This window comes from Schistocerca americana, chromosome X, assembly GCF_021461395.2.
Source record: "Schistocerca americana isolate TAMUIC-IGC-003095 chromosome X, iqSchAmer2.1, whole genome shotgun sequence".
NCBI lineage: Eukaryota > Metazoa > Arthropoda > Insecta > Orthoptera > Acrididae > Schistocerca > Schistocerca americana.
In genome coordinates, this window is record NC_060130.1 from 915,308,940 (window position 1) to 915,885,655 (window position 576,716).

The 576,716-nt window shown below is 42.1% G+C and overlaps 1 protein-coding gene and 1 long non-coding RNA gene across 2 annotated transcripts; one reads left to right on the forward strand and one right to left on the reverse strand.

Moving 5' to 3' along the window:
• Positions 1-60,597: 60,597 nt before the first annotated feature.
• Positions 60,598-377,511, forward strand: LOC124556388 (inhibin beta chain-like; the record flags this gene model as incomplete). The annotated part of the gene is made up of 3 exons (XM_047130352.1): positions 60,598-60,844; positions 344,688-344,926; positions 375,161-377,511. Coding segments are annotated over 3 exons (1,212 nt in total), but the record flags the coding sequence as incomplete, so codon positions are not given.
• A 127,615-nt stretch (positions 377,512-505,126) lies between these two features.
• On the reverse strand, positions 505,127-519,132 carry LOC124554763. Its single transcript, XR_006968438.1, has 3 exons — positions 519,014-519,132; positions 518,845-518,940; positions 505,127-505,233 (listed from the first exon to the last, which is right to left on the reverse strand). It is a non-coding gene; the product is annotated as an uncharacterized LOC124554763 (long non-coding RNA).
• Between the last annotated feature and the right edge of the window lie 57,584 nt (positions 519,133-576,716).

The window sequence follows — 576,716 nt, forward strand, 5'->3', positions numbered from 1 at the left end:
CAAACCCTGGTCAAAATTAGTTTGTGGAAATGAGACAATATTCTGCTGATCTGTTTGAGCAGAACAAGACGCAGAACCTACAGAAGCATCTGCTGTTGCACCACAACTACTATAGTCTGATTAAAATTACTGTCACTTGCAGCCACAGTGTTGCCACATTGGCAGCCAGCTACCAATCGGTTGTAGGCGACATACCAACACAGCGAGTCACTTCACAAACGCTTACGGCAACTATCGACAGCGGATCAACTTTCGAAAGTCTGCCTAAACTACTGTAAAGCTCAGTGATAACATCTTTGACTCAGTCTTTTTTCTCTCGCCTCTCTGAGCATAAGTGAATTAAGACTTTGTACCGGTGTATCATGATAAATACGTTTTGTTATATAACATGATCGCATCACCAAGTATAGTGCCTCATTCCCACATTCGTGACCCTGATTCGTTTCTTTCGTCTTCGAAATACGTATTGTGAATCATTGGTTTCGCGTCAAGGTCTGTAAATGGTGAATAGCTTACTGCATGTGACTCGAATTCTACATTCACAGCTTCTACAGTGAACTTAGACTGTGAAGAGCAGGCTCTGACACAGCACTTCTCAGATTCGTGTGAACACGTACATTGACTCTATACAAGTGCTCTGTCGCCTAATCTCACCTGACCGACGCCACCATGGCGGGAACCACATGTACTCACGCCACTGCATCCTGAACCACACGTGTGTTTACAGGCTCATTCGGCCCATCCAGACTGTGAGCTGCATGATTTGGAGAATGAAGCCACATCGCCACATCACCTTGCCACAAGGCCTCCTCTGTCTTAACTGTCTGACTCAGCAGCCTATGAATTTGTTTGTCCGCACGGAGTGCAGTGTTTCCTCACTCGTCTGGACTATTTCCCACAAATTTTGTCAATTGTTCTCTGGCGACCACAGTCGCCCCATCTGCATCAGTTGGGTTGACTTCCTCGCTAGGTGCGCTGTGTGTGTGTGTTGGAGGCGATACATCACCTCATTCACAAGATACCACTTCGAGACAGAACATCTTTGCAGCTGTGCAGATTGATTCAGAGAACCTGCTGGGGCCATCCTGTGGACACTATGGCTCATCAAACTTCCCGCTGACCTGCAACGTCAGTTACTTTTACACTCCACCAACACACTGGAATCTAAACTTGAGGTGACGGATCAGGCACATCATATCATCCTCCACCAAGAGCTTCTGTCTAGAGGTGCCCCATTGCCTACCTCTAAGGTTGGTAACAGCGCTACTGTTTCCTGCTCAGCACCTCTGTGCCCGGCTGGTAGAGGTCACGCGCGAGCTGCAGCAGCTTAAAAAGCTATCTCTCTGCCACCTGGTGGACTGTCACCGACATCTCCTGCTCCATCCTCTACTGCTGCCCCCTCCGGCCTCACAAGTGACGTGAAGTGCAACTTGTCAGAGGGCTCTATTTCATCACAATACACTCCACGTCCTGCATAACCACTGTGCTGGTACCACGTGACATTTAACGACACAGCGATGACCTGTCATCATTTCTACACCTTTCTAAATTCAACATGCAGGGATATGTAGGCGCCACGGCTCACGTTGGCTCTACAGTCCACCGTTACTCACACCAGTCGTCCAACATGATGGCTCCTCCCAGTGTCGGACTCCGCCAGGAACCTCGCGTTTCTGGTCGACACCGGGGTGGATTTTAGTGTTATTCCTTCCTCCTGCACTTCTTCGAGCCTTCTCCCCACAATGCTAGTTCTTTGCGCTGCCAACAACTCTGACATCACTGTCCATGGTGCCGCTAGCCTCTGGCTCCAAGTTACACTGAAGCTACAACTCCCTTGGGCCTTCCATGTTGCTGCTGTGGACACCCCAGACCTCAGGATTGATTTCCTTACTCACTTCGGTCTCTCTCCTGAACTTTATTCGGTCGCCTTACACCATCATGCAACTGGCACATGAATTCCCAGCTCCTTCACCCCTACCCTCCCTGCGCACCTCTGGTTCAGTACAACCCACTTTTCTGTGCTACCGCTGAGTGCTCCCGCGTCAACTCGCTCCCTGAGCTTGTGAGTCAGTGCTGCGAGATCGGTAACCTCTGCTTCAAAAACAACATCCTTCATCAACTGTTTGCTGATGTGTCAGCTAATCTGGCGTGAGCTCTTTGTATGGTCGACGACCTCACTGCCTCACAGCCGTTTCACATCATGGGTTCCGCCCTTGTGCCCGCCGCTCTCTCGCCCCGGACAATGCATCATGCAACCCAGGTCACTGACACTCAAACTATCTATATTTCATGTCATTAGGCAATTCCGTTTCATGATGATACACGTGTACTCAAACTGCTGCCGTTGGTGCGATCAGAAACAGTATCTGCCATAGGTTATCCGCTACAGAAGGGCCTCTGGTCCGTTACAAGACCCAGTGACTAACCGCTAAGAAAATCCGTTAAGAGAAAGCAACCATTCATGAACTCTTAAATGCCGGAATCGTGCGTCCATCGGATAGCCACTGGTTGTCGCCCATTCATCTAATCCCTAAGAAGGACGGCTCATTCTAGTTGAATAGAGACTATCGCAGTCTCAACGCTCATACCGTTGTGAATAGCTACTCGATTCTTCATATACAAGACTTTGGTCAACAACTCAATGGTGCATGGATTTTTAGTGCTGCAGAGCTTATCAGCAGATCACTATATACAAAGACGACTTACCAAAAACAGCCATCATTATGCCTTTCATCTTGTTTGAATCCTGATTTATGTCATACAGTCTCAAGAAAGCCTCTTAGATGTGACGACAGTTTATTGACTCTGAATGTTTATTCCCTACCTTTTTCCTACGTCTACCCTGACAACGTTCTCATCTACTCGACATACACTACGGAGCACAAGCAACACTTAAAACAGGTCCTAAAACACCCACCAACCACAGTGTGGAGATTAACCATGACGAATGACAATTACGCCACACTAGTGTTACCTTCCTCAGTCACGCCGGCTTTTGTGGCCGAGCGGTTCTAGGCGCTCCAGTCTGGAACCGCACGACCGCTACGGTCGCAGGTTCGAATCCTGCCTCGGGCATGGATGTGTGTGACGTCCTTAGGTTAGTTAGGTTTAAGTAGTTCTAAGTCTAGGGGACTGATGACCTCAGATGTTAAGTCCCATAGTGCTCAGAGCAATTTTCGTCAGTCACACCATTACCCCTCAGGGAATCCTTCTGACGTTGGACCTACCACATTTATCAACGACCTGCTATTGCCAGAGACCTACCATGACCTGACAAGATTCCTTGGAATGGCAAATTATTTACAGTGCTGTATACCCCACTCTGCTTCTCTCCAGGCCCCAATGACAGACACCGTGGCAGGCAACGACACTTCTGTGGCACAGAAAGTACAAAGGTCCGACGACATGATCTGCATGTTTGACACTCTCAAGATCGACCTCACAAACGTCATTACACTCGCGCACTCACTTGCTGATGCTTGCATCTTTATCACGACTATTGTGAGTGAATCACTGATCAGTGGAATTCTTCAGCAACACCTTGGCGATACGACCCACCCTCTCCATTTTTTCTCAAATAAACTCTCCCCTTCTGAACACAAATGGTCATCATTTGACTGCTACTCCTCAAACTCTACGAGGCCAAGCGATACTTACGTGAGGACACTAAAGGATTTGAAGTCACGATCTTCACTGATCACAAATCACTTTCGGCTGCGCTCTACAACACTCTCAATGGTCTTACCCAAGACTATTCTGTCATATGGACCTCATCAGTCAATGCACCACAGACGTCCACTACATCAGGGGGGCTGATAACGTTATCGCCATTACATATCGCTTGTGCACGCCATTTCTTCCCCCTTGGATGAACTAGAGCGCCTGCAGATGGATGACCCAGACATTAAATATCTGTAACGAGACACTACCTCTGTATTAACAGTGGATTTCCGCTGTCTTCGTGGCTCTTCACATCCAGTACTGTGCAGTACCTCTATGGGTACTCTCTGCCCTCTGGTCCCAGTCTCCTTCCACAGTATGGTTTCTTCAGCCATTCATCATCTCACACATATTTGAATTACGGCAACCATGCACCTTGTGACAGAACGTTTCGTATGGCCTGGAGTAAAAAATGAATGTCGCTCCTGGACGTGTGTGTGGTTACCTAGTCAGTGTAGTAAGGTTGGTTGTCATGCTCAACCCTCTCTAGAATAATCCCAAATACCGAAAGATGGTTCCATCATATACACCTCGACCTCTTGGTTCCTCTTCCCCCTTTGGAAGGTTTTATATACATACCATGTGTCACTGATCATGCCAGCAGACGGATGAAGGCTGTCCCCCTCTCAGACATATCTGCCAATTTGGTTAGATGAGTCTTTGCCACTAAATGGCTCTCCTGCTTCAGTTTTTCATCGTGATCGTCAAGGTTATGTGCCCTGTGTGGTTAAACAAATTCCACACGGCCACGTACCACCCCCAGGGCAATGGAACCGTCAAACATTGACACCACACGCTTAAAGTGGCACTCATGTGTCACTCCAGCTCCTGGTTAGAAGCCGTTCCTTGGATGTTATTCAGAATCCGTACAGCCTTTAACGACAACCTAAATTCTCCCTGTGATATGGCGAGTGTTTGATACTCCCAGCTGCATTTGTCGAAGACTCTGAGTTCCCCTCCCCTGTTGAGCTTCACGCTTTAGTCGAGCACATCCGCTCACACATTGCTAACATCTGCACTCTGCCTCTGCGCACTCGCAACATACCATGAGTGATCGTTCACAAAGACCTAGAACACTGCGAGTTCGTTATGCTCCGAAATGACACAATCCGAGCAGCGTTATTACAACCTACTTACTCTGGTCCACAGAGAGCGTTCAGCTCACGAAACACTGCTAGTTCGTTATGGTCTGAGGTGACACAGCCCGTGCAGCATTATTACAACCTACTTACTCTGATCTGCACAGGGTGCTTTAGCTCACGAATATCCTTTCAGGCATTTGCTTCAACGGGAACCAATAGACTGTGTCACTTAACCGAATAAAACCCACGAGGACCTTTGATGAGGATCCGCCATCGATATCCAATTCTGAGATGTCATACACGGACATGCCTTCCTCCATGTGCACTGACCAGCTGCCTTCGAGTCCACCTCTCTCTATGTATCCTCTGATCCCAGAGCTCCGTGTGATGACTCCCTGTCCCACGACGTGCTGCCTCCCTATGTGACCTCTAGTATCGTCATCTTCACGGTCGACATATCTACATTTTGCGCCGAGAATCTCTCCCTCCAACTCCGAGATGGCACTCTCTTCGTTCTCCATGCTCCTCCACGTACGCTCAACGATTCAGCAACCGCCCATATCACTCTTCCCCGTTCCTTCCAGCTTCCCCACGGCGCTGACGAGGACAACATTGCGGCTTCCGTCGACAACAGTCGCCTCTCTGTCACCAGTCTCTCTCATCGCCCACTCTCCCTCTACGGAGCAGGATCCGACGATACCTCTCTGTGTAATGGACCGACCTCTGTGTCCCCTTCACTGGCTATGGGACTATGTAGTCTCCAGTACCCGCGACCTCCAGCTTCGAGAAATGGTCCAGTTATGTTTTCCTTATGGGCCTGCCACGACACGACTGGTGGCGCAATCTTGCACACCTATTCGCCAGATTTAGCGACTGCCACTTCACACTATCGAGTGCAGCGCTGCCCCTTCATTTCCTTCTCTGTGTTCCATACTGTGGGAGGGGAGGGCCTGAATATCGACAGTGGATCGACTATCGAGAATCTCCCTGAACTGTTGCGAACCTCAGCGATATCTTTGACTCAGTCTGTTTTCTCTCGCCATTGTGATCGTTAGTGAATTATGACTTTTTATCAGTATATCGCAATAAATACGTTTCTTTATATTAGGTGATTACATATCACATTATATTCGCCATGTACAGCGCTTTTTTCCCACGGGCTCTTAATGTGTACCACTTAGCAATGCTGGAAGCGGCCGCCGTGGGGTACGACAGAAATGCAAGATGCTCTGTCGTCAGTTTATTTAAGTGGCCAATGACTGAACTGCGGCCGGCCGCGGTGGTCGAGCGGTTCTAGGTGCCCAGTCCGGACCCGCGCGACTGCTACGAATCCTGCTTCGGGCATGGATGTGTGTGATGTCCTTCGGTTAGTTAGGTCTAAGTAGTTCTAAGTTCTAGGGGACTGATGACCTCAGATGTTAAGTCCCATAGTGCTCAGAGCCATTTGAACCATCTTTGAACTGAACTGCGGCAGACGGCGCGTTTTGTGGCCCTGAAGTTAAACTCATGTCCTAACCTAATCACAACGTCTTGATGTATAGTGCAACCGGCAAAACGGCGGTCAACAATCTGCAGCACAACTTAAATCACGATCGCTTCGTTCACGACAATTAAAGCTGACCACTACAAGCAAACTAAAGACAGAAAAATGTCATAGTCACAGCTATAAGCAGACTGTAATTTCTCGGTATAATTGGTCACCTGAAACTATCCTCACACTGGCTACACAAGCTGCCGCATTACCAACCGATGAGCAGACATGGTTGGCATTTGGTTGCAGATTGTTGGCGACACTGGCAGATTCCAAGCGAAAACAGAATTATTGGAAGAAAAATAAGAGCGAATGAAAAAGTCAATACGATGATGAAAATGATGTCACAAAGTATTACATTTAAACCAATTGATTGAATAAAAGTAATAATCAAAGTCTTTTGATAAGACTTAGAAATAAAAAAAATTGATGTATTTGATGGGAGCTGTACCTACGACCCTCTACATGTCGAGATTACACACTAACTACTTTTCTCTGCCGACTCCTCTGATTCACACACAACAACGAATTCCAACATTCTAAAATTCAGATTCTCACTAGTCGTGCAAAGCTTGCTGATGTAAGCTAATCTCTGTGATTATAATAACTGTGTATGTGACTCTAAATTGTGTCTTGTGCGGAAGGATCCAGTAGTGTTTGGTTAGTGCTGTGTATGAAACATATTTCGTTAGCATCGTTATCTGTCTGTGTGTGTGTGTGTGTGTGTGTGTGTGTGTGTGTGTGTGTGTGTGTGTGCGTGCGTGTGCATTTGTGTGTGTTGTTTTTGGTGCGGTTATCAGGTGTGGCAAAATACGAAATATAAGGTCTAAAAGGGCTAGACCCAGGATTTGGAATCCAAACATATCAAGAAAGAAGACCAGACAAGGAACTAAAAGTGAACTGACCAGAAACCAGTTCCATCGCTTGAAGTTTTAGCTATCAAGTAATTTTAATGATACTATAATAGACTCCAGTGGTTGAAGCACATCAAAAGCCGGCCGCTGTGGCAGAGCGGTTCTAGGCGCTTCAGAAAGAAGACCAGACAAGGAACTAAAAGTGAACTGACCAGAAACCAGTTCCATCGTTTGAAGTTTTAGTTATCAAGTAATTTTAATGATACTATAATAGTCTCCAGTGGTTGAAGCACATCAAAAGCCGGCCGCTGTGACAGAGCGGTTCTAGGCGCTTCAGTCCGGAACCGCGCTGCTGCTTCGGTCGCGTGTTAGAATCCTGCCTCGGGCATGGATGTGTGTGATGTCCTTAGGTTAGTTAGGTTTAAGTAGTTCTAAGTTCTAGGGGACTAATGACCACTGCAGTTAAGTCCCATAGTGCTCAGAGCCATTTGAGTCATCTGAACCACATCAAAAACAACTGTTCCGTCATTACTGCCCTCTCGATTTACAAGAGCAATGTCACTGGCTCCAACAGTTTCTAGTGGCTAAGTCCCATATTAACTGAGTACTTATTAGATTACCATTTCCTTGAGTAGCAACACTGCACAAGATACCAGGATCAATATGTTTGTGACACACTGTTCTGTATCTGCGTATGGATAATTGATTTTGAATGCAAGCCGTAATGATGGGTGTGCACAAACGTGGGTGAATCAAAATGCAGCAGAGTTTAGTGATTCCGCCGCGTTTGAGGCACTCTTAGTAAATGCTGGGACGTACGGAAGCAGATGCACCTGCAGAACGCGATCCTGAACGGGCCGTATTACAACAGTAATTGGGGCAGTGTGCAAGAGTTATGCAAGTCTGAACTGCAAAAATTAGTGCATTTGGACAAACTGTTGGACACGCTCACGTAGATCTCTACTCTAAAGAAGCGCTTGCCTGACTATCTGCAGTGGGATTTGGTTCGCAGCTCCCCGGAAATAATAGACAATTTTTTTGACTTTGTGTAGCGAATGCACGGTGCTGTGTGTCACCTGCTATGTGTTACCGAAACAGGGGAACCAGTAGCACAAGGAATAATGAAAACCATAGGGGTAACAGAAACTGGTATGAAGTACAGAACGCAGATGGAGAGTGATTACAGCGAGATGCTAATAACATTCAAAATAATTCCCACAACCGCGGTAATCAGCTGATACGAGAAGGGCCTGACAATAGTAGGCAAGGCAGTGTCTGTATCTGTACACATTGATTTAACAGAATTATTTAACCTGTAAACTTTTGAGAAGGATAATAATGTCAGGTTGGCAGCATTAGAGTTAAGCAATCAGACTAGAGAATCAATATCAGCAACTAGCTTCAACTCTTGTACTCCGTGCATGTTTGTGTATTTATCAGGCACAGTTCCGCACTTTATTAACTGTGTCGTACATAGAAATTCTGTTTGCATTGCACCAAGCGTTTTTTTTTTGTGTTTCAAGAGCCACTTGTAGTAGTTAGATCCTTGAGTCGAGTTGTGGCTTTCGTAGCAGCACCTCATCAGAGTACTATGAACTGACACAGCTTCTCATTAGAAGCGACTTATTTTAAATTTCATCACTCCTATATTTCGTACGTGTCTGAATAAGCGTTAGGGCATCTTTAGTATAGACAGGAACTGTGATTTTTGTAATCAGATGCGAGCCGAGCTTCAGTCAGTGTTGGCTTTGGTCACCCAGCTTGAGGCTGTTGCCAATGGGCATCACTACGGGGGGCCAGAAGAGGTGATTCGAGGAACGTCCAGGCACTACTGTGGCCTCCTCGTGTACTGCCTGCACTGAGGTTGACCCCTCACCTGTGGTCGAGTGGGAGGTTGTTTCAAGGTGTGGCTGGTAGTGAAAGACTTTGTGGTGGGTGGGGTGGGGTGGGGGTGACAAGGGGGCCTCCATGGTTCATCTGACGAACAGATTTCGAGCGTTATGTGTGGCTGACTGAGTCCCTGAGCCACATGAAGTCACTTGCCCTGCTTCAGAGGAAGCCTCTCGTCCCACAATGTCTGAGCATGGGATTACTAGTAGTTGGGAGCTCCAACGTTAGGCGCCTAATGGAGCCCCTTAGGGATATGGCTGCGAAGGAGGGGAAGGGATCCAAATGCACTCTGTGTACATACTAGGATGAGTTATTCCACATGTGGAACCAGTGCCACTAGATGCCATGAAAACAACAGGGTGCAGCCAGCTGCAAGTGGCAGCTTATGTTGGCACTAACGATGGATTTCGCTTTGATTTGGAAGAGATTCTCTCTGGTTTTCGGTGGCTAGTTAAAGTGGTACGGGCTAAAAGACTTGCTTGTGAGATGAAGGCGGAGCTCACCATCTGTTGCATCGTCAACATAACTGTCTGTGGTCCTTTGCTACAGAGCCGAGTGGAAGATGTGAATCAGAGACTTAGACGGTTCTGCGAGCGTAGGGGTTGCAGATTCCTCGTCTTGAGCCATGGAATGGTGGGTTTCCGGGTTCCACTAAGTAGGTCAGTGGTCCACTACACACAGAAGCGGCTACGGGGGTGTTGGGGGCTGAGTACAAGAGACTGGACGGTTTTTTAGGTCAGAGGGCATTGGGAAAGTGCTGAAAGGACTTCAGTTACAAATGGTGCAGGACGAACTCAGGGAGAGGGTAGACACAGCAAAAGTCAATATCGCAGTTGTAAACTGTCGTATCTATGTTGAGAAAGAACGGGAGCTCTGAGCGCTAATAGAAAGAACTGCATCTCAAATCGTTATAGTGTAAGTAGGCTGTTTAGGTTTTTATATTGGTAACGCCACGTAGCGCTCTGTATGAAAATCACTGGCTGTGCTGTGTGCAGTCTGTGGCTGGGTTGCATTGTTGTTTGCTATTGTAGTGTTGGGAATTTGGCTGTTAACAGCGCGTAGCGTTGCGCAGTTGGAGGTAAGCCGCCAGCAGTGGTGGATGTGGGGAGAGAAATGGCGGAGTTTTGAGATCGGATGATCTGGATGTGTGTCCATCAGAGACAGTAAATTTGTAAGACTGGATGTCATGAACTGATATATATATATTATGACTTTTGAACGCTATTAAGGTAAATACATTGTTTATTCTCTATCAAAATCTTTCATTTGCTAACAATGCCTATCAGTAGTTAGTGCCTTCAGTAGTTTGAATCTTTTATTTAGCTGTCAGTAGTGGCGCTCGCTGTATTGCAGTAGTTCGAGTAACAAAGATTTTTGTGAGGTAAGTGATTCATGAAAGGTATAGGTTATTGTTAGTCAGGGCCATTCTTTTGTAGGGATTTTTGAAAGTCAGATTGCGTTGCGCTAAAAATATTGTGTGTCAGTTTAGTGTTGATCAGAATAGGTATAGAGCGAAATGTCTGAGTACGTTCAGTTCTGCTCAGCTGTTTGAAAATCAAAAAATTTAAGAGGTTTATCAGCACAGTAATTCATTAATTTTTCTACGGGGACGTTTCAATAGGTACGGGAAGCTGGCTAAAGTTGGAAATAATTTCAGCCGAAATTTTTAGAAACGACCTAACCATATTCAGAAAGAAAAGATTAAATACAATTAGTGGTGGAGTGATAATTGCTGTCAGAAATAATTAATATGTAGTGAAATTGAAGTAGATGGTTCCTCTGAGTTAGTATGGGTAGAGGTTATACTTGACCACCAGAACAAATTTATAATTGGTTCCTTTTGCCGAACCCCAACTCAGATGATACAGTTGCTGAGCAGTTCAAGGAAAACTTGAGTCTCATTTGAAATAGGTATCCCACTCATACAATTATAGTTGGTGGCAACTTCAATCTAGCCTCGATACGTTGGCGAAAATACCTGTCTAAGGTAGGAGGTAGGCATAAAACGTCGTCTAGGATCGTACTGAATGCTTTCGCAGTGTTCAGGAGCTCTCTCGAAGTGTAAATGTTTGTGAAAATATACTTGACCTCCTAGCAACCATTTATTCCTTAACACAGATGCAGTGTCTTAGATTTAAATGTGTTATTTTTCTACAAAGTATTACTCTGTCACAAATGAACATTTTACGCATAGGTTACACACGGAGATTTATACACATTTGGGTTAGGAGGCAAAATATGCACGGCACACACTGACCCTGCCAATACGCAAAATATTATACTTTTTTTGTTTATGTAATTTTTTGCTGATTACTGTTTGGATCTCTTTGATAAATTTGTTTAATTCTTGGCGCGGCTTCGATTATCGTTGTCACTTTTTGAAAGATCAGGTGAGACACAACATAACAAATCTGGATATGGCTGATCGAATTTGGTCACAAACAGCATTCACTTTGCGCAGGCTCCACACTGTGGAGGCTGTTCGCAGATGGCACCAAGCAGAGCTACAGTGGGAATTTTGACAGCCAGCAAATGTGGCATGGCGGACCCGTGCAGCAGGCACTGGTAGGCCACATGTACCTGTCAATTTTAGAGATGCGAGTGACATCAGTTCTGTAATCCACCACAGAAAGACATGATTTACATTATTCACGTTTGCACACCTAAAATGTAAACTACTGTAAGGGCAGAGGAGAAAAGTATGTCAGTTTGAAGAGGAGATGAATATGATTCTGCTAGTATGCTTTGTAGTTAACATATGGGGGAAGTTACACCACTAAGATGGTTCAGCTAACTTCATTTATATAGACGATTAATAAATTTTATAATGCTTAGGTTACAATAGAGATTAAGCCACGACATTGTAGAGCTCATGAATGCTCACCTACTAAACTGCTCACATGTGTCACATCACAATTAATTGTCATATGAGACACTTTTTAGTTGTACTTTAATTAAAAATCAGTATATTATTTGATATAAGACACCTGAAAGGTCATACGAGTTGGCAGATGTAATTACACACCACATGTAACATTTAGTTTGTAAGATCTGTGTTTTTATTGGGTCTTTATTAATTGTTTATTAATTTGCATGATTTGTCCCTTAACTTAAAATAATTAGTAAGTTTACATTAATTCTTGCAATGGAAAGTACAGGAAAATTCCTGTAAAAGAGGAGTGCCTTATTGATTTTTTTTGTAATATTTGATGGCAAAAAGTTCATGAACTGATTTTTAGTACTGCAACAAAGCTTGGCATTTCTTTAACATTAAATTTTGGGTAAACTATTGCATGTAAAATTAAGTGTGAGATATCAGTTTTTTTTAGAATTTAGAACGGATTTAATCGCGGATTCTGATTTTTGATATCAATCATGTGTGGAAAAGTTGCAAATCAGGCTGGTGATGACACGAAGTAATGAGGTGATGTGAATGCAGTATGTTTCATAGAGGGGAAAGGCAAGGATTTAGAAGGTTGGTTGTTATCTTTCTCTTACACAGTATTCAGGTTGGATTTGAAGAGGCAAGGTCTGTGCTGGTCTGAGCGGTGGTCCAGCCACACCTTTTCGGAGACAGAAATTTTTAACATGATCGGTCATAACGTTTTGAAATATTTCATGTTAGTTCATTAGGGACACAGTTTTCTGCAGTAGTCAGGACTGTTTTATTTCTGTTGGTAGTTCAGATGAGATTGTACTTTTTGTGCATGAAGCTGATTTGGACTGTGAATTAGTTACAGTGAGTCTGAACTTTAGCTCAGTTTGTCAGTTATTTCATTTATTTAATTTATAATATAGTGAGTTCACTGACCACAATATTGTGGGCGCAAGCTAATTTCAGTTCACTGAATCATGTATCAGCTTATCATCAGTCTATGAATTATTGTGTGGATTTAACTCAATAAACTTCGTTAGTTAAACTTAAACAAGTATAGTTGGGGTATGTTATTTGACACTGAATGCACTTACGTTCAACCTAGCAATTATTTGTTTATCTGATTAATAGTTCATTATTTTCTACAGTCATTTAAAAACCGATCAATATTAGGTGAAGACTATATTGTCCCTAGAATAGACAACAAGGAGCTATTTCAAAGTCTTTTCATTTGAGTATTATTTGACACATGTTTCATCACATTAACTCTCACACTTCTCTCCTGGATCTTTCAAAGACGTACCTTCCTTGTCTACCGCTGCCTAACTGTAAGCTTCTCCATCCTATACTAAATAATAACATCACAAAGGACCAAGCTACAGCTTCGAAGTGACATCTCAATATATAGTCTAATAAAAAATTTCAGAAGTCCATACCTAAAAAAATGAAAAATCATGCACTATATCTGCAACAGTTCTCCACAAAGCACATAATTATCAAGATTAGGAATACCAATGCTCAAGTTTTCTTTTCAGTTTCACAGACAAACAATAATTCAACAAAATACTTTTGTAGAAATCAAATATTTAAAAGAACGCTGAAAATTAATCATCAAGAGTACCACCTGTATGTTCAAGAAACCTCACAGTCTTAACTCTCTTCCTAACTGTTCAACACTACACCAGATCGTCTTTCACTCGTAAAATTTCACTCGTAAAATTTTCCAAGTCCCAGATACATTTATCCCAGACAAATAAATAGAGAAATAGGGTACATTACAGATGTTCAATCTGTTTAACACCTCTCATTCAGTGCCTCCTCAATTGATTCTGCACCTCAATTCTCTCACCACCAAATCAATGGGAGAGTTCTGAAAGGTATATATTAAGTCACAAAAATTGATTTTCGGAGGAAGGTTGTACCACTGACTGTCTCATAGCACGGTTACTTCCTAGAGGATGCCAATAGGGTTCCGCACAAGGTTCCTCTACCTAATATCTGATTCGTAAAAAACAAAGTAGACAACAATCCCAATACTTTCCTCAATCAAAGAAATGCTTTTATAATGAACCAACGTCCATGTGTGGAAGCAGATATCACACACAGCATGGTACATGAATGAAAAATGAAATCAACACTGTAAAAAGATTGTTACTTTAAAGGTACAATATTATTGTTCCCATACATTAAAAACTATTTGTGGCGTCAGTATGAAAAAATTCACTCGGAGAAGATCACTTCACCCAATAACCATAAAAGAGTAATCTCCTACTGAACTTCCCTGTATTTTCAAAATAAATGACAAGTTTCCACTGCATATTTAAAAGTTAATAAAATTCTAATTACAGACCAAGAAAACGACAAAAAAAATGGTTCAAATGGCTCTGAGCACTATGGGACTTAACATCTGAGGTCATCAGTCCCCTAGAACTTAGAACTACTTAAACACTAACTAACCTACGGACATCACACACATCCATGCCCGAGGCAGAATTCGAACCTGCGACCGTAGCATTACCATGCATTGAAAAACTTAATTAATTGAGTAACAAACACTGAAATTAAATTGAACAATTTGTGAGTAATAGCTGATCAGAGAAACTCACGGGAAAAAAAACTCGGGCAGAATACCGAATATTGAAAGACGTTGGCAAATTTGACAACAGGAAACATAAAATTATATAAAAAACAATGCACATCATGGCATACGTCGTGAAAATTAAATATTTTCCTAGATTTGATGTGAAAAACTTTTATTGAAAGAAACTGTGACTAAGAACTGACGTGCTCAGTCAAATTTGAAAGACGATTGTGGTTGTAACAAGTGATGTCTACTCCTGCAAGTAGTGATAATTAAGCCCCACCTCCAAGCTATTCAAAAAACATATTTCCTATGCCAAAGAAAATAATTTGGAAACGTTGTATGGTTCGAAAAGTTTAGTATAAATAGTGATAATCACAATACAGCGCAACTGAGAAAAATTGCCCTGTATTGTTACTATTTAAATACTGCGAATAATGATTCCTTGAACAGTGATCCAAAAATAAACAAGTGTTAGACTTCTTTTTATAGGGTCCAGCTGTGCAATGAGGAAATCTCCTCAGTTTTGTAACTATTGACTCAAATTCCAAAAGACAGTTAAATCATCAGAGCTAAAATGTAATTCATGAACATCGTTTTTACATAACATCACAGTAGCACGAGAAGAAAGGCTTTCGCGATGGTAGAGTTGTATAAAACATTCTCGGACTTCTTGCTGCGTCGATTCAGGGCAAAACCTCAAACTTTTGACGATTACCTCCATCATCTTCGTCATGAGCAATTGACTTGCAAAACTCCTGCTGTGGTGGCCTTATAGAGCCCATATATAATACATATGCGCATCACTGTAGCAGTTTTGACAGTCACTTGCTACTGACGAAGACGATGGAGTTAATGGTTGAAAGGTCGAGGTTTTATCCCGAATTGACACGGCAAGCAATCTGAGAATGTCTTATACATCATAGTAGCATGTGAGAGTACTCTGCCTGATTGAAAAACAGCAATCGGTGAAACAACACCAGTCAAACTACCTTAGGCCTAGAAGCGCTTGCAACCTGACAGAATCCAAAGAACTGCTATCACTCGTGACAGCAAATGAATATGTGATCGTCAGTGCATCAGAATGCTTATGGGTTTCAATGTGAAGCAACAACATATAACAAGATGAATGCATTGCAATGTGCAGGATCTTGTGTCTAATGTGTCTGATAACGAAAGGGGGGGGGGAGGTTGGGTTGTTTGGGGGAGAAGACAGACTGCGAGGTTATCGGTCTCATCGGATTAGGGAAGGACGGGGAAGGAAGTCGGCGGTGCCCTTTCAAAGGAACCATCCCGGCATTTGCCTTGAGCGATTTACAGAAATCACGGAAAACCTAAATCAGGATGGCCGGACACGGGATTGATCCGTCGTCTTTCCGAATGCGAGTCCAGTGTGCTAACCACTGCGTCACCTCGCTCGGTAATAACGAAGAATGATGGAGTATAAATCGAAATAAATACGAAAGAAGTACACTGATAAGCAATTACATTGTCAGTGAACACAAGGACACGATTTCTGAAACCCACACGGGCACTCAAACCTACAAGCTGAAGTTTCAGATTCACCACATCATATTTTCATATCAAGGCTTCTAACAAAGCAATAGCTATTTTTACTTCAAGTGAGGGTAACAACTTTGAATTTACAAAACGACTGAGTGAAAGAATAATACACGGCGCTATAATCAGCTTCCATTCAACCATGTTCGAGCAGCTTATGAGCTTCGATTTTACTACGCACAAGCACATGGCCCCACACCTGCTCGTGGAGCAATCGTGACCAAGCGAGGTCGATACAGCGTCATCACTTTAACTAAGCTTCACTACAGCAAGTAAATTGCAATGATCTCAGTAAATACTTTATACATTGTAGAATCTTCACAACAGCATGAATCTCTACCAAAGACTGTGTCCTTGTCTAGCACAGACCTCGTCCAAACACAGAAATCAGAAACTCTCCTCTAACGGCGGATGTTAAGAATGCAGTCTTCAATGGCGAATCATCTTTCAAACAAGAACAATGTCATGGCCTAGAATCCCCGACTGTTTCTCACTCGTCAGAGGACAAACTGACTCCCTAAAGCCGTAAAAATGGTTCAGTAACCATGCAAAGGGGCTGCCAAGTGCTTATATGAATTAATCGAAACTGACTATAGCACACTCATGTAAAGTGTATCAAAATTATGTATCGCGATTTACTAACAGCAAAATACACTGAGGCGTTAAAAGTCATGGAATACATCCTAATATAGTGTCCAACCTCCTTTTGCACGCTGCAGCACAGCACCTCGACGTGGCATGAACTCAACAAGTCGTTGGGAGCTCACTCACTTACGTATACTGAGCCATACTGCCTCTGTGGCCATCCGTAAATGCGAAAGTGTTACTGGTGCAGGATTTTGTGCACGAACTGTTCTCTCGATTATGTCCCATAAATGTTCGATGGAATTCATGTCGTCGATCTGGGTGGCCAAATCATTGGCTCAGATTGTCCAGAATGTTCTTCAAACTAATTGAGAATAACTGTGGTCCAGTGACATGGTGAACTGCCATCCATAAAAACTTCATTGCTGTTTGGCTGCAAATGGTCTCCAAGCAGCCAAACATAACCATGTCCAGTCAGCGATAGGTCTAGTTGGATCAGAGGACCCAGTCCATTCCATGTAACCACGGCCCACACCATTATGGAGTCAGCACCAGCTTGCACATTGCGTTGTTGACAACTTGGGTCCTTGGCTTCGTGGGGTCTGTGCCACACTCGAAGCCTGCCATAACCTCTTACCAACTGAAATCGGAACTCATCTGACCAGGCCACATTTTTCCAGTCGTCTAGGGTCCAACTGATATGATCACAAGCCCAGGAGAGGCGCTGCAGGTGATGTCGTGCAGTCAGCAGATACACTCGCGTCGGTCGTCTGATTCCGTAGGCCATTAACGCCACATTTCGCCTTACGTCCCACATTGATTTCTGCGCTTATTTCACCCAATGTTGCTTGTCTGTTAGCACTGGTAACTCTACGCAATCGCCACTGCTGTCGATCGTTAAGTGAAGGCCATCGGCCACTGTGTTGTCCGTGATGAAAGTGAATACCTGAAAATTGGTATTCTCGTCACACTCGTGACACTATCTATCTCGGAATATCGAATTTCCTACCGATTTCCGAAATGGAATGTCCCATGCGTCTAGTTCCAGCTATTGTTCCGCGTTCAGAGTCTGTTAATTCCCGTCGTTCGGCCATAATTACTTCGGAAATGTTTTCACATGAATCACCTGAATAGAAATGACAGGTCCACTAACGCACTGCCCTTTTGCACCTATTACAGGCGATACTACCGCCAACTCTATATGTGCATATCGCTATCCCACGAGTTTTGCACAGTGTACAATGGGAATGAATGAAGGTGCTGAATGAAGAGGCAGTTTTCACACTGATTCGCCTGGGAAGTTTTTTTTGGAAAGCCGTTTTATTCTCTCCAGAGACAAGCTGGCGCACACCTGTTGTCAATGGTCCTTGATGTCTGGTCCCACACCTTCCATCGGGGACAGATATGGGGATGTCGCTGCCCAAGGAGATATCTCAACGTCACGCAGACCGTTCATAGAGACAGATGCCATGTATGGATGGACATGTTCTTGTTGAAAAATGGCACCTCGATATTGTTGTCGCAGCAGTCAGTGATTTACCACTGTGCTGTCAGTGTTCCTTCAATCACTACCTGAAGCCGTATCCGATGGCCTATGACCGCACGACGACAAGAGTAACATCACAATGCCTCTCCAAAGCACTGGTAGGATGAAACCTCTGCCCAAGTCGGAGCCATACTCGCCGACTATGGTCATCTGCGACAGTGCAGAACCCCGATTCTTCGCTTAACACAGTGCGACTTCATTCATCAGCAATCCATTCTTCCCGGTCGCGGCACCACTTCGAATGCAGCCGTTTTTGTTGTGATGTTAACGGTACCCTACGCATGGCACAATAATTTCCTAGTTGGATGGGCGCTTGTCTCCTAACCATGGTGCAGGATGACACAAGATATTCCAAGCAATCCATTAATTGTTCTCGGATGTCAGGTGCAGTTGTGTAGGGTATACAATATGTGTGTGGCTGCTGCTAGTCTCCTACACTACTGGCCATTAAAATTGCTACACCATGAAGATGACGTGCTACAGACGAGAAATTTAACCGACAGGAAGAAGATGCTGTGATTAGCTTTTCAGAGCATTCACACAAGGTTGGCGCTGCTGGCGAAACCTACAATTTGCTGACATGAGGAAAGTTTCCAACCGATTTTTCATACACAGACAGCAGTTGACCGGCGTTGCCTGGTGAAACGTTGTTGTGATGCCTCGTGTAAGGAGGAGAACTGCGTACCATCACGTTTCCGACTTTGGTAAAGGTCGGATTGTAGCCTATCGCGATTGCGGTTTATCGTATCGCGACATTGTTGCTCGCGTTGGTCGAGATCCAATGACTGTTGGCAGAATATGGAATCGGTGGGTTCAGGAGGGTAATAAGGAACGCCGTGCTGGATTCCAGCGGCCTCGCATCACTATCAGTCGAGATGACAGGCAACTTATCCGCTTGGCTGTAACGGATCGTGCAGCCACGTCTCGATTCCTGAGTCAACAGATGGGGACGTTTGCAAGACAACAACCATCTGCACGAACAGTTCGACGACTTTTTCAGCAGCATTGACTATCAGCTCGGAGACCATGGCTGCGGTTACCCTTAACGCTGCATCACAGACAGGAGCGCCTGTGATGGTGTACTTAACGGCGAACCTGGGTGCACGAATGGCAAAACGTCATTTTTTCGGATGAATCCAGGTTCTGTTTACAGCATCATGATGGTCGCATCCGTGTTTGGCGACATCGCGGTGAATGCACATTGGAAGCGTGTATTCGTCATCGCCATAATAGCATATCACCCGGCATGATGGGATGGGGTGCCATTGGTTACACGTCTGGGTCACCTCTTGTTCGCATTGACGGCACTTTGAACAGTGGACGTTACATTTCAGATGTGTTACGACCCGTGGATCTACCCTTCATTCGATCCCTGCAAAACCCTACATTTCAGCAGGATAATGCACGACCGCATGTTGCAGGTCCTGTACGGGCCTTTCTGGATGCAGAAAATGTTCGACTGCTGCCCTGGCCAGCACATTCTCCAGATCTCTCACCAATTGAAAACGTCTGGTCAATGGTGGCCGTGCAACTGGCTCGTCACAATACGCCAGTCACTACTCTTGATGAACTGTGGTATCGTGTCGAAGCTGCATGGGCAGCTGTACCTGTACACGCCATCCAAGCTCTGTTTGACTCAATGCCCAGGCCTATCAAGGCCGTTATTACGGCCAGAGGTGGTTGTTCTGGGTACTGATTTCTCAGGATCTATGTACCCAAATTGCGTGAATATGTAATCACATGTCAGTTCTAGTATAATATATTTGTCCAATGAATCCCCTTTTATCATCTGATTTTTTTCTTGGTGTAGCAATTTTAATTGCCAGTAGTGTATCAATGGTGCATGATGACATAAAACGTTGCAACCAATCAAGTAATAATGTTGTTCTTGGATGTCAGATTCAGATGTGCATGGACTACGATGTGTGTACTGCACTATACAGCTATCCTCCCTTGTGGCGGTCAGGCGTGGTCGACTGGAACCTTGATGATGAGTACACCTGCCCTCACTTTCCTATGGAGCCCAACATCGAGCCAGTGTCACATCCGAATGGCTCTCTCTCTCTGTTTCATCTCTCGAAGTTACCCATTCATGGTCTATTGTTTTTTATTCACCTATTTCGGTCTGTAGTTACCTAATGTAACATTTTGTACAGGATGGCAGGCAGTCAAGGAGTATTTTAGGCAATTGGTTTAAGAAATTTATTTCAAAGGCCCAGTGAAATCCTTACGAGTGTTTTTCCCGAGCAACTTACGCCGTGCCTACGTGACACAAGTCGCCAGTCTTTCAAAACCGAGGCAGTTCTGTCCCGTTTAAGCTGCTGACAGGAGACGCCCTGAGCCCTCTGCTGAAACTACTAGCGAATTCACGCCATTGATTTACCCAATAGCGTCCGCGGGATACCGATCACGTGTGTGAACACTCTTGCTTCTCTCTTTTGTAATCCAGACCTCGAGCAGAACAGACGTCCTTTTGGAAGTCAGAGCCTCTGGCTCTGCTTTCACGACCGGCCACTAACGTAAGTTAACATGAACCGCTTCCCCTTCCGTTATCCATTTCATTTAATTGTTCGACCTCCTAGACTAGCCTAAACCTGCTAACGTCCGACCCTAGGCGCGCCTTTTGTACTCCGTATATCGAAATACATCCTCTTTATTGTACTTAATTCCCTGTTTTGTGTTTTAACGGTAGACCTGGACGCCCACTATCAAATCATGACAGCTCGACCTCCTGCACACTGCCGCCACGAGACATATTTAACAACCTTCTTTCCCCTTCCCTGCCATTTTATACATTAACATTGGTGTCAGAAGTTTCTGTTACGAAACGTATGACAAGCCGGCTTCGGTTAATAACCATCATCACAGTATAAAAGCTCATATATTATCAAAGTATCATGTCATGTCACATCAACGTTATTAACTTTACGGTGCTGGTCTTTATGTAGCTGCCATTACCAGTTCACCGGTTAAAATATGTGGCCTTTTGGAAGTTATAGTCCTGTGTACGAATATGTAGTTGGAATTTCAAAACATTATTAAGTTTATTGTAATTTCCACTTTAAATTTACGTATGTTGACATTGGTCGTATTAAATTGGAATCCATAGATAAAACTTCAATTTAATTAGCTACTACACAAGAAAAAAATTGAAAAGAATTTCTGGTATTCAGATACATAGCCAGGTAGGTAAACAAGTGATCATTCTTTTTAAATTTTTTTCACAGTCCATTTAAATTTAAAGAAACGCCCAAAACACTACAACAAACAAAATTTAGCGCTCATAGCGGTGTAGAGCTGATACAAATTGAAACATGGAGAGATACATAGTCCAATATTGCGCTCACTCGGAACATAGCTTGGATTGATTTGTTGATTTACTTGCAGAAATAACCTTCATGACAACCTAATCTGCGAAAATAATAAGATGAATGTGTAATCTGAATCGTCATCAGATATTTCAGACTCGTGAAGCACTTTGTAAATTATCTGTTCCAGACGTATCCTCTTCTCAGCACATTTTGAACAAATAAATACAAAAGCACACTAAACGCACGAAACAGAGAGAACTTGAATGTCAGGTTACGCCTAGAAAACAAGAGACAGTAACAAAGATTTCAAAAATGACGAGTTTTTTCAGTTATACCACTACTAGAAATCTGTAAAACCTACGAAGCCTGCAGACCGGGCAGGCGTTTGGGGGAGCCGTAAATATAAGTTTGAAATAGCAAAAAAATGCCATAATTGGCGTGACGTAATATTATTTCCACCGCACATTCCCATTTTCCGCAAGCGCTGGGATACTACATCAGTCGCACGCTAAGTGAAAATACAGCCCCATCTGGAAATGCTGTACATCAAAAGAACAAATAGGTATCCGTACTCAGAACGTGGTGTGTCACACGTGCAAGCACAATTATAACGTCAATAATGTGATTATGGTTTTACCCGAAACCGGTAGTGATAATGAAAGGCATATAGACAATTGCGTGCCATGCATTTCGTAAAAAACTTAACAGCTGCAGGTTTAACGACTTATCTTCAGAATCTATTGTTTTTAGAAAAGTTTTGCAGTTTAAAATCTGGTTTCAAAATCTTAGCCTTACCATTATGTAATCCGTGTGAAACCTTCCTGTGTCTCCAGGTCTCCTCGACGTGTACAGCGTTCTTTCATGATCTTAAACCACGTGTTTGCCATGGCTAAAAAGTGATCCGTGCAACATTGTAACAGGTGACTTCCACTTTCACTCCTTTCCCCCAGTCCATTTGTTTCATCAATCTTTTCTTCCCTACCTTATTTCACTGTATTATCCAGGCCCTCAACCGAGTTAAACTTTCATCTCTATGACCGTACTGCTTAATTATTTTTATCGTATAATATGTTTTTTAATCTTTCCATCTGCTGTGATAATAGGCATTGATACTTGTTCTACAGTTATGAGTAGCTGCTTTGTGTTTATGAGTTATTTATAACGGTAAACGGTATTTGATTTCTTCCTAATGCTACTAATTTTCCTCTGCAGTTTACTTGTTGTAATACTGCAAGACTATTATTGAACTGAGTTAGTACATTTATAGCTGTCGCCATTCATGGATTTTTACTCTGGATCACTATTTCGAAACACAGCCGGTTTCAAGTTGTACAAAGGATTATCTCACTATTTCGCTTTTCGAATAACACTTGTTTTCGTGGCTCGTCGACTGTAACGTTTCGATATTGCTAACTGATGTCAGCGTGGAAAAGGATATTCAGATCACTATTGGGTGTCGTTGTTGGTGAAACAGACCATTGTTTGAGTTTAACGATGTATGGACTTCGATGTCACTAGAGACAGACAACAGGTTGGAATTCAACAAGATACGGAAGAAACTCGACAGTGGTTGTGCTTGAGGAACTGTCATAGTAGTTGCTTCTAGAGATTTAGGAAAACCTGCGAGATGTTAGCTCCCAACGCCTAGACGGGGATTTGAACAGTCCTCTTTACGATGTTCTGCGTTCTAATCACTGGTCCACACGATTAACCTTTTGGAAAATACGGAATTTGCATGAAATAGAGGTACCAACGTAGGGGAGTGAAATGTATTGTAACTGTCCTTTTTTAATGTTATGAGAATGTTTGCACTTCAGTTTTGCTGCTGCTACCAGTTCCTCAATCGAAGACTCAAGTCTCGAATAAGGAAAGCTATACAGAGTAAATCAGGTTTTGATTGTCCATCCGTACTCCTTTCCCTATCAGGTCATTCTATTACAGTTTTTCAAAAATGGTTCAAATGGCTCTGAGCACTATGGGACTCAACATCTTAGGTCATAAGTCCCCTAGAACTTAGAACTACTTAAACCTAACTAACCTAAGGACATCACACACACCCATGCCCGAGGCAGGATTCGAACCTGCGACCGTAGTAGTCCCGCGGTTCCGGACCGCAGCGCCAGAACCGCTAGACCACCGCGGCCGGCTTACAGTTTTTATTTTCCGGGTTTTGTATCGAGGTACCATGAAGGTACAGTGAAACTTCACACATGCGCTCGCGCACTTGTGTGTGTGTGTGTGTGTGTGTGTGTGTGTGTGTGTGTGTGTGTGTCGAGGTACCATGAAGGTACAGTGAAACTTCACACATGCGCGCGCTCTTGTGTGTGCGTGTCTGACTGTGTGTGTGTGTGTGTGTGTGTGTATGTGTGTGTGTGTGTGTCGAGGTACCATGAAGGTACAGTGAAACTTCACATATGCGCGCGCGCTCTTGTGTGTGTGTGTGTGTGTGTGTGTGTGTGTGTGTGTGTCTGTGTGTGCAAGCGCGCGCTCGTGACTACGGTCACCACAGATGTCACAATGCACTGCTTCATGTCTTGATGTATAAGATATTCTGATGTAGAAGAAAGGAACTCTTCCTAAATGCTAGACGAACTTCTTTAAATGAGTAATTTTCTTTGCTCATTTTAGCTAAACAGGCAAACATCACGATTGCTATAGACACTTTGAAAGACGTAATTTTCTTACGTTGCAAGGTCGCACATTATTTTGTTTCTTTAAATCAGAAGTTACATGATAACAATACTTGTAGCCGTGAAATGTGATAGTAAAAGAAAGAAATAATTATTTCCTTTCTTCACATAATATTTCCAACAAAAATAGTCACACAAGTGCCATTTGATATAGACGCAAATAGCACTGCTATTTCGAAGGAAAAACTGGTGTCGTTTGTTATGAGAAACAACAGAGAAACTAGGAAGAACATGATGTCAGTAATGGCTCTGTTTGTGACCTCGTGTCAGTAAAACCACTTCTCATTGCTCCACACGCTATACTTCCAAGGGATAAATTAGAACCCTTAGCTAGCCATATCTGCTGCCTCTCTAACATGAATAATATATAAAAAGTTTTACTCCTTGACTTACGCAGCTACATTCCTCAGCCTTGTCTTATTCCTGAGAAATTACTAGTAATACTCGTTGCACTAATACGACGTACATAGGCGATTATCGTTTATCAAAACTGCATGGCCAAACTTTGGTGGCACATTACTCACACAAAAAAGTAAAAAAAAAAAGTTACATTCACATGAATCCAGGAACACATCGATTTTCAGTTGAGTTGTAACGACATTTTTCTTATAGTATAATCAACAGAAATAAAATTATCATGGCCGGCCGGAGTGGCCGTGCGGTTCTAGGCGCTACAGTCTGGAGCCGAGCAACCACTAAGGTCGCAGGTTCGAATCCTGCCTCGGGCATGGATGTGTGTGATGTCCTTAGGTTAGTTAGGTTTAAGTAGTTCTAAGTTCTAGGGTACTTATGACCACAGCAGTTGAGTCCCATAGTGCTCAGAGCCATTAGTAGCAACAGGACTACAGGCATACAAACCTCTAGCCCCTCTCCTCACGCCACAGCATGGACGTGCACGGCTCGACTGATGCCGTCAGAGGATCACGCAGAAGGTGGAATGACGTGCCATGGTCTTCAGCAATGAAAGCGGGTTCTGCCTGCACGCAGATGATCGTCGTTTCTGCATACAATGTAGACCTGATGAGTACTGTCTTGTACGGTACATTGGTAGTCCATGCTGCTGCAAACGTCGTCGAACTATTCGTGCAAACGACCCTATCTGTTGACTCAGGGATCGAGACGTGGCTGCACGATCCGTTACAGCCATGCGGATAAGATGCCTGTAATCTTGACTGCTTGTGATACGAGGCCGTTGGGATCCAGCACGGCGTTTCGTATTACCCTCCTGAACCCACCGATTCCATATTCTGCTAACAGTCATTGGATCTCGACCATCGCGTGCAGCAATGTTGCGATACGATAAACCGTAATCGCGATAGGCTACAATCCGACCTTTATCAAAGTCGGAAACTTGATGGTACGCATTTCTCCTCCTTACACGAGGCATCACAACGACGTTTCACAAGGCAACGCCGGTCAACTGCTGTTTGTGTATGAGAAATCGGTTGGAAACCTTCCTCATGTAAGCACGTTGTAGGTGTCGCCACCGGCGCCAACCTTGTGTGAATGCTCTGAAAAGCAATTCATTTGCATATCACAGCATCTTCTTCTTGTCGGTTAAATTTCGCGTCTGTAGCACGTCATCTTCGTGGTGTAGCAATTTTAATGGCCAGTAGTGTACTTTTGCTAAAACAGTTCTTGAGGACACTCAGAGCAAACTGCAGAACAGTCAAGAGAGCCCCCTTCATTGTGTCCATCCGTAAACGTGACTGTGTAATAGCAGGATTCGTTTAAAATTTCATAAAGTCACGAGTCAAAAATTTATATGGGGGACAGCCATCGTCTTACCTCGGTAAATACACTCCTGGAAATGGAAAAAAGAACACATTGACACCGGTGTGTCAGACCCACCATACTTGCTGCGGACACTGCGAGAGGGCTGTACAAGCAATGATCACACGCACGGCACAGCGGACACACCAGGAACCGCGGTGTTGGCCGTCGAATGGCGCTAGCTGCGCAGCATTTGTGCACCGCCGCCGTCAGTGTCAGCCAGTTTGCCGTGGCATACGGAGCTCCATCGCAGTCTTTAACACTGGTAGCATGCCGCGACAGCGTGGACGTGAACCGTATGTGCAGTTGACGGACTTTGAGCGAGGGCGTATAGTGGGCATGCGGGAGGCCGGCTGGACGTACCGCCGAATTGCTCAACACGTGGGGCGTGAGGTCTCCACAGTACATCGATGTTGTCGCCAGTGGTCGGCGGAAGGTGCACGTGCCCGTCGACCTGGGACCGGACCGCAGCGACGCACGGATGCACGCCAAGATCGTAGGATCCTACGCAGTGCCGTAGGGGACCGCACCGCCACTTCCCAGCAAATTAGGGACACTGTTGCTCCTGGGGTATCGGCGAGGACCATTCGCAACCGTCTCCATGAAGCTGGGCTACGGTCCCGCACACCGTTAGGCCGTCTTCCGCTCACGCCCTAACATCGTGCAGCCCGCCTCCAGTGGTGTCGCGACAGGCGTGAATGGACGGACGAATGGAGACGTGTCGTCTTCAGCGATGAGAGTCGCTTCTGCCTTGGTGCCAATGATGGTCGTATGCGTGTTTGGCGCCGTGCAGGTGAGCGCCACAATCAGGACTGCATACGACCGAGGCACACAGGGCCAACACCCGGCATCATGGTGTGGGGAGCGATCTCCTACACTGGCCGTACACCACTGGTGATCGTCGAGGGGACACTGAATAGTGCACGGTACATCCAAACCGTCATCGAACCCATCGTTCTACCATTCCTAGACCGGCAAGGGAACTTGCTGTTCCAACAGGACAATGCACGTCCGCATGTATCCCGTGCCACCCAACGTGCTCTAGAAGGTGTAAGTCAACTACCCTGGCCAGCAAGATCTCCGGATCTGTCCCCCATTGAGCATGTTTCGGACTGGATGAAGCGTCGTCTCACGCGGTCTGCACGTGCAGCACGAATGCTGGTCCAACTGAGGCGCCAGGTGGAAATGGCATGGCAAGCCGTTCCACAGGACTACATCCAGCATCTCTACGATCGTCTCCATGGGAGAATAGCAGCCTGCATTGCTGCGAAAGGTGGATATACACTGTACTAGTGCCGACATTGTGCATGCTCTGTTGCCTGTGTCTATGTGCCTGTGGTTCTGTCAGTGTGATCATGTGATGTATCTGACCCCAGGAATGTGTCAATAAAGTTTCCCCTTCCTGGGACAATGAATTCACGGTGTTCTTATTTCAATTTCCAGGAGTGTATAACTCCAGTATCGATGCTGGTAATAGTAATTGATGTGCATTTAGAAGTAATGGTAAGATATTTTGGACATTTCGTGTGAGTTCTTTTAAGAAGTAATGAGATTTTAAAAATTCTTGAAGCTACCAGTTTCAAACAGATGGTTTACCATTGTACAATGTTACTTCAATAACAAGTCAAAAACGAAGCAGTTCTGGACCTACGCTTTAATGGGATTTACCTGCTCTCAAAGTTCGGGTATTTTTGATACAACGAGTAGATGGCGTTAACTCTTAATAACAAGTGAATTAAAAGACGCACGGCACATTGAAAAACCAGAAATGTCTATATTAATGTCATTACTACGTGGCGTCGTACCAGGAGGAAATATTAAATTTGTTTGTTTGAAAGAGATAATGCTGTTGAAGCACCTGAAGCAATTTTGGCCTTGCTGGCATCGTGACCATAACGTACGTCACAGAACAGTCCCAGGTACTTCACGCAGTACTGCACTTACGGTAGGTGCTGCAAATGTTGGATGTGGTGCGTATAATGAAGATCGCTATATCCGCACGTATGTCATAGCAGACTTTCACAACACACCCAGAGACATCGTTCACACTGTTTGCCATTTCCGCTTTTCAAATGGTGGAAGGAAAGGCGATACACTGGTTTCACTGAGTCCTGTTTTGACCGATAGTAGACAGTGGTTGAATTCAGCATTAATTCGTGGTCGCCGCACCTTTCGAGCTCCATAATTTGCAATTTATATTTTCGTTAATGATGAGCCCACTTGTCTCGTTGATCTGGAGAGGGCATTTAAAAAAAAAAAAAAAAAAAAAAAAAAAAAAAAAAAAAAAAAAAAAAAACGGTTCAAATGGCTGTAAGCACTATGGGACTTAACATCTGAGGTCATCAGTCCCCTAGACGTAGAACTACTTAAACCTAACTAACCTAATGGCATCACACACACCCATGCCCAAGGCAGTATTCGAACCTGCGACCGCAGCAACAGCGCGGCTCCGGACTGAAGCGCCTAGAACCACTCGGTCACAGCGGCCGGCGGGCATTTTAAATCTGTGTTCAAGTAGCGTGGATTCTGTAGTTCCACCAACTCTGATAGTCAGAATACACAGTGCCTTCAACGTCAGTTGTTATCATCATAATCATTGTTGTCACATTATCTTCAAAGTAGGTTTTCTGACAGTTTTCTCCATTTTTTTAAAGAGAATATTAATGCGGATTCGTAAGTGACAAAAAATTTTGAAAATACTCCTTCAACATCGACACTATATCCACATTTATTTGGTCACTAATAATTTTAAATTCAAAGTCGAATTATCAAGCACTCCTGGTGTAACAAATCCTACATAATACTCTTCATTTTCCTAGGAACACTTTTTGCGGGAATGTATCTGATGATAACTTCCCTGGCTTCAACGAAAGTGAGCGCTTGATTTTGGAGGTTCGGTCTTAAAATTAATATTAGTCAAGTAATTAAAGAAATAATGTAGCTGTGGAAAAATTATCAGCTACGAATCTGCAACAAATTTATCTTTGAAAAATTTGAGAAGGTTACGAAGACATATCAGGAACGCTTGATAGAGACGATTCGACCTTGAAGTTAGTAGTAATCAAAATCAAAGGCATAGTGCAACTACAGAAAAAAATCAGTATCGTGGTCATCTGAATTACATTAAAGTTGAAATAGCATGATTCCATTAAGATATCCACATCCAGTTCAATATTATTTTAATTTTTTTTTGCAGGTTCAAACAGTACTGTATTGGTCTCGCACCGGGAATGACGTTAAACGGACACAAAAACAAGTTAAAACGATAGCGCCTCACGTTTGTAGAAGTTACAGATTCTGCACTTGCTGCTGTTTTCTAGTAGCCCACCCACATGATCATGCAGCACTATAATTCACTTAATTGCACTAGGTACTGACGAGCTGCTTTGGCCGCGGCTTAAAATATAGTTTAATAAGTCGGCTATTATGGTTATTCGGAATGTGTCCGTCGAAAGGTACTTGTGTGAAGTTGCGGGAGGCATGAAGAGATGAGTTCTGTACCCATGCTACAAAATGCTGTATAGTGTCATTTTGTTTACAGCCATTAAATGAACCTTCGATCTAAATATTATCTAAATATTATAAACTATACGTATTTATTCCTCCAATTGAAATTATTCACGTTCCATAACATGACCTTACGGCTTATTAGTACTCAGTAAAGACTCTGGTAGGGGTACTGTGCCTAACTATTTTGATGACTTGGAGTGTTTCTTTAGGCTGTTGAAGAATTGAATTATAGACAAGTTCGTAGTAGTGAGCTCATGCGCTGAACTCGCTTTTCTAGAGTCCCCAAATGGTTCAAACGGCTCTGAGCACTATAGGACTTAACATCTATGGTCATCAGTCCCCTAGAACTACTTAAACCTAACTAACCTAAGGACATCACACACATCCATGCCCGAGGCAGGATTCGAACCTGCGACCGTAGCAGTCGCGCGGCTCCGGACTGAGCGCCTAGAACCGCTAGACCACCGCGGCCGGCGCTTATTAGTGCTCAGTAAAGACTCTGGTAGGGGTACTGTGCGTAACTATTTTGATGACTTGAAGTGTTTCTTTAGGCTGATGAAGAATTGAATCATAGACAAGTCCGTAGTAGTGAGCTGATGCGCTGAACTCGCTTTTCTGGAGTCCCCAAATGGTTCAAACGGCTCTGAGCACTATAGGACTTAACATCTGAGGTCATCAGTTCCCTAGAACTTAGAACTACTTAAACCTAACTAACCTAAGGACATCACACACATCCATGCCCGAGGCAGGATTCGAACATGCTACCGTAGCAGCCGCGTGGTTTCAGACTGAAGCGCCTAGAACCGCTCAGACATAGCGGCCGGCTCAGGAGTCCCCCATTCGACCATCGTTATTCAGAGTTCCTGCGATTTTCTTAAATAATTTTAGCTGAATGTCCTTACGATCCCTAGAACAGTCCATTCTTTTTGCAAAATATGTATCCAGTTCCTAGTTTCGTTTCTCTTTGGCACAGATGATTCCGGCGACTCGGCATGGAGTGAATTTCGCAGGGCACGTTCCGCGACCATACTTGTCGAGAACTCTCATGGCTCCTGAAACCAGACCTTCATGACGTTCCATCTACCGTTAGCAAGCTGCAAATGTAAAAGCAAATAGATCACCATAGTGCAGCATGTCACATGCCAGTGCAGTGATGGTAAACAATATCTAAGCAGTGAGAGCTTATTTCTAGCTATGGAACACAGACATCTCCGTCATAAACAAATACGTCCGGTAATAGTGCGACACAGAGAACGGTGATTTGATTACTACTGGCGCTGGCGCATTTATGGTGACAATTACGTAAGACGAATTGGGTTCCCAGTTGCTTTTTACATCCCTCCTCAAAGACGAAAGACATGAAAGGTTGCTGGCAGATCTGCAGGCAGGTCATGAATGCCAGTTTATTCGTCTGATAATCCCTGCTGCAGGTCTTGAGATATAATTTAAAAAACCGATTATCAATGAGTGAAGCAAATTCGATTGCACCACCTAGCAATAGACTCATTGATCCTAAACTAAAATGATTTAATGTAAATTCTATTTTTGTTTACAGCAACAACACAACATTGATGGTTGTTTGCTGATCCCATAGCCGTACAATTTTTCTTGGACAGTATTGCTGTAATAAATACATATTTCAAATTCTGAAACCAGATAGCAGTGCTAAAGCGCCGCTTGTGGAGCGGGGTTGTGTGCCGGCCTCAGATTGAATCCGCTCTGCGGTTTAACGATGAGGATCGTTGTGCCAGCCAGCCTGGAGGTGGTTCTTCGGTGGTCGCCACATACTTCTAGATGAATACTGGGTTAGTACCCAAGTCCCGCTTCCGTTACATGTTTCACAAGCACTTCGAAAGCTTTCGCACGCTTTCATATGAATAACACCGCACGCAGACAATTAGCAAACACACATTGCGACCCGGGGTGAGAGGGTGTAACAATCTCGAAAGTCTTGGAACTCCCGGGACCGATATGTTGCTAGTATTGACTTGATAACAGACAAATATAATCGAGATTCTCTATTTCCAGGATGCTTCTCGCAACTGTCCAGGTTTTTTTCTTGACTGATCTATACTTGCACCTCCTAAAATATTTACTTTTTCTCCGTAAAGACCTCGTCTATCAGCGTGCCAGATGGCCAAACAGTAGCAAGTGGATATTTCTTTCCCTTAACATGTAATTAATCTTGCTCTCTCTTTCTCGTCTTGGTTCCTCTTCTCTCATAACTATTTTGCTTTACTTCGTAATACAACATTATGGGCCGGCCGGTGTGGCCGTGCGGTTCTAGGCGCTTCAGTCTGGAACCGCGTGACCGCTACGGTCGCAGGTTCGAATCCTGCCTCGGACATGGATGTGCGTGATGTCCTTAGGTTAGTTAGGTTTAAGTAGTTCTAAGTTGTACGGGACTGATGACCACAGATGTTAAGTCCCATAGTGCTCAGAGCCATTTGAACCATTTTGAACAACATTATGCTAAACACACAAATACATTGTAAATTTTATGTAATTTAAATACAGTACATTAAGTGTAGCTTAGCTATATTATTTCATATGGAACATGTGTTATATTTCAGGACCTAGACAACAAGCCAAAAGTAAACAGCGAATAGATCTAAATATTTACAGAAAAAAATAGGCAGAGACTGTAGTACAATTACAAACACTTTGTGACGGTATTGTCTTTACTAGAACGAAAGCTACTATTTTTCATTCCACAGGCGAAAGACTTTCTGAGTCGTAAAAGGGTTACATAGATATACAATTTTAGATATTCGTCTGAAGTGATTTGAGGAAGTACACAAAACATCAGATAGGTGGACAGAAAAGAAATTGAATGCCTCTCTTCAGGAATAAGAAAGCAGTGCCTTAACAACTATACCCTTCTTCGCTTGGTATGTATATGTAATAATGCCATGACAGCTCTGCAGATGTGTTTGATGTTGTGGCGTAACAAGACAGCTACGCCACACTGAAGTAGCCGAAAGCCACGCGTTAATATCACGTAGGCTAGATAGAGGTCTGAAACAGGATACGTAATGAATGGTAGCAAGAAAAGTACGTAGCTGCTATAATACTTAACTTTTAATCCATAATTTGTATACAGCATTCCTTGATGATACAAGTGAGACTCGATCTTAAAATGGTTAATGGCGCCTTGCTAGGTCGTAGCCATTGACTTAGCTGAAGGCTATTCTAACTGTCTCTCGGCAAATGAGAGAAAGGCTTCGTCAGTGTAGTCGCTAGCAAAGTCGTCGTACAACTGGGCGAGTGCTATTCCGTATCTCGAGACCTGCCTTGTGGTGGCGCTCGGTCTGCGATCACACAGTGGCGACACGCGGGTCCGACATGTACTAAATGGACCGCGGCCGATTTAAAACTACCACCTAGCAAGTGTGGTATCTGGCGGTGACACCACATTTGACATCTAACAAGTAACTACATGTATAATTATGCAAGGATGGTTGCAAGCATCCAAAATTGTGAACAGCTGGGAGACGCTGAAGTGTTGTTCTGCGGTTCAAATGGAAAAACTTTCCTTCCACTCGCATATTTGCATGTTTATTGCACGAAGTCTCTGTGGTCTTTGGCTCCTGTTTATGCTCTAAAAGTGTATGAGTGTGCGTATAGTGTCTTATTCTCAATGATAAAGGAAGAGTTTTAAACCCTGTGGTGGCAACACCCCCGACAGCACCAAAGAGGCTACTAATGTGACGGGTCTGGTCTTTACTTGGTGCAGTATCCTTGCGTTTGCTATCCTTTTGTTGCTTAAGAGAGTGTTTTTAGTCTACCATGCAACGATGAAGTCACACTGCAGTTATATGTTCAATAAAAAATTGTAATGCATTGGCGTGTAGAATATTAAATGCCTCTCTAACTGTTAACCTCTTGTCTGCTGTATTTTTATGGCTGAGTTTAGTAAAAATACTATCCGACACGTCACTTGCCAAGTTCTCTAGATCTTATATATACAACTCAAAATCAATCAGGACCATCCCCACGGCCTGCATAGTTTGAGTGTGTTTTCCATTTAACGAAAACGTCTTCCTCAATACTTTTTAACCACAGGAAATCGCTGTCTACAGCTACGCCTTTAATGGAGGTAAAATGAAGCAACTTTTTCAGTGCAGTCCAGTAGGCCGCGCCCCGTCTCCAATCGTAAAGTGAATGATGCGCCTCGTGTACACTGTCAACTCCAACGGAATCGCTAGAAAGGTGATTTTCAGCTTAAGTCGTGTGTGAGGTCCCACTTAACGGCAAAAAGTGTTATCAGCAGCGGAAGTTGCCAGCCGAAGTGGCGTAGACGACAGCGACATGACGGCCATTCATCCACCATCTTCAGATACAAAACAATGGAGATCTGCTTCGTACTGGTCTGCCACGGTCAATAACACTAGCAGATGAGCGCCATTTACCAATTACCATTTGTGAGTACCCTCAAACAGTTTCAAAGAACTGCGGGTTGCCTTTCTGGAGATAACTGAGAGGATTGTGTTGAGCCAGACAGTACACAACCTTGTCTAAATGACCAATTTCACCTCTTGGCATCGATTACAAACAGCAGTAGAAACCTCTCAGCACTAAGGTGCGCGAAGAAGGTGGACCAGGGAACAACCTGAATGGATCCTGGATCAGTGATATCTGGTTCTCTTCAACGACTGGCGCCGGGAAGGAAGGCAGATTAGAGTTTAACGTCTCATCGACATCGTGATCATTAGAGGCGGACGCAAGCTCCGACTGCGAAAGATTGGGGAAGGAAATCGGCCGTGCCAGTTTCAATGGAGCCATCCTGGCACTTGCCTGGAAAGATTTAGGGAAATGACGAGAAACCTAATTCTGGATGGTCGGACGGCGATTCGAACTGTCGTCCTCCCAGATACGAATCTGACGTCTTATAATCGTCGTAAGGACTTCACGGCGCCAGGTGCATTCTGAGGCTTACAGTGTCACAGGGTTCAGAGGAAGACTTGTTGGTCGTGTTCTGCGCCGGTTTCATGTGCGAATGCTGGTCGCCTCTCACAGTATTCGAAAGTAGTTTGAGGGCTGTGCAATATCAGGACAGGATCTTCCAACATGTTTTGCAGCCCTACAGTTAACATTAAGGCGATGGTTTCGTCTACCTTGATTTTGTAGGACGACTTTGGATTGGTAGTGTGTCGTCACAGCAACCCTTCTGCCACATTGGATGATTTCAGGAGGGTCGCCGTGGAAGAGTGGGACAAACTTGATCACCACCATGTCTACCAACTTGCGAACCGCATTCCAATAGGATCCAAGAGTGTCATCATGCAAGGGGTGGATTAACACGGATTGAGAATTACGCAGCAGCAAAAAAATGGTTCAAATGGCTCTGAGCACTATGGGACTTAACATCTGTGGTCATCAGTCCCCTAGAACTTAGAACTACTTAAACCTAACTAACCTAAGGACATCACACACATCCATGCCCGAGACAGGATTCGAACCTGCGACCGTAGCAGTCCCGCGGTTCCGGACTGAGCGCCTAGAACCGCTAGACCACCGCGGCCGGCCGCAGCAGCAGATTTGGATTTCACATATAAGTAATCATGCGATATTCAGAAATAACTTTCTGTAGTTTGGTTATCGGTTTGTTTTTAGGATCCTGTACCTCAGTAGGTAAAAACGGAACACTTACAGGATCACTTTGTCGTCCGTCTGTCTGTTTGTCCGTCTATCCGTTAAGCTCCGTTCTTCTCAGGAAAGGCTGAGGTATCAAATTGAAATTTATACCACATACTAAGGTCTATAGTCGCTTGGCGGCGTAAAATACCGGGATCATTCAGTAATTTAAGAGACAAATTGGTCTGGAGAAAAAGCGTTTACTTTTTCTACTTTTCAACATAATCCCCTGGAACATTTATGCAATTGTCCCAACGGGCTACAAGCTTTTTTTATTCCAGCTGCAAAGAGCTCTTTATCTTGATCATTGAACCAATTTCCCACAAATGTTTTCAGTCCTCGATGTCCTGGAACCTCTTCCCACGTAATGCCTCCTTCAGTGCACCAAACAAATGGAAATCACTAGGTGCTAAATCAGGTCTGTAAGGGGGATGAGACAGTACTCCCCAGCCCATTTCGTCGATGGTTTCACGGGTTAGTTGAGCAATATGAGGATGTGCGTTGTCTTGCTGGAGAATCACACCTCTCCTCTGAGGTCCACGACGTCTCTCTCTCTCATGGCTGGCTTCACCTTGTTTAAAAGCAAATCCGAGTAGTATTGGCTGTTCATTGTACGCTGATCTTCGAGATAATCACAAAAACTGGAATTTCAGCTTCCCAGAACACCGTCAACATGACTTTTCCTGCTGATGCTTGGGTTCTGAATTTTTTCTTGACAGGTGACTTGGTGTGCTTCCACTCCATGCTTTGTATTTTTTATTCTGGCTCATAATAGTGAACCCAAGTTTCATCACAAGTTAAAATTTTGTTGAGGAAGTGCTTACCTTCTCTTTCATAACGTTCCTTTATCTCTGTGCAGACTCTCAACCTTGTTTCCTTGTGTAGCCGCCTCAACTCCTTTGGGACCCACCTTGCACGTGTTTTACGGTACTTCAGCGTGTTACAGATAATGTTATGAACTGTACTAGTACTAACTTCAACCTTATCAACTATCATAACCACAGTCACACGGCGGGCGGCAAGAATAATGTGACCAATTCGACTGTCAAGTCAGGGAGTTGAAACTGCAGCTGGTCGGCCAGAACGGTGTTCGTCAGTCACTGAGTCGGGACCATTTTTGAACTGCTCTACCCACTTGTAAAAATTTGCACGATTCATACAATCTGCACCATAAACTTTAGACATTCTGCAGTATATATTCACTGGTTTATCGCCTTCAGAAAACGAATAACAGAACGATGTTCAACTAATGTGGACGTTTTAAGCGGACTCGCCATCTTGAAATGTATTTTTGCTGTTATAAACAAAACAATGTTGGTACATCAGCTGATCAGGGCTCATCCCAGTGATGCCAACTTAAAATCATAGACGTACCAAGCTTGTCCTACTTACAGTTTTTCCCCCGACCAATTTGTCTCTTTAATTATTGAATGACCCTCGTATTTAAGCTTCTAAGTCAGTGCAATCTAAAGATACGCCTTTTATGTCACGTATTCTAATACTCGCCGGCTCACTCGTCAGAACCTATACGGTAATTCCCATTGACCTAGAATCATGATGTAAGACAATTAGCAAGGTTTCAAAGTACAACTGAAGGAAAAAAAAAAATCCGAAAATCATTGATTTGTAGCTACATCACATAAAATCGTTTTTTACCATTTGTTGTCTGTCTGTGTGTCCGTCTCTAAAGACCTCTTTTACTCAGGAACGAGTAGAGGCATCAAGTTGTCTACGGTTCCTTGGCGGTGTAAAAAACGTAAGTTTCTAAGTCAATGGAGCCAAAAGATACGGTTTTTTATGCCACTGACTTGATACTCCAAACGCATGTATCAAAACCTATAGATGAACTATCTATACACATAATTCAGTTCGTATGGAACCCCCAGAACACGAGTCCTACTCGCATTTGGCCGGTTTTTATTTCACTGTAAGCCCACTCATGTTCGTAGATATGCAGGTGGTAAAAAACATCTTTTGAGCTATTTATATGACCCTAAAATTTATTTACGTTCGAAATTTGTTGGGCTATCGTTCCGCAGCTATCTACAGAGATTTCTCAACAGCCAATCACTATAGTTCAGATCATACCCTGTTGATTAATTTAGCCTGATAATTAACTTTATTGACTTACGTTATTATTTCAGTCAATCCTCACACAAGTCGCACCAATGCAGAACGCTAGATCTCGAAACGGCTGAGCTTAATATAAGGGGGGATCAAACAGACCATACAGTCCAGAATAGGTACGCAATCAAGTACTTGTAAAAGTCGCAATGATCATTGAAGCCATCATCCTACCGAAGTACCAGGCTGAAGACATCCGTATGTTAAATCACAGTTTCCTGCTGCGTGAAGAAGTCCATAACTGCCTGCTGCACATCCCAGCTGGCATGAATCGTTGACCCTTCAAGACCTTTTTTGAGGCACTTAAGCGGTGATAACTGCATGGCAAGAAATCTGGATTATAGGGCGGGCGCTCGACTGTCTCCCACTTGACGTGGAGTGCGTTATGGTGAAGCGCGCTACCAAGATGCAGCAGCAGCCCTTGTTGCACAACGGTGGTTTTCTGCAGACATGCTGTCCGATACACATTCTTCATTCCCCGATGGATGTCTACAGGTGTTTGTCCTTCGGCAGCCAAGCGTCCTGTTAGGACGCATTTGGTAATAACGTCGCCATAGTTCACGTTGCCGAATTTGCCGCACGCACGTGGGAAGGATAAGAATGCCATACTAATCCCTTGCCTACCTGTCGGTGTTTATGTACCCGCATCGGAGTCGCGTAAGTTGCATACAACATTCCCTCGTAATACATATGAACGCTGAATTAAATATTTGTTCACAAGGGCATTCGTACAAGCACTCATATTCGGAACACAATACATGTAATAATAATAACAAAATCGTAACTAAAAAAAATACCTCAAGAACCGAGCCGCTGCGGCCGAGCGGTTCTAGGCGCTTCAGTCAGGAACCGCGTGACCGCTACGGTCACAGGTTCGAATCCTGCCTCGGGCATGGAAATGTGTGATGTCCTTAGGTTAGTTAGGTTTAAGTAGTTATAAGTTCTAGGGGACATGACCTCAGATGCTAAGTCCCACAGTGCTCAGAGCCATTTGAATCATTTGAACCATCTAGAGCCGAAGACAAGCAAGATGACGAGGTACAGTGATACTAGCAAGAATAAATATGAGCGCAAAAGTGAAGTTACGTTGTGAAGTTGTGAAGGGCGCGTGAATGATGGCAAGTGAACACAACCAATCATAGGAGGGACTTCGGTATCCAATGATGGTCGTGCGGTAGCGTTCTCGCTTCCCACGCGCGGGTTCCCGGGTTCGATTCCCAGCGGGGTCAGGGATTTTCTCTGCCTCGTGATGGCTGGGTGTTGTGTGCTGTCGTTAGGTTTAAGTAGTTCTAAGTTCTAGGGGACTGATGACCATAGATGTTAAGTCCCATAGTGCTCAGAGCCATTGGAACCATTTTTGTAGGATGTTATGTAAACAAAGGTAATTGAGGTACGGAAATATTTGTTGCAAAAAGGGTAGATAATGTTGCGATATCGATAACGGCGTAGTAGGTCACAACAAATGGATAGGGGTAATTGGGAGCAGTCGTAAAAGTGAACTGCATAGTGAGCGACATTTTTGCAACGTCATTAGGTGAGATATCGGAAGTGAACTGTTACGTACATATGAATGCTGCTTGTTTCACTCGCAGTAATTGAAGCTGTATTCTTAGGTTGCTGCTTTAAGTACATACTCGTAAATGGTGACACGTGATAAACGGGAAAGTAATTCTGACAAACAGTACTGTAAATATGATTACTGGTGGTTTCAATCGTAGTGATATAAGCTGTACTCTTAGATTCCTGCCTAACTAAAACTCCAAAGTCGTGAATATTTGTAAAAAACTTGAAACGTACTTTAACAGAGAGCACTCGCTTTTTTATTGGGAGTAATTCAACTTATTTAAGTTTTACTGTTAGGTTCCTGCCTAAGTAAATTTACTGCTTGTTTCACTCTCAGTAATTTACGCTGCACTCTTAAATTCCTGCCTAATCCCACACTCTAAAATCGTGACACACACACCTAAGAATGTGAAAGAAATTGTGTCAAACAGTACTGCAAATATAATTGCTGCTCTTTTCAGTCGCAGTAATTTAAGCTGTATTTCTATGTTACTGCCTAGCTGAATACTCCAAAATCGTGACATTCGTAGAAAAGAGGAAAGTAATTTTGCCAAACAATACTGTAAAACTGAATCCTGCTCGTTTCGATCGCTTCAATTTAAGCTACGTTCTCGGGTTTATGCGTAACCATATTCTCGAAAATATTGATATATTTGTAGGAAACGGGAAAGTATTTAAGAAAGAGTACTGTAAATACGATTGCTGTTTGTTTCACTGGCAGTAATTGAAGCTTTACTCTTATGTTCCTGCAGGACCACATGCTCTACAATCGTTACACAATCGTAAAAACCAGGAAATAAATTGTAACAAACAGTACTGCAAATATGATTGTTGTTCGTTTCACTCTAAATAATTGAAGCGGCAGTGTTAGGTTTGCTGCCTAATCACATAATCGAAACTCGTAACAGTCTTAAGGACGGGAAATAAATTTTAAGCGATATTTTAAGCTGTGCTCTTAGGCTCCTGCACAACCACAAACACGAAAATCATGACATATTGTTAAGAAACAACAAAATATTTTTCACAAGCAAGACTAAATGGGAATGCTTTATTCGGGATTGTAAATATTAGAAATAACTTGTATGAATGTCATGTCCCGGGTTCGATTCCCGGCGGGGTCAGGGATTTTCTCTGCCTCGTGATGACTGGGTGTTGTGTGATGTCCTTAGGTTAGTTAGGTTTAAGTAGTTCTAAGTTCTAGGGGACTGATGACCATGGATGTTAAGTCCCATAGTGCTCAGAGCCATTTGAACCATTTTTTTGAATGTCATGAGTAAGTCAATCTCGTAATTTCATTTCCTCCTCCTCATACATTCAAATATGTAGGAGCTAAACATGTTTTTGCAGTGATTCGTTCCATGAAAAGACCGTTTTATGGTCGATCATGTCCATTCCATTGTGTTGGTGTGCGCTCCGGTTTCTTGGTATTTGAAAATTATTGCATGGTAGACAGTTAAATGGAAGAAACTTTCCTCAAAACGGCACTTGTACGATCGAAAACAATCGGAAATTATTGTAGCGCTAGGCAAGATACCATTTTTAATCATATTCAGGAGAACAATTTTTGTTCTTTTGTCAACTACTTCAAATAAACACTTCGTGGTTCCCGTCTCCATATCGCCAAACGCCCATCAGCCGCAAACACGTTTACTACCTCTACGGTACTTCTTTTAGCAAACTTTGATTCGTCAATTTATACGATCGACGCAACACCTACCAGCTTGTCCCCATTTTTGACACAGTCCACAACACAGACTTCGCAGCACAAGCTGCGCCAGTCCACGACAGTGCGATTTGACAAATGGAGCTCTTCAGCAGTGAATGTCGTACTACCTTTTTTTTGCCCAAAAATAAGTCATTTTCAGTATGTCTCACTTACTCAGTCTACTTTCTTCAAACTAACATTTTTGACGAACACTAATTCGACAATTGTTTGAAGTCTGTTTGCGTGACCACTGGAGTCCATCACTTCTGCCTTTGCGAGCTGCAACCCTCATATGCTGAGAGCATATAGTGCAGAACCTCTCTTTAGCAGTGAATCCGTAATTCATGCACCATTTCACTCTCTCACCCTGCATATTAAAACAGCTACGCTGAATTACGAAAAAACGTATCAAGAAGTCCCACAACATTCTGAGAAACGTGAAATCCAAATAATTATTACGGTTCTCAGCAACCAACCCTACAATCGACAACTGCGAGATCTACAATCGTCAAACTCCTTGTCTCCATTACGAAAGCAGAAGTAATCAAACTGCTTCTAGAGCAAAAACAAGATGAAATTGTATCTTGCGCCGAAACAAATAATTGGAATCTACGATTCTCATTGGCTGCTATACACTGGATGTCCACAAGTGTTTAATCTGATAAATAATAATAAAAATATAAAAAAACGTAACTTGATTGGATACAGTAAATGAAACATGCATTATACTAAATATGCCTCTACTCATTAAGTTCTGAACTGTACATAAACATTTAATGCAGGTAATACACGTAAACATTTAAATGACTCAAATGTTCAAGTGTGTGTGAATTCCTAATGGACCAAACTGCTGAGGTCATCAGTTCCAAGGCTTACACACTACTTATTCTAAGTTACACTAACTTATGCTAAGAACAATACACCCACCCATGCCAGAGGGAGGACTCGAACCTCCGGCGGGAGGGACAGCGCAGTCCGTGACATGGCATCTCAAACCCCGCGGCCACTCTGCGCGGCTTTGAATGACTTCAACATCTGCACCGCTGATAAGACTCAAGATATCAAACGGGTATTCAATTTCTTGCCAAGCATTCTGCAACATGTCTGCTGTGATTGTGCCAATGGCATCTCTGATGCGTTGTTACAATGTCACAATATCAAAATGGCTCTGAGCGCCGGGTTAGTCTGTGAGTCTCCCGTCTATCGTCCGGATGGCGGTAACGGACCCATCGTTTCCGAAATCGATTGCGCCTTGTCTTAAGTTCCTGCAGTGGTGGTGGAAACTCGTCATAATTGACTTCTGGTTGCAGGTGCTCCGTGAGTGCTCGTTGTTTCGCACTGTTAATCTTCTTCGTGAGTACTGCGACTGCCACATCAATCGCTTCTCTGGTAGTAACAACCTGGGTTGGTCGCACATTGTTGTTGAGGTACGTTTGGAACTGCTGCCAGTCGTAAGTTCTTGTCATCGGCAGTGGGAGTTGCAAAGTAGCCCTCTCTATGAGTCTTAACACCGGTCTGTGGTCCGACGAAAGATCATCCAGCGTCCGCAGATGGAGATTCGGGTTGATGTTCTTGATTATGGCGATGTCTACAACATCAGGCTCTTGTGTCTGGACGTACGGTATCCTCGTCGGTTCCCGTGGTCCATGGACGGAAACATGTAAATTCTCAGCCAGTGCAAACAACATATGTCCTTTTGGGTTAGTCTTACGGGAATTCCAGGCAACATGTTTGCTATTAAGATCCCCTCCAAGGAGGATCTTGTCGTAACCCTCTGTAACGGCGTAAAGATCTTCTGGGTGGAGAGGCTTCTTTGGGCTAAGGTAAGCCGCAATACAGGTAATGTTTCCGAGCGTCGTGTGGATTGTTACTGCCGTGGCCTCTAAAGTCTGGAGTTGGGGTAAACGTTCTTGGTGGTGACGAATACATTTTTTGATCAGAACTGCGGTCCCTCCACCCCGTTGGTCCCGTCTGTCCGTCCGGTAGATGTGCATGTTCCTCAAGCGGAGGTCGGTTGACTCGCGGAGATGTGCTTCGGAGACAAATGCTACGTCTATCTTGTGGCGATGTAAGAAGTCCGTGAATTCTATTTTCTTCAGTTTCAGGCCGTTGGCATTCCAAATGCAGAAGTTAAGATTCCTCGTGTGATGCCGTCTATCCATTTAGGGTGTTTGAAAAGCTGTCAGTACGCTTTCTACATGCGAGAGGATAGACGGCAGCTTCTGCTGGAGGGCGGTGAGTAGTTGAAGAATATCTGTTAACGCTGGTGTAAGGGTGTCTCCGCTGGTGTTGCCGTCGGTGGATGGGCATGTAGTGCTTCGGAGTACGAGCGCTGTTGTCTTGTCTGTCGTAGAGTCACTCTGGGTGCCGGCTGTGGTCGAGTGGCGATTGTTTCCACAGGGAGAGGTGCCGCTTGTTGTTGGGTGGCCGGAATCGCTGCCATGGCCAAGTTATTAACAATTATAGGCCGTTGTGGGGTCGACTTCTTTGGTGTCCTTCTAGTATATTTCCGTAGGAGATCTTGAAATTTGGGGCAGCCACGGATGGTCGCTGGATGTTCTTGTTCACAATTGGCGCACTTTGGGGGCGCCGTCCTAGGATGGGTACAATTCGATGATTTATGGGATCCCCCGCAGCGGACGCAGCGTGCTGGCATGCTGCAGTAGTTCGCTGTATGCTCGAAACGTTGGCAATGTCGGCATTGGACTGGTCCTTGCGGTATTAATTGTTTCGTCTTCTCGTCGCGTTCCTTAAATTGGTAGACTTGTAGCACTTTGAAGCCTTTTTCCTTGAGGGCATAGTAAAGTTGTTCTTCGGTAACTTCCGCCGGAAGGCGTTTGACAACTACTTTCAGTTCCCTGTCGTCTGGTGCTTGATGCGTAAAATAGGAGAAGCTGTGGTTCGTGAAGAATTTTATTGCACGTCTTTGGTCTTCGAAGGACTCAAAGTGGTATTTGATGCAGTCCTTTTGGTATATAGCTTTAAGGTTGCCCTCTAGAAGTCCGTTGAGCGTTTCATTGAGGTGAACGTAATCCTTTGTGTAATAAATTGTGACTGGGGGCACTTTGTGAAGCACATTCTTGTCTCTGTCCACGGCTTCTGCGGCATTAGAAGTTTGTGCCTGTGGCTTGTTGGTGGTTGATGGAGGCGCAGCTTGAGGTGTCAGTGGGGCGAATCGTTTCGTTGTGGGGATGGTCTCCGTTCGTCTCTTAGCCGGGTTGGCTAAGTCCTTGGCTAATGCGTTGCTTCTGCGCCGTTTGTTGTGTACGAGCGTAAAGTCCCCCTCTGCGTGTGGGGAGTCGTTGTCGTTTTCTGCTGGAAAGGCCGCTGCCATCTCCGCGTCGTCGACCGTTTGGTGGGAGTGCTGTGATTCGACATCTGAGTCCACAGATGGAAATGCCAGACAGGTGTCGTTATCCTGCTCTTGCGTTTCCCGTGAATAGCGGATAAGGCGTTGTATGTCCTTCAGCGTTTCTTTGTCCTCCTCCCGACATATTTCGAGTCTTCTGGCGTAGTCCTGGCGGTCGTCTTCATTGCTGCGTCCGTCGTGATGTGATGTATGGCCGACGTCCGAATACGGTTTCGTCGTGTGGTGTGTAGTCTTCTGCGGTCGAATAGCGCCTGTCGATCGTCGTTCTATCCTGTCATGAACCGGTGCCGTAGCCTGGGTCGTCAACCTGGGATCCGTCCTGTGTGGAGCGGCCGCTGGAGCGTCCGGCGGGCCAGGCCCAACCGACCGACCAGCGGCCGACTCTGGTGCGTCCGAGGCGGCTGCTCCGGCCGCGCGCGTATCTTCCTCGCTCGTCGGCATCGCGAACTCGACTCGGAAGAAAAGCCGTGTACACGGCGTGTTTATACCAACTTCAACGGATCGTGCGCGTGACAGGTATTTTCATTTACGTATTCTGACACACACAGCGCCATCTATTGAGCAATTTTCACACCATTTTTTTTTCTTCTGCCGTACGTTTCCCCGTTCACGGATAATATTCCGTTGTAGTTTGTCGTCATTCTGACGAGTGGTGTAATTTCTACAGCGTTTTGAAAGTTTAACTTTGATTATAATCACCCTGTATATTAGTGGATCACAGACTGATGGGGAATCATTCTAATGACGTCATGGGTCGCATGTGGGAAAATATACTGACGTAAGCGACTTTGACAAAGGTGATATTGTTGTTACGCGGATACTGTGAACATTTTAGCAAACTGTTTAACAGGTTCTGTGTATCTCCGGTTTTCGTTGTATTACCAGCAGTACTGGAGAACGTTGCCCTTGCACAAAGACAGCGATTACGATTAATGTACGATGTGGCACCTCCTCATTTTCTACGGCTCGTACGATAGTAGCTCAATGCGACGTTTCTTTTGCGATGTGGCCCGGTAGCATGGTCTTCCAGTTCGCTGGACCTGAATTCATTGGATTTCTTGCTGTAGGGATATTCGGAGTCATTGGCATACGCCAGACCGATCGACAACGTGCAAATGACAGAGAAGCAAGTAAAAAAAGCATGCAACGCAATTCGATAGGAGCAAGGTGTTTTTGAAACTGTGTGTGATCCATTGTGAAGGAGATTGAAGGGTATCTCAAGATGCGTTGTAGCCACATGCAGCGCTGCCTATAGTGTCTACTTCTACGTTGTGGGCAGATGGAAATGAGAGGATAGATTGGTCCATATCTCAATAAGTATTTGTTTCTGGACATGTAATTTTAGGAACTTTGGTTCTACTTTTGAGCAAATATACCTCCTGTACGAATATGTGACACGTGTATTTAAGCGCCCTGTGTACCCTTCCGACTCACCCGACCACCAAGAGAACGCACACATGATTTGCCGGCCTGTGTGGCTGAGCGGTTCTAGGCGCTGCAGTCTGGAGCCACGCGACCGCTACGGTCGCAGGTTCGAATCCTGCCTCGGGCATGGATGTGTGTGATGTCCTTAGGTTAGTTAGGTTTAAGTAGTTCTAAGTTCTAGGGGACTGATGACCTCAGATGTTAAGTCCCATAGTGCTAAGAGCCATTTTTGAACCAAGAGAACGAGTTTTCCGTGGTGCTCCATCCTTTACATTATTGGACTCAAAAAGTTAGTAGGATCCCAAGAGCTCTGAGCAAGAAATAGTTGGGAAATGCTTCTGCGATCGTATAGGAGCTTTACAAGATAATTCAATTCTTTCGAACTTGAAGGCAAATTGGCCCTCATCTCGTGGTCGTGCGGTAGCGTTCTCGCTTCCCACGCCCGGGTTCCCGGGTTCGATTCCCGGCGGGGTCAGGGATTTTCTCTGCCTCGTGATGGCTGGGTGTTGTGTGCTGTCTTTAGGTTAGTTAGGTTTAAGTAGTTCTAAGTTCTAGGGGACTTATGACCACAGCAGTTGAGTCCCATAGTGCTCAGAGCCATTTTTGAAGGCAAAAACCGCATGGTGCTTGGGCAGCGTATTCGTGATGAAGTACAACCAACACTAGGGGGTTAGAGAGGACTCCCTGGTGATTATACGGGGTAAGTGACTTAAAAATTGCACCGCAAATATTGCGGAAATGGAAAGTGCTATTGATGTGCGGTTTTCACAGAATGGATTGGTAGTAAGTGGCTCGTATTGCTAGCCAGTTAACGGATTATAATAATTTTTGGAAATTGTATTACTAGCGCAAGCACACATTTTCGAATTGAACAATGCCTATTGACACTAACAAACTAAATGTAGGGTAAATTAGAATGTCAGTTTTGTTAGTTGCAGGATTCTAGTGTGAGCCGTTTATGAGCTATCGTATTTTTAAAAGTTCACTTGTATAATAGCTGTGGTAGCACACACTAAAGAACAACACAAGTTCATACACTAGTTATGTTGATTCATTAACAAGACGACTGACCATCACAGGTTGCGATCAAATTGACTACCGGCTGTGGCAATACATGATTCCTGTCTGGTATGGAACGACTTCTGCACACATGCTACCATTTCAGCAGAGATGTCCAAGCAGGTTGCAGTAATAAATCGTTGCATATCATCGGGTGTAGTTAGTACGTCGGTGTGGACACTGTCTGTCAGCTTTCTCCACAGAAAAAGTCTACAGGGTGAAAAGTATTTAAACCGACAAACTCTGGGAGCGTGTAGGGGATATCAAAACAAATATTTTTCCCTAATGTCATTTTTTCTCATGAGGATTATTTAAACCGGTGGAGGCCGTATTACGCTATTCAGTTGTTAGACGTCGTATTACGATCTTCGGTTGTTAGAGGGCGTATTACGCTCTTCAGTTGTAGGCAACTGCTGTCCACCAGTGTAGTAGTGCATTGTCTCTGTTTACTAATGGAGCGATACACCTGGAGTGAGTACACTGATATGGTTGGGGCGTACTACGTAGCGCACCACAACGGACGAGCTGCACAGCGAGTTTATCGACAATATCCTAATCGCCGTATCCCGCATCATACGACCTTTGCTGCTGTGTACCAATGTCTGCGTGAGACCGGGTCATTTAGCAGATTACCTGGACAGGGACGCCGTCGCACGGTAAGAACGCTGCAATTTGAGGAAGCAGTCTTGCAGCATGTGGAACGAGATCCTTCAATCAGCAGTCGTGCAATTGCACGTAACATGGGACGAATCAGACGAATGTAAGAACAGTCCTTCGAGAGCAATTGTTACGTCCATTTCACTTACAGCGTGTCCACAACCTGGAACCAGTTGATTATCCACCCAAAGCATTGCCAGAATTTCTGGAAGACATCCCGCTTCCTAGAAGACAACGCATGTGGTTCCAACATGACGGGGAGCCGCCACATTTCAGTTGTCGTGTGCGTCGATTCCTGGACAGGCGGTTCCCCGAAATGTGGATTGGCAGAGGTGGTCCTGTACCATGGCCTGCTCGATCCCCAGATATGTCTGGACTTTTTTGTGTGGAGAGAGATGCGCAACCTTGTTTATGCAACTCCTGTTGCATCAGAGGAGGATCTGGTTGCCCAGATAGTAGCAGCAACAGCAGCAGTAGCAGCAGGAAGAATTCAGGATACTCCTGGGGTTTTTGCCCGTGTTAATGGAGGAATTTTTGAAAATCTACTGTAATTGAAATTGGGTTGTGTTAATGTGTTGTCTCTTGGTCACAAAAAATGGAAAAGTGTTTGTTGGTTTAATTAACTTGGCGTCAGACATATCTTCCTCTACCGGTTTAAATAGTCTTCACAGGAAAAAAATGACATTACGGAAAATATTTGTTTTGATGTCCCCTACAACATCCCAGAGTTGGTCGGTTTAAGTACTTTTCACCCTGTATAGACGTCAAATCCGGGGAACGGGCCGGCCGAGGTACAGGCCCTCTGCCTCAGTCCAGTGATTTGGAAACTATTCGTGAAGACATGTTGCACTACTTCTTGAACTCCTGGCAGGACAGCCATCATGTTAGTACCACAGGTTCCTCTTAGTCTGCAGAGGAACGTCGTCTAGCATGCGTGGAAGATGGTCTGTTAGGATGCTGCGATACTTGTTCGCGTTCAGTGTTCCGTCTATGACTTCTACTGGGATATCATGCTGCATACACCGTACAAGGACGACCTACATTCTTTCTAAACTTTCCATACATCATGAGCATGTCGGGTTTTACTGCACTGGTAAATCCCACCGTCCTTTCATTACCTACTATTTGGTCTGTCACACACTAACTGACTACCACGTCGCAAAGCACTCACGGAACACACAAGCACACTGTAAACAAACATAACAACACCGTAGATAGCATCTACGTAGGTTAAATGGCACAAACAAGTGTTGACATGGAAACTTTGCGCAATACGATATCTCGTAAACGACTTGGAGTAGACTCCTGCAACAAACACCAGTGACATTCTAATTTACCCTACTTTTAGTTGGTCAACGTCAATAGGCATTGTTCCATTTTAAAAAGTGTACGTTTGCACAAAAAATGCTCTTTCTAAGTATTATGACAATCTGTTGATTGGCTAAAAATACGAGCCCCTGATTACCACACTATTCAGTGAAAACCGCTTGTAAACAACCCTTTCCATTTCCGCATTATTTGCTGTGCAGGCTTTACGTGATGCACCCTGTATACTGGGCAACCCGACTAAGAGTCAATCGTCCTCCAGGTTGTGCTTTACGTGTGTGGCTACGCTTCCACACTGTACAAATATCACTGTAATCAAATATAATAAGAAGAGTCGGCACTGATGGAAGCATTGTAATGAGAAGGCAATGGTTTCATTATTAACAGACCAGGCACTGAAATAAATCTTTTCATTTAAATTTACGATATAAACTAGCTATCGTAGGTCTGTAATATTTAACATGATAAGGAAAAGAAATAATATTGAGTATTTCAACACTGAAACGTCTAACGATTGATTTTGCTATATACATTATATAGAAACACTTGTTCTAGAACGATTATTGAACTCACGTATGAATTTACGATGCATAACAGCATCTGAATAATAACGAATATACCTTTGTTACAATTTTCACCTGACTGAACTCAACACAAAATTTATTCAGAATAAGTGACAAGCTTTTACACTTCCAAGCTCTATCAACTGTCAGTGACTGCTACGGTTCTGCGCTATCCGTTCTACTGCATTGACTGTAGAACTAACAGGAAATGTTTTCGGTCCGTAAATTCATCGTTAAGTTGGAGCATATTGCAGAGTTGGCGGACTGATAAACAATTAGTTTCATGCCCACCCAACACTCACAGGAATTTCGCTCAACCAGGTATTTCTTTAAAAATGCCTGGTATAAGGGTACAGCAGACATTCACTAGGAAACTATACGTTTTAGGCCCTGAAATTAAATGCTTGACTACCTGAAAGATTAAATGACTCACAAAACTTCTATTGTCCGGCTTATTTCTAATATTTGATGTATAATAGCATAAAACCTGTATCTACGTGATTACTCTGCAATTCAAAATGAAGTGCCTGACAGAGGATTCGCCGGCCTAAGTGGCCGTGCGGTTAAAGGCGCTGCAGTCTGGAACCGCAAGGCCGCTACGGTCGCAGGTTTGAATCCTGCCTTGGGCATGGATGTTTGTGATGTGCTTAGGTTAGTTAGGTTTAACTAGTTCTAAGTTCTAGGGGACTAATGACCTCAGCAGTTGAGTCCCATAGTGCTCAGAGCCATTTTTGACAGAGGATTCGTAGAACCACCTTCCAACTAATTCTTTGCCGATCCACTCTCGAACAGCGCGCGGGAAAGATGAACTCTTAAATCTTTCCGTGAGAGCTCTGATTTCTTTTATTTTATTATGACGATTATTTCTACCTGTATAGGTTTTCGCCAACAAAATATTTTCACACTCTGAGGAGAAAGTAGGGGAATGAAATTTCACAAAAAGATTTTTCCCCAACGGAAAACGACTTTGTTTCTATGGTTGACACTCCAGTTCGCGTATCATATCTGTGATACTCTCCCCCGTATTTCGTGGTAATACAAAACGAGCTGCCCTTCTTTCAACTTTTTCGATGTCCTCTGTCGATCTAATTGATGCGCATCCCACACCGTATAGCAGTACTCCAGAAGAGGGCGGACAAGTGTAGTGTAAGCAGTCTCTTTAGCAGACCTGTCGAATTTTCTAAGTGTTCTGCCAATAAATCGCAGTCTTTGGTTTACTTTTCCCACAACATTGTCTATTTGATTGTTCCAGTTTAAGTTATCCGCAACTGTAATGACGCAACCTGTTCATATGAGTTAGTTCTAAGAAAAACAGTAGAGCCCAGAACAGCATGAAGCGTCATAGCATGCCACTCATGCTAATACTAACACGCAGTTAATGAGGTTATATGATACATTTATTCTCTGCTCACTGTCACAATCTGTAGATTTTTGCGACCACAATCTCATTCCACAAAATTTCCCCCCAGTTCCACTGCCACCTCTCCGGCATGCTATCCTTTCTCAGTTCAAGAGATAAGTTACATTATGCTACGAGCACTTATTAATCTTCTAATATGGTTGACGATACCTTCGTATGTGAATTTTGTTGACATATGCCTCAAGAACTCAAATACGGTCACAAAGTATAACCTTAGACCGAAAACCTTGATTATCAGTTCCTATTATAGCTCTTCCTTTAGTTTTATCACCTACAGTTCTAGCAGCTGCTATTACTGTACTATTAACCCACCGAAACAGAAAGACGTTTTTCTGTGCCTCAGATAAGAAATTAAGGAGATCCGACCTGAGTAATATGAAAGAACCGGAGGTTGTTGTGAGCTTCACATGAAGCATTACGCGACACTCGACTGAAACAAGCGCAGGGAATACAGCAGAACATGAATGGTTACCTCTGAGAGATGAAATAATGAAAGCAGCAGATTACCAAATAAGTAAGAAGACAAGTCCTAGTAGAAAACCTTGGATAACACAGAAATATTGTATTTATTTGGCGAAAGTAGAAAATATGAAAATACAGCAAATAAAACAGCTGGAAGGAAATACAGACGTCTAAAAACTGAGAAAGTGAAAAATGGTTTATCTGTAATGGGTAGAGGACAAATGAAAAGTTGTATAAGCATGTATACCTTGGGGAAAGACAGATACCGCCTATGGAGGATTAAACAGACCTTTGGAGAAAAGGAGCGCAACTGAATTAATATGAAGAGCTCAGACAGCGTCCCAATACTAAGTAAAGATGGGAAAGCTGAAACGTGGAAGGAATACATTGATAAGCCATACATTATGACCACCTGCTTAATAGCTTGTTTGTCCGTCTTTGGAACGAAATACATCACTGATTCTGCATATCACGGATCCGACAGTTTGTTGGTAGGTTTGTGAAGGTATGTGACATTAGATGTCTACGCACAGGTCATATAATTCGCGTAAATAAGGGGTCACTGATTTGTGATAGCATGCTATTGCAACCGAGATGGGTTCCGTAAGATTTACGTCAGGCGAATTCGGTCGCCGAGACATCAACGTGAGTTTTCTATTATGCTCCTCAAACCATTGTAACACGGTTCTGGCTCTGAGATAGAGTCCGACACATTTCCATTGATTGACGGTCGAATTCCGAAGATCCCGTGCCCACTTCAGACGTAACTGACGATCTCGCTGGGTCAACATGTGAACATGTAGGGGTCGACCTGCTGCGGAGCCCGATGTTCAACAATGTACGGTGAACAGTGTGCTCCAAAACATTAATGGATGCATCAGCATTGTGCTCTTTCGGAAGAACTGCCACAAATCGCCAGCTATCCTACTTTATAGAATAGACCAGCCTCCGAACCCCACGTTCAGACATTTAGTACCTAGTGGTAGTTCCACTGTGTTTCTACCTCTTTCCGTAGATGCTCAGGACAGTAGCTCGTGAACATTCGACCAGCTTCACCGTTTTCTAGATACTCGTTCACTGGCTTTGTGTAACAATAATCGATCCTTTGAGAAAGTCGCCTATCTCAATAGATTTCCCCATTTGCAGCTTATACCCTGTATACGGTGCTCCCCCGTTCGTGTCTGCTCCGCTTACACACTTCTGTTACCGCGTCACGTGCCCACAACGACGCCAGGTGGCATCCAACGTCGCGGGGGGCTGTGGTCATGATGTTGTGGCTTATCACAATATATAGAGGGGTTCTACAAGAAAATTTGTAGTAAGTTCGCCGGCCGGGGTGGCCGAGCGGTTCTAGGCACTACAGTCTGGAACCGCGCGACCGCTACGGTCGCAGGTTCGAATCATGCATCGGCCATGGATGTGTGTGATGTCCTTAGGTTAGTTAGGTTTCAGTAGTTCTAAGTTCTAAGGGATTGATGACCTCAGCAGTTAAGTCTCACAGCGCTCAGAGCCATTTGAATCATTTTTGTAGTAAGTTCCTATTGAACCAAACTGCTGAGGCTTACACACTACTTAATCGAACTTAAACTAAGTTAACGCTAAGACGACAACACACACCCATCCCCGAGGGAGGACTCGAATCTCCGACGGGGCGAGCCGCGTGAACCGTGGCAAGGCGCCTAAGACCACGCGGCTAACACAGGTGGCGTCTACAGGGGAAATGAACTTCATAATAATACAATAGAAAGGAAAGAGGAAATACATGAATATTACATGAGAGACATGATTCAGCGAGAAGAATTTATGTATAACACTGGAAAATCTAAGTCAGAACAAGGCCCGTTGACTACACGACATTCTCTCGGAATTATTGAGATCCTTGGCAAAGCTAGACGTGGCAGAACTATTTCACCTGGTGTGCAAGACGTGTGAAACAGATGATAGACCCTCAAACTTCAGGAAAGTGTAATAATTCCCTATCCAAAGAAAGCAGCTGCAGACAGGAGTGAATATTACCGAACTATCAAATTAATAAGTCATGACTGCAAAATACTGACATGAATTCTTTACACAAGAATGGAAAAATTGGTAGATTCCGACTTCAGAAAAATAAGCTTCGCTTCCAGATAACTGTAGGAGCACGCGAGGCAATACTTATCCTTGGGCTTATTTTAGAAGACTGGTTAAAGAAAGGCAGAACTTAGTTTATAGTATTTGTAGACTTAGAGACAATATTGACTGAAATACACTCTGCTACTGACGGTAGCAATAGTAAAATACAGAGAGCGATAGGTAACATACAGTTTGTACAGAAACGAAATTGTAGTTACACAAGTCGAAGGGCCTGAAGAGGGGGCAATGTTTGAGATGGGAGAGAAACAGGTTTGTAGCCTACTCCCGATGATATTCAATCTGTACATTTAGCAAGCAGTAAAGGAAATCGAAGAGAAATTTGGAAAAGGAATTATAGTTCAGAGAGAAGAAATAAAAACTTTGAGGTTTGCCAAATTCTGTCACAGACAGCAAAGGGCTTGAAAGAGTTGTTAAACGGAACGGTGTCCTGATAAGAGATTGTAAGATGAGCGTCAACAAAAATAAGAGAAGGTTAATGGAATGTGATCGAAATAAATCACTCGGTACTGCGACGATTAGATATTGAAATAAGACACTGTAAGTAGTAGATGAGTTTTTCTATTTGGGCAACAATATAACTAATGATGGCTGAAGAAGAAAAGATGTTCAAGGCAGACTGGCTGTAGCAAGAACAGCACCTCTGAAAAAAGAGGAATTTCTCTTCAACCAAGTATTTTCTGAAGGTATTAGTCTGGAGAGTAGCCCTGTACGGATGTGAAATGTGGACGATAAGCAGTTCAGACAGGAAGAGAATAGAGGCTTTTGAAAGGTGGTGATACAGAAGATTGCTGAATGTTAGATGTGTAGATCGCAAATTAATGAGGAGGTTCTGAATCGAATTGGTGAGAAAAGAAATTTATGGCACAATTTAAAATAATGGATCGGTCGTTAGGACACATTCTGAGGCATCAAGAAATTGTCAGTTTTGTATCGGAGGGAAGCGTGGAGAGTAAAATCTGTAGAGAGAGACCAAGCAACTAATACAGGAATGTGTCAAATGGATGTGGTTTGCAGTAGTTGTTTGGAGATGAAGGTGCTTACACCGGGTACACTAGCGTCGGAGCTGCATCAAACCAGTCTTCGGACTAAATACCACAACAACAACAACAACAACAACAACAACATGCCTCACATATAGTTGGAGACCCTCGTCTCAAAAAATACGCTGCTTAGATGTCGAATTCATCCCTATGACGACTGAACACTTTCTTTAACTTTTCTTTCTCTCGCTATTACTTGTGGATAATTTTTTTTCACTTAATTGTCTTGTATCACCTAAGTTTTGCACGCAAAACATTGTGCAGCTGGAAGAATGAATCGTAGTACATGTTCGAACATATGTGTCAGTAACACAAACCTGCCGAGAAGGAGATCAGAATTAAGGGGAAAAAAAGGGAATGACCGCCGCAGTGCCCTCAGACACTACAATTTGCTAAACCACAAAGAAAGTGTACTTCTTTAAACAGCATCAGTTTTCATTGTATAGAAAGACGTGAAGAAATATTCAGAACTGAAGGAATATGCTTTTCTTATCACACTTTCCTCATATTTCCGCAATAACCCCTCACGGAAGTTCAGTTCCTCATGTTAAAATGGTTCAAATGGTTCTGAGCACTATGGGACTTAACATCTGTGGTCATCAGTCCCCTAGAACTTAGAGCTACTTAAACCTAACTAACCTAAGGACATCACACACATCCATGCCCGAGGCAGGATTCGAACCTGCGACCGTAGCGGTCACGCGGTTCCAGACTGAAGCGCCTAGAACCGCACGGCCACACCGGCCGGCGTTCCTCACGTTAAGTGCTACTTTTGCTTAAACATGGGACTGAATTTCTAAACTGAAATTACGCTTGAGTAAAAGATATTTTTAGTTTTATAAATAAAATGAACACTCTTAACAGAAAAAACCGATTAAGATGGAAAAATGCTGCGGTCCCGACAAAATACCATATAAGTTAATTCTTTTTTTTAACATGAATCAGAAGTAGTTGAAACCAAAAAGATTGGACGAAAAGGTGTGCAGGTCCCCTAGTCAATCAGACTGGTATTTATTTTTTATTTTATTTTTTATTTTTCATTTTAACATTCTTTGTAATGGACAAGTATATTTTGTTGTGGCCTACGTTCTGAGTAGCATCGTCGCTTCAGCAGAGGTTGTTTATTCCTGTGAAACGTGATTTGCTGACAACATACCCACTATGCACCTGCTGTGTGTATCCAGCAGGGAGCATGTGAGATAAATCACGTGCTTATTTAACTGCTGGAGTGTCGACTCCAAGCTGGGCGCTCTCTGGCACCGGCTTCCAGTTAGCAATGAAGTAAGTCCTCCTCTCCTACACTTATTCTCAGACTTTGTTCCGACACAAATTAATTTCATCTTACGATCGCCATGACTGGCTAATGGCCTCACAGACCATCTCGAAGCGCCCATCTGTATCTCGCGCAGTAATATATCGTCTTTTTAATTTGTAACCAACTACTTGTTTTGAAATAATACTTTCAGATGCCCACGTCCTCACCTACCTGACCATGTTCCTCCGACCCGTGTAAAAAAATACCCTTTCTTTTTGCAATCGTGAAGTCATAATGGATGCTTCTGTTGCTATGCTATTGCCTGAGGACAACCAATGCCAAAAAACTTCACTTTCTGAATTCGGTGATGAAGTCGTTTAATTCTGTGTCGAAATCAGTGAACTCTGTGTCAAAATCATTTCGTGTTTTTCTAAAGGGAACTGCTGGAAATTTATTTTTACTGCTAATTGGCAGGGGAACTGGGAAAACGTCTACATCATTACATGTCGGACAGTGTCACACAGATGACATTGTTGTAGTCAATGATGACACATGAAGACGTTTTGGTCATCACTAAGAGCTCTTAAGATCGCGTATATGTAAGCGACGTCGAAGAATATGAAAATGAAATCAACATTGCAGGTTCTGTCACTTCTACAACAGAAATTTTGAACTCTATGAAATGCACAGCTGTTTAGACGCGCATTCGAATCACAAAACGAATAACGTGGTGGACGATATTGAACAATTTGCCTAACGTTTGATGCTGAAAAATACGCATCAGAAAGCAATAAAAGATTAAAGAAGATAATATTAAGGCTGATATAATGAGCACACTAGTGCACCCAAAGAGGACATTCCTCCCTAAATAAATCCACTAGTACCAAAAATAGATCTTAATTTCATGAAGAAATTTCTGAGAATGTACATTTTGAGCACAGTATTGTACGGAAGTGAATCGGGACTGTGGAGAAACCGCAAAACAAGAAAATTGAAGCGTTTGAAATATGGTGTTTTCGAAGAAAGGTGAAAATTAGGTGGAGCGGTAAGATAAAAATTGAGTCGATTTTCCACAGAATCGGCAAAGAAACTAATATGTAGAAGACACTGAGACGAAGAAGGAACAAGATTACAGGACATGGGTTAAGATATCTCAGAATAACTTCCAGGGTACTAGAATGATCTGCGGAGTGTGAAATTTATAAGGGAAGACTGAGATTGGGATACTTGTATTTCGGACGAATAATTGAGGACTTTTAGTTTAAGTGCAACTCTGAGATGAAATTCGTACAGAAAAGTTAGTGTTTGTGGGCTCCATCAAACCAGTCAGAAGACTGATGATTCACAAAAGATAGGCATAAAAAATTCAATAAATAGTAGGTTCAGAAGAAACTTCAGTAAATATTTCCCATGAAATCATTACTTTAAAGACCAAAATGGAAAAATATAATATAATAACAAAGAAAAGTATGACATTTCAGCAAAATATTTTGAAAATTTACTAAATTATGAAGCCAAAAATCAAGATTTAAATTTACGCAGGGAAACACTCAGTACCCAGGCATAGATCTCCAAACTTAAGGGGAAATCTAGGAAATCATCAGATGTCTCAAAAACAATAAAGCACCTGGGGAGGATTCTATAAACACAAAACTGGAAATATTCAAATAACAAATTCCTGAACAAGTTAACCGAAACCGCCCAAAATAATTGGCTAACAAAAGACATTCCTGAAGACTGGAAGACGGCCTGATCCACACAGTGCACAAAACAGGTGATAAAACTTACGTGAATAACTACAGAGGCTTTTCTCTCATATGAGCTACCTACAAAATCTTATAAAAACCATCGTTAGCTAGTGTGGCACAACAACCCGACTCTCATATTAATGAATATCAGTGTGGTTTAAGAAAGAATAGAGCATGTTCAGAGCAGATTGTCAACTTAAATTTAGAAATAACGTATCTGAAAATAAGATCTAAAACTTTCGTAATCACATTTTTTGACTTCGGGAAAGCCAATGACTCAGTTGGTAGGACGTCACTGTTTGAAATAATCAACGAACTAGGTTGAGACAGTAAAACCACAGCTCTAATTAATCAAACACTAACAAAAACTAATTCTAATGTGAAATTTCTGAAAGTTTTGCGATCAGAACTGGAGTGAGGCAGGGAGATGGTCTGCTCTTTGTGTTCTAGAAAAAGTCATAAGGGAATGGAGAATGTCATTAGGTGAAAACCAAACCAATAAGGGAGGTAGATTAGGTTATAAAAGAGACAGCCAAGAACAACCAAGAGACTGTGTGGAGTTTGCTTATGACCTAGATACTTTTTGTAGACTTAGTTGAAACAGCCAAGAGACAAACCGAATTGCTCAACGAACAAGTTGAAAAAGCAGGCTTAAAAATCTCCTTTGAGAAAAGAAAATTTATGACAAACATTAAGGTAGCCTCAAACATATGAAAATTACATATGGAAAAACTGAGAAAACTAACAAGTAGAAGTAACTGAACAAGACATTTCGGAGAAAGAAGCGAAGTAATTAAAGCGGGAGTTAATATGATTAAAAGAGCATACTACCTCTCGAAGGATGTGTATAATAAGAAATCAGCATCCATCAATGCTAAACTTTCACATTATTCAACAGTAGTTCTCCCAGAGGTACTTTACACAACAGAATGTTTTAACTCTGAACAAAAAGGCGATATTTTTACAATGCTTTGCACACACATACAAAAACTCAAAAAGTTTTTTTTAGGCATTCACAAATGTTCGATATGTGCCCCTTTAGTGATTAGGCAGACATCAAGCCGATAATCAAGTTCCTCCCACACTCGGCGCAGCATGACCCCATCAATGAGTCCGAAAGCACCGTTGATGCATGCTCGCAGTTCTGGCACGTTTCTTGGTAGAGGAGGTTTAAGCATTGAATCTTTCACATAATCCCACAGAAAGAAATCGCATGGGGTTAAGTCGGGAGAGCGTGGAGGCCATGACATGAATTGTTGATCATGATCTCCACCACGACCGATCCATCGGTTTTCCAATCTCCTGTTTAAGAAATGCTTCTGCTTTAGCCTTTTCCGTAAGATTTTCCAAACCGTCGGCTGTGGTACGTTTAGCTCCCTGCTTGCTTTATTCGTCGACTTCCGCGGGCTACGCATGAAACTTGCCCGCACGCGTTCAACCGTTTCTTCGCTCACTGCAGGCCGACCCGTTGATTTCTCCTTACAGAGGCATCCAGAAGCTTTAAACTGCGCATACCATTGCCGAATGGAGTTAGCAGTTGGTGGATCTTTGTTGAACTTCGTCCTGAAGTGTCGTTGCACTGTTATGACTGACTGATGTGAGTGCATTTCAAGCACGACATACGCTTTCTCGGCTCCTGTCGCCATTTTGTCTCACTGCGCTCTCGAGCGCTCTGGCGGCAGAAACATGAAGTGCGGCTTCAGCCGAACAAAACTTTATGAGTTTTTCTACGTATCTGTAGTGTATCATGACCATATGTCAATGAATGAAGCTACAGTGAATTTATGAAATCGCTTCAATCATTTGTAATAACCCTGTATTTTGCTATCAGCCATTTTCTCGTTTGTGCGACGACTTAAGAGAGAAACTATAATGCGATCTTCCTCGGTAAAACAGTTTTGGAAAAAAAGGTTTAGCATTTCGGCTTTTTTCTGTGTTGTCCTTCGTTTCACTGTTATTATTGCCACGAAGTGTATGGCTTCAATCCGTTTACTGATTTATACAGAGAACTCACGATAGCGAACTTTATGCACAGATTGAAAGTATTACAGACATGATGAGGAAAAGAAGGGTAGCTTTCTACAGCCAAATCCAAAGGATGAATCCCAACAGACTGACACAAAGACTATTCAGTTACTCCGGTAAATTAAATGGTTCAAATGGCTCTGAGCAGTATGGGCCTCAACTTCTAAGGTCATCAGTCCCCTACAACTTAGAACTACTTAAACCTAACTAACCTAAGGACATCACACACATCCATGCCCGAGGCAGGATTCGAACCTGCGACAGTAGTGGTCGCGCAGTTCCAGACTGTAGCGCCTAGAACCGCTCGGCCACTCCGGCCGGCTCGGTAAATTAAAAATGAAAAACATTTGGTGTAAAGAAGTTGGAAGAGAGATGGATGAACTACAAATTAGTCCACAAGATATCGAGGTACGACTACCACTCAGAAAGAAATATACAGGAATCCAAAGGCTTCCATGGAAGACACAAGACAACTGGGGCCACTCGAACAGAGGAAAGAAGAAAGAAACATCGAGAAATGGTGAGAGAAATGTGGAAGAAAAGAAATGAGAAACAGTAGAAGTAAGAGTAATCCATAGCGACTCGTGCGTAAAAGACGAAGAAGAAACAGATGTACCAATAAAAGTAAATTTTAGAAGGAAATTGTATCACTGTGATGTAATAAATACGACAAGATAGAAGATTTTGTTTCTTTCGAGTGTATGTTTTAACACGAAATTATTTTAAGACAAAAAATATTTCGGTTCCCTCATTTCCGAGTTAAGCGTTTTCGCTGTGTGTTAGGACGTATCAACTAGATTTGAGACTAGGGCTACGAACGCCCTCAGTCGTACGGCTCGAGACATTTACGGAGTACGAGGAGCTTTAGAAAAACAGCGCTGAAGCGACAAAGTTTGCAGTACATCTCCAAAAGTGAAACGACTGAAACGCAGGCGCGGTAGGTATTAACTTCAGTGCAAACAGTTTGGTGTAACGAGTGACGACGCGCCGGAGGCGAGTTCGTCGGGCGAGGTGGGGAGGCGCGTCTGACGTAAGGTTAGCGACCTCGGCGGCGTCCGAAAAATTTGTGCCGCGAGGCCAGCCGGCCGGCCCAATCGAAGAAGAGACCACCCAGCCGCCGAGGAGCACTGCACTTGGCCGACGTGGAAGGATCGAGAAACGGCCACTATCCTCGGCAGATCGCATAAGTACGCGAAGAATACGGCGCCGCGGCGGGGTGAGGAGGGGCGCGCGGGGGTGGGGGCCGGCGGCGGCGTCGTCTGGCGTCTGGCGGCGGCGGCGGCGGCGGCGGAGGCGGCGGCGGCGGCGGCAGTCTCCGGCCGGACTCGCGCCCGCACGCATGGCCCGCAGCTGACGGCGGCCGCCGGCATGCAGCGCAGCGTCGCCTCCGCCTCCGCGGCCCCCCACTAGCGGCTGCGGCGCAGCTCCCGAGCGCACTCTCAGCGGCCATGCGGTGGCGCGTACACGCCTTGCTGCTGGCGGCGCTGTGGCTGGCGGCGAGCGGTGCAGCGCGGCCGCGGCCGCGGGCGCACCACCGGCGGCCGCACGTCCCGCCGCTCGCCGCCGTCACCACCACGGCGGGCGTCGACGACGCGAGCCGCATCGAGGCCATCAAGAAGCAGATCCTCTCCAAGCTGGGCTTGCGCTCCAAGCCCAACGTCACCACGGCGCTTCCGCGGGCCGTCGCTCTGGACACCCTGGAGCGCGCCGGCGGAGACGCCCGCCGCTCCACCGCCGCAGACATGCCGCGCCAGCGCTCGGCCGAGACCGTGCCCGACGACTTCTACGGCCGCACCTCCGAAATCATCACGTTCGCCGAACCAGGTAAGCACGGCCCTTGCCGCGGCTGCCGAACGCTCGCTGCCACGTCTCAGCTTCGTACGGAGCTGTACCTACAGTTCGAATGTGTACACGTTCTGCACTCATTATCTTCAGAAGCTTGTGGCACCGGCAGAGGAATCCGACCAGATACCGGGGGTTGGCAGAGAACGAATTCACTATTTTCTGTTTCGTTTATTGCTGCTTGTGTCCTTCGAAACCCAAAAATTGGAGTATACTCCGTCCAAAAATTTTGTTTAGAAAAAATAAATCCAACACATCGAATTTCCATTTGCAAAGACACATACGAAATTCGTAATAAACTATAATGTAAGTGATCACACAAAAGCTTTTAAATATACTTCAATTTGTGAGTCAGTTTTTGAGGGCATTCGGATATATATATATATATATATATATATATATATATATAGTTGTTGTGGACTTCAGTCCTGAGACTGGTTTGATGCAGCTCTCCATGCTACTCTATCCTGTGCAAGCCTCTTCATCTCCCAGTACGTGCTGCAGCCTACATCCTTCTGAATCTGCTTAGTGTATTCATCTCTTGGTCTCCCTCTACGATTTTTCGATTTTTACCCTCCATGCTGCCCTCCAGTACTAAATTGGTGATCCCTTCATGCCTCAGAACATGTCATACCAACCGATCTTTTATATATATATATATATATGTATATATATATATATAAGTACAAATGCTTGTTACCGGTTAGGATAGTTAACTACTGACGGAATTGTCAGTCTCCATACGTTGAGACAACTACTGGAAGGGAGTTGATTCACTGCTAACGTTCTGTTCCTATCGTTGTAGTTATAAGAAATGCATTGTTGTGCTGTTTGTTGTATGTATGTTTCATACCATACTTTCGTGCGCTAGCTTCTGCGATGTGCCCTCTCCGTTTGGAAATAATAAGATATTTTTAAGTACGGAAGTTACAACTTTTCAGAGACGTACTGCGCCAATTACCAACAATGCGTTGCACCTTTCAATTGGTACGGAACCAATAACAACAGTCAACGGTTTGATATAACCGCTTCCTGATGGTGTAGTGCCGATGTAGAGGACAGTGAGAGAGAATATATCAGTCTTTATTTGAGTAATATAGTCTAAAATTAGAAACAAACTTGCTTTCAACTCAGAGTGAGGCTGGTAACGAGATAGACGGAGATAATACCCGTCACTGTTCCTCAGGTTGAAAACGTCTGCCTAATGGTAACTCCTTGCGCTTGATAACAAATTGGGGACGTGTCTGTTCTCTTATGAGAACGTGGTATCGTCTAAGACAAGCGGAGGCCGCTGTATGGCTTCATATTGCCTGTTTCAAGCTTAATTGGGTGAATCACGTTAAGAAACGTCTTGCGCAGTTGTTTCTTACCACCAGAAAAAGGATGAATATATACTGCAGGAAACGGTATAAAAGAGCACAAACAAAACAGTTCTAAACTACCATATTACCGCTAACCATGGGTATTTGGAGAAGAATACTGACATAAGGAAGTCTATACTTGAAGCTCTGGTAGGTGAAAGAAGCAGTTCTCTTCTCTTAAACTGTTATGGGTCACATTTCCCTGTTTTATTTGCAGGTGAGATGTAGTTTGATATGGAACGAGTATCACCGCTAATGGTTCAGAGCAAAATACTGCCTTTGTAGCTTGAGATAGTAATACTAGAACAGCTGTGAGTAAAAATTCCAGTAAAAGAAATTTGTTCAGTTCAGTTGTATAAGTATCATTCGAACTGTATCACAGTTATGAAATTCCGATCAACTGTTGCTTTCAGAGAGCAAGTTTTGGAGTTTTCCAAACGCAGTTGAAATAGTACTGGCCGATGCCTGGAACTTGAAGTACTGACTGGAACATTTAGCAGTCAATAATTCCGTAGAACTGAAACCAAGAGTGTTCTTGCTCGACAGGACAGTTGCTTAGCGAGAATTTCAGTTAAAAACTCGCAGAGAAAAGTAAGATTTTGTCCTTGTGGACATTTGAGGAAGACACGAGTTGAACTCCTGTATGAGGTAGATTGTCGTCCTGTGGACTACGTAATATGATATAAACTGGTGAAACGGAAAGGTCTGAACAACGGTAAATCTTGTAGCCTGTCATTGTGACGAGGTTTTGGACCAGAATATGAAACGTTGTTCGGAGCGCAAGATCTGTGGTTCGATCTCATTTCCATATTCCTTCATTAAGTTCTCTATGGTTTCCCTAAAGTGAGAGATATAATGATTTCTCATGCGACGCCAAGCGAGTTTATGCTCTCGATCTTTGTCAAATCGAAGCGACTTCTAGTTCTCTAGGTACCTCATCGTCAACTCGACGTTCGGCCCTACAAATAAATCTAACATTGTCCGTCCCAGTTTATTTGCAATACTCCAGAGTCATGATTCCGAATCCGTCTTGCATTGCTAAAGATTTCTATTTTATAGATGTACGCTACATATAGCACTAAAAGCTCTTTGAAAGTAGAGAGCTATTTTCTACGATTGTCTCCAACCATGCAGCAACGTCGAACTACTTCTCGCCCAAAACAGTCACATCTGAAAATGCAGGAAAACGCCTTTTTAGTGTCTGCAATTAACACTCAGACCCTTCAAAACATTATATTTTACAATTTAATAAGCAATCGGTGAGTTTTTGCGCTTTCATTAACAACTAATAAATATTATGTTAATAATTATTATATCATTTTATGTATTAATTGAAGATCGGATAAAATACAGTGCGCTATCTAGGTTCTAAGCATCTTCAGTGGGGACTCTTTACAGAGGATACAATATATTCGATACATATTTAATAGTTTTATAACTTTTAGCCCTTGTTGTAAAAGGACCCACTGTGACAGATGCAGGGTATAGATCTAAAATACAACATAAATATGAACGATAACCATAAGCGAGAATGTAGACGTAAGACACAGAACAGTGATTTCCATCGTAACACTATTTCATAATATAACAGTCGGTTCATCGTTTGCAAGTACAGAATTATGTCCACGTATCAATAAGATAATAGTGTGCGATCAAAGTTGTTCTAATATACGAAATATTGTTGGCCTAGCCTATCGCCTTTGTGCTCGCAACCTCAGAAGTGTATCTCAATTTAATCAAGGATATGTAGGAGAAAGACCACTGAAGCTTAATGTCCCGACGACGATAAGATCGGTAGAGTTGGAGTACAACCTCAGAACGAGGAAATAAATCGGTCTAATACTCTTTTCAAAAGAGAAGTCATCGCTTTTACCATAAGCGATTTACGGGAACAATGCAAAACCCAAACTTGGTTCACCGGACGGGAAACTGAACGGCAGTTCACTGTCTTAACCACTGAGTCACCTCGCTCTGTTCAAGAACACGGGAAAGCCACCCGAAAGTCCAAAATTTCCGCTCACGGAGAAGGAAAATAAAGTTTCCAAATGTTACAGAATAGTCTAGAAAGCTTCAAAGTGCTAATCATAGTACTGAATGGTGAGAACGACGAATCAGTGCTGTGTTCTCATACAGAACTGTTGAAACATCTGCACACAAAAAAATGGCCTGTCTCCAATGAGGGACTGCGATTCGTGCTATGGTCAAATTACATCTGTCCAGTACACAAAGTGACTGGTGACGAGTGACACATAACAAAGATAAAATGAATCTCCAACATTGATCTTTAGTTAACGTCGATATCACCAGAGATATAGCGAAAGCTTCGTTGGACAAGGATAGGAAGGAATCAACCGTAGCTGTTTTGAATCAACCATCCCATGTCTCGAATGCATTTTACATGTTGCCCACTATCACCGTCAGACTTAAATGATAGAATAACTGTATGACTTTTGTCACTAGACTCTACTATACTATACCTTAAAACGTCTGGTAAGTCTTTTACATGAAACGTCAGGGTTTCGGAGCCCTAACGAAATAATTGAAGCCTCCACTTACAATTATTCAGACTTCTTTTGATGATATCATGTTTTGATGGATGGTAAATCACGATCTAGAGAAGTATGTTCCGAGTACAAGAGTTAAGGGCAATAAATACCCACCGTTGTTTGACAAAAAAAATTCGGAAAATGCTGAGGAAACAAAAAGACTGTTGCGCTCTCGGTTCAAAAGAGAACGTGCAAATGGCGACAAGCCAAAATTAGTAGAGATTCGTGCGTCTGTAAAAACATCGATGCGTGAAGCATGCAACTACCACTGCCATACGTTAGCAAAGGATCGAGTCCAGGACCAAGGAAATTCTGGGCCATGTTGACCAGCCTGGAGTGGCAGTAGAAGATAACAAAAGGAAAGCTAAAGTTTTAAATTTAACTTTTAGGAAGTCGTTCACGCAGGAGGATCATACAAACAAAACGTCGTTTGAACATCGCACAGATTCCAGTATGGAGAACGTAATAACAGGCATCCCTGGCGTAGAGAAGCAACTGAAAGAATTGAAAACAAATAAGTCGCCAGGTCCGGATGGAATCCCAGCTCGGTTTTACAAAGAGTATTCTCTACGCCACTGGCCCCTTAGCTTGCATTTATGGGGGAATCCTTAGCCCAATGCAAAGTCCCAACTGACTGAAAAAAAAAAAAAACAGGTTAGTCTTGTATACAAGAAGGTTAAAGGAACTGACCCTCAGAATTACAGACCAATATACTTAATATAGTTTGGTGCAGAATTTTTGAATATATTCACAGTCAGAATATAATAAAGTTCCGTGAGACTCGAAAGCTTCTGTCCACAATTCAGCACTTTTTAGAAAGCACCGCTCGTGCGAAACTCATCTTGCCCTTTTCTCACTGATATCCTGCAAACTGTGGATGAAGGGCAACAGGCAGATTCTATATTCCTAGACTTCCGAAAAGCGTTTGACATGGTACCTCACGCAGACTGTTAACAAAGGTACTACCATACAGTAGAGGTTCCCAGATATGGGAATGGCTCGAAGGCCTCGTAAGTAGTAGAACCCAGTAGGCTTTGGTCGACGGTGAGTGTAAATCGGAGACAGGAGTAACATCAGGAGTGCCTCAGGGAAGCGTCATAGGACTGTTGCTATTTTCTATATACATAAATAACCTGGCTGACAGTATGGGCAGCATTCTGTGGTTGTTCGCTGATGACGCTGTGGTGTGCAGGAAGGTGTAGTCATTGAGTGACTGCAAGAGGAAAAAAGATGGCTTAGACAAAATTTTTAGTTGGTGAGATGAATGGCAGCTATCTCTAAATGTAGAAAAATGTAAGTTAATGTAGATGAGTAGGAAAAACAGTTTCATAATGTTCGAGTACAGCATTAGCAGTGTGCTACTTGACACAGTCAGATCGATCAAATACTTACGTTGCGAAGCGACAATAAATGGAGCGGCCGTGTACGAACTGTAGTGATGAAAGCAAATGGTCGACTTCGGTTTATTGGGAGAGTTTTGGGGAAGTTTGGTTCATCTGTAAAGGAGACCGCATATAGAACCCTAGCGCGACTCCTTCTTGAGTACTGCTCGAGTGTTTGGGATCTGCACCAGGTCGGATTATAGGAGAACATTGAAGCACATCCGCACCAGATCGGATTAAAGGAGAACATCGAAGCAGTTCAAAGATGGTTCAAATGGCTCTAAGCACTATTGGACTTAACATCTGAGGTCATCAGTTCCCTAGACTTAGAAGTACTTAAATCTAACTAACCTAAGGACATCACACACATCCATGCCCGAGGCAGGACTCGAATCTGCGACCGTAGAAGCAGCGCGGTTCCAGACTGCAGCGCCTAGAACCGCTCGGTCACATCGGCTGGCTTCAAAGATGGGCTGCTAGATTTGTTACCAGTAGGTTCGATGAACACGCAAGTGTTACGGAGATGCTTTGGGAACTCAAATGGGAATCCCAGGAGTGATGGCGACATTCTTTTCGAAAAACGCTATTGAGAAAATTTGGAGACCTGACATTTGAACCTGACTGCAGAACTATCCCACTGCCGCCAAAGTACATTTCGCATGAAGTCCACGAAAATGAATCAAGAGAAGTTACGGCTCTTACAGAGGCACAGAGACAGTGGTTTCTCCCTCGTTCTACTTGTCAGCGCAATAGGAAAGGAAATACTGGTAGTGATACGAAGTACCCTCCGCCACGCATCGTACGGTGGCTTGCGTAGTTTGTATGTAGATGTAGATTCATGCTGTGAATCTTTAGCACAGATTCAATTTAAGTAATTTGAGAAGACCAAGGGAAGCATAAAGCTTGACAATCGGGTTGGATTTGAACTCCACGACTCACTGCCTAAATCCTCTGCTCACTGTGTCAGCTCTTTCAGCGATATGTGTTAGATTGAAGTGCAGTGGAACTCCAGTTATCCGGATGACTCGGGACCGGACCCGATCCGGATAATCATATATCCGGATAATTGGATAGGTCATAAAAACACGTCATTTCTTTAAAAGAAAAAGCTAAATTTGTGCTTTCATATTCCGCAATATTAATTTCATGACTACAAAATATGTTGATTTGTTGATTAGATATTATACAGTACTGTACTTACATACAGTGTCAGTTCTTGAACATATCGGTCAGATTAAGTTGCTTTGCTGGCTTCAGTCGTTTCCTTGCAACCAAGTCTCTCGTCTGCTTGACGGTGAGCAGCTACATAAGGTCAGACCCCCGCGTGCCGCCCCATCCATGTTATCGCAATGTCAAGACGCGCAAACGCCTCACCAGCAGGCGGTCCCATGAGTTTCAATTTCAGTGTCATCTCCTAGCCATCAGTTCCTTCTCGCGCACTTAGAATGATTTCATCGTCAGTGAAAATTTGGAATCCAGGCTTCTAAGAATCACAAGCAAGCCACTCGTCTATATCCTCTCCACTGCAGTCGGAACGTCGAGGAATTTTCAAAATGATCTTTCTTACGTGCTCAAGCGACATTTCATCCACTGCCGCTTCTCATTCTTCTTCTTCCTTTTCACGGTTCTTCTTTTCATCTTCATATTTCCGTAGCTCATCTTTGCTTCAAATGCCTTTCAATTAGTTCTAAGCTCTTTATAATGTGGTATTCTTCACTTAATTCCATGCTTCCCACTATGTAAGAGGAGTTTTCTAAATTCATTTTTTGGTGGTGAGCCAAAATACCTCCTTCAGTTCCATCTTCTATCGAAAATTTCCTCACCAGTTGTCTTCTGTAACGTCGCCTCATAGTTTCGATAACCAAGTAGTCCATTGGCTGCAACAAAATCTTAACGTTTGACGGCAGGAAGAGTGTTTTTACACGCCCATCTTCTCTATCTTTCTGTGGAGTGGCAATGTGCACTGTCCAGAATTAAATCACCTTACTGCCTTCTTTCCCCATTGGCGTTTGGTATCTCTTCACTTCAGGTATGGAAATTCAGTCGTACCATTTGCAGACCGAAGTAGCAATCATCCAGGCCTTTGGTTGATTCTTGTAAAAGATGGGAAACTTTTTAACATTTTTGAAAGCCCAGAGATTAACACAAGCAGTATTTTGTGGTTTCCTGTAGAGTTAGCACAGTTCAGCACTTTAACACTGCCTTTACTATTTTTATCACCAGGAACAAAGATTCTGCATCATTTCTGAATTTTTCGATCAAACTTTCTGCTGCTTTTGGGTCTGTAGATAGTTTCTCGGCATTTAAATCCAATTCACTAATACCCTGCCTTGCCTTGAAATTCCGTAGCCAGCCATTTCTCGCTTTAAATGAAGATCAACTTTTTCGCAAACAATTTGCCCTGAAAGGGGGATTCCCAATGCTCGCTGCTGCAGAAACTACTTGAATACGCCCTTTTCAGGCTCTTCGTTTGCTGCTGTTTTCATCGCTTTTCTCCACGAACTCTCATTTCCTTTCTCAAGGACAGACAGAAAGTTTAAAATTGAGGACTTGTTTTTTTATGTCTGAAATTGTTTGTTCCCGCGCTAAACATCTCAGCTAATTACTTGCTACTCACGCCTTTGTCTAATTGTTCAAGGACTCTTATTTTGTCTTCCAACGATAAGGCAACGCGTTTCCTTTTAGAATATTATATAGTGCAATAAATTAAAACACACGCACGAAAGAAAAGAGCCGGAAGACGGAACGTATAGCGACAATTCAGTGTAGTAGGGTAGTATCGGCCGGCTTACAGTACCGGCTACTACCGTGATTTCCCTTTCCGCCTGCAAATGGCAGAAGCGTACAGTAAGCAGAAGCAAGCTTGTGTATCCATGTGCACGAGAATCGGCAATCTTTTTCCTCTCTTCAGTGGCATGTCTGCTCCGAGTGCTTGATGGTGTTGCTGTGGCTCTTAGCGCACGGAAGATACTTTGAGGCCTGTGGTACTTGTTTTTAAGGTAAGTGATTAATTTCGTTGCTATATTTCGATTATATATGTTACGTAAGAAATGACTTCAAACAAACGGTTCATGATGATTTCATTAGAAGGACTCGCAATATGACTAGATCCTACTGCGTGTTTGTCGTGCAGCTCAGGCTACCTGACTGTCGTTCAGTATCGGCCAAATGTAATTTCAAAATTTCTTCTTCTTCTTACTTCTTTTCAGAATGAAATGGTGGAATATGTGAGAAAAGTAAGAGTAAAATGGAATGAAGAGCGCATGGCAATGGCTGTGAACCAAGACCGTGAGGGAGGTAGCTGAATCTTCTTCAACAATTAGAAAAGAAAAAAATCGCTACCAAAGAGAAGAGATTGATAGCTGAACAAAATAATCTGAAAGAGTGTTGAAGAAAGCTGAATTCTAGTCGGGGTTCCAAAATAAAATAAACACACAAAAGTGGCCATGGAAACCAATTACAGAGCGACGAAGAAAACTGTAATTTACTGGAAATAATGGGTCAACAGAAGACACTGTCAATTGCATTGTGTTTGGAGTGATTTGAAGAGATACGGGTGTTGTGTACCAAGTGTTGAGGCTGGGCACATGTTGGTTGTGTGGATCAGGAGAATATTTCGTATTTTATTTGCGATACCTGTAAAACAGTGAGCTAAACGTTGGTTTACCGAGCTGAAATAGGGACAATGTTCCCGTGCTTATGTGTTTTAGTATTGTTCAATAATTGTCAGTGCTGAGTATCATTAGTAACCAACAGTATCACAGAAAAGACAATGGCCGATACTGCGAGACACTTTCTAGAAGCCATTTAATTATTGCTTTTTTGCGCTAGATGTAATTAAGTACAAGAAATAAAAATAAACATCATTACACTGTGCTACTCATAGAAAATGACTTGAGATGAGAGAATAGTAAATGTTCCGATTAACCACCATAGTTACACAGTAAAGTTAAAAAAACTTACGTTGGCCGATACTGCGCGACTTTCCCCAACATTAAGGTCACGACACAGATTGATGTAGGCCGCACTCAGCGACGGCCACTACAAGCAGAACAATACACGTACTGCGCGTACAATAATGCGCTTACTGTATTCGTTGTTCACTGGAAGATTTTGTCTTCTAATATATACACTGCGGAGTGATTTTAGAATGACAAAGAAACGTGCAGTATACTGTATACTACAATAACTATCAAACAAAACCAACAATTTTAGTCATACAGTGCAAATTTGTTTTTCCACAAAGCGATTTGGATAATTGGTGATACGAATAGTTGGAGTTCGACTAATTGGAGCTCTGGAGTATGTATTTTAATAGGGAGGTGGAGAGAGTGAGGAAGCGGTAACGCCCTGTCGATAGCATTACTATTGAACAAGATCGAGAAATGACGCGTTTGGAATCTCCTGGGAAGGAACTACCCATGGTCTTCAATCATTCAGACACTCATGTAAAGAAAAGTAAAAATCAACGTCCCATCAATAACCAAGTTATTAGATTGAGCACAAGCTCAGAATTCGCCGAGACAAGAGAAGAAAGTGGACGATGAACTTAAGTGATCAAGGGAAATAACGTAAACACTAAAACATGATGATCAGAATTGGATTAGAATTGGGTCTCCTCTTCATCAATTTCTATAACTCCCAAGTCACCTTACGGTGATTGGAGGAAGTTACTTTGGGTACCACTACCTCCTCCTCTCCCTACCTTCGATATGAGCTTTAATTTCTCTGATTTTCTCGTCTTGGTCATTTGGCGAGACGTGTATGGTAGGAATAAATATTTTGCCCTAATAATTTCATATGGATCCACTACTTTAATAGTTCGCTTAAAGTAATAGGCGCAAGACTCGTAATGTTGAGTAAGATTGGACGTATCAGGATATGAAGGAAGCTACTCCCGAATATGACTGCCGCTCTTCTACACCAGCCGGCCGAAGTGGCCGTGCGGTTAAAGGCGCTGCAGTCTGGAACCGCATGACCGCTACGGTCGCAGGTTCGAATCCTGCCTCGGGCATGGATGTTTGTGACGTCCTTAGGTTAGTTAGGTTTAACTAGTTCTAAGTTCTAGGGGACTAATGACCTCAGCAGTTAAGTCCCATAGTGCTCAGAGCCATTTGAACCATTTTTTTTCTTCTACACCACGCTGCCTCACTATAAACTAAGAATGATGTGTGAAATTAGCATAATTAATTCGCCCAGTTTATAGTGTTTGACAACTGTTATTAAATATGAAAAAAGTGTTAAGCTTCAAGCGTTGACCAAATATAGTAGCGTAGTAGAGCTCGATTCCTAAATATGATGTCCCAAATGAAACGCATCACTTAATATAAGTAAAAATAACGTTACGATGAAATACGAAATGCAACGTTCACCTAATGTGAGATATAAGTAAAGCAAATGGCAAGTTTGGTATGTTGTCAAAATACAACTTGTCAATTAAGCAAACCTTTCAAAATACGTCTGTGACACAGGCGGAAATATTTTCGAATATGTGGGATTCTTAAGCATTTGTATTGACGGAGAATGCTAAACGAGATCATAAGTTCTGTTTCCGGAATGAATCTGCTACTCCGCAAGTAGGAGTACACTTTTTGAAAGTCCTGGAGGATTAAAATTCTGCCCCTGTACGAAACTGCGCTCCTGTCTTTAGCCCTTCATACAGAGCATCAAAAACGTTATGTTTCTAGAGTTTTAAAATTGACATAGCGCATGAACGGATACATCTGCTTTACGTGTTCCTTAGTCCATGGTCCGTATTCACGATGAATTTCACTTCGAACGTATCATGTGAGCCAAATCGTTTAAACGCACCATCCTCCCACTAGAGCACCTTCAAAGCCTCCAAAGAGAACTGTCCTTATTAACTCCACAAAACAGTTTTTTATTTGTGTATGAAGCGTTTTTATAATCCTTGAAGAAAGTCCCGTTAGTAGTTGTACAAATGATTATGCACACTTTGACGTAAGTGTTAATGAAACCCAGAATACAATGTTACCCTAATCCTCGAAATAAATATCCTTGAAACTCCTATCACCTTAATAACGTGACAGACTGTCTAACAGACATATCACTCGTGTGTTTTATAGACCGGGGGGGGGGGGGGGAGGGGGGTTGTTCCGATAGTATTTGTAAAAGTTTGAAACTCTCTTATATCGTCATTTGTATCTTCATTTTTTTTATTTATTTAACCTGGTCGGATTCGTGCCCTCACACCTTCTATTACGTCGGACCAGAGATCCACACTATAGTACCTTTTTCACTTCACAGGTATCTAAGAAATAACAATTTTAATGTGACAAATAGTATTAAAGTTATTTGGGTGTCTGCAGAGACAATGTCAGTAAATAATACTGGCTATGAACTAATAAAGAAAACTATCACTAATAATAATAATAATAATGACAAAGATAACACTAATGGTAGTGGCAGATATAAAAAGAATTTGTAGTTACAGATACAGATGTTTTCTAATACAGCGTGTTCTGGGAAAAGGAAATTTAGGGAGGCTGCACCAGCTAAGAATGCTGGGAAATCAGGGACGATCTCCTTGGAAACAAAGATGTACAGAGGTAACGAGTGCGTACAGGTACAGTGGTAGTCATTATTGCAGCTTCAGTAGATAATGACTACCATTGTCACTGCACCCAGTCGTTACACTGTGCATCCTTCTTTCCTACCAGTCAATATTTTGAAAACTATTTCTGCGAGGTTTTTGCCACACTAAAAAGAATATATCTTTACTTTACTATCGATCGTACAATATCGACAAGACGAAAGGAGATAACCGAATGTCTGGAAATCAAAATTGCGAAACATATAGTGGAAAAAGTTGAAGAATTCTCTGGCCGAATCTACAAGATTATATCAGAAGGAGAAAGCAAAGAAGAAAGAAGTCGATTTCTTGAGGTGAAGAAGTCAGAAGGATGGAGAACATACTGTAAACACGGAAGCACTAGAAATACTATGCTACGGAGAGGTGATAAAATGAAGCACACATATGAACTGCGAAACGATGAGGCGCTAGAGGCAATAGGCAAATTATGTGGATATATACTGGGCAGTCAAGAATTGTGAAAAAGACAATGGAAGGTGCGTGACAGAGACAAGGGTTGTAGACACAAAGAGAGACTATAGTATAGAAAACATGTTCTCGAGGATGTTGCGTGCAAAAAGTACGTGGGGATGCTAAGATTTGAATAAGAAAAGAACAGATAGATGACGGCATTAAACTAGTCGGTAAACTGATAACTTGCAAAAAATCAATCCTGAAACGTTGAAAATGAAACTGTTTTGACACCTTGAACGACAGTAACGCATATTGTGATCGGCTAATTGAATTAGCCTGATAATTTTACACAAATAACAAATAATCTAAAGTGGATGTATAGCGTAAATGTGGCGTTCTAGAGTTTTCAATAGTTGAGAGTAGAAGACATGACCGCCAAGAAGCTGCAGTACAATATTAGTTATTCACAACCATTTTCGATAAACTATCATTTTCTGGTAGCTTTAAGCGAGTTATTTTAATCAGACAGGGCGACCCTTTGTCTACATCTACATCTACATACATACTCCGCAATCCACCATCCTCGTGGCGGAGGGTACCTCGTACCACAACTAGCACCTTCTCTTCCTGTTCCACTCCCAAACAGAACGAGGGAAAAATGACTGCCTATATGCCTCTGTACGAGCCCTAGTCTCTCTTATCTTATCTTTGTGGTCTTTCCGCGAAATATAAGTTGGTGGCAGTGAAATTGTACTGCAGTCAGCCTCAAATGCTTGTTCCCTAAATTTCCTCAGTAGCGATTCACGAAAAGAACGCCTCCTTTCCTTCAGAGACTCCCACCCGAGTTCCTGAAGCATTTCCGTAACACTCGCGCGATGATCAAACCTACCAGTAACAAATCTAGAAGCCCGCCTCTGAATTGCTTCAATGTCCTCCCTCAATCCGACCTGACAGGGATCCCAAACGCTCGAGCAGTACTCAAGAATAGGTCGTATTAGTGTCTTATAAGCGGTCTCCTTTACAGATGAACCACATCTTTTCAAAATTCTACCAATGAACCGAAGACCACTATCCGCCTTCCCCACAACAGCCATTACATGCTTGTCCCACTTCATATCGCTCTGCAATGTTACGCCCAAATATTTAATAGACGTGACTGTGTCAAGCGCTACACTGCTAATGGAGTATTCAAACATAACGGGATTCTGTTTCCTATTCATCTGCATTAATTTACATTTATCTATATTTAGAGTTAGCTGCCATTCTTTACACCAATCACAAATGGTGTCCAAGTCATTTTGTATCCTCCTACAGTCACTCAACAACGACACCTTCCCGTACACCACAGCATCATCAGCAAACAGCCGCACATTGCTATCCACCCTATCCAAAAGATCATTTATGTAGATAGAAAACGACAGCGCACCTACTACACTTCCCTGGGGCACTCCAGATGATACCCTCACCTCCGATGAACACTCACCATCGAGGACAACGTACTGGGTTCTATTACTTAAGAAGTCTTCGAGCCATTCACATATTTGGGAACCAATCCCATATGCTCGTACCTTAGTTAGGAGTATGCAGTGGGGCACCGAGTCAAACGCTTTCGCGAAGTCAAGGAATATGGCATCCGTCTGATACCCTTCATCCATGGTTCGCAAGATATCATGTCATCAAATAACGGGAAGCATTAAGCAATGTAGAATAGAATTGTCAATGTACCTGTATAATTGTTCTACTCTGATAATTATATAAACCTCATTAACTTGACAGTAACAGTATACAGGGTGTTACAAAAAGGTACGGCTAAACTTTCTGGAAACATTCCTCACACACAAATAAAGAAAAGACGTTATGTGGACATGTGTCCAGAAACGCTTAATTTCCATGTTGGAGCTCATTTTAGTTTCGTCAGTATGTACTGTACTTCCTCGATCAACGTGATCAAATTGTAAATTTTCACAATCAACATGTGTGGGCTGACGAGTATCCGCACGCATTTGTGCAATCACGTCATCAACACAGATTTTCTGTGAACGTTTGGGCAGGCATTGTTGGTGATGTCTTGATTGGGCCCCATGTTCTTCCACCTACGCTCAATAAAGCACATTATCATGATTTCATACGGGATACTCTACCTGTGCTGCTAGAACATGTACCTTTAGAAGTACGACACAACATGTGGTTCATGCACGTTGGAGCTCCTGACAATTTCAGTCGAAGTGTTCGTACGCTTCTCAACAACAGATTCGGTGACCGATGGATTGGTAGAGGCGGACCAATTCCATGGCCTCCACGCTCTCCTGACCTCAACCCTCTTGACTTTCATTTATGGGGGCATTTGAAAGCTCTTGTCTACGCAACCCCGGTACCAAATGTAGAGACTCTTCGTGCTCGTATTGTGGACGGCTGTGATACAATACGCCATTATCCCAGGGTTGCATCAGCGCATCAGGGATTCCATGCGACGGAGTGTGGATGCATGTATCCTCGCAAACGGAGGACATTTTGAACATTTCCTGTAACAAAGTGTTTGAAGTCACGCTGGTACGTTCTGTTGCTGTGTGTTTCCATTCCATGATTAATGTGATTTGAAGAGAAGTAATAAAATGAGCTCTAACATGGGAAGTAAGCGTTTCCGGACACATGTCCACGTAACATATTTTCTTTCTTTGTGTGCGAGGAATGTTTCCTGAAAGTTTGGCCGTACCTTTTTGTAACACCCTGTATATCACCATACAGCCACGATACATTTGAGTGCCGCACTGTAAATACGAATGCATTGTTTGACACCACCCAAAAACTACTGTGTGTGCCGTATTTGAACAATGCTTAATTCTTCACGGAATCTGACGAAATGGCTCATACTAACACACTACGATGACTCGATTATGTCGACCAGCAGATGATAGTATTACTGTAGTTATTCGCGAGTAAACAAAGTCACGTTGCAGCCGCTACGCGTTCGTGTCGTTTTTCTTTTTTTAAAAGTTGTCTGAGACTTGACGAAGGACAGCAGTTACATCGTGAGAAACGAACTGTTCATTGTTAGCGGCCACCCACGAAAGGACCAGAACGAACGCGTCGGTGCTGTACGTACGAAGATGGACTTCCGTATATGGGCGAGTGCATGGCGCTGCCCAGAGCGGGTTTCGAAGTGGCGTGGCGGGCTGTATTCTTGCCCCCCGCCCGGCGAGCGTCTACCGGCGCGGCTTTACGACCTCTGCGCCGCCCAACATTAGCATATTTTGTATGTTACTCGTCACCGGCCCCGCTGTAACTTTTCCTGAACGTCCCCGGCGTGAATAAACGTCTCGGCCATTGGGTGCACTGTCCTTGCCACGAGATAGCATACAACAAGCGCCGTAGCTTTTTAAATGGTGATTCATTTGAGAGACTCGACGTTCCAGTTCTGGAGATAGCCGGACTGGCTCCCTCCACAGCGAGGAAAAGCGAAGCCCCGTACAAGCTAGCGGCGGCTCTCAACGTCAGCAGGCATTTCTTTGGAGCTGCTGTTTATTGCCCCGTCAACATTGGTTTTTTATTTGTCTGCGTTGTCGGCGATGTCTTTGTTCATAAGTACACTTCCCTGTTCCCAAATCTAGAAAAGATAAACTTTCTTCTGACACTCCTCGGGCTGGTTACACAATCTCCTACATTGTGGTCAAGCTGATGGTCAGAGACTGGTAACTACGTGCTACTAAGGTTTCGTGTTATTTTTTTCCTTTATCTCACAAGTCATCAAAGAGACGCTAAAAAGTTACTTCAAAACGGCGTGTCTTTGTTGGCTGACAGGCCCTGAGAAAAACGAGGGCGTGCTGAAAAGTAATGCCCCGAATTTTTTATGTGAAAAAAAACAAACAATATCGACATTCTGCAGCCCTCTGCCGTTAGGGGGCTCGGAATTCTAGCGCGTAACATGGTGGTTTGTAAAGTAACTATGTCGGTGCGTGAGAAACAGCGTGCTGTAACCGATTTTCGAATTCGGAGAGTTCGTTTGTTCATGGAGGACACAATGCCAAATCACATACGAGCGGTGTGACATCTGCAACAGTCATCGATCTGTCATCGATCATCTTCCATACGGGCCGAACTGGCCATTTGCATCTGTTTCCAAAACTTAAAGAACAGCTTCGTGGACTTCACTTTCATAAGGATGAAGCCGTGCGAGCAGAGGTGAGGTTCTGTCTCCGTCAACGAAATCAAACATTCCTCATCGACGGTAACAACAAATTTTTTTGTAATTGGGAGAAATGTGTTCGCCGCCAGGGTGAGTATACTGAGAAATAAATCTGTAGATATGAAGAATACAAATGTAAAATGTTAGTACGGTTTGTTTTGCCTAAAAACCTTTAAAAGTTTTCACATAAAAAATTAGCAGGCATTAATTTTCAGCACGCTCTCGTAGGAATCGGTGCTTTCTTTACCTTGTAGAAGCTGGAATCTGTCTTATGTTGACAAACACAACTCACGTTGGATGGTATCGTACTGGAATTGGCGTACATAAGTAAGAACCCACAAAACTCTGTCCTGGAAACCATAGAAAATATACGTTAATACTGACATGTTAGAGAAGAGATCTGTAACACCGCTAGTGCCAGTGCAGCGTCTGTAATCCCTCCGTGCTGCTCCACATAATATATCGTTTCGTAGAAAAATGAAAATTTTAATCCGGTATCGATGAAACGGAAGCGGCCTGCTCCCTGTGTATAACACTGGTGCCTGTAATAGCGTTTGCCGTACTTGGCAGTCTGCGTTTCCCCGAGGAGTGATACTTCGATTTTATTCTATCTCATAACGAGGATACAAAATTTACATGTTTTCAGGAATTTTCTGAGACACATCCTCGTCTACTGCAGAAGTTAGTTGAACGACTAACAAAAGAATTATTCAGAAGAAATAGAAGATGCAGTACCAGGAATTTAAGTCGGCTTTGACCTGGTGAAGGTCAAACTTCGGAAGTTTTGATGATGAGAATTTTGGCGGGCACTTTGCCACAACATGCAGCCCATGGTTAATGAACCGCGTTGGCCCCCATTGCCCTCGTAAGACTGAGAAGGCGATTCTCCTGCTTTTAATAAGCGATAGTAACGGCCGTTATTACCGAAGCCTTTCAGATTTCCATAATGGTTGAAGTTCATCAAATTCCTACAGTAACCAAAATGTATCACAAGGTAGTAAATTGATGAACCGTTTTAATGCTATGAGAAAGTATTTTGTGTCAGATCTTGAGACTGTGAAATGTACATTCACTGTTTTCCTATTGTAATCCTTCTGCTGCGCGTCATTTTACGAGTAGTCTCGCTGTGCCGTCAAGGAGCTACGCAATAGCATCCTTTCCGTACAAATCTCACTTCGAAAATGTATCAGCTTGGTATCCACTCTTGTACTAATAAGGACGCAAGTACTACAACCCCGTACTTCCACTGGCTTTCTTGTCTTGAAATACCTCTCTCCGTTTATTTTATGTACATGTTGATAGGTCCTTGGAGAAACGGAGCACAGTTTAATATGTGAGGACTGAAAGAGCATGCTTTGTTCAGTGTGGAAACGTGTGCCGTATGCTATCATTGCTTTAACTAGCAAGGCGTTCTTGCCATTGTTTCCTTCTAGTGTAATGTTGTGCAAATGACCGAGCATTGGGTTAAAAAATGGCTCTGAGCACTATGGGACTTAACATCTATGGTCATCAGTCCCCTAGAACTTAGAACTACTTAAACCTAACTAACCTAAGGACATCACACAACACCCAGTCATCACGAGGCAGAGAAAATCCCTGACCCCGCCGGGAATCGAAACCGGGAACCCGGGCGTGGGAAGCGAGAACGCTACCGCACGGCCACGAGCTGCGGCCACCGAGCATTGGGCGGAAAGCAATATGTATAAGGGAAGGATTCATTTGTACTTTTATTACGTTTCACAAAAGGTGAGGCATTACTTTCCAAAGGATTTTTAGCACGCTGTAGATTTAGATTGGCCTGTTGGTTGATTCCTTTTCAGCATCGAAATAATTGACTTAAGAAGACGTTTATTCTAATTTCAATGTAACGGTTATAAAATTCGCTTTAGGAATTTCTAGAACAATCTTGCATCTTTATTTTTACGAAGAAACGACTGTTTAAGAAATGGTGAAAATTTGCTCGTACCGTTCTACCCTCTTTTGTTCTACATTGCAGCAAAAGATCGTCATATTTCTCTCATTAAATCACTATTACCATTGTGTGAGACGAACGTACGAGAAAGTACATATGCTCATAAAGTCACTGTGACGACTAGAACTCTAAATTTTGAAATAGCCAGAGTGAAGTTACCTTCCTTGCGGCACATCTGCTTAAAGACGAAACAGTATATTCGATGAGAAACATATTCATACTTGTGTAATAAGTCTTTCTAGGATCTAATACATCCTCTTCCGATCTTATCTATTAATGTTATCAATCTCAAACGATACAGAATTCATCTGTCCCAACAGCTTTCAGGAAGTAATTTCCTCACACTCACTGCTGCTCTGAAATGCCTGCAATAGAAACGCAACTCTTTCTGCATCTCATATCACTTTTTGTTGGACAATACTTCCGTGACAATACAAAAGTACCTACTAACAGTAGGTTATCATTACAGTAGACCCATTTCTGCAACTAGAGAGCACAAAAACTGGCTCAACCAATACAGGAAAACAGGGAAAATTATAATGTTGCCCATATGGTATATATCACAACATGTTTTTAATTATTTTTCTAAAATTGTCATTATTTTACATAGAATAACAACATACAATCACTTTAAGGGTGATACTCCTGTAAATGATGTGTCCGAGAGGGCAGCACTCCCACTCTGTTCGCAGACACGCGAACTAAGTAACACTGGAAAATGGTATACAACGTAACAAACACACAAATCCTGTTGAACGGAGGTGCATGAACATATTTTTTTTACCTTGAGAATACGATACGTAGCGCATATGCAACCACTATCGCACGTAATTGTAACTGCAGTTTAGTCAAGACAACAAAGCTACGGGGAGCTTACGCGACTTATATAGAGACCATTGAAAGATAGACGATGTCGGTAACTGTTAGACGAATGAGTAAATTCAGAGAATCAGTATACAAGAAAGAAATTAAAAATTTATGCGGTTCTAATTGCATGTTTCACGAAAGAAGCGTAAGTTCAAGCTAAAGGAGATGAGGGTGTTAGAAGCACACACGCTGTAGCTTCGCCGTTACTTATTTCCGAATGAAAATGAAACAAGGGAGAGAGCTATTATCAGTGATCTGGAAAAGCGGTCGCCATGTACTTCATTGCACCTTTCGGATTTCAGATAGTAAATGTATACGTAAATATGATAACTGTTCGAAATAAGAGCGTGTGCCCATATGTAATGCAGCATATCTACAAAAATTCAATCATATATCGACGAAAACGCAAATGAATGCAAAGACAGGGGACTAGCTCCTAACGCTGAAAAATATGATGTTATTCATTTCACGAAAAATAAAAATATTTTAGCCTTTCAATACACAATTTATGAATCTTAGGTAGAATCAGTTATGCTGTGCAAATACACTGTTACGAGAATATGTGCGTGTACATAGTGGACAGATAGGAACAGAAAATCACATGTTTCTATTTATTGATAGGATTCTGAGACACTGAAGCATACCCAAGATAAAAGGATTGTTCTAAAAATACATGTAGAGCCTCTACTGGAATAATAACCTAGCGCGAGCAATCCGTTTCAGGTTGGTCTAACGGAAGGCTTCGAGTGTGTATAAAGAAGAGTTATTACAGGCTTTTTTGCCTCGCAGGAGTGTGTAACAGAAATGCTGAAAATGTCAGCTAACAAATGAACGTAAAAAGATGCTTACTGTCCTATGTAAAATCACTTCCAAAAATTGAAGTGGGAGAACTCTGTGAAGCATTCACAAACCATCGACACAGTTCGGAAATGATGGGGCGCTGCATTGTCTAGCTGAAGGTGCGGGGCACTTGCTGAGTGCTCTCGGTGAAGATGCAAGCGATCGAACAAAAGCTTTCTACACCATTTGTTGACGAGAGACGACTTCAAGTGCCCAGCTCATACCACGCAAACATCTCACTCACGATAAAACTTCCATTAGCTGCCTCCACACTGCCCTGTTGGCAGACGTTGATGTAGATGTCATGTGTAGCCTTATGGCGGACACTGGACTCGCATTCGGAAGGACGATGGTTCAATCCCGCGTCCGGCCATCCTGATTTAGGTTTTCCGTGATATCCCTAAATCGCTCCAGGCAAATTCCGGGATGGTTACTTTGAAAGGGCACGACCGACTTCCTTCCCCATCCTTCCCTAATCCTATGAGACCGATAACCTCGGTGTTTGGTGTCTTCCCCCAAACAACCGACCAGTCAACCAATCAACTTTATGGCGGTTTGCCGAACTAGGTGGCGCACTGGTAAGACAATAGACTATATTAGGAAGGACGGACGTTCAGATCCTCGTCCAACCATCGAGACTTAGTTTCTCCGCGGTTTCCCTAAATCACCTAAGGCAGGTATTGGGACAGGTCCTTCTCCAAAGTTTAGAATTCGAGATTATGCTCCGTCTCTGATGACTTCGTCGCCGACGGGACGTTAAAACTTAATTTTCCACCAATTTCGTGTGTTTTTGGACATAGCCTAATCAAACCCGTCCTGTCCGAGCGTACCGCTCTTTATGTGGCCAGGCAACATTTTTCTAGGCTGAGAAAGTCTAATGGCGATACTTTTCCGCCCATGTTAATCTCTGTGCTCCGCGACTTGCTATATGCAGGGGAAAAGGTATGGAGCAGTGGCGACTGTACTGTATAGCGAGGAAGAATTTCTGGGTGATATGATAACTCACCGTTCGCCATTGTTGTCGAGCATTGACCTGCTGAGCGATTTCTGTATTTTGGTCCGTCTGCCCTTTGTTATAATCGGCGGTAGTGAACGACGCCACATTTAAGTAACTCGTTGTTTCCCACAGCAGACATTATCGGTGGCGGCATATTTTTGACACGGTGGCGAAGGAAAAGCCGAGAGCTTGAAGGAGATTGGAGGTGGCTGTCCCATGCATCAGTTAATCACGATCAAATACGCTGATTTCTTGAACCTTGCCGGCCATCCTCTCAGCTATCACGCTGGTGGCCAGTACTATATTATGGCGTTAGTGTCACGTGACACGTGCTTAGCAACAGGACAGCTGGCCCCGCAACACAGCAGCAACCTCGTATTGCTTCGTCCCCTTCATATCACAGCCACAGGAGTGTCGAGGTAAAATTAGTCTGATCACAACTTCCTCAGAGGCATATAAGCAATCATTCTTCTCACGTCTCATGTGCGAATGGAACGGGTAGAAAGAATTGTACCGTAAAGAGCGTCGTCTGCTAAGCACGCCCAGAGAACAGATGATGTAGATGGGGTAAAGAGAACGTGGAAGTTTAACATGTGGCAGACGGCACGAGAGTGACGTACAGTCGTGAAGGCAAGAAGTGTGCAGCCGGAGTGCTGAGCTTCTAGGTAGCGGGCGCGGAATTTCCGGCATGCAGCTGTGGCGCCGTAGCTCAGTTTAGGGGCGGCTGATTCAGCGGCGCTGGCGTTAACTGTCTGCTCGGAAAGTGGGTCTGCGTCTGCGCCCTTGCATGCGCCGACCCGCCCGCCAACGAGATCAATGTGTTATGACGCGCGTCTGGAGCGCCGCCGCCGCAATTGCCTGCCAGCCGGCTGCGGTCTCGGCTGCGCGTGGCACCCACCGCTCACTCCTCTCTTACTCACCACGCGAGGGTCGGTGAAATGAATCGTAAATCCGCCTTGTGTCGGAGCTTCCGCACCGAAACAGAGGCGACGTTCTGCTTGTGGTACGTGAATGGGTAAATTTAAAGGATCGGAATCCGAGAAGGTGAGTAGAAGTTCCATGAAAGGAACACCAGACAGACGAAAGCGTTTACCGCGGCACGATACGATGCCCCGTCGTTCGTCACTTTGATAATAGAACAACAAAGGGAGCCGTCACTCACTTACCCGGAAAGCGTTACGCTATGTATTCGCCGAATCAGTTTTAAGTGAAGGAATCCGAATGTTATACTACACGCCGAATGCTACAGAGAAACGAAAGTAGAAACTGGTGCGCTCCAAGATAACATGGCGGGACTCTTTAACCTTCTTAGAATGCAGGGCAACATGTAGAAGAGATAAGCAACTATCTCAGATCTTCCTCTGACGCTGTTGTTGCCTGCAAGAAAACACCGCCGCAGGATGGTAGTGAGAAAATTTAGACCAAATGAAGCTTAACTGTGAAGAAATTCGAGAATATGGCCATAAAAAAGTTAAAAAACCGATGGCATCAGATCACAGCATCACTGGCAAACTTGTGGTGCCTGAGGCGTCGTTTAAATACATACTTGTAATACTACGTAGTATAGTAAAGGCTATGGTTCCAGAATGAGATTTTCACTCTGCAGCGGAGTGTGCGCTGATATGAAACTTCCTGGTAGATTAAAACTGTGTGCGGGACCGAGACTCGAACTCGGGACCTTTGCCTTTCGCGGGCAAGCACGACTCACACCCCGTCCTCACAGCTTTACTACTGCCAGTACCTCGTCTCCTACCTTCCAAACTTCACAGAAGCTTTTCTGCGGAGAGGCTATCAGGACGGGGCGTGAGTCGTGCTTGGGTAGCTCAGATGGTAGAGAACTTGCCCGCGAAAGACAAAGGTCCCGAGTTCGAGTCTCGGTCCGGCACACAGTTTTAATCTGCCAGGAAGTTTCAAAGGCTTTCGTCTCTTCATTTGTGATGCACGGATCTACGAAATGAATCGCAAGAAAGGCTGAACGTCTTAGAACAGACTCTTTTGAAATGCATGTTGGAGGGATTTCTTAGAGTTCCGCAGACTGCAAAGAGAACAAATTGAGTGAAAATTAAGATAAAATGACCATATGGAGAGCGAGCATATGGTTTACGTAATTTTTTATTTAACTGCCTTGACTGCAAACTTTTTTGAACAAAATTAGTGGTTTCGACTACACAATAGCCATCTTCAGGAGCTCTGATTCTGCTATAGTGAAACAAGTCATAAACATGTAAAAATTCTTGTTATTTTTAAATGTATATGACATGTTGCAGTGCAGCAGATTGAGATATTCTGAAGATGGCTATTTCATAGCTGAAACCGATAATCTTGTTAAAACATTTTGCGATCGAAAAATTTAAATAAGAATTATGTAGAGAACGAATAGGTCGTATTACAGTAAATAAAACAGCAAGTCTGATACGGAAACAAAAACAGACCTACTTTGAACTCATCACTAGAAGACATGATTCGATGGAAAAGTCTTTAAATGCCGGCGAAGAACGAAGGCAAGAGCAGAAGAAGGCAGCGAAGAATGAGATGAATTGATGGCACCACACAAGTATCTAATGGAGTCCACCCTGGAAAGTTTTCTGGGGATAGTGCAGGGCAGATGAAATTGGTGTTCTTTAGTTCATGTGGTAACGGAAAGTCGGAATTTTTTAAACGATTGGACAGATGGGGAATACTACGTAGGTGATATAGCTTCAACGAACACGTGGAATCAGCGGATGGATATCTTAGATAGGACGGAAGGATTCCAGAAACCTGCGAGGCATCAGTTACGGATACTGCCAAAAAATCGTAGCGTCCTCTAGAGTGCTCTTTCTGTGGCCTGGGGCCTCATCAAGTGGCCCTGATAAGAGGACGGCGAAAGAATTCGGATGCTAGAATCGTAACATGTCGAAGTAGCCAAGTGTCACAGACGTGGGGAAAAAAACTTTCAGTAACCAAGATCGCATGAATTAGTCTTTGTTGTTGACAACCGGTTTCGGCAGTTGTAGCTGTCATCTTCTCGCTTTCAAAGAAATTTTGTTAGAAAACGTTTTCCATTGTGGTTAGTACTTCATGCCATGTTGTCATTATGATGGATAAAATACACCACATTATGCATAGGTTTGTCGATTACTTTTAAAAAGCACCTTGTGTACATGAGCATACGTAGCACTCACAGAGGCTTGTTAATTCTAAAAACGCAAGAAATACAATAAAATGTACATTTGTCCATCTGTTGCTGCTTGCGTGTCATGTCAGATGCATTGGATCAAACTTACAAGGGGAGGCCGCCAATTGTGAAATTCAGATTCGATTCATACTGTGCATAATAAAAGCTCATGTCCAGAGGTGTAATGTGGCAAAGCACCAAGATGCACTTCTCAGCCGTTGTTGAGAAAAATCAACAGTTAAAAGAAACCGTTGCGTTGAAATGCTCTCTACGACTAATAGTTTGCTACAGCGTCGTGGCGCAGCGGTAAGCGCTCGGGTTCGTAATCCGAAAGTCGACTGAATGGTGTGCAGATTGTTAACGTGTAAGCCCCCTCAGGTAGCACTCATAAGAGAGATCGTTCAAAATTTTATAAAAACGAGGTTCCCATTCTTCTTAGCGCTTATCGTGTACATCTCATCCTCGGTGGTGAATTCAATTGTGTGCTTAACGACAGAGACCAAACTCCTAATACGAACAGATGTATCGAACTTGAACATTTAATTCATGGTATGCGTCTTCACGATACATGGCAACAACTGCACGGTGAACGGGTAGCGTACACCTTCGTAACCAGTCATTCTGCCAGTCGGCTGGATAGGATCTATGTGTCCGATGCCCTCCAGCGACACACTGTGAACTGTGACATAGCTCCTGTCAACATCTCCGACCATTGTGCGTATCAGTGTTACCTTAACCTACAACGCCAGCAAATATACCGCGGGAAAGGCTACTGGAAATTGAATGTCAGCCTTCTGCAGGATGCCCAACTTGAAGAGGAGGTGAACATAACGTGGCAACAACTCCAGCGGCAACGACGTCGTTACGATAGCGTTCTCCAGTGGTGGATTCAGTGTGCTAAGCCTAAATTACGCCTCCCCCTCATGAGCTACGCCCGACAAGAAAGCTATTGGCAGAAACAGACTATTGAGTTTTATTATCGCTGTTTGAGAGAACTGTACAGTCGCTCTAACAATCCTTCTCGCGATATCGACGTAAAGATCAAACGATATAAAGCGAAAATCACGGCGATACAACGCCAACGAATGCAAGGCATCATCGTGCGAGACCATCCCAAGGACGTTGCCACCGAAGAACGGGCCTCTCTGTACCACATCCTGAGAACGACGAAACGGTGTAAAGCCATGTTGATTGAAGCCGTCGTTGATGACGCTGAGAATGCCATCACGAAGCAACGTGACATCATCTCGCACGTCTACGACTATTACAGTCAACTTTACAAGAAGCAATCCGTTGATGAACGCTCGTGCGACGATTTTCTTAGGACCTTGAGCTGTCGCTTGTCACAACAGGATAATGCAAATCTGGCATCTCTTTTCACAGAGGACGAAATCCGACTGGCGGTCCACAGTGCAAAGAAAGGGAAGTCCCCAGGACCCGACGGTCTCAGCGCTGAGTTTTACCAGCGTTACTGGAACCTCCTCGGTCCGACACTCCTCGAGATAGCGAATGAACTCTGGCACCTGGACCTTATACCCAAGGCATTTACGGAAGGTATCATCCTGCCCTTACCGAAAAAAAGGAACAGCAGGAAGGTCGAAAACATGCGACCCATCACACTCCTGAATGCCGATTTCAAAATCATCACTAGATCGATTAAGCTAAGGATGCAAACTGTTATGTACAAGGTTTTGAGCAGTTACCACTACATTGCAGTGCCAGGCCGAAGTGCAATCTCAGCTGCCTGCGATTTGAGGGACATCATCTGTTCATTTGCTGAAACCAAAGGACAGGGTGCTCTGATCTTTCTAGATTTTGAGAAGGCTTATGACCGTGTACGTCATGACTTCCTCTTTAAAAGCATGAAGAAACTAGGATTTGGACCACATCTCATAGAATTAATTCGCAAACTTACTACAAACGCCTCTTCACGGATTCTCATTAATGGTCATTTTACAAAAGAAGTTTCCATTGAGCAATCCATCCGCCAAGGCTGTCCTCTGTCAATGATTTTGTATGCCATTGCAGCAGAGCCGCTACTGAACAACTTAACGCATAGCGGGATCGGGATTAGCGTCGAGTCAGTCACTATCCCTTGCATTGCGTATGCTGACGATATATGCGTAACTGTGTCATCATCGCAACAACTTCTGTCAGCGGAAACTCTTTTACAAACATTCACATTTCTTTCAGGAGCAGTACTAAATAGAACTAAAACCACAGCTTTGCAGATCGGTGGCGGTATCGGAGACATATCCCATGTTACCTGGTGCAAGGTCAAGGATTATCACACAACCCTCGGTGTTACCTTTGAGGCCAAACCAGATAAATTCCTGACGAAGAACTGGTCACACATGCTTAATAAATTACGTGCTGCTTTGACACTTCACTCCGACCGTGACTTGAACATACTACAGAAAGTTAAGACCATCGAGATCGCCATTACGAGCAAGATGAATTATTTGGCGCAAATTCTTCCAATCTCCGACCATCTAGCCAAGAGTATACAACAAGCGTTATATTGGTTTCTTTTTAGGCGGCACATTTTCAAAGTTCAATTCGATACCTTAACCTTACCTTTGTTCAAAGGTGGCCTTAACCTTATTAAAGTACACACAAAATGTGTCACCCTGCTCCTAAATCGCATCAGGAAGGAGTTCCGTAGCCGGAGGACCAGTATCATCGCAAACCTCATTCAGCGGTGGAAGCCTCATAGCCTTGACCCACCCGTTAATGTCGCCGGCATTCCACTTTCTTACCGACATGTGCGACTGTACTACATGGAAATGAGCTACATTCGTCACAACATCGTCGATAACGGAAGCCTGACGAACAGGAAGCTTTATGGCCTTCTCATGACATCAAACCACAGGAATCGTCTCGAAGGAAAACATCCACATACACATTGGAGTATAGTATGGCGGAATGTGCACAGCGCCGTGTTACCGTCACGCGTCATAGCCGACTGGTATCTAACAGTCAACGATAAAGTAGCAACGAATGAAAAGCTACATAAAATTGGCCTTCATCCAATGCCCAACTGTGACGCATGCGGAAGAGTCGATACGCTTCTTCATAGGTTCACGTGCGGACTTGCAGAAGAAATTACTACATTTCTTCGTCAACGATTGTCGGTGATAGACCGTACGACGCCCGGTGGTGTAGACCTTTTAGAGATCATTCAGCCACAAAAACTGAGATATCCATGAGCAAAAAACAACGCTGCAACGTGGATCATGGGCCACACAGCATCGTTTATTGTGCAGAATAGGCATGCTACTTTCCTCGACTATTATTCTTACATAGAAATTGGACACTTTAAAATGAGGCAACATTGTGACTACAGGAGGATATTTGGAAATATGCTGAAAATCATAATTAAGGGTTAAATGCTTCAAATACAATATTTCGGATAGCAGAGTTTGCCAGTGACCTGTATGTATGAATCCTATTTGCTTCCTGGGACTTTAGTTCTTGTTGGAATTTTACGATACTATTCAGATGCTCACCAATGCAGAAGGCATTTTTTTCTTTCCCATTTTCGTTTTTTCACATTTCTCTTCTCTCGCAGAGCAACGGAGCAACTTACCTTCAACTATGAAGTGATAGTCTTCTGCGCACCATAAAAATTTCTGTTTACTACTTCGCGCAAAAAAAAAAAAAAAATGGTGAGAGCGTCTGCCATAAAAAAAGTGGTGTAGGGGTAGCGTCAAAAAAAAAAAAAAGGATGGGCTAGGGGTTAAAAAAAAAGTGGTCTAGGGGTAGTAGGAAAAAAAAAACGTCGCCGGATCGAATCTCGCGCCATGTAACCTTTTTTTTTTTTTTGTAATTCAAATGTATATACACACACACACACACATACATTATATATATATATATATATATATCCAATCCATCGTCCACCACCAATTGTCTTCTCCGATTTTTGCCGATATGATACGATACGCGTGGTATGCATCAAACCTGACGAACGATAGAACAATTTTTCAGAATGTCAATCAGGTGTGTTTCCCAACAGATAATTTAAAAAACAATTGTTCTTGTAAAAACGCATCGTTTATCAGATGTGCTCGATGTCGTGCTGTTTTCTGCTTTCCATGTTTCTATGATAAGTATCACTCTGGTTCGTGCGATACTCCAGCTACTTCTGGTCACTAATTGTTAATTATGTACGAGTGTATACCGAACTTTTCAATAAATTGTATCCACTTGAATATTATTTGTGATATTGTGTTTTATTTCAAGTTTTATTTTTCCACGACAAACGACTTTCAACAACTTATTACATGCATGATTGTTGCAACTGATTGCCGTGTGTGCGTGTGTGTGTGTGTGTGTGTGTGTGTGTGTACATTTGAATTACAAAAAGCAAATAATAAAAAAAAGTTGCATGGCGCGAGATTCGATCCGGCGACCTTCGGAATACGAACTCGAGCGCTTACCGCTGCGACACGACGCTGTAGCAAATTATTAATCGTAGAGAGTATTTCACCGCAACGGTTTCTTTTAACTGTCGATTTTCTCGACAACGGCTGAGAAGTGCATATTGGTGCTTTACCACATTACACCTCTGACCATGAGCTTTTATTATGCGCAGTATGAATCGAATCTGAATTTCACAATTGGCGGCCTCCCCTTGTTAGACGAAGTATTCGGAGCAAGTTCTTTTCCTGACATTAAGGAACTTCAGTAGCACCACTTTCTTCCTGTGTCACTCCTCATCTCTGCAAGAGTAAGCACATAACTCACAAAAATCCGATAGATAAATTTGAAAACGGCAAACGAAATCCATAAAAATTTAAGAAGCCACAAAAAATCTAAGATGATTTACACAACAAATAATACGTGGTACTGCTAAGCTCTAAGATAAGTCGACGAATTCAGAATAAGAGGAATCTGCTACAATGAGGCCTTTCAAGCTGAATCTGAAAATTTTGGATTTATGATTGAAGCTTTACGGTTCTCTTGGAATATTGGTGAAAATGAATCCTGCAGAAATAAATAATTTTTACAACTGTATCGGATTTTATCACTGACCTGCGGAATATATCACACTTTTTCTGTGCAAGTTTTAATAGAAATGTTATCTGAGCGTAAATCGTTCTTCCAGCCAATGTTAACTAAGTGAATGCGGCAGTTCCTTTTCAATGAGTCCATATTATAAATCAAAAGTCCTTCGAGGGAATGTGTGTACTGGGGTGACAGGGTTGGAATTCTTTGACGCTTAAACTTTCTCCTGCACGATGTTAGTGAACTGACACCGCAGCTCCTTCTGACTCCTTCCCTACGCCAAGAATATTCTTTGTAAATGCGAGGAATAGCTTCTCCCCAATGTCAAGCGTGATGCTTCTGTGGAGTATCCTCCAACTCTTTTTTGAATGTAGGACTGTTAGTGCACATATCTACTGAGATGACAGTCTCGATATTTATGGGCGTTAAAAGCATTCCCTTATCAATAACATCGATGGTGGTGAAACCTACAAAACATGTGCAGCAGTTCACAGATTGTCTTAAATCAACGACCATGCCTTCGTGAACTTAACAGATCAGCTTACTTTGTGTCTGAAGAAGCTGGCTGTTATCTGGCATCTAAGAAAATCTGTACTGTTTATGAGCAAGTTCACGTCTTGGGCAGAAATACTTAAGTCCGAAGTCTTGCAATGGAAATTAGTGACACCTTATGTAAGAGAGGGGTATAAGTTGGTATTAAGAGTTAGTCTCTTTTTTGCATTAATATCGCGTAAATAACTAAAATATCATTCAGCCCAGTAAATGATTAGATTAATGCAGAGAAAAGCCCAAATATTACACCAATTTGGATGACACAATGTGTGACTGATCACTATCCGAACTGGATGTGGACCGGATTCACGTCTCGGCAACTTGAGTAACTATCGCGCTGCTGGAAAATAACGGAGAGCGTTCCTTTTGAATAACAGTACTGGCTGGAGCCTCCAGGGACGCATCCACATGTAGCACCGAACCGACGCTGGCCCTCCGGCCCGCTGGAGGGGGTCTCGCGTCACATTAATTGGGCCCAATCTCGCCTCACATACCACACTGAATAAGTAATTCAGAGATTATATTGGTGGACGAGGAGCTTCCGTCCGTACAGACGCCACAGCGCGTGCTTGGCTCAAAATGGCTCTGAGCATTATGGGACTTAACTTCTGAGGTCATCAGTCCCCCAGAACTTAGAACTACTTAAACCTAACTAACCTAAGGACATCACACACATCCATGCCCGAGGCAGGATTCGAACCTGCGACCGTAGCGGTCGCGATGTTCCAGACTGCAGCGCTTAGAACCGTTCGGCCACTCCGGCCGGCAGCACTTGCTTGTTGGGGATTGCAACTCGAGTTATGTATCTGCCGAAATTTCACAGCAGGCATTTCGCGAAATTCTAATTACCCTATCCAGACTTGTGTAAAATTCTGTTATAAGAATGAACATTCACTCCTACTATAACTTGAACCGACACTGATTTAAGAATAATTTTGGATCTAAATTTTACGTCAAGGCAGAAAAAATTGTTCATTATTCAATTGAAAGTAACTGATTTAAGAATAATTTTGGATCTAAATTTTACGTCAAGGCAGAAAAAATTGTTCATTATTCAATTGAAAGTTCTTCTTGCGTCATGTAAGCCAAATTAATTCTACACAAGCTCAACTTATTTTATGTGAACGAATAGATATTTATTAACACATAATAGTCTCCGCAGGCTTATGTCGACCTCTGGATAATAGCCAACGTCAGGGTATTCATGTAGCGTAATGTAGCGGGTGATCAAAAAGTCAGTATAAACTTCAAAACTTAATAAACCACGGAATAATGTAGATAGAGAGGTAAAAATTTACACACATGTTTGGAATGACATGGGGTTTTATTAGAACAAAAAAAAAAAAAAAGAAACACCCGATATTGCTAGACGCGTGAAAGATCTCTTGCGCGCGTCGTTTGGTGATGATCGTGTGCTCAGCCGCCACTTTCGTCATGCTTCGCCTCCCAGGTCCCCAAACTTCAGTCCGTGCGATTATTGGCTCTGGGGTTACCTGAAGTCACAAGTGTATCGTGATCGACTGACATCTCTAGGGATGCTGAAAGACAACATCTGACACCAATGCCTCACCATAACTCCGGACATGCTTTACAGTGCTGTTCACAACATTATTCCTCGACTACAGCTACTGTTAAGGAATGATGGTGGACATATTGAGCATTTCCTGTAAAGAACATCATCTTTGCTTTGTCTTACTTTGTTATGCTAGTTATTGCTATTCTGATCAGATGAAGCGCCATCTGTCGGACATTTTTTGAACGTTTGTATTTTTTTGGTTCTAATAAAACACCATGTCATTCCAAGCATGTGTGTCAATTTGTACCTCTCTATCTACATTATTCCGTGATTTATTCAGTTTTCAAATTTATACTGACTTTTTGATCACCCGGTATATGAAACTGAAATTTTAAATATCTTAAAAGGCTATGTCGAATAGCTAAGATTTCCGTATTGAGATACGTACTCACAATATTAAGTTTAAAAACATCCCGCTGTTGGAATTATAATCGTTAAAAAGCACCATTACCAATAAATTCGAACACTAGGAAGTGAGCTTATGTATATTAAGAAGGATTTGATGACCGTGGAATACAAATAAAATTATTAATAAACAAACTTCAAAGACGCTTGTGAATTTTCCCGAAACATTGATTCTCATCACAATTAGCACGAGAAGTTTGCTCAATCGCTGTCCACTTCCTGGAAAGAATAGAGTTTCTTGTCACTGCTGTAAGAAAACAGTAGTCAGCTCCCGCAATAATCACCATATGTCACTGTTCCCTGTAGATTTCACTCGGGAATGAACTAGGGCTGGTGTAGAAGTCGTGTCCGCAGCTCGTGGTCGTGCGGTAGCGTTCTCGCTTCCCACGCCAGGGTTCCCGGGTTCGATTCCCGGCGGGGTCAGGAATTTTCTCTGCCTCGTGATGACTGGGTGTTGTGTGATGTCCTTAGGTTAGTTAGGTTTAAGTAGTTCTAAGTTCTAGGGGACTGATGACCATAGATGTTAAGTCCCGTAGTGCTCAGAGCCATTTGAACCATTTGTAGAAGTCGCACTGAAATACCAGGCCTCGAACTGGAAAACTTTCACAGAAGAAAAAGCAGACAGCAGAGTGTCACACACATAATCAAATATGAATTGTGGTTTTATTATGAAGCATAGAGTTCAGTTTGATTACCCGCAAAATAATTTATAGCTGTAGCAGTTTGGAATCACAGAGTAATAGTTTCGTTTTAGCTAATAGTATTGTTTTGCACTAGTCAGTTATAAGCTCGAAATACATGGTAGCGTATGTAACGAATTTCGGTTTCAGTGAAGCAGTAAGTCAGCAGTGCACTGAGAGGAGCCGAGGCGAGTACTTCTTTGCATATTTACCGCAATTACTGTAGTCATTACACTTGAATATTCAATTCTGTAATGAAACCAGTCTCCAAGTTTTAATTTGTGAAGGTCTCTTGCAGTAGTTCAAGGAACATTTTAAAAAGCAGCATTTTGATATGTTTCGTCCGCGTAGAACACATTGTTTTTCTATTGGTCGTATCTAGAGTAAGTAGACTGTTAAGTTTTGAAACTATTTATTGAAAATTTTACCTAAATAAACAAACGGTACGCTATCCTAATTTATAACATGTCCTGAGAAACGTGTGCTTATGTCGTGTGACATTCAACGACTTACTCTGGAGCCCATAGGATGTCATCATTTAGGTTGTTGTTATACCGTGAGGCTACTGACCGTACCAGAATAATTTATTTTCCAATCACAGCTGTGGTGGTCTGAAGAATATCCCATTGAACTTCCATGATCATACTACCTTTTTGAAATAATATATTTCGAACCAGGCTTGTCTACGTTTATATCAGCAATATAGCTCCGTATTTAAATTACTTCACTGTGCTGTTTCTGAAATTTGTGCTGTATAGAGCTACCTTGGAGAGTTATTGCTTTCCAAAGATTCTTTCCATTAAAACGCACTATTTTATGTAGATTTTCATGGAAATTGTAACACTTGTTTATTCGCATCAAAATGAACTGTCAGTTCCAACATACTTCGTTTAGTTGTGCATTTATTTGAGTAGATCTATCGTATATTTTTAATGGAATATTACTGTTACATAAGAGAAACACCTTGCATTATAACTATTTTCCGTAACTACAATGACTATTTCAGCGAGCAGGGATAATTCGCGCGGTCCTCTACGTTGCCCGTTAAATCAAACACGTTTTCTCTCTGCAGCTGCAGGGATACGCCCACTTATCACACACAGGCAGCTGCAATACCATATTGTCCAGAAATTGTGGATAATCGCGTCATTAATGTATTTTTCGGTAATTAAATGTCAAAAGAAACACTCATATGTATACAGGGTGAATCAGGAGGAAAGGAACATGTTTTGAGGGGTGATAGTATTGGTGATTCCGAGCAAAAAACTTCAGTGAATATCTTAACAGCATCTGATATACACCTGTTTGAAAATCGCGGGCGTCAGTCGCATGTCCTTCTTTACCAGTACTCACGTGTGAATACAACCAAGGCGACCGTAGGCTACGTAGTGTTGTCTTTACTCACTGAAGGAGTGGTGCGGTATCACTGATGGGTAACCCATCGGTCCAGTTGTTTTAGATAACCATCTTAATAGAGTACGGTATCCTGATTTTCTTCAAACCATGCTACCAGAATATTTGGAAGATATTCCTTTGGCAACCCGACATCGTACGTACTTTTAGCACGGGGGAGCTTCTGCACATTCTCTACGGCCTGTGACACAGTACGTGGGCGTTGGAACGGTCACCGTGGAGTCATTTCTTGGCTATTGACGTCAGCCGATCTTGTTTCATTAAATTACTGTTTGTGGGGTTGCTTAAGAGCGAAGTCTTCAAGCGCAGAGTTGACACAAAGGAGGAACTTCTCTCTCGTATTTTACATGCGTGTGCTCAAGTAAAGGACCGTACGACTGAGCTCAAAGCAGCAAAACAGCAGCTGTCTACAAGAGCGGCAAAATGGATAGCAACAGACGGTGGACTTCTTGAACATCGTTTGTGAGGAGATGCACACAATTAAATAAAAGATTAAATCTGTATTTGTCCTGTTCCTCATGGTTTTCATTAGTTTCTTCGGAAACTGTTAAGAACCGGACATATGTCCATATGACGCTGTTTTTGTTCAGAATCACTAATACTATCATCCCACAAACCACTTACCTTTCCTCTTGACTCACCATGTATAAACGATAAAGAAGAGCCAGTTTGTTAGAGAGAATTATTACTAGATATACCAAGACACATAGCACATAAAGATCTGGGTATTTTCTGTGATTCACTAGAGTTCATCCGTCATTTCATATACACAGATACTTCATAAAAGACACATATTTCACTATAATGAAGTTTACATAAATTATTATATCTTGCACAAGAACATTCCGATTAATTCTTGGGGAAGGTCTGAAATTGCCGAAGTGGGTATTTTAAAGATGCCATCAACTTTCCTGTTCAACAACAGAATCAATAACAGGAGCATGGAAGTAATCCCTCGTAGCCTATATGGAACCGTCTCAGCGATGGCTTGCGATGACTTAGGAAAACCACTGAAGACCCAAGTCAACCTAGCCGACTGAGAACAAACCTCGGTTCCTCGGCAGTGGGCGGAGAGGTTCTTACCATTGCTTCATATCAGTAACTCTATAGGAACACACATTCATTTCATGCTTTTTAGATTTATTTTCTTACTGTTCCGCCAATTTGCTTGTTATTTATACTGTTTTATGATTAGTTGGCTCTGGAAGGTATTTATTCACGCAGAACGTTAAATCAAATAGGTATAAAATAGACTGAAAGCCGCAGACATCATTAAATTAAACGACTGGTTCTAATATTCACTAATTGCATTACAACAATTGCCAGTCTCGCTAAACGAACCTAGAATGAATGATCCGATGTCTGTTAAAACTGTCGTTGCACGTGTTCAATTCATCACTCTCCTTCGTAAACGTTCAAATAAAACTATGTACGGACTACTATGTTGCTACATTTACAGGCTATATAAAACAATAAAAATAAAGATCTATATATATCTTACAAACGCAATAATGATGATGTATGGGGAAGTCAAAACAGTCTGTGATAGCAGCAAATAGCTTTTAACTTTATGCGCCTACATTTGTCCCCAAATTCACATAAATGAGTTGATTTTAAGAATGTTAATGAGCATGTACAGACAGCATCAAGAATTGACGCGATGCGTGAGCTTCTAGAAATCACGCTTAGATAATAATGATTCATTTGAATATTTCATTCTGTCAACAGGCTATTGTAGAAATTCACACTTTCTCACGCTGATTTTGAAAGCTGAAAGGGCGGCGAAGTTGTTCTCGAATTTATCCTTTTGCACTCATGAAGACCAACATCTTATGCAGAAGAGATTAGAAGTTTCGAATAGTAGAAGAGAAGTACTTGCAGATAGAAGTTTTGTACAGAATGTGTATGGATAGTTCAGTGGGTAGAGCATCTGCCGAGAATGAGAAAGAGTGAATATTTCATTTTGGGGTGACCGGTAGTTTCTAGAGAATACTACCTAATGTATTTCAGACAGCAGGAAGATTACACAGTGCAACAAATTTGAACTTCGTGTCTTTCCAGGAGATGAAAGTATGTGGTCTTTACTAAATCACATATGCTGATTGCGAAAATGAAATCAGAAATGTTCCTCCATGCACCAACTTTCCTGGAAAAGATAGGCCACATATACCTCTTTCGAGAAACTTGGAAACGACTCAGTAACAATGCAAGGGTAATTCGTGGTTGATTTATATACACATCACATGACAAAAGTAACTGTTTGTATTACGAAACATAAAATAAAATAAACATAGTACGAGAAGGCTGAATAAAGCTTGAAATGAACTCACAAGTTAGAAACATTTCCTGGAAACTTCGCGTTTGTGGGTGACTGGTGAAACTTCTTGTAGAGTATGCAGCAGTAAGCCGCCAAAAGGATTGGTGACTATCTTTCCTTATATTGTCAATCCATTGTAGAGAATTCTTGGTGAAATCGCTCACCATGTTCGTCACTCACATCTCAGAGACTAGGTGGGATGAAATCCAAATGGGAATGAAGCAAGCGTAATTTCAGGTACATGTTGCACCCCACAACCATGTAACAGTCCGGCATGTGTTCCGTCAGTTATCTGTAATTCTCGGACATTACGTTTACCAAGAAACTTCAGCATACATCTTTAAAAGCAAGCCAAGTTGACTTCTCTGTTTGTGTCAGCAACTGTTCAAAGGTAATATCATCTTTCATCAAGTCACGAATCTGAGGTCCAATGAAAATTCCTTTTTTAATTTCGCAGTACTAATCGCAGGAAATTTATACAGTAAACACTCTGGTCATTTTTGTCCACCACTTTCACAAAATTCTTCATAAAGCCCAATTTCGGATGAATTTTTGGTAACGCCACACTGCATTTGTCAGCAGCAGGTCATTTTTTTCACCAGGTTCAAAAATGGCTCTGAGTAATATGGGACTAAACAGCTGTGGTCATCAGTCCCCTAGAACTTAGAACTACTTAAACCTAACTAACCTAAGGACATCACACACATCCATGCCCGAGGCAGGATTCGAACCTGCGACCGTAGCAGTCGCACGATTCCGGACTGCGCGCCTAGAACCGAGAGTTTTCACGAGGACTGAAAATTTCTCTCAAAAGCCACTCTTTGACTACATAATGGTCTTTCCTTGCCCCACTGCCCCAGTGACACAAGAAACAGCAATATCTTTCTGTAAGCATTCTGCATTCCGAAAATAAGTCCCATAACTTTGAGATCACCACAGATTATCCATTTGTGATCCGAATAGTCAGTATACTTCAGGAGTAGCCTTATGTTCTCGTAGGTTTCCTTTCACTGAACGGAACGGGCCACTGGTATAGAAGGTTTCTAGTTTCCGTTATGTAATAGAATAGCTTTGAAACTGTTCTTTGAGGTATCTATAAATAGGTGCCATTTTTCCGGATGGTGAATCATCCCAAATTTTGTAAGCAGCCCATTTATGTAATTACAACATACCAAACTCTCTGCCATTGCGAAAAAAGTGAAAGACCAAAGTGTCGTTTACGGAATGTAATACTAGTGTTTGGTTGCGACAGGTTATTTTCTTCAAGAAAAGACCCAAATAATTCTGCTTTCCTCTTTGAAAGATGTAACGCTCTTACAAAAGCTTTCAATTCCATCTGCTTCTCTCCCAATTCCAACCACCAATGGAATGAACACTGAAAGATGAAACAGACGCTGGTAGTGACAAACCAACAGTTCATGTTGGCGGGCCACTTCTCTGGAGCTTCAACTATGGTTCGCCTCAGTATCCTGTACGACTCGGTCCTCCAAATCTGGTTTCCGCACAGTCCCGCGCTTCCCTGCACGTTCGTCTGTCTGAAAGGACCAATGATAGCACAAACGGCCAAAACGGGCTTGAAATGTTGCGTGATGTGGTTGGTGCCTCTGAGGGTAATTGTTTTGGTATATTCGTGCCTCTCGACCGTTTCCATCTGCTTGGCTGTACACAAGCACCATCTCGGCTTTTTCCCGACATGAACCCTAACCCTTCAGCTGCTCACAGTACGCTGCGTCAACCACACAGCCTGCAACACACAAGGAACACACAGCACATGCTCACAGGAACTTCCATTCGTCAACGCCATCTACTGTTGCAACGATGCATTTTCTACCTCATGTTCATAGGAACTTTTTTCCTCCATTTACACTCAGGAATCCGTCCCTGTCCCTGCTGCCCGGCTGCTGTTCTTCGGTTTTATTAGGGGTGGACATTAATAAATCCGACACACACAGACACACACAGACACACACACACACACACACACAATATAAAGGTCGGATTGTGGCCTTTCGCGATTGCGGTTTATCATATCGCGACAATGCTGCTCGCGTTGGTCGAGATCTAATGACTGTTAGCAGAATATGGAATCGGTGGGTTCAGAAGGGTAATTCGGAACGCCGTGCTGGATCCCAACGGCCTCGTATCGCTAGCAGTCGAGATGACAGGCACCTTATCCTCATGGCTGTAACGGATCGTGCAGCCACGTCTCGATTCCTGAGTCAACAGATGGGGACGTTTGCAAGACAACAACTATGTGCACGAACAATTCGACGACGTTTGCAGCAGCATGGACTAATGGACTATCAGCTCGGAGACCACGGCTGCGGTTACCCTTGACGCTGCATCACAGACAGGAGCGCCTGCGATGGTGTACTCAACGACGAACCTGGGTGCACGAATGGCAAAACGTCATTTTTTCGGATGAATCCAGGTTCTGTTTACAGCATCATGATGGTCCCATCCGTGTACGACGACATCGCGGTGAACGCACATTGGAAGTGTGTATTCGTCATCGCCATACTATCGTATCACCCGGCGTGATGGTATGGGGTGCCATTAGTTACACGCCTCTGTCACCTCTTGTTCGCATTGACGGCACTTTGAACTGTGGACGTTACATTTCAGATGTGTTACGATCCGTGGCTCTACCCTTCATTCGATCCCTGCGAAACCCTACATTTCAGCAGGATAATGCACGTCCGCATGTTGCAGGTCCTGTACGGGCCTTTCTAGATACAGAAAATGTTCGACTGCTGCCCAGGCTAGCACATTCTCCAGATCTTTCACCAACTGAAAACGTCTGGTCAATGGTGGCCGAGCAACTGGCTCGTCACAATACGCCAGTCACTACTCTTGATGAACCGTGGTATCGTGTTGAAGCTGCATGGGCAGCTGTACTTGTATACGATATCCAAGCTCTGTTTGACTCAATGCCCAGGCGTATCAAGGCCGTTATTACAGCCAGAGGTGGTTGTTCTGGGTACTGATTTCACAGGATCTATGCACCTAATTTGCGTGAAAATATAATCTCATGTCAGTTCTAGTATAATATATTTTTCCAATGAATACCCGTTTATCATCTGCATTTCTTCTTGGTGTAGCAATTTTAATGGCCAGAACATTATGATCACCGACCTACTATCGATTAAACCAGTCCAGGCGATAGCAGCGTCTCCTGGCGAGGAATGACTACTAGTCAGACACACGCACGGCGCATTTGGTATCGGTGAGTGTACTGTCCGTGTGCAGAACTGGGACGGTGCGCGATCTGTCTGAGTTTGACCGAGGGCGGATTGTTATGCCCCATAGGCTCGGGACGAGCATTTCGGAAGCTGCATGACTTGTCGTGTGTTCGAGGAGTGCTGTTGTGAGTATCGACAACACGTGACGACAACCAGGTGAAACCATGTCCAGACGTCGTAGGATTGTGTGGCCACCCATCATCACCCATTTCGGACATCGTAGGCTCGGGAGATTGGCAAAACAGGACAGGTGGCAAACTGTGGCAGAAGTAACATCAGAATTTAATGCTGGACAGTGCACAAATGTGTAGGACACACCAAACCCTCCTAACAATGGGCCTCCGCAGCCAAGGGCCCATGCATGTGCCAATGTTAACATCAAGACATCGACTACTGCGACTGAAATGGACTTGTGAACTTCGGCACTGGACATTGGCGCAGTGGCATATCGGTGCATGGTCTGATGAATCCAGATACCTTCTTCATCATGCCGACGTGAGGGCGCGAATCCATCGTCTTCCAGGGGAACAGCACCTTGACACCTGCACTGCGTGACGGAGACAAGCTGGTGGCGGCTCCGTTATGGTCTAGGGAACATTCATGTGGGTGTGCATGGGTCGAGTGGAACTAGTACACGGCACCATGACGGCCAAGAGATGTCGTACACTGGTTGCAGACCACATACACTCCTTCATAACGGTCATGCTTCCCGACGGCAGTGATACCTTTCAACAAGATAATGTGCCATATCAGAAGACCAGGAGTGTGATGGAGTGGTTCGAAGAACACAGTGGCGGGTGTCGACTGATGTGTCGGCCCCCCAACTCTCCAGATGTGAACCTGACTGAACACTTCTGGGATGAGATTGAACGTGGCGTCAGAGCTTATCGCCCCCTTCCCCGGAATTTACGAGAATTAGAGGACTTGTGTGTGCAGATGTGATGCCAACTCCCTACAGAGACTTGTTGTACGGAGGACAAGTGGTTTACTAATATTTACACAGTAAATTCTGGGGACGTAGTGCAGTTACAAAGAAGAGAACGTACAAGATCTTTGTGTGTACTATTCTCGAGTACTGTATGAGTATTTGATGCACTTGGCCGATTGTTTCTCCTATTCGCGAACATTTATTGCAGTGCTGACACACATATAGTCAATATTTAAAAAAAGAGAGACTGGATTAATGCATTATTCACGGACTTACGGAAGAAGAGCTCCGGCATTCGTTCAGAGGTTCTATGGAAGTTATAGATAAGATGTATCCGAATGGTCAAACCATACTTTAAATGTTGTGAGTCAAACACTTAATGATGAAAATGTAAAACATAGTGCTTGTTAAACGTAGGTCATGGAGACCTTGCTTACACAACTTCCGCGACCGTTGGGTGTCCTGACATCGCCTCAGGCACGTAAGGACGGAAGCAATGTTAACAGATTTTTCACGATCGCAGCAACCATTTAAGAGTCAATATGCACATCTGTCACGTTGCACCCAGCGATATGTAACATACAGTGCAGCTACTCGTGAATACAGGTATCTAACAAAGAGCTCAATCGTTGAATAAGACAAAAGACCTCTTTGTGTCTGCAGCAGCATGCAGCTACAGACGACTGCTGCCAAATTTCCGTTCCCATTTCTCTGCATAAAACACCAATGCAGTCCACTTTCATCGGTCTATTACTGCTGTCAGTTCATTACATTATAAGCGTTCCTTTTACTTTCTTGTACCGCTCAGTCACCCATCCAGTTATTAATCCTTATCAAGCTATCGAGAATTAAAAATGAACAAACTGAAGTTCTGATTGCAAAAAATGAGGCTTTTTATATATTATACGCTGTACATCACATGTGTTAATAATCACATGGTGTTATGACTATGGGCACATTTTCCTGGGAAATAACTTCAATATCTGGAATTATCTCCTGTAACACACTTGTTTGTTTTTCAGATATTTCTGAAGACGAGCATGTGAACCTTCCGAAAATTCTGATACAGAACTGATATTTCTCGAACCAAATTTTGGGAAATTATTCAAAAGGACATTGCAGACTCCCACACGCTCACACCAAAATTCGATTAATTATCGCGAATGTTTCTAGTAGTTGCCGTCTTGAAAACGCTTACAATCTTTACTAACCTACTAAGTGGTCGCAACAACTGAAATTCAGTTGTAAGCGGCTATGTTTTTGTACCCAGTGAGTAGTCTTCCTTTCCGTTTACAGTTGGGCTCTTTAAGTCATTTCCCGTACTGAAGTTTATCAGTTCCCCTTCAAATAGCATTTTTTTACAGCGCGTATTTAGGGACGTACAATTCTCGTACTCGACTAGTGCTTAAAGTAAAACATACTCTATCACTTATGTGTGTACTGAGAATATGCGGTCGTTTAAAACTGTTGCAGCGTGCTTCCTATATGATCATCAAGGAACTACACTCACCCGAGAATCCCCGCCGCCGTTCAGCACAATGTCTTAATAAAATTGGTCTTTCTAATGTTCTTGTTTTGCATTTCATCCAAAATTCAGCAGTGCAGATAACTGTGATGAAGATCTTTTAATTTCATCGTAACTAGTTTTTTTTATTGCGGATTGGTACGGATATGCATGGAAATAGAACCGTAATGCTCACTATCAAAAGATAACCGACACCTAGAGAAAAACGTCAGGTTCACTGCTACTCCTAAATTAAGAGTACGCCAAAATTTCATTACACGTTGCATGCAGAAAGCGTAGTGTTGCGATTTACTCTCTGCAACCTTCACCAAAGTAGCTAAGTTCTTCGTGGATCTCCGTCGTGCCACCGATATATTGTGGTTTCGTAAGATATCTTTCACTTCAATCATTGCTGTGTATTCCAAAACCTCCAGCATATTTTCCAAACATTTCTTTCTCCGTGCAGTAGAAGAGACCTGTTGACACATCTAGAATAGTTTCAAATATGAAGTGTGAAGTGCAAACTCTAATTTGAATTGGATCTCACCACAGTACGTAAAGTGTCTTTTACTTGCGTGAAGGACTGCATGTGTCCGAAATTGAATTGGAGAGCAATGTGCTGCGCTTTGTCAGACCAGTAGCTGTTATAGTTCGCAATACTCGACGGTGATCCATGGTATCAAGATATTGCTATTACTATTGATTCGAGTACGCAACGCATATTCTTGACAAGGAACGATAAAATTTTAATGGTGCATGATGTTTGAAATAGAGTTTACCATGCAATGGACATGCACGAACTGGCCGTGATCAAATGAACTGATATCTCCCATCTTTCGAATTCTGCTCTAGACTTTCTGCCTGGTAAGTTCTTCGTGTGAGCCGGACATATATGGGACTAGAAATAAGCATTCAAGTCAAACAATTCAAGTTCATTACAAAGACGTGGCTTTTGACGTTTTGAGCTGTCGCTAAATGATATTCCTGGGTTCGATAGAGAAACTTGCTCCATTTCTAAATAAGGCATGGACCTAATTAAGAATAATTTCGTGTGACTCAGTGGTCCTGTGCACGTCTTTCAACTGGACGCCACTTCGGTGACTTTCGTGTACCTGTTCCGTCCCAGTTATCCAGCCGGGGAAAGAGGACTTAACAGTTTAACGTGGAATCTTTGACAGGTGAAGGTTAGATTAAAGGCAAACTGAAAATCCGATCCTGCGACCTCTCGGTTTCCCCTAGACCACAAAGCCCGATTTGGACCTGGTTAATAATATACCTACTCAGTAAAACTGCTCCATTAGAATCTGCTTGCGTATCGTCTATATAAAATTTTTCTTCATCGTCCCAGATGTTCTCCTTCCATTTTCTTCTTCTGATTTCAGCCGACTTTCTAGCGAATGATACGAATGCAGCCAGTTCTCTGGCATCCATACTACATACCTGGCATAATGATGCATTGTCACCTTCGTTATTTTGACAGTTTTTGACATTTCTACGTCGAATAGTTCTTCAGTCTTCCTAGTTATCCATTCTAGGAAATGGTCGTCCTATATGGGCCCAAAAATCTTTCTTTGTACTTTTATTTCAAATATTTGAAGTTTTCTTCACGTTGCAAGTATCACTGTCACAATTACTGATTGGTACAAGTAAGTCTTGGAAGTTTGAAAGGAATGATTTCTTTTAGTGAATCATAGAACCAGCTGAATGCCTTGATGACAGTTGTTACGCATGCATGACTGTATCATTTCGGTTTTCACGGCTACAAAGATTTCATAGATATTGAGAACAGTTCATACGCTGATGATCCAAAACATTCTGCCCACTGCCCACTGCGAGGTTGAATGCCTCCTTGTTTCCTGGTTGTGTTGCGGACACGTGACGCAATAAGGAAAGTTTGTGAATGGAAGAGATATAGATGGGCAGTCATTATAGCAAAGATACGGACTGCAAATGCGGAAATCCACTGACTAAGCTACTTCCGCTTTGCTTCAGGCTGTTCTGCGGCAGCTGGGTTCTGTAGGGTTTCAAAATGGTTCAAATGGCTCTGAGCACTATGGGACTTAACATCGATGGTCATCAGTCCCCTAGAACTTAGAACTACTTAAACCTAACTAACCTAAGGACATCACACAACACCCAGTCATCACGAGGCAGAGAAAATCCCTGACCCCGCCAGGAATCGAACCAGGGAACCCGGGCGCGGGAAGCGAGAACGCTACCGCAGGACCACGAGCTGCGGACTCTGTAGGGTTTACTCAGGAGCATTTCCTACTTCTCTCTGGGGGGTGGGTTTGTGTGTGACATCTTTATTTGCTTGTGTGTCTTGGGTGTGGGCGGGCACGAATTATCTCCTGTCTTTGGTGCAGATTCCGTGTTATTTCGGATTAGTTACATTACCGTTCCAGCATGGCAATGGGTCGCGCATAGCGTTCCCTTGGCTGATGCGGCGCTCCAAGGTTTCGTATCAGGGGGTTGGCGGAAGTTCCAGTCCTGGTGTAGAATCTTCGTGCTATCTGTTGATGTCGTTGTGGCACTTCCAGTTCGTCTGCAGCCAGATGGATGTACCGGTGCGGGAACTACGGGGGAACGTGGAAAACACGACGAATTACCTTATTTTGTAGCGATTGAAGGCGCTGAAGATGTCTCTTTGCCGTGTTGCCCCATACCTCGCAGGTGTAGTCAAAAATGGGGCGGATGTACATTCTGAATATCCGTAGACTGTTTGCTATCGAGATGTCCGAACCTTCGTTTATGAAGGGGTAAAGTACCTCTATCCTTTGAGGCACTTTGGCGCGGATGTCATCGACGTGGAGCTTCCATGTAAGCTGCTTGTCCGTAGTTACTCCGAGGTATTTAGCGGAGTCCTTCCACTGCAGTTCGGTTCCATAGAGCCGAAGGTTCCGAAGATGACGAAGCCAGCGAGGACCAGGTCGCCTCTTGGTGAAGATGATAGTTTGCGTTTTCTGCGGATTAAATCGGATACGCCACTTCGCCGCCCAGTCTTCTAAGGCGTAGCAGGCACTCTGCAGGCGTGGGACGAGTACTTCGATCTTGAAAAAGGGCACATTACGAAATAAATCTCGGGTGAACCGCTTGGTCTGAGTGTACAAAGGACACAATATTTCGGCAGTCGACATTGTTGCCATCATCAGGTGTGCTGATGTACTGCCAAGGGACTGCAGGCGTGAGGTATATATCAGATTCCCCCTACCCCTCCCTCTGGCGTTCTCTCCGTCGTCGGCGCCGCTGGCGCTCTCTCGGCAGTCCGCGCCGGGGTTCGACGCCCGGCTTGTGGCCCCGCGTCTGGGTGTTCCCTCGTGGGTCCACGCCCAGGGAGGTTTGCCGGCTGCATTTCGGAGGTTCCTCCCCCTGCCCTAGAAGTCAGTACATTCTGGGATACTTCCATCTCCTTTTTAATCCGGATAATTACTGGTTCCCAAGCTCGGTTAAGAGAATAGCCGCTGTCACGATTCAGTTCAGGTTTTCTTACTCTGATCTCTATAGCTTCTTTGATGATACAGTTCCAATATTTCGAAGTCTGTGTTAGGACCTTGGTCTTGCCTGTATACTAAAACAACTCCACTTCCCGTAGTTAGTGAATAATGAACGGTATTCTTCGGAGAGCCAGCGTCATGCAAACTCCATTCGAAGAGTATTTCTGTTGTAGCTTCCATTTGATTCTTTGTCTGTAGCCGGCCGCGGTGGTCTAGCGGTTCTGGCGCTGCAGTCCGGAACCGCGGGACTGCTACGGTCGCAGGTTCGAATCCTGCCTCGGGCATGGGTGTGTGTGATGTCCTTAGGTTAGTTAGGTTTAAGTAGTTCTAAGTTCTAGGGGACTTATGACCTAAGATGTTGAGTCCCATAGTGCTCAGAGCCATTTGAACCATTTTTTTTCTTTGTCTGTATTCAGTCAACAAATGAGGTAAATGATGAGATCAGCGATAGTAGTGCACAAGAGCGAAAATGTTTGGCGTTTTTAATGTACATTCATGAGCAACTGAACTGGTGACACCTATCTAGTAGCACGTTGCAGCCCAGTCCTCCCTGGTGACAACGGCGACTCGTTATGGACTCAACGAAACGCCGTTCTGATCCGCAATAATTGAATCACTGCCTGAAAACTAAAGAGATTAGTCTGCGCTCACGTACACATCTCGCTTGAGGGGGTTGCATACATGCTCAGCAGTGCTGAGGGTGGGTGAAATGGATGTCCATAGTGTTTCTTGTTTGGAGACATACCAGGGATTGTATTTCATCCCGTATCAACAACTGTTACCAACGCGTAACGCGGCTCATCAATCGAAAAGAGTGCTTCGAACGTAAAATGCAATTGTTCCAGCGTTGTTTCGGCACCCTGTAACGGGAAAGCGGCTCTGGATATTATGGCTAGTGACCGTTTGTTATTGTCCTCCAAGATAATCGCGAGGGATACGTGGACGGCTAAGTTCAGTCGCGTGAGGTTCAAATGGCTCTGAGTACTATGGGACTTAACTTCTGTGATCGTCAGTCCCCTAGAATTAGAACTACTTAAACCTCACTAACCTAAGGACATCACACACATCCATGCCCGAGGCAGGATTCGAACCTGTGACCGTAGCGGTCGCGCGGTTCCAGACTATAGCGCCTAGAACCGCTCGACCACCCCGGCCGGCCAGTCGCGTGAGACGCTGGATGTCACATTCGTCTTAGAAGGAGCGCTGTCCACACAGCAGCTGTGTCTAGTCTAATTGATCATGTATGACGTTGGCGGAATACAATGTCTCGCATCATCCCAGCTGTTTCCATAAATGTTGCTTTATTTCTTTCTAACCATTTTGTTGATTTCTTTCCGCTTTGTTCAGTACGCTTTCTGCAGGAATAGAAAGGAGTGACGAAGGTCACCTAGAAAAATAGCTAGCCTGAAGTGCACCACGATCTACCGAGTTGGTTAAAATATAGATTCTAAACAAGCCCTGGCATTGTTTACCAGCCCGGGAAGTACAGTGCAGTAGAGCTATAACTGAGAATAGTTAACAACCATAATACGGGGAATATAGGAGAAGCTTCAGGAGACTCCTTACAAACGGAAATATTAACACTGACGATAAAAAAAACATTATGCCCACTACCAACTGAAAGATTGGGTAGCGTAGTGGTGGTATTGCAGGCACGTGACGCGGTCAGAACAGTACACGAAGCAACACAAGTAAAGGATCATAACTTCGGAACGCCGTAATTGTCTCCATTTCCGATAGAAGTTTTAAGTTTGGTGCATAGGTTCCTACAACACTCCTCAGCAATTGTGCAAAGACGTGCTGCCCTGCTACGTCACTCTGGGGATCGGCGATGCTTCAAACAGCAAGGTGTCGGCACAGGTGAAAAAAAGGCCACAGCTCAGAAGCTCATGTGAGCTGTGAGTGTGAGTTAATAACGTCACATTGGCACAAAATTTAATTAAATGGATCGATTCGAAAAGGCCTTATGGGGTGCTATAAAGGGTGTGACTAAAATCACCCCTTTCCTTGGGGCGTTTATTCCCACACATTTTGCGGTCGAAAACGACAGTTAACAATACAATGAGCAACAGGACTACGTTCTTGACAGCCTTTGACACTGCTGACACTCGCAGACGATTAAACTCCTCTCTAAGAACATCGTGGACCAGGAACCCCACTGAACATGATAACACCCCTTTCCAGTGCAGTGCAACTACAGTTTTAGTTCTGGTCTCCAGAATGGAACCACGAGGGATCGCTCAAAATCATTGGACGAAATTAGAACGTGTTCCGAAGCAGGAAGGGGTGCTTATTTTTTTCAGCTATTCTGTTTCGTGCCCTGCTTTGAAATGATCACGGAGCGTCGCGACATTGACATATGTGTGAATAAAACTGTAAAGGATCCATCTAAGACCCCACTCTCTCCCCAAGTTCGGCAGAAACCTCTGTGCCACCCATCCGCCTTTGTTGAGCACTTTAAAATTTACCTGTACAGAGACAAACGAAGACGAGAGTACTAGGCGGCTGCAGGCAAGCTATGCTGCTGCTCTTATACCAGCTAGTAGGCATGTGGTGTCATAGGGGTGTCAAGTGGTTGACTGTCTGCAAGTGTCTAGGACTCCATTGCAGTTTCTGTCTGTGCAGGTACATTTTTAATGTGGATTTTCTCGAACTGGGGAGTCTTATAGGGAACCTTTGCCATTTCATTCTTGCATGTGTCTCTGTCACACTCCCACGTGATCACGCACAGGAGGGTTCGCAATATGAAGGGTGAATAAAAAATAAGCTACCGTTGCTTAATGGTGCAGTGTGGGTAAGAATGGCTGTGACGACCTTCCCATCACATGATATGTCCGTGATAGCGTTGGGTAGAACTGTGGAGAAATTTGTTGCCAATGTGACATCGTTAACCCACCTGCTACCTCACATGAGCTATTGGCCTTTCTTTCGCATGTGTCAACACGATGTTGGAGGCGTCGCTGAGCCCGAGGGTGACGTTGCAGGGGGCCACAGTTTTACACCATTACAGAGGAATGTTTTAGGAACCTCTGAGGAAACTTCAAACTTCTATGTTGCAATGGGAGACAATTACGGCGTTCCGAAAAAGCGATCCTGTAATTAAGTTGCGCAGTGTATATAAGCGAAGTAAAGACGAATGGGAAATCATTCTAGCCACAATACGGGCCGAATCCACTGACATAACCTACTTTGGCAAAGGGCAGATTGTTATGGTCTGGTGCCTGAGAGTCACACCCATACCCAAAAAAGGAAGTAGGAGTAATCCACTGAATTACAGGCCTATATCACTAACGTCGATTTGCAGTAGGGTTTTGGAACATATACTGTATTCGAACATTATGAAGTACCTCGAAGAAACCGATTTATTGACTCATAGTCAACACGGATTGAGAAAATATCGTCCTTGTGAAACACAACTAGCTCTTTATACTCATGAAGTAATAAGTGCCATCGACAGGGGATGTCCAATTGATTCCATATTTTTAGATTTCCAGAAGGCTTTCGACACCGTTCCTCACAAGCGTCTTCTAATCAAACTGCGTGCCAACAGAGTATCGCCTCAGTTGTGCGACTGGAATCGTGATTTCCTGTCAGAAAGGTCACAGTTCGTAGTGATACACGGAAAGTCATCGAGTAAAACAGAAGTAATATCCGGCGTTCCCCAAGGAAGTGTTATAGGCCCTCTATTGTTCCTGATCTATATTAACGACATAGGAGACAATCTGAGTAGCCGTCTTAGATTGTTTGCAGATTATGCTGTCATTTTACCGTCTTGTAAAGTCATCAGATGATCAAAATGAATTGCAAAATGATTTAGATAAGAATCTGTATAGTGCGAAAAGTGGCGATTGACCCTGAATAAGGAAAAGTTTGAAGTTATTTACATGAGTACTAAAAGAAATCAGCTTAATTTCGATTACGCAATAAGTCATACAAATCTGAAAGCTGTAAATTCAACTAATTACTTAGGGATTACAATTGCGAATAACCTAAATTGGAACGATCACATAGATAATACTGTTGGCAGAGCAAACCAAAGAATGCGATTCATTGGCAGAACACTTAGAAGGTGCAACAGGTCTACTAAAGAGACTGCTTACACCACTCTTTTACGCCCTATTCTGGAGTATTGCTGTGCGGTGTGGGATCCGCATTAGATGGGACTGACGGATGGCATCGAAAAAGTACAAAGAAGGGCAGCTCGTTTTGTATTATCGCGAAATAGGGGAGATAGTGTAACAGACATGATACGTGAATTGGAGTGGCAATCATTAAAACAAAGGCGTTTTTCGTTGCGACGGGATCTTCTCATAAAATTTCAATCACCAATTTTCTCCTCCGATTGCGAAAACATTCTGTTGGCACCCACCTACGTAGGGAGAAATGATCATCACGATAAAATAAGAGAAATCAGGGCTCGCACAGAAAAATTTAAATGCTCGTTTTTCCCGCGTGCCATACGAGAGTGGAACGGTAGAGAGACAGCTTGAAGGTGGTTCATTGAACCCTCTGCCAGGCACTTTATTGTGAATAGCAGAGTAATCACGTAGATGTAGATCTATGGTAAGTGTCTGGAGGACAGTGAAACCACGAGTAGGCGACAAAGTGTTGGATGTCCACTCTTCATCACAAAAAGTGGCAGAAGAGGGCTTGTCGGCTCTGTAAAACAGGATGTGAAGCGATCTGTTGCAGATCTATGGACAGAGTACATGACTGGTGTAGGAACATATGTTTCGGTACACACCTTTCAGCACACATTGTTGAACAGGGGGCTCCGGAGCAGACGACCCTACGTGTTCCCAAGTTGAGCCAACAATATCGACAACTGCGATTGCAAAGGACGTAGGATCATCAAGACTGGACTATGGAGTAACGTATCACCTGATAGTATGAATCACGTGTCTTGTTACACCAAGTCGACGGTCGTGCTCGGATACGCCGCCATCCAGGCGAACAGCTGCACTGCACCACATACACAGACCGGTGGGGGCGTTACTATGCTACGGAGGAGATTCTTCTGGGCTTCCATGGGAGCTGTGGTAGTAATCGAAGGCACTATGACAACTGTGGACTACGTGAACATCATAGCGGACCACCTGCCTCCTTCCACGCCTGATGCCTTCTCCAACAGGAGTGGCACCTTCCAGCAGGATAACTGTCCGTGTCACGAGGGCAGAAACACAGTGGTTTGAGGAGCATTATAGTGAACTCAAGTTGATGCCTCAGCCAATAAATGCGACTCATCTGAACCCGACTGAACACATGTGTGGCGTTATCGGACGCCAGCTCCACATCCACAAATCTCTGACCGATAATTTACGGCAACAATGTGATCTGTGCATAGGCATCTGGCGCAACATACTTTCGGAAATATACCAAGGACTTGTCGAATGCATGCCACGCAGAATTTCTGCTGCATTATGTTCCGAATATGCAGCAACACACTATTAAGCAGGTGGTCATAATTTTTTGGCTCGTCAGTTTATTTTTATATTGGAATTTTTCTACATTCGGCGTACCACTTACTGAACCCATAAAACGAAGAAAATGGTTAGGAATGGTTAGAGCGACTCAGCCACGTACACGACTACGTCTATTCATACTTCTGGACAGCAAAAAAAGTTCCTCCATTTTCTAAGTACAGTATGTTGTTTGTTATTTGTCACCCGTTATGACACACATCTACATCATTCCGTGGACTATTTAGATGGCAACATCAGGAATGGAGCTAAGTGCTTTGGAATGTGGAGTGGCTAAGCATAGCTCTCTTAAGCCACTGCAGTTAATGGTGTCTTGGCACGCTAATTCATTTAGCTCTGCCAACACACCCCTGCGACTACTGTAAGAGAACCCTGTTCAATAAGTGGTATCAATAATGCTCTTACTTGAATACTGTTCTTCCTGTAGGTTTTCGTGATTTTGCTAAAGAAATGTTTAGTTTAAGCCGTCCCTGACCATTCTGTGAAACGTACTCCGGAACTGACAACAAAATTACTGCGTAAATCTGCGGCAGGCACGCAATGTTTCGTCTACAAATAAACCGATAGAGAAATAGATTTACCATGACAGGAGAATTGCTGAAGGACGTATCAGGTCGCTTGGTAGCCAGATGCAGAACTGCCTTTAGTGTCTACGTAACAGACAGAATGAGAATGAATGGGCAGATTGGCCCATTCAATAGATATAAGTTTCCGGTCGTATCGTAGCAACTTTTCTAATTTTGATCAATAGTACGTTTACTGGGTTCCTTAAGCCCATGATCAACATCCAGTCGGCGAACGTGTCTTATCCAGCTCGCTCAACGGAATAATTTGCTAAATTATTAGGGGTGAACATATTTCCGTGGTAGAGCATTCTTATGAATAATTGCAACCGGCACACAACGTCGAGACGCGAAAGAGAGCTATGATTCTCTAGTCTTGTGTTTCGTACCGCTGGCTAACTGTTACATTTTGGTTGCCGGTTCACCTGTATATTTCAGGGGTTTTGTAAATGACTCGCTCATCGTATTCCATCATTTACGAATTACTTGGATGATATCGTCATAACTGGTCCCACGCGACATTAATGACTACAGTACCGGTATACTTTACTTACTAAATTGTACCCTATGGTGCATCAATGTAATTTGTGTAAATACAAATTTGTATAAATACAAATTTTTAAAATAAGTACAGAAAATTGAGTAAAGATACACCAACTTAGTAGCATCGAGAGACAATAAATCAAAAACAATAAGAGCCAAAATTTAAAAGAATTGCCGTTTTTCGTTTGAAAGATGAATTGTAGCGTTTGTGTTATTAATTGAGGTTGATATTTCATACATCTTTACTCAACCGCTGAATAACGAGCGGCAGTGTTTTGGTCGTCTACTGTGAGACTGTGAGTGTGGTTTTCTGTACCAAAACAATACATTTCAATCATCTCAGTCAGACCCTTGTTTGACTACTTACACCCCTCCCCTTCCCCGGCTGAAACCTGAAACAATTGCATGTTGTATGACGGTTTACCGAAAGCATCCAAAACAATTTACCGATCGTGGTGGCGAGATGATTAAGGTACAGGACGTTCAGTCGGAAAAAGTGGAGTCCTAACCTCAGTCCGAGCAGATTTTGGTTTTCCTAAATAGATTAAGGAGAACAGCCAGGATGATTCCTTTGAAAAGGACATAGTCCATTTTCTTCCCCATCCTCGTCCTGTGCAAGGATCTGCTTCGTCTCTAATGATCTAATCACTGATATGATGTTAAAATCTAATCTTCCTTCAAGCGTCCAAAACATTTGCGGAAGTGCAACAAAATTTTTCACACATAGGAAATAAACATTATCTATAATGGGGTTCTTTGCACTCCACTGTCAGTGACAATTGTTGATGGTCAAGCAGTTTTCTTGTTTACCTGAGTAGAACGGCACTGGCATGCCCATATGCCTCCCGTCCACGCTTAACTCAAACGACGAATCCTGTCGTGATGGTTCACACAATTATTTCGCACATGTGAAGAAAACTGTTATAGAAACAAGGAAACGTTCCTTTCGTTCGTGCCTCGAAGCTTCCGAAACAAACATTCGTGGCCGTAGTCAGACTCACGCACTCTTGACGATGTGCGGCGCGCAAAACAATTTTGTGACGTACTGCTACACTGATTTAAACGGAAACGTTTATTGGCAGTCCCACAACTCCAAAACCCTGTAGCTATGTAACTTTCAGGAAATGTATTCCAATATCCCGCCACTGGACTGGAATATACTCACCGGTAACAGCGCAATACGCTGACTCCATTTGCCTGCTAGCAACTCCCACCAATAATACTCACAACAACATAACGGAAATACGGTTAAAAGTCAATAGGGAAAAACTGACACAAGAACAAAACTCTCAAATGACCACGGAAAGAAATATTATTTATAGGTTTCTACTAAACCTCTCCATATCTGTCTCGTTCACTGAAAAACACCAGTCACCTGCCTGCTTTCTCCGTGTTCTACATACCGAGCACATCTTCGCTCACCTAAAGTCAACACTCCCCTAGAACACGGACAATTCAATCCGAAACCTACTTCCGCACACTAGAACCCACTTAAGCAATGGTACAAGGAATAACTCGGCTGATCACGAAGGATCCCCTTTTTCAGACTTGTGAAATAAAATATGAAACCAGCATCTCCACCTCAGATGGCATACCACTACTGCACCCCACGAGGGCTGCCGTCGTATTACTTGAGTACTTAACATTTAGAGCTGTCAGCCAGTCAGAAACAGGAACAGGATGTAAATGTTTTTATTGGCCGCTTCCTGCTCCAGCTAATAGAACGTCCTTAAGGTGCTGCTTTCTGGCGGCACTTCCAGAACTCTTCCCACAACGCTAGTTGAAAAACACCGGCTGTCATGGGATATTACAAACTTTTAAGCCAGCCGCGAATGCTCCGGCCAAACCCAATTAGGAGGGTTGGCGAAAGACGCCCCACCTCCTCCACGCTGGAGAACACTTTGTTCCACAGGTTTCTGACCGTGGCGAACACAGTAGCAATCTGACTAGCACACACGTGGGGTCGGAAATTATATGGACATTATCCACGATGTTTACCCTCCCGGACAGCCGTGTGTGTGAAAAGCCGCTACCGGGAGAGAGAAGTGCGCCGGCCCCGGACCAGATCCGCCGGGCGAATTAGCGGCGAGGGTCGATGTGCTGACCAGCCTGGATGTGATGCTTAGCAGGTTTCTCACATCACACTAGGTGAATACCGGGCTGATACCCAAGTCGCGCCTCAGATTCGCCAATAGTTAGAAACTATTTCTCACTTGCAGATGAATAACACTACACATATGCATTTGGGGTACACATATTCCGCCCGAGAAGGTACAGGTTGGCAACATGAGGGGATCCGGTCACCACATGAATTAACTATGCCAAATCAGCAAATAACCATGTCGACCTGCACCGCTGCGCACAATGAAAAGAAGAACATCCTTCTTGGTATTGTTTCTCGTACCGTACTTTGCTCGATGCTACAGGGCTCTGATCTGTGTAGCTAGGCAGCTGTGCACGCGCAAACAATTGATGGATTCTTGCTGCCATTATCAGTACCTACGGTTCCCCAAACACTCGAGATCCAAGGAGAAGGAGATCTGTAACATCGCCAGAAACAGCACCAAAATCGCCGATCCACGTTCCAGAAGGCCATGCCTAACACAAGATTTTTGAGATACTCTTGTCGCTGATCTCTGCCTGAACGGTACGTTGATCCGCCGCTGACGCCATTATCGCCATACGGATGTTGTCCACACATGGTAGTAAATCCAAGACGTTACGTGTAAGGGCTTACAGACATGGACCCTGAACCGTTCCTGCCTCTTATGCACCACTGGTTTCCGAGACGGCGGCTGCTCCAGTGGTCTGCTGCCAAACAATTCGGAGCAGAACGAGCGACGTGGAGCAGTGATTAGCACACTGAACTCTCTTTCGGGAGGACAACGGTTACAATCCCCGTTCGACCATCCTGATTTAGATTTTCTGTGCATTTCCTAAATAGCTCCAGACTCATGTTTTGATGATCCCTTTGAAAGGGCAACGCCGATTTCCTTCCCCATCGTGGAAACAATTCGAGCATCGACAGGACGTTAACCCTATTTTTATTTTAGTTTGTTTTTTGAGATGCGTCTGGAGGATGACCGAGACTCCCTCAGTAACCTTCGCTACAAGATTCAGTGTTTCCGTCATGGATGACATACCCCGGCCACTTAGGGATGCTGAAAATCTCGTACTGGCAGTAGGATGCCTTTCTGATTAATGTTTACTAGCTCACTGAGTCAGATGCTGACAAACCGACTCTTTTCATTGTGATTTGTTTGTTGTCTCTTAGATACTCGCAGGCTTATAACAGTGCGTACTTTTTATCACTGTGATAACGGGCTTGAACTAGCTAGAGGTGCGGTCATGCATTATATGAAACTGTTTACAATGTCCAGGCTAATCTCAAGGATTTTCTGTTTGTATGTCTCTCCCTTATGTTGATGTGGTGTTAATCTCGTCTTGTACACTGGTCATTCCACAGTGAAACAGTGTCTGAAATGAACAATTAAATACGAAATGGAAAATATTGTGGCCATAATCATAATTACACTCTATCGGATTATAGTATGCAGTGGACGTTGAAACGCGTAATTCATCTAATCCCATAGTACGCCCATGAAAGAAACTGGATCGGATGCAGCGAACGACTGTGAACTAATTTCACTTATCTCTGCAGCCAAGTTGGTTAACTTATGAAAAAAGTGGTTCGCTGTGCGAAGTAGGTTGAGAGAGTTGGAAAGACTACGACATATAGTTCTGAATCTCCTACCTGAGTTAATTTTGTAACATTTTGTTGGTAAGCATTTGTACAGGTGCTGCCATACAAGTTTTGTGCTTTAACACAGGGATATATACTATGGAAGTATATGTTATGACCATGCTTCCTTTTTTCTTCTCTTTCCCGAATTTATGAACCAATACACGTAATACGTAGTAACAATTTTTTTCAAAAAAGTACATCTGATACAATATAAAAGAATTGAAGGAAAGTGACAGGCATCCCTTTCTATTAGCACTGTAGAATACATTGTTGATTCACGAAAGAAATACATATTCATCCTGTTACTACATGTGTAATCGTCCTTGAAGTTAAGGTGTTGTTTTTTTAATCAAACTTGACTGATTACAGGTAATTACACATAAACGATAACAGCTAAAGATTGTACAAGGTTTTTTTATATTTAGAAAAGTAATAATTAAATATTCATAATTACGTAACTTGTCAACATATTTTCCATTAAGATCATCGTAATATCACAATAAAGTCATAATTTTGTAATGTAAAGTTAATTAATGCCAATCAGTAAAATTTCATAGTTATAAAAAGTGTTCATATTTCAGATGGCATCGCTGTAAATGGCTCTGAGCACCATGGGACTTAACATCTGAGGTCATCAGTCCCTTAGAACTTAGAACTCCTTAAACCTAACTAACCTAAGGACATCACACACATCCATGCCCGAGGCAGGATTCGAACCTGCGACCGTAGCGGTCGCGGGGTTCCAGACTGAAGCGCCTAGAATCACTCGGCCACACCAGCCGGCCACGACTGTAAAATGAAACATTTTATGTAATCGTTTCTGCTAAGTGTGGAAAGAAGAAGGAATGAATTCGAGTACTTCGGCATATAACTAGCAACGAAAACTATCGTAAATAAATTTAATTGTGATCTACATCACTTTCCCCGTGTTTTCATATTTAATAACCCAATGCTATTGGATAAGCTTGCTAAAAGTAGGTTGAATACGATTATCACAGCGTTTTCATCAAATAGGACACACGAATCCCATGAGGCCCACTGGTAACTGGACTTACTTGTGTGGCTGAAGAGCTTTAATCACTTTTGCGGGTATTTGAAACACTGTGTACGTTTCCATTACCTAGAAACCATTATGCGAGCACTAGCCCGCGAAAGGCAGAGGTCCCGAGCTCGAGTCTTTGTCCGGTGTACAGTTTTAATCTGCCAGGAAGTTTCATATCAGCGTACACTCCGCTGCAGAGTGAAAATTTCATTCTGGAAGCTTGCAAGGTGTCAGAACTCAGTAAATAAAGCGCTTTAATTTCGGAAGTTTTTTTCACTCCTGGGGTAATAAAGGGTCTTCTAGTATCTGATAACTCATATATGAACGATGGAGGGCTGGAATATGTCAAAAGATGTCACATGTTGTCCTCGTTTCTTCAACACATAAGTAGTAACAGTCGTTCCAGGTTTTTCAGATCATTACAGAATTCTACATCAACACCGTCTCAGTGTGCAAACTCAGGTTGTGTGAGTTCATTAAAAATGAAGTTTCAAATGTAAACACAACGTGAAATAGGAGCTAATGGCCACTGAAAAACAGCGGCACGGATTTCCAAGAGAACTGTAATGTAAACTATCGATGTTAAGTCATTTGTAAATCATGCTGAAGATGGAAATACGGTTCCCCCAAAAACGCATAGCGCAAAAAGAAAAGTCTCTGGTTACAGTTTACAGAATATGTCAACTGATATTCATAATAGTCACGGTTATTTTAAACTAAAATGTTTGCTTCCACGATGCTGGACGTTGTACTGGCCGTAATAGTACAGCCTGCGCAAGACGCGCGACGTCAGCCATTCGATCGCGGCCAGATAGGCCTCACACGTGAAATGTTCCTTCTCCAGTCACGTGAAGATACCAAGGAATTTTTACGTGCCACCCTGTCGAGGGTGTGCTGTGAATACCTTCGATTCAGGGAACACCGCTGGCACCAGAGCGAAGTGGCACGGGAAACAACGTTTTGATGGGAAGTACTATCGAGGGTTGTAACAAGGAACAGCCTGTCTGTTGGCAGCCATACAATCCGAAACCATTCACTCGTTGCCGCATCCACACGTTTACCCCTGCTCGCCTGGACTCGTGAGCAGCAGTTGCGTGTGAAATCTTATGGGACTTAACTGCTAAGGTCATTAGTCCCTAAGCTTACACACTACTTAACCTAAATTATCCTAAGGACAAACACAGACACCCATGCCCGAGGGAGGACTCGAACCTCCGTCTGGACCAGCCGCACAGCCCAGAGCCGCAGTACGTGTAGGTATACGCCGATGGCAGGGTAAAAGGACGTCGGAAATCACAAGAGGCGATGCATGCCGTTGTTCAACAGAGCACCATTCTCGCAATGGAGACGATATTCTCGTATGGCGAGTGTTAAATCGGATGAAGCGGGAACGCTGTCACATGTGTAAGTCTCTCTGCAGCAAACGATACAGAAAACTATCGTTCGTTCACGTTCATCTGTCTATCCGTATGTTTGCTTTCAGCACCTCACAGGCGACCTTTACCTTCATCAACACACTGTAATACTCCGTTGCTGACCAGCTGTGTGAGAATTGCGTGAGGGTACTTCTGAGATCCACTGGTAATGTGCACGGTTTGGACCTAGCTCCGACCTATGCCTGTAGGTTTTGAGTCGCGGCTGAGCGGTCACAAATCAGAAAGGTTCCACCAACGCTTTCTGTCTGGTGGAGTCCATGACACCAACCGTCTACATCGCTTTCAGTACGAACGTGGCTGATACATTTTCGTAAGTAGGTGTCTAACGTACACTGTCTGACAATAAAAAAGGTGAAGCACCCATAAGGGGTGCATAGATACTGAGAAATCAGTACCCAGAACAACCACCTCTGGCCGTAATAACGGCCTTGATACGCCTGGGCATTGAGTCAAACAGAGCTTGGATGGCGTGTACAGGTACAGCTGCCAATGCAGCTTCAACACGATACCACAGTTTATCAAGAGTAGTGACTGGTTTATTGTGACGAGCCAGTTGCTCGGCCAACATTGACCAGACGTTTTCAATTGGTGAGAGATCTGGAGAATGTGCTGGCCAGGGCAGCAGTCGAACATTTTCTGTATCCAGACAGGCCCGTACAGGACCTGCAACATGCGGTCGTGCATTATCCTGCTAAAATGTAGGGTTTCGCGGGGATCGAATGAAGGGTAGAGCCACGGGTCGTAACACATCTGAAATGTAACGTCCACTGTTCAAAGTGCCGTCAATGCGAGCAAGAGGTGACCGAGATGTATAACCAATGGCACCCATACCATCACGCCGGGTGATACGCCAGTATAGCGATGACGAATACACGCTTCCAATTTGGCTAAACACGGATGCGACCATCATAATGCTGTAAACAGAACCTGGATTCATCCGAAAAAATGACGTTTTGCCATTCGTGCACCCAGGTTCGTCGTCGAGTACGCCATCGCAGGCGCTCCTATCTGTGATGCAGCGTCAATGGTAACCGCAGCCATGGTCTCCGAGCTGATAGTCCATGCTGCTGCAAACGTCGTCGAACTGCTAGTGCATATGGTTGTTGTTTTGCAAACGTCCCATCTGTTGGCTCACGATCCGTTACAGCCATGCGGATAAGATGCCCATCATCTCGACTGCTAGTGATACGAGGCCGTTGGGATCCAGCACGGCGTTCCGTATTACCCTCCTGAACCCACCGATTCCATATTATGCTAACAGTCATTGGATCTCTACCAACGCGAGCAGCAATGTCGCCATATGATAAACCGCAATCGCGATAGGCTACAATCCGACCTTTATAAACGTCGGAAACGTGATGGTACGCATTTCTGCTCCTTACACGAGGCATCACAACAACGTTTCACCAGGCAACGCCGGTCAACTGCTGTTTGTGTATGAGAAATCGGTCGGATACTTTCCTCATGTCAGAACGTTGTAGGTGTCGACACCGGCGCCATCCTTGTGTAAATGCTCTGAAAACTAATCATTTACATATCACAGCATCTTCTTCCTGTCGGTTAAATTTCGCGTCTTTAGCACGTCATCTTCGTGGTGTAGCAATTTTAATTGCCAGTAGTGTACTAAGAACTTGGCTGTATGAGCCCACCGATAAGTACGACGTTGCATCTTCTCTGGCCTTGATGCATGCACTAATTCGGTTAGGAAAGGTGTCATAAGGTCGTTGTATCGTCTCCTGAGGTAAGCTGGTCTGCTGTTGTAACTAGGCCTTGGCATCCTGGATATCGGAAGTCCGGGCTGGTCCCGTATGTTTTCTATTGGGGACAGATATGGGGAACTTGTTGGCCATGGGAGTACCTCAGCATCAAGCAGACAGTTCATAGAAACACGTGCCCTGCGTGAACGAGCACTGTCCGAAAAATGGCACCACGATGCTGTCGCATGAGAGGCAACATGAGGACGCAGGATGTCTGTGACGTACCACAGTACCGCCAGAATGCCCTTAATCACTACCATGCGTGACCTGAAGTCATACCCAATGGCTTCCCACACCATGAGACCAGGAGTAACACCGCTGCCCCTTTTGTAAACTTTGGAAGAATGGATCCCCTTCACAAGCAGCCTCCATACTCGCCGACAACGGTCATCCAGGTTGGTGCAGAAAGGAGATTCGTCACTGAATACAGTGGGCGCCAGTTATCAGCAGGCCACGCTTACCGGTCACTTCACCACTCCAAATGCATCCGTTTGTGTTGTGATGTTAACGGCAGTCTACACAGGAGGCGGCAAAACCCTTCTTCGGCTGCCGCTGGTCTTAAATCAATGTTGCATGATGATATAGAATGCTGCAGGGTGTCCATATTTGCTCTGGGAATGCAAGTGTAGATGTGAAGGGGCTACGATGTGCTTGGTATGTAATATGAATATCTTCCCTTGCGTTGGTCAAACGTGGTCGACCGCAACCTTGACTACGAGGATGCTTACCATTACGTTCCTATGCAGTCCAACATCAGGCCACTGCAACATATGAGTGCCCCATAGCTCTGGATATTGCATGATCCGTCCAGCTGGCCAAATCGAGACCCACAGTGAGACCACATTCAAACTTTTTCAGGTGCTGATAATGCCGTCACACTCAAGTGCGTGGCATCTCTGTCTTCTTCATATCGATTACTCAATATTTGATTATATTCACGCTCCGTATATATATTGTACCAAGCCCCATAACAACACTAAACACGAACAACACTAACGCGCCATGGTGTCCGCTGTACTCGTCACAGACAAGTGCCACTCTGATGATGTTCATATCTGCCCACAGAGTGTACGTGTGCGATGTGACACTGACGTCCGACCACGTCCTCCTGGCGCTTCACTTTTTTTGTCAGGTGCTGTAATGGCTGAACTGCAAAGACAACGGTAAAAAAAAAGAAAAAAAAAAGAAAAAAGAAAATTGTTCAAATGGCTCTGAGCGCTATCGGACTTAACTTCTGAGGTCATCAGTCCCCTACAACTTAGAACTACTTAAACCTAACTAACCTAAGGACATCACACACATCCATGCCCGAGGCAGAATTCGAACCTGCGACCGTAGTGGTCGCGCGGTTCCAGACTGTAGCGCCTAGAACCACTCGGCCACCACGGCCGGCAGGAATGATCGCTGTTATTTACGAGCAAATTGATGACGAGCAACCAGAGAACCACTATGGCCAACCGCTGATTTTTGTGATTTTGGCTTAGAGCTTATGGGAGCCATATACCCGATTTTTGAACCTTCCCCATTGCATACAAAGGTCGCACGATGGTGGAATGATCAAGGTTCATCCCATTTGCCTCTTCTTGAGTACACTAACGTAGATCATTGTGGATTAATGCGTTTAATCGATCTTCATCAAACCCCGAAGGTGTTCCTGACCGTGGAGTGTCGAGAGTCACTACTGTCAAAAGGATCCTCCTTAATACGAGAAAATCATTTTCTTGCCGAGTTCTGCCCAATAGCATTATCCTCATACACGGCGCCAGTGTTTCCGGCTGCCTCTGCTACTGTCAGCTCTCTAGTAAACTCAAACAGAAGAAAATGTCGGGAATGTACCGATTTCCTCACTTGGCACCCAATTTTCCAGTGTCCACAGCTCCACTCACTACCTCCAAATAACAAAATGGCAATATGTGAACTCGTACAGCAACAGTGAACTACAAACAAAAAATGACAAGTCAGTCGATAAATAAACCCATAGCAACCGCAATACCAACGTGCAAAACAATAACGCTGCAAACTTATGCACCAACCTCACACTTTGATTAACACCTGTAGATATCGAAGTGTTCTACATCTACATATCTACATATATACTCCGCTAGCTACCAAGCGGTGTGTGGCGGAGGACACAATTCGCGCCAAAATCATATTCCCCCCCCCTCCCCCTTTGTTCCACTCGCGGATCGCACGAGGGAAAAACGACTGCCTGAACGCCTCAGTACAAGCTCTTATTTACCTATCTTTGAATGATGATCATCACGCGATTTGAAAGTTGGTGGTGATAATATGTCCTCTACATCCTCGGTGAAGATTGGATTTCGGAATTTAGTAAGCAGCCCCTTCTGTTTAGCGCGTCGTCTGTCTGCAAGTGTGCCCCACTTCAAACTTTTTATGAGATTTGTAACGCTCTCGCGATGGCTAAATGTACCAGTCACGAATCTTGCCGCTCTTCTTTGGACCTTCTCAATTTCTTGAATAAGACCCAGCTGGTAATGGTCCCATACAGACGAACAATACTCTAATATTGGGCGAACTAACGTATTGTAAGCTACTTCCTTTGTTGAAGGACTGCATCGCTTCAGGATTTTACCATTAAACCGCAATCTAGAGTTCGCCTTACCCGTAACTTGTGTAATCTGATCATTCCATTTGAGATCATTTCGAATAGTCACACCCAGATACTTGACTGATGTTACCGCTTCCAAAGACCGATCATTTATTTTGTACTCATACATTAATGGGGATTTTCGCCTTGTTATACGCAATAGGCTACACTTACTAATATTGAGAGATAACTGCCAGTCATTCTTCTTCTTCTTCTTCTTCTTCTTCTTCAGTAGCGCTACAGCCCTTGGTGAGCCTTGGCTTCTTCAATAATCTTCCTCCACACTTCTCGGTTATTCGCTGCTCTTTTCCACCCCCGAACTCCCATATTGGTGACATCCATTATTACCTCGTCGATCCATCTTCTTCTAGGTCTCCCTTTTCGCCTAACTGAATGGATCATACTTTTCATTATTTTCTTTGGGATTCTATCCTCTGCCATTCTCTCCAAGTGTCCTAGCCATCGCATTCGCTGTGATTTCACAAATTTTACTATGTCCCTGCCTTGTATTAACTCTTGTAATTCGGCATTGTAGCGTACTCTCCAGCCTTCTTCCTCACTTATTGGTCCATAGATTCTGAGTAGTATTTTCCACTCAATGCTTCTTAGTGCATTTTTATCGTGTTCTATCAACGTCTATACCTCTGAGCCGTATGTGATAACAGGGCAGACTAGGGAATTATATATTAGCAGTTTAGTTTTTCTTGCAACAAGGCTATTTTTGAAAAGCTGCATATTTGCAAAGTAAGCTCGCTTTCCTGCTTGTATTCTTTCCCTTATAGTCTTTCCAATACTGTTACCATATGTTATTAGGGCTCACAAGTAGTTAAAAGAGGACACTCCATTGAAGCATTTCCCATTGATGTTTAGGTTTTTAGGGGTTCTTCTGGCCTCAGATTGTGACATTATCATACATTTTGTTTTGTTTTCATTTACTATGAGGCCAATTTTTAAGGCTTCTGTTTCCATTGCCCGGTATGTTTCTAGGAGTGTATTGGTATTTCTTCCTACTATAGCAATGTCATCAGCGTATGCACATATCTAGCTAGTTTTCATGAATATGGTGCCTCTTTTGTTGATTTTATTTACTACGCTATGCAGGGCTATGTTGAATAGGACAGTGGAGAGGCTATCCCCTTGCTTCGCACCTTTATTAAAGTCAAAGCTTTCACTTGTTCTGCTAAGGACCTTTACTGCCAGTCATTACACCACGCATTTATTTTCTGCAAATACTCATTGATTTGTTCACAACTTTCGTGTGATACAACTTTCCTGTAGACTACAGTATCATCGGCAAACAGTCTAAGGCCGCTGTCAGTACCATCAACTAGATCGTTTATGGAAATCGTAAAAAGAAGAGGACCTATTACGCTGCCCTGGGGCACACCTGAAGTTACTCTTGTTTCTGCTGAATTGAGATGATTTAATTTTCGTTACTTCTCAAATGATGCCTCGTTTCTGAGTATTCTCGACGTGCCGGGAATTTGAGGGCTCCTACGGAGTGCTATTGTTGGCAAGTCTGTGGGCCTACGGAGTGGCTGCGTAGTACGAGGGCTGCGGGGTGGGGCGCCGGCCGTGGCGCCCGCCAGTCCCGCGCACATCGACCGCGCCGCGCCGCGTCTCCAGACATTCCGCCGAATAGCACCGCCGCCCCCGCCGCCGCCGCCGCCCCCGCCGCCGTCTGCAGACGCGCCGGCAAGCGCGTGGCTCCGGCGCGCCTGTCGGCCAGCCTCCACGTGCACGCCATAACACTGACTGCCCCCTCCCTCAGAGGCCTTGTTTCCCGTCACAACTTCCGGTATGTCTTTGTTTTGCACAAGGAAGTACGTTTTTATCGCGGCAACTGGGCGAGGCATTTCATTAACAGCAGTGCCTCGTGTTCTCTTTTCTGCCGGGTGAGTGCCCCAGAAACGACGCCCCTCAAAGTGCGACGTCGGCTCCACTGCACGCGTGTCTGTCGGATGGCGGGGTCGAAACTCCAGACGCGAGCCGCCCCACGTGAATGCAATAACAGTAGCGCGATACACTGCCTCACAGAAAGCGGGATTGTTTGTCACATTTCCGCCTACGGCTTTGTTTTGCGGAAGCGAGTACATCTTTATTGGGGGGGACTCGATGAGGAATTTCTTTGACAGAACCTCCATATATTCTGCTTTTATGGCCGGGTGAGAGCCCTCCCCCAAATGTTTATAGATACGGCTTGGATTCCTCTGGACGTTTCTTTGTTAGAAGTGGGGAGGGAGAGGGGATGTCATCACAGTTGTAAGCATTTTCATGTGGACGCAGTTACAGTATACCGCCTCGTCGAGAATTGTTCTTGTTTTTCATTTTCCTTGCTGCAGAACGACGTTTAATTTTAAAGCGAAAAGTAGATGAGGTACTTTACACTGAAATTTACATCTTCACTCCTTTCCATTTACGTACACGTCTGACGCGCTAAGGCTTTCAACAGTTTCAAGTCTTGCTGCTCGAAGTTTTTTTTATAAAAAAAAGATTTGCCGTAATAGCAGCTGTGTGTCTGAAATATCTCATGATATAAGAGGGTGTAGTGAAAAGTAATGCCTGCGAATTTTTTACGCGAAGACCTTTAACTTTTTGAACAAAACAAACCTCATTAACATTTTAGAGCTTTAATCCTCATGTCTACATACCGGGTGATCAAAAAGTCAGTATAAATTTGAAAACTGAATAAACCACGGAATAATGTAGATAGAGAGATAAAAATTGACACACATGCTTGGAATGACATGGGGTTTTATTACAACAAAAAAAGTATTGCTAGACTCGTGAAAGATCTCTTGTGCGTCGTTTGGTGATGATCGTGTGTTCAGCCGCCACTTTCGTCATGCTTGGCCTCCCAGGTCCCCAGACTTCAGTCCATGCGATTATTGGCTTTGTGGTTACCTGAAGTCGCAAGTGTATCGTGATCGACCGACATCTCTAGGGATGCTGAAAGACAACATCCGACGCCAATGCCTCACCATAACTCCGGACATGCTTTACAGTGCTGTTCACAACATTATTCCTCGACTACAGTTATTGTTGAGGAATGATGGTGGACATATTGAGCATTTCCTGTAAAGAACATCATCTTTGCTTTGTCCCATTTTGTTATGCTAATTATTGCTATTCTGATCGGATGAAGTGCCATCTATCGGACTTTTTTTTTTTGAACTTTTGTATTTTTGTGGTTCTAATAAAACCACTCGCATTCGGGAGGACGACGGTTCCATCCCGTCTCCGGCCATCCTGATTTAGGTTTTCCGTGATTTCCCTAAATCGTTTTAGGCGAATGCCGGGATGGTTTTGGTCTCGCGGTTCTAGGCGCGCAGTCCGGAACCGCGCGACTCCTACGGTCGCAGGTTCAAATCCTGCCTCGGGCATGGATGTGTGTGATGTCCTTAGGTTAGTTAGGCTTAAGTTGTTCTAAGTTCTAGGGGACTGATGACCACAGCTGTTAAGTCCCATAGTGCTCAGAGCCATTTGAACCATTTGAACCGGGAAGGTTCGTTTGAAAGGGCACGGCCGATTTCCTTCCCAATCCTTCCCTAACCCGAGCTTGCGCTCCGTCTCTAATGACCTCGTCGTCGACGGGACGTTAAACACTAACCACCACCACCATCTAATAAAACCCCATGTCATTCCAAGACATGTGTGTCAATTTGTACCTCTCTATCTACATTATTTCGTGATTTATTCAGTTTTCAAATTTATACTGACTTTTTGATCACCCGGTATTTATTTCTCAACATTACCGCCCTGACAACGAACAGCCGGCTGGTGTGGCCGGGCGGTTCTAGGCGCTTCAGTCTGGAACCGCGTGACCGCTACGGTCGCAGGTTCGAATCCTGCCTCGGGCATGGATTTGTGTGATGTCCTTAGGTTAGTTAGATTTAAGTAGTTCTAAGTTCTAGGGGACTGATGACCACAGATGTTAAGTCCCGTAGTGCTCAAAGCCATTTGAACCTGACAACGAACACATTTCTCCGAACAAGTGACTAGTTTGTAAATAATAGATTTCAGCTATCAGTAGTCCTTTTTAAATTTTATTGGAAGATCTAGATTTCACCTAGAAACTAGCCATTCTCAATGCACTATCGTTTTTGATCAATGCATGTAATGCCTGTTGGTCGGGCTTCATCCACAGTTCAATGAATACGACACAAAGCTAAAATCTATTATTTCGACTGATAGCTGAAATCTATTATTTCAACTGATAGCTGAAATCTGTTATTCCGACTGATAGCTGAAATCTATTATTTACAAGTCAATATAATAGTCGCTGCGTGCAACAGCCTTCTGAATGGAAGGTAACCTGAAGTGACCAGTTTGTTGATACAGTCAATGTAGGACCTCATTTCTGCTCGCACCGCTTAATCTGTATCGAAGTGATATCCTCGAAGTGTCCTCGAAGTTTCGGAGATACACGAAAATCGGTTGTGGCAAAGTCGGGGCCGTATGGACGATGATCGATGACGGTGATCCCAAGGTGTCGGATTGTTGCAAATGTCGCAGGGCTCATGTGTGGTCTGGAATTGTCATGCTGTATAAGAGGGTGCTCCATGTGTGGGTGAACTCTTCGAGTTCGAAACTCGATTAGAGCACGCTGTTTCTCACGCACCGACATATGTAGTTATGTTAGACATCGTCATGTTACACGATACAATTCGGAGTCCTCTAGCGCCAAAGGGCTGCAGTTATGTAGGCATGAATAATAAAAATGTAAAATGTTAATAACATTTATTTTATCTAAAAAGCCTTAAAATGAAACGTCCCCTTAGAAAAATCTATGAATGCCTGTGCTGATAAACCTCTTACATTATTTGATTTTCAAACAGCTGAGCAGAACTGAAAGTACACAGACATTTCGCTCTTTACTTATTCTGGTCAACACTAAACTGACACACAATATTTTTAGCGCAACGCAATCTGACTTTCAATAATTCCTACAAAAGAATGGCCCCGATTAACTATAACCTACACCTTTCATGAATCACTTACCTCACAAAAATCTTCGTTACTCGAACTACTGCAATACAGCGAGCGCCACTACTGCCAGCTAAATAAAAGATTTTAACTACTGAAGGCACTAACTACTGATAGGCATAGTTAGCAAATGAAAGATTTTGATAGAGAACAAACAATGCATTTACCTTAATAGTGTTCATAAGTCATAATATATATATATCAGTTCATGACATCCAGTCTTACAAATTTACTGTCTCTGATGGACACACGTCCACATCATCCGCTCTCAAAACTCCGCCATCTCTCTCCCCACATCCACCACTGCTGGCGGCTCACCTCCTCAACTGCGCAACGCTACGGGCTGTTAACAGCCAACTGCCCAACACTACAGTAGTAAATATTGCAACAATGCCGACCAGCCTCAGACTGCACACAGCACAGTCAGTGATTTTCATACAGAGCGCTACGCGGCGTTACCAACATAAAAACCAAAACAGCCTACTTACAAAGAGTTTTCATACAAGAAATTCGGGTGCGTTTCTTTTCAGCACGCCCTTGTATTTGTACTCAGCATTTACACACCTTTGAAAGAAATTTATGGATCATTAATTCATAAGATTTACATCCTATTTTCCTCATTAGTTATTAACGCCACAATTCTTAAAACTACGTGACCAAGAATGACTTTTAAAATGAATGAAACTGAGCTCCCAAATGGTATAGAGTGCTAAAAAACCTTACAAATGTGCAAATAGTGGGAGCGATCTTATAAGGATAATTTATTTTCAGTGCACGCGTTGTTGTCAGTTTAGCCATGTACATACGTTATCCCCACGAAGGAACAGAACACATTATCCAGAATATAGGCTAATGTCACAGACATAAAACGCTGTCATTGTATCTCCAAGTGCAGTATACCGGCGCAACAGCCCGATATTCATCCAGTTAATACTTTCAACTGTTACTTAATCTGCTTTGCAAAGGAAATACTCATCTTTTACCGTTTACTCCCTTTGTAGTAAAAAGTATTAGATATATAGTCTGCTATCATCATATGCAGAATTCCTAAACTGACAGTTGTTCATAAAATGTTATGCAACTCAGTGAAGTGATGTATGCTGAATGTGAAAGACACAACTAAACTCCGAAACAGCTGAGTTCTTACAAACTCAGGGCAATTGGAGTTATATAAGACATTAGGAATTTTCGTGAATTTTTCTCAAATGGTTCAAATGGGTCTGAGCACTATGGGACTTAACATCTATGGTCATCAGTCCCCTAGAACTTAGAACTACTTAAACCTAACTAACCTAAGGACAGTACACAACACCCAGCCATCACGAGGCAGAGAAAATCCCTGACCCCGCCGGGAATCGAACCCGGGAACCCGGGCGTGGGAAGCGAGAACGCTACCGCACGACCACGAGATGCGGGCTGAATTTTTCTCAGTACATCTCACAAATGGTCAAGGTGCCCTGAGGTTTCTGGTGGGTGAAATTTAAGTGATGATTTGCAAATGTTTCTTCCTACATAACAGCTATTCAGACTACCAGAAGTAAAATTACTTTCACCTTTCCAAGTATCTGTGAGACACTAAACGTCAGTAACAAAATTTCTTCTCGTGTACGCATTACAGTGATATTTCTGAAAAGTTACTGCAACTCACACAGAGGAAGCATCACATTTAGTGCAAAAGAAAAGCACCTTAAAATGAAAATTATCTTCTACGGTCGCAGGTTCGAATCCTGCCTCGGGCATGGATGAGTGTGATGTCCTTAGGTTAGTTAGGTTTAAGTAGTTCTAAGTTATAGGGGACTGAGGACCACAGATGTTAAGTCCCATAGTGCTCAGAGCCATTTTTGAGAATTATTTTCGGGAGTGCGCTGTGCGCAGGATAAATTAAACAAATAGACATCGTGACGGGTAGCAGCAAAAGTTTTGCTAGGGAAAACTAAACTAGAAGATGTACAAGCAGCATGTAATCTACGAAGTTAACAGAGGAAGGAAAATCATAAAGTAATCGGGAATTCAAAAATGATTGTAACGAGTAAGAGTAAATAGCCACAGCGTAGCATAGTATAAAATAAGTTAAACACACCAAGAATAAAGAATTTCTGTTCGAATTTAGCTACACTGGTCCCGAGCTTTTCAGGTCTGTATATTTAGCTGGCCACTCCACGTGCTGAAAGAGTTATTGTACAAAGCATACACACGAGGAGTCGCAGTCAATGATAACACACTGCATTCATAACACACTGCAAAAATATCATCATGAGATTTGTGCTATAAAAATACACCGTCGTCAATGGAAAGCGTAAAACTATGAAGCAATCAGGCCGACTTTCGTTTCATTCGGACCTGATGTACCACTTTAAGAAAAAACGGCGCACCTCGAAAGAATTATTCAAATGGGACGGAAACCGGTATATGTGACGTACCTGTACAGAAAAACAAATGATTACAATTTCAGAAATATTGGGTAATTTATTAAAGAGAAAGAGCTTCACAAATTTAGCAAATCAGTAACTCGTTGGTCTACCTCTGGCTCTTATGCAAGCAGTTACACGGCTTGGCATTGATAGATTTGTTAGATGTCCTTCTGAATGAGATCATAGCAAATTATTTCTAACTGCCGCATTAGATCATCAAAATCTCACACTGGTTTAGAGGGCTCTACCCATACTGCTCCAAACGTTGTCAATTGGGGAGAGATCCGATTGCCTTGCTGGCCGAGTTAGGGTTTGGCAAGCACGAATACAAGCAGTAAAAACTCTTACCGTGCGCGGGAGGGCATTGTCTTGCTGGAACAAGTCCAGGTTGGCTCGCCGTGAGGGGAACAAAACGAGGCGTAGAATATCGTCGACGTACCGCTGGGCTGTAAGGGTGCCGCCAATAACAACCAAAGGTCCTGCTATGAAAAGTAGTGGCACCCCAGACCCCACATCTGGTTGTCGGGCCGTATGGCGGGCTACAGTCAGGATGGCATCCGACCGCTGTCTGGGGAGTCTCTAGACACGTCTTCGACCTAGAATCTCATTAACAGTAGTAGAATTATCTTCACTGATGAGTCCCGCTTCGAACTGAGCCCCAATTGCCTGCGAATACATGTCTGCTGACGCACTGGAAAGTGGTGGGAAACCAATATGACTTTCTTTGTTGTCGTTCATGTCAGGCCGTCCTGAGCTTACATTTTAGCAAAATAAAGTTCGCCCGCAAGACGGCAAGAGTTTTTGTTGCTTGTGTTGGTGCTTGCCAAACCCTACCTTGACCAGCGAGGTCGTCGGATCTCTCCTCAATTGAGAATGTTTACAGCATTATAGGTTGGGCCCTCCAACCAGCTCTGGTTTTTGACGATCTAACGCGCCAATTGGACAGAACTTGCACGATATCCCTAAAGAGGACATCTACAACTCTATCAATTAATGCCAAGCCGTCTAACTGCTAGGCCAATGATGTTGCCGCAGTGGTAACACCGATTCCTGTCAGATCACCGAAGTTAAGCGCTCCCTGGCTGGGCTAGCACTTGGATGGGTGACCATCCGTCTGCCGGGCACTGTTGGCAAGCGGAGCCCACTCATCCCTTGTGAGGCAAACTGAGGAGCTACTTGATTGAGAAGTAGCGGCTCCGGTCTCGGAAACTAACATACGGCCGGGAGAGCGGTGTGCTGACCACATGCCCCTGCATATCCGCATCCAGTGACGCCAGTGGGATGAGGATGACACGGCAGCCGGTCGGTACCGTTGGGCCTTCATGGCCTGTTCGGGAGGAGTTTATAACTGCTGGCATAAGGGCCCGAATTGGACTAACCTTGGTGTTGACGTGTTTAATTTATGAAGCTTTTTCTCTTGAGTAAATCATCCAATATTTCTGAATCTAAAATCATTTGTTCGTCTGTATATGTATGTCACATCTACCGATTTCCGTCCCGTTTAAACAATTTGTTCGTGGTGCATCTTTTCATTTTTTCATTTTTTTCTTAAAGTGTTCTTTCATCAATATTAGTATGAGGTGTGATGCCAAACGACACGAATACACTCTTGGATTCGTTGCGGCATGCATGCAGAGAGCCTCAGAGTGTCAGCTAGAGGAATTTTTTGCCATGTTTGGAACATATCGTGTATAAATTCGTGAAGATTTTTGGGTGGGGACAGGGGACCGTTCCCACATCGCATCTCTGCATCTCTGACGTGGTGTATGGACAAAATGCCATGGTGCTGCAGAGAGCAGTCAAGGATCCTTACATTCTTCTAGGCGTTTGTGATGTGAAGTACAGTGTATGGGATCTTCCACTATATTACTTGAGTATGTCATTTGGTGCCCAGATCATGAAGGTTACGATAATGGATTCAAATGGTTCAAATGGCTCTGAGCACTATGGGACTTAACTTCTAAGGTCATCAGTCCCCTAAAACTTAGAACTACTTAAACCTAACTAACCTAAGGACATCACACACATCCATGCCCGAGGCAGGATTCGAACCTGCGACCGTAGCAGTCGCGCAGTTCCAGACTGAAGCGCCTAGAGCCGCTCAGCCACCTCGACCGGCAAGTATAGGGTTTCGCATGGATCGAATGAAGGGTAAAGCCACGGGTCGTAACACATCTGAAATGTAACGTCAACTGTTCAGTGCCGTCAATGCGAACATGAGCTGACCGAGACGTGTAACCAGTGGCACCCCATACCATCACGCCGGGTGATACGCCAGTATGGCGATGACGGATACACGCTTCCAATGTCACGATGTCGCCGAACACGGATGCGACCATTCATCCGAAAAAATGACTTTTTGCCATTCGTGCACCCAGGTTCGTCGTTGAGTAGACCATCGCAGGCGCTCCTGTCTGTGATGCAGTGTCAAGGATAACCGCAGCCATGGTCTCCGAGCTGATAGTCCATGCTGCTGCAAACGTCGTCGAACTGTTCGTGCAAATGGTTGTTGTCTTGCAAACGTCCCCATCTGTTGGCTCAGGGATCGAGACGTGGCTGCACGATCCGTTACAGCCATGCGGATAAGATACCTGTCATATCGACTGCTAGTGATACGCGGCCATTGGGATCCAGCACGTCGTTCCGTATTACCCTCCTGAACCCACCGATTCCATATTCTGCTAACAGTCATTGGATCTCGACCAACGCGAGCAGCAATGTCGCGATACGATAAACCGCAATCGCGATACGCTACAATCCGATCTTTATCAAAGTCAGAAACGTAATGATACGCATTTCTCCTCCTTACACGAGGCATCACAACAACGTTTCACCAGGCAACGCCGGTCAACTGCAGTTTGTGTATGAGAAATCGGTGGGAAACTTTCCTCATGTAAGCACGTTGTACGTGTCGCCACCGGCGCCAACCTTGTGTGAATGCTCTGAAAAGCTAATCATTTGCATATCACAGCATCTTCTTCCTGTCGTTTAAATTTCGCGTCTGTAGCACGTCATCTTCGTGGTGTAGCAATTTTAATGGCCAGTAGTGTAGATGGTGGCCACATTAATGTTACTGAACCCCCTATATGCAACAGAAAACATCTAAGTGCGTCGGTGCATGTAACAATGAAGAAGTTGCGGTTTACAAGAATGCAAATTCCGTTTCAGTGTCACGGGTTTTCAACATACAGCAATATCAGGGAGAGGATAATCCGGTTTTTTGATTACCTCTGCACTCTTTGGAGATTTTTGGGAAAAAAACGAAAAACGAAGCCTCACTTATTACGCTATAATTAGGACAAAAATTTTCGTTTAGAATACACTATTACTCACGTGACTCATGTACCAGCGGACACCGTCGAGCGTCTCTGAAATATCTTTTTTTGTTGCTTCTTTTCATCTTCGGATAACTACGAGGACTATCCCTGAAACACGTCCGCGACCTATTTTCTTCCTGTATGTTCACCTTGTTCGTTCCAGCGGAGGTGAAATTTGATAACTTCCAACTCTGCTCATTGGCGCAGCAATTGCTGAGCCAAAAGAAATTACGTCCATGCCTCGTAGAGTGCATGTGTACAACACGCAAACATCGTCACAGGTGCACGTTTGTAGTGTATTCACGTGATATTCGCCAAAACAGGGAGGAATATCAATAGTAGAGGCAGGTACGGAACTTTAAAATAGCTGGAACGTGTGCGAGTTTCCTGTGCACAGTTTTTAACAGGACCCCGAGGTATTAAAAATAGCGGGAGTAACCTTTACAGACGTTGTAAATCGATTCACGGAGGAACATCGTGGAAAGAATGATCCCATGTCGTCCTCTGGTTGTGCTTTTGCTAACCTAATTTTACCTGTACGATCTCTAAAATAAAAAAAGGCTCCGAGCACTATGGGACTAAACTTCTGAGGTCATCAGTCCCCTAGAACCTAGAACTAATTAAACACTAACTAACCTAAGGACACCCCACACATCCACGCCCGAGGCAGGATTCTAACCTGCGACCGTAGCAGGGACCTGAAGAATGTTTCTTCTCTCTGCCCTGACACACGATTTTTAAGGTTTTGTGAGCAGATTCATCAAGATACGCTGCGTCTTTTTCGAGTATTAGCCAGTAAAAATTTTTCAGTGTATCTGTAACACTCGTCCGCAGTCAAACAAGCTTGTGAGCAGCGCTACCACTCCAAATTTATCCCTCCCCAGATATTTGGGGTTTTATCGGAATCATTTTAAAACTCATTTTGTTCCACTACACACTATATCGTCAACGGTGTGAGGTGTATCAGACCTCTACTATTTTGTTGCTGCTTATCGAGTTTTTGTGTAAACAGGGAAAAATGACTGTTTACATCCATTCGCGCCATACTCATAATCTTTCTCACTTTACGGTTGCTACAGGAAATACATTACGGAAAAGTTTTAAAATTTGAGCTACTGGTTCTCTCGATTGAGCTAGCAGTGCTTCGCGAGAACACCTTCACCGTTCTTCCAACGATTCCTCTTTCCATTTCCTGAGCAGATACGAGGCGTTTTCCTTCTGGCTTCTTCCATCATACAAATCTTATGAGCTTCCTGAAAACTGGATCGTGCTCAAGAATTGGCCACCCTATATGAGAGAAATGTGCGATTCGTTAGCAGTTACATTTCTATAAAAATTTTCCATCGAGTCTAAGTTTTCAGTCACCTTCCCTGAAAGCGTCATTATGTCATTTTCGTTTCATATTAATTGATAACTTTACTCACAGTGATTTAATTGAAACCATTGAGATGAACATTGCTGAATACTGTTATGGGAAATATTTTGTTCTGTTTCTTACTGTGCATATTATCGTACATTTGTCACACATGAAGGGCTTATTTCAATAGTGGTACAAGTCCATTTCCTCCACTTTCCTGCCTATACTCCTTCTGAAATTAATGATCCAAACAAACAGAAAGGAAGGTTCGTCTCTAACAAGAAGCCATATGCTTGAATATTTCTGGTATCTCAACTGCAGATTTTTCAGCGCTCATTTAACTTTAGGACTCTGTATCTCAAAATGAACAAAAATGGACTTGTACCACTATTGAAAAAAGCCCTTCATATAAGACCAAATGACACTCACTACACTAAGTGGTAATTTGTCCAACTCGCTCTATATTTTCTTACGTTAATCACTTATGATTCCTACTGTATATAACAGCAGTGTCAGCATACAAACGCTGTCTAATAAATCTTTACACAGGGACTAGCAAACTCCAAAAGTCCAAACCATACAGATGCTGAATAATCCTAAACTGATTAATCTGAGATACGGAACGAGTCGTTGGTAAAAATGTTTATAATTTTATAAACTTTAGTGTACAGCTCTAGTTCGAAGTAGATCCCGTTAGTTTCGTTGTATACATTATAATGTAATCCACTGAGAGAATTGAACTGTAAGTTCTAAATGAATTGCTTTCATTCTTGATGATCAATTTAAGAGAGGTGAAACTGCTACTTAGCCAGCAGTCTTCACACTACACTCATCTCGTGGGCGAGTTGACGGGTGTTTATTGATGAATCTTCTCCCTCTCTACGACGGAACCCTTTTGAAATATCAAGTATTTCACGGAGCTCTAAAACAAGCAAAACCTGTTTTTATGTTCATTCTGTAATTAAAATTACTTAGTAACAACTATACAAAAATAGGTACATTACGTACCACAGACTTCTATAACAATATACGAAGCAACACACAATAACAGAATACACAAAATAACACTGTATTGATTCCACTGTAAACGGATAAATTTGTTTCCATTTACTGGGAGATATGAAGCTGTTTTTTTTTTTAAATTTTTGACCAACTGTTTAATGTAAGGCTTAATAGAAGGGAGATGAACACGCATATAGGGCTCAGTATCCATTCCATTGTGGGAATTTAGCTGTACAGCTGCATATGCTGAGAATCACATTTCACACAAGTAAGTTGTTAGGAACGGGAGAAGAACAGTCAGATCCTGCATGGAAAATCGTGGATAGTCATCACGAACCCAGCACCAAAATTCATCAAGTGATACCGTTTTATACAATGATTCCATGCTTGAATCTGATGTCATTTCTGAACAGGATTCATAGCTTTCGCTGATCACTTTTTTTGACTATTGCATATTCGATACGAAATGATTCTGTACCTATTAATTCACTTTCAGTTTTGACTTCTGCTCCTCGGGTAAATACATCTCAAACCATGCGTGCCCACATCTCGTGGTCGTGCGGTAGCGTTCTCGCTTCCCACGCCCGGGTTCCCGGGTTCGATTCCCGGCGGGGTCAGGGATTTTCTCTGCCTCGTGATGGCTGGGTGTTGTGTGATGTCCTTAGGTTAGTTAGGTTTAAGTAGTTCTAAGTTCTAGGGGACTGATGACCATAGATGTTAAGTCCCATAGTGCTCAGAGCCATTTGAACCATTTGAAACCATGCGTGCACATCATGGAGTCATTGAACCATGTCTCCAAACATTTCAGTCGTTAATTCTGCCGTCTCGCCAACGAATAAATTAGGTGTTAAAAAGGTTTATAGTTCACTATTGGCAACAAAAAAGATCAAAAAACGCCATTTTTTGAGACGATTATTTTGTTATTCATACTGAAAACTGTTGTCTGTTTTGTTTGTAAAGATAGATTTAATTCATTAATTTTTCGAATATATCTGCCTAAAAGCCAGTCTGGACAACCAAGTCAAATTGTTTAAACAATCCTTTAATTTACAATAAGCATGTAATTCAACTCTTAATTCGAATAACCTTGTTAAGGCCTTATCACGAGATAGCCATCTAATCTCGGTGTTGAGCGGTAGTGTTTCGTGTTTGTCCCTACAATCTTCACACAGTTCTGAAAACAATCGTCACTGAACGTAATTGATTATTTTTAGTGATTCATCAAGAACAAAGTTTAAATTTGGCGCATCTTCTTTATCGCAAGTTCTTGTCTACAGCGGCTGAAGCTACAGTAATACCGATTCTGCTGTTTTACTAGTCACTGCCTTGGCCCTATCTTCACAAATATCGATCAATCGTTCCAATCTAGACGGTTTATTTGAAAAAACTTGTTCATCATCTTAAAAATTTCTTTTTCAGTAATGTTGAGCCGGCCGAAGTGGCCGTGCGGTTAAAGGCGCTGCAGTCTGGAACCGCAAGACCGCTACGGTCGCAGGTTCGAATCCTGCCTCGGGCATGGATGTTTGTGATGTCTTTAGGTTAGTTAGGTTTAAGTAGTTCTAAGTTCTAGGGGACTAATGACCTCAGCAGTTGAGTCCCATAGTGCTCAGAGCCATTTGAGCCATTTTTGAGTAATGTTGGTCGGCAGCGAAGGGCATCTAACCAAGACTTCTTTGAATGAATGTTTGTATGGATATCGTATAACTATCAGCAAGACGGCCAGTCCAGCAAGATCAGTCTACTCATTCATCTGAAACACGAATTCGTTGTGGTGAAGACGACTAACTAATTCTTCTTTGATATAGCGTGGAAGACCCTTAATTGGACGTCAAACGTAGCTGTTCGAAAGCAGTACTGTAGAAACATGCTTTGCAGATTTTTCTTCGAGCATACATTGTGCTATGTTTGCCACACATGGTTTCTTAAATTTTCAGCGATGATGTGTGATGCGCCTGTTTGCACAGCGCGAGAGCTGACCACATGCGATGCCTTCGTGCTTCTTCATTCATAGTTTGAGTCACATAGCTCATCGTTTTTTGACTTCTTAATAACGGTTCTTTCTGAACCATAAACAATTCTTCGTTATTGTGTTTTCAATCTGGGTGTATAGTTTCTATATGTCGGCGCACCTTAACAGGCACTATGGAACTATTTGGAAGTAACATGCTAGATAACATGCAGAGAGGTGAGCCGTTACAGTCAATAAATCCGAGAATGATGTAAAAGACGTCATATTTTCTTTTCTTCCCCTTTCTTTTTTTAATATTGGGCCTCCTTCCTCCCCTATAGCCCTACCTTTTCCTCTCCAAAAATGCCGCCATCCTCTAGTGTCGACGCAGAACGTACAGCAGGGTGTTGTTAGTAGCAAGACTTTTTGCCATAAAACGAAAATAAAAGCGGGGGCATACTCTGCTATGCCTCAAGGGGCGACGACACATTACTCAGAAATACACCTCTCTCTGCAGGTGTGAAGCAAGTAGTGAGTTTAGAACTAATAAGGAAGAAAGAAATAAAGACAGAAATGAAGGCAAATTAAAAACAGGGACGGCAGGACACACAAATGAAAACGAAACTGGCGAGATAATCCCATCGCCCATAGAATTAACGAAGTAATAAACTTCTAAGGTAGATGGCGTGTTTTCTAATTTTCCAATAATGTTTTTCAATAATTTTTCCAATGTCGAATCTTAGGTATAGTCAAGTCAAGGGTAGTTTCAAAGTCCGAGTGACAAAGATCCAGGGGTAAACGCAGGCAATTCCTGGACGAGGTGCCTTAGTCAACCCGGAACACCTTTTGATAACCATGGACCTTTAGTAAGTCGTTAATATCTTACTGCTTTGACTATGGACCTTTAAGTCGTTACACCACCTTCTTGAATTTCGCGGTCTTGATCGGGAACCTTTGGGGTTTAAGCCACATCATCCGGGTGAACCACGTTTGAACTTTCGATGTAAGATTCCGTTGCAACGTCTTTACGCCCAGGCCCCATTCTATCCTTTAAAATCAGCAGTTTAATTTTACACTATGACAAACGTAGACTAAGATACTGAGTATCACATCTGTAGTCTGTAAGAAACACGGATCGAATGCATTGTGGTCCGAGAGAAGCGAACGGATTCACCACTCAGAATTGTACTGTGTGTTGCAAACACAAACTGAAGTAGGAACGGTCCGCGTAGGTAGCTGCGTGGTCGGCGCGGCGGATTGTCTGGGTTCGATTCCCGGCCGGGTCGGAGATTTGCTCCACTCGAGGAATTGGTATCTTGTTGCTTCACGTTCGTATCGTCATAACTGACGTTCCTCGAATGAGCTGGCTGTATGGTGACGTCCCAAAAACCAGTAAATTAAAATAAAATAGTATGAACTGTACTCTGTGCTGCGTGGTGTGAATTTATACACAGCCCCAGGCGGTGAAACAGACAGCGTAACGACGTCTGTTCGAGGTGTTTGTGGAAGAGAGAGAGACATGGAGAAAGCGTAGTGGAATCTCCGTGGCATGTGTAGATGACACAGATGAGACAGAGAGAGAGAGAGAGAGAGAGAGAGAGAGAGAGAGAGGGAGAAAGAGGGGGGGGGGGGAAGGAAGGGAGGGAGGGAGATGGAGTGTGAGGGGGGCAGGGGGCAAGAAAGATATAGCAGGGCCGCTGCGTGCACGTGTAGTGGCGAGTTTCCAGTCTCCTTATACATACTCGTACAATCTGAATCCTTCTGATTGTTTTTATTTGGTCGAAGCACTGTTGTAGATTTGTTATGCTGCTTGTGGCCTCATTTTCGGCTGTTACGTACTGAAAGAATACGTAACTTTTATAAAACCAATAATGATATGACATTTATAAGAGTTGTTATTCTCCATGTGTGACAGAGACCTGATGTGCTTTGTTCTTTAGGTTGATATTATTAAGGCACTAGGTCCACCCGTTATCGTGTCTTGCAAGGAGATTTTGCAGTGATTTCTTCATCAAAATGCTTATGATTCTCTCTTCCACACGTACGAGTCTACGAACACATGTTAATTCACAGACCAGGCTTACTTTACGCGTGCTTTAGTCATGTTAGTCACATCTAGAACTATGGGTATTCACATGGGACAGATGGTAGTTTTCATAAACAACGGGCTTCGCGAAACTTTTGTATCGCAATGATTTGTAATCCTTCTCTAAAATCTGAAATTAAATGCAACAGTTTCCTACTAGATTTTGCATGCCACTCTTACTAAACTGTTGGATACGGTTCCGCTTACTGCGAAAGGCATTCTCTGTTTTGGTATGAAGGAATTGCAGCACATTTAAGCAACGATGTGCAGGCACAGCTATCTGGGAAACATGGAACAGATCGAGCAGGGACTGTTGCGTACTTAGTGCGTTTGCCTGATTTCAAGCCCGTTGATTGCCTTCTCTGAGAGAGCGTCAGAAGCGTAGCGTTCATTGTCCCAACTGTCACGGGAGCTAAATGCGCGAATAAATTTCACGTTTCGGGAAACGAGAAAGAAAGGTGTGCTATACTCTATATAGCAGGACAATTATTGTTGGGAAGGTACCAAGTATCTGATGAATCTCAGGTCAGACCCATTCGAATATTTGTTTCCAATTTCTCAGAATAATACATTAATAAAATGTTAGTTGTGCAAAGTTCTTATGTGACCGCATTATTCACAACCAGTGTGATAAGCACAATATGTTTCATAGCTAAAAGGTTTGTTGGTGGGTTATTGAAATATTCTGCAAGTACAGTATGCAGTTACGAAAACGGACGATACGCTAATAAAAATCTATATTACATCTCCTAGATACCAAATGTATTCAACAAAATAAGAGCCGTTTACCCGTATTTAAAAGTTGGCAGCTCGGAACAAAGCTGCACGAATGTAACGCCATTTGTTGTGTGTTACGAGGCTATAGAAGACATTGGTTCAAATGGCTCTGAGCACTATGGGACTTAACATCTGAGGTCACCAGTCCCCTAGAACTTAGAACTACTTAAACCTAACTAACCTAAGGACATCACACACATCCATGCCCAAGGCAGGATTCGAATCTGCGACCGTAGCGGTCGCGCGGTTACAGGCTGAAGCGCCTAGAACCACTCGGCCACACCGGCCGGCTGTAGAAGTCATTGCTTTGATTTAATAGTCATTGGACTGTGGGTGAAATCTTCAAAAATACAAAAAAATTTTTTGTGTAAAATAGCCTACAGCTCCTCAGATTCATCATGAGTTGTGCCTAGTTTATGGACTCAGTAATGAAAGAAAGAAAACTTAAACAATGGTTTCGAGAATTGAAAAGTGACTTTGCGAAGAACGAAGTGGGAAGCCCAATATTCAGCCGAGGAAACGGTGCGAATCTGTCACTGCAGTTTCCTTGATGTTGTGGATGGCAAATTTCCTGATATTGGATGCGCAACTAATCACTAAATTGTCATGCAAATGATCTGATATAGTAAACTGTTTGGAAGACGGGCAAAGAGAATCTTTTACTGAGCAACAGAAAGAGCAAAGAATGCTAAAAGGAGCCGACCGCGGTGGCCGAGCGGTTCTAGGCGCTTCATTCTGGAACCGCGAGACTGCTACAGTCGCAGGTTCGAATCCTGCTTCGGGCAGGAATGTGTGTGATGTCCTTAGGTTAGTTAGGTTTAAGTAGTTCTAAGTTCTAGGGGACTGATGACCATAGATGTTGCCCGCATCTCGTGATCGTGCGGTAGCGTTCTCGCTTCCCACGCCCGGGTCCCCGGGTTCGATTCCCGGCGGGGTCGGGGATTTTCTCTGCCTCGTGATGGCTGGGTGTTGTGTGATGTCCTTAGGTTAGTTAGGTTTAAGTAGTTCTAAGTTCTAGGGGACTGATGACCATAGATGTTGAGTCCCATAGTGCTCAGAGCCATTTGAACCAGCCAACCATAGATGTTAAGTCCCATAGTGCTCAGAGCCATTTGAACTTTGAACCATAGTGCTGAGCCATTTGAACCATTCGAATGCTAAAAGGAAGACTGTTTCTGGACCGCTGCCGGAAGGATGGAGATTATTTCTTTTTCCACACCTTTACGGACGACAAAACGTGGATATCCTGTACCAAAGAAGAATCAACCGTTTGCAGGCGGTGAGCGCAACGTTCCCGGGATTCGCTTCACAGAAAGAGAAGTATTTGCAGAGGTGATGAAGAAGCTGGTGCAACGTTACGAAAAATACTTAGGAAGTGAATGGAGAGAATATGGAAAAATGTAGCAGGATTATAGGAAACTGAAATATTCAATAAAAGCTTTACCTTACAAATAAATTTTTTATGACAAACTCGCTTACGGTTCTTGCATTATTGATAAGTAATTAAAGATACTATTTCAGAAGCAAGGAAGGAAGATTAGTTTTAACTTCCAGTTAACGACGAGGTCGTTGGAGACGGACAGGATTGGAAAAGGATGGGGAAGAAAACTGGTCTTGAGGATTTTCAAAGGAAACCAAGAATTTGCCTTCAGCTATTTGATGAAGCAACGGAAAACATAAATCCAGCTCTTCGGACGGATCTGAACCGCCGTCCACCCTATTGTGGATCCTGTGGTTTACTACTTCGCTGTCTCGATCGGTGAGTCTGTTTCTGAGAATGTAAGTATTCAAACAGTCAGTGGGTTCCGCGAGGTGTCCTTAGCCAGCGCAGCACTGTTATGGGAGGCGCAGTGCGCTGCGAGCTATCAAAAAATGGTTCAAATGGCTCTGAGCACTATGGGACTTAACATCTGATGTCATAAGTCCCCTAGAACCTAGAACTAATTAAACCTAACTAACCTAAGGACATCACACACATCCATGCCCAAGGCAGGATTCGAACCTGCGACCGTAGCGGTCGCGCGGTTCCAGACTGAAGCGCCTAGAACCGCTCGACCACTTCGGCCGGCGCGAGCTATCAAAACTAGTCAGTCGCTGCAAACAGTTTATGATGTCATTGCAGAGTCCTTTGACGTACTTTCACAACTATTGACGGTCTGCAAAGGATGATAACTGTTCGCAGGATACCAGAGTTAGATAATCCACGATCATCTACAGGTACGGCACAAATTTTCAACTTTGATTTAAGTCAATGCCCCCTCACAGCCAATATCTGCAGTTCCTTTGTGTCTTAAAATACTACATCTTGAAAATACAATATCAGTATATATACTTCATGAGACTATTATTATTTCATTTATCACCTTGTTTTATTTCAGTTTGCATGATAAGCAAGCATTGTTTATCGCATGAGTGACGTCGACTGTTCTATGTGTCATCATTGTTAATGTCATTATAAATTAATAAACAAATGACGAAAAATCTAAATGTTCAGCGGAAATTTTTTCTACGTTGACTCTGTTTCAATAAACAATCCTGTTGGAAGAACATCCGCAACTGAGCACTATAGCAGAGGTTGAAAATATCGCTTCAGTTGTAAGTTTCTTTATTTTCACACGACCGGTTTCCGGACTGTTATAAGCCCATGGGACACTCGGCGCTCGGGGACCACAGCACAGCTACGACACCTGAAGATGGGCTTATAACAGTCCGAAACCGGTCGTGTGTAAATAAAGAAATTTACAACTGAAGCGGTATTTTCAACCTCTGCTATTTCAATAAAAAGCGTTATTGGTAGTTAATGAAGAAAGCTTAACAAGTTCACTGAACTGACTGTATCATGATGCTAAATTAGAACTTCCGAGCACAGAGAAAATAAATGACATTTTCCAGTTCACTCCGAAATTTACATTACACAGCTCTCAATGAAATTATCGCTCCCAGCAGCCAAGTGGAAACGTTGGCAGAATCGAACTGAGCTGCACTTCTCATTGCAGATATCAAATGCACAGAGAATACTCAAACACTTTCCGTCGTCACGTTCATACAAGTGGTCTTCTTTCACAGTTCTCCAGTACATGAGCGCCATCAACAGGTATCGAACACATCTAGGATGAAATGGAGCGCGAGCTGACAGTTTACAAATCAGTTTCTGGAAATTTATGTTATTTACGTGACCTGTGCATCGATCCGCGAAGCTATCCTCGTCGGCTACGTACGGATGACTTTTAGACTTATTACAATTATTAACTGCAGCTGTTTTGATCATGAGAGATTGTTCACCACACTATTAGGTGAATTTTCATAATGGTCTGGGTTATGGGTGTGAATGCGAGCAGTGCAAATCCGGAGTAGTTTGCAGAATTGTGTCTGCTTGAACTGCACTGGAGCGGCGCCTCGCCACGCTTTCTAGCCATTATCTCACCCACAATACACGCCCTCCCCTTGCGGATTCAAGTCATGTCACTCGAGAAACAAAGTACAGCGCTCATGTTACGCTCTTGGCTATTCCTGTCCCGTTTTGATGAAGGGAGATTGTATTTCTCCTCTGTTTTAAATGCATGAACGAGTCACTACCCGTGCCCTTGGGTATCTCGGGAGTCTTCCCGCTTCTAACGCGAGTGTTTCACGTTCGATTCCCGACTAGGTATTTAACTGGAAAAGTTGATGGAAGGAAATGAAAACCAAATCAACGTTCTGGTGATCTCTTCTTGTTTTATTATATTCAGGTGCATTTACACAACTAAACGTCAGTGGCTTCCGAAAGGGACGTGCTCAATAGTCTAAAATTCGGAGTCAAGTTTGATGAGAAGACAGTACTTGACTTAAAACAGCTGGAGTAGAATCGTCTAAAGCATACCGTCTTCGCCAAAGATAGATGTGCGTTAACACCCACATCTCTGTTTATATTCTGTTAATCACTTCAGACGATGGCGCTCTTTGTGGTTTGCATTTCAATTCGTTTTTGTTCCTGTCTCTGATGGACTGTAAACAGAAACATTATGTAGATGTCTCTACATATGCTGTTAGCAGCGTAATATCGCCTTCGCGGTCTCTACGGTAGCATTACGCAGAGGACTGGATGTGTTGCCTGCTATAGGAAGTTTTTCATTGTTTCTGTTACAGTCCCACAGGAAGTCAATATTCCCGTTACCCTTCCTAATACCTGTCTGATGTTCCTGCTCTATAAAATATGAAACGAGACTCGTCCGACCAGGCAACATGTTTATAGTCATCAACAGTCCAATGCTGGTGTTGACAGGCCCAGGCGAAGCGTAAAGCTTTGTGTCGTTAAGTCATGAAGGGTACAGAGAGAGCCTTCGGCTCCGAAAGCCCATTTCGATGATGTTTCGTTGAATGCTTCACATGCTGTCACTTGTTGATGGCCCAGCATTGATATCTGCAGCAATTTGCCGAAGGGTTGCACTTCTGTCATGTTAAACGATTCTCTTCAGTCGCCATTGGTCCTGTTTTTGCAGGATGTTTTTCTGGGCGCAGCGATGTCGGGGTTTTGATGTTTTATCGTATTCTTGATATTCAAGGTACACTCCTGAGATGATCGTACGGGAAAATCCCCACTTCATCGCTACCTCAGAGATGCTGTGTCCCATCGCTCGTTCGCCGACTATATCACCGCGTTCAAACTCACTTAAATCTTGATAACCTGCCATTGTAGGAGCAGTAACCGATCGGACAACTGCGCCAGACACTTGTCTTATATAGGCATTTTATACTTCTGGGACCACCTCTCGTGATATTTAATGCACAAGTGCGCACTATAGAGGGGTATCAGTATACTTTTGATCATATGGTGTACCAGTAGTACCCAGAGATACTTCATGCATTTACTGATCGAAACCGTGCAGGCAAAGTAATTCTTACACTCTTCCAAGGGGATGTTCCATCGGATAGGAACAAATGACTGCACGACTACAGTAGATGCGGGCACTGCACCTGGGTCACATTTTAGTGAGTGGTATACTGGTACGTATTTGAACAGGGCTTGATAAGAGGAAATGGATTACCAAATGAAAATGTAGTATGCTGCTTAAAAAAGGTGTGCTGGTGCTCAAATGTTCGTAACGAACAAAGTTACAAGAACTGCAGAGATGTTGGTTAATTGTAAACTTAAGTAGTTTACACTTAAGCGCCAAAGAAACTGGTATAGACATGCGTATTCCAACACAGAGATATGTAAAAAGTCATAATTCGGAGCTCCCCAACTGAGAACGTTCAGAGCAGGGACCCAAGACTGAACCCTGTGGGACACCATTCTTGATACCTCCCCAGTTAGAGGATTATGCTGATTTTTGCAGACTATCTGTACTGAAATTAACTGTCTACAGCCTCTGGTTCTGTCAGTTTATCCAGGTCCCATGTCCTTAAATTCCTACCTTTTTGTAATGCCTTCAGTTTTAGTCTACAGTTCATAACCAATAAATTGTGGTCAGAGTCAACATCTGCCACTGGAAATGTCGTACAATTTAAAACCTGATTCCTAAATCTCTGTCTTACCATTATATAATCTATCTGAAACCTTCCAATGTCTCCAAGCCTCTTCTACTTACACAACCCTCTCTCATGATTCTTAAACCAAGTATTAGCTATGATTAAGTTATGCTCTGTGCAAAATTCTACCAGGCGGCTTCCTCTTTCATTCCTTACCCGCAGTCCGTGTTCACTTGCTACTTTTCCTTCTCTTCCTTTTCCTACTATGGAATTCCAGTCAAACATGACTGTTAAATTTTCGTCTGCCTTAACTATTTGAATACCATCTTTTATCGCATCATACATTTCTTCAATCTCTTCATCATTTGCGGAACTAGTTGGCATATTAACTTATACTACTGTAGTAGGTGTGGGCTTCGTGTCTATCTTGGGTACAATAATGCGTTCACTATGCTGTTCGTAGTAGCTTATCCGCGTTTCTATTTTTTTATTCATTATTAAACCTAACTACATTGCCCTTATTCGATTTTGCATTTATAAGCCTGTATTCACCTTCCCAGAAGTCTTGTTCCTCCTGCCAACGAACTTCACTAATTCTCACTATATATAACTTTAATCCTATCCATTTCCCTTTTTAAATTTTCTAACCTATCTGCCCGATTAGGTATCTGACATTCCACGTTCCGTTCCGTAGAACGCCAATTTTGTTTCTGCTGATAACGACGTCCTCCTGAGTAGTCCCCGCCAAGGGATCCGAATGGGGGAGTATTTTAACTCCGGAATATTTTACCCAACAGCAAGCCATCATCATTTAACCACACAGTAAATCTGCATGTCCTCGGGAAAAATTACGGCTGTAGTTTCCCCTTGCTTTCAACTGTTCGCAGTACCAGCACAGCAAGGCCGTTTTGGTTAATGTTACAATGCCAAATCAGTCAATCATCCGGATTGTTGCCCCTGAAACTACTAAAAAGGCTGCTGCCCCTCTTCAGGAACCACACGTTTGTCTGACCTCTGAACAGATACCCCTCCGTAGTGGTTACACCTACGATACGGCTATCTGTATCACTGAGGTAGGCAAGCCTCCCCACCATCGGCAATGTCCATGTTTCATGGGAAGGGTTTTTGTTGTACAGTGTCAGTTTCCAAAGATGATGAAACATTTACATATTTTAGGAAATTATTAGAATGCTCCTTTTGCATCGATGGTATTTTAAAGGAACTACTGATAAAATTGATGAACTACTGTACTGCACTTAAATGAGAAGGATTTGTAAGGGGTGAGGGCGGTGGTGTATGGGAGAGGAGAGGCTAAGGGCTCTCTAATAGTGTAAGGTGTGCGATATTAACGAAGCAGGAAACTGATATTTGGGAATAGATGTAATGTAGGAATGTGGGGGATAGGAAAATGTGTCTTATGGGATAGGCGGAGGTCAGGCTAATGTTACGAGCAGGGAACACTAGAAGAGGATGGGATGTGAAGAGGCAGCCTTGATATGTGGGAGAAATAGAGAACGGGTTAGATCAGGTAGGAAAGGTAAATGTTAGGCGGATTGTGTGGGAGAGGGAGTCTCATAAAACTACAGTTGTGGAAATCAGTATTAAGGCAGGGTTCCTACGAAAGTAATATACAATGTCTGAAGGATAAATGTGTGGAATTTATTATGAAAGTAGTAGATACATATAAGGCATAAACAATCATGACGGAATTATATAGTTTCTTTCATAACATAAGTAGCAAATTAAGGCGCTTGAATTTCCTGGATGGAAACTGATTTAAAGAGAGTCACTGTTCTCTTGTGTTATTGCATTGTTAATGTTTTCCAACCTCCGTTCTTTTTAACTACCTCAGAAACTCTCTTCGGCATTGATTTTGGGTTTGTAGTTCTTGCAGTGAAATTGTAACCCACTCTTCTCTTATTGTTCTTTTCAGCTCACATACGGCCTCAAAATCCCTTCCATTGCGATAAACACGACTTGCACGTATTCATCAAAGGTTATCCACGGGGTTCAGGCCCAGGCTGCGTGCAGGCCTGGGCAAGACACCGATATCTTTTTCTTCAAACCACTTTTTTGTTGTAGGAGGAACATGCAGAGATGCATTATCCTGTTGAAACATTACACTTTCGTCTCCTAGGTACTCCTATAATCCATTTCATTCTGCCTCTAGCACCTCACTGTACATATTGGAGCTCTTTCTAGTGTTCACTCAAGCAATAGGTGATTTACCTTTACTGTAGAAATCCACCCAAGCCATAACACATCCACCACCATAATTTTTGCTCATTTTTACCTGCTGTGCTGTACTCAGATTATGCCAATCATACTGAAATCCATCCAGACCATCTAAATTAAACTACTGCTTATCACCGAAGATCACTTTATCCCATTCTCAAGTCCGTGACAAATGTTTTCATCAAATTTCAATCTAGCCTGTTTATGTTTGGGTGTTAGAGCAAGTTTCTGCAGTCGTTTCTTGAATTCAGGGTGTTTTTCATTTGCAAAAAGTTGTCGTAAAAGTCTGGCAGCTACTGGCAACTGTGTATCAGCAACAAGTTGAGGAGAATGACGGTTTGTGGCCCTTTCTTTACGCGAAAGTAACCGTTTCGATACCTCAGATAACTTTCTACATTGCTCATATTTTCCGATCTATCCACGTCGTACGCCTATTCTAACAAAAATATAAATCATTGTACTTGAACGGTTCATCTTCTTGGCGGTTTGACGATTAGAGAGTCCCGTTTCCTTCTAGACACCGATTTTTGCTTTGTCATCACATGATAACTGTTTTACGCGTAACAGTGTCACAGCCGTGGTTTACATGTACAATACGCACTGTTTCTAATGGTGTCTGTTTCCTATCTGCAGGAAGGCACGTACACACACAGTAACATGACATCGAGTTCGATACCATTTGACTGCATTTGTCAGTAAACTGGATCTCATTTTATTGCATATACACTGTCCAAAAATATTCCAAACGAGAATGTTAGTGTTCCTACAAATGTTAATGCCTTAATACTGATTTCCACTACTGTACCAAAGAACAGGATATGGAGAGTGGGCAGGTATAGGCTACGTGGGATGTATTAGTATAGGCGCAGCAGCGAACCAGGACTGTGAATTACAAGGAAAACAATGGGTTCTTAGAATCAATTTTTTGGGTTATATAACATATATAATGTGTTCAGTGTGTATAAGGGAGTGGCAGAGAGGGAAAGTGCCTGGTGATCAAGTATTTGCAAGACAATTCCAATGGGAAACGTAAAATGTTCAAATGTGTGTGAATTCCTAAGGACCAAACTGCTGAGGCCATCGGTCCCTAGACTTACACACTTCTTAAACTGACTTATGCTAAGAACAACACACACACACACACACATGCCCGAGGGAGGACTCGAACTTCCGGTGGGAGGGGCCGCGCAACCCGTGACATGGCGCCTCAAACCGAGCGGCCTCCCCGAACGGCTGGGAAACGTAGAAAACGAACATGCACTCCTGCCTTCTACATGATTCCCAAAGTCCATAAACCCAACCACCCAGAATGTCCCATTGTGGCCGTTAACTGTGCCTCAACTGAGAGAATCTCTCCTCTTGTAGACCAACACCTTCAGCCTATTACCCCCTCCTACATAAAACAGACCAATCATTTATTCCACCAGTCCTCCACAGTTCCTATTCCTTTACCGCAGGGCACCCTGCTCATCACTACTGGTGCCACATCTCTTTACACTAACATCCCTATTGCCTGTGAACTTGCCGCCATTGAATACTACCTTCCCCAATGTCCAACCGATTCCACACCTACAACCTCCTTCCTGGTCACCATAACCAACTATTTCCTCCCACCCGAAATTACATCACCTTTGAAAGCATCACCTATATACAAATCCATGGTCTTGCAATGGGAATCTGCATGGCACCATTCTAAGACAGCCTGTTCATCGGCCATCTTCCTAACCAGCCAGAATCCCAGGCCCCTCACCTGGTTCAGATTCAAAGATGATACCTTCATGATCTGGATCGAGGGTGAGGACACCCTATCCTAATTCCTCCAGAACCTCTCCCCCACATGCTTCACCTGGTCCTCCTCAACCCAACAAACCACCTTCCTCGATGTGGACCTCCACTTCAAAGATGGCTACGTCAGTACCTCCATCCATCTGAAACGTACCAACCACCAGTAAAACCTCCACTACGACAGCCGCCACCCATTCCATACAAAGAAGTTCCTTAACTGCAGTCTAGCCACATGTAGCCATCATATCTGCAGTGACGAGCAGTCCCTCTTGAAATATACCAATAGTCTCACTTAGGCCTTCACAGACCGAAATTATTCTCCCAACCCTGTATGGAAACATATCTCCCAGCCTTATCTATCTAGCCAGCCAACACCCCAGAGTATCATCGTCCAACCACAAAGAAGCATTCCCCTCATGACTCAGTACTGGAGCAACTGGATCACATTTTCTGCCAGGGTTCTGACCATCTCTCATCCTGGCTTGAAAGCCGGCCGGGGTGGCAAAGCGGTTAAAGGCGCTACAGTCTGGAACCGCGCGACCGCTGCGGTCGCAGGTTCGAATCTTGCCTCGGGCATGGATGTGTGTGATGTCCTTAGGTTAGTTAGGTTTAAGTAGTTCTAAGTTCTAGGGGACTGATGACCATAGAAGTTAAGTCCCATAGTGCTCAGAGCCTGGCTTGAAATGAGGAATATCTACCCAATATCTTTCCCACCCCTCCCACAGTAGTATTCCACCGACTATCGAACATACACAATATCCTTGTCCATCAGTGCACGCCGTTCTTCTAGGTAAGCTTGCACATCTCTTGCACATTGTCCTGCTAAAATGTGATATGTAGAGTTGCCTGACAGAGGGCAGTCCCTCGGGATCTCAAACGACTCAGATGTAATCGGAGCTGCCCAGATTACTGGATAAAATCTTCTCTGTTTTCAGGTCGTGCCCTGAAAACCGAGAAGATTTTACCCAGTCATGCCGCCGCGAAAGACTCCGAGGACACATACCTATATTACTCTCATTATGTGACATTCGAGATCCTGTGTTGTGCGAGTAACCGATAGTGTCGCAAACCATCACACACTGCTGTATGTTAACTACTCTGCTCAACAGTGGAGGCATTCAGATTGTAACAGCCGCTGTAAAATCTAAGATGTATGCACTATAGAACAGTTTTTAGGAGCACTCGTAGGGATACTAACAGGCTATCCGGCAACGTCATTCAAATGGAAACGGATTCAGAAGTTTCGGCGGAATTATTTGTACGACTCATAGCTGCTCCTGCGGCAGCTGCAAGCCTACGAGTCGTGGCAACGCTCCGCATGGGATGGGAGTTAGCCCTCTTACTGGAAGGATCGAGAAATGCGTCCTTCGATATTGACGACATAGGTACCCCGAATCTCGAATACAACTGTTACCTCACTTTCTGGACATAGACTTCGATTTTGGATCTCTATTGGCGCATGTATTGTCTCGTAGGGCGTTTCTGGCTTTCGTCCATCGGAACCGAATCGGGCTCATGGTATTCGTAGTCGCAACGTTCGCTCTCTACTGCGTTTTTTGCTATCGAACTGGTTTCCATCCACTCCGTGGTTCGTGGCAGGGCCTGTCTAGTTCAGCATGAAGCTCCTGTCATCAGCCCGAAAGTTGATTTGAACACCATAATTCTTTATTGGTTACGGTCATATTGCAGGTGGTTTGCTCTTTCCTTCCACTGATCTTCGAACTGACTTGCTCATCCAGTTATAGGAAGACCTACAGCTTAGCATTTATTCCAAAATGAAGTGCAACTTACCATTTTTCATACACACAAATCATTGTCAGAGAGGAAAGAGTCAGAAAATACACTACGACTGAATAGCGCTGGAACTCTGGCCGTCTGGATATAAGGAGTGGCACCTCTGCATTGAGTCACAGAGCTGTACTAGTAGCAGGTTACGATGCTTGAAAAAAAAACCACTGGTTTTTGTTATTCAGTATACCAGCAGCCAAGTTTACGAGTCCATTGTAGTGGGACTGCGCAGTACATATGTCGTTCATATCGTGGTAAAGTCATAATATGTAGACCATTTCTCATCGTTGCAATTTACAACCCTCTATTATACACACGCATCTTGTTTCTGCAGTATGCCATGTACGAACTACAACACCACAAAATTGCTAACCCGTTTCCCAGTGATAGAGTGTTTTGTCTTCTTCGAGCTAACAAGCCGATATAGCGCCCTTTGACGTCGATGAAGCGTATTAGCAGTTTCTTCCAAGCTGCACTTGGCACTTTACTGTTTGATATTAGCTTAAACTGAGCCTTCCGATCACTCAAGAAGGCATGAAGGCGTATACAGGTGTAGCGGTCAGTCGACGACGAAGTCATTAGATATAGGGCACAAGCACGTATTAAGGATGATTCGTGAAGGAAACTGGCAGTTTCTCTTTCCAACCAACTTTCGTGGTATTGGCCCTGGGCGATTTAGAGAAACGTGGGAAACTTAAATGTGGATGGGTGAAAGGGAATTTCAACGCTGTCCTGTCGAATGTGAGCCCTGTGTCTTGCCTGCTGCGCCAGTTCACTCAGTCTCGATTACTCGAGATGGCATTGTGGGGCTTTCGTGTACGTCATATATCTTAGAATGCTACTTGCATATTTCTGGATGACTCTTGCACACATTCTCCGCGTTTGGATTCTATTGCATCGACTTTCCTGGTTGATACAGTTTCACAAACGTAGAACTACGTTAAATGGTAGAGTTGCGTAGACATGAACTTCTTACTTTAAAACACTGTGATGATGTGTGGAAGTGGTCCAGTTGACGTAAATGGATGATGATGGTTTAAACAATTTTGGAACTTTACGTCGGTCAGCCTGTTGGATAGCTCATATTACATACTTGCTCTGGCTGCAATGTTCAGACTACGTGTAACGCTGTCGGAAATGTAAAAGGTGGTGAGCGACAAGGCGAAAGAAATGGAATGTCCAAAATAACAAATGATATCCTACTTTTCCACAATAGTCGCAGCGTGAAATACCACTCATCATCGACAAATAACATTTCGCTAATTAATATTGTTCATCCATTACTAAGTCACCTGTTGTATGACGAAAGAATAAAATTGAAAGAACTTAATTTAACTAACTGAATGCTCACCTTTTCAGTGCCCTATGGCGTCTTTTTAAAGGTGACAATGACCAAACTTGTATGGAAAATATCTTATTTGTTAACATGTCTATAAAACGTAAAATCTGACTAGTCCATCGACGGCTAGAGTAAGGTTGTAGCTATAATCGACTACGATATTTTCAGAATTTCTGGATATATTCATATGAGTATCGTAAATACCCTTGGTATCGCCTTCCTTTACTCTGATATATACAGCCACTCATGCATATGTTCCCATAGTTGTGGTATATCTTTATTGCGAGTGGAATGATTATTGAGCCCACAGTTTTTTTCCATTTATGACAAGGAACGTATTCACTTGTTCATTTTGAGAAATTGGACCGTTTGACAACACTAGTATTATTTTTACACAGCTGTTAGAGACTTTACCCAATAAACTGACTATTGGATGTATGTGGATCTTAGCACCTGGTAGAAATCTAGCTTTGAGTTGAATGCGCACAACAGCTCAATTATTTGAGGATGCAAGAATCTGCACGTCAGATTAATGTGTCACAAATAAGTATGACCCGAATTTCAAAGATTGTTTGTATTTAATTTAATTAGCAACTTATCGTATTACAGACCTGAAGTCCGAAAATGCATTCGCTTTATATGCTATGCTTCACCTTCAGTTTATTTTCTAATATTAGAAATACAACATCACTTTAGTTCACACTCGCCAGTCCACAAATGTGACGTATGTTACATTAATCGATACAATGAGAGTAAAAAATGTTTCTGAATTATGTGAATGGATTTCCGCTACATATCCCGCATGGCAACAACTGTGTACAAAATTCTGACTTTAAGACCATATAATCTAATCTGAATCTGGAATCACCACACACGAATAAAATTTTATTAATATCTCGTGGTTCCATGTAGTGTATCAGTTTCCACAAACATTAGATTTATGTATGTAGGGTATATAAAACGTAACAACGTGCTACCAGACTGGTTAGGCGATACTCTGTGAAATACAATGGAGATGATAATTATTTAAACAGAAATAATTTTTCAATATGCTACGTTTTTACATCTGACTAAAAAGTATAAAATAATTTCTCCTAGCCCCGTACAGATTCCTAATCCCATATAGATGGTCCTGAAAAAATTGTACTCGCGTGTTTTTAATAACTATGGAAATACTTGTAAAATTAAGCACGAAAAACATGGGACTAATGGAGTACATAATAATAAGGAGGTGAACTATTTATGTATCAGTGCACCATTAAAGGGGTGAACTATTCATGCACCAGTAATGCATTGCATTTCCCCACGTTTTTAGTTCGAAATGTTATTTAGTTTTCATAGCTATTACAAACTGACAGTCACAATTTTTCAGGAGTATCTGTATAGGGTTGGGAATCTGTACGGGGCTATGAGAAATTATTTTATACTCTTTAGTCCGGTATAAATACGTGGTACATTCAAGACTGACTTTAATTTAAATAATTATTTTCTGTTTTTCAATAGATTTCAAATATTTTGATGAGATTACAACTGAAAAATGTAGTAAATTTCAGTTTTATTCCAGTTTCTCCTCACCTGACTCAAACAATATATCGTCTCTTCCTACGTGCATCTCGCAAAAACACAGTGAAGGTAAAAGTAAGAGCGTCATGAGCTCGCACAAAGGCTTATCAGGAAACGTTCTAGCGGGATCCATTCACGACGGGAAGAGGGAGAAATGGCAGTGGTACTCGAAGCACCCTCCACCACACACCAGACAAGAGAGCGAGTTAATATTGCATTGACAAGCAGTTCTAGATTATGTTTAAAATTTCAAGTCTCTAGCTAATCGGGAAGTTAGTTTAAAATAAATCGCAAAATTTTTGCCAAACATGACAGAGAGAGAAGGAAGCGACCTAATAAAAACGTGCTAACAAGTATTTATATATATAATAATTTTTCAGTTTGAAGTGAAGCTTTTTCTATAATAAAAGGTCCTTTTTTGTTTTTGGAGCCATCAGACTTCTGTATCGTTTGATGCTGCCAGCCACGAAGGCTACCATGCCAATCTCTTCATCTCAGATGAAAATTGCAGGACCTGAGAAGTGGCATACCTTTGGTACGCACTGCTTTTATCGATTTCACTTTCAAGACCCACTGCTTTCTTGTCATTGACTTACCAAACTAGAGATAAATTATTGACATTACAGTTCTGGTTGGACGTTTCCAAGTCTGCTTAATCCTGACAGTGAGGTTACATAAAAAATTACAATGGTAGTAATTAAGTGGGCAATGATAGGCAAGACGCCTGGCCCACAACTCCGTAGTGGTAAGACACTGACTTATAAACAAGAGGAGGGCGTTTTAACTCACCTCCCGGCCAAACATCCCGGCCAACCATAATATTCCGTGATTTCCCTGAATCGCTTAAGGGGAATGCCAAGGTGGTTCCTGTGAGAGGTCACAGTCAATTTCCTCCCCCTAAGCAGAGCCTCAGCTCCACCTCTAAGGAACTCATCGAATTGGACTTTAAACACGTACTTCCTTCCAGCTACACCCCAGATCTTAGAGAAATGGTGTGCAGCAATCTATTAAAAAGATACGTAGAATGTTGATGGAGTATACACGAAGGTAGAAACGGTAGCAAATGTAACCTGCAGTCCATTATAATCGCAACACCAGGAAGGATCTCAAATAATGATCTTTCACTTATTGTGGGTGTACAGTACAGTAAGAAGAACACATGGTTGAAGTATGTAGGCAATTTGGGGTATGTAGGTGCAAAATGTATTAGACAGATTTGCCACCTCTCTCCTTGCTCTAGCCCGGCTGGGCATCCAATCGAACTGAGTTTGTAAGACAGACACGGGTATCTTATGCCATGCTCAGTTCTATTCGAGAGTTCATCAGACATAGTGGCTCGTGTATAGTGAAGCGGCAGTCAGTCGGTCAACGGACGACCAGATGTTTTCAGTTGAAGAGGTATCTGGAGAACGTGCTGTCCTAAGGCACAGTCGAACACTCTCTGTATGGTTGTAGATCAACAACAGTACGGGCAATATGCGAACTAGCGTTAGCTTGTTGAAATCACGGAGACCTCGAAGATGAGGCACGGCCACTGACATTTAATATATCATCAATCAACAGCTGCTATCCGAATTCCCGTTTTTGCGAATCAGAGGTGAGCGTGTTTTGTACACAATGGCACCCGACACCATCATACCAGGTGTTGGGTCCGAATGATGATGACAAATGCAATGTGGCAACATTCGTTCTCCTTGGACATCTGGACTCGTTGAAAAGAAGACATAGTGCCACTCACGTGCCCATTGTTATCGTTGGGCTCAGCAATGTCGGAGCGCCTATCTCCGCTGCCGCGTCAACGGAAGGCCCAACAACGGTCGCCGTGCTGACAATCCGTGGCGCACCAGACGCCGTTGTACTATCCGAGTGGATACTTGATTTGTTACAGACGAGCCTGTTTCCTTACTCAAGGTACGTGACGTGGCTGTACGATCCTGCACGGCTGAAGGGGTGCAGCTAGTGCGAGACCATTGTAATGTTGCACACTACCAAAACTACGGTTCGTTAGCTTTGGCACAGTACATAAATGACACAGTAAATGGTAGTGTTACCGGTAGTATTGGTAGCATCGGAATGGAAAGAAATCTAAATGAATGTGGGAGAGAGGAACTGGGAGCCGACGCCTCTTTGTTTTTTGTTTGTTTGTTTTCCACATAATTAGAACCGCACATCGTTCACTCTTAATCCACTGTGTATTTTATATCTTTACAAGATATAATCTGCATTATATAGGCGACAAAAGTTAGCTGCTCACGTAACTTCTGCACTGTTATGTAACCTAAACAATTACTTTTGATGTACGTATAGTTTACATGCACAAACATAGAAAATTTATACAGATATTGTTTTTATACTGTACTCAATGAATGTTCTTCATCATGACCAAAGGGAAGAGTTGCGAGTTATTGTTCATAAATGTGAAAGTTATTTAACAACAACAGAAATATGTTTTTCATGAGCTTGACGAAGTATTGACGCGATTTTTTATATGTTTTTGTTTTGCGTCTTTTTTATATCTTTTCTTTGAGTAAAGCGTTTACTAGCGCTATCTGATAAATATGTTTTTTATTTTTACTACAATATTCGTAAATACTGCTTGTTTTGAGTACCATACCGGAGGATAACTAATAGAACAAAAATGTTCCACAGGTAACGTGGTCCTTTACATGTCCTAACTCAGTCTCTAGACGATTCACCGCTTCCGGGTTTCTATGGGAATCTAGTAAGAGAATAATAGCATACACAAACGCTACTGAAATGGTGTAACGCCCGATAGCTATGCGACGCACCTAATGTACTGGAAACGCGTTTTCGATTTTAACTGACCAAAGCTACTACGAAAATAACCGTAGTCTACAGTTGCTTACTACAGTATACGGTAGCAGACGGTAATTTCACAACTCTAGGACTTTGAGATCCCGTATGGCGGTGTGTGTGGCCCTTCTCTACCCATCGAGTCGATATTCACATTCCACATTCGGATACTGGCCAACTCTAGCAGGTACATAGCGGAACAGTAACCCAAAGTCGCGATAGGACACGATCATGCCACTATCGAATTCCGGCATCTGCTGGTAAGACTTTTCACCTTCTTACGCAAGGCGGAACACGATCTTCTCACATACAACATCATTCAAACACGTTTTCTGAATCAGAACCCAGTTACACAATCTTTCGTTAGATATCTTTCGTTAGATTGTGAATGTAGATGGTGTTGTACCTATCTACATGTTGCTGTTGCGCTCAAATGCTGATCATTTGCGTATCCATACATAAAGTCCATGACTTCGTTGGGTCTGCCCAACATTCTAACTCTACCATCAGCTCTTACCAATGGAAATCGGGACTCATCTGGCCAGGCCACGGTTTTGCAGTCGTCTAAGGTCCAACCGATATGGTCACGATCCCAGGAAAGGTTAAAAATGGCTCAAATGGCTCTAAGCACTATGGGACTTAACATCTGTGGTCATCAGTCCCCGCCGGCCGGAGTGGCCGAGCGGTTAAAGGCGCTACAGTCTGGAAACGCACGACCGCTACGGTCGCAGGTTCGAATCCTGCCTCGGGCATGGATGTGTATGATGTCCTTAGGTTAGTTAGGTTTAAGTAGTTCTAAGTTCTAGGGGACCTATGACCACAGCAGTTGAGTCCCATAGTGCTCAGAGCCATTTGAACCATTTCATCAGTCCCCTAGAACTTAGAACTACTTAAACCTAACTAACCTAAGGTTCAAATGGCTCTGAGCACTATGGGACTTAACATCTGTGGTCATCAGTCCCCTAGAACTTAGAACTACTTAAACCTAACTAACCTAAGGACATCACACACATCCATGCCTGAGGCAGGATTCGAACCTGCGATCGTAGCGGTCGCGCGGTTCCAGACTGAAGCACCTAGAACAGCTCGGCCACAGCGGCCGGCTCCGCTGTTACATCACGCAGTGTTCCTTGTCTATTGTCACAGACAACTCCACGCAAAGACCCCCGCTTTCGATCGTTAAGTGAATCCCGTCGGCCACTGCGTTGTCCACGATGACAGGTAATTCCTGAATTTCGTGTTCTCAGCACTCTCTTGACACTGTGGATCTCGGAATATTTAATTTCCTAATGATCTCCGAAATGGAATGTCCATACGTCTTGCTCCAACTACCATACCGCACTCAAAATCTGTCAGTTCCTGTCGCGCGGGCATTATCAAGTCGGGAACCTTTTCACATGAGTCACCTGAGTACAAATGAAAGATCCGACAATGCACTGCCCTTTTATGCCTTGTGTACACGATACTACCGTCATCTCTACATGTGCACATCGCTATCCCATGACTTTTGTCATACCAGTGTAATTTTGTTTAATGCATGGAGAGGCGTTTGAGTTAGTCAGTCTTTAACGAGATATGCTACGACGATGGCTTAGAACTACAGAGCATGAAAATGCTTCGCAGTTCCCGAAAATAACACCGACTGCCTCGTTATAATTGCAAAGATACTGTTACATGTCCTACCACAGTTTAGTTTTGCCTCCTTTTAGTTTATGAATATCAGTTCAGTTAGGAACTTTACCGTAAGTAATATTTTAATTTGAACAGAGCACTAAATTGCTGCGTAATGTGGTAGCGTTTCCCATTTCAGTATATGTTACTGTGCCAATTTCTATCGAGGGCATTTACAGGGTGTTTTAGAAGTTCCCCACAGGTATTTTGCCTTGCAACGGGCACTTAACGATCTTTTCCGAGTGAAATGATGCAATAAATTCACTGTGAACATTTTATACGTTTTCCAAGACTGTTTCTTGTCGAACACTTGTACGTGTTTCGAAAAGATCAGAGACATGAACAAGGTATTTGGCTTTGATGTTGTGTTCATGAGATCTGTCGGATTAGTTCTCTGGTGTTCTTGTCAGGTCTGAGACTATCTAGAACATTAAACTACAATATGTATCTCCTCGGTTGTAGACTTTGTTGAAGTCTACAAAGGTGACGATCGTGTTGTTGGTCGACAGATGCTGAACATCCTCTTCATGTTTCATGACTGTTCCTCACACGATCGTCCATTGCTGTAGTCCATGCCGTTCTCATTCGTCAGATGACTTGCCTATTGTTTACAGCAATTACAGACAGCTTCAGAGGGAACTCTGTAAGTGATCAGCACAACTGATAAGCCTCTGCAGGTGTTCCGATCCGGTGTTTCAATTAAAGTTTTCATTTTGTATGACTTGCTGTTTCCAGAGCCTCTGTTGTGAATGTATGCGTTCTCTTGGTTTCCACGTATCTGCGGTAATGTCGTTTTTAAGTGATGGGATATTCTTTGGTGTTTCTAGTATTCTCGTGAAAGTCAGTCTTTTCGTTAATCGAAGATGGGCACAGGGAGTACTCAGAGAGCGTGTTTGCGTAGTTTTGTTTCTCTTTGAACTCATTAACTGGCTAGCGACAGTAATTTCTTATGATTCTGCTGTTATTGGATACAAGGTTCGTCCCTGAGCCTTGGCAATTGCTTAACCTTCGGTGGAGCGCAGCGCCTAATGACTCGCTAGGCTGTCGGCAGGCTGAGACCGGGATGGCTATAAGAGCGCCCTGGAAAGGCTTTGCACTAATTGCCTTTACGCGTACTCATTCATTTTCCGCTTACTCGCCGGCGCGCATTTTGTTTGCCATCGACCGACCACTTGCTCCAGTGTTTGATGAGTGCAGGGCAGACGGCCACACACATTCATTCAGAGGGTCGTCAACCTTCTCTGAACGAAAGAGGAGCATGCCTGAAGATGTACCGTGTTTCGAAGCATAACTGAAGAATTCAAGCAAACAGAATCACCGCAGGCAACCGCGATTTTCGCAGTGTCACAGCGGGAAGGTCGAGGTAAAAGCAGCGCAAAAACAAATACTGTTTCTTTTTCTCGATTTAAGAACATAATTTTACTACGGTAGATTAATGCTGTAATTTCAGCATAGTGCCTCAAATTACAAACGCATTTCGATTAAATAAAAACTTTTTTTTAAATGTTTACTCTTGCTAGAATTTAATCGACTGCTGAGCGCAGATTCATTTGAGACAAATTTCCGCCTCGCTTCGCCAGACCAACACAGGCGAGGTGATTTTCTGAATCATTACAGGTGAATCCTGCTATGCTTCCTCCAGTATTTTGTATCACATCCTTCTCTCACTCATCTCAAGATAAACTAGAGCGGCATCTCCAGAACACTCCACGACGCTTTGACAAATACACATATGGTAGGCCAGAGCCGGAGCTAACCTTTTGAAAACCGTCTGCGGAGAGTTAGCAAAAAAATTCACGCTGAAAGAAATGAAACAGCGTGAAGATAATGTGTTACTATTCGATACTTGTCCATCATTCGTGCGTGGTCTGCTACAAACCTGGAGCCCGAATGGGCTTTGTTTCTGGAGGTTTTCGCATATATTTCCGCCTCAGTAACTAAATTCTATCATCCTGAGTCCTCTATAGCGTAAAACAAGCGTTTGCATTATACTGTACATGTGGCTGCAGAACAATTTCATATTCGACGTCTTAGGCATCCTTGGCGAAACTGATGATTCGCAAGTTAGAGGTTTGGCATTCGTGTTGTCATCTTCTTTACATAATATTTCAACAACATCCATAGGTGTCATCTTCAGGCGTTGTTCGCTGTTTTCACTTCAACCAAACTGTGAATGAGGCATGTTCAGTGCCATCCTAGAGATTGTTCATCTGCAACATCAAAGAATAAAACAGTCACACAGAAATTTGAGAACAACCAAAAGGCTATGCCAAACCGCAATAAAAGTTATAAGCATGAATACAATGACTGACTGACAACAAAACTACTGAATTATATAATTTGTATTAGTTACAACCTCTAAACAATACGCAAACTGATACTGAGATATACACACAAAAGATAAGTACCAATAAACCTTATATATCATTGTACTCAAAGTTTAAAATTAAATTACTATAAGGGCAAAACAGGACACTAAGTGAAGTCTGGAGCAGACTTCTATGGTATATGAACAAAAATCCACAGGTTGATGAATGTAATGAAATGGTTGAGAGATTGGGGGGGGGGGGGGTAAAGAGGATTAAGGAGAACCTTCAATGTGGGGGGTGAGAAACAGTTACACAATTTACAACAAGCAAATCGTGTTACGGTGAGAGCTACACTATGTGATCAAAAGCATCCGGACACCTGGCTGAAAAGACTTACAAGTTCGTGGCGCCCTTCATCGGATATGCTGGAATTCAGTTTGGTGCTGGCCCACTCTTAGCCTTGATGACGGCTTCCAATCTCACACGTTGCTGGAAGGTTTCTTGGGGAATGACAGCCTATTCTTCACGGAGTGCTGCAGTGAGGAGAGGTATCGATTTCGGTCGGTGAGGCCTGGCACTAAAACCGCGTTCCAAAACATCCCAGAGGTGTTCTATAGGATTCAGGTCAGGACACTGTGCAGGCCAGTCCATTACCCGGATGTTATTGTCGTGTAACTACTCCGTCACAGGCCGTGTATTATGAACAGGTGCTCGATCGTGTTGAAAGACTCAATCGCGATCCCCGAATTGCTCTTCAACAGCGGGAAGCAAGAAGGTGCTTAAAACATCAACGTAGGCCTGTGCTGTGATAGTGCCACGCAAAACAACAAGGGGTGGAAGCCCCCTCCACGAAAAACACGACCACACCATAGCATCACCGCCTCCGAATTTTACTTTTGGCAGTACACACGCAGGCAGGTGACGTTCACAGGGTATTCACCATACCCACACCCTGCTATCGGATCGCCACATCGTGTACCGTGATACTTCACTCCACACAACGCTTTTCCACCGTTCAATCATCCAATGTTTACGCTCCTTACAGCAAGCGAGTCGTCGTTTGGCGTTTGCCGGCGTGATGTGTGGCTTATGAGGAGCCGCTCGACCATGAAATCCAAGTTTTCTCACCTCCCGCCTTGCTGTCATAATACACTCCTGGAAATTGAAATAAGAACACCGTGAATTCATTGTCCCAGGAAGGTGAAACTTTATTGACACATTCCTGGGGTCAGATACATCACATGATCACACTGACAGAACCACAGGCACATAGACACAGGCAACAGAGCATGCACAATGTCGGCACTAGTACAGTGTATATCCACCTTTCGCAGCAATGCAGGCTGCTATTCTCCCATGGAGACGATCGTAGAGATGCTGGATGTAGTCCTGTGGAACGGCTTGACATGCCATTTCCACCTGGCGCCTCAGTTGGACCAGCGTTCGTGCTGGACGTGCAGACCGCGTGAGACGACGCTTCATCCAGTCCCAAACATGCTCAATGGGGGACAGATCCGGAGATCTTGCTGGCCAGGGTAGTTGACTTACACCTTCTAGAGCACGTTGGGTGGCACGGGATACATGCGGACGTGCATTGTCCTGTTGGAACAGCAAGTTCCCTTGCCTGTCTAGGAATGGTAGAACGATGGGTTCGATGACGGTTTGGATGTACCGTGCATTATTCAGTGGCCCCTCGACGATCACCAGTGGTGTACGGCCAGTGTAGGAGATCGCTCCCCACACCATGATGCCGGGTGTTGGCCCTGTGTGCCTCGGTCGTATGCAGTCCTGATTGTGGCGCTCACCTGCACGGCGCCAAACACGCATACGACCATCATTGGCACCAAGGCAGAAGCGACTCTCATCGCTGAAGACGACACGTCTCCATTCGTCCCTCCATTCACGCCTGTCGCGACACCACTGGAGGCGGGCTGCACGATGTTGGGGCGTGAGCGGAAGACGGCCTAACGGTGTGCGGGACCGTAGCCCAGCTTCATGGAGACGGTTGCGAATGGTCCTCGCCGATACCCCAGGAGCAACAGTGTCCCTAATTTGCTGGGAAGTGGCGGTGCGGTCCCCTACGGCACTGCGTAGGATCCTACGGTCTTGGCGTGCATCCGTGCGTCGCTGCGGTCCGGTCCCAGGTCGACGGGCACGTGCACCTTCCGCCGACCACTGGCGACAACATCGATGTACTGTGGAGACCTCACGCCCCACGTGTTGAGCAATTCGGCGGTACGTCCACCCGGCCTCCCGCATGCCCACTATACGCCCTCGCTCAAAGTCCGTCAACTGCACATACGGTTCACGTCCACGCTGTCGCGGCATGCTACCAGTGTTAAAGACTGCGATGGAGCTCCGTATGCCACGGCAAACTGGCTGACACTGACGGCGGCGGTGCACAAATGCTGCGCAGCTAGCGCCATTCGACGGCCAACACCGCGGTTCCTGGTGTGTCCGCTGTGCCGTGCGTGTGATCATTGCTTGTACAGCCATCTCGCAGTGTCCGGAGTAAGTATGGTGGGTCTGACACACCGGTGTCAATGTGTTCTTTTTTCCATTTCCAGGAGTGTATATACGCGACTCTAAAAAACTCCAAAATGTGCTGTAAAGTTAGTGCCGCCGTGCACTTCTTAGGGTGCCACGAATGAAAAATACGAAAGAAGACAGCGCAGTGAATGCGGCTGAAGAAGAAGCGTCAGGAAGTGAAAGTGACGACACCATGCATGTGGAGCTCATCGTCCCATCGCCAAAGCTCACGTCTATTTCCGTATCTAACCCTCAGAAAAAAGGATGTCATGTTCTGACAACTGACGCAGGCTTAGACAACTACGAATAGCAACGTTTTATTGGTTTTATAGTTATAATAGTAGTAGCTACGGAATATATTCAGTTTAAAATAAATTTTTATCGAGTAGCTTAGTGTTCTTTCGTCATTACTAACAACGGTGCTGTGAGAGGAGCAGAGATTCTGGCTCATCAAAGGCTGAATCAAATCTACGGAAACTCACTGAAGTGGGGACTGTCCTTGAAGTACGCAGTTGGCCGTGGTGTGTACCCTTAGTGCGTACTGCAACGCCACAGCGTCTGACAGTTGCAGTATCTCTTGCTATTTATTCTTTCTCTTTTCTGACCATCTTCCAGTATAATGTCAGTATTGTCATGAAATTAAGTTAATTAATGTTTCCATGCAAAAGACACATTAACTTAATTTATAAGAGAAACTCCTTCGATTTTAAGCACGGTTTATATATTTTTAGATTAGCAATGTACTGGGTAATAGATCTGTAGAAGGTGTCATTAGAATTAAATTATACATTCAGACTAAATTTTATATTGGAATTACGATTATATCTAACAATTATATATGATTTTATTGTTGAAACTAGGACTGTAAGTTTGTGTCTTACTAATGGAATGTACAGTCATATACACCGTATTTTACCGACTATAAGACGCATATTTTTCTTCGAAAAATTACCCCCAAATTCGGGTGCGTCTTACACTCGAAAATCGTATAAAAATGTCGAGTGTGTGATTTAAGATTCTCGCCAGTCTTAAAAATGGTGACATATTCGATGCCGCTGGAAACCTATCACTATCTGGCAACATTGGAGTCAACTGGTAGCAGCAGTGCACCGATGCGACGAACATGAGTTGCGGGAATCCACAAGCTTGCTGCTATTGTCTCCCTCCTGCCCCACCATCACAAAGCCAGAACACTGTCTACCTTATGATGCGCCATTGCAGTCTACGGTGCCAGTAAACTTCAATTGGAACTGATTTACGTTGTCGGAAACAGTACAATATTTTTTTCGAGCAGATAGTTTCGTAATGGAAAAAAGGCGTTCATATGATGCGATCTACAAACTGAATGTAAGAACATGTGCATAAAAACATGGAAACAAAGCAGCTGAGCGACATTTCGCCCCTCCACCAACAGAAAAAAAAGCATTCGCAATTGTCGAGCTAGTAAAGAAGAACTGAAAACATGAGGTAGATTAAATGTGTAAATACAGTTGTTGTTGTTGTGGTCCTCAGTCCCGAGACTGGTTTGATGCAGCTCTCCATGCGTAAATACAGTATTGAATGCAAAATGGCCAAACATAGAAGATGACGTATTGAAATGGATTCAAGGACAACTGTCAAAATGGCAATGGAATTAATATAAAAATGATTCAAATACACGCTCATAAGCTGGAGCTACAATGGAACTTAATAGACTTTATGGGCGGAGCTGGTTGGTGCAACAGGTTCATGAAGCTTCATGGACTTAGCGTGCGAACCAAAACCTAAATATCTCAGAAAATGCCAAAAGAGTATGATAAGAAAATATTGTCTTTCCATCGCTTTATTATCCAACATCGAAAGAAAACCAGTGTGGAACTAAGCCAAACAGCGTATACGGACGTAACTCCTCTGACATTTGACGCGCCGAGTAACAGTACTTTTGATATGACAGGTGCTAAAACTGTACCTATAAAATCAAGTGGACATGAAAAATTGCACAACACTGTTGCTCTTTCATGCTATTCTGACCGTACTAAAATTAATCCAATGATCATTTTGAAGCGCAAACAATGCCAAACCATTCAGAAATACAGCTAGGTGTTGTTCACGTACATGACAAGGGTTGGATGGACGAGGCTGATATGAAATTATGGATTAACAGAGTGTGGGAGAGAAGGAAAGGTGGTTTATTGAAGAAGAGTTCTCTTCTTATGTTAGATCAGTTTAGTAGTCATTTAGGAAGTTCTGTGAAAGAGAAACTGAGACAGGGAAATACAGAGGGAGGACTTACTTCACAATTGCAACCTCTTAATGTGTCGATATATGAACCACTTAAAGTGTATATGAGAGAGGGATGGAACAAATGGATGAAACCAACATGAATTCACGAGAAGGGAACTTTAAAACGACCCACAATCAAACAGGTGTGTCAGTGGATAAAACAATCGTGGTCTAGATTGACAGAATACATTATTGTTAAATATTTCATGAAGTGCGTCTTCAGTAACGCTCTCGATGCCAGTAAAGCCCATTTTATATATGAAGTGGACAGCGATGAAGAAGAATAGAGTTCATATAAGAATGTTCAGGGATTTTAAAGGTCAGTTCGGTTTTATAAACTAAGAACTTTTTCTTAAAATGGTTCAAATGGCTCTGAGCACTATGCGACTTAACTTCTGAGGTCATCAGTCGCCTAGAACTTAGAACTAATTAAACCTAACTAACCTAAGGACATCACACACATCCATGCCCGAGGCAGGATTCGAACCTGCGACCGTAGCGGTCACGCGGTTCCAGACTGAAGCGCCTTTAACCGCACGGCCACACCGGCCGGCCAACTTTTTCTTAGTCTGTATATCTAACCTAATTATAAAAATGGTAAAAACGCTATCTTTTAAAAATGCTTAAAATTTTAATGCGTTTTATAGTCTGTGGCGCCTTGAAGTCCGTAAAATACGGTAGCATACCGACGGCGGATTGTTAATATTTTGCATCAAATAAATGAATGAATAAGCAGTCTGAGGCAACGGGGTCGTTCAAAAATGGTAGCTGCCGCCATGGCATTCTTGCTACCTGTCTGGCTTGCAGCAGACGGCGTCAAACCGTCGACGCGGACTAGTTTACATCCGTTGTCGTACTCTAGTGCTTGACCACCACTGCAGACGAAACTTTACATTCCTTTACCGCCACGCGTCCAAGTTGACGTTCATCTCGTCCAGCTGTCAAATAGTGTCATCCAGTACCCGCTCGTCGCCGCGTACTGGTTCCACATACCCTTTACTGTCGTAGTTGCTTGTCATATAAAAATAGTAATGTTAGAGTGTGTTGCGAAAGCCTGCGACCGTACTATTGGCCTGACAACCTTTCTTCGCCGCTGCACTAGGAGGAGGACACTGGGGTGCCCATTGTCCCAGCCGCCTTTTACCCCCGGGAAAGATCAATGGTACTCATTCGGTAGCAGGCTGAGAGTAGCAGGGCTCAACTTCGATGGAATGAAGGAGGAACCCCTCTCAGGTATTAAACTCGGGACTACCAGCGCCGGAGTCTAGTGCTCTACCTGTTAGACCACCACGGTCGTGGCAAGTCATGTGCAAGACAAAATTTCAGGATATGACAAACCTCTTTCCTGCAAACCGATCATTCTGCACTGTTCGTCGTCCCTCACGCGTCGGTATTGTTCCCTCTGACGTCGACGAGGCCTACTGACACTTACTAAATTTATTCGCAATTGTGCACTCTTTCATCCATTAGCTGCATTAGGTATTGGTACTGGTGACACATGAAAATTTGTACCAGACCAGGACGCAAACCGGAATTACTGCTTGTCGCGAGCGTTCGCCTTAACCACTTCGGCTTCCGCGTACGCTTCCATGGCCACCCAAACTTCCATATGTCATTCTGTCTACGAACCCATCGCTTTAAGTTTTACTTGGATTCCCGCCACAGTGTTTCAAGGAGACAAACGTATTCAGCGTTAGTACTACGATCGTCATGTTGCCCATTGAGGTTTGTAAAACCTATTTTTAACATTGTCTGAAGAAACAGACATTGATAACGATCTTGGGGTAGTACTAACTTTATGAAATTGATTCGCAGTTGTGGTATCTTTGAGACATTAGCTGTGTTAGGTATGAAGATATTACCTATAGATGACACTTTTTTTTTCTTTTTTTGTGCCAGACCGGAACTCGAAGCCGGATTTCCCGCTTGTCAAGAGCGTTCGCTGTAACCATTCCCGCTATCCGAGCATGCTTCCAGGTGTGATCCAGGCTTCCATATGTCATACTGTTACCAATAGGGAATATCTTCATATCTAATGCAGCTAATGTCTGAAAGATTCCGCTACTGCGAATAAATTTCACAAATTTAGTAAAGCTGCAAGATCATGACCAATGTTTGTTTTCTTCAGACACTGTTAAAAAATAAATAGCGCCGCTTGATTTCACGTTTCTACCACGTCTGACATCTCATCGTGCTACGGGTTGGGGTGAGACTGACCATTGTGGCCATATAATGTAGGATGCTACTGCGCCTTCGTGTTGGCTGTCTATGTTTAGTGTTTATCTCACATTGCTGGAACACTATCCTACACCTTCTATGAGTTTGGATTCATCTGTGCCGTTTTCTCTAGGTGCTGCAGTGTATTGCTCTGATTCAATTACTGCAATACTGTCAGCCTCTGTAACCAAGGCCGCTATAGCACGCCTGTGCGGCGGCGCTCTACTTGAATATAGCCGGTTCGAATCCTGCTGGTGAAAGAAATCTCCCGGTAAATGGAGGAGAACTGTTCAGATAAGATTTCTGATGAACAGTCTTTGCGCCAATACGCTGGATTGAATTCCAAACTTCTGCACAGCGTCCCATTAAGTGAGGGCATGTGACGCTGTTGATGGTAATCCGTCGGCCGGGTGGGGACATTAATCTCGGTAGACCACTGAGACCACTGGTCTTATGCAAGATGAGTAGGCTATGTGACGGCACCGGGCTCAACACTCTCTCTTCTCTCACCATCATGAAATACAAATATGACACCGCATTGTACACACATCCATAACAGACACCTTCGCTTAACATATCCACGTAATACACAATTGTCACACACTGCGAGGAATGGGGCCATTGTTTATGGAGCCAAAAAACCCATTCAGATTAAACGGCTGAACAACACCTTGGGGTCTCTCAGCCAATGACGCCATATGATTCTTCCTGGTTTTTATAAGCTTAAAATAACCGAGAGTAACTGCCAGGGGTGGCTTAAAGTGGATTGCTCACAAATAACGAGCGGCATAAAAATCAGATAACAGGCTGAGATTTGTTAGGAGAGCCCCAAGGAAACGTAATTAATCTCGAAGGCAGCGGAATACAAAACTCTTTCGAAAGATTCTTGAGAATTGCTCATCAGTCTGGGATAATTATCAGGTAGGATTAATAAAGGATATAGAGAAGGTTTAACGAAGAACGAAGCGTCTCACCAAAGATTCTTTTAGTAAGCACGAAGCGTTGCGGAGGTGCTTATGGAACCCAAGTGACAGATGCTACCAGAGATATTTTATGCACCATTGAGCTGTTTACTGTTACAATTCCGAAAGCATACGTCTGAAGAAAAGTCAGGCATCATCTTTTACTTCCTCCCGTATAAGCCTCAAAAAATGACCCCGACAAAAATATCAGAGATTTTAGAGTTCATACGGAGGCTTATGGACAGTCGACTTTGCCACACACAATTCGCGAATGGGACAGGGAAGGGTAAATCAGAGTGATACACGAAGTGCCCTCCTCCTCCGAAAACGCAGCGGTGAGCTAGCATTACGACTAGAAGTTAAATGAACCCGAATCATCATCAGTGTACGGAAGACCGAATTGTTTCACACAACGTAACTCACTCAAATCGAGTTTCAAAACCAAGGTCCAGAAAGTGAGGTAATAACTGTATACGCGAGTTGGCATAGCTTTGGCAACAACAACTGATCCACCCGCCGTCTTTCTTTACAGATTATTTTATTCCGTTGACATGGGGTGGTAGGATGGAGGGTGCTTGCTGGCAGCAGCCATATTTTTACTGAATGCTGTTCAGGTAAAGTAAAAATAATTTCTTTTAGTTAGACACTATAGAAACAAATGACGATAGTTTGGCTGATGCTAAGATGATGATGATGATGATGATGATGACAGAGCACTTGCCCGCGAAAGGCAAAAGTCCTGAGTTCGAGTTTCGGTCAAGCACACAATTTTAATCTGCCAGGCAGTTTCATACCAGCCCACACTCCGCTGCAGAGTGAAAATTTCGTTCTATACACAGGACGGTTTGGACAGAATTACGCTATGGTGCTATGGGGCACATTCAACTGGGCCTCTAGGCTTCTGGGCTTCTATGGGATGTTTCATATGGCTCTGAGCACAATGCGACTCAACATCTGAGGTCATCAGTCCCCTAGAACTTAGAACTACTTAAACCTAACTAACCTAAGGACGACACGCACATCCATGCCCGAGGCAGGATTAGAACCTGCGACCGTAGCGGCCGCGCGGTTCCAGACTGAAGCGCCTAGAACCGCTCGGCCACAGCGGCCGGCCTCCCAGCCTCGACAGGTAGAAATCATAGGGAGAGAAATCAGAGGATGGAAGCGGTGAGGAGATTGCACTGAGACTGCTAATTGTCCTCTCCTCACTGAACATTTCATGCACTATTGACAAGGTTGTCAAGGCGATATGTGCTGTTGCTGCGTCTTGTTAACAATTTCCATACAGTCGTTAATCTTCCGCGAGAGGAAGTACATTCTAGTTAGTAAAAAACTAAAGTCGTATGGCATGATTGGCTGGGAGACCCCGAAGGGAAGTTTCAGCCGCCTAATTGGAAAGGTCTTTCCTATACTTCGCACACACTGGGACTTTTCGTTATCGAAATGGGAAAATTGTATGTTAAGTCCATGTAATACGAGAAGACGACTATAATGGGAGTGTGTGCTTGTAGTGTGGTGTCATGTTTGCGTTGTACAATGATGAGTAAAGGGAGAGGGTGATACCCAGTCCCGGCACACAGCTTACTTCTCTGGAATAGCACCAGAGGAACGCTGAGCTTAACGACCACATCCGACGGACGGGTCATCATTAACAGCGTCATATGTCTCCAATCCATGAGATACTGTGGAGAGATTTAGAATTTAGCCCAGGACACTGGCGTAAAGTCTGGCAGCCAGGAACTTTACACCTATCTCCCCTTCTCCCCTTTGTCCGAAAGGCAAGGAGAAAATTCCCAACAGAGCGTGGCGTACACAGGCGATGCCCATCCAAGTACCGGCCACGCCCAGCGTTGTTAAACTTCTGTGATCCGAAGGGACCTGGATATTCAACGAGACAAGGCCGTTGACATACCGGTTGCCATTAACAGTTTGGTGGAAGGATCATGTTGTGATGTGGACACCAGACACTGCGCATCAGACACTAACGTCGAGATTATGCAACGGCTCTTCAGAGTAGGTATTTTCTAATATACACTCCTGGAAATTGAAATAAGAACACCGTGAATTCATTGTCCCAGGAAGGTGAAACTTTATTGACACATTCCTGGGGTCAGATACATCACATGATCACACTGACAGAACCACAGGCACATAGACACAGGCAACAGAGCATGCACAATGTCGGCACTAGTACAGTGTATATCCACCTTTCGCAGCAATGCAGGCTGCTATTCTCCCATGTAGACGATCGTAGAGATGCTGGATGTAGTCCTGTGGAACGGCTTGCCATGCCATTTCCACCTGGCGCCTCAGTTGGACCAGCGTTCGTGCTGGACGTGCAGACCGCGTGAGACGACGCTTCATCCAGTCCCAAACATGCTCAATGGGGGACAGATCCGGAGATCTTGCTGGCCAGGGTAGTTGACTTACACCTTCTAGAGCACGTTGGGTGGCACGGGATACATGCGGACGTGCATTGTCCTGTTGGAACAGCAAGTTCCCTTGCCGGTCTAGGAATGGTAGAACGATGGGTTCGATGACGGTTTGGATGTACCGTGCACTATTCAGTGTCCCCTCGACGATCACCAGTGGTGTACGGCCAGTGTAGGAGATCGCTCCCCACACCATGATGCCGGGTATTGGCCCTGTGTGCCTCAGTCGTATGCAGTCCTGATTGTGGCGCTCACCTGCACGGCGCCAAACACGCATACGACCATCATTGGCACCAAGGCAGAAGCGACTCTCATCGCTGAAGACGACACGTCTCCATTCGTCCCTCCATTCACGCCTGTCGCGACACCACTGGAGGCGGGCTGCACGATGTTGGGGCGTGAGCGGAAGACGGCCTAACGGTGTGCGGGACCGTAGCCCAGCTTCATGGAGACGGTTGCGAATGGTCCTCGCCGATACCCCAGGAGCAACAGTGTCCCTAATTTGCTGGGAAGTGGCGGTGCGGTCCCCTACGGCACTGCGTAGGATCCTACGGTCTTGGCGTGCATCCGTGCGTCGCTGCGGTCCGGTCTCAGGTCGACGGGCACGTGCACCTTCCGCCGACCACTGGCGACAACATCGATGTACTGTGGAGACCTCACGCCCCACGTGTTGAGCAATTCGGCGGTACGTCCACCCGGCCTCCCGCATGCCCACTATACGCCCTCGCTCAAAGTCCGTCAACTGCACATACGGTTCACGTCCACGCTGTCGCGGCATGCTACCAGTGTTAAAGACTGCGATGGAGCTCCGTATGCCACGGCAAACTGGCTGACACTGACGGCGGCGGTGCACAAATGCTGCGCAACTAGCGCCATTCGACGGCCAACACCGCGGTTCCTGGTGTGTCCGCTGTGCCGTGCGTGTGATCATTGCTTGTACAGCCCTCTCGCAGTGTCCGGAGCAAGTATGGTGGGTCTGACACACCGGTGTCAATGTGTTCTTTTTTCCATTTCCAGGAGTGTATAATGGCGCATGTTGTTTGAGATCTCATATCCTGACAGGTTTAAAAAGACTCGTCTGAAGAAATGGAAAACTGAAAAATCCAAAAGTAATGATTCCATTTCACACAAAAACCACAAGCAGAACTTAACAAGCGAAAGTTCGTCACAAACAGAACTCAACATGTGAAAGTACGTCTGGATGCTTTAACCCGTGTGCAACAGCAAATTTGTAAGGATGCGGATGCAGGTCCTTTTCGCTAATGTTTCGACGCTATGTTCTTTTAGTTTCCACTTGTACAGATAAACGGTGTTAATATTTCGTCGTACTATGTTCCAGGCTTTCCTTCACTCGAAGAATGTTCTCTTGATATTTCTTTGAAGATTCTGTTCTGAAGACATTGCTGTAGGTTTCCGTCAATACACTTCAGATCTTAAACTCTGGCGCAAACAATTCCGCACACGTTTGCACGAATTGTTCTTCGCACGACTCTCGACTATCAGCAAGCGTCGTTTGACCTTGATTATTGTTATGTGTTGTGTTCAGCTGCTCGCTAAACACGTCTGCACCTGTCGCTCACTAAGACTTAATGACAGCGAAATACTCCGGGCACAGCATGATGTATTAAGAGCGATCTAAACAACAGCCGCTACACCCAGGAGCTCTTAGAATCCAAGGTTCTGGTCCTTCTGTACTGCAAAACCTCATGCCATATTTCGGCAGGAAAACCGAGTAGTGTTGGCCGATAACTTACTCGTCATTGTCATTCAGTAACTCATGGTCATTGCCGCGAACCATGTCGCTTTAAGAAACTAATATTGATGCAAGGTCGATAGCCGAAAACGCAGTGGAAAGAGGGTATTTGTCGTGCCCAAAGTGCCTGGAGTCTCCGTCCTCTGGATACGCCTGTCGCATTGCATTCCATTGTAACTGCCACTGACCACGTCCAAAACATGTTATGGATAATTTGTTACACTGTTTTACAAGTACTCTTTTGTGCTGAGTTATACAAATTTCTAGATTGATACTGATGACGCCAACCCTACCAATCTACTTACTAACACTGAGAGGGTATTACAAACGCCACGTACTGATACTCTACGCTTCATGTATTGCCAGACTCGTTCCACTATTGCTTCTTGCATATCCGCGAGAACTACACGCTCCAGTCACATTAATGGGACAACCGCTTGTGTTCGACGTCAGCTTGCAATAATCACGCACGGACTTCAGGTGGCAGCACCAGTAGTGGAGGGTATATAAAGCGTGTCGGACGTTATGCAAAGCAGTGCAGTCGTTGTCGTAATGAGGAAAGGGAGCGATTTATCTGACGTACCAAAGGGCATCAACATTGGCTTTTGGGCCAAGGGTGGAAGCATTTCGGGAAGAGCTAAGTTTGTAAATTGTTCGCGTGCCGCTATGGTTAAAGATACAGTGCATGGCAGAAAGGCGCTATCCAAAACCGGCGCCGAGGCAACTGTAGTGCACCACTCCGACCATAGGCGACAGGGGTGAACGACGGCTGTGGAGATGTGTACGGACGAATAGATGTGCTACTGTTGAGAAAATGACCGCCTGGATGAACAGTGTCTCGCCAACGACCGTTCAGCTAACGTTTCTGAAGCCGGCCGGAGTGGCCGTGCGGTTCTGGAGCCGAGCGACCGCTACGGTCGCAGGTTCGAATCCTGCCCCGGGCATGGATGTGTGTGATGTCCTTAGGTTAGTTAGGTTTAATTAGTTCTAAGTTCTAGGTGACTGATGACCTCAGAAGTTAAGTCGCATAGTGCTCAGATCCATTAACGTTTCAGCGTGTGTCCTCCACAACAAGCGCCTCAGGTGCCTGCTTCGTACGCCAATACTGACTCCTGTTTATCTACGACGAAGGTTGGAATGGGCAAACCAATATCGCAACTGGACGTCAACTACGAAGCGAAAGATGGCGTTTTCAGATCAATCGAATTTTACGCTTCATCCGAAAGATGACCTTTGCCGTGTACGGCGCTGCAACAATCGTCGGAAAGGTCCAGGCCGGAGGAGGGAGCGTTATGGTCTGGGGAATGTTTTGTTGGCATTCCCTGAGTGATCTCGTCATTCTGGAAGGCACAATGGATCAACCCAAGTGTACAGCTATCCTTGGGGACCATGTCCATCACTAGATGCAGTTTATTTTTTCCTAGGCACGATTTCATCTACCAGCAGGACAATGCAATATGTCACACAGCTCGCAGTGTACTTGCGCTGTTCGAAGAACACCAGACCGGCCGCGGTGGTCTCGTGGTTCTAGGCGCGCAGTCCGGAACCGCGCGACTGCTACGGTCGCTGGTTCGAATCCTGCCTCGGCCATGGATGTGTGTGACGTCCTTAGGTTAGTTAGGTTTAAGTAGTTCTAAGTTCTAGGGGACTGATGACCACAGATGTTAAGTCCCATAGTGCTCAGAGCCATTTTTGAAGAACACCAGGATGAGTTTACCGTACTCCCCTCATCACCAGGCTCCCTTGATTAAAACCTAATAGAGTATCTATGGGATCACCTCTGTCGGACCATCTGCACCTTCCAGAACCTCATTCACTCTCTTCCTGCACGTCAACGCTGCAAAAGGTTGTTAGTCAGACTTTTGACTGGTGGTCACATTAATGTGGCTGTATCGTATACAGGGCGGTATATTGATAGTGACTGGGCCAAATATCTCACGAAATAAGCATCAAACGAAAAAATTACAAAGAACGAAACTCGTCTAGCTTCAAGGGAGAAACCAGATGGCGCTATGGTTAGCACGATAGTTCGCGCTGCCATAGGTCAAACGGATATCAACTGCGTTTTTTTAATTAGGAACCCCCATTTTTTATTACATATCCGTGTAGTACGTAATGAAATATGAATCTTTTAGTTGGACCACTTTTTTCGTTTTGTGATAGATGGCGCTGTAATAGCCACAAATGTATAAGTACATGGTATCACGTAACATTCCGCCAGTGCGGACGGTATTTGCTTCGTGATACATTACCCATGTTAAAATGGACCGTTTACCAATTGCGGAAAAGGTCGATATCGTGATGGTGTATGGCTATTGTGGTCAAAATGCCCAACGGGCGTGTGCTATGTATGCTGCTCGGTATCGTGGACGACGTCATCCAAGTGTCCGGACCGTTCGCCGGATAGTTACCTTATTTAAGGAAACAGGAAGCGTTCAGCCACTTGTGAAACGTCAACCACGACCTGCAATAAATGATGATGCCCAAGTCGGTGTTTTAGCTGCTGTCGCGGCTAATCCGCACATCAGTAGCAGACAAATTGCGCGAGGATCGGGAATCTCAAAAACTTCGGTGTTGAGAATGCTACATCATCATCGATTGCACCTGTACCATATTTCTATGCACCAGGAATTGCATGGCGACGACTTTGAACGTCGTGTACAGTTATGCCACTGGGCACAAGAAAAATTACGGGACGATGACAGATTTTTGCACGCGTTCTATTTAGTGATGAAGCGTCATTCACCAACAGCGGTAACGTAAACCGGCATAATATGCACTATTGGGCAACGGAATATCCACGATGGCTGCGACAAGTGTAACATCAGCGACCTTGTCGGGTTAATGTATGGTGCGGCATTATGGGAGGAAGGATAATTGGCCCCCATTTTATCGATGGCAACCTAAATGGTGCAATGTATGTTGATTTCCTAAGTAATTTTCTACCGATGTTACTACAAGATGTTTCACTGCATGACAGAATGGCGATGTACTTCCAACATGATGGATGTCCGGCACATAGCTCGCGTGCGGTTGAAGCGGTATTGAATAGCATATTTCATGACAGGTGGATTGGTCGTCGTAGCACCATACCATGGCCCGCACGTTCACCGGATCTGACGTCCCCGGATTTCTTTCTGTCGGGAAAGTTGAAGGATATTTGCTATCGTGATCCACCGACAACGCCTGACAACATGCGTCAGCGCATTGTCAATGCATGTGCGAACATTACGGAAGGCGAACTACTCGCTATTGAGAGGAATGTCGTTACACGTATTGCCAAATGCATTGAGGTTGACGGACATCATTTTGAGCATTTATTGCATTAATGTGGTATTTACAAGTAATCACCCTGTAACAGCATGCGTTCTCAGAAATGGTAAGTTCACAAAGGTACATGTATGAACAACCGAAATAAAAGGTTCAAACGTACCAACGTTCTGTATTTTAATTTAAAAAACCTACCTGTTACCAACTGTTCGTCTAAAATTGTGAGCCATATGTTTGCGACTATTACAGCGCCATCTATCACAAAGCGAAAAAAGTGGTCCAACTAAGACATTCATATTTCTTTACGTACTACACGAATATGTAATAAAAATGGGGTTTCCTATTTTAAAAAAACGCAGTTGATATCCGTTTGACCCATGGCTGCGCCATCTAGCGGGCCAACCATAACGCCACCTGATTTCCCCCTTGAAGCTAGACGAGTTTCGTTCTTTGTAGTTTTTTCGTTTGACGCTTATTTTCTGCGATATTTGGCCCGGTCACGATCAATGGACCACCCTGCGAGGATCAAAAAGTTTCCGTTCGAAGGCCGTACAATCCAGAATAGGTATGCCAATGAGGCAATAATCCCACCGATGCACCAGGTTGAGGACACCCATTTGCTAGAACACTGTGCCCTGCTACGTGAAGAAGTCAGTAACTGCCTGCTGCACATCCTCGTCCGACAGGAATCGTCGACAATCCTAGGCCTTTTTTTTGGGGAGAGAAGGCGCGATATTCGCATGGCGAGAGATCAGGTCTACAGAGCGGGTGCTGGAGTGTCTGCCACTGGAGTTGAAATAACTTCTGTGTGACAATGTCTGCCATATGGGGACTTGGGTTATCGCGAAGTTGCTGCACCCCCTGTCGCATCATTCCATAGCCGTGGTTTTCGACACACATTCTATCTCATATACATTCCTCATTCTCCGACGGTCGTCTAGCGGTGTTCGTCCTTCGGCAGCCAGAGGAAAGAATAATAGCACGTTGGTCCAGTTTGAACGCATTTGGCAATAACGTCGCCATAGTTCAGGTTTCCTCACTTACCGCACGCAATTCGAAAATACACGAATGCCACACGAATCCGTTGCCTACATGTGGGTGCTTTTATGCTGACATCGGAGTCGCGCTACGCTGCATATACGCTGCATCAAATCACTCTATCGGACACTTTGGTCGTACCTTATTAATTTTTTTGGTTTAGTGAAACATAGCAAAAAAAAATGGTTCAAATGGCTCTGAGCACTATGGGACTCAACTGCTGAGGTCATTAGTCCCCTAGAACTTAGAACTAGTTAAACCTAACTAACCTAAGGACATCACAAACATCCATGCCCGAGGCAGGATTCGAACCTGCGACCGTAGCGGTCTTGCGGTTCCAGACTGCAGCGCCTTTAACCGCACGGCCACTTCGGCCGGCTGAAACATAGTACTATCGGATATTATATATCTGGCAGTTGTCAGCTCATGAAAGAAAGAAAAGTTGGTTTTAACGTCCCGCCGATGACTACATTATTACAGACGGAAGTCAATCTTAGATTGAAGCAGAATAAGGGAGGCAATCGACCTAGCCCTTTCAGAGGAACCATTCTGGAAATCACCTTAAGCAATTTAGGGAACTCGCGGAAGCCTAATCTAGATGGTCTTAGGGGGCCTTGAACCATCGTCCTCCTGAATGCAAGTTGAGTTTGTTACCGTCACACCACCTCGCTCGGTAGTTCCTACAAGAGGGTTGAACTTTATCGCTTTGGATAATGGCACATTTTCCTATTTTAACACTTCAGGTGTAACAGTACCTGCCCTTTTGAAAAGGTTGCTAATGTTATCTCGCACTTTAGTAATGCCGAATACGAACAGTAATGACTCTAACGCTCTATCTTAATAATCGTCTGAATTCATTTCTTCGACTCTTGGTAGCATTTCATCGAGAATAATTTAAAGAGTTTACTCGTCACACATTTGTTTGGTAATAATTACCGTATGAACTCATGTCTAGAGAAGAATCATTTCTATCTTACAGAAAACATTTAACACATGTGTTCTGCTCTCCCAAGTCTACCAAGTGAAAGAGTGACATTAATTTAATGTGACTGTGTTATTTACTACATTATAACTAATTAACCAGTGCAAAAATGGCTTGGTTCAAATGACTCTGAGCACTATGCTACTTAACTTCTGAGGTCATCAGTCGTTTAGAACTAATTAAACCTAACTAAGCTAAGAACATCACACACATCCATGCCCGAGGCAGGATTCGAACCTGCGACCGTAGCGGTCGCTCGGTTCCATACTGTAGCGCCTAGAACCGCACGGCCACTCCGGCCGGCTAACCAGTGCAAAACAATGCCCAATTCTAAGGAACAGACGAAACGTACAACACTAACTTGTCACATGGAATACAATGTGCCGCTACATTGATTGATGAGTTGCATCCCACTGTCACAATATCATTAAGTATTGGACGTGGTTACTACCTTAGTTAGCTGGTTATACAAGCAAAAATTATCAAGATCACTATTATTATCGACTTATCGTCCAAAATATGTGGGAGCACTCAATTTATTGTTTGTTTCTGCATTCAATTTATTGTTTGTTTCTGTAGTACGGAAACGTCATGTCTCTGGACATGGGTTGTTATTAATACAATTATTCGCGTTTCACTCTTTATAAGCTCTTGTAGGTTTGAGATGAATTTCGAAATATTCTGTATTTTGTTTCATTAACTGGCAGTTCAGCCTCAAAGTCCTTCAAAGCCGGCCGGAGTGGCCGAGCGGTTCTAGGCGCTTCAGTCTGGAACTGCGCGACCGCTACGGTCGCAGGTTCGAATCCTGCCTCGGGCATGGATGTCTGTGATGTCCTTAGGTTAGTTAGGTTTAAGCAGGTCTAAGTTCTAGGGGACTGATGACCTCAGATGTTAAGTCCCATAGTGCTCAGAGCCAGAGCCCAAGTCCTTCAAAGGACTGAAGGGACAAAAAATTGCTTGATGCCGGGCCCAGAGGATACTGTACGAGGGCGTGTTGAAAAGTAATGCCTCCGAACTCTTTATGTTAAAAGTCTTGACTAAAACTTTCTATATAAAACAAACGTTGTTAACATTTTGTATCTTTATTCTTTTTGTCTACTTATTCACAGCCCTGTCGCTAGAGGGCTCCGACTGGTAGTGTAGCCTGGTGTGTAGCCAAGCTATGTGAGTACGTGAGAAACAGAGTTTCAACTTCGAGAAGTTCGTCCACACACGGAGCACCTTCTCCTTCAGCATGGCGATGTCGAACCACACACGAGCTCTGCGACATAGCTTACAATCCGACGCCTCGGTTTCACTGACAGCAATCATCCTCCATACAGTAACAACTTGGCCCCATCCGATTTTCATCTGTCATGAAAAGTTAAAGAACACTTTCAATGACTTCATTTTGCTAGTGATGAAGTGGTGCAAGCAGAGGTGAGGTTGTGGCTCGTCAACAATGTCAAACATTCTACAGTGACAGTATCAACAAACTGGTCTCTCGTCGGAAGAAATGTTCTGGTCGAATGGCTCTGTGCACTATGGGACTTAACATCTATGGTCATCAGTCCCCTAGAACTTACAACTACTTAAACCTAACCAACCTAAGGACATCACACAACACCCAGTCATCACGAGGCAGAGAAAATTCCTGACCCCTCAGGGAATCGAACCCGGGAACCCGGGCGTGAGGAGCGAGAACGCTACCGCACGACCACGAGCTGCGGACTGTTCTGGTCGCCAGGGTGACTACATTGAGAAATAAACGTGAAGAACTGAAGACTAAAGATTTAGAATTTTAATAATGTTTGTTTTACTTAAAAAGGATTAGGACTTTTCACATAAAAAAAGTACTGAGTCATTATTTTTCAGCACGTTGTATATGAAGACAACCAGTAGAATAGTTCCGATGTAAAACTTTGTAGTACGAAGGTGATATTTAAGCAAAGTAATGAAAAAAAATTATTTAGTTTTTAAGAAATATAAGAGTAATAAGTAAAGATATTATTTAATCCGCACACTTTGTAGAAAAAGTCTTCTGTTGATCAGTTTCGTAGTGCTACAGGGCCAGAAGTTGAACGTTTGAGCAAATGTGAAACTATTATGCAACTATGGATGAAATTTCTTAGACTGTCCGTTAATTTGGTTACAGCAGTCCAGCCATTATTCTAAAACGGAATGCTACACCATTAGTTGGCTGTTGGACCACTGCAGGGTCATCGTAAAATGGTGGACAGTCAGACAAATTTTATTTTGCATACGGTGTGCAGCTAGTTTCTGCGAATTACTTACGAAGTTAGTAAAGCTCGGGCATCTAAACGCTGTTTCCACGCTGGTGTAAAATGGATACTTTCGCGGTGCATTTCCTGAATCTTATGATTTCATTGCAAGCCTAACAACTAGTTGCACATGAGCTACGAAATAAAATTCCTGTGATTGCTCACTATTTCGTGATGAGTCTGCAGTGGGTCGAAAGCTGATTCGTGGGATAATTTCAGGAAATTTTAAACACACTGGGCAAGTTTCTACCTAAATCAACACTTGTTACACAACAGTCACAATTTTCAGCGTCCAGAATGGGTAAGACGCACCGCTGTTTGTTGTTACTAAAATATAAAATTAGTAACACATATTACATGGAGTTTTTATATTTCTTACCTGGAATTTCTTCTAATGAGCTCGTTAAAATTTCTGTGTTTACGGACTCTCCTCTATGAGACTGCACAAGAGTTCTGTGCGTCCACTTGAAAATTTAACTTACTTTGGGAAAGAGACTTAATTTCGTATATTATGCAAGGCGATGACATAAAATGTAAACGTATTTGCAATATGGCGTCTTTTCTATCTTTATACCATGCTATACGACGATTTGTAGTTATATGAAAACAACACACAGGAGACTGATGTATCCTTGGGAAAAGCATGATAATTATTCACTGCAAAGCCATGCAATGTCACCTCTCAATATTGCTACCAGACGGGGTATTTAATCTTTGGATACACTATTGCTTAATATTAAACGAGAGGTTTGCATGGTAAATAAGCAGATGCTGTGACACTTCACCAGAATGGTGCAAGGCGATACGAGCAGAGAGTGAATGAAGTCAGTAGAGCAATGTGACCAACAAGCCATGTTTATTATGTGTCGATGCAATGTGTCACAATTTTTTTTTAAATAGAAGGATATCACTACTCTTGTGAAACTTGCAATAATGTGACCAATTCAAATTTCCACAACAGCTGCAAAAGTCAGCTACGGTAAAAGGATGCACTCACGAATATCGTGATAAACAGACGTAGAGCAGACCAACCCAGTGTAAAAACGATTCTCACGCACTTCGCCCTGCTAAGTGAGAACTCGAAATGTCCTTTGATAACGGTGGCTGACAGACATAGCTAGATGTAATGCTTTTTGTTCTCTTTGCGACTGACAATACGTTTCCTGTAATGACCTTCAAACAAAAAAATGGTTCAAATGGCTCTGAGCACTATGGGACTTAACATCTGTGGTCATCAGTCCCCTAGAACTTAGAACTACTTAAACCTAACTAACCTAAGGACATCACACACATCCATGCCCGAGGCAGGATTCGAACCTGCGACCGTAGCGGTCACGCGGTTCCAGACTGAAGCGCCTAGAACCGCACGGCCACACCGGCCGGCGACCTTCAAACAGATACACAAAGAAAATTCCCATGGACTTTGACTTTTTATGTGAAATTTGCTCCGACACTAAAAATGCTTGAAATATTATGGCACAGGGTGCCATATACCTACCCCAGAACTAATACTGAACTAATTATTTAAATTATGCTGTCTATTGGAACAGTTTTAATAGAAAATAAGTTTTCATACAAATACAAACTGAAGACTGGATGAAGTAACAATATGCTGATCATTACTTAAAACGTACACGTAGGGGAATATTGTATACCACACGCTTTTAGGTTAATATTCATTATATAACATAGTTTAAATGTCCGCCCCCGGTAGCTGAGTGGTATAGCCAGCACGGTAGCTCAGCGTGTTCGGTCAGAGAGTTAGCTGCCCTCTGTAATTAAAAAAACTAAGTTAATCGATCAACAACGAACTTAAACGGATGTCTTACGACATCCGCCCCGAGCAGATGCAACGAACAAAAAAGCGAACAAAATGAGATTAAAAAAGAAAAAAGTGGTCAGCGCGACGGAATGTCAACCCTAAGGGCCAGGGTTCGATTGCCGGCTGGGTCGGAGATTTTCTCCGCTCGGGGACTGGGTGTTGTGTTGTCCTAATCATCAACGTTTCATCCCCATCGACGCGCAAGAAGCCGAAGTGGCGTCAAATCGAAAGACTTGCACCAGGCGACCGGTCTATCCGACGGGAGGCCCTAGTCACACACCATTTTTTTAATAGTTTAAATACTATATTTGTACCGTTTACTTTCCTACACACCCAGTGGACTGGATTTTTCAATACTTACGGAAATTTCCTTTAAAATAATGTCCTCTTCAAGGAATGGTAGCCTGTACCATAGTTTCCTATTTAAAGTTATAAGACCAATGGATTTAATTCATCATCATCATCATCAGTTTGCTATTTAAGCAGGTCCTTTGCCTCTCCTTTTTCAGCTATACATTGCTTCCTTCTTAAGGCTGCTGTATGTTGTACCATCCATCACGTCATCCAGTATCTGAAATCTCTTTCTTCTTCGCTTCAATTTTCCTTCTACATAACTTTCTAAAACTGTTCATCAGTTCGTCATTCTTTCTTAATATATGCCCAATCCAATTTCTTTTTCTTCTTTTTATTACATCTAGTAACTGTCGTTTCTCTCCAGCTCTTCTCAGTACCTCTTCATTTTTTACTCTGCCCATTCAGCTTATTCTTTCCATCCTCCGCCATGTTCACATCTCCTCAAAGTTCATGTTTCAGTGCCATACAGAAGAATACTCCATACAAAACATTTTATGAGTCTTTTCCTCAGTTCTCTGTCCAGACTGTTGCAGAAAATTGTCCTTTTCTTATAAAATGCCTCCTTGGCCATAGCTATCCTTGTTTAATTTCTGAGCTGCACTTCCAGTCGGTGTCTATCTTGCTTCCAAGATACTTAAAATTTTGCCCCTGTTCTAATATTTCTCCATTCAGCATAATTTTTCTTTCTTTATTTGCTCCTAGTGCCAATAATTTTGTTTTCTTTGTGTTAATTTTCTCTCCATAGTTTTTTCCTTCAGCTTCAATGGTGTCCACTAAATGCTGTAATTCTTGTTCCGCTGTGGCTAGAAGGACCATGTCATTAGCAAACCTCATTCACTTACATGTATCTAAATGCGTTTCATTGATATTCTTTTTTTTTTCTTCCTCAACCTCTGCTTGCACACAATCACCAGAAACAATAAGCCTCACATTATTGAAACTAGTGTGTCGAAAACGTAGAGTACGAGGTGTCCGGGCTAGAAGTATACTAAAACTGTTTTTTATATTTAAATCCCTATTAAGGTATAAAAATTTGTTTATCCAACAGTCTACATAGGAGCTCAAACATTTTAATGCAAGTTGGTACAGCTCAGTGTGGGTAACATATGTAACTCGACAAATATCGAAACGATACTCCACTTCGCGCTGCATGCTCATAAGCGTGACACATGATATGGCCTCTACTGCGGCGCAGATCCGTTACCTCGAATCTGCATGATCTCGAACCTATGTTCTATAAACAATGTCCTTGAAAAACCCTCATACACGTGCACTGAAATCCAGCGGAGTCAGGTCGAAAGAAAAAGTGTGTGTGTGTGGGGGGGGGGGGGGGGTGGAGAAGACTACGAGACCACCCCTCCCCTCCCCCCCCCCCCCCCCCCCAGCCATCCGATCCAACGCTCAGGAAACGTCCCATGGTGATACGTGGTAACATCCACATGATAGTGGGGTGGGGCACCATCCTACAATGACGTCCCCAGGAGGCATGTTTGGAACTGCATAGGTCGCCTACATGTCGAAATAGAGGTGCCTTGCCACAATAGACTCCTTAAAAAACATAAATCAATCACACCATCTTTATATAACTCCACCCATACATTAACTTTTGGCGTGCCATGCCACAGATATTGAAGGTTGATTCATCACTGAAGAGTACTGTTTTGAGGTAGTCGTTGTTTTTGTCTATACGATACAATATTTTAAAAGCAAAATCGCATCATCTGCCATGACCCTCAGACTTAATGTGATGCAAACGTTGGAGTTTTTAAGCACGTAACAGGAGACATTTTTCAACAATGCCGCGCACCGTCAACGGGGGCGGCTAGATCCCTACTGGCCTGTCCAATGTATTCACATGGGCATCTAACGAATGCATCACGCACACTTTCCGTGGTCCTTCATTCACATGCTTTTTAGGATGTTTTCCAGCACTGAAATCAAATTACTCTTTTCTCGAAGAGTCCTGTCCCATTGATAAATGGATTTACGTATGGGAGGAGTCACGTTCTGTTCTCTTCTTGCACGACTCTTATCATGTGTTACAGATTATAATCCTGCTAACCATAGCACACAATGCAGTTTTCTTTGTGGCGGTCACATGTTGATTGTCAGGGATACGTTTGCCTGCTGCACATTAAACATTTGTGTACATGAGCCATAGGACCCAGCGCTGTTCATGAAATGGTGAGATTCACATCTTGGAGTGTGTCTCTATCGACTGCGTATTTACCCAACAACATAAAATGTCGAGTTCTTTCATTATAAGCATTCGTTTGTATTACCTGTAGTCCGGACACTCTGTATAATTACCAAATTTGTAAAGATTTATAGTTTTCCATAAAACACTACAAGAGACGAACAAGTTAAATATACACCATATTCACTTTCCTTTGTTGTAAGAAAGTACTTTCATTTCGTGTTTTCTGGAGACGGGATACAACAGTAGAATGACTGAATTTATTTTCGACTAACATGACTCGAAAATCTCTGCGGTTTCTGTGAATCAGGTTATCATAGTTCTAAATGGTCCAAATGTAATCGAAAACGCTCTCTTACCCAAGAATCAAACCCATTCTTTTCTCGATTCATGTCGGGCCAGAGCTGGTGTTTGTCTGCACTAACACCGCTCCACTCTCAAGAAAATGTAGAACTTTTCCCCAAAAGTAAAACTGAAATAAATAAATCATATTTCACGGAAACTGACTGAAGAGTTCATGACCTAACGAAGTCTATTAGTTTCTCATAAGAATTTAAAACAAACTTCGACATTGTTCTGGAATTCATTTCGTTGGAGGAGAAAAGTTTAATTCGGTTTTATCATAAAACGAAGGAAAAGCTGAACAAGTAATGAAAAATATTTCTAAGGCATCTGTATAATCGCACAGTCATCTGGCTGGCGGCTACATAGAAGTTGTGCAAAGAAGTCACTGCAGTTACGTGTATATCTCCGTTTCTTCTCTCACCTACCGTGTGTGAAGGTACTGACGACGTTTCGCTTGTACACTCTTACGGTGGCAAAAATGAGGCAATTGTCAACGTCAGCTTTATAACAGCTCTGACTGAAACCATCACTTAAATTTACGAGCTATATATCAAGTTTACGGTCGTTTACCTGATTGGCGAAAACGCTTTCAGAGGACTTGAAGAGATGTGATGTCACGCTCTACCCATCCACGAGTCGCTGTTTTACACGTATCCTGCCCTGAAGTTTCTGATAATTCTTCCACCACAGAATTGATATGCCTAATGAAAAATATTGATTTAAAGATTTCCAGGAACGAAATAATGTATATCTTCCTTGAGTATTTTACATAATTAACGGCTAAAGTATCACACACATTGCTATTTCTTAATAACACAGCAGTTACAGATTTCGTTGAAGAAATAAATGAGCTTGACGTGTAAGGGCTGTATTTGTGGCTGTTTTGATTATATGCACCAAGTTGCCTGTCCTTAAGTGTAATTACATGTACTTTGGTGCCTTAATTATTTCCTACCGCAAATGACATTTTAAGATGACCTTACGATCATCGCAGCATAAAAATTAAGATTATCATTTTATAAATCAATATTTTCTGCTCTGGTATAAAATTCGTATCCGAAAAATTAATGTTTTTGATGCGGCATAGAAATTAACTAGATAATCTGAGTAACATACAACACTGTACAGACCACACGAACTACTAGTACGTATTCGAAAAGAATAAGGCACGTGCTAGAGTTAGTAAGTGGATAAACTGAACCCAAAACACAAGCAGAAATGGCGACGAGCCAGGGGCTGCCGGTCGAGCGCATAAGATGCACCGAGGCGAGGGTTATCGATCCTGCTCTTCTGCTGGCTTCGGTTCCTCTTCTTGTGGCACCACCGTCAGCTACCAGCACTACGCCAATTCTGGATTCAGCAACTCAGCCCACTCGCATTCGGGAAGATCGTAAATGATTAGCGTCCAGCCACTTCTAGTTGAGTTTTTCACCAGGTTTCCTTACGAAACGTTACGCAAAGGCTTATTTGAAGAGCTTTACCAAATATGGATATCTTTTTAAAATCTTAAGCTTGTAATATTCTGACTGCTAAATCAAACACGCTTTCTCTTTTTTAAACAACTTGTGTGTTGGCAACCGTTTAGCATTTTCGCATGAATATTCCAATAATTCAAACGTAACCTATCTTGCCTCTAGTATCTTTCAAACGATGTGCAAAATACAGCAGCGTCCACATTGTTTCAAATAGGAATCAGAGATCTCACGCGATATGGAAATAAAAACAGATGAAAAAAGTGTCTCTCACATAGAAATTTAATTATAATCTGACCACAGAAATTCTTCTGTAATACTCACTAGCGTGGCAGATGACCTGATCACTTACATTTTTTCTTGGAACAGTAGCAATACAGTTAAAGTTCTTCCGGCACGACAATAGGATACGGTTTTGGATGATTTCTCCATGTTATCAGATGGGAACGTGTGTCTTTCGAAAGGCAGAAAGCGCGTAAAATAAATATCAGATGTCAGGATACTGTGTCTCCTTAGCAAACATTTATCATAGTCAGCGTAACTAGAATCAGTTAACAAAAAAATTGTTCAAATGGCTCTGAGCACTATGGGACTTAACTTCTGAGCTCATCAGTCCCCTAGAACTTAGAACTACTTAAACCTAACTAACCTAAGGACATCACACACATCCATGCACGAGGCAGGATTCGAACCTGCGACCGTAGTGGTCGTGCGGTTCCAGACTGTAGCGCCTAGAACCGCTCGACCACCCCTGCCGGCTCAGTTAGCACATTCCACTATGATAGAGAATAAGAGACGCAGACGATTGACAATTAATCTTACGGCAAACTCCAGCTACGTATGAATTTCGTTTGTCGTTCAACGTAGACAAATAACTGGAATGTGAATAAAATTACAAGGATCGTATTTAGCTATCTCCTAACATACGTTATGTTTACTCGCACAATCTAATCTCTTTCCAATTTTCATCTCGTTGGAATGATTCCAAGTGTGATAAAAACATATAAACCCATTAAAATGTTCATAATGTATTTTTCTTGGCCCGACACACGACTAAATTTGTCTGGTCAAGGGCTGTCGCACAACTTCAAAGAACTCCAGTTGGTGTTTAAAACTTTCCCCTAGTTTCCATGGCTAGATTACAAAGCGTCTCTGCAATTGAATCAAATAAATTGATGCTTTTAAGGGTCGCTATATACAAAAATTGAGAAGATTGACGTCCTTCGTAGACGGAATTGATCCACTCCTATCTAATCATCTGCCATGGCAGACATCTCGAATAATATAAGTAGCCTACAATGTGCCAGAGTCCCAGCGTATATAAAACATATCGCTTTTCTTATCGTAATGCCCACACGCTGTCGACGATCTGGGAGAGTTCGTCTTCAGATTGACAGTTATCGATAACACCTCATGAAATGTTTCGGTAACAATCCACAAATAAAACATTCCGAACGCATGTTGACGCGGTATTTGTTCCTTGGTATAATGAGAAAACCTCCACCAAAGCTTGTTGTAGTATTTTTTGTAAACTCTGTAAAGAATTAGCGTCATAAAATGTTCCCAAATTCCCTTGACTTTTTTCGATTAGTATACTTGAAATTCATCGTAATTACTGTCCAAAGTTATCCGTCAGCGATGGGATGCAGCTTTACTTTAATTCCACAGACACAGAAGAAGAGCTCAACCCTTGCACAGGACTTTTCTCTACAGAGAAATTTATATCAGTGTGGAACAATTTTTTTGCTGCTCTTGGACGCACCCACCGCGACAATACCTCATACAGCTTCATTCGTCTTAACGCTGGGTAAGGATCTAAATTTTTAACATGTTGAAATATAAATTGTTCTACAGGCACTTGTGAATAGGAGAGAAAAATCGTATGTCGCCGTGGATCGCATGTTTCTCTAAGATGTCCATGGATAATTCATTGATTTTTAGGTATTTGCATTCATTCGACAAGTGAGGTGCCGTAATGCTTTAGACACTGGATTAAAACGCCGATCAACCACTCAAATGCACATATTCCGTGCTTACCCCAGCTTGACGAGAATGCCAAGACGATTCCTTAAAAATGCTTACAGCCTGTTTCCTGTTCCAACATAAACTTATTCGAAAGAGAAGAAGACTACGTTTTGACGTCCCGCAGAGCTCATTAGAAAAGGAGCACAAACTAGAATTGAGGGAAGGATGCGAAAGGAATTATGATGTGTCCTTTTTAAAGGAAGATCCAGATGTTTACCTTAAGCAGTTTTAGAGGATCAATGAAAAACCTAAACAGGGATAGCGATGTACTGCTAGCAGAAGGAAGAACTGATGGTAAAACATTATAGCTTGCGCATGGTTGTATGAAGGTAGGCTTCCAAACAGAATACGTCTCTAGTGACCTTGCCACCGACGGCACGCTAAGACCTAATCTGCCTTCCTAGCTTCCCAACAAAAGTTTTCCGCATCACTCTAAGTTTGCAGCTAAAGTGATAAAATTAAGTGAGCCCTCAAAGTCGAACGTATGTATAGCATTTTCGCAATGAATTTTTCCAAAACGTTATCTTACACGCATAGTGAAGCGTTTCTTTGTACTTGTATTTTGCTGTCTGTACAGTGGATATACATTGGAGGAAGCAATATATTGGTAGAGTCAGGCGAAGAGAAACTGCAATGAACCTGAAATTTACCACGTGTGTTAGCTGCAATCTCATGAAAATATTAGAACTTGACTGAGACACTTCTCACAGACGAGATTAAAAATATAATAATTATTTAGATAAAAATGAATTTTTAATAGACCGCGTTTTTAAATCGAGCTAACAAGTATAAAATAATTTCTCCTAGCTCCATACAGATTCCTAGGCCCATACAGATCGTCATGAAAATTTGTGACTGTGAATTTTTAATGGCTGTGAAAGTAATTGTAAGATTTAAAACGATAAACGTCGAGTGCATGCCGTAAATAACTGATGCATGAGTAGTTCGCCCTCTGATTATTATGTGCTGTATGCACCCCACGTTTGTCGTTTTAAGTCTTACAAGTATTTTCATAGCTCTTAAAAATTCACAATCACAAAATTTCAGGACTGTCTGTATCGGAGTAGGAATTTGTGTGGGGCTAGGAAAAATTATTTCCCACTTTCTGTCTCGATTTAAAAACTTGTATATTAAAAATTCATTGTTATTTAAATAATTACTTTGTGTCGCTCTTACGACTAGTATGAGGCGACTCGTCATGGTTTTCTGTCCTCTGCTAATCTCCCATCGCCCTCACTTACTTGTTTTATATATCCAAATCTCCGTCTTCTTCTTCAAATTTTGTCTGTTACATCTCCCTGTAGCACCATGGGAGTTATAGAATGTGTTCTCCTACTGTCTTAACACATGTCCTACCATGTTGTCCCTTCGTAAGGTCAGTGTTTCTCACATATTAATTTCCTCGCCGATTCTGCAAAGAACTGCCTTTTATTATCGGTCCACTTTATGTCTAGCGTCCACACCTCAAACGCTTTGACCCTCTCCTTTTCCGGTTTTCCCACATTCCTACGATCCACTTCCGTACAATCTCGTGGCCCAGACGTACATTCTCAGAAATGTATTTCGCAAGTTTAGGAGCATGTTTGACATTATTACATTTCTTTTCACTACGAATTCTCTCTCTGCCTTTACTAGTCTGCTTTTTGTATACTTCATGCTACGTCCAGTTTACTTCCAGGACGGTAGAGCTCCTTCAGTTCATTTTCTGTGCTTAGTAGACAGCTCAGTCCATTCAGTACGTCCTGTAATTCTTCCTCACTTTCACAGGGGATAGCAATGTCATCAGTGAATCTTGTAATTGATATTGGTTCAAGCTGAATTTTAATCCCCTCCTGAAAGTTTTTTTCATTTGATTACTCATGTGATCACATATACCGTAGTGCACAACCTGAATGACATGCGAAGAAATCATTTGTGTGGTATCATCACATAGGGATGTTCTTAGCTGTTTATGACATGACCTTTTTTTAGGATTGGTTAACTCAGTCGGTAAGAGGCCGGCGGATGTGGCCGAGCGGTTCTAGGCGCTTCAGTCTGGAATCGCGCGACCGCTACGGTCGCAGGTTCGAATCCTACCTCGGGCATGGATGTGTGTGATGTCCTTAGGTTAGTTAGGTTTAAGTAGTTCTAAGTTCTAGGGGACTGATGATGTCAGATGTTAAGTCCCATAGTGCTCAGAGCCATTTGAACCATCAGTCGGTAAGAACTGAACCCGCATAGGATCACTTAGCTGCCTGTCCGTCTTCCTGTCTGTCTGACTGTTAAAAACCATTATTTTTCTCTGGAACGAGTTTACGTATCAAGCCGAAATTTATGTCCTCAGTCTACTGACTGGTTTGATGCGGCCCGCCACGAATTCCTTTCCTGCGCTAACCTCTTCATCTCAGAGTAGCACTTGCAACCTACGTCCTCAATTATTTGCTTGACGTATTCCAATCTCTGTCTTCCTCTACAGTTTTTGCCCTCTACAGCTCCCTCTAGTACCATGGAAGTCATTCCCTCATGTCTTAGCAGATGTCCTATCATCCTGTCCCTTCTCCTTATCAGTGTTTTCCACATATTCCTTTCCTCTCCGATTCTGCGTAGAACCTCCTCATTCCTTACCTTATCAGTCCACCTAATTTTCAACATTCGTCTATAGCACCACATCTCAAATGCTTCGATTCTCTTCTGTTCCTGTTTTCCCACAGTCCATGTTTCACTACCATACAATGCTGTACTCCAGACGTACATCCTCAGAAATTTCTTCCTCAAATTAAGGCCGGTATTTGATATTAGTAGACTTCTCTTGGCCAGAAATGCCTTTTTTGCCATAGCGAGTCTGCTTTTGATGTCCTCCTTGCTCCGTCCGTCATTGGTTATTTTACTGCCTAGGTAGCAGAATTCCTTAACTTCATTGACTTCGTGACCATCAATCCTAATGTTAAGTTTCTCGCTGTTCTCATTTCTACTACTTCTCATTACCTTCGTCTTTCTCCGATTTACTCTCAAACCATACTGTGTACTTATTAGACTGTTCATTCCGTTCAGCAGATCATTTAATTCTTCTTCACTTTCACTTAGGATAGCAATGTCATCAGCGAATTGTATCATTGATATCCTTTCACCTTGTATTTTAATTCCACTCCTGAACCTTTCTTTTATATCCATCATTGCTTCCTCGATGTACAGATTGAAGAGTAGGGGCGAAAGGCTACAGCCTTGTCTTACACCCTTCTTAATACGAGCACTTCCTTCTTGATCGTCCACTCTTATTATTCCCTCTTGGTTGTTGAACATATTGTATATGACCCGTCTCTCCCTATAGCTTACCCCTACTTTTTTCAGAATCTCGAACAGCTTGCACCATTTTATATTGTCGAACGTTTTTTCCAGGTCGACAAATCCTATGAAAGTGTCTTGATTTTTCTTTAGCCTTGCTTCCATTATTAGCCGTAACGTCAGAATTGCCTCTCTCGTCCCTTTACTTTTCCTAAAGCCAAACTGATCGTCACCTAGCGCATTCTCAATTTTCTTTTCCACTCTTCTGTATATTATTCTTGTAAGCAGCTTCGATGCATGAGCTGTTAAGCTGATTGTGCGATAATTCTCGCACTTGTCAGCTCTTGCCGTCTTCGGAATTGTGTGGATGATGCTTTTCCGAAAGTCAGATGGTATATCGCCAGACTCATATATTCTACACACCAACGTGAATAGTCGTTTTGTTGCCACTTCCCCCAATGATTTTAGAAATTCTGATGGAATGTTATCTATTGCTTCTGCCTTATTTGACCGTAAGTCCTCCAAAGCTCTTTTAAATTCCGATTCTAATACTGGATCCCCTATCTCTACTAAATCGACTCCTGTTTCTTCTTCTATCACATCAGACAAATCTTCACCCTCATAGAGGCTTTCAATGTATTCTTTCCACCCATCTGCTCTCTCCTCTGCATTTAACAGTGGAATTCCCGTTGCACTCTTAATGTTACCACCGTTGGTTTTTAATGTCACCAAAGGTTGTTTTGACTTTCCTGTATGCTGAGCCTGTCCTTCCGACAATCATATCTTTTTCGATGTCTTCACATTTTTCCTGCAGCCGTTTCGTCTTAGCTTCCCTGCACTACCTATTTATTTCATTCCTCAGCGACTTGTATTTCTGTATTCCTGATTTTCCCGGAGCATGTTTGTACTTCCTCCTTTCATCAATCAACTGGAGTATTTCTTCCGTTACCCATGGTTTCTTCGCAGCTACCTTCTTCGTACCTATGTTTTCCTTCCCAACTTCTGTGATGGCCCTTTTTAGAGATGTCCATTCCTCTTCAACTGTACTGCCTACTGCGCTATGTAGTTATTTAGTGTTGTAATAAATGTGAGCTCCTAAGACAAAGCATTCAAAAGACACGGCCATTTGTGTCACATATTTTGATACTTGAAAATTCACTCAACAAAACCTATAGGATACTTTCCGTTGGTCTATAATCATGAAATTTGGCAAGAAAAAATTTTTTCAGTGCAAGTAAAGGAAAAAAAAATTCGAAAACGGTGAATTTTTAATTACATCATACGAAAATAACTTTTTTGTCGTTTGTTATCCGACTGTCTGTCTGTCCGTCCACCACGTTTTTTCAGTAAGGGGTAAGCATCTCAAGTTGAAATTTATTTTAGAACATGTTTTTTGCTTGCGTATCATGTCATTTCTGGAAATCCAGCATCTACTCTGTACGAATCAACATGGATTCCGGAAACAGCGATCGTGTGAGACCCAACTCGCTTTATTTGTTCATCAGACCCAGAAAATACTAGATACAGGCTCCCAGGTAGATGCCATTTTCCTTGACTTCCGGAAGGCATTCGATACAATTCCGCACTGTCGCCTGAAGACAAAGTAAGATTCAAATGGTTCAAATGGCTCTGAGCACTATGGGACTCAACCGCTGTGGTCATAAGTCCCCTAGAACTTAGAACTACTTAAACCTAACTAATCTAAGGACATCACACACATCCATGCCCGAGGCAGGATTCGAACCTGCGGCCGTAGCGGTCGTGCGGTTCCAGACTGTAGCGCCTTTAACCGCTCGGCCACTCCGGCCGGCAACAAAGTAAAAGCCTACGGAATATCAGACCAGCTGTGTGGCTGGATTGAAGAGTTTTTAGCAAACAGAACAAAAATGGTTCAAATGGCTCTGAGCACTATGGGACTCAACTGCTGTGGTCATAAGTCCCCTAGAACTTAGAACTACTTAAACCTAACTAACCTAAGGACATCACACACATCCATGCCCGAGGCAGGATTCGAACATGCGACCGTAGCGGTCGTGCGGTTCCAGACTGTAGCGCCTTTAACCGCTCGGCCACTTCGGCCGGCAGCAAACAGAACACAGCATATTGTTCTCAATGGAGAGACGTCTACAGACGTTAAAGCAACCTCTGGCGTGCCACAGAGGAGTGTTACGGGACCATTGCTTTTCACAATATTTATAAATGACCAAGTAGATAGTGTCGGAAGTTCATGCGGCTTTTCGCGGATGATACTGTAGTATACAGAGAAGTTGCAGCATTGGAAAATTGCAGCGAAATGCAGGAAGATCTGCAGCGGATAGGCACTTGGCGCAGGGAGTGGCAACTGACCCTTAACATAGACAAATGTAATGTATTGCGAATACATAGAAAGAAGGATCCTTTATTGTATGATTATATGATAGCGGAACAAACACTGGTAGCAGTTACTTCTGTAAAATATCTGGTAGTATGCGTACGGAATGATTTGAAGTGGAATGATCATATAAAATTAATTTTTGGTAAGGCGGGTGCCAGGTTGAGATTCATTGGGAGAGTTCTTAGAAAACGTAGTCCATCAACAAAGGAGGTGGCTTACAAAACGCTCTTTCGACCTATACTTGAGTATTGCTCATCGGTGTGGGATCCGTACCAGGTCGGGTTGACAGAGGAGATAGAGAAGATACAAAGAAGAGCGGCGCCTTTCGTCACAGGGTTATTTGGTAAGCGTGATAGCGTTACGGAGATGTTTAGCAGACTCAAGTGGCAGACTCTGCAAGAGAGGCGCTCTGCATCGCGGTGTAGCTTGCTGTCCAGGTTTTGAGAGGGTACGTTTCTGGATGAGGTATCGAATATATTGCTTCCCCCTACTTATACCTCCCGAAGAAATCACGAATGTAAAATTAGAGAGATTCGAGTGCGCACGGGGGCTTTCCGGCAGTCGTTCTTCCCGCGAACCATACGCGACTGGAACAGGAAAGGGAGGTAGTGACAGTGGCACGTAAGGTGCCCTCCGCCACACACCGTTGGGTGGCTTGCGGAGTGTAAATGTAGATGTAGATGTAGATCCTTTGGTGGTTTAGAAACGTTAAACTTTTAAGTCAAAGAAATGAAAAGTTACGGCCATTTACGTCACATATTTTGATACTCGCAAACTCACTCATGAAAACCTGTGGATTGACCTAGAATCACGAAATTTGGCAAGAAGAAAGGTCTTACAGAAGAAGTAAAGAAAAAATCAGAAAATTATTAATTTTTAGTTATATCACACAAAGGTATGTTTCCTTACTCATTTGTTATCCGACCTCAAACATAAAACTGAAGCACTCTCGAAAGTCTTGAAATTCCTAGGACCAGTGATCAGCATCGGTAACAGGCAAAAATGGTCTATATTCTCGATTCCCGGGACGGATGATCTGTCTATATGCATAATTAAATTTGTACGGAAGCCTCGGTCCGCCAGTCCTACTCGCACCTGTCCACTTTTTTGTGCAGCACGAAAGGCTGTCTGTCGAACTCTAGACAACTTCTCATTTAGTCAGTCGTCCTCCTATGCCACTTTTAGTAAATGAGAAGGAAATTATCGTTTACTTTGTACTCAGCTATTTTATAAATAGTACACTGTTGTTGTCTTGTGTCTGAAGTCTGTTATGACGGAGCACTCCACATTAGTCTACCCTATGCAAGTCTCTTCATCTCTGCGCTACGACAGTAACCGATATCCACCTGAATTGTTTTGCTATAGTCAAGCGTTGGTGACCCTCTGCAATTTTTACCCCACACCCTGTCCCCTCCCCTCCACACTTTCGTCTATTACCAATTCTATTCTTCCGAATTCGATTAAGTTACTCATTTGTTATTCCATCTACCCACCTAATCTCCAGCATTCTTCTATGGCACCACTTTTCAAAAGCTTCTATCTTCTTCTTGTCTTAACTGCCTACCCTCGATTACCAAACTATATCTTTCTTCAGTCCAGTACTTCTGCTTTAGTCATTCGATGTATCCATCTAATATCCGGCACTTTTCTGTAGAACCACACTTCAAGAAATTTACATTCTCTTCTTGTCTGTGATGTTTATAGTACGTTACAAATTAAATATTATTATATTGAAATGTGATTTTGGCTGTGGTGCGTACGGAGCAATCAAAAAAAGTCTTTTTCTGATAATAAAAGTGAATGAAACCATTTTTTTCTGGGTGCCCTTGAACGGCTAGTGAATAGTATACTTCAGAAATCAGAACGGAGACAATAAAATCTAACAGTGGAAATAATTCTAGCGGAAGATTGGTTGCCATATAGGCCGGGAGGAGTACGGCTGAGCGAAGTTAGTATCTAGAGCAGAAGGATGAAGGATGCGTCGCGCAGGAATCGAGCGGCGGCGGCGGCGGCGGCGGCGGCGGCGGCGGCGTCGTTAAGATGTGCGGAGGCCGGCGCTACGAGCCTGTCTAGACTTCGCGACGCCCGCCGCTGCCGCTGCCGCTGCCGCGCGGCGCTCGGCGCGCAGTAATCGCAATGTTTACTAGCCTGCTCAAAAATATCGTCCCGCCCCTAACTCCGACGCCTGGTGCGCCCCCGTTTTATTACTCGACCCATTAAAATAGTAAATGGCTTTCGCAACGAGTGTGTTCCACTTGTCTGATGCCGCCTTTACCTTCTTCTCGTTCTGAACTGGTTCCGCAACTCTCAGATATTAGTCAAAATCTCCACCTCTCTAGTTCCTTATAATATCCCATTTTATACAATAATATGCCAATTTAATGGAATTTCCATTTTAGGTAGAATTTCAAGTTCAAATGGAAGTAGAGTCATTAGAACGAAGCACATTGCTGAGGTTTCACAAGAATAGAGGAAATAAACCGGCGCTGATCTGATTTACGTTTGTTACATTAAAAAATGAAACTTATTGAGGTTCACGACTGTATGTAAGAGTTGTATCAAGTCTGCACAACACTTCCTGGACCAGCAACTTTTTACTACCAACTAAAATTTCCACTAAGCGTAATGTTAGCACATTCCAATCTTGAGACGTCTTTGTAAGTATTTTACATTATATTAAATTTAGTCAATGTGATGCTTCGTCTGTACTTCGTAATTTACGTGAAAATTTAACCTTCTTCCTGCCCCCTCCCCCTCCAAAAAAATAAAATAAAATAAAAATAAAAACAAAATACAAACTTTCAAGACAAAACTGCACTTATTCTCATTACTGAAGCAAAGCTGACTTCAACCCGAATGTTGATTCGAACACGGCCGGCCAGTGTGGCCGAGCGTTTCTAGGCGCTTCAGTCTGGAACCGCGCGACCGCTACGGTTGCAGGTTCGAATCCTGCTTCGGGCATGGGTGTGTGTGATGTCCTTAGGTTAGCTAGGTTTAAGTAGTTCTAAGTTCTAGGGGACTGATGACCTCAGATGTTAAGTCCCATAGTGCTCAGAGTCATTTGAACCATTTGATTTGAACAGTACAGTGATTTACTAGCCATTGTCCAAATGGAAGCGATATACTCTCACCCTCATCTGCCCTAGGATGCGATATATCCAGCCAGTTACAAGGGAACTTTACAGTTTAACATGGGCCTAGAGCCACACTGCAGCTTGGCATTTTTCACACTAACAAATCATCGCCAAAGGTGAAATAAGAGAGGTGTGATAGAAAAAATCGTAATACCTGTTGGACATCGTATGCCAGACGTCTGGATTTGAAATCTGGCAATTTTCCACTGAGCCAGCAAGCTACTCACCGTACTCCCAGTCGTTAAAAATTACAGTAGTTTGGCTATATTTAATACAATTCAAAATATTTGCATAACTTAATCAAAAGTACCCATACACCTGCTACTGACGACAGCCGAAACCAGAGAGGGTAGTGATGCACGCTGTGGTGTGGGGCCAGTTAGACATTCTGACACATTCTAATGCTGTTCCATTGGGTTCAGAGCAGGGCTCTGGGTATACCAGTCCATTTCAGGAACGTTTTTTTCCACAAACCATTACCTTACAAGTGCTGTTTCATAAAAGGGTGTGTTGTCATGCTCGTACCAATGACCACTGTCTCCGAACTGTTCCTCTGTTGTACGCCGTAAAATGTATTAATATCCTTCCGCACTTAGCGTTTCCGTAAGTTCTACATCTACATTGATACTCCGCAAGCCACCCAACGGTGTGTGGCGGAGGGCTTTCTCTTCAATCCAGCCACACAGCTGGTCTGATATTCCGTAGGCTCTTACTTTGTTTATCAGGCGACAGTGCGGAACTGTATCGAACGCCTTCCGGAAGTCAAGAAAAATAGCATCTACCTGGGAGCCTGTATCTAATATTATCTGGGTCTCATGAACAAATAAGGCGAGTTGGGTCTCACACGATCGCTGTTTCCGGAATCCATGTTGATTCCTACATAGTAGATTCTGGGTTTCCAGAAATGACATGATACGCGAGCAAAAAACATGTTCTAAAATTCTACAAGAGATCGACGTAAGAGATATAGGTCTATAGTTTTGCGCATCTGCTCGACGACCCTTCTTGAAGACTGGGACTATCTGTGCTCTTTTCCAATCATTTGGAACCCTCCGTTCCTCTAGAGACTTGCGGTACACGGCTGTTAGAAGGGGGGGCAAGTTCTTTCGCGTACTCTGTGTAGAATCGAATTGGTATCCCGTCAGGTCCAGTGGACTTTCCTCTATTGAGTGATTCCAGTTGCTTTTCTATTCCTTGGACACTTATTTCGATGTCAGCCATTTTTTCGTTTGTGCGAGGATTTAGAGAAGGAACTGCAGTGCGGTCTTCCTCTGTGAAACAGCTTTGGAAAAAGGTGTTTAGTATTTCAGCTTTACGCGTGTCATCCTCTGTTTCAATGCCATCATCATCCCGTAGTGTCTGGATATGCTGTTTCGAGCCACTTACTGATTTAACGTAAGACCAGAACTTCCTAGGATTTTCTGTCAAGTCGGTACATAGAATTTTACTTTCGAATTCAATGAACGCTTCACGCATAGCCCTCCTTACGCTAACTTTGACATCGTTTAGCTTCTGTTTGTCTGAGAGGTTTTGGCTGCGTTTAAACTTGGAGTGGAGCTCTCTTTGCTTTCGCAGTAGTTTCCTAACTTTGTTGTTGTACCACGGTGCGTTTTTCCCGTCCCTCACAGTTTTACTCGGCACGTACCTGTCTAAAACGCATTTTACGATTGCCTTGAACTTTTTCCATAAACACTCAACATTGTCAGTGTCGGAACAGAAATTTTCGTTTTGATCTGTTAGGTAGCCTGAAATCTGCCTTCTATTACTCTTGCTAAACAGATAAACCTTCCTCCCTTTTTTTTATATTCCTATTAACTTCCATATTCAGGGATGCTGCAACGGCCTTATGATCACTGATTCCCTGTTCTGTACATACAGATTCGAAAAGTTCGGGTCTGTTTGTTATCAGTAGGTCCAATATGTTATCTCCACGAGTCGGTTCTCTGTTTAATTGCTCGAGGTAATTTTCGGATAGTGCACTCAGTATAATGTCACTGGATGCTCTGTCCCTACCACCCGTCCTAAACATCTGAGTGTCCCAGTCTATATCTGGTAAATTGAAATCTCCACCTAAGACTATAACATGCTGAGAAAATTTATGTGAAATGTATTCCAAATTTTCTCTCAGTTGTTCTGCCACTAATGCTGCTGAGTCGGGAGGTCGGTAAAAGGAGCCAATTATTAACCTAGTTCGGTTGTTTAGTGTAACCTCCACCCATAATAATTCACAGGAACTATCCACTTCTACTTCACTACAGGATAAACTACTACTAACAGCGATGAACACTCCACCACCAGTTGCATGCAATCTATCCTTTCTAAACACCGTCTGTACCTTTGTAAAAATTTCGGCAGAATTTATCTCTGGCTTAAGCCAGCTTTCTGTACCTATAACGATTTCAGCTTCGGTGCTTTCTATCAGCGCTTGAAGTTCCGGTACTTTACCAACGCAGCTTCGACAGTTGACAATTAGACAGGCAGATAGTTCAACAAAAAGGCAACATTCCAACTACGAAGAACACCCTTATACCGTAACAGTACCTCTTGTGAACTTCGCTGTTAGCGCTACCGATATGGCAGGCAGATAACGTTCTCCAGGCGGTCGTTAAACCTAACCCCTTGTGTCAGATTGCCACAGGCTTTAGCGTTATTCATCATTCGAAATCTCTCGGTACCAGTCATCCACTGTCCAGTGTTGTCGTTCTGTACACCATCTCAAGCGTCGCTAAGCATCGACTACAGTAATGTGTGTGTTATGATGAATTACTCGACCACTATATCCAATTCTTTTTAACTTCCTACACACAGCCAGTTTGCTTTCTGGACTATGGGCAGCACTTTAGAAGTCATGAGTGACACGTACCACTGATACTATGCGATTTTTTACCACCACGTAGTGCTCGATGGTCGCTGTCCGTCAGTCAAGAGGTCTGTATGGTCTTGAATAGCAATGGTTGTTCTTCTACATTTGCACTTCACAGTCACTCCGCCAACAGTCAACTTGGGCAGCTTTAGAAGGGTTGAAGTGTCGTTGCTGGATCTATGAATCAGGTAACTTCCAACAACTAGTCCATGTTCCATGTCATTAAGCTCCCCTGACCGCCCCATTCTGTTGTTAATGCTTCTCTACTGACAACACAATACTCTCGACCTCCTTTTATAGTCAACACGCTGTTGATAAGAATGGATTGAACGCCACCGAAAACTGCTTCAAGAAGGAGCAGTCTACCTAGAGAGGCGACAGAACGTGACGAAAGAGCAGTCATCAAGGAGGCGCTCAGAGCCCCCGCTGCATCATTGTTATCGATCCAACGTGCAGCTGGTGCTTCAATGACCGTCAGGACCAGTAATAGGCGGCTCACAGGAAGGGGGCTGACCTAACGGCGCCCCTGGCGCCGACTGCCATTGACCTCTTTAAACCAACAAGCCCGTTTGAAGTGGTGTCGGGCACATTCGACCTGGAATCTCATTGACTGGCGTAGAATTGTCTTAAGTGGTGAGTCCCGCTTCCAACTGAGTCCCGACTGCCAGCGAACACGTGTCTGGAGTCGCCCCAGACAGCGGTGGGATATCAATCCAGAGTCGGCCTCCATACGGCCCGACATAAGAGTGACGGTCTGGGGTGCCACTTCATTTCGTAGTGGACCCCTTTGGTTTTAATTCGTGGCACCCTTACAGCACAGCGGTACGTCGACGATATTCTGTCCTTGTTGGCCTTAGTGGCAAGCTGTCTTGGATTGACATTTCCGCAAGATAATACCCGTCCGCACATGGCGGAAGTTTCTGTTGCTTGCCTTCGTCCTTGCCAAACCATACCTCGGCGAGCAAGGCAGCCGGATCTCGCCCCAGTCCAGAACGTTTGGTACGTTACGGGCAGGACCCTCCAACTATATTGGAATTTTGTCGATTTAACGCGCCAATAGGACATAATTTGGCGCGATATCCCTCAGGAGGATGTCCAACAACTCTACCAATCAATGTCAAGCCGAGTAACTGCTTGCATCAAGGCCAACCTCATCTAATTTGTGAAGCTCTTTCTCTTGAATAAATTATCAAATTTCCTGAAATTGTAATCATTTGTTTGTCGTGTTTCTCCTACATACACATCACAGCTACCCGCTGATTTCCATCCCATGCAGATAATTCTTCGTGGTGCGTCGTTTTCTTTCTTTCTTTTTTTTTTTTTTTTTTGGCTTGGAGGGTACGTAAGAGGAAGCAACATACAGGTTGAGTCAGATGAAGAGAAACGGAAATAAACCTGAAATTTACCACATTTATCTGCTGTAAGCTCTTCAAATTGTTTGAAATCGACTAAAAACGCCTAAAACACAAGACAAAAACATAGAAACTAATTGAAACTTCCTGAATGATTAAAACTGTGTGCCGGACCGAGACTCGAAGCTATGATGAAGGGTCGTGAGTCGTGTTTGGGTAGCTCAGTCGGTTGAGCATTTGCCCGCGAAAGGCAAAGGTCCGGCACACTCTTTTAATCTGCAAGGAAGTTTCATATCAGCACACACCCCGCTACAGAGCGAAAATATCATTATACAAAATAATTGTGTAAGGAAAAATGTAATGATCACCTGAGTCCAGAAACACTTCGATTTTGGGTTCAGTTGTAACATTTTTCTTATAATGCGAGCGTCAGAAATTAAATTATCAAGAGAAATATACTGCCAGAAAAACATCAGTACACTTGGAAAGACGACGTTGATTTTTATCCAGTGACGGCGTATCCAACTTGTGGGGTGTAAGATGTACTGATAATGGTTTCATCGTCGTCCGCCAACACATAGGGTAGTTTAATAGCTACCAGAGCCCCTTCTGCGGTAATCTCTAATAGCGAATGCTCTCAGCCAGCAGCCGGAAAGTAGCACAGACGTGTGAAGCAAACAGGCAACCATGCCACGGAGACGCAGTCATAACTCCTACAGATAAATGAGAGAGTTTGAACGAGGTGAAGTTGTAGCCATCCCTGTCGCGGGGTGGCCCTTCGTAGAATCGCCACTCAAGCAGGACGTGCTGCATCAGTAGTGCAACGATGCTGGTATCAGTGGTCATGTGAGCATGGTCACACACGTAGACGAGATTTTTGTTTTCGACGCAGATCATACGCCCACCAGGGTCATCGCATTGTAAGGACAGCAATGGCAGGCCGTACAGCTACCACAGCACAGATAAGAGGGCTTGTGAGCAACACGAATTGTTGGGAACCGGTTATTAGCAGTGTGACTATGAACATGCACACCTCTAGCCCGTCTTCCAGTCACACCGCAGTGTGAACATGCACGGCTGGGCTGGGGGCGTCAGAGGATCACTGGGAAGATGGATTGGCGCGCCGTCGTCTTTAGCGGTGAAAGCAGACTGTTCCTACACGCAAGTGATGATTGTTCGCAATGTTTGGATCTTGATCAAACAGTAGTGAGATAACATCGCCGCAAACCACTGTTTCGCAGTCAGGACAAGATGTCCAGCGAACATCTACTGTATTGAAGCAAACGTTAGCAAACATACAGAGTGTGTAGGCTTTCACGGCCGGCGTCTTCAGTAATTAAAACTTCCGGGCTAAGAGGCCGTGGTCCAATAGTAGAAATACTTCTCCCTGACGTTTCGTTGCCAGCTGCGGGAAATATCATCTGGGGTGAGCCTACGACTGTCGTAGACTCACCTCAGATTATGTTGCCCGAAATACTTCTCCCTCACGTTTCGTTGCCAGCTGCGGGCAACATCATCTGAGGTGAGTCTACGACTGTCGTAGACTCACATCAGATGATGTTTCCCGCAGCTGGCAACGAAACATCAGGGAGAAGTATTTCTACTATTGGACCACGGCCTCTTAACCCGGACGTTTTAATTACTAAACATACAGAGTGATTCCGTGACGATGTTACGAACTTAGAGAGATGATGGACAAGGGTAAATATATCGGTTTGAGGTAAGGGACCCTGGTCCGGAAACGACCGAGTCGAAAGGACGAAAATCTGATAGTAGGCCTCTACTACTTTGCTTTCAATGTTTTGGGAGGAGGCAGTATGAACGAAAAGAAAGAAATCCAGTAAACATGGACTCTGAAGTGCACACCTTACGAACTATGAGCATTTGTTCATTCTTGCTACTGCAAAACAGATCTCTTCTACTGAGCAAATGCTCATAGCTCATAATGTATGCATTTTACAGCCCATATTTATTGGACATTCTTTCTTATTTTGGTACGTACTATCACTTCTCAAAATATGGACAGCAAAGAGCTTGCAGTAGAAGAGATCCACCGTCAGAAGCATCAGGACGATTTTAGCTTATAACTTTCGACTCGGTGGTTTCCGGACCAGGGTCTGTTACCTCAGGTACACACATTTACCCTTCTCCATCATTCCTGAAAGTTTTTAACATCATCAGGGAATCACACTGTAGAATGGAGGCATCATTGTGTTTACCTGTGCGCCTGAAGTTCGTCAGTCAGTGCTGTTCTGTCAAATGGTCAAATGGCTCCAAGCACCATGAGACTTAACAGCTGACTGTGCGGCTGGTCCCGGCGGAGGTTCGAGTCCTCCCTCAGGCATGGGTGTGTGTGTTTGTCCTTAGGATACTTTAGGTTAAGTAGTGTGTAAGCTTAGGGACTGATGACCTTAGCAGTTAAGTCCCATAAGATTTCACCACACACATTTGAACTCTCTTTTTTTTTTTTTCTTTTCTTCGTTCGCATGGACGACGCAGACCTGGTAGCGCTGTCTCGTAAGGTGATTGTAGGGTGTTGTAGGGTGCACTCGTCCAAGATACACTGGTCCCACCCGTGGCCTTATGGTCTCCCCCAACACCCGTAGTGTTTCTGGAGGGGACGCTAACCAGGCAAAGCTCGGTATGTGCAAAATTTTAGAACCGTTCTTTTGCCGTTCTCGCAACAGGAAGGTGATTTGTTGTTCCGGCAGGATAATGCTCGCCCGCACACTGCCCGTGAAACTCAACGTGCTCTGCAAGGCGTGCAGCAACTTCCTGGGCAGCACTATCTCCGGACTTGTTTCCAATCGAGCACGTGAATGATATGGTGGGACGAGAAGTGACTTGAGTGACTCGTGAATCAAAAACTTTACAGAACTATGTGAACAGGTCTAGAAAACGTGGCATAACGTATTCCAGGACAGAATTCGCCATCTGTAAGATCGACTGGATGCCAGAGTCGGTGTCTGTATCGCCACCCGTGGAGGCTACAATACATAATAATATGGGTTTTTCAGCATGGGTGGATACCAGATACCTCAGAACTGCTAGTGCTGTTGATTTGTAAATGTAATCACTTCATGTACTCCATATGCATTGCTGCAACGATAAATCTTGAGTGCACTGGAAACCTCTAAAAGAGTGTAAACTTTTTTCCAGCAGTGTTCACATAAGATTTAAAACTATGAACATTGGGCTCATGTTTTACATAACTGATGCATGAATAGTTCACTTCCTGAATATTACGCTATCTATTAACTGATTAATGGATAATTCACCTCTTTCGCGTTATCTTTTGCTTTGGTCTCATGTTTTTCATTTTAAATCTTACAAGTACTTTCATAGTTATCAAAAATTCACAACCATACATTTTCAGGACAGTGGGCTTAGGAATCTTTAAGGGCTATGAGAAATAATTTTATACGATGTAGCCCGATTTAAAAACGTGGTAGGTTAAAATCCATTTATTTTTACATAATTATTTTTTTGTGTACAGTGCGCTTACTCATTTCAGTTACTTTCAGTCTTCTGTCTTCAAGATGCACGTTTGGTTCTCTTACTTCGCCGGCCGGAGTGGCCGAGCGGTTCTAGGCGCTACAGTCTGGAACCGCGCGACCGCTACGGTCGCAGGTTCGAATCCTGCCTCGGGCATGGATGTGTGTGATGTCCTTAAGTTAGTTAGGTTTAAGTAGTTCTAAGCTCTAGGGGACTGATGACCTCAGAAGTTAAGTCCCATAGTGCTCAGAGCCATTTGAACCATTTTTTTCTCTTTCTTATTGTGTTAATAGCGAAACTTAAGTCCTTCCTTTACTATTCCATATAATATTCAATTCCGAGCCTTTGATTATTGAAACTTCTTTTTCATTATAGGGTAGTTTTGACAGCAACAGTTATCTTACTCCGAACAAATCTTTTTCTCCTTTGTCATTCTGCTGTTTGGTTTATTTTTATTCCTGTACATTCTAATTGTAATTTCCTTTAGTAAACAACAGTTGTTCTTCACATCTTCTGTCGTAGTTTTTGCAGTTTATAAATTTAACACCTTGCAAGTGTAAGTTGTTGCTCCTTTTAGAGTTTACGGTAAATGAAACAAATTTTGCCTTTGCCTTCCGAATACAATTGGCTTTTCCACAGAGAAAATACACACGGCGCCTCGCGCGTCACACGGCGTCCAACAGCCACCTCTAAAATGTTCCAAAAATTTTATTTTTGAAAAACCGCCAGTTGAAAAAATGCAACTACCCCTGCATTAACAACAAAAGGAACGGAGAGTAGGTTTTAACATCCCGTAAACGACGACGTCATTAAAAACAGAACACAAACTCATCATGGGTAGGATATGGAATCAAATTCGTCCTGCTCTATCAAAGGAACCATCCTGGCTTCACCTTATTCGATTTAGGGAAATCACGGAAATTCAGTATTTCAATGGCTGGATGGGGATTCAAATTATGGACGTAGTATTTTCTACAACCCCATCTCTCCTGTGGCGTTATTAACTGCAGTAATGTTACAACGTTCGTTCGTATTTAGCATATGATGTGTTACGTGACACAGGTAGACATTGCAGATTGAAATGGTTGATCATAAGGTGCCGTGTGCAAAGTAGTTAATAAAATTAAATCAGTTTAGAGATACCGAACTTTATTGAAAACTTAAGTATTTTGTGTGTGTAGAACATATTCGCAACCCATTGTAATTATATAGGATGTCTCAGGACGAAAAGTCAGTATTCAGGGATATAACAACAACGATCATTCAAAGACAAGAAGTCTAGTAAACATCGGTTCTAAATAGAATACCCTAAGAGCTATGGGCACTTTTTCAGTAGAAGAGATGTGTTCCACAAATCAAATGGTTCAAATGGCTCTGAGCACTATGGGACTTAACATCTTAGGTCATCAGTCCCCTAGAACTTAGAACTACTTAAACCTAACTAACCTAAGGACATCACACACATCCATGCCCGAAGTAGGATTCGAACCTGCGATCGTAGCGGTCGCGTGGTTCCAGACTGAAGCACCTAGAACCGCTCTGCCACTCCGGCCGGCTATGTGTTCCACAGTAGCGAAGATAAACAGGTTCTCATCTCTCTTAAGGTATGCACTTTAGAGACCATGTTTACTGCATATTTATTTCTTGTTTTGGTTCATACTACCAGCTCTCAAAATAGGGAAAGCAAAAGCTTGCAGTAGAAGAAATTTGTTTCACAGAATCGAAGGTGAAGTTATCGTAGCTCGTAAGGTATACGCTTTTGAGGCCGCGTTTATTAGACTTCTTTACTTCGAATGATCGTTCCTGTCACGTCACTGAATATTGACTATTCCTCCAAGGATACGCAGTATTAGACAAATTTAATACGTGAAGTATGACAAAAATTTGAAAAAATTACAGATTCTTCTCATTATCCTTAAACTAAGTGTACAAAAACAACCATAACGTCACGCTCATCCAACTAACGTGATTATGTCCATACTTTGGTAGACGTGCTGAGATGGGGAATAATCATTCTTCGAACTTTGTTTACAAAGAACATGGAAGTTGTTAGTGGAAAGTACTTGGGTAAAAGGAATATGTTAATATGTTGTTGGCCCGCTGGATATGAAGAAGTATTGCGGAATCTTCATTTGCTAATGTCATTGGCATGTGTAGAAAATGGACGCATGGCTGTGGGTTCGGCACTGCACTCACATTCTGAAGGAGCTGGTTTCAGATCAGCCTCTGGGCATTCGTATTTATATTTTGTATGATTTGGCTAAACAGATTACGGCGAATAACACAGCGCTATATAAAGTAACTATGTCGGTGCGTGAGAAACTGCGTGCTGTAATCGAATTTCAAATTCAAAGAGATCGTCCACAGGTAGAGCACCCTATGCGTCAGCATGACAACACTAGCCAGACACGAGCGCTGCATCTGCTACAATCTGGCACCTTGATTTCACTGTCGCCGATCATCCACCACACGGTCTCGACCTGGCCCCGTCCAACTTTCATCTCTTTGCAAAAGAACTACTTCGAGGATTTCACTTTGATAATGATGAATGGTGCAAGGAGAGGTGAGGTTGCTACTCCGTCAAAAATGGCAACAGTCTACAGTGATGGTATCAACAAACTGGTCTCTCATTGGGATAAATGTGCTCCTCGTCAGGGCGACTATTGAAAAACAAATACGTAGAAATGAATAAGAAAGATGTAGATTGTTATTAACTTTTGTTTTATGTAAAAGGTTTTAAGTGTTTCCACATAAAAAATTCGGAGACATTACTTTTCAGCGCGCCCTCGTAAGAAGTATGCACACAGTACGAGATTTCACGCGTCTTCAAGACGTAAAATTGTGACCATGTCAGGCGTATTATGTATTTATTCTATCTTCGTAAACAACTATTCAGTCAAAGGAAGCTATAAATATGCCAGAACGTGCCTTCATGCATTTATGAAATGGCATGCCCTTAAAATTGAATATGTGACATGCAAAACTTCACTTCCTTAGGCCCGTGAGTGTCTGCTTGGTTCTAGAATGACGGGGGACGCAGATGGTCATGACTTGTTGAAGGAATCATTTCAGCATTCGGCTGAAGTGGTTCAGTGAGACTGTAGGAAATCAAAATGAAAACAGGTGACCATGGATCGAGTGCTAACCTCACTCCATGGCCGAAGTGAGAATTATTTCTAAAATTGTACAGGTTGTCCCAGGAGAAATGGTCAGTATTCAAGAATATGACAAGCGAGATCATTCGACGCAAATTAGTCTAGCAAATATGGCCTCTAAACTGAATATCTTAAGAGTTATGATGAATTCTTCGTCTTCGATGCTGTGAAGAAAATCTCTTCTATGGCAAGCTCTTTGCTTTCTATATTTTGGAAGGCGGTAATATGGACCAAAACAAGAAAAAAGACCAGTAACTTTAGATTCTAAAGTGCATACCTTAAGAGCTATGAGAAATTCTTCACCTTCGCTACTGTTAAACACATCTCTTTTACTGAACAAAGTGATCATAGCTCTTAAAGTATGTGTTTTAGAACACATGTTTACTCGACTTTTTTGTTGTTCATGTCCCTATTAACTCCTAAAATGAGGAAAGCAAAGAGCTAGTAGTAGAAGAGTTTTGTTTCACAGTATCGAAGGTGAAGTAATTCTCATAGCTCTCAAGGAATGCATTTTAGGGCCTATGTCTACCAGACTTTTTTTCTTCGAATAATCGTTCCTGTCATATCCATATCCATCAACATTAAACAATCTTCTTGGGACACCCTGTATTTCGAATCATTTCGAATTTTGTCTGGTAGATAGGTTTTGAAATAAATAGTTAATGGTGTTAAAATTATCCCACCGACTTAACGAAAGTATATTAGTTTAAAGAAATATTCATGTAAATTGGAATGTTGTTCAGCAAACGTATTTTTGTTAATGTTCTTTGAAATACCGATCAGAATGAGTCAGATATGAAAATGTGCAACATACTTCCTACTTTCTATTGATCCATAGAATATCTGGAAACCGATAATCATTAACCAGAAAACTGTGAGATTGTGCTGTCCTCGAAACAATTCTCTTAAGTTAGAATGACAAATAATGTTACGTTGATAAGCTCATACCAAGATGGAAATATTATTATTTTCGGATAATAAGGAAACAAAGTTTACGAACGCGCGCCACTTTAATCTGGCAAGAAGCGAACTCAGAAACAATGTACTGAGATTTAGCTCATTCACAGCGCGGAAGCACTGCGATTGCCAAATGGAGCAGTCTTACGCTTTACACACAAAGACAATTCGGTGTAAATATACGATCACTGCGAAACTTTCTTATCGACCTTCTGGCAGAGGGTATTGCCTCAATGGCAGTAGCTTTTGGAAGTGGTAGCGACAACGCCCTTCGGAACTCAATTTGCACTACATTCCAAGTCATGAGTATGAGTCTAATTATCCGGTGAGTATACTTATTAAAAGGCAGAAAAGAGATGTGGATAGTTAGGAATTTGTATTTCAAGGCAGTTCTTAAGGTAGGCTTTATTTTTCATGTCATCATCGATGCTAGCTTTGGAAGATAGAACGAAGGTTATATTTTAACACCCCGAGGACATAGTGCTTATCATTAATGAAGAACGGCAAAGAAGGAAGAAAAATTAGTTCTTAACGATCCATCAGTTGAAGGTTTGTAGAGACGGATCGTGAGCTCTGATTGGACATGGGTGGGGTGGAGACCAGCTGAGGCTTTGTTTTAAGGAACAATCGCAGCATTCGCCTTGAGTGAAGCAAACCTGGAAAGAATAAATCAGGATTTCTCCAGAATACGAGTATAGTGACTTCATCACTGCACCATCCACCTCTGGTAGCTCAGTGGTCAGCGCGACGGAATGTCATACCTAACGGTACGGGTTCGATTCCTGGCTGGGTCGGCGATTTTCTCTGCAACTGGGTGTTATGTTGTCCTTATCATCATCATTTCATCCCCATGGACACGCAAGTCGCTGAAGTGGTGTCAACTCGAAAGACTTGCACCAGGCGAACGGTCTACCCGACAAGAGGCCCTAGCCACACGGCATTTATTTATTTATCACTGATCTGTTTTGAAGCTGGAGACAACATTATAAATGCAATAAGGTGTTAAATAGAAGCTTGTTACTGAAATATGCGAATAGCTCATATGGGCCACAAAAGTTTGTAAACCTCCTTTGTTCAGAGCTTTTCGGTGTTCGAATATAGAGAGAAATAAGAATTCAAACAAATGTTAGGAATAACCTAATACTAAATTAGTTTTATATGTGTGATGTACAGCATGAAATTTGTAACTTGAAAGTTATCGAAATACAAAAACAGCTTTGCGTTAAACTGTGTGAATATGACCTTAGAAATTTAAAGGTTTTCTCGATAGTTCTGTAACTTGAAATTTAACATTGAGTAAGACTAAAAATCAGTTATTTAAGTAATTTACGTGGTTTTTACTGAAGGAACCGGTTTTCGTTAAGTGTCAGGTAAATGCATTGTCATGATTTAGAACAAGAAATTCTGAAGTTATTTTAATCCAACAGTCTGTAGAAGTCACGTGAAGATCTGAGAGCAAATAGATATAAACCCTGTTGTGACTCTTCAAGCTTTCCCGGCACATGTGTTGTAAATAGTCTTCACCCTACCTGCAAACCAGTCAGGTTCGCTAACCTCGTCTTTGTCCGAAGGCTAGTACGTTTTGAACTCACTAAATTCTTTGAGGGAGTGCGAACAGTGAGAATGGAAACAATAAATGGCCATCTTCTGCATTCGAATTTAGGAAAGCGTTTTCAGTTTTCCACTGGTCTTTTCCCCGTTATACTATTCTGTATCGGTAGTCAACTAGCATCTGATTAGTTGATGTAAAACCCCGTTCGGTAATGTAGAATTAGATCTTTCGCAGTGTCCGTTAAGTCGACGAAGGCACGCGCTAGAATGTTTTCCTTGAAACGTTGGACGACGTCCTTTCTCATGCTCTCATATAGTTTGTCCTCGGACTCTAATAATCTTCCGTCAGAGGGACGTTAAATCCAAGCTTCCTTCCTTAAATGGTGGATGTGAATCATCCCTTATTAGCCTTCCTTCGTATGTACATCATATGCGATGTATACAGTCAAACCTCGATATAACGAATTTCATGGGACCACGAAAATTAAATTGTTGTACCAGGGTTGTTGCTATAATGAGGTTTTGTTATCGTGACTCGACGCAAGGAGCCATGTTTTCGTGGCTGAGAAATACATTACTGTAACACTTTTGTTCAATTCATTTATTAATAGTGTACTTGTAAAATATCTTACTTTTGCGTACAGAAAAATTCACTTACTTTCCATTGTTTGTTTTTCTTAAAGATTCTCTTGTGAATATTGTCTTTACCTCCTCCAACGTAATCAATTGCTGCGCTGAAACACTGGGGATTGCAGATGCTACTTGCTGAATGGTTTCCAACTGACCTATTAGCTCCATCAGAGAAGGGGGATTCGCACTTACCACATCACTGTCATCGTCAGAATATTCAACAGGCGAATTGGCCTTTAACTCCTCATTGATACATCCATTGGCGTATGCTTCAAACACCAACCCCTCATCAACACCAACCCCTCATCGTCCACTGACAAGTATTCCACTACTGAAGCATCTATGGTTTTACCAGTAACTGCTGAATAATTCTCCAGATTGCTTTGAATATCATCCTGCGTTATTTCATCCACCACAGAATTTTCACCATCTTCACTTTCGGAAATTCTTGCATTTTTCCAGCAGTTCACAATCGCATTCGGCTGTACGCTGTTCCAGGAACTAGCAATCATGTCACAAGCGTGCTTCACATTGAAATTGTAGGGATTGCTCACCTTTCCTTAAGTGTTTTCGATCACGTGTCGTACTAAATGTGAACGGTATTTTGTCTTAAAGTTCTTAATTATCCCCATATCTAGTGGCTGAAGAATCGAAGTACAGTTCCGGGGGAAGCAGCATAGTTCAACGTTCTTCAACACTGTCTTGTTGCTATGCACACTACAATTATCCACCAGCAATGCAATTTTCCTATTCCTCGTTGACATCTCTTTGTCAAGCGAAAGCAGCCACTCACTAAAAAGAGTAGACATCATCCATGCTTTTCGGTTTGCCTTGTAATTGACTGCAATAAAAGAAATCACATTTACAGTACGACTGTAACAAAACATTACAGCTTAAGTTATACTGTACTGAATTAACTTATAAATTAAAGGAAGGTAAAATAAAATGTATGTACCCTCTTACATGGTAAGCTACTTACATTTTTGAAGCACCGTGTATTTGCTGACCGTTCGATCACCCGTGGCGTCAATTTATGCGTCCTGACGCTTTGCTGCAGAGAAGAACAGTTAGGCGTACTTTAGACTGATTCCCTCCTTTATACTTCTCTGGCATCAGCTGATAAAACAATCCCGCCTCATCTGCGTTGTACAAGTTTTCATGAATGTATTTTTCTAACAGTTTACACATAGTGTTTTACCTCCAAAATTTTGCATTACCTAAAGGTGCTGATGTTTCTTCTCCTGAAATCACTTTAAAAAATGATCCCATGCCTGTCCTTAAATATTTGCAACCATCCGTTACTTGCCTTAAAATAAGAATCGCCCAGCAACTTAGCGAAATCTAAGGGTTTTCAACATGTCAACGTCCGCAGCTCATGGTCGTGCGGTAGCGTTCTCACTTCCTGCGCCCGGGTTCCTGGGTTCGATTCCCGGTGGGGTCAGGGATTTTCTCTGCCTCGTGATGACTGGGTGTTGTGTGATGTCCTTAGGTTAGTTAGGTTTAAGTAGTTCTAACTTCTAGGGGACTGATGACCATATATGTTAAGTCCCATAGTGCTCAGAGCCGTTTGAACCATTTTTTGACATATCAACGGATCATTAATTGGTACATTCTGGGCACGCAGCTCTTTAAACCACCAGTGTAGCACTGTCCACATCGTCAGCAGCAGCCGTCTTCATTCTTTTGCTTGAAGGGTTGAATTTGCCAAATTCAAAACTTTCTTCAATTTCTTTTCGTTTTTTTAAAGGAATGTAGCTAACGTGCAAGTCCATACATCCTTGCCACGTCTACTTGTTTCATTCCGTTATCAACGTCTTTGAAAACCTCCATTTTTGTCTCCAACCTTATTTGTTTCCGAGTTCCAGCCATAGTCCAACTCTTAGCGAAGTCCAAAGCGTTTACATCAACTAAAAACATTCACAGATTGCAAAAATCACGGAGATAAGCTGCTTATGGGCTCAGCAAAGCACTTCTGTCTGCTACTGAAGCTCAACAATGGACAAACTAAACACTCGTTGAAACAAAGGAGGTCTTTGACGTTTGTCGCTCAGCACAGCCCGTCCGCAGCTGTACGCTATTCTCTTTACCACTAGAATAAATATAGTAGTGTAGTATGTAGCGAAGCTTCTGGAAATAAAGCGACGAAAGTCTAGTAGCAAAATAAACAATACCTAACAATATAGTGAACTTCTCAGAAGTAGGAAATAGTAAATTCCTTGAAATTTTGTCTTTGTTATGACTGGGTGTTGCTAAATTTACTTCATCTTTGTAATGAGGGGTAATTAACATAGTACATATAGGAAATCAGCCGGGGCCATATAAAATTATCGCTGTACCCGGATTTATCGTTGAATTGGTAACTGTTGTGCGGAGGTTTGACTGTACTGGAGGAGAAATTCCAATTTAACCTTATGTTGTCCATGTTGGACTGTGGTTTAGAAAATGCTACTGTTTATGATACAAAAGGTAAACCAAAACAATTATCTAAGTCAGTTTTGTTCTCTCCCACGCCGCGTTTCGAGAACCTCTATCAAGAACTTGAAATGATTTATCCACAACAGAAAACATGGGCAGGACTTACTCAGTGACGAAGCTGACGCTGTGACAGTGAAATTTTTAGAACCTTCTCTAGCATACTAGACGACAGACAGCAAATTTACTATTATCTATTCTTTAGTGACGTAAATCATGGAAACAACTCACAAATCTCGAAAATGGTACAACGACAATTAATAAATAAAGGTGCTGAAATCTAGGTGCAAAATTTGTTGTTTTCTTGGAATACTGACATTTTTAAAAGGAAAAATTGTATTGCATTGAAGCACATAGGCTGTCCCTCCTCCGAGCCCTCAGGCGCTTTAGCTCTGGGGTTTCGACTGATAATTGCAATTTCGTTCTTGTACTCCACCAGTGACGCGTGTAGCTGTCTGCTACCACCATACAGCAGTGCTACTCAGTCGCCGCTGGCGTACTGGTTTTATTGCTCCTAACACGAACGCGGTTCTAGGTGCTACAGTCTGGAACCGCGCGACCGCTACAGTCGCAGGATCGAATCCTGCCTCGGGCATGGATGTGTGTGATATCCTTAGGTTAGTTAGGTTTAAATGGTTCTAAGCTCTAGGGGACTGATGGCCTTAGAAGTTAAGTCCCATAGTGCTCAGAGCCATTTGAACCATTTGAACACTTACCGACAAAACGAATATCGCACTAGACTAATTTGGGATCGCTCTATCGAATGGGCATGGAAAACTTAAAATAATTTTGTTTGTAACATATAACCCCAATAAATTCTTACCAATCTTGTCCCCAGCATGGAAGCATGTAGGAGAGAATGGTTGCCGTCTGGAGCGATCACATTTCCTATTTAGAACCATGACTCTCCATGTTTAACGTTCAGGGGACCATCACGAATCGCAGTGAATTCAGTGTCATTATTGGCTTTGAATGAAAGTCTCACTTCTGTTCGTCTTATTGCGTATTTCTTTCCGTTATCTCCTTTACTATTCTTTCTTTCTTTCTATGTATTGTCCAAATGTCACATGGCACGACACATCACTTGAATATATATACACTAAAGAGTCAAAGAAACTGGCACACCCACCTAATACCGTGAAAGGCCTGCTCAAGCAGGCAGAAATGCCGCAACACGACGTGCCATGGACTCAACTAATGTCTGAAGTAGTGCTGGAGGGATCTGACACCATGAATCCTGCAGGGCTGGCCATATATCCGTAATAGTAAGAGGGGGTGAAGGTCTCTTCTGAACAGCACGTTGCAAGGCATCCCAGATATGCTCAATAATGTTCATGTCTGGGGAGTCTGGTGGTCAGAGGAAATGTTTAAACTCAGAAGATTGTTCCTGGAACCATTCTTATGCAATTCTGGACGTGTTGGGTGTCGCATTGTCCTGCTGGAATTGCCCAAGTCCGTCGGAATGCACAATGGACATGAATGGAAGCAGGTGATCAGGTAAGATGCTTACGTACGTTTAACCTGTCAGAGTCGTGTGTAGTCCCATCAGGGGTCCCATATCACTCCAACTGCACACGCCCGGCCGGCTGTGGTGGCCGAGCGATTCTAGGCGCTTCAGTTTGGAATAGCGCGACCGCAACGGTCGCAGGTTCGAATCCTGCCTCGGGCATGGATGTGTGTGATGTTCTTAGGTTAGTTAGGTTTAAGTAGATCTAAGTTCTAGAGGACTGACGACCTCAGCTGTTAAGTCCCATAGTGCTCAGAGCCATTTTGCACACGCGCGACACCATTACAGAGCCTCTAACAGCTTGATCAACAACAAACTTCAAAAAGCAGCCAACAAAACTTTCTATCTGCTGTTAAAGGGAGCATTACCAAGAAACCCAACAATCAGACTTGACAACACCACCATACAACGAAAACACAACAAGATACCTCTGAGTATATGTTGACCGAAAATTTTCATTCAAAGATTACACAAAACTCGCAACTGAAAAGGCTACAAAATGATGTATAAACTAGCCAGACTCAACACTGCACAGTTTAGACTACCACTACAGATGATACGAACCTACCATATCGCCTTGTTTGAGTCTATTCTGAGCTTTGCAGCAAGCACATGGGCCCATCGTCTCTGCCTCACATCACACAAAACCATTGTGCGATGCGGACAGAGAAGCATCCTTTTAAGAATGTCAGGAACGTTTGGGACAACATAGGTATTGTGCGTCGTCCTGGGTATGTACCCAATAGACATTACAGTACGTTTCAGAGCTGCAACATACTGGATGAAAAAGGGTCATCAGGTCAAATTACGGGAAATTACAGGAAAAGAAACAGATGACAAGAAACAACTTAATGAATGGCGAAATGATACTTGGCAGACTGAATGGGACGCAACAGAAAAAGGACACAAAGTACACACATTCTTCCCGAACATCCGAGAACGACTGAGCATGAAATATAAAGTTCCGACACGTGGTATGGTCCACTTTATTACGGGACATGGACTGTACCCACGACACCTCCATCGTGTTGGACTAAGTGATACAGACATATGCACATGTCGAAAAATCAGCACAGCGGGACACTTCACATTATATTGCGACATGTTTAGACATATACGACCGCAACAGCACGACAATGCCATACAACAAATGATAAGACAGGCAGATGACTTGTTAGAACTAAACACCATCACCGACAAAATTTCACAACCGCTCCACACAGCTTACAGACAGGAACAACCATACATGAGATGGAGAATAGAGAATCACCTAACAAGACAACACAACACATAGAACCATTCTGACAACAACACACTTAGAACAAGATAATACAGATTCATAGAATAATATAAAAAATAAGAAGAATAATGAAAAAATATGTATTGAACATAATCCAATGATAGAAAATGTATAAAATGTGTAAGGATTGTAACTACAGATAAGTAACATGTGATTAATTGCTAAGTTTAACTTCATAACGGCGTACATTACAGAAGTACACTGAGCTGAAACTTCCTGGAGAGGCGAGGCTCGACAAACTTTCGAGGCTCCCCTCCCACAGGAAAATCCATGATATTGTCAGTAATTAACAGAAAATTAATATGAAAAATGTATACAATTTACAGGGTGTCCCACTCAAACCAACCTGATTTAAAAGACCCACAAAAAAAATCACAGTAGGTACGACAATGAAAAGTGCACCACATTGAAGAGCATCTCAATGAAATTATTTATTTATCATCAATACACCTCTCCACGTGAACCATTTGTAGCACGAAGAATACTGAGTCCATATTCAATTTCTTGCCAAGTTCTTTGTAACATTTCCTCTGTTATGGTTGCAATCGCATTAGTGATACGATGTCGCAACGTAGGAATGTCGTCCACTTTGGTCGCATACACGCGGTCCTTCATGAATCCCCACATGAAGAAATCAAGCGCCTGTCGGTGTGACCGAGCGGTTCTAGACGCTTCAGTCTGGAACCGCGCGACCGCTGCTGTTGCAGGTTCGAATCCTACCTCGGGCATGGATGTGTGTGATGTCCTTAGGTTAGTTAGGTTTAAGAGGTTCGATGTTTAGAGGACTGATGACCTCAGATGTTAAGTCCCATAGTGCTCAGAGCCATTTTTTTAAGAAATCAAGCGACGTAATGTCGGGTGAACGTGGTTGCTAGGCAGTGGGTCTTCCGCGTCCGATCCAACGAATTGGGAAATTTCCTATCCAGGAACTTGCGAACACCCGTTGACCAACGTGGCGGAGCTCCATCTTGTTGAAAAATGATGTTCTGTTGCAAGTCTTGTATCTGATGGTACACAAACTGCTCCAACATGTCAATATACACTGACCCATTTATTGTTTGTTCCGCAAAGAAGAACGGTTCAACAACCCTGTAGTGCATTAGCCCACAGCAGACATTTAGTTTAGGGCTATCACGAACATGTTCAATGACAACGTGCGGATTTTGCGAACCTCAAATCCGAACATTAAGCCTATTAACCATCCCTGAGAGATGAAAGGTTCCCTCATCTACTACACGATGCAATGATGATCGAGGTACATCAAGTTGCCTAGATGCTTGACGAATTGACTTACGTGGGCTTCTGAAACATTTGTCTAATGTCCTCCACTGTCTCTTCTGAAACTCCGTAACGTGCACTGCCAGATTGTGTCAGAACACTTCCTGTTGCCAGAAACTTCCTATACCACTCCTTAATTGTTTTCACATCAGGTGGATCACATTCATACGCACGACGATAATTTCTTTGCACAGTAATCGGCGATTTCGTTACTGCAAAAAAATGGTTCAAATGGCTCTGAGCACTATGTGACCTAACTTCTGAGGTCATCAGTCGCCTAGAACTTAGAACTAATTAAACCTAACTAACCTACAGACATCACGCACATCCATGCCCGAGGCAGGATTCGAACCTGCGACCGTAGCAGTCGCTCAGCTCCAGACTGTAGAGCTTAGAACCGCACGGCCACTCCGGCCGGCTCGTTACTGCAAACCACACTACTGCTTGAGCGCGCTGCTGTAGAGTCGACATTTCCACTTAATGAGACCATGCTGCACTCTGGCGACGATACTTGGCAGTTCTGACGAAGGAATATAAATTCTTTGAGATGCTCTGCAATGTGGTGCATTTTTAATTGTCGTATCTACTGTGGTTTTTCTCTCCTGGGTCCTTGAAATCAGGGAGGTTTGAGTGAGACACCCTGTATTATATTTAATGAAAATTGTAAATAACATATTAATATCATTTTTAATTACATCTAAGCAAATTGCTGCTCCATCTGGAACTGGCTCGAAGTTTATTCTGTGACTAGATCTGATTTTATTATTCTTGCGCGAAATACGACTGTGCGCTTAATAGTAACGCCTCCGAATTTTGTATGTCAAAACCCTTAAAGCTTTTTAAACAAAACAAACGTTGTTAATAGTCAACATCTTAATTCTTCATGCCTACATATTTTCAGCCCTCTGCCGCTAGAGGGCTGCGACTTGTAGCGTGTGACATGGCGGTGTGTAACGTAACTATGTCGGTGTGTGAGAAACAGCGTGCTTTAATCGAGTTTCGAGTAGGACGATTTCGTCCACACATGGAGCACCCTCCCTTTTAGCATGACGAAGCGCTGCGGAATCGCTTACAACCCGACGCCTTGGGATCACTGTCATGGGTGATCCTTCATAGAGTCCCGACCTGGCCCCATCAGGTTTTCATATGTTTCCAAAACTTAAAGAACACCTTCGAGGGCTGCACTTTGATAATGACGAAGCTGCGCGTGCAGAGGTGATGTTTTGGCTCCGTCAACAAAGTCACACACTGTACAGTGCCGATGTTAACAAACTGGCCTCTCGTTGGGAGAAATGTGTTCGTCGCTAGGGTGACTTTTATGAGAAATAAATATATAGACATGAAGAATAAAGATTTAGAATGTTAATAACGTTTGTTTTATTTCAAAATCCGTAACAGTTTTTATATTAAAAAATTCGGAGGTATCATTCTTCAGCACGCTTTCGTACGTTTCCCCAGTGCTACTCGCGCGAGTAACTAGCAAGTTGTGTGAGGTACAATGTACGAAGCAATCCTGCCGAGCTGGAACTGTGGTACATGACGATGTATCAGATGCTGACGGATTATTTTATATGTATATATGTATCCATCGCAGACGTGCGGGGTTCTTCAGGTTCTAGCAGCTGACTGGTCAAAGTTCTAGAGACAAATTTAAAATCATGGAAGTTGGTTATTATTGGCCACACTCAGTCTCCTTGTAGTGTAGTTATGCATTTCTTTGTTCATTACTTTAACTTTGAAAGTGTTTGTGAAACATGCCAGTCGAAAGTTAGTTCACAAAACGGATCTCCCAGATGTCCTGTTTACAAGTAATTCGCGTTCATCGGAGACGCTTTACGCAAGACACACGTCAAATTGACATTATTCTAACACATGTGATAAGACTATTGTAGCAATGTAGCAGCATTCAGAATGATTCCAAGTTTTGACCATTGGACTGTAAAAATTGCTATCAGTCAATATCCTGCTTTCAACTTGGTTCCTTACTGCTTCTGCAAAAATCGCTCCAAATGCAAAATCGGAATCAAAAACTTCTTCTTTTTTAATTCACCTCGGAAAGGGTTGCTAGATCCTTCACATCACCCTACCTCCAACAATATTGTTCTACAATTTTTATGGCCTTCTTACGTCATGTGTGCTGACGTGTCAGCAACGTTGGAACGGTGGCAGGCACGTGGATTCGCTGTGCCTGTGTTTCCACCTGTCTGACTGTCCCTTGGATTTGGTTGATCTTACTATGTCGATTTGTGAATGGCTTCTGAATTGCTATCTCTAACTCATCCTTGTGGGAGTCGTGGTGCAGGTCTGTGATTCTAGAGTATCTGACACCTTTCAAAATCCAGCTAAACATTCATTGTGGACTAATCGCATTTCGTAGAAACGGATTTTACTCGTTAAGCCCCAAACACGAATACCACACAGTATCGTTGATATTACTGCATTTTTCTACAGTCTAAGTTTAGTAGAAACTTCTAGCTCACTACTGAGGAAAAGGGGCCCCGTAAGCGTTTTTGTTCAGAGTTTTTCACATGTTTGTGGAAGAACCGATGTCGGTCTGGCCCTACCCGCAGGTGCCGGACAGCAGGGCTCCATGAGATATTCCTATTTCGTAGTCATAAAGTGTTGTGTAAGACATGCCTTTTCTTACTTAAGTAGACCGCAGATTTATTTATACTCCGCGATTTTGAGACGTCAGAACTACGTACTGCCTCGCATTTTGAATGTTTTACATTTTATACAGGAGCTACGCTTATTAGGTAAAGCGTCCTTCTCACCGTGTAGTCAAAATCTCGCATTATATAACATTTTTCTCATAATACACTCCTGGAAATGGAAAAAAGAACACATTGACACCGGTGTGTCAGACCCACCATACTTGCTCCGGACACTGCGAGAGGGCTGTACAAGCAATGATCACACGCACGGCACAGCGGACACACCAGGAACCGCGGTGTTGGCCGTCGAATGGCGCTAGCTGCGCAGCATTTGTGCACCGCCGCCGTCAGTGTCAGCCAGTTTGCCGTGGCATACGGAGCTCCATCGCAGTCTTTAACACTGGTAGCATGCCGCGACAGCGTGGACGTGAACCGTATGTGCAGTTGACGGACTTTGAGCGAGGGCGTATAGTGGGCATGCGGGAGGCCGGGTGGACGTACCGCCGAATTGCTCAACACGTGGGGCGTGAGGTCTCCACAGTACATCGATGTTGTCGCCAGTGGTCGGCGGAAGGTGCACTTGCCCGTCGACCTGGGACCGGACCGCAGCGACGCACGGATGCACGCCAAGACCGTAGGATCCTACGCAGTGCCGTAGGGGACCGCACCGCCACTTCCCAGCAAATTAGGGACACTGTTGCTCCCGGGGTATCGGCGAGGACCATTCGCAACCGTCTCCATGAAGCTGGGCTACGGTCCCGCACACCGTTAGGCCGTCTTCCGCTCACACCCCAACATCGTGCAGCCCGCCTCCAGTGGTGTCGCGACAGGCGTGAATGGAGGGACGAATGGAGACGTGTCGTCTTCAGCGATGATTGTCGCTTCTGCCTTGGTGCCAATGATGGTCGTATGCGTGTTTGGCGCCGTGCAGGTGAGCGCCACAATCAGGACTGCATACGACCGAGGCACACAGGGCCAACACCCGGCATCATGGTGTGGGGAGCGATCTCCTACACTGGCCGTACACCACTGGTGATCGTCGAGGGGACACTGAATAGTGCACGGTACATCCAAACCGTCATCGAACCCATCGTTCTACCATTCCTAGACCGGCAAGGGAACTTGCTGTTCCAACAGGACAATGCACGTCCGCATGTATCCCGTGCCACCCAACGTGCTCTAGGAGGTGTAAGTCAACTGCCCTGGCCAGCAAGATCTCCGGATCTGTCCCCCATTGAGCATGTTTGGGACTGGATGAAGCGTCGTCTCACGCGGTCTGCACGTCCAGCACGAACGCTGGTCCAACTGAGGCGCCAGGTGGAAATGGCATGGCAAGCCGTTTCACAGGACTACATCCAGCATCTCTACGATCGTCTCCATGGGAGAACAGCAGCCTGCATTGCTGCGAAAGGTGGATATACACTGTACTAGTGCCGACATTGTGCATGCTCTGTTGCCTGTGTCTATGTGCCTATGTCAGTGTGATCATGTGATGTATCTGACCCCAGGAATGTGTCAATAAAGTTTCCCCTTCCTGGGACAATGAATTCACGGTGTTCTTATTTCAATTTCCAGGAGTGTATTTAAGAATTATAGTGATTTTTAGCAACACATAAGTACACGCATAGGAAATCTGCTTCAATTTTATACAAAGCCGCCAGAGACTTACATGGCATGAAGGGCAGCTCTCATCAGGTTTTACGTGGTTTGTGTCATTAGAATCAGGTGTTTATTTTGAGTACTATTTCTTTGCGACAACAGTGGCAATGGCTTCTTTTTTAAATTACGGCTCACCTCCGATCTTTGAAATCAGGTCATTGTGCGCCATGGGTCGCGGCGTCTCAGTCTACTCGGTTTAAGTTAAATTTTCCCATGCTGCTTTAGGTTTCTTAAATCTAATTTATATTTACGATATTTTCACTGAAACAAAGTAAGGAATATACAAAACTTACAATGACACACGAAGAGTCGTTGGCTGTCAGCTTTTTGATTAGATTTGCATTCTAAGCCGGATTTGCAGTATCATTCATTTGCGCTGCCACTCATATTCACGAAATGATTACATTAAAAGTTACAATTTTTTATGAATTTACGATAAGTTCTTATCTTCATCGCTCTGTGGTTTATAAATTAATAATGCTACAGAGCCCAGCGTAGTGTCATATGTTTCACCTGAAGGAGGTCTTTAAAGTGCTATGCCTAACTATTTTCTTTGTAAAAGGATCACGGACTTGACGAGGTTGACTAAGGTTTCAAATCGCACGCTGGCTTGCCACCGTTGTCGGAATCCGACCACCTATTTCCTTTGAATCATGTCACTTCCTGCCCTGAAAACTTAACATTGGTTAGACACGTGAAAGGTTTTGTCCACGCAGAGAGCCACCTTCTATCTTCTGCCGTCCCAGCACAGTCAAACGCACGGCGAGCGGCCACGGCCCTCTTTCTCGAGGACGCGCTCGCATATACTGTACGATTTCGCGTGGTGCCCAGCGGGCTGTAGTGTCATACGAAGCGTGACGCGTGGCGAAGAGTTCTTAGGGTACCACTGTCATCCCCCACTCCCCACCCGCTTTTCGTGTTTCATTAGCGAAGCGTATGCATTACGAAAGACTGTCGGAAAACCTCCAAATGAACACGAATTTCTCTCATTTCCTCGCAATCCTTGTTTCCTCACTATAATAATTTCAGGAAAATATATGTGAGGGGAAGTGTTACAGCGGTTGGACACAAATACGGAAACACAGCGATAAATGCATGCTTGAACATAAAAGTAGATCTAGCCAAGCCAGCAGCTTGCTCTGTTGTATTTGACAACTAACGACATCTGCAGGACGTCCTCAATACTTCGCAAGTACAAGCCGTGGTCAATACAGTGTTCTGTGTGGTTGGGAGTGCATTATGTCGGAGCTCAGTTAAGCCTATAACATTTCCTTGGGGAACGCCGGATATTATTTCTGTTTTACTCGATGACTTTCCGTCTATTACTACGAACTGTGACATTTCTGACAGGAAATCACGAATCCAGTCGCACAACTGAGGTGATATTCCATAGGCATGTGGTTTGGTTAGAAGACGCTTGTGAGGAACGGTGTCGAAAACTGTCTGGAAATTAAAAAAAATGTGGAATCAATTTGACATCCCCTGTCGATAGCACTCATTACTTCATGAGTATAAAGAGCTGTTTCGCAAGAACTATATTTTCTGAATCCGTGCTGACTACGTGTCAATAAATCGTTTTCTTCGAGGTACTTCATAATGTTCGAATACAAAAATGGTTCAAATCAAATGGTTCAAATGGCTCTGAGCACTATGGGACTCAACTTCTGAGGTCATCAGTTCCCTAGAACTTAGAACTACATAAACCTAACTAACCTAAGGACATCACACACATCCATGCCCGAGGCAGGATTCGAACCTGCGACCGAGCGAGGTGGCGCAGTGGTTAGCACACTGGACTCGCATTCGGGAGGACGACGGTTCAATCCCGTCTCCGGCCATCCTGATTTAGGTTTTCCGTGATTTCCCTAAATCGTTTCAGGCGAATGCCGAGATGGTTCCTTTGAAAGGGCACGGCCGATTTCCTTCCCAATCCTTCCCTAACCCGAGCTTGCGCTCCGTCTATAATGACCTCGTTGTCGACGGGACGTTGAACACTAACCACCACCACCTCGAACCTGCGATCGCAGCGGTCGCGCGGTTCCAGTCTGTAGAGCCTAGAACCGTTCGGCCACTCCGGCCGGCTTTCACAGAATCGTTGTTTGCGGAAGACACGTTAATTTTACACAGGAGATTTTTGATCTATTAAAAGATCTCAATACACTAGCAAAAAATGTGTTTTATAAACTCGACCATCTTCTGTATCATTGACTTTGGTTCTATCTGCTACGGCAGTTGATAAGTATGAGAGGTTTTAATTCATATATTCATAACGGATATTCCGTTGCGTTAAGGACGCTTGTCTTGTGCGATAAGTGGACACTAAGCGGATGCAAAGCTCACAAAGCCTTTCCCTAGCAGTTGATCGAAATTTGATTTCATCGTGTTGCTGTAAACTTATCATCGCCGCCGTGAACAGAAATTTGATCAATCTACTTTTACAGCTTATTCTTCCTGTTACACACCAAGTAGATGCACATGAACGGAGAGACGGTGAAAAGGAAATGCATTTTATTTCTCTTCGGAATCACTGCCCCGTTCTTTAACGAATTTTCAGATATGCGCGAAAGCTTCTCAAACAACAGAAGCACAGTAAAATAAAATGGCGTTGGACGCACACAGTTTTATTAACACTTACGATCGAAACGAGGACAGTAGCCTCGAGGCCGTAAAACTATTATCTCGAACCTCTCTTCTCGAAACAATGTAGAGTACTTGGCAAGTTGACAAGCACTCCACGTCCTCGACAAAAGGGCGTTGCGCTAGAATGCGATGTAGCAATCTCCCGAAACAAACAGCTTATACAATACGAATGAGGAGTCTCATAATGTCAAGAGATCTGCATTTCCCCATAACTATGGCTATCCTGCGCGTACGACGAACTCAGTTAATACCCTACGAGTAGAGTATTTGTCCTCAAGCCAAATAAAACTCTGACAGCTTTTAATAAATAAAATACTTCATCTAAATTCTTCTACGCTGAAAACTAGATGCAAACAGGAATTAACTGTTTCGGCTAAGTTACGAACAGCTACGAAAGTTCTGCTCGTAAAAGGCATATACAGGATCTACAATATGCAGGGGAACCGCATGGCGATACATTAAAGTGTGGCCCATCTTTTTGTCACAGCATTATGCTAGCAGTAATGATGTAACTTCCTGAAACCATCTGAAGATGAACCTGAAAAGGTTCGCAAACCGGTTCGTGAAATAAAACATAATTATTCAAAAAAGTGACTTGTTGCAGTTCTGTATAACTTATTTACAAACAAAAAAAATTATGTGATCAAGGCAGACCTGTAAAATAAAGTGCCAAAAATATGATCACTGATTCATTTTCAGGCTTTATGTCTTCAGTTGATCTCCTTAGTAGATCTGCTACATTTTCTAAGTGTCCTGCCAATAAACGCAGTCTTTGGTTATCCTTCCCCACAACATTTTCTATGTGTTCCTTCCAATTTAAGTTGCTCGTAATTGCAATTCCTAGGTACTTAGTTGAATTCACGGCCTTTAGGTTTGACTAATTTATCGTGTAACCGAAGTTTAACGGATTCCTTTTAGCACTCATGTGAATGACCTCACACTTTTCGTTATTTAGGGTCAACTGCCGATTTTCGCACCATACAGATATCTTTTCTAAACAGTGTTGATCTTTTGATGACTTTAGTAGTCGATAAACGACAGCGTCATATGCAAACAACCTAAGATGGCTGCTGTCTATATGATAAGGAACAGCAAAGAGCTTATAACATTACCTTGGGGAACGCCAGAAATCACTTCTGTTTTACTCGATGACTTTCAGCCAATTACTATGAACTGTCACCTCTCTGACAGGAAATCACGAATCCAGGCACACAACTGAGACGGTGTTCCATAAGCACGCAATTCTACTACAAACCGCTTGTGTGGTACAGGATCAAAAGCCTTCTGGAAATCTAGAAATATGGAATCAACCTGAAATCCGTTGTCAATAGCACTCAACACTTCGTACGCGTAAAGAGCTAGTTGTGTTTCACAGAAACGATGTTTTCTAAGTCCGTGTTGACTGTGTGTCAATAGACCTTTTCCTAACAGCCGCTCGAAACGATTATTGATCCCGTTATTAGACTGAGTGAATAAAACTCCAAAAGTTTGTTTATATGCGCCATAAAAATTGCATATTGTCGGCAATATATACTCACAGTGTTGACCAGCAACAATGTGGCCACACGAACTGCAGCCACATGTACTACAATATTACCGGCCACTATTGCCCAACAGTGTTTGCGGTAATACTTTTCCGGTTCATAGGCGTTTACAAAAGACAACACTATTGCCACAAAATGGTCGAACGTGAGGTAGTGGGAGTGACTGCGGCTCTACTGCTTTAACATCACACAAGGGATCAGGTTAGAAAGAACCAGAGAAATCGAACTTTGATGTTACGTTCTTTTTTATCTAAGTGGAATGCACCAAAAAATGTTACTGGTAATGCGATGCTGGATACATACTTATGGCAGAGTTCTACCAGAATTTCGAAACATTATTTAGAATATATCGTACAAGTAACTGATACGAGAGTTGCTAAAATTGATACAAATATGAAAGAGTGTAGATGAGTTACAAACCGATTGGTGATCACCCTTAGGTTTTTAGATACTGATGATTCGTAAAGAAGTTTGATATATGTTACCTATTTATCAATAAGCCTCTTGGTACAAGAAATAAGCAATGCTTTGGAAGAAGGACCAAAATATTTCATTATGAAAAATTTTTACCTTTATTTTTGTTCGGCAGCACACACAACTATTTACACTACCAATTCCTGCTTCAGGTACGTCCCCATATATTACGAAACTCATGGCAGTAAATACAGACTGTACGGATGAAATGTCACCTCGCATTAGGCACAGGTTGAAAGACTTCGGAAATTTTTGTATGCTTCATCAAGCATAATTACGAGCTCTTCATAAATAGCTTGTCCACTGTTTTCTCTTACTGCAGTATTTGTATACATTACTTTCGACGTCGCATAGGAATCACGTTTATAAAATTTACAGTTCTCTCGTTTGTCCACTTTTCCATTGCTGTACACAACAAACACAAAAGCAAACAATTACAAAGCATGTGGCTATATGTACACATGCAAACTGTCGAGCAGAAAGGAAACGATACTTTTGCCTAGACACATGACTTCAGCGCTGTGAACGAGAGAAGTTGGAAACAAAAGTGAGAGCATTTACAGAATCATTTATAGACAAGACCAGAGGTAGATGATGTCCTGATTGTCCTACAATACGAAATATTCTTCACCCTTAGTAGAAAATACCAGCGGCCCCTTGGCAGTACAGCAACTACCTGCAGCAGACTGCAGCACCAGAAATATTGCCCAGCAAAATTGCCGTCTGTTGCAGCCACATTGCAGCACTGTTGACGGCAGCGCTATTACGGACACAAATAATGCCGTAAAATATGGCCCATCTAAATGTACCTTAAGGAACGGTTGTACCATGCCGTGTATGACGCCCAAATGTAGAAGCGTATAAGTCGAGTTAAGAAACAATACCTGAGCAGCATGGTACAGACAGCTGTGTAGTGAATATGATAGCACGTTGGATGACGAAAATGGTTCAAATGGCTCTAAGCACTATGGGACTCAATACCTGAGGTCATCAGTGTCCTAGAACATAGAACTATTTAAACCTAACTAACCTGAGGACGTCACGCCCATCCATGCCCGAGGCAGCATTCGAACCTGCGACCGTAGCAGTCGCGCGGTTCCGGACTGAGGCGCCTAGAACAGCTCGGCCACTGCGGCCGGCGTTGGATGATAATCGGTGCGAGAGACATGAGTCATACCCTATCGCAGGTTACACAAGAATTTGGGTTTCGAACGTCAACAGTGTCTAGGGAGGATATTACACTACTGGCCATTAAAATTGCTACACCAATAAGAAATGAAAATGAGAACTGACATGTGATTACATTTTCACGCAATTTGGGTGCATAGATCCTGAGAAATCAATACCCAGAACAACCAACGCTGGCCGTACTAACGGCCTTGATACACCTAGGTATTGAGTCAAACAGAGCTGGTGTGTACAGGTACAGCTGCCCATGCAGCTTCAACACGATACCACAGTTCATCAAGAGTAGTGACTGGCGTATTGTGACGAGCCAGTTGCTCGGCCACCATTGACTAGACGTTTTCAGTTGGTGAGATATCTGGAGAATGTGCTGACCAGGGCAGCAGTCAAACATTTTTTGTATCCAGAAAGGCTCGCACAGGACCTGCAACATGAGGTCGTGCATTATCCTGCTGAAATGTAGGGTTTCGCAGGGATCGAATGAACGGTAGAGCCACGGGTCGTAACACATCTGAAATGTAGCGTCCACTGTTCAAAGTGTTGTCAATGCGAACAAGAGGTGACCGAGACGTGTAACCCATACCATCACGCCAGGTGATACGCCAGTATGGCGATGACGAATACACGCTTCCAATGTGCGTTCACCGCAATGTCGCCAAACACGGATGCGACCATAATGATACTGTAAACAGAACCTGGATTCATTCGAAAAAATGAAGTTTTGCCATTCGTGCACCCAGGTTCGCCGTTGAGTACACCATCGCAGGCGCTCCTGTCTGTGATGCAAATGGCTCTGAGTACTAAGGGACTTAACTTCTGAGGTCATCAGTCCCCTAGAATTTAGAACTACTTAAACCTAACTAACCTAAGGACATCACACACATCCATGCCTGAGGCATCTGTAATGCAGCGTCAAGGGTAACCGCAGCCATGGTCTCCGAGCTGATAGTCCATTAGTCCATGCTGCTGCAAACGTCTTCGAACTGTTCGTGCAGATGATTGTTGTCTTGCAAACGTCCCCACCTGTTGACTCAGGGATCGAGACGTGACTGCACGATCCGCTACAGCCATGCGGATAAGATGTCTGTCATCTCGACTGCTAGTGATACGAGGCCGTTGGGATCCAGCACGGCGTTCCGTATTACCCTCCTGAACCCACCGATTCCATATTCTGCTAACAGTCATTGGATCTCGACCAACGCGAGCAGAAATGTCGCGATACGATAAACCGCAATCGCGATACGCTACAATCCGACCTTTATCAAAGTCATAAACGTAATGATACGCATTTCTCCTACTTACACGAGGCATCACAACAACGTTTCACCAGGCAACGCCGGTCAACTGCAGTTTGTGTATGAGAAATCGGTGGGAAACTTTCCTCATGTAAGCACGTTGTAGGTGTCGCCACCGGCGCCAACCTTGTGTGAATGCTCTGAAAAGCTAATCATTCGCATTTCACAGCATCTTCTTCCTGTCGGTTAATTTTCGCGTCTGTAGCACGTTATCTTCGTGGTGTAGCAATTTTAACGGCCAGTAGTGTAAATGACACAGACTTTTCCAGGTGCGTAAATCGCTGTACAGGATGAGCACAAATGTTTGACGAACGGATGTTCCGTCGCCTTTTACTGTCAGTCAGATCTCCAGCAGTTTGAAGCAAGGAAGATTACAGTTTTAATTCCCTTCGACAACGGCGTCGTTGGAGACGGAGTATGTCAAGGATGGGGAAGGAAATCAGCCATACTCTTTCAAAGGGACCATCTCGACATTTGTCTGGATGAATTTAGGGAAATCACAGAAAACCTAAATCTCGATGGCTGGAAACGAATTTGAACCGTCGTCTTCGTGAATGCGAGTCCAGTGAGCTAACCACTGCGCCACCTCGCTCGGTCCATCAGTTTGAATGTGGGGCTTCAGGAACGCGTTTCTACCATGATTTTACAGAGACAAATAAACTGTATATACTACAAAAATCCACAACCGACTCGTGATACGTCTTCCAATGACTTTTGGCCACTATGTATAATAGCCTCAGTGTCAATTGAACATTAAACAAGCCTGAGAAATACTACCCGTGTTTGTTGAGTGTTGTATTTTGACGTTTACTTTTATGTTTTGCTGCATCAGTATCTCCGTACGAAGCATTATATCTCTTGATTTCCATTGACAACAGCCTACGCTTACAATTAAATATAAGCATAAGCTAGATGTTAGGAAAGTACTCTGATATTTCTCGTATCCGTAGTGACTGATGTGTGATCTCGTATTTAATGCCATGCTTTTAAACAGGCCGCATTTTTGCATTTTTTAATATAGCGCTCAGCTAAATTCATCTATTTCGACGCCGTGGCGCGTCGCACTCAGCGAGCCACCTTACATCAACGTAGTCGTGCACTGTGCGGCTGGTTCCGGCGGAGTTTCGAGTCCTCCCTCGGGCATCGGTGTGTGCGTTTGTCCTTAGGATAATTTAGATTAAGTAGTGTGTAAGCTTAGGGACTGATGACCTTAGCAGTTAAGTCCCATAAGATTTCACACTTTTGAATATTTTTTACATCAACGGCAGCTCATTTGACGTATGTCACTGACCAGACTTAGTGCTATTTATTCATCGCATAACACGGTCTCATCGGAGTCCTAGCGCTTTACAAACTGTAAGCTTATTCTGTTACACGTCTATTCAACCCAGTACGATAACTATGACTATTAATATTAATATTTATTTCACTAACTAGTTGAAAAGGGACCACGATAAGCTTGAATTCGTATTCAGACGTGTTTATTTTCGCGTTGAAGCAGCTTTTTTTTAATCAGCTCACTTTTTTCATTATTACGTTATTCTGTCCATATCGCAATAGCTTCTCATCTCTGAATGCCCCAAAAGCTAACATCGCTGTTCTCAAAGAGTCACAGTCACGGGCATTCTATTTCTTGAAAATCTAACGTAACATTCGCGTTAAAGGAGGAAGCTGTTTTTCCGACTACGAACCTGGGAACTTGGGTATGCTTTTATTCGTCTTATATGATTGCAGGGACGATCTCTGTGTCTGCACTTCGCATCCGGAACCTCCTCTACATTCGAGTGCTGTGTTACGTAGATCTCCTCTTATTGCCTGCGCCAAGGGTGTTCTAAAATACCTTTATGTATTTTCGTTCTAGTTCTAGTTCAGCATGCAGACATTTTCCTTATAAGGTAAGACACTCATATACATACTGAATTCGTGACAGTAATATAATGGTGAATTTCGACAGTCATACAAAAGATCACATTTTTGTAGATGTCTGTGGTGTTCCACAATACTACTTCCATTTTCCGGTTCTTTATATAACCCCTCTTTATCTAGTCTGACTGGTTCACTGATTTATTCAAATTTACCAACAATATTTAGTCTTTCATAATTAAAGTTTATTTTCTTGGGTTGTCTTCGACATTCGACATTTTTAAGAGGGAATTTTAAATATAATTTGTCTAGCTGCCGCCTTCAGTACATTAATATGCTCTGTCGCTAAGAACTTCCATAACTGTTAGGTAAGTCGGTGATAAACTTTTCTGTGTGAGTAGGTACCAATTTATTCCTTGATATGCCAAAACTGCGTTACAGAAAGTTAAACCGCGGAGTTAAATACTCATGCATCGCAATTAACGTACTTGGAGCCACAGATGTGTTAAAGACAGAAGTTGGAAGGGCATATACAGAAACAGAATTAGATGAGAAGCGGCAAATTAACGATAATTGTGAGCATGTGGTTCGGTGGGTCGTCATTCAAATCGGTAGCAGATTGTAGAGTCCAGGTAGTGAAAACACAGAATATAAATTCCTGTCAGATCAAAGATGCAATAAATAAATAAATCTATGAACTGGCCAGATGGAGGCCGCCACCCATGTTGTTCTTGTTCTCTAATAATCGTTTTTTCACTGATTTTTTTGATCACAGAATTCCAAAGTGTGGTGTTGTGACCAATATTTGAAATGTTTCGTAATCAGTGGAAAGGGTCAGTAAGAACAAAATATTCGGACACAGTAGATTTGTTCAGCTGTAAAAGGAGGATATGGCATTAGTGTTCAATGTACCCTTCTCGTACAGTAGGTATAGTTTATTTATGGTTTGTTCCATGCAGCATTTACCACACTGACATGTAATTCTATCTATACCCGCCTTTCTTATAAGTGGATTGTCGTTCTTAGTATACAGAAGAGATGCCGTCTAAGCCCAGTCATACAGATTTACCCTAATGGGCCAAAACATTATTACCACTTGTTTAATAGTGTTTTGATCTACTTTTGGAACGAAATACTGCAGCGATTCTGTATGGTAAGGATTCGATAAGTCCTCGGTAGGTTTCTGGAGCTAGATACTCACACTATCAGAATAAGGAAACTTTCCAAGTCAAACTGCAAGAGTAACCAAATTGAAAGGAATGAAATGTAAAGTGTACGAAGCTTTTTTCATATATGAGAAATATTTCTTTACAAATTACAATATGTATGAAAATATATCAAGCGAAGATGATCGTCCGCCCACCAGCCGACAGCTCTTCTGGGTACAGTGAAAGAGGATCTGGGTTCACGAGACTCGCTCATCTATAAAAATTAAGTGTTTTCCGGAAGTTTCCTTGGTAATTATGAATTACTGGCTATAATAACAATAACAAGAATAATAATAACAGTCATGGCACTGCCTGCCGCTGATAGTGCTGGAGAACCAGCGCTCCGGATCTTACTCCTCCTTATTGGGGCAACTACAGAGGCTGCTAGTTGTGGGCTGCGGTCAGTTTTAGACGTCGCTCACTTCGGCATCGACGATGGCTGTCTCTGGATTCTGATAGCATTCTAGATCCTTTCCAGAAACTGGAGAAAGTAGTGATGACATTTGGGAAACTAATTATTCAAATTGTTCGGATTTCAAGTATGGAGACTGAGAATTTACAATACTGGTTGTCAATGGTTGAAGCGTTCGCAAGAAAGTCCTAGGACTGAACTTTCTCCAAGAAATTAGCCATTCTCATATACTTGGAACTGAGAGTTGATGCAAAACTTGAAGTAGGAAAATTTTCAAAAACGCTTAGAATATGCGTTGGAAAGACGGATTATACTCCACAAGCGGCGGAGTATTTATAAAAACAATTAGAAAAATTTGTTGTAGGGAGATGTAAAATGAATCTAACAGCTATCTCTTATCAACAACCATAACGTGCGTCGGTGGATTTAGATTCATAATCGGTTGTTTTTCCCGACCGCCAGATTTACACACGTCAGACAACAGTCACAATCTTCTACCGACTGAGTCAAAAAACGGCTTGTTAAAATAGGGAGGACTGTAAGGAGTTTTGGCACCAAGAATTATTTCGTTCTGCGCCAAGACAAGAGCAGGTTTTGGGTTCCGCGTCTAAGAAATCACGGTGTTTCTAAGAGTCCATGTCACTATGGAAAATCATACGTTTCTCAGTCTGTTCTTAGTGCTGGTAGCTGATGTCTGGATCATCGCCGCCAGACTAGGCTACAACAACTCGAAACATCTGGGGTGGCGTAGTATTGCTTTGCCGAGGGACACGTAATGAAATACTGGGTGATTCTGTGGTGGTGCTACAAATTTCTAGGGGCAATGGAGAAGGATAAATTTATCAATTTGAGGTAAGGGACTATGATTCGAAAACGACCGAGTCGTCGGTATAAGCGAAAATCGTTCTGGTATCTCTAACAGTAGAAATCTTCTACCGCAAGTTCTTTGGTTTCCATATTTTATGAGGTGGTAATCTGGACCAAAGGTAGAATAAAATGTCCAGTAAACATGGGCTCTAAACCGCAGACTTCATGAGTTATGAGCACTTGTTCATCTTTGCTACTGTCAAACACATATCTTCTCCTGAGCAAGTGCTCATTTGCATATTAAAGCCCATGATTACCTGACTTTTTTTTTCTTATTTTGGTCCATACTACTTCCTCTCAAAATACGGAAAGCAAAGAGCTTGCAGAAGGAGAGGCCCATTGTCAGAGGTGTCGGAACGCTTTTCACCCATAACTTTCGGCTCAGCAATTTCCGGGCCAGGGTTCTTTACTTCGGATTTGTACATTGACCGTTCTCCATCATCCCTGAAAGTTTGTAACATGATCATGGAATCACCCTGTATAATGGAACACAGGTGGTTACTGCCGCTTTCCGTTACTGGGACTATGTTCTGAAGGAATCCATTGGAGTCAAGATCACTGATAGTCTTCTTAACAGGCGCAAAGGTTATCCTCTGAGCATGTTGTGGAACCCTGCTCTGATTTGTATTAAAACACGACGTTCCTTGATTGAATCGGGAGAAAGCCTTGAGGATTAGGTACGTCTGCGATAACTCGTTTTTGTGTGCTTTCACCACCGACGGCACTGCTCTTATCCTTTGCAGTGGGCGCAGCATTCACGGCATGCACAGAATACTCTCTGCTGGCCTATAAAGGGGCGTCGGCTCCAACATGACATTAGTTCGACGACACTCAGCAACAGCAGCATCTCACCTGGAGATGACGGCCAGTTGGACCGTAGAAGTATTGTGCCCACTTGACTTGGAGATCCGGCTGCAAGCCCAAGAAGAGTACTTGGTCAGTCGATGTACTAAGCTACTTGGTAAGGTCCAGTTTGAGCTTATGACAGCTCTGTGAGCAGATTCCACTGGCGCACCTAGCTCAATGCTAAATGAGAAATCCTTCCAGGCCTACTCTTACTAAACCGACAAACCAACTAACATGTTGGCCCTCAGTGGGCGTCCTAAGTATTCGTTCCCGCAAAACGTCGTATGTGAAAAGCCCGTACTAATGTACACTGTCCTCTTGTAACTATCGGTCTGATAATGTCATCGACTGTACTTGGCGAGGAAGCTAAGAAAATTCCTCAAATATGTCCAGGACGAATAAATGTATATTGAGGTATTGTTTGCGCTATGTTGTAACTTGCAAATTAACGATATTTCTTATGTACGCAAATGCATTTGTAGCTGCCGAATTATGGCACAGATTTTTTTTTATTTTTTAATGGAACTGCAGACTTTTTTGTGGCTTTGGTAAGAGCCTTGGAAGAAGACTTCAGCGATATAAGATCTGTGGAACGTGATCAAATAGTAACAAAATAACTGTGCTGCAAACCACTGTTCTGACGTCAGGAGACCCCACGAACGTCGGTCTTACTGCACATATATTAGTGGAACACAATAATATTGCATCTGGAAGTGGGATCAGTTCGATCGGTGTATCGTGAGGTTTTAGCTTGATATATTAGGAGGAAATGCTGAACTAATTGATAGTAAATACACAACTGCCTTGAAACCTTTCACAGTGCTGTTTGTTTCCTTTAGTCATCATTGTACTTGTTTACAGTATTGTCACCGCGTGTTTCCGATAACGGTCACGCAAGTCCAAGTGAAATAATTTCGTGCACTAATAATAATTCAGCTACGGCTACTGTGTTTATTATTATGACTGTCATCAGATGCTTAAGATGTTGACTTTGAACAATGATACAAGCTATAAAGCAATTTCGGAAAGCCGACTCTGCATAATGAATTCATCTGAACATTTCGCAGCACTGGTACGTATTATACGAGATTTAATGCATGCCAGAATCGTCTGTGTATTCTTGTAGACCTCTTGTTTTAATTGTCCCCACAGGTAAAAGCTGAGAGCTGTAAAATCTGGTGAGAGTGCAAACTATTTTTTGTTCCATGAACGATCCATCCAACAGTCTATGATTGCTCTGTTAAGAAGACCTGTAATTATCTATGAGGGATGGACGGGAGATCCGTCACGTTAGTAATACTCCGATTATCTTATGTCCAGTAGGATGTCTTCCAAAAACCACGGCAGCTTATCTGTTCCTAATTGTAGATATTTATGACTATTTAGAGCCCCATGAATGAAACAGTGACCACTATAGCGATTCTTGAGGCTGCCACACGTTGAAAAACGAAGGTACGACGAACGCTTTCATTCTAAGTCATTTTATTCTCTGTATAAGAGGTGTGTGAAAAATGTAATGAGACTGGAAACACTGCGAGCGATATGTCAACGCTGTGTTGTTCTACTTATGCAGACCAGTGCGTTCATCCCTTCCAGATGCTCAGCCCAAGTTTAAGCTTCGTACAGCCATCATGTGATTATTGAGAGCCATCAGTGAAGTTGTGTTTTTGTTTTATGTTACAAAAATGGAACAGTGCAATTTAGAGCAATATAATGCAATCAAGTTTTGTGTTAAACCTGGGGAATCTGCGAAAGTGTCCTCTGAAAAGTTGAAACACCCCTATGGGGAACATTCCTTACCAACAGCACAAGTTTTACGCTGGCACAAATCATTTTTGGAAGGCCGGCACCACGTTGAAGATGAACCTAGCTCAGGACGGTCTTTGAAAGATGGGAAACTAACGGTTTCGTCGACTTTCACATTACTGATATTTGAGATGCTAATTACATAAAGTAGTGTGTGGTTCAAATGGTTCAAATGACTCTGAGCACTATGGGACTTAACTGCTGAGGTCATCAGTCCCCTAGAACTTAGAACTACTTAAACCTAACTAACCTAAGGGCATTACACACATCCATGCCAGAGGCAGGATTAGAACCTGCGACCGTCGGTGGTGTGTGGATCGAATTAATTTGAGTTGAAGCTAGCGCATTCGTTTATTTATATTAAAGCTTATCCGATAGTAATTGCCAAAACATGAAGAACTTGTAGGCGTTTTATTTCTTGAAAATTACGTTTGGCTGGGCTGGCAATTTCACAGACAGACAGCAGATCAAAGCGGGCCGCAGAGCACCACTAACTTAAAGCAGGTTGTAAAAGGTGACGCCGACGCTACGTAGGACAGTATTCACCGAAGGCTGTTGTGTGTACTGGACCGAGCGAGGGATGCTCGTTGCCAGTCGCAAGTCTACACAATGCGGACAGCAGGTCTCGCCGCGTCCGTTCCGACACCCGCAGACTCGTTGGAATACTGCACATGGTGATTGCCGCTCCCACGTTCCTAAAGGGTGTTTCTGCGGTGAGGGCGTTGTAAAATACAGTAAAAGACCGGGAAGGAGGGAAACAAAGAGCCTTGGGCGGACAATGCAAAAGAGGACGGCGCCAGTCTGCCGATAGGAGAGCAATATGCCGGTGGATAGTATGCAGGCTCTGTGAGCGCTACAGGCAGAACACTATAGACGAAGTGTGAGGATTCTCTTACTGTGAGACGGCAACACTTTCATCCCAGAAATACCTGTAGCTGGCCCCTGATATATACACTGAAGAGCCAAAAAAAAAAATTGTACACCTGACTAATATCGGGTAGGGCCCCCCGAGCAGGCAGAAGTGCCGCAACACGACGTGGCACGGACTCGACTAATGTCTGAAGTAGAGCTGGAGGGAATGGACACCATGAATCCTGCAAGGCAGGCCATAAATCCGTAAGAGTACGAGGGGGTCAAGTTCTCTTGTGAACAGCATGTTGCAAGCCATCCCAGATATGCTCAATAATGAGGAGTTTGGTGACCAGCGGAAGTGTTTGGACTCAGAAGAGTGTTCCTGGAGCCACTCTGTAGCAATTCTGAACGTGTGGGTTGTCACATTATCCTGCTGGAATTGCCCAAATCTGTCGGAATGCTCAATGGACGCGGTTGCAGGTGACCAGACAGGATGCTTACGTACGTGTCACCTGTCAGAGTCATATCTAGACGTATCAGGGGTCCCACATCACTCCAACTGTACACGCCCCACACTATTACATAGCTTCCACCAGCTTGAAAAGTCCCCTGCTGACATGGAAGGTCCATGGATTCACGAAGTTATCTCCATACCCGTACACGTCCATCCGCTCGATACAATTTGAAACGGGACTCTTTTCCAGTCATCAGCAGTCCAATGTCGGTGTTGACGGACCCAGGCGAGGCATAAAGCTCCGTGTCGTGCATTCATCAAGGGTACACGAGTGGGCCTTTGGCTCCGAAAGCCATATCGATGGTGTTTGGCTGATTGGCATGAACGCTTCAGTAGTTTGTGGAAGGGTTGCACTTCTGTCACGTTGAACGATTCTCTTCAGTCTTCGTTGGTCCCGTTCTTCCAGGATCTTTTTCCAGCATCAGTGATGTCGGAGATTCGATGCTTTACCAGCCGGCCGTTGTGGCCGAGCGGTTCTAGGCGCTACAGTCCGGAACCGCGCTGCTGCTACGGTCGCAGATTGAAATCCTGCCTCGGGCATGGATGTGTGTGTGTGTGTGTGTGTGTGTGTGTGTGTGTGTGTGTGTGTGTGTGTGTGTCCGTCCTTAGGTTAGTTAGGCTTAAGTTGTTCTAAGTCTAGGGGACTGATGACCTCAGATGTTAAGCCCCATAGTGCCCAGAGCCATTTGAACCATTTGATGCTTTACCGGATTCCTGATAGTCATGGTACACTCATAAAACGGTCGTACGGGAAAATCCCCACTTTATCGCTACCTCGGAGATGCTGTGTCCCATCGCTAGTGCGCCGACTGTAACACCATGTTCAAACTCACTTAAATTTGATAACCTCCTATTGTAGCAGCAGTAACGGCGGCAGACACTTGTTGTCTTACGTAGGCGTTGCCTACCACAGCTCCGTATTCAGCCTGTTTACATATCTCTGTATTTGAATATGCATGCCTACACCAGTTTCTTCCGCGTTTCAGTGTATAAAGCAGATAGGAATCTTAGGAGGATCGTGGGAAACAACATGCTAATATGCTCATTTGAGGCATCGACAGGACAGAGCCACAACATTCCTTTCTTTAGCTGTAGGCCCCTGGGCGCGAAAATACGGGAAATTCATTGGTCAGCCTGGTCTGACGTAGTAGTTTTGGAAAATTATTGAGAAGTGGATGGATGCTCCAGGGGAATGGACACCTATCATTTGATGACTGCTTGTGAGAGGGGCTAGCTATGATTGGCTCTCGATGAAGGGGCGGATGTTACAAGGGAAGACAGGAAGAACTACGGTGATATCGTTCGCCGCTAGTAAGAAAATCACTTCTAATTCCGCTCGCAGTGTTCGCCGTAAGAAGTAGTCATTTAACTTTTCATCTCCAATAGGAGCATGATCTAGAGTTTATCGTTATGATAATGATAGTGTCGTCCGACACAGCGGTCGACGACGGCAGCACTGCCGTATAAGACAATGACGCTGCTTTTATTTTTTTTTTTTAAAAAGAAAGAAAAAGGAAAAAAGAAAAAAAGAGCTAAGATTTTCAATCAGCTTCGGTGTGTATAGGTCGAAATGTACTCATTAAACGTTGGACTGTTAATGAGAAGGAGGAAGATGGCCGTCTGGCATGCATAATTTTTCGAACTTAATTTTTTGGCACTCACTGTCGTCAGATCGCGGAAACGGTTTAGTGTGCTAATGAAGTAGTAACCCACCTATTTGTTTCTTATCAAATTATTTCGTAATTGCGAATAATGACCACCATCAGCTATAGAATGGAGTGACAGCAGTGAAAATCCGTGCCGGACCGGGACTCGAACCCTGATTTCCCACTTATCGGGAGCGGCCACCTTACCATTTGACTATCCGTGCACGACTCACGGCCAGACCCAAACTATCATATGTCGTTAACCACGCATCTACGACATGCATGCCTGTCCAAAGGAACTTTTCATCGTAATCAGAATAACACAGGCGCCGCAGTATCGTATTGGTTTCTTGTCTTGAATCTCCGGCAGCCTTAGTTACTTGTGACTGTTTCATGTTCTTGTGATAATTTGTTAGTGAATAGCATATTATTAAATGTGTTCGTGCTATACTTCAGTGCAAGTGCTGCACTCGTTTTGTGTGAGTTTTATAATAAACAACACAACTCATTGTAACTCTGACTTTCATTATATACTTATCCCACCTGTTCACAAAATTAAATTACAGTGTCATTGTTCTACCACTCTTTTGAAGTCTGTAGGACCATAATTTAGCGTTAATAAATAATACTTGCGTAACAAATGATAGTTTAAAGTCTTTACTGGGCTTCTTATATACGATACAGATTAATTACCTAAAGACCTAGGCGGTGGGGTAGTACAACTTCAACTTCAAAAACTGACGAAGACGTCGATCATATCCGTGATCTTGTGAGATCAGGGCACCGTTTAACAATGAGGATAATGGATGACCTGTTAAACACTTACATGAAATATCAAATTTTGACCGAAGATTTGCACATGCGAAAGGTTTGTGCCAAACTGGTACCGAGAAACCTCACAACTGAGCAGAAGGACAATCGAAGAAACGGGTGCGTTGATCTTCTTGAGTGGATTGCCAACGAGCACGAATGGTTCAGCCATGTGATAACAGGTGGTGAATCTTGGATTTTTTAGTACGATCCTGAGACAAAACAGCAAAGTGAGGAATGGAACACTAAGACATGTTCTGGCCTGAAAAAAGCTCGAATGAACAAATCCAGAATCAAAACAATGCTGATTTGCTTTTTTTGACGGTAGGGGTATCGTGCATAAAGAATTTGTTCCTCCAGAACAAACTGTCAAGCAAGTGTTTTACAAAGATGTCCTTGAAAGTATCGGGAAAAGGGTGAATGTAGTGAGATCAGACTTTGCGGCCAAGTGGATGCTGCATTATGACAACGCCCCATGTCACACGGCTACTTACAACACGAAATTTTTGACCTCAATAGGCATCCGTGTTGTTCCACAGTCCCTCTGTTCACCTGATCTCAGTCCTTGTGACTTTTTCTTTTCAATAATTCACAAATGTCTTAAAAGGACGTCATTTTGGGACACTGTAGAACATTCAGAAGAATGTGACCTAGACGTTATAGGCCCTACCAAATGAAGCCTTTCAGGGCTGCTACTAACACTGGGAACAACGACTCCGCCGGTGTACAGCTGCCGAAAGGAACTGTTTTGAAGAGGACGATATTGTTGTTTAAAAAAGATCTTGGTAGATAAAAATCAGTCTCATTACTTTTCTCACGCACCTCGCACATAAATGACCTGGCGGAACGGGTGAACAGCAATTTACGGCTGTTTGCTGGTGAAGCTGTTGTGTACGGGAAGGTGTCGTCATTGAGTTAATGTAGGAAAATACACGATGACTTAGACTAAATTTCTAGTATGCAAGAAATGTATTTGCAGCTGCAAATAACGACAAATATCAGCTGTATAATGGAATGATGACAGTGAAAATTTATGTTGGACCAAGACTCGAACCCGGATTAGCACGACTCACGGGCAGACCCAAACTTCCATATATCGTTACCGGTAGGTTCTATGAGCACGCAAGTATTGCGAAGGTGCTTCGCGAACTCAAATTGGAATCCATGGAGGAAACACGATGCTCTTTCCGCAAGGCACTATTGCGCAAATTTAGAGACTCGGCATTTGAGGCCGCACACAGAACGATTCTGCTGTCGCAAAAGTACATTTTGTGTAAAGACCATGAAGATAAGATGCGAGAAATTAGGGCTCATACGGAGTCTTTTAGACAGTCGTTCCTCCCTCGCTCCATTTGCGAGTGGAACAGGAGAGGAAATGACTAGTACTGCTACAAGGTACCCCCGCCGTGCACCGTTCGGGGCTTGCGGAGCCTGTATGTAGACGTAGATGTAGTTACGAGTAGTTGTTTACTCACATCCCTCAGCCAGCACGGATTTTCTGGCGACTAGTCGCACATATTTCGATGACTGATATGCCCATTGTTTGTAAACGATGCTTCATCCGCAAATTAAATTTTGCACAGAAATACTCACTTACCTTTCGGTATTCGTAGACAACATTTGGAGAAATGTAACTGGGTTTAAAATTAATTGCTCTGAAGCTGCTGATGGAGCGGAACGTTCAAAGGATAAAATGCGTTGGAATGAAATATTTGAGGAACACAACTTTGACCGATTCCATTCGCACGTTCAAGCTCCCTCGTAACGACATATTATTGTGTTTTGCCGTTGGTTAAATGTTTGCTGCATTTATGTTATCAGTTCCTGTTTTTTCTGGCTGGTGTATTTTCTTCTCGAGACTAACAGTTTCGTGGATTTCTTGTATAGATCGTGAGCGTTCGATACAATCAAGAAACCTTCCATCATACAACCGTACCGCTTCTATAACACCATGGCGTTATTCACCATAAACCAAAACGGTATCCACTCTCTGGGCTGTTGTATACGTTACGAAATGTTGAATACATTCACGAGGAAAGGCAGAACAGCACTGAATGACGAACTTCAGGCGCACAGGTACACACACTGATGCCTCCATCATACAGGGTGATTCCCTGATGATGTTAAAAGTCTTCAGGAATTATGGAGAAGGATAAATGTGTATACCTGAGGTAACAAACCCTGGTCCGGAAACGACCGAGTGGAAAGTTATAAGCTAAAGTCGTCCTGATACTTCTCACAGTGGATCTCTTCTACTGCAAGCTCTTTGTTGTCCATATTTTGAGAAGTCATAGTACGAACAAAAATAAGAAAGAATGTCCAATAAATATGGGCTGTAAAATGCATACATTATGAGCTATGAGCATTTGCTCAGAAGAAGATATCTGTTTCACAGTAGCAAGAATGAACAAATGCTCATAGTTCGTAAGGTATGCACTTTTAGAGTCCATGTTTACTGGACTTCTTCTTTCTTTTCGTTCATACTGCCTCCACCCAAAACATTGAAAGCAAAGTAGTAGAGGCCGACTATCAGATTTTCGTCCTTTCGACTCGGTCGTTTCCGGACCAGGGTCCCTTACCTCAAAGTGATGTATTTACCCTTGTCCATCATCTCTCTAACTTCGTAACATCGTCACGGAGTCACTCTGTATGTTTCCTAACGTTTGCTACAATAAAGCAGATGTTCGCTGGACGTCTTGTTCTGACTGCGAAACAGTGGTTTGCGGCGATGTTATCTTACTACTGTTTGATCAAGATCCAAGCATGATACGTCGTTAGAGTCCTCTTCCAAGGTTTTTTCTAGTGCCACCGAAAAAAGTTTATAGCTACATTAAAAAAGTCTGTGTCATAATTTAGTGTGTATGAAACATGCCGCAATTACTTGAATTTGTCAGAAAATTCTCCACATTTCCCCTGTAGCTTAGCGAAAACAACACGTCGATATCTTTGCTCATCCTGGTTATATTTGTGGTTTCATATCCTAGCTATTTCTGCTTGTATAAGGAATATAGAGTTCTTATGCGATGCATTCTATTAGAAAGAGAACTATACAAATACTCTTGCAGGCCTTCTCAATGACGAAGAGGGCTGGCGTGAGGTGGCGTTTGCGCTGGAAAGTTTTCTGCACTACCACCTCCAGTAGGGTGAGACTATGAAGAGTGGAATGCTGTCCCCTCCGTGTTGAGGTTTCTTTCCCACGCTGCAGGTTAAGACAGTTGTAGGGTAGCTGCCAGGCAGTGTACTGTATTTTGGTTCAAATGGCTCTGAGCACTATGGGACTTAACTTCTGAGGTCATCAGTCCCCTAGAACTTAGAACTACTTAAACCTAACTAACCTAAGGACATCACACACATCCATGCCCGAGGCAGGATTCGAACCTGCGACCGTAGCGGTCACGCGCTTCCAGACTGTAGCGCCTAGAACCGCTCGGTCACAACGGCCGGCGTACTGTCTTTTGCTTATGTTATGATGGGTAACAGAACTGCAGAACTGCTTTCCCCCCTTAAATAGGAGTAGTGCTCCCCAGTCCAGCGTATGTTAATGGAAGAAAGTTTCTTTTGGTTAAAAACTAAGATTTTGTAGCATATTGTAGCATATATTGTTTGCCGCAGGTGATGTAGGTTGAACTACTGACATACGTTAACGAATTGTATTAAATGCAAATTGTTGTAATAATCCACCAGAGCTGTGTATTTATTATTTTTTTATAGCTCATCTGAAGCGGTGCGTAGATACAACCAAGCTGTTCTCAGCTCATACACACACAGATGCACACACATACATACACACACTGATCAGCTGAAACATTATACCACCCACCTAACAGCCGGGATGTCAACCTGCGGCACAGATGGTAGCGGCGATCCATCGTGGCGTGGAAGCAATGATGCCTTGGTAGTCGCAGAAGGCAGTTGACACCACCTCTGCACACGCAAGTCAAGTAATTCCCGTAAATTTCGAGGAGGGGTCGGATGAGTTCTGACGCCACCTTCAATCACATCCCAGATATGTTCGACTGGGCTGAGGTCTGGCCATTTCTGGTGCCAGCAGGTCGATTGGAACTGGCCACTGTGTTCCTCGAACCACTCCATCACACACCTGGTCTTGTGACATGGCATATTATCTTGTTGAAAAGCTGGCCGGAGTGGCCGAGCGGTTCTAGCCATTACAGTCTGGAACCGCGCGACCGCTACGGTCGCAGGTTCGAATCCTGCCTCGGGCATGGATGTGTGTGATGTCCTTAGGTTAGTTAGGTTTAAGTAGTTCTAAGTTCTAGGGGACTGATGACCACAGCAGTTAAGTCCCATAGTGGTCAGAGCCATTTTTTCTTGTTCAAAAATACCACTGCCGTCGGGAAACATGGTCGTCATGAAGGGGGTGTACGTGGCCTGCAACCAGAGTACGATACTACTTGGCCGTCATGTTGCCTTGCAGAAGCCCTACTGGACCCATGGATGCCCACGTGAATGTTCCCCAGAGAATAATGAAGCCACCGCCAGCTTGTCTCTGCCCGCAGTACAGGTGCAAGGAGATGTTCCCCAGGAGGACGATGGATTCCCACCCACCGGTCGGCAGGATGAACGAACGCTCTGCCACATCGCCAACATCCAGTGCCGACGGTCACAAGCCCATTTGAGCCGTACTTGCCAATGTCGTGGTGTTAACGCTGGCATATGCAGGGCTCGTCGGCTTTGGAGGCCCGTTATTAGGAGTATTTGGTGCACTGTGTGTTCGAACATACTTGTACTTTGCCCAGCATTAAAGTCTGATGTTAATTCCACCATAATTCGCCGCCTGTCCTGTTTCACTAAATTCCCACCTACGACATCTAACGACTGTAATGAAGTGTGGCCGCCCAACCCCACGACACCTGGACGTGGTTTCACCTTGGTTTCGCCACGTGTTGAAAAGACTCACAGCGGTACTCCTCGAACACCCGACAAGTCGTGCAGTTTCTGCAATGCTCGTGCCAAGCCTCCGAACCATCAAAATCTGCCCTCGGTCAAACTCAGATAGGTCGAGCGTCTTTCCCATTCTACACACGGACATCATTCTCACTGATACTACATGCATCGTGCGTGTGTTTGATAGCAGTCATTGCTCGCCAGGTTACGCTGGTATCGCCTGAGCGGGTTTATATCGATAGTAGGGAAGGTGGTCATAATGTTCTGCTTGAGGCAAAAAATATCGCAACACGAAGAAGGAATTGCGCGACATAAACGAAAGTTGGTAGGCGTGCTTCTACATGTAAAAGATTATGTCTGTACCAGTTTCGAGCCAGTGGCGCTCGTCGCGTCCCTACGGGGATGCAAATCAGGTATACTTTAAATACACGCTTTAACGGTCGTGACCGTTTGTTACCTTTGACACCCGACGTGGTGGGTTGATGTTAGTCAAGGATATCTTTAAGGTGACAAAGACGCTCTTATCAACACCTCACTGAGTTTGAACGAGGTCGTGTAATAGGGCTATGAGAAGTCGAATGATCTTTCTGCATTAATGGAGAAAGACTTGCTAGGAATGGAGCCACTGTTCATGACTGGTGGCAGGTGTGGTCACGAGCAGGAGCACTGTTGCAAGAAGACCGGGCTCTGGGCGGTGAAGTGGCAGTACCGAGAGGGAAGACCGTTGTTTTCGATGTATGGCTCTGGTGCATCGTACTACATCTGCAGCCGCAATTTGAGCAGCAGTTGGCACCACAGCGACAAACGAACTGTCACTAATCGATTACCTCAAGGACATTCCTCCACCCCTAAACCACCACCATCTGAGACCTCAATGGTGTCAAGCGAGAGCTCATTGGAGGGCAGCGTGAAGGTTTGTTTCGTTTTCTGGTGAAACTCTCTTGGAGTCAGTGATGACCTTGTGTTGGTTAGAAGGAGGACAGTTGAGGGCCTGCACCACCCTGTCTGTTTGCTAGACACATTGGACTGCACCTGGAGTTATCGTCTGGGATGCGATGTTGTATGACAGCAGGAGCACTCTAATGATTACACCACGCACCCTGGCTGCAAATTTCTTCATCAGCCTGGTGATTCGACCTGTTTGCAGCCATTCATGAACAGATGTTTTGGAAATTTGTGGTAAGTTCCTATGGGAGGTCCATCGGTCCATGTGTTGACAGACCAAGTGCAACATGTGTATAACGCCATCGCACAAATTGACAGCCTGAACCTGTAAACACAATGAAAGCACGTTTGTATGTTTGCATTCAACATTCTGTCGGTTAGAGCGGTTACCAATGTACTAGCATATCACGTTAGCAATGGCTAATATCGCGCTTACTTTAACCAACGATCTTGCAATGTTAATCACTTATATGTTACCCAGACTAATGTCTTCCCCAAATTTCATGACTCTACATTAATTATTTTTTGGTGTTGCGGTTTTTCTCCGTCAGTATACTGCTTGTTCTTTTAAAACGTTATTTGGATTTTTCGCCAGATGTTGCAGATTTCTACTACCTCTAAGATGTTCATTTAACTTCCTGCAAGATTTAGATAATATATAAACAAAAGCGAAAACAACCTCTCCAAATTTAGTACGCATCTTCGACAAAATCAAACCTCAACAGCCGGCCGCAGTGGACCAGCGGTTCGAGGCGCTACAGTCTGGAACCGCGCGACCACTACGGTCGCAGGTTCGAATCCCGCCTCGGGCATGGATGTGTGCGATGTCCTTAGGTTAATTAGGTTTAAGTAGTTCTAAGTTCTAGGGGACTGATGGCCTCAGAATTTAAGTCCCGTAGTGCTCAGAGCCAACCCTCAACAGCAGACATAAGCACTCATCTTTTTATTCTTCATAGAGTCAAAAGACGAAGCTACATGCGCACATTAGAGGAAACAGAAATCTACACATATTTAGAAAAGAGTCTAAATAGCATTTTAAATAAACAAATAGAACTTAGATTGAAAAATTAAATTGAGAAATTTTACAAAATTCTTAACGGTGATAGACAATTCAGAGCTAAAGAACAGCCCTAAATTTTACATACGATATAAATCACTTTTCATCAAAAGTATAAATTTAATTACAAACCATTTCTCTGACACATAAATTCATATTGTAACAGTCATCTACATATATGACAACAAAAGTAGATCATCATTGAAAAAATAACATTGAAAATCTTATAACGTAAGTGAAAATTTTACATACAATCAAGCCATCACTCGAAAACAGTAGCAGCAAGTAAAATACAAAAACAGCAGCTCTGGCGGATTATTATTACAGATGCGTGCATTTCGTAGACATCAGCACCCAAATGGATGTGGCCGATTGTATACCTCTGTGACACTCATAAAACGCAAACTGTCCCTCTCTACAGCTTTACCGACAGAAAGAATGTGAGACTCTTGTTAGATGAACTTTTTATTTCAAAAACGTGTACTTCCATTTCGTGGGTCACGTATTGAGGAGCACAGACTACAGTAGTGAGTGGACTTATTTCACCTCTCCCAGACGTTTTTCTTGCTACAACTACAGTCTGCAAGGCACCTAAGGAGTTCTAACGAAGGATATTTGTGGTAGCACTATCATTTCACTTCTTTTCCACTGCACACGAGAATGGTGCATAGGAAGAATGCTTCTCGGTAAGCCTATAATTTCTGTTTATCTCGTGGTGGTCGTTGCGCGAGAAGGCTGTGGGAGAACGTCTCTTCTTGGAACGCGCATTCTCGGAATTCTATCAATAGACTTCTCCGTGATGCAGAATACCTTGTTTGCGACGTCGGGGTCATATGAGACTGTCAGACTTGGAACCATGAGAAGAAGTATAAACATTGTCTTAGCTGAAAATGAGGGGAGCTGTCTCTTTGGGCAGACGAATAAATCGTCAGTACCCGAACACGGTTCCCAAAATGGGGACCGTAAACTAAAATTTAGTGACTCTAGCGTTTTAAACAAGGTAACGCATTATCATGCGCATTTGTATAGACAAGCATTAGAAATTTATAAACGCCATCGTCACTTTAACAGAAAAGAAGAGACAGTTAAATAAAATGGTAACCGACTTGGCGTCAATGGAGTAAAGATTGATTACTTTTAATCGGAATTGATATCACCAATCACCGATAATCACGTATTCAGCATCACATGAAGAATGGCTGTAGCCTCTACAAAGATTTATAAATTCGTAACCCCTTTGATCTTTCGGTACCATTGCTGAATTATCTCTGCAGATGTATGCTGCAGACAGGAACGGAATGCCAATGGATAAATTTATATATCGGCACGGCCTCTGAGCCCGGAAGTGTTTAATAATACTTACATTGTGTTATTATTATTCATAGATAGAGAGCGGGAGACAAATATTCTTTAGTGTTAGGTCAGTGTGCAGAAATTCTACGATCCTAGCAGAGCGTCTCTGCATACCATCAACGTATACCAGCAGGCGCAGTTGGCAAGGAGGGCAAATGCTGAAACAGTACTCTTAGAGTCCAGAATAGACCACGCAAGTGTCTTGTACGTAATGTTGTGTTAACAGATGCCCTGCGCTATCCCAGAAACCTCTCAACAATCATCTAACGACGATATATTCCTGTGTCCAACTGCGTCGTCATCAAACAGCCAGCGAGTGCTGCTGACACTATGTGGTAAAATGTTTATGTGTATTGAGATCATCTGGGGTCCTACTACCCTTCCTTGGGGGACACTCGATGTTACTTTGGTTATTACTGAATATTCGTAGGCCTGGTGAGGTGTATCAGTCCAATACTACAGCAAACTAATTAAATATTTGTGAATATATAACGTATGACTACATTTTGTCTTCAGTCGTCAGTGTAATGCAGTGTCGAAGGTTTTTCATAAATCTAGATAAACGGGCACGTACAACTTGTAAAATACGTAGTGAGAAAAACAACGAACTATGCTCCACACATATGGAGTTTCCTACTTCCATACTGGTTTTCCGAAATATGTTCTTATTCATCGAGGATTGTTATTGTGTACGTGCTGAGATTGTCATTTAGAGTCTTGCAACAAACGATGGTTAGGGATACTGGTCTGTTAATCCGTGCTTCAGTTCTATTAGCATTTTTAAGAAGGAAAGAGATCTGCGCTCGAAACAATCACGTGAGAGATTCTCAATAAACATGAGCTACAAAACGGGCTACTTTCACTGTTTAGTCGACATAACGTTGTAGGAATAACATCTGGTTCGGCGCCCTGTTGGTTTTACGTTTCTTTTGTTTTTCGCTAGTGGGAGATATTCATCTACATCCACATGATTACTCTTCAATTCACACAAGTTCCTGGCAGAGGGTTCATCGACCCGAACCTCCTTCAGACTACTTCCCTACCGTAACACTCCAGAAGGGCAGGCGGGAAAAACGAACACTTAAATCTTTCCGGACGAGCCCTGATTTCTCACATTTTATTAAGATGATAATTTCTCCTTATTTAGGTAGACGCCAACAAAATATTTGCACATTTAGACGATAATGGTGGTGACTGAAACTTCGTGAAGAACCTCGCCGCTACGAATAACACCTTTTTTTAATAATTATCACCCCAACTTGCTTATCGCATCTGTGACACTCTACACCCCGTATCGGAATAACACAAAAACGAGATTCCTCTCTTTCAACTTTATCGATGTTCCCCGTCAAATCCTGTCCGTTTAGGATAGCATACCGCACAGCACTACTCCAGAAGAGGACGTACAAGCGTAGAGCAGGTAGTCTCTCTAATAAGTCAGTTGAATATTCCAAGTGTTCTGCCAATAAAACACAGTCATATTTTCTGTTTGATTGTTCCAGTTTAATTTGTTTGTGTTTGTTTTCCCTAGGTATATGGTGTAATTGACAGGATTCAAATTTTTCTGATTTATCGTGCAACCAAAAGTTAACGGATTCCTTTTAGTGCTCATGTGGATGACTTCATTTTTTTCATTATTTAGAATCAATGACTTCCATGCTGACATCTTTTATAAACCGTTTATAAATTGGTTTTGATAATCTCATGAGATTACTAGACGGTAAATGACAGTATCATCTGCAAACACTCTAAGAGGACTACAAACCGTTTATGTAGATTAAGAACAGCAGAGGGCCTATAATACTTCCTTGGGGAAAGCCAGACATTACTTCTGCTATACTCGAGGGCTTTCCGTCAATTACTACAAGCTGTGACCTTTCTGATAGAAAATCAAGAATCCAGTCGCATAACTGAGAAGATACTCCATAGGCATGATACCTGATTAGAAACTGCTTGCGGGGAACGGTTTCAAAAGCTTTCTGGAAGTATAGAAATATGCAGTTAATTTGAGATGCCCTGTCGATCACGCTCATTACTGCGTGTGAATAAAGAACTAGTTGTGTTTCACAAGAATGACATTTTTCAATTCGTGCTGGCTAAGTGTCAATAAATCGTTTCATTCGAGGTTACTCACGAAGTTTGAACACAATAATTCTGTCGATTACTCCGGTTTACTTTCTTGAGTATCGGTATGACCTGTGCTACTTTTCCGTCTTTAGGTACGGATCTTTCGTCGAGCCAGAGGTTGCATATGATTGCTAAATATGGAACAATTATGTCATCATATTCTAAAAGGAAATATATTTGGTATACCAACTCGACCGGAAGACTTGCCTTCAGTAAGTGATTTAAGTTGCTTCGCTGCATGTAGGATATCGCCTTATAAGTTTCTCATCTTTACAGCTGTTCTTGATTCGAATTCTGCAATGTTTACTTCGTATTCCTTGGTGAAGGAATTGCGGAAAATAATATTTAGTTACATTACCATTGCTGTCGCACAGTGACGATAGTGATTGTCTCCTGCCGCTGGCGTATTTTACATGCGATCAGAATCTCAATGGAGTTCCTGCCAGATTTAGATACAGTTTCATTGTGGAAACTGTCAAAAGCATCTTTCTTTGAATTCCACTCTAAATTTCGAGCTTCTGTTAAATATCGCACGGTCTTGGAGATTTTGCGTTCTTTTAAACTTGGCATGCATTTTCGTTGCTTCTGCAACAATGATATGACCAGATTTGTACGCCATGGAGGATCAGTTCCATCTATTATTTCAGTATAACCATTTATGGATGAAATAATGAATTTTTAAATCCAGAGTTTGATGTTTCGGTTTTCTTTCCGTGTCTAGTGTTTAGACAGAAGAATATTATAGAAGTTTTCAACCCCTTCATTGACTTCACATACAACTACAGCTTCGTAGTAATTTCTGAAACATTTTTGTTACAGCCTTTCACTTATCTCTTCTGAGGGATGTGCTAGTCACGATAAGGTCAACTCAGTAATGAAATAGACCTTAAAAATGCTGTAAGGTTGCTTACAAATATTCACTGGCTTTTTGTAAATTACTTTATATTGTTTCCTGTCGTGATAGGTTTCGGGATTATCTCGTCATCATGGAATATATATGTACAAAACGACTTTGACATGCAAGTCGTATATCGTCAACTGAAACTTAAGCTTCATCAATTAAAAACTTAACGCCAACCAGAAACGTAACAGGCATAAAGCTAGAACTGAATCCATATGGATGGTGATAGGTTCCTCTCTACTTCTGCTCCAAAGGTCTTCTTTGGATATCACATTTGATCAAAAGTTTTTAAGAATTATCCTGAGACACCTATTGAGGGAGACGTGCAACCTCTTGGTGATTGTAGAGGTAACCTTGCACGTTTCTCACCCGTATAACACCACTCCTTTCACGAGAAAAATTTTTAACAGAACATTAATTCATCAGTAGGAGGGCATTCTCTGTAGCGGGAACTCTGTTCTCAATTACTTTAGCAGTAGATAATTATCTTAATAGCTTCAGTTTGTGCTTATGTAAGTAACACAGATAATTTATGCTCCACCTGCGCCAAAATAGCTTCGTAAGGTTAGAATGAAAGCAAAATAACTACTTAATCAAAAGTACAGTGTAGTAATTGCCTTTTATAGTCAATAAATGAAATTATTTTTATACCAACTGAGACATAGCTATCACCTGACTTCAGGCTGCGTTCCAGAATAAAAAACTTCTTTATTAGTGTAAGATTCAGCAAACACATAATTAATTTACTAATGGTACTTAATTACAATTACGAAACATTTTAGATATCGTTCACAATGTAAAGAGCGGTAAAAGACACCATTCTATATATGTACTGCCAGAAGAAAATTAGTACTCCTGGAAAGACAAAGTGGCATACGTCACCTGGGGGATAGAAGATGTGCTGATAATGGTTTCAGTGTCGTCCGCCAACAGATAGTGTAGTGGCAATCTACCAGAGAGCCTTTTGTGTCTACCCTTTAATAAGGAATGCTCACAGACAGAAGGCTCCTTGTAGTGCCTACGTGTGAAGGAAGCAGGAAACCATACCACGGAGACGCACTCGTGTTTCCTACAGCCAACTGAGCGAGTTTGAAAGAGGTCCAATGCTGGCCATCTGAGTAGCGGGGTGGTCCTTTCGGAGAAGTGCCACTCAAGTTGGACGTGGTGCATTCGTTGTGCAACGATGCTTGTATCAGTGGACACGTGACCATTCTCACACCCGTAGATGAGGTTTTGGACGCTCAAGCAGCACAGACGGCGTCCGCCAAGATCGACATTTTGGAAAGAAAGTAGCACCTTGCTATTCCGTGTGTGGACATACCTGGTAGCGTTAATAGCGAATGTACACATAAAACACATAATTAACTTACTAAAGGTACATAATTACAATTACAAATCGCTTTAGATGGTTCAAATGGCTCAAATGGCTCTGAGCACTATGGGACTTAACTTCTCAGGTCATCAGTCCCCTAGAACTTAGAACTACTTAAACCTAACCAACCTAAGGACATCACACACATCCATGCCCGAGGCCGGATTCGAACCTGCGACCGTAGCGGTCACGCGATTCCAAACTGAAGCGCTTAGAACCGCACGGCCACACCGGCCGGCTCATTTTAGATGCCTCTCACAATGTAAAGTGTGGTAATCAACATATATATGCAAAGACACCATTCTATATATGTACTGCCAGAAAAAAATTAGTACGCCTGGAGAGACGTATGTGTTGCCAATATTCTCCACCTTTTATGTGTAAATTTGAGAAGATTAAATATGGCGAGTGTTTCCACAGGACGATTATTCCCCTCCACATAAATTGATTGGCTGATTGTTTGGCGGTCATGGTGACAGTCTCTCTGACCTCTGAGTGTCTGGTACAGCCGGCTTGTGAACAGGGAAGAGTATTTTCGGGAAACATTGAGATTGAAACTTTGAGTGGAAGTATTTTCAGGAACCATTGAGGTTGAAACTTTGAGTTGAAGTTCCAGAAACTCGTGTTTGACTGTGAGGTGGCGTGATCCAAGTCATCACAATTCTTTGACAGGGCTGGATACTGTAGTGAGACAAGTCGATAGAAGACTCTCTTCTTGTGTGTCGCCAATCCAGCAGGTGCAAGAGTTCCAGAAACCTCTTGTTGCACCGTGAGGTGGTGTGATCAGTGACTCTCTTCTTTGTCCGGACTACAGTGAGACAAGTCGTTACAAGTCTCTCTCTCTCTCTCTCTCTCTCTCTCTCTCTCTCTCTCTCTTTGTGTTGTTAGTCTGGCAATTCCAAGAATTCAAGAAGCCTCTTGTTCGATTATGAGGTGTACTGCCATTCCACACATTTCCCGTCTTTATTCGGTTGAGAGAACATCGATTTTGATGTGTTGTTTTCATCGAAATGGTGGAATACCAGTGAGACATCTACTAGTTCTCTAAACATGCGAAACACATAAAGTTATGAGTATTAAAACCTTAGTTTACTCTGTAATGTACAAGGATGATCTGGAATCCGATATGCCGGCCGGTGTGGCCGAGCTGTTCTAGGCGCTTCAGTCTGGAACCGCGTGACCGCTACGGTCGCAGGTTCGAATCCTGCATCGGGCATGGATGTGTGTGATGTCCTTAGGTTGGCTAGGTTAAAGTAGTTCTAAGTTCTAGGGGACTGATGACCTCAGATGTTACGTCCAATAGTGCTCAGAGCCATTTGAACAATTTTTTTTTTTTTTTTTTTTTTTTTTTTTTTTTTTTTTTTTTTTTTTTTTTTTTTTTTTTTTTTTTGGGAATCCGATATATCATTGTCATCGGTATTCATTAAAAATATGAGTGGAATTACTAGTTTCCTCTATTTTCGAGTTTTCACGTAAAAACATTTGCAGGCGAGGTAAGGTTCTAGTTACTTAATGGTTTTCAGCACGTCCCACGTAATGACCTCGTTACTGTTTCGGCTCTCTAGAGATATAATTTCCACTCTTTATCTTCGGAATCATACTGTGCAGGCGATCCGTAGCATATTGCTATGTGGCTGATATCGAGAACAGTCGTGTAAATGGTGTAATATTCCGGAAAAGCACGTGAAAATACACGAAGTTTTGGAAATTTTCATATGCTGCTCGATGATTTCAGTATAAAAGTGTCACAAATACCGTCATTTTTTGGCGTGTGAAATCGGATATTGCAGCTGATATCGGTTTCGATATCGGTAAATTAATTCGAGACTAACAAAGCCTTTCTCATCGACAGAGCTCAGGAAGTAAATATTCGTGTACTCCCAGAGTCTGGAGATAGTCACAACTCGTTGCAGAAACCACGGCAGCAAGCAGGCCGGGCCAGGAAACACCACCGTTAACAGACGCCTTTGTGCCAGAGGAACCAGACGAATTGTGTTTACTCCAGTGACGTAGCAATACAGTTTGGCGGTACGATCGTTTGCGGTATGTAACATGTTTGGTTTCACGCCGAAAACTTCATGCTTTCCTCGATAGTAGTAGAGAAGTGTAACTGACTATGTCTCTGGCAATAGTTTCTATATTTCATGATCAGAAGACTTCTTTTGCTGGTTCAAAAATGGCTCTGAGCACTATGGAACTTAACATCTGTGGTCATCAATCCCCTAGAACGTAGAACTGCTTAAACCTAACTAGCCTAAGGACATCACACACACCCATGCCCGAGGCAGGATTCGAACCTGCGACCGTAGCGGTCACGCGGTTTCAGACCGAAGCGCCTAGAACCGCACGGCCACACCGGTCGGCCTTCTTTTGCTGGGTGTAACTAGCAGTGAAATATGACTCCTGTAGTTTTCGAGCTGTATTAAATATTTTTCCGCTGAAAGTCTCGTAATTTGTCCACCTGTAGAAAGTGGTCGGCAGTGCTCCCACACCAGCAGAAGAATTTTGGCCGCTAAATTCAGTAAGAACCAACCAGGAGAGTCTGTTGTCATCTGCATCAAAGCCACTAGCTGTTTAACCCATGAGTTCTAGGACGGTTTTTGTCAGCATTCTGCACCCCTCCCAGGAGAGTCTTTTGCCATCTAAGACAAAGCAAATGCCATTACAATTTTCCTCAAATTCATGGATGTCTTAGATCAATGGAGCTGTTCCTGGAAGCATTGCTCTTTGTTGGTGAGAGCAGATGTCCACCACTATTTTTCCAGAAAGACCTTTATAAACGCCGCCATATGGTGAGGCGGTTCCTGCTTGCATCCCCCCACAACTTATTGCAGCTGCAAGGATGGCTTTGAAGCAGCCACTCAATGATGAGATGGTTCCGGTGGTTAGCGTTCTGTGTTCGTGTTTGCCGATCTTTCTAGGAGGACCTTCGAAACCGCCGTCACATTAGAGTGGGGTGGTTCTGAAGGCTTACACCATTACAGATTCTGGTATTCACTTAGAATCATTGAGCGTCTTAGTATTTTACAACCATCAAAGGAAGCCGCCTCTTTAACCCACAAAGTACCTCCCCGCCAGCAGAACATTAGGCACATCCCAACCGAGTGTCAAATCACAACCCACAGTGCTGGTACTTCGTGACTCCACTAGAGGATAGCTGCCTGACACGCCGCGCTATAGCGGCACAGCAGCGCTGGGGCAGCTCACTGGGACAGCTGGCCATCAGATCTATAAACAAATAAAGACTGTACCTTCCTCCTTAGCAGCTCAGTACAGACTGGATACTTTTCCCGCCAATTCACAAGTGTAAAAATTGGGGAGGGGAGAGGGTAAATGGGAGAGAGGGGGGGAGGGGGAGCCAACAGCACCCTTCAGTCGTGATATTGTGAGCTGGGGAGCCAAAATTTGAAATTCCTACCATTTTTTAAATTTCCCGACATTTCCGAAATTTACGCGATTTTTGTGTTTCCCGCCAATTTCAATTTAATTAATTTGCATAATTTAATTAATTTGTGCATCAGTGAAATTGCGACATATCCAAATCTACACTACAGCACTCCAGAGACAGAAGATGGGGAGACCACCCAAGGAGAGCCTCCATCTTGGATAAATTCAGAACTTTGCTCCTCTGCTACTGGGAACCTCTAAAAGGGAGTACTAATTTTTTTCCGGCAGTGTATATTTTACAGTGAACATGTAAGTGTAAAGTAGTTCATTTATAGTGACTACACATCTAATTTCTGAAACTGCTGGTAAAATGTCAAGTTACACAGATTCACTTTGCAGTGAACACAGTCTACACTAATATACATAGTTATGTACACATACATGTCCAGAATGCTATGGGAAGCCACTTTTCCGGTCCTGGTGAGGGTACAGTTCCTCTATTCTCTTTGTTCCAGTGTAAATAAATAGATCAGCTCTAGCCTGTCATGTGTCACAAATGTCAAATTGACCTGTATCTAATGGTTGCCACTTCTTATGTCACTACGTTTTCATTAAGTCGTTATCTTGTCTTTCTGTCCGGTACAAATTTAGCAATTGATTTGAATTAATTTTTCGATGAGCCACAGACTTGAAATTTTAAACATTCCTCTGAACTGGATGAGAATGCACCATTAACTCGCTTTCTTGGCTGGTGTGTGGCGGATGGTACTTACAAGGGAATGGTCCAATAAAGCATGTCGAAACCTACCCTGAAATTTTTTTACACAAGAAGAAAGACAACGAAAAAAATGCACTGCCAAAATTTTAGCTGCTAAGAGCCACAGCATACCAACAGCCCAAGTCCCCTGGAAGAAATATTCACATGCTTCGGGAATGAAAACGGATTTCACCCTCATTGTAACAGAACTTAGTGGAAAGTCTTCCGCAATGTTTAAGTACTACAGCAGTAGCAGAATGAGACTCTATGTACTATTAGTTACAAGGCTGACTCATTTAGGATACTTGAAGAATGAGGTTCACATTCCTCCCTGTCTTGCAAATTCATGTTATCAACTGTTTGCTCACATCAAGTTAGCTCAATGGCCTTCCAATCAGACTCCACATCGACGAATTACGTGTCCCTAACCAACCCCAGTAATCCCACCGGGCAAAGAGACCTACAGTTTGCTTCGTGGACCGACCAGGATTCGACCCTGTGAACATTCGGTGTCCAAAGACCCGCGTTACCGCCAGATCAACTTTTTTTCTCAGACTGAAATAATAATATGAAATCTTCTTATTAAATGGCTTTAACCTCCTGCTGTTGAAATTATGGAATCCTGTCGCTCTTCCAACTTCATAAAGTAATAAAATTCGTTTAGTACAAAATAATGAACTAAACGTATGCACTTAGTACTTTATGTAAAACAAAATATATTTATTCACACTTTAAAAGAAAATGAAGCATTTTTCTGGACATTACAGAAGAAAAGAAAGGTATTTAACTGCAAGACACGACAGCATTAAACTAATGGAAGCACAGATCCTCCGCAAAGGTCTTACTCAGTTTTCTGCATTTTCCTTGGTCCAGTCCGATCTTCGCTCAGTCGTCTGTAGCACGTTACAAGCTACCATTTGATACTTCCCCCATACATAGATAGAACTACTGCTAGGGTAAGTGAAAGAAATACGCAATTAAACGAACCGAAAATATGACTCTTATCCGAAGAAAAAAGTTACACTGAAGTGACTGCGATTCATTATAGTCCCCTGGACATAACCAAAGGCGGTACATGGTTTTTAATAGGAAGTGTGATTATCACATGCAGCAATGCACGCCTGCAGCGTGCTCCCATGCTGGCAAAACAGTTGATACGGAGATCATATGGTAGGGCGTTCAACTCCTTCACCACAACGGTTGACAGCTACTGGTTGTTCGTTGGTGCATCAGGACGTGCTACCGTACGTCTCCCCAACGCATCCCACACTTGCTCAATGGGATTTATGACCGGAGAACGTCCAGCCCAGTCCTTTCGCCGAATATTCTCTCATTCTCCGCCTGTGCGTTTCGCTGCGGTCGCGCATTGTCATCCATAAAAATGAAGCCAGGGCCGAATGCACCCAGAAGCACTTGGGGAAGGAGCATACTGTCACAATAACAATGAGCGGTGAGTGTACAGTGTTCAAAGATTTGGAGGCCAATACGCCATTGCTACGTTACGCTCTCCTCTCACCATAACACGTGGCCCATCAAAACCATCATATTCGACAATGTTCCTGAGTGCACTACGTACCCTCATATGGCGAGAGTTGGAAACACGTATCGCAGTCGGGAACATATCCAACATGATCATTTTGTAGGTCCAGGTGTTACTGCGTGGGGAAGCATAATATTACATGGGTGTACTGATCTCCAAATCTTTGGTCACGGCATGCTCACCGGTTAACGTAATTATTATACTGAACTCTTTCCTCATGTGTATCTTTTTATGGGTGCATTCGACCCTGACTCCATTTTTATGGATGACAATGCGCAACCGCATAGAAATGCACAGGTAGAGAAGCTTTAGGAACGAGAGGATGTCCGGCCAGTGAACTAGTTTGCCCATTCCCAATATTAAATCCCATCACGCAAGTGTGGAATGCGGTGGGGAGACGTCCACAGGCACCAACGACCTTCCATCAGTTGTCAACGCCCTAGCAACCATGTGGCCAGCATGGGTGCACGTCGCATAGCATGTATAGCTGTCCGTGGTGATCATACATCCTGTTAAGAATCATGTTCCGCCGTTTGTGATGTCCAGGGGACCACCCTAAATAGTGGTGACTTCAGTGTAATTATTGTCTTTAAAATAAATGTGTAACTTATTTTCGTCTCATAGCGTATTTCTTTCAGTTAACTTCTGTGCTATACTGTGTGGTCCAAGTTTCATCGAGCTGTGTTACTCGGCAGGGAGCGATCAAGCGAAATTTACTTCGTCTTTAAGTTTTACCACCTCCCTCTCTCTCCTTAAGCATTTATTCCTTTGGTACTGTTTCGGCCTCATCTGTTGTACACACATAAAGAATGAGTAAAAGTATGTACTGAGTAGTTTCTGAGAAGCGGGCATAGTTCCAGACAGTGTGTGCGTAGGCGGCAGTACGCAGTATTGACAAGTGCGGGACATCTGAGACGCGAGGCAGGCGGCCAAGTCTGTGCTGCTGCGGCGCTCCCTTCTCCCCTCACTGGCATAGCGCGAGCGCAAAACATCCTTTCGGTTTCGTAGTCCTCGCTCAATTTATTCTCCCAGCACCTCCGCTACATCAAGCGGAGGGATGGCTTCTTACACAACAAGTTGTCTCTGTAGATTTCAAAGAACAGTTATCAGCGCACTCTTCTTTGACCTGCGCTTGCATTTCTCCAGCCGTCTTACGCTATGTGGCCGAGAGTATTTCAGGGTACCATCCGCAATCGGTAAGCGGGAAGAACAAACGTAGCTTTGTTACATCTCGAAAGCCTTTGATTTTCCCTGAAGTGTCGTATCCTGCCAGTAACTGCTCGGGTCGCTCCGCGAACCACGCAGGGTGTGGAAACAACAATCAATGCTACGATGATAGTGGTAAATGCAGTAGAGAGCGAATGTTGGCACCACAAGTAACGTGAGCCCGAAACGGTACCATTAAACGAAAGCCAGAATCGTCTTCCAAAGTAACAAAGAATACAAACACTACTAAATCAATGACCAGGTCAAGAGGGCGTGTTAACAACCATAAAGAGGAGAATGAGATTTTCACTCTGCAGCGGAGTGTGCGCTGATGTGAAACTTCCTGGCAAATTAAAACTGTGTGCCGGACCGAGACTCGAACTCGGGACCTTTGCCTTTCGCGGGCAAATGCTCTACCACCATTTTAACCATAAAGAGGGTTTCACAGATCCTATTATAGGCTTCAAGGGATTGTGGAGGGGTCTTAGTAGATAGTTTTGATAGGGAAGCCATGTCCTGAAATGTGCCGTTTGGATATGAAATAAGTGTGAAGATCGGGTCATTACCAAATCTCCCGCTGCTCAGCACCAAAGGAAGCTGAGAAGAAAGCGCTGTTGTCGGTCTCTGTTGTAATTACGATATCACATATCTGGGTTAACTGTGGTGCAGCACGGACGCGCCCTACTCTCGAGTTTGAAGAGATGTCCTCTGTCACGAAGGCCACCCGACAACGAGTATTCGATACACCCTAGAACCTTGCAATAGGAAGTGTAAAACAGCCTGTACTCGAGAGTTGGTCTAACTATGGCTTCAATAAGAGACTGTCTCAACCACCCTGGACACCGAGTATATATTTCAATTGGAGGGCTAACGGCCAACCACGTATGATGTGTTTATCAAGACCTCTAGGCTTGCGGTCCCCAAAGACGGAACCATGATCCGTACAACAATGTCTGTGTAAAACTCTTAGTCCGTCTCCATATTTATTGAGTCTGTGGTATTAAATCTACGTCATAGTGCTGCAGCGTGACCCACTGAAGTTTCATGAGAATATTTGTTTGATCAGCTCTCGTGTTTCTATACGAACCCGTAATGAAACATGCCGTTCTTTTTTGGATCGCCTCTCTTAATCCTACTCTTAAAGATCGCAGACTAACGAACATTAGTAGAGAATCAGTCAAATTTGGGTTTTGTAAGTTACTCCTTCCGTCGGCGCACTACACGGTCCGATCACATTAATGTGGCCACTGCCTATGTTCGACGTCAACATGCATTAATCACTCAGAGACGGCAGGCGGCAGCACTAACAGATGAGGGTATATAAAGCGTGTTGGGCAGACGCGGGAAACGTGCAGTCGTTGTCGTAATGCGGAAGCGGAACGATTTATCTCATGTCCAAAAGGGCCTGATAATTGATTTTCGAGACAATCCAGAGTTCGAGTCTCGGTGCGACACACAGTTTTAATCTGCCAGGAAGTTTCATATCAGCGCACACACCACTGCAGAGTGAAAATCTCATTCAAGAGTTTAAGCATTTCAGAAACAGCTAAGTTTGCTGTTTGCGTGCTGCCGTGGTTCAAATATACCGTGACGCTATCCAAAACCGGCGCCGAGGCAACTGTGGAGCAGCACGGGCCATAGATGACAGGGATGAACGAAGGATGAAGCGAAAGGTGGAATTTTCAGATGAATCACGTTTCATGGCTCTGAGCACTATGGGACTTAACAGCTATGGTCATCAGTCCCCTAGAACTTAGAACTACTTAAACCTAACTAACCTAAGGACAGAACACAACACCCAGCCATCACGAGGCAGAGAAAATCCCTGACCCCGCCGGGAATCGAACCCGGGAACCCGGGCATGGAAAGCGAGAACGCCACCGCACGACCACGAGATGCGGGCAATCACGTTTTATGCTCCATCAGAGAGATGGCCACCTGCAACAATCTTCGTAAGGGACCAGGGCGGAGGAGGGAGCGTTGTGGTCTGGAGGATGGTTTTGTGGAATCTCCTGGGTGAATTCGTCATTCTGGAAGGCGCAATGGATCAAAATAAGTATGCATTTATCCTTGTCGATCATGTCCACCCCTTGTTTTTCCTCGGCATGATAGCATCTCCCAACACGACAACGCAATGAGTTGTATAGCTTGCTTTGTACGTGTGTGGTTCAAAGAGCACCACGATAAGTTTATTATGCTTCCCTGGCCTCCAAACTCCCCGGATTTAAGCCCAATCGAGAGTCTGTGGGACCTCCTCGATCGGGCTGTTCGCACCATGAGACCTCAACTGAGAAGCCGAACGCAGCTGGCCACGGCTCTTGAGTCGTGGTCTCACATCCCTGTCTGTACCTTCCAGAACCTCACTGCCTCGCTTCTTCCATGTGCGCGCTGCAAAACGTGGTTGTTCAGGCTTTTGACAGGTGGTCACATTCATTAATGTGATGTGACCGTGTATGTTTCCGTAGGATTATTCCAGTCATGTCAGTCTGGCATCTAATATTCCTGGTCGTTCCATTTCCCGTAGCTCCGACTCATACTCCTAGATATTATACTGGTGTTACTGTTTGTAGTGAACGGTCGTCCAAAATATAAACAAACCATAATGAAGCTTTCCGACTATTTATTCAAAGTGCGGTACATCTGTGTATGATAAAGATCAATTGCATTTCTCCGCACCAAGTATCGAAGCTTAGCAGGTATTTCTATATTTCCTTTTATTTTGCTGGCGCTAAGACAGCGTCATCCGTGGCCAGCTTCACAGAGCTCCCAGCGCCGTATACTGAATCCTATATATTACGACGCTACAGAAAAAAAACCTCGACAACGCTTAGTATGTTGCGCAGAATGGCAAACCGGTCATTTTTCATGCGAGAAGTCGATTCCCGAAATGCATAGTCTAGGCCCTGTGAGATGCCGAAGTTTGAGAACTGTGGCGTCAAAGCTTCTTCGGATTGTGTTTGGTAGCATAGTTAGCTATAGAATCCATTCATTAGTCTTCAGTGTAAGATGGCTGCATGTGCTGCATGATCACGTAATATGTCGAGCGAGACAATAAACGCAGCCTTACTTTCAAGAGTGAATGCATGTACCGAAATTCGAAGGCCAGTGCCGTGGGGTGAAAACTTGAAAACAGATTGGATATAGTGACGGGTGTGTATTCCAAATTTCGTAAGGAAAGTGCATCACACCGAGCTTTGACTTACTGAAGGTGTTCAAAATTTTTGATTTCAGCTTGATTGCAAAGTGTATAGCGACGATGCAGAGAGCGACCACGACAAAGGATTTATCCGTATGGCACTGAAATCGGCAGAGGAAATGTACGTGTACTGAGAAACAAGCGACTGCAGGAAAACCGGGTGATTTATTCAAGAGAAAGAGCCTCACAAATTGAGCAAGTCAATAAAGTTTTAGTCCAATTATGGGCTGTATGCAAGCACTTATTACGCATGGCATTGATTGACAGAGTTGTAGGATATCCTTCTGAGGGTATCGTACCAAATTTTGTCCAACTGATCGTCAAAATCTCAAGCTGGTTGGAGGGCCCTGTCCATAATACCCCAAATGCTCTCATTTGAGGAGAGATCCGGCGATCTTTCTGGGCAAGTTAGGGTTCGGCAAGCGCAAAGACAAGCAGTAGAAACTCTCGCCATGTGCGAGCGGGCATTATGTTGATGATGTCTATGTCCAAGATGGCTTGCATTGGGCAATAAAACGGGGCGTAGAATACCGTCGAAGAACCGCTGTGCTGTAAGGGAGTCGCGGATTACAATCAAACGGGCCTGCTATGAAAAGAAACATCACCCGACACCATCACTTCCGGATGTCTGGCGGCCGACAATCAGGTCGATATCCGACCACTGTCCAGAGCATCTCTAGACACATCTTTGGCCTGGATTCTCATTGAATGGAGTAGAAATATCTTCACTGCTGAGTCCTACTTCGAACTGAGCCCCGACAACCAGCGAAGACCTATCTGGGGACTCTCCAAAAAGCAGTGGCATATCAACCTGACTGTCGCCCGCCATACGGTCCGACAACCAGGAGTCATGGCCTGGGGTGCCATTACCTTTCATAGTAGAACCCCTTTGGTTGTCATCGGCTGCAACCTTAAAGCACAGCGGTGCTTTGTTGCCCTTCGTGGTAAGCGATCTTAGTCTTACATTTCAACAAAATAAGGCACAAGGCGAGAGTTTCTACTGCTTGTCTTTGTGCTTGCCATACCCTACCTTGGCTGGCAATGTCACCGGATCCCTCCTCAATTGAGAAGATTTGGATCATTATGGGCAGGGTCCTCCGTCTGGCTCGGGATTTTGAAGATCTAACGCTCCAATTGGGCAGAATTTGGCACGATATCCCGCAGGAGGGCATACAACAACTCTATCAAACAATGGCAAGCCGATTAACTGGTTGCGTAGGGGCCAAACTGGACCAACTCAGTATTGACTTGTCCAATTTGTGAAGCTCTTTCTTTTGAAGAAATCATCCAACTTTTAAAATAGTTTGCTTGTCTGTACATTTGAAACACATCTACTGATTTCCATCCCATTCGGATAATTCCTTCGTTGTGCGTCTTTTTTGTGTCTTAGTATATATGTTGCTCCACGTTTAGTATGTCGGTCACGCAGTGGATTCCTGCTATGGGCATCCTCTGACGTACAGGAGTAGCGTCTTTCCACAGTACTAGACAGGAGACCCAGAAAATATTAGATACAGGCTCCCAGGTAGATGCTATTTTTCTTGACTTCCGGAAGGCGTTCGATACAGTTCCGCACTGTCGCCTGATAAACAAAGTAAGAGCCTACGGAATATCAGACCAGCTGTGTGGCTGGATTGAAGAGTTTTTAGCAAACAGAACACAGCATGTTGTTATCAATGGAGAGACGTCTACAGACGTTAAAGTAACCTCTGGCGTGCCACAGGGGAGTGTTATGGGACCATTGCATTTCACAATATATATAAATGACCAAGCAGATAGTGTCGGAAGTTCCATACGGCTTTTCGCGGATGATGCTGTAGTATACAGAGAAGTTGCAGCATTAGAAAATTGTAGCGAAATGCAGGAAGATCTGCAGCGGATAGGCACTTGGTGCAGGGAGTGGCAACTGTCCCTTAACATAGAGAAATGTAATGTATTGCGAATACATAGAAAGAAGGATCCTTTATTGTATGATTATATGATAGCGGAACAAACACTGGTAGCAGTTACTTATGTAAAATATTTGGGAGTATGCGTGCGGAACGATTTGAAGTGGAATGCTCATATAAAATTAATTGTTGGTAAGGCGGGTACCAGGTTGAGATTCATTGGGAGAGTGCTTAGAAAATGTAGTGCATCAACAAAGGAGGTGGCTTACAAAACTCTCGTTCGACCTATACTTGAGTATTGCTCATCAGTGTGGGATCCGTACCAGATCGGTTTGATGGAGGAGATAGAGAAGATCCAAAGAAGAGCGGCGCGTTTCGTCACAGGGTTATTTGGTAACCGTGATAGCGTTACGGAGATGTTTAATAAACTCAAGTGGCAGACTCTGCAAGAGAGGCGCTCTGCATCGCGGTGTAGATTGCTCGCCAGGTTTCGAGAGGGTGCGTTTCTGGATGAGGTATCGTATATATTGCTTCCCCCTACTTATACCTCCCGAGGAGATCACGAATGTAAAATTAGAGAGATTAGAGCGCGCACGGAGGCTTTCAGACAGTCGTTCTCCCCGCGAACCATACGCGACTGGAACAGGAAAGGGAGGTAATGACAGTGGCACGTAAAATGCCCTCCGCCACACACCTTTGGGTGGCTTGCGGAGTATAAATGTAGATGTAGATGTAGAGATAGTAAAGAAGTGTGAAATCGGGTAACTGTGGTGACCACGGAAGAGATAATCCTTTACCAAAGTACAGGTTTGCTTATTTGGCCTCCAGGTGGTGCTGAGTATTTTTGCCAAAGTGAGCTAGAGATCCATCGTTTCATTGCAACGTTACCTGACGAACGCCTAGTAGGACCTCAGCCAACAGGACAGGAAAAACGTATCTGGAAAAATGAGACCGCTAGGTCCTCTTTGTCTGGTTGGCATTAGATACAGCTCCAATCGAAAAGTCATCCAGATCCATGAATTCACACCGAACCTGTGTTAATTACTTTTAACCGCCTGTACACGCATTTTTCGTCCTTGCAAACGCGATGTTGTGTGAGTTCACAATGTCATCTCGACTGAACGGGAATTCATCGATGAATAACACCAAATTCCGGAACTGTAGCTGGAGCATGGGGCGCTGTAAATAGCAGTGCGCAGACAGTACTCATAGTGGTTAGTCCTCTACCACTATTGGCTTATAGATATAGCTCACATCAGCATGAAATGTATCCAAGGCTTGCACCGTTTGCCGAGTCCTGGTGGACAGTTCCTCTTCAAAGAATCTCAAAATGTCCCGCACAAAGAAAATCGTTCCATGGGAACACTGGACTGCCGTCAGCCGCCTGTGACATCCAATACAGGACAGGAATCCCGAATAATTGACATAGGATACAGGATACCTATAATACAGCAGTAGCCCTACTACTAAATGTAAAATGTGTCAAGCACATAAAACACACTTATTTGTACGTAAACACTAAAATTTTGAAAACACGCTTGTCGAAAACGAAGTATTTACTACCAACATTTCGCCCTCTCTTGGTATTCTGTCAGCTGCTCGGAATGTCGTGTGAGTATTTACCGTATGCGGTGAAACAATCGTGCTGCATATCAGTCATTTTCATCAACTTAGCCGTATGCAAGTGGCATGTTGATGAAGCCGATATTTGTCTAGTGGTACTTATCGTAATTTTGTTACCAGAACTACAGCACTGGTACTCAACATTACACTTACGTAACATTCTGTTGGTGTAATCCCGAAGTCACATTGGCAATGTGGTTACTTAAGTTGACTAAGAACTACTGAATCCAGTCACGAATCTGGCCTCCCGAAAGCGAAATAACATGGCATCAACGTAGGCGCCGTTATATACTGCTTTCAGGAACTCATGGACAAAGATCGTAAGCTGAATTTCACGAAATTGTTATCGGTAGAATCCATGTTGCTTTCTACAGAAGATACTATCGTTCACCAAAACGATCATACAATGTGAACATCAAACGAGTTCCATAATTATATGAAATATTGTCAACACTGTCTACAATGATTAATGTCTGTCCAATGGCGCTTCTTGATGTGAGATCGAAGGTCCTTACGACATCTGTCTATATAAGTTTCTCGATTTACTTGTCGCATCAGATCTGCATAAAGTCTACAGCTTTCGATAAAGTCCTCCAATGTATTCATCTGGACCAACTGATTGTCGTGGCTTCTGTGGTGAAGACAATTTATAGCCCACAGATGGCTCTTGATTGGTCGGCGTATGTCTTCATTAATCTCCGAATCCAGATGGTCCCTGTCAGAAACAGTCGTAGCTCTATGTATTAATAATACGAAGAATAGTTGTGGAGTTTAAGATATAAAGTTAGCCCTCTTCCAGAAACGAAAACGCGAAAACGTTGAACAATCTCGTGATGATCTACGTACTGTGCTTCTTCGTTTTGCTGTCTTGCAAAATAGGTAGGACCCTGTGCAGAACACCAAAGGCACACCACAAATTGAGAGATTGGGAAATCAGCAGTTCCTGAACACAGTTTCACAAATAAACACCGAATAATGTTCGATGACAATAGAATCATGTATCACGCTTCAGTATACTGGGATTCTGTTATTAAAGAAACAGAAGATGTTGGAATGTGCGAGAACAACTTCAACCGGGAATGCGGTCATAATCTTATAGGTGCGTCGAAGTGAGACCTGGCGCCGAGAAGACGCAGAGAAATGCACTCAGTTCCTTAAGTTCCTACGAGAGCGCAGGCACCACCACAATTCACGGAATCGTCAGAGTTATTTCCTGTTTCTTCTAATGTTTCCACAAATTCTAGCGAAATTTTGACATCATTCGAATGAGTATCAAAGAAATTAACAAATGAATAAAGCATGTGTAGGTCTTCGGGAGAAGTAATTTTTCAGGCATACTACGTCCTTTGCAAGATTGTAAGCGTTAACTGAATTCCACTTTACTGTGAAACTCTGGAATCTGCACAGAGACAGATGCTATTAACAAGCATATACAAATAAAACGCAAAGAAATTAATTAATTCACTTTTGTATTTACTGTTAACACTTGGCGATAACGCAAAGGCAACTGCTAATTATTATGGATATTAAATGAGCTGCAAATTCGAGCTAATACTAACTGTGAACAGTGATGTCAGAGAAACTATCAGCAGAAACTGAAATTCACTTTACAAATTACGAACGCATTGTGCCGTGTTATATGTTTACCGATGTTTTATCAACGAAGGATGTGAGCTAGCGGTGTGGGGCATGCACTGCCGGCTACAGCTACGGCAGGGGTGTGCATTTCTGCAGCCACCTGGAGAGCTACGAATTTGTCTATTTTCAACCTTTTTCAATAAATACTTGTAGTGTGTCTTAGTAGATAATTTTGTCATTCTATTTCTTTCTTCCTGTATAAAAACATTTAGGGGGTCTCGACATGTCGGATTGGACCATTCTCCTGTTAGCGTAGACTTCCTTTGAATGACTGTAAAACTGTCACGGCGGAATCGCGTAGATGGTAAAAACATCTGACAATTAACTTGATTTTACCTAGATCTTTTATATGCATCCAGGTAACTTCACAGTTACGTTACTTCGTGAGTTACTTCGCAGCTCACATAGAAAAACTCATAGACTGCTCTTAATGTTTCATTTCCTAATTTAGTTCTGTCAATCACCTGACTCCATTAGACTTCATTCCATTACGATTGTTTTAGTATTTAAAGACACTATTCATTCTGTCCAACTGCTCTTCGAAGTCCTTTACCTTCTACACAGAACGGCATCATCATCGGCAAATGGACTATTTTTTATTTATCTTCTTTTAATTTTAATTCCCATTCAAAATTCCCCATTTGCTTACTGAATGTGCAGATTGAATAACATCATTGGCAGGCTATAAACACGTTTCACATTCTGCTTGACTGCTGCTTCCCTGTCATACACTTCTACCCTTATAAGTGCTGTATGGTTTCTGTACAAGTTGTAGATATAGCGGGTACTAGACCACGAATTAAATGGCGCGAGGTTGCGCAGTAAGAAAACACTCACCTCCAACTAAGTGTATGGAGGTTAAAAATCTCCAGTCTGATGCTAACTTCAGGTTTTTGATAGTTGTCCTAAATCTTAACATAAATGTCGGGACGTTAAAACTTCTCAGTCGGAGCTTGTGCTAAGTTTCTAATCATCAGCTCGTCGATGGAACATTAAACCTCAACGTTCCGTTCTTTTTAATACGAATCAGTACAGATATTTGAGTGTGGCTTTCGCAGCCCTTAACGAAATACCGGAGGGAATAAATGCCGAAGAAATAATAATTAAGAGTTTCTTTCACTTTTTGTCGGGAGTGATGAAAGAAAGCACGTGTTTGTAGACGTCTTAAAATTTAACTGCGATGTTAATCTGAAAATGTGCAATCTTTTATAGGTGAATTTTATCTGTATGACTTCGGAGTTATACATATCATTAGAAAAAGAACACTTCCTGGCACATGTCACAGATTACATATGAAACGTCTAAATTTCGTGGATCGGTTTAATAAAACACGGAAACCTTGCTCACAGTTTTCAAACTGCGATTCAAACAGTTCCAGTGGTAATTAAAGGTTTACCAATGCGCCTCGTTGCTTCATGTTAAAGAATTCAGACGTGAAATTACTCTAGGCTGCATTTAGAGAGCTTGTCAAAATTTTGAGGGATGTTTTTCTTCGTTTTCATCGTCTTGGTGTTACTACAACAACGATTCATTACAGACTGTCGTATTTTGCGCTCTATCCATTTTCTTTCCTCCAGTGTCTCTCAAATACACTACCGTAATGAAACGGATGTTTAAGAGACTGTACTTTGTTCCTACCTACCGCATGGCGGTGAGCACATTCTGTACCAGTATGGTTCATCCCTCTTAGGGCATGAAACGTTGATGGTAAGCGGGAAAATACGCATTGGTGTAAGTTTGATTTATTATAATTTTAACACTATGCACGTAAATTGGGACGTAGGCGAGACGCGTCTTGGAACTAATTTCTCTAAGTTTAGAAAAATAAATATGTATGTGAGATACTTAAACTGTCCTGTAATGTCTGTCACGGGGAGTGCAGACAGGAAATGCACAGTTGCAAAGCAGGAATGGCTAGTGGAGAAATGCAGAGTCGCCGAAGCATGCCTGACAATGGGAAAGATAGATGATGCCTATTGAAAAATTAAAGAAACCTGTGCCGAAAAGAGAAGCAGCTATATGAATATAAAATTAAGTAAAGAAAGGAAAACAAAGTCGAAGCAATGTACGAAAGAGGTATGCGAGACGAAAAAACTTGAAGAGAATGTAATAGAAGAGAAGAGGAATTAAATGAAGATAAGACAAAGGACGAAGTGCTCATATTAAAAGGGGTAAGACAGGGATGTAGGCTTTCGCCCCTATTGTTCTATGTATACATCGAAGAAGCAATGATGGAAATAAAAGGAAGGTTCAAGAGTGGGATTAAAATTTAGAGTGATAGGATATGAAAGACAAAATTCGCTGATGACATTGCTATCGTCAGTGAACGCGAAGAAGAATTAAGAGATCTGTTGAATGGAGTGAACAGTCTAGTGAGTACAAAAAATGGTTCAAATTGCTCTGAACACTATGGGACTTAACCTCTGAGGTCATCAGTCCCCTAGAACTTAGAACTACTTAAACCTAGCTAACCTAAGGACATCACGCACATCCATGCCCGAGGCAGGATTCGAACCTAATGAGTACAGAAGATGGATTAAGAGTAAATCGAAGAAAGACGAAAGTAATCGGAAATAGCATAAATGAGAATAGCGAGAAACTTAACATCAAAATTGGTGACCACACAATATGCGAAATCAAGGAATCGTGCTTCCTTGGAAGCAAAGTAACTCATGACAGACTAATCAAGGAGACCTTAAAAGCAGACTAGCACAGGCAAAGGGGGTATATTTCTGGCCGAAAGAAGTCTACTGATATCAAACTTAGTCCTTAATTTGAGGAAGACATTTCTGAGAGTGTACGTTTGGAGAACAGCACTGAATAGTAGTGAATCATGGATTGTGGGAAAACTGGAACAGGAGAGGATCGAAGCGTTTAAAATTAGGTGGACTTATAAGGTAAGTAATGAGGAAGAAGAAAGGAACATATGGAAAACACTGACAAGAGGAAGGGTCAAGCTCATAGGACATGTGTTAAGACATCAGGGAAGAGCTTCCATGGGACTGGAGGGAGCCATAGAGAGTAAAAACTGTAGATGAAGACAGAGATTGGAATACATCCACCGAATAATTGAAGACGTGGGGTGCAACAAGTGCTACTCTGAAATGAAGAGGTTGGGACGGGAGAGCAATTCATGGTGGGTCGCATCTAACCAGTCTGAAGACTGGTGACTCAAATAAATAAATAAAAATACAATTAAGGTGGAAGATGTGATATTTCTAAGAGACTTTGAGGGAATGTGGAGGGTAAAAATCGTAGAGAGAGACCATGAGATGAACGCACTAAGCAGATTCAGAAGGATGTGGGTTGCAGTAGTTATTCGGAGATGAAGAGGCTTGCACAGGACAGAGGAGCATGGAGAGCTGCATCAGACCAGTCTCTGGACTGAAAACCACAACAACACATCAGTTTAATAACTCATGGTCGGAAAGTACTAACTCCGATACAGTCTGGAACCGTGCGACCGCTACGGTCGCAGGTTCGAATCCTGCCTCGGGCATGGATGTGTGTGATGTCCTTAGGTTAGTTAGGTTTAAGTAGTTCTAAGTTCTAGGGGACTGATGAGCTCAGAAGTTAAGTCCCGTAGCGCTCAGAGCCATTTGAACCATTTTTGAACTAACTCCAACGCTTTGTAGATGAGTGGGAAAACTGAGTCGAACTCAGAGATCAGTTCGCATTCCCGAAAAATGTAGGAACACGTGGGGCAATACCGAACACATGACCTATCTTAGAAGATTAACTGAGGAATAACAGACTTATGTTTATAGCAGTTGTAGACTTAGAGAAAGCTCTTGACAGTACTGACAGGAAGACAGTGTTTGAAATTCTGAAGGTAACAGGGACAAAATAAATGGAGAGAAAAGTTGTCTACAACTTGTACAGAAACGGGACTGCAGTTACAAGATCGAAGGACATGAAGCGGAAGCAGTGGTTGAGAATGGAGTGGCACAGGATTGTAGCCTATCCCGGACGTTATTTAATATGTACGTTAAGCAAGCAGCAAAAGAAAGCGAGGAGAAAGCTGGAGATGCGTTATCGACTGCATCTTCGTCGACCGTACCTGGCGCGCCGCGTGTTGCCCATAGCTACGCCAGAGACGACGATTCTAAATCTCCCGCCAGCGCGCCGCCGAGCGATCTCGCTCTCCAACGCTTGCAGTCTCCGCTGAGGCGCGCCACGTATACTCACTATCTGGGACGCTAAAAAAGGTACACGACCTCATTGTTGCCACTCTGATTGGCAGGCACGCCTTTTTAAGCAGCAGTGATTCACTAATAATTGTATTCAGTGTCCTATCGAATAATATCAGCATCGAAAACTATTTTTACGCTCTAGAACTTTATTCTCATTGTATATAACTCAGTGCCACAGAACCACCTACTGCATTCAGAGTTATGTATAATCAGTTATTCAGTGTAGATAGTATAGATAAACTGACTAGTGTGCTATATTTTTGTCGATATCTGATCGTCTTTATTAGCCACCTCTACTAACGACACATCAGGAAACAGCACTGAAGTTCAGGGAGAACAAATAAAAACTTTCTGGTTTGACGATGACATTGCAGTTTTGTCAGAAACGCCGAGGACTTGGAAGGTCAGTTGAACGGAATAGATAATGTCTTGAAAAGAGGTCGTAAGGTAAACATCAACAAGAGAAGAGAAGGGTTATTGGATGTGGACGAATGAAATCAGACGATCCTGAGGCCATTAGGAAATGAGACACTAAAAGTAGTAGACGAGTTTTGTTAACTGATCACCAAAATAATTGTCTATAACTGAAGTTGAGACGATATAAAACGCAAGCTGGCATTAGCAAGAAAAATGTTTCTGAAAAAAAATGTAAATTTGTTAAAATCGAGTGAAATGTAGTGTCAGGAAGTCGCTTCTGAATACATTTCTAAGCAGCCTTCTACTGAAGTGAGAAGTAAGTAGCAGCCTTGTACTGAAGTTAAACGTAAATAATAAACAGTTTAGAGAAGAGACCCGCCCAGGCAGCCGCGTGTGTTAACGTGACTGATTCTGGGACGGGCAGGTTTTTTGGCCTGGGATGAGGGGTTGGTGTGCCGGCCAGTCTGGATGAGGCTTTTAGGCGGTTTCCCACAGCCCACTAGGTTACGGCCAGGCTTGGTCCACTTTACCCCTCAGGTACATGCTACTCCAACATTAAGAATACTTTCCAACGCTTGCGCACAGAATTTACACTATATGCTGGGTACACTGCTTGTATGCTAGTGGGTGATTAGGAGACTGATGAACTTTGCTGTGCTGATGGATGTAGGTTGTAGCAGTTGCGCAGAGGTGAAGAGGCTTGCTCAGAACAGACTCGCGTAGAGAGCTGGAAACCTACCAAAGACTTTTCTAATCCGTGTTAAGCTGCTGAGCAGATGGTCATAATGTTTTTGGCTCATCAGTGTTAATATATCAGAAATGTTCTTGGTCCCAAGATATTCTTTACTTTCTCTAATGAAACTTCCTTAAGATGGCTTTTTAATCTAGAGAAAAATAGGTTAAAACCGGGTTGCACGTCTAACTGGGCAGTTTCAGATTTTCGAGACTAGTGCATCCATCGATCAGATAACATCCAGAACTACTAGCAATTGTCATTCTGGAAGTCGTAAATAACTGTCACTAACAACCGTCTCTTGCTTTTCCTTCTAGATATTTTTTAAGTTTTTACTGAAATTTTCTTCGATGTTGGCGAAGTTGGAGCAGTGTCTTGAACATAAACAGTATCTGATGAAAATAGTTAAGTAAGTGTTTCGGTTAATAATGTTTATCAGTGTATTTCAGTGTTTCTATAATGCACATGGTATAAATGCTAACTTTCCAACGCGATGTTTTGTTCAGTCATGCACTGTGAGGAAAATCAGACACACTGAGAGGGGCAAAACCGGACTGGAAAAAGCTTGTGATGCCTCCACTAAAAGCTAGCTTCGTAGAAAGTGCAAACAAATCAGCAACAGGAGAAGGGACCAGCAGAAATACTGACCTTATTTCCATGAAAAAATGGCTTGGAAGTTCAAGAAAAAGTAGGAAGGATAAAGAAGAAAGAGAAACTCAAAACGAAAACTTTTTATGGGGAAGAAACTAGATGCTCAAACTGTAACGAAGGTGAAGTAGCAGAAAACAAAAGTTCGGAAGACTAGATCGGCTCAAAAAAAGAAAAAAGAGAAAGAGAAAACAAAATTCATTGACTCCATCAGGCGAAGAAGAAGCAGACTAAATATGCATGTTTTGTATTGGGCGATATCCAGACTCGTTATCATAGAAGGAATGGATCCAGTGTCTGTCTCATGAATAATATTCCAGTGCTGAGGATGAAGAAAACTACTTCGTTTGTGATTTCTGTTCTTAATAAAGCGTGGTTTAGGCATTTTATTAGGATCAGTTTCTGAGAACTTTGCCTAGTGTAGCGAAATATTTTGAATTGTTGAAGTTCTTTGTCAAAAACGAATTTTGTCACTCAAAAAGGTTTATAGTATCCTATGACAGTATATTTAAGGATATCTACAAGTTTTCATACATTTTTGGAAGCAGAATAAGATTTTTTTCTTGTTTCCAAGTTTTTCAGAAATGGCTCTGAGCACTGTGGGACTTAACTTCTGAGGTCATCAGTCCCCTAGAACTTAGAACTACTTAAACCCAACTAACCTAAGAACATCACACACATCCATGCCCGAGGCAGAATTCGAACCTGCGACCGCAGCAGTAACGCGGTTCCAGACTGAAAAGCCTAGAACCGCTCGTCTACCCCGGCCGGCCAAGTTTTTCATTCATTTAAAGTAGTACCCCGTTTTACCCAACGTTTGAGGAGAACCGGTTTTTTACGTAAATAGGTTTATTATTTTTTATGCTGAGATGGTTCATTTTAAGCTAAAGTCTGACTAGTATCATGTTGTTGAATATATGAGAGATCTGAATAATCTCACTTTGCAAACTTATTGATCACTGAAAATAATCTATTTGATCTGAAAATTAAGGTACGCGGTTTTTATCCATCTTCCCCTACATTAAAAATATAAATCAGAGGGAAGTAAGTGGCAAGGCATTAGAAAATGAACTGAGGTGTTTAGAGGGCTTCTAAAACATACAGGGGCTCCCTCGTCGGAGGTTCGAGTCCTCCCTCGGGCATGGGTGTATGCGTTGTCCATAGCGTAAGTTAGTTTAAGTTAGATTAAGTAGTGTGTAGGCTTAGGGACCGATGAACTCATGCCGGCCGAAGTGGCCGTGCGGTTAAAGGCGCTGCAGTCTGGAACCGCAAGACCGCTACGGTCGCAGGTTCGAATCCTGCCTCGGGCATGGATGTTTGTGATGTCCTTAGGTTAGTTAGGTTTAACTAGTTCTAAGTTCTAGGGGACTAATAACCTCAGCAGTTGAGTCCCATAGTGCTCAGAGCCATTTGAACCATTTTTGATGAACTCAGCAGTTTGGCCCCATAAGACCTTACCACAAATTTCCAAATTTCCAAACACACAGAACTACCGCGGGTCTATTTCAGGAACGCCCTACAAGCTCAGTTTACATCATATACCAAGTTGTTTGCATTGGTTGGTGTCCACGTGTGGCTCCACCGTGCAAAGTGACATTGTGATAAAGGTACTGGACTCTTATTCGAGAGAAGCGGGGTTCGAATCCCAGTCCAGTTGTACAGATTTAGGTTCTCCACAGTTTCTCCTAAGTCGATTTAAGCAAATGCTGAGATTGTTCCTTTGAATAGGCACGACCAATTTCCCTCGCAATCCTAGCCCGTGCCGAGATTGCTCTCCGTCTCTAATGACTTAACCGTCAACCTTAATCTCGCTTCCTCGTCGATTCGCCGAAACGTGTCACGTGCTGTAGCGCACGGGAGGAAGGTGCGAGGCGAAGAGGCTGCGGGGCGGCGGCAGCGGGATCGTAATGAGATCGGCAGACACGGCGGAGCCGGAAAGTGATACGCGTCTGGAGAAACTGATCCGGCGGGGCACTGGCTGTGGCTGTCGCCAGCGCCGTGACATATTGCAGTTTTAGTAGCCCACTCACCGTGGAAGGCACCGCCGGTTCCTTCACTTCCCACAGTCTAGACGCGAATTAAGCATTCTGGCACCAAGGCTAAAAGCAGCAAAAACGCCCGGTTCAGCTGGCACGGTCAACAAGCGTATTACATAAAAGGCACAAATACGGTTCCTCTCATCAGTCACCGCCTTACTTCCGAACATTTGACTTTCGGTCGCTACTTTACTCTCCGCCTCTTTCTCTTGACTCCCTGTACTGATTCATTACCTTCCGCTGCCAACTCTAGCCACAAAACTTTTTCTCTTATCGCAACAGATTTAGACGTTCTGCAAACAAATATCACTGTCACTTGCTAAATACTCAAAAATAAAATTAGCGGTTAAGGGATTAGTTCCGTAGTCCGTTGAGCGGAGCTCAAATAACCTTCTGATCATTCGAATTCAAGCTTTCAGCAGTTTCCCTACATCACTTCCAGTGAAGGGCAGAATGATTTCTTTAAAAAGAGCACAACCGATTTCCTGCCCTGTGCTGTCCACTTCGTGCCCGCCATTGTTGATCCTGCCGTGGATATGACACTGAAGTATAATTTTCGAGACAATAATGGTTTCCGACGAGACAACTGAACTCACAAGGAGACCATATGACAATCCCCCAAACCAGTTCGAGGCAACTCAAGTTCTCGAGAAAATCGACTTTGAAGTTTTCCGGCCATCTCTAATGTGCTAGGGGAAGGCTGTATTTTTTTTAATGTAAGCTATGGCTCGGTTGTAGTTCACATGTCTGCCACGTAGGAAAGCCTGGTTCGATTCATGGTGGAATCAGATTTTTAAACAAAAGTGCATGTTCTGAGAGCATATCCGTACAGTGTAAAGCATATAAAAATGGAATAATTTAATTAGTAATTTTTTAATCCAACCAATCTTGACCAACAATCTTTTTTAAAAGATCGGTAATTAATAATTTATGTTTGCAATGAAAACTGGATATTTGTGTGCGACATTTAATTAGGAATAAGAAGACGTAAGAAGACGTGCAGCTTTCATAAAATTGTCAGTTAAATGTGTTAATTAGCACATAATTGATGAATATTATATCGAACTGAACAAAAAAACGAAAAAAGTAATGACTGAAATGAGACTCGATCAAGCGATTAACGTTCTCGGATGCTCGTAGAACACGCGCCTTTGTTTAAAAATTTCGTGTATGCACAGCGGTAATGACATAGCACAGCCACGAACTCGAGCGCCGAACAGCAGGTAATCACTCATCAAATACTAGCCACAGTGTTATGTAATATGTATACTTTTCGTTTATAGCCATCGGTGCTATGGAGAGGTTTCCTCGTAACTGTAATCAATGAATAAAGAGTGCAAAAGAACAGTTGCTGAAAATGTCTCATTAGACCAATGAGATAATTATATAATTTAAATGCAAAATCTGCGACTATTGGAAACAAAGGCTGTCACATTATCATATGTTCCACGAAATATATCCATGTTATACAAAAGTACAATGCATAGTCTTCCACAGTCATCTGCATTTTAGATCAGTGACCTACCTTTCTGCACCTGTAAGTCACTCTTGAAAAAATGATTGTTATTAATGGACTGAAACAGCAGCGTACGAATAAATTATTTGACTATTTATACACTGACTGGTAACTGATGTGACAAAGATTGTTGGAACGGGTGTGGACAAGATGGCACTATCCCAGCATGGCAGTATTTTACGTTCAATAACAAAGAAATGACTTAGATTGAGCAAAATAATTAACAGAAATATATCATATAGTTGATGTATTGTCCTAAAACTGTGCAGACGGGTGAGAAAGACCAAACGGATTCCCAGCATATGTAATATGAAATGAAATTCTAGAAAAAGCTACGAAATTATAAGTTCGCGATATACGTCTTCTCTCTCTCTCTCTATTCGTTTAGTCGGTTCCGACTCTTCGTGACCCAATGAACCAAATCACGCCACTTTTTACTGTCTTGCGCTTTCTCCCGTAGACCTTCCAGGTTGGAACACATTGCTTCTGTGATGCCATCGATCCATCTCATCCTCTGACGTCCTCTTCTTCTAGTTCCTTCAATCTTCCCCAGCATTAATGTTTTTTCCAGCGATTCATGCCATCGCATTGTGTGTCCAAAGTAGGTCAGCTTTTGTTTTAACATTAGACCTTCCTGGGAGAAATCTGGTTTTATTTGCTCCAATATTGATCTGTTGGTTCTCTTTGCAGTCCATGGAACTCTAAGAAGTTTCCTCCAACACCACAATTCGAAGGAGTCAGTTCTTCGCCGTTCAGCCTTTCTAATGGTCCAGGTCTTACCTCAAGACAATAAATTATTCATAGCGCAGGAGAGGATGATAAGATCGAATATTGATCGTATTGGAAAAATATTACTCGATCCCAAAAATTAGCTTCCAGTTTACGAAAGACGAGCGATATGTAAGTCTTTGTGTCGCCATGCGGAAGGACACTACTTCACGTTGTAGTTCACCGCAAGTTCTCTAGGCGAAAATAATGTAAAATAAATGTGCGAAAGGTTTGGTCACCTGACTGAAACGACTTACACATCACCTATTAACCACCTCACCAAGTAACTGTAAAGATTTCACTCAAAATGTCCAACATACCAGAACTCCGAACTGCATCACGCCGACTCCAGAACACGTCAGACAAAGCAATGCTAGCTACACTCAGCTGCATGGCCTCTTCGACTCACCCACGTCCCCGATTGGCTAACAAAAGTGAAAGCTCCCAAAAGCGTAAAAAGGTTTCGGTGGTGCCACAAATAGACAACGTAAAGAGTTTGGCTAGACTAATAGAAGGTGAAGTAAGATGATATCTCAGCATATTGCAAATATAAATTTGGGAGTTTAGAAATAAAAAATTGTGGACAAAAAGCGCAATTGAAGTCGCAGCTTTCAGGCGGAGAACTCACAGAAGGCATGGACAAATAGGAGCCCAACTGTCTGCTCGGCCATACGAACCACCAGTCCAAAACGTTTCGAGACCTGATTAGTAAAAATTAGAGAAAAGTTAAGATGGTGGTTTTAATGTTTCAAGTGTTCTACATAGTTTCCATCTACTTGAGTAAAACGCATTGAACGTTCGTTCAACCGTGTGAAACTGTCAGAAACGTCTTTCATTGGGATGTTGCTCAGCTCATGCATCACACTGGCTTGAAGGAGGAGAGAGAGAGCTTGATGGAAATGTACAACAAACTCCAATGACAGACATTGTTGTTGTTGTGGTCTTCAGTTCTAAGGCTGGTCTGATACAGCCCTCCACCTGAGTCTGTTCTGTGCAAGCCTCTTCAGCTGTGCTTAACTGACATTCACTCTTAATTTGAATTTCTGCAATTTGTCGTTTTGTTGTAGGTTCGTACTGATAACACCAAGTCTCGTCACATGTGATGATTTATTCCAGAAAATAATTGTCAGCATTTTGCATTTCAATCAAGTCACGGCAGACGTCCATATGTCATTTTTGTTCGGGGGTCAAGGTGGGTGTGGTAAACTTCGCACACATTTTAATCTACTTCAAACCATTCTGGAGAATGTCTTCAGTACTTGATCTACAGATGTTGCTGCATTGCGATTTGTGACACAACGACCTTGACACACTACAGCCGCACCTCCTGCTTGCTCAAAAATGACTCATCGGATGCACATCTCTTTTTTTACAGTTCAAGCTGTCACCGTAGTTACTGAGCTGAGGTTGTTTATAAGCCAGGAAGAAAATCAGTCTCGGAACGTTTTGGACGGTCTGTGTAAGCAGTACATGGGATTTGTAAACCTCTTCCCTCTTATACGTATATTCATCGTATATTAATTATCAGACGTGATTTCCTTATTTTCTCCCATGTTCCGTATCTTACATAAAGTTCAGTGCCAATATGGAGCATGAATTACATTCTAATGTATAAATGGTAGCCAACGGACTTGCAGCAGTGGTAACATCGGTTCCCGTCAGATCACCGAAGTTACGCGCTGTCGGGCTGGGCTGGAAGGGTGATCATCCGGTCTGCCGAGCGCTGTTGGCAAGCGGAGTGCACTCAGCCCTTGTGAGGCAAATTGAGGAGCTACTTGATTGAGAAGTAGCGGCTCCGGTCTCAGAAACTGACATACGGCCGGGAGAGTGGTGTGCTGACCACATGCCCCTCCATATCCGCATCCGGTGACGCCTGTGGTTGAGGATGACACGGAGGCCGGTCGGTACCTTTGGGCCTTCATGGCCTGTTTAGGAGGAGTTTAGTTTTAGTTTAGTATAAATGGTAACGGCGCACTGAAAAGCAGCTGTACTACACGAGGTACTGAAGACAGTCAATTGGCTCTTAGTTTGCACTGACGCTCAAAAAAATATTCACCATACGAAGTCATCAACTCCCAGACGCTATGGCCACCAGTAATCGCGAATATGATTCGTAAACATTCTTGAAGAAGACGGAGTAAAGGCCAGGAAATTAATATTATCTCTCGCCTATCATCATTAGTATCACGTTACTCTACGTTACTAATGCATATTAGTTCAGTGGCGTTCGAGTGTAACGAAGACAGTCCACCTTAAAGCAGCCGCTTCGAAACGTGTTGACAGAGGTATTTTCATCATAATAATTCTATGGGCAAAGAGAGAGATGCTACATAGTTCCTATTTACTAGGCCAGTTTCCAATACATTAGATGCAGCCAATTGTCGTTATCTAAAGGAGTAAGATCATGTGACTTTGTCGATGTTCATCCGTTTGGCAGATGGGGACATTAAGCTGACGACGCCGTTCTAGAGAAAACTGCTACATGTCATCGCAGATTTCAAAAAATGGTTCAAATGGCTCTGAGCACTATGCGACTTAACATCTGTGGTCATCAGTCCCCTAGAACTTGGATCTACTTAAACCCAACTAACCTAAGGACATCACACACATCCATGCCCAAGGCAGGATTCGAACCTGCGACCGCAGCAGTCTCGCGGTTCCAGACTGAAGCGCCTAGAACCTCTCGTCCACTGCGGTTTTCGTTCCACATTATTCCGTAATCTGAAAAAAATGGCTCTGAGCACTATGGGACTCAACTGCTGAGGTCATTAGTCTCCTAGAACTTAGAACTAGTTAAACCTAACTAACCTAAGGACATCACAAACACCCATGCCCGAGGCAGGATGCGAACCTGCGACCGTAGCGGTCTTGCGGTTCCAGACTGCAGCGCCTTTAACCGCACGGCCACTTCGGCCGGCCCGTAATCTGAGGTTGTGCTCTTAACACAGATGCACAATGATGGAGAAGCGACTGGAACGTCGCTTCATTGCAGGAAAAATTCGAAGTGACTTCTATAGTAATTTGATTAAGCAACAATATAGAATTGGGACGATCAAAAACTTTTCTTTCGAAGGTCGTACAATCCAGAACAGGTATGCTAATCAGGCAAAATCGCCGTGAGCATTGAGACAATCATCCCACTGACGCACCAGGTTCAAGGTAGCCGTTTGGTAAAACACCGTGTCCTGCTTAAAAAAGTCCGTAATTACCTGCTGCTCATCCCCGTCATAAAGTAATCCCTGACCATTCAAGGCCGTTTTTAAGGGCCCAAAGGAGTAATAATCGCATGGGGAGAAATTCAGTCCAGGAAGTTTCGTGACTAGATTGTAACATAAAAAAATAATAAAAAAACATAGAAATGAGGACTAAGGGCGGTTGCTCCAGTTTTCGAATCGTGACCAGCACAGAACTTGGCGCATCATTCCACAGCGATGGTTTTCGACAGACACGCTGCCCCATACTCATTCTTCATTCTGCATTGATATCTGCCAATGTTTGTTCTACCGCAAATTTTAAAAAATGTGTGTGAAATCTCATGGGACTTAACTGCTAAGGCCATCAGTCCCTAAGCTTACACACTACTTAACCTAAATTATCCTAAGGACAAACACACACACCCATGCCCGGGGGAGGACTCGAACCTCCACCGGGACCAGCCGCACAGTCCATTACTGCAGCGCTTCAGACCGCTCGGCTAATCCCGCGCGGCGTTTTCACATTTACCGCACGCATATCGGAAAGACACGAATGCCACACTAAGCCCTTTTCTACATGCCGGTGCTTTCTATAGTCACATCGGCGTCCTGCTACGTTGCATTACGCTGCAGCAACACTCTCAAACAGAAACTTCTTAATCGTTCCTTATAATAAACGTAGGAAGCGTTGAAAAATAATGTCCAAAGCTAAGGGGCAAAAGTATTAGTCGATACCGGTATGATAGACAGCAATATAAACAGTACGCAGCATATTTCCTAGTTTTGTGTTCCTATTCCATCTGATCACGTTTCTTTCTAAAGCTTCGTAGTGAATTTGTATTGTTACAGTATAGGGGTATCAAGACGCGAAACTTATCAATGTTTTTTTTTTTTTTAATTTCGTTCTCCTCGTCTGTGCACTGTGTACCTGTATTCGTCTCGATCCCGCGGCGACAAAAAAAAACTCTTATGTGCTCGTATATATTAATCTTTGTTGTATATTCCAAATTTCGTTCGGTTCATAATTGTGCTTGGAGACAGTGGGGTATTTTAGGAAGGCAGTCCAACAGGCTTGAAGTTCTCCCAACCTCGAGATGAATGTAGTATTTCCGGTTGAATACATGCGACATAAACATTTAGAGCAAAATCTGAGCTTATACAAATGCTGGCAACCATTACTCCTGTCGAGACTGATTAAGACAAAAAACCGCCTCTTACTGTTCGTTGAATTATGCCTAGGCATCAGTAAGCAAGCAGGCTGTGAAAATCGAAAATTACGAATTGCTACAGTTCCATTATCTGTGCGTTTTGCGGCTCCGGATATAGACACCATTATTATGCTGGATCATGCACACTGAACGATAACGTTCTTCTTTACACTGTTCTAAACGTTTTCAGTCATAGCTGTATTTATCCAAATTGTGGTTACCCATCGAAGGAAGCAACCGGTGCTTCAATACACCACTACATGTGCTGACGACATTACTGTAACCATGGTATATTTGGCTGGGCAGAGAAGTGTGACCAGGCGGGACACAGCTCTGTGAGATGTGAGACAGAATACTACACACCTACAGCAGTGCTACAACGCCATACCAAAGCTCGAGATATAGTTCAAAGCAAAAAAGGAAGGAAGATTACGGTTTAACCTCTCGTTGACATAGAGGTTATTAGAGATGAAGCAGAAGCTCGAATTAGGGAAACAAATTGTCCGTATCGTTTTAATTGGAACCATCCCTGCATTTGCCTAATGTGATTTAAGGATAATATGGGAAACCTAAATCTGGATGACCGGACCGAGGTTTGAACCGCAGTCCTCCCATTTTTGCGTCCAGTGTCTTACGCCGCACCAGCTCGCTCGCTACAATGTTCAAATATCCATCACTGATATGATGATGGTCACATGTCTTGTTCTCTGTCTGGATTACGATCGATTTCTTTGGACTCGCGTCTTCAAGATACATATCACTGTAACGAAACTGAGGATGAAACTGCCCGAATCCCTGTGGTGGAAGAAATTTTTCTTCTCCATAATTTTATGAAGTATGAGAAAAGGGGCTGAAAATTTGGTCCCACTTCTGGATCATAGTCGAGGAGCATAAGTGGAATGCTCGTTACAAAACAAATCTTTAACCATACAAGACGAGAGAGTGCAACGCGCGTTCTTTTCCCTGAATTCTTAATATAACTGACCACTGAATTTGACCGCTGTGCACAACGATAACGCTGTTACAGCAAGGACAACAAGCTGAGGTTTGCACCAGCTTATATTTATTATTAGTGGGTCGCCTAACCGTTGAAAAGTTGTAAGACAATATAGAGGATCTTGGATTCTTAGTCAAGACTGAGGTTAACAGATATTTGTTTTCTGTAATAACTGACAAACATCACAATAAAGTTTAAGAGAGAACAGTCTTCTTTGAAACTCAGATGAATTTACTAAATGACGGTAATTCTGTGGGGATAGTACCAAAACGTGTGGAAGCGACCCTCATGGCGGGCTGTGATCGAATGCCTGCGAAACATGGAGCTCCTTCCTCAACTCTCTAATTTCCAAAGGAATTGTACGTGGTGGTGACGACTCAATGCTGTTGTCAATGTTACAGACGAGAATATCTCTTATTTCACGAAAAAGCGGTGGAATGCTGCAGAAACTTTCCGTTCTCATAGTACAAAGCTCACGAATACGAGTAATAAGTTGGTACTGGGATGGAGCAATCTCCCACCGATTGATCAGTTTTTTCGCACGAAGCACGGTGACGGTGTGACTCAGCTTTTTTAGGGACACCAAATTTTGGAACGAGAGCAACAGAAGTTACCACGCTGTTCCGGCAGCATCTCGTTCTCTCGTCCCTTGATATCCGAACAGAATAGACAAAAATGTCATGTTCAATAATTATTCTCTATGGAAAGCAGCGGCAGCACGGCACCTTCTGTTCAGCACTAGGAGAGGCTCTGGCCTTGGCAACAAAAGCACAAAGCAGATCGCAACCCTACTTCCGTGAAAACTGACCAACTCCCAGAAAACCTTCGCCCTCTCTAATGAGACTCACTAAGAACCTCCAGCCGACAGAGAGGACCCAGAGAACAAACCGGTAAAACACCTCCCCACTGAAAGAGACGCGAGGCAAACGTACATTCTAAATAAAATTAACAACAGAATGATTGCAAAAATGAATATGAATCAATATCTGGAAGCGATATGTGGCGGTAATGTCACTAGGTGACGGCATACAGTTCTGTGTAACAATGTTGTGTCTCAATATCTTGAGTAATATTCCCAACCTGTCAAGCAGTGAGTGCACGTGGACTCTCCTCGAAGCACTTAAGAGTGAGTCACACAGTGGTCATGTAGATGCAGAACACGGTTGGTGAGTCTTCTGCCAAAGAGGAACGTCGATCCGAGAGAAAAATTAACCGTGAATGGGCATCGCATTTCACCCTCTTCCTACATGTCTTTTGCACAGTCATACACAATAACATAAACACGACACTGGATTGTAAAGTACTCGCCACTGTCATCCACGCTACACAATTACGCATTTGTCCCGCTGAAAAAAAAAAAGACGGACCAATATTTCAGCATGGCCCACAAAAACAGAAAATTATTCATAATGTCTGGGTCTCAGATATACAGGGTGTTTCTCAATTCATGTTACACACTTCTAGAGGTTGTAGAGGGTACTTAGTAGATCCAGTTTCACATAGGAACCCAGTCCGGAAACGTCATCGAACGACGCTACAGAGCATCAAAGCCATAGGCGTCGGCGCTTGCAAATGTACGTTTGTACAGAGTGATTCCGTGATGATGTTACAAACTTCCTAGGATGATGGAGAAGGATAAATGTATCAATTTGAGGTACAGGTCCCTGCGCCGGAAACGAACGATTCGAAAGTTATAAAGGAAAACCGTCCTGATACCTATGACAGTGTAATACATGTTTTGGTACTGTTGTTGCTAAGATTGTAGGGTAGGCATTTTCAGTAAACATGGGAGCTATGAGCACTTGTTCATCTTCGCTATTGTGATACATTTAACCTTCTCCTTGGTAATGTCACCACGGTATCACCTTGTATATAAATGCATTTACAGACCCTGGCGACTATAACTTTCACGCTCTGAAGCACCTTTAGAGGACGTTTCCGGACTGGGTTCTTAATGAAAACTCGATCTACGGAGTCCCCTCTACAACCTATAGAAGTGTGTAACAAGAAGTGTGAAACACACTGTAGACTAAGGAACCGTCAAATACATAAGGGACTGTCTACATAATTGTCGAACATTTTTATGCTATCGGATTTCTGCAGCAACGTAATCATTCGGAATAATTGCTCGATAGAAGTTCGTTTGATTTCTGTCGAGGGCTACGTACTAAGAGCTTGCTTTGTGTGGAAAAAAGTTGACAGCGACAGAATACACCAGTCGGTTATCCTTGTATTCCACGAAGTAGAGTCACTCGCTCGTAGTAGAAGGCGTGAAGTTTGAGCGGCGCATAGCCTCCCTCGCAGTGAACTGCGGCGCGGTAATAGGGGTCAACAGTCTCGGCTGGAAAAGAGAAGACTCGCCTGTAACAGTGAGACGGCGCCTAGTCTCGACTTCCGCATTCGAGGCGAGTGAAGTGCTCGCCGACAACTGCCGCGCCGACCGGACGTTAAGCGCGCGTCACACCTAAGCTTCTCAGTGACTCTTCCAGCGCAATTTTGACAAACGCTAAAGGTCAATATGTCATGAAGGGAATTTGACAGTCTGTGACATAATAAAAGCGAGTGCCAGACGATGATTCGAACGCACAGCCCTGCCTCTTGCAGGAAACGCTCTTCCCGATTAAGCTATCCAGGCCTGCTTTTGTGACCGCCTCACGTGCTGTATTTGCCCGTATTTCTCGTCTCCATTTTAAACTACATCCCTTTACCAGGAGCGTCTTTCCAGAAAATCGTGTAGGTAAGTTTCACTGATTGAGGAAAATCGGAAAAATTTAGTGGCAATTTGGACCTGTGAAGCGGTCTGCTAAGCGTGTATGAACATCTCAATCAATCGACTAGAGCATTTACCACGAAAGGCTACGAACTGAATTCAAGTTCCAGTTTGCAATGCAATTTAAATCCGTCAGGAAGTTTTGTATACATGTAGGCTGCACCGCAGAACGAAAGATCCGTTCAACTAAAAAGTACTAGTTAAAGCACTGTGTAATTACTGCAGACTACGCCACCGCGTTAGATGAGGAAATCTTTTGTTGTAAAACGTGCCGTGCTCATTTACACAGAATCACACGCCAAGATGTCAAATGTATAAAAATGAGCACATTATGAAAGGTTTAGTGATGACAAACTTTTTATAATGTGCGGATTTTTGTCCACTTGACATCTTGGCGCGAGGTTCTGCGTAAAATGAACACGTTTTACAACAAAAGATTTTTAAGACCCGAAGATGACAGCGTACTCTGTTGAAATCGGTTTTCTTCAATAAAGAAATATTTTATTAATTGTGAATTCTTGACAGAAAGGTAACATATTGTAGTAACAGATGGAAAGCCATCGAGCTAAACATAAGGATATTTGCAATTTTCCAAGGAAGTGTTACAGGCTCTCTGCTGTTCCTAATCTATGTAAATGATTTAGGCGACAGTCTGGGCAGCCTTCTTACATTGTTTGCAGATAATGCTAACGTTTACCGTCTAGTAAAGTCATCACAAGTTCAAAACCGAATTGAAAATGATGCAGACAAATTATTTGCATGGTCAGAAAAGTGGCAATTGACCCTAAGTAATGAAAGTGTGAGGTCACCCACATGAGTTATAAAAGGAATCCGTTGTGTTTCGGTTACACGATAAATCACACAGATCGAAGGGCTGTCAATTCAACAAAATAAATAGGGATTTCAGTTACGAACAACTGAAATAGGAACGCTCGCATAGATAATGTTGCGGGGAAGGCGAACCAAAGACTGCGTTTTATTTACAGAACACAGAATATGCACAAAGTCCGTTAAAGAGACTGGCTACACTACGCTTGTCAGCATCTGCTAGAGAATGGCTGCGTGGTAGGGATATCTACCAGATTGGACTGACAGAGGACATCGAAGAAGATCCAGTAAGAACATACCCCTTTGTGTTATCGCGAAATATGGGAGACAGTGTCACGGATATCATATGCAATTTGGGTTTCGTTTCTCCCGCAATGTCAGAGGTTGGAACGGTAGATAAATAGTGTAAAAGTGGTTCGATGAACCCTCCGCCAGGCATTTAAATATGAATTGCAGAGTATTGATGTAGATGCATAAATGGCTCAGTGAATATCAATAATTCAATGCGGCTCTGCACGGATGATGCTGTTACATACATACAAGTCACAACGTTAGAAGATTGTAGTGAAACGCAGAAAGACCTGCAGAGGACCGGTGCTTGTGCAAGCGTTGACAGTTGACCCTCAGCTTTAACAAAAGTAATGTATTGCGCACAAATAGACGAAAAACGCGTTATTTTACAACCACAGAATTGCAAAACAATCACAGAAAGCAGTTAAGCCCATTAAATATTTGGGGCGATTTAAAGTAGAACGACCACATAAAATTAATCACAGGTAAGGGAGATGCTAGACTGAGATTCACTGGAAGAATCCACAGTACCTGTAGTCCAACCACGAAACAGATAGGTAATAATGTTCGTTTGACTGATATTTGAATATTATTCGTCAGTCTCGGAACCAGTAAGTGTAGTCTAACTACGAAACAGGCATCTTACAAAACTCATATGAACTGACAGTTGAATACTGCTCGTCTGTCTCTTACACATACCAAATAGGATTGACAGAGTAAACAGAGAATAGTCAAAAAAGGGCAGCGTGTTTAGTAAGCGCGTAAGCGCTACAGAGATGCTCATGCGACTTTAGTGACCAACTTTCAAGAGCGTGCGTTTCTAGGAGAGTCAATAGATACACTGATATCAAAATAATCGCAGCAGCAAGAAGAAGTTGTGCGACATAAACCGACGTTGCTAGGTGTGTTTATACATCTGATAAATTATTCCTGTCCAAATTTCGAGCCAGTCGCATAAAAATGACACTGGTAGCGCCCCTGTGAGAATACAAATCGGGTTTGCTTTGAATACACGCTGTAACGGTCGTGAACGCTGGTTACCTTTGCGATTGGGCGTGGGGAGTTGATGTTAGTCAAGAATGCCTTTAAGGCGACAAAGACGACATTACCAAGACCTCACTGAGTTTCAGATGGTGCAAATGGCTCTAAGTACTATGGGACTTAACATCTGAGGTCATCAGTCCTCTAGACTTTGGACTACTTAAACCTGACTAACCTAAGGACATCACACACATCCATGCCCGAGGCACGATTCGAACCTGCGACCACTGAGTTTCAATCAGGTCATGTAATAGAACTACGAGAAGTTGGATGTTCCTTCCGCGATACTGCAGAAAGACTTGCCAGGAATGCCCCTGCAAATCATTGCTTCCAGCAATGGTTACGAGAATGAACGGTTGCAAGAAGACCGGGCTCCGGATGGCCACGTTGCACTACCAAAGGGAAGACCATCGTGTTGGGCCCATGGCTCTGGTGCATCGTATTGCATCCACAGCACCAGTTTGATCGGCAATTGGCACCACAGTTACACAACCAACTGTCACAAATCGGTTACTTCAAGGATAGCTCCGAGCCAGACGCCTTATAGCGTGCATTCCACTGACCCTAAACGACCGCCATTTGAGGCTTCAATTGTGTCAAGCGAGAGCTCACTGGAGGACAGGGTGGAAGCCTTTTGTGTCTCCTGATGAAAGCCGATTCCGTCTCGGTGCCAATGATGGCCGAGTATTTGAGAGGGGGATACCAGTTCAGGGCCTGCAACCAACCTGCCTGCTTGCTAGGCACATTGTACAAACACTTGGAGTTATAGTCTGGGGTGCGATTTCGTATGACAACTGGAGCACGCTCGCGGCTATTTCATGCACCCTGAAAGCAGGTGATTGTACATGTTGTGCTGCCGGTCATGAACAGCATTCCAGCCAGTGTTTTCCAACGGGATAATGCTCGCCCACATACCGCTGCTATAACCCAACGTGCTCTACAGAGTGTCGACGAGTTGGTTTAGCCTGCTCGATCACAGATCTGTCTCCAATCGAGCACATATGGGACATCATCGGACGATAACTTCAGCGTCATCAACAAACAGCATTAACCATCCCTCTATTTACCGACCAAGTGCAACAGGTATAGAACTCCATCCCACGAACTGACATCCGTCGTCTGTACAATATAATACATGCATGTTTGTATGTTTTCTTTCAACATTCTGGCGGTTACACCCGTTATTCATGTATCGGTATTTCATTTGCAATGGCTTATGTCGCCCTTACATTAACCTGTAATCTTCAAAATGGTTCAAATGGCTCTGAGCTCTATGGGACTCAACATCTGAGCTCATCAGTCCCCTAGATTTAGAACTACTTAAACCTAACTAACCTAAGTACATCACATACATCCATGCCCGAGGCAGGACTCGAACCTGCGATCGTAGCCGTCGCACAGTTCCGGACTGAAGCGCCTAGAATCGCTCGGCCACCGCGGCCGGCCTGTAATATTCCAATGCTAATCATTTAAATGTGTTACCTAGACAAATGTATTCCCAAAATTTCATTACTCTACATCAATTCTCCTTCTTCTTTCTTTCATCTTTTGGGTCATCTAAGGACCACGCACCAATGTCAATGCTTCCTTCTTTGTTGTTCTTTCTTTTTCCTCCAGTATTTTTTCATATTTTCACTATGTATCGTTTTTCTCTCCTCGGACCGTTTAGACCCTGTCTCCTTCTTACTCCTGTCTTGGAATCCTTCCACTTTTACACTTTCCTCTTGAAACTCTCTCTTTGTGTTGCATCTTTTTCAAGTATGTTGTTTCTTTCCAAATATTTCCTAACTTCTTGAATCCAGGCTATTGTTGACTTCTTGTCCCAAAGATATTTAAAAATCTGTTTGGTTAACCTGTTGCTGTTCATTCTATATAAGTGTCCAAAAAATAGCAATCGCCTCTTTCGTAGTGTTTCATTTATGTTTTCTGAGTTGCGATAAACTTCTTCATTGTTTCTTAATTTCCATACCTCTGTATTTTTTGGTGGTCCAAGTATTTTTCGAATGATTTTTCTTTCTAGGACTTCAACTTTGTGTAATTTGTATTTCACTTCATCAATTATTTTTTGGTGTTCCAATTTTTCACGTCAGTGTATAATACTTTCTCCAACGTATACCCCGCAGAAGGACCACGAAGGCGAAATAAGGGAGAATCAAGCTCAAAGAGAGGCATACCAACTGACGATCTTCCCACGCTCCATTCGCGACTCGAACTGGAGTAGGGGGGAAGTTACAATGGCATACAAAACACCCTCCGTCAAGCACCATAAGAAAAATTAAGGATATCCGGATAGCGACTTCAACAGCATACACTCCTCCCAGATACTGTCCCGATATCCACTGACTGACAACGTCCAGCATTTTATGACGTTTATATTCTCATTCAGAGTAATAGCCGTTTTGCTTAAGATTTTATTACATTATTGCGTTCTGCATTTACTGGCTTCTTCGAAGCCTGGTCCATTAGTACCACGAGAACACCAGTTATTGTTTAAATAATGGCCAAATCGATGAATTACAATTTACTATTTTCCTGCGGCATACACTGACTTTCATTTGTTGATAACCACTACTTCGGATCTAAAGTAAAACCCCGGTGACCTAGTACTGAGGCGAGACTCGATCGCTGGCTGTCCCGACCTTGGCTCTAACGCAGCGGTCTGGGCTGTCTGCGCCACGTTATCAGCGGCACGTAGCCTAAGTAGGGCGGACCGGTATGGCAGTCTGCCATTTGCGATGGAGCTACCCTGCTCGTGTAATGTCCAGCAGCCACCATCAGCCAAGGCAGCACACGTGAATCACCGCAGTTACCCACAAATCCTTCACACTGAATAAGGTGCCCAACACTGAGGAACAAAACACAATCTAATACAAACACAATAACGACTCACCACGAAAGAATTATCCGAATGGAACGGAAATTGGTACATGAGATGTACATTTACAGTCAGGCAAATGATTACAATTTATGAAAACCTGCCGGCCCGTGTGCCCGAGTGGTTCTAGGCGCTACAGTCTGGAACCGCGTGACTGCTACGGTCGCAGGTTCGAATCCTGCCTCGGGCATGGAAGTGTGTGATGACCTTAGGCTAGTTGGGTTTAAGTAGTTCTAAGCTCTAGGGGACTGATGACCTCAGAAGATAAGTCCCATAGTGCACAGAGCCATTTGAACCATTTTTTATGAAAACCTGGATGATTTATTTAAGAGAAAGAGCTTCACAAATTGAGCAAGTTAATAACGCATTGCTCCACCTTTGGCACTAATGCAAGCTGTTATTCGGTTTGACATTGATTCACAGAGTTATTGGATGTCCTCCAGAGCGACATGTGCAATTGTCACAGTACATCGTCAAAATCCCGAGCTGGTTAGAGGGCCCTGCCTGTGATGCTCCAAATGCTCTTAGTTGGGGAGAGATCCGGCGACCTTGCTGTCCAAGGTAAGGTTTGCCAAGCACGAAGACAAGCTGTAGACACCCTCACCGTGTTCGGGCTGGTATTATCTTGCTGAAATGAAGACCAGGATGTCTTGCTATGAAGACCAACAGAACGGAGAGTAGAATATTGTCGACGCACCACTATGCTGTAGTGGTGCCGCGGGTGACTACCAAATGAAAAGAATGGCGCCCCAGACCGTCATTCCTGTCAGGCTGCTATCTCTCCGCTGTCTGCGACTCCTATAGACACATTTTCGGCATGAAGTTTCATCGACTTGAGTAGAATTGTCTTCAGTGATGAGTCTGTACATCTACATCTACATCCATACTCCGCAAGCCACCTGACGGTGTGTGGCGGAGGGTACCTTGAGTGCCTCTATCGCTTCTCCCTTCTATTCCAGTCTCGTATTGTTCGAAAGAAGGATTGTCGGTATGCCTCTGTGTGGGCCCTAATCTCTCTGATTTTATCCTCATGGTCTCTTCGCGAGATATACGTAGGAGGGAGCAATATACTGCTTGACTCCTTGGTGAAGGTATGTTCTCGAAACTTCAACAAAAGCCCGTACCGAGCTACTGAGCGTCTCTCCCGCAGAGTCTTCCACTGGAGTTTATCTATCATCTCCGTAACGCTTTCGCGATTACTAAGTGATCCTGTAACGAAGCGCGCTACTCTCCGTTGGGTCTTCTCTATCTCTTCTATCAACCCTATTTGGTACAGATCCCACACTGCTGAGTAGTATTCAAGCAGTGGGCGAACAAGGGTACTGTAGCCTACTTCCTTTGTTTTCGGATTGCATTTCCTTAGGATTCTTCCAATGAATCGCAATCTGGCATCTGCTTTACCGACGATCAACTTTATATGATCATTCCATTTTAAATCACTCCTAAGGCGTACTCCCAGATAATTTATGGAATTAACTGCTTCCAGTTGCTGACCTGCTATATTGTAGCTAAATGATAAGGGATCTTTCTTTGATGGCTGGGTGTTGTGTGCTGTCCTTAGGTTAGTTAGGTTTAAGTAGTTCTAAGTTCTAGGGGACTGATGACCATAGATGTTAAGTCCCATAGTGCTCAGAGCCATTTGAACCATTTTTTTGGATCTTTCTTCCTATGCATTCGCAGCACATTACACTTGTCTACATTGAGATTCAATTGCCATTCCCTGCACCATGCGTCAATTCGCTTCGAACTGATTCCCGATGACCAGCGAAGATGTGTCTGTATGTAGATATAAATAGTTTGATATTGCGTTTTGTACAATCATGACAAAGAGATAATTACTGCATTCTGTGGCCTGAAGATGGTATAATGCAACAGTAAAACCTATTGAAAATAAAATTAGACCTATAAATACAACTAAAGGTGCCATCGCTACTACATAAAGATATAGTAACAGCTGTCGATCTGGTGAGCAAGATGTACGAGACAGGCGAAATACCCTCAGACTTCAAGAAGGATATAATAATTCCAATCCCAAAGAAAGCAGGTGTTGACAGATGTGCAAATTACCGAACTATCAGTTTAATAAGTCACGGTTGCAAAATACTAACGCGAATTCTTTACAGACGAATGGAAAAACTGGTAGAAGCCGACCTCGGGGAAGATCAGTTTGGATTCCTTAGAAATGTTGGAACACGTGAGGCAATACTGACCTTACGACTTATCTTAGAAGAAAGATTAAGGGAAGGCAAATCTACGTTTCTAGCATTTGTAGACTTAGAGAAAGCTTTTGACAATGTTGACTGGAATACTCTCATTCAAATTCTAAAGGTGGCAGGGGTAAAATACAGGGAGCGAAAGGCTATTTACAATTCTTACAGAAACCAGATGGCAGTTATAAGAGTCGAGGGGCATGAAAGGGAAGCAGTGGTTGGGAAGGGAGTGAGACAGGATTGTAGCCTCTCCCCGATGTCATTCAATCCGTATATTGAGCAAGCAGTAAAGGAAACAAAAGAAAAATTTGGAGTAGGTATTAAAATCCAGGGAGAAGAAATAAAAACTTAAAGGTTCGCCGATGACATTGTAATTCTGTCAGAGACAGCAAAGGACTTGGAAGAGCAGTTGAACGGAATGGACAGTGTCTTAAAAGGAGGATATAAGATGAACATCAACAAAAGCAAAACGAGGATAGTGGAATGTAGTCGAATTAAGTCGGGTGATTCTGAGGGAATTAGATTAGGAAATGAGAGGCTTAAAGTAGTAAATGAGTTTTGCTATTTGGGGAGCAAAATAACTGATGACGGTCGAAGTAGAGAGAATATAAAATGTAGACTGGCAATGGCAAGGAAAGCGTTTCTGAAGAAGAGAAATTTGTTAACATCGAGTATAGATTTAAATGTCAGGAAGTCGTTTCTGAAAGTATTTGTATGGAGTGTAGCCATGTATGGAAGTGAAACATGGACAATAAATAGTTTGGACAAGAAGAGAATAGAAGCTTTCGAAATGTGGTGCTACAGAAGAATGTTGAAGATTAGGTGGGTAGATCATGTAACTAATGAGGAGGTATTGAATAGGATTGGGGAGAAGAGAAGTTTGTGGCACAACTTGACTAGAAGAAGGGATCGGTTGGTAGGACATCTTCTGAGGCATCAAGGGATCACCAATTTAGTACTGGAGGGCAGCGTGGAGGGTAAAAATCGTAGAGGGAGACCAAGAGATGAATACACTAAGCAGATTCAGAAGGATGTAAGTTGCAGTAGGTACTGGGAGATGAAGAAGCTTGCACAGGATAGAGTAGCATGGAGAGCTGCATCAAACCAGTCTCAGGACTGAAGACCACAACAACAACAACAGCTGTCGTCCAGTTATCTATTGGAAAATGGATGTCCGGATAGCTTAATGTATGTGACCATACTCTTCCGGTTAGAAGCGTTGTGCCCAGTAGCGGATAACTACTTAAATTTCTCTGCAAATTTAAGAGGAAAATGATATGAAATGATCTTGTGGTATTGTTGGCCAAGAGGTCCCAGCCCGGGAAGTTCGGCACCTAGGTTCAAGTCTTAGCCACACTGGCCGACTTGCGTGTCAGTAATGATGAAAGGTTGATGAGAACAATACAACAGCAAGTCCACGAGCGAATAAAATCCTCCAACCCGGCTGGGAAACGAACGCGGGCCCGCAGAAAGGTAGACAAGCACGTAACCACTTTTTTTTTTTTTTTTGGATCTGCGTTTTAATAAATGTAGCAGCGAATGTAGTAGTACTCGCGACGTCTTATCTTTTTTTATTTTTTTTCAAATAAAATTGAAAAATTTGTTCGATTTTGAAGAAAAAAATACACGAGCAAGACTCGAACACGGTACCTCCAGCTGTAACCCTTTCTTTTCTCTTTTTTTGTTTTTTTCTTTTTGTTAATTTTTTTATTTGTAAATCTTTTCTGTACCAACTATATTTTTTATATGGAAAAAGGCGTCTTTCAGTTACGACAGACAAAATAGAATGTACATCCGTAGCAACAAACAGAACAAAAGTTCCTTCTAAACTAGGAAATAGAATTTGAAACTAATAGTATGATGATAGATGGTAAAGAAAGAAAAATGGAATCAAATCCCGCAAGCCATTCCACGCACATGGCCCATTTGCGTACCATGTTCCAAATTGATAAAACATTCGCAGCGTGTGGAGCTTCATGACGGCGGTCATCCTGTGCCCGGTACTCCCCAACTGTGAGTCCGCAGCTCGTGGTCGTGCGGTAGCGTTCTCGCTTCCCGCGCCCGGGTTCCCGGGTTCGATTCCCGGCGGGGTCAGGGATTTTCTCTGCCTCGTGATGACTGGGTGTTGTGTGCTGTCCTTAGGTTAGTTAGGTTTAAGTAGTTCTAAGTTCTAGGGGACAGATGACCATAGATGTTAAGTCCCATAGTGCTCAGAGCCATTTGAACCACAACTGTGAGGGGGGGTTATCGAAGACACTGCGGAAATAGTTCGCAAATAGTTGTCGGTATCGGGGTGTACACTCAAGTGTGTTATGACTGTCCTGGAGAAATTGCCATTAATCAAGTACCATCTTCCCATCATCTCGAAAGAGGTAGTATATGGACATGCCTCTAAACCGTGTGAGAGCGTGAGTCTTCGCAGGTGGGAAATAATTATCCTCTGGACAAAGGAGGAGCCGTGGGTCAATTGCGCGAGGCGCGATACGTAGGGAGCAGGCTATGATCTTCTGCACTAGCAGCCATACCTCTAACGCCGATCCACATGTTAAACGGTGTTCGTCTTCACTCAGATAAGCAGACGGACACTTACCGGGAATCCAAATTAGGGAAAGCGGAGACATTGCTCGTGGGCCTTAAACGGACGCTGATATTAATTTACAAAGTTCACACACCCACATTTTGTCTGCTTTCCAGACGCAGAAAGTTACCGTCATTCCTCGCTAGTCTGGTCGTTATTTATGCATCGGCTAATTTACTCCTAATTTGAATGTAGCCGGTGTGTGTGAGCTACGACTCATTACGTCCCAAATTACCAAAGCAGCCTGTTCTGACAGTCTACATTCACATGGCGCCGCCAAGGCCGCACGCCAAAAATTAACTTTAAAATATGTATTTCTTCGAGGTAGGCTGCTCGGAACGATGAGAGCGGCGCCAAACAATTTTTACTGATTTGAATATACGCCGACATAGAACGCTTGTAACTGTGTCGCAATGTTAAGTATAAGGCGCTGATTTATGGCGTCTGGTCGGCGTGGCGGGCGTTAACTGCCATATTAAGTTAGAATCCGGCGCGGCGGCTGGGCGGCCAGGCGCCCCAGTCGCAGCCGCCGGCAGGCACCACCCTTCTGTACTACCTGAATATTAATGAGCTTTCGCGTAAATCTTGCATAATTACTTATATCTACTGCATAATTTGAAAATTGGGTAATTTTGATATTACTCGAATGCATTAAGCAATAATAAAGTGTCTCGTCGATCCTGTGAAGTGAAATTTGTCTGACACCTTTTTTAAATTTTTAACAGCAATTTGTTGCTGGTTTCATAACTGGTAGTCGTTCTGTCGGCAGAGATGAGAGCAGTAAGGAAAACTAACACTACATACCATGGGACTTTTATTTTGATCATCCCTAATGCAGATGTGTGTGTAAATTATGGACATTTTCGACCCATCACGATGTTCTATTTCTTTATACTGCGTCTTACTGACTATTCGAGTATTACAACAGGATTGTATTTGATTACACGCCTTAGACACACTATTCGTTCCAGGCAGTGAATCATCTAAGAAAAACTAAAACGTCTAATACACATTTAATATTTCCAAAATATCCGCCACAAATCTCAAATAGAATGGTACTCAAGGTCGAGGAATTCATCCAAAATTTTAAACAATTATCAGCTACAGTCGAATAAAAAGTTTATCTAAACGTGTAAATGCATGCACATTATAGTGCATAAGACGGCAGCTGAACTACAGTAACCAAGAATCGTGAAAAAAGAACAAAAACCGTACTTACTTACGCAGATCGCTTTATTGCGTGTAGGCTGTGCAGCTGTCAGGTGTTACACACCAAACACTTCCTGTGACATTGCTAACAATGTTTATATTAATTGGTTGTACTATGAAATTCATCTGTGGAACAGAAGGAGTTAACGAGAAATAAAACCTCTAGGCTTCATCTAAACTGCACTTTACTAGTAATTTCAATTTTTTGTAGTTTTTTTACAATTTATTGAAAATCTTTCTTTCTAAATAACGGACAATAATTTGGATTAAATTCCCTGTATATATTGTTTCTGTTCTTAGTATCGATTTCGTGAACTGAGCTGTTGGTTTGAACAAAATAAATATTAATTACTGCAAATTTTATTAAATACTAAATTTATATGGAAACAGTCGTTAATAGGTTAATTTCTTTGAAAAGACATTTGCATTACGTTCTTGAATTCATATCACAAATGATTCATATTATATACTTTTGGACATGGACAACTTTAGCTTGAATCACCCAAAATTTTATACCGTATAGGTTTATGAGATGAGAATAACCAGTTACCCAAGTCTGTTAACATTCGCATGGCAAACAAAAATTTCCTGAGACTTTAATTAGCAGTGCTAGGGACACTAAGCCAAGCTGCATTTAATATCAAGTCGTAATACCAAGAATTTAAAATTGTCAAATTTCTGTTTCTGCTCATATTTTTATGCACATTATAAGTAAAAATCTCTTGCTCGTTTCTAACTTCATATTGTTTAATGACAATGAATTGGTTAGATACTACTTATTAATATCCATAATGATTTCATTAACAGTTCTTTCTGAAGCCATACATTAATTGTCATTTATCTCAAAGTTTATTTGTATATTTTGCTTATTTTTTTCATAGTTCCGCACAACTTCTTCCTGTTTTCTCGATTGATCTGTGTTCAGTTTTTCAAGGCCTATCCACTGTGCCAACTTATAACTAAATCTAAGGGGGGGGGTGCGATGGGGAGGTTCCCTTGTAAATAAGTCATCGAATTCAGAAAAGGGGTTGCTTACTGTGTTGAATGAATTGCAGAAGATGTGCGGCCAGGTGACACATCCGTGTATAGATGCACACTTTTTTTTGGAGTTGCATATATAGACTTCCTTATAGTAATTACATCGTAAAAAAGCACAAATGATGTATCCCGCCTTTCAACATAACAATAGTCGTTCACTTGATACGCAGAATCTCGCAGAGCTCACTGTTTCATTTACACTCCGTATATTACATGCTGCACTAAAATCATTTTTTTTATCGTTCCACTTTTTTTGAGGACAGCACGCAGTCATCACGCCTTAATTTACCTTGTTTGTGGATTGCTGCTCAAGTTAATCATAAATATTACAACATCGTCATGATAGTTTCATCACAATGATTTTATTTTTCAGCACTATTTTATATAGGAATAAGTGTGTGAGAAGTCACAATGAATATGATATTCGGCTCCTTTACGGAACAAATCCTTTTCGAATCTCTGTTGTGCCACCTTGATACAGAATCTCCGTGGTTCTCACATGCCATTTCGGTCACCGAGCAAGACAGTGTCTTTAACAATGCCACAAAAGTAAATGTGATTCATGACTCAGTCTTTAGTGATACTGTAGCTTCATAGTAGAAACAACACGATCTTATAAAATCCACCGAAGTCCTACAGAACAGGGCATTAAGGGGATTTCACATCTTTCTGTTCGGGCCGCCGGCCGCGATGGTCTAGCGGTTCTAGGCGCGCAGTCCGGAAGCGCGCGACTGCTACGGTCGCAGGTTCGAATCCTGCCTCGGGCATGGATGTGTGTGATGTCCTTAGGTTAGTTAGGTTTAAGTAGTTCTAAGTTCTAGGGGACTGATGACCACAGTACTTAAGTCCCATAGTGCTCAGAGCCATTTGAACTTTCTGTACGAAGAAGGAGGCGTTCTTGTTTTCTATTGGCCCGTAAATATCAGCAGTCATTACGAGCATAATTTCTGCATTCAGCTGGTAAACAGCGTAGCTGTGACGTTTTGTGACGGCCTTCTCCTTAATTCCAGATGCGTGTTATTCTTGGAAACTTTACGACTTCTAAAATTGACTTCACGTTTGTCCAGGCGGAAGAAATCCCCGTGTGAATCCTAGACTTTCACGCGACTACGTCTACGACTCGTAACATGCGAGCAAGAATGTACATTGACTGACAAGATGAGAGAAGGCCTCACAGGTCCGACGGTAAAAACGGCAGAAATGCAGTGGTAAGCAGCAAGGTTCAGATCTCTCTTCAGCTACTCTAATTTAGATTCCCAATTGCTTCTGATCATCACTCAAACGGAATTTAACAAAAATATACACGGGCGACACATTCTCCTGCTGTTTTCAAAACGTAGCTAGAGTCTACTGGCAATGTCCCCAGTGGTATGTTATTGCGTTTTAAAAAGCTCGAAAGTAACTGAATGAGACATTACACTGTTTATTTATTTATTTAACGTGATCTGATTAGGGTAACCAGGCTCTCTCTTGCATCGGACCAAGGCTTCACACATACAGTGTCTTTTTTACATCACACTTACCTAATAAATAACAGTTTTACTATGAAAAATAGAGTTAAATGATTTGAATATCTGTAGTGATAATGTGAATAAGTAACACTGACTATGAACTAATAAAGTTAATAATGGCAGAACTCGTTCTACTGCAGCTAATAGTGATAATAGTAATAGTAATAATAGTTACAATTATAATAATGGCAATAATAACATATGTGATAGCAAAAAATATGAAAAGAATTTATAAGTATGCAAAATAGATGTTTTATGATATAGCGAGTTCTGGGGGAAGGAAATTTAAGGAGGGTCTTTGTCACCTAAAAACTTTTCTCTTTGAATACAGTTATATCTCCTCGATGCTCTCAGAACAGCAATTGACGAAAGTGAAGGACGTCTATTTATATTTGATGGAAGCTAAGGAAGGAAATAGCATTGAAAGAAAATACCCTAACAACGACTGGTCTGCAATTTGGAAAAACATCCACGATCGGAACTTACCCTCCAAGGTGAAAGCAACTTGGTATAATGCAGTCAACAGGAAAATATCAGGTAATTCTAAACTGCATGCTATACGTCTTACAAACTCGCCCTTGTGGGCGTCATGCAACCTTATTGATACTGAAGAACACCGATTTGTGTGTGAAAAAGTCAAATAAATTTGGCATGACGCAGTGCACATCCTAATACTAAAAGAAACACTATTAACTGGCTAAAAGGGCACACGCTGCATTATATCTTGAAGGAAGAAGACAAAAGCAAAGAAGTTTGCTGGGTGTACTTAACGACTCAGAACCACCATCTCATGCGGACAAAAGACTACAAAAAGAATTACGCATGCTTCTTAAAGAGAATAATGTAATAAAATGTTACAGAGAACAATAACAGATCAAGATTGGTACGAACTTCTGAGATGATAGACTTGCACGATCACAGATAACTGGCACATGAATGTATTAGATCCTTTCACGAGACATTTCAGAAAAGAAATAAATTCCCTGGTAAGAAGCACAGGACTAAATCCTCATGAAGAAATTGGGCAAAAAATTTCTTTCATTTTAGTTTTTAATCACCTTATGTGATAAAAAGAGAAGTTTTATGTTCTAAAAAGCTTTAACTTCAAGGGGATGCGAGATTTTATGTTTTCCTTTGAATATGAGAGACTTTACTTTCATTTTAATTTAATATACTTGTCTTTCCGTCCTGAAGACGAAGATTAATTTCCTTTAATTAATATTCGGAAGAAATATTTATCTCCTTTATGTTAGCAAAATCGGTAAAGGCGTCTGTCTTACAAAAAAATTAGAAGCCGACCAGGAAAAAAAAGTGTCAGAGCATTGGGAAAAAAGTAAGAAAAATAAGAATCGGCTTCAAAATAAAAAATAAAAAATACAAAAAATACAAAAATAGAAAAGTTGGTAGACCGATGGACTCTCTTAATAATAATAATAATAATAATAAAAGACTAAAGCATAGAAGCTAGAAGAAGAAGGCAAAACAAGGTGAGCGAATGGAAGGACTGTGAGGGGGAAGGGGGGGGCCCCTAAAAAACAGAAAAAAAAGAAAAACAATGGTAAGACGACTACTCGTGATAAGCGCGAAATCGGAGTTCGAGTCACAGTCCGGCACAAATTTTCATGGTCGTCATTCCATTCTATAGCCATATTCGCAATTGCGAATACATATAATGTATATATACGGTAAAGGTCAAAAGGTGCGTAATGTCGAAGATGGTTGCTGAGAACGTCAAAAGCACACCGGACTGCCGCGGCATAACAGGCGGCTGTCGTGGAACATGACCAATAGGAGTTAAAGAATCGGTTACAACCATACTTATGTTCTGACACAGACGGCCGGCCAGGGTGGCCGAGCGGTTCTAGGCGCTACAGTCTGGAACCGCTACGGTCGAAGGTTCGAATCCTGCCTCGGGAATGGATGTGTGTGATGTCCTTTGGTTAGTTAGGTTTAAATAGTTCTATGTTCCAGGGGACTGATGACCTCAGAAGTTAAGTCCCATAGTGCTCAGAGCCGTTTGAACCATTTTGACACAGACGTATAATTTCTGGGACTGTAACATTGAAGAATATATTGAGATTCGAGTAAGGGAATCGCTGCTCAATAGAGATAGCAGCTACGTCCTTATTAAAGCCTGGGAGCTCGCAGTTAGTTTATTTAAGAAGAGGAAAGAGGGGAGATATCCCACAACGAACTGACTTCGGAGGCAGGTGGAGGAACAGCAGGAGTACTGGCAGCGCTCGTGCCAGGGTACGAATCTAGAACGGAGCAATGTGTCGGCGATAAGCGTCAGGGAGGAAATGCAGGGAACGGATGGCAGATAGAGGGGCAGATCGATGGGTGGCAGGGGGAGGGGAGGGTGGGAGCGGAAAGAGACAACAGCGCCGCTCCGGCCCCAAAGCGGTCAGTTCATCAGCGCACCTGATAAGGGCAACGCAATCCCTTGTCGAAGTATTGTGCCCATTGGACACTGACATCCGAAAGGTTCACCTGTCCACTATTTCGACAGGGATGGAATACATTCAAATTTTAATAGGCTGAATATTAACCATTTTTAAATTTATCATATTTTACGTCTTGTGTTATCCTGTGATTCATAGTAATAACGTGGTGCACTAGGAAGCTTTCAACAACAACAAACGAAAGTGGAAAACCACTTATTGTATTTAATTTCCTTGCTAATAGTAGCTGGAACACAGTATTTAAGTCTATATTGAATGGTTTTCATATTTCACGTATTATGATTTATTACCGGTGCACGTGCATCGAAAACCTAGCGTAGAACGCTAATGCGGGCCATTTTACATTAAACAGAAAGATAAATTACAAAGTAACAGTTGAGAAATTACGTAAAGGATGTTGATAATGAAGTTTTGTACAAGGGAATTAAATATATTAGCTGCCCGTGGGTACTGATTTATATGGATGAGGCAAGTTGAAAATTTCTGCTGGACCGGTATCCGAGCCCGGGTCTCCAGGTTGCCAGATAATTGTGCCTACCACTACGCCATCTGGATACGATGGTCGATAGAAACACACGGACTACTCTAGCAGAACTCTCATCGGACCCATATTCTCAACTTATTTCGCACACGACTGATGTAGTGCCTCTGCTCATTAGCCTTATTACTGGCGACATCTCGCCGATTCCGTAAGAGTTCGAGCTTGATGTGCATCTGCACGAAAACGATGATTGGTCGTCATAAATGGTTCAAATGGCTCTGAGCGCTATGGGACTTAACTTCTGAGGTCATCAGTCCCCTAGAACTTAGAACTACTTAAACCTAACCACCTAAGGACATCACACACATCCATGCTCGAGGCAGGATTCGAACCTGCGACCGTAGCGGTCGCGCGCTTCCAGACTGTAGCGCCTAGAACCGCTCGGCCACCTTGGCCGGCTATTGGTCGTCATCGCCTTAATTATATACAGGATGCATCACCTAATACTTGCACCCCAAATATCGCGAATGTGGAAACTGCTATTGATGTGCGGTTTTCACAGAATGGATTGGTAGTCAGGGACTCGTATTGTTAGAAATATAGAGTGTAATAATACTTAGCAAATTCGGTTTTTTGTGCAAACATACACTTTTTTAAATGGAACAATGCCTATTGACTTTACAGACTAAAAACAGGGTAAATTAGAATGTCAGTGGTGTTTGTTACAGGATTCTAGTGCCAGTCGTTCACGAGATATCGTTTTTTTAAAAGTTCCATTACCGACATTTGCACAGTTCCAGTGGTAGCACACATCAAAGAGCAACACAAGCGCATATATTAGTTTGTGGATTCTAACAAGTAACGAGAGAATCGAACATCACAGATTGTGCTCAAAATGACCACAGGCAGAGGCAGTAAATGTTTCCAGTCCGGTATGGAACGACTGTTGCACACGCGCTAGCATTTCAGCTGAGATGTCTGAGCAGGCTGCAGTAATACGTCGTTGCATAGCATCGGGTATAGTTGGTATATCCTTGTAGACAGCGTCTTTCAGCTTTCACCACAGAAAAAGTCTACAGGCGTCAAATCCGGGGAATTGGCTGTCCAAGATATACGTCCCCTGCGTCAATTCCAATGATTTGGAAACAGTTAGTGAAGACATGATGTACTACCTCGTGCACTATGGGCTGGGCAACCATCATGATGGTACCACAGGTTCCTCCTAATCTGCCGAGGAACGTCTTTTAGCATTCGAGGAAGATTGTCTGTTAGGAGGCTGCGATACATCATCACACTCAGTGTTCTGTCTATGAGAAACGGACCTGTGAGCTGATGGTTCACGATCCTACGCCACACGTTTACACTACAGGGACGCTGGCGTTCCACATCACGAAGAGAACAGGGATTGTCCACATATCAATGATGTATGTTTCGGCGGTTTACCTGGCCGTGGTTCGTAAATGTGACTTCATCACTAAACAAGATATGTGATACATCTTGAGTATCCTTTCCCAATGCCCGCGTACAGAAGTTAACACGATTCTTGTAATCTTTTCCATGCAGTTCTTGATGGAGAAAGAGGTGACAGGGATGGAACATATGCCGATGGCTAATGTGTAGGACAGTTGCTTGACTCATGCCACTTCCTCGTGCGATTTGCACGGGAACTAACGTGTGTATCAACTGTAACAGTAGCACGAAAATTAATTTCCCCCTCTTCTGTCGTCACTTGTTTTCTTCTGTTACGTTGTTTAAGTGTTACACTACCACTTCCACGGAACTGGTTGAAGAGGTTGATAAAACACTGCCGAGATTGTCGACATCTATTGCGATATCTTGCCGCATACACTGTACAAAACGTACTGCATTCTTCCTACACTCTCTGTACACCACGAACATGTCGGCTTTTTCTTCATTGGTAAATCCCACCGTCCACTCAGAACCCTCTTGCTTGGAATATGATACAAAAAATGGTTCAAATGGCTCTGAGCACTATGGGACTTAACATCTGAGGTCATCAGTCCCCTAGAACTTAGAACTACTTAAACCTAACTAACCTAAGGACATCACACACATCCATGCCCGAGGCAGGATACGAACCATCGCGACTATGATACATCATTAAGCAAACATAACAACATCGTACCTAGAAACTACGCAAGTTGAATGGCACAGACAAGTGTCGGTATGAAAACTTTCAAAATATGGTATCACGTAAACGACTCGCACTAGAATCCTGCAACAAACGCCACCGACAGTCTGCTTTTAGTTTGTTAATGTCAATAGGCATTCACAGATAACCTCAGATGTTAAGTCCCATAGTGCTCAGAGCCATTTGCTCAATAGGCATTGTTCCATTTTAAAAAATGTATGTTTACACAAAAAATGCAAATTTTAAGTATTATTTCAATCTGTTTAGGTGCTAACAATACGAGCCCCTGATGGTTGAAATGGCTCTAAACACTAAGGGACTTAACTGCTGAGGTCATCAGTCCCATAGAACTTAGAACTATTTAAACATGAGTAACCTAAGGACATCACACACATCCATGCCCGAGGCAGGATTCGAACCTGCGACCGTAGCGGTCGCGCAATTCCAGACTGTAGCGCCTAGAACCGCTCGGCCGCTCCGGCCGGCCGAGCCCCTGACTACCAATTCATTCTGTGAAAACCGCACATCAATAGGACTTTCCATTTCCGCAATATGTGCGGTGCAAGTTTTAGGTGATTCACCCTGTATACGTGGTTTCCGTTCTTTCGGACATGTCTAAAAGAACAGACACCACATACACCCCCGAAAAAATAAATAGTATCATACACCGTTTTAGAGGTTTCCAACTCACTCAAGATTTATTGTTGCAATAATGTATATGGAATATATGAAACGATTACATTTACAGATCTATAGCGCTAGCAGTTCTGAGGTAGCAGGTATCGACCCATGCTGAAACACCCATATTATTACGCGGTTTAGCCTCCATAGCCGGCAATGCAGGCGCTCACTCTGGCATCCAATAGATTGTACAGATGGAAAATACTGTCCTCGGATGCGTTATGCGAGCGGTTCTAGGCGCTTCAGTCCGGAACCAAGCGGCTGCTACGGTCACAGGTTAGAATGCTGCCTCGGGTATGGATGTGTGTCATGTCCTTAGGTTAGTTAGGTTTAAGTAGTTCTAAGTCTAGGGGACTGATGACCTCAGATGTTAAGTCCCATAGTGCTCAGAGCCATTTGAACCATTTTGATACGTTATGCCACACCTGCTCGACCTGAACACGTAGTTCTGTAGGAGTTGTTGGCTGACGAGTCGCACGAGTCACTTCTCGTCTCATTGTATCCCACATGTGCTTTATTAAAGACAGCTCTGGAGATCGTGCTGGGCAGGGAAGTTGCTGCACGTCTTGCACCGTACGTTTCATGGGCAGTGTGTGGACAAGCATTATTCTGTTGGAACACCACATCATCAATCTGTTGCAAGAGTGCCTAAAGAGCGGCTGTAACAACATTTTGCACGTACCAAGCGCTCCTTAGCGTCCCCTCCTGGACCACCAAAGGTGAAAGAGAGTTGTAGCTTATCCACCCCAGACCGTACGGCCTAGAATAGGGCCAGTGTGTCTTGGATGAATGCGTTCTACGAGACATCGCTCACCAGTTCTATATCGTACGCGCAAACGCTCGTATTGTTAGCAAATAAACAAATTGAAATATTACTTAAAAATTGTACTTTTTGTGTAAACATACACTTTTATAAATGGAACAACGCCTATTGACATTAACATCACCGAGGGCCAAAGCGCGCTATTTCATCTTCTAAGTGCTCCTCTGACGGCACCAGTCGAGCCGTTCACGTCGATACTGTGGCATGAGTGGAAGACAGGCTAGAGGTGTGTGTGCCTGTAGTCCTACTGCTAAAAACCGGTTCGCAACGCATCGTGTTGACACTCCTGGGGTCACAAGCCCTTTTATCTGTCCTGTGGTAGCTGTACGATCTACCACTGCGGTCCTTCACAGTACGACGATCATGATATAAACATCGTTGCACAACTGATGCAGCATGTCCGACTCGTGTGGCACTTCTCCGAAAGGATCACCCCGCTACTCGGAAGGCCAGAATTTGACCGCTTTCAAACTCGCTCAGTTGTCTCTAGGAAGCACAAGTGCGTCTCTGTGGCATGGTTCCCTGCTTGCTTCCCACGTTTACTCCACACTGAGCCTTCTGGCTGTGAGCATGTTCTATGAAAGGGTAGACACAGATGGCACTCTGGAAGCTAATGATAATTTAATGCCGGCCGGAGTGGCCGAGCGGTTCTAGACGCTAATGTCTGGAATTGCGCGACCGCTACGGTCGCAGGTTCGAATCCTGCCTCGGCCGTGGATGTGTGTGGTGTTCATAGGTTAGTTAGGTTTAAGTAGTTCTAAGTTCTAGGGGACTGATGACCTCAGAAGCTAGGTCCCATAGTGCTCAGAGCCATTTTTGATAATTTAATAAGCCCCACAATCAGAGAAACAAATGTAGAATTACAACTTCATGAAACACCAATAATAATTACTTTAATTATGATCCATAGCCTATACCGGGACCGATGACCGTAGCAGTCTGGTCCCTTTAATCCTCCAAACCAACCAACCAGCCAACCTATACCAAGTTATTCGATAGATTGTACACTGAAGTGCCAAAGAAACTGGTATAGGCATGCGTATTCAAATACAGATATACGGGGTGTTACAAAAAGGTACGTCAAAACTTTCAGGAAACATTCCTCACACACAAATGAAGAAAAGATGTTATGTGCACATGTGTCCGGAAACGCTTAATTTCCATGTTAGAGCTCATTTTAGTTTCATCAGTATGTACTGTACTTCCTCGATTCACCGCCATGATTTCATACGGGATATTGTACCTGTGCTGCTAGAACATGTGCCTTTACAACATGTGGTTCATGCACGATGGAGCTCCTGCACATTTCAGTCGAAGTGTTCGTACGCTTCTCAACAACAGATTCGGTGACCGATGGATTGGCAGAGGCGGACCAATTCCATGGCCTCCACTCTCTCCTGACCTCAACCCTCTAGACTTTCATTTATGAGGGTATTTGAAACCTCTTGTCTACGCAACCCCTGTACCAAATGTAGAGACTCTTTGTGCTCGTATTGTGGACGGCTGTGATACAATACGCCATTCTCCAGGGCTGCATCAGCGCATCAGGGATTCCATGCGACGGAGGGTGGATGCACGTATCCTCGCTAACGGAGGACATTTTGAACATTTCCTGTAACAAAGTGTTTGGAGTCACGCTGGTACGTTCTGTTGCTGTGTGTTTCCATTCCATGATTAATGTGATTTGAAGAGAAGTAATAAAATGAGCTCTAACATGGGAAGTAAGCGTAACCGGACACATGTCCACATAACATATTTTCTTTCTTTGTGTGTGAGGAATGTTTCCTGAAAGTTTGGCCGTACCTTTTTGTAACACCCTGTATGTAAAGAGGTAGAATACGGCTCTGTGGTCGGCAACTCCTATATAAGACAACAAGTGTCTGGCGTAGTTGTTAGATTGCTTACTGCTGTTACAATGGCAGGTTATCAAGATTTAAGTGAATTTGAACGTGGTGTAATAGTCGGCGTACAAGCGATGGGACACATCATCGCCGATGTAGTGATGAAGTGGCGATTTTCCCGTACGACCATTTCACGAGTGTACCGAAATCGCTGCGGCCGGAAAAAGATCCTGCAAGAACGGGACCAACGACGACTGAAGAGAATCGTTCAACGTGACAGAAGTGCCACCCTTCCGCAAATTTCTGCAGATTTCAATGCTGGGCCATCAATAAGTGTCAGCGTGCGAACCATTCAATGAAACATCATCTATATGGGCTTTCGGAGCCGAACGCCCACTCGTTTAGCATTGATGACTGCACGAGACAAAGGTTTACGCCTCGCCTGGGCCTGTCAACACCGACATTGGACTGTTGATGACTGGAAACGTGTTGCCTGGTCCGATGAGTCTCGTTTCACATTGATCGAGCGGACGGACGTGAACGGGTATGGATACAACCTCATGAACCCATGGACCCTGCATGTCAGCAGGGGACTGTTGAAGCTCTTGGAAGCTCTGTAATGGTGTGGGGCGTGTGAAGTTTGAGTGATATGGGACTCCTGATACGTCTAGATACGATTCTGACAGCTGACACATACGTAAGCATACTGTTTGATCATCTGCATCCATTCATGTCCATTGTGGATTCCGCCGGACTTGGGCAATTCCAGCAGGACAGTGCCACACCCTACACGTCCAGAATTGCTACAAAGTGGCTCCAGGTGCGCTCTTCTGAGTTAAAACACTTCCACTGGCCACCAAACTCCCCAGACATGAAAATTATTGAGCATGTCTGCGATACCTTGCAACGTGCTGTTCCGAAGAAGTCTCCCCCCATACTACTCTTACGGATTTATGGACAGCCCAGCAGGATTAATGGTGTCAGTTCCCTCCAGCACTATTTCAGACTTTAGTCGAGTCCATGTCATGTCGTGTTACGGCACTTCCCCGTGCTTCCGGGGGCCCTACACGATATTAGGCCGGTGTACCAGTTTCTTTGGCTCTTCAGTGTATTATTTCCTGTGTTATGGAACGTAAATTTTAAGCCCGGGAAGATGACATCCTTGTTCCTAACGTGGCTGTATTAATTACACAGAAGTCTATACATCAAGCTCATCATCTGGTATCAGCCACAATGCCCTTTTTTCCAGTGATTAGAATGGACATGTAGATCATAGATACATATGAATGCTCAAACTTTTATTTACATTCTTATTAACGTGTTATTTTGTGTGGAAGGATACCAATAGTCAGAACTTTCTCTCGGTGCAGCATTTGTGAACTGTTGTTTCCGTCTATCTTTGTTAGGTGAAGACTGTAACGATTCGTGTTTTGTAGCGTTCGTCTTCTTTTAACGAAGAGATTTCAAGCGAAGTTTCTACAGTTCAAGCGAATTTTCTTTTCGTTTTATATCGAATTTGTGTTAGGTATTGCTGCACTACATCGTTTCGTTTCGATACTGATTTAAGAGGAATCACCGTGATAAAATGTTGACAAATTGTTTACTATGTTAGAGTAACTGTACATTAACTTTCGTGAGATTTGTGTAACAAGAACCTTCGCACATATCAATATATATCACTTTCTAAAAGTTACAACAAGACCACTGTATTAAGTTCATATTACCATGCATCTTCCTTAACTCAGGGAATCAGTTTGTATCTCAAATTTTTCGGTAATTATCGTCATTTGTTACTGCTATCTTCTTTAAAATGACCTCAGTGTAAACTTAGTAAACTTCTTTCATTTTTATTGATATCTGAATGTGAACTGCGGAAATTGCAACAAAAAACTACAACTGAACGTCTTCAGACAATAGTTCTCACAGATATGCTAAAAATAGGGCATCTAGATACTAATGTTGCAAAAGTCACATGAACTGAAATCAAACTGAACAGATGACAGATTCGTGTGAAGATGCAGTGCCATCCTGTCGCAAGGATCAGATGATTCCTGTAATAGTTGTTGAAGAGTATTACTAACAGCTTTGGTAAATGGAGGAGCAATTCTAAAACATTTTTTGTTGCTTGCGTTCCATATCATTGTTAAACTTAAGAAATAACGTCATATAACATCGTAAAGAAAAAACATCATGTTGTAACATCGTAAACTGCTGTTAAAAGTATTTTTTTTTTTTTTCAATAAGCGACCAGTTTCGATCAAAGATCATTTTCCAGCACAGCACATTGTCAGCTAATTGTCTGCAAACTGTGTACAAGAATTTTACTCCCTGCACAGTTTCCGGTCGACTTTTGGACATTGTGTTCATTTTCTGATGTCATTGTCTTCGGAATTAATTCTTGCTACTAACCGAAAAAAGCTGTTATAAGAGCTATCGCCGTATCATAGTTTCCTTGTTAACAGTTAAAAATCCAGCTTTCTTTACTAAAGACTTATTCCTATGCCTGTCATTTGCTAAAACGCTGTTCAGATAGAAGAGTTTTGTACTTCACAAATAGCTCATTAAGTTTCAGTTTTCTGTCGTATCAAAAAGTCCTGTCAGGAAGCCGAAACGTACCTTTTTGTCTATTTGCGGCCCAGACGTAGCACGCACATTTAAATATTAAGTACGTGCTTAAAATTCAACGACTGAAAAAAGGTCCTGTCTGGTCGTCTGAATATCAGATTTTGATGCACTAGTAGAGCGGTAACATGTTACTGAACTACACGAAACTAATGGGGTCCGTGAGTCATCGTTTTTCATCGGCGTTTCTGTGTAAAGAAGCAAACACCACCTAACAGGATAAATACAACATTATTGTAATTGATATTCGTGGAAACGAACATAACTGGCACCAGTGGTTCCTCTGCTATGAAGAGCAAAGTGGTAACGTAAACTGCAGTTGACAAACAACACTTCTTACAGTGATATCGGAATATTTCATCTGATACAGTACTTCAGTTGCCTCATATGCGGCTGTTTGCTGATGACGCTGTGGTGTATAGGAAGGCGTCATCGTTGAGTGATTGTAGAAAGAGACAAGATGACGTAGATAAAATTTCTTGTATTTGTGGTGATTGGCAACTTGCTCTAAATGTAGAAAAATACAAGTTAACGCAGATGAATAGGAAAAACAATCCCATAATGTTTGAATATAGCAGTAGTTGTGTACTGCTTTACACAGTCACTTCGACAAAATATCTACGCGTAAAACTGCAAAGCGATATGAAATGGAATGAGCACGTAAGGACTGTAGCAGGGAAAATTTTAGGCATGCGTGGTTCATCTGTATAGGAGACCGCGTCAAGAACACTAGTGCAAACGGTTCTTGAGTACTTCTCGAGTGTTTGGGATCCCTACTAGGTCGACTTAAAGGAAGACATCGAAGCAATTCGGAGGCGGTCTGCTAGATTTATTACAGGTATGTTCGATCAACATGTGAGTACTAAGGAGATGATTCGTAAACTCAAATCGAAATCCCTGGAAGGAAGACGACGATCTTTTCGTGAAACAGTAATGAGAAAATTTAAAAAACTAGAATTTAGTGGTGACTGCCGAACGCTTCTAATGCCCCCACCGTAGTCTTCACGTAAGGTCCAGGAATATAAGAGAAATAAGGGCTCATACGGAAGCACATAGATACTCATTTTTCCCTCCCTCTGTTTGCGAATGGAACAGAAAAGGAAATGACGAGCAATGTTACAAGGCACCCTCTGCCGCACATCACGTTGTAGCATACGGAATGTATATGTAGATGTAGGTATCAAATGGAAACCATTAGCTTGTGACACATGAAGAAATCTACCCAGCAGTCTTATTGCTGATCGTTTTAAAATGAGAGTACTTATCGACTCAGTTAGTGCCAAACTACTGACGCATTGTTGAAAGACCAAAGAGTCGAAACATTTTTCGAAAACTGTCGGCCTAATCTTTTGGTACAGTAATGGTAGTTCCGCGTATAGGAAGTAAATTCAGATGTGTTGCATATTTCCCATGGTAGGAACACTAATGAAGATTGTGCTAGAGCACCAATGAGGATCTTACTTGTTCTACGTCTATACAGTGAGGTGACCAAATTCATGGGATAGCGATATGTACATATACAGCTGGCGGCAGTATCGCGTACGCAGTATTTAAACTACTGGCCATTAAAACTGCTACACCACGAAGGCGCGAAATTTAACCGACAGGAAGAAAATGCTGTGATATGCAAATGATTAGCTTTTCAGAGCATTCACACAAGGTTGGCGCCCCTGGCGACACCTACAACGTGCTGACATGAGGAAAGTTTCCAACCGATTTCTCATACACAAACAGCAGTTGACTGGCGTTGCCTGGTGAAACGTTGTTGTGATCCCTCGTGTAAAGGGGAGATATGCGTACCATCACGTTTGCGACTTTGTTAAAGGTCAGATTGTAGCCAATCGCAATTGCGGTTTACCGTATCGCGACATTGGTGCTCGCGTTGGTCGAGATCCAATGACTGTTAGCAGAATATGGAATCGGTGGGTTCAGGGGCGAATACGGAACTTCGTGCTGGATCCCAACGAATTGTAAAATGTCATTTTTTCAGATGAATCCAGATTCTGTTTACAGCATCTTGATGGTCGCATCCGTGTTTGGTGACATCGCGGTGAACGCACATTGGAAGCGTGTATTCGTCATCGTCATACTGGCGTATCACCAGGCGTGATGGTATGGGGCGCCATTGCTTACACGTCTCGGTCCCCTCTTGATCGTATTGACGGCACTTTGAACAGTGGATGTTACATTTCAGATGTGTTACGACCGTGGCTCTACCCTTAATTCGATCCCTGCAAAACCCTATATTTCAGCAGGATAATGCACGACCGCATGTTGCAGGTTCTCTACGGGCCTTTCTGGATACAGAAAGTGCTCGACTGCTGCCCTGGCCAGCACATTCTCCAGATCTCTCACCAATTGAAAACGTCTGGTCAATGGTGGCCGAGCAACTGGCTCGTCACAATATGCCAGTCATTACTCTTGATGAACTGTGGTATCGTGTTGAAGCTGCATGGGCAGCTGTACCTGTACACGCCATCCAAGCTCTGTTTGACTCAATGCTTAGGCGTATCAAGTCCGTTACTACGGCCAGAGGTGGTTGCTCTGGGTACTGATTTCTCAGGATCTATGCACCCAAAATGTGTGAAAATGTAATCACATGTCAGTTCTAGTCTAATATATCTGTCCAATGAATACCCGTTTATCATCTGCATTTCTTCTTGGTGTAGCAATTTTAATGGCCTGTAGTGTATGGGCAGTAGATGAGCACCGCCGTGCCTGCAACTGGCCCTGATCTAGACTTTAGGCCTAGTGACTAATTAACAATAATACTAGCTTTCTAAATATATTAGTTCCCGGGTAATTTGGCTGGAAGTGGGGAGGGTATCACTATAGATCTACATCTACATGGATACTCTGCAAATCACACTAAAGTGCTTGGTAGATGCTTTGTCGAACCACCTTCACAATAATTCTCTATTATTCCACTCTCGAACATTGCGCGCAATGAACGAGCACCTGCCTCTTTCCGTGCAAGCTCTGATTTCTCTTATTCTGTTACGATGATCATTTCTTCCTATGTAGGTCGGGGTCAACAAAATATTTTTGCATTCGGAGAAGAAAATTGGCAATTGGAATTTCGTGAGAAGATCCCGTCGTAACAAGAAACGCCTTTGTTATAATGACATTCACCCCAAATCCTGTATCACGTCCGTTACACTCTCTCTCCTTTTTCTCGATAACGTACAACGTTCACCCTTATTCGCACGAGACAAGCTCTCGCTAAAATGAAGAAACATTTTACAGTATTATACAGCGTGCTCAGATTTCTGAAAAGCCTGTAAGGGTGTTTCAGGGAAGGTTTTATTCAGAAATAATTGTTTAGAAAAAAATTCGATACGTTGCATCGTTTCCAAGTTAATTAAAATGGCGTTGTCCACCAGGCCGTTGCGCGCGCAAAATTCAAGAGGACCGCCAGATACAGTTAGTATCAGTTGTTTTAATAGCGTAGATGATAGTGCATGAGAATGCAGGACCTTTGGCTGGGGTTCGATCCTTGTTACGTCCCGGGCCCAATTTTTGTTTTGCTATCTTGTTCGGTTTTAGAAAATCAAACAAAGGAACACGTTTGGTGACACCAGAGACGGGCCTCTTAAATTTGCGCGCCCAACGTCCTGATTGACTAAATTCAATGCTAATTAACTCGGAAACAGCGCAACGTACCTAATTTTTTGTTAACAATTATTTTTCAGCACAGACTGCCCTGCAACACTCTTACAAGCTTTTCACACTCAATCACACCACACCAACTATTGACAGTAAGAGACCATAGCTACAGTTGACCAATGCGATTAACAGCAGTGCCTGCAGTAGTAGGAGTTGTCGTTGCTAATTGTGTGTGCATCCGACAATATAATCGAGCCAGGTGGCGCGGTGGTTAGCACACTGGACTCGCGTTCGAGAGGTCGACGGCCTAAATCCGCGTCCGGCCATCCAGATTTAGCATGTCCGTGATTTCCCTAAATCTCCGCAGGGAAAAGTAGCGATGACACCTCTGATAGTGCACGGGCGTTTTACTTACCATTCTAGAAACATACCGAACTTGTAATCCGTCGATAACGTCCTTCATGTCGACGGGGCGTTAAACTCCAATATTTTTTCCTTTGTTCTCAAAAATATGCTCAGTCTCATGTCTGTAGTGATATCGACCAACGGATGCCCTCCGCGCGGTCTGAGCCGCCTTTTCACGGTCCGCGCGGCTCCCCCCGTCGGAGGTTCGAGTCCTCCATCGGGCATGGGTATGTGTGTTGCCCTAAGCGTAAGTTAATTTAAGTTAGCTTAATTAGTGCGTAATCTTAGTGACCGATGACCTAAGCAGTTTGGTCCCATAAGCCCTTACCACAAATTTCCAATTTCCAACGGCTGCCCTAACATACCTAGTACTTCCGCATGTAGAGACTCTTCTAAAAGGTACATAGTAATTGATCTGTATCAGCTTATTAAATGCTCACATTCTTAGCGCACTAAGAAAAAAGTCGCGGAAGAAAAAGTGGTTTGCAGTTATTCACAGTTATAAACCTTATCCAGAAAGCTTCCGTAACACTAATACATACTAGTATTAGGAAATATTAAATTCTATTAATCCCTCTTCCGATCAGGGAAAACAGATTTGTCAATCAATTGACGCTTAACTGCTCTCGTGTTCAGTTACATCAACAAAACAATTTAGGTGTTCCCTTTAGCTGAGTTGGAACGAGCTGGTAATTCATTTTATTAATGAAATCTAACTTAACCCGTGGCAGGACGTCCCCGAGGGCATTTAGCGTGCGAACGGAACGATGCTTATCCATCACTTAAACCGACACTGAATTGTACGAGGTTGTGCTGAAAAGTAATGCCTTGAAAATTCTTAAAGCTTTTTGAACAAAACAAACTTTATTAACATTGTATGTCTTTATTCTTCATGTGCTGTAAGACACGAAGGAATTGTCCTAATGGGAAGGAGATTGGTAAATGTGATGAACAGACAAACAAATGATTACAATTTCAGAAAAATTGGATGGTATACCCTACAGACAGAACTTCACTAACAGAGCATGTCAATAACGCGTTGGCCCACCTCTGGCTTTTATGCAACCAGTCAGTCGGCTTGGTTCAAAAATGGTTCAAATGGCTCTGAGCACTATGGGACTTAACATCTGAGGCCATCAGTCCCCTAGAACTTAGAACTACTTAAACCTAACTAACCTAAGAACATCACACACATTCAAGCCCGAGGCAGGATTCGAACCTGCGACCGTAGCGGTTGCGCGGTTCCAGACTGTAGCGCCTAGAACCGCTCGGCCACTTCGGCCAGCTCAGTCGGCTTGGCATTGATTGATAGAGTTGTTGGATATCCTCCTAAGAGATATCATGCACATGCTGTCCAATTGGCGCATTAGAGCATCAACATCTCGAGCTAGGTGGACGACCCTGCCCATAATGCTCCACACGGTCTCAACTGGGAGAGATCTGGCACACTTGCTGGCCAAGGTAGGGCATGGCAAGGACGAATACATGGAGCAGAATCTCTTGCCGTGTGTGGGTGGGCATTATTTTTCTGATATGTGAGCCCAGGATGGCTTACCACGAACGGCGACAAAACTGACCGTAGAATATCGTCGACGCACCGCTGTGCTGTAAGGGTGCCGCGGATGACAATCAGTGGATTCCAAGTATAAAAAGAAGTGTCACCCAGACTATCACTCCTGGTTGTCAGGCTGTAAGGCGCGCGAGAGTCAGGCTGATATTCCAGCGCTGCCTGTGAAGTCTCCAGACACGTCTTTGGCCTAAAATCTAATTGACTAGAGTATAATTGTCTTCAGTGATGAGACCTTCTTAGAACTGTGACCGATGATCAGCGAAGACATGTCTGCATATATCCCAGACAAGTGGTGGGATACCAACCGCACAGTCATCCGCCATAGGGGCCGCTATACACTGGACCTAATATCGCCTCGGACTTCCTTTCGTCCGGTGTAGTGCAGCAACTCGAGGTGGCATGGGCTCTAAATGTCGTTAGAAGTCCCAAGCAGAGATACTAAGCCATGCTGCCTTTATAGCCGTTCATAGTTACGCAAGTGCTTCCGGAGTAGGATTTTGTGCACATACTGACCTCTCGATTATTTCCTATGTCGGGCGATCTTGGCGGCCAAATCATTCGCTGCAATCGTCCAGAATGTTCTTAAAACCAATTGCGAATAACTGTGGCCTAGTGTCATGGCGCATTGTCATCTATAAGCATTCCCTCCACAAATGGCTGCAAAATTGTCTCCAAGTAGCCGAATATAACCATTTCTAGTCAACGGTCGGTTGATTTGGACGAGACGATCCAGTCCATTCCAATGTACACACAGCCCACGCCAATATGCAGCCACCACCATCTCGCACAGTGACTTGCTGACAACGTGGGTCCATTGCTTCATTGGGTCTGCGCCACACACAAACCCTACCATCAGCTCTTACCAACGGAAATTTAGTGGCACTGTGCTAACGGATACGTCATTCGTACGTCCCACATTGATTCCTGCAGTTATTTCACTCACTGTGGCTCTGAGCACTATGGGACTTAACATCTGAGGTCCCCTAGAACTTAGAACTACTTAAACCTAGCCAACCTAAGGACATCACACACATCCATGCCCGGGGAGGATTCGAACTTGCGACCGTAGCGGTCGCGCGGTTCCAAACTGAAGCGCCTTGAACCGTTCGGCCACAACGGCCGGCCTATTTCACTCACTGTCGCTTGTCTGTTAGCACTGAGCCGGCCGCGGTGGCCGTGCGGTTCTGGCGCTGCAGTCCGGAACCGCGGGACTGCTACGGTCGCAGGTTCGAATCCTGCCTCGGGCATGGGTGTGTGTGATGTCCTTAGGTTAGTTAGGTTTAAGTTGTTCTAAGTTCTAGGGGACTTATGACCTAAGATGTTGAGTCCCATAGTGCTCAGAGCCATTTGAACCATTTTTTTTTGTTAGCACTGACAACTCTACGCAAATGCCGCAGCTCTAGGTCCAAGTTGAAGGCCGTCGACCACTGCGTTTTTCGTGTTAAGAGTTAATGTTTGAAAATTAGTATTCTTGGAACACTCTTGACACTATGGATCTCGGTATATTGAATCCCTAGCGATTTCCGAAATGCAATGCCCTATGCGTCTAGCGCCAACTACCATCCATGTTAGTTCCAGTCGTGCGGCCGTAATCACGTCGGACACCTTTTCACATGAATTACCCAAGTACATACGACTGCTCGGCCAAAGGCACCGCCCTTTTATACCTTGTGTACACGACACTGCCGCCATCTGCATACGTGCACGTCGCTATCCCATGATTTTTGTGGACAAAAATATGGAAAAACCGCGAGAAATGAATGCTTGAATACAAACGCAGATGCTAGCCAAGCGTACAGGTTATGCTGTTGTATGGCACTAATGCAATATCCTCAAAACGTTACTGTCAGTCGTGGTTGGACCAGTTCCCTGTGTAGTTGCGAGTGAATTATGTCTGAGCTAAGAGAATTCTAACGAGAACAAATTAAACTGTTCGTGCTCGTGCGGTGAGTGCTTCTGTAACCAAGGTAGCCGGAGTGTTTCGTGTTTCAAAAGAAAACGTATCGAAGATTTATATCGCATACAGGGAAAATGGAAAAAACATCAACCGCTAAGAGATAACAAGGTCAAAAGTGCGTGTTAACATTCGTGACAGATGGTCATTGATGAGAATTGTGACGAAAAATAAAGACAGCCTCAAAATTCACTGCAGAACTGAATGTCACACTCGCGAATACTGTAAACACCAAAATAACTTGAAAAGGGTTTCGTAAGTAGGGAACTGCTGGGCGAGCTGGAATTCCAGAACCACTCGTCAGTAATGGAAATGGCCGTATCAGGAAACCACGTAGCTGTAAAACCTGGGCAACGGAGCATAGAAAGAAAGTCATTTGTTTGGATGAGTTTTGCTTCGTACCGTTTGAAATTTTTTGTTGTGTTTACGGCCCAAGAGTGAAACATGGCGAAGGTTCGGTAATGATCTAGGCACCTGTATGTGATATTCCTCGAGTCCCGTGGTTACTGTGCAAAGTCGGATTACTGTCAAGGATTACGTGACCATTTGGCTCATCAGGTACCCCAGGGTACAAAGTTTGTTCCACATTGTGATCTTGTGTTCCAAGACGACAGGGCCCCTGTTCGCACAGCTCGCATCTTTAAGAGCTGGTTTTGTGAGAACGAGAATGAATTTTAGCATCGCCCTGGGCCACCACAGTCATCATATCTCAATGTTATTGAGCCTTTGTGGCCTATTTTGGAGAGCAGGGCGTGTGATCGGTACCCACCTCCATTATCGTTACATAGACGTGCCACTATTTTATAGGAAGCATAGTATAATATTGCCCCTTGAAACTTATACAAGACCTGTTTTTGTCCATTCCGAGATGACTGGAAGCTGGTTTTAATGCCAACGGATCAGGAATGTTAATGTGTTGTGTTTTTGGTGTTTCCACTATTTTGTCCACTCCTATATATATGCAGCAGCTTCATACCTGCGAGAATGTGTGGGCTTAGATTCAAAGACAGCAGGTAATGAAATAATAAACCTTATGAAACTATAATACAATCTTTACAGAGTCACAAAAGCAAATCAGAAACCAAAACAAAGGCACTATGTTCGGAAGTGTTCATCTCTGAAATTAAAAGCTGATGTTGGCTGACATTCAATACCATGTTGCTTTACCAAGTGTATTGTAACATGTCTGGATCGCACTTGGCATACTACCCACAAGGTGCTCGATAAGGTACAAATGGTGGGTCCATTCCATTAGGTTCCTTGGAGGAAGGTGTTCACGAGACGGGCGCTGCGTGTTCGCTCATTATCATCCTGAAAAGCGAACCCATTACCGAAATGTCAACTATAGGGCATTATAGTAGGCTGTAGGACCCTGTCCTGATACTACATAGCTCTCAAATTACCCTCGATATCGATAAGATGCGTTCGACATCCGTACGCAATATTGGCCAAAAACATGAAGGATTCACCGCCCAGCTCAATCAATGAGACTGCGTGCCAGAGACGTGCATTTGTAACTGGCCCTTTCCATACTCTCCTATTATGATCTACACTCGTCGGTGAAGACAACCCGACGTCATTGATCCACATTCTATTTCACGTGTTTGCTTGCTCTACTTCTTCGCACACTGGGGAGTACTGGACACGTAGAGGCCAAATTGATCGTGTGGAGTCGGTTGCGTACTGCTTGGGGCGACACAGATGCCTCAAAAAGGCAGCTCACAGCTCTACTCCATTCTCCTTGGAGCACCTGCGAGTCATAATTTGCAAGTATCCGTCGTCAGCTAGTGATGTCAGCCGCAGGCGACCACTATTGCGTAGATCTTAAATATTTTGCGTCTCACGATAGCAGTTAGATAACCTAATGATTTCCCTATGTCCCTATGATGTACACCGATTCGGCGAGTAGTTTCCAGGCCGGCCGTTGTGGCAGAGCGGTTCCAGGCGCTTCAGTCTGGAGCCGCGCGACTGCTACGGTCGCAGGTTCGAATCCTGCCTCGGGCATGGATGTGTGTGATATCGTTAGGTTAGTTAGGCTTAAGTAGTTCTAAGTTCTAGGGGACTGATGACCTCAGATGTTAAGCCCCATAGTGCTCGGAGCTATTGGAACCAAGTAACTTCCAGTGCTGACAACTCTTCTTACCGTAAACTCTCTAAACTGTACATGACTCTTCAAGAAATGGTGACAGACAGAAAGGTGTGCACAAGGCTCATCGTGCTGTTCACGATTGGAGACACAATACGCTCTACCAGACTGCACTGAGAACGGAAGTTTACTTTTACCTCCATTACACAGACGAATGAACTTGCCGATTTTCCGTTGTTGAATTACCATTGAGAAAGAAACTACCAATGAAACAAAACAACTGTGCATGTTGTGGGTGTGAGCTATCGAATAAATATGTAAAATTTTTCACGGAAACTAATGTTTATGAAGCTTTCGCTAGTATCCTGAAATTCACAAAAAACACACACTGTCTGAGAAAAAGAGTGTGGCATCCAGAACACATGGTTGGATGTCAATGTAACTTCGTATACGTACACACCACCAGCGGGTATGTAATGATAAGAGTTTCGTTTCCATGTGACAGGTAGAACGGCCACCAGAGTGCAGAGGTTTTTTTCTTTTTTTTTCAGGTGTATTGTTGTTACCAGGGCTGATAGGGGATATTAGGAGCGCGAACGGCATCAGATGTTAAATAATCACTGTGAAGGACTTAGAAATGCTACGTACTCGTGTGAGACAGCGATATCACTAACTGGCGGTGTTAAAGGAACCTCGTGGTGGGTCTCCATTTGTCCGGCTGCTTGAATCATGTAATATCCAGATTTGTGGGGTATTCGGATGTGACAGTGGCCAAATGTTGAACTAGTGGGAGCATGACGACGAGCATACTCACTGCCAAGGTTCCGGTCCACCACGTCAGACCACTACAAAAGAGGATCGCCATACTGTGCGCCAAGCACATTCTATCTCCTTCACATCTTTACCTGCCATCCGAGAACAAGTAATGGATTCCCTGCAAAATTCTATGTCATCCCGCGTCATTGGTCGGAGACTACGAGCATCTGGGCTACGGAATTACCACTGCATACGTAATCTGCCGCCGGCCGCGGTGGTCTCGCGGTTCTAGGCGCGCAGTCCGGAACCGTGCGACTGCTACGGTCGCAGTTTCGAATCCTGCCTCGGGCATAGATGTGTGTGATGTCCTTAGGTTAGTTAGGTTTAAGCAGTTCTAAGTTCTAGGGGACTGATAACCCCAGCAGTTGAGTCCCATAGTGCTCAGAGCCATTTTGAACGTAATCTGCCGTTAAGACCTCAACACGAACGGATGCGTTTGGATTGGTAGCATGACCGGGGACCATGGGCTGCTGTTAAATGGTGTCACATTAGTTGCGGCTCTGCTCCACCCAGATTACCATCGTGTCGACCTGGACAGATATCTCATTCTTCCAAAGTTTTGGAGAGGCACAATGGTGTTGCTCCTGATGTCGTGGTGAGGGGAACCGTCGGGTATGACTTAAGGTCACGGCTGATTGTGATTGAGGGAACTCTGACCGGACATCGGTACTTCACTGACATCCTGCGTCCTCATGTGTTACCTCTCATCTGACAATACTGTCGTGCAATTTTTCACTAGGACAATGCTCTTCAACACATGTCACTTGTCTCTATGAACTGCCTACGTGATTTCGAGGAACTCCCGTGGTCTGAAACATCGCCATATCTCTACCCAGTATAATGTGTGTGGAACCAACTTGGACGTCGACTGCCTTCCAATGCGTGTATCCAGGATATCAAGGATCAATTACAACAGTGAAGTTTCTTACCGTTATATAAGAAACTATCAGCCTCGATTGCCGTAATGAAACCAATCTTAACCTAGGTTTCAGCCCAAATAATTGAGCCTTCTTCAGAAGATGTACCTGAATCTATAATTTGTCTAAGAGAGCATGGTATAGAAATAAAACTAAAACAGTCTGAATAGGCGTAGTCACCAAGACTTGATTTAAGCTCTGGCGTGCGCCTCGTCTCCATGGACGCCGTGCGGTGGGCCTCGGGAGCTCACGTTAGTTACCTATTGGAATTCACCCCCTGGAATTCTGTGGATGAATGGCAGCACAACAGGTCGAATCACCAGACTGACGTACAAATTTACTGTCAGGGTGCGTGGGATAACTACGAGCGTGCTCCTACTGTCAAAACGAAGTCGCACCCCAGATCATAACTCCAGCTGCAGGTCCAGTGTGTCTAGCATGCAGACAGGTTGGTTGCAGACCCTCAACTGGCCTCCAACACACGTTCATCTCCGTCACAAAGGTAGAACTAGCTTTCATCAGAAAAAACAACATACAATCACCCTGCCTTCCAATGAGCTGTCCCTTGACGCTCCTGAAGTAGTAAAAGGTAAGTGGTTGTGGTTTGGGGTCAGGGGACTGCATGCTACAGGGCGTCTGGCTCGGAGCTGTCCTTGATGCAACCGATTTGAAGCAGTTCGTTGTGTCACTGTGATGCCAAATGCTGCTTAGACTGCTGCATCAGATGCAGTACGATGCGCCGGAGCCATACCCTGAACATGATGGTCTTTCGTCTGGGTAGTGCCACATGGCCGTCTGGAGTCCGATCTTCTTGCGACCGTGCATTCCCGTGACCACCGCTGCCAGCAGTCACGTACAGTGGCTACATTCCTGCCAAGTCTTTGTGCAGTATCACAGGAGAAACATGCAGCTTTTCGTAGCTCTTTTACGCGATCTCGTTCAAACGCAGTGAGATGTTGATAATGGTGTCTTTGTCACCCCAGTCATTCTGGACTAACATTAACTCACCATTTCCAATCTCAAAGGCAATTAACGCTCACGACCGTTACAGCGCGTAGCTGAAGCAAATCTGATTTGCATCGTCCCAGTGATGTTAATCGCGCCACTCTTATGCGCCTGGCGTGAAATATGAGTAGGCGTCTTCTTTCAAATGTAGAAACACACCTACAAACTTTCGTTTACGTTGCACAACTCCTTCTTGATGTTGCTATTTTCTTTCCGTCAGTGTCTACTCGTATGTAATATTTGCAAAGTGATATTTCTCAAAACATAAGTTGGTGTGTTTCAGTATGTACTTTCTTTATTTGTCATCGAAGCGCAAATCTAGACTTCCAATGAAGCTAGCGAAACACAATGAAATGAAACAGTACGTACTCTTGACAAGGCACATTTCCGTATTTTAAAATAATTTTTATTCGGTCTTAGCCGTTCGAGCTGAGGTGCGGTAGGTGCCGGATATAATGCGGTTGTCGGGGGATATGCGCTATAGCGTAACGGGTTATATCGAGAGCGAGTTGTGGAGTGACAAACCACGCATGGGAAGTTCGGAAAAGGACATAATGCAGTGTTACACAGGGCTATATATTGTGCACTATTTAAATTTAAAGAGCGGTAGAAGTAAAACATTTAAAAAAACTTATCATTGCTCAAACGGTGACCAAGTAATAATACTGAATACGAAGTAAAAATACTGAATTGCACTATTGTACATTAAATACAAGACTATTAACAACACTGTCTGCAATCGTCGTTGGTTCATTTTTCCACTGCTTTAAAGAAGTCAATTAGCTTTTTTTGGATAGTAATTTCACGCATTTTCTTTTGTGTGTATTGCTTTATGTTCATCAGGTATCACAACTGTCTCTCCATCCACATAATCACCTTGTTTATATTACCCAATATTTCACGTTTACTAGGAGCATTTTCTGTGTTTATTTTCGTTTTTTTTTCTCATTCTTCTTCATCCTCATCTTCGACAGCTTTATCACTCTCATTTCGTGCAGCGTTATTAATATATTTGCTCTTATTATCTTCGAAATCGGTTCCTCGTGGTTGACTACCGTTAAGCAGTTAAAGTCTTCAAATCAATATTGCGTTGCAGACTGTCACATGCAGACTGGCTGTCACTGCAGTTGAAACCTGTGTCACTACATTCTTCAACTGTTGTATTTTCTTTAATGGACCACTTCTAACAACAATACCTAATAGTGGTCAGACTGATTATTTGTAGAATGAAGTAAGGTTTGTTCACCGTGTAATATCCGATCCCACGACATATCGGACCACGACGTATCTGGCTTTTTCTGTATTTTTTGGTATTTGCGCGATGTGACATGTTCAATACGTTGACCACAAATCTTGTAAGCAGATACGATCAGGTTCTTTGTCCTTGTTACAAGTAGTAGGCAGTCCTAAAACTTGGCTCGAAGTGAGAGAGGAGTTCGGTGCATCTTCTTCTACGGCCTGTACCTACGGATCCTGGGAATGAGGTGCAGACGTGTTTTCGTAATGAGCTGTTTCGAAATCGGCCTGTCTGCTGGGAGGCGCCCTGGCTGCGTATCGCGGGCCAGCATCGGACGTGGCTGACGAGCCCATCCGTCGAGTGGCGCCTGCGCTGGCGCCGGACCGCCGCAGTCCTGACCGCTGCCAGACAAATGCATCCGCCTGCCGCCGCCACAAATCAGCCGTGGCGACAGCCACGCCGCTATCTTGAGCTTGCCCGGCCGGAGGACACCGCTCTAATCTCGAAGCTCATCTCCTCAATCATCAGTCACTGCACCAACAAATGTAGCTCTTGCAAGGACCAGGTAGTTTCTTTTGAGCGTGAAGGCACCACCGCGATACGACCTTCAGTTGTGAACATTCCTACCCGAATACATTTCCCAAGCGTTTCCAAAGCTTTATTCTTAGTTTCTACTAATTCTTCTATGTGTTACGAGTCTCGTGGACGTCGGTGGTAGCTACGAACAGCGAATAAAAAGCTCTCCGTTTACCCTCGTGGGTGTGTAGCACTTCACACCCCGCTTGGTTAAACACAATGCTCTTCTTGTCATCTTAAGCCAAAAAGTTCGAAAACTTGCAACTGGTTCCGAAACACAACCAGATCTAGATGGAAAATGTATACTTCAGCAAAAATGACAGTCACCTCTGCTCCAGCCGGCCAGGGTGGCCGAGCGGTTCTAGGCGCTACAGTCTGGAACCGCGCGAACGCTACGGTCGCAGGTTCGAATCCTGCCTCGGGCATGGATGTGTGTGATGTCTTTAGATTAGTTAGGTTTAAGTAGCTCTAAGTTCTAGGGGACTGATGACCTCAGCAGTTAAGTCCCATAGTGCTCAGAGCCATTTGAAGCCACCTCTGCTCCTCAACTTCAAATAAAAGAACGTGGGCATTTTGATAAATGTGGCGCAACATCAGTATGCTTCTGAATCACGAAAAGTGCTTACTAACTGCCCCAATAAAGAAGAACAAACTAATTATCACAGAACAGTCCGGTTGCCAGTCCACTACTTAAACCGAACTAACCTAAGGACATCACACACATCCATGCCCTAAGTAGGATTCGAACCTGCGACCGTAGCGGTCACGCGGTTCCAGACTGAAGCGCCTAGAACCGCACGGCCACACCGGCCGGCGCGATACATTCTTCTTGACATACTTGATGCTCGCACGTATCTCGTATTCCTGCGAGAGGTTCTGCCGGACATGCTGAATGATGTTCCCACGACGTAACCCCCGCACATTTCAGCAGACACGTGAGGGCACAACCGCAGGCAACCTTTCCCGGATGCTGGGTTGGTGGCGGTGGGCTAGTCACATGGCCACCACAATCTGTCCCAATCGATCTTATCTTTTGGGACTATCTGAAGGATCTTGTGTATGAGGCACCTGTTACATCGCTGAAGGACCTGGTGGGCAGGATTGTTGTGGCAGTAGAATGTCTTCGAGAAACACCACGTATCTTTGAGAGGGGGCGCCGTTCAATGCAATGTCGATGTCAGGCGGGTCTCAACGCATCTGGACAAAACTTTGAGATCCCCTGTAGTGGGCGTCCATTTGTAGCATGTGACCAAATAACTGAAACGACCATTAGTAGCTCTGGATGGTCTTTGTTCATGTCCGGTTCCCTTATTATTACCGATCCTTGTTGTATGTCCGATGTGCCATGTGAGTTTGCAAAAATTTATTTGAATCATCTTGTGTATGTAAGTCTACATCTACTCTACATCCATACTCCGCAAGCCACCTGACGGTGTGTGGCGGAGGGCACCTTGCGTACCTCTATCGGTTCTCCCTTCTATTCCAGTCTCGTATTGTTCGTGGAAAGAAAAATTGTCGGTATGCCTCTGTGTGGGCTCTAATCTCTATGATTTTATCCTCATGGTCTCTTCGCGAGATATACGTAGGAGGGAGCAATATACTGCTTGACTCCTCGGTGAAGGTATGTTCTCGAAACTTCAACAAAAGCCCGTTCCGAGCTACTGAGCGTCTCTCCTGCAGAGTCTTCCACTGGAGTTTATCTAACATCTCAGTAACGCTTTCGCGATTACTAAACGATCCTGTAACGAAGCGCGCTGCTCTCCGTTGGATCTTCTCTATCTCTTCTATCAAACCTATCTGGTACGGATCCCACACTGCTGAGCAGTATTCAAGCAGTGGGCGAACAAGCGTACTGTAACCTACTTCCTTTGTTTTCGGATTGCATTTCCTTAGGATTCTTCCAATGAATCTCAGTCTGGCATCTGTTTTACCGACGATCAACTTTATATGATCATTCCATTTTAAATCACTCCTAATGCGTACTCCCAGATAATTTAAGGAATTAACTGCTTCCAGTTGCTGATCTGCTGTATTGTAGCTAAATGATATGGGATCTTTCTTTCTATGTATTCGCAGCACATTACACTTGTCTACATTGAGATTCAATTGCCATTCCCTGCACCATGCGTCAATTCGCTGCAGATCCTCCTGCATTTCAGTACAATTTTCCATTGTTACAACCTCTCGATATACCACAGCATCATCCGCAAAAAGCCTCAGTGAACTTCCGATGTCATCAACAAGGTCATTTATGTATATTGTGAATAGCAACGGTCCTACGACACTCCCCTGCGGTACACCTGAAATCACTCTTACTTCGGAAGACTTCTCTCCATTGAGAATGACATGCTGCGTTCTGTTATCTAGGAACTCTTCAATCCAATCACACAGTTGGTCTGATAGTCCATATGCTCTTACTTTGTTCATTAAACGACTGTGGGGAACTGTATCGAACGCCTTGCGGAAGTCAAGAAACACTGCATCTACCTGGGAACCCGTGTCTATGGCCCTCTGAGTCTCGTGGACGAATAGCGCGAGCTGGATTTCACACGATCGTCTTTTTCGAAACCCATGCTGATTCCTACAGAGTAGATTTCTAGTTTCCAGAAAAGTCATTATACTCGAACATAATACGTGTTCCAAAATTCTACAACTGATCGACGTTAGAGATATAGGTCTATAGTTCTGCACATCTGTTCGACGTCCCTTCTTGAAAACGGGAATGACCTGTGCCCTTTTCCAATCCTTTGGAACGCTACGCTCTTCTAGAGACCTACGGTACACCGCTGCAAGAAGGGGGGCAAGTTCCTTCGCGTACTCTGTGTAAAATCGAACTGGTATCCCATCAGGTCCAGCGGCCTTTCCACTTTTGAGCGATTTTAATTGTTTCTCCATCCCTCTATCGTCTATTTCGATATCTACCATTTTGTCATTTGTGCGACAATCTAGAGAAGGAAGTACAGTGCAGTCTTCCTCTGTGAAACAGCTTTGGAAAAAGACATTTAGTATTTCAGCCTTTAGTCTGTCATCCTCTGTTTCAGCACCATTTTGGCCACAGAGTGTCTGAACATTTTGTTTTGATCCACCTACCGCTTTGACATAAGACCAAAATTTCTTAGGATTTTCTGCCAAGTCAGTACATAGAACTTTACTTTCGAGTTCATTGAACGCCTCTCGCATGGCCCTCCTCAGATTACATTTCGCATCGCGTAATTTTTGTTTGTCTGCAAGGCGTTAGGTGTGTTTATGTTTGCTGTGAAGTTCCCTTTGCTTCCGCAGCAGTTTCCTAACTCGGTTGTTGTACCACGATGGCTCTTTTCCGTCTCTTACGATCTTGCTTGGCACATACTCATCTAACGCATATTGTACGATGGTTTTGAACTTTGTCCACTGATCCTCAACACTATCTGTACTTGAAACAAAACTTTTGTGTTGAGCCGTCATGCAGCAAGACGTGCCTATGAGTGCACATAAACCATTAATTCCATGCATTTTGTTTTCTGTCACCACACCTATGATTCTAACACTCGCAGACTGCTATTTGATGCAACATATAGGCCCCCTGTTATGATTGTCACATGTACGTATCGTAGCAGACGCCACACGGGTTTTTAACTGTAAGCTACTAATCGCTATCTATGTATGTAGACGTCAATGACCAAATTTGGCTCCACCAGTAACAGTGACCAGCTGTGTAGTTGCCCCTTTTTGGTATGAATCTGTCCAATGCGTTAACGCTGATTACAGTTTTAACACGAATGAGTACACTATCTAGCACAGTTTTTATAGACTGACGATGTAATTTATATTACCGTATGATAACAGTTCAATAAGTACAAATGTGAGCCATATGCGGTTGTATGGCATATGATTTTCGTAATTAGTCACATCACTGTGTGTCCGCAGCTCGTGGTCTAAAGGCTAGCGTTGCTGCCTCTGGATCATGGGGTCCCGGGTTCCCCGGCCGGGTTGGGGATTGTCTCTGCCCGGGGACTGGGTGGTTGTATGTCCTTATCATCTCATCATCATCATTCGTGACAGTGACTACATTGCATTGCGTAAAAATTGGGACTTTGTACGGGCGCTGATGCCGCGCAGTTGAGCGCCACAAACCAATCATCACATCATTGTGTTATAGTATACCTTTATTTTCAGTGTATCATGGTTTTATCATCTGACGATAATGATTTAATTTTTCGCCTAACATAATGCTGTAAATACTTTTCTGTAAGTACGTACATTTCATTACGTATGTCTTGTTGTCAACGTTTACATCTGTTAAAAGATTGCAGCACTTCATTGATATAAATGGTCATCACTTCGAACACCTTCTGTAAATGGACGATCATGACAACTTTGTGACCTTCGTTGAACTTCAAAGCCCTTACTGTTACACATCATTGGATTCGTCTCGATAGCCGCTGTCAGAAAATAAGTACCTAACTATAGCATCCCATTACAAAAAAACAAAGTTGACCTCCATATCTCTGAAGCGATCCGACCTAGCAACAAAAAACCAACGTCATATAATGTCCCCCGTTGTCCCTTGCAACTTTTGTCCCACAAACTTTTCAGCTCCTATCATACTTTCGCAGTTATTGTTGGTGGCAATAGTTAGTGACTCACCCTGTATATAACAGATAAATGCAGGTTACTTCATTACCCTAACGTTACTAGGTTATAATTAAGAATAGGTACAGCGCCTTACTCTAGCTTATAATGACAAGAGGGTAACAACGAACACTAACAACAAAATTACAATAACACAACGCTGTTACTATTGTTTAATCAACGCAGTCACTGGGACTACCTTTTACATGCTAAACAGTGTTAAGTTTCTTACAAACTGTCGACTCCTTGATTGTGATGTCGTCAAATGATGATCATGGTCAACAATTGGCTCAAATGGTTCAAATGGCTCTGAGCACTATGGGACTCAACATCTTAGGTCATAAGTCCCCTAGAACTTAGAACTACTTATACCGAACTAACCTAAGGACATCACACACACCCATGCCCGAGGCAGGATTCGAACCTGCGACCGTAGCAGTCCCGCGGTTCCGGACTGCAGCGCCAGAGCCGCACGGCCACCGCGGCCGGCGGTCAACAATTCACGGGCCTCTTGTGTACATATCGCTGCCTCGGCGAACGCGGCGTGCGATAATTCTGTCTGAATCTAATACCATACAGTACCTGACTCGCTGCTGCCCACATAAATGTCTTTTAACGCGAATACTGTTCCATTCTGAATTACTTCAGTGCACCACGCAGCCAGAGGGGAGCACTACGTCTCTTCAGACTACTACTAAATCAACAACGGAGTGCGTCGGAGCGAGTCTCGCTGAGACCTTTTGTCTTGATTCCAAGGGACTGCGGAAGCCCATTTATTCCTAACAGTTTTACGTTACAATTCTAAACCCTGAGATGTCCCCGAATGTACATATTTACAGGGTGATTATAATTAAAGTTAAACTTTCAAACCGCTGTAGAAATAACACCACTGGTCAGAATGACGTCAAATTGCAACGAAATATTATCGGAGAAGGGGGAAAACGTATGGCAAAAGAAAAATAAAGTTACAAAACGTAGCAATAGACGGCGCTGTAAGCATCATAATTTAAAAGTGGACGACTACAAATGACAAATGAATCATACAACAATGCCTAAGGTGTACGTTTGACATCAAACGAACTGTACTACTCAGTGTGCATGGGTGTACCAGCGTGATACTGCTAGTTACGTAAGCCCATCTACCACGGCAAGGTCATATAACATCGGGTGGGAAAAATCTGTTTTTAATTGTCCTGAGGTCAAAAACCACATAAAAAGCATCACTCATATCGGTTTTTAATTGTCCTGAGACCAAAAACCGCATAAAAAGCATCAATCACATCGGTTTTTAATTGTCCTGAGGCCAAAAACCTCATAAAAAGCATCAATCAGAAACAAATCGGATTGTTAATTTCCGTGTGACTGGCGCAAAACATGTTCAGTATGCTGCCCACCGTTTTCTGCAACAAGTTGAAATCGAGAACAGCATGTTCCACAACTGATCGAAGTGTTTCCGGGGCCGCGTTCAGAATGTGTGGCGCAATGCGTGCCTTCAATGCAGCTAAGTTTGCAATCGGAACACTGAACACATCTTTCAGATTGCCCCAGAGCCAGAACTCTCACAGATTAAGATCAGGTGATCGGGACGGACAGGCTGTAGGGAAGTGGTGGCTGATAATTCGAGCATTTCCGGAATAGTGCTTCAGCAGCTGCTTAACTGGATTTGCAATGTGCAGAGGTGCGCCATCTTGCATAAAAATGATCCCATCCACACTGTTGGAGAGCTGGAATGACGTGGTTGCGCAGAAGATAATCTTGACACTTACCAGAGACGGTGCAGGTGACAGGACCTGTAGCACCTGTCTCATCGAAAAAATATGGACCTATAACAAATGATGCCGTAAACTCGCACCACACAGTGACCTTTTCAGGATGAAGTGGTACTGGTTGATTTGCGTGTGGATTTTCCGTTGCCCATATTCGACAATTCTGTGTATTGACGTATCCTGTCAGATGGAAGTGGGCTTCGTCTGTCAACAAAATCTTCCCTGGCCAGTCACTGTCCACTCCCATACGAGCAAGAAATTCTAAACCAAAGGTATCTCTTGCTAGCAGGTCAACGGGAAGCAACTCTTGCACATCGGTAATTTTGGATGAATAGCAAAGAAGGACGTTTCGTAGGATTTTACGCATCTTGCTCACGGGTATGTCCACTGTCCGGGCAATTCTCCGTGCACTACAAGTTTGTACACCATCATTCGTCTCCTCTTACAATGCTGTGGCCACTGCTTCCACTGACGTCGAATCAATTCGCTTCCTCCCTCTACCAGGTTGCACACCAAAAGAAACCGTCTTATCGAATTTCCGAATCATTTTCTTCAGACCCATGGCAATCATCGGACCAACGCCTTTTTTCAAACCCTTCAGTGTCTGGAACTTCTCCAGAACGACGTGTGCTCAGTCATCCTTCTTGTAATACAGTTTTACAAACAGAGCGCGATCCTGCATTGAGGCAGTCATGGCGAAAGTCGCAAACGCGAAAGGAGGAAAAGCCGTGTAGCAACTTCAATGGGTCGTGCACATGACAGGTGTTTTCATTATGTATTCTGACACATACAGCGCCATCTATTGATCGAGTTCCACACTTTTTTTCTTCTGCCATACGTTTTCTCCCTTCTCCGGTAATATTCAGTTGCAATTTGACGTCATTCTGACCAGTGGTGGTATTTCTACAGCGGTTTGAAAGTTTAACTTTAATTATAAACACCCTTTTTATACAATTAGCTGGCAAACCTGACGTTGCTCAGGTAATTATTTATTCCAGGCTTCTGTAAGTCCATTTTGTCCTCCATCTTCTCTTTGTCCATCTCCTCTTCCGCCTCTCTCTGTCCATCTCATCCTCCCTCATTTCTCTATCAACCTCTCCCTTCCCCTACTCTCTATCCACATCTTTCTCCCATTCTCTATCCACTCCTCCTCCGCCTCTCTCTGTTCACCTCCTCCTCTGCTTCTTTCTGTCATCTCCTCCTCCACCTCTCTCTGTCCATCTCCTCCTCCCCCTGTCTCTATCCATATCTCCCTTCCCCCACTCTCTATCCACATCCTCCTCCCCCTCTTTATCCACCTCCCCTGTCTCTGTCCATCTCCACCTCTCCCTGTCGTTGTCCATCTCCACCTCCCCCTTCTCTCCGTCCGTTTCCTAGTCCCTTCTGTCTATACATCAGCCTGTCTTTGTCCATCTCCATCCACCTCCATCTCTCTGTTCATCTTCTCCTCCCCACTCTCTCGTAAATTTCCTCCTCCTCCCCCCTCTCTCCGTCCATCTCCGTGTCCCACCTTTCTCTATCTATCACCATGTTATCACCACCGTACTCACCCCAATGGGAGGTTGGTGGTTTTCACCATCACATTATTTCTTTCCAGATAGTAAATAATATGTGTAGCATCTTATTTGAAATCAATCCAGAGGTTGAGGAGGATATGTTAAACATAGGAATATTGACATATATTGTTCACCTATATGTCTGATTCTCTGTTGTTTTACACCATACGATTACAGAGAGGATGCTAAATTTATCTGTTGTATGAAGCCGTATTGCTTCATCTTAGGTCCCTACACACATTGACAAAATTATTGGCTCACTATAGTGTTCATTCTCGCTACTTGAACAGCACATAAATAAGACTCAAATTCCAGGTCATACGTTCTGAAGTATTACAAGCGAATTAAATACTGGAAATAAATACTAACAGATCATTGTCGAACATTTTTACGTCACCCCTTCTCAACCACGCCCGATCCCCTAATGGCAGGGAGCAGTCTTACTCCAAAAGTATTTTTATGCAAATAATAAGTGATGTACCTAAATAATTTGGTTGAAATTGCTCAAAATGTTCCTATTTTGTGCTTGAATATCACATCCTTTTCATTCCCACCCCATGGGGTGTAGATTTTTCTTAACCCCATAGTGCTTCTCCACAGTACTTCATTTGCTCTAAGGCATTAGGAGGGAGGAGGTGACTCGTGTTTAACGTCCCGTCGACAACGAGTTGATTAAAGACGGAGCACAAGCTCGGTTTAGGGAAGGATGGAGAAGGAAATCGGCTGTGCCCTTTCAAAGGAACCATCCCGGTATTTCCTTTAAGTGATGTAGGGAAATCACGGAAATTCTAAACCTGGACGGCTGGACGCGGATTTGAACCGTCGTCCTCCCGAATGCGAGTCCAGTGTGTCAACCACTGCTCTACCTAGCACGGTTTCTGAAGCGTTATAGACCGTGAATGAACGGCGAGAACGTCAGGGGCGGAACTCGATTCGCTGCCGTCCGTTAGCCCTCGATTATTAAATCTGTGCCAAATTCTACTGATGACGGTTTCCCGGTTTGTTATTGCTTCTAATGAAGAAGCGCATGACTGCGTGTCGTTCATTGACAGCATGTGCAATACGTAAATTGTCATCATCGTTTTTGTATTTGTATTTCACAGACAATTATTTTACCTCAGCATAGGCACGTATTACATACTGATCGATACTCACTGGGGTAGATGACTAAGGGATGCAAGAACATCGCATGGATTACAATAAATGTTTTCGAAGAAAAGCCCAAATTAAGGACAGTCTTAGTAATTTCATAGGACTTAGAAGACCAAAATGTAGCAACCATTGAAGAGTATGGGAAGATGCCGCGGCTACGGCACAGCAGTTGGTTCCCTAAGTTGCCGTACGGTGTGTGATGAAGGGTACCACTGTAATATTCTCCTCCTCCTGTTACAATCAGATATGGTAGGCTGGAAGAAAGGCAGTCGATAGTTGATACCCCTCTGCATGCTCCCGAATTTCTCTATTTTAGCTTCGTAGTCATTACATGGTAGGAAGCGGTGCGTTTCTTGACTCATTTTCAATGTGGGTTTCCGGAATTTCCTCTGAGCAGCGGTATTGCTTCACAGAATTGAAAACAGGCAAAAACATTATATGATACTAAGTTAAGTAAACCTATCCTAGAATCAATGAAAGAGATAAGAAGACAACATATGCCTTACAAGGTGAATAAGAGAAGTCGTGACACTCACGACGTATTAAACTGTGAGCATTGTCGTATAATAACGTAGGTAAGCAATATGTGAGAAACAACGCCATCGGACGCATTTGGCATTGTGTTAGATATAAAAAATTAAATGGCAGAAATGCATTGCTCTTTGTAAGTAAATCTGTTTTAGAAATATATTGCATGAAGTATCAATCAACAACAACATAATTTTAATTATACTGCACTACTTTTTGTGCTACTTTATGTTCACTTAACTGTGGTCTATGTTCACTGAATATTATCGTAGTGTCAATACTGAGGGTTCGGATCCTTCATATAAAAAGAAAACTTCAAGTCAACTTGGGTACGGAAATACTTAGCTTTCGACTGATGAGACTATCGCTCATAGTATGTCAGCTGAAGCAACTGTTCATTACACTTGCCACTTGTCGAATTTCACGAATTGTTCACAACGTCTTGCGCAAAATGTTCGAAGTGCTCACTCTTACAGAATACAATGGTTTAGCACACCACCTTAGTGCGTTGCGAACAAAATGGAAAATATTTGGCATGTTATTCCGAAAATCATTTGGCTCATTACCGTAACAACGCTTTTAAGAGAAAAATTGGCTACAGACTGAAATTTTTGACTGGGTTGAGGATTTGTTGGTAGGAAGGACGAAGCAAGTAATCTTGATTCAGTTCTTATACCTAGATATAGAAGTAACTTCAAGTGTGCGCCAGAGATGTGTCTTGGGAGCCTTGCTGTTCAGGCTGTATACTAATGACAATTCAAACAATAATAAAAGTAACCTTAGATTTTTTGCATATTCTGTACTTACCTGTAACTACGTATCATATGAAAATAGCTTCAGTCCGGTCATGATAACATTTCAGGGGTGTATCAGATCGTCTGGATGTGAAGTGGAATGATGACATAGGCTCAGTCGTAGGTAAAACAGGCGGAAGATTTCCGTCCATTGGTAATAAGGTGGCTGACATACCACTTGTGAGACCAATCCTAGAATGATTACGAAGTGTGAATGTAACGAATGAATACACTTCAAAGTGATTAATGTCAAAGGGACCAGAAATCTTGGAGGAGCATATAGATATGAAACTAGCAAAGACAATAGTCAGCATCAGATGTAGACCATTGTATGAAGTTTCATGTGTATATACTCCTCCATGATTTTTCGACCCTTTGACATTCATCTACATCTATATCTACATCTACAGGGATAGTCTGCAAATCACATTTAAGTGCCTGGCAGATGGTTCATCGAACCACCTTCACAATTCTCTATTATACCAAATTCGTATAGCGTGCGGAAAGAACGAACATGTATATCTTTCCGTAAGAGCTCTGATTTCTCTTATTTTATCGTGGTGATCGTTTCTCCCTATGTAGGTCAGCGTCAACAAAATATTTTCGCATTCGAAGGAGAAAGTTGGTGATTGGAATTTCGTGAGAAGATTCTGTCGCAACGATAAACGCCTTTCTTTTAATGATGTCCAGCCCAAATCCTGTATCATTTCAATGACACGCTCTCCCATATTTCGCGATAATACAAAACGTGCTGCACTTCTTTGAACTTTTTCGATGTACTCCGTCAGTCCTATCTGGTAAGGATCCCACACCGCGCAGCATTATTCTAGAAGAGGATTGACAAGTGTAGTGTAGACAGTCTCCTTAGTAGATCTGTTACATTTTCCAAGTACCCTGCCAATAAAACGCAGTCTTTGGTAAGCCTTCCTCACAACATTTTCTATGTGTTCCTTCCAATTTAAATTGTTCGTAATTGTAATACCTAGGTATTTAGTTGAATTTACGGCTTTCAGATTAGACTAGTTTATCGTGTAACCAAAGTGTAACGAATTCCTTTTAGCACCCATGTGGATGACATCGCACTTTTCGTTATTTGGGGTCAACTACCAATTTTCGCACGATTCAGATATCTTTTCTAAATCGTTTTGCAATCTGTTTTGATCTTCTGATGACTTTATTAGTCGATAAACGACAGCGTCATCTGCAAACAACCTAAGACGGCTGCTCAGATTGTCTCCCAAATCGTTAATATAGATAAGAAACAGCAAAGGGCCTATAATACTACCTTGGGGAACGCCAGAACTCACATCAGTTTTACTCGATGACTTTCCCTCAGTTACTACGTACTGTGTCCTCTCTGACAGGAAATCACAAATACCGTCACATAATTGAGACGATATTCCATAAGCACGCAATTTCACTACAAGCCGCTTGTGTGGTACAGTGTCAAAAGCCTTCCGGAAATCCAGATATACGGAATCGATCTGAAATCCCTCGTTAATAGCACTCAACACTTCATGTGAATAAAGAGCTAGTTGTGTTTCACAGGAACGATGTTTTCTAAACCCATGTTGACTGTGCGTCCATAGACAGTTTTCTTCGAGATAATTCATAATGTTTGAACACAATATATGTTCCAAAATACTGCTGCATATCGACGTTAACGATATGGGCCTGTAATTTAGTGGACTGCTCCTACTACCTTTCTTGAATATTGGTGTGACCTGTGCAACCTTCCAGTCTTTGGGTACCGATCTTTTGTCGAGCGAACGGTTGTATATGATTGTTAAGTATGGAGCTAATGCATCAGCATACTCCGAAAGGAACCTAATTGGTATACAGTCTGGACCAGAACACTTCCTTTTATTAAGTGATTTAAGTTGCTTCAATACTCCGAGGATATTTACTTATACGTTACTTAATGTTGGCAGCTGTTCTCGATTCGAATTCTGGAATATTTACTTCGTCATCTTTTGTGAAGGCATTTCGGAAGACTGTGTTTAGTAACTCTGCTTTGGCAGCACTGTCTTCGATAGTATCTCCATTGCTATCGCGCAGAGAAGGCATTGATTGTTTCTTACCGCTTAACATACTTCACATACGACCAGAATCTCTTTGGATTTTCTTCCAAGTTTCGAGACAAAGTTTCGTTGTGGAAACTGTTATAAGCATCTCGCGGCCTGAAGTCCTCGCTAAATTTCGAGCTTCTCTAAATGATCGCCAATCATGGGGATTTGGCGTCTGTTTAAATTTGGCATGTTTGTTTCGTTGTTTCTGCAATAGTGTTCTCACCCGTTTTGTGTACCAAGGAGGATCAGCTCCGACGTTTGTTAATTTATTTGGTATAAATCTCTCACCTACTGCCGTTACTATTTCTTTGAATTCAAGCCACATCTGATCTATACTTATATTATTAACTTGGAATGAGTGAAGATTGTCTCTTAGGAAGGCGTCAAGTGAATTTTTATCTGCTTTTTTGAATAGGTATATTTTTCTCTTATTTTTGAAAGATTTAGGGATTACAACATTCAGTCTCGCTACGACAACCCTGTGTTCACTAATCCCTGTATCGGTTTTGATGCTCTTTATTAACTCAGGATTATTTGTTGTTATGAGGTCAAGCGTGTTTTCACGACCGTTTACTATTCGCGTGGGCTCGTGAACTAACTGCTCGAAATAATTTTCAGAGAACGCGTTTAGCACGATTTCAGATGATATGTTATGCGTACCTCCGGAATTAAAAATGTGTTTTCGCCAACATATCGAGGGTAAATTAAAGTCACCACCAACTATTATCGTATGAGTCGGGTACGTGTTTGCAATAAAACTCAAATTTTCTTTGAACCTTTCAGCAACTGTATCATCTGAATTGGGAGGTCGGTAAAAGGAACCTATTATTATTTTATTACGGTTGCCAACAATGACCTCTGCCCATACTAACTCACAGGAATTATCTACTTCAATTTCGCGACAAGTTAAACTAGGTGATCCACATGAGTTCCAAAAGAAATCCGTTGGAATTCGATTACTCGATAAATAGTACAATTCTCAATGCTGTCGATTCAACTAAGTACCTGGGTGTTAAAATTACGAACAACTTCAGTTGGAAAGACCACATAGATAATATTGTGGGGAAGGCGAACCAAAGGTTGCGTTTCATTGGCAGGACACTTAGAAGATGCAACAAGTCCACTAAAGAGACAGCTTACACTACACTCGTTCGTCCTCTGTTAGAATATTGCTGCGCGGTGTGGGATCTTTACCAGGTGGGATTGACGGAGGACATCGAAAGGGTGCAAAAAAGGGCAGCTCGTTTTGTATTATCACGTAGTAGGGGAGAGAGTGTGGCAGATATGATACGCGAATTGGGATGGAAGTCATTACAGCAAAGACGTTTTTCGTCGCGGCGGGATCTATTTACGAAATTTCAGTTTCCAATTTTCTCTTCCGAATGCGAAAATATTTTGTTGAGCCCAACATACATAGGTAGGAATGATCATCAAAATAAAATAAGAGAAATCAGAGCTCGAACAGAAAGGTTTAGGTGTTCGTTTTTCCCGCGCGCTGTTCGGGAGTGGAATGGTAGAGAGATAGAATGATTGTGGTTCGACGAACCTTCTGCCAAGCACTTAAATGTGAATTGCAGAGTAGTCATGTAGATGTACTTCTAACAGCAACAAACACGCCACTGCCAACCGTGCATAGCCTAGTGACATTAATCACTGTGAATCGTATTCGTGGCTTCTGGAAGTGCTGTACTTGACTATTGATTGTGATTTCTCATTATGACAGTATTGACGTCATATCAGTCTAAATGGTACATGAAATGTGTTTTTACCTTATCTGTTTTCATCTTACTTCCTGTGAAGGTGGTCCATGACCGAAACCGGTCGACATTTATGTTTTAAAATAAACAGCTGATGGTTAAAAACGCATTTTTTCATAGAACGTCAGGTGATACTTTACGTTATCACCTCTCTGCCCCATACCAGTCTGATACCAGCGGTTTAAATGTCTCCTGCAAGCGCGACTCGGACAAGCTGCCCACTAATCGATTAACATGGAACACATATGCATTAGTGTCTTCGGCTATGGGTACATTTGATATCAAAGTTACTTTCAAGAAGCAACGAAATACGTAAGAAAATAAGTCATTGGCATTAACTCAGAAACTAAACACTTCAGGAACCAAGCTGATCTATATACTGTTCTACTTACTATTACTTGAGTCATTTGATAGTTCACTACTCGCGATTACTTTGTATACACGCTATACGCAACATAGTTTAGTAACAGTGCTAATAGCATCTAGGATAACTGCACATTTCATTACGAAAGAACCTGAAAGATTTACATTTACATTTACATACATACTCCGCAATCCACCATGCGGTGCGTGGCGGAGGGTACCTCGTACCACAACTAGCATCTTCTCTCCCTCTTCCACTCCCAAACAGAACGATGGAAAAATGACTGCCTATATGCCCCTGTACGAGCCCTAATCTCTCTTATCTTATCTTTGTGATCTTTCCACGAAATGTAAGTTGGCGGCAGTAGAATTGTACTGCAGTCAGCCTCAAATGCTGGTTCTCTAAATTTCCTCAGTAGCGATTCACGAAAAAAACGCATCCTTTCCTCTAGAGACTCCCACCCGAGTTCCCGAAACATTTCCGTAACACTCGCGTGATGATCAAACTTACCAGTAACAAATCTAGCAGCTCACCTCTGAATTGCTTCTATGTCCTCCCTCAATCCGACCTGGTAGGGATCCCAAACGCTCGAGCAGTACTCAAGAATAGGTCGTATTAGTGTTTTATAAGCGGTCTCCTTTACAGATGAACCACATCTTTCCAAAATTCTACCAATGAACCGAAGACGACTATCCGCCTTCTCCACAACTGCCATTACATGCTTGTCCTACTTCATATCGCTCTGCAATGTTACGCCCAAATAATTAATCGACGTGACTGTGTCAAGCGCTACACTACTAATGGAGTATTCAAATATTACGGGATTCTTTTTCCTATTCATCTGCATTAATTTACATTTATCTATATTTAGAGTTAGCTGCCATTCTTTACACCAATCACAAATCCTGTACAAGTCATCTTGTATCCTCCTACAGTCACTCAACGACGACACCTTCCCGTACACCACAGCATCATCAGCAAACAGCCGCACATTGCTATCCACCCTATCCAAAAGATCATTTATGTAGATAGAAAACAACAGCGGACCTACCACACCTCCCTGGGGCACTCCAGATGATACCCTCACCTCCGATGAACACTCACCATCGAGGACAACGTGCTGGGCTCTGTTACTTAAGAAGTCTTCGAGCCACTTACATACTTGGGAAGCAATCCCATATGCTCGTAGCTTAGTTAGGAGTCTGCAGTGGGGCACCGAGTCAAACGCTTTCCGGAAGTCAAGGAATATGGCATCCGTCTGATACCCCTCATCCATGGTTCGCAAGATATCATGTGAAAAAAGGGCGAGTTGCGAGGAGCGATGCTTTCTAAAGCCGTGCTGATGCATGGACAGCAACTTCTCTGTCTCAAGGAAATTCATTATATTCGAACTGAGAATATGTTCGAGAATCCTACAACAAACCGATGTTAAGGATATTGGTCTGTAATTTTGAGGATCCGTCCTTCTACCCTTCTTATACACTCCTGGAAATTGAAATAAGAACACCGTGAATTCGTTGTCCCAGGAAGGGGAAACTTTATTGACACATTCCTGGGGTCAGATACATCACATGATCACACTGACAGAACCACAGGCACATATACACAGGCAACAGAGCATGCACAATGTCGGCTCTAGTACAGTGTATATCCACCTTTCGCAGCAATGCAGGCTGCTATTCTCCCATGGAGACGATCGTAGAGATGCTGGATGTAGTCCTGTGGAACGGCTTGCCATGCCATTTCCACCTGGCGCCTCCGTTGGACCAACGTTCGTGCTGGACGTGCAGACCGCGTGAGACGACGCTTCATCCAGTCCCAAACATGCTCAATGGGGGACAGATCCGGAGATCTTGCTGGCCAGGGTAGTTGAATTACACCTTCTAGAGCACGTTGGGTGGCACGGGATACATGCGGACGTGCATTGTCCTGTTGGAACAGCAAGTTCCCTTGCCGGTCTAGGAATGGTAGAACGATGGGTTCGATGACGGTTTGGATGTACCGTGCACTATTCAGTGTCCCCTCGACGATCACCAGTAGTGTACGGCCAGTGTAGGAGATCGCTCCCCACACCATGATGCCGGGTGTTGGCCCTGTGTGCCTCGGTCGTATGCAGTCCTGATTGTGGCGCTCACCTGCACGGCGCCAAACACGCATACGACCATCATTGGCACCAAGGCAGAAGCGACTCTCATCGCTGAAGACGACACGTCTCCATTCGTCCCTCCATTCACGCCTGTCGCGACACCACTGGAGGCGGGCTGCACGATGTTGGGGCGTGAGCGGAAGACGGCCTAACGGTGTGCGGGACCGTAGCCCAGCTTCATGGAGACGGTTGCGAATGGTCCTCGCCGATACCCCAGGAGCAACAGTGTCCCTAATTTTCTGGGAAGTGGCGGTGCGGTCCCCTACGGCACTGCGTAGGATCCTACGGTCTTGGCGTGCATCTGTGCGTCGCTGCGGTCCGGTCCCAGGTCGACGGGCACGTGCACTTTCCGCCGACCACTGGCGACAACATCGATGTACTGTGGAGACCTCACGCCCCACGTGTTGAGCAATTCGGCGGTACGTCCACCCGGCCTCCCGCATGCCCACTATACGCCCTCGCTCAAAGTCCGTCAACTGCACATACGGTTCACGTCCACACTGTCGCGGCATGCTACCAGTGTTAAAGACTGCGATGGAGCTCCGTATGCCACGGCAAACTGGCTGACACTGACGGCGGCGGTGCACAAATGCTGCGCAGCTAGCGCCATTCGACGGCCAACACCGTGGTTCCTGGTGTGTCCGCTGTGCCGTGCGTGTGATCATTGCTTGTACAGCCCTCTCGCAGTGTCCGGAGCAAGTATGGTGGGTCTGACACACCGGTGTCAATGTGTTCTTTTTTCCATTTCCAGGAGTGTATATAGGCGTCACCTGCGCTTTTTTTCCAGTCCCTCAGTACTTTACGTTGGGCACGATCATATATGTTTTTTTTTTTACTTACTTGCTGTCTGTATTTAGACAATAAAAATAACAATTACAGTTCATGTGTCCAGACAACTAACAACTGTACTCTTTATGTTTCCAGGTCACACCTTAAATGGCCAGACCCTTCTTGAATTCTCTCGATTTCAAGAAATGGAAGGGGAAGGAGCTGGCCCAGAACTGCGGGTGAAGGCTGCTGCTCTGTGGGTCCGCGTCGCCTTCCGCCCTTCGCTCCCTAAGGACCTGAGGAGCATCCCTGACAAGAACCTTACGCTCTGGCTGTTCAAAGTAACCAAGCCGGCCACTGTATCTTTTACCAATGACACGCACCTGAGTGGTAAGGTACGTTGTCTCACAGGGGTTTTCCATTTCATTTACTAGTTATACATTTCACTGTCGTTTGAAATTATTGTAATTTAGAGATGACAGCTTTCTCTTAATTAGTTTTTACACTACTGGCCATTAAAATTGCTACACCAAGAAGAAATGCAGATGATAAACGGGTATTCATTGCACAAATATATTATACTAGAACTGACATGTGATTACATTTTCAAGCAATTTGGGAGCATAGATCCTGAGAAATCAGTACCCAGAACAACCACCTCTGGCCGTAATAACGGCCTTGATACGCCTGGGCATTGAGTCAAACAGAGCTTGGATGGTCTGTACAGGTGCAGCTGCCCATGCAGCTTCAACACGATACCACAGTTCATCAAGAGTAGTGACTGGCGTATTGTGACGAGCAAGTTGCACGGCCACCATTGACCAGACGTTTTCAGTTGGTGAGAGATCTGGGGAATGTGCTGGCCAGGGCAGCAGTCGAACATTTTCTGCATCCAGAAAGGCCCGTACAGGACCTGCAACATGCGGTCGTGCGTTATCCTGCTGAAATGTAGGGTTTCGCAGTGACGGAATGAAGGGAAGAGCCACGGGTCGTAATACATGTGAAATGTAACGTCCACTGTTCAAAGTGCCGTCAATGCGAACAATGAGTGACCGAGACGTGTAACCAATGGCACCCCATACCATCACGCCGGGTGTTATGCCAGTATGGCGATGACGAATACATGTTTCCAATGTGCGTTCACCACGATGTCCTCAAACACGGATACGATCCTCATGACGCTGTAAACAGAATCTAGATTTATCCGAAAAAATGACATTTTGCCATTCGTGCACCCAGGTTCGTCGTTGAGTACACCATCGCAGGCGCTCCTGTATGTGATGCAGCGTCAAGGGTAACCGCAGCCATGGTCTCAGAGCTAATAGTCCATGTTGCTGCAAACGTCGTCGAACTGTTCGTGCAGATGGTTGTTGTCTTGCAAACGTCCCCATCTGTTGACACAGGGATCGAGACGTGGCTGCACGATCCGTTACAGCCATGAGGATAAGATGCCTGTCATCTCGACTGCTAGTGATACGAGGCCGTTGGGATGCAGCACGGCGTTCCGTATTACCGACCTTCATCAAAGTCGGAAACGTGATGGTACGCATTTCTCCTCCTTGCACGAGGCATCACAACAACGTTTCACCAGGCAACGCCGGTCAACTGCTGTTTGTGTATGAGAAATCGGTTAGAAACTTTCCTCCTGTCAGCACGTTGTAGGTGTCACCACCGGCGCCAACCTTGTGTGAATGCTCTGAAAAGCTAATCATTTGCATATCACAGCATCTTCTTCCTGTCGGTTAAATTTCGCGTCTGTAGCACGTCATATTCGTGGTGTAGCAATTTTAATGGCCACTAGTGTATTTACAGGTACACTGTGATTCATTGATCTTTTTTCTGACATGCTAGTGAATACATTGTACGCACTGCACTTCATTACAGAACGTGTCTGTGGTACCATAGGGGCATGTTCAAGACCCATTTTCTTAGCCCGCACGAGCCGCTACTACGCCTTTTCATAGAATTTTTCCTCAATTGTTATAATTAACCGACTCAAGAATTGATTATAGTTTAGTTTTTGTTTTTCAATCTTTCCATTCACCGGTACCACCCACTGACAGCACTGTCACATCTTCTATTGTACAGGGTGTCCCAAAAGGTAAGTTATAATTTCAGTGTCGTAAGACTCGACCTTAATTAACTTTGAGAAAAAAAGTTTGGCTGATGCACCAACTCAACAACATTTTTTTCTGTTAGATAATGATTAACTGTTTTACGTTTACAAGTGACGTGAGCAACATAACTGAAAAAAGTCTTTTTTGTTGTTGAACGGTGGCTGTAACACAACAAATGAATCAAAAAATTGATTCTGTACAGGGAAAGACACAGTGAATGGCTTGGTTTATTGGTAAGAAGTCAGACACCCAAGTTCAGAGGAACAGATAAAAACGCTCTCAGAGTATCCGGTGCATTGTCATACCAGGGATTCCCAGTTCTTTTGATGCCTTACGAACAGACTTCCGTGGTGAACGCTGGAAAACCTGTCGAATTATCTGCGTATCTTCGTCACTTCTCTTTGCCCTGCCTATGTGGTGCCTCAGATTCTCACTTCCTGTTTCCATGAAGCTCCTGTGCCATTTTCTTTTTGTTGCCTGAGAGGATGGTGGTTTCCCGTATTCCGTTTGGAAATTTCTCTGAACCTGGGTATCTGACTTCGTTTCAACAAACCAAGAAACGAGCCGTGCATTTTCCTGTGCAGACTCCATTTTTCGATTCATTTATGGTGCTCCATCCACCTTAAAACAATAAAGAAAAAATGTTTCTTCGTTATGTTGCCCTTGTTACCTGGAAAGCTAAACATTTATTCATTATCTTACATAAAAAATCTTTTTGAATTGGTACATCGGACACACTTTACTTTTATTTCTCTAACAAGCGGGGACAGGGTGGTTGTTCTTGTTGGGCATGGCTGAAAAACGAAAATAGCTGTCGTCTAATTTACGAATCGTCACAGCTTTGTGCTGACTTGTCTTTTGCGGTACCATGAAAAATGTAAATCATAATAGGTAGACAAAAATTGAACATCCACTCTTTCAGTACACAATTCGAGTGTCATAACGACAATGTCATCTGGCCCTGTCGATTTGATAGAAATCGTAAGAAAATACCCCTCGGCTTTGCAGTCATTGAAAACTTACTTGAGCAGAATGGGACAACAGCTTTACTTTTCTAACGTTATACTGGGCTGCACCTCTTCACCCCAAAATGGTAATGGTGTTATTGTCCCCTTGACCTACATCTACATCTATACTTGGCAAACCACCTTCGTTGTATGTCGCAGTGTAACACTATCATTTCCACTGTGCCTTGTTCTATGCTCTGTAAGAGTTAGAACGCCTCTGATGTTACTGTCATGGACATTTCGCGATATGTGGGAGGAAGTGTCACGCTGCTTCACACTTCCTCCAACGTACGCTCGCAAAATTGTAACAGTAGATCTCTGAGTTAACGTGCATTGCCTGTCTTGCAGTGACTACCATTGGAGTCGGATGAACATCTTCTTCACTCCCTCGTGCTCATTAAACGAACCCTGATGAAACCTGGTGATGTTCTTCGGATTGTACATATCGCCGCTACTAACCCAACATAACAAGGACCCCAGTCTGATGAGCAGAATGTAAGAATCGGCCGAACGATGGTTTTGTAAACGACCTCCTTCGTGGATGAAACGTATTTCCTTAGGATTTCTCGAAGGAATTTCAGTCTGGCAGTTTTTCCTAGTTATGTCGTCGTTTCAATTTAAATAGCTCCGGATATACACAACTCGTTATGTAATTCCAACGACAATTTCTAGTGAACAATCGTCAGATTGTGTAATCAAATAATAAGAAGAGTTTCCGACTGTTTACGGGCACTGAGTCACATCAGTTTAGGGCGAGAATCAGCTGGTAGCCGCCGCAACAACAATTAATTCTCTGCAGTCTTCCTACAATGCGCTACGGTTTCCTGGCGTTGTGAATTCCTATAAACACAGTATCATTTGCGAACGCCCGCATTAACACACACATACGCACGTACACACACACACACACACATATACATACACACACACACACACACACACACACACACACACAGCCGGCCGGTGTGACCGAGCGCTTCTAGGCGCTTCAGTCTGGAACCGCGCGATCGCTAAGGTCACAAGTTCGAATCCTGCCTCGGGCATGGATGTGTGTGTTGTCCTTAGGTTAGTTAGGTTTAAGTAGTTCTAAGTTATAGAGGACTGATGACCTCAGATGTTAAGTCCCATAGTGCTCAGAGCCATTTGAACCATTTTGAACACACACACACACACACACACACACACACACACACACACAATTATACATAGAGGGCGACCAAAAAGCTTTCGTTCGAATGCCATAGGGTCCAGAATCAGTATGCCAATCAGGCAAAATCGCCGTGAGCATTGAAGGCAATCGTCCGAATTATGCACCAGGTTGAACATTCCCGTTTCGCACCCAAGATGGCTGCCAAGCCGGTAACACCGTGACGTGGCTCCGCACCTCGATGCAGTTTTCTTAGGTTAAAACTGAGCAGGAACAGTTGGTGTTTACGTTCGCATGTGCCGGGAGTGTTTTTTCACACAGTGTGTTTATTAAACTTTCTGGCAGTTTAAAACTGTGTGCCGGATCGAGACTCGAACTCCGGGCCTTTGCCTTTCACGGGCAAGTGATCTACTAACAGAGCAACCCAAGCACGACTCACGACCCGCCCTCACAGCTTCAATTCCGCCAGTACCTCGTCTCCTACCTTCCAAACTTTACAGAAGCTCTCCTGCGAAACTTGCGGAACTGGCACTCCTGGAAGAACGGACGTTGCGGTCCCGAGTTCGAGTCTCGGTCCGGCACACAGTTTTAATCTTCCAGGAAGTTTCATAGCAGTGCACACTCCACTGCAGAGTGAAAAGTTCATTCAGTATGTTAATTGCTTACTCGTTAGGTATTGTGATTTACATACGGAGAGTGAATAAAGTTTTGTGGTTATTCATACGTCGGGGCGCTTGTACACCGAGGGAGCGGAGGGCTCGCCGCCCTTCCGCCAGCCCTGCGCTTGTCGGTCTCTCGCATCAGCCAGTCGGTTCTCACGCGTCAGCACGCCGCGCCACGCCTTGCCTCGCAGCAATGCACCGATTTCGCCGTGAACGGCAACGGCAACCGACGCGTCAGCAGCCTTCAGCTGTTCTTGTTCGCCTCGCGCATCTAGACAGGTGTCTCAGCGAGCGAAACCAAACGATGGCCTTGCAGACAGCATACCTCCGTACTACTACTGCTGCTGTTGCTAATAAACATTGTTGTGGGAGGCGAGTGGACCTTAGAAGCCTGTTTAGACTCATAGAAGACTTATGTCAACACAAAGGCGACGCTAACTCTCAACAATTCGCACACTGAAAAACCTAAGCCGTGTGTGTCGCATTTCTTTGACTTTGCCGGCTCCGTCTCCACGTTTAAGCGTAGACACGAAAAATTCAGTGGCCCGAGCTGGCAGCAGCCGCAGCAAGTCCCATCAGTGGTAGCGCCACATCGTCAAGGGGTGAAAATAACGCATGTAATACTGGTGTAGAGAGGCGAAGTAATTCTGCGGATATGACACTTGGATGCGACAACAGCAGACAAGATCGCTGTAATTGATGACATATTGCCTGAATTTGTAAGCGAACTAAGACAGAAGAGGGCAACCACTGCAATCTCAGCCAATGTACGAAATAAAATATGGGCGTTTGCTCTTACACGGTGTAAACTAGTAGACCAAAACGAACAACTTCGTAAAGAGGCTCACAGAGTGCGGAAAGAACTGGCCGTTGCCAATGCCCCAGATTCGCAGCACAAATCCAGCGCCTGGAGGAAGAAACAACAGACCTTAAAGAAGAGAATCAAAGACTTGAAATAGAAAACAAGCCCGTTCCACTATCTTTTGCGGCAGTCACTGCAGACGGCATAACACATAAACCAATAAGGAAGGTTGAAAAACACATTGAACAAGCTAAAGACAAACAGAAAGTGTACTTTTGTTTAAATCAGCAAATAATCACGACGTAAAGGCTGTAAGAGAAACCCTAACAATGACTATCAACCCTAGACAAGATAAGATCAAAATCGAGGCCATTAGGTCGACAGTCCGCAGCTCGTGGTCGTGCGGTAGCGTTCTCGCTTCCCGCGCCCGGGTTCCCGAGTTCGATTCCCGGCGGGGTCAGGGATTTTCTCTGCCTCGTGATGACTGGGTGTTGTGTGATGTCCTTAGGTTAGTTAGGTTTAAGTAGTTCTAAGTTCTAGGGGACTGATGACCATAGATGTTAAGTTTCATAGCGCTCAGAGCCATTTGAACCATTTGAACCATTAGGTCGACAGCAAATACAGTGATTCTGGAAGTAGAGACATAAGAGGATGGAAAAAAATCATGAGAAAACTGCACAGCTAAAGAATAACAAATGTGAGGAGCTCCGAACACTTAGACTACTTCTGGCTGTCTATCAGACACCTGCTACATTAACACTTAAGGACTTCCTACAAGAACTTTACGAGATCAACTTGAGCAAAAATATTTCAGAGGAAGAATTTAAGGAAGAAGTAGCAATACAATTCAAGACAGGACCAAAGGGAAAGCGTCCAGTTAAAAACATAATTTAGGTCTCCCCCAGGGTTCGTCAACTCGTACTCCAAAGAGTCAGGGTCTACATACAGTTCGAAACACTGACCATTAATCCTTTCTGACCTGAATTATATTCTACCACTGAAAATTTTTTTCTTTCAATTTATGTGATCTTTAGGATACAGTGAGTAAGAATTTTAATCGTATTTTTGAAAAATATATTTTGGTGTAAGATTTTTGAAATGACTCCAGTTGAAATCATTGGAACAATGGTGTGACATGTGAGAGCAAAAACATGATTCAAATGGCTCTGGCGCTATGGGACTTAACATCTGAGGCCAGACCCCTAGAACTTAGAACTACTTAAACCTAACTAACCTAAGGACATCACACACATCCATGCCCGAGGCAGGATTCGAACCTGCGACCGTAGCGGTCGCGCGGTCCCAGACTGAAGCGCCTAGAACCGCTTGGCCACTTCGGCTGGCATGTGAGAGCAAAAAAATAAACATTTTTCCTTTTGACAGTTCACGTTTTATTTAAGCAAAACTACGCACATTTTACAAAATACACATTAAATTATGGAAATTTGAATTTTTTGTTACAGCAACATTTTTTTAGTTAATACGTGGCAACAATCAACATATTACATTAAAATCCCTGAAACAGTTTGTATCCTTGTTAAGACAAACTGAGACATTGCATTTCATACACTTCATCCTAGAATAGCTTGTTATCCACAATTTACGTTTTACTTTGTCAGGGAGGTGTTCTGGCCAGTGGCCTATAACATCATAGTGTACATTAGCAACTGGACGATTCGCGTTACCTGTTCTCCTCTTCTTCGTTGGATTTGGACTTGATGAACTGGCTGGACGCCCTCTCTTTTTTGGTTCTGCATTACCCTTCTTCAAAAGACCTTCTGCAATATCACTGACAAAATCAAGTAGTGGTCTGTATTTTACATTTTTTGCCCACAATGTCTTCTGTACAACAGACCGCCTTAACACATGTCATGTTGACAAGATGAAATATTATTCTGAGGTAGAACCGATGCCCCTTGAAATTTGTTCCCTAGAGTTGTACTAGCATGTCATGTAGGTCAACACCCCACATAAAAGTGTTGTACTCTTTTACTATGGCAGGTCTAGGGGCATTGACGTATTGCTTAGCAGCAACTGACCATCGTCTTACATCTTCAAGGGACTCTTGACTTTTATATGAAGAAATAAGGTGGATTCCCTTATTGTCAAACCATTTTAGCAACATGATGTTCTCATTTGTCTCTAATCTGTAATCATTAGACCCTTGACCAGTTTGTTTCAAAGAACAATCTGTTTGCAAAGAGCACTCTGCCAGTCGATTCTTTGACAGAGTTCCCACCATGTAGATTCCCAGCTTCTTTAGCTCCATAGCCAAATAATAGTAGGCAAACCAATTGTCAACAAATAATTTGTAGTTCTGATGTTTAGACAAATTATCTACAAGCCTCATGATGACATTACCACTCATATCTAAAGGGCCATCTTCCACTTTTGTCCCTTTACCCACATATATTTCAAAATCATACACAAAGCCACTTACTCCAATCCGTGAAAATACTTTCACTCTCCATCGGTGTGACTTGCTCTTCATATATTACAGCATAGATGTATGAGACTTCAGCGAGATCATCATCTCATCTACTGAGTTGTACTCCTCTGGCTCAATTTAAAAAAATATATATTTCTCAGAGGATCGACAAAAGGTCTAATTTTGGACAATTTGCCATAGTCTTTGTGTTCTCTTGGTACCATGTTATCATTATTGTTTAGTGTAAATAAGTCCTCAACTTACAAAATCGATCTCGTGACATAGTTCCTGCTATAGGCTCATAACAGGTAGAAGCAGCCCAGTACATCCTATACTTTGGCATTGGAACAACTCCAGCTAAAATATGGATTCCAAGAAACTGTGACATCTCAATTGTAGAAGTGTCTATGGACTACCCTGTTTTTTCTTGCGTAGAATATAGATTTGTTTGATCTACTAGGTTCTGAATGATGGTGCTATCAATAAATTTTTCAATGTAATTCAGTGGGGTTAATTCTTCATTTGGCGGATCAGTAACTGTGGACTGATAGGCCACATCTACTGGTTCCATATTTTTGTGTAGCCAACGTCTGCTTCTTACCTGACATACATGTAGATCACTTGAATTTTGTACTTCAAGACGTGCAGCGAGGGGAGTCTCATCTAGCTCTTCCCCTTAATTGTCATTCAGTGTGTGAATTCCCATAGGAATATCTAAACAGTCTATATTTACAGTTTCATTAGCAAGATCTTCATCACCAAAAACTCTCTCTTGAACACTAGCTTCCAAATTAGATTCCTGATCTTCTTCAAAGTCAGCATCTTCAAAATCAGATATATCGCCTTCCAAAATTGGGACAATTTCTGCATCTGTCAGTGACCGCGACTTACCTACAAATAAAGCATATAAAATTAGTAATTACATCGTAACTTATAACCTACAAATTGCAATCTAATATCACTAAAAATAACCATTAGCAGTATCTTCTTCAGGTTATATGTAATATTTGTTCTTATAACCCATTTAGAAGTGATAAAAGTGGATAGCAGAAACTAAATATCTGTCTAATCGACAGTAAACAACATCAGCACATGTTAAAGTATGCACATGACAAAAACCTACTGATTCCAAATGGAATCATTGTTTTCTCATTGTGGAAATTGAATATAAGCACATTATTCTCTAATTCTAAAGCAACAGAAAGCGATAAAAGCTAATATTTATAAATGTAATGCATACCTGTTATTATTTTACAAAGTTGCAATTGCATACCGAAACAGGAACGCCATGCGCATGTCAACAAACAACAAAAGATTGAGACCTAACAGTCGATTATTATCGACCAACAAGGTGCTACAATCTGTTGGCAGAAAACAGAACTCCATCTTATGATTCCATCTGGGAACATTTGCTGCGTAATATGTGCTCCACAAACCAGATTATTTGGTGATTCCAATTGGAATCACTCGGTCAGAAATAGTTAAAGAATATGTAGCTGTACCTAAGCGTTGTGACAAGGAGCAGGCTTGCGGCAAATGTGCAAAGCTAGGTTATTTCGAATAAAATCTTGGTCTCCTCTCAATAAAACTCCATCTCCTCTTCTTTGCTCTCGACCTCCTTCCGTTTCACTAAGTTACCATACCAACGGTATGAATAAATGATATAGTTATGTTAAGTGAAATCGACTTGTTTATTATCTTCTGTCCCGTATTTAAACATTAAACTTCTCTCTGCTGACAAATTCCCTAGATTTTTTTAAGTCTAATTCTGTAATACTTCTGTAAGAACACTGTCAATCGGGATCGTTCATGTGTATTGGAGAGGATTTGGACCTCCTAGTTTGCTTTCATTCTCCCGTCTACCACCTCATATAAAGCTTTACCGGAATATTTTTATTTACAGTTTTTCGACACTTTCTCTCCGTATACACTTTGGGTCATCAACATTATATGCAACATTTCACCTGTCGCCTTCTGGTCCTGAGTTCGTACAATAACTCTTCTAAAATGTAGAGCGAAGAGATTCTCTGCGCTTCCGTTATTTTCACTCAGCTGGCAAAACAGATAGCCGTGAGTTCTATATAAACAGCAGATTTACTGAACAATCGCAAAATCATCACAGTATAACTAGCCACCGAGTCCCTACACCATGCATCCACTCACTGTGGCGCCTCCAAAATACCTGTCCTGCTACACGCATCTACTCACTATGGCGTCTCCAACCTACGTCCATGTCCTGAACAAAAAGTCCCAATAAACCTACTGTACGATTTTCGCTGCAAGTTTCCGGAGACATTCAAAATGTTCACTTCTGTGATTTGAAAGACTGCGATTCTAGATACCACTAACACGCCCCGTATTTAATTAGCGTGATTACAGTGGCTATCTATGAGTAATTAATTATTCATTCTTCTAATCATAAGATCGTCGAAGAAATCTTAAACGGCATTACGAAGACCTTGCAGTAGACTCTGTGTTAAAGGCTTTGATTTCCTTTATTTAAACTGTTATTATAAACATTTTGTTAGCTACAAACAGTTTCATATGAAATTACATGCATGCTTCTTTTAGTGTATGCAGTGAATAACGTAATCAAGACCTATGATTCAGTCTCTCTCTTTCTGTTACTGACAGCAAAATATTTAAATTTGTCAAAGGGCTGTATTACGAGATATGAACTTACAACCTTCAATGTGCAACAAAATTAAAGGATCACTCATTCCAAACCCCTTAATTGTCGCCGGCCGGAGTGGCTGAGCGGTTCTAGGCGCTACAGTCTGGAACCGCGCGACCGCTACGGTCGCAGGTTCGAATCCTGCCTCGGGCATGGATGTGTGTGATGTCCTTAGGTTAGTTAGGTTTAAGTAGTTCTAAGTTGTAGGGGACTGATGACCTCAGAAGTTAAATCCCATAGTGCTCAGAGCCATTTGAACCTTAACTGTCTTCCATTAAGAGATGTAAGTTCAAAAGTTTGCTCAAAGCTGCCTACAACCTTCCTCTGTAACGATGCAGAAGTTTGGCAACCTGCGACGTCACTCTCGGGCTTGGCGACGCTTCAAACAGGAAGGTGTCGACACATGCGGAAAGAAGGATACAACTCAGAAGTTCATGTGAGGTGTAAGGTCGAAAACGACAGTTCGAAGTGCGGTGTTCTTGACAACTTTAGACTCTGCTTATACCCTCGGATGTTTCTGCTCTCATCTAAGGACACTGTAGGACAGCATCCGCGTTAAACACGATTGTACCCGTTTGGAGTGCAGCGTGACCACAATTTTTACTCTCGTATACAGGCTGGAACCACTAAGGACGGTTCAGAACAATTCGACGAAATTAGAACGTGATCTGAAGCAGTAAAGTTTGCAACACTTCTATTTTCCGCACTCTTGTGGCGTGAGCATGTGGCAGTGCAACCGTAACAGATCCGTGAATAAAACGGCAAAGGATCCCTCTAAGATCCTCCAGTTTCGCAACATCCTCGGTACCACCCACGCGACTTTATTGAGCACGTTACAAATGTACCTGTCAGAAACTTCGACATTAGTACAGGCTGGCGGCTGTTCTAGCGCCTGAAGCCAGACAAACCGCTCTCAAGGTTGTCGAGGGGGTTGCCAAACCCGTAGGCGCCAGAGCAGCCACCAGGTTGAATTGGTGTCGAAATTTCTGACAGGGAGCCTAGAGCGACCTTTTGCCGTTTTATTCACCCACATTTTAATGTTGCACTCCCCTGTGAATTCTTCACAGGAGGGCTGAAAAAGCATAAGTATTCTTTACTGCTTCGATCGCGCTCAAATTTCGTCGAATGGTTTTGAACGGTCCCTAGCAGTTTCGAGCTGTACCCGAGAATAAAAACTGCGGTCGTACTGCACTCCAAACGGGTACAATCATGTTCAATGGGGAAGTTGCCCCACATTGTCCTTAGATAAAGGTTGAAACGTCCGAGAGTATCAGCAGTGTCAAAAGTTGTCACGAACATCTTCCTGTCGCTCATCGCACTGCGAGCTGTCGTCTTAGTCCGCGAAACGTGTGGCCATCAACGCCTCAGGGAATGAGGTGGTATCATTGACACCCTTTAAACCACCTTATAAGGTCTTTTCGTGTTGATTCTGACCGGCGGTGTGTCTGAAATGTTTTCCTTTGCCACACATATGAGACGGCCGCTGTTACCGAGCGGTTCCAGGCGCTTCAGTCCGGAACCGCGCTGCTGCTACGGTCGCAGGTTCGAATCCTGCCGTGAGCATGGATCTGTGTGATGTCCTTAGGTTAATTAGGTTTAAGTAGTGCTGAGTCTAGTGGACTGATGACCTCAGATGTTAAGTCCTATAGTGCTTAGAGCCATTTGAACCAAACATATGAAAAAACTGCGAGATTTGAACGCCAGGTGTCGTGGTTCTAACCTCCACTGCGGAGGCAGCAAATGAGGGGGTACAATTGTGGGTAGGAGGGGGTCTATCGACCTCCTCATCGTGTGACACATTCACGGTGGAGTTGGTCAGAATGTAGTGAAATGTGGTGTCAGTGTGACATTATTAACCCTAATCTCACATGAACTTTTGAGATGTGGCCTTTTTTTCGCACGTGTCGACACTTTGCTGTCTGAAGAGTCGCCGTATCGAAGGGTGCCGTCGCAGGGCGCCACGCTTTTGCACCATTTTATAGGAAGGTACCTCTGAGCCAAATTTCAAACTTATGCTTCGCAGTAGAAGACATTATGGGGTTTCAAATAAGTCCCTTTAGTTCTGTTGTGCTGTCTATGATATTTTGCAACCAGTAGATGGCATGCCCCTCTTATGTTATCAGTACAGAAATAGAGTAAATGCAGTACAAGCTGCATATACCGTATGAACTTACAATAATAATTGAGATCTGAATGGCGGAATTTGTCTTTGGTTATAGTAGTAGTACTTGAATGATGCTGACTATGATATTGTTCTCGATGAGGTGTATTACATAATTATCAAATAAACAAATAGCTTACAAACATTCTCAGCATTAACAAGTGATAATTTCTTAAATTGGTAGTGAGCTCACTTCCACTCATGGTCGACTATAGTCATATTTTTGAACGAGGTAGACAGTCCCCATTCTTTTGGTGCAATTTACGAGGGGCGTTCAGAAAGTAAGCTCCGATCGGTCGCGAAATGGAAACGACTATGAAAATCCGATAAAGCTTTGCACAGATGTGTTGGGTAGTGTCTCTAGTATAACCCCAGTTAGCATCACGTCGCTCTTCACATTTCTGAGCTCGCAGTGAGTGCGTAAAGATGTCTAGAAAATAGTGTCTGCCGCCAAGTACGAGGGCCTGGTGAGAAATTTCGCCTGAAGCTATGCAGCTAACATTACATAACTGTCGTGCTGTTTCTTCTTCAAGACAATTCTCAGCCGCATTCTGCAGGGGCAATGAAGATGCTCCTGCATCGTTTTCAAATGGAAATGTGAGATTACCCACAATACAGTCCGCAATTGTCTCCCCCTGAGTTTCATCTCTGGTCACATGAACCGCTGTCTTTGAAGACAACATTTTTACACAGACAACGAGGTGTAGGCCAGCGTGGAGAATTGGCGGAAAGCACTGGCGGCTGCCTTCTATGATGAGGCTATTGAAAAGTTGGTACAACGCTATGACAAAAGTCTAAGTCAGAACGGCGACTACGTAGAGAAGTAGCTGAAAGATGTAGCTAATTGTTACAAGTAAAACATTTCTGATGTTCACTGTGGTTTCAATTTGGCAATCAATCGGAGCTTACTTTCTTAACAGGCCTCGTATTTAAGTTACTACTATGGGGTCCAATTATGGACCCATTACTTTATGTGTTAGATACGAGGGTAAGTCAATTATTATCTGCAAAGTAGTTATAAAGTTTTATTGTAATCAAATAGGAAACTTACAAGAACATCATTTTTCGACATAGTCTCCTTGCGTTTCAACGCACTTGGTCCATCGTTGTACAAGCTTCCTGATGCCCTCATAAAAGAAGATTCTCAGTTGAGCTGCGAGCCAGGAATGCACCGCTTCTTTCACTGCTTCGTCCAAGGCAGTTCGACGGCCCCTTCATGCCTGTTTGAGTGGGCCAAACATTAGTCAGAAGAGGGCAAGATCGGTACTATATGGAGGGTGATCCAGTACTTCAAATTTGAGTTCCTGGAGCGATTCAGCAGTGTGAGCAGCAGTCTGCGGACGGGCATTGTCGTGCACAACACAACACCTTTTGATAGCAATCTTCGGCGTTTGCTTCGAATTTCAGTCTTCAGCCTGGCAGTAAGCATCTCACTGTAACGTACACTGTTTATTGTTTTGTCCCTTTCCCCATAATGTTCCAGTACAGCACCTTGTGCCTCCCAAAAAACCGTAAGCATCAGTTTCCCTGCAGACGGTTGGGTCTTGAACTTTTTCTTGCACGGCGAATTTGGATGTTTCCATTCCATACTTTGCCGTTTACTCTCCGGTTCGTATCGATGGATCCACGTTTCATCACCAGTAATGATCCTGTCTAAGAAGTTGTCCCCTTCGTTGCCATAGCGATCCAAATGTTTTTTGCAGATGTCCAAGCGCGTTTGTTTATACAACTGTACAAGTTGTCTTGGGACCCATCTTGCACAAACTTTATGAAACCCAAGTCTGTTGTGGATGATTTCGTAGGCAAATCCGTGACTAATTTGAAGACGATGTGCCACTTCGTCAATAGTTAATCGCTCTCTAAGAGAATCATTTCACGTGAACGCTCAGTGGTTTCTTCATTTGTGGCGGTAAACGGTCGTCCGGCTCCTTCATCGTGCGTAACACTTGTGCGACCATTTCGGAATTCTTCAATCAAAATGGCTCTGAGCACTATGGGACTTAACTTCTGAGGTCATCAGTCCCCTAGACTTAGAACTACTTAAACCTAACTAACCTAAGGACATCACACACATCGATGCCCGAGGCAGGATTCGAACCTGCGACCATAGCGGTCGCGCGGTTCCAGACTGTAGCACCCAGAACCGCTCGGCCATTCTGGTCGGCAATTTTTCAATCCATTCGTTGTGGCCAAACACTGTTCTCGTTCTGTACCGAAAGTCTTCGACGAATTTCGGCCTCTGGTACACCTTCCGACCACAAAAAACAGATCACTGAACATTGCTCTTCTTTGGTGCAAATAGATAGCGGAGCAGACATTATTAACAGCACGGCAGCGATAACGAAACTAATCTAGCAGTTTGAAAATTGCAAAGATATAACAACAAACAAACAAAGCATGCGTCATCAATGTAAAACGACAGTACTACCAAAATAAACAAGAATATAACTAAATTGCGGATAATAATTGACTTATCCTTGTAGTACTGGTTGTTACAGTTAGTTAATTGGTTCCATATAAATTAAAACTGTCATCACCCTGTACCTTAGTCTGAACACCGGTGTGCTTTATTAGATATGGTCTTACGTCTTGTCTTCCTCCGACCTTTGAACTCACTTACGCAGCCAGTTTTAATGGGACCGGCATCATCTGATCAAAGTTATCCGAACACCTATTAGTGGACATTCATATGTGGTGTGCCCGCCTTTCGCCATTATGACGGACTGGACGCTGCTGGAGACACTTTCAATGAGGTGTCTGAATGTCTGTGGAGGAATGGAAGCCCATTATTCTTCAAGAGCCGAAACCAGAGAAGGCAGTGATATCGTGCGCTGGACTCTGGAGCGAAGGCGACGTTTTAACTCATACCAAAGGTGTTATACTGGGTTCAGGTCGGGACTCTCGACAAACCAGTCCATTTCAGGAATGCTATTTTCCAAAAACCATTGTCTTACAGATGCTGCTTTATAACATGGTGCATTGCCGTGCTGATAAAATCAGTCATCGTCTACGAACTATGTTTCTATCATACATAGTACAGAATACTGTAAAATGTTCTCATATCCTACCGCATTTTGCGTTTATCTTTAGTGCAATAAGGGGAGCACATTGTAACAGTGACAAATACCACCATATCCTAACATCACCTCCTCCGTACTTCACAGTTGGCACTACACAAGATGGCAGGTAACGTTCTCCAGGCATTAGCCAAATCCAAAATTTCCTGTCAGATTGCCACTGGGTATAGCGTGATTCATCCCTCCAAATCACTCGTTTCCAGTCTTTCTCTGTTCAGTGGCTTCGCTACCAACTGTATCACTTTGCATTGGTTACAGAAATGTGGTTACGGAAATGTGTGGCTTATGAGGACCTGCTTTTCCATTATACCCTATTAGTTTTAACTTCGTATGCAGAGCCATTGCGCTAGATAGACTGCTGGTTGCTCTTTGGAACTCACAAGTGATTACTTCCACAGATTTCTTGCGATTTTGTGTAACCACTTTCCAATACGCTCAACGGTCTCTGACCGTCAGTAAATGAGGTGTCTCTGACTCTGTTAGCTGTGGTTGTTTCTTCGTGTTCACACTTCACAGAAGCGTCACCAGCAGTCGAACTCACCAGCTTTAGCAGGGTTGAAATGTCTATGGTGCATTTTTATTGAGGTGACATCCAATAACTAGTGACGTTCGAAGTCATAGAGCTCTCCTGACGCACCTACCCTGCTGCTGCTTCTCTATTGATAACACAATACTCTCCGTCCACTCTCATGGTACCTAGTGGTCAATTCCGCATTACATAGCTGTGTCTGTATACTGTGGATCAAATAGTATATAGTTTAACGTGAACCCCTAGCCACGATTTATCTCGGCGTCTTTCACATCAGCATACATTTCCGGATTTGAAAGAAGGGGCAAGTGGCAGATAAAAATCCCAGGACTGACCAAGGATGAAACAGACAAAACATGCAAACGAAATTAAACAACCTACGTTTCAAATGGTTCAAATGGCTCTGAGCACTATGGGACTTAACATCTGTGGTTATCAGTCCCCTAGAACTTAGAACTACTTAAACCTAACTAACCTAAGGACATCACACACATCCATGCCCGAGGCAGGATTCGAATCTGCGACCGTAGCAGTCGCGCGATATCTACGTTTCAGTTCAGGTAAAATAACCTATAATGAGATACGTAAACTAGGATTTAAAAGTTGATAACTGATTTTTTCCTACCCACTACTACACTATTCTGCTAATTCGTAGTCACAACTATACTATGTCTCTGGACACGATATTGAATGACCTCTCAGTAAAGTCAGGCTATGCAATCGAACGTGTACTACTTCGACTCAAAACTGCTCTCATTACTGATAAACTGTTTATCGTGACGTGTTGTGGCACAATTGTTTTCCAACCCTGATCTGCGTCTAACCAAGTTTTATCGAAGTCGCCGGCCGAAGTGGCCGTGCGGTTAAAGGCGCTGCAGTCTGGAACCGCAAGACCGCTACGGTCGCAGGTTCGAATCCTGCCTCGGGCATCGATGTTTGTGATGTCCTTAGGTTAGTTAGGTTTAACTAGTTCTAAGTTCTAGGGGACCAATGACCTCAGCAGTTGAGTCCCATAGTGCTCAGAGCCATTTGAACCATTTTTTATCGAAGTCGAAGAATTCAGTGGCAGTGGACGACCAGTTCCCTGCACTCGTGTACGTACATCTCTGTCAAGGACGCGTGTCAAACCATTTAGCCCCAATACCCAGCAACAATTCTTCACAATGCTCCAGGAGGGATGTAAACAAGTTCCTCCGTCCGTGATCAGAAGTCAGCGGAAAGCCTTAACCGACGATTGTACTGTTGGTCCTAGTGATTGCACAAAGAGGTCATGCACTCTTTTAGTCATGGCTGAGGCCTTTGGAGCGAACATCAAAGGGTGTCAGAAGACTTTTCATATTGATGCCTATGTCGAATTAATAGTAGGTTTCCTGTGTTACCACCATCATCATTATACAGTCCCGCTATCATTTCAAAAGATTATAGTTTGGAAATTGTTAGAGCATTGTGGGTTATTGTAAAACGTTTATCAGCCCTCAAAGTTTTTCTTGTTATGGCAGAACTTCAATGTGCGCCCCATTCGAAGCTCTTAGAAATAAAGGTATTCGAGTTCTGCCAATGTACGGGTCAGCATTACGTCATCAACAGTCTTCATTGCTTCACTGATTTGTGCAGGAAGGGTAGCGATGTCATTGACTGGTGTTGTGTACACGCCATCCTTGACGTAACCTCACAAAACGAAGTCTAAATGCGTGACATAGGGAGAGCGAGGGGGCCGTGCCATCGGGCCACTGCGACCCACTCGTCTGTCAGGAAATGTGTCATTTAATACGTCTCGCACGTTCAAATTCCAGTGTGAGGGTACACCATCGCGCTGAAAGGTGATGGACGGCTGCACCTCTTCGATCTGTGGTAGCAGGAACTGTTCGAGGATGTCCAGGTAAACAGTTCTCGTTATGGTTTTCTCTTCAAACAAAAGTACACCCTACCGTGCATTAGATCATACCAAACATTAAGCTTTGGGCTATCATAGATGTTTTCAGGTGTGTTGAATTGATTTTAGGTGCCCCAAATCTTAATCTCGTGGCGATTCACATGTCCACAATTGTGGATCTTTACTTCAGCTGGAAACAGGTACTTTTTAGGCAGTCATTGTCACCATCTAGGGGGGGGATACGCGAATGCATACCGCAGAGGTCGAACGTTTGGTTGTAATGCTTGGACCATCATCACTTTCTACGAAAATAGGGATAACAGCTCATGTAGCTATTTATGGATAGCTGATCCTGCTTACTACAATTAGCGTGATCCACGATAAACTTACTCACGAGGACTGTGTTGAAATTAAGCTCACTAGCAATGCGTGTTTGATAAACAGGTAGACGTCTACTTTGAACAACGTCTTTGACATTGCCTGTTTCTTTAAAGTTTTTGAACCACCTCATTATTTTTGCTTTTCCTGTTCATGCCCTTTCATACTGACGTCGTTAATTCCACAGTACCATTTTCACCGGTTAGGATTCGGTGTAACAGATGACATATTGAGCCTCCTCCTGGCCTGTCGCCATTTTGATGCACTCCAAGTCAAATCTGCAACAAAGAAAAAGGAGTAAAATTTTTTGGGAGGTGATAAATGTCTCTAACATTTCCCAAGTTATGATTTTTCTTAATGATAGCCGGTCTTTGTGGACACCCCGTACAGAACTTCCGTGTCTCCCAGAGAGACAGAGAGAGAGCGAGAGAGAGAGAGAGGAAGAGAGAGAGAGGGAGAAAGAGGGAGAGAGAGGGGGGGGGGGAGAGGAGGAGGGGGAGAGACAGACAAAAATCTAAGTCGACTACCGATATGATTCCCTTATATGAACGCATGGTGCCTGTTCTTTGGGACTTGTCCCAAGGAACAGACACCACACATTCATATAACTGATCGCCTTAATGGGTAATGAATCCACCACCTTCAGTGCGGATGTACAGTTACGTTAGACCTCCTGAGTGAGTCTCAAAGTAGCTGGCAACCGAGCGAGGTGACGCAATGGTTAACACCCTGGACTCGCATTTGGGAGGACAACAGTTCAATACCTCGTCCGGCCATTTAGGTTTTACGTGATTTCCCTAAATCACTTCAGGCAAATGCCGGGATGGTTCCTTTAAAAGGGCGCGGCCGATTTCCTTCCCCATCCTCCCCTCATCCGATGGGAAGGATGACTTCGCTGTTTGGTCCCCTCCCTCAAATCAACCAACCAACCATGGACGGGGCTGCGGATAAGAGGCTCTAGGTGGTAATGTGAGTCGGCACGCATTTGCACTCGTCGCCGGCGATTCCGCATAAATTCTCGTTGCAGCCTTTCCCAGCCAATCCACTTTGAATTTACATGACATGATTCCCATTGCTTTTCTCTTGCACAAAAGTTTTTCTGGCTAAGAATTTATTAGTGCCCATTCAGCACGTTTTATATTCTGCATTTTGTATTACAGCACTTTGTTTCCGTAATTCTGATTTTAAATCTGAAGAGCGCATTGCAGTTTCGACGTCAGTTCGTTCTAAAATCCACGAGACAAAAATTCTGCTATTTGTTTCTTTTACTACACACAGCTTTCATCTACAGAATTAACAGAAAATTTTAAAAAAGGCTGGCCAGTCTCGTGCGGTATGATCTACGCTTTGAGAACAGATGACACTAATTGTATCTGGCAGACCGCTTGAATATGCACGTGCAACTGCATGGTTGTCTAACTTCAATGCTAATTCACTCGGAAACGGAGCAACGTATCGAATCTTTCTCTTAACAGCTATTTCTCAGCACAACTTATCTTGCAACACCTTTACAAGCTTCTCACAAGGGAACCTCCCCCATCGCACCCCCATTAGATTTAGTTATAAGTTGGCACAGTGGATAGGCCTTGAAAAACTGAACACAGATCAGTCGAGAAAACAGGAAGAAGTTGTGTGGGACTATGAAAAAAATAAACAAAATATACAAACTGAGTAGTCCCTGTGCAAGATAAGCAACATCAAGGCCAATACGAGCTTAGGAGCGCCGTGGTCCCGTGGTTAGCGTGAGCACCTGCGGAGCGAGAGATCCTTGATTCAAGTCTTCCCTCGGGTGAAAAACTTACTTTCTTTATTTTCGCAAAGTTATGATCTCTCCGTTCGTTCATTGACGTCTCTGTTCACTGTAATCAGTTTAGTGTCTGTGTTTTGCGACCGCACCGCAAAAACGTGCGATTAGTAGACGAAAGGACGTGCCTCTCCAATGGTAACCGAAAACATTTGATCGCAAGGTCATAGGTTAACCGATTCCTCCACAGGAAAACACGTCTGATATATTCTATACGACACTGGCGACGGCATGTGCGTCACATGACAGGAATATGTTGTCGACCCACCTAATTTGTACACTTGGCGAATGGGCAAAAAGATTCTTCTACCTTGCCGATTTAGGTTTTCTTGTGGATGTGATAATCACTCCCACAAAAGTGATGAAAACATAAGAGTTTGTCATATAAACTGCAACAAATGAATGCAACAGTTTCACAGTCGCACAGTTTTCCCTGCGCTCTATCAAAACATATGTTTTTAACGTTTTCAAATTTTTCCGTGTGTAGACCGTCATATCCTGCATATGTCCAAGCAAATCTGAACATGTCCTGGAATTTTGGAGAACGAAGTTGATTATGTGTGAGTGCCTGAACTTTGATAATTGTCTGGAAATAAAAAATTAAAACTTTTCACTCGAGAGAAGACTTGAACCAAGGACCTCTCACTCCGCAGCTGCTCACGCTAACCACAGAATTGTCTGAAAATAAAAAATTAAAACTTTTCACTCGATAGAAAACTTGAACCTAGGAACTCTCACTCCGTAGTGCTCACGCTAACCACATGACCACGGCGCTCCTAAGCTCGTACACTCCTTGATGTCGCCCATCTTGCGCATGGACTACTCAGTTTCTATTTTTTGCTTATTGTTTCATAGTTCCACACAACTTCTTCCTGTTTTTTCGATTGATCTGTGTTCAGTTTTTCAAGGCCTATCCACTGTGCCAACTTATAACTAAATCTGAGGGGGGTGCGATGGGGAGGTTCCCTTGTCGGACAGTTTCTGACCATCCTGTGGGAGTATACAGGTGCGTACAGACAAGCTTCTGGAACTTTTCGGAAGTGGATTTCGTACTCTGTATTCGAAGAGACGGCGTAGGCGCATTTCAAACAATGGTGTACTCGTATTGTTAAAATTATAGAGTTATTGATTCACCGCACCACCTAGGGGTAACAATAACGAGAAACTTAAATTAGAACCACCACATGGGAAAGTTTGTGTGGAAGGCGAATCAAAGTCTGCATTTTATTGGCAGAACACTTAGTAGATTCAAAAGATCTGCTAAAGAGGCCGCCTACACTACGCTTGTCTATTCTCTTCTGGAGTATTCCTGAGCAGTGTGAGATCCTTACATAGAATAGGAAGGGGTTAAAATGATAGCGATACACCATATGCCATTCACGCCGCCCTACACGCTTGCTTCTAGAGCTCTGATGTAGATGCAAATGTCGACAGTCGCCAAGTGTTAATAGTGGATGGTTTGGTTCTATACAATTCAGCACTGGTTTCCGGATGCCAGGCACATGTCATACAGTAGCCTCTGCTGTATTTCATCCTCGGTGTTGGGTGTTGTAAGTCTTCGTGATCAGTAAGATCTAGAATAATCTAGCTTGCCCTATTCCTTCCTTGTGTCCAACACTGGCTCACTTTAAAATAATTCCCACTTTTAAAACTACTTCTGCTGTCTGACCTAAGAGCCATTTAACTTTCTGCACAATCGTTAGTAACGCCATTACAACTGGTAATTCCATCATCTGATCCCATCAATAAATAACACTAATGGGGTTCTAGCTGTTGCAGATCATGGAAATTCTAGTCATTTACATATCCTTCAAAACTGAATGATAAAAAGCTACCAGTCTGCTGAAACATTACCATCGTAAAAATTAATATTCCTACTAAGTACATTCCACCTTACTGGGTAAATGTGCTCCCCCCCCCCCCCTCCCCCTCCCACTCCGCGTAAACATATACAATTTTTTGACTCATACAAGCAGATATAAAAAACGAACCATTACTGAAAGCTGTTACTTATACGAACTACGCTAATGACAAACAATGCGCACATGAAATTAAGTATATCATAGTAGTAAATGGATTAAAGATTGTAAGTAAAACCAAATCAGTATGTTAACGTTTATTGCAGCTATTCTATATTGGTTTTAGTATGACGTGTGATACACAACAGATTTTATTCACTCGTCACAAAATATTCATTATTCATAAATTAGTATTTAGAAGTGAAAGAAAAGAGCTATGACTAAAAGCTGAGAAATTATTCCTTTCCAGGAGCTGTGTTCTGATTGTAATTTCACTTCGCTATGAGAAAATCATTCATTGTGTCAATTAAGTCAGATTTAGTAGCTGTGTCGTATTGTCTCGACAAGACAGCTTAATTTGACAGTCTACTTTCACCCATACTCGACCATAAGTCGTTTATAGTCGTCCTTAATTTGTTGGAACAGTGATCACAAGATTATGCAGTCTCTGGTATTGTCATACATACATGAAATGTATTCGTAGTTACGAGTACGAACAACCATTAGTTATATAAGGGAACGACGGCAATGAAAATTTGTGTCGGATCGGAAGTCGAACCTGGACTTCCCGCTTTAGGTGAGTGGCCGCCTTAACCGCTTTGGCTATCAGTGCCAGACCCAAACTTCCATATGTCATCGTTCCTGCGTCACAGCATGTACTCGTACACAAATTATGTATTTCCCGTACAGGAGAGGACAACTTTATTGAAAGTCGCTGCCTGATAAAGTTGTCTTCTCCTATACGGGAAATACATAATTTGTGTAATTATGTTGTCATTATGTGAAATGTATGTTGGCGGCAGTAGAATCGTCCTGCAGACAGCTTCAAATGCTGGTTTCCTAAATTTTCTCAATGACGTTCCTCGGAAATAACATCGTCTTCCCTCCAGGGATTCCTATTTGTGTTCCTGTAACACTTGCGTCCCTTGCCAAACTTACCGGTGACAAATGTGGCAGCCCACCTCTGTAAGAAATGGGGTGTTAAAAGTGTTTGTTAGCAATATTGGCTGTTTACTGTATCAGTAGTCTTTCATTTATTTTCACTTCATTTCATTAAACTAACATTTATATTGCTGTTCACATATTAATTATACCTATGTACACATAATTAAAATATCCTTGAATACCTGCTAGAACATGTGGTTCCAGCCTGAGGAATCATTCTCTCAATACAGTTTATTTGTCAACAAGAAATGCAGTGTCATTTCCTGTATGCTGGATTGAAAGAGAAGCTATTATTCCATTGTGTAGATTTTTTAAAGTGCATGGTGGCCATAAATAGTCTGAAAATATTGTAAGGGTGTTGCAGGGTAAGTAGTGCTGATAAACAATTGTTGAGAAAAAAATTCTATACGTTGCGCCGTTTCCAAGTTAATCAGCACTGAAGTTAGCCAATCAGGCCGTTCCCGCCCAAATTCAAGCTACCCGCCAGAGACGGTGTCCCCATATGTGCTCCTTCCTTTGATTTTCCAAAACTGAACAAGAGAGCGATACAAAAATTGGACATGGGACGATAGTAAGGATCGAAAGCGAGTCAAAGGCTGACCAGTCTCGTGCGCAATCATCTATAACATGAGTACAATGGACACTAATTGTGTAAGAGGCGTTCAAAAAGAAACGAGCCGGAGTCTGGAATGCGCAAACCGGTGACAGGAGGGTAACATCGTGGCGTGTGTACGAGGTGTGGTTCCAGCCAGAGTGTGGAAGTTCACAGCCCGTCGCTAGAGGGCACACGTGCACGTCACGTGACTATAGAGAGCTAGCAGCAGCAGCATGCATCAATCCTCCAACGCTGCCAGTCGCATTGCAAACAGCGACTTGGAGGCGTCAACAGACGAGCAAAGAGGTGTTGTTCGTTTTCTGACAGCGGAAGGAGTAGGAGGAACCGACATTCATCGACGAATGTCACAACTGTACGGCGAACACTGCATGTCCCTTGCCAGGATCAAGGCGTGGCACAAGCGCTTCAGGGAAGGACGGGTCTCAGCTGATGATGCACAATCTGGAGCATCACACTGCATTACCGATGACATCGTCCAGCTGGTGGATGCACTCATTACCCAGGACGGCCGAGTGACAGTGAAAACCATAGCCGCCATGGTCGGATTGAGCATCGAAAGTGTTCACACGATCATGGAGGATCGACTGCACATGCGCAAAGTGTGTGCCCAATGGGTGTCCCACAGTCTTCAACCACACCAGGAAGCATGTCGAATGGCCCACTGTCTTGCTCATCTGCAGTACTATGCTCGGGAAGGGAATGTGTTCAAATGGCTCCAAGCACTATGGAACTTAACATCTGAGGTCATCAGTCCCCTAGACTTAGAACTACTTAAACCTAACTAACCTAAGGACATCACACACATCCATGCCCGAGGCAGGATTCGAACTTGCGACCGCAGCAGCAGCGCGGTTCCGGACTGAAGCGCCTAGAACCGCTCGGCCACATCTGCCGCCAAGGGAACGTGTTCCTGGCACAAGTGGTGGCTGGAGATGAGTCATGGTATCATCACTTTGAACCAGAATCAAAACAACAAAGTCTCCAGTGGAAGCATCCAGGGTCACCACCACCAAAAAAAGCCAAGGCCATCTACACGAGTGCAGGAAATGTTATAGCGACGTTCTTCTTTGACCAATATAACCCTGGCCGGCCGGGGTGGCCGAGCGGTTCTAGGCGCTTCAGTTTGGAACCGTGCGACCGCTACGGTCGCAGGTTCGAATCCTGCCTTGGGCATGGATGTGTGTGATGTGTTTAGGTTAGTTAGGTTTAAGTAGTTCTAAGTTCTAGGGGACTGATGACCTCATAAGTCCCATAGTGCTCAGAGCCATTTGAACCATTTTGAACCAAGATAACCCCGTTCTGGTTCAATTCATGCAGCACGGGACAACAGCAAATACTCAGAATTACTCGAAAACCTTGGCCACCCTTCACCAAGCGATCAAATCAAAACAACCAGACACTCTCATTCGTGGGGTCATTTGCGAATCCTCATACGGCCAACACGGTAGCGACACTCCTGCAGAAATTAAAATGGGAGGTTCTCGGGCACCCTCCGTACAGCCCGGACCTCTCTCCCTGTGATTACGCGATTTTTGGTCCCCTTAAAAAGGCTCTGAGGGGCAAACGATTCACCTCGGACGATGACGTGCAGCTGCACGTGCGGAACTGGTTAACATCGCAGCCCCGGGAAGTTTATGAGACAGTCATTCACCACCTTATGCCACAGTGGGACAAGTTGCTCAACAGCCAGGGTCAATACTTCTAACATACAGGTACTGGTTTCTGTAATTATGCCTCCGACTCGTTTCTTTTTTGAATGTCCGTATATCTGGTGGGCCTGTTTAATTTGCATGTACAACAATCTCACTGGTTAACTTCAACGCTAATTAACTCGGAAATGGCGCAATGTGTCGATTTTTTTTCTTAACAGTTATTTCTCAGCACAACCCACCCTGCAACACCATTACAAGATTTTCAGGCTGCTGCTGACCACCAGTCTTTGAGTTCATTGAAACAAGAAAAAGAGTATATTTCACTAAAATTAACTTCATTGGTCACAAGTTAAGGACGTGATGATACACAAATTATAATCGTTACTGAACTGTATAAGGCTTCTGACTGACACTGCGGTATGGCACGATGATCCCATATGTTGCAGTTGCAGCCCCTAATTTCACATTATAGGATAAAAAATGGCTGCATATGTCCTGTGGTGTTGCCCTGCACATCGTTTAGTTGCTTGTGGCCCTGTTGAACAAATAGCTGATCAGTTTTTCCAGACACCTCCAACGAGTGAAATGTCTGGAAATCATTCAGGCTAAGGAAGCAATGATTTCGGTCACTGATTGATTTTACATATTAGCAGATGTTAAGTAAGCCCAAAACGTTTTAGGCGTTTTCGCGAACTCTGCTGATAAGACCTTGCTCTCAACCTCATTGAATGATTGATGCGCTGCTGTCATTATGCTCCTTTTGACTTCGTTCAGTTTCTGTTTATGAGCAACGATTCCGTTTGGTTCGAATCTGGAATGCATATCCTTCTCCTTGTGTAGTAACTTTCTGATATTGTTAATGAACTATTGTACATCTTTCCCATCTGTATCTATTGTCTGTAGCACAAGGTTATGTAGTATGTGGCAAACAGTATGTATATATTTGTAACACAATCTCTTCCTCAAAGCTGAAAGTTTGCTGTTGTCTGCTTCTGATAATTTACTTGTCACATATGATACGAAGCAGTATCTTTCTTAGCATTTTCTTCAACACCAGTGATCAACGATGCTACAATACCTGATTACTATCTATACATTCACTGAATCAAAAAATTTTCACCAATTTATTGTCAGCAGATCCAAATTTCCCTTACACTTGAATTGTCTCCTACAGTTCTCAATGTAATACTCGGAAAATACGTTTAGTATAATGTCACAAGAGCTTATGATTTCTACTCTGAAGTTAGACGCTGTAACATTTTACTGTGGAAATAACTTAAAATTCTCCATTAGCTTCTTAAAATGATTTACCTATGTGTATTTATATGTATTAGGTCGTCAAACGTTGTTTTTCTGCTCTCAGTTAGCCTATAAAACTGTATTTTGTAGTTATTCGTATATTTAGATATTTAAGGATGCTATGGAGCACAACATTTATCACAATCACCCCTTTAATACCCTTTAATATGCTTATCACCATACAATCAATAGCAATAAAGCACAGAAGAAACTTCGCGACATCGAAGAAACCAGATGCACAAGTGAATCACTATTTTATTTATTTAGCCTGTTCATTCATTCGCTGTATTGTGTGCTAAATGATATTGTACTGACTTAAATCTGTGCTTAAAAAGCAAAATATTCGTGTCTATATGTACATATGCTAAAGTTCACTTACTGAATGGAAATAGTGATACTGAAGTTAAACTCTAATAGATCTTTCTAGTGTCTTTAAATTTAATTTATCAGTACATTTTAAATACTATAACGTGACTACTTGTTGAATAGTTTTATTCCCATAAGCATGTACCTATCCGACAAAAACATGTATTTGTTGGGATTACACGTAAGTTTCCTTTTAATCTTCTATTACGATGTTGTATGTCATAATTTTTTCTCATATTACAAACACTGCCAAATAATATTTTTTAAGAACAATAGTGTGTCCTATAATCTATAGCCATGGTAATGGTGTCATTACCAGTAATTCATATAGTAGTTTACATGACTGTCCAGCTCTGCGCCCTATAATAACCGTAATTACTTTCTTCTCGATTCTGAAGGCCCCCTGATCTGCTGGGGAATTTCATCAGAATATGAGACCATATTTCAGATGAGCATTAAGATATGCATCGTAAACACGCAATAATGAATGATCATTTATTCAGCCTTTCGGGGCACTTAAAAGGTTACAGTCTGTAATCATCCTGGAACTGATGTACTCAATATGTTTGCACTGCTTAAGGTCACTTCATATACAGATACTAAGAAACGTTTTGCCTCTTTATTTACAATGACTTCAGGTTTAAGCAAGATGTTATTTCAGCAGCTATAGAAATTTATTGATACTGTTTTCCTGTAGTTTATTATGATGTAGTTTATTGTTGACCATTAACTGAGCTGAATTATAACACTCATTCCATGATGGAAATCTTCGTTTTTGCTGCTTTTACAAACACCGTTGTGTCATCAGGAAACAGAACTGTTTTATGAGAATCAATATGCAAGTTCATATCATTAATATAAATCAGGCATCGAAGAGAGCTCATTAATAGCCCCTACAGTATCTTATAGATGATGAATCACTCTTCTGACAAATATTCTGGTACTGCTTGGCATTGTAATTCTGCATCTTTTATATTTACTTTTTCCTTGTAGTAGCTAACAAATGAATGCGTCAATTCATTTGATAGGCCCCAAATGCCATAATATTCCAGGAGAGATCTATGGCCCATCATATCGAAAGCTATGGTTAAGTTTAAAGTGATAGCTACAGCTTGCAGTTTTTTTATCAATAGCTTTCAAAACAGTGGCTATGCATTCGTAGAAAGCCATATATGTTGACTTCTGGATTCAGAAACTGTGTTAGAAATTAGTTAACATTCCAATATTGTTACGAACTTCATTGTCTACTTCTGTAGTCAATGCCAGTAACACACGCCTGTGTGGTGACACCCAACTCGGAGGTAAGCCAGTGTGAACCCTGGTGATGCAAGAATGTTTCATGTATGTTCTTCACACTTCATCTGTCAATTAAATGTGTACCACATCTATGCAAGTTCTTCATATCCGCATCCAGTGACGCCTATGGGCTGAGGATGACACGGCGGCCGGTCGGTGCCGTTGGGCCTTCCAAGGCCTATTCGGACGGAGTTTAGTTTTAGTTTTCAATTAATTTATATATCTGGTCTTCTTCAGGCATTTATAAACACATGTAATCAATATTGCTAATGTGGTAGATCCTTATATATGTGTCTCCTGGCACATCATCTGATAGTTTCACTTTCCATGACATGCACATTTTAACTGCAAATGTATTTTATATATATTTCCATAACATTTTAGAAAAAAAATAGTAGTGCAGGACAACCAAGAATACAGTCAGTTAATTCAAAATCCTCACTAAAATTTACCGCTGTAGCATCATCTACCATTCTCACTGATTTTGAATGTAAGTTCTAACAATCTGAGTACATTCATTTATACTGATTATCTTTGCAGATTAATCTGTTATAACTCCTTAGAACCGGTAGTTCAGAAGCCCACTCACGACGGAAACATTATTAGATATAATGGCAACAAATAGATCGGACCTCTCTGAGTCTGCCCACAAAAACCGGTTCAGTGACCATGAGACAGCTACTGTGACAATGATTACCAAACACAAAGGGAAATAAAAAAAAAATAATGTCTGAAAAAATCTGCACAAATATTTAGTCAGGTCTTAAAAATATTTCAAAGTGTCGCAAATGGCAATAAACGTTCACAAAACACTATAGCCAATAACCACAATAACAATGAATCACAGTTGAAATTAGTCCGCACATACATATACTTCGGTGTAACAATTTGTGGAGATATGAAACAGAATGATCATATAGGATGGATCATAAATAAAGCAGGTGGCAGGCTTCATTCATTTCCAGGGCACTGGAAAAACACAGTAATTGTAAACAAGAGATCGCCTGCAAAACTCTTGTGAGCCAACCTCCAGATATTGGTGAATTGTGTGGAATTATACTTATTATAACTAATAAATGATGCTGATCGTATGTAAAGATGGGAGGCACAATTGTTCACAGGATTTTCTGAGCCAAGAGACACTCATGGAAATGCTGAAAAACCTGATCTGGCAGATTCTTGAGGAAAGACGTCAATTATCCTGCGAAAGCCTACTTAAAACGTTTCAACAATCAGTACTGAATAAGCGTCTAGGAATGTACCACAGTCCCCCACAGATCGTTACCGTAGGAAGCACAAAGACAAGATTATAGTAATCGCTCTCTACACAGAAGCATTTAAGCAGCCATTCTTGCTGTCCTCTACGCCCAAAACAAACACTAAGAAACCTTAACATGTGGTAGAATGAGGAGTGTTTTCTGCCATGCAGTTCATAGTGGTTTGTAGAATATGGGTGTAGATAAGTTTCCTCGTTAGAAGTTCTGTTCATTTAAAATATGAAAATACTCCAAATTATTGTTTGTTCAGAAATTTGTGTATATTTATTATAAATCTGACGAATCTTGAACACTTGAGTTAAAGCAGAAAGCTATTTAGTATGCTGATGATTAATGGTGCTCTTCAACAGCAGAATCGGAATGTTAGTAGAATATGCTGTTGTCTTTAACAAATGGAGTGACTGTGATATTTCAGATGTTTCTCAGTCATAACCTGTTGCTTTCTTGAGATATTGTGTGTTGTGGTATTATCCAATATGTATCAGTTTCTATTTCTTGCAGGAGTTCGATGACTACACAGAAATGGCAGCATCCTTACCTGTCACACTATCAGGACTGGGATGGCTGAAATTTGATCTCACATCAACAGTGCAGAACTGGTATGCTGCTAGACATGCTCCAAGAGAACGTCTGCGCCTTCTGGTAGACTGTTCTGGTTGTTCTGATATGGTGGAAGCCATCCTGTTCCAGCAGCGGCCACCAGATGCTGATTATAAGCCACATCCTGAGACTAGTTTCTCTAGGGTGATTAACAGTATTGACTCCACAAGTGACCTGTACTCTCAAAGTCACCCTAGCAGTCTGGGTCTATCCAATGATACCCAGCGTCCATTTCTAGTAGTCCACACAGATCCAACTGCCATTAGACGTGTCAGAAGAAGAGCATTGGATTGCACTGATGGAGACAAAGGTCCTTGCTGCAAAAACAAATTTTACGTTAATTTTACAGAAATCGGATGGGAAGACTGGATTATAGCACCTAGTGGTTACTATGCAAATTACTGTCGTGGTGATTGTGGTGGACCTCACAGAACGCCAGATTCCTACGTGAACTTCCATACACCTCCACTGGAGGAGTATAGAAAGATGGACAGCCTACCAGGTTTACAACCTTGTTGTGCTCCACTCAAGTTCTCATCAATGTCTTTAATTTATTGGGGTCTAGATAACAAAATAATAAAGAGAGATCTCCCGAAAATGGTTGTTGATGAGTGTGGTTGTCCTTAGAATAAAAACATTCCTCCCTCATTGTGTGTCTATATATTTCCAAAAAACATTCCATAAACTCATTTCATTTATTGTCATTTACATCCATTCAAACTTCATATCATCAATTTGAATTTCACAGCTTTTATTATGACTAGACTGTTTTATTGGAAACTAGCATGTCAATGGAGGAAACACACAGAATCGAAGACTGACTGATATTTGACTGGGTGACACTTACATTCTTATCTTTTCAGCTCTTATGCTGCCTAATGTTTAGTAATATAAGTATTAATTTGTTATAAATTTTGGTAAATATATAGGTCATTCAACCTAATAAAATTATTAAGCAGGAGTTGGCATACTATAGATGTGTAATTTATTACTAGCACTGTGTAGATGTATCGCATAATTTTTTTAATTGTACAGTGACTCTGATAATGTTTAACTATAGTTTTGATTATGCTATTAAAACACGATGAAATGAAAGTCTCTCTTTCCATTCAAGCTACAGACAGAAGTTATAATTAAGCTGAGTTACCCATATTGATTTTTCACCTTACAAGGCACTATTTCCTTTTTTATTATTTTAAGTATCTGTACACCTGTAATATTCTGTTACTTCAGTAACGATGTAACAACAATTTAGTATGTAGAATATGATCTTCAAACTTTAAAATTTAAACTACATTTTAGGATGGCTTTTCTCATAGCAATACAATGATTGTAACAAATATATAATTGTGACAATTAATATGCTTCTAAATGAATTTCACAAATCAGAGCAATAACATTACAGTCAGACATAGCAAACATATTTACCATTATGTGTTACAAGAGGAACATAAAGAGTAATTTTAATGGTGCAAAGCATTTTAAAAACATAAGGGAACAGCATAGTGGCTACAGTACTCGGTTTTGTACACAATAACTTTTCGTTCACAGTTTTTTATGAATGGAAAATGCAGGACACTTATTTTTAAATGGGTAACATATAATTTTTTTCTTCAAATAACAGACTGTTCTGCTACTTAATGGATTACACATGAATCAGATAATAACCTTTAAAGTAAATGTATACATCTGACACTCAATTCTGTCATCAATATAAAAATTTATTATTCTTCATTCAGTTCTAAAATAAAAATTGTGTTTGTTAAATCCATTTTTACGCTGATATTTTGTCCTACTACATGCAGCTCTTAATAATGTTGAATTTTCCAGTGAGCTACATAATAACTTAAAAATAAGAATTACTAAACAATAATTGACTTTGTTATTTTTCTCTACTTGAATGGTTATCTATTATTTAAAGTTAAGGTGTACTTAATACTATCCAGTTTGTTTCACTTAAGTTACAGTTTCTCGTTAATATTAGTAACTTTCATGGTAACACTAGAAATTTTTATCCAGCATATTTCATAATAAGTATTTGTTGAAGTGTGGTCTGTTTTTGTAAGAAATTTCTTCTACGAATTCACAAGTAATTTGGCAGTCTTCTGGCAACAGAAAAAAATACCCCAATTTCTGGTAGTGGCGTGTGTTGTCAGTTCTGTCTGCCTGTGATATTCACAATATGTATTTATTGCGGTAGTTCCATATATTTTACAAGTGCAACTTTAGAGTATCTGTATTGCTGACGTAATTTACATTCATGAATAAAACATTTTTTACAAACCATTTTACATTCATTTCACAACAGTGATACCGGTACCTGTGCTTTTCCCCCACGTTACTTATGCTGGTTACGTAATCAAGTGTGAAGTTCAGTAAGTTGCAGTTATTAGGCATCATATTCTTCAAGCCTTTCTAATTTCTCTCACACTCACTGGTAAGTGCACGAAACTACAAATAATATCACAACAAGGACATATATTTAGAAAGCAATGATGCAATGAAACTTCAAACCAAAACATTGTTCGCTGTCTCTCACATACAACATGCAGCGTCTATAACGGACGAAGAAAATTATGGAAACACCGCGAGAAACAGATACCTGAACATAAATGCAGAGGTTAGCAAAGTATTTGACCACGAACGGCACCTGTACAATGTCCTCAGTGCGTTGCAATAGTCAGTTTCTGATCAGAACACTAAAGTTGTGAGTCAATTATATCGCAGCAAAGCGAATTGCAGATTGTTGGTGCCCGTATGGTGGGTACTACCATAACCAATGGAGCCGAAATGTTTCGTGTTTCAAGACGAACTGTGTCGAAGAATTATAAAGTATACACGGAGGGCGTAAAAACATCATCTTTTAAGTCACAATACGGACATGAATGTTGAGTAATCTTGAGAGACGGTGGGTGAAGGCGATTGTACTAAAAGTAAGAGGACGACAACTGCAAAATTTACTGCAGAACTGGATGTCGCACTCGCGTACCCTGTCAGCACCAAAACAATACGAAGGGAGCTCCATAACAGCGCGAACTGGCATACCGAAACCCATAACTGGAAAAGGTGGCGCCGAAGCCATAAAACCTGGACAAAGGAGCAATGGATGAAAGTAATTTGGTTGGCCGAGTCTTGTTTCACACTGTTTCCAGCTACTGACTGGGTTTATGTTACAAGAGTAATGTATGGTGTCGAGGGGTGGGGATTGGTAATAATTTGGGCAGCCATATGGTGGTATTCCATGGGCGCCATCGCTATTCTCCAAGGCCGTATTATTGTGAAGGCTTATCAGATCTATTCTATGGTGCACTGTTTGTTCCTCAATGGTGCTGCTGTGTTCCAAGACGATAGGCTATCTGTTCACATAGCTCGCATCATTCAGGACTGATTTCTGCAGGACGAGGATGAATTGTCGGATCTCACCTGGACACCACAGTCTCTAGATCTCAGTACTACAGCATTATTGAGCCTTTGTGGTCTACTTTGGAGAGGAAGGTGCATAACCGCTATCCACCTCTTTCATAGTTACCTGAACTTACTGGTATTTCGAGACGATTAGACATTGTCTTGAATGACAACGGGTTTCCTTGACTGTATCAGGGATGGTAAGGTGTCGTGGTTTTCGTGTTTCCGTACTTTTTTCAAACTCTATGCGTCACAGTAAGGTCATTTTTATTATATCAGGTTATCAATGATAGTATTCATTCCAGTTCATAATATTAGCATGAGTGAGGTAAATAGAATACTGGCAGTGATAGTCTAGCGTTATTTTAATTAATAATAGTAATATCATCAGTTGCTGTCATTTTACAAAAATGAAACTCCACACATTTTACATATAAAAACCAACTTTATAATACATTCAAATTAGATTAAGTTCTGGGATATTTTTCTTGCTTTTGTATGCAGTACGTTATTATTCATTGCTTTAAATAAGTCGAAATCGTTTTTAGAAAAACATAAAGAGTTGAAGGTACAAACATCACTAGTTAACACTGACATACTTCTGTCATTTATGTAGCTGGAGTCACCATCTCACACTTGTGCAGTCATGCTCAACGCAGCAGTGGTGGATGGTTTGAATCCTGGTGGTGAGTTAACATCAGCAGTAGATGATCATCAAGTACAGGAGAAAGGGAGACATAAAATTCCTAACCTCCAGTGTTGGTGCCAATGACCCATCTTTAAGTGCAAATCTCGGCATACTGTTTAATGGGGTGAGGGCATATTTCACTGTCGACGGTGACCCACACGAAAGTGGCACTGAGAATTTTTTAAAAATCTAAAACGAATTTATTTGCAGTTGTCAGTTACCAGCAATATGTCAATTACAAGTGCCTTTACCTTAATGTAGTTGGTGGATGAGTCAAAAATTTAATATTTCTCAATGAAAGTGGTACGAAAAGTGGCAGCTGTTATAAATGTGTGATGTAGATTTTGTGATATCAGGGATTCCTTCTTCTTCAAGAGTTCGGAAGGGGTACGAAAAATATATGTAGACGATTTGACATACACCGCTTTGATTTTAAAATGCTGACCACATCAAGAACTTTTTCAATTTAATAATTACATTAACTACACTAAACCAAACACCACTTATGAAAATAAAACATGTAAGAGATGACTTTTTTTATATTTAAAAGTTGTAGAGGTTAAAATGTAAAGAAAGGATACATGTGCAATTAACAGAAAATGAGGGGTGAAAGAAGAGGGCGTGAAAAACAAGGAAGCAAAAGTAGAAAATAAGGAGATGCACAGAAAGCAGGTGTTAGGAAAAGGATTGCTGAGGGAAGCAGAAATATGTAGCGCCAATTGTCATGACGTAAGTAGACATTAGAGATTTAAAAGAAGTTGGTCAGAAGAGCTGAGGCTATCCATAAGGTAAAAGGTGCAGGTATTATGAACAGATCCTACTCTGAACAAAAATTCTGATCTGTGGGTCTGTAAAAGATATCTACCCAGTCATAAAGACAAAATCATTTTGAAAAAGGTACAATTACCAAGGTAAGAACAGAATGACGAAGAGGTAGACTCTTGGTGACGAGTGGTATTGAGTCACATAAGAGTCAGATGGACAAAAGAAATTCGTTTAGGAATTAGTAGTGTGTGTCTGTGAAAGTACTAGACACCTTTTATGTAATTACTTTAGAACTCTTGGCTTATGTTTACAATATGATGCACACATTCAGTGATCAGGATATTACGATGTTATGAGAAGAATACATATCTGACATTTAATACTGAATATTTATCGTTATAAAAAGATTGTAATTGATAGCATGTATGACAATGTTGATGAATATTAAACAAGTCTGAGAAAATTTTAAGGTTAATTTGGAAAAAGTTAATCATTATTTCACTGGAAGAATTATACATCTCATCATCATAATGATTCCATGAGGCAAAAATATCGTTAATTTACCTAAGACAGGACAGCAAGTAATGATCATGAAATTACACGAATGCTAATTTTAAGTGATCTGTGAAAAGGTCGGTCACAGAGGCAGCGATTGTGATTCCCACTAACTATCCCTCATACAAATTTCCATATCTACACCTAAAACATGAACTGCCATGCCTCTTGGTGAAAATAAATTACCTTAAGTTAGTTGGGCAAGCTAACACTAATCTGCAGCCAGTTCAATTTAGTCTTGCAAGAAGAAGTACTCGCCAACGGAAAGACCTCCTGAATGTAGAATTTTAGTCAAGAGGTAAATTCCATTAATAGCAGCAGACAATTTGAGAGCAAGAAATTGAGCAGGAAATACTAATATTCTCTTAAAATCAATAGGAATGATACATAAATGTACAGCACATGATAGTTGTAAAAGCACATTTCATTCGAACCAATACAGTGAGAGAGATTCTCGCTTTTCCAAGCACTTGAAAGACCGTCGGAAAAATTATCCATATTAATTACACCCCTGGTCCTCGATCGCATCAACTTCATATGGATTTTCAACTTGAGGTTGTCGATTGCCTCGGTCACAAAGTGATATTCTTCTCACATTATATATTCTAAACTTCCACATTCGCTTGCGCAAAGAACATCTTTGGGTCCATACGATTGGTTCTTTCTGAAGCCTTCCGGTTTTCATCAGCTTTCTTTATGTCTTTATTATCGACGAAATTCTTCGAAGGATGGAACAAAAAACAATCTCACTAAGAAAACTGTTCATCCATTTCGCTTCTCTCACAGATCCTCTCAGTGCAACTAACTCTGTTGCACAGTCCATTGTTTTCTGCTGCTCCAGCTCACAGTCACACTCCGAAAGACTGTCGATTATCCTCTAATAGATTTACGGTGGTTTGAATTGCAAAAATTTCAATTTTCTTACCAGTCTTGCCACAAGCGAGTGTAGAGTTTGTTTTCTCTCGCAAATAATTTTGAGTGTGGTTTCGATGGCATGCCAGTTTTTCTCACTCAGATTCCTACTAAACTGGCGTTGGCCTGGTACACACTGCCAAGTATAGGAGACTTCCGGCTGTGGTTCTGTATTTTGATGCATCCATTTTGCTGGGCTTCAATTTATCCGTCGTATTTTGTAGTTTCATTTTCAAGATGAGAACTGTTTTCATAGGCTTGCAGTTTTCTACTCGGAATTATTGCGAGATTTCTTTTGTGTTCGTTGTTTGGTCTAAAATCGGTGTTTCATCTTCTCTAGTAACTCAGACTGACTTAGGAATGAGAAAAACCGGCCGGTTAAAACCGATGCCGGGATTTTAGTTCTGAATAATAGGTATTTCTCGGTATTTGTGTAGACTCGGTTATAACAGATTTTTTATATTATACTCATGACCGAGTAAAAAAACCATTTATCAATTAGCAATAGAAGCTGCCCTAAATTTTTCAGTTTTAAATAAACCCTTTTCAAAATAGGAGTAATTTTTATTAGTCAAATTAGCATTTGTTTGAAATATTGCGTTATTACAAAAAATGTGAAAAGCAGTCAGTGCTATTTTAATAACAGTGTCGACAGAAACGAGGAAGAAACGTATGGCATAAGAATTAATACAGCATTCCTGAGACAATACTGTCCCTGTTCGTACTTGTCGTAGCTTAAAGTAAGCGCGAACATGCAGCGTGCAAGACTTGACCCCACCTGGTCTATACGGTAGTTTCTCGCTGTCGTCGCCAGACATCCGTTGTATTGTAGAATCGCACCAACTTATCCTGAAAATATTTTTACGAAGTCACTTAGCAGTGAAGTACAATGCTTCATATGCTTTAAGAGATTAAAGAGTTGTCTGACATTTCTGTTGTGGTTGTTGTGGTCTTCAGTTCAGAGACTGGTTTGATGCAGCTCTCCATGCTACTCTATCCTGTACAAGCTTCGTCATTTCCAAGTAACTACTGCACCCTACATCCTTCTGAATCTGCTTAATGTATTCATCTCTTGGTCTCCCTCTACGAGTTTTACCCTCCACGCTGCCCTAAAGTACTAACTTGGTGATCCCTTGATGTCTTAGAACACGTCCTACCAAGTGATCCCTTCTTCGAGTCAAGTTGTACCACTAATTCCTCTTCTCCCCAATTCTATTCAGTAACTCCTCGTTAGTTATGTGCTCTACCCATCTAATCTTCTACATTCTTCTATGCACCACACTTCGAAAGCTTCTATTCTCTTCTTGTCTAAACCATTTATCGTCCATGTTTCACAATCATACATGGCTATACTCCATACGAATACTTTTAGAAAAGACTTCCTGACACTAATGTCTATACTCGATGTTAACAAATTTCTCTTCTTCAGAAACGCTTTTCTTGCCATTGCCAGTCTATATTTTATATCCTCTCTACTTCTACCATCATCAATTATTTTGCTCCCTAAATAGCAAAACTCATCTACTACGGTACTTTAAGTGTCTCATCTCCTAGTCTAAGTCTCTCAGCATCACCTGATTTAATTAGACTACATTCCATTATCCTCGTTTTGCTTTTGTTGATGTTCTTCTCATATCCTCCTTTGAAGACACTGTCCATTCCGTTCAACTGCTCTTCCAGGTCCTTTGCTGTCTTCAGAGAATTACAATGTCACCGCAAGCCTCAAAGTTTTTAGTTGTTCTCCGTGGATTGTAATTCCTTCCCCAAATTTTTCTTTTGTTTCCTCTACTGCTTGCTCAGTATATAGACTGAATAACATTGGGAATAGGCTACAACCCAGTCTCACTGCCTTCCTAAGCACTGCTTCCCTTTCATGCCGCCCGCATCTCGTGGTCGTGCAGTAGCGTTCTCGCTTCCCACGCCCGGGTTCCCGGGTTCGATTCCCGGCGGGGTCAGGGATTTTCTCTGCCTCGTGATGGCTGGGTATTGTGTGCTGTCCTTAGGTTAGTTAGGTTTAAGTAGTTCTAAGTTCTAGGGGACTGATGACCATAGCTGTTAAGTCCCATAGTGCTCAGAGCCATTTGAACCATTTTAGCCTTTCATGCCCCTCGAGTCTTATAAATGGCATCTGGTTTCTTTACGAATTGTAAACAGCCTTTGCCTCCCTGTATTTGACCCCTGCCAACTTCAGAATTTGAAACAGAGTATTCCACTCAACATTTTCAAAAGCTTTCTCTGAGTTTACAAATGCTAGAAACATAGGTTTGCCTTTCCTTAATCTCTCTTCTAAGATAATCCGTAGGGTCAGTATTGCCTCAAGTGTTCCAGCATTTCTACGGAATCCAAACTGATCTCCACCAAGGTCGGCTTCTACTAGCTTTTCCATTCGTCTGTAAAGAATTCGAGTCAGTATTTTGCAGCTGTGACTTATTAAACTGACAATTCGGTAATTTTCACACCTGTCAACGCCTGCTTTCTTTCTGATTGGAATTACCATATCCTTCTTGAAGTCTGAGGATATTTCGCCTGTCTCATACATCTTGCTCATCAGATGGTAGAGTTTTGTCAGGGCTGGCTCTCCCAAGGCTATCAGTAGTTCTAATGGAATCTTGTCTACTCCTGGGGCCTTGTTTCGACTTAGGTCTTTCAGTGCTCCGTCAAATTCTTCTCCCATTTCGTCTTCACCTACGTCCTCTTCCCTTTCCATAATATTGCCCTCGAGTACATTGCTCTTGTACAGACCCTCTACATACTCCTTCTACCTTTCTGCTTTCCGTTCTCTGCTTGGAACTGGTTTTCCATCTGCGCCCTTGATATTCATACAAGTGGTTCTCTAAAAGGTCTCCTTAACTTTCTTGTAGGCAGTATCTATCTTACCCTTAGAGATATATGTCTCTACATCCTTACGTTTGTCCTCTGGTTATTCCTGCTTAGCCATTTTGCACTTCCTGTCCATCTCATTTTTGAGACGTTTGTATTTCTACTTGCCTGCTTCATTTACTGTATTTTTATATTTTTTCCTTTTCTCAGTTAAATACAATATCTCTTCCGTTACTCAAGGATTTCTACTAGCCCTTGTCTTTTTACCTACTTGATCCTCTGCTGCATTCACTAATTCATCTCTCAAAGGTACCCATTCTTCTTCTACTCTATGTCTTTACCCTATTCCTGTCAATCGTTCCCTAATGCTGTCACTGAAACTCTCTACAATCTCTGGTTCTTTCAGTTAATCGAGATGCCATCTCCTCAAATTCCCACCTTTTTGCAGTTTCTTCAGCTTTAATCTATAGTTCATAACCAATAGATGGTGGTCAGAGTCAACATCTGCCCCCGTAGATGTCTCACAATTTAAAACTTGTTTCCTAAATCTCTGTCTTACCATTATACAATATATCTGAAACCTTCCAGCGTCTCCAGGCCTCTTCCACGTATACAACCTTCTTTCATGATTCTTAAACCAAGTGTTATCTATGATTGAGTTATGCTCTGTGCAAAATTCTACCAGGCGGCTTTCTCTTTCATTCCTTATCCCCATTCCACCTTCACTACGTTTCCTTCTCTTCCTTTTCCTGCTATCGAATTCCAGTCACCCATGACTATTAAATTTTCGTCTCCCTTCACTATCTGAGTAATTTCTCATATCTCATCATACATTTCATCAATCTCTTCATCTGCGGAGCTAGTGGGCATATAAATTTGTACTACTGTGGTAGGCATGGACTTCGTGTCTATCGTGGCCACAATAATGCGTTCACTATGCTGTTCGTAGTAGCTTACCAGCACTCCTACTTTTTTATTCATTATTAAAACCTCTCTTTCATTACCCCTATTTGATTTTGTATTTATAACCCTGTATTCACCTGACCAGAAGTCTTGTTCCTCCTGCCACCGAACTTCACTAACTACCACTATATCTAATTTTAACCTATCCATTTCCCTTTTTAAATTTTCTAATCTACCTGCCCGATTAAGGGATCTGACATTCCACGCTCCGATCAGTAGATCGCCAATTTTCTTTCTCCTGATAACGACATCCTCCTGAGTAGTCCCCGCCCGGAGATCCGAATGGGGGACTATTTTACTTCCGGAATATTTTACCCACGAGGACCCCATCATCATTTAACCATGTAGTAAAGCTGCATGCCCTCGAGAAAAATTATGGCTGTAGTTTCCCCTTGCTTTCAGCCGTTCGCAGTACCAGCACAGCAAGACCGTTTTCGTCAATGTTGCAAGACCAGATCAGTCAGTCATCCAGACTGTTGCTCCTGGAACTATTGAAAAGGCTGATGCCCCTCTTCGGGAACCACACGTTTGTTTGGCCTCTCAACAGATACCCGTCCGTTGTCATTGTACCTGCAATACGGCTATCTGTATCGCTAAGGCACGCAAGCCTCCCCACCAAAGTCAAGGTCCATGGATCATGGGGGGGGGGACTGCCATTTCTATGAAATAATAAAAGAGGAAGCAATTATGGTAACAGTGATAAACTAAAAACTAACAACACGTAGCTGATCTGCTGCATGTGTCTACATAATACACCTTCATCTGCTTGCTGCCCTTGAAAACGGACAGATTAAGAAGAAAAACAGAGTTCTTCAACCCAGGATTCATCCTTTTTCACTGAGTACCCGTAATGCCCAAATATTGGTATGATCCTCGATTAAAACGTGACTTTTGAGCAGAATTTCAATAAATTACGATGCGTATGAACATACTGGTAATGTTTGTAGTATTCAACCACTTGCCACTTTTCGAGAAACGGTGGATTGGCTAAGTTTTCTTTTATTTTCCGACTTAATTTAATATTTTGGTTCTATGTAACTTGAAACTGATGGAATCAAAATTATCATCCTTTGCTATGTTTCCACGTTTATTCCAGGTAATAGTAGGAATAAAAAAACCTAATAGTGGCTATTTCAGAAACCGGTTAATTGAAGGATTTTAACTGTCAGATTAAGCTCGCGTGGAAAATTGCCGATATATCAGAATTCCGGTTCCTTCATTAATGGTCGCCATCCCTAGACTGACTTCATGACCTGCTACTCCGAGGTTCCTTATTCTATGCTTGATATCTGTTTCATTTCAGTTATTTCCTTTCCGACTCTTGATCACAGTATCCCTTGCATATGCAGGAACTCACTGATTGCTCCATTCCACCTCCTGCTGGACTGATGCAATCCTTTTCAGATCTGTAGAGGCACTCACTGTTCTGCGATTCCTTTTAATTTGGTGTGGCACTGAATTTCCTTCGTCATTTGATAGTGGCATCTATGAAATACATCGTTAGTTCCACATAGGCCTCATCTTTTACTTCCATCATCTGAAATGCTGCAATGCCTTCCAAATGACGAATGTCCAAGTCTCGTTTGACTACTATTCCTGTAAGGAACTGCATAAATTTCATCTTTATAGCTGGACCGTAACATTTGTCAAAATCAATTCCGGGACTTCGCTCATTACTTAAAGCCACCGCTCACAATCTATATCTGAAAATTCTTTGATTCTCATCATGCTTTCGCTTGAAAACTCAAAATTTTTATATTGTCTTTGTGTTGTTAACTAGTGGTAAAGATGTCCAGGTAGGGTTTTGCATTAGGTTTTCCATTATTTCTTGCCATTTATTTTTATCATTAGCTGACGTTGATTCTTGTATGCTTTATGGATCTTTTTCTTTTAGTTGTACACTACTTTTCAGCGGTACGTGCTAATATTTCATCCCAATTAGTATACAACAAAGTTAAACACCAAACAAAGTAAATACATTTCAGGTATAAATATTCACCGTTTTTGCGATACTTAATTACCATTGGGAAGAAATAATTATAATCAAAATACGTTTTACTTATTTTTGTCTCTGGCCTCTTGGTGGTAGTCAAAGTTCAGGTTTGTTACGAAATGGTTGAAACATATTTCTTTGCCGTTTTCATACACTGAAGTGCCAAAGAAACTGGTATAGGCATGCGTATTCAAATACAGAGGTATGTAAACAGGCAGTAGAGAATGCTGCGGTCGGTAACGCCTAAATAAGACAACAAGTTTCTGGCGTAGTTCTTAGATTGGTCACTCCTGCTACAACGACAGGTTATCAAGATTTAAGTGAGTTTGAACGTGGTGTTATAGTCGGCCCACGAGCCATGGGACAGAGCATCACCGAAGTAGCGATGAAGTGAGTATTTTCCCGTACGACCATTTTGGAATGTACCGTGAATATCAGGAATCTGGTAAAACATCATGTCACCGACATCGCTACGGCCGGAAAAAGATCCTGCAAGAACGGGACCAACGATGACTAAAGAGAATCGTTCAACATGACAGAAGTGCAACTCTTCTGAAAATTGCTGCAGATTTCAATGCAACAAGTGTCAGCCTGCGAGCCATTCAACGAATCATCATCGATATGGGCTTTCGGAGCCGAAGGCCCACTCGTATATCCTTGATGACTGCACGTCACAAAGCTTCACGCCTCGCCTGGGCCAGTCAACACCGACGTTGGACTGCTGATAACTGGAAACATGTTGCCTGCTCGGACGAGTCTCGTCAAGAATAGCATCGAGCGGATGGACGTGTACGGTTATGGACACAACCTCATGAATCCACAGACCCTGCATGTTAGCAAGGGACTGTTCAAACTAGTGGAGGCTCTGTTGTGGTGTGTGCGCGTGCAGCTGGACAGATATGGGACCCCTGAGACGTCTAGGTACGACTCTGACTGGTGTCACGTACGTAAGCATCCTGTCTGATCACCTGTATCCATTCGTGTCCATTGTGCATACCGACTGACTTGCTCAATTCCAGTAGGACAACGTGACACCCCACTCGTCCCGAATTACTATAGAATGGCTCCAGGTACACATTCTGAGTTTAAACTTTCCGCTGGCCACCAAACGTCCCACCATGAACATTATTGAGCATATGCGGGATGCCTTGCAACGTGCTCTTACGGATTTATGGACTGCCCTGCAGGATTCATGTTGTCAATTCCCTCCAGCACTACTTCAGACGTTAGTCGAGTCCATGCCACGTCGTGTTACGCCACTTCCGCGTGCTCACGGGGGCCCTACACGATATTACGGAGGTGTACCAGTTTCTTTGGCTCTTCAGAGTATATTAGTATCAGATTAGCTATTCACAACATTGCTTCAAAAGACAAGTGAAACAAATGACAATCATCTTGAGACTAGTAGCTTAGTATATTTGCAGACCGGAATCTAAGCACAGATTCTCGGAATGGGCGAGCAACGCCCATATTTGTAATCTTATATTACCCAGCAAAATTGTCATGGAATGGAAACATTTTAATCACTATAATTTTATAACTGGAATATTAATTTTGACAAAAGTGCAAACTGTAAGAAACCTGAGAATTAGTGTTACAAGACTATAGTCTTTGTTATTCAAGTCTTATTCAGTTTTGTAAAATCATACTCTAGATTATGAAAGCTGCTATCATCAATAACTTTTCAAAGAAATTATTTTTGGAAAAGGAAAATTGTTCTTTCAACAGCTGAGAAAAGTAGGTTTCCATTGAGTTATGTCTAAGCTAATAAAAATATTTAATTCATTCATATATATGATTTATTTTTCAGTCCCAACTGGTTTTTTTTTTTTTTTTTTTTGTTTGCAGTATGACAAATTTCAGTCTCACTGGATTATCTTCAGAACTATGTAGTTTGTGGAAGCTCCCTGTTGTTTGTCTATCGGAATTACGCTACAAAAAAGTAAAGGTTATACATATAAAAAATTTTAAAATCAACATAGTTGCTGATTCTCTCTACGCGAATGCATGGTCTGTAATTGTAATAAAGTCAGGAGTAATACCTGCTTTTTAGGTATCGTGATTTTACCATATATCTTTAAATAATATATTTTTCATAACGCTAATTACATATCATAAGCAGGAGTCTGCTAACTACATACTGAATAACAAAGCTTAATGGGAAACATCTTAAAGTTTCGACAATTTTAAGAATATGTTGATTACACACTACGTGTTTAATGGACAATACAAAAGGTATATGAAGTTTTATTTGGATTATTAGTTCCCTCTTTGTTTTTTAATTATTTCCTTTACTTTAAAATAATTGATATTGTTTCAAAATCTACTGCTGTACGTTGAGCATATGGATTGTACCTGTAGCTCAAAAGAAATATGAGGTACAGCACATTCTGAATGAAATAATAACTTATATGTGATCAGATACCAGTTAGTATCGAGTGCTTTTATAAACATTGTGCCAAAGCCTGTAGGCGTCCATTATTTCTGGATATCTAACCATTAAATGAAATTGAGCTATTGTTCAAGTTTGCAACGTGTGTCTTTCATTTTTGCCCATGCACAACATACTATTAACAGTAGATGATCAGTGTTTGGTTTCTCCATTGTCTTCTGTTGTCTGACATCTACTTTGCAAGTAATTTGCCGGTGCTCTCACTCTGCTCCAGTAATTTTGTGCTAGTCCCCTCTTCAAAAGCGTACATCGTGCAGTATTTGCAAGGGTTTGGTTCCACCGTTCTGCAACATCAATTTCTTGGTGTCCGGTATGGGCAGTAATCTGCCTCTGAATTCCATCTTTACCAAGAAATGCTTCGAAATCATTACTCATTTGTTCACCTTCATTGTCCCAATGGGGCATTTCTATTCTTTTCTGTAGAAAATTATCTGTGTACATTTTATATTTCTGAATGACTAAAAATTTCAGATTTAGCTTTTAGCAAATAGACTGCTACATATCTCGAATAATCGTCAATGAATGTTATAGCTTAGCTGAGCCAAAGACTCGCGTTACATCGCTGTGCATCAAACACAGCTGTTCATTTGCTATGTTTACAGAATGTTTGGGGAAAGGTCTAGTTTTACTTTTGCCTTCGATTCAAATACAGCACACTTCGAGGTTTATTTCATTACATTAGACCTATTTCTTAGCTTTATCAATATGAATGTAGCCTAATCTTCAATGCCATAAGACTAATGGTAAGGTTTTGCGACAGGGCCACGTCCACACTTCTAAACGCTTGAGTTGGGTGACTAAAGTAATACAGTTTCCTGTCTTTGAAGCTTTTGTGATTATTTCGCACTTTTGATACATGATTCTAGTATCATTTTCTGGCGACGATACCACCACCTCTCAATCGGTCGTCTGAGGGGCTAATTTCAAATTACACACAATGTCTGGAATGTAAAAGATATTTCGCAAGTCGACAGTTTGTCTCTTCCACATACTTCTGATAGACATACGCGCACAATGCTGGAGCCTTACGTAGGGAATATCCATCACGGTTCGGTACTTTTACTGACTCTTTATGTTTGAAGTAAGTGATGAATTTATGAAGCTGATGAGTCATGTGGTCCGTTGTTACACTGTCAGAAATTTATCATTTTCTCAGAAAGTGGTGTATGTTGCATGTGAATACGTAACATTATCCAACAGGCTTCCTTGCCCGCATCTCGTGGTCGTGCGGTAGCGTTCTCGCTTCCCACGCCCGGGTTCCAGGGTTCGATTCCCGGCGGGGTCAGGGATTTTCTCTGCCTCGTGATGGCTGGGTGTTGTGTGCTGTCCTTAGGTTAGTTAGGTTTAAGTAGTTCTAAGTTCTAGGGGACTTATGACCACAGCAGTTGAGTCCCATAGTGCTCAGAGCCATTTGAACCATTTTTGAACCAACAGGCTTCCACTTCATTTGCAGAGTGATATTTTGTGCGGTTGTTTCGCTGGCAGCAACGCAGCTTTGCGAGCATTTTAATGACATGTTATTTTAATACATTTCCCTTTCTATGTTTTGCTTGCTCGTTGTCTGAAACGTGGTCACAAAAGTGTGGGGAATATTATCTAACATATCCACAGCAAAAGCAGAAATTCTTAATTCTGTTTTCAAACGTTCCTTTATAAAGGAAAACCTAGGAGTGCTACGACATTTAATCTTTGTATCACTGAAAAGATGAGTGAAATATATAACAGTGTGATTGGCATTGATAAACAGCTCAAATCGTTAAAACTGAAAAAGCCCCAGCAGCCAATGGATTCCGTATCACATCCTGTACCCAACTTGCAGCCGGATTAGCCCTTCTGTTAACTATAATCTATCGTAGAACCCTCGAACAAAGGAACCGTAGCTGGTAGAAAGAACAGCTCACTTCTGTCAACAAAACGGTGGCAGAAGTGATTCACGAAACTACTCTCCAGAATCCTTGATATCCATATGTAGTGGAATCTTAGGACATATTGTGAGCTCAAAGACAATGAGGTCTATCGAACCGAACGATCTCCCCTATGCCAGCACGGATTTCGTAACCATAAATAATGTGAAACACAACTCGCACTTTTCCCACAAGACATCCTGAAAACGATGGATCAAGGCAGTCAGGTAGATGCAGTATTTGTCGATTACCTAAAAGTATTTGACCCAGTTCCACACCCACGAAATTTGTTACTGGATTGGGTACAAGTAACTTCGGGTGCGCTCTAGGGAAGTGTGCTGTGTCCCTTCCTGTTTATGTTGTATATTTATGACCTTGTTGACAATATTAATTGTGATCTCAGACTTTTCGCAGATTATGCAGTTATGTTCAATAAAGTACAGTCTGAACGAATCTCGACAAGTATTCTGGCAGACCTTGACAAAGTTTCAGAGATAGCGAAATTGCTTAAGATGTTCGTAAGTGTAAAACTATGCACTTCACAAGACGAAAAAACAGTATCGTACGAATATAATATCAGTGAGTCACTTTTCTTAGACTTAATTACAATTAAGATCCACTACCTTCTACAATACAATGGACCGTACTGCAATATACTAAACAATTCTACTTCAAACTACAGTTGTACTTTAATTTACAAATAATGCAAAAACATGAATACAACACAATCAGCCTGATTAGCCGTACTGGGAGATCCTAGTAGGTTGCCCATACGTAGTGACGAGGACGCTGGCCGCTAATATCCATTTACGAAGCTACTGCCTTGATACTTAACAAAAATTTATTAATTTTCACCCATTACCATACTAAACGACATTCCACCGCTCCTACTGCAACAGTAACTATCTATTTTACTGGGCACCGTACAATACTACTTAGATGAGTAGATGGAGGGAGATAACCAGCAACCGACGAGCCGATCCAAATCCCACGCATCCGATCCGAACAGCGGCTGCCAGCCGGCGTGCTTCGGCAAATCCCCCAAACACCTTCAAAATCCTTCAGTCCCCCAAGAGCAAAGGTTGGAGGACCAACCGCTCACTCCATTCTCCTGTTCGATCTTGCGTCTTGTCCGATGCAAACTACATAGTCATACAGCAACTATTTTATATCAGCAGCTGATAGACCCTCACGTTCTTCTGAGGCTACATTACTGAAAGTTGGACACTCGAATAGCATATGCTCACAGGTATCCTTTAGAACACCACAGTCGCATCTTGCTGAGTCTCGCTTTCCAATCTTGTGCAAATACACAGGATATGGCCGATGGCATGTGAGAAGATATATTAATCCCCGCCTAAGTGCAAAATATTTCATGTTTAACTTTTCCGTTACATTAGGTAAGAATCCAGAGACTCTTCTCGCAGTTGTTGACGTGTCCCATTGCTCTTGCCATATATTCACGGTCTCTTCTCATATTTCTCTTTTGTTATTTAGGTGCTTTCCCATAATTTCCCTTACCTTTCTGTAATCCCTTTCCCATAACCAGTAGTATGCAGCACTCTGCCTTATTAGCAACATAAGCCCATTATCACCAGTAATCCATCAGTGGGAGAAGTGCCAAAATCTTCAATTGTCCCGATTAATACGTTTCTTTGTACTCTTCTCACAGCCATTCCGGGTCTCATCAAACACAATCTATAAGCCCATAGGCTGGAACCGTATACCACCATTGAAACCTACAGGCTACCATGATATAATCTTATTACACGAGGTTGAAGATAAAATTTCCTCTGCCCAATACTTATTAATCCGTGTAGCACATCCAGTGCCTTTTTGCCTGTGTGACGCGAAGTTCCAGTCCTGGTCCAGGTATACCCCAAGGTATTTACACCGAATTCTCATTTCTTGTGGGACCTCTATTAAGCTTTCCTTGTAGCAACATATACAACAACTTCTGTGGTGCTATACTCCACTTAGATTTTTCACACCAGTCCATTATTATCACCATATGCGAGTTCTTCAATCCAGTTCAAGGCGACTATTTCCCTGCACCAACACGAGTAAGTCATCAGCGTAAGCGACAGGCCCCGATACCGAAGCGTCCACCTGCAAGGACCTCAGTAGGGGCTCCATACTGAATCCTCAGTACGTCCTCTATATATGTCTTTGACTACAACTGAATTGCGGGAAGTCATCTTTGGCACTCAGTGTCTGCAGTAATCCATACGGCAACCACACAGCGACACCACACATTGCATGTCCCGCAAGCAGGATAACAGCGCCGGCCACGAAAGATTGTCAGATTCACCGGAGAAATCTACCATCACTCCCAGAGCAGGTCGCCGATGACACAAATTCGGCTAACAGATTGAACGCATCCTTTATGGACCGACCTCGGCGTAATCCGAATTGTCACTCAATCATATGAGCTATTTCCTGATGACTTCATAGTCTGTCGCAGAGCAGCTTCTCCAGCGCTTTCTCCAGGGTGTCTAGTAAACAAATTGGTCTATATCACTTAGCGTCGCGCGGATCTTTATCTTGTTTGCGTAGTTTCTATATACGCGGAAATCTGCAAGTCTCTAAACATTTATTAAAGATTTGGACCAAATATGGGGTGATCTTAGGTGTCAGAGTTTGTAATACCTCAAGTGGAATTCCATCTGGTCCCGGAGACTTTTTCTAATCTCCTGATGATGTTAGAGGCCTCCAGAGCTGAACAAGGGTACACAGCTGTTGCTTTCTCTGGTTCCTCCAAGCGCCTATGTACTCTAGTCTGCGCCGGAGAGTCCTGCTCTGTCACACCGTCAGGTGGCAGGATCTCCAGCAAGACTACAATTGTATTCTGGCACGATGTCGCATACTCATCTTGACCTGATCTCTTAACTGATGCCAACACTGTAGGTGCCCTTATTTTCTCTCTTACAAAATGGCGTTCCCCATGGGGACATGGCTAAGTTTTCCTGTACAAGCTTGTCCCAGCCTTCCTTCCTCACCTCATATATCTTCTGTTTGTATCTTTCCCGCTGTGAACGATATATGTTAAGAGTATATTGTCAGTCCCACGGATTCAAGAAGCGCTGGCACTTTCCTCGAGCACTGCCCACAGATCTACGAAGATCAGTTGGTTCGGGAGTCCTTGGCACCGGGCGGACGCTCTGGATTCTTCCAAGCATTCGTGTAGTGACAGAAATCGCATTCTGTATTGACTCAATCATCGCCACAGCGGCCTCATATGCATAAAAATTCTCAGCCAGTTCTGGGGGAGTATATTCCCGAAGGAGCAAGTCCTAGTCTGCCTTCCTATAATTATATCTAGAGATCCATTCCTGCCGCACAGCTGTTGGTTCAGATGGAAGTGTGATCATTATACAATTACGATCACTACATTTCTGAGAGTCTAGGACTACCCAGTCTTCTATCTTGTTTGCAGCCACATTGCTTACCAGAGTAAAGTCAATATGTGACCTCGCTCAAGCCCGACTTGTGTAAGTACGTATATGTGTCCAGGTTTGTTCACAAAATGGAAAATTTGTTCCCTTATTAAATCCTCTAATAAGTGTCTCTTTTCATCTTGTTCACCACTCTGCCACGGGAATGACTTAGCATTGGTATCCATTGCCACCACCAAATTCTTTCCCTGTAGAGCCCGGCATATCCACGTTGCTCGCTCTATATATATTTCTACAGGCTCTCTGTACTGACAATTAGTGAGTCACTGCTGGAATATTTTTTGAATGATTCCGTGATAGCTTCAGCTGCCGTTCTCTTCCTTTCAGTACGATTGTGCAATTTCGGCCTTAGACTGTTTTCAAGTATCTAAAACGGAAGCATTATACATCGGATACATTGGTGACACTTGTGATTTTGACATAGGAACAAGTCATATCTGTAGATATATTAGGCGCATTATAACTTACTTTATGGCTTAATCTTTAGTAGTGTATTACGCCATGTACTTCCTTGCTCCTATGACTGCATGTAATAGTCATAAAACAAATAAGAAAGGTTTTTCGTTGTATTAGCGACACGTTACTTTTGAGCAGTTATTGCAAAGCTCTTATATGTAAGGTCGATGTGTTAACATACTTAACACAGGGAAGAGTATAATTATTTTAGTAAAATTTGTTAGCTATCCTACATATGCCTTTGCCCTCAGTTACGTTTAATTGTTGTTCATCACTGGTGTAAATATAACAATATGCAATTTATTTAAAGTAACTTGTAAATATTTGTTCTTGTTACTGTGGGAGCATGTCACTGGAAGGGGTTATCTCATACCAATACCTGGGTGTAGCACTTAGTTGTGATATGAAATGGAACGATCACATAGCCTCTGTCGTATGTAAAATAGACAGCAGACTTACTTTTATTGGCAGAATAAAAGGAAAACGCAATCACCCTACAAAGAAGACTGCCTGAAATAATACTAAAATATTGCTCAACTGTGTAGGACATGTACCAGACAGAAGTAACTGGAGAAACTGAACGTATACGGAGAAGGACAGCACGAATGGTCACAGGTTTGTTTGACCTGCGAGAGAGCGCCAGGAAGATATTGAAAGAACTGAGGTGGCACCCTGTAGAAGATAAATGGAAACTATCCTGAGAAAGTCTATTATCAAAGTTCCAAGAACCGACTTTAAGTGATGACTGTAGGAATATGCTACACCTTCCTACACATCGCTCCCATAGAGATCGTGAGGAAAACATTAATTACAGCAACACAGAGGCAGTTAAATAATCGTTCATCTCGCTCTCCATATGTGAATGGATCGGGAAAAAGCCGTAATAACTGGTACAATGGGACGTTCCCTCTGCCATGCACTTCACAGTGGTTCGCAGGGTATACATGTACACACTCTTTGCGGCTGTTACCATGGCCACGTGTCGTCTCTTTGATCAGCTCAGTCCAGCTTTGTTTGTTGTATTTGCCCCCTTCTGACAGAAGGAACATTTAGTGCTCTTACTTCATTTTCGCATTTCATGTCTGTATGCGGTCATTTTCCTTCGAATTTCTAAAAAGAGAAATCCGAATCATCACACAGCGTAATTCTTGTAACAGTTTCGTATTCGATAGGTAGACCCTCTTCGCTTGTATGATAATTCTGCACCAGAACGATGAACTTTGAACAGCTGTGCACTGCGTGTCGCAAAGTAATCTAACATTTATTCAACCAATTTAATTTAGACGTTGACATATTCCTTTAACACAAACATTTCATACCACAAATCAAAATGTGTATAGGAATCTACAGTTGTTAACAGGATTCCCATTGCCTGTTTATCTGTCTTTCATTTGTCCTCTGTGGTCGAATTCCCCATGCAAGAATCGGTTGCACACTAACAATGTTTGCTGGTGAGTATACCCTTATTTCTTTAAGACCAAGGGGGTAAACATCATAATTCAATAGTTCGATTTTGCAACTGTCAGCCTTGTTTACTTTATGCTGTAAATACACTCCTGGAAATTGAAATAAGAACACCGTGAATTCATTGTCCCAGGAAGGGGAAACTTTATTGACACATTCCTGGGGTCAGATACATCACATGATCACACTGACAGAACCACAGGCACATAGACACAGGCAACAGAGCATGCACAATGTCGGCACTAGTACAGTGTATATCCACCTTTCGCAGCAATGCAGGCTGCTATTCTCCCATGGAGACGATCGTAGAGATGCTGGATGTAGTCCTGTGGAACGGCTTGCCATGCCATTTCCACCTGGCGCCTCAGTTGGACCAGCGTTCGTGCTGGACGTGCAGACCGCGTGAGACGACGCTTCATCCAGTCCCAAACATGCTCAATGGGGGACAGATCCGGAGATCTTGCTGGCCAGGGTAGTTGACTTACACCTTCTAGAGCACGTTGGGTGGCACGGGATACATGCGGACGTGCATTGTCCTGTTGGAACAGCAAGTTCCCTTGCTGGTCTAGGAATGGTAGAACGATGGGTTCGATGACGGTTTGGATGTACCGTGCACTATTCAGTGTCCCCTCGACGATCACCAGTGGTGTACGGCCAGTGTAGGAGATCGCTCCCCACACCATGATGCCGGGTGTTGGCCCTGTGTGCCTCGGTCGTATGCAGTCCTGATTGTGGCGCTCACCTGCACGGCGCCAAACACGCATACGACCATCATTGGCACCAAGGCAGAAGCGACTCTCATCGCTGAAGACGACACGTCTCCATTCGTCCCTCCATTCACCCCTGTCGCGACACCACTGGAGGCGGGCTGCACGATGTTGGGGCGTGAGCGGAAGACGGCCTAACGGTGTGCGGGACCGTAGCCCAGCTTCATGGAGACGGTTGCGAATGGTCCTCGCCGATACCCCAGGAGCAACAGTGTCCCTAATTTGCTGGGACGTGGCGGTGCGGTCCCCTACGGCACTTCGTAGGAACCTACGGTCTTGGCGTGCATCCGTGCGTCGCTGCGGTCCGGTCCCAGGTCGACGGGCACGTGCACCTTCCGCCGACCACTGGCGACAACATCGATGTACTGTGGAGACCTCACGCCCCACGTGTTGAGCAATTCGGCGGTACGTCCACCCGGCCTCCCGCATGCCCACTATACGCCCTCGCTCAAAGTCCGTCAACTGCACATACGGTTCACGTCCACGCTGTCGCGGCATGCTACCAGTGTTAAAGACTGCGATGGAGCTCCGTATGCCACGGCAAACTGGCTGACACTGACGGCGGCGGTGCACAAATGCTGCGCAGCTAGCGCCATTCGACGGCCAACACCGCGGTTCCTGGTGTGTCCGCTGTGCCGTGCGTGTGATCATTGCTTGTACAGCCCTCTCGCAGTGTCCGGTGTCAATGTGTTCTTTTTTCCATTTCCAGGAGTGTATATTGTCGAGAAAGAATCTTTCCCATTCGTATATTATTTGCTTACAATATTCGACAGTAAATCAGCGAACAATCCGTCACGCTCTCGACACTTTATCCATGTTTAAATGGAATTTATGTACAACGTTCTCAAAAAATAAATACAAATATCCACTTCGTGTATGTAACGCTTTTTACAATCCTTTCATCTTTTACCTGCTTATCTTCGTTAAATTCATTTGTGTCTGTTACTTCAAGAGTGATTACGCACTATCGTTTACAGTTCCTCTTAGAAAACTGCAAAAACGAAAAAATTTCATTATCAGTTCTCTCTTTGCTTGTTCGAAAGATCTTCCAACCTACGTGTTTCATTTATCTAATCATTTAGTTGCCACACTCACATCCTGTCACTGTGGGTCGGTGATGCTCAGCTCAAAATCTTATCTTAAAACCAATAGTAAGGACATTAATCTAGAGCGCATGTCAGTCTTAAAAACACATTGTATATGACTATACACAGAGAGAGATTCATGCTTTTAAGAAAGATTACATCAAAACCCTTCAAAGATCACGCGAAAGATAGTCCATATCACTCACAGGAATAAGTTTAAAATTGAGTTTCCACATGCCACTAAACTGCTGCCACATGGCCTCTACTCGGAGTGGTATAAACTCACTTTAACTTCGTGACGCCAATTTCGTTCAACTACCAACGATTAGCCTCATTCAACTACCAACTCGACGATAATTTCAAAGTAACATCGCTGTGTTTTGAGACGGAAATTTTGAGGTGTGTGCGTGTGTGTGTGTGTGTGTGTGTGTGTGTGTGTGTGTGTGTGTGTGTTTTCTAGTACCAAAAAAAAGGAGCACACACATACAGACAGCAGTTGGTAGCAAAAGTTGTGGAGCTTATTCAACTGTATGAAGAGCGACCTGCTTTGTGGAGTCACGAAAAACGAATGTCACAAATAGAGCAGTTTAAACATTGCTTTAAATTGTGAATAGTATGTAGAAACACGACCCTAGTTGTGATTTATTTATTGCAAAGGCTAAAATAAGAAGCGTTCGCAATGACTGCATCAATAATATGACAAAGCGTTAAAATCCTATAGGAGTGGTGCAACTGCAACACTAGCTGCCACACAAAAAGACTGATTTCTGAAAACTGTGTGATAAAAAGTATATTCGTAAACAAAATTAGTTACACTGAAAGAACCTTTCACTTTCTTTTTCACGAATTTAAGAAAAATTTCCTGCATATTCTTTAAAATCTAAATGAGGTAGTTTGTGAAAGTTAGCCAACACAAAAAAATCATAAGTTTAAGCTGTATAACAAATACACAGCTATAATGACAAAAATGACGTAGAGTATGATTTCACTCATTATGGTAAGTAGCAAGGAATTCAGACAACATAGGTCTGCCTTTATTGTAGATGGTATGTGTACAGATCTATGATAGTGTGGTGTGTATTTTAACAAAATATTGTCTTTCTACATTCAAGGTTGCTAAAGTGCGCGTCATTTATGTTGGCGGCCGAGTTTAGGTTCGTTCTGCGCATCTGACGTCAAAAAATGCAGTCAGCCAATGAACAGAGAACAACGTTGCCAGATCTCGAATGCAGAGCAGAGCACGGACGAGTGTCTTCAGTTTTAGAAACGTTCAGTAATAAATAAAGTAATAGAACAAAAGCAATGTCTTTATAGCAGACTTTGTTTTTTGAAAGTTTGGAAAAACCATTCTTTATACCAGTTGCTTCATTTTCTATTAATTAATTAAACCAAAATAGCAATAAGACTCTTAATTCAGGCGATAGCAAGGAAAGGTGTTTGTATCAATTTCACGAACCGCTTTTTCGTAATATAGAACAGTGGTAATTGTTTATTTCCTATTGTACTTCGACGAAGTGCTAGTAATTCATAGGCATACGAACAGTGTTTGTCAGAATTTTGCATGACCTGTTAGAGACCTTATGGAGAAACGCTGCAGGATGAGCTGCGCTAGCGTAACGGTTAAGGCTTTGGGTTATTAAGTGAAAAGTGGGGCTTTCGAACCTTGTGTGATACTAAAAATTTTCTTTATTTAAAAACAATATCGAAGTGTCTTACTTCACGAATTTTATTCGTTCAATTGCAATTTTTTGAAATTTCTAGTGCTTTGTCTCTTCATTAACCCTTTCGCTGCTGCAGTCACGTGCTCCCCGCATTCCGTGCTGTGCGCGATTTTGTCATCACTGCACTGCTCGCCTGTGTAGACACATGGTGTTCCCACTGCTTTGACACACTTATCATTCGATTTCACAAAAACTATTTGGCCCAAAAATTAGATTTTTACACATCTTCTTGACTGATACCTTCCCCCCATAAATGACTTAATTTTGTTTCGATGTTCAACCCAGTTATTGTGCAGCATTAAATGTAGTAAACCATTGCACGAAATTTTGAAGAGTTTGCAGAGGTAAAAGTCCATAGCGCAAACTTTCCGTATGGTCGATTTTAGTTGCCACAATGTTGGGAATGAAACGTGGACAAGGTACCTAAATTTCATATAAAATTTACTGTATAACAATATCTCATTTAATTTAAGTACCACATAGGTGTCGTATGTAATATTGAGAAATATTCCGTCTTTCGCGACTGTAATAAAAGTTTTATTTACACCGGGCGCGTTTGGCTTTATTTTAAAGCACTTCAATCAGTCAAAGGAAGTGGGGGGAAGGTATCAGTCAAGAAGATGTGTAAAAATCTAATTTTTGGGCCAAATAATTTATGTGGAATCGAATGATAAGTGTGTCAAAGCAGTCGGAAACACCATGTGTCAGCACAGGCGAGCAGTGAAGTGACAAAATCGCGCACAGCGAGGAATGCGGGGAGCACGTCTCTCTAGCAGCGAAAGGGTTAATGCGGCCGTGGTGGCTTTACTTCATAAACTGCGCGCTCCCCCCTAGACGTAAGCTTGCGAACTATACTATACTATGGCGCTGCTTCTCTTGGCGCGTGCGTCGTGTGCAACTGGCAACGCAGCAATCTCCCACGTCTGGGCGGGCATGCACGAGCCGCCAAGATAAAAGAATTCAACTACAGTAGTAAAAAGTTCAACTATTGCAGCTACGAGCACAAAATTATTAATTTATGTGGTGAAGTTATATGATGTTCCTTTTATCTCATTTGTGAATAACATCTGCATGTGAATAAGTAACTATGTTGAGTAATTAGTGAACACTGATTCGTAGCTTCATAGGAATTCACTTAATTCTACAAATGATGAAAATTAATGCAATACTGGCAGTTATTCATATTTTACATAGTACCGGTAACATATGTACACCTAAACACCGTCGAGTCAATGTGAGAAAGGAAGTAACTAGGTCTCTGATGGCAGTATAATTCTAACTTGACTTTAGCTTTTAACAAAGAAACATGAATATCAAATCACGAACTATTTTACAGTGTTATATATTCCTAAGGTTGTGCCAGAAAGGGGGCGATCTGCAGTGTAATAAACTCAGAAGAAAATTTTCGAAAATCAACTTCTCTGGCAAAGAATATATTCCGATAACCAGTTTCAGTAAGCCTACATCACCAAACACACCAAATTTGTTCTTTTAAGGTCACTATGATTTCTGACTTGGATTATGATTTTATGTAAATAATGGGTTTCTGAATGCTCTTTCTTCAGTTGGCATATTAACAATTACTTGTTACTGTAAATTCATACCGTTCGGTTACCCGTCCTCTGTTCCTGTAGTAAGAGAATGACACTCCAGGTTGCAGAAGGTGTCTCGCTTTCAGTCTTGACCCAAGCAATTCAGTGACATCTTTTGCCACACTGAAGTCACGATTTAAATAATTTAGTTCGTTTTAACTAAATAATTCTGGTGTAGAATCTTCTTCTGGGTTATCATCATTACCATCATTGTATTCATTTTCTGAGCTACCCTTCTCCCGAAAATCTTGAAGAATGGTAGGAGGATCTGGAATAGAGTGAAAGTAGGGGTAACTGACCGTAAGGCTGAATAAATATTAGTATCTTTTATGCCGAACTTACTTTTAATTTATGACCTCCAACACTAGCTATATGAACGTAATAATGATGTACACGAACCGAGCGAGGTGGCGCAGTGGTTAGCACACTGGACTCGCATTCGGGAGGACGACGGTTCAATCCCGCGTCCAGCCATCCAGATTTAGGTTTTCCGTGATTTCCCTAAATTTCTCCAGGCAAATGCCGGGATGGTTCCTTTGAAATAGCACCATCGACTTCTTTCCCTGTCCTTCCCTAATCCAGTGAGAGCGATGACCTCGCAGTTTGGTCTCTCCCCCAAACAACCCAACCCCATATACATGATTTTGCGATTCACTCCAAACCATTGGAATTGCAGAAGACATTGGTTTCCTCTTCACATTTTCCAACAGTCCTAGCCCCTCAAAAAATTTATGGCATACTCCATACAGTGCCCAGCTTTTGTCTTCACCATATGCTTTATATTGAAGTACGTTTAGTAGCCATTTTTCACGAAGCTATCAATGTTATGACTTTGCTTAGCTACCACAAACAGAAAAGAATACGTTTGTGTCATTCAAACACTTGCAGGAACTCTTTTCTAAGCAGTTACAAAATTACATTCAACAGTACAAGTATAACCTCACAACGTTACACCATGTTAAAAGTGAAGTAAACTTTCCCACCTAATACCCATATGGGTGTAACAATCTTACTAAAATAAAATTTCTCTTACTTGCAATACAATTTCTCTCTGTTGAACTTCAGATTTAAATGAAAAATGAGTTTACTTGATTTGTGGAAACCTTACATGATTGTAAAAGCTAATATAACTGAAATTAGCGATAAAAAGTGCTTCAGGACCAGTGAAAATTATGCAGACACGAAGAATGTTGTTATATAGTGATATTATTCAATTTATCATACCAACAGCATAACATGTGTATCACTATTGCACACCTGGCAGCCCAGTAGTGCAGATCGTGAAGAAAAGGTGACACTTGCGCAGAAACGCATCTTTTGTCCTCAGTGCTGGAGGAAGCGAACCCCTTCTTCTAAAAGGGTGGTTGCGTCAACTGCCACCTGCCGAGCTGCGCACTTTGAGGGTTGTCGTTTCTGTCTCTTCACTACGTAGCATGTAATGGCAGTCTTCACGAACCATAGGTGGAGAGAAAGTTCTTCATAACGACAGTCACCTAGAACTTAGAACTAATTAAACCTAACTAACCTAAGGACATCACACACATCCATGCCCGAGGCAGGATTGGAACCTGCGACCGTAGCGGTCGCTCGGTTCCAGACTGTAGCGCCTAGAACCGCACGGCCACTCCGGCCAGCGTCATCACTTAAAACTTCCGGGCTGAGATGCCGTGGTCCATACATAAGACTCTTCCCTGACGTTTCGCCTTCGACTGCGGAAGGCATCCTCCGAGGCAGTTCGCCGATTGTCCTCGGAGGATGCCTTCCGCAGTCGAAGGTGAAACGTCAGGGGAGAGGCTTATATATGGACCACGGCATCTCAGCCCGGAAGTTTTAAGTGATGTCCTGGAGGGGGTTGAAGAAAAATCTGTCTATTCAAATTGCACAATAAAGACCATAAAGGAAGGGAGAAACGTAGCTGCCATTACTTCCTAAAACTTTAATACTTCCGAAAGGTGCAGATGGAGAAAAAGAAAATTATATGAATTTGTAAGTATGTAAATGCTTTACTCCCATTTAGCAAGTCTCAAAAGATACTGCAATCAGAGTTTAAAATGCTACTTTGTGAATGAAAATTCTTAGTTCATTCTTCGACAGAGCCTCTGGTTAACAACTAATACAACTTCAGAATAACAAACAATAATAATCCGAATGACAGATAGCTCTTTTATTATCAAAGACTAGTTCTCTTTTCTGCAAGTAAGTAACTGTCAAATATTGACATTATTTTGCTGTATCTAAAGACAAGGATTCTCCATCAAGTTCCATGTAATTTCATATAAATCATTCAGTTTGTCTGAAAAAATAATTTGGTTCTAGGTGTAATTTGAAACCACGCACTGAATTTACTCCAACTGCACAATTAACAAAATTTACTATATTAAAGGTGTAGACATACGTTGGACGAATCTGGCCTACACCAACTGACGTGTTCTCACCTCGCTGCCATCTATGTAAAGTACACTCAACAGAAAAAAATGAACCACTGTAGATAAAACGGCAGAAAAAGGGACCATTTGACAATAGCAACATAAAATCCGGGCCAGGGTGTGACGTCAAACAGATGATGGGTCGCTAATTCAAGAAATACGAGGTATCTGATGCTCACTATGTTTTCACCTATGTCCAGTGTGCTATGGATTGCTTACTTTATGACACAGTTTATGGGCCTGATTGAATGTTCCAATCTCCTAGGAGACGAGGTACTGGCGGAATTAAAGCTGTCAGAAGGGGGCGTGAGTCGTGCTTGGGTGGCTCAGTCGGTAGAGCACTTGCCCGCGAAAGGCAAAGGTCCCGAGTTCGAGTCTCGGTCCGGCACACAGTTTTAATCAGCCAGGAAGTTTCATATCAGCGCACACTCCGCTGTAGAGTGAAAATTTCATTCTAGTGTTCATCAATGACTTGTACTCTCATTTCCGTAACCAGGCGTAGAGGCTATAGAGCGGATACCAACAACATTCAGATGCACTAACTGCAAGCTAAAAATGATAAATCAGTAGCTGATTTTCTTTCTTAAGCATGGCGTAGAGGCTATAGAGCGGATACCAACAACATTCAGATGCACTAACTGCAAGCTAAAAATGATAAATCAGTAGCTGATTTTCTTTCTTAAGCATACTGCAAACTGAAAAGCTCACTAGCCAGACGTAATTTACTTTTCATAAGCGTCTACGGGGGTTGCAGTGTAAACATTATGCGTAATTAACACACCTTTTGATCTTTATTGAGTTAAAAAAGATATTTCTTGAGAATAATGTCATTGGTACTACCCCAAAAGAGAGGAACGCAAATGAGGAGACAATAACATACCATCGACACCAAAACGTGAACATCCACAGACAATTTTCATAAGCCACAAGTAATATTAAGTCAAGCTTTTGACAACGTTAACTGGAATACTCTCTTTCAAATTCTGAAGGTGGCAGGGGTAAAATACAGGGAGCGAAAGGCTATTTACAATTTGTACAGAACCCTGATGGCAGTTATAAGAGTCGAGGGGCATGAAAGGGAAGCAGTGGTTGGGAAAGGAGTGAGACAGGGTTGTAGCCTCTCCCCGATGTTATTCAATCTGTATATTGAGCAAGCAGTAAAGGAAACAAAAGAAAAATTCGGAGTAGGTATTAAAATGCATGGAGAAGAAGTAAAAACTTTTAGGTTCGCCGATGACATTGTAATTCTGTCGGACACAGCAAAGGACTTGGGAGAGCAGTTGAACGGAATGGACAGTGTCTTGAAAGGAGGATATAAGATGAACATCAACAAAAGCAAAACGAGGATAATGGAATGTAGTCAAATTAAATCGGGTGATGCTGAGGGGATCAGATTAGGAAATGAGACACTTAATGTAGTAAAGGAGTTTTGCTATTTAGGGAGTAAAATAACTGATGATGGTCGAAGTAGAGAGGATATAAAATGTAGACTGGCAATGGCAAGGAAATCGTTTCTGAAGAAGAGAAATTTGTTAACATCGAGTATAGATTTAAGTGTCAGGAAGTCGTTTCTGAAAGTATTTGTATGGAGTGTAGCCATGTATGGAAGTCAAACATGGACGATAAGCAGTTTGGACAAGAAGAGAATAGAAGCTTTCGAAATGTGGTGCTACAGAAGAATGCTGGTGGGTAGATCACGTAACTAATGAGGAGGTATTGAATAGAATTGGGGAGAAGAGAAGTTTGTGGCACAACTTGACTGGAAGAAGGGATCGGTTGGTAGGACATGTTTTGAGGCATCAAGGGATCGCAAATTTAGCATTGGAGGGCAGCGTGGAGGGTAAAAATCATAGAGGGAGACCAAGAGATGAATACACTAAGCAGATTCAGAAGGATGTAGGTTGCAGTAGGTACTGGGAGATGAAGAAGCTTGCATAGGATAGAGTAGCATGGAGAGCTGCATCAAACCAGTCTCAGGACTGAAGACCACAACAACAACAACAATATTAAGTCTCAAATCATTAAAGCGCACTTTGCAATGAAACAATGCACAATATGGGCAACTACCAGAAAAACAAAGATATACAGAAATTAAAGTAGATAGTGTAAAAAGGAACACAACACGCTGACAGTACACTCTTCAGTACATCATTCTAAGGTAAAACTGTCATTCAGCCTATAATAATCACAACAACGCAAAGTAACTTCTACCTATAATGATTTTAAAAAAATCATTACTGATGCTGTGTTCATAAAAGAGAAAAAGTTCTTACGAATAAAATGTGCTGTTTACAGTAGGCTCATGACAGAAAGAGACAGAAAGAGCAATAATAGGTTTATCTAGTTACATTTGCATAGTAGTGTCTGCCAACCAACGCAGTGTTTTCTTAAATTATTGCTTGATTGTTTGATATTAACACCTCTAGACCATCTCAGTATGAAATGAGAATCATCGGCGAGCAATTGCTAGAAAAGGTTGCTGTGTTACGTGGCGATTTGCGAAATAAGGTAGCGCTCATTGTTTGATCTCAACCCTTTAAGCGTTCACCATGTTCCAAAACAGCAATAAAGCCTGTAGACTACTCAATGGGTTTAACATCGTCTTGAGTACATTTACATGTCTGCAGAAGCAGCTCACTAGCTCTATTTTAAGTGATAAAATTTGGGTGGACAACCAGTGCAAAACCAAAGCGAAGAGTAGACATGAAAACTAGAGATCTTCGAAGCGACATCAGCACGGAAAAAACATGAAAAAGTCATCGGAAAATCGGAAAATGATACACAAATATACATAGCTTAACCCCAAACTAGTATATATAAATGTCATCATAAATTTCAGCAAAATAAAAGAGCAAGTAAAACAAAATAACATGCTTTATTCTCAGTTTAACGAGCCTCATAGCTGTCATTATTTCTAACAGCTAGTTATTTGGTTTACAATGCTGCCTTCGCTTAGGTACACCGTCTTCTTCTATCTCCATATGCCATGCTTTGAAGAACAAAACTGCTCATTACCTGAAGCTCCAACCTTCAAGTAAAGTAGTTCTGCTCTAAATCCCACACTTGCCTTCAGATATTTGGATACTGCTGATAAAACTCAATGCCCGCACAAAGAAACAAGAGTTATTCTTGTAGTGTTTCCACACTCTAAATGAGCTTGACCAATCCCTATGGATCCCAGATGCCTGTTTCAATGAAATGATACACTACCGCCGACCGGAGTGGCCGAGCGGTTCTAGGCGCTACAGTTTGGAACCGCGCGACCGCTACGGCCGCAGGTTCGAATCCTGCCTCGGGCATGGATGTGTGTGTTGTCCTTAGGTTAGTTAGGTTTAAGTAGTTTTAAGTTATAGGGGACTGATGACCTCAGCAGTTAAGTCCCATAGTGCTCAGAGCCATTTGAACCATTTGATATAGTACAGAAATACATATGCGTTGATTTGGCCACTAAGAGCTTTCTTCTATGCCCGACGAGGGACAACAACTGACTAGTCGATTTCACGAATTCCCAGCGGGCCCAGAAAATTTTAAGATCCATGCATTTTTCGCTAATCGGTGCTGCAGTTACAGTTTGTGTCGCATCTTGCCGCACCCAAGAGCCGTTACGCTAGTCGACATGCAGAGATTCCTGGAGGAATATGCGGAACTATTTAACACGTCTACACCATTGCTGGCTATTCCACTAGTGCAACACAGAATTTCCGTTCGAAACGAGTCGCCTGTATACATAAAACTGTATTTGGTCACCCACGTTCTACTACCAGTAATGGAGGAATTTATTGACCTACAGCACCAGGATGGGACTATCGAAGAAAGCCCCAGTTTGTGCTCATCTACGGTTGTCGTTGTTCCAAAGAAGTCCTCAGAGCTTATAGATTCTGCTGATACTATAGACAATTAAACCAACGGACAACAACTGACGCACAACCATTGCTGATTGCTACAGAGACTTTAGATAACCTGGGGCAATGCCGTTATTTTACTACTAGTAGCGGGTAGCACCAGATGATCGTTCTAGCACAGCGTTGTTTGTTCCATTTGGTCACTACTAGTATGATCAGACGCTATTCGGTTTGAAAAACGCAACGGCGACTTTTCAACGCTTGCTAGTCAGGTAGCTATGGGATCTGAAACCGAAACAATGTCTGCTCTACCTAGACGATGTTATTGTATTCTCCAAGGACATTCAGGAGCGTGAGATGCATCTACGAGAGGTCTCTGAGTAGATAAGTCCAGAACGACCGACGCTTAGCTTAGACCAGCACCCCTTCATGTTACAGGAGTTCCGTTATTTATATGTGGATCAGAATAACAAAGTGAATGACGTCGAGCGGTTTACAGAGTTGCTGCCATAGCAAGAGCCAATTAGAGAACAAACTTGGTCACGCCTTCTTCCCGTTCACCATAGTCAAACCTCTCTGCTACGGTTACCCAGTTGCAGACGATGCTTACGGCTGGTACCTAATCTAAACAGCGTTTCATTGCTTGCTTTACTTCTCTGAGTGGCGAATTAATTTTTGGCCACAGAAAACCCGAAGTATGCAGAATAGTGTGATTGCTAAACGGAAAGTTTCGCGAATTGTTCATGTCTGGATGGCTATTTTTATTCATTTTGTGGTGACAACAGGAAATATTATGAAATACATATAGATTACACTTATACATTTAAGGATTTGGGCACAAAGTGACTATGTAAAACTAAATCTAAAGTTTTGCACGGTCCAACGTCTGATTTGGTGTGATCGATACGAAAATATTTCGAGAAGGAGAAACAGAATGATGCGACTCAATTGATTCTAATGAAGGTAGATGAAAGAACTGCAGTCGCGTTGAAGATAGATAAGAACATTGTCGTTGAAGCAAAAATACTGTGCAGAAGAGTAAGAGCGTGTTTCATCTAACTACGGACAACCAGTAAAAAGAGGAGAATAGAATCACAATTAACAAATCTGAGTTCATTCCAACAAGATGCTGTCCGTTGCCACACATATTACGAGAGAAAAGAATATCCAACTTATCCTGAGAAAGTCTGCTAACAAAGTTTCAAGAACCTGCTTTAAATAATTACTCTAGGAATATACTTCACCCTTAAATATGGCCCCAATAGGGATGGTGAGGACAAGATCAGTTTAATTACAACACACACAGAGGCATTTACACAGTCATTCTTCCCGCACTCCATACGAGAATCCAACGGAAAAAGCACTAATAATTGGTACAGTGGGACGTACCCTCTTATATGCATTTCTCGGTTGTTAGCAGAATATAGATGTAGATGTAAAAGTAAAATGTTATTCTTCGCGAGGCTGAATTATTCAGTGGCAGCAAGATTTCTTTGTTAATAGTTGTCAGAGCCCTCGGTTTTTGTTACAAAAAAATAAATGGACGGAATATTATGATGGAGAAAAGTGATGTCGTACCGAGAGGTTGTCGATTTTTAAAAGACATCGTTAGAGTGCCAATTGAAGACACTGTGTGACTCGACAAAACCTGGGTAAATGCCGGTCGTTCTGTCAGAAAAGACGGAAGGTGATAATACGAGGGTTGCCCAGGAAGTATTGCACAGCATTTGTTTTGTTCGACAGTTCTTAATTGAATATAATGAGAATCACGCACACGAAAAAATGGTGCTTTATCTACGCTCCCTATTTATCCACATAATCTCCATCCCATCATAAAGTCTTCCTCTACCGCAAAACATAGAAGTGTATGTCTCGTCGGTACCAGTCCTTGTCCTGGTAGCAGAACCAGTGCTTCACTGTGCGAATCACCTCCTCATCGTCCTCAAAATGCCTTCCACGAATGACATCCCTTAATGTCCCAAATAAGTGGAAGTTCGAGGGAGCTAAGCCAGGTGTGTCAGGTAGAGGAGCCGACTTATAACAAAATTTGGAGGGGACCATACTGGAAGTCTTGCTCCAGGAAATTTTCTAAATTTTAGATGAAAAATAATGCGTTTTAAACTATTTTTAAGCATTTTAGAGTCATATGATCAACATTAGAACCCCGAAAAATGGACTCTCGATAACGCGACACTCACGGAATCTCGACAAGCCTGACACATTTTTTGACTTTGAAAAAAGAAACAAAACATAAACATGCACGTTATTTTCGTAAAAAGCTAATTTAATTTACAGTAATAATCATGCTTTTAGACTACTACAAAGCAGTGAATATATAGCTCTGAAAAGACTGAAATTGTATTTAAATAAATCCTAAACTATCATTAAAAGAATACGACATAAAATATTGCTGTCGTGCAGTAATAGCACTTTGATTAATAAGTGAAATAGCTAATTTAAGGTTACTTTAAATTAGGCTCAGGGTTCATTAAATAAAAACAATATCTCAAAGTTAATGCTTTAATACAGTCAATAAAATTAATACAGTATGCCTAATACTTTAAGTTAAAAAGTATGTAAATAGCGGGTTTTAATTGGGTCTTACACCCTAATAATATTTAAGTATTTGAAAATGACTAATACAGTACTATAGTAATACAGTAGTATAGCACTCAACTAGTACTAATATTTCGAAAATGAAAATTTAACGTTATGTATGTATTTAATTCTCTATTTTATAAAGATTTTTAATATTGCTCTAAATGCCATTATTAGGGCTAGAGTGTCTTTAAAAAGGTACAAATGTCGACCGTCTGACTGGGTAACTGATTATGAAGTCGTTGTTGACTGGTCGGATACCCAATTAATCCAAAACATCTCGGTGGGCATGAAGAACAGCCAAGTTGTTCGATCGCTTCTGTCCCATTGTTGATCTGAGGTATGACTTCAGACGTCTAAGGGCGCTAAATTACCGTTCTGCTGTTGCTGTCGTGATTGGAACTACTTGGAGAAGCTTAATGCACTTCACTACTTCACATAACATTTCTCCAACTGCAGGCTCTTGTGTAATGTATTTTCTTACATCACGCATGTTTTTTTAAGACCAGTTGTTTTTGATTAGCGATATCGGCTAGCATATTCAGGTGTAAGTGCAGTCTCTCAATGTCTAGGTCGTTTTTGAAAAGTTCAGTTGATTTTTCCATATTTGTTTCACGTCTGTTTACTAAAAGCAAGCACTCTTGTTCAACTGCAATGACCTGTGTGAGTCCAGTTGAAGCAAACTGCTCAGTAATGCAAGATTGCACTGTTTCACAAACTTCAATGTAAATAGTTTTGTAGTATTCCTTTGGAGTTTTGAAAGAGTGTGGTGAGCTGCCTTCGTTGTTTTCATACTTCTTCGGTGCACTACGATTCCGAGGAAGCGAAGGATCATCAACTCGTGAAGGTTTTTATTTTAAACACAATTCCCAAAAGTGTTCAAAACTATCACGCCTTCCATTCAATATACAAATCAAGCCCTCATTTTTTTTTTCAGATCAGCAACACAGGGCATTGAATTTTTTCTTTGACATACTCTACTGGGTTAGTTGTATGGCAATAAAGACGTAAAAAGAAATAAGTCCTGAATTGTAACATTGACTCAAGGTAGCCTGAACATTTGTAACCGGCCTCTGTTTTGTCCTCTGCAGAAAGTGTTTAAAAAACTCTAGAAGTTCTTCAAAGTTTTTCACTATTCTCAAGATGCTAGAAGCTCGCATAGTCCTTCGAGTCGGAGAAAGGGGCCGTAGACCAGCTTGGTCGTTGGCGCTTTCACAGCATATGCTTCTGGAAAGTCCCATCCTTTTGTTGGATTCCCTTGCGGTGTTTATTAAGTCCTTGGTTAAAGCCATAATGTCCCTCATAGACGTAAGATGGCGGAGACTGTCTACAACTGCGAAGTCTAAACTGTGAGCAGTGCAGTGCACTTAACGCGCTTTTGCTTGTATATCCAAAACTAACTTTGTTAGTCCTTTGAACTTGTCTCTCATATTGCTGTCCTCTTAAGTTATCCACTGACAAGTCAAGATGAGCAAAAACGTCTTTTAAAATGCTAAACAGAGTTTGTGATTCAGTGTTGGGGGTCTCGTATTAGCCAATAAAGTCTTGGTTGATGATTAAGGAATACAAAATGACACTTATTCGTGAATCGAAGAATCACTTGTTTCGTCAACCGTAATGGAAAAATATTCAGTCTTCTTGACTGAAGCCAATACCTTTCTCAACACAGACTTTCCTAGTAGATCAATGATCTCGCTTTGAATATCGCGGGACTCCTACTTATACCCCGAACGCCCTAACCAATCTTTAAACTCATGTATGTCATTCTTTCGGAGTTCCAACAATTGAAAAAAAAAGTGAGTTTATATCTTCGTGCCTTCTAATTGCTAGTCCTTTTTGGCATAGAAATTGCACGGTAGCAAAAAGTGTTTCAAGAGCTAAACGGCCTTTCTTCATATCACTATCTAACTGTTCATTCAATTGGGAGGCCACACTTGGGTTAGTGATAGAATTTAGTTGCAGAACACCTTCTTTATGCGTGAACGTATTTTCATGAAGACGGAATTTTTCCAAAGCGGTTTTTCAGTTAGAAAATCCTACGGAAATAAATGCATCGTCTTTTCTTTGAAGAAAATTGTAATACATTTTTAGCATCTGCCTCTTTGGAGGTTTTTCAAAAAATTTTTTCAGTAGTCGCAGATGCTTCATATTCTAGCCATGTATATTTGATCAACCAAGACTTCTGAAATGATCTTCCCTTACCAGATTTTCCAGGTTTCGGCTGTGAATTGTTCTCGTCTGAAGACGATGAAGCAATTGAAGACACAATAATTGTTGGAGGTTGACTTACAGTATCATCAACTTCCAATCGCGCCTTTTTGGTAACAAATTTACACATATATATCATTTAATTCACAATAAACTAAGAGACTAAAGAAACTGAATAAAATATAGTCATATTAAATAGTCCACTAGACACTTAAAGCCGCGCGGGATTAGCCGAGCGGTCTACGGCGCTGCAGTCATGGATTGTGCGGCTGGTCCCGGCGGAGGTTCGAGTCCTCCCACGGGCATGGGTGTGTGTGTTTGTCCTTAGGATAATTTAGGATAAGTGGTGTGTAAGCTTAGGAACTGATGACCTTAGCAGTTAGGTCCCGTAAGGTTTCACACACATTTGAACATTTGAGACACTAAAGTCGGAAAACTAAACACGTCTGCAGCATGCACTGAACGAAACTATCCACACTCAATGACTATGACAGCAGGGTAGGGTTTATATAGCCGCGGCGTCGTAATGTCTCGAAGCGTCAAGGCAACGTGAGGCGGAGGGTTCCAGGCGCTTCTGCTGCAGCCTTTTTGATGTTGCTGCGGCCACAACGCTGGCCCGCCGGCGCCAGACTTCACCTGAAGGTTCGCGAACCGGGAAAAATTCTAAGTGCGCCCACAGCACTGTAACACTATCATGATTCACACCACTCGTTTTCAGTTAACATGCTTACTACCATAATAATTATTTGCTTTAATTCATTACTGAACGTATTTTAAAAGGTATCTATCGTCAAACAAAGAAAATAAAAAATTCCAACATAATTTTGTGATTTTACAAAGCATAATATAACTAATAATTTTCTTAAATTATTGGGGGGGGGGGGGGGGGGGAGGGTCTCCGTGCCCCCTAATGAATATTTGAGGGGCTTGGGCCCCCTCAGGCCCCATGGTTCAAAAATGGTTCAAATGGCTCTGAGCACTATGGGACTTAACATCTGAGGTCATCAGTCCCCTAGAACTTAGAACTACTTAAACCTAACTAACCTAAGGACATCACACACATCCATGCCCGAAGCAGGATTCGAACCTGCGACCGTAGCGGTCGCGCGGTTCCAGACTATAGCGCCTAGAACCCCTCGGTCACCCCGGCCGGCAGACCCCACGGTGTCGGCGCCTGTGTATCAGGTGTGACAGTCGTGAATGGTCTCCCTGACTTCTGCAAATCATGGAGCTCCGCCGAACGGCATTCGGATGAGGTCACCTTCCGTGCCCAGCGACTAACTGTACTTCTGTCGACAACAGATGCTCCATAGACTTTGCACAAGTGTTTGTGAATATTCCTGACAGTTTCTATCTCTGCAGTGAGAAATTCAATGACGGAACGTTGCTTGCAACGTACATCACGTACAGACACCATTTTCGATCTGTCCTGGAGCTACAATATCTGTCGGAAGGACGGAAACTTGGCGCGCTCACACAGGAAACTTCCAATAACACATACATAACGTTTTGAATTTATAGCATTGTTTTCGACTCAGAAAAAAAACGCAGTGTGTTACTTTCTGGGCAATCCTTGCGTAAGTGGAAGTTTGGCTGTTCCCGTGGGAAAGTGCGTACGAATTACTGTCATGCAAACTGCAACTTCATCTGGTTTCGTACCCAACAATCTCCTAGTTTACAAATCGAGGAAAAAAAGTGACTGATGCGATGAGACGAACCACAATTACTTTCTGAAGTGGTTCAAGGGGCAACCGTTGGGACACTTAAATGGTCCGTCTTTCGTTGTAATGGATATTTCCCCGTAACTTTCAGTTATTAAATATAAAGTTCCAACGATGCAACGAAAAGTCCAACATTGTTGGGTGTGAAAGTTCAGGGCGATTTATGTAAGACGGAGCTCATGAAAATAGTATAGTATGTTGTGACCGAGGAGGCTTAATTACGTGGCCACATCGTTGTTAGGCTTCCACCATACCACTGCCACTTGAACGCCATCGAAACGATTTGGTCGCAAACTAAACATTTCATGGCAACAAATAACAAAAACTTCACTGTGGCAGATATTCAAAAACCGTTACAAGAAGCAGTAGCACAAACGACACCAGAGAAGTGGAGTAATGTTACACGCCACATGGAAACAGCTGTTAAGGAAGCATGGAAAAGTGAAATGAGTGTAGAAAGTAATACTGAAAATACGAGGCGTGTTTTTTAAGTAAGTAGAGTTTTGAAATTAAAAAAAGAGGTGCTAATATATCTCAATAATTTTATTTCTATATGAAAGCCTGTACCTTAATCCACGCACTGACGCTATTACAGTCTGATTCTTCCTTGTTTACGTTGTGTACTGAGTGTTTAAGATGCCTCCGATAATCGTGAGTCCCGCCAACTGTGAAGTACGGGCTGTTATAAGATTTTTTAGTGCTAAAGGCCTAAAAGCGATCGATATTCATCGTGAGATCTGTGTAGTTTACGGAGAAAACATTATGCGTGATGGAATGGTAAGAAAGTGGGTGAGAGCTTTTGAAGATGGCCGCACAAATATGCATGATGAACAACGGAGAGGGCGTTCTTCGGTCGTTAATGAAAGTTTGGTGCAGGAAGTGGACAATAAGGTGAGAGAAAACAGACGCTTTACGATTTCCTCCTTGCAGGATGACTTTCCTAATGTTTCTCCTAGTGTTTTGTAAGGCATTGTGACCGAGCACTTGAATTACCGAAAATTGTGCGCACTTTGGGTATAGGAAATTGTTGAAGGATGTGCACAAAACCAAACGTTTAGACAGTGCATTGACTTTCCTTGAGCGGTACCACAACGACGGTGGTGATTTCTTGAGCCAAATTGTTACTGGCGATGAAACATGGGTGGCCTACGTCACACCAGAATGAAAGCAACAGTCCTTGGAAGTTAAGCAAGGGCATCGTTTTGCTGCAAGACAATGCCTGTCCGCATGTGGCGAATAAGATCAAAGATCTCATCACATCTTTTCGATGGGAAACTCTAGATCAACCTCCGTAAAGCCCCGATCTTGCTCCCAGTGACTACCATGTGTTCCTGCACTTGAAGAAACACCTGGGCGGTCAGCGTCTTCAAGACGATGACGAAGGCAAAACAGTGGTGATGCAGTGGTTAAAAAGTCAGGCGGCAGACTTCGATGAGGAGGGTATTCAAAAACTGGTACAACGTTATGACAAGTGCCTCAATATTGACGGAAATTATGTAGAAAAGTAGATTAAGATACAGGCTTTCATGTAAAAATAAAATTGTTGAGATATCTTAGGGTTGGGTAAAAGGAGCTGGGCATTATTGGTGAAGCTCTATTATCAAAACAACAGTAACGCTACAGCTGCGCTTCGAGCATATCGCCGTCTGAATGGATTACAGAAGGATCCTCTTTCTCCACCTGCTGCGCGGAGCATGATGAAGAAGTTCGAAACAACCAGAGAACTTGCCATTACTCCGGAAAGAGGCCGACGACCTATTGTACCACAGGTGGTTGATGATATCGCTGTTGATATGGCAGACAACACTGTGCACAGTTCCCGATCGTCAGGCAGTGCGCGTGCTGTGGCTCGGCAGTTGAACATCCCGTGGTCGACTGTACGGAAGGTGCTTAGAGCCATTCTCAAATGGTATCCATAAGGACTGAAATTGATGAGGGCTGGCCCTGGACCATCCTGTGGAGAGACGAAGCTCATTTTTCTCTAATGGTTGAGGTGAACACAGAGAACTTCCGAGTGAGGGGATCTTCACCTCCAGTCACTGTGCATGCAGTTCATTTGTATGATGAATGTGTCACCGTATGTCGTGGCTTCATGGCTACGTTCATCATTGGACCATCCTTTTTGAACAGGTTGGCGCTCAAGAACCAAAGATGTGCAGCGTGACTGGCCAGTGTTACCGCGATATGCTTTGTTGGCATATCATATCCGTCCTACAGGAGAGAGACGCATTGAACTCAACACTTCTCATGCAAGATGGGGCCCCAACGCACATCGCTCGTGAAGTTCACCTGCTTCTCCGAGACTCACTTGGAAACGATTGAATTATCAGCCGATCGTTTCCAGATGCTTGGCCGACAGTATCACCTGATCTCACCCCCTGTGATTTCTGGTTGTGGGGCTACCTGAAGGACAGGGTTTACCAGGGGAAAATTCACACATGTGGTGATCTGAAACGCAACATATCAAGAGAGATAGCCAGCATACCTACGTACATGCTTCGTTCTGCAATGCAGAATCCAATCCTGCTCTTTCAGACTCTTCTGGACACTCATGAGCGCCATATTGAGCCCCTTTTGTAGCAGTAATGGTACCGTAGCAGCACATTAAAAGTGTTTCAGTTGAATTTATTCTGCATTATTTCCCTTCCCCATATCCTTGATATTAATGCTACCTAGTTTGGTTCTCGTATGGTAATTAGTTTCCGTGTTATAACGTGTTAAATAGAGAAAGTTTAATTATAACTACCGGTATATTCTTGAGCAATTCCAGTGAATTTTTCACCGACCAGAGCACAAATAATAACAGTGTCGAAGAAGAAAGTGACTCTGAACTAAGTGGCATTTACCCCTTGCCATAATTCGCCTTTATTTTTGTGTTTAATATTTTTAACGAAATGATATCTATCACATTTCCGCAATACATCTTATCTTGTTATTTAGGAATACCCCTCTACATAAGTTCAACACACTAAATCGCAGTACAGTGATTGGTAAGTACTTAAGCAGTTTATATTATTTTAATGTTGTGGAGTATTGTATTTACATGATCCAAAGAACGATTCAGATCCATTTCGTCATCCCTTTCGTAACCAATAATTGAAGTAAATTTGAGTAATTCTGGTTACTGTAAAAGACAGTGCTCTTTCTGTTCCTTTTTTTTTATAATTTCTACACATATCAAAATTACTTTTGATACTGTTTGAACATAAAAATAGAAAAGAAAGTCACCTCATTTTTCATTCTTATTGGTACCTACAATATAGATTTGCTATTTAAAAAAATTACGGTTACAGGAAAATTGATAAATTCATTTCAAAGTTCAGATAAAACAGAGAGATAAAAAATCTTGAACCAATCTCCAACAGTAACATGATCACCTTGAATGCACATCTTGTGTTGTCTTTGCTGCTTTCAGTAATCCTTCACTGTTTCCTCTCTCTATCAGAAAATTCAATAACTCACCATAAATTTCTGAAAATTCACTTTTATTCGAAGTTCTCTTTTCACTAAGGCCACAGACATCCGATTTCTTTCTTCTGACCACTGGTTCTCCATCGCACTGAAGATTCTGTCAGCAAGTGAGTTACTGGTAGGAACTGAAATAATGTATAAACCTAAGCATCTTTGAATGCGATATGTTAATTGTGCTCTGTTGCTTAAAGACATCTAGCCAAATTTGGTCTGTGTCTTTACTTTTATCAAGACTAGCATATGCATTCCGGAAATCACAGAATTCATTGTATAACTGATCTTCATCCAGGCTGAGATTCAGTTTGTTGGTCGCCTTTGAAATATAGTGCCATTACAGTCGAAAGTCTATATGTTCTTTAAGCGAAAAAGTTGTGAGCATATTGAACACATTGTTCTCAGAAAAGTCATAGTTTGCTGCAAATAATCCTTGCGACGTGACACGCAAGACTGTGGATCATTTTCAAAACTCATCCTCCGTGATTTTGGTGTATGTTCCAGGATTCCACGAACTTTCCCTCCTAAGAATTTATCTTGTTTCCTGTTCTCTAGCTTGCTCTTAAGATCTCTTAATATTCTATACAACTCAACAGAAGTAACTGCGCTGTTTCCCAGTTTTCTAATAGCAGTTTCAGGCGCAGGCAAAATATGCTGCACAAAACAAAGGATTGAAGAAGAAAACATGCTTTTTTATTCAGCATCATGCTGTCCATTTGATGTCACACATTGCTAAAACAGTCTTGAATAATCTACCTCGCCCTTTTTAATAAAATATGACTTCATGGGTGGCCATCAATATACAATTCTGCCAACCGCAGGAGGTACCGAGAGCCATCTCGTTTGACGTATTGTAACATTTCCTTAAACTCTATCCCCATAAACTCTGAAAAGTCTCTCAGTGACCGAGCATTTTATGCAGACGAACAAATTCACTTTAGATGTTGAGAAATAATGCCTCCAAATCGTAATGAAATTTTTTAAAACCATGTTTTGCAGTATTATTTATGACATGACAGTTGCAATTAGCTCTCCAAATGTGTGGATTTTCGTTTTTCAGTGAGATAAAACCAATTTTTTTCCATGGTTCACTGCAGTATCGTCAGCACTGTATGTAACTTACTTACTTGATTTCAGATGAAAGCCGTTAGATCTGACACTGGTAATGTTCTTTATTGCATGGAAAATGTCTTTGTGGGTTTTTGTATGGAGTCTCCATAATAATATAGCAATCTCTTATGTATCCCAGTGTTTAACAGCAAAGTACTAAACTGCATGAGGAGAACTTTTTATATTTCCTCAATTTTAACAGCCTGAGGACACAGGAAAATGAATGGCCTTAATGAAGCTCTCGTATCACTACATCTTGACTGTATGGACCAAGAAAAGTTTCCGAAAAATCCGTCGCCTTAGTTCTTCCACACGAAGTTTTAGATGCAATATTACTGCCTGGAAACAGGGAAAGATGCAATTTCATTTCGTAATCAAACGACTTGTAGCAAACGCCGTTTTTTACACCGTGGGTTTATCGAAAACGTGAAGAGACAAATCTCTCATTCTCCTGTGAAGACGTTTTCTTTCATCAACCATGTGGAAAAATTCTTTGTTTTCTAATCAGTCTTTGTTGAAGCGGCACGGTGTATCTTTTAGCTTTCTCCTTCGGAAAAGACGAACTGTCTTCATCATTACAGGAAGGACGAAATATCTTTTCCAAATGACAGTCCCTTCTAATTCTAAAATGCTCAAACTGACAACTTAACTACTCAACAATTCCTACTCTAACATGCAATTGTGAATCATGCATAGTGACTTTCTCTTCATTAGCATGATTCGCAAAATCGGCACGAGGCAGAATCTGAGGGCGTCATGAGTCACTTATCTGGGATCCTGGACGGTACTTCAAATTCCGGAACAATCCCGTCGAAAACTGGAAGGGTGGCAACAATATACGCAGGAGTGCGTTCGTTAAGCCACAAGGATATTACGATTCTGTATTCCGAACTGAATACTGCACGTTAAGAGGCTGCATTGTGCAGGTAGTCAGTAAGCATCCGAACAGCAGTTGCTGTTACAACCGTACTGCGCGCGCACGCGCCGGAAAACTGACATCATAACCCCCTTCCACGCTCAACTGACCTTCGCTGTCAACCACTCCGTTATTCTGATCCACGTAGAGGTCATGTCACTGGCAAAGATGGTGAACGGCCCATCCTACGACTGGTACAAGCCGTAAAAGATTTCACAACACCTAGCACGGTAGTGGTACTACAGTCATATCCCTAATTCACTAATTTTTATAGAAAAATAGCTACCCCGCATTGTTAGAGTATGTATTTATTGCAACCCTCTAGTAATCGATCTCCTCCTTCGCCTACTATCTCTCTCTCCATCTGCTTCTCCTCCATCTCTTATTCTATCTGCTCCCCCCGCCCTCTCTCTGTCGACCAGCTCCTACCCCCTCTGTTCATATCCTCTTCCCTTTTATCACCTCCTGATATGCTCTATCTTGTCGTACCCATCTCCTGCTCCCTCCTTTTCCTGTCCATCTTCCTCTTATTTCCCTGTCTGCCCATCTCCTACCCCCTCTCCCTTTCCATCTCCTCCTCTCTTCTCTTTTTGTCCAACTCTTCCAACCTCCACTTCCAGTCGATTTCCTTCTCCCCTTCTCCCTGACTATATCATCCTCCACCTGTCTCCATCCATCTTTTGCTCCCCTCCCATGTTCATCTCCTCCTCCCCGTCTCTCTGTCCACTTTCTCCTCCCACTCACACTGTCCATCTTCTCCTACCCCAGTCTCTGTCCATCTCCTATCTCCTCCAGCCCCCATTCTCTGTCCATCTCCTCCTCCCTCTCTCTCTGTCCACTTTCTCCTCCCACTCACACTGTCCATCTTCTACCCCAGTCTCTGTCCATCTCCTATCTCCTCCAGCCCCCATTCTCTGTCCATCTCCTCCTCCCCCTCTCTCTGTCCACTTTCTCTTCCCACTCACACTGTCCATCTTCTCCTAGCCCAGTCTCTGTCCATCTCCTATCTCCTCCAGCCCCCATTCTCTGTCCATCTCCTCCTGCCTCTCTCTCTCTGTCCATCTCCTTCTGCTCCTCTCTCTGGTACCATCTGCTCTTCCCCATTCGCTCTGTCCATCTATTCCTCTCCCTCTCTCATTCCATTTGCTCCTCTGTCTTCTATCAACGTGCTCCGTCCCTTTCTGTCAGTTTCCTCCTCCCCACTACCTGTGTTCTTCTCCTACTTCCAGTCTCTGTCTGTCTGTCTGTTGCCTGTCTTCTCCTCCAACTTTTCTCTCTACATTAGCACCTGCAGTGCAGCAATTGGTTTCCTTTTCTCACCTCGAGGTATGTGCACCAGGTTTGTTTCAAATCGATCCAGGGGTTTAGGAGGATCTTTCAGTCCATGTCCTTGCCTTTGTACGTGTATTTAACGTATTTCACTCAAATTTTTACGCATATATCACCAGTATCCCTAGGGAATTTCGCCCTGCAGGTCAATTTGCACGCAGCTCTATGTTTAAGACGTTATATCTCCTGAATTATGTGTTGTATAATTATATAATTCTGAAGGTACACGCAGTTGCATATTTGAATACTGTCTGTGAAATATGTTGTGAATAGAGTCAGTAGTAAGGAAATAATAAACTGAAACGTCATGCATTATGAGACAGTTTTTCACTCATCTCAGTGTTTATGATTTCATATCTCCTGAACAAAGTGTCATACAGTTATATCTTTCTGTAGTTTCATTTAGCGTTATATTTGAATACTGTCTGCAAAACGTCTTGGGGAATACATTTATTAGTAAAGAAGTAATAAATTAAAACGTCATGCCTAATAAGGAAATTTTGCTGCATGCGCAGTAAAGATGTAGTAAGCGATAAACATTTCCTCTTCTGTCATTTTAGTGTGTGGGGGGGGGGGGGGGGGAGGGGAGGGGGAGGCCGTTAGCACAAAAAATTATGTGTGAAGTTTGTCGCAAACCGCTAAGTGCTCCCATTCTCAGATAATGGATGCATGTAATCTGGCTATTTGGACGTCGTGAGCAACGACAGTTTTTCACTCCCATCCTCATCCCTTTCTGATGGAGGTGGTTTTTACCCCCACAGTGGTTCTTTCCAGACAGTAAGCGATATGTGTCCCAAGTTTGGTTGAAATCGGTCCAGCGGTTTAGGAGAGATGGAACATACATACATACATACATACGAGGGAGGACCCAAAAGAAACCGGACTCCGAGGGCGCTGCCACTCGTAGACGTAGTGCAGGGTTCTCACGCTAGATGGTGTTAGTAGAGACCTTCATGAAACAGCTGTGCAGACGGCGTCAGTGTAGAGCTGAACGTGCAAGTGTGGTATTGTGTTTCTCTGACTGTTGGCAGGTTACCTCTGTGAAGTCGTTATGGCAACTTTAAAAGAACAAAGAGTGTGAGTGACTGTTGGGAGGTTACCTCTGTGAAGTCGTTATGGCAACTTTAAAAGAACAAAGAGTGTGAGTGAAATTTTGTTTCCTGCTTAAAAAAAAGTGCAATGGAGACACACCAAATGCTTCAGGAAGCTTTCCAGGAGGACGGTATGAGACGCACACAGGTTTTCGAGTGGTTTGGCCGCTTTTAACGTGGTGAGATGTGTATTGAAGACCAAGCTCGTTCTGGACGCCCTTCAACATCGCGAAATGAGGAGAACATTGAAAAGGTCCGCCAAAAGATCAACGAGGATCGTCGCCAAACGATCGACCAAATTTCAGCAGAGACAGGAATCAGTTGGAGCTCGTGCCAGCGGATTTTGAGTGAGGATTTGCCCATGAGACGTGTTGCTGCTAAATTTTTTCCGCGCCTTCTCACACAGGAGCAAAAAACCATCCGCATGAATGTGTGTCAGGACTTGAAAACAGAGATTGCATGTGATCCAAACTTCTTGAACAAAGTCATTACAGTTGATGAGAGTTGGTGTTACAGGTATGACCCAGAAACCAAGCAAGCGTGAAGCCAGTGGAGGACTCCCAACTCTCCCAGACCAAAAAAAGCAAGGCAAGTACGGTCAAATGTGAAGACGATGATCGTTGTCTTTTTTTATGTTCGTGGAATTGTGCGTCGGGATTTCGTACCCCCTGGCCAAACTGTTAACCAGCACTTTTACTTGGATGTTTTAAGGCATCTGCTAGAGGATGTGAGGAGGAAACGACCGGAACTTTGGCGATCAGGTGACTGGTTTCTGCATCACGACAACGCTCCAGCACACACGGCCTTACGAGTGACCCACTATTTGGCATCTCAGAGGTGGTCTGTCGTTCCCCACGCTCCGTATTCGCCGGACCTAGCCCCGTGCGACTTTTTCCTATTTCCACGAATTAAAAAAACGCTAAAAGGGGAGCGTTATGACGATGTGGAGGCGGTAAAAACAGCTTCGCAAAGGGCACTGGACAATATCAAACTTGAAGAGTTCCAAACATGCTTCCAACAGTGGGAAGAGAGACTTGACAAGTGCATCGCATGTAATGGAGAGTATTTTGAAGGTGACTGAAGTAATTTTGGAAAAGGTTCATCAATACATTTTTTATGACAACAATCCGGTTTCTTTTGGGTCCCCCTTCGTACATCCACGTTTATTATATGTACACTGACAAGCTAAAACATTATGACCACTGCCCACCACGACGTTGGTTGCCGGCTGGTGTCACTGAGGCACGTGACACGGTAACAAAAGTGTGTAAGCGGAGCAGACATGGATGGGAGATCACCCTAGCGTAGAGACGCGCTGCAAATGGGGAAATCCATAGAGACAAGCGACTTTGAGAAAGGGCAGATAATTATTACGCGGAGCCTGTGGAAGAGTATCTCGAAAACGACGAAACTGGTAGTACGTTCATGAGCTATTGTCGTGAGCATCTACAGAAAGAGGTAGAAGGATAGTGAAACTACCACTAGGCGCTCAGAGGTTGGACGTCACGATTCTTCACAGGACGTGGAGTTTGGAGGTTTGACTGATCTGGAAAATAAGATAGACGGTGATATGTGGCATCTATGCCGGAAGAGTACAATGCTGGTGCACGCACAAGCGTTTCGGAACATGGAGCTTCGCAACAGACCACCCGTACGTGTTCAAATGTTGACCCAACATCATCAATTACGATTACACTGGGCACGGGACCGTCGGAAGTCGACCATCAATCAATGCAAACGTATCGGCTCTTCGAATGAATCACATTTTTGCTACACTAGGTAGATGATCGTCTCCACAAACTACGTCATCGAGGTGAACGGCGGCTCGAAACGGGCAGCGCGCCACGGACGCAGGCTGGTGGGACCAGTATTATGCTACGGGGGACATTCTCCTGCACTTGCATGGGACCTCTGATTCTGACGGCTGCGAACCTCTTGCATTCCTACATATCTGATGTCTTCCCTGACAGCAATGTCATTTTTTAGCTTTATGATTGTCCATGTCTCGGAGCTAGAATCTTGCTACAGTAGTCTGAGGAGCGTTATAGTGAACTCACATTGATGTCTCGGCGACCAAAATCGCCAGATTTAAATCCTATGGAACCCATCTGGGTCGCTATCGGGATCCATCATCGTGTTATTTTGAGAAATACATGACCTGAGAACAGACATCTAATATCACATATCTCCACAAACGTACCAAAAAACAGTCGGATCTCTCGTACGCAGAATCAGTGATGTATTTCATTCCTAAGAGGGACACGGACAAACAAGCTATTAGGCAGGTGGTCATAAGTTTTTAGGTGGAAAATTATATGCGCTATAGATACTGAAGCACAGTCGTCAAGAGAAGACATTACCTGTACATTGATTGGTGTCGGACTTTAGCAACAATGGTAATATTTAATTTTATTTACAGTGGTAAATATCTTCCTGGCTTGCAATGTTCTTGTGACTATGGTATGTATTTGATAATGTGGAGACAATTTTGCGGGTTTAACTGTCAATGCAATTTAGCGATCTGTGTAAAATAACCGCTGAAAGCACCAGAAAGAATAGGTGGATGGTGCTTTGACACCGGCGGCGTAAGTTATTCAGCGTGTAAATTCGATAAGAGCCAATCAGAATGCTCCATTCATTCACATCGTTTGTGTTGAGATATAGGAGTCCCTACATAGAGGAGGGAACGTTTTCGTATGTTGAAATCTGCAAGGGTAAGACGTTAGGAGCACTGGGATGAGTGCGTTCGATGTTATTTTCGTAAACAGGTTCTTTTAGAGTAGGAATTTCTGTGCATACAAGCTGAGACTTTTAAAAAGCGAGTATTAACAATTTCTGGGACACTATACAATTCCCGAGAGGTCGAGTTGGCTGTCATTTTTTTTACAAAGCCATGTGACGTAAGAATAAAATTGGGAACATTGTTAGATGGCGAGCCGCCATGCAGACGTTTCGCCAGGAGACGTGGTGTGAGCCATGCTGGGGTGGGTACGCGCGGCTGAACACATCACATATGTTCCGTTAGATGGAAACAGCCTGTGCTATTCTGCCATCCGTGGTAAAGACAATGCCGGCCTGAGGTGTCTCGAGTATGGGGACTGCACCTTGGAGTTCTGTGACGTCGGTATAAGGGAAACTATATAGTCGCAACTTTCACCTGCGTCGGCCGAGTCGACCGCACTCACGTGTGGCAAAGCTTGGAGCATCTGCGCTCTGTATGTAAGTCTTTGCTCCTGTCCGCTCGCATCATTATCGTCGTCTAGATGAACACATATTAGGAAAGGAATTTCTCTAGTGTCAAGTACGAAAAAGGATGTATCCACGTCATGCCTGTGGGCAGCTGTGTGTGGTTTGACAACTGATGGCCACGTCACTTGGCGGGGCTATCGGTAGCCTCCTATGCCCTGTAGTGAACAGAGGACAGTGTCTGTGTATATTGGTTGAGTGTCTGCTGCATTATTTTGCGAGCATGTCTGTAGGCTGTGCTCTGCATTATTTGGACAGTTTACGACTACTGAGCGTGTGTACGTATCACTGTGCTGCGTTACTTATGAGGAGTGTGAATGTCTGTACTTAAATTATTTGGGTAAATTAGGAGTTGTTTGCGTGTCTGGAGAGCATTATTTAGAAATAGTTTACAGATCTGTGGGCTGTGTGAAGTGACACAAGCATGTGTTTTGTATATGTGTGAAAAATATATTCAATAGGTAAATAAAATGTTCGAAAATTAATAGAGTGTACTCCTTCCTTACTCTCTCCAGCAGCCCAGCGCAGCCTGAGTCATTTTCGCACCATTTTCGCCCCTACAGACCACCATCTGGGATTTGGTCATACGAGGGAGGACAGTACCCTCTGGTGGCAGTAATGTGTACTAGGTCAGTTGGACACTAAATCTCGTGATGGAGACACTGCCTGCAAAATAAAGACTTATGTTCAGAGCAGTTTTCTGGCCATTTCAGCACACCATCTTGGATGACATCATGTGCTGTGTACGTTAGTACACGTTACTACAGGTTAGTACACATTAGTGCACGTTAGCTCACTAACATTTGTCTGTAAGGGAGACGTGGTGGTTGACTGAGGATCGTGGTGGAGAGTTTAACTAATTCCTTCCAAGTCCAGGTGGGTGTGGCATTTGCGAAAATTGATTCCAAGTCCACAGTAGCACACTCTGATGGTATCAATGTCACTCTCCACCATGATCCTCAACCAACCACCACATCCCCCTTACAGACACATGTTGGTGAGCTAACATGCACTAACGTGCACTATCCTGTAGTAATGTGTACTAACGTACACAGCACAGCATGTGACGTCAGGCGCTGATAGATAGCACCGAAGTTGAAATCGTTATAAGTACGGAAAACTGGCTGAAGCCAGAGATAAATTCTGCCGAAATTTTTACAAAGGCACAGACATTGTTTAGAAACGATAGATTGCATGCAACCGGTGGTGGCGTGTTTGTCGCTGTTAGTAGTAGTTTATCCTGTAGTGAAATAGAAGTGGATAGTTCCTGTGAATCATTATGGGTGGAGGTTACACTCAGCAACCGAGTTAGGTTAATAATTGGCTCCTTTTACCGAGCTCCCGACTCGGCAGCATTAGTGGCAGAACAACTGAGAGAAAACCTGGAATACATTTCACATACATTTTCTCAGCATGTTATAGTCTTAGGTGGAGATTTCAATTTACCAGATATAGACTGGGACACTCAGATGTTTAGGACTGGTGGTAGGGACAGAGCATCGAGTGACATTATACTGAGTGCACTATCCGAAAATTAACTCAAGCCATTAAACAGAGAACCGACTCGTGGAGATAACATCTTGGACCTACTTATAACAAACAGACACGAACCTCTGTAAGCGCAGAACAGGGAATCAGTGGTCATAAGGCAGTTGCAGCATCCCTGAGAATGGAAGTAAATAGGAATATTAAAAAAGGGAGGAAGGTTTATCTGTTTAGCAAGAGTAATAGAAGGCAGATTTCAGACTACCTAACAGATCAAAACAAAAACTTCTGTTCTGACACTGACAATGTTGAGTGTTTATGGAAAAAGTTCAAGGCAATCGTAAAATGCGTTTTAGACAGGTATGTGCCGAGTAAAACTGTGAGGGACGGGAAAAACCCACCGTGGTTCAACAACAAAGTTAGGAAACTACTGCGAAAGCAAACAGAGCTTCACTGCAAGTTTAAATGCAGCCAAAACCTCTCAGACAAACAGAAGCTAAACGATGTCAAAGTTAGCGTAAGGAGGGCTATGCGTGAAGTGTTCAGTGAATTCGAAAGTAAAATTCTATGTACCGACTTGACAGAAAATCCTAGGAAGTTCTGGTCTTACGTTAAATCAGTAAGTGAATCGAAGCAGCATATCCAGACGCTCTGGGATGATGATGACATTGAAACAGAGGATGACACGTGTAAAGCTGAGATACTAAACACCTTTTTCCAAAACTGTTTCACAGAGGAAGACCGCACTGCAGTTCCTTCTCTAAATCCTCGCACAAACGAAAAAATGGCTGACATCGAAATAAGTGTCCAAGGAACAGAAAAGCAACGGAAATCACTCAACAGAGGAAAGTCCACTGGACCTGACGGGATACCAATTCGATTCTACACAGAGTACGCGAAAGAACTTGCCCCCTTTCTAACAGCCGTGTACCGCTAGTCTCTAGAGGAACAGAAGGTTCCAAATGATTGGAAAAGAGCACAGGTAGTCCCAGTCTTCAAGAAGGATCGTCGAGCAGATGCGCAAAACTATAGACCTATATCTCTGACGTCGATCTGTTGCAGAATTTTAGAACATGTTTTTTGCTCGCGTATCATGTCGTTTCTGGAAACCCAGATTCTACTCTGTAGGAATCGACATGGATTCCGGAAACAGCGATCGTGTGAGATCCAACTCGCTTTATTTGTTCATCAGACCCAGAAAATATTAGATACAGGCTCCCAGGTAGATGCCATTTTCCTTGACTTCCGGAAGGCGTTTGATACAGTTCTGCACTGTCGTCTGATAAACAAAGTAAGAGCCTACGGAATATCAGACCAGCTATGTGGCTGGATTGAAGAGTTTTTAGCAGACAGAACACACCATATTGTTCTCAAAGGAGAGACGTCTACAGACGTTAAAGTAACCTCTGGTGTGCCACAGGGGAGTGTTATGGGACCATTGCTTTTCACAATATATATAAATGACCTAGTAGATAGTGTCGGAAGTTTCATCCGGCTTTTCGCGGATGATGCTGTAGTATACAGAGAAGTTGCAGCATTAGAAAATTGCAGCGAAATGCAGGAAGATCTGCAGCGGATAGGCACTTGGTGCAGGGAGTGGCAACTGACCTTTAACATAGACAAGTGTAATGTATTGCGAATACATAGAAAGAAGGATCCTTTATTGTATGATTATATGATAGCGGAAAAAACACTAGTAGCGGTTACTTCTGTAAAATATCTGGGAGTATGTGTGCAGAACCATTTGAAGTGTAATGATCATGTAAAATTAATTGTTGGTAAGGCGGGTGCCAGGTTGAGATTCATTGGGAGAGTCCTTAGAAAATGTAGTCCATCAACAAAGGAGGTGGCTTACAAAACGGTACTTGCATCATCGCCTGACGTCATGACAGTGACCTCTGGTGGTGGTGATATGTAGTAAGTCAGTTGGAGTCTGGAGCTCTTGGTGAATACACTGGGTGTCGCCATCTTGGATTATGTCACAGATGAGAGCACCCTCCGGTGGTGGCCATGTATACTAAGTGAGTTGGAGTCCTGACCTTGTGGTGAACACATCTGCATGGAATTGTTTAAATAAAGACTTATGTCCAAGTCCTTTTCCCACAAATCCTTATGAGGAGGTGGCAGTCTGGCGACTGAGGTTACTACAAGTGTCTTTCCTTTAGCGCCATTTTCTTAGCTTAGTAGATATATGGGAACTGAATTTTGTTTACCACCAAAATTAAAAGGTGGTGCCAGCTCGTAGGAAGAGGTGGCGGTCGGGTGACTTAGGTTAGTGGAAGTAACACAAGTGAGACCAGCCATTTTCTTTGCTTAGTAGAGATGATAGAGGTGTGGTGCATTATTTTGTTGTAATTTGAACTTCCCGCCATTTTTCTGGGGGAGGGGGACGTGGCACTTTCCCGCCAAAATTCAAACTTCTCGACATCTTGAATGATGTCATGGCCGCCATCTTGGATGACGTCATGTGATGTTGCCAAGTCTTCATGACGCCATCTTGGATGACGTCATCGCCGCCATCTTGGATACATCTGGCAACAATGCAGAGTGGACTGATACTCTCTTTTTCCCAATACTTATGGATACATCCCAAAATTTGCAGATGCATCAAGGTCCCTTACGCATTAATTAAAGAAGGGAGTAAATTTTCACCAGACTCTGGATTGCGAAGCAGTGTTTGAGTGACTGAAAATTTATTGGCTACCGGTTCAGTCCTTCATTTTCCTATTAAAAACAGTTACATTGTAGCAGGACTTACTAATGCAACACTGCTCTAGACTGTCTTAAGTCAATAAATATGTTGGAAAGGACATTCGCCGGCCGGGGTGGCCGCGCGGTTCTAGGCACTACAGTCTGGAACCGCGCGACTGGTACGGTCGCCGGTTCGAACCCTGCCTTGGGCATGCATGTCCTTAGGTTAGTTAGGTTTAAGTAGTTCTAAGTTCTAGGGTACTGACGACCTCAGAAGTTAATTTCCATAGTGCTCAGAGCCATTTGAACCATTTTTTTGAAAGGGCATTCAGTAGCTTACACTTTTAGATAGCTGAATAAGGGGACAGAACTATTTAACTATCGAAAAAGAAATGCCGACAGTAATTTTTATCTTCAACTGTTTCCCTTGTTAGCTGCTTGGGCGACATTTTAAGAGAAGCCTCACGGGAACACTGATGAACGCAGCCGTCGTAGAATGTACTGAAGTGTGGAAGCTCAAACAGTTTGTGAGGGAAGCACAATTCAGCTTTGATGTCGGAGTGCTAGACAAGGGAAGTGCGTGAAATGAAGTACTGAAGCACGCTCACAATTCCATCTCAGCAGGACATAGTGGACGTTGTGCCATGGAGAGCTGCAGTGTGAAATCTTAGTAGTGGCCAACGAGGAAACCAGACTAAATTGTTACGTAAAAAACTGCATTTCTTGCTCTCAAAGAGACAACATGAGTCGTCAGCGAACTCTTACTTGAGGTGGATAGACTACTGAAAATGGTCGCAATGGATGTCTTTGGCTCCTTTCCACAAGCACCATAGGTAGTCGATAGGTACTGACTATAACTGATAATTTGTCTCCGTTGTTGGCCGTGATCATCATTCCAAATCAACAGGTAGAAACAGTTGCAAGGGCTGTTGTTAACCAATGGTTGTTGTCATTCAGATCACCAGAAATTGTAGATAACTGATCAACGATCTAAATTTATGTCTGAGTCACTGAATCAGTTATGCTATCAGTTTCAAACTAGTGCACTATTCCTGAAAGTGAAAGGTAGAACTGAAGGAGTTCACAGGACAGTGGGGAAAATGTTAACTTATTAGATAAAAAGTAGCAACAATGATTGAGACACAGTACTACCATTTGTCATAACATCATATAATTCGAAAATCCACGAAAACACGGGCTTGTCCCCATACGAGGTTGTTTTTTTACCAAAAAAGCCCTCCCCTTAGGAATTATACCAACATACCCTGGGAGAAGTTGCATCCTCCATTCGAAATTTTGCTAAAAGATAAAAAAATGTTATAAAAAAAGGATCTATAACGGCAGGAAACCACCTAAAAGAATGAAGTGTAATTGCCTAAGTACAACTTTGGGCAGCAGGTAATACACACATCAAAAGAAATTTTGCTTCAGCCTGGTTCCCAGAACTCCTGAAGATAGACGTTGACTGTGGATATTATATCACGGACACAGTCCCTTTGACTGTTCAGAGGTGTCACTAAATCCACCCAAAGATGTAAACAACCATGCATGAGCAGCGCCTATGTGACGGAGGGGGTCCGACAGCCGATCAGTTCCAATCATTCCACTAGGAAGGAGGTACACGGCTCGTGTTGTCTGTAGTTCAAACATTCCTAGACGGTCAATACCGCGGTTCGATCCCGTCCGCATTGTTACTTTGTGCCAGGAAGGGATCTCAACAAGGGAGGTGACCAGGCGTCTCGGAGTGAACCAAAGCGATGTTGTTCGGACATGGAGATACAGAGAGACAGGATCTGTCGATGACATGCCTCGCTCGGCCGCCCAAGGGCTACTACTGCAGTGGATGACTGCTATCTACGGATTATGGCTCGGAGGAACCCTGACGGCAACACACCATGTTGAACAATGCTTTTCATGCAGCCACAGGATGTAGTGTTACGACTCAAACTGTACGCAATAGGCTGCACGATGCGCAACTTCACTGTCAGCGTCCATGGCGAGGGCCATCTTTGCAACCACGACACCATGTAGCGCGGTACAGATGGGCCCAACAACATGCCGAATGGACCTATCAGGATTAGCATCACGTTCTCTTCCCAAATGCCTTCAACCAGACAATCGTTGGAGACGTGCTTGGAGGCAACCCAGTCAGGCTGAACGCCTTAGACACACTGCCCAGGGAGTGCAGGGACGTGGAGGTTCCCTGCTGTTTTGGGCTGGCGTTATGTGGAGCCGACGTACGCCGCTAGTGGTCATGGAAGGCGCCGTAACGGCTGCACGATACGTGAACGTCATCCTCCGACTGATAGTGCAACCATATCAGCATCGTATTGGCGAGGCATTCGTCTTCATGGACGGCAATTCGCGACCCAATCGTGCACATCTTGTGAATGACTTCCTTTAGGATAACGACATCGCTCCACTAGAATGGCCAGCATGTTCTCCAGAAATGAACCTATCGAACATGCCTGGGATAGATTTAAAAGGGCTGCTTATGCACGACGTGACCCACGAACCACTCTGAAGGATCTACGCCGAATCGCCGTTGAGGAGGGGGACAAAGTGGTCCCACAGTGCCTTGATGAACTTGTGGATAGTATGCCACGACGAATACAGGCATGCATCAATGCAAGAGCACGTGCTATCGGGTATTAGAGGTACCGGTGTGCACAGAAATCTGGACCACAGCTTCTGAAAGTCTCGCTGTATGGTGGTACAACATACAATGTGTGGTTTTAATGAGCAATAAAAAGGGTGGAAATGATGTTTATGTTGACCTCTATTCCAATTTTCTGTACAGGTTCCGGAACTCTCGGAATCGAGGTGATGCAACATTTTTTTTAATGTGAATATTATCTAATCCTAAAGGAAAAATTAAAAAGTTCATTTCACGTTACCAAGGACCTTACGAGGTAGTAAAGATGACGTCTCCAGCTAACATCGAACGCATTTATTTGCTATTTTCTTTTAGTCTGTTATCTAAACAAAAGAACAGACCAAATGTTGCATATGAATTGGCATGAATGTAGCACATAATATTTTAACATAAGTTCAGGTGTATAACCAAACATTCCAGTACTTAAAGAAAAAGAAGATATGTAATATATCTACATACAAAAGAAAAAATAATTTCTGAAAAAAAAAGAAACAGAATGTCTACATACTCCATTTGGCCATGTGGGGCACAGATATACGTTCATCTTGAATCCAGAAGGCATAAGCTTCTCGTCCGCTACCCTATGCTGCATTTCTGGATCACAATTTTGTACTTAATAATTCTGAACTTCACTACTATACAACGCTACACTACACAGAACTACACAATTCTATACTACTAATGCACCTGATATCAGAACCAAGCTATATTTCTGATTTGTCTGGATAGTTATCCCCCGGTGCGCTGAGGTAGCACTCAGGATTCACAAGTGTTGTGCTGCTGTGTCACAAAAGGTGTAGAGGTTGGGAGAGAGCTTCAGGGTCTCAGGAAATCCTTTCTTGGTCCTCCCCAAGGCTCATCTCATTGCTTCCGGAAGGTTGTTGCAGGTGGATGTTCTGCCATGGTGCGTCTCGTTATCATGTAGAATGATCTCTTCTTGCTTGTCTCTCAGCCATAGACTTGCAGTTTATAAACTGATATTTTAGATGTCAGCGAATTCAGCTCACGCCACAGTTCCTCATTCCTAATTATGTCATAGACTGTTGTATTACCAAGGGGTTCCTGCCCTGGTCTGTAGCATGACCATGGTGCGTTGTTGTATTTTCAATAAGTAGCTGAGATATGCACCATGTCCCCTAAGGCAGGGTATAGCTCCTTTAGTCGGAAGAAAGTATGACATTCTTGATATTTCTTTTAAGTTGGGAAAGAACTGGAAAGTTCTCCTCGCTGCTTCTGCCCTGTCTCATACTTTTTGCCATTCTCTATCAATGCAATCCTTTATTTATGTATTCGATGTTGCTCTTGGGCCCAGTATCTCCTTTATCTAATCATATTCGTCCTTTTTCAGCCAGTATTGTGCACCTCTGTCTCTTATGGCTAGGTTTAAAGGTAGTAAGCCCAGCATCACCAGCTGCGCCTCAGTCAGTGTTATTCTATACACCCCTGTGAGGCGCAGGAATACACTTCCTGTGCTCGCCGTAGAGCCTCTGCTGTCCTTTTTTCTAGCTCTCTGAGCACAAACTCTCAACCTGTAGCCCACATTAGCAATTAAGATTGTTCGTGATACGTTCTTATTACACTTAGTGGTAGCTGAAAAATTTCTTTGGGCAATTGTTGCTGTTTTGTTCAGGATTTTAATGTCTCTCTGTCAGACTATTTCCACATGTGCATGAAAGTTTTGTGGTTTTTTTTCCCTTTCTGTTCACAGATTGGTCATTTATTCTGATTGGGAGGTTTCTCGTTCTTGGTAATGTTCCTTTTAGTAACATGTAAACTATTTTATGTGCTGCTGCCGTTAGTTCGGTTCCTGCACACCAGGTACTTAGTATTTCAACAACTACCTTACTAATTTCCTCTAATTTAACTTTTGAGTTGGCAGATACTGCATTGAGCAGATCGTCTGCGTTGGTGGTGAAGCCTCTAGTGTTTTTTATACTCTGAAACTGTTTTAGTAATGGCTCTGTGACAACATGTCAGCACTCTAGGCCACAAACAGAGCCCTATGGGCAACCTTTAGTGATATTTTTCACAGTTTTCTTTCTAGGACATTCTAACTGCATCGAACTGAAACTTCCGACCTGAAGCACAATTGTCCATCTAAGGAGAATTCGTCCATTTCAGGGTGAACTGGAAGCACTGCCAAATTTAACAGGATCTCCTTCTGAAGGGGAAGTGGTTGGAGGGAATTAAATAAAGATAGGTAGAACGAGGCAAGCGAAACAGGATGAATCTACATTTGTTTCGTCACATGCATACACCTGAAGACCACGAGGTGGCTTTGGGAACTAATTTTTTCTCTGTTTTAATCAGTTATTAGGAATACTTGTGAGAATATATTATGGTTATGACTTTGTCTGTATTGGTTATTGGAAAGAGGCAGACGAGTGAGCATAAAGGAACTATTCTTGTTTAGGTAATAGGTTAAAAGAATTTTTATTAGCTGATATAGTAGAACCTTAGAGTATCTAACTTAGTGTAGAAGGAAAATGGTGATGTTTTTTGGTACACTGCGATCATTGTTTTGTTAAGTACGTGGTTTGTGTTGCCGGACGCGGTGGCCGTGCGGTTCTGGCGCTGCAGTCCGGAACCGCGAGGCTGCTACGGTCGCAGGTTCGAATCCTGCCTCGGGCATGGGTGTGTGTGATGTCCTTAGGTCAGTTAGGTTTAAGTAGTTCTAAGTTCTAGGGGACTTATAACCTAAGATGTTGAGTTCCATAGTGCTCAGAGCCATTTGAATTTGTCGTTTGTGTATAAGTAGCTGTGCGATCTTGCAGCAGGAAGCAGGTTGGCAGGAAATGAGACTGAGTGTATTTGTGGCATACTTCGGCGTTTAACTTTAACGTTAAACATAATTTATAACGGATGTCTGCTCGGTCAGTTTAGTCATTTAACAAGGATCTGAGGAAGTATTGCTCTCCGCCTCAGTGCCAAACTGGAAAAGTCAGTGTCATTCCCACGAAACGAATATACACAGTTCCTGTAACATGCAAGTACTGACTGTTTAGCTCTGGGCAGTACGCAACTGATTACCCCAGGGAGTTTATTAAGAGTGAAACATATTCTTCCAAACGACAAGCTCACAGTCGCTATTCTCAGAAAGAAAACCTATTTTTACTATTTGTACTTGGTATGAAAAACCGTTTTGGTGGCGCACGGCAAATAGTACTGCAGGGGCAGGGATTTTTGATAAATTGTACACGATGCGACATCTCAGCACCTACTTTCTGGGTACCTCCCATCATCACCGCAACCGCGATAATAAACACCAACATTTTTTGTTAATTCACCTGCCTGACCTACACTTCGAGACCCTGTACAAGGAATATTTAACCTACTTAAATTAGGCACTAGATCCGACCCTTCTTGCTTCCGTGGATCAGATGACACCTGGACAAAACGGTCGTATGACGATGGAAAACCTGTCTGATCATGTGAAAAAAATATTGGACTGAACATAGCCACTGACTTAACCAAAGGAACTAGTACGTCAGCAATCTGCATACTTCTGATGGAAATAAGTATCGTGTTGCCGAAATCCCGCTCTTGCTTTTCTTTAGCCTGCAGTTCTATAGTAGTCGTGGCGGCACCAGTGACTAATTGTCATTGACTGATACAAAACAGTGAAAACAAAACAAATGACCCAGAGACTTCATGTTTGAGCATCACAAGAGTGAGTTCGTGTATACAGTGTAATATAAAAAGGGAAGAAGGACATGCAAAGGGGAAAAGTTAAATAAGAAGTGTTTACTCAGAACCCCTACAGTAGAATGTCAGGTGGAGATACAGTAGGAGTTAAATCAGGATCCCCATTGCAGCCAGACTCATAAGCAGCAATCCGGTGGTCTGGATTAATTTAAGCAGGGAGGAAATGTAGTGGCATAGAACTTAAGCTGCGTAGGAAGTGAAGAATCCTCCGTAGGTAGCGCCAAAAAATCATAGATTCTTCAAAAAGTTTATTTACAATTTAGATAAACACTGTTCGTTTTCTCCAACGAATGATAACACAAGATTTATAAGATTGAAAGTCAACGGCTGAGGGCCGTAGCTTACAAAACAAGTTTGTTCAAAAATGGTTCAAATGGTTCTGAGCACTATGGGACTTAACACATGAGGTCATCAGTCCCCTAGAACTTAGAACTACTTAAACCTAAGCAACCCAAGGACATCACACGCATCCATGCCTGAGACAGGATTCGAACCTGCGACCGTTGCAGCAGCGCGGTTCCAGACTGAAGCGCCTAGAACTGCTCGACCACAGAGGCCTTCAAACAAGTTTGTCACACAAAGGAAACTGCTAGGTCTCGCTGAGAACGACAGGTCGGTCTGCGGCGTCACAGTGACCCAGGGCGTTGTCCATAGCAGGGGTGGCATAGATGGTGGCTTGGTGGAGCTTGGCGTCTGAACTGGAGTCCTGGTTCGGAGTGAACTGCCGATGGACGACAGTGCGCCAACATAAATGCCATCCAGCGGCAGGATATAATGGAATCTATTTTCACTCACATGGATTGCACAAGCAACTAGGTTCCCATGACCCGTACCTCTGGCAGCACTGCTAGGTCCATCTAGTGAAACATCAGCAAATCTGTTTTTCGGCTAAAAGTGGTTGCCTGGGATGTATGATGTGTTGTCTACCTTGCAGGAAAAAGTCGTGACATGTCAAGAGGGAAAATACATCTCAACTTCTCCTTGTTGTTCTGGGTTCTCAACGGTATGCGGGTGAGATGCCAGAATCACGTCCACTCTTATAGGTGTCATTTCAGTGGGTGTGGACTGGTCCACAGAAGAGGTTGATGGCAGTGGTTGGGATGCCCTGTATTGATTCTTTGTGGCCTCCCCTTGGTCTCTGTCTCTGGAAAAAGAATGGATGGTCATCCTTCTGTGTATGGATTTTTGCCTTTATAGGGTCGCATTTCGCTTATATGTTTCTGGCAGGCCACGCCATTTGCCAGGGTGACTTCAGCCACTGCCCAGCCAAATTGTTTTGTGACAGTTACTGGGAGCCACTGTTGTTATTATCCAGAAAAGACCAGGGCCCATACAAGATCTTGAAGGGTATAATGGTTGTGATAGATATTTCGTGATCACAAAAGGAAGTAAATCCGTCTGAAGTGAACTGTGGCCCATTCTTAGTTACCAAAGTTTCTGGGAGCCCATCTACTGAAAAAAATATTTGCCAGGGTCTGCATGATTCAACTGGACGAAGTGTTCCACATACAGGAGACATAAGGAAAAACTGTACCTACATCAATAGCTATGCATAATTGAAAGTTGTGACCTATGTGGTTGACCATGTAATTTTTCTATCGACAAGACTTTGTCTTCTGGAGTGGCACGATATGAAACTAGGTACCAGCTAAAGGATTCATTCAGATAATGATGGAGGTGTAATTTTGGTATTTGATTTTTAAACATGAGGCCAAATCTTTCTCCTAGGCCATTGGAGGCTGGATGGAAAGGCACCATATGTATTAATTGTGTACTATTATTATCACAAAAGGAAGTAAATCCGTCTGAAGTGAATTGTGGTCCATTATCAGTTACCAAAGTTTCTGGGAGCCATTCTACTGAAAAAAAAAAAAACTTGCCAGGGTCTGCATGGTTCAACTGGACGAAGTGTTCCACATACAGGAGACATAAGGAAAAACTGTACCTACATCAATAGCTATGACCCAGGTACAGTGCAGAAATGTTATAGCTAAATCCACGTGTAGTCTTGGACATAGCGCTGAAGTGACCGGTCATGGGAAGAATCATTTACGTGATGTGGCCTGCTTGCTCTGACAGGTGGCGCAAGCTGCAACCATTTATGTGATAGCAGCATTGAGAGATCCCATCAGTATATGTGCTGCTGAGCCAACCTTTTTGTAAGGGCCCCTCATGTAGTAGAGCCATCACCCATTGCTGCAGTGACGTCAGAATAACCACCCTGGTTCAGTGGTCCTCGCCATGTTGAGTAACATGCCACGGACAGTTGAAAGCTCGTGTCTTCTGTGCCAGTGTGTCTGGGTTTTTGGGTCCTTGGTGCGTCCTCGACTGGAGGGCCACTCCCACTTGACCCAAACAAGGAGTTCCCTGATGAATGGGTTGTTTGCAGAGTGTCTGGCACCAGCATCACGTCCACTGGATGCTGCTACTCTCTCTTCTACCTTGTTGTTTAAGTGGAAACCTCATCAAATTTTGGATCCTGAAGTACTGGTAACTCGGACAGAATATCGTCATTAGCGTGGTATTTGGTGACATACACTCCTGGAAATGGAAAAAAGAACACATTGACACCGGTGTGTCAGACCCACCATACTTGCTCCGGACACTGCGAGAGGGCTGTACAAGCAATGATCACACGCACGGCACAGCGGACACACCAGGAACCGCGGTGTTGGCCGTCGAATGGCGCTAGCTGCGCAGTCTTTGTGCACCGCCGCCGTCAGTGTCAGCCAGTTTGCCGTGGCATACGGAGCTCCATCGCAGTCTTTAACACTGGTAGCATGCCGCGACAGCGTGGACGTGAACCGTATGTGCAGTTGACGGACTTTGAGCGAGGGCGTATAGTGGGCATGCGGGAGGCCGGGTGGACGTACCGCCGAATTGCTCAACACGTGGGGCGTGAGGCCTCCACAGTACATCGATGTTGTCGCCAGTGGTCGGCGGAAGGTGCACGTGCCCGTCGACCTGGGACCGGACCGCAGCGACGCACGGATGCACGCCAAGACCGTAGGATCCTACGCAGTGCCATAGGGGACCGCACCGCCACTTCCCAGCAAATTAGGGACACTGTTGCTCCTGGGGTATCGGCGAGGACCATTCGCAACCGTCTCCATGAAGCTGGGCTACGGTCCCGCACACCGTTAGGCCGTCTTGCGCTCACGCCCCAACATCGTGCAGCCCGCCTCCAGTGGTGTCGCGACAGGCGTGAATGGAGGGACGAATGGAGACGTGTCGTCTTCAGCGATGAGAGTCGCTTCTGTCTTGGTGCCAATGATGGTCGTATGCGTGTTTGGCGCCATGCAGGTGAGCGCCACAATCAGGACTGCATACGACCGAGGCACACAGGGCCAACACCCGGCATCATGGTGTTGGGAGCGATCTCCTACACTGGCCGTACACCACTGGTGATAGTCGAGGGGACACTGAATAGTGCACGGTGCATCCAAACCGTCATCGAACCCATCGTTCTACCATTCCTAGACCGGCAAGGGAACTTGCTGTTCCAACAGGACAATGCACGTCCGCATGTATCCCGTGCCACCCAACGTGCTCTAGAAGGTGTAAGTCAACTACCCTGGCCAGCAAGATCTCCGGATCTGTCCCCCATTGAGCATGTTTGGGACTGGATGAAGCGTCGTCTCACGCGGTCTGCACGTCCAGCACGAACGCTGGTCCAACTGAGGCGCCAGGCGGAAATGGCATGGCAAGCCGTTCCACAGGACTACATCCAGCATCTCTACGATCGTCTCCATGGGAGAATAGCAGCCTGCATTGCTGCGAAAGGTGGATATACACTGTACTAGTGCCGACATTGTGCATGCTCTGTTGCCTGTGTCTATGTGCCTGTGGTTCTGTCAGTGTGATCATGTGATGTATCTGACCCCAGGAATGTGTCAATAAAGTTTCCCCTTCCTGGGACAATGAATTCACGGTGTTCTTATTTCAGTTTCCAGGAGTGTAGGATTTGATGTCATAATTATATGCAGTGAGCCACATTGGTGGGAACGGATGCTGAAGCTTTGAAAAGGGGTAGCAATGGCTTATGATATGTCAGCAACATAAGTTTTACACCATATATATAATTATGAAATTTTTTGAGGCCAAAGATGATGGCCAGTGTCTCTTTCTCAGTTTGGCTATAATTCCATTGAGCTGTTGACCTAGTCTTGGAGACTAATGCAGTGGGCTGCTCCACCCTATTGATAATGTGAAATAAGACTGCTCACACTCCATAGTTGGAAGCATCTGTCACTAACACAAGTGGCTGGGCTGGATTATAGGCGGTGAGGCTTGTGGGAAGGAGAAGGACCTGTCAAAGATCTCCAAAAGCCCTGTCACATGATGAAGTGCAGTTTTCTGAGGAGATCATGAAGGAGTTCTGCAATTGCTACTGCCTGTGGTATGAATTTCTGGTAACAGTTCAATTGTCCTAGTACTGACTCGAGTTGGCCTATACCTTTTGGTGTGGGCAATTTTTGGCCCACCTTCACATGCTGAGGTGTGGGATGAATGCCTGAAGCACTGAGGACATGCACCAAGTATTCAACTTATTCTACAAAGAAACAACACTTTTTCTTATTTCACTTAAGCTTTGTTTTCTGGAATACTGAAAACAATGTCTCCAAGTCGTTTGCCATACTACACCCACAAAAAAGTTGGACATGTGAATTGTAAACTTTTTGAAGTTTTATTCTGGGCACTGCCATACAACAGAGGCCAGCTGAGCCAATGTGGTAATCAGGTAGGCCACTGGGCAGAATCAAACACTCTGGCCAGACAGGTCTACAACACTGGCCACAGGTGAAGAACATACAACAGCTAATGTAGCAATGCATTGTGACCAAGGGTGAATGTGTGTAATGTGAGATGTTAGTTTTTCCAGGCATATACAATCCTCAAATAACTTACAGGATCATAGGCAGGTGATGTCGTCAACAGCTGCAGGTACTTCAGTGGGAGTACACGCTGCCAGTGTTATAAACAGCTCTTTGGTTACAGAATGAGTGTGAACTTTGGTATCTTTGAGGAATGTAATCAACTGTCTGGAACCCATGTCCCACATGTTTTGGAATAACTAAATTTCTCATAAATGACAGAATGTACAGTTCCAACACTGACAGCATTAATTTTAGTGGGAGACTTCAACTAGTTTTCTGGTGGGATGGTTAGCTGTGATACTTGTTTGGCCCAATTTAAATTATTCATCCACTTATATATATTTTGACAGTTTAAACCATTTACCACAATATTTTACATTCTCGAGGAGATTTTGCCTAGCTTCACATACTTAGGTAACAAAAATGTCACTAGTGAATTTTGATCCTTTCATGTACTCATATCATGAGGAGATGAAATTTAGAAATAAGCAAAAAAGACTGAGATAACTGCTATTTCCTTCACAACCACAAACTGAATTTGACCATAACGTTATCAACTTGATCCACAGAATGTCTGTGGTGAAAGTAGTTCTTTCTTGCAGAACTCTTTCAAGATAAGGCAACTATAGAAACAATGCCTGCAGCTTGTGGTCTTGCGGTAGCATTCTTGCTTCCCGCACATGTGGTCCTGGGTTCGATTCCAGGCGGGATCAGGGGTTTTCTCTGCATCGAGATGACTTGGTTTTGTGTGTCTTTCATCATCATTGACTCGCAAGTCACCGAAGTGGCGTCAGTTAAAAAGGACTTGCAATGTCGGTGGCTGAACACCCCATGGGGTCTCACGGCCAACAATGCTGTACGATCATTTAATTTTTATAGAAACAATTAAGATGATGTAGCTACAAACATGCCAAAAGTCACCACTATTTGAAGAAACATAAATATGTATCATGATGCTGGTAGAGTAAATTATAAAAGAGGAAAAGATCTTTGTAAAACCTTTTAGCAAAGACATATGAAATATGTACTCTGAAGGAAATTCATTTTGTTTATGTGTGGAAAATGTACTCATTTTCCAAACTAGAGATCTTAGTGCATTTGTATTTCATAACTCTAAAAATGATGAACATCAGGATATTCATAAACACACAAGCTGCCTATAATGACCACGTATACATAAAAAACAATGAATATTTCTAACTACACAATATTAATATGTCCTCACAGAAACTGCAGAAGAATCACTGTGTGGGGGTTATAATTCTTCATGTCTTGTCAGGTATTTGTGACAAAGAATGCAATGCATTATTGGCATTGCAACAGTTGTCATAAATTATCCTGTTTTTCTAATATGGATGGCCAAATGTAGTGGAACAATATTTTGTATCGAATAACTAAAAAACTAAACTCCTCCTGAAAAGGCCATGAAGGCCCAATGGTATCGACCAGCTGCCATGTCATCCTCAATCCATAGGTGTCACTGGATGGAGGGGAATGTGATCAGCACACTGCTCTCCCAGCCATATATAAGTTTGCGAGACCGGAGCTGCTACTTCTTGATCAAGTAGCTCCTCAGTTTGCCTCACAAGGGCTGAGTGCACCCTGCTTGCCAACAGCACTCAGCAGACCGGAAGATCACCCATCCAAGTGCTAGCCCAGCTCGACAGTTCTTACATTTGGTGATCTGATGGGAACCCGTGTTATGACCGTGGCAAGACTGTTGGCATATCCAATAACAACTACGTATTTTTGTACAAAAGCAAAAAAGTATGGTTAATTTGAACATAATGGTCAAATGATAATCTAAAATACTCCAGTCAAGGTTCTGGATCAAATAAAACTAGGTTCTGACAATGTTATGGAAAGGATAGTTGCTACTCACCATATAGCAGAGATGATGAGTCGCAGATAAGCACAACAAAAAAATTGCCAAACAAGGCTTTCTGCCAAACAGGCCTTCATCAGAATTAGACAACACATGCATGCACATACACACACACACACACACACACACACACACACACACACACACACACAAATGGTTCAAATGGCTCTGAGTACTATGGGACTTAACTACTGAGGTCATTAGTCCCCTAGAACTTAGAACTACTTAAACCTAACTAACTTAAGGGCATCACACATATCCATGCCTGAGGCAGGATTCGGATCTGTGACCGTATGATCTAATATATATGAAACAGTTTTGATTTTGATTTGATTTGATTTTTTATTTGGTCCTGTCAATTACATACTGTAAAAATGGGGTACAATTAATATAGGGCAAGTCAAGTGAAATAACACAAAATTATGTGAGCATTTTATATATTATACAAATACTTATTTTCTATGAATGATTGACTGCGGATAATATTCCAACCTGCGTTTTACTAGTATTAATTCAAGTGAATGCTTAAAATAGCAGAATGAATGGAAGTACACATTTTTATCTCAGAGTGGCACATAAATAATGAAATTTGCATTTTGTCATTATGATTTAAATTGAAATACGAAATTTTTTCTTCAACACCTAAGTACATTCAAGTGAATACTTAATAGTGTAAAGTAAATGGTAATACACATTTTAACCTATAACAAAAATAAATTTACATTTTACCACTATAATTTATGTTAAGAATGCACAATTTTGTCTTCATGACATAAGTAGAGATATTCTTTTCTCTATTTTTACTCAAAAGGATTCCTTATTACTCTAGGAATTCATTCATTTTATAATAAGTTTGTTCTCTGAGGACTCTTTTTAGTTTCCTTTTGAATACCTGCATATTATTAATTTCCTTTTTTTATACCGATGGGAATCCTGTTATATAATTTTATTCCTGACTCATTTACTCCCCTATGGACTTTTGTGAGAGTTGCAGAGCCTTGGTGGAAATTATGCTTGCGAATGTCACAGTTTTTCTGCAGAAATATTTGCTGCTGGCATTAGTGACAGTATATACTGATTTGTCACAGTAAATATCGTGAGAGTATTAAAGAGACCTGTGCAGGATGTTCTGTTAGACACCCCACATATTAACTTCACTGCTCACATTTGTAGTTTGAAGATTCTTTCAACTCCTGTAGCATTTTCCCAGAAGATAATACCATATAAGAGTACAGAAGGAGAATATGCAAAATATGACAAAAGCAATATTTCTCTGTTAACCAGGTGAGAAATAGCTCTCAGGGCATAACACACTGTGCTAAGTTTTTTGATCAGCTGATCAATTTGCTCTGTGCATCTTAGCTGGCTGTCTATCCGGATGCCTAGGAAATTTTGTATGCGTGGTTTCATAAATTTTTTGGTTGTTGATCTCCATTTCAGGGACTTTTAGTTTGTTATCCACTGTCTGAAACTGTATGATGTTAGTTTTTGAAAAATCTAGGGTTAGGCTATTTGCTGTGAAGCATTTGTGTACTTGGTTAGTGACTGTCAGGGCTATATCCTGTGTTGAGGAGTTGGAGCCCTTGATCAGAATACTAATATCATCTGCAAACTTGACTATTTTTGCTTTGTCATTAATTGTAACTGGTGGATCCTTAATGTAGATAAGGAAAATCAGTGTCCCAAGGATCAAACCCTAGTGGACTCCATATTTTATATCTCCCCAGTCCAAGTTTACTGTTACACCTGCCTCTATTAAGATAACTCTTTGCTTCCTGTTGTGTTGATAAGATTCAAGCCATGTCTAAGGTTTGTCTTTGATGCCATAGTGTGGAAGCATGTTTAGAAATGTGTTATGATCTATGCAGTCAAAAGCTTTAGCAAGGTCACAAAAAATCCCCATCAGATACCTTCTGAGATTCAATTCACCTAGAGTTTCATCTCTTAGGCTAAATATAGCTCTCTCTTTAGAGAATCCCTTATGAAAGCCAAACTGTGTATATGTCAGTAACCCATTTTGTGTCATATGACCATAAACCCTATCATAAACTACTCTCTCAAACAGCTGTCAGAACAAAGAGACAGGCTGTTAATTGGATAGTACATTCCTTGGCACACACTTGTGGCTGGGCATCACTCCTGCATGTTTCAGTCTGTCTGAAAATGTCCCAGTTTCCATTGACTGGTTACATAAATAGTAATGTGACTAAGTCTGCGCATGTTAGATATTCCATCATATCCACAAGATCCAGAGCTTTTAAGTAATAATATGATTTTTCAGTTTCTGTAGGAATTGTGTTTTTGAAATGGAGTGCTGTATGTGGTGTGATTTGCATGTGATTTAGTATCTCTTTGGCTTATGTGGTAGACTGTTTACTATGGTTCCCTATTCTTTCAGCTACAGTGAGGAAAAGTTATTAAAGGCTGCAACTTTTTGATTATTCTTGCCTGAACCACTACCAGAGGACTGTCGAGTCTCTGCTTGTTCAGATTTTATGTTCCTATTTGTCTCACTTTTTTATGATGTTTCGTATGGTTTTTACTTTACTGTTTGAATTGCTGATTTTTCTGCATGATTTATTTGTTTGGCCTTCCTAATTACACATGTTAGAATTTTACAATATTTTTTGTAATTTAGTTTCACTACTCTTTCCTTTCACAGCAGATTGATTTCTTTTAATCTGTCTTTGGGGAAAGCCGGCTTCAAAATGTATCAAAAATAAGTCCAGGAACGAATTGAATTTCTCATTCATTGAGGCACCAGAAGAAATTCATTTTTCCCTGACTCAAATGACTAATTGTAATCAACTACAGGAAATATGAGGATGAGGTGGGTGGAAAAATAAAAATCACCACGAAAAACAGAAAGCATTAATTTTCTAACACAAAGATAAGAAAAATATTTGAAGCATTGCCAAAGATAATCTGGACAAACAGTCAACAAAGTATATATACTTTCTTGATGATAGGATGGATATCTGACAGAAACAGAGAAAATTGTAGTCAATACATCCAATGAATTCTGATAGCAGCACAACAAGCCCCATATACAGTAACATTTAGCCAATTTTGCATGTTCAACTAAAGGGACACAACTATTTGTGGTATGACTGCTGAAACTGCAGTGGCACCATGAGCTGCCAATTTTATGTGCAACATGCTAAATTCTAGTCGCACAGTGTGCAATAGCAGCAGAGGTTTCTAGGAGAGGCATTAATGTTGGCATACAGGTTATGACATTAAAATTGCACCAAAAGCTCCACAAAAAGAAGAGAAAGCATGAACATTAGATTCAAAAGTGGATTTTGCACAGAAATAGTATTTGGGCTACAAACAAATTTATAAAGAAAGCAATGCTTGAAGATTAAGTGTCATGACAGAAACAACTTTGGAGTACTTGTCAGAAATCCTCTAAAGTTGTTTGGTATTGAATGCTGGTGTTATGCTTTGTGTAAGTATGCTAAAACTGGGTATCAAATTAATGTTTTGCGCTTTAATATTTATGTTCCTTTAATGAAAGCTACAGTGAAAAGAAAACTCTGTTTATAGGACCCTTCTTATTTCTTTTCTCAAACTCAGTGGACTGTGCCACAACTACAGTTTAAATAAATTAATAGTATTTCATTATTTTTACCATTTGTGGAATGAAACATGCTGCTATGAAACTATAAATTGGCTGTCACTAATTAGTAATGCTTGTTTACACACAAGTCTTATCCATGTACCAAATAATAGAAACACTGTATATTTCTGCAATATAAATTAAGCATTATATACTCATCATGAGAATGACAAAGCCATTAGCTGTAAGCAAGCTTTAAGCTTTAATGTAGAAAAGTAATTATTATGTTCCTGCTAAAATGCACATCATGTTGTCAGAGTTGATTGGCACTCACCATTCAGAATAAAACTCTCCCACATAATTTTGTTGTAATTGTTGACGTGCACTTACCTTATAACATAAAATGCTCACATTTTTGTGTATTGGCTGTAAGTACAGTACTGTAAAACAAGAAAAGATGTCTTCAACTTGAATGTTGGTTTTAGCACCACAGCATTTTGCTAGACATGGTCCTATTGGAGGTGGTACATCATTGATATCCTCCGTCCTTTGAACTGACTTACACAGCTGAGTATAAGGGAACCTGCGGCTTAACGTGAACTCTGAACTACAGATCAACTTCAAATTTTTCACATAAAAAGCTTAAAAAATCTCTTCTACTGCAAGCTCTTTACTTTCCACATATTGGTAAGTAGTAGTATGGAACAAAACAAGAAAACAATGTCCAGTAAACATTGGCTCTAAAATGCATACCTTATACGTTATGAGCAATTGTTCATTAGAAGAGTTGTATTTCCAAGAAGCAAAGACAAGTACGGGGTCATAGCTCTTAAGGTATGCATTTTACAGCCTATGTTTAGTAAACTTTTTTCCTTGTTTTGGTCCATACTACTATTTCCCAAAATCTGGAAAGCAAAGAGCTTGCAGTAGAAGAGATTTGCTTCACAGTGTCGAAGGTGAAAAAATGCTCATAGCTCTTAATGTATGCATTTTCGACCCTATGTTTACTGACACTTTTTTGCTTCTAGTATCATTTACTTTAAATGTATGCTTTTATGCCATTAATTATGGTACACCCAGTATAAAGTACAATCTAACTTCTGCACCATTTCAATGCAGTAATGTGTTCATTGTAAATAAGTATTGTAGCAGCTCTATTATATGTTATTACCTCATAAATAAATAACTTTTTTTTAGTTTTAAATTCAGTGCATTAATGCGATATTAGTAATTGAGTCTTGTAAAATGACCCTTTCATATAGTGTTCATTAGGGGGAAAAAAGATGATCATTCAACTTGGAACCTGTGGAAGGTACATTAGCTTATTTCTTTTAGTTGCAAATATTTTTCATGTATTATTGTTTTTCTGACAGGATCTACATCCTGGAAGACCTTCTCATTACAGATGAACATGAATGAAAGTAAATCTAATCTAATCTAAACACACACACACACACACACAGACACACACACACACACACACACACACACACACACACACACAAAGACCACTGTGGTCACCTGCAAAAAAAAATTGACTTTACCTTTTTCAACAGATTAATCTGTCATCTTAAGAAGTTTTATACAGGTCTAAATTATAGATAAGCAAATATCAAATGAGGATCAGATGACAAATGCATCCTACAAAGAATAATTAAAAATATAAAAAGTTCATTAAAAGCAAATGTACAAAGGTTGGGCATCTGAAAAGCATAACTTGTTTGGTAAAAATGAATGCACAAAAATTTAACAACAAAACAACTACACAGTCTCCTGAAACAAACAATAAACCATATTACTTCACAAAAAATACATAATAAATGTAATGAATAGCAAACAACAAATTATTACCTTACAAATCATACACAACATATTTTACATGTTATTAGTGCTGAGTGTTGAAATAATGAAGAATATATCTGCTTCAAAGTTCAGAAGCTACTATTATTGAAATAACTAGTGGAAGTCACCTAAATAACAATTCTTGGACCATTTAATATTTCTTGGTACAAAGACAACTTGGGACCAGCATTGTACTCCATGGAAGACAACAAAACCAACAATGAACAATCAAAGCACTAGCCTAGAAATATGGATGTGCTGTAGAATTCAGAACAAAAAAACTATAAAATAATGGTCACCATCCTGTTTGAAGACAGAGCACTGAACAAGCAGTATTGAAGAACCCATTACAGTGGTCACACATAAAAATTAAGTCATGGTTGAAAGCAGCACTCAAAATATGCACATGGGGAAGTAGTACAGTGACACAATAATAAGGCCCAGTGAGTGCATCTGGATTTAAGATTTGGAGGTCAGTACACCTATGCAACATTATGCCTCCCCACACACTTGAACCACCAAAAACATCATGTTCCACAATGTCCTCAGATTCATTAGGTGTAACAAAAACTTGCCATATGATGATACATCCCCCATTGTTGACCATAATTGTTTTGGGGGTCCTGGTGTTATGGTGTGGGGAGGCATGATGTTACATCGACATACTGACCTCCAGATCTTCAAAAACATGATACACTTGTTACTTAATGTTATTGTGACTCTACACTTCTTTCCCATTTGCATCTTTACAATGGTGCATTCTGTCCAGTCATGAAGCATTGACTGCACACCAAGCAGCACAGCACCATGAAACACATAAAAAAAGGCACTGGCCCATGTGCCAATGGAAAGAGTAGGCAGCACCACACCTCCAGGAAGACACAGTTCAACAGCTCTTATCAACACTGACTAAGCCAGCTGCCCATCACTGGTCAGGCCCCAGTTCAGCTACAGACTTCAAGCGGGTCAGTACTAGTAATAGGAAGATATTACTCGCATCAAGCAGCAAGCTTGGCCCCCAGCATACTGGAAAGTTCAGTGAATAGCCACTACTCCAATGTCTCATGGTACCACCATCAGCTGTTAATAAAAGAGAGCTCAGTACCTGAATTTTCATTAGTTGCCTTCACCTATTATTTTATTTTTATGCTTTATTGGCCTTCAAGAATTTGATCCATTGCATAATTGTCTTTTTATATGTTTATGGTAAATACTTCATATACTTTTATAAAGGTCTATGGATGCTAGTGCTCCTACTTTATATGTAGGCATCTTCATTTCACCTCAAGTTATCAATTTGTTGGTTGCTATTCATCTCACGTTTTCTATTTTTTGCAGTGGTATATTGTTTATGGTTTCTTTGGTGAAGGTATTTGGTTTTTTATAACACTCAGTCATTTCAAATTTGTATTTAACAAAATTTTTGCTTTCTTTTACTTATTTTTTGTACAATGTCCTTATCACATAATCTTCATTTGACATCAGCTTACCTGTGATTTAAGATCAAGTGCCTGAAGACTACAGATTAATCAGCCAAAACCAGTAAAGTAAATTTAAAAATATATGTGGAACTGTTGACTGATATTTGTCAAAGGCCTCAATCTTTGATGGACCTGGCATTGGAGAATTCCAATTACTGTGACAGTTTGCAATTATGCTATTGTCTGAAAAGCTAAACAATTCAGAATTTTCCTGGCAGTCTAATGCAATGTGTTGTGACATATTATGCAAGTATTCCATTACTGTCTTCTCAAATAAACCCAGTTTGGTATCTGCAGGCTTTACAGTTCCCTGCAGTGCTGCAACAGCTTGTGTCACACCTTGCACCTTTACCTTCTTTACATTCTTCTGCTGAAGAGGATGAACTTCCTTCTCAAGCAACTGCTCTGTGTGATTTTTTCAAGTTACTCTAGTACTGGTGACTCTGACAAATCTACAAAAAACACATTAGTCACATCATGTGACTGTTGGCTGTTCCTGAAGTCTACTTCTACCACAGGGGATCCTCATTCACTTCCTTCATCAAGCAGCAATGATCAAAGAGAAGATATCACTCTACTCCAAAAATATTTTCTGGGCCACTGAAATGAACATGCTGTACTGAATAAAGGAAAAGAGAGATATCCACTGTTATGAGACAATTACAATAATATCGTAAAATGTGTTTTTGTAGCACAACAAACATAATGTAAATTAGTTGTCAAGAATCATCAGTGTTGTAACATTTATGTTGAGATATGAAACTTTATACTTCTTTTGCTTTCTAGGTACCTCGTACATTGAGTGATAAGGTGAGGGTAAGGAAGGGTTTCAAAACAAGTCGAAGCTTTCCATACTCTACTGAGACACTGAAGGCCACCATGTAATGATCTATTGTCCAAACAAAGCAGATTTGACAGTTTTAACCAGAAAGGAAATTTTAGTACAATTTTTCTAACACTGGTTGATAGTTGCTACTGTTTCAAGTATGTATACAATGGTACAACAGGCTGAGAATCTGATAATGGTGTAAACACTGAAGATACCACAGGCATATGTGATTGCATCATAAAGGTTATTTAATGAAGCCATCATCCAGAAATTGACTGCTTACTAATAGGAAAATGAATTATACATTAAGTAGGGCTTGAACAATTGTGGAAAATTTTTCATATTCGAGATGCCTACACCTTTGTTGGCAGATAAACTTGCGTCAGTTGTGCATTACACAACTGACTGTACAAATCATCATCCTTACACACAAACAGAGGTCTGTCACATAAACATTCATTCTCATGGACTGAACCTTGTTGTTTTTCCACACTCACAAATTTACATGCACAAATTTATCTACTTGCTCAATTAGGTGCCAATGGATGGAGATGGGAGTTTATGCATTTTACAAAAAATGCAGTCATTCAAGTGAAGGAGCTTATGTTGAAAATTATTTTAGTATTACTCAAAACCTGTTATGTCATGTGCTATTATGATCTCCCACTTCCTGTGGTACAAAAACAGGGCTAAATGAACAGTGAAATTTGTCTAACAGTTACTATTTGAGATAAACTTAAATTTGTTTCCAAAAAATATGTTACACCACACCTTACTGCAGCAATACTTCCCTCTTTTAAAATTTTACATGTTTTATTATCAGTGTGATGTATCATACTTTTACTGGTTTACTCAGAGGAGGAAAGGTGGTACGTCAACTCCAGTATACATCAAACCTAGATAAAGAGTTTCTCCTCCCATTAATATCCATTGTGGGCTAAAATATTAATAATCCTAGTACCAAAAACAGGAATGTAATTTTATCACAAATAAAAACAGGTCCTGCATCTGGAAATTCTTCATAGGAGGTAAACCATCAGCACTGATCTCAGATATGGTCAGCTTCTCCGAAATCACCTGATGTAAAAACTGCCTCTCCAACAAACACTTCTCAGTTATTTGATGAGTGTTTTTCAGTAACAGCTTTTCACATTCTGTAGTCATGAATTCAGTGACGTGGTTTATAATGATAGAGACATACCTATCATTCCAAACTGTTTCTCCCCTTTACAAAAAAAATTATTGTGGTTACTGCTTGCTCTATATACTACACTTTCAACTTCGTCAATTATATTCACCCTACCCTCCAGTAAGTATGAATATAAGGGTTCACTCACCAGCTTGCATCCATTCCAGTCTAACTGAAGCATTTGATACACCTTCAACTCACAGGCTTTCACCATCCAACAAAATCTAGACTTCGGGCTACACTACATATCAGTTTGTCACCACACCCTACATTCCAAAATCTAACACAGGTGTAAAAGAAATATTGTCACACACTGACAAAGTGCTTGTATGTTACTATCTGAGTTATCAAATCAAATATTTCCTCACTTAAAATCTGCAAGTGACATATAAGGTTTTAAATCCTAGAAATAAGTGTCACAATGTCATCAGATGGTTTCTTCTCATACTGTACCATTGCTGTAAAAAGATGTATACACCAATTCTAAATTTTTATTGATAAATCAATTAATCAGTCAATCAAAGTTACATAACCATGCTTCAGATTCCCGTCAATGAGTAGCAGCTCACAATATATGACCCCTTTTTTAACTGATTTATTGATGGTTAATGTGATTTTGATCACAAACCCACCAGTTTGCCATTTCATTGGACAGTTTCCACATGACATTGACAGCAGTACAGGCAGGTGTGATATTTTGTGTTATGCACACTTGAAACTTTTAATCAGTCCAGTTTTCAGTAGCTTCAAGCTAGTTCATACAAACAATTACACTTCTCATTTTGTGGTAAAGTTATTTTTCTGTTTAGGCTACACACAGGCAGAAAACTAGCCTTACATGGCACAATCATTTATAAGTTCTTATTATCCACCCTGAGCCCATAAGCTGTTAAAATTGTAAGTTTTGGGTTGACAGATAACAATAATAATAATGATAATAATAATAAATACACTAAACTTGGATTTCTGTTACTAAAAATTGCACAAGCGCTGGTAAAACTGAATTGTCAGTTCACACAACAAAATCTCTATAAAACTCAAACTGTTAACACAAAACTACAGATGTCTTTCTATTTATTGTAACTTTACATACTGTTTAGAAGTTCTTAGACTCTCATTTTGTTCATTAACAAGAAAGGACATTGCCTTGTTTTTGCTATGAGGTGCTGCTGCAAATGGTTCAGAGCTCCTGCACATTAGTAAATGGCTTGGCTGTGTACTAATGTTTGTACAGAATTACATATTACAGCTACTGCTCTCAAGCCCAGTCCATGAAGTTATATGAGTGTAACCCAAAACTCATGGTTTTTGGAGGGTCTTCATTTTGCTTGAAAATGGTTACAGCGTCAGAAAGCTGTGTAAAAAACAAAAATAGAATGATATACAAAAACAGGCAATCCAGGAAGCTAAATTCTTTCAAGAAGTTTATAATAGCTGTGAACACTGTTGGAACTAAAATTCCTTAAGTGTTTTGTCACAATAAGGAGTTAATACAACATGAAGTAAGATTTAAAATCAACTTCTAGAAACACTTTGGGTCCTTGACTAAAGTTTAGATTTAAGGTCTAAAATAATTATTAGGCTACCCACATGGCCAAGGTAATATGTTGGAGACAGAGTCATGTATATAATTTCATAACATTAGAATCACTTGGTGATTTACAGAACGAGAGCATGTAATATGATTACCATGAATCAATTGAGAAAGACAGGTTCAAAGGACTATGGTGCTACTCAAGAAGAGCACACACTGCACCTGCACTGTACTTCACACACAGCTTACTTTGATTGTCCTGATTATAAATTACAAACACAACTAACAACAGACACATCTATATCATACGGATAGAGGAGTGACATACTAATCTCAGGACGAGGGCACTACCCCACCTCCAAACCACAAAATCTAAAAATCATCAGTGAAAACAGAGTTCAGTATTTATATCTGAATAAGTAAAACATAAAATTACTGTTAATGAACTGAATATAGCATACAAAGAATTAAAAAAGAATTTTTTTTCTCACAATTATGCACACTGACTTCAGTCAATACATGACAGACAAATGACATGTCATGATAGAGTTACATATGGGGACGTGCTGAAAAATAAAGTTGCTGATTTTTTATGTCAAAACCCTTAAAACGTTTTAAACAAACAAACATTATCAATATTCTAGATCCAAATTCTTCATGTGTACATACCTGCAGCACTCTGTCATTAGCAGGCTCCAAACTGCAGCTTGTATCTTGGTTGCGTGTAACATAATTATGTTGGTGTGTCAGAAATAGCATAGTGTAATTGAGTTTCAAATTCAAAGAGTTCCCTCACACATGGAGCACTCTCTCCTTCAGCATGACAATGCCAGACCACGCATGCGTGTTGCAACTTCTGCAACAATCCGAGGCCTTGGGTTCACTCTCATCGATTACCCTCCATACACTCCCGATTTGGAACCATCCAGTTTTCATCTGTTTCCAAAACTCAAAGAATACCCTCGATAGCGATGAAGTGGTACAAGCAGAGATGAGGTTTTGGCTTCATCAACTAAGTCAAACATTCTACAGTGACAGTATCAACAAATTGGTCTCTTGTTTGGAGAAATGTGTTCACTGCCAAGGTGATTCCATTGAAAAATAATCATATAGATCTGAAGAATAAAGATATAAAATGTTAATAACAGCTGTTTTATTTAAAAAGCTTTAAGAATTTTCATATAAAAATTTGGAGGCACTACTTTTCAGCATGTCCATGTACATTAGTCACACATTTATGCATTTAAAAGCAGTTTCAAAGGTCTCATGCCTCTTACTAATAAAATTTATGTAAAAATGAACCTACGGGTACAAAACAACATTCACACAATTAACATGAATTGTATCTGAAATCCATGCACATGATTCTATTCAATCACCATTCTACCTACAGTAAATGAACTTTATCCCATATGTTGCAGGTTACCTGTTACTAAAAATAACAGTTAAGTTATTTCCTTGAATATAGACAGCTTCTTTTAGCAAGGAAATAAGGTCAGCGTCCAAATTTAATGGATAATTGCCTAAGATATGAAGGTTGCTAAGAAACAAAAATGTGAGAGGTTGGCATACAGCACATCCATTTACGACGAAAGCAACCAGTCTTCAGCAATGTATATATTTCTGCTCAACTTACATAATTAGCTGATTGAGCACATTTTTGCTTGATTGGCCTTATGAAAAAATATCAGAACTGTTCAAACTAGAAGATACAAAATGTCATAACAACCAAACTGTTTGATATTTTCAAATGCCGCTTTGGGATAAAGTAGTGAGACATCTAGGGACACGTGGTGCAGGAGAGAAGCAGGCAGTTGTGTGTTCCATCCAGGCAGTGTATGTGAGGACATAATAGGTGTTAACATTGCAATATTCGACAAATGAGGAGCAGCAAGGTGTTATCAGATTTCTGACTGCAGAAGGAGTTAAACAGGTGGATATTCTTCACTGGATGGCTGATATGTATGGAGGAGACTATGTGTCCAACACCTCGGTTACAAAGTGAATGTTTTGTGAAGGATGGGAGACTGAGAGAGATGACCTTAGTCCGAGCCAGGCAAACATGGTAATCACAGTCAAACTCGTAGACAAGGTGAACAGCCTGATGAGAAGTGGTTGGTATTTCACAGAGTGATTGTTGGCAGTGACAATGGGGGGCCAGTGTTGGAATAGTGTGGACAAGTGTGCATGACAGTTTGGGTTACCAGAAGTTGTGTGCACAGTGGGTTCTGAAGAAGCTCAGTGAACTCCAGAAGAAACTGCATACTGGGCTAGTACTGCAACACCTGCTCCAGTATTATGGATGCCCCACTTCCCTGGAGCAAATCATTGCTGGTGACTAAGGGGTGCCATCACTTCAAGCCAGAGATGAAGCAGGACAGGAGGCAATGGAAGCATGCATCATCGCCTCTCTTAAAAAATTCAAAACTGTGCCCTCAGCAGGCAAGGGGATGCTCATAGTCATTTTCGACGTATGAGGGCAGATACCCACCAAATTCCTCGAGCATGGATAAATCATCTTGAGGGTCCACCCTACAATTCAGACATGTTGTCCTACAACCTCTGTGTGTTTGGTCCATTAAAAGAAAAGCATCTCAAAGGGAAGTGCTTCAACTATGAAGAGAAGCTGAAGGACACAGTGGATGGTGGCTGTGGTCACAGCCACAGGAATTCTGGAAACCGGGAATCCTTCAGCCCGTGAAACAGCAGAATAGCTGTGCTTATGCGTAGGGTGATTACTTTTCAAAAAAGACTAAAATTACATACACAGTATCGTTTCATACCTTTTCTTTTCAACACCCATCATATATTACTTTACAGAATACGTGACCAAAACTCGCAAATAGCTACCAACTACATTTTCACGTGATAAAATGTTATGCTATATAATTTCATTAAAAAAAGTGGTTCAAATGGCTCTGTGCACTATTGGACTTAACAGCTGAGGTCATCAGTCCCCTAGAACTCAGAACTACTTAAACCTAACTAACCTAAGGATATCACACACATCCATGCCCGAGGCAGGATTCTAACCTACGACCATAGCGGTCGCACGGTTCCAGACTGAAGCGCCTAGAACCGCTCTGCCACTCTGGCCGGCTAATTTCATCACTTTTGGCTCTACATTTCTGCTAGACTTCCAATGTTCATTGAAATACAGGTTTATTTAGGTTTCAAGACATTCGAAAAGTTGGTTCTCTAAAAGAAGGTTAATGAAACCTCCTTAATTCGAGCCACATAGACACCTTAAGACAACGTTTGTTCCTATTGTTTATCCAACCAGGGTTTCCAACTGGATAAAAAACTGGAGTCAACCGAAATTTGCGATTCCACCCATCTGCTTAGACCACTCACGTAACTGTGTTGTGTTGTGTGATGTAATAGTAGTGTTGAGTTTTGGAGTCAGGTAATATTTGTAGTACAAAAACTCACTATTAAACCTTAATATATAGAAACGCTAAATTATGCAAATCATGGGCGCAGAAGTTTGATATCCTAAAAGATTAATGACTCACAAGTAGAAATAGTCAAGTTATGCAAATATTTGGGAAGAACAATATGTAGATGTATGAAGTGGAACAATTTCGTATGGTCAGTTGAATATACAGTTACTTCCACGCTACGATTGATTGGTGGGCTAATCGGAAGCTGCAGCTTGCTTACAAAAGACTCTTAAATACTGTTCAAGTGTATGGTGCTCATGTCATGTCGTACAAGGAGGAGCATCAAGTGTATACAAAAGGAAAGCCAAAATCGTCAAAGAGTTAGCTAGCGAAAGGGTTCACGGAAATGTTAAAGTTTTGAAACGGCAGACATTCAAAGATAGATGTCATACACCTCGCTTGGAGCTACATGGAAAGAGTCCACAGCGAACTTCGGAACGGAACAGCAGGTGATGTCATCGTGAGAAAGGGGTCTGTTCACACTAGGCGGTAAGTCAACACAACGTCAGTACCAACCGGTGAAGGTGAGATTCTGAGATGTCATAGTAACACAAGAAGTGAGTATATAGGTTCAAATTACGGAAATAGCACTGTTACAGTTTACTAATGGCCAAACGAACTTCGCATAATTGGTGTTCTTGACAAAGAACATCCAATCTGTTGCGAAGCGAAACAACAGGGAAAATGTAGTCCAAACATTTCAAAACATCAGCATTTATTTGCTAGCGAAAATATACACATACAAACACAACAAACAATATATATGAGGGGATATACATATGGCCTGTTTACCTTATCCGTTATGCTTTTTCCCCCACTTTGAAAATAATATCATTTTTCTTCGTCAATTAAGCTGGCTTTTTCCATTATTAAAGACGTGACTTTAATTAAAATTGCTTCATAAATTTATGTTGTATTTGTACACAATGAAGGCTTTTTTTGGCCAGCTACTATAAAACATATAATACGAGGGTTGGAACTTAAACAGTGACAACTATATATTCCCAACCGATACAAAAGAATTACATGTTTTCACCTGTTACTGTCCTTCAAAGTAGTCACCAGCGTTGTGTAGAACCCGTTGCCAGCAATGTGGGAGACGTAATATACCGATAGCAGAGCCTGTTCTGTTGATGGTGCGAATGGAGCGGTCTACTGCCTGTCGAATCTTTGGAACAGTTCTGAAGCGAATGTCACGAAGTGGTTCCTTCATCTTCAGAATCAAATCAAAGTCGCAAGTCCGGGGAGTATGGTGGATGGTACAGTAATTCCCAGTCCCATCGACTGAACAGAGCAGCCACACCTTGCACTGTAAGAACCCAGGCATTGTCGTGCAAAATGGTGGGTGGGTTGCACAGAAAGTGTCGCCGCTTCATTCGCAAAGCTGGTCGCAAGTGGCGCTCCAAAAACAAACGGTAATAATATGCATTGACGGTCTGCCGTAGAGGAATGTAATGCTTTAGAATAATACCATCACAGTCATACACGAGACTCACCATAACTTTCACCATACTGGGGCTCTGACGCACTTTCGACTTTCACGGCCACCCATAATGACGCCATTCGTTTGATTGGCGTTTCAGTTTTGGATCGTACGATGTGGCCCATGTCCCATCCAGTGTTACGATACGGCGTAACAAAGCCTCTCCTTCGTGCTCATAGCACTTAGTGCGTCTGAGCAGAATCGTAACGCATCCATTTCTGCACTTCTGTCAAGTAATGCGGAACCTATCCTCATGGAATTTTTCGCATGCCAAGGTGTTCCTTCAGGATGCGAAGCACAGCCGTATGCTCAAATCCGATTTCGTGGGCGACCTCACGAATCACGGCAAAAGCTTGCACTTCTTCAGAGACGCTAGGACGACCTGCCTGATGCATGTCTACCACAATTTGCCGACCTTCGTTGAAGGCTTTTACCCAATGTGACACTGTTCTGTACAGCAATGCCAATTCCCCGCATGCCTCTTGAAGACCTTGATGAAACTGTCTTGCTGTACGACCTCTAACACGTTCAATCTTGATCAAACTCCGTTCTTCCTGTTTCGAAAGCCTAGTGACACCGTTACGTTAGATCACTCGCTCGCAAGTGACTGTGTTTCCCTCGATTGTGCACACACTGGTGACGTGGGACGGGCGAGTCCATTTGCTCAGAGGTAAGGTAAGTAGGTCAGCAACGTGTGCTATCACCGACAATAGTAGATTCCATTGCATAGTGTCTCCACAGCAGTGTTGTCACTATTTAAGTTCCAAATGGTTCAAATGGCTCTGAGCACTATGGGACTTAACATCTGAAGTCATCAATCCCCTAGAACTTAGAACTACTTAAACCTAACTAACCTAAGGACATCAAACACATCCATGCCTGAGGCAGGATTCGAACCTGCAACCGTAGCAGTCGCGCGGTTCTGGACTGAAGCGCCTAGAACCGCTCGGCCACCGTGGCCGGCTATTTAGGTTCCAACCTACGTACTTTCTCACTGGCTCTCCTGTGGAAGAACATTTAACGAAAAAATTTCGAGCCTCGCGGGATTAGCCGAGAGGTCTGAGGCGCTGCAGTCATGGACTGTGCGGCTGGTCCCGGCGGAGGTTCGAATCCTCCCTCGGGCATGGGTGTGTGTGTTTGTCCTTAGGATAATTTAGGTTAAGTAGTATGTAAGCTTAGGGACTGATGACCTTAGCAGTTAAGTCACGGAAGATTTCACACACACATACAAAATTTCGAACTGATGCTGGGATTTTGGGTTGCTATTACAGCCTTCAAGTATATTAACATTTTGAAAATATCTAATCCCAGTGGGAAAATAGCGGTGATCACCAGTGAGATATATGTAACTATGTAGTGTGCAATAAAAATAAGATTGTGAAACATTCGTATGCTTCACCAACTAACAACAAAATTTACTCACTCCAGTCTAACCTAGACAATGGGTTACAGAGCAGTTCAGTCTGTTTCTAACTTACAATACACTTGCCATTTGCACCACACCTATGTAGGTCTAATACACAATATGATCCAAAATATTGCCCTTGCCCTCTCTCCCACTCAACTGTCTATTGTATACCCTAGGTCTTGCAACGAATATGCTCAATATAAATTAGTACGTAAGAAAAGATTAAGGACTCGATCAATCTTCCATATGTTAACATTTCCTTTCTTAAAATTTTTGGTAATCAGACAGAGGTGAAATTAACCTTTGGTTATGTACTGGCGTCCTTATTGATCCTTCTAACCACTTCGCACACGAGGTCAACAACACCATGTTCAAAAAGTAAATTTGCAATATTAAGAATGCGTTGTCACAATGAGAAACAGTATGAACTGGTGGGGCAATATGTGATGCCTACACATTTAAACATACAGGTTTAGCAGACAGAATTTGTGGGTGGACTTCTTTATGTTAATATTGCAAGATATTACTGTACATTATTGAATAAATGTTACTAAAAAGATGATAGTAATAGCCACATCAAATCATTAACAGTCTCCATGCGTATGAGACAGTTTATTATTCTCCTCCACCCTCATTCCCATTTTTTGTAATTTTACACTTTAGTAGCGTGCATAAATGGTATAGGTGTTAAAACTTCCTAGCAGATTAAAACTGATTGCAAGGCCAGGATGCAAACATGGGACCTTTCACAAGCAAGGGCTCTACCATCTGAGCTGCCTAAGCCCGACTGACAACCCATCCTCACAGCTTTACTTCTGCCAGCATCTCATCTCATAGCTTTGAAACTTCACAGAAGTTCTCCAGTAAATCTTTCAGGACCAACACTTCTGGAAAAAAGAATACTGAAGAGACATGGATTAACCACAGCCTGAAGGATGTGTCCAGAACGAAATTTTCATTCTGCAATGGAGTGTGTGCTGATATGAAACTTCTTGGCAGATTAAAACTGTGTACCAGATCGAGACTCAGAACTGGGACCATTGCCTTTCACAGGCAAGCGCTGCGAGGATGGGTCCTGAGCTGCACTTGGATAGCTTATTTAGTAGAGCACTTGCCCATGAAAGACAAAGGTCCTGAGTTGAAGTCTTGGTCTGGAACACAGTTTTAATGTACCGCACACACTCTACTGCAGAGCGAAAATTTCATTTTGGAAGAATGAGTGTTTTTTTTTTTTTTTTTTTTTTGTCTGGTATCATACAGATATTTGTGAATACTAAACTGGTTTCCTCATTTCTAAATTTCTTGATGTATTATAATGTTGTTAGTATTAGGATGTATAAAAATGATAATGATTATATTTCTATTTTCTCACTAAGTGGTTCCTTGAGTTTGTGCCTGCCATGTTTTCCATTGCTCTTGTAATTCATATTTTGGCTCTAAAGTCATTTCTACTCGTTGGTGAGTTTCTTCAAAGTATTACACTGAATGACAAGATTTTCTTACTTGTTCACTCCATTAGATTTCTGAAAGTGATAGGCTATGGCCTGTCACATTGAAAACCTACATCAGATCTGAAAGAAACTGCTTCTGCATGCTCCTTCTTATCTACTACATTTGGGTTTTAAGTTAGAAAGTGAGAGATAGCAGTTTCTGTTGACTCAATTTTCTGAAGTCTTCTTGGGAGTTACGAACTGATTTTTCCTATGTAGTTAATGAGTCGTCTCTAGAAGACTTTTTCCAATATTTTAGAGATGTCAGAAAACAGCAGAGATATTGGTCAATAAATTTTTATACCGGTTCTCTCCCTCCTTTTTAAACAGATCATTTACTTTGATCAGTTTCATTTTCTCTGGAAATATGCTGCTAGATCTGGGCAATAAGGAGCTGCAAAGTTGAGTACTGGTAAGGAGCTTGACAAGATTATTACGCATTTCATTACTACACAATCAGGGATCTCATTGCACCAGAAGAATATTTTGGTTTTAATTCCTGAAAAATCATTTTTTTTTCAAGTTTTCGGCTCAAATTATATCTTTCCATCTGTTGTGTTTCATGCTATTGTCTCAGATTCCATGCTGTTTTGGAAAATGTGAATGAGCCAGCATATACCTAGAGCCAGTCTTATATCTCTGGTATTTTCTCTCTAACCTCAGTCTTTTTCACAGCAAGGTTGTCCATCAATATATGGGTATAGTCAGCTTTTGTTACAGGAGCGAGAAGCAACTACTGCAGTTTCCTACACTTCTTTTCACCTAAATGTGAACATAAATGGTAAATAACTATGATATACATTCATCTTAATAACCATGCTGCAAATTTTCCACCATTTTATTATTTCGAGCTATGCAAACCTGTTACCAGAGTGGCAGGAAATTTGTACCTTGAGTCAGCTGGTAGTATTGTACCATGATCATGATGATGAAGTCCCATAGTACTTGACAGAGCGTAGGGAACGATCCGGGAAACCCGCACCACCGTACTAGGCAAGGCCCTAGTGGAGGTGGTTTGCCATTGCCTTCCTTCGACCATAATGAGGATGAATGATGATGATGAAGACAACTCAACAACACCCAGTCATCTCGAGGCATGTGAAAATCCCTGATCCCGCCGGGAATCGAACCTAGGACCCCGTGCTCAGGAAGCGAGAATGCTACCGCGAGACCACGAGCTGCGGACACCATGATCATGACTCAAGGTAAATTATTTGTTGTTACAATAAGTTCCCTGTTAATTCTGACAGATGCCCATGGACAAGGGGACGTAAAACAAGAGTGCCAACTTCTGTGAAAGGTCTGACAGAAGCGGTAGCTGTAGTGAAGGCTGGACTAAAAGTGATAAAAGCAGTGAAAGATTTTAATGTGTCAAGAGCCACTCTACAGTGATATTTAAAAATCTTAATTATGATCCTTATAGAAATTCTGCAGACTAACAGGTATATAGTCCTGAGGGAGAAAATGAATTAGTTTATTACCTCATAATTGCTTCCAAATGCATGATGGATTGTCCTGAACTAAGATAAGGAAACTGGCATTTCCCTTTGGTACACTATAGAATAAAAGCATGCCTCCAACTTTTGGAAAATGGAGTAGCTGGTAAACATTGGTTTCTAGACTTCATCAAAAGCCATAAATTGACTAAGCCTAAGAACACCTGATGCAATGAGCATAGCTCATTCTACAAGTATTAATAGACGCAATGTTGCAATGTCCTTCAACAGTTTATAATCAACATTGGACCACGTAACTCCAGAAAAAAAGCGAAGGAAAAGAAAATTGTAGATGACTACTTCATACAGTGACTCCATTCCAATTGATGTGTGTGATGATAGTGACTTCCTACCACAAATGGCCGAGCGGTTCTAAGCGCTTCAGCCTGGAACCGCACGACCGCTACGGTCGCAGGTTCGAATTCCGCCTCGGGCATGGATGTGTATGACGTATTTAGGTTAGTTAGGTTTAAGTAGTTCTAAGTTCTAGGGGACTGATGACCTGAGATGTTAAGTCCCATAGTGCTCAGAGCCATTTGAACCATTTTTGAACCTATCGCAAAGCCAGGCATAAAAAAATAAAGATGATGATATTTAATTGATGTAGGGACAGACATACAGGAATCACTAGATTCTGGACTGTAGTACGGTTGTCAAAGCAAATATATTACAAGGAAAAGATAGTCATATCAGATAACAAAATAAAGACAATATCGGATATAGTGAAGGAGGAGACCGGTAGAACCAGACATGAAGAGGAACAAATAGCATTAAGAGTAAATGATACAGGGTGTTTCAAAAATGACCGGTATATTTGAAATGGCAATAAAAACTAAACGAGCAGCGATAGAAATACACCGTTTGTTGCAATATGCTTGGAACAACAGTACATTTTCAGGCAGACAAACTTTCGAAATTACAGTAGTTACAATTTTCAACAACAGATGGCGCTGTGGTCTGGGAAACTCTATAGTACGATATTTTCCACATATCCACCATGCGTAGCAATAATATGGCGTAGTCTCTGAATGAAATTACCCGAAACCTTTGACAACGTGTCTGGCGGAATGGCTTCACATGCAGATGAGATGTACTGCTTCAGCTGTTTCTGGATTCTGGCGGTACACCTGGTATTTCAAGTGTCCCCACAGAAAGAAGTCACAGGGGTTCATGTCTGGCGAATAGGGAGGCCAATCCACGCCGCCTCCTGTATGTTTCAGATAGCCCAAAGCAATCGAATGATCATCGAAATATTCATTCAGGAAATTAAAGACGTCGGCCGTGCGATGTGGCCGGGCACCATCTTGCATAAACCACGAGGTGTTCGCAGTGTCGTCTAAGGCAGTTTGTACCGCCACAAATTCACGAAGAATGTCCAGATAGCGTGATGCAGTAATCGTTTCGGATCTGAAAATGGGCCAATGATTCCTTTGGAAGAAATGGCGGCCCAGACCAGTACTTTTTGAGGATGCAGGGACGATGGGACTGCAACATGGGGCTTTTCGGTTCCCCATATGCGCCAGTTCTGTTTATTGACGAAGCCGTCCAGGTAAAAATAAGCTTCGTCAGTAAACCAAATGCTGCCCACATGCATATCGCCGTCATCAATCCTGTGCACTATATCGTTAGCGAATGTCTCTCGTGCAGCAATGGTAGCGGCGCTGAGGGTTTGCCGCGTTTAAATTTTGTATGGATAGAGGTGTAAACTCTGGCGCATGAGACGATACGTGGACGTTGGCGTCATTTGGACCGCAGCTGCAACACGGCGAACGGAAACCCGAGGCCGCTGTTGGATCACCTGCTGCACTAGCTGCGCGTTGCCCTCTATGGTTCCGTACGCGGTCGCCCTACCTTTCCAGCACGTTCATCCGTCACGGTCCCAGTCCGTTGAAATTTTTCAAACAGATCCTTTATTGTATCGCTTTTCGGTCCTTTGGTTACATTAAACCTCCGTTAAAAACTTTGTCTTGTTGCAACAACACTGTGTTCTAGGCGGTGGAATTCCAACACCAGAAAAATCCTCTGTTCTAAGGAATAAACCATGTTGTCTACAGCACACTTGCACGTTGTGAACAGCACACGATTACAGCAGAAAGGCGACGTACAGAATGGCGCACCCACAGACTGCGTTGTCTTCTATATCTTTCACATCACTTGCAGCGCCATCTGTTGTTGAAAATTGTAACTACTGTAATTTCGAAAGTTTGTCTGCCTGAAAATGTACTGTTGTCCCAAGCATATTGCAACAAATGGTGTATTTCTATCGCTGCTTGTTTAGTTTTTATTGCCGTTTCAAATATACCAGTCATTTTTGAAACACCATGTATATTCACTTATGAAATTTGTTATTAACAATCCGAATGAATTTAAAAGTAATAGCAGTGTACATGGCTACAACACTAGGAGAAAGGATGATCTTCACTACTCACGGTTAAATCTAACTTTGGCTCAGAAGGGTGTAAATTGTGCTGCCACAATAGTCTTTGGTCACCTACCTAATAGCATCAAAAGTCTGACAGATAGCCATTTAGCATTTAAAAGGAAATTAGAAGAATTTCTTAATGGAAACTCCTTCTCATTAGATGAATTTTTGAATACAGTAAGTGGGTAATTCCCTCACCCGAAAAAAAAAAAAAATTAAAAATATTGATTGTCATGTAATACACTCCTGGAAATGGAAAAAAGAACACATTGACACTGGTGTGTCAGACCCATCGTCGAATGGCGCTAGCTGCGCAGCATTTGTGCACCGCCGCCGTCAGTGTCAGCCAGTTTGCCGTGGCATACGGAGCTCCATCGCCGTCTTTAACACTGGTAGCATGCCGCGACAGCGTGGACGTGAACCGTATGTGCAGCTGACTGACTTTGAGCGAGGGCGTATAGTGGGCATGTGGGAGGCCGGGTGGACATACCGCCGAATTGCTCAACACGTGGGGCGTGAGGTCTCCACAGTACATCGATGTTGTCGCCAGTGGTCGGCGGAAGGTGCACGTGCCCGTCGACCTGGGACCGGACCGCAGCGACGCACGGATGCACCCCAAGACCGTAGGATCCTACGCAGTGCCGTAGGGGACCACACCGCCACGTCCCAGCAAATTAGGGACACTGTTGCTCCTGGGGTATCGGCGAGGACCATTCGCAACCGTCTCCATGAAGCTGGGCTACGGTCCCACACACCGTTAGGCCGTCTTCCGCTCACCCGCCAACATCGTGCAGCCTGCCTCCAGTGGTGTCGCGACAGGCGTGAATGGAGGGACGAATGGAGACTTGTCGTCTTCAGCGATGAGAGTCGCTTCTGCCTTGGGGCCAATGATGGTCGTATGCGTGTTTGGCGCCGTGCAGGTGAGCGCCACAATCAGGACTGCATACGACCGAGGCACACAGGGCCAACACCAGGCATCATGGTGTGGGGAGCTATCTCCTACACTGGCCGTACACCACTGATGATCGTCGAGGGGACACTGAATAGTGCACGGTGCATCCAAACCGTCATCGAACCCATCGTTCTACCATTCCTAGACCGGCAAGGGAACTTGCTGTTCCAACAGGACAATGCACGTCCGCATGTATCCCGTGCCACCCAACGTGCTCTAGAAGGTGTAAGTCAACTACCCTGGCCAGCAAGATCTCCGGATCTGTCCCCCATTGAGCATGTTTGGGACTGAATGAAGCGTCGTCTCATGCGGTCTGCACGTCCAGCACGAACGCTGGTCCAACTGAGGCGCCAGGTGGAAATGGCATGGCAAGCCGTTCCACAGGACTACATCCAGCATCTCTACGATCGTCTCCATGGGAGAATAGCAGCCTGCATTGCTGCGAAAGGTGGATATACACTGTACTAGTGCCGACATTGTGCATGCTCTGTTGCCTGTGTCTATGTGCCTGTGGTTCTGTCAGTGTGATCATGTGATGTATCTGACCCCAGGAATGTGTCAATAAAGTTTCTCCTTCCTGGGACAATGAATTCACGGTGTTCTTATTTCAATTTCCAGGAGTGTATTTTGTGTAAAGTAATATCTTGTACAGACACCTTTTATTAACCTGACATGCTCCACATCATTACGAAGTGTCGTATTCATGATCTATGGAACAAGTACTAATCTAATCTAATCTAAACAACATGGTTTGTGCCTTAATTTGGAGAAAATCGAGTACTTGGCATGAGACAGACATGAAATGGGAACCATCATTATTAATGGTGAAGATCTGACTCAGGTGAATAAGCTTAAGTACCTTTGTTCCACAATCACCATTGATGGCTGACTCACCAAAGAGGTCAACACCAGAACTCAGGAAACCGTGATAAAGTGGCGAACAACAGCCAGAGTCACTTGTGACACAGGATGGAAGATAATTTAAAATCAAAAATCTATTGCACTATCATCTGACCAATCACCTTGTAGGGTTGTGAGTGCTGGCCAACTACAGTTGAGTCAGAATGCCTCCTAAGTGCAATGGAAATGAAGATGTTAAGTCGGACAGTGGTCCTCACTATGTCAGATCATGTTTCTAATGACAGCTTTAGGAAACAGTTTGGTGTTGCACCGATCGAAGACACGAAGCATGAGAATCATCTTCGGGAGTTTGGGAATGTTTTACGGGCTAGTCATGACTCTGTTGCCAAGGCAGGTTACACACTTGAAGTTGTCGGCAGTAGACCCAAAGGACAACCTAAGCAACGTTAGGCTGATACGATTCATAAAGACCTTAAATGTGTGAACATCCACTCAGATGCAGCCCATGATAGAGCTAAATGGGGACAATGGATCCATGTAGTGGAACCTGCATTCATGTGGGAAAAACACTGAAGGAGAGGAAGAAAATTGTGAGATGATCCTTGGAATAATAAAGGCAAACAAATAAATAAAATACATGTCACAGATGCATTAGTGAGACGCTTTGTCAATGGCTGTAGTGAAGACACTTGTTTTCCATGTTGCTGTTCCTGTCATACATTCTAGATTAAGTGTTAAGAAGAGCTCTAATATATGTGATTTTTGTTTTGGATCCTTTGGGTAGTTAGCATTAAAGTCACCGCGTATAGCAAAATATGTTTTTTATTTATGCAGAAAATAGTCTGCATTATTTAATAAAATGCTCATATCGCTAACTGGAGCACTGTATAAACAGATAATACTGATATTTTTATTTGGTAATCAGTTCTGATAATTTTCAGATGTCTTCCATTTGGTGTACTTTATGGGAATTAAATTGGCACAAAATGTATAAAGATCTTAATGCAAATAGAGCTGGTACTATGCATATGCACACTACCCTTCTACGTAAGTACCTTGCCTAGTAAGAAGTAGAGAGAGTACACAGTTTGTAGTTTCCTTTCCATCCAGTGTGCTTAGGCACTGTTCAGATGATTCTGAAATAAAATTTGAAAATTATCAATCTTATCTGTCATCAGTCTCAGATGCTGGTGAAACAGTACAAAAGGAAAGCAGATTAAGGTCTTATCTCCCATTGATAATGAGGTCAATAGAGATAAATCAAGAATTAGAACAGGGCAAATACGTGGAAGAAAACTAGCTGTGTCTATTTCAGAGGAACTACACAGGCATTTGCCTTCGTTGGTTAAGGGATATTACAAAAATATCAATGAGAATGGTTTGATTATGCATGCACCTGCATTCCTCCCAAAGGGTAACCATTCCTCATGTCACTAACTGGTGTACTGTATAAACAGATATTACTGACATTTTTATTTAGTAAACACTTTTCAATAATTTTCATATATCTTCCATTTGGTGTACATTCTGGGAAATAAATTGGTGCAAAATGTATAAAACTCTTAAAGTAAATTCAGCTATTACCATGCAGATGTACACTACCCTTCTGCATAAGTAACTGCCAGGTATGAAATTGAGAGCATACACAGTTTGCAGTTTTCTTTCCATGCAGGATTCATTTATACACTGTAATTATGCACTGTTTAGATAATTCTCTAATAGAATTTGAAAATTATACGTCCTATTTGTCATCAATTGCATATGTTATTGAAACACTACAAAAGGAAAGTAGATTAAGGTTTTCTGTCCCATTGACAATGAGCCCAGTAGAGATGAATCAAGAATTTGATCAGAGCAAAGATATGAAGGAAAACTGGCTGTGTCTGTTTCAAAGAAACCACACAGGCATTAGCTTTGATTGATTAATGGATATCACAGAAAACATTAATGAGAATTGCTTGATTATGGATGCAACGGCACTCCCCCTGAAGGCTATCACTGCACCACCTTGTTCAGCAAAACATTTTGTCAGCGCCCTTGAGAGTGCTATGTGCTTTATTCATATCTATTGCTCTATTTTCAATGTACCATTTTTCTGTCCTTGGACACTAAAAATACCACATCTTTAGGTATATGGGCTTCTTGTCAGTGTTACCTCTTTCCATGACTTCTTGCTCTGTACCAACAGTCAGCAGTGGACTTTTTTGGTGGCTGCTGCTACTGCTACAACTGTTGTTAGTACTACCATTGCCACTGTTCTCAGTACTGCTGAAACAAGTTTTGGTGATGCAGGTGTACCATCTACAGTTTGTGCTGATGACGCTGCTTCTGCTTTTGGCAATACTGATGCTTTTGTTGTTGGTGATATACCTGCTTCTATTTTCTGTGATCTCTCTGCAACTATTCTTATTTGTGTTTATTTATTTATTTGCTCGAGGAAATCATTTTAGTGCACAGTTTGTACATATGATATAGGACATGTCTGGGTTAACATAATTAATTTATGGTTACATTAGTCACTGAGATAAGTACATAATGATATAAATTGATGTACTATATTGTTTGCACATACAATAGAGGGCAAGTCAGAAGTTTACACATTTATGAAGTGAGAGCACATAAACAACACAATCAAAGTAAATAATAATACAAAGTGACATAATTTACAGTTATATAATAAACAATATTTAATAAATTAGCTTTACTCATAATGATGTTCCAGAAATTCAGAGACAATTTAGAAGCAGCAGTCAAGCAAGGCCTGCTTCAATCTTATCTTAAATGTACTTAAGGTCGGCATGCATTTTAACTAAGACAACATGTGGCTACATAACATAACTCCAGTATGGTATACTGCTTTTCTGCATCTGTCTGTACTTACTGTGTTTACATGTAGGTTAAGCTCCTACTAGCTTCACATACATGTAAATCATAGTTACATTTTAAGATGTTTTCTTTTTTAAGATGCTCCCTTGTACAAACAAGGCTGAGGCAATATTTCTAGACTTTTAAAAAGGGGTCTGCAGGAATCCCTGCATTTACCATTCTTTATCACCCTAACACCCTTTTTTTGTATTTTAATTTTTTAAATTGAGGAATTGCCACCAAAATTATTCTATACAGTTGTGGTGACCATATACTGCCATGGTACTTTGTCACCACTGACGAACAGCTTGCACCTTGAGTGAGAATCCTATAGTTTTTTATTTAGATTGTTGAGTTGTATCTCCCACTTAAAATCCTCCTCAATATCTGTACCTAAAAGCCGGCTGCGGTGGCCAAGTGGTTCTAGGTGCTTCAGTCCAGAACCGCACGACTGCTATGGTCACAGGTTCAAATCCTGCCTCGGGCATGGATGTGTGTGATGTCCTTAGGTTAGTTAGGTTTAAGTAGTTCTAAGTTCTAGGGGACTGATTACCTCAGATGTTAATCCCATAGTCTCAGGGCAATTTGAATTTTTTTGTACCTAAAATTTTCATGTCATCCATTTGAGACATTTTTTACTTCGATGGTGAAAACAGGGTTTCCAGGATGGAGGTTTTGTGTTGCATGGATGTTAACTGCCACACGTTTTATTCCAGATTTCATGAGGAGCCTGTTGATCCTGAATCACTGTGCTAAACTATGCATATCCAGTATTCCAATTCCCTGTATATTTTTCTCACTTTGTGATTTAATTGGAATATTAGTCTCAACTGCAAAGAGTACTTTGGCTGCACCATTTATTTGACCATCCAAATCATTATCATGCAGCGAAAATAGGACATATCCCAGAAGTGGCACTTGTAGGACTCCATACTTGAGTTTTTACAGAATTGTTAAGGTTTTTGCTCATTACAGTAAAAACTAGAAACTGTTGTGTTTCACTGTCTTTTATTTTGTTTCTCTATTCTTTTGATGATTGTTAGGTTATGATTGGATCCACTTCCAGACTGGCTTCTGATTCTATAATTTCTTAACTTATACAAGAAAATGTCATGATCATTATCATCAAAGGCTTTACCAAGAATGCAAAATATTCCAGACAGATGTTGTTCATGATCCAATTGTGTCAGTATTTCATTTAAAAAGGCAAAAATATCTGTCTGGGTTTACTTTGCAGCTCTGAGCTCATGTTGTGAGTCATTTATCACGATTTCCTTGTTTAAGAGAGCTGTTAATCTTCTAAGAAACGCTCTTTCCATAATTTTGCTAAAGCCTGCCAAAGCTGAAACTGGCCTGTAACTAGTAATTTCACATCTTGCACCCTTCTTATACAGAGGTGTTACTTCTCATTTTGTAATCACTCTCAAATGATCAACTTATGATGAAGCAGGCTGGGGTCTCTTTATTTCCTCTCCTGTTTTCTCATATGCCTCCTTAAATTCATTTTATTTTCATTTTTTCCTAATTACCATTAACATAAATGTTATCTCCATTTCCATGAAAGAGAAAGGTTGGCACTCAGTCTTAAAGAAAATAGCAGCAGCTCTAATTTTGTGTTTAGTGCTGTGTATGTAATTAATTTCCTAATTTGTTTTGACCATTTGTAGTTAATACTTTTGCTATAGAGTGAAATCAGTAATTGTTTTGTGACTTAGATTCTATTGTTGACTTATAAACAAATACAAACTTGATACTAATTATAGACATTTGGAAGATGAACTACTAGGATTCTTTAAGTATTTATTTGGGTCTATTCAAAAACATGTTAGCAAAGCTAGCCCTTATTTAATTCCAAAATAATTACCAGATTTGTCAAAAGCATTGTTTGCATAACGATATTGTTAAATTTATTGTTTAAACAAACAAGTCAGCCTAACCTTTGTGATAAAAGGAACCGTTAAAAAGGAGGAATTTCTCAAAGTAGTCCGTTAATTGAATGAGTTATGTTTTAATTGTAATTTCTGTAAATTAAACATTGAACAATTTATAGTTTCAGTGCCTATTAATGTGTGGATATATAAAGGTCAGATTTTTGGTCTCTACATGGTTAGTCCACTGCAGATTGTCAGAGGGAAATTATGTACTGTTTCAAGTAACAATAATGCATCAACTTAACAATGGAATTAGTGTAACACAAATATTTCATGGGTTAAAACAATGACAGTGTCTGTTCAATGTATCTGAGAACAATGTCACACATACCTTATTATTCTCCAAGAACTGTGAACTGTGTGGTTAGGTATTTACTGCTCATAGATGTTCAACAGAAAACTATTGTAGCAGTATGCTGATGTTTGCCTGCAACCTATTAATGAGGCTTAACATTTATGAATAGTAAACTGGCCATATAACTGTGTAATACTGAGGGGTTGTGAACAATAAAAGTAAAGAACTGTGAAATGCAACTGTGAAACTGTCAGCTACATCATTTACGGTAGTCAGTGTTGAACTTCCACCCTCCATTTTTCAGCCAGTATAACAATGTGGTACATCAACACTGAACACTATCAATGAAGAAATAAAGCAGGCAAACGTCACAAACATGCTATGTTTGCTACTGATTCTACAATAAATGTTGCACTACCTTTCATGATAATGTCTGGTATCTCATTAGCACTTACTAAATATTTATTAGTTAATCCCCTTTTAATTTTAGGCAGTTCCTCAGGTAATCAGCCCCCTTGTCCCCCTTCCCTTCCCCTGGCCCTTGAACTATGGACCTTTCCGTTGATGGGGAGGCTTGCATGCCTCAGCAATACAGACAGCTATACCGTCTCTGCAACAAGAATGGAGGGGCATCTGTTGAAAGGCCAAGCAAATGTGTGGTTCCTGAAGAGGGGCAGTAGCCTTTTCAGTAACTGCAGGTGCAACAGTCTGGATGATTGACTGATCTGGCCCTGTAATACCAACCAAAATGGTCTCACTATGCTTATACTGCAAACAGCTGAAAGCAAGTGGAAACTACAGGTGGAATTTCTCCCAAGGGCATGCAGCTCTTCTGTATGGCTAAAAAATGATGGCATCCTCTTGGGTAAAATATTTAGGAGGTAAAACAGTCCCCCATTTGGATCTCTGGATGGGGACTATACAGGAGAATGTTGTTATCAGGAGAAACAAAAATGTCATCCAATGGGTCAGAGTAAGGAATATCAGATCCCATAATTGGGAAGGAAAGTTAGAAAATTTAAAAAGGGAAATAGATAGGTTAAAATTAGATATAGTGGGAGTTGTGAAGTTTAGTGGCAGGAGGAAAAGGACTTTTGGTCAGGTGAATACAGGGCTATAAATACAGAATGCAGGAGTGGGTTTAATAATCAATGAAAAAAATAGAGCACAAATAAGTTACTGTGAACAGCATAGTGAATGCATTACTGTAGCTAAGATAGACACAAAAGCCCCCATCCCCCACAGTAGCACAAGGTTATATGCCAACTAGCTCCACAGATGATGAAGAGATTGAAGAACTGTATGATGTGGTGAAGAAATTATTCAGATAGTTAAGGGAGACAAAAATTTAATAGTCATGGGGGACTGGAACTCAACAGCCAGAAAAGGAAGAAAAGGAAAAATAGTAGGTGAATGCAGACTGGGGGAAGGAGTGAAAGTGGAACCTGCCTGGTAGAATTTTGCACAGAGCATAATTTAATCATAGCTAACACTTGGTTTAAGAATCATGAAAGAAGGTTGTATAAAGGTAAGTGGAAGAGACCTGGAGACAGCAGGTTTCAGATTGATTATGTAATGGTAAGACAGACATTTTGCAATCAGATTTTAAATTTTAAGACTTTTCAGTGGAGAAACTGCAAAATTACAGGAGTTCAAGCAGATGGGACATGGACAAACTGAAAGAACTAGAGGTTGTAGAGAGTTTCAGAGGGAGCATTAAGGAAGAACTGACAATTTCAGGGGAAAGGAATACAGTAGAAGAAGAACGAGTGGCTTTGGGAGATGAAATAGTGAAGATAGCAGAGGCTCAAGTAGGTGAAAAGATGAAAGCTAGTACAAATCCGTGGATAACACACAAGATATTGAATTTAACTAATGAAAGGAGAAAATATGAAAATGCAGTAACCAAAGCAGGTAAAAGGGAATACAAACATCTAAAAACCGAGATTAATAGGAAATGAAAAATAGCTAACCAAGAATGGCTAGAGAACAAATATAAGGATTTAGGAGTGTAGATCACTAGGGTAAAGATAGATACCATCTACAGAAAAATTAAAGAGACCTTTGGAAAAAAGAGTCCTAAGCAAAGAAATGAAAACGGAAAGATGGATAGAGTAAATAGAGGGTCTTGAGGGAAATGTTATGGAAACAGAAGAGGACATAGATGAAGATGAGATGGGAGATACGGTACTGCATGAAGAATTTGAGAGAGCACTGAAAGATCAAGTCAAATCAAGGCCCTAAGAGTAGACAACATTCCATTAGAACTACGGATAGTCTAGGGAGAGCCAACCATAACAAAACTCTTCCATCTGGTGAGCAAGATGTGTGTGACAGGCATAATACCCTCATACTTTGAGGAAAATACAATAATTACAATTCCAAAGAAATCAGTAAGTGACAAGTCTGAAAATTACTGAACTAATAGTTTAATATGTCATGGCTGCAAAATACTAACATGAATTCCTTACAGAAGAATGGAAATGCTGGTAGAAGCTGACCTTGGAGAAGATCAGTTAGGATTATGGAGAAGTGTAGGAATGTGTGAGGCAATACTGAACATAAGAACTCTCATAGAAGATAGGTTAAGGAAAGGTAAACCTATGTTCATAGTGTTTGTAGCCTTGGAGAAAGCTTTTGACAACATTGACTGGAATACTCTCTTTCAAATTCTAAAGGTTGCAGAGGTAAAATACAGGGAGCAAAAGGCTGCTTACAATTTGTGCAGAAACCAGATAGCAGTTATAAGAGTTGAGGGGCATGAAAGGGAAACAGTGGTTGAGAAGGAAGTGAGACAGGGTTGTAGCCTATCCACAATGTTATTCATTCTTTATATTGAGCAAGCAGTAAAGAAAATGAAACAATTCTGTCAGAGACAGCAAAGAACTTGGAAGAACTGTTGAACAGAATGGGCAGTGTCTTGAAAGGAGGATATATGGTGAACATCAACAAAAGCAAAACAAGGATAAGGAAATGTAGTTGAATGATCAGGCAATGCTGAGGAAATTAGATTAGGAAATGAGACACTTCAAGTAGTAGATGAGTTTTGCTATTTGGGAGCAAAATAACTGATGATGGTCGAAGTAGTGAGGATATAAAATGCCAACTGGAAATTGCATGAAAAGTGTTTCTGAAGGCAAATTTCTTAACACCAAGTACAGATTTAAGGTTTCAGGGAGTCTTTTCTGAAAGTATTTGTATGAAGTGTAGCCATGTGCGGAAATAAAACATGGGCAATATCCACTTTAGACAAGAAGAGAATGGAAGCTTTTGAAACATGGAGTTGCTGAAGAATGCTGATGATTACATGGGTAGATCACATTAGTAATAAAGATGTACCAAATAGAGTTGGGGAGAAAAGAAATTTGTGGCACAACCTGACCAGAAGAAGGGATCAGTTGGCAGGACATGTTCTGAGACATCAAGGGATCACCAGTTTAGTACTGGAGGGAGGTGTTGGCAGTAAAAATCGTGGAGAAGGACCAAAAGGTAAATACAGTAAGTAGATTCAGAAGGATGTAGGTTTCAGTAGTTATTCAGAGATGAAGAGGCCTGCACAGGATAGAGTAGCATGGAAAGCTGCATCAAACCATTCCTCAGTCTGAAGACCACAACAAAAACAGTCAGGTCTATATCACCTCGATTAACTGACCTTGCACTTATTTATCTTTTTAAAAATGGACTCATTGCATTAGTTTTATCCTTGGAATTACACATTAGGCTGTCCTTTTCTAGTTCTTTTGCTACTGAAATAGCTTGTGTTACTATTCATTTGTATCTTTCAAGGTCAGTAATAACAGTACTAGTATTTTGCTTGGAGTACTCATACGATCCCCTCTTATTGTATCTTTGTCCTCTAATGGTATCTTTGTCCTTAAGAGATCACTTGTTTTTTTTTTTTTTTTTTTTTTTTTTTTTTTTTTTTTTAACAGAATTAAATGTAGATTATTCCCTGGAAAACGCAATTAAAGAAGATGGTTAAATGTGGCCATAAATTTATGATATTTCTCATTGGTATCATTACAATTGTCTACATCATTCCAATTTTCACTCTTCTGAAGCAAACAAAAATATTAGACATTTTCAGTATTGGAACTACTTACAGTTCATCTTATTCTTTAGAGTTTGAGTTTCCTGCAACATTCATTGCAAGAATTTGAGCATAGTGATCATTAAATGCCATGTTTACAAGTTTTGCGTTATAGACATATTTACATATATTTATCAAACTCTGTTCAATGACCGATGCACAAGTTCGTGTTTTCTTAGTTGGTTCAGTTACAGTTGAGCTTATGAGCTTATGTTGAATGACTGTAGTAAATTTATAATATCTTCTTCGAATTTATTGTATTTTGAGAAATTAATATTGAAGTCACCACAGATAATTATATTTTTCTTGGGATAGTCAATTTCTTCCAAAAGTTCCTCCATGTCATTATAAAACACTTTTTTGTCTCCATCTGGTGATCTGTACACACATAATCATCGTATTTTGTCTTGGCAGTTCAAGTATGAAAAGTTCTATTTCTTTTTCACCAGAAAGATTATGATATGTAGTTACACCTTTGAATTCAGTATTTTAACATATGCACTGGTACCCTTATGACTATATTTCCCTACAAAACATGATTGCAATTTTGAACTGAGGGAGCTCTTACACATCTGATTGTAGCCAGTGTTCAGTAAAGCACAGGGCAGAAATGTCATTCGGATCACTCTCTCTCTCTCTCTGTCTCTCACTTCAAGGTAAACTTATTGGTTAATACTATTTTATTCCAATCACATTTACGTGCAGGTTGTAGGTGCTGGATGTACCACATTTCCAACACTTACCCTGAACTATCTGGCAGTTTTGGCTTTCATTTAATCAGGAAGAAAAGCTCTCTGTGTTTCATTAAGCTGATTGAAATGTCACTGAATATTCTAATCTAGAAGTTTAAAGTAACATACATGGAATATATCCTTTCTTTCTTGAGCACTTACGTTACTTTTTGCACTAGTGGGAAAAAAATCAAAAATTTTTCCCGATGTGGAATCCTTGCTGCCTAACTTTTAGCTTGTTGGTTCACTGGATGTGGCATTATGCATTTCTTCTGTTGAAATGCGCCAAATTTCCACTTTATTATAGCCCTTTTTTACCCATTTAGCCATTCATGTCTGCCTTGTTGCTGTATTTGTTGGTTATTAGTTCAAGTGGGTAGATGAATTGCTGTTTCTTGCTTGTTTCAACTTATAAACTGGTCCATAATTGTCTGTTTCTTCTTGTTTGATACTTTCACTAGAAGACAGTGCTTTGTTACCTTTTCTTTCAATTCAGAACAGTAGTTTTTGCGTTTTTGCCCATTTGTGTATGGCTTATTTTGATACTTGGTTTTTCTATTTTCAGCATGTGCATGAAAGAGGCAGCCCTACTGCAAATGTCAATCTTTCCTCATCTGTTTAAATGTAGAGCATGAGCCATGTATACATTTCTTTCTAGTTTTTCAGTTTCAAAATTCACACATGCTATTGCTACTGCTTTTGGTGATACTGTCATTGGTAATGTTTTGAGAAATATTGCTATTTTACTGTTATTGGTAATCTTATTACTACTGGTTTTGGTGAAGCTGGTCATACTGCTATTGGTTTTGGTGATGCTGCTGTTACTGCTGTTGGTGGTGCTGGTGTTTCTACTGTTCTTGTTGTTGTTGTTGTTATTGTTTTGTTGTTGTTATTGTTGATGATGATGATGATGGAGAAGTAGGGGCCTACCTGTTAATGAATTGCTGTATTTATGTACAAAGTGCATATGAGGTGATGCCTGGGTGGTATACCATTCAAAATTATGTACTGCTTCTCAGTATTTACCAGAATACTATACTTTCTAGCTGATAGACAGCATTTTCTAGTTCATTCCTATACACATCATCACTGCCAGAGTCCTATAAAAGTAGGGAATACCCCAGATTAGAAAATGAGGAGCTCCATTACAAGTATGCCAGTCTGAAACAGTGAGAACATTTGCTTGGAAGAAATGGTGAAATTCAATTGTCAGACACCATACAACCCAAGGACACATACAGAAACTCAAACAAACTGAATTCGCATAAACATGTTGAAAAAAATTTGTGCCCAAAACGGAAAATGCTTTTACTGAGCGACAGTCATGGTAGGCAATGCAGAAAGCTTTTGAACAATATTCTAGAACAAATATTACAGCAAAACTGACAGTGCAGTTGAGATTGCAGGAACAAACAACAGTTACAATGAAGAGAAACCATGCTATTTTGAAATGCTGTTAATGAAGTAATACAAAAAACAGTGCAGACGAAATGAATATCATATAGAATTCCATGCAGATATGACATTCCAAGCAAAAACCACTCCATTTATAAATTAAACAGCCAAATAATGAAAGCAGCAGCTGAGCATGATCATGTTGCAGTAATTGACATAAACACATTCCTCAACAGAAATGATAATAAAAGACATGGGCTGCATATGGTGTCCAAAGGAAAAATAGATTTGTGTAGCAAACCAAAAGCAGAGCTGGTAAGTGAGACAGAGAAAAATTCATCATCAAGAGGAAGAGACAAGTTTGTGGAAGCCAAAACAGTTATCAAATATTTAAGTGAGAATAATGCAACAGCAGAACAACAACAGCAGAGAAACTCATTATGAGATTGAGCCTGCCAACATTCACCAGTAGTAGTATAGGACCTGACTGCTTCAACAGCAGCAGCAGGATCACCACCATCTGTAAAAGCATCCAGTCCAGCAGAAACAACTAGTGGAGACTGATCAGAAGAAGAGTGACACAAGCACCATCATCAGCAGCAGTAACATCCAAGAAGGAAGAATGTTCATCATCAACAATGACAGCAACACCAACTCCAACAGGATCAAGAGTATTAGCACAAAGCTCTGTAGTGACAGCAGCCCATAGGGTGTACCTGAGACCTTGATAGTCTTCAACTCCAAGTGGGGATTTTGTGTGGTGTCATTGCAGAATGGGAAACGTTCCAATCAGTATGTAAGTAATACAGTCCATTCCAATAAATGTCAGTGTTACCAGCACAACAGCTTCACCTCCCCTGCAGAAAACCACTTCTATTATACAAGTATGTCAAAGGAAATAAATCTCAGTCCCGATAATGGCAGCACCTCAACTGACCATGTCATTAATAATAAGCTCACAATTTTCCAGAAAAATATTCAACGCCTGTTTTGCAAGTTAGACCAACTTATAATAAATATTGATGAACTGAGCGGTGCAAAATGTGCTCACATTCTCTGTCTAACAGAACACCATCTCACTGTGGGCATGGAAATTTTCAATATTCCAAGCTATGTATTAGCTACCTCATATTGTAGAAAACATATGAGCAGAGGTGGGGTAACTATTTATGCGAAAAAGAATCTGTCCTTTAACACAATAGATGTACAAAAATATTGTGTGGAGCAAGATTCTGAGGTATGTGTTACTGAAATAGCAGAATATGACAAGAAATTGGCAACTGTAGCAGTATACAGGGCTCCATCATATAACAAGAAAAAATAGGGACATTAAAGCGAAAGGAGATTTTAATGTTGATTTCCTAGTAAACGCATCTTCTAAAGTAGAATTTGCAAATTTGATGCATACCTACAATATTGTCTCCACTGTCAGTTTTCCCATAAGAACTACTACCACCTCTAGCACTTTAATTAACAGTATCATTGTAGATATGAGTAGAGCTAATCAGTAGAAAAAGTCATAAATGGTCTCTCTGATCATGGTGGGCAAATACTTGCCATTAACAGCTTTAATACACATCAGAGTAATGCTGGTGCTCAATGGAAAACCATTAGAAACATGAATGTGGAAAATAATCAAAAGTTCAAATTGTACCTTTGGGAGACTGACTGGATGTATGTTTATTGTACGGGTGATGCTAATAGAAAATAAAATTTATTTATTTATGAAGTATCAGGTATATTTGAAAGTGTCTTCTAAAAAAGATCTATAGACTACAGGAGAGGCAATCAGGCTAAAAACCATCGCTCACCAAGGGTATAAAAATATGATGCAACAGAAAAAGAGAACTATATATAATATTCAGAAAATCTAGTAATCCTCTCCAGCTTAACTATTATAGGACATACTGTAAAATTTTAACAAAAGTAATCAGTAAATAAGTCAGCTGTTCAAATAATAAAATCAGAACAATTTGGAATATAATAAAGAGGGAAACAGGAACTTCACCATCTGACAATGTAAGAACTGCTGTCCTAAAAATTAATGATTTGAATTTAGTTGATATTAAACAGATACCAGAGACATTTAACAACCACTTTTTAACTGTCATTTCTCAAATAGATTTCGGTGGTGACCTAATTGAAGCTGCAGATAATCTTAAACTTAACCTCCTTCAAATTTCTAATGTTATAAATGTATAACCCATAACCATCAATAAAGTAAAAAGAAATAATTCACTCATCAAAAATTAAAAGATCTTCAGGTATGGATAACATCTTCAGCATGCTGTTCAAAGCTTGCAGTAATAAAGCAAGTGTAGTATTTGCTCACATTTGCAACACATCTCTTTGTGACGGAGTTATTCATGAGAGGATGAAATATGTCACTGAGAGACCTCTTTACAAATCAGACAATGCTGCAGATGTCACAAATAATCATTCTGTCTCTCTGTTAAAAACATTTTCAAAGGTTCTTGAAAAATCAGTCTATAACAGAGTGTATAACACGACTGTGACCCACCAAGATAAGCATAATATTATGATCAATAGACAGTTTGCTTTTCCAAAAAGGGTTTCAACAGAGAAAACCATATACTCACTCACAAATGATATCTTGGAGTCTATTAACAGTAAGAAGTCACCAGATGGTGTCTTCTGTGACCTTTCCAAGACTTTTGATTGTGTAAATCACAAGATACTCTTAGAGAAGGCCTATCAATATGGAATCAGAAGACCTATAGGTAATTGGTTAAAATCATATCTCGAAGACAGGAAACAAAAGGTGGTCCTGCGTGGCTGCAACAATGCATCTCTTAATATAGTGGCTTCTGAATGGAGCAAAATACAGCATTGGATTCCCAAGGATCTGTCCTTGAGCCCTTGCCTGTTTTTAATGTATGTTAATGGTCTACCCCTGTCCATTAGTAAAAAATGCGAATTCACAGTGTTTGCTGATGATACAAGTATTGCGGTAGAAAATATGTCCACTACTGATTTAGAGCTTGATGTTAATGAAATACTCAGAAAACTTACAGCTTGGTTTACAATTAATTCTCTTTCAGTTAATAGTCAAAAAAACTAATTGTATTTTGTTCCACACTAAAAATAAAAATCCATAAAACGTAGTCATTGCACATGACAACTAGGTACTAGAACAGATACACTCCACTAAATTCGTAAATGTTCATATTGGCAGTAGGCTCAGCTGGAAACATCATATGTCCCTGATTCTAAAAGACTGTCATCAGCAATTTTTGCTCTAAGAATCATCACTCATCTTCGGGACACCATTAAAAATCAGCTTATTTTGGGTATTTTCACTCACTAATGAGTTGTGGCATGATCTTTTGGGGTAATTCATCAGTCTCAAAAAAAATCCTAACAGCTCAGAAGAGAGCAATCCGAATTATGTGTGGGATTTCTCCATGAAACTCATGTAGAAAACTCTTCACACAGTTCGCTGCACTGACAACATACTCTCTGGTGAATTCTGTCATTAAAAACTATGTTCAGTATGAAACAAATTGTCCATACCACAACTATAATACAAGATGTAAAGATGATCTCTATTTTGAATTAAAAAGTTGTCACTCGTACAGAAGGGAGTAAAGTATGCTGATATTAAGATTTTTGATGGACTGCCTAATGATATTAAAAGTACAAGAGAAAATGAAGTGCTATTCAGATATGTGTTAAAGAAATACCTGCTTGACCAGCTACTCTACTCCTTAGATGATTTCTTCTCCAGAAATAATTAAAAGTTCCCATATGCACTTTTAATGCACTTCTTGAATAAAAAGATATATCTTATTATTCAGTTGTTAGATGAATGATGCAATATTATGTTAATGTTAGACAGTGGATTACAATACTAGATAAATGTTAGCTAGTAAATAAGAAAAATTTATACTTATTATTATTTATATTATTGTATTATGTTATCATTATTCTGTAGTATTAATTGTATTTGTATCGACACATTCCACATCCAAGTGAATTTCTTGCATGTACGGATCCATGGAATACGTATACCAAATAAAATAAAAGTAATGACAGCTCCAATTAATGGAATATGACTATTTCTCATGAACATTGCAATATCCTTGACAATTTCCCATAGTGGCACCCCAGGTTCCACAGAGTTGAATGCTGCTGAATTTCATTGGTAACAGAAAACTTCTGCTAGTTCATGTCGATGGCTATCAGTGTAGATATATACTGCAATGGTTCTGGGTAGTTTTGTTCTTGTTTCTTGTAATATACACTTCTCGTGAGTATAATGTTTTTCTCCACTTATTTGAATGGCTGATGTATTTACACCTTAATAAAGCCAATGTACCTGTTTTGGAATTTGCATGGCATATGTCTTCACTGTTTTGGGTGTCAAGAGTTTTTATGCCTAATATACACTGACGAACCAAAACACAATGACCGCTGAATGTTGCCTGTTGGATTTGTGGAAACATGGCGCACTACAGAGAGTATGTAAGAAGAGCAGAGACAACCTGAAAACCATTATAGTGATGATTTGGGCAGCAAACAAGGAAATACAATGACATTGACAAAGGGTGGATTGTTATGGCACAGCACCTAGGAGTGAGTGTATCTGAAATGTTGAAGTAAGTCAGCTGTTCACATGCTGCTGTCATAAGCATCTATAAAACTGGTTGAAGGATGATGAAACCGTGAGTAGAGGAGAGGGGGTTGGATCCATGTCTCATCATAGAATGTGAAGGTAAGAGGTTTAGCCGCTCTGTAAAACAGGATAGGCAGTGATCAGTAACAGATGTGGTCATGGAGTACAATGTTGGTACAGTAGACAACTCGTATATGTTTCCATCTTGACCCAACATCATTGTAAATTAAGATTGCAGTGTGAAAAGGTTCACTGAGCTTGGACCATGCATTGTTGAAACTTTATCACTTCGTTGAATGAATCATGTTTCTTGTTCCACCAGGTCAGTTATTATGTCTGGACAACCTGTCATCCAGGAAAACAGCTGCTAGAAATATGCATTGCACCATACACACAGGCTGGTGGGAGCAATATTATGTTATGGGGGACATTCATTTGGATTTCCAAGAGACCTGTGGTGATAAAAGAAGGCACCATAACAACTCTGGCCAATGTAAATATTACTGATGTCTTCCCTAACTTTGTAAATTAAACTGTAGCGAACTGGGACTGCAATATTTGAAGTAGTTCCGAAACTTTCAGACCACGCTGACTCAGATAGGGTGACATTTCTCTCTCTCTCTCTCTCTCTCTCTCTCTCTCTCTCTCTCTCTCTCTCTCTCTCTCTCTCCTTCTCTCTTTCCTATCATCTACCATCATATCTTCTTAAAGCCTGAATATTTTTGTGGTTTTTTTTCCTTTCATCTACTACATCTACATCTACATACATACTCCACAATCCACCATACGGTGCGTGGCGGAGGGTACCTCATACCACAACTAGCGTCTTCTCTCCCTGTTCCACTCCCAAACAGAATGAGGGAAAAATGACTGCCTATATGCCTCTGTACGAGCCCTAATCTCTCTTATCTTATCTTTGTGGTCCTTCCACAAAATGTAAGTTGGTGGCAGTAAATTTGTACTGCAGTCAGCCTCAAATGTTGGTTCTCTAAATTTCCTCATTAGCAATTTACGAAAAGAACGCCTCCTTTCCTCTACAGGCTCCCACCCGAGTTCCTGAAGCATTTCCGGAACACTCACGTGATGATCAAACCAACCGCCACTGAATTGCTTCCATGTCCTCCCTCAATCCGACCTGATAGGGATCCCAAATGCTCGAGCAGTACTCAAGAATAGGTTGTATTAGTGTTTTATAATCGGTCTCCTTTACAGATGAACCACATCTTCCCAAAATTCTACCAATGAACAGAAGATGACTATCCACCTTCCCCACAACTGCTATTACATGCTTGTCCCACTTCATATCGCTCTGCAATGTTATGCCCAAATATTTAATTGGCATGACTGTGTCAAGTGATACACTACTAATGGAGTATTCAAACATTATGGGATTCTTTTTCCTATTCACCTGCATTAATTTACATTTATCTATATTTAGAGTTAGCTGCCATTCTTTACACCAATCACAAATCCTATCCAAGTCATCTTGTATACTCCTACAGTCACTCAACGATGACACCTTCCTGTACACCACAGCATCATCAGCAAACAGCTGCACATTGCTATCCACCCTATCTAAAAGATCATTTATGTAGATGGAAAACAATAGCAAACCTACCACACTTCCCTGGGGCACTCCACATGATACCCTCACCTCCGATGAACACTCACCATTGAGGACAACGTACTGGGTTCTATTACTTAAGAAGTCTTCGAACCACTCACATACTTGGGAACCAATCCCATATGCTCGTACCTTAGTTAGGAGTCTGCTGTGGGGCACTGAGTCAAACGCTTTCCAGAAGTCAAGGAATATCGCATCCGTCTGATACCCTTCACCCATTGTTCGCAAGATATCATGTGAAAAAAGGACGAATTGTGTTTCGCAGGAGCGATGCTTTCTAAAGCCATGCTGATGCTAGGACAGCAACTTCTCTGTCTCAAGGAAATTCATTATATTCGAACTGAGAATATGTTCAAGAATCCTGCAACAAACTGATGTTAAGGATATTGGTCTGTAATTTTGAGGATCCATCCTTCTAACCTTCTTATATACAGGTGTCACCTGCACTTTTTTCCAGTCACTCGGGACTTTACGTTGGGCAAGAGATTCGCAATAGATGCAAGCTAAGTAAGGAGCCAATGCAGTAGAGTACTCTCTGTAAAATCGAATTGGAATCCCATCAGGGCCTGGCGATTTATTTATTTTCAACCCATTCAGCTGCTTCACAACCCCAGGGAGGTCTATCACTATGTTCTCCATACGGGAATCTGTACAAGACTCAAATGGTGGTATGTTTGCACGACCCTCCTGCGTGAAAGATTTCTCAAATGCTAAATTTAAAATTTCAGCTTTCGTTTTGCTGTCTTCCATTGCCAGGCCAGACTGATCAGTGAGTGACTGGATGGAAGCCTTCGACCCGCTTACCAATTTCAAATGTATTTTTAATTTATTATTATCACAATTGTAGATATTAAAAACAGTAATTGCTGTTTGTATTATGGAATATGTTTTGTAATCAACATGAAATGCTATAAATGAACAACCTGTTACAAAATGTAAGACAACAGATCTCTAAATGATCAGTAAATCAATCTTCCCCAATGACAACGATATCTTCCAATAGCATAACTGTCCATTTCACAAGGCCGGACTCATGCTGCTGTGGTTTAATGAGAATGATAGTGGTTCACATTTGATGTCTCAGCCACTGAATTTTCCTCATCTGTACCAAATGAAACATATTTGGAAACCTATTAGCAACTAATTCCATTCCCACAAACCACTGGCTCATAATTCATGGGAAATGCATAATATCTGCATTGATGTCTAGTTCCACATGCATCCAGAAACCTATGAAGGGCCTGTAAAACCCATACCTTGCTGAGTCACAGCTGTATTACGTTCCAGTAGAGGACATGTGCACTATTAAACAGGTGGTCATAATGTTCTGGCTCATCAGTGCAGATGCACACTGTTTCATCTAAAATCCTTTTTCATACATGTGAAACACACTTTAACAACTTTTCAAACATTACATTCTGTTTATAACATCCAAGTCCCATTGCAAGATTTTCACTACAGTATTTCATCACATAAAATTTTTGCTGCAACCTGAAGACCCGTAATCTTACTACATTGCATTCACATGAAGATTTAGCGTATGAATACAGGGTTCCCTTCACAGAGTTTAATCGATATGGTCATTTTCTCTGAGGAGTTTTGCCCCTCAGTTCTTGTCTATTGAACCTATCATTAAAAGAAAAGAAGTTTACCTGTATGGGGATTTTGCTATATTTATGCTATATTTAGAAGTGAAGTATCCTGAATGTCATTAATGATAGGTTTGCTGCATCAGTTACCCATTCTGTCAAGCATTCACACACACACACACACACACACACAGAGAGAGAGAGAGAGAGAGAGAGAGAGAGATCAAGGCAAAAAAAAAAAATACTTTTTTCTTTGAATCAAATTAAATTTATGCAGCATGTTTTGGGTGCAAACGTGCCAGATGTACCATGTTTCCAACACTCATCCTGAATTCTCTGGTTCCAATAGTTCTGCCCTTCATTAGATCTAGAAGAAACACTCTCTGTTTACAGAAAACTATCCATAGGACACCTATCTGACTGATGAACCTCATAAAAGAAGAGTTACAACAATTTATGGGGGCATCCATTTCAGAAAAATGAAATGTAACTGATGAGATCAAGGTCATCCATTTAAGTTCTTAAAGCAGCTTACCAATGGATCCTGAAGGTCAGTCTTGTATCCTGTGTGCACTGATGAGATGACCTTTGGGGTAAGCTTTAGTAACTCTCTCGGAGTACACCTCCATGATTAATTTGTTAAGCCAGTTAATCTGTACAATAAAATACCACAGAGTGTCTCATTTCAGTATATTTGTTTGTGATCATGGAACACCTCACTGTTTTATCTGACAGCCTGGTATGATAAAATGGCTGTCATATGGCTGATATAATGCTATGTTAATGTGACAGACTTTTTGCCATGGTCATATGAAAGACTCATATTTTCATTTTCATCATGGTCAAACCTGTGGCAGGTTTTCCCAGTGATGGGTAACGGCACACCTATGGCTTTTGAAATTCTGTGTCTGGCTTCCTTTCTTGTTGATTCAACTAGATACAGAAAGGAGGCAAAGTCTTCTTTACATTTTGTTCTGTGTGTTTCCATATTTTAAAGTTTTGAGTGGTGTGTTTTTATGGGTGAGGTGTTAATTACAGCAGCATTTTCTTAGCATAGAAATTTAACTGACTGAGGACACCAATCAGGCTTACTTGTTTACCAGATGAATGCTTGTTAACATGGGATGCAGATTCAGTCTGGGTCTTGACTCCCTTCCTGTTTCACAAGCTATCATACTGCACATTAGCAGCTCAAGACTTCTTTTTGAGAGAAAAAAAGATGACTCTTACAAGAAATAACTGATGTAAAACCTAATATATATGACAATGTTTCCTTCAAATAAGACTGACTAATAGGAACTAACTTGAGAAGAGAAACATAGTTTATTTGTAAGTATTACATTTATCAGAAAATGTCACTTATGAAATCCATTTAATTTACACTGTATCTAAATACATACATAGACAATAAAATTTCATTCTGTCTTCCACTCTGTATTTTTACTGTGCATATCTTCTCTGTACAGCTTCATTTCTCGTTTTACACAGGCCTCATAACGTCGAACCTGAAACATAGTTACTAGTTTAAATACAACTAAAAAATGTTTTTCTAAACTAAGAACACTATATAATATACATAATTATGGTAGAAAGCTCCTGGTCAAATGTAAATGGAAGAGGGGTTCAGCGGTGGGGGTAGCTAGTGGCTCAGAGAGAGGCAGCCTGTATTTTGATTAGGAGTGAAGGAGCGAGAGGTGGTAAATGTACACATTAGACAGGTTGTTGGAGAGGGTAGGTTGCAGTGCGCAATTTAGGTGTCATGCAACATAAACTTGGAGGAGGTGATATGACAGGGGAATGGGAAACTGTTGGGCAGATGGTGTGGAGACAGTGGGTTAACAGAGATTGAGGCCAGAAGACCTGCAACAGCAGAGTAAGTGTTGCAAGAATAACTCCCATCTGTGTAGCTTAAGAAAGCTGGTGGTGGAGGGAAGGATCCAGATGGCCTGTGTTTTGAAACACCCATTGAAGTCAAAACATGTGGCAAGCTACATGTTATGCCACTGGGTGGCCAACTTCATTCTGGCAGTGGCCATTCATTCTGATGGACAGTTGGTTTATTGTCACACTGATGTAACAAGCTGCACAGTCATTGCAGCAGACTGGCTGCTTGCATCTCCACTGGGGTAGGATACATATGTGACAGGACTAGAGTATGATTTGGTGGGTGGGTGGGGTCTTCCACAGGGATTTGATCCAAGGTTTTGGCAATGGGTGTGGCATAGGGATGGACTAGGGTGTTTTTTAAGTTGGGTGCATGACAGAACACTACTTTAGGAAGGGTGGGAAGCATCATGAGTAGGCTATCCCTCATTTCACAGAATGTGATAGATAAAAAGCTCTAGTGAAAGATAAGGTTCAGTTATTCCAGTCATGCAGTCATGGATGATAATGGGTGATAAGGGAGCAATCTTTTGTTGCTGATTCTTGTTGATGGTAGCAGACTGAAGGGTGTGGTAACATATAGCACAGAAATCTGTTTTTAGGCTAGGTTTGGGTGTGGGAGGGGTATTATTTGTCTGTGAAGGCCCTTGTAATACCTTCAGCATACTGGGGAAGGAGTTCTTGTCACTGCAGATACGCCACCCCTAGGTGGCCATGCAGTATTTGAGATGTGGATGGACTCAAGGGATAAGTTGTTGGATGGGATTAAGAATTTCAGTGGGGATTGGAGGTTATGTCGGGCTACTGGGATTCAATCGCTATGGCAGAGTTTGTAAGTGACAACTGACATACTGCCAGCAATCCTTCCAACCAAAACCAACCTGATCTCGACACTAAACTTTGCTTCTACCACTTCATACCACCATCTAATTCACCCTCCACCCTACAACCTAACAAGCCCCTAGTCATCTTCTAGAAATTCCTTACCTCCAACTTGCCCACCTCATCCTTCTCTTCCTAAGAACAGTAACCTTTCAGCAGAAGAAGGGGTAGCCATAAACAACTTCAAAACATATCCTGATTTAATCCTTCTTCCAGATAAAGGTTCCACCACTGTCATGATAAATCATATTTATTACCTGACAGAAGGCTTCTGGAAATTGTATGACTCCTCCATCTATAAACTCTGTCATAGTGATCCCATTCTAGAAGTTTAACATAACCTCCAATCCCTAATGAAATTCTTAGGTCCACACCATAACCTCTCCACTGAGCGAGGTGGCGCAGTGGCTAGCATACTGGACTCGCATTCGGGAGGATGACAGTTCAATCCCGTCTCCAGCCATCCTGATTTAGGTTTTCCGTGATTTCCCTAAATCATTTCAGGCAAATGCTGGGATGGTTCCTTTGAAAGGGCATGGCCGATTTCCTTCCCAATCCTTCCCTAACCTGAGCTTGTGGTCCGTCTCTAATGACCTCGTTGTTGAAAGGACGTTAAACACTAACCACCACCCATAACCTCTCCTAAAAGTTGATGTCTATCCTCATCCAAAATGACACCCCACACATCCTCTCTCTATATGCTCTCCCCAAAGTTCATAAACCAAACAATCATGGGTACCTCATTGTAACTGGTTATTGTACTGCTACTGACAGAATTTCTGCTCCTGTTGACCAACACTTCCGACCAACTACCTGAAACCTAGCCTCTCACTTCGTAGATACTAACCACTTTCCTCACAGAATATCCACCATCTTCACCACTTTACCTTGTGTGTCCCTACTCATTACTGTAGACGGCAGCTCCCTATACACCAAGAAGCCTCACGCACATGACTTTGTTGCTGTTGACAATTACTTCTCTCAGTGTCCTTCTGACTCCAAACCCACTATCTCCTTCCTCATACAACTTATCAACTATATTATGACACAAAACTACTATCTCTTTGAAGAAAAGGCATATACACAAATTTGCAGCACAGCCATGGGGACCTGCATGTCACCTTCCTATTCCAATGTTTTTATGGGCCATCTGGAGGAAACTTTCCTAGCATCTCAAACTCCCAAACTCCTTGTCTGGTTCAGGTTCATTGATGGTACCTTCATGACCTGGACTCAGAGCCAAGACAGCCTATCCTCGTTTTATCATAACCTTAACACCTTCTCTCCCACCTGTTTCAACTGGTCCTCCTCAACCCAGTGTGCCAATGTGCCACTTTCCTAGTCACTGACCTCCACCTCTCAGATGGCTCTATCCACATCTCTGTTCCCATTAAATGCACTAACCACCAACAGTACCTACATTTTGACATCTGTCATCCATACCACACCAAAAAATCCCTCCCATACTGCCTGGCCACGTGTGGACAGTGTATCTGCAGTAACGAAAACTCCCTTTCCCAGTATGCTGAAGGTTTCACAGGGGCCTTCACAAATGGGCATTAACCCCCCAACCCAGTCCACAAATATGTTTCATGTGCTATATTTTTAATTGCCCCTAATACTGCCACCACCCCCCAGGAATCAGCTGCAAATTATTACTCCCTCGATCATTCATTATCACCAGGGAATGGAACAACTGAACCATATCCTTTACCAGGGGTTTGGTTACCTATTGCCATGCTGTGAAATGTGGGACATCCTTGCCAAGATACTTCCCACTTTTCCTAAAATAGTGTTCCATTACATATCCTACCTTCACAGCATCCTAGTCCATCCTTATGTCACTCCCACTCCCAAGTCCTTGCCACAGGCATCTTATTCCTGTGGAAGACCTGGATGCAAGACCTGCCTAAAACACTCCCCTAGCACTTCCTACTCCAGTCCTCTCAAAGAATTATCCTACTTCATTAGAGGCAGGGCCATCTGCAAAAGCAATCATGTGATATGCAAACTCTACTACAATCACTGCACAACTCTTTATGTTAGTATGACAACCAACCAGCTGTCCAGCAGAATGAATGGCCACCATCAAATTGTGACAACGAACAAAGTTGCCTAGCCAGTGACACAACATGCAGCGGGGTACAACATGCTCATATTCAATGGCTGATTCAAAATCTGGGCTATCTGTGTCCTTCCCTCCACCACCAGCTTTTCTGAACTTCACAGATGGGCGTTATCCTTGCAACACTTCCTATATTCCTGTAACCTCATGGCCTCTATCTATGTTAAACTTTTGTGTGTGTGTGTGTGTGTGTGTGTGTGTGTGTGTGTGTGTGTGTGTGTGTGTGTGTGTGTGTACTCTAGCTCGAGGGAGGCTTTATTGCAAAAGCCAGCAAGTTTTCTTTCTCATTGAGAGTGCCTGTGAATCACTCATTGCTTTTGATTTTTAACGTGTGGTCTCATTTAGATCTAAAATGTTTAGTGTCGACATAACATTCATGCATTTGTATTGACACAAGAAGCAAAATTCAGAGCAGCTAAAAAAGTGCCCAATAATATATACTGAAACACATATAGTAAATCAATTTAAACATATATTATAAGACTGAACATGAACTGGAAGATCTAAGAATATTCACATAAAATATCCAGTATTAGCAATAAACTAAATTAATGTAAAGTAACCTTAAATCACAAAGAATATGGCTACAATAATGAGTTAGTAGAAAATATTCAATAAATTAAGTGAAAACAAATGTCACTTTCTATGCATATTAAAATGTTGTATTCCCCCATATGCAATATTTATGTCTTGTTAGAGATATCTTTTAAAACTGGGGCAACTTCTTACACTGAAATTAATAATTTTATTCAATATTTACAACTCTCTACATTATCCACACTCTACAGTCTTCTGTTTCCTATCTCCTCTGATCATCTCTACATGCAACTGAACTGTAATTGTCATACAGGGTAAGTTTCTAGTTTGCACTCTGAATTAAGACAGTTGCTTACAGTCTAGAAACCTATGCCCAAGTATTGATCACTGCAGTACAACATGCTTATCTCTTTAAATAACCCAGAATGTCACAAGGAAGTTGGTGCATTATGTTTACCTGTGTACCATGTAAATACAGGGATCTGCAATTTTAAACAAAGAGGATTATAAATTAGCAGCCCATTTCTCTAAAAAAAACATGAACGAAGGAGGAGCTGTCAAGTATGTCAAAAATAATGTAGGAATCAGAACTATTGAAACTAGTGGTTTCTGCTTAGGTCAACAACTGGAATCCTTTACTTTTGAACTGCTGCTGCTGGGAAAATCATTTAGAATTGACACAGTACATAGAACCCAACTGAGAAATTTTCACATAAAACTTGAGTCATTATTATGCCATGCCACCTAGTAGACAAAAGAAATCTGGTAAAAGCCTGTGGAGATTTCGTACTGATTTTCTGAAAGATCAGATAATGTAAATAGTTTTCAATTTTTTGTTAACACTTATTAGAATTATTCTTTTGTTAATTTTCCCACTAACATTACATATAAAAGCAATACACTAATAAATAATGCATTTGATTACAATGAAGTGGTATCGTGCATAACAGAGTAATTAATGAAAGGCAACAGAAAAATTTAATGCAGCCTTGCTGCAAGTTATCTGAGAAGATATGTATAATAGGACACATGTCAATTCCAAATTTAGACTATTTAACAGCTAATTTCTCAAGAAAACAATAAGGTATGGCACTAATAAGACATAAGAAAGCACTACATTACATAAGCAATAAAAAATATAGTGACCAAGGAAAAATAGATTGTTTGGATTGGTTGAGACAAATAGAGAACTAGGACTGATGAAATATTACAAGAAATACTTTGATGACTGAAGAAAACCTCAAAAAATATCTGAAATTAAAAACTCAGATAATAAATTTAAATGTATGTGGACAGTAGTTAAAAGAGAAACTAGAAAATCATGTATGGAATATGAGGACTTCATTATTAAAGAAAATACACAAATAATAAATGATAGCAGCCAGGAGGCCAAATTATTTAATAATCAGTTCTTGGAAGTATCTCAGAAGATTGACGTGGACAGCTCAAGAGATAAAGCAACAGAATACATGGAGAAAAAGCAATGCAACATGAATACAGGTAAATCACAGTTACTCCATGCTCTAGCAAAAAAATTAAGAATCTAATTAACTCTGTGAAACTGCAAATTCCTATGGAAGTGTCTTCTGTCTAAAGCAAAGTACTAAAATTATCTTCTTCTCACGTATGCAATGTATTCAGTCACATGCACAGTACATCATTATTGTAAGGGACATTTCCGGGCGGAATGAAAATTTTTTTTCCCAGATCTCTTTACTAGACAGATAGAAAGATAAATATGAATAATGATTGAGCTGTCTCACTAGTTACCTCTTCTTCAGAGGTATTGGAAAAGATTATGTTAGTAAGAAGCATAACATACCTCTCTCAAAATAATATAGTCAGTCTTAATTTGTATTTTAAAAGGATCAGTCAGATATTATTAGTTCCTGAGTTCAAAGGTGCTGGAAAATATTATATTTGTAAGAACCATAATGCACCTCTCACAATGTGATTTCTTAGCCAGTCTCCATGTTTCCAAAGAAACTCTCCACACAACATGTTACTTTTCAATTCACAAATCAGGTTTGATAAAATATTGTGAACTGCTATATTCCTTGACATGTCAAAAGCATTTGATTGTGCTGTACACAGGATTCTCTCACAGAAGCTCAAATATTATAGTGTCAGACACCTTTCTGGTAACTGGTTTTATCCTGTCTCACGAAAATGATGTGGAATGTTGCATTAAAAAACTCAGTGAATGTACACAATAAAACATCATCTTCAGAATGGCAAATAATCTCTACACATTTGGCACAGAGATCAATATTGGGTTGACACTCATTATGTACAAATGGTCTTTCATCATTTATCCAAGAAACAGAAACAGTTCTCTTTTCTGAGAATGTAAAATATAGAAAGCTGGAACCACTCCACCTGCTAAGACTGCACCGCTGCTAATAATTAATATTATTTATTTGTTCATTTTTGCTCAAATATCCGTATAGTGCATATGTAGTGTGTGTGTACCTGGATCTATCAGTTAATAGTTACATGTTGTGTGGATTATATTGCGTAATAAATTGTAATCATGTGGAAGGAGTCTTTTACATTCACATCACAAATTACTTTGTAAACATGGTCACATGCTGAACATTTCTAAGTGTTTTTTTGTTTAAAAACTATGCAGATGTGAGTTAGTAATTCCTACCCAATACCTTTACACATTACTATAACACAAATTCTTCTACAGAATAGAAAGAAGTGTTAAGGAATTTTTAAGTTTCCGTCTTATTTACTCCATTTGTTTTCAAATTTTAGTTTGCTGTCTGTCTGACATTTTATACCATTGTATAAGTTGCCAAAACTTTTGTTGTAGCATTGTGCACTCTTTGCTGTGTGAAAGACAACCTTAATGTTGAGTAAGGAATGTCATTTTTCCTTCTGGTATTGTCATTATACACATCATTGTTCATTTTGAATTGCACATTTTCAAGCAAAGGAGACTTTCTTTCTGAAAAATGAATTACCCCAGAACATTATTAAATATGACATTATTTAATAAAAATACGCAAAATATGTCACTTACAGACTTCTGTCTCCTAAGATTTGCCATGATTCTAAGTGGTAATGTGGCTGAACTAAATTGTTTTAGGAGTTCCAAAAAGTGTTTCACCAGTTTAAATTCCCAGCAGTATGGATACCTAAGAATTTTGATGTTTTCATCATATTTATTATTTCCTCATCATATGTTACACATATTGGTGTAATACCACCAGATGTGCAGAACTGAATATGTAGTGTCTTTTTAAAATTGAGGATGAGACAATTAACAGGAAACAAGTCAATGATACTTTTAAGAACACTGTTTATCACTTCTTCTGTTTCTGTGTGAATGTTTGGATGATTAGAATGCTAGTGTCATCCACAAAAACAAGTAATTCTGTTTTTAGTATGTTAGACAGAAGGTGGCTTACATGCAGGTTGAATTACTAGGTACAACATTCTGCATTCCTTTAGGTAGATATGATATAACTTATTGGTTGGCTATACCAGCAATCCCATAAAACATTAATTAGACTTTGCCTCACTTAGAATTATTATTCGGACTATTGCTTTCAATATGATGATCCTATTAATGTATCTAGTTTTACTGGAAACCAGGTTAATTAAAAGATATCAAGAATTGAACTTATTACTACACTATGCAATAGCAGATTTTGAGTATGTTAATGTGTTGTTTTTGACACACTGACACTATTCATTAGATAGACAGTCATCAAACTTTATAATATTGTGTTTCGGTTTTTCTGAAGCTAATTAACTTACCGGATATGTAGTGTTAAATTCTAGAAAACTTAGATTTCGCACTAAGCTAGAGAATAATGAAGGAACACCAATCAACAGTAGCAATATTGCAAACAGCAATAATAATAAGCACACTCCTGCTGATGTGGTTACCATCCAGACAAAGCCCACTATCATCTCTGACTGACATTCACAACTAATCAATAATTAACTTCCTAAAAGATAAACAGATCACCATAATTGTACCCATTGATTCAATATAAATAAAAGTAACCATTTAAGCATGAAACAAACAAATGCAGTGCTGTTTTAATTTATTCACTTCCTTTCCTTCACTGTGTAATAGTTTTACTAGCAATGTCATACTTCCCTATTCCCTTCACTTTCTGCATGCAGTAGTAGAAGGTTGACTCTACACACTGTACAAACTGATCCTCAGTACTCCTTCTTCTTAAACAAGGAGTACAGTTTGATAACTGTGGGAGATCTCTGTTCGTTAATGTATGCTTTTTCAAGACTTTATTAACAAGGGAAATGTGCTTTTCCCTTTTATTAATTGTTTTTATTAATTATTATTATAATCACCAAATGATGTGCAGGGAACTGTTTATATATCATGACAGTTTTCTGGATATTGTTAGAGTTATTTGTGTACTATCCTGTTGCTCGAATAAGAAAAGGTGGAACCCAGATAGTTCTCAATAAAAGTTTGTTAAGAATCTGATGCTACAGTTTGTTACTAAACTTGGTGTACCATGGATACATGCTACTCAGTAGAAAGAGTCATAATATACACAGAAAAAACATGCAAACCTACACACACACAAACACACACACACACACACACACACACACACACACACACACACACACACACACTTGCTTACATTTACATATTTTACAGTGAAGGATGATTGACAGACTAGAGTAGTGAGAACACATATTCACTTGAAATATGCTAAAATAATGTACAATTTATCAGGATGTGACATTAGTAACATATTATCATCTTGTTTCTATAGAAACAAGATGATAATAGGAAGAATGTAATATTATGACTGTCACTGAAATGTGTCCCAGTCATTTGAATAACTACATGACAGGTGTGAATAGCACACCGATTAGAGTTTTATACTAGAGTGTTTATATAAGAATGAATGCACTGTTATTTTAAGGACAAAGTTTTCATCCTATATCTCTCAAGATTTGCTGTATATTCCAAAGCATGATGTCCTTCATCTTCTGAAGGTAAAATTAAAAAAAGGGAGAAAAATGTTATTTAATCATTTCAGTACTGGCAATTGCCTTGCTTCTTTCAATACACTGATTCTTGTCAGATCACTGAAGTTAAACAGTGCCATGCTTAATCAGTACTTAGATGGGCAACTGCCTGTCTATGTCACTTGCTTTTGGCTGCTTGCCTTGTGGCAAAGGGGTGATGTTTTAAAGTCTGTGACCAAGAGTCATTGTGACAATGTCCTGAATTAAACTTCCAAATCTCTCTGTAGTGTCTCAGGTAGAGAGGGCATGTGACACTGTTGATGGTGATAAAACTGACAGATATGGATGCTAAGCTTGGCAGCCCCCTAGGTGCTCTTCAAGAGATGTAGGGTATATACTGATACTTGGTTTCATCCTGTCCCTTTGTTCATCATCATCCAACGCAAACATGACTCCACACTACACACACCCATCACAGTCACCTATACTTATCAGATATACTTAAGCACACCACTCTCACACTTTGCAAAGGAAAAGTGCTGTTTTGCACGTAGGGAAAACAAAAAGCCTTTTCAGTTATGTGGTTGAACCTGCCCTTCGGCATCTCCCAACCAACAAAGCCATATGACTTTCTTTTATTTCAGTATTTACACAAACTAAAACAAGAAAGAAAGATGCAAAGGAGTCAGTTTGAATGAACTCAGAAGCACATATCTACAGTTTAAGACTGAAACCCATTTACAATACAGTAGATGCCCTTTAATGAATTTTGCCCCCATGTTTCCAATTTTCTGCTTTGCAAAAATGTTTAACATACAGCTACTTAAAAATAAAAGCAAAGAAATGAAGACTGAGAGATATTGAAAGCAATACTATTGTAGAATATCACTTTTGTTGCCAGCTATGTGTGCACATGAGCTCTGGTAAAGAAATTCCCTGCTAGTACAATTAGATTAGTTTTACCTAGTAAAACATCTCTTAAAATTCACTTCAATAATTACATTGCTTATGAAAGTATCCATAAACTCAGATTTTATGAACTCTTTAATTGTTAAGACAGTCTATTTTGTTCAGGCGAACACTGCTTCATTTCATTACTGTGGATAAATGCTACTTGCCACCAACAAAAGCTAAGTATTTTTGCAATAAGTGACAGTTAATACCACAAATACGAGAACCAAAAAGGCAATAGAGGATCACAGCAACTGAAATGTGTAATTTTAATTCTAGAGCCACCACACTATACTTTGCACTGATGTACAGGTAACTTAGTATGCAAAATTCATTAAAGATTTCAGTCTTCCCACAAGGGACATCACACTAAAAATACAGCTGGATCACATTCAGTAAATATTCTTTAGTGACATGAGTCTGTTCACCGTGTATTGAAGGAAATACTTTCACAATTTGTACACACATTATTTTACTATCTTTGTTATGTAATAATTTGTAAAGATTTTCTGCTAACACATACTAATATATTACCTCAGGTTACATGTTAAACAGAAAATCCTGTTTGTTATGTAAAAGATTTCACTATAGGACTACATAAGATGAGTTTGAGGAAAAAAGTTTTTAATAGTTATAACTACACTTATCCAAACCTAATTCTGTCACATGCTGTCTGATTTCAGTACGATTTATACATCTCACCAATAGTCCAATAAAGTCACATGTGTTAATATTAGAGTAATAATAGCAGATTGACTTACTGTAGGCCTACATTTTTTACGTATAACAGTCATAATTATTTACACACTTGCTGTTCATTCGTTAACTCTTTTTACATTTATTTTTCAGTTTTCTGCAATTAATCACAGAATTATTACTTCCACTGCTATCTTTACAATGGCGGTTTGATAAATAGTGGCGATTCTCTTTGGCTTTATTGAAATAAAGCAGCTAACCCTCCTAATCTCAATATTTTATATGTCGTTTGAGTCAGAACAAGTAAGATACACATTAATAGACTATTAGAGCTAGAAATAGTTAAAAATTAAAGTGTTCAAATAACAGAGTAATTTGGAAGAAGTTGTGAGCATTTGAAACAGGACGACAGTATTAGCCTTCTAGGTAGCCGTCTTGTTAACGACGCAATCAGCGGTAGGACTATTACAGTCGTTACGAGCAAAATGTCCCGTAACTGAATGAAAATGTGTCATGAATAAAACGCTACATGTTATGGCAGTAATATTTACCTCTCCAAGTTTCAACTCGGCTCTTTCATTCTTATGGATACATTGTCTGAAGCATTTCTCCGTAATCGTCAGGTATGCATTGAGCAACTGCTGGAACTGTAAAAAGCGCGTAAGGTGCTTAGGAACGCAAGAAATAAGACAAGTCGTAGTAATAACATGTCAGTGGTACTTACAGAATCATCATTGTTTTTAGTCATACTGAACAGCAAAAAGCTAATGATACTGGATCGACATATATCCGGCGATTATTTCGCCGACCTCCTCCCAAGTAATTTCGTGCTGATATACACGTAACAACCGATTTATTGCGCCAAAGATAATACTCTCTGACACATTCATATTCTGGACTATCGTTTTTAACCTCTTCGAACAAATAAGCAAACTTTCATAGATCAGGAAGCAAAATAATTTCATAACTCACTTCAGTCGCACAAAAATATAGGCTATTTAATGGTAACTGGGGAGTTTTACGCTTCCTACCTTACAAAGGAAAGTATTTTGGTATTTTACTGTTGTCGTTGTCACTAACACAAAACAAAGTCCTTGAAAGGCGGTACTCTACACAAGAAGGATTGCTTTAAATTTTGAAATTAACTGAGTTAGAAACAGCGTTGCCAGACGCTTTCTCCTGTGAACTGATTTGAACTTTTTTGCTTAATTTCTGACAGTCTACATAAGTACTAGTGCAACATCCGACGACTCGCACTGTTCTGTGTCTGAGATAAGGCGCGATACTTTCACTGGACTATTACCCGTACTTATTTTTATTGGACTCTGGCGTCTGTAACCTTTTGGCCTCTTTCAGTTGTAAATTTTCATTGGTCGTAGCTCTTGGCAATGTAATCCGATGCCATAGTATTGATTCTATTGTTGAAATACTCTACATAAGTCTTATGAAATTGTAAATTCTTCCTGTTTTGTCATATTTTTTTAATTGTGTTACATGCACAGAATACTCTGTTGTTATCAAGTCTAGTTCTTAATGAATATTGTATCTTTTGGCCCATATTTACGTCCTTGACATCGCCTGACACTTCTTGTTCTTAAAAGTTGTATCGTTCTGATACAGACATCTAACTGAAGTTCCTCTTGGTAAGCAGTCCGAAGGAAATAGCAGTGCTGAATTATACCAGTACTGGCGTAATTTTATTTACACAGAATTGATGACAACATTAAAAATGAATTTTGGTACAAGCTAGCTCGATGTTAATCAATTATTTATTTCATAAATGTGGGTACTAAATTGCTTTTCACTTGTCAGACCATGTTACCTTTGTGATAGTATGTCACCTGATAATCGTAATCAGGGCTCCATTTCCGCTGAATGGGGCTAACTTAGGTGCTGTACATCGCTCACATACACTGTGAAAGCATTTGGGTTAGAAGAGAGCAGAAAAGGAAATAGGATCAACTCGTCGACGACGAGGTCAATAGAGATGAAGCACAGCTTTAGAATCGGGAAGAAAACCGGCTGTGACGTTTCAAAAGACGGATGTCCCGATGAGAATTTGTATCACCATCCTACCGAATACTAGTTCACTATCTTACTGTACCACTTTGCTTCCTCGCTCGGTTATTTTGGTTAGAAGCGATCACTGTTGGATTATACCTCTGACTGCTTTTGAGACTGGTGTTTATCTTGTTGTTACCGGTACCATACGTCATAAGGCTTTCCAACTTTTCATTCACTGGTTGCAGTAGTAAATTAGTGAATCGGCACAGTCAGATAGCTTTACTGTCACTTTGTTAATCTACACTGTATGATAATCTCGTTCAATATCCAGAAAAACACTGCACAACAGAATTTAAGGATTAATTTTTCGAAAGTCCGTAGCCTCCGTAACTCCCACCCACGGCGAAGCTTAAGTTTTAAATTTGGCTCAAAGGTGCCTACAACCATCCTCCGCATTGGTGCAAACGCGTGACGGCCTGCGACGTCACACTCGGACTCGAAGACGCTTCGAACAGCAAGGTGTCGGGGCATGCGAAAAATAGTTCAGAAGTTCATGTGACGTGTAAGGTGGGTTAATGACGTCACTTTCGCACCAAATTTCACCACAATTCTGCCCAGAGCCACAATGGACGTGCCACACGATCGGAAGGTCGTTACACCCCCTGTTGCCTACATTTCATCCCGCTCACCTCTGCGATGAAGATCAGAACCGCGTCGCCCAGGCTTGAAATCACATGATTACCTTATGAGTGGCCGAGGAAAACATTTCAGACACACTGCAGTTCAGAATTGGCAGGAAAAGGCCGCAGAGGATATCATAAAGGGCGTCAATGAAACCAACACTTTCCCTGGCCGTTGATTCCCACATACTTCGCGGTCGCAGAGTGATGAGCAACAACAAGACGCCGTTCTACAAAACCTTTGACACTGCTGATAATCTCGGGCGTTCCAACCATTCTCTAAGGAAACCGTCCGGGTGTATCAGCGTCGAAGGTGATCGTACATCTGCAATTTTTACTCTCATGTACAGGCTGCAAACATTAGCGACCATAAAACCCATTCGACGAAATTTGAATGTGATCTGAGGCAGCCGGACGGAGAGGCCGAGCGGTTCTAGGCGCTACATTCTCGAACCGCGCGACCGCTACCGTCGCAGATTCGAATCCTGCCTCGGGCATGGATGTGTGTGATGTCCTTAGGTTAGTTAGGTTTCAGTAGTTGCAAGTTCTAGGGGACTGATACCACAGATGTTAAGTCCCATAGTGCTCAGAGCCATTTGAACCGTTTGAATGCTATATGTGTGGGTGAACTCTTCAAATTCATACTTTCAGTTTGCTGAGGGTCTTGCAGTACTCTCTAGAGTCTGTGATGGTGCCTTTAGGCATAAATTACAAATGCGTCACACCTTGAATATCTCATAACGCTGTGTTACTTCATCTCCTCACGGAATGGTGTTGAATTTTTTCTGGTGTTAGCGTGCCTTTGTGGCCGAACTCCATTGATGCTCTGTTGATTTTGGTGTCAAAGTCATGAACCCAGCTTTCATCATCTGTCACAATGTTGTTAAGGACCCTGGCACCCTCACACTCAAGACGCACAAGGAACTTGACTAATGGCCAGTCTCCTCTGTTTCATGTCAGGAGCGAGCATTTGAGACATTCATCATGTACACAGTCTTGTGTACAGCAGTTCTGCAATTATGGCCTATCCACGCTCGTGTGATATGCCACACTTACCTGAGAGCTGTGACTGTGTTACTCGACATTTTTTTCTGATGAGCTCATCAACCTGATCACAAAGAGGCTCATCGGTTTCTGTATGTGTTTGTCCATTTCAAGCTCCATCACACATGCTGAGCTTAGAACCATCATTTCCTCCATTGTGAGCATGAACCACTCAGTGTCAAACATTGCTGATGCAATAATCACCATACCCAGCTTTCATTCTTCTATGGATTTCAATGGAAAGCATGTTTTCTGCAGTTAGAGCTCGATTACAGCATGGTGTTTCTCATGCACTGACATAGCTACATTACACACTGCCATGTCATGTACTACAATTTAGAGCTCTCTAGTGGCAGAAGGCTGAAACTTCCATCGACCAAGCAAGTCGACCAAGCAATATGCATGAAATTTAATACCTCAACAGATACTGAGAACAGAATAAAAATTTTGAGCACGCACACACACACACACACACACGCACACACACACACAGACATAAAATACTCTGGCATAGTGACAATACTGACCACATATTGCAACTTAAAACATACTCATTCTTCTTTGTTTCAGATCAGCCCCTATTGGCATGTGGCAATATTTCACAAGTAATTGTTTTTTGTATGCCTTGGACGGTGTCTCAGACTGTGGATTGAAACCTGTACTTATTTTTCAAAAAATTTAAACTAATTTAATTATGTTTTCAACTTTGTAATTATGGTACTTATGAAAAATCTGTTAAATATCCGTAATACGTTTTGTGTATAAGGCATAGTTCATGAACTATAGTTGTTTATCATGAGCACGTACTTTTGTTTTTGTGTAATAAGTTCTTGTACACTACTTATGTACTATGTGTATGTAATTTGCTTTGCTGTTTGTATATGTTTGCCCATTTATTACGTGTATGTGTTGTTATGTGTTACGTGTAGTCAAATGACAAATCCTATATCACATGTGTGATCTGTTGGATGCTAAATAAATAAATAAATCACTTTTCCACAGGTCACACCTGAAGTTACCTGTACACCTGTTGATGACTCTCCATCTAAGATAACATGCTCAGCATTCCCTACCAAGGACTCTTCAGTTCAGTTACAAATTTTACTGGATTCCCTACATGATCATATTTTACAAAAGTTGTTTTGGTACTGAGTTAAATACATTTTGAAAGTAAAGAAATACTGTAGCCACCTGATTATCTTGATCCATGGTACTTAGCAAGTCTGAAGAGATAATTAAAAGCTGGGTTTAACATCACAAGTGTTTTCAGAATACGTACTGGGTAGCATCTAGGTCATTCCATTCAAGATATCTATTCATATTTATGTAATATCCTACAACAGATGAATGTCAGAATAGTGGATGATACTTTCATCAACTATTTTCATTAACTTTCTTGTAGAGACGTGTGACCTGTAATTTCCTACTGGGCAAAATTAGTTTGAAGGATCTACAATGTGATTAAAACAGGGAGTAAATCACACACAAGTTCTTTAGAATCTACCAAAGAAAAGCAATTATAAACTTTAAAAGCTAGAAAAATTAGGAAAGGCACTCACATATCTGCAAATAAATGTCACGTAGTACACACACACACACACACACACACACACACACACACACACACACACACACACGACTAAATTCTCCCTCCTTCCCAGTGGCCTGGCTGATAGGAGTGATTACCTTGGCTGCAGCAGGTGAGGTGTATTAGGGAAGAGATGGGATCGAGACAGAAGGAGAGAGATCAGTGGACGAGGATAGCAATAGCAGATAAATCATTCTCAGTTTCAGGACAAGGTACATGTGACAGAGATACAATGGGGCAGCTTTGAGCAGGCTAGGATTTGAGGAGACTACTGTGAGAACAACAAAGCTGATGTTCCATAATTAATCTAAAGTGAGAAACCAAATAAATATGAAGCTAAGAAGTGGGAGTGCAAAAATTAATGTCATCAAGTGACAAAGACAAGTCATTTGAAGGAAAATGTTTTGAAGTTATGTGTTTAAGTTCTTTTTCCATTGAGTGTGCACAGCTGTGAGTTGCTGTCTCTAACTGTTATTTGCTTTCTTCATTGTATAAATTATTTACATAATCTGATAAATAATATCTGTATCTTCATCAGGAGGAAAATTTAGTGAGTTTTCTACTTAAGAATGCATGCAGATAAATCCATAGATCTCTTGATCATCAAATCCCTCTAGCTATTATTCACATTGCTACTTCTTGATGGGAATAGCTGCTCAAGAGCTGGAACTGGATACACTTCCCTAGAAGTTGAAGACAGTGTTAATTATTTCCATAAGTTGTGATAATTCATTAATGTTCTTAAACTAGGACCCACCCTTTCTACAGAATTTAAATGTGGTATGTATTGGTGATGTGGCCATTATGGATATTTTGTGTCTTCTTTAAATATGGAACAGTGAGATCATTTTCTAAAATCAGTAAGTTGAAATGAGAGAGAAGCCCTAACATCAGGATATCTACTGACTTATCATTTGATAAGAGGATGACCTTCTACAGCTTGATATGTGGTGATAAGTCATCTTCCAAATAACTGAAAATATAATTATGAAGTGGTAAATTAAATTAAACTCAAAAAATATTCATCACATTCATAATACATTTATTCACATAATATTATACTTTAACAAATGTCTCATAAAGTACACCATATTTAGATTAAACATGAACACACTGCAAACTTTGTTTATTTCTTCTTAGAATATCTTGATTTTTCGCTCAGCTTCTGATTGTACAACTTTATTTCCCTCCTGACACAGGACTCCAAACAATTTGACTGAAACCCAATAAGACAACAATTATGTTTCAGATCCCATATTTGTGGAAATACAACAATAACTTGGTGGTTACAAACCCTTACACATGGTATTATTAACAGAAAGTATAAAATTCTGAAAAAAGATGGTTAAATTGTTTACCAGTTATCAGTAGATACATAGTATAATGCAAATTGACATAAGCTACTAAGCCAAAACCAGCCATACACTTTTACAAAAAAGTAATGTTACTGAAAATAGGGTGTTATATGATAGACAATGTACAATCATTACTTGTACTATAAATGATGCTGCAAATTCACATGATGTCAGTTGATTGGAAATCAGCAGTTTTTCACTAACAAAACAATAAAAGTGTGAGGAACTATTGTTGTTGGATACTTAGTGCATATTATAACATATTAATGAAACTAGAACCACAGAAAGTATACTCACATTCTCTTTATCTGAAAAGTATAAAAATAGTTTCCATTGTCATAAATGAGGGACTCAGGGCGAGGAAGCTAAGATGAACCACCCCAAATAAATCCAGAACAAGTAAATATATCGAAGTGCAGGTTTTGCTAAGTTATAATGGACAACAAGGCAAAAAATATTCATGGGACCTCTACTTCCTTTGTGGGACAGTTGTTCATGAGGATTTTATGTTGCTCTTTAACAAGTTCTTCACATTTTATGTTACTTAAGTCCTCTTTAAGGCTCTTTGCAGTACAACATACAAAATATGTTATTCCATTAAAACAATAAAAAAGTCACTGTCACATCTCTGTACCTATGAAGATCTAAAAATTTCTTACTAATGTCATAAAATTTGCCACAATTTCCTCTATAACTTAGTGCAAACTCCATCTTGACAAACCTACATATTTTTTGTATATTTGGGGTTGACCACTTATTGGCCATTTAAAATTACTTGGTAGCTGATGTCTCTCACTTGCCACTATGGTGTTACCATATCAGCCACCAGCTACTGCTCAGTTATGGGTAACACATAAACATAACAAGTTACTTCACAAATGGAGTTAATGTGGAACATGGAACAATGTTAGAAGTGGCCCCCAAAAGGTATGTCAGAAATGTGAGATGCTCTGTTGACAACTGATTTTCGGTGACCAATGACTGAACTGTGGCAGGACATGCATTTTGTATCCCTGAATTTAAACTCATATCTTAAGCTAAGCGTATCCTCATGATCTGTAATGCATCCAAGAAAGCGATAGTCAATATTCAGCAGTAGAACTAAAATTGTGATCTCTTTGTTCATGGTTATTAAAGCTAACATCTATAAGCAAAGAGAAGACAGGAAAAGTTCAGTTTCAGTGCTAAAAGCAAACTGTAATTTCTGCTCTCATTGGTTACCTGAACCTATCCTCTCACTATCTACATGAGCTGCTATGTTAGCAATGGATGAACAATCCTGGTTGGCACTTGGCTACATTTTATGAACAACACAGGCATATTCCAGATGAAAAAATTATGATAGGTAGAAAAAAAGAGTGAATAAGAATGTCAGTATGATGCTGAAAATGATGTGTCAAAGAATTAAAAACAAAAAATTACATTTAAAGCAATTATTTGAATAAAAATGATCATCAAATTCTTTTAATTAAAATTAGAAATAAAAAAAAATTCACATCATTTGATGAAATTCAAACATATGACCTTCAACATGGCAGGTTATTATGCTAACTGTTGCACTAAACTATAACACTGAGTCATGTTGTATTTTTGAGTAATTATCCAGTCTCAATTATAAATTGCAACTTTCAGAAACTCTGTTCCATGTAATGTTGTGTGAAGCTTATCTAATGTAAGCTGATCTCTGTGATTATGATAACTGCACATGTGATGCTGAATCACACCTTGTCCAGAGGTATCCATTAGTGTTTAGTTAGTGCTGTGTATTAAATGTGTGTCTTTCATTAGCATCATTATGTGTGTGTGTGTGTGGTGTGTGTGTGTGTGTGTGTGTGTGTGTGTGTGTGTGTTGTTTGAGGTGTGATTATCATGTATCACAAAATATGAAATGAAAGTGCCAGACCCGTGATTTGGGATCCTAGCACATCAAGAAAGAATGCCAAACAGGGAACTGAAAGTGATATTAAAAAACTAAAAACCCGCCTCGATTGCAAAAAAAGCACCTAGTGTTAAGTGTTAACCCAAGTTTCAGCGTAGATAGCTATACCTTCTTCAGAACAACAATAAAACCCACAAGTGCCTAAGAAGACCTTTGTCAATGATTAAAAGAACACCATAGCTATACATTTATAAACGAAAAAGAAAAGGAAAACACAAACAGTACATATGTACAAAGTCAAAACCACTACTTAACTTAATGGTGTACGCTCCACCTCACACCGGCCTATGTTCGATGGGCCATGACCCGCCATAAACTGCAGCCACAAATAGTCGCTCACTTACAAGCCTCAAGGCTTGTGGGTTTTATTGTTGTTCTGAAGAAGGTGTAGTTATCTATACTGAAACCTGGGTTAACACTTAATACTAGGTGCTTTTTTTGCAATCAAAGCGGGTTTTTAGTTTTTTAATATATTAACCAACAATTGCTGATGCACTGTGATGTTGTAGGTTCTTAATTGAAAGTGAACTGACCAATTATTGTGGCAGTTTGCCAATGACAAGCAGTTCAGGCATGATGCGCACTCTGATTAGAGGAAACGAGCTCCATCATGTGAAATGTCAACTCTCAAGCAATTCTAATCAGGTCATAGATGTCTCACACTACATTTCCTAGTACAACTCCAAGAGTATGATTTTCATTATTTCCACTGCTTGATCATTTCAATTAGTACTTTCAATCTTTTTATGTAAATGTGGCTCCCTGTAACAGTAGTCAAAATAAATGAGTGTAGAAGAATGAATTATAGTTAGTTAGTTGTAAATGAAGAAACTGATTGACAGGATAAGAAAGAGGCACAGTAGTGCTACAGGCCAAAAAATTAGTGCAGATTCATGACAACACATCCATAAGTCAAGAATGTTATTTGAGTAATAGTACACATTACTTTGCATATTAACCATATTTACATTTGTTCACTACCTAGTAACATGCAGATTTTTTTCTGAGGACCTATTACTCCTTTTGAGGCAATTACTTCACACACTACCATCTACTACATGTTCATTAATACCTACAAACCAAATATGTGACTCATTTATGTGCTACCAGTTAAAAAATACCAAGTCATATGGGGCTACACACTGAATATTTCACTAGAATATGTGCATAAAGAATAAAAAGAACAGCCCCCATAGATGTTGTAAGGTTTATTAAGATACCCCATACTGTCATAATAATTACTAAATTACTGAAAGAGAATGATAAGCCTAATTCATATGTTAAACTATGCAGCAGTGTCTACAGGTTAGAAAACACGTCTATAGCAGGGTGTTACAGGTTATGTCTACAAAACAAATAAAAAAAAAAAAAAAAAAAAAAGGAACTAGCAGCTGTCTGGAATGCTATTTCTTAAGAATAAATTAGGCCATTACTGGTGTACAAATGGCAGGTTCATTTTCAGACAGCTGTCCAAACATAAAATTACGTACAGTTTATACAGTTATTGTACTGTTTTTGATGTGGGCAAAATGTTTTACTGTATGTGTATCAGCTTCTTCAAAATGAATGAACAGTGCTATAAAATGGCAAGACTTTTGATGGGCCCACAATCCCAAAGAACTTTCACCACAACAAAAACCTGCTAGCACCATATATTCAGAATGCTGTACATTGATGTATTTTGTGCACAAATTACACTTTGAAATATTATGAAGATCTGACTGGAGATTATTGAAACTTCCTTCAGATAGAAGTTCATTACAGATAACTGGATTACCTGCAAAAATTCCAAGGCTATCATTATTAATGTCTGCCAAGTTATGCAGGTAAAACAAGAACAGCAAGAGTTCCCTCACATTTCTCTGGTGCACATCTGAAGTTCCTTCTACATCTGTCAGTAACACTCCACCCAAGGAATCCTTTATTGAGTAACATATTTCATTAATACCTCATATGATAACATTTTCATTAATAAGAACTGGTGCAGTATTACATCAAATGCTTACTGAAAGTAAAAAAAAAAAAAAAAAATACTGCATCTACCAAACTGCCTTGATCCATGGCTTTTAGGGTGTAAGAGAAGCATGATTGATGTTTTAGAAATACTTGCTGGTTCATAAGGAGAAAGTCATTCTCTTTCAACTCAGAATATGTCCTAAGATTCGAAGACAGAGGGATGTTAATATTAGACAGTAGGTTGGGTGACTCTATTTATTACCCTTCTTATAGATCAATGTTACTTGTGCTTTCTTCCAACTATGAGACAGTTTTTTATTCAAAGGATCTATGTTATACAATGGATAAGAGAGGATCCAACTCAGTTGCAAATTCTGTGTATAATCTGACAGAGATTTCATTGGATCATGTTCCCTTGTTCAGTTTCAGCAGTTTCAACCACTTTCAACATCACTTACACTAATATCTACACCACTCATCATTGCAGTGGCATGAACATTCAATTGATGCAGTACATTTGGTTCTTTCTCTATGAAAGAACATTTTAAAATGTAATTCAGCAAATTTTTATTGAAATTTCTCATATTTAGGGATGGGAATGAGCAATCTGTATCTGCTTTGAAGAAACTTTTAGTGGCCTGGATCACATGCAGTACAATTTATTTCTGATGACTGGTTTCAAAAGCCTGTCATCTTCCGATCTTAAAAAAAATGTTTGTTGTTATAAGTCCTGTCCCATTATGAATGTATCACACATACCATGTTCACATAGTGTATAGTATGTAGCACATTCCGCACAGGTATGTTAAAAATAAAAACAGGTGTGTCACAAATAGAGACAATACAGTTAAAAAGCACCTTGTGCAATTAGAGATATCCAAACACATAACTTTTCACTGATACTTGTTACATGTTGAATTGAGTAACAGTGTACATTTGTGCACATGTTTACGTTTACATGACAAGTTAAATACCTCATGGATCCACATTCTTTGAAGTACACAACCCTCTCCCATCCCCCCCTCCCCCCACACCCCACCCCCATCCTACAGAAACAAATCTTTGGAAACTGATCTCACATTCTGCCACACCAAACAAGCAAATGTTGAACTATGTATTTCAAAGAATGTTGATCCAGGATGTATTTAACGTGCCATGTAAATGTAAACATGTGCAGAAATGAACACTGTTCTGCAGTTCAACATCTAACAGCCATCAGTGGATTGTTACATGTGTGGACATCCCTAGCTACAGAGGTGCTTTTTAACTATATTGTTTTTATTTTTGACAAACTTGTTTCAGTTTTTAATAAATCTGTGTGGAATTTGCTGCATACTATTCACTATAATGTCAACATGGCATGGGTGATACAATGATAATGGAACAGGATATATAACACAAGATCAGAATATGACAGTATTAACTGTTGAAACTGGTCATCAGGAATAAATAGTATTGAATGCAATCTTAGCCATTAAAAGTTTCTTCAAATTTTCTTTGTTACTCTCTTTTTTGATTCATCTGTTATCCATGAGTGTCTGGACACTTTGAAGCCACTGACAGCTTTCACATAAAACCAGAATTTATTTGGTTTTTGAAAGAGGTCTGTCTATAAGGCTCTGCTGAAGTAGTCACTGAAGGTTTCATGGACTGCCTGTTGGACAAAGAATAGCATTTAATTTAGCATCTTTCATCATTAGCCTTACACTTTTTATATCCTATCGTGTAGTAATGAATTCATCTCTAGATTTTTTTCAGAGATTGTTTACTGAAAGGCAAGGGAAAGTGCCCCGACCCCCAGACTCACCCTGCCACCCCCCACCCCCCCCCCCCCCCCCCCCCCAACTCAAACACCCCAGCATCCAACAGAAAAATCTACAGAAACTGATCACATTCTGCCCCACCACTCAGACAAATGCATCAGTTCAATATATCAGTTTGAAAAAAGCTAGAAAACAAAATGGGTACTGACTACTCACACGTGTACCCAGAGCCATCTGCTACGAAGTCTCAAAGTATGTAATCATTAAGGGCACCAACAACATGGGTTGCGCTCCCACCCCTTCCAGTACATATCCTGGGAATGCTTTTATGTATACCATTGTTTTACTAGGTGCCATTCATACATATTCATTGTTTGGTTAACTAATTTTCTGAACTTCAACCATAGTTTCTCTCCTTGCTCATACCCAGAACTATTTCTTATCTCTACCCTGAGATAGGACACTACCAGATCTTTATCTGCTTTACTGAACATGTAAATATAAGTACTTGTTTTAGTTTCTGTGTGTACTTTGGTAACCATTGCCCCTATGACTGCCTTGTGCTCACTGACACCAGTTTCAATGTGAACAACCCTAAAAAAAACTCAGATCTATTTAATATCATTAAATCAAATGTATTCCCGTCAGGAGTGGACTTCCTAACTATCATCCTCAAGCAGTTTTCTGAGACGGTATTCAGTGTTGTTTCACAGGATGTCTTGTCACATCTAGTCAGTTATTGGATGATTAAAGTTTCCTCCGGGGGGTGACAGTACAATTTGGAAGTGTATGTATTCGTGAGCTGAATTTTGTCTAAAATTTCAGTTACATTTGAGGGTGAGTTTGATGGTTGATAGATGACCCAAGTTATAAGTTTATGCCAACTCTTGATGTTCATTCTTGCTCAATGTTCTTGCACACAGTTTAAATTTCTGTCTCAATGGAGTTGACTTTCTTGTCTACTGCTCTGAATACACCATATCCAGTTCTCATTAGCCTATCCTTTTTGTATACATATTGATTTATCCCAAAAGTCTCATTGCTGTGAACTTCACAAATTACATTCAGTTTCTGAGTTCAGCATCTCATTACATATGACACAATCTTTGGAAGCTGACTCATTCCACCAAACACCAGTAAATAATCTTAGTATGATTACACTTTGCCTAATAACAGAAGTAGTACCATAAGTACAGTAATAAGTGGGTGTGAAAATGATTATGGGTTTGTTGAGTGATGCACAATGGTATTGGCAAACAGATATTCTTCATATGTATTGTACAGTTTCAGTTTCAGAAGTCATAAAACTGGACATTCACATAAAATTGATATTAAGGAAGGTGAATGGAAGATTTGGATGTGTAGGAAAGGTTCTGGAAAAGTGCAATGTAACAGAAAAAAATCACATACAAGACAGTATTGTGACCAATTGTAGAAAAATGTTCCACTGCTTACCAAACTGGCATGAGAACTTACTTCAAAGGAATTCAGATACACACCGCCAGGGTTGTGACATGTTGGTATAGCACGTACAAAAGTGTAACAGAAATACTCAGGTAACAGGAGTGCAAATTCTTGGAAGAAGGACAAAATAGTTGCTGTGAAACCCTGTTGTGTTAATTTACATAATATGGGTATAAAGAAGACATTTATACTTCCACCACCCTAGCTTGCATACAGGAATCATAAGAATAAGATAAGAGGTATTGGTGTGTGTATAGAGACATATAAAAAGTCATTTTTAGCTCACGCAACACACCAGTTCAATATGACAAAAAATCAGTAATATCGTTACAGAGCAATCTGTGCTACACACTGTACAATTGTTTTGAGAGTATATATGTAAATATAGCCTTTATGAAGAAATTAAACTACTAATAATTTAACAAGCTGCACGCCCACAAATAGTTGACTGAATTACTCAGTAAACTCATTCAAACTAAAAAGAGGAATAAAGGAAATATACACTTAGGTGACAAAAGTTATAGGATAGTGTTATTCACATAGACAGATGGCATTAGTATCACATATCCAAGGTATAAAGAAGTGGTGCATTGGTGGAAATATCATTTGTACTCAGGTAATTCACGTGAAAAGGATCCAAACTTGATTGCGGCCTCATGACAGGAATTAACCGACTTCAAACGCAGAATGGTAGTTGAGGCCAGATGCATGGGACATCCCATCTCAGATATTGTAAGGGAATTCAATATTCTAAGATCCACAGTACAAAGAATGTGCCAAAAGTACCAAATTTCAAGCATTACTTCTCACAGTGGACAATGCAATGGCTGACGGCCTTCACTTAATGACTGACAACACCGGCAACCTCATGACAGGAATTAACCGACATCAAACAAAGAAAGGTAGTTGAGGCTAGATGCATGGGACATCCCATCTCAGATATTGTAAGGAAATTCAATATTCTAAGATCCAGAGTATAAAGAATGTGCCAAAAGTGCCAAATTTCAAGCATTACTTCTCACAATGGACAATGCAGTGGGTGACAGCCTTCACTTAATGACTGACAACATGAGCATTTGCATAAAGTTGTCAGCACTAAGAAAATAGCAACACTGCTTCATATAACTGCAGAAATCAATGTGAGACATATGACAAAAGTATCTACTAGGACAGTGCTGTGAAATATTGGTGTTAATGGGCTATGGCAGCAAACGACCTTTGCTAACAGCACAAAATAGCCTACAGTGGCACTCCTGGCCTTTTGGCCATATCAGTTGGTCTGTAGATAACCAGTAAACCATGGCCTGATCATATGAGTCCTCAGTTTAAGAGCTGATGGTAGGATTCGTGTGTGGTGCAGACCCTCCAATGTCATGGACCCAAGTGGTCAACAATGCATTATGCAAGCTGATGATGACTCCACAATTGTGTGGGTTGCATTTACATGGACTGGACTGGGATCTCTGGCAGTCTGGCTACTTGGAGACCATTTGCAGCCTTTCATGGATGTCATATTCCCAAACAACAACACAATTGTTATGGATGACAGTGCATTATGCAATTGGTTTGAAGAACATTCTGGACAGTTTCAGTGAACGTTTTGGCCACTCAGAGTGCCCAAAATGAATGCCCTCAAACATTTATGGGACATAATTGGGAGTTCAGGTCATACAAAAAATTCCGGACTGGCAACACTTTTGCAATGATTGACAGTTACAGAGGCAGAATGGCTCAATATTTCTGCAGGCGAATTCCAATGATTTATTGAATCCATGCATTGTTGAGTTGCTGCACTATGCCAGGAGAAAAGAGGCTGACGTGGTGTTAGGAGGTATCCCATGACTTTTGTCAACTCAGTGCACTTTAGTATGGAAGGAAGAGGGACCCAATTCTGTGGGAAAAAGGATCGTAATGCATAAATAAAACAAAAAGTATTTAATTACATAGAAGAAACAAAATGTAAAGATGGTGCAGACAAGAGACTAGCACATGTGTACTGGATTCCACTAACTCAGATTAGAAATACAGTGATGCAACACAAAATGAATGCAAGGAAGATTATTATAGTTACTTGTACATTGAAAATTTCTAGTACACTATTGTAAAATGTGTGAAAAAGTAGCTCATACTTGACATGTTGATACTTTTATCACAAAGTCCATTTGAGCTTACATTACACTTTCAGGTGCATCTAATTGTCATTGGGGAAAAAAATTAAAAGAGGAAGGTGCAGCACATGGCATGTTTCCATTCCATGTCGCATCACATGATAACATATGTGGTATATGCAAAAATACCGTGCATTATGAAATATGCAAAAAGTTCACTATGAATTCTGTGTGATTGCCATCCTTTTGACATCAGAAAATATTTCCCACAATGTCTAGCCACCCACGGAAAGTGCATCTGCAGTGTTGAAAAATCCACTGACCAGTATGCTGAAGGTCTTACTAAGGCCTTCACAGATAGTCAGTAGCCTAGAAATCTAGTTCACGAACAGATATTCCATGCCTTCTCCATAAATGCTTCTAATCCTTTAACCACACTCATGAAACCAACTAAAAATGAGGAACATCCTCATTACCAAAGATCACGCTGAACTAGAATAACTTAGCTACATTCTTTACCAGGGCTTACGTTGCCTATTATTGCTGTGAAAGCACTCCTATCATATACCAGCTCAGTTGTAACTTTCACATAACCTTTTATGTTGGCATGGCTATGAACCATTTATCCAAACAAACAAGTAGCCACCACCAAACTGTGACTGAGAGCAGGGTTGACTAACCAGAGGCAGAACATGCTGCTTAGTGAAGTATGCTCAATGCTCAAGTTGAACATCTCATTCATAACCTATGCCACCTGGATCTCCCCCTCTCAAATATCTTCTTCTCTGAATGGGAGTTGTCTCTATAACACATTCTATAATCTCACAATCCCCCTGAACTCTTTCTCCACTAGTTCCTCTCCCAGACCCATGTCCATCTCCATCCCTTGTCTTGTGAATGATTGTAGGATCACTTCACCTGGTACAATAATAAAATGTAGAGTGAAGAAGTCCCCTTTCTGCAGTTATGTAACATACACAACCCCTCCCCCATGCCCCCTTTCTACAACAGAGCAGTCTCACCACTGACACATCTCTGTACCATCCCCTGTAACTCCCTCCCTCCATTGATACAGTTATTAGCCCCCCTTCACTCCACCATCTCCTCCCCTCACCTACATTCTCCTCTTCCCCAATCCACTCGTCACAGCCCTTTATTCCAATCAAGCAGCACTGCCAGTATGAGATAGTTCCCTGGGACAATGCAGCTGTATTCTAGATTATTCGTCTACAAAAAACATTATCTGAAAACCTAGTAACATTTTTAGATTTGTTTATGCACTCATCAACTGAGCAGGGTGGCAACCAAAGTATAAGTTGTTACCATTAATCCTTCCTTTACTTCTATTCACCTCAGGGCTTTTCATTATCATATTGAAATAAGTAATGATTGTATGAAAGCATTGTGTATGTTCTTACAGACATGTCCAAAAGAACAGACACCACGTGGAACCCGCAGCTGTGATACATTATATGTACATTGAAGGTGGAGGTGCGGAGAAAGGAAAGGGAAATGGTTACTGAAGTCAGCTGCATCTGGACATGTCCAAACGAACAGACACCAGGCATTCATATAACAAATTTGCCTAGATGGTCAATGGATCCACCTTCTTCAGTGTGGGTGCACAAGTATGTCCTACCTCCTGCGGGAATATCAGAGTAACAAGCATTATGGAGATGGACAGGGACTGTGGGTAAATAGCACTTGGTGGAAGTGTGGATTGGCTGTGAGGCATGCTGAGACAGTATGAGCAGTTATGATAACACTTTTTCACGCATCTGCCTAGTAAGCAGATGAACCTGGGTTCCTGTCCTGGTCCGGTACATTTTTTCACTCATCACAGCTGATTCCATGTAATATCCTGATGCAGCAGACATCAGTAATCCCTTCCCTTTCCTTTCTCCCCATCTCCAACTTCAATTTACATATACTAATTATTGTGCATACTCTCTACAATGATATTGTCCTTTATTTCATACAAGTGCATCTACTCTTTCATGGTATTTCTAAAATATTAAAATAGTGAGTCTACATCTTTGTAAGTTGGAAAAGTACTTTTATCTTATACTCCACACCCTTAACTCAAAGATATATAGTGAGGTACAAACAAGGGGAAGTTGACAATCCTCAGGTACTATTTTTAAAAAAAGTTCAGACTTTGGTCTCCAACATTCCACATTATCTGACAATTTCACTTGTGAGATTATAAATTCCCATTAGTATATATATTGCATTAGTCTTAACTAAATAATTACTTGTATATAGACTCATTTTAACTTCTTCTGGTTTAAACTTGGTTACACTTACAATAAATTAGTAGGTAGAAAATGTAAATAATATTGCTGATAGAGCAAGAATACCTCTTTCTAAAGCTGTAGCTTTTGTATGCTCTCAGTAACAGTAAGATGATCATATAATGTCCCTGTTTGGTTGCATACAAGTAAAACGAAAATTAATATTAGAATTTAATATATCATACAAAAAAATTATGGAGGTAAGTCTAATACAACATGTGTATGTGTGTGTGTGTGTGTGTGTGTGTGTGTGTGTGTGTGTGTGTTTGTGTGTGTGTCCACATGTTGATACTAATTTAAAAAATTTTATGTCAGTAATTCCTTGACTGGAAAAAATTCACTGATGACCTTCAATAGACAGAGCAATGAGGCAGCATTCTGTTAGTCTTTCAGTGTTAGAGTAATAAACTAATCACTTTTCCAGTCACAAATCAATTCAGAAAATCTGAAGAATGTATCACCAGAATGAATTTTCACTCTGCAGTGGAGTATACAATGGTATGAAACTTCCTGGCATATTAAAACTGTGTGGCAGACCAAGATTTGAACGCAGAACCATTGCTTCCACAGGAAAGTGCTTCAGCAACTGAGCTACCTAAGCATGACTCATGTACGACCCTTCCTCACAGCTTTACTTCTCCCCATACCTCATCTCTCACCTTCCAAACTTCACTGAATCTCTTCTGTGAAACTTGCCAGACCAGCAATTCTGGAAGAAAGGATATTGCCCAAATGCGTCTTCATAACATCCTTTCTTCCAGGAATGCTAGTCCTGCAAGTTTCGTAGGAGACCTTCTGTAATGTTTGGAAGGTAGAAGATGAATTACTGGCGGAAGTAAAGCTGTAAAAATAGTGCAAGAGTTATGTTTGGATAGCTCAGTTGGTACAGCACATCCCTTTGAAAGGCAAAGGTCCCAAGTTTGAGTCCTGGTGTAGTACACATTTTTAATCTGATAGCATGTTTCAAACGTCACCGTTTTCTTAAGATAGAAGGAAGTGTGCGATTTAATGTCCCATTGATGATGTGGTCTGTATGCATGGTATATGCGCTTCTCTGCAAATTTATATTAAGTTACTTTGTGTCGATAAATTTTTCAGAGGAAATCTGTTATTTTTTCTGCTCCACGTGTAGAAAGATACCTGCAACAAAATAGTCCAATAGACCTCATTCCTGTTATATTCTTAAACGCAAAAATTAGAGTGAAACAATGTATCACACAATTATTTGTCATGAATATCTACTAGATAATGAGAATCATTTACACCTGAGCCCTGCATTAGACCATTTTTCCATATAGCATACACGATAAAATAGCACAAACTGAAATATGACATAATACATTTGTTACAGAAACAATAAATTTCTTCTGCAAATACGTGCAGTTTCCGTTCACAGAGATAATAATGAACATGTTGTTACAGAATGTCTAAGTAAGTGGAACACTACATTCAAAATAAGATTAAAGACATATGCTTGTATTACATTTAGGGCGTGCTCGACATTGAGTTATCCTAATTTTTCTGTACGAGTTTAGCTCACAAGCTGATTATATAATTCCCGTTATTTCGAAAGTCATGCATTCTGTTCTTCGTTTTGTATACTTTGCTGAAGTAAGTTACATCAGAAAAATTTTTGCATTAGTCAAAGTTTGCCTATTAATGATCACCTTATTTTTAAAAATCGTGTCTTTTACTTCACAAAATGTTCTAATCTGAGGGGTCCCGGTGTAAAGGACACACTGATGTATTCAGAATCAGTTATGTCCAAAATGGTATTAAACAGGGCTGTAATGGCGCTACAAATAATTGTAATATTATTTGTAGCGACAAACAACACCCCTACCAGTAGCTCGCAAAATGCGTGAATAGTAGGTAGTAAAAGGATTGATGAACATCGTACATGAGTTTAGCAAACAGAACAATGTACATTTTTGCGACTAATAATTACCTCCTTGCGGGTCAGCTCCGGAATTCTAACGCTCTGAACACATTCTCGGAAACATTTCTCCGTAATCTTGATGTATTCATTTACAGCACGATTAAACTGCAAGAAATGAATTTTTTTATTGAAGACAAAAATTATTTAAATGCTTTCATTGATAATACATAATACTTACGGCCTCGTCATTGTTTCCAGACATGCTGGGAGTTGAGACAGTTAATATACAAGATTTACGTCCAAGCAGCAATATTCACCGCCGGCCACTGCCCAATAGCTTCGCGCTGAGAAAGAAGCGACAACACAGCACCTGAAGCGAAAAAGATAATACTAGCTGACAAAGTTTTCATTGCGTTTGCATTTACAGGATTTTCTGAGGCAAGACACTGCAACAAATAAAAAAAGAATCCATACGAATTTTATACCATACTTCAACGAATGAGAAACTAATCAGTGGTCATTAACGAGCTTTCGCGTTTTGTTTCTATCAGAGGAATGTGACATGTTCTTCGACATTTGTTGATGTATAAGACGTAACCGATAACTGAATAAAGGTTTAAAATGATATGAAGACCGCAGCTGTAGACATTGGCAAGGGACAAGTTAGTTGCTTTGAGAAATTTCGCAGTAAAGTTTCAGTAAAACTTTATAAATCAGACACTTCAAGGTCATCTATTGTAATTTTTATTTTATTTAGGTAAGTCATTGTTTCCAAACTTTTGTACAGCAACGACATATTTTTAAAATATTCTATCGAACATTTTATGCTTAAAAATGCGTCAATAGTTACTTAACTCAGTTTACTTCCAAACTGAGTGCATTTAAAAGGGGTTGTATTGATTTAGCTATCAATGTTTACTCGCTGGGCTAGTTAGGTAACAAAACATTACTGTGAAACCTCTTAAAACTACAGCTGTAAAATGTCCCAAATGTTTCAGTTTATTTATTTACACGAGTAGTTCCGCACAACCAAATTGAGGACCACATCTCCAAGGTCATGGAACGTGTCAGTAGGCTATATGAAATGACAACATAAAAGTAGTAACAAATAAAACAAAATGTTAAGAAACCAAAAAAAGTTAAGCCATAAGTATAAGTAGACGTAATCAACAATGTAACAAGAACCGGCCAAATTTTCCATGAAACTCCTAGACAGAATACAAGATGTGAGCCATGAGGAAACTCTGCAGTTACTATTTGAAAGTGTGTGGATTACTGCTACGATCTTTGAATTCTTGTGGTAGCTCATTGAGCATGGCTGCAACAGTGTACTGCACACCTTTCTGCACTAGAGTTAAGGAAGTGCGATCCAAATGCAGGTTGGATTTCTGCCTAGTATTAACTGAGTGAAAGCTGATAATTCTTGAGAATAATCTGATATTGTTAACAACAAACTACAGGGCAATGTCAAAATACCCAGACTAGTGAACAGGGGTCAATAAGAGGTTTGCGAACTTACAATACTGCCAGTGTCAGAGCCAAAAAAGCCTTTTAGAATGGGAAGAGTTACCCCAAAATATAATACCAGAAGACATGAGCGAATGTAAATAAGCTAAGTATACTAATTTTTGTGACGAACGATCACTTATTTCAGATACCGTTCGAATAGTAAAAATGGCAGCATTAAGTCTCTGAACAAGATCCTGAATGTGAGTTTTCCACGACAGTTTACTATCTATTTGAACACCTAGAAATTTGAACTCTTCAGTTTCACTAATCATGTGCCCATTCTGTGAAATTTCTTGAGTTGTGTGTTAAAAACTGTAAAAACTGAGTCTTACTGTGATTTAACATCCGTTTATCTTCTATGAGCCATGAACTTAGGTCATGAACTGCACTATTTGAAACAGATTCAGTGTTGCACACAACATCCTTTACTACCAAGCTAGTGTCATCAGCAAACAGAAATATTTTAGTATTACCCATAATACTAGAGGGCATATCATTTATATAAATAAGGAACAGGAGTGGCCCCAACACTGATCTTTGGGGCACCCCCCATTGTACCGTACCCCACTCAGACCCCACATCACAGCCATTCTCAACAATGTGAATAATGACCTTTTGCGTTCAAAACCTTTTGTTTAATCCATCCAATACCTCACAGAGAAAAGAGAATATAGCATTTTCAATTGTTAAACGACTTCTGAAGCCAATCTGTACATTTGATAGCAAATTATGTGATATAAAATGATGAATTATCCTTACATACACAGCATTTTCAATAACTTTAGCAAAGACTGGTTGCGTAGAACCATGTTTAAAGTTATCTACATTATCCCTTTTACCCTTTCTATAAAGCGGCTTTACTACTGAGTACTTTAATCGTTCAGGAAACTGACCATTCTTAAAGGAAAAATTACAAATATGGCTAAATACAAGGCTAACATGTGCAGCACAGTACTTTAGTATTCTGCTAAGCACTCCGTCACATCCATAAAAGTCCTTAGACTTCAGTGAGTTAATTATTGAATAAATCTCCCCCTTGTAGTATCACAGAGGAGTATTTCAGACATTAATCTTGGAAAGGCATTTGCCAAGAAAGTTATATGATTTCCTGTAGAAATTAAATTTCTATTTAATTCACCAGCAATGCTCAGAAAATGATTGTTAAATACTGTACATATGTCTGATTAATCAGTAACATAAATATTTTTACTACAAACTGACTTTATATTGTCGAACTTGTGCTGCTGACCAGACCTTCTTTCACAACTGACCATATGGTTTTAACTTTATCCTGTGAATAGCTATTCTATTTGCATACCACATATTCTTTGCCTTCCTAATAACATTTTTAAGCACCTTACAATACTTTTTATAATGGGCTACTGTAGCTTGATTGTGACTACTTCTAACATTTTGGTATAATTCCAGCTTTGTTCTACACGATTTCCTTATCCCACTAGTCAGCCACCTGGGCTGCTTATTACTGATAGTAGCCCATTTAGAACATTCTAATGGAAAGCAACTCTCAAAGAGAATGAAAAAACGTGTTAAGGAAGGCATTATACTTATCATCTATGTTATCGGCATTATAAACACCTGCCACCCTTGTTCCTTAACGAGGAATTAATCTGATGGATTTTGCCATCTGAAGAACAACTCTTGCACCAATTGCTTCGACAGGAGGAATGTGGCGACCAGAGATCGTCTCAGTTCCTGCATCAGTTGTGGAGCCTCATGCAGCCTGACATGGTCCTGGACTCGGTGTTGCATACTATCTGGATGCGCAACCTCCTTGTGTAGGCGCAAGCAGTAATGGCTGTGCAGACAGATACGCAGTTGGATGCCATTGCAAACTTACCCAGTCCAGTATGTGACATGCTGGGAATGGCCCTAGACCATGGCTGCAGCAGCCTATGACACCGAACCCCCACCTGTGTGGTGGCACATACCCCCTGCAGCCAGCTCCTCAGACTCCAACCTACACCACGTAGTGCAGACCTTGGCTGCCCAGAACTAGGCAGCACTCACCACACAGGTCAATCAGTTTGTGTTCTCACAGCCCGAGGGCAGCAGGCATTACAGCAGCAGCAGATATGCCTACAGGCAACCCAGCTTGTGCAATCGGTGATGCAGTAACAGCTGTTTTAATGGTACCCCAGTGACTGCAGAAGCACCTCCAAGTCGTTACTGTTGGTACCACACCTGTTTTGGCATCGAAGCGATCAGGTGTCACTCACCATGCTCACACTCAAATGCCAGCTGAGACTGGGCCGAGACATACCCAGCTGCAATGCCGTATCAGAGTGTTTGTTCATAGTGGAACAGGATTGTGGCTTGAGGCACCTGGTTAACACAGGTTAAGATTTATCCATTTTCCCTTAGATAATGTTAATAGACCATAGGACAGCTGAAACTCTGTGTCTCTCAGCAGCAAACAATTACACCATATTAACATATGGTAATCATCACCAGCGTGTGGACCTAACCCTCGGCGTAGATTTCCTCAGCCGCTACAAGCTGCTTGCTGACATCGCAAACACCCAACTAATCGTCTCCACAATGAGTTTGAAGATATCAGGACAGTGAAAACAGGCAATGTCCTCGAATATAAAACCCACAGCGTGCTCTGGACTGTACTTCGACATCCTGGAGAAATTCCTAGAGCTTACTCACCCATCTGGAGCACAGAGGTAAGTCAAACATATGATGCTCCGCCATATTATCACCTCACATAGCACTCCCATCTCCTGCCACCCATGGTGCCTCGCATCTGATGGGCTGGCGATAGCAAATGCTGCGTTTGCCACAATGCTGCAACAAGGCATCATGCAACCATAAAACAGTCTATGGTATCCAGAATGAGATTTTCACTCTGCAGCAGAGTGTGCGCTGATATGATATCCCCCAGGCTGTGGCTAAGCCATGTCTCCGCAATATCCTTTCTTTCAGGAGTGCTGGTTCTGCAAGGTTCGCAGGAGAGCTTCTGTAAAGTTTGGAAGGTAGGAGACGAGATACTGTCAGAAGTAAAGCTGTGAGTACCGGGCGTGAGTCGTGCTTCAGTAGCTCAGATGGTAGAGCACTTGCCCCCCGAAAGTCAAAGGTCCCGAGTTCGAGTCTCGGTCGGACACACAGTTTTAATCTGCCAGGAAGTTTCAGTCTGTGGTATGCCATATTACATTTAGTGCTGAAAAAGGACAGTTCATGTGGACTCTCAGTTGAAGAACAGTGCCAGACAGATACACAGTGCCAGACCTGCTGGATTTTAGCTACACCTTGACAGGCTCAACTATATTCAGCAAGGTCAATTGCAGGAAGGTGTACATGCAGATCCCATGGCGCCAGAATACATACAAAAAATAGTAGTCATCACCCCCTTTGGACTGTACATGCAGTTCAGTCTTCAGAAATCTGTCCAGACTTTTCGAGGCTTGCGAGGCTGTTTTGCATACCTCGACAGCATCCTTATGTTCTCAAAGTTGCCTGCAGCCCCATAACGATTGTCTCTCAGTGCGTCAGCGAAGCTGCCATCGTTATAAACCAATTGAAATGCATACTAGGGGTAATGGAGATCAAATTTGTAGGGCATCTAATCACCCCTACCTGATCCAAGCCTCTTCCACACAAGGTGCACGTGATCTTGAGCATGCTACACACACAGACCCATGAGGGCATCTGCCAATACCTCGATGTGATAAACTCTTGCCCCAGACATCTACATAAAACTGCCATGGTACTCGAACCCCTGATGGCAATGCTATGTGAGTCACTGCCCAATATCCCTCATAACTTTGACATACACAATAGAACAAAGCCTTGCTGAGACAAAATTGAGCCTTGTGAAAGCAATGCTACTCGTCCACCTTATACACAACATGGAGTTAGCCATAGATGTGGATGCCAGCCAGACCAGTAGAAGTGCAGCACTCCAAGAATGCATTGGTGGCAGCCAGCAGCCACTCGGTTTCTTTTTCCTAAAGTTATTGTCATTGCAACACTCATGGAGTGCATATGACTGCAAGTTGCTTGAGGTGTATCAGGCAATGAAATACTTTTGTTGGTTGGTAGAAGCCTGCTCTCTCATTATTTTCACTGACCACAAGCCGATAACCCATGCATTTTGTAGTGACAACATCAGCTGTTCACCATGTCAGCTACAACAGCAGTTCACCACAGACAATCGACACATTTTCTGGGATGGACGACGTCGTCAATGACTGTCTCGCAATTGTGCTACTATCTCCTCCTCAATGAACTTCGAAGACGTCGCACAAGAATGGGAGACTGATGAACAATTGGTCAGTGTCCGTTGGAACACCTCCAGAAGCCTACAACTAGCAGTGGTACTCATTCCTGGTTATTCCCACAAGCTTTGGTGTGACGTTTTAACAGGCTCACGTTGCCCATTTCTCAGAGAGAAATTCTAGCAGAACACATTTGGCTGCACCATGAGGCACAATACCTCAGCGTAAGCACCATCATGACACTTGTCGACATGACTTTCATATGGCTGAGACTTTGGAAAGACTGCCAGAAATGGGCACATACCTGTGCTGCACTCCAAAGACGAGAGACATGCCCATTAAATAATTCAGCACTTTGCACATGTCTACATGGACGTTGCAGACCCACTTTCTCTGTCCCAAGGGAAACGGTATCTACTGACAATTGTGGGCTGTTTCACACACTGGCCAGAGGCAATGCCAGTAGCAGACATCACTGCCGAGACTGTTGCCACTGCATTCATTGACACCTCGGTGGCACGCTTCAGTTCCCGCAGTCATATAACATCATACTGTGGCCGATAGTTTGACAGTATGGTATTTACGCATATCACACAGCTGTGTGTTGTGGAGTTGCCTCGAATGACCAGATACCAGCTGGCATCTAATGGTATGGCTGAATGGCTCCGCCAAATGCTGTAAGCATTCCTGAAATATCACATCACCTGGATGGATGCACTTCTCCTCATACTCCTCACCTGTGGATAACACCAAAGGACAAGAACAGTGTTTCACCTTCACACCTCATCTATGGTGAATTGGTCACCATACCCAGTGAATTCATGGAGGAGGTACCACCAGAACACAGTGCCTTGTCACACCACTATCACAATGTCTGTGCAGTCACATGACTGGCCTCTGATCGGATGCACTGACATGGCATGGCACCGGCGAAGTATTCGTTCACTTCTACTTACAGCACTGTATGCATGTTATGTTGCACAGATACATGGTACAGCCACCACTTATGCTTCCCAACTTCAGATTACACCATGTGAATACCCTAGATGAGAAAATGAGAAGACTCAAATGTAACAGCAAGCCAATACAAGTCTCTATTGACCGAGTCACACTGACTGAAGTCTTGACTGCCCCAGCTGCCATTCATTTCTTTGATTTGGCTGAGGACCTGTCAATGGACAATGCTCCCCACACAACTGGTCACGCAGAGCCCACTCTCGTAGCTGCTGGTGATGCATCTACGCTGCCAGCTGTCACTGTGCAGCCGCATGTGCCTCAGCCTACCCTCACCCTGACCAGGCAGCCACTCAAACCTACCCACATAAGTGTGTCAGCCACCACTTGCACAGCAGCCAACAGACCATGGTACATCTGCTTCAAATGCAGAATGAAGCAGCCAGCATGTATCCCACCTGCACCTCCTGCCTACCATTGAGATGCTGTCTCTGGTAGGACCCCTCACCAGCTGCGATCTCATCTGCAGTTGAGCTCCGGACATCACTACACATCTAACCAGCTGTTTGTCTGTTGCAGCTCCTTGCCCCACTGTTGGATTTATCTGAATTCTCCACATTGGGCATTGATACTGCATTTACTCTCATACTGGCCACTGAGTCATGTTCCCATCAAGCTCTGGAAATTGCCCAACACACCTCTGGGCTTGTCTATTGCAGTTCCTGGAGCCACATTTGAGTCCAAATGACACCATATTCATGCAAGAGAAGACTCTCCATAGTCTCCACACCCCTGCTGCCGCATATTTCAAAGACACATTCACTGCCATGCTGTGTTTCTATGTTGGGTGTATTAAGAATTAAGTGCTTTATGAACAGCACATCTACGTGAATGTTTTGTTTTGTGTCTTTCATTGCTGTTTTACCAGACTTTGTTCATGTGCTTGTATCTTCAAGACAACATGTATGCTTTGAACATTTTGAACCACACATCCTCACAGGTGGCTTCAGGACACCACCACCTGCCACTGCTGTCTCTAGTGGGCCATGCGAGGACGCACCCTCCACATACCCAGCCAGCCACATGTGATGTCATGCACTACAGCCCAATTGTTGCTGACTGGCCTGCTGCCATCATGCTCACACTGATGTCAACACAAAGTATGTGAGGCCAATCTTGTAATAGTATATAGATCCTGGGCTGCAATTTACTAACAAACCCTAAAAAATGAGGGTTTAAAAGTACATTTTATTCAACTTCACTTATACTAAAAAATAGAAATCATGGAAGTAGTGCAATAAATCTATTAACATGAAACCTGTGAAGTTTTACAATCAAACCGAAAGCTGTAGATAGCATGGAAGTTGAGAAAACCTTTTTCAAAGCTTGTTCTGCGGAATTTTTATTGATATCCAGTAGGATTTTCTCAGTCATTCTGACTTTTTTCCTGTTTCAGGTTTTTAGATTTCAGTTTCAATCTAACATTGCGGAAGTATGAGCACATCATTTTTGTGTCTTTTTTCCAGCTCTATTTCATAACTTCTTGGAAGTAGGACAGATTGTGGGTTGTGGGACAGGTAAACATTTGGTGATTCATCATTTCCAGTGAGCATGCTTTCCAAATCACCTTCACAGGCACTGAGAAAAGTTGCAAGATCTCAGTAGCCTGCAGCTGTGTTATCAATGTGCAGTTATGATATGGTAACACCACAATTGAAAAGCCATAGGTCATGAATCCAGTTCTGGTGCAGATAATCATCTTATCACATCTGATGTCAGGTCACACAGCCATTGCCACATTACCCACTTACCTGACTTACATGTAAGGCCAGCCCCTCCCCTACACTCCTCTCCTCCCAGGGAACTACCAGGAATTGATCAGTGCCGTCCAACATGCACCTTAGGCAATTATGTGAGATATATTCAAGCTCATGATGTAGCTCAGTAGTGGTCATGTGATATGAAATCAATGGGAAATCCCTCCCATCTATTTCTACCAGTGGGAGCACAATAGAAACCCAATGGACTAATACGATTCGAACTAATCCTCCCCCCCCCCCCCCCTTTCCATTCTTTATAACTAGCTCAACTTTGTGTTAGCCTCATCATTCGAGGTCTGAGAATCATGGGAGAGAGGGTCAAGTTTATTATAAATTATTATTTTACAATAATTTTAGTTGTTTATTAACAATTTTATCTTTTATTTACTAAGTTATTTGTATCTGATGACTTAACTTATAGTGTTTTCTTGCAAAGCAATTTTGCACTTTGTTGTTGTTGTGGTCTTCAGTCCTGAGACTGGTTTGATGCAGCTCTCCATGCTACTCTATCCTGTGCAAGCTTCTTCATCTCTCAGTACCTAATGCAGCCTACATCCTTGTAAATCTGCTTAGTGTATCCATCTCATGGTCTCCCTCTACGGTTTTTACCCTCCATGCTGCCCTCCAGTACTAAATTGGTGATCCCTTGATGCCTCAGAACATGACCAACCAACCGATCCCTTCTTCTAGTCAAGTTGTACCACAAACTCCTCTTCTCCCCAGTTCTGTTCAATACCTCCTCATTAGTTATGTGATCTACCCATCTAATCTTCAGCATTCTTCTGTAGCACCACATTTCAAAAACTTCTATTCTCTTCTTGTCTAAACTATTTATCGTCCATGTTTCACTTCCATACATGGCTACAATCCATACAAATACTTTCAGGAATGACTTCCTGACACTTAAATCTATACTCAATGTTAACAAATTTCTCTTCTTCAGAAACACTTTCCTTGCCATTGTCAGTCTACATTTTATATCCTCTCTACTTCGACCATCATCAGTTATTTTGCTCCCCAAATAGCAAAACTCCTTTACTACTTTAAGTGTCTCATTTCCTAATCTAATTCCCTCAGCACCACCCGACTTAATTTGACTACATTCCATTATCCTTGTTTTCCTTTTGTTGATGTTCATCTTATATCTGCCTTTCAAGACACTGTCCATTCCGTTCAGCTGCTCTTCCAAGTCCTTTGTTGTCTCCGACAGAATTACAATGTCATTGGCGAACCTCAAAGTTTTTATTTCTTCTCCATGGGTTTTAATACCTACTCCAAACTTTTCTTTTGTTTCCTTCACTGCTTGCTCAATATACAGATTGAATAACATCAGGGAGAGGCTACAACCCTGTCTCACTCCCTTCCCAACCACTACTTCCCTTTAATGCCCATCGAATTTTATAACTGCCATCTGGTTTCTGTACAAATTGTAAATAGCCTTTCGCTCCCTGTATTTTACTCCTGCCACCTTCAGAATTTGAAAGAGAGTGTTCCAGTCAACATTGTTAAAAGCTTTCTCTAAGTCTACAAATGCTAGAAAGGTAGGTTTGCCTTTCCTAAATCTTTCTTCAAGGATAAGTCTTAGGGTCAGTATTGCCTCACGTGTTCCAACATTTCTACGGAATTCAAACTGATCTTCCCCGAGGTCGGCTTCTACCAGTTTTTCCATTCGTCTGTAAAGAATTCGTGTTAGTATTTTGCAGCTGTGGCTTATTAAACTGATAGTTCTGTAATTTTCACATTTGTCAACACCTGTTTTCTTTGGGATTATAATTATTACATTCTTCTTGAAGTCTGAGGGAATTTCACCTGTCTCATACATCTTGCTCACGAGATGGTAGAATTTTGTCTGGACTGGCTCTCCCAAGGCTCTCAGTAGTTCTAATGGAACGTTGTCTACTCCCGGGGCCTTGTTTTGACTTAGGTCTTTCAGTGCTCTGTCAAACTCTTCACACAGTATCATATCTCCCATTTCATCTTCATCTACACCCTCTTCCATTTCCATAATATAGTCCTCAAGAACATCGCCCCTGTATAGACCATCTATATACTCCTTTCACCTTTCTGCTTTCTCTTCTTTGCTTAGAACTGGGTTTCCATCTGAGCTCTTGATATTCATCCAAGTGGTTCTCTTTTCTCCAAAGGTCTCTTTAATTTTCCTATAGGCAGTATCTATCTTACCCCTCGTGAGATAAGCTTCTACATCCTTACATGTGTCCTCTAGCCACCCCTGCTTAGCCATTTTGCACTTCCTGTCAATCTCATTTTTGAGACTTTGTATTCCTTTTTGCCTGCTTCACTTACTGCAATTTTGTATTTTCTCCTTTCATCAATTAAATTCAGTATCTCTTCTGTTACCCAAGGATTTCTACTAGCCCTCTTCTTTTTACCTATGTAATCCTCTGCCGCCTTCACTATTTCAGTCCTCAAAGCTACCCATTCTTTGTCTACTGTATTTCTTTCCCCCATTCCTGTCAATTATTTCCTTATGCTCTCCCTGAAACTCTGTACAACCTCTGGTTCTTTCAGTTTATCCAGGTCCCATCTCCTTAAATTCCTACCTTTTTGCAGTTTCTTCGGTTTTGATCTACAGTTCATAACCAATAGATTGTGGTCAGAGTCCACATCTGCCCCTGGAAATGTTGTACTATTTAAAACCTGCTTCCTAAATCTCTGTCTTGCCATTATATAATCTATCTGAAACCTTCTAGTATCTCCAGGGTTCTTCCATGTATACAACCTTCTTTCATGATTCTTGAACCAAGTGTTAGCTATGATTAACTTATGCTCTGTGCAAAATTCTACTTGGCGGCTTCCTCTTTCATTTCTTAGCCCCAATCCATATTCACCTACTACGTTTCCTTCTCTTCCTTTTCCAACTGTCGAATTCCAGTCACCCATGACTATTAAATTTTCGTCTCCCTTCACTACCTGAATAATTTCTTTCATCTCCTCATACATTTCATCAATTTCTTCATCATCTGCAGAGCTAGTTGGCATATAAAATTGTACTACTGTAGTAGGCTTGGGCCTCGTGTCTATCTTGGGCACAATAAAGCATTCACTTTGCTGTTTGTAGTAGCTTACCCTCACTCCTATTTTTTTTATTCATTATTAAACCTACTCCTGAATTACCCCTATTTGATTTTGTATTTATAACCCTGTATTTGCCTGACCAAAAGTCTTGTTCCTCCTGCCAGTGAACTTCACTAATTCCTACTATATCTAACTTTAACCTATCCATTTCCCTTTTTAAATTTTCTAACCTACCTGCTCGATTAAGGGATCTGACATTCCACGCTCCAATCCGTAGAATGCCAGTTTTCTTTCTCCTGAGAACGATGTCCTCCTGAGTAGTCCCCGCCTGGAGATCCGAATGAGGGACTATTTTACCTCCAGAATATTTTACCAAAGAGGATGCCTTCATCATTTAACCATACAGTCAAGCTGCATGCCCTCGGGAAAAATTACAGCTGTAGTTTCCCATTGCTTTCAGCCATTCGCAGTACCACAACAGCAAGGCCACTTTGGTTAGTGTTACAAGGCCAGATCAGTCAATCATCCAGACTGTTGCCCCTGCAACTACTGAAAAGGCTGCTGCCCCTCTTCAGGAACCACACGTTTGTCTGGCCTCTCAACAGATACCCCTCCGTTGATGTTGCACCTACGCTGCGGCTATCTGTATCATTGAGGCATGCAACGCAAGCCTCCCCACCAACGACAAGGTCCATATTCCTTGGGGGGGGGGGGGGGGGGATATTTCGCTTATATACATTAATTTGCAAAGCCAAATTTTTTACAGTTTTTTAGTGATGTATTTTTTTCTTTTATGTACATACATTAATTTTATTGACAAAGTTATTATCTTCCTGATGACTTATACCTAGCAGACAGAATTATTAACACTAAAGCTAGTATAGGGAAGAGGAACTGGAATACTACATTTCCCATTTTCATTCTATGTACACTTGTTATTCTTTTATACAATATTTATGTTTTTCTGTCTTACGATTCTACACACTGTATTTACATTTCTTTTCTCCTTTGAATGATCATTTTTGACATATACAGGGTGTGTAGAAACAATTTGGCCGAAGCTGTAGGGCAGAAAGAACAGCATTCAACGAAGATATCTGAGTATATGAAATAGGGGTCACAGTAGAATATTCAAGATGCTATTCCAGCATGAAAATGGTGGTCAGTTTGAACATTTGCTATGAGATGATTATATTTTAATGAAATGGTGGCAAGTCTGTGTATAAGAGCATGCTCATTTTTCATTTATGATGACCTTCTTAAGTCATACTGAAACATAAAACATGGACATCTGATTATTTAATTTCTAAAGAAGTGCTGTACGGTATGTCAGCTAAGTATGACATACGTGAATATGATGCTTTAAGATTTTCTTGTTCTCATCATGATTATTGGTTAGTCCAAAAATTTTATTTATATATACATTTTCTGTGAATTAAATTTCATTTTGAGTAAAGACATCCATATCTTTGATTTCAATTATGTTTCTGTAGCACCAAAAATATGCAGCTGTCTCTGCAAGTTCCTGCAATCAGAGTCCTTTATTTGATGCTTTCTGCCCTACACTTTTGATCAAACTGTTTCTTCCCACCCTTCGTATGATATATGTAATTGGGGACTAGCAGTAGCAGATGAAGAAACCCCCATACACACCCAGAAATATATATACAGTACTTTACACACTCACATGGGTTACAGTTGTATAGATGTTATACACAATATATGCATACTCATTGTGTACAATCAGCAACCATACATTCACTCTCACAGACACACAAACACACACACACACACACACACACACACACACACACACACACACACACACACACACACACTCAATTACAACAAGTAGTTCATCCAACTATTAACTATTTGCAAATAAATATACAGCTTCACACTCAATCACTCCAATGAATAGTGTCAATGCAGAAGTTTGCCAATCCATTCTCATAGATGAACCATTTATTGTCATGACAGGACCACTGTACTTTCAGGTGCAGTGCAGTATGTACCTCATGGCCTCTTGGTTGAAAGACTGCTTTGTGCACAATATGTGGTGCTGAGCCAACATCCTCGAGAAGGCACCTCTTGTAATCGTCTATTGAGAAATCCTTTGAGGAGAATGATGCGCACCCTTGTCTCACATCTAGGTGGCACATGCATCTATCCCGTATGTGTACATTTTGGATCTCAGCCCTACAAACTCTACAGTCTGAAAATCATTCGGCTTTCCTCCCAGCAGGCCAATATCCTTCTAGTTTTGAGGTGCTATTGCAAACGGATTAGCAGCAATGTATCCAGACAAGTCAAATTCTTCAGGACTTTACCTAATTACTTGGTATGGCTTGCAGTCTGTATCCATAAAATGTCTGTATCCATATAAAGTAAGTTGAGGTGGGTGAAATTTGGTTTGTGAAATTCAAAGTGAAAATCATATGAGTGGAGTCTGGAGAGCTCCAGAACACATACACTACTGGCCATTATTATTGCTACACCACAAAGATGACATGCTGCAGACGCGAAATTTAAGTGACGGGAAGAAGATGCTGTGATATGCAAATGATTAGCTTCTTAGAGCATTCACACAAAGTTGGCATCAGTGGCGACACCTACAACCTGTTGACATGAGGAAAGTTTCCAACCGATTTCTCATACACAAATAGCAGTTGATTGACATTGCCTGGTGAAACCTTGTTGTGATGCCACGTGTAAGGATGAGAAATGCGTACCATCACGTTTCCAACTTTGATCAATTTTGGATTGTAGCCTATTGCGATTGTGGTTTATCGTATCGCGACATTGCTGCTTGCGTTGGCTGAGATCCAATTACTGTTAGCAGAATATGGAATCTGTGGGTTCAGGAGGGTAATACGGAACGACATGCTGGATCCCAATGGCCTCGTATCACTATCAGTCAAGATGACAGGCATCTTCTCTGTATGGCTGTAACGGATCGTGCAGCCACATCTCGGTCCCTGAGTCAACAGATGGGGATGTTTGCAAGACAACAACCATCTGCACGAACAGTTCGACGACATTTGCAGCAGCATGGACTATCAGCTCGGAGACCATGGCTGCGGTTACCCTCAATGCTGCATCAAAGACAGGAGCGCTTGCGATGGTGTACTCAATGACGAACCTGGGTGCACGAATGGCAAAACGTCATTTTTTCGGATGAATCCAGGTTCTGTTTACAGCATCATGAGGGTCGCATCCATCTTCGGTGACATCACGGTGAACGCACATTGGAAGCGTGTATTTGTCATCGCCATACTGGCATATCACCCGGTGTGATGGTATGGGGTGTCATTGGTTACACGTCTCGGTCACCTCTTGTTCGCATTGACGGCTCTTTGAACAGTGGACGTTACATTTCAGATGTGTTATGACCCGTGGCTCTACCCTTCATTTGATCCCTGCAAAACCCTACATTTCAGCAGGATAATGCACGACCACATGTTGCAGGTCCTGTACGGGCCTTTCTGGATACAGAAAATGTTCGACTGCTGCCCTGGCCAGCACATTCTCCAGATCTCTCACCAATTGGAAACGTCTGGTCAATGGTGGCCGAGCAATTGGCTCGTCAAAATACACCAGTCACTACTATTGATGAACTGTGGTATTGTGTTCAAGATGCTTGGGCAGCTGTACCTGTACACGCCATCCAAGCTCTGTTTGACTCAATGCCCAGGTGTATCAAGGCCATTATTATGGCCAGAGGTGTTTGTTCTGGGCACTGATTCCTGAGGATCTATGCACCCAAATTGCGTGAAAATGTAATCACATGACAGTTCTAGTATAATATATTTGTCCAATGAATACCCGTTTATCATCTGCATTTCTTCTTGGTGTAGCAATTTTAATGGACAGTTGTGTATATTGATATGGACTGGCTTTGTGAACTGCACTGAAACCTTGGCCATCTCCACAGGTACTAGTCCTTCATTGAAGATGGTGACACATTTGAAATTTCGTCCTGCGATGTAATCTCTTGTGCCTTAATGGCTATCCCACCGGGTGGCTACATGAATTTTGCAGTGTTCTATAATTTTTCTGAAAACTGAATTGTTCGTTAACTTGTAAAAATCGTTTTAAAAAATCACACATTGTGAGAGCTCTCTGTTCAGTGTTAACATCAATGTATTCTTTCAACTAGCAACACTGCTTGAAGGAACTTCCACGGGTGATACTGGCAAGTTCCATCCTCAACCTGATACACTGCTGGCGGTTTCTGTAGTGGAGAACACAACATTTCGTGTTCCCTAGTGACGTCAACAGCTTCAGGATAGAACCATTTCATGGGACTAGGCACTCTGGACGCTGTGTTTATCTTGCAATTGCGCAGGGTATTCAAGTTCTACCTCTGGGACATATCCCTCACCAGCGTCTAAAGACACATCATGGGTCTTTGGACATGTGTCAGAACTCTCCAAATGGTAGAGTTTGTAGCATGGCATACCCATAGAGCTTGTTTACATCCAGGTAAAGAACGTAACTTAAACCAAATGGCAAAGTCCAGAATCCTATGTTCAAAAAAGACCAATGTTATATAGGGAAGCTATGAGAAAGGGAGCAGCAACCCGCAGGCTCCTCAGGCATGCATCCTTTTTACATGGCCCTTGCATGCCTCAGCATCGTGAGCTTTCCATGTTAAAGTCACGACCAAACATCAGGCTGCGGTACCAGCACTAGCAGAGGCCACCACTTCTGATGAACCTGTTTGCATCTGCACAACACATAATAAGAAAATAGTATCACAAGTATTCTGCCACCGGCAGCCATACAGGTCAGTGCTTGGACTACACAGCCAGTTCTTCTCACTTTGAGAGCCTCTCCTGGCCTCCAGGTGAGTGCTACTCACCTCATCATCTCAGGACACTCTACAAGCCCATCGTAGGGACCAGTACCACTGTTCTCAGATATTGTCATTGTTTCCTCTGTGGACTTAGAATACATTAAGGACAGGCTCTTCTGTAACTGTGTTGGACCTAATCAGGACTAAATTCTTGGAACTTGGATTATTTCCCTGCAAGGAAGTTTTCCTACAAAGCTCCTGGTGGTGTTACTGCATATGAGAAATAATCAGGTGACTTTTAGATAGCAGCTCTGTTAATCCTCTGTACCAGTCTCTAATGAGACACTCTTTTGCCTTTTCTTCTTATCGTCAATAAACTTATTGAAACTTGATTACTGGTTTCCCTGTGTCCCCATTAGGAACACTTCAACCAGCATGTCAAACCTGGTCAACAGGCACATACATGAAGTAAAGAAAAAACAGGAATTGGAGAGTTATTCTTGGCCTGATCCTTTGGGAAAATGAAATGACCTTTCAACAGTGTCAGATATGACACTGACCTTATCACCCACCAAACTGAGAACACCTGAGTGCTCAGTCAGAAGATGAGCATCATATGCACTCAACTTGTGAAAGAAGATGGGTATGTTCTGTGACAGTTTGTACTTCATTGCACACATTGTCAGCTGTGTCATGCAACTTCCCCATAAGATGAAAGTGGTCCTTAGATTGGGTCTGCTTCTCTATCCAGTTGCATCCTACAAATATGACAATTAACTGCCTGCTCATACAACGCATCACCTTCTCCATGGCAGTCATTGGAACATTGTTGTGTTAAATCCCATCAACTTCCAATGCAAGTTTTTTGAGTTCAGCAAGCAACAACCTTGCACGATTATCCTCAATGTAAGATTAAAATTTATTGTGACTGTAGTCATATGAGAATACAAATTGATATGAGGCATGAGGCTGTATATGATATGTGCCATTCTGTGAAGGTAATATGGAAGGAAAGGGGCCACCTTCAAAATATGTCACATGAGTTAGGAGGTACTTGAAGTCTGTGTATGCCATGAATGGGCATCACTCCTGGTTGTAGGCATTCTTAAAATTTATGAACTTTTTATCCTTCATAGATATTTCCACAAGTACCAGTTCCTTGTTTGAGCAGTCAGTGAGGTGCCTTTCAAGATACTCTCTTTTGGCAAACGAATTGAGACGTCTATGGCATAAATGTTGTTTATGTTCATTTTTACTCAATATGTTTGATGCGCTGACCAGCTAATTTGCTAAAGTAGAGGGGTCCAATTACTTTATAATTGACTTTTTTGTTCTGCAGAATGTGCTCATGGTCCTCATCTCCTGGTTTGCTATCATCAACTCACAGGGGCCTCAACATGAATCGAATAATCAGATCCCTACCTTTGGTATTTGGTAGGACCTGATGTTTTGCAGGGAATAAGATGCCATTGAAATCATAATGTTCACTGGCATAAGTGTTTCTTATTTTCTGGTGTGCTCAAGACGATCACTATAATTTTTCTCACTAGTCAGAAGTGACCAGGCCAAGCAATATACATACATCATTTAGGTTCTGCATGATTTTCTTATCAGCGGTATCTTTCAGAAAAGGTATGAAACTGGACCCTCCATTAAGTGGATTTTTTTATTTTTTATTTTACACGTCTCATTCCCTAGGACCAAATTGAGGAGCAAATCTTCAAGGTCATGGAAGGTGTCAGTACGTGAAATTACAACACAAAAGTAATAACACAAAAGTAATAAAATTTTTATGAACCCCCCCCAAAAAAGACCAGCCATAAGTTTATGTAAAGCAATCAGCAGTGTAACACAGGAGTCAACTTGATTTTTCGAGGAACTCCTAGACAGAAGAGAAGGAGTGACCCATGAGGAAGCACTTCAGCTTCGATTTGAAAGAGCGTGGATTGCTACTAAGCTTATTGAAAATGGATGCAGCAGTATACTGCACAACCTTCTGCACAAGAGTCAAGGAAATGCAATCCAAAAGCATATTCAATTTCTGCCTAGTATTAAGTGAGTGAAAACTGATAATTCGTGAAGCTGATGCTGTTAACAAGAAATGACATTGAGGCCAATGTCAGAATACCCAGACTAGTGAACAGGGATTGAGAAGAGGTTTGTGAACTTAAACCACTTATTGCCCAAACCGCCCATTTATGAGCCAAAAGTATCCTTTGAGAATGGAAAGAGTTACGCCAAAATATAGCACCATATACCAAAAGTGAATGAAAGTGAGCAAAGTAGGCAACTTTTCATGTCAGACTTGCACTTACTTTAGATACTGTTTGAATAGTAAAAATGACAGCATGAAGTCTTTGAACATGGGACTTCCACAATGGCTTACTATCTATCTGAACACCAAGAAATTTGAACTGTTCAGTTTCACTAATCATGTGGCCATTCTGTGAAATCAAAATATCGAGTTTTGTTGAATTGTGAGTTGGAAAATGTAAATACTGAGTCTTACTGTGATTTAGCATTAATTCATTTTCTACAATCAATGAAATTATGTCATGAACTGCACTATTTGAAAGAGTGCCAGTGTTGCACACAACATTCTTTACTACAAAGCTACTGTCATCAGCAAACAGACATATGTTTGAATCACCTGTAATACTTATATATAATTTATATAAATAAGGAATTTATATGAATAAGAAACAGGATATCCCCTGCACTAATCCATGGGATACCTCCCATTTGACCGTGCCTCACTCAAACCCCACATCATAACCATTCTCAACACTGTGGATAATAACCTTTTGCTGTCTGTTGTTAAAGTAAAAGTTGAATCAATCATGTCTACTGCCCGTATTCCATAATGGTCCAAATTTCAGAGCAACATTTCGTAATCAACACAATCAAATGCCTTAGTTAAATTTTAAAAAATGCCTAGTGTTTGAAACCTTTTATTTAATCCATCCAATAACTCACAGAGAAAAAAGAATATAGCATTTTCAGTTGTTAAACAATTTCTAAACTGAACTTTACATTTGATAGCAAATTATGTGAAACAAAATGATCAATTATCCTTACATACACAGCCTTTTCATTAACTTTATAAATGTAGACATGTGAAGGCATGTAGACATGTTAGTATATATTGTAGACACTTGAGTATATATCAAGATGGTCTATGCAGCTGAATGCCTTACCCTGCCTCCTTTCCCACAAGTTGGAAAAACTACTGAAAATGACACTCTTGATAGAAGTTCCAAACCACCCAGCAACTGAATAGCCCCATGATATCACACCAGTTCTCCTCCAAATTTGGATAATGATCTTCTCCACACCAGCATCACTGCCCCCTTTCAGGGGAAGCACGAGATCCCAGTATAGAACTGTGTTACACATTATGACAGGATGCCGCTGGTCTCTGGTAATTTTGGTAAGTATCCTTTCCAAATCACCTTGGCAGGCATCCAGAAAAATGACAGGACCTCAGTAGCCCACATTTGGGTTACCAATGCAGGTTAATTCTCACTAAAAGAGAGAGCAATCACAGAATAGTCCAATTCAGCTGTGGGAGTTACTTGGTAATTCACAACAGAGTGGGCAGGGGTACTACTGCAGCAAGGTCCACAGTGAAGTCAGAGGGGTGTGCAATGCAATGTAGGTCCACGATGATTGTGAGATGGTCCAGGGTGCTGCTGTGTTGGCAAATGAGCTGATGTCATCATGTTTAAGATGATAATGATGATGGCAGTGGTATTTGTGGGTGCTGCAAACACATCATCGATGAACCCAGCTAGGGCAATGAATACATCATATTTGGGTGAGTTGTTGTAGTAGTAGCTGTAGGTGCAAGTCCACATCAGTGTGTGGCCTCCATCTTGTCTGTAAAGAAGTAATGAAATTGATAAATATCATGCATAATAAAAGAAATGATATATGCTGCCATCTATAGTAAGTTACTCACCTTCAAAATCAGCAGCATCTGAATAAGCCCATGAACCCCTCATCTCATTGTTATTTGCAGTAATATCTTGCAATATCATACCCTTCAATCCATCTCCATATTAATGGTGAGAGAATCTAGAAATGAAGGTCTGTGTTGACTGTACCTGTAAGCTGGTCCAGGGCATAGCAGCATTGGCAAACTAGCAGATGTCAGCTGTTTATACCACAGTGATGGTAATGAACCAGAGTGTGGTGGTATTAATAGGAATTGTTAATATATTATAGACAAACAGGGCAGGGGCAATAAATACATCATAATATCACTGGAGTATGGAGTTGTCGTCTCAGGTGCAGTTCCGAGACTTCACAAATCCATCACATCTGCAAGAGAAGGAGAAGAAAAAGAAGAAGAAATTCATCATCAGAATGTAGCTGAAACAAACACATACAAACATGAGAAATAAATAAATAAAATCACCTTAAAACATAGCTGTAGAATCAACTGACTTGAACTCAGATTGCCTGTTAGCCTCTGATGAACATTCATTTCCATTACAGCGTTTCATCTCTTTTGATTCTGTAGGTGCTGTTAATATTGCAGATAGCAAGTCTAATACTGGAATGACTTCTCGCAATACAACAATTTGTATTTATGGCCAAAAACCACATTCCTTGGCATACTTCAACTGAAGACGAATGAATATTCATATCTCTAGTCATGTGGATTTTTTAAATGCACGATGGCACCTGCTTGTGTCTACGTGTAGCAACACCTGTCTCACACCACTTTCATCAAAGTTTCTAAATTGAGAATTATATTTCAGTGCAGGTGCTCTTTGGACCATCACATGGGTACCATTTTCACTGTCGAAAGAGCGAAAAGAATTTACCAGTGCTCTGAGACTCCCTGTGCACTGCGACCAGCATCTGCAACTCACTACCAATCCATCACAAGCCACTGTCAAGGGATTCCATACATATTTCCATCAATTTAAGCATCAGACATCATTCAGCGTCCATTTTGCAGAGCTTCTCAATAACATCAAAAGTAGTAGTGGAGGGTAGTGAGATTAATTTTTTTACTCCACCAGCCAGGATTCACAAGGGCCTTGCAGACTGACTAGTAGCATTCAGCAGCTGATATTATGCAGAGCATGCCTACAGCCTGACAGATGATATCTGCTGATAGAGGGCATGATTGTATTGAGATGTCATTAATCTCTCTGAGAAGTGTTTAAAAAGGACCATGGTAAAAACATGAATGATTTTTCCAATAGCTGCCAGCAAGGAGTGTTTATAAATTGTTCTATTCTATTTTATTTGATCACAAGTTTATGTCATCAATTTTCATATTACAGTTATAGACCAATATATAATATACAGCATTAGACCCCTACATATCAAACACAGTTTTGTAGATTATCCACATCAGTAGCAGAAACATATGAGTAAATACTCCAGAAAAAGTAATGTATCGTAGAGTAGCTTCACACCTTTGTAAAAATAAATGTTTAACAAAATGTCAGATTGGTTTCCAGAAAGGTTTTTCAGCAGAAAATGCTATATATACTACCACTAATGAAATATTAAATGCTCTGAGTAACTGGAAGTCACCTGTTGGGATTTTTTGTGATCTCTTTAAGGCTTTTGATTGTGTAAATCATGGAATACTTCTAGATAAGCTCAGGTACTGTGGTATGAATGGGACAGTGCTCAAATACATAACTGGAAGAGTGTGGTAAGTTTAAATAAGCAGTTCACATAATATGCAAAAAACTGGTGATTTCTCAAACTGGGGAACAATTAAGAATGGGGTGCTGCAAGGTTCGGTCTTGGGTCCTCTGCTGTTCTTAATATATATCAATGACTTGCCATTCTATATTCGCGAATATGCAAAGCTGGTACTTTTTGCGAATGATATAAGTATAGCTATCGCACCCAACAGACAAGAGTTAACTGGTGAAACTGTAAACGATGTTTTTCAGAAAATCATTAAGTGGCTCTCTGCAAATGGGCTCTCATTAAACTTTGACAAAACACAGTATATACGGTTCCATACAGTAAATGGAATGACACCATTAATAAATACAGACTTTGATAAGAAATCGGTAGCTAAGGTAGAATATTCAAAATTTCTAGGTGTATGCATCGATGAGAGGTTGAACTGGAAAAAACACACGGAAGATCTACTGAAACGTTTGAGTTCAGCTACTTATGCTATTAGGGTCATTACAAATTTTGGCAATATATATCTCAGTAAATTAGCTTACCACACCTATTTTAATTCTCTGCTTTCATATGGCATCATATTCTGGGGTAACTCATCATTGAGTAAAAGAGTGTTCATTGCACAAAAGCGTGTAATCAGAATAATTGCCGGAGCTCATCCAAGATCATCCTGCAGACACTTATTTAAAGAGCTAGAGATCTTTACTGTAGCCCCACAATATATATATTCACTTATGAAGTTTGTTATTAACAGTCTGAACCAATTTAAAAGTAATAGCAGTATACATGGTTACAACGCTAGGAGAAAGGATGATATTCACTACTCAAGGTTAAATGTAACTTTTGCTCAGAAGGGGGTAAATTATGCAGCCACAAAAGTCTTTGGTCACTTACCTAACAGCATCAAAAAGTCTGACAGATAGCCATAAGGCATTTAAAAGGAAATGAAACGAATTTCTTAATGGCAACTCCTTCTACTCATTAAATGAATTTTTGGATATAGTAAGTGACTAATTTCACCAACAGAAAAAAAAAAAAAAAGAAAAGGTGTCACGTAATATTTTGTGTAATGTAATATCTTGTATAGACACCTTTTATTAACCTGACACATTCCACATCATTACGAAGTGTCATATTTATGATCTATGAAACAACTACTAATCTAATCAGACAACAGAACTTTTGGTCATTATGTCTGATTGTTTGTGTGTGTGTGTGTGTGTGTGTGTGTGTGTGTGTGTGTGTGTGTGTGAGAGAGAGAGAGAGAGAGAGAGAGAGAGAGAGAGAGAGAGAGACAGACAGAGTGAGTGGGAGAGAGAGAGTTTGTGTGTTGTGAAGTTGATACACTTATGGCTGCAGGTGGCCTGGATGTGATTTTTCAGGTATGTGTAGTGTAATTCAAAATGTATAATAATGGGGAAATACCATTTTTAATGAGATCCAGATCCAGTTTATATCATGAGTGAAATAGTTTTTTAAATAATAATAATAATAATAATAATAATGTATAAAGGTATAAGAAATGTTAAACCAAGGATGGTGACAGGAGCTCACTGGCTGATGGATAATAATATAGGATGACCTGAGATAGAGATATTGGGAAGTAGACCTAACACACCGCACCATGATATGTATGGTATCAGAGTATTAGTGTTGATGGCAGCTTTAACCATCTTTCTGTCACAGGTCTGCATTCACTCTCCTGTAAAACAGTTAATAGTATGCATTTTGAAAACTGTGAATTTTCCAGAACAGATACTATTAGAGATGTTGTTGTTGTTGTTGTTGTGGTCTTCAGTCCTGAGACTGGTTTGATGGAGCTCTCCATGCTACTCTATCCTGTGCAAGCTTCTTCATCTCCCAGTACCTACAGTGTCTCATTTCCTAATCTAATTCCCTCAGCATCACAAGACTTAATTCGACTACATTCCATTATCCTCATTTTGTTTTTGTTGTTGTTTATCTTATATCCTCCTTTCAAGACACTGTCCATTCTGTTCAACTGCTCTTCCAAGTCCTTTGCTGTCTCTGACAGAATTACAATGTCATTGGCGAACCTCAAAGTTTTTATTTCTTCTCCATGGATTTTAATACCTACTCCGAATTTTTCTTTTGTTTCCTTCACTGCTTGCTCAATATACAGATTGAATAACATCGGGGAGAGGCTACAACCCTGTCTCACTCCTTTCCCAACCACTGCTTCCCTTTCATGACCCTCGATTCTTAAAACTGCCATCTGGTTTCTGTACAAATTGTAAATAGCCTTTTGCTCCCTGTATTTGACCCCTGCCACCTTCAGAATGTGAAAGAGCGTATTCCAGTTAACGTTGTCAAAAGCTTTCTTTAAGTCTACAAATGCTAGAAATGTAGGTTTGTATTTTCTTAATCTTCCTTCTAAGATAAGTCGTAAGGTTAGTATTGCCTCATGTGTTCCAACATTTCTACAGAATCCAAACTGATCTTCCCCGAGGTCCACTTCTACTAGTTTTTCCATTCGTCTGTAAAGAATTCGAGTTAGTATTTTGCAGCTGTGTCTTATTAAACTAATAGTTCGGTAATTTTCGCATCTGTTTACACCTGCTTTCTTTGGGATTGGAATTATTATATTCTTCTTGAAGTCTGTGGGTATTTCGCCTGTCTCATACATCTTGCTCACCAGATGGTAGAGTTTTGTCATGACTGGCTCTCCCAAGGCCATCAGTAGTTATAATGGAATGTTGTCTATTCCCGGGGCCTTGTTTCGACTTAGGTCTTTCAGTACTCTGTCAAACTCTTCACGCAGTATCATATCTCCCATTTCATCTTCATCTACACCCTCTTCCATTTCCATAATATTGTCCTCAAGAACATCGCACCTGTATAGACCCTCTATATACTCCTTTCACCTTTCTGCTTTCCCTTCTATGCTTAGAACTGGGATTCCATCTGAGCTCTTGATATTCATGCAAGTGGTTCTCTTTACTCCAAAGGTCTCTTTAATTTTCCTGTAGGCAGTATCTGTCTTACCCCTCATAAGATAATCCTCTACATCGTTACATTTGTCCTCTAGCCATCCCTGCTTAGCCATTTTGCGTTTCCTGTCAGTCTCATTTTTGAGACTTTGTATTCCTTTTTGCCTGCTTCACTGACTGCATTTTTGTATTTTCTCCCTTCATCAATTAAATTCAGTAGCTCTTCTGTTACCCAAGGATTTCTACTAGCCCTCATCTTTTTACCTACTTCATCCTCTGCTCCCTTCACTATTGCATTCCTCAAAGCTACCCATTCTTATTCTACTGTATTTCTTTCCCCCATTCCTGTCAATTGTTCCCTTATGCTCTACCTGAAACTCTGTACAACCTCTGGTTCTTTCAGTTTATCCAGGTCCCATCTCCTTAAATTACCACCTTTTTGTAGTTTCTTCAGTTTTAATCTGCAATTCATAACCAATAGATTGTGGTCAGAGTCCACGTCTACCCCTTGAAATTTCTTACAATTTAAAACCTGGTTCCTAAATCTTGTCTTACCATTATATAATCTATCTGAAGCCTTCTAGTATCTCCAGGGTTCTTCCATGTATACAGCCTTCTTTCATGATTCTTGAACCAAGTGTTAGCTATTATTAAGTTATGCTCTGTGCAAAATTTTACCAGGTGGCTTCCTCTTTCATTTCTTAGCCCCAATCCATATTTACCTACTATGTTTCCTTCTCTTCTTTTTCCCACTGTCAAATTCCAGTCACCCATGACTATTAAATTTTTGTGTCCCTTCACTACCTGAATAATTTCTTTTATCTCATCATACATTTCATCAATTTCTTCATCATCTGCAGAGCTAGTTGGCATATAAACTTGTACTACTGTAGTAGGCTTGGGCTTCGTGTATATCTTGGCCACAATAATGCATTCACTTTACTGTTTGTAGTAGCTTACCCACACTCCTACTTTTTTATTCATTATTAAACCCACTCCTGCGTTACCCCTATTTGATTTTGTATTTATAACCCTGTATTCACCTGACCAAAAGTCTTGTTCCTCCTGCCACCGAACTTCAATAATTCCCACTATATCTAACTTTAACCTATCCATTTCCCTTTTTAAATTTTCTAACCTACCTGCCCGATTAAGGGATCTGACATTCCACGCTCTGTTCTGTAGAATGCCAGTTTTCTTTCTCCTGAGAACGGCGTCCTCCTGAGTAGTCCCCACCCGGAGATCTGAATGGGGGGCTATTTTATCTCTGGAATAATTTACGCAAGAGGATACCATCATCATTTAATCATACAGTAAAGCTCCATGCCCTCGGCAAAAGTTACGGCTGTAGCTTCCCCTTGCTTTCAGCCGTTCACAGTATCACAACAGCAAGGCCGTTTTGGTTAGCGTTACAGGGCCAGATCTGTCAATCATCGAGACTGTTGCCGCTGTGACTACTGAAAACGCTGCTGCCCCTTTTCAGGAACCACACGTTTATCTGGCCTCTCAACAGATAGCTGTGGTTGCACCTACGGTATGGCTATCTGTTACGCTGTGGCGTTGAGGCACGCAAGCTTCCCCACCAACTGCAAGGTCCATGGTTCATGGGGAGGGGGGGGGGGGGGAGGGGGGGGGGACTATTAGAGATAACAATCAGAAAAATGGTTGTAGCAAAATAAATTGTTAAAAATTTATACAAAACAATAAGCAATAGTACTAATTTTGGACACTTCTGAAGTATAAATACAGATATTCTGTATGACGGTGTCATATCCAGATTATATTGAATTTTTGACACTTTTTTACCATTTTTACGTATTTTTTCCATTTATAAAATGTTTTCATACTTTTTTCCCATATTGCATTTGTAAATTAACAGGAGTATATACGTTCTTATTGTTATCTCCACCAGCTGTGACTTGCTATTTGTTTACCATCCAACTGTGATACAGAGTCCAACAAAGCAAGGTTATCTACAAGCTATACTTCTTCCAGCGCTAAGTGTTAAAGGCAACACTAAAACACACATGCACATACATGAATTGCTGCGGAGGTAGAACATCGATGTTATTCTGTTGTAAACACACACACACACACACACACACACACACACACACGCAGAACATATTATGTCTTTTTTTGCTCCCCACAGTGTCACGGGGTGCATTCAGAGTTGCATCTGGAAGGTGATTCCAGCTGTATTAGGTGTGGGAGATCGATCCTCCTGCATCAGGTATGATGCTGCCAGTGTGGCCCTCTGCCCACTGCCTGCTTCCTGCAGGGGTCACCCTCATGGGAAGCCTATATATATATATATATATATATATATATATATATATATATATATATATATATATATACTCCTGGAAATGGAAAAAAGAACACATTGACACCGGTGTGTCAGACCCACCATACTTACTCTGGACACTGCGAGAGGGCTGTACAAGCAATGATCACACGCACGGCACAGCGGACACACCAGGAACCGCGGTGTTGGCCGTCGAATGCCGCTAGCTGCGCAGCATTTGTGCACCGCCGCCGTCAGTGTCAGCCAGTTTGCCGTGGTATATGGAGCTCCATCGCAGTCTTTAACACTGGTAGCATGCCGCGACAGCGTGGACGTGAACCGTATGTGCAGTTGACGGACTTTGAGCGAGGGCGTATAGTGGGCATGCGGGAGGCCGGGTGGACGTACCGCCGAATTGCTCAACACGTGGGGCGTGAGGTCTCCACAGTACATAGATGTTGTCGCCAGTGGTCGGCGGAAGGTGCACGTGCCCGTCGACCTGGGACCGGACCGCAGCGACGCACGGATGCACGCCAAGACCGTAGGATCCTACGCAGTGCCGTAGGGGACCGCACCGCCACTTCCCAGCAAATTAGGGACACTGTTGCTCCTGGGGTATCGGCGAGGACCATTCGCAACCGTCTCCATGAAGCTGGGCTACGGTCCCGCACACTGTTAGGCCGTCTTCCGCTCACGCCCCAACATCGTGCAGCCCGCCTCCAGTGGTGTCGTGACAGGCGTGAATGGAGGGACGAATGGAGACGTGTCGTCTTCAGCGATGAGAGTCTCTTCTGCCTTGGTGTCAATGATGGTCGTATGCGTGTTTGGCGCCGTTCAGGTGAGCGCCACAATCAGGACTGCATACGACCGAGGCACACAGGGCCAACACCCGGCATCATGGTGTGGGGAGCGATCTCCTACACTGGCCGTACACCACTGGTGATCGTCGAGGGGACACTGGATAGTGCACGGTACATCCAAACCGTCATCGAACCCATCGTTCTACCATTCCTAGACCGGCAAGAGAACTTGCTGTTCCAACAGGACAATGCACGTCCGCATGTATCCCGTGCCACCCAACGTGCTCTAGAAGGTGTAAGTCAACTACCCTGGCCAGCAAGATCTCCGGATCTGTCCCGCATGGAGCATGTTTGGGACTGGATGAAGCGTTGTCTCACGCGGTCTGCACGTCCAGCACGAACGCTGGTCCAACTGAGGTGCCAGGTGGAAATGGCATGGCAAGCCGTTCCACAGGACTACATCCAGCATCTCTACGATCGTCTCCATGGGAGAATAGCAGCCTGCATTGCTGCGAAAGGTGGATATACACTGTACTAGTGCCGACATTGTGCATGCTTTGTTACCTGTGTCTATGTGCCTGTGGTTCTGTCAGTGTGATCACGTGATGTATGTGACCCCAGGAATGTGTCAATAAAGTTTCCCCTTCCTGGGACAATGAATTAACGGTGTTCTTATTTCAATTTCCAGGAGTGTGTGAATGTGACTTACCATACGAAAGCGCTGGCTGGTCGATAGAAACACAAACAAACACATACATACACACAAAATTCTAGCTTTCGCAACCAATGGTTGCTTCATCAGGAAAGAGGGAAGGAGAGGGAAAGACAAAAGGATGTAGGTTTTAAGGGAGAGGGTAAGGAGTCATTCCAATCCCGGGAGTGGAAAGACTTACCCTATGGGGGAAAAAGGATAGGTATACACTCGCACACACACACATATCCATCCGCATATACACAGACACAACATCCCGCGTGGAATGTTTCCCTCTATTATATATATAAGGCTTGTGTCTGTGTATGTGTGTGTGTGTGTGTGTGTGTGTGTGTGTGTGTGCGAGTGTATACCCCTTTTTTCCCACTAAGGTAAGTCTTTCCACTCCCGGGATTGGAATGACTCCTTACCCTCTCCCTTAAAACACACATCCTTTCATCTTTCCCTCTCCTTCCCTCTTTCCTGATGAGGCAACAGTTTGTTGCGAAAGCTTGAATTTCATGTGTATGTTTGTGTGTCTATCGACCTGCCAGCACTTTCGTTCGGTAAGTCACATCATCTGTGTTTATATATATATATATATATATATATATATATATATGTGTGTGTGTGTGTGTGTGTGTGTGTGTGTGTGTGTGTGTGTGTGTGTGTACTTACAATAGAATAACGTCAAAAGTTCACCCCCCCCCCCCCCCTCCTCCTGCAGTTCATGTACGTGAATGTGTGTTTTAGCATTGCATTTAGCATGTGGTGTTGACATTTGGAGGAAGAAGGATTATTTGTAGATACCCTTGCAGGCTTTCAACTCTGTATCTCAGCTGCATGGTAGGGGAAAATGGAAAAATAATATGGAAAATATAGAAAAATATTGAAAACGGGGAAAATGTACATAAAAGGTAAAACCGTAAAAAATTTGATAAAATCAGGCTATGCCATGGTCATACATTACATCTGTAATTATACTTTGGAATACCCAAAGTTTTTGTAATGTAAGCATTAGATCAAAGTGTCTGGAGCTCTCTTGAGTATTTTCCAAAAGCCACAAGTATGTTCCAAGGCTAGTCATATATATATTTGCAATCATAAAAATATTTGGATAGAATGCAAAGCGGTATGATTCCGGAGGCAATAAACATGTATCACATATAAGGCTTATTGATGCCACTACTACAGATGGAATCATAAGAACTTTGTATAGATAGCATATAACACTCAGATTAGAACTTAATACTATTTCTCATCGTTTTTTCTAACTTTTTAACATTTTATCTTGCTTTGACTATTTTTCTGATTGTTCTCTCCCACAGTATTAGTTGTGAGAAATTTACTGTTTTAGACGACATGCAGTTGAGTGTTTTAGAGGAGAATGAACTCAAGTTGACAAGAGAAAGATGGTTGAAGCTACTGTCAGCACTGATACTGTTCATATTATGGTGTGGTATGCTAGGTCTACTTCTCAGCATCTCAATTGTGTGGTTTCCCTGTATCATTATGCATTAGCTAGTGAGCTCCTCTCACCATCCTCTATTTAACATATTTTTATCATCATACATTATTAATAGGAAAATATGTAATTAGACTCCTCATATAAAGTGGATCTGAATGGCATTAATATGATTTTCCTCTATTTGTATGCATTTTCAGTAACACTATGCATACTAGGATTTCACGACCAGCTACCCCTGGCCCTGGGGTTATCCATGTTATAGCACACACACACACAAAAACACACACACACACACACACACACACACACACACATGAATAGTGTAAGTATACTGACACTTAGAGGACATAGAGGGTATGATGGAAAGTGCTGTCTTATGTAGTCTTTACTCATATTGCTGCTAATACAGATAATCAACTTACTGAGTTTGACGTGTTAGGATCTAATCCAAAATATAAGCCATCTTTCTATAATTTTAATTATTTAACTTGGAAATCAATTATGCAAAGTCATGATCATATAAAACAACATTGAATGATTTGTAAACATACTTTGCAGAGTGCTACTGGTCAACACACATCACAGGCTGCTAATGACTTGATACAGCCACACTCTTCTGTTGCCAGGTAGTGACAGCAGGCTTGTAGGCAGCCTCTGCATGATAACAGCTGCCTGATGCCTCTGAACAGTCTGCAAGGGTCTCATGAGTCCTCAATGGTGGAGTAAAAAACTTAATCTCAATACCATTAATTGCTGTAATTAATACTATTGCAGTAGCAGTTTGTAGCAGACTCTGAGTGATGCGCAATGCTTACATTGATGGCTTCCATGCTAGTGAACACCTGCAAAAGGTACATTACTGCAGTATGTATGACATTCCTTGACAGTGGTGTTTGATGCACTGGTAGTGGGCTGCAGGTACTGAATGTGGTGCGTGCTGAGTCTGAAAGAGTTGGTGAATTCTTCTTACACTTTGAACAGTGGAATTGATACCCATGTGATGGATCAGTGCACACACATACACTGAAATGTAATTCTATATTTAGAAACACTGGCGGAAATAATGCAAAATATCGTGGGCATATGTATAGCCGTGATCAGGCAACATCATGCTGGGCACCACTTGACAACAGAAATGAACACTTGTTTCCCATCAAATGAAATACACAAAGAAATGAGGTTTCTGGCTATAAATGTGAGTCATTTTGATGTGAACAGTCATTCCAATCTGAGACTTACTAGCAGCAACATTTACAATGCTGATAGAATCAGCAGAGATGAAAGGTTATTATGGAAACTATGGTTCATCAGGGGTTTCAGAACAAAAGCAGTCTCTGTTGCAAAAATATTTAATGTCAATGATTTATTTTGACCTTTTGGGTCATTATCATGAATGAAACATTTCGAGAACAGAAATTTTTTAAAAACCATGCTTTGTGGGCTTTCCTTTCAGTTCATCACACAAATCACAATGATTAGTACTAATGGGATATGCCCCATACAATATCACTGTCAAATATCAATTTGCAATCAATTTTGCATAGGGCACATCCCTTTAGTACTAATTGTTGTAATTTGTATCATGGATTGAACGGAAAGCCTGCAAAGCATGGGTTTTCAAAAATTTCTGTTCTTGAAACATTTCATTCACAGAACATATCAGACAATCTAATCATGCCCTGAAAGGGCAAAACACATCATTGATATTAAATAATTTTGTGACCAAGGCTGTTTTTGTTCTGAAACACTTTACACCAGTTGCTATAACAACTGCCATGATGGAATGGCAAAATTTTGTACACCATGGGGTAATACGTGACCATGTTATAACTCCAGTGATCCCATGGGTATGTACTTCAGATGATTGTTTTTATTTTATGATTTTGTATGCTTGTTTCAGCATTCTCATATTTAATTTCTTCCTCTTCTTGTTCTTCTCTTTCTGTTGCAGATTTGATGGATGTGTGTGGACTGCTCCACAGCCAGTCTAGACAAGATGATGTGTTCCTCACTCCACAATGGGTCATCTATGATGTATTCGGCAGACCTACAAATATCACAACAGCCCAGTTCATCATCATCGCCATGGTACGGACTGATGAAGCCTGCTCATTTGCCAACACAGCAATGCCCTGGACCATCTCACAATCGACATAGCCTTTCATCTCCAGACTAACTTAATGCTGATATTGTGATGGAGTGACAGGCTCTGATGTTACAAGAGATCACTGTAAATAATAATGTGATGAGGGGTTCTTTGGCTTGCTTGAATACCACTGAGTTTGAAGGTGAGTAAGGTACTATAGACACCTGAAAATATATACACTCCTGGAAATGGAAAAAAGGACACATTGACACCGGTGTGTCAGACCCACCATACTTGCTCCGGACACTGCGAGAGGGCTGTACAAGCAATGATCACACGCACGGCACAGCGGACACACCAGGAACCGCGGTGTTGGCCGTCGAATGCCGCTAGCTGCGCAGCATTTGTGCACCGCCGCCGTCAGTGTCAGCCAGTTTGCCGTGGCATACGGAGCTCCATCGCAGTCTTTAACACTGGTAGCATGCCGCGACAGCGTGGACGTGAACCGTATGTGCAGTTGACGGACTTTGAGCGAGGGCGTATAGTGGGCATGCGGGAGGCCGGGTGGACGTACCGCCGAACTGCTCAACACGTGGGGCGTGAGGTCTCCACAGTACATAGATGTTGTCGCCAGTGGTCGGCGGAAGGTGCACGTGCCCGTCGACCTGGGACCGGACCGCAGCAACACACGGATACATGCCAAGACCGTAGGATCCTACGCAGTGCCATAGGGGACCGCACCGCCACTTCCCAGCAAATTAGGGACACTGTTGCTCCTGGGGTATCGGCGAGGACCATTCGCAACCGTCTCCATGAAGCTGGGCTACGGTCCCGCACACCGTTAGGCCGTCTTCTGCTCACGCCCCAACATCGTGCAGCCCGCCTCCAGTGGTGTCGCGACAGGCGTGAATGGAGAGACGAATGGAGACGTGTCGTCTTCAGCGATGAGAGTCGCTTCTGCCTTGGTGCCAATGATGGTCGTATGCGTGTTTGGCGCCGTGCAGGTGAGCGCCACAATCAGGACTGCATACGACCGAGGCACACAGGGCCAACACCCGGCATCATGGTGTGGGGAGCGATCTCCTACACTGGCCGTACACCACTGGTGATCGTCGAGGGGACACTGAATAGTGCACGGTACATCCAAACCGTCATCGAACCCATCGTTCTACCATTCCTAGACCGGCAAGGGAACTTGCTGTTCCAACAGGACAATGCACTTCCGCATGTATCCCGTGCCACCCAACGTGCTCTAGAAGGTGTAAGTCAACTACCCTGGCCAGCAAGATCTCCGGATCTGTCCCACATGGAGCATGTTTGGGACTGGATGAAGCGTCGTCTCACGCGGTCTGCACGTCCAGCACGAACGCTGGTCCAACTGAGGCGCCAGGTGGAAATGGCATGGCAAGCCGTTCCACAGGACTACATCCAGCATCTCTATGATCGTCTCCATGGGAGAATAGCAGCCTGCATTGCTGCGAAAGGTGGATATACACTGTACTAGTGTCGACATTGTGCATGCTCTGTTGCCTGTGTCTATGTGCCTGTGGTTCTGTCAGTGTGATCATGTGATGTATCTGACCCCAGGAATGTGTCAATAAAGTTTCCCCTTCCTGGGAAAATGAATTCACGGTGTTCTTATTTCAATTTCCAGGAGTGTATATAAACAAAGATGATGTGACTTACCAAACTAAAGTGCTGGCAGGTTGATAGACACACAAACAAACACAAACATACACACAAAATTCAAGCTTTCGCAACCAACGGTTGCTTCATCAGGAAAGAGGGAAGGAGAGGGAAAGACAAAAGGATGTGGGTTTTAAGGGAGAGGGTAAGGAATCATTCCAATCCCTGGAGTGGAAAGACTTACCTTAGGGGAAAAAAGGACAGGTATACACTCGCACACACACACATATCCATCCGCACATACACAGTCATAAGCAGACAATATATACTTATCAAATGTTTTTCTTCCTTTGCAGATGAGATGGTGGCCAAATGTGGACTAGGGCTTGTACCTGCAGCAGCTGATACAACTATGATGTGTTTGTCACCCCAGCCTGGTTTGTCAACAATGTATTGACCCCATCTGCAAATATACAGCTGCATCCATCATCATCAACCTTCTAAGGGCTGATGACACCAGCTTGTTCACTGATGCAGCCATGGGTCATCTTGCAGTTATCATGGTGATACATAACATCAGCCATCTCTTCAACAAATCTCTGAGCCTAGCAATATCAGTAGTCGTGCCTAGTCTGTTACAGATTACCAAGTAAGTCCAGCAGCTGCATTGGATTGTTCTGTGGTTGCTGACACTATTGAAGATGTTGTTGTTGTTGTGGTCTTCAGTCCTGAGACTGGTTTGATGCAGCTCTCCATGCTACTCTATCCTGTGCAAGCTTCTTCATCTCCCAGTACCTACTGCAACCTACATCCTTCTGAATCTGCTTAGTGTATTCATCTCTTGGTCTCCCTCTACGATTTTTACCCTCCACGCTGCCCTCCAATGCTAAATTTGTGATCCCTTGATACCTCAAAACGTGTCCTACCAACCGATCCCTTCTTCTAGTCAAGTTGTGCCACAAACTTCTCTTCTCCCCAATCCTATTCAATACCTCCTCATTAGTTATGTGATCTACCCACCTTTTCTTCAACATTCTTCTGTAGCACCACATTTCGAAAGCTTCTATTCTCTTCTTGTCCAAACTGGTTATCGTCCATGTTTCACTTCCATACATGGCTACACTCCATACAAATACTTTCAGAAACGACTTCCTGACACTTAAATCTATACTCGATGTTAACAAATTTCTCTTCTTCAGAAACGATTTCCTTGCCATTGCCAGTCTACATTTTATATCCTCTCTACATCGACCATCATCAGTTATTTTACTCCCCAAATAGCAAAACTCCTTTACTACTTCAAGTGTCTCATTTCCTAATCTAATCCCCTCAGCATCACCCGATTTAATTTGACTACATTCCATTATCCTCGTTTTGCTTTTGTTGATGTTCATCTTATATCCTCCTTTCAAGACATTGTCCATTCCGTTCAACTGCTGTTCCAAGTCCTTTGCTGTCTCTGACAGAATTACAATGTCATTGGCGAACCTCAAAGTTTTTACTTCTTCTCCATGAATTTTAATACCTACTCCGAATTTTTCTTTTGTTTCCTTTACTGCTTGCTCAATATACAGATTGAATAACATCGGGGAGAGGCTACAACCCTGTCTCACTCCTTTCCCAACCACTGCTTCCCTTTCATGACCCTCGATTCTTAAAACTGCCATCTGGTTTCTGTACAAATTGTAAATAGCCTTTTGCTCCCTGTATTTGACCCCTGCCACCTTCAGAATGTGAAAGAGCGTATTCCAGTTAACGTTGTCAAAAGCTTTCTTTAAGTCTACAAATGCTAGAAATGTAGGTTTGTATTTTCTTAATCTTCCTTCTAAGATAAGTCGTAAGGTTAGTATTGCCTCATGTGTTCCAACATTTCTACGGAATCCAAACTGATCTTCCCCGAGGTCCACTTCTACTAGTTTTTCCATTCGTCTGTAAAGAATTTGAGTTAGTATTTTGCAGCTGTGTCTTATTAAACTAATAGTTCGGTAATTTTCGCATCTGTTTACACCTGCTTTCTTTGGGATTGGAATTATTATATTCTTCTTGAAGTCTGTGGGTATTTCGCCTGTCTCATACATCTTGCTCACCAGATGGTAGAGTTTTGTCATGACTGGCTCTCCCAAGGCCATCAGTAGTTATAATGGAATGTTGTCTATTCCCGGGGCCTTGTTTCGACTCAGGTCATTCAGTGCTCTGTCAAACTCTTCACGCAGTATCTTATCTCCCGTTTCATCTTCATCTACATCCTCTTCCATTTCCATAATATTGTCCTCAAGTACATCGCCCTTGTATAAACCCTCTATATACTCCTTCCACCTTTCTGCCTTCCCTTCTTTGCTTAGAACTGGGTTGCCATCTGAGCTCTTGATATTCATACAAGTGGTTCTCTTCTCTCCAAAGGTCTCTTTAATTTTCCTGTAGGCAGTATCTATCTTACCCCTAGTGAGACAAGCCTCTACATCCTTATATTTGTCCTCTAGCCATCCCTGCTTAGCCATTTTGCACTTCCTGTCGATCTCATTTTTGAGACGTTTGTATTCCTTTTTGCCTACTTCATTTTTATATTTTCTCCTTTCATCAATTAAATTCAATATTTCTTCTGTTACCCAAGGATTTCTATTAGCCCTCGTCTTTTTACCTACTTGATCCTCTGCTGCCTTCACTACTTCATCCCTCAGAGCTACCCATTCTTCTTCTACTGTATTTCTTTCCCCCATTCCTGTCAATTGTTCCCTTATGCTCTCCCTGAAACTCTGTGCAACCTCTGGTTCTTTCAGTTTATCCAGGTCCCATCTCCTTAAATTCCTACCTTTTTGCAGTTTCTTCAGTTTCAATCTACAGTTCATAACCAATATATTGTGGTCAGAATCCACATCTGCCCCTGGAAATGTCTTACAATTTAAAACTTGGTTCCTAAATCTCTGTCTTACCATTATATAATCTGTCTGATACCTTTTAGTATCTCCAGGATTCTTCCAGGTATGCAACCTTCTTTTATGATTCTTGAACCAAGTGTTAGCTATGATTAAGTTATGCTCTGTGCAAAATTCTACAAGGTGGCTTCCTCTTTCATTTCTTCCCCCCAATCCATATTCACCTACTATGTTTCCTTCTCTCCCTTTTCCTACTGACGAATTCCAGTCACCCATGACTATTAAATTTTCGTCTCCCTTCACTACCTGAATAATTTCTTTTATCTCGTCATACATTTCATCAATTTCTTCATCATCTGCAGAGCTAGTTGGCATATAAACTTGTACTACTGTAGTTTTGAAGATAGGATCTCACAAACCCACATTGATAACTTGAATGCAGGATATCAAGAACGTGCCACATTTATCAATGCCTGGTAATGCATTTTGGAAAGGATGCTCCCCAAAATTGTCGGTGACCCACAATATTCTTACATTAAGTTAACACTGTTCTATACTGGGAGCTCACACTCTCCTCAAAAAGGGCACTGATGCTACTGAGAAGAAGATCATTGTCCAAATTTGGAAGAGATATTGTGGGGCTAATCAGTCACAGAGTGGTTCGGATCTTATGCCAAGAGTGTCACACTGGGTCATTTTCCCAATATGCAGGAAAGAAGATTGGGTGAGGGATTCAATCATGTACTACACATCGATATGTACTCACATATCTTTGATTTATTTCATGGATGGTACAGTTTCAGCCCCCTTCCACAAGATGTTGTTGCTAAACATGTTTATTAATGTGCAGAAGCTAGATGAGGAGGATGTATAATGCTTTGCATGGTAGCTTCTGGCTGGTGACAAAAATTATAGTGATGATCCTGAGTTTACAGGTAATTCTAAATATCTGATGTTTGTGGGCATTATAATTTCCAAGGCATCTCATTCCCCATAAAACTCCAGAACCTACCAAATTGTGAGAGGAAAAACCTTGTTGGTACACCAGAATATAGAAATGACTATACTGAACAGAGAAGATAATCATAAAATAGTTGGATCTGCTTACTTTTCAAAATTAGTCAGTAAGCATCCCAAACATGTAAATTTGTTGCTATTCTCCAAGGATGAGAAGCGACTCTATGTATGGATCAAAAGGATGTCCTATGCACTTTCCTCCAAACTGATTAAAAAAGAACATAAACTATGTTTTTGCTGTAGATGTCTCAACTCACTTACCAAGAGTGGGTAACCTGAAAGGCATCCCACTGATTGCTCTAACCAGGTACTGGTACTTGTGGAAATGCGTGCACATAACAAAAGGTTCTTGAAGTTTAAGAACACCCACGACCAGGAGCGATATCCCTTGGTTGTTTACACAGACTTCGAGTGCCTCCTTGTTCCTGTAGTGCATTGTGAAAGGTAACACATTACCTCCCATATTGCCTTCACAGAATGGCACATATTTAAGTGGTCTTATATCAAGCTTTAAGCTCATGGGACTCTACCCACAATACATTCAAATCATACATCAGGGATAATCTTGCAAAAAGGTTTGTCGCTGAACTCAAAAAATTTGCTTGATGGGATGTATAGCAATGATGTTCCCATGAGTGACTTAGGGGAGAATGATGCCTTGTACAAGTATCTCGTTTGTTGGCTTCTGTTGGAAGAAACAGAAACTCCATGTAGAGATCACTGTCATCTAATGGGGAGGTTCCACCACACAGCTCATAATGCATTCAACTTGAAGTACAAACTTCTTTCACAGTTTGTGTGAGTAAGATGCTCACTTTCTCATTCAGCACTTGGGTGGTTTCAGTCTGTAGGGTGATAAGATCAGTGTCATCCTGATACTGTTGAAAGTATATTTCTTTTTCCAGGAGAACTGAACCAAAAATATCTCTCCAGTTCCTCAGTTTACTTTGCTTTATGCATGTGTTGCTTCAGAAACTTGCTGAGGTGGTGCATCAGGAAGACACTCATACCACTGAAGCCACATTTCTTGATTATGCAAAGTTTCAGCTTGTGATGAAGAAGCTGTTCATGCCATATGAGTACCTGGATTCAGTGGAGAGACTCCAAGAAACCACAGTGCCCAACATAACTAAACTAATGAGTACTTCCACAATGAATGTGGAGCATGAGCATGCACTGAATATTTGACAGAAGTTCAGCATCTCTCATTTAGGAGCATATGCAAGATTATACATGAACACTGACGTACACCTGCCCATGGACATTTTCAAGAAGTTCCACATATGTGTGTGTGTGGGTGGGTGTTCTGTGAAGCAGTGTGTCTATAGTATGCTTCATGACTGAGAGAGAGAAATGGATGAACAGTGTAGCATTAACCTTTTATCATTATTAAATATCTTATTTGTAAAACAGTATTGTATGCTAGGGTAAACTGAATGACACTGCAGTGTTTCAAACAGAGTGGCTTCCTGTTTAGGAGAATGAATACTCCAGTCCTCATCCAGCCATCCTGATTTAGATTTCTGTGTTTTCCCTAAACTGCTTCAGGAAATTGCCAGGATGGTAGGTCATGGTCAACTACCAGTCTCATCCATGTCCTATTAGACCTGCATGAATGTAAATCTCTGCATATTACTTAATTTTGACATTTCCAGTATTCCTGTAAAAGAGAGCTACAGATAAATAAAACTGCTACTGCTGCTATTACTACTATTAATGATGATTTCAATTAGCTGCCATGTTAATTATGTTACTGACTATATCATAAATTGTTGTTGTTGTGGTCTTCAGTCCAGAGACTGGTTTGATGCAGCTCCCCATGCTACGAAATCCTTTGCAAGCCCCTTCATCTGTGAATAACTACTGTAACTTACATCTTTCTCAATATGTGTACTCTGTTCATCTCTTGATTTTCCTCTACAATTTTTACTGACACACTTCCCTGCAATACTAAACTGGGATCCCTTGATGCCTCAGAATATATCCTATCAACCCATCCCTTCTTCTAGTGAGGTTAAGCTAATTTCTTTTTTCTCCTGGACTGTATTCAGTATCTCATCATTAGTTACATGATCTACCTACCTGATCTTCAGCATTCTTCTGTAGCGCCCCATTTCAAAATCTTCTATTCTCTTCTTGTCTAAACTGTTTATCATCCAAGTTTCACTTCCATACATAGCTCTTCTCCATACAAATACTTTCAGAAAAGACTTCTTAACACCTAAATCTACATTCGATGTTAACAAATTGCTTTTCTTCAAAAATGCTTTTCTTGCCATTGATAGTCTAAATTTTACACCCTCTCTACTTTGACCATCATTGGTTTTTCTGCTGTCCAAATAACAAAACTCATCGACTACTTTAAGTGTTACTTTTTCTGATCTAATTCCCTCAGCATCACCTGATTTAATTCGACTACATCCCACCATTCTTGTTTTACTGCTCTTCTCATATTTGCCTTTCAAGACACTGCCCATTCCATTCAACTGCTTTTCTAAGTCCTTTGCTGTCTCTGACAGAAATGCAATGTCACCACTAAACCTCAATGTTTTCATTTCTTCCGCTTGAACTTTAATTCCTGCCCCAATTTTTTCTTTTGTTTCCTTTATGCTTGCTTAGTGTACAGATTGAGTAACATTAGCAATAGTCTACAATCCTATCTCACTCCATTCTCAGCCACTGCCCCATGCCTCTTATTACTGCCTTCTGGTTACTGCACAAGTTGTAAATAGCAGTCTGATCCTAGTATTTTACCCCTGATACCTTCAGAATTTCAAAGAGCGTATTCAAGCTAATGTTGTGAAAAACTTTCTCTAAGTCTAATAATGCTATAAAGGTTGGTTTGCCTTCCCTTAACCCACCTTCTAAGATGAGGCGGAGGATCAGTGCTGCCTCACATGGTTCTACATTTCTATGGAATCCAAACAGACCTTCCCTGAGGTCAGTTGCTACAAGTTTTCCCATTCTTCCATAAAGAATCCATGTTAGGATTTTGCAGCCATGAGTTTTTAAATGGATAGTTCAGTAATATTCACACCTTTCAGCACCTGCTTTCATTGGAACTGCAATTACTACATTCATTTTGAAGTGTTAGGGTGTTTTACCTGTCTCATACATCTTGCCTACCGGATGAAAGAGTTTTGTCATGGCTGGCTCTCCCCAGGCTGTCAGTAGTTCTGATGGAATGTCATCTAGTCACAGAACCTTGTTTTGATCTAGATCTTTCAATGCTCTGTCATATTATTCTTACACTATCGTATCTTCCCTCTCATCTTCACCTAAATCCTCATCGCTTTCTATAATATTGCCTTGAAGTTCATGTCACTTGTACAGACAATCTATATACTCCTTCCCCCTTTCCCATCTTTCCTTAGGACAGGGTTTCCATCTGAGCTTTTGATATTTATATATCTGCTTTCATTTTCTTCAAAGGCCTCTCTTTAATTGTCCTGCAGGTGGCATATGTCTTTCCCCTAGTGATATATACTTCTGAATCCTTACATTTGCCCTATAGTCATTCCTGTTAGGTGATTTTGCACTTCATGTCAGTCTCAGTTTGTAGACATTTGTATTCACTTTCACCTGATTCATTTTTATGTTTTATCCTTTCATCAATTAAATTGAATATCTCCTGTTGTAGCAAAGGGTTCTTTGTCTTTTTATGTATTTGTTCCTCTGCTGCCTTTTCTATTTCATAATGCTACTCATTTGTCTTCTACTGTATTTCTTTCCCCTATTCTAGCCAATTTTTGCCTAATGCTCCCTCTGAAACTCTTAACATCTGGTTCTTTCTACCTATCCAGGTACCATCTCCTTGATTTGCTATTTCTTCAGTTTTAACCCATAGTTCATAACCTACAAATTGTAGTCAGAGCCCACACCTGCCTGTAAAAATATCACACAATTTAAAATCTGATTCTGAAATATCCTTCTTACAATTACATAAGTAGTCTGAAACCTTACGGTATCTCTAGGTCTCTTCCATATATTTAACCTTCCTGATTCTTAAACCAAGTGTTAGCTATGATCAAACTATGCTCTGTACAAAATTCTACCTGGTGGTTTCCTCTTTCACTCCTTTCCTCCAGTCTTTATTCATGTACAAGTTTTCCTTCCCTTCCTTTTCCAACTATTGAATTACCGTCCTCCATCACTACGAAATTTTTGTCTCCCATAACTACCTGAATAATTTATTTTACCTCATCATACATTTCTTCAATGTCTTCATTATCTGAGTTATATAAACTTGTACTATTGTGGTGGGTGTTGGCATTGTGTCTATCTTGGCTACAACGATGTGTTTACTGTACTCTTCATAATAGCCTACCTGCATTTCTGTTTTCTTATTCATTATTAAATCTACTTCTGCATTGCCCCTATTTGATTTTGTATTTATAACCTTGCATTCACCTGACTAGAAGTTCTGTTCCTGCTATCACCAAACTTCATTAATTCCCACAGTTTCTAACTACCACCTATCCATTTCCCTTTTTAAATTTTCTAATCAACCTGCACTATTAAGGGATCTAACATTACATGCTCTGATCCATATAATGCCAGTTTTGTTTCCCTGTGGCAAAACATTGTGAATTATGTATCTTTTATTGTTAAATTATTTTGATTTGTTGTTAGTCAGTTGAAGGCATAAAATTGTTTTTCGTGAGTGTGATTCTATATATTTTATGTAGAAACTAACAGTAACTATAAACACCTAACACATCACATATAGTTTTAAGTTATCTAAAATATTAGCACATAATGATAGTAGCAAAATCATGACAACTGAGAATTACAGGGAGAAGCCACACAATAAATTGATGAGCTGTGTGATGCATGACTTTGGATAAAACTTCACAAGTTTTATACGATTAATATAGAAATCATCATTTGCTACAGGAAAATTGTTGTGCAGTGCTGTAACTGCGGTTATATAAAAAAATTAGAAGAATAAAGTTACAAAAAATAAGTTCTTCAATAGTCAAAAACCACTATCATTACTGGTGTCCCACCTGATATTGCAAATTCACATCACACCATACGTATGCAAAACTGTAAGTAGTGAAGCAAGGAAGTTATTGAAAACTGTGGAGCTATCACTGTTTCTTATGTCAGAGTCTAACATAAGAGCTTTGAAGTATTATATCTATTCATGGCACAATGAGGTTAAATTTGCAAGCATATTTACATGAAGTATAGCTCTATGTGCAGCAATAATGAGTTAAATTCTGATAAAACTCCACTGAAAAGTGTTCTCATTTTCTAGTTGTCCTGTGTTCATGCCAGTTATAATGTAGTAAATGACTCCCTAACAAAATATTAAATGGAAAAAATGCCACATAGCTAATTCTGACTAACTGTGAGACATTGTTCTAATACTGTCAAGAGAAGTTATTCCCAGAGTTCTGACTCTGAAGATGATCATCATGACAGGTCAAAATGAAAGATCAAAATTTGAAAAATTATAAGTAAACCAGGTGGTAACAAGTTGTGTACATTTATGAGTATTTTATGTATACATTTTTCTGAGAATATCTGCACTTTTTTTCACAGAAACAAATATTTACCATCTCTGTATTGCATTTAGGATATATCTTGTATTGATTTGAATTTTTGTTTAATGGGACATTTATCTAACATGTTTCCATTATGGCTGTTATCAGTGAATTAGCCCTCATAGAGAAATTAACATTTTAATGTGAAGTTATCTACTTTTATAGTGGAATAAACATAATACATCTCCAAATATTCCTTTAGCTTGAAATATGTATGGCTTTTTCTATGCTAAAGTAATTTTATTTAACCCTTAATGGAAACTTTGTGGGTTGCTCCAGGAAAGAGAGTAGCAGGATACATTGTTGGAGCTGTAGCAAATGTTTTCATTGGGGAGAATGTAGTGGGGAGAACTAAGGGGCAGTCTCTGAGGATCTCTTGGAACTGCAAAATATGCAATAGAAATAGATTGAAAGAGCAGCAGAAAAGAAAGATCTTTGCCCTTCAGGCACATCTGGGAAAAACTAGGAGAGAACTAGTGAGGATGAAGATAGGAAGTGGTGATGATGGTGGCTGGGAACTTGCAGTTGGATGGAAGACTGGGGATGAAGAAGGAGGTCAGCCAGTTTGTTGTGCCTATTAGTAACAGGTTCCAGCTGCCTGAGTTGAGGACAGAGGAGCCTCAAGTTGGTGTGGGAATAGGAAACGTGCAGCAGACTCTGCCCATGACTAGTAATGCATGGACTACCACTAACGTTAGGCAGAAGACAGTATTGGTGCTAGGTACCAATCATAGCAGAGAGTAGTAGGCTCTAAATTACAGGAGTAATTAGGGGAAGAATATCAGGTCATAAGATTTTTAAGCCAAGTGCTGGTCTGAATGAGGTGATTGAGAATTTAGGGCCTTTGTGAAAGGATTTCACTAAATACGATCATATACTGTAGCAGGTAGTACTGGGAACAACTTTGATAGGCTTCAAGTGTACATAATAGTTGGTGATCTGAGGAAGACAGGTGCACGTTTGAGCTGTTGTGGCAGCATGACTGGTCTTGTCATGGTAGTGCTGTGGGGTGAGTTGATGAACTGCTGGAAATGGTGCTGATGCCTGCAGACTGCCCACATATTACATTGGTGGTGGTGGAGACTATTGGGAGATGAGGTTATACTAAACAGGGCTATACTAAAAATGGTTTGTACCTCAGCAGGAGTGGAAATGGGAGGTTGAATGAGTGAACTGGTGAGAATGTAACAGGTGGGTATGGGACCACGTATTGTCTAATAACTATTGTCATGGGTAGGATGACTAGGCCTTTTTTAGGATAAATGATTACAACATGCTCACCTACCTCCAGAGTGTCTCAAGCAGTTTATAAATTTCTTCACGTACACAGAAGATAGAATTTGCCTTTATATGGTGGACAAATAAACATACTCCAATTATCAAAGAGAAACAACCATCAGGACAAACCTCATAGAAATTTACTCAGCATTATCCACTCTTCTTTGAAATTTGCAAGGTATTAAAAAAAATACACCACCTTGAAGTTGAACTACAGTTTGTGAACAGTACAGTGGTATGCATTATAGAGTGCTGGTGCAGTGACACTGAGATATAGCATCTGGTGCCATCATCATATGAATGTGAAAGTTATTACTAGAGAACTACCTTAAAGATAGTGTTTAAGTACCTACATGTTTATTTTAGAAATGGCACACATTTTAAAGCTAAAGAATATCTTATCCCAAGGGGAGAGAACTGTTTACAAGAGACTAAGAATGGCAACAGTGAGGAATGCTGTTTTCTATCTGACTGACATGATAACACCTAGAGACTAGAGTGAGAGGACAATATGAAGAGAAATCAGACTGATAGGGAAAGATTTACAGTACCTGTGATCAGCAAGAGTATTGACTGAATGGACTAAAAGAATATGAGGAACAATGGGCAAGAGAGAAGGAAAGACAGCAACCCAATACGTTGTTGAGCTTAGGAAGGACTGGTCTGAATTTGGAAAGACGATGGAAGGTAAGGACAATGGGAGAGGCACGTAGACACTGATATACACTGCACAGATCAACAAAAGAGAAGGGTACAGAAAAAGGACAGTGTCACCAGTGATGCTGACATGAGAATAAAGCACTGAATATCTCAGAAGTGAAAGTTATAGGATGTTCCAAGCTAAAAGGAAAATGGAATTCGTGAAGAGGCTACCCATAATCTTACAGAGGCTATAACAAAAAAGGAGGAGGAGGAGTTAATATTGAGAGCCATCAGTTACACACATAGGCATTATTTGATGGGAATGACATAACTATTGTATACTGCTAGACTGCCATTAGTATTATGTTGACGGAATGCTATTAAATGAAATTATTGTTTATGAGAAGAAAGAGGTGCAAATCTGCTGTCAGTGGGAGGGGACCATTAAGAGTAAGGATTATATATCTGCTTACAAAATAAAGAATTTTAGGTGAGTTAGAAACCGCAGAAATGATTGCAAAATTTGTATCCATGAGAAGAATAAAAGAAAAGGGGAGATGAAAATGTAACATAATTGGAGAGTTGATAAGGCAGAAGAAAGCAAGTTGTAGTAAAATATAGGAAAACAGAAAGTTGTGGTAAAAATAAGACATGAAAAGATACAGATGTTAAAATCAAAAATCATGATAAATGAATTACCTAATGATGTGACATACTTATCAAATGTGCCTTATGCGATACATAAAATGTCCACTTTCAATTTGATCATCAATAAACTAAATTCTAAAAGTGAATTTACTAACATATATATCCTCACTTTCTTAGTGTCATGGATCCCATTCTATCACTTGTACCATTTCTTGGTGGGGACTGCTACTACAGAGATGCAAGTGATAAAACTCCCCCTGTGGAAAGAAAAACTATGTCTCAACACCACAAACCTCATTCAAGCATTAACGTTCCTCTCTCTGGATCCGTTCAGTACAAAATCCTAGAATCTAGTGATAATATGGGCCATGACTGACATTTTAGCTACCAGCTTAAACACAGCTAAACAAAATTAGCCTGAAGACACCATTAAAGACAACATCTTAAGTCAAAGGAAGTTTAAGTTATGCCAATAGAAACAAGCTTATTTTTGGAAGATTTTGTTGTAGATGCACAGGGAACAGACAGCCTGAACATATCCAGGTAATGTTATTATGGAGTTTCCAAAACATTTCTGACTGTGTTTGAAAATGCACTATCAATTAAAGTCAGAGGAAGACAGTACAGATTCATCTCAAATCAAGTTGGAAACATCTTATAGTTCCAAAACAGATAATATATTTAAGAAGACTTATATACAGATTGTTTTTTCAACATATCAAAACAATTATCAGAACTCTGATGGAGGATGCTGTACAAGAATTATAAGGAAATAAACAGGGAAATCATGACAAACATTTATTGTAATACATACTGCAGTTTTAGAAAAGTACATAGTTTTACCGTTACATATTAAAACTTTGGAAATTATATTCATTAAACATTATTTTTGAACTCAAAGCAGAATGCACAGGCAAATATGTATTAATTATCCTTTTGAGAGGCGATTTCTCTTCTCCATTTGTAGCGCTTCAGTTCCTTCTTCATACAAGACTCCATGCAGCTTTTCTGAAACCCGTTCGCATACGTATTACGTCATAAATCACAACAAGTGCCCAAATGAAGCAAAATATGAAGTTTGAAAACTATTTCATATTTCAGGAAAATTTACAGGAATAATCATGTACATAGTAGTACAGTGAAAAATTATAAAGCATGTGCGTTTAAAAACACAAAAGTTGTTTCAGTAAATAATTTGGCCACTAAACATCAATATTTGGCTTCACAACTTAGGGCTATGGTATCAAGAATACTCTTATTTCTAATGCAGTATTTATCATTAGTACAGATGCTTGTGGTTGCATGTAAAATGAAGAAATACACACATATAAACAAAAATAAGAGTTAATCTGACAGAGGGCACTAAGGTTACAGAGACATCAGTTATGACACAATGACTTTCAGCTTCCAGATGCTTCCTAATTTGACAAATCAAAAGCCTAATGGGGAATATTTATGTGTTCAACAGTGGATGCAGTCTTCAAAACATTCATTATTCTTATTAAAAATACATTAACAACGTTAGCAACTACCTCTCCATATTTAAAATCCCTAAGAAGTGCTCCCAGATTTTTATGACCAACTACTTGAGGCAGAAAGAAGAAGAAGAGAGAGAGAGAGAGAGAGAGAGAGAGAGAGAGAGAGAGAGAGAGAGAAGATGATAAGTTCAGTTCTTATCAATTTTGAAATAATCTATAACACTACTTTTCCCACTGTCCCTACTTGTAGGAAATGTGTGGTGACTATACTGTCTCTTCGCGAAAAAGAGAAAAAGCACTACATTTTGAAAGTAAAGTGTACCCCTACTCTAGGTACTATATGTAGCAGCTCATGACTTCAAGAATAAGTAATGCAAAGTACTTGTTTATTAAAGTTACAATATTGAGATGACTGTAGTTGAGTTTCATTCCCTTTACATGGTTGTATGTGTATTCACAGGTTTCAAGAATGTCTAATGTCATAATTAAATTGAATCATTATAAAATATCTGAAATGGGAGATAATTTTATAGTCACTTCAATCTTCCAGTCACTCTGTCACATCATGGATATCTACAAATAACTAAAAGAGATGACAATACACAAACAATGAAATTGGGAAAGGATACCACAGAGCATTAAGGTAAAAAATGCATGGCTTAGGGAAAGAAGTATGGAATAAATATAAGGGAAAGAGCGGCCAAGGTGGAGAGATAAAAATTTTTATACTGTAAAATACAATGAAACCCAAGAAATGCTTATAAACAAGTTTTGACATGTGGGATCATAATGCTGAAAAGTTTATTTATTATTATTATTATGATCATTAGCACTATAAGTTATGACGTTTCTATGAGTTCAATACCTACAGTTACAAGAGAACGTATAAGATAGTCATTTCATTTCCTCTCAGGTGAGCCACATGTTCATTGCATGATATCCTGTTACTGTAATGTGTAAGAAGCGATGGATAGGAATCATTAATTCATATCTGTAGATCTGTTAATAATAATTTAAAAAGTCTTATAAATGTCCATTATGTACCATACTTATAAAATATTTTGCGATATGAAAGTAAAAATGTTTGTTTCCACATCATTAAGATTTATTGTGATAATAATTCATGGTATATGATAACTATTACTCTATTTAGAAAAACAGACACAGTTGGCAATTAAAAGTTTATCTTATAGTTTGGAACTGCCATATAAACTGCACTGAAGATTTACATGTAATTCCACAATCTACACTTGATTATGGTAGACCTTGATTATGATAGACCAGTGACTTGACAGCTTTCAGAGGTGTATTTCTTTAATATTGTTTTTCACTGGTTGGTAATGTTACAATAGAAGAGAGATTTATACTTCATCTACATCTACATCTACATGATTACTCTGCAATTCACATTTAAGTGCTTGGCAGAGGGTTCATCGAACCACAATCATACTATCTCCCTACCATTCCACTCCCGAACAGCGTGCTGGAAAAACGAACACCTAAACCTTTCTGTTCGAGCTCTGATTTCTCTTATTTTATTTTGATGATCATTCCTACATATGTAGGTTGGGCTCAACAAAATATTTTCGCATTCGGAAGCGAAAGTTGGTGGCTGAAATTTCGTAAATAGATCTCGCCGCGACAAAAGACGTCTTTGCTTTAATGACTTCCATCCCAACTCGCATATCATATCTGCTACATTCTCTCCCCTACTACGTGATAATACAAAATGAGCTGCCCTTTTTTGCACCCTTTCGATGTCCTCCGTCAATCCCACCTGGTGAGGATCCCACACCGCGCAGCAATATTCTAACATAGGACGAAAGAGTGTAGTGTAAGCTGTCTCTTTAGTGGACTTGTTGCATCTTCTAAGTGTCCTGCCAATGAAACGCAACCTTTGGCTCGCCTTCCCCACAATATTATCTATGTGGTCTTTCCAACTGAAGTTGTTCGTAATTTTTATACCCAGGTACTTAGTTGAATTGACAGCCTTGAGAATTTTACTGTTTATCGAGTAATTGAGTTGACCTCAAATGATTCCCTGCCTGTTCAATCACCCACCTGCTTTATGTCACATGTATTATACCATTGCCATCCTATGCAGACCTATTTGCTGACACATAAGCACAAATAGTATGGTGCAAAGATTGAAGAAAAGCTACACTATGGATTCTGTGGTGCATGCAATTGTCATCAGCCTACATAACTTATTACTTGCCAAACAAATTTTCAGATCATATATTTTACAGTGTATAACGCTGTGGTATACTGACATCTATATAGAGGGTGACCATTTTTCAGACTATTTCAGAAAAAACTAAGTGCAATTAGGACATGACACAAAACACACACACACACTCACTAGTGTCTATCGATATGAGCTCACTTGTAATGATCTGAAAAACAAAGCCATACATCTGTACAAGGTTGTTTTTTGACTTCAATACATACTACATTAGAAATGTAAAAACTGTTTTTGGGAGAGTGCATGTAAATGTCAAAGAGAACTGCTCGTTGCAAGAGATTTTATTTTCCAAAATTTGTGGATACAGACTACAATCTTTCCTTGTGGTTATGTGTTACAGTTCTGTGTACGTTATTATGACTCAGGGCATCAGTAAGATGACAACAGGCAACTACGAAAGATGGGGACTCAACCAACAGCTTGGAAAATATTGACTAATTTACAGGGTTAACAAAGACATTCTGGGTATAAGTACAACACATGTAACTATGTTTAGACAGTGTAACAGCATTCCTTAACTAATTACAGCTTCATGAAGTCAATTGAATAAAAACCCATTTACTTACATGTAACCAGTTTACAGTCAAAGTCACACAGCAAAACAAAATTTGCAAGTGCTAAAAAATGTCAGTGTTGCATAGTGCAGTTGACTAGGATTATTCTTTATCCACACAAAACTCAGAAAAACACCACTTAGCACATCACATTCATGTTTCATATAATCCTAAGTTGCTTAATAAATTAAGTAGGAAGGAGTGTCTTAACTGAAAAACATTTCTTTATGAAGTATGTGTGTTGTGACAGTGTCACGTATTCTTCAACCACTAGACACTTGGCAAAGGCTAGTGATCAGAAACCGTATGCCAATTTCTCTCAATTTCCCTGCCAAACTACAGTGATGAATATTTCGCCCACTACTGCAGTTTTAAGTGACTATGGCCATGTTGAGCATTACCAGTACCACACAGGTGTATATTATCTGCATTAGATATGGGGGGGTTAGGATTTAGCACTGATAAAAAGTGTTTCTAATCAATGTGATCAAGATAGTAACCACCCAAAAATCCAAGCACAGATATATCAGGCAAAAAAGTGTATTGTAACTTAAATGTTAATAACATGAGGAAGAATATTTAGAGACAGCTCACAACAAATGCATTGAGTGGTGAATCACTATCATTATGGCATTTTCAAAAGAAGAAAACTGAGAAGTTATGCACAAGTAAATTGGAAAATGAAAATTTATTTGACAGGAAACCTTGTTAGCCTCTCTTTTATATTATCCATAACTTCGTTTCTGGACTTACAGGTTCCTGCCAACTACATACACTCAATTGTCCCTAGTAAAAATAAGTAGTTTTATTTACATTGCTCGTTATTACCCTTTCTTGGGCATTCACATATTTATATTCAAAACACTTTAACAGCAGTGCTGATGCAAGAACAAATTTGTGAGGTATCAAAATTACTCCATTCAATTACCAGTACTGAAAATGTCCAATTGACAATGTTGAACAAATGTCAGAACAGTTAAGTAGTGTTCTATTGATCCTACATTAACACTTCCTTCACCTTGTTGGTTAGAAACTCAGTTATAAATCCTTAAGAACACAATTTCTCTTGATAAATCAGCTAACTCGTCTGAGTGCAGTAACACATGACTCATGACCACTGAAAACAGTCCTTGTACAGAGCCAATGTCTCAGATCTTAAGTACAAACCCTTCTGCTTAGTTTCATTAGTAAGAGAAAAAAAATTTGTATGTTCAGTCTGTCCATTGAATAGAACATTATGCTCGTCTAGTGCAGTGGTGTTAACCAAGAAGAATAGATTATGTACCGGCATTGGATTTAATGCACTCTCCTCTTTTCAATCTATAAAAGTTCACCACAACATAAACACAATAGAAGACAGCACAAACACCTCATGCAGCCATCCTAACACAGGCGCACTCCTAGCACACAACATCTAGGAAAGGAATAGACTCCATTTCATTTATTCAGCATAGTCCAAAGGTTTGAATTCAGATTAGTGACTGATCACAGACATACGTATGTCAATATATTGATAACCTACTCACACTGACACACTCATTCACATATAGAAGAAGAACGTATCTGTCACTATCTGTTTCGCATTAAGGTATCCAGACACATTTCATTGTTATCTAGAGATCTAAATTAATTAGCAGTTCATTAAATCACTAGCGGTATAAATGTGCCAAAAAATCTGTGGTTTTAAATGGCTACATATGTAATCCTCAATACAGAAATACATTCCTGTTTTTACTCATTTAAATGTCGGTATATACTTAGGGATGAAATAACATGCAAAATAACTTCCATATGGTTTATAAATAACATTTTAAAATACTTCTAAAAAATGTTTTTTTTAATATCACAAGGAACAATATGTGCGTCAAATGTAATCAGAGAATTATATTTGAGTATGTGTAACAACAGTCACTAGCATCTTTTTTATTTAGTCAACTAAAGTCAATTCAGAAATTCAAATTTGAATAGAAATGTATCATTTATCAAGACATGAAATTATGATACAGTTCCAAAACATAGAAGGTGCAAATATTATGAAAACTGTGCAGAAGACTTACTGAACCAGAATCATGAGTGAGCAACAACTTTCGAATTTCACAATTTCAGTCACCATTTAACTTAGATCTGGAAGTAAATTTTATGACATTCTACCAACGGCCATTACTGTAGGTAGTAAACAATGAATTGCTGTTAATTATAATCTGACTGCAAAAAATTTTCAAACAATATGTGAACGGTTAGAGCATTAAGAAAACGATTAATACATCAATGGTTAAGAGGCGCACTAACTACTGCTGAAGCAATAATACAATGAAGATTTGCTAATATGAGATATGGTGTTTCAGCTCGTCTTTTGCGAACTCAGGTGGAATAATGACACGATAAAAAGTGTTGCGGCACTCATGCATATTGAAAAAGGCGCAAGAATTGAACACATCTGTTCTGCAAACTAAACGTTCTGTGTTATAAAGGAAGTATTTACCTCTCCAGGGCTTAGACGAAGAGGTCCGCCAGGTTTGAGGCACCTTCGGTAACATTTTTCACTTATCTCTATGTACTCCTTGACTGAACGTTCAAACTGCAATAAATTAATAATTTGTTAGCTGCAAACATATAAATAAAATGTACCGTTACATTGCATTAACTACTTACTGTATCATCGTTATTTGTGGCCATATTGAGAAACAAGGAGGTATATGCGTCTAACTGAAGTTGAACTTACGAATATTCTCCGCTGTTCAATTCCCAGTAAATGCGCGCTACGGAAACAAATGAGAGTGCAATCACTGTTGCGCCAAAGATCGTACTTAATGACACACACTTTGATACAGACTTCGTTTACCGTGTTATCCCAAATTAGGCCCCTGGTAGGATTAAGAAGCCACTCAAATTGCACACTTACTTTCAAATGTAGTCAGTAGTCTTTAGGGATGTATTTCACTCGTAAAGAACGTGTTTCGTCAATTATCATTTACCTCTGCTAACGCCCTAATAACAACAAACAAACATAGACACATTCATGGAAATGGCGAGTTGCTTCAATTAGTTTTAAAACTGTGTTCCGTGAAAATATGTTTATTTCATCAGTACCTTATTTTATTGTTCCCTGCAGCCTCAGAGTTTGTTTCACACATTGTTGTGTGACAAGCCTGAAGAGCGTTATAAACTGTGTACATTTAAACTCGGTGATCAAAAAGTCAGTATAAATTTGAAAACTCAATAAACCATCGAATAATGTAGATGGAGAGGTAAAAATTGACACACATGCTTGGAATGACATGGGGTTTTATTAGAGCCATAAAAAACACCCCATATTGCTAGACGCGTGAAAGATCTCTTGCGCGCGTCGTTTGGTGATGATCGTGTGCTCAGGCGCCACTTTCGTCATGCTTTGCCTCCAGGTCCCCAGACCTCAGTCCGTGTGATTATTGGCTTTGAGGTTGCCTGAAGTCGCAAGTGTATCGTGATCGACCGACATCTCTAGGGATGCTGAAAGACAACATCCGACGCCAATGCCTCACCATAACTCCGGACATGCTTTACAGTGCTGTTCACAACATTATTCCTCGACTACAGCTATTGTTGAGGAATGATGGTGGACATATTGAGCATTTCTTCTAAAGAACATCATCTTTGCTTTGTCTTACTTTGTTATGCTAATTATTGCTATTCTGATCAGATTAAGCACCATCTGTCGGACATTTTTTGAACGTTTGTATTTTTGTGGTTCTAATAAAACCCCATGTCATTCCAAGCATGTGTGTCAATTTGTACCTCTCTATCTGCATTATTCCGTGATTTATTCAGTTTTCAAATTTATACTGACTTTTTTATTACCCGGCATGTATATAAGTATTCAGTACCGGTAGTATTAGACATACCACTTTAACACCCCGTAACCACTCGTAGCATATATTTTACTTGAAGATATCCTTCGCTTAAGACATGTTTGTGGCCCAGTAGACCACACGTATACACACTAATACCCGAAAACAGTGTTAACTCAACAATTTTACTGGGAAGCCTTGAGTTTGATCGTCGTAGAAGTCGAGCCATCTGCTACACCTCACCACGCGATTTCGGTACAGACCCTTAGTAGGACACGAGATTTTAACGATCATCCCTTAGGATTGTAGAAGGGACTCTTTACAAACACCGAATACCACTTAAACTGGCTAGGGCTGTGTGGCATCTGCTGATATAAACAACATTTTCAACCTTGAGTGAGGCATTCGATTTTTTCGATGCAAAGCCAATAACAATAGTGCTAGGCAAGTTGTATCAACCACACTATTTCCTGCTGAGGATTTGTCCGCAGGTGATCGAAATACTGGCACATAGCATTCGTTTGTGGGTGATTTACACTGAGTATTGCATTTTGGTATCATCAGTAGGGTAGCGCAGATATCTATCTTTTCCCAAGGTCACTGGCAATGAGAAGACTTCCAGGAACTCTGCCCATGCACCTGAGGCAACTGGTCTTGATATTTTCAAGGTCACTGAGGGGACCCCATCGTCTACCTCAGGGAATCAGTACAACTCGGACAATTATGAAAGGAACCGGATGTATGCAATCTGATACCTCGGCCATGCCTCTGGGGCACTTGCGCGAGGAAAAATAGACGGAAATATGAATGTCACTCATCCACTGCGCCAATGCTGGATCAGATAAGAACCTAAGGAAATTGTGTGTTCTAAAAATGGCCGGAAGCCCTCCACTCCCCTCCTTCCTTCTCTAGGCCAATAAGAATCACGCCCCCCCCCTTCCTCTTTTAATACTAGAGCCACTCTGTGGCCCTCATTATGTTTAGTCTCTTCATTTAGTAACACTATCATCAGAAGAGTTAACACACTTAACAAAATGGCGGCAATATACTACCATAATTAAGGATGTAAGATAGTTTTCCATACAGCATGCAGCTGAATTACTATAATTTACTGACGTCATGGTATATTCTATAAAATGGCGGTAAATATTAACGTAATTTTGCGAGGTAGATTACTTTTACATTACATTGTGCATCTGGAGTGAGGACGAATTACTATAATTTAGTGACGTTACGGTATATTCTAAAAAATGATGATAAATACTACTATAATTTATGATGTAATAGACTTTAACATTGCACTGTGTGAAGGGGGTCCAGCTGAATTAATATTAGTTAATGATGGCACGATATTTTCCTCTATAATTTTGCTGATCTTCTCCCAATACCCGCGTTTACATTATAAGATATGCATGAATATGTGACTGAACAATTAGCACGGGGCGATATTTAAACATATACACCTACACTGTCCAGTCACATTAACATGACCATATGTCAGAAGCCGGAATTACCACCTTTGCAGCATGGACCCTGGAGACATGCAGGAAGAGCACTAGTGAGGTTCTCCAAGGTATCGACAAGGATGTGGGGTCATGCCAAGTCAAGTACCAAAGCCAGTAACGCTAGGTTTCTCGATGGGCGCGAACACCCCGATCGAGGTGGTACAGTTGGTCAATTGGTTCGTAATCTGGGGAGTTTGGTGGCTAGGGAAGTACAGTAAATTCATCCTAGTGCTCTTCAAACCATGCACATACACTGCATAGTGTGATACGTTGCGCTGTGCTGCTGGTAGATGTCATTGTGTGGAGAAAAACATAGAGGGGTGGACATGGTCCCCAAGAGGATAGATAGCCGTCCGCAGTGACCTAGGTGGCCTAGGTGCTTCAGTCTGGAACCGCGCGACCGCTACGGTCGCAGGTTCGAATCCTGCCTCGGGCGTGGATGTGTGTGATGTCCTTAGGTTAGTTAGTTTTAAGTAGTTCTAAGTTCTAGGAGACTGATGACATCAATGTTAAATCTCATAGTGCTCAGAGCCATTTGAACCCAAGGATAGATAGATACAGGGTGTTACAAAAAGGTACGGCCAAACTTTCAGCAAACATTCCTCACACACAAATAAAGAAAAGATGTTCTGTGGACATGTGTCCATAAAAGCTTAATTTCCATGTTAGAGCTCATTTTAGTTTCGTCAGTATGTACTGTACTTCCTCGATTCACCGCCAGTTGGCCCAATCGAAGGAAGGTAATGTTGACTTCGGTGCTTGTAATGACATGCGACTCATTGCTCTACAGTACTAGCATCAAGCACATCAGCACGTAGCATCTTGATTGGGTCCCATGTTCTTCCACCTACGCTCAATGGAGCACGTCATCATGATTTCATACGGGATACTCTACCTGTGCTGCTAGAACATGTGCCTTTACAAGTACGACACAACATGTGGTTCATGCACGATGGAGCTCCTCCACATTTCAGTCGAAGTTTTCGTACGCTTCTCAACAACAGATTCGGTGACCGATGGATTGGTAGAGGCGGACCAATTCCATGGACTCCACGCTCTCCTGACCTCAACCCTCTTGACTTTCATTTATGGGGGCATTTGAAAGCTCTTGTCTACGCAACCCCGGTACCAAATGTAGAGACTCTTCGTGCTCGTATTGAGGACGGCTGTGATACAATACGCCATTCTCCAGAGCTGCATCAGCGCATCAGGGATTCCATGCGACGGAGGGTGGATGCATGTAGCATCGCTAACGGAGGACATTTTGAACATTTCCTGTAACAAAGTGTTTGAAGTCACGCTGGTACGTTCTGTTGCTGTGTGTTTCCATTCCATGATTAATGTGATTTGAAGTAATAAAATGAGCTCTAACATGGAAAGTAAGCGTTTCCGGACACATGTCCACATAACATATTTTCTTTCTTTGTGTGTGAGGAATGTTTCCTGAAAGTTTGGCCGTACCTTTTTGTACCACCCTGTATTAGTGTTGATCCAGTGTGTATTTCAGAATGATGAAACCACCCAGGGAATGCCACAAAAACATTCTGCAGATCATAACGCTGTCCTGATTACAGGGTGTTTGCTTTCAGACGTTTCACGCCTTACTCGACAACGACTATCTGTCCGACAGAGCATAAAGCGTGATTTGTCAGAAACGACTACCTGTCACCACTAAGTGGACGTCCAGTTTTATTGTTGTGCAAATTCCAGCTATTGTCTCTGATGAACAGCAGTCAGCATGGTCGCATGAACCAAGTGCCATACGCAGAGGCCCATACACAGCAACGTTCGTGACAAACCAAGTATAGGAAGAAGTCGCCCCTGCATTGCTTGTGTGTGACGTCACTATAAGGTAGCCTTGGGAGAACATGATACTATAGGATTATAGCAGACGTAAATAACAATGACGGAAAAAATCCACATTCACAACACACTGATGAATTGACACTAAGCAATTTAGGAATGGTAGAGGAACTGTATTTTCTTTAAAAAGAACTAAAAAAATGTATCTCTAATCCTCTTCAAACATATGCATCACTTACCAGATAGCCGGCTGGGGATCGACTGATACCACCAGTCGTGATACACAAGGCACCTCCTGCCTAGGTTAGAATCTTCGGCCGCAATAATACGCGGCAGGTCACGTCACGTAACGCACGGCAGGCACGTAACAATGGTCACAGCATTCCATGCACACACAGGAGAGAGAGAGAGAGAGAGAATGAGAAGGAGGATGCTCTCTTTCTAGGTAGCATCACGCAACAAACGTTAAAAATTCACCCACAAGCGGTAATAGCAGCCAGGAGGAAGTAGCCGGAGAGCTACATCGATCACGAGACATAGTACACACCGGAGAGTACGGATTCAGCCTAGATAAGAACTGCA